Source organism: Pezoporus flaviventris, unplaced genomic scaffold (genome assembly GCF_033815535.1).
Source record: "Pezoporus flaviventris isolate CSIRO_AGI_PZ_B2104156 unplaced genomic scaffold, CSIRO_AGI_Pfla_v1 ptg000031l, whole genome shotgun sequence".
Lineage (NCBI taxonomy): Eukaryota > Metazoa > Chordata > Aves > Psittaciformes > Psittacidae > Pezoporus > Pezoporus flaviventris.
In genome coordinates, this window is record NW_026892579.1 from 50,512,506 (window position 1) to 51,089,221 (window position 576,716).

The 576,716-nt window shown below is 39.6% G+C and overlaps 2 protein-coding genes and 3 long non-coding RNA genes across 13 annotated transcripts; 3 read left to right on the top strand and 2 right to left on the bottom strand.

Moving 5' to 3' along the window:
* Positions 1-9,512: 9,512 nt before the first annotated feature.
* LOC133273469 (uncharacterized) lies at positions 9,513-13,247 on the bottom strand. The gene is made up of 3 exons (XR_009744826.1): positions 13,101-13,247; positions 12,016-12,199; positions 9,513-11,301 (listed from the first exon to the last, which is right to left on the bottom strand). It is a non-coding gene; the product is annotated as an uncharacterized LOC133273469 (long non-coding RNA).
* An 11,398-nt stretch (positions 13,248-24,645) lies between these two features.
* On the bottom strand, positions 24,646-187,051 carry RUNX2 (RUNX family transcription factor 2). 5 transcript variants are annotated; one of them, XM_061460985.1, is made up of 6 exons: positions 186,738-187,051; positions 179,592-179,748; positions 173,837-173,941; positions 134,713-134,886; positions 125,203-125,364; positions 24,646-26,989 (listed from the first exon to the last, which is right to left on the bottom strand). In XM_061460985.1, the coding sequence occupies exons 1-6, from the start codon at positions 187,035-187,037 to the stop codon at positions 26,307-26,309; spliced, it is 1,581 nt and encodes a 526-aa protein (XP_061316969.1). In that variant the 5' UTR covers positions 187,038-187,051; the 3' UTR covers positions 24,646-26,306. The 5 variants fall into 5 exon arrangements, with proteins under 5 accessions (XP_061316969.1, XP_061316970.1, XP_061316972.1 ...); XM_061460987.1 differs by lacking the exon at positions 24,646-26,989 and adding an exon at positions 95,362-100,236; XM_061460986.1 differs by lacking the exon at positions 134,713-134,886.
* Positions 187,052-198,216: 11,165 nt separating this feature from the next.
* On the top strand, positions 198,217-201,910 carry LOC133273470 (uncharacterized). The gene is made up of 2 exons (XR_009744827.1): positions 198,217-198,614; positions 201,739-201,910. It is a non-coding gene; the product is annotated as an uncharacterized LOC133273470 (long non-coding RNA).
* Positions 201,911-205,436: 3,526 nt separating this feature from the next.
* Positions 205,437-479,393, top strand: SUPT3H (SPT3 homolog, SAGA and STAGA complex component). 5 transcript variants are annotated; one of them, XM_061460996.1, is made up of 13 exons: positions 205,438-205,751; positions 216,453-216,547; positions 338,716-338,800; positions 389,180-389,266; positions 390,458-390,548; positions 392,203-392,339; positions 415,866-415,941; positions 418,552-418,664; positions 419,256-419,363; positions 419,947-420,135; positions 422,339-422,449; positions 474,447-474,532; positions 477,289-479,393. In XM_061460996.1, the coding sequence occupies exons 2-12, from the start codon at positions 216,453-216,455 to the stop codon at positions 474,486-474,488; spliced, it is 1,134 nt and encodes a 377-aa protein (XP_061316980.1). In that variant the 5' UTR covers positions 205,438-205,751; the 3' UTR covers positions 474,489-474,532; positions 477,289-479,393. The 5 variants fall into 5 exon arrangements, with proteins under 5 accessions (XP_061316982.1, XP_061316980.1, XP_061316981.1 ...); XM_061460998.1 differs by lacking the exon at positions 477,289-479,393 and having other exon boundaries at positions 205,437-205,609; positions 474,447-476,236; XM_061460997.1 differs by lacking the exon at positions 477,289-479,393 and having other exon boundaries at positions 205,438-205,922; positions 474,447-476,236.
* Positions 479,394-528,053: 48,660 nt separating this feature from the next.
* Positions 528,054-550,514, top strand: LOC133273471 (uncharacterized). Its single transcript, XR_009744828.1, has 4 exons — positions 528,054-528,509; positions 535,546-535,606; positions 536,126-536,272; positions 549,793-550,514. It is a non-coding gene; the product is annotated as an uncharacterized LOC133273471 (long non-coding RNA).
* The last annotated feature ends 26,202 nt before the right edge of the window (positions 550,515-576,716 follow it).

The following is a 576,716-nucleotide window of genomic DNA, read 5'->3' on the forward strand; positions in this document are numbered from 1 at the left end:
AGGTACTTTCCAACTTCAATTTACTGCAAATTTTATGGAAAAGTGGCACTTTCAAGGGCAATGTGTCTGCATCTATGTGCCAGTTATGGGGTAACTATGTGCCAGCATAGTTAACCCTATCTAGCTGGTAAGTTACATCCACTTAAGCTGCATTGATAAAGCAAGCTTTATTGATCCATATATTGCAGAATCAACACTGTATTGGGAGAGTGAGCTAGGGCCAATTCTATCTTGTGCATTAATAAAGCAATATTCAAGGTCCTAAATCAGTCATGAAGTTCATGCCTTCTATGTAGGAGAAAGCAACAATGTTATCTGGACACAGCCATGATGTCTATACCTAGAGTGAATACTAACCAAGCTCTCTCAGCAGCTCTCAGTTTTTCTCTTGGTTTCACCCACTTCAGCAAACACGAGGTCAAGCATCAGACATTGCCAGTAAATGATTATTACTTGCACAAGGAAAAACCCTGCAACTCTTTTAGTTGCCCAGCTCTAGATGCCACAGAGTTAGATGAAAACAAACCCCCCACCCATCCCACCAAAGCACATCAGTATCGGCCTTGTTATTCGCATGCTTGGTATCTGGGCATTGAACAACCCTTTTGAAGAAAGTTTATAGTAAAAAAATACATTTTCCACCCTACCTTTCTTTTCAGACTGAATGGATTTTTTTTTTAATCATGGGAGTCAGTGGGTTATCCATGAATATGTAACAATTTTAACACAATTTGAGCTCACCTTAAGTTCATTCTACAATTCCCAGTGCTCTGTGCCTAGACATTTTATTCCAGATTTCTTTCTGTGGAACTGTGATGCAAGAAATCAGTATGATACACCCATGGAAGCACATGCCGCTGCTCTATCTAGGCTTCCTGAAACCTATTTTAATATTTTGGTTCATCTGAACTATCTGTATTCTTAGTTGATTCACGCTGCATTAGACATAAAAGGTGGCTAAAACAGAGATAAGAACAGCTCAGATATGCACAGCCCATGTGGTTTCAGATGCAAGTGAAGGTGTTTGTCATTAAGAGCCAATGCCATGCTGAAAGACCTCTGCTGCTACTGTGTGACAGGTACTTTGTAGAAACAGCTAAAAATAGAGTCCTTTCACCAAAGAACTGATGGTCCAAAGGAGGGTGTCCATCATGAATGTGCATTTTTGACAGCATGCAGGGGAAAGGGACAGTGGAGAATACCTTCTGAGACCCAGAATATATCCTTCAATCATCATTTGTCAAGAGACTACAATTTAGGCTTTTGCATGGCTGGGGTAAAGGGAGGCAGACTTTTGGAGACCTTCAGCTCTGCGGAGTAGGGTGGCTTGGCACCGGAGGCTGGGAGTAAGGTCAAAGCAGAGGGAACAGCATCAGCGAGAGCCTGGGTGTTGTCACCTGCATCTGCTCTGGTGAGATGAGGAGGAAGCTAGTTTCAGAGAGACAGCTGAAGACCTTACTATAGAAGCATCAAGATGATCTCTTCAGCTGTGGCTTTTATTAAGATACCATTCGCTCATAAATCTAGATTAAGCGTTTTATAAAATTGAACCAACAAGGATACCTCTCACAAACAAGAAATAAACTCTCTTTTTATTCCTTTCTCACTTTCTTCCATATCCCCAACTCACTCTCTGCTTCAGCCCCACCCTAGTACACCATCTGGCACTGGGTGGTGCTCGAATCATCCAATAGCATCTTTCTGACAGAGAGACACATATAGTAATGCCTTTTCCTATCAAAATAGGCCCCTGCAAACAATGCTGCTTTTGTTAATGTTATTTTCATTTCCTAGATCCTATTAGTCTGAAAAAGGGAAGCTGGGCCCTAACGGTATTTGGAAGACATCAGTCCTTTAGAGGTATCCCCTTACGGAGCCCAAAGGATAGATCCAGTGAGGGTGTGAATGCGTTTCAAAGGGGTTGAAGCAAGGACATTATGTAAGGTAGGGAAAATGATACCCCCACAGGCTGATTATTCCGTGAAATCACCAGAGACTAAAATCAAAGGAAAACATCCTTGTAGATGATTTGAAAAACATTTAGAAACTTTGACTTACCCTTTTTTGGTCCGCTATTTCTTTTTCCTTTAGCTCAAACTATTTATGTGTTGTGATAAACTGCTCAACATGTATTTCAAAATGACCTGCAGAATTGTACAAGCTGGACTGTCCAGGCTGCAGATGGGCTCTCTGAAGTGCTGAGTCTGTTTTGTTTGGGCATATGGTTCAGACCCAGAAATGAGAAAAGCAAAAGCAAGATTCCAGACCTGCCACGGTTTCAACTTCTGAAACCCTTTACTCCCTTCAAGTTGTGAGACATGGGGGAATTGTGGCTGTAGGCAGTTGATGCTCTTTTACTAATCCAACAGAGTAACCAGCAGCCCTCACCAGTTCATTTTCTTGTTTGTTAAAATCCTAGCTGCCCAAATTTCTGAAAGATGTTTTTAAAGGATTTTGACAAATGCCTTCTGTGTAGAAGTCATCCTGCATTTTGTGGGCATCATCACATACAGAAGTATATGCACGATTAAGTGTAATCTTTATTAAGCTCTCCTACAAAATTATATTCCTTCTTCCCCACAGATCTTTTGCAGTGTGATCTCACTTTAATAATGCAACTAGATACATCCTGGATAATTTGGCTTCATGAAAAAAAGTCATTTTCATGTGATCTCTATACCAATACAATTGTTGATACAGTTCAATATTACCCAATTATTAAAACAGAACCAAAGCACATCTCTGCATTGTGAAGAACAATTCTGCTTTGACAGGTCATCATGTACAGAAATGGTTCCATTTTACTCAGTAGATACCCTGCTCTGATTCTCATGGCAATGAGAACATTCCCAGTTCTCTTTAGGCATGCACAGGTGATGCTGGTAAGAGCTGATTGGAAAATCCCCCTTGACACCATCATGGTTTGAGCAATTCAGTCCCATTGGGTTTGTGGCATATACAGGGCTTCACTGACACATTGACAGATGCTCCAAATAAAGAGGAATTTTGAAAAAGTGAAATAAAGTTGTCACAATGATGTGATTCGAAAGAAATGGTAGGGGGAGAGGAAGTGAAAAATTTAGGAAGTGTTAATATTGTGGTATGGCACAGGGTCTCAGTAGGAATTAGAGATTCAAGCTGTTACATACAGGTGGACCACAAGCATGCTATCAGTTCTGAACTCGCATCTACAGTGATCTGTGTCTTTTACCAGAAATCTTACCACTTGCAGTGAACAAAACCGTCAATACCATGGTGAAGTGACTGAATAGTTTTTAAATGGCTCTTTCTTCCCTCCTCGCGGTACATCATGGATTTGTCTGCAGCCAAAAACACATGTCCTTTCAATTGAACTCAAAGTGGAGAAGGAACCAGCAAAAGTTTAAATTACAAGTGGAAAAAAATGAGTTTGCAGAGGAAGGCCAGTTCTGTGACTCTGACTCCCCCAAATCCCTCACTCCCTGAAAAAAATGGTGAAGAGTTTTGCTTGCTCCAGACTCTGCAAAGTTCAGCCCTTCCTAATTTAATCACCTAAACTCTGCTTAACTGCAAACTCCAGCATGTTCACAGCTTTCTGCAGATGGTTATCTCATCTACTTTAGCCATTGTTTAGCCAAGCTGCATGCACGACATTCTTTAAATCCTTGTAAAATCAAGGCAAACCAGCTATCATTTATGAATGTGCAGAGAAATGCATCTTTTCCCAATGCTGTGAGTGACCCACAACCCTTTATTAGCTGTTTTAGTCACCTACATAAATCCAGTAGAGGGAGGCATTACACAGATGTGGCTCTACAGATCAGGAGCTATCTCCAGATATCTAGGGTCAATAAAATGAAGCAAGGTCACAAACAACCAGAGCTCTGCCTGTTTTAGCCTCCAGGTCAATGAGAAAAAGAGAAAAGGTTTGCAAAGTAAGGAAAAACATGCTTCCTTGGATGGCAAAAATTAATCTCCCAGTGCTTGAGGTGTTTGAGACAGAGATTGAATTACTGTAAGGGGAGGGATCTTGGGGAAAAATAATCCTTGATTTAGATGTTCCAGAAAATATATGGAATAAAGCTTTTCCATGAAATACATGCATGAAATCCATAGTGTCTCATGTTGATTTAGCAGATGCAACTCACGTAACTTCACGTGTTATTTTCTCAACCATTTAGTGACCTTAAAAAACCAACAAATAAAACCCAAGCTAAAACATAGCCTTGTTACTTATTGTGCCTGGTCTTATTTCTGCTCTACCAGTTTAGTTATAGCTGTAGTAGCAGGAAAAGTTGTTATAAGGCAGGACACTTACCCTGCAACATATATGCTCCCATTGGGAGCCCACAGAATCAAGTTCTCATTATGAACTCGATTTTCACCTCCCACATTGTGAGCATTGGAACTGAAAAAAAAAACAAACCCAAAACAACAAAAAAAAACAAACAGTCTTTGGCCTGTAAGAATATAGAATTTCTTCCTTAGGAGAAGTGAATTGAAAACTAATTTACAAGGAAGAGAACCTTTCTATCAACAATACCATTATTTCTTATTATGGGTTTGTATGGCTTTAGCACCTGGAACCTTCATCTGCTACAAGGCTTTCACATTGCTGGTTGCTGCAGGCTAGTGCAGGGGCAAACTCACTGTCTAAACAGGCAAAGGAAAGGAGCGCAGTTTGCTTTTATTTTACAGATGGAGAGACCTGACAAAAGGAGATGTTAAGGTACTTGACCATGTTCCCGCTGCCAGCGATGGAACCCAGACCTCTTGAGTTTGAGTCCAACACTTTAACCACAAACTCCTCCTTCTCTCCAGTTTCAATGTTTAATTAGCAATGATGATGTCTGCAGCTTCCTCTTATCAAGTCACTCTTTCATCAATGATATTGTGGTTATTCCCCTGCTATGTGTGTGGCTGTCTTCCAGTTATATTACCAGCTCCTGAAATCATGTTCACAAGCACAGGATTTGCTAATCTTTCCCAAATTCCTTCTTAAATATGAAGCAAAACTGTGCTTTCATTGCACACCCATTTTATGCCACTGAATAAGGTAGAGCAGTAATGGCAAATGTAATGGATATATGAACTAGCTGAGGTTCCTGCTACCATCCGTGTTGCCGCCTCAAGTGTGAGGTCTTTCCCTTTCTTCCTAACACTAGTGCAGCACTGTAACTTGTTCTGCAAAAGACTTTGAACATCAAAGGTAAATAGCCTCTTCATGCCATTTCTGCCTGAACTGGGAGATAAATGTTACTTGGCCCTGAAGGTTTTTCAGGTATGGGGTTTTAGGTTTTGCTGGCTGTTCTGACAAATCCCCTTATTACATAGTTCCATAATATTTATCCCTCTCTGTGAGCAGCAAGGGAAGAGCTTTGTAGGGATTGTTTTCCACCTCCACCACTTCCTCTTTTTAAAATGGAAGTGGGTTCAATATCAAGACAAAGACCTACCTCAGGACCAGTTGCAGACCCTTCCATCAGCTTTGCATCAAGTTGAATGTACTACATTGCATGCCAGCAATATTTTTATTGATGTTGCTTGGAGGTGAACAAGACATACCTTACCATATCATCATAAGTGGCTTTGCTGCATTATTCATTTTGTCTTACTTTAATTGTCCTTTTCTTCTGGATAAAACTGCATTTTAGGGGTCAGGGAAGAACATGCCTCTGTCAAACAGTTGGATGATGTGATTGTTGTAGGTCCTTTCCAACTGAAATAGTCAATTTTATTCAATTGTGGCACCTCTTAGCGAAATGAAAAAAAATACAATGAGCAAACTTCATTCCCATAGGCGATATACAGTGTGTTCATATGAATGCCTTTGCTTGTGGCTGACATTAATTGCACACGCATCAGCAAGTGCATCAGCATTGTTTTACATGTTCTGTGATCAGAAAGAAGCAGGAAAAGATTCAAAATTATTGAATGGAGTCACAATAGCCACTGTATGAACAAATAAAACAGGCCAGGGCTCAAGTCCAGTGGCCAGGGTGCATCCCACCATGGCACAGCTCAATTCACCTCCAAAGCAGGGTGGCCACATTCAAACAGTCTGTTGGAAAAGATCCTTGATCAGCACCAGTAACCAGACAGAAACACTACCTGGCACAGTGCTAGCTGGCCTGGACAAAAGTAATTCTGGATGATGCACTAATAATTCATTAGTCTGGACAGCTGTATGCCATGGCTTCTGCCCATTCCCTGGCTTCTTGAAAAGTATTGACATGGTCCTAACCTCTGGTCCTAGCCTTACATCAGTCTTCATTTCCCAGCAAGACCAGGAGAGAGTGGGAAACTTGTGGGAATTAACTCAGTTATGAAGGGTCCTACTGTGTGGATTGGGTGTGCAATAGGTGGCTTCTTCTTAGGGTAGCAAAAGGTTGAGAAAAACAGTCTCCTTTTGTGCCTACAGCTCCTGCCTCCAATCACCAAGGCTGAAGTCTCTATAGATTGAAGACAAGCCATCTTAAGGCATATCAAGGATAAGAGGGTTATGAGGGGCAGCCAACATGGCTTCACCGAGGGGAAATCATGTTTGACCAATCTCTTAGCCTTTTATGAGGAAATAACACGGTGGATGGATGATGGCAGAGCGGTGGATGTGGTCTACCTTGACCTCAGCAAAGCATTTGACACAGTCTCTCACAACATTCTCACAGCTAAATTGAGGAAGTGTGGACTGGATGATCAGGTAGTGAGGTGGACTGTGAACTGGCTGAAGGAGAGAAGCCAGAGAGTTGTAGTCTATGGGGCAGAGTCTAGTTGGAACCCTGTAACTAGTGGAGTGCCTCAAGGGTCAGTACTGGGACCAGTATTATTTAATATATTCATCAATGATTTAGATGAGGGAATTGAGTGTACTATCAGCAAGTTTGCTGATGACACTAAGCTGGGAGGAGTGGCTGACACGCCAGAAGGCTGTGCTGCCATCCAGCGAGACCTGGACAGGCTGGAGAGTTGGGCAGGGAATAACTTGATGAAATATAACAAGGGGAAGTGTAGAGTCCTGCATCTGGGCAGGAACAACCCCAGGTTCCAGTATAGGTTGGGGAATGACCTGTTAGAGAGCAGTGTAGGGGAGAGGGACCTGGGGGTCCTAGTGGACGACAGGATGACCATGAGCCAACACTGTGCCCTTGTGGCCAAGAAGGCCAATGGCATCCTGGGGTGTATTAGAAGGGAGGTGGTTAGTAGGTCGAGAGAGGTCCTCCTTCCCCTCTACTCTGCCCTGGTGAGACCCCATCTGGAATATTGTGTCCAGTTCTGGGCCCCTCAGTTCAAGAAGGACAGGGAGCTGCTGGAGAGAGTCCAGCGCAGGGCAACTAAGATGATTGAGGGAGTGGAGCATCTCCCTTATGAGGAAAGACTGAGGGAGCTGGGTCTCTATAGTTTGGAGAAGAGGAGACTGAGGGGTGACCTTATTAGTGTATATATATATATAAAGGGGGAGTGTCACGAGGATGGAGCCAGGCTCTACTCAGTGGCAAACAATGATAGGACAAGGGGTAATGGGTACAAACTGGAACACAAGAGGTTCCACTTAAACTTGAGAAGAAACTTCTTCTCAGTGAGGGTGACGGAACACTGGAACAGGCTGCCCAGGGAGGTTGTGGAGTCTCCTTCCCTGGAGACATTCAAAACCCACCTGGACACATTCCTGTGTAACATTATCTAGGTGTTCCTGCTTCGGCAGGGGGATTGGACTAGATGATCTTTCGAGGTCCCTTCCAATCTCTAGCATACTGTGATACTGTGAAGCCACGGGACCCAGACACATCCCCACCTGGCTGGAATAAAACTCTGGATAGAAAATAGCATAACAGTTGTGAGGTATCTTCAATGCTGTAATCATTAATGACAAATATAAGTTGTGGCAGCACTGTGAATGGGACTCATCTTGCCAAGCTCTTGACGTCTACAATGCAGACACTTGTGTCTTAGAGCTTTCTACAATTAAGAGAGAGAAATAAACACTTGCTACAGCACAGTTAATCTTAGCTGCTTTATAAACATTTACTTTAAGTCAACGATGCTCAAGAAGTAGCTGTTGCATTCTCTGTCTAGACAATTAACTCAGATGGAGCCATATGCAATGGTCATATAGACTGCTGCCTTTGTGCCTGGCTTACAAGCAGAGTGGAAGCACCAAAAATAAGCCAGGATGGAAAGAAGTGAAAGAAGGGGAAAAGTGGCATCTTATGGAAACCTTTGTCCACAAGAGACAATTGGAAACCGTTCTGAAACGCTGGGGCATTCAGTATTTTATTTATTATGTAAGTGCTGCCAACTCACCAATAGTCTTTTTTTTTTTTCCCCCTGAATTAATGCCATTTGATTATTAGAGTCACTGTTTATGAATGGGAAATATTGGGTAGGGTACCTATGGGAAGTATTTGGTTTCTTAAGGTTTCTGGGCTATTTCTTCTGAGCAATTTTATCTTGTAATTTATAAGAAAAAAAAATTAGATACTCAGTCTGGCTTTCACTGTTTCCAAAAACACCTGGCAGGCTGGTTCCAAATACAGAAAATCTCATCTGTCACCAGTAAAAATCAATCTTGCGATACACGCTGGGGTAGAATTCCCACCCAAGACACTAGGAAACCCTCCAGAATAAGGAAGACAGAACTGGGCTCTTATTTTGACCAGGTTCATCTCTTCTTGTGTTTTGTTTTTCATACCATTTGACAGAAAATAAAATTTGATGTAGTTGATCATTTGAGCATCAGCTTGTGTCTAGGTCTGAGACTGGCACACACCCAGTGTTTCAATCACAGCCAGAAGATTAGGAGAGAGGGAGAGAAAGAACAGCCCTTGTAAATACCCTGTCATCCAATTTCGCAATGTTCCAGAGAAGGAAAAACTTACTTACGGACCCCTGTGGTTACCAGCTTATACCTTGAAGTATGAAATTTGATTACCTTGCTCCTCTAACTGGTCATCAAATAATCCTACTTTTTTTAAATTCCAACCGGAGTATTTGACTCACTGGTCTTCTACAGAATGAATCCATCAGTCTTGCTTTGTCCTTCATATGTTTTTGGCGCTTTCTTTTGTATCTGTTAGAGTCCCAGTTTAATCTTAATGCACTGCCTTTTAGCAGTGCTCATAACACACAGGCATGCATTAATTGATCTTTGGACATACTCTCCTTCTCCGTCTGCTTCACTGATTTGTTCCATTCAGTATCCAACACCTCTTGCATCAAATCGTGCTGTAATTACCTTCGCTGAAGTTCAGCATCCTTCATGTTTAGCTTCTGGGTCTCTCCATAGTTCTAATTGTAGGATTTAGCTGGAATTATAATGGTAATATAGTACATACAATATAAGCATATAGCCAAAAAAAGTGCTCTCTATTTTGGAACTACTACAAACTGAGACACAGGTCAGGCAGTGAGCTTTAAACACAAATGTGCAAAAAACATTTAAGGAGATTTATCCTTAACTTAAATTCTTTCTTTTCCTCTTGACCAACTCATTTTATTAGGGAAAGTTTAATTTGTAAAATTGAAATGTTCAGACACTTGAAAGAGAAAAGATGTGAAAAGAAATGTAGTGTATATGTCATGCCAAAATATTATTCTAGAATTTGCCACCCATTTGTGTTTCAGTAGAAATATTTGCCTCCACTCCTTGGCACTGGCTCAAAACTCTTTTTCTCAAAGGAGGTGCTGAAAAAGCATCTGAGTATTAATTTGTCTTTTGTGGGAGGTTTTAGTGTTGTTATAAATCACTATAAATCACAAATCAGGCTTTAAATGGGAGACTTCATAAGCCGCTCTCACTGCATAAGACTGTGAAAATGAAAAGCTTAAAGCAAATATGATCTTGATGTGTTGTATTTAAATTGTCTCCAGCAGACATAGCAGGCCTGGTTTTCCTAGTGTCTGACCTTCACTTCCAAAAGGTGAAGTGTGGTGGGCATCTCCTACGATGAACATGATTCAAACCTCCATTTGTCAAAGGAAGCCGTTTCAAGTACCACATTCAAATCTGTTGGATGGACTTTTCCAGAGGGAGCTCATAACCATGTAAGTATTATTGGTAACTTAGTGCACAACCGGAATTCAAGATCTTAAGCACCACAACAGGACTTCTTGTTCTGACAGTAAAAACATGTGATGCCATACATACAGTTCTGAGTGTTTCAAACCCCAGCCAGAGACCTAGTAAAGCCCTATATTTTCAAGACATTATTCATTCTGAGGTATTTCTCTTAGTCTGATACACCAACCACATGTAGGTAATTACCAGTAGTCATCACTAATTGTTTTTAAATTCTTTGTCCGTTTTGGCATCAACTTTGAAATGGCAGCTTAACATGAGCTCGTCAAAATGTAGACTTTGTGAAGACAACATTTCTGAATAGAAGCTGTATAGAGAGTTCAAGACAAAGCATTCCAAATTGGAGCGTGGCCAGGACACCAAAATCATTGCTAGAAGTCATGGGATCTTTAATGCCCACAAAGTGGTCAGGACCTCCGCTGAGTTTTATGAGTGTAATGTCTCACCTGAAGAACAACTTCTTTAGCAGCACAGTGCCCCATTGTATTGCACTGGGCTTGTTCATGTGCAAGGAGAAGAGTACCATTCAGTGAATTGCTCATGCCAATGTGTCCAGCAGACCAGACTGTCTTAGTGCGTCTTCCAACCCAGCAGACCACCTGTCTTGGCTCACCACATGTGGCTGAATGCCAGTGGAAGATGGCAAAGCTCTTGGCCTTCTCAGATAAAGACATTTTTAGGACCCCATGGGATTTGTCCAGCTTTACTGAATTTTGTTCATACCTTCGTGCTTCAGCCCAACAGAGTGGAGGGGAATCCAAATGAGGGCTGGGCTGCTCTTCCTTTGGGTCTAGAGCAGCTGGTGTTAGCATCTGAGCTCTATGGGAGGTTCAGTAATAATAGGCTACTGAGAAAATGCACTGAATCCACATATCCTAACACTGCCTAGGCCAAACTACCTTGTACCACACACGGCCATACTTCAGGTAAATACACTTGAACCAGCTGCTTAGATGAGAGAAGAAAGCTGTGGACACTTCAGTTGCCTTCCCACTTTCACTGACATGACATTGTAAGTCTGGTCGTTTCTGTCAGTGTGTGGATTCTGCTGTGAGTTTAGTCCAACAATGCTGAAGTAGTATTGCTTCCACAGAAAAAGAACACTGTGCAGCCCAGTATAGGTTACAACATGGGCTTTTTCAGTTTCCTCTGCCATTTAGAGATAGTCACAGGACTCTGATGCTTTTGCACATTCATTGGCTTTTGAACATTTCTCTGCCCACATCCAACAGCTTTACAGCAGCTCTCTGCAGAAAAGAGGAAGACAAATTGAAACCTTTAGGTATGTTATGAGTCTGTAGCCTTGTTTTAGGATATTAAAGCAAATGCAATAATTATGTGACTACCCCAGATTCACCCATGACAGTTCAACTCACTATCCCAACTCACCTTCCACATAGCTCATCTACTCACACTATCAAATGATGGGACTTGAAGTGAAAGCTAGGACATTATTTTCTGCAAAGGAAAAGGTGAATGATTACCCCATTATTTAAATAAACCAACTTTTAAAGCTTCCCTGAGTTATTCAGGCAAAGTTTAGAGGTCTGTGTACATAACTGAGTTTTCACTGACATCCAGCCGGCAACAGGTCATGGGCTTGTGCATGTCTGAGAATATAGTTAAGGATCTAAGGAAATTTCGGTTAAAAATTGAGGTTTTTAACAAATCTATGTGAGGGCAGTACAAAGCAGGCATGAAAAACAAGCAGATCAGTCTGAAAATGGATGATAGTTGTCTAAAACCCACTGTATTTGGGATTTAAACTCATCAAACCCTGTCTGAGGAACACAAACATCATACAACATGGATTGATCTGGCTTAGTAGGCACTGTTTCCAGAGAAGATCTGGAAATCACAGAGAGTCATCTGTACATAAGCTAACCATGATGCAACACAAAGAAATGCAGAGCTTGATTTTAAATAAGAAAATTGTGAGCAAAACTAGAAAGGGTACTTACTGTGGTACATGCCATAATAGAAATATTGTGGGTTGTCTTGGACTTTTGTTCCTGGGTCTGGTCTTCAGCCTTCCATAGGGAAGTAGAAAAATATGCAGAAATTTCAAGAAAGAGCCATGAGGATTGTTTAAGGATCAGATCAGGAGAATAGTTAAAGGATCAGGACCCATCATAGTGCAATGTACTGTAAAGGACAAGATTATGGATCATTTAATAACAGTCAAGTAATGCCCACATGGAGAAGTGAAATCTGAGAGCAGATAAATCATCAGTGTAACCAGCAAAATATTACAATAAACAATGACTGGGAGTGAAGGCTACACAAGTCAGATAAAATGGAGCATAAAAGACAAGTGTGACATGTAATTAACTTCTAAGAATTGTGATGAAACATCTTCACTGGAAAATCTGAACATTTGGGTATTATTTTATTACTGGAAAACCCTCATCTCTGAATTAGAGAGGAGTGAAAATCCAAGAGGTACTGTAAGCTATAGAGATAATTGCAGAGATTTCCATGTTTCCAAAATCCATGGTTTTCCTCTGTCAGATGACCATATGGGACTCATGCTGTAGTATTTATCAGAGTATAAGAAAGGGGATCTGCCTAAGACATACTGTCAATGGAGAGCAAATAGTAATGAAAACAGGGCCACATTATGATTTTGTGGAATCAACTGAACATCCATGCTGTAAGTTATACATTTATCCAGGCTTTTAGAATGAAAGCCTGAGAGTTTGTGAGAAGGAGAGAGTAGAAGATAGAGAGTAGAAAGGAAAGAGGGAAGTAAAGTTTTGTTGATTTTAATTTTTACTATGGTTTGTTAATTTTGGCATGTGGGAGGTGGAATAGCTCCTGGCTTTTCTTTTATTGTGATTATACTCTTTAATGTTGGCAAACACACCTGGAGCTGACAATAGGCATTTTTCAGAAGCACATTGTTATGAATAAACTAAAAATAAAATAATGAATCTAAAAACTGAGTGTGTGGTTATCTTAAAGTGAAACCCTAAGGCCTTCCGGTTGTACTTTAAAACTGTCACCCTGGCAACAAAAAGATAAAAGAACAAAGATATGTATTTACCTCTTGGAAATGAGGAAAGCATTTGTAGGGCTAATTCTTGTGGTCTTTCTGCAGGTAGAAGTCTTGAGTAGTTTTATCTGAGTATGATCTAAGTAAAGACATCAGGATTTGGACCATCAATATGTTCTGATTCTGTTCTTTCTTCCACCACTGAAACAAAAAAATAAACACCTATGGAATTATGATTGCCTGAAATAACATAAAGGAAGTAAGAGTGCAAAATAAGGAATGATTTTGGGTGACAAATATGTGCTTGAATGGTACACATTGGCCAAATGCTGAAATATTTTCCATGTTCAGATATACAACACTAAGGCTACTGTTTTAATGTCTTAATTGAAGAATTTGTATAATAGTTATCTGTACTTTTACTCATATATTCCAGCACATGCAAAAATACACAAGCATGCACTTCAATAAAATGTCATTCATCAGAGGAAAAGGCGTCTTTGCTTAAGGATTTTCAAAGGCAAGAAACTCCTAGTGTTCAACCCATAGATAGATTTGAAAGCTATTTCAAAGACTGCATTGTTTTTTGTACTGGTTTGTTAAAATCTATGGGTCTCAGTTGGTTATTCCATGGTAATAACTCAAAAAGCAAGACAAATCTGAAGGCGGGGAATAACGTGTACTTGTTGATTTGGAAGCAGTCCCACACCTGATGAGTATAAAAGATGAAAGCCACTTTTCTTCTTGCTTCCCCTCAGATTACTATTTGTACAAAAGTTCCAGGTTCACTCGTAAGTCCAGAAATCTGGGATCACATCAGCTCGGCAGACCCTCACTGCATGGGCTGTGGCAGTGTGGGAGAGGTGAGGATTTTCCTTCTGAATCTTTGGGTAGAAGCTATAAATATAAGAATGGTGAACAAATACACGCTACCAACTGCCAGTGCCAGCTATCTTTCCCCAGTGTGCAGGCTATCACCATTGCATGGCTTCTGTGATTGCTTCAGAAAGTAATTCATGATATGAAGAAAGGTTTTAGGGGAACACTGGATATGTACAAGACTCAGTCTTCTAAGTTTGGGAGGGCCTTGTATAAGACAGAAAATGGGCCTGAATACACATTGTTAAAGACACTTGTTCAAACAAAGAATAATTTAATATGTAGTCTACCACCTCAAAATGGATTTTATTTCACTACAGGTGAATAACAGCAGTGGTTATGATTCTGTAAAGACAATAAATTTCACAATTTGGGGGCTGCTGGGAAGTAAGCATTCATAATTTTGGTATTTATTGCTTCTCCTTAGGAAATTAATCCTGAAGAAAAGTCTTTCCTTCTGAACAATATCTGTAAGACATGTATCTTTGCATTTATTATTAGCAGGTGGCATCTGGGTCAAGACCACAGGAGAAGAATTAGCAGGTGGTCTTGTGAGGTGACTCGTATCACTTCTGCTTTCTGCTTTTAAGAAGAAGTGAAGGAGGTTCAGCAGAACAGCTCCTACCAAGGAGGACCTTGCCAACAGGAAGCAGCACCAGTGACTCAGCGGGTGGCACGCTCTCCGTCTGAGCTAGTGGTGCTCCCAGTTGTCACCCAAACTGATGGTAGGAGGGTTTGGATGGTACAGAATAGCATATTTCAGAAAAGGGCACAGATAGTAATCTGAGTTCTCATGATCTTTTTGCTTCTAATTATGATTTTTAGTCTTTTTTGCTATTAAGTTTGGGAATTGATGCTTCCTAGAATGAGCAGTTCACTGACAAAAACCTCATGAGTTTAACTATAAGAGTATAATAGGTTACATTATGAAGATATCCCCTTCTATTCAAGAGGCCTCTATTTAATGACTACCCGTTCATTAGCACTTAGATCTATGTTGCTGTGATACAAAATTGGCTACATACCTCAAAGAGATCATGAACTGGTCAAAGAAGGACCAGCCATCTCTACCACCCTGTACTGTGAGGATCCTCCATCTGTGACTGTGTGTTAATTTTGCTCTAGAACCACTGACCAGCATGGGTCCCTGCAGGAACTTGTAGTCTGGGCTGAAGTGTGAGTAATTTTGAAACCTAAGAGAGGGTGTGTGCAAAATTAAAGTATTAATTAAACAGAGGGTTTTAGTTGTTGGAATTAACACCTCTGTTCCCCTTATACCTTGTATTGGCTCTGACAAGAAGTAATTTGCAACATTTGCATGGGACAGAACAGGGAAGTGGCCTCATTAGTCACGAACCCTAGCTGGCTCCTAAGTTACAAAAATAATATCAGTGGTTTTGGGCAGCATTGGTCCTTCAGTTACTTTACAAAGTGGTTTGCTCCAAATCAGCCTGCTGGTTGACCTGCAACAAGAACCTGTACTCCGCCAACCCTCTACCCTCACCTAAGACAGATGCCTGCCTGCTTTTACATTTTGTAACTTGGGATGGATTAGCCCCAGCTGGCAGCATGGGTAGCAGGAAGAGTGTTCTGAGTTTCTGCAGGAAGTCAATGTATTTATCAGGAGTGGCAGTAAGCCAACAATAGAGTTGTTCTGCATTCAGAAATAGCGCTTCTACCTGTCAGGGGGAGGTATACACAACACAATGAAAAATAAAAATATACCCTTCAGATCCTCATTGAGATCTCTTACAAGCAGAAGATCATACTGAAATGTGTCTTTTCTCTTACTATTTTATTCACATGGACTTCACTAATGGCCTTACAGTACTTGAAGGGGGCTTATAAGAATCATAGAATCATAGAATAGTTAGGGTTAGAAAGGACCTTAAGATCACCTAGTTCCAACCCCCCTGCCATGGGCAGGGACACTTCCCACTAAACCATGTCACCCAAGGCTCTGTCCAACGTGGCCTTGAACACCACCAGGGATGGAGCATTCACAGCTTCCCTGGGCAACCTATTCCAGTGCCTCACCACCCTCACAGTAAAGAACTTCCTTATATCTAATCTAAACTTCCCCTGTTTAAGTTTGAACCTGTTACCCCTTGTCCTATCACTACATGACATAAGAAAGACGGGGACAGACTTTTAGCAGGGCTTGTAGCAATAGGACAAGGAATTACGGTTTTAAACTGAAAGAGGGTAAATTCAGACTAGATATACGGAAGAAATTTGTTACAATGTGAGTGGTGGAACACTGAAACAGGTTGCCTAGAGGAGTTATAGATGCCCCATTCAAGGCCAGGCTGGATGGGATTCTGAGCAACTTGATCTAGTTGAAGATGTCTATGTTCATTGCAGCGGGAGTGGAGCAAATGGCCTTTAACGGTCCCTTCCAACTCAAACTATTCTATGATTCTGCAATTCTGTAAGTGTTGTTGCGGAGACAAATCCTCCATATTCACTGAAATCTCCACTTTAAAACAGTGTAAATGAAGAAATAAGCAACAGAGAGGGATATCTCCATGATTTCCAAGAGATGCCAAACACTTCCAGATCATTTCCTCTGTGGTGAAAAGACTGACCTGCAGTCAGCACAGATTTTCATAGCTTCCTAGAAATCAGTTCAAGCATGGTAAACCTACATCACAGCTGTCTATAGTAATGAATGAAATATTCCAAGAAACTCAGGGCAATATATTTAGTTAATGTAAATTAGATTGCATACCTCGTCTTTGGTGCAAGTGCAATGTTTTATACTGGCCAAGGCTGCGGGCCAAAGTTTTTATTATGCCTTTCAGCCATTGAAGATGCTCAAGAAAGAAATATCTAAAAATAGAATTTTTCTTCTAGAGAACAATGAATGTAGGGACAAAGCAGGCCAAATGGGTAGACCTTTACACGGTCACAATAAAAAAAAATTAGAATTATTATGCTGGAAGAGCTCCAAGACTTTTTTTCTTCCTGAATGCAGATCTGTGATATTTTCATTCACATCATGATAGTTTTTATTGGGCAATAATTTATGTGCCAGCTGATCTCAGCATAATCAGAGTTTAGTATGATTTCTTCTTTTTGCTCAGCAGTGCTATATTTATTGGCCTGTTTGGTTTCATTTTAGTGAGGTGCAGCTTGAGCCAATGGAACATAACTTAGAAAACCTCCTGCAAAAAGTGTTTCTCCGTGCACTTTATACTCCCCCTCATGCTTTATATTCTCATAATATATTAAAGGCTTCTAATGTCACCTTCCAAGAAATATCCAGATTTTGCTCATAAATAATTTTTAACAGATTTGACTTTTCTGAATATTTGTGGGTTTTATTTTTTTAGTCCCACTTTGCCTCACAAAATGTCAAGTTCAGAGGCAAAGCCTGATTGACTGACCCACATTAGACATTTCACAACTAAGCATAGTTCAGATGTCACCAAACCCACTCAAGAGGCCTCTATGGAGTTCAGCAGGTTATCATTTTCCTACTGTTTGATTTGCTTCAGTAACTGTAAAGAAATTAGTTCCTGGCTAGACAGGAACTGGTAAAATGAAAGTGGTGCTGATAGAGGTGTCACTGACATGGACCTTTTTTTCCCCTGTAAGTGATATTTGTCCTGTCTTGTCCCAGCGCACTTTCTAAAGTCATTACTTATTAATTTCTACATTGCCTTTTTTTGTTTTTTCTTGAACATGTAGAAGTAATCGCTTTTTCTAGAAGCTTTTTTCAACCATTTATTCTTTGCATTCACGTATCTATATTTCAGGCTCTGCAGTCAGCTTTCACTGAATATAGAGCTGGCCTGCTGCCTCTCTTCCATGAAGCTACTCTTCCATTGTTAGATCTTAGTGCATTCATGCATGAACCTAGCACATTGAGGAAATACATGTGAATTAAGACTGAAGAGCTAAAAACTGCTGAAGGCTACCAAAAAAAGAAAAACTAAATCCAAGTTGCACAAATGATATCTATGTCAGAAATTTACACAGCTCCTCTGGCCTCATTCATAGTACATTGAATTTGTCCTATAGCATGCCTATTATTATTTCAAAACATGTTTTCAGGGCTAGATTTAAACTAAGAATAGATACAGGCACAGTATAAAAGTCCCTTCATTATCTTGCCTGTATTTTCAACAAATTCCTGCTGAGACAATAAATAAGCCAAAGAGGGATGATTTTTTCTCTTCTATGGAAATATTTATGTTTGTATTTTGAACTTCTTTTTTTTTCTTGTAAAGGAGATAAAAATAATCAGGCACAAAATCCACTGTCCTTGGGCATATAAAGCCTTTTTACTGAGAAGAAAAAATAAATCAGTTCTTCAAGTTATAGCAAGAGTGCTTTTTGGTTTACTCTGATTAGTTTATATTTGGAAAGAAAACCTGCTTTTAAACAACAACAAAAAATCCATTATATTTATTTTTAGAATACGCTAAAAGATGACAATGACTTTTGGAGTGCGATCACTTCAAGATTTTGGGTGAACTTTGCTTGAGAAATATGGTGCACTGGCCCTTCCTGCAGAAATTTTTGTCTGTTAGAGAATCAATTCTCTATTTTAACAGACTTATGAAAAACTTCTGAAGAAATCTATCAGAAGGCACCTGATCTTTAAATATACAGGATTCAAGAATCAGAAAAATAACTTTTCCTCATTACTAGGAGTCACATTTGCTTTGACTAAAGTAAAACCCTTGATGGCATAGCATTCCTTGGCTTGTCCAGTCCATTTCAATAGGGAAAATGAGTACATGATAGCTGAGTTGTAAGGTGTTTTGGCATCTCAAGTTTAACTTGCAAAGTCTCCTGGTTCAGTCCTGGGTGTCTGTTACTGTGTGAGCTGTCACACAAGCATCACCAGATGCTGGGAAAATCCTCCTCTGTGTCAGGTTTATGTGTAGCTTAAGTTTGCCTGTAAAGCATACAGATTCTCTTAATGAGAAGTGTGATAGCAGCTCAGTGGTTTCTGAGTACAAAAAGCTCTCTTAAACAAGAAATTAGGAAAAAATTCAAAGAAAGCGAAGTTGAAGAATAGAAAACATCCACTCAAAACCAGCCTGAATTCACGCACTCTGGTCCCACTGTGTGAGTGCCATAGGTGGCCAAAGGTCCCAACAAGAGCAGCCTATGCCTCGTAGACACCAGTGAAGGTGCCTGGGAGTCAGAGTTCTGGTGTCTTTTGCATCCTGAGGACTGGCTTTGTGGAAAGTCTTCCCAAAGCAGTACTGATGTGGCAGAGCACAGGAGTCATATACTCTACAACGTACCCTTGTAATGGTTGAGTCAGAGAAATTAGACATGGAAAATGCACTTAGGTCACTTAGTCCATTCCCCAACTGTTTAAAGGTTGCTCCCTACAATGTGTTCTTCATTGCTTTGTCTAGTCAGCTTCCCCCTTTTCCCTGGGGGGACCGTTCCACATAGTAATAGACCTAGTTGTTAGGAAAATTTTCCTGATGTGCAGCCTAAATTTTCCTTGGCTCACATTCATCCCACTACTTCAGTTAAAACCTCCTAGTCAGCTTTTAACTTCTCTTCACCTCAGGCCCTTTTCTTCCATCAGAGGAAACAAATGAGTCTGATAGAGTAAAGCCCTGGGTGTTTAAAAAATAATGACAGCCTTACCTCCTAAGAGTGATAGTCAATATAGAATTAACATAAAATGTTCAAATTGCCTTATTTTATACGGAAGAAATGAATAAGCCCCTGGAAGCTTTTATCACATGTTGGTTGGCATGGCTTGAAAAGTCCAACATCTACCACCATTTACTAAAACACATGGAGTTAGGTCCCATCTGGAACAGATCAAATTGCTCTGGCTGGTCAATCAAAGCTCAAAGTCCCATGGAAATTTATATCACCTAAAGGCTCATGAGTTCCCTTTCCAATCAAGGTTAGGGAACAGAGCCATATACCACTTCACTGGTGACATATATCACGGACCATGAGACACCAGACCAGCATCACCAAGACTTTCACTACTTTGGAGAATCTGGAAGAAACTGTGGGGCTGGATTTTAGCTCAGAGATAGCCAAGTTAAGCTAAGAATTCAGAGTATTCTCCTAGCAGACCCACATGTGTATCTGATGTTTTGATTCTGCTCACAGGGAGAAGAAATGTCATTTTCTGTTGACCCAAAATAAATGCTGTCAAAAGATTTTGAGGAAGTGGATAAAGTAGCAACACAGAAGAAACAAAATGCTTCAATTAATTCTTGAAATACTGGCATGGTTTTAATATCTTAATAACACAAATATTAACAAATAGAAGCAGTCTTTTTTCCAGACTTTTTTCAGGTCTCTTATTTTTGTTTGGTGACAGAAACAATTTGTTGCCATTGCCATGCATCACCAAGTGCTTCAGCTGGTGCAAATCCACATTTTTGCTGTTCAAAATACATTTTGAATGACAGTTATAAGCGGTAAAGCTCTTCACAAAGGCTGTTCCAATAAGATCTGTCTCTGAATAAAACGAGATTTCAGCCAAAGTTCAAGACAAATGGGAAATCCAGACTGAGCAGTACAGTAAATGGGAATGATGTGGATCAAATCAGATGTCAACATTATACAATGTACAGCAAGTGCCTGGGAACCACTTCCACAAGCAAAAGCAGTAGTGAGAAATTACCGTTTCTGCCCATCTTATTTTAGAGAGAGCCTGCAGCAAAATCCAGCAAGAGATTCTGGTATACTTTTCTGTCTTCAATTTCTACATTACTGAATTCCTCTTTGTTAAAAAGATTTCAGTTTCACTATATTGCTTGCTATTAATAATTCCTTGTGCTGGCATGGTGTTTAAAATCCCCTTTCATGCTAAAGTTTGCAAGATGGCAGAATAAAAACATAGCCTTTGCTCTGAAATATACAGCTTAGGTGCAAAATAAATGGGGGCAGAGGGCAAACAGGATTACAGAGGAGAAGGACAGCATCGCTCAATGCAGCGGTCCTGACACAGCCAGGATGGCATCCGTTCATATCATCTGAAAGCCTGGCCTAGAGTATGTCACTTTTATTTCCTTTAAGACCCGTACTAACTTTCTTACAGCCTAACTCTTCCTGGCCAAGTTGACAACAAGGCTTCAGTATTGTCTGTTAAGGGGAAAGAAAACTCCATGTAGGGCATGACCAGAAGCATCCAAGTAAGCACAAAATATTGTGCCTTTTAACTCTCATGTGGAATCCTGTGAGAGCAAAGTCTCCAAGCTCAGCCATAGGCTGGGAAATCCCCTGTGTTCAGGCTCAGTCAGCTCCTGTGCACTTTAGGGGTAGTGCTGCCTGCCTCTGTTTCTCTGGCACAGTGGTGTCCAAACCCAGCTGGGGCCAGACACACTCTGTATTTCTACTGCATCCTGTTGGTTATGTGAGCAGAGGGTTTCCCAGCCATGGGATGGGTATGAAGTACGTGGCTTCAGTCGCTGGCAGGGTGACACAGTTACCCCCTTCCAAACACAGCCATACCGGCACAACCACTGTGCCCTGGGACAGGGACAGTCTTGGCCACAGGGCCATGCTGGTGGCATAGCATCTTCTGCCCCATGACATCCAAGCAGCATCTCTCCCCAAGCTGGCAGCTGTGGACCCAGGATATAGCCTTGTGGTTATGGGTGCAAACAATATCTTGACACAGGTGTCCTGACTAATTGCTTACAGACTGAAATAAATTGAACAGAAACCCAAAAGGGGTCCACAAAATACTGTAGTGAAAGGTCTGGGAGGAAGCTGAAGGCACATAGGCAATATGGCTTTGTGGGCAGAGATGGGTGTTCGCAGGGGCATCTGGCAGAGGGTACCTTCTTTATGCTTCCAGAGCTGTGCTGAATAACCATCTTGTCTGTGGGAGAGAACTCAATCCCATGTTCTGCGTGCTGCCAGCTTGCAGCTGGGCTAACATGAAGGAATGCTCTCCCTCGCAATGCTTCTGTATAAATTATTTTTACATGGGGATTTGAGTGTCGTTACAGTGAATGTGTGTACAAATACTGGAAGAACAATGTGCACTAGAGAAAATAGAGCGAAAAACCACCCGGCTTCCTATTCCTCCCGGGTAAACCTGTGATTTCTCCCACCTTCTTGAGTTGCAGTCTAATACAATATTGTACAGCCTGCTGTCTCCTTAAATAGTTTCTGCTGGAGTAGCAGACACTGAGTACATCACTCATTAAATCCCATGAAGTTGTTTATCTTCCCGTTCCACATCCTGAGGAGTGAAATCTCTGGGAGAAGGGAATAACCTGGATGTCCCTCTGGGTGCTGTCTGGCACAGGATAACTCCTGGCATAGGGCTGGAGCTGAATATTTTGCAGGGGTGTCCAGTTTTACTGTCGTTCCTGTTCTTCTGAGCTCCCAGTTCCCCTCTTCCAGCTCCTCATGCGTATTAGGGCTCAAATAAATGTGATATATTGATGCTTCACCACTTTGAAATGAGCTGCAATTACCAAACAGATTTGTTTCACTTACCTCCAGCCATCTAGAAGTCAAGCATCTGTCTTACACTAGTTGCTTATTAACAGGTAAGAGGGATGGACACTGCCAGAAGTCAAATGCTTTCCTATTTATTTTAAATACCTTTCCTAGGCTAGGATGAGGACACATGGGGAGCCCTTGCCTCCCCATGGCTCTACAGAAACCTACAAAACCAAGTTTTAGATCATTAAGGTGTGGTGACTTGAAACCTACCCTCAATACTTGTTTATAAAGCAGCTGTGAAACATGAGCTCATTCTGTTTAGGATTTTGATGGGTTGTGATGATCACCTATGTTGACTCTAAGAATAATGATTTGGCCTCTAGCCTTTAAATTTTGCTCATCCAGAGTGTTTTGAGTTTCTTTGGTAGAAAACCAAAGACACATCTGTCAATTATAAAGTAAATTTTGCCCTATAAGTTTCTGCTTTCAAAAATAACAAGGCTGTAGAAGAGGAGGAAGAAGGAGAGACTGAAGATGTCCCGAGAGAGAAGGCCAGCAGGGGATTTTTAACAATTTAAGAGCCACTGGAGTGTCAGCCCATGAGGTTATTTCTACACAGGACTTTGAACATGAACCAAGATGTTATAGCTTTCAGCCCCTCACTCTCTGAGCTGAATCAAAATGAGTAACTTAGAGAAGAAAGTCTCTTGAACTGTTTAACATGGGTTATGAGGCTCTGTTGCATCAGAGTAGCCTGGATGTGATGTCTCTGCAGGTGCTGGGGACACGGTGCAAGGATGGTGCCAGCTGCACTGGGGTTTCTGTCCTTCTTCACCTGCTTTAGGAGACTTTGGTTGTGAGCTGCACTCCAGCTTTGGACCGGCAGAGTAGCATGTGTGCAGCAGCAGCTCGGCAGTGTGAGTAATGCTGCTAAGCAGGCAGAAAGTGGCAGCGGGGCTGGCAGCGCCAAGCCTTATTTGGATGGTTGCAGATGAAAGACAAGAAGAGCAAACAAAACCTGAGACGGAGACAGCATTCTTGCCAGCGAAGCAATGCAGTCAGAGCAGCCACTTGTTTCGTGCAGTGCTGAAGTGGTTCAATTAAGTTGAAGGAGTAAAATAATTCCTAAGGGACACGAGTCCATTGAATGCCCTGAGTAGAGAATAAGGCACTTTACTGAATGAGATGCCTGTGGGCAGGACCCCTCTTTACATAGCACTGAAGCTCTTTTGTGCCATGGTGAGGGTGCCCAGACACACCTGAGAGGAATTTTCACCAGCAGGCTCAGGCTCTGCTCACAGAGCTCAGCATGGGCTGCACAAAACCTATGCATGTGAATTTGCAGCAGGCTTTGTGGCTGCAGCATTAGCAGAGCCTTGGCCAGGCTCAGGCTGGCTCAGGTCAGTCAGGACTGATGCACTCATGCTGGCATGACCCTACCCTCAGACAGCCTCTGTCTGTGTTGCAGGCTCTGTAGCCAGCTGCTGCGCCCATGTGAGAGGCAGCGTCGGTTACCAAGTCAATCTGAAAGTTGCTAGTTCTGGCTGTGGGGTCTGGTCATGCTTTGTTGTTGGGATGCTGCAGGACCAGACAGCTCAGAGTCTAGACTGCAAGGGTGTTTAGTATCTAGTATCTTTGGCTGCAGGACCACAGAAATCTTGTTCCTTTAGGAAGAGGCTCAGGAGTAGCACTTTTTCCTTCCTGCCAGCTGGATCACATTCTTGAGAAAGAAGAGCACTGCCTTCACAGCTGAATATCTAATGCTACAGGCAATTTTCAGGCTTTTGCTGGGTTTGCATGCTATCAAAACTGTTCCCAAATCCCTTAGACACCTAAATGAAGCCAGCTCTAACCTTGGTTGATAAAGCATCGGCAGCTGCACAGTAAGATTTTCTGATTTTATCTGTACAGAGGAATATGGTTGCACATCTTGCACCAATCCAGAAAACTCCACTGAGATTTTCATCAGCATTGGGCCACGAAAAATTACTGTTCAAACCGACAGGGTAAATCAAGTAAAACATTTAAGTGTGGGAGAATATGAAATTTATTTACTACCATGCTAAATTGAAAGAGGGAAAGATGAGTAAAAATGAAAATATTCCTTTTTTTTTTTTTTTAATCACAGACCTTTACCTTTTCTTTTCTGTCCTATATTTTGTAATGAAAGAAGGAAAAGTGATGATAAACTTTACTTTTGCTTTTTTACTCTATGGAAACTACAACAGCCAAGTCAAAAGCCAAACTGTTTTCGAGACATTACTTTTATCTCGTTTTGTTGAAACACATCAAACTAGAAAGTAGTGCAGGCCATCTATGAAATGTCTTTCTTTTCACCTTTTTACTAAACACATCAAAGGAATAAAAATCTGATCAGCCCTAGAAAAGAACATGATCGAACAGGACAATTGCTTTGTCTTTCAGGAAAACACAAAAAATTATGGATAGGTTTATATATAAATATATATGCAGTAACCAAAACCTCAAATTCAAATACACCTGAGCTTTGCAGAAGTTTGTATATTCATTCAATCTTTGTAGCTTAGGCTCATCTGTAACAGAAATATTTTCAAATAGACAGAATACTTCCTCTTTAATCTTGTCTAGTGATCTGTCTGTTTGCCTGGGTTTTTCCTAGAGATGGCCTCAGATCATGATATCTGAGGGCTGCACGACTAAATTAAGGCGAGATCATACCCAGCTTCACAGGGGCCTTTATTTTCTCTTGTTTGCCATGAGCATTTGTTTCATTTTAATTCATTGGGATGAAAGGCAGAGCAGCCACATAGCCTGGCTCAGCCTCCATTGGTCCTGTACTTGGCCCACCTTTGGGAAAATACCTGATTTTGTCTGATGGTTATTTGCTCTATGGGCAGACTGTGGCTGAGATGCATAAAACGGCTCTGTGAGAGCTGTGAGTCTTCTTTCCTGTGGCTCTTCCAGAGCACCAAGTACATCCCAACCTTCATCTCCCACATTTGGTGCCTCTTGCAGGCCAGGCAGCATCTGAGGGTACTGCACCAGCTACTCTTCAGGTCACACAGTATTGGAGGGGCAAGTCTTGGATTCATGCCCAAGAGCTCTTTTCCCCATCCACAACGAGGACTGTTTGAGGTTTCCCACTTTCAATGCCACCTTTAGGCAAGCCGCTGCAGCTTGGCAATAGGGAAAAAAGATGGTGAAATGTCAGGATTTGTGTGTGCCTGGATAATTGCTGCAAATTAGCTTGGCCCATTTATGCCCTTGAAGAACCCCAGGCACCACTGGCAAGTAAAACAGATACACCTCAGCTAAGTGCCTTTGGTTCACATTCTCTCAGAGGACAAATCACAGATGAGGCTGTTCAGACCAAGTGCTACTTAGACAAGTACCCTGCATTGTATTTTGAACAATTTATCACAGCCCTTACCTGTGTCAGTAATTACAATTACCCCTGAGATATAGTGCCCCGGAAAGAGCTCTAACTTAACAGAGCTGTGCTATGCAGTGTGAATGGAGAGAAACTGGATTTTTTTTTTTCCAGAGTTTTATTGTGTTCTTTCATGTCTGTGTGCCCCCACATTGCTCAGGGGGCTTTTGTCACCTCCTTGAGCATTTTCTCATGGGTAGCTTCTCACCACTTCAGATTATCCACATTGTCTACGTGAGACCTCACTGACTGCTACCAGTGCTCATGTGGTTAATGTGTGACAGGAGGGGAGCAAGCACATCTGAAAGGAATGCAAGAAATATAAACAATTTTATTAATGAGACCACAAAGCTATTTGTTTAATATATGCATCCATTTACAGGGAGCAAATAAACAAACAAAAAAACCCACCAAGCCACCGGGGAGACATGATTGGTGTCAGAGAACACAGCAAACTGGCACAGATCATGTGGGTAGGTTTGGGTAGAGTCCCTTTCTTCTGCCATGGGCTGCGCCTTGCTGACATCGACCCCTACAGGCAGGGTGAGCGGGTGCAGAGCCCGGCACTAAGGAGGTGGGGTTCCACGTACATCCTGCTGTGGCGCCAGTGATGATGCCAGCTGTGTCAGGGCTCGGGCAATGATGGAGAGATGGCTGTTCATCGTCCGCAGCTCTGCCAGGATATCACTCACATTTGCCGATGCCTGCTCGGAGCTTGGGGGCATGGCATGTGCAGCTGGTGGAGAAGAAGTACCCCCCGGAGCCCTTTCTCCTATAGGTGCTACCTGGGGACTTCCATCACGGGCAGGGTGTGGGGGTGTGCTGCTGCAGTGCTTCATACCTTCCAGGGAGCCTGTTCTTGTGGGTGGCTGGTCTTCCTCCTTCCCTTGAATGGTGGCGAGTGTTGCAGAGGCAAGGAAGGGCAGCCAGTTGATGAGGTGGGTGGCACTGCCAGATGAGACTACCGGCAAAAAAAGTCCAGGGTGCAGGGGTGGAGTAGAGGTGGGTGGTGCAGGAAGAGAAGGGAGGACAGGGTGAACTGTAGCAGCAGAAGCTGATGTCGATGGTGCAATAGGAGGCAGTTTGGGATGTAAGGCTGCAACACAGGCAGGTAATGGTGGGGAAAATGATGCAGTACCAGTGTCAGAGGAAGAGGAGGGTGACGTTGCAGCTGTGAAAGGCCCAGGGTCTTCAGAGGTTGCTGGTGAAGTGGCAGCAGGTGGTGCATCAGGTGTGCAAGGGTCTGAGTCTGCAAGGAAGACACATCATGAGCCTTGACTTACATGTGTACTTACATACACAGACTGTTGCTTGCTGTCACTTCAGTGGGATGAGGCCTTTTTATGAAAAGCGGAATTTCATCAGCTGGTCGTGGTACACTACAATTAGTGTAGGACAATTAGAATCTGTAGGCCAATTAGAAAAGCATAGACATACTCAAAGACAAGACCCCACTGTAGGCAAACATGCAACTTAACATTATAAATCTAAATTATCTTTCTACTCTCATTCTTTGTAAAGCCTGTGGACAGGCTTTAACATTTTCTGCTTGACATCTACATTTTTCTGGTTGATGTCTCATAGGTATGCATTAACTAGTGAATTACCTATGGTGTTTTCCTGTCCAGTCATGGAATGATGGTAATGTCCTAACTGACTCAGATCTCCCGGGGAGATATGAGGGCTGGACTGCTGCTGCTGGAGCCAACATTAATTGCTACTTCATAGAGGGTCTCATCCAATGTGATCTCATCCAATGTCCATTAAAGTCATTAAAAACATGCTTGCTTGGACTGAGTCCAACATATACAGTGTAGGATGATAGAGCAGCCTCTGGGGGAAACACAAAGACTTGTAGAGCCACATTATGGCCCAAAGCGCTCTACCCACTGTGCCCAGTTGGTAAACTCTGTATTGTAAGGATGGTTCTATCCTTACAATAATTCCAAAAGCCAGAAATATGATAGGAAATGTTAGTCTTTCAACAGCCTCGAGTAGCTGCGTAAGTGGAAATACCATGCCACGCTGTAGATCTTTATTTTAGCATTGGGAACACATTATACAGAAGGTGATGAGATGCTACAGGAATGGTCAGAGTAAGACAGATGGATTTTAAAACTACTTCTGCTGCAATTCAGTGCAAGTTTTAAGGCACTGCTGTGGATACAAAGACACAAATTAATTGATTTATCTAGGTTAAGACAACCTAGAGAAAGCCAAGCATGGAGGTGTTAATACCTTACTATTATTATTTCTGGCATCTAAAAAATCTGATGTGAGAAATTCGTTTTTATCACTGGCTGGTTTGTTATTCAGATAGCAAACTGAAACTGTGAGTCAAAATCAAATTAAGGTTTTTCCCTGTCATTTGTAATTCCAGACCAATTGGATATGCAGCCAACATAAGTCCATCTTGGGACCACCATGTTTTCCCTAACTAAACACACATGGAGGGGATTATGACACAAAATTCAGCATGCACTCATGTCCCTGAGACATTTATGGAAAGTTACTGCAGGTTCCTTGAAACTGTTTCCTTCCTTTGTGTACTGGATTTTTTCCCAGCACAAAGTCCCTGCCTACACAGGAGCTCAACCTTGTTCACCAGAGGTGGGCTGAGGATGCTGGATGTTGAGTTTCCAATGTGTTATTGATTGGGCTTTGCTTTTCAAAACAAAAACAAAAAATAAAGCACAGTTCAAATACAGGTTCCACTTCCATCCAAACCACCAAAGTTTGCAAAGGGTGAGATGAAAGGTTCAGGTTTGGCTCAACCGTAGTGTTAACCAGAACAGTGTTTATGGTCCATATATAGCATAGCTAATCCCTGTCCACACTGGCCAAACAAACCAAGTTAAATGTAATATTCTTCCATGCATTGGAGAGCAGAGGAAGCTTGACAAACCTTAAGGTAATCTGGTTTAGCATCTGACAAATAAGTGTCACAAGTGATTCTTAAATGAATTAAAGAGGAATTTGAGTTAAAATACAAAGAGTAGTAACTAATATAGACAGAAATAGAGACAAAAAATCTGGTCACCAAAGGCTGCAATTTATCCAAACAACATGGCTTCCCTATCAGAAGCCACGGTTTTGTCATCCCCTAATCCCCCTTTTAGATTTATTTATTCCATGCAGCCTTTTAAACACATCTTGTTCAGCTTGATCAGGCTCCCATACTTCCATCTAAGACATTCCACATGGGCATCTGGGCACCCATACAGGCATATCCAGGACATGCGGAAGCTGTTGCACTGCTCACATCAATGGCTGGGTATGTGCACAGCTAACATCGTGCAGCCCATGCGCCCAGAGCGAATGCCTGCCTGTATGGGGTCTGATCCAACTGCTCAGTATCCAAACACACAAACTGATGATAAAAACTGAAGAATCACAGCATCACTGAGGTTGGAAGGGACTTCTGGAGACTGTCTAGTCACAACCCCTGCCCAAAGCAGTGTCAGCTAGGGTAAGTAATTTTTTTTTATTGGGAAAAATTGCTAGGGCATATTTGAAAGAAGCCCAAGAATACGGAACTCCTAAGCATGGAGCAAGCTACTACAGTTGCTTATCATATACAACATGATGGTTCTACTTATTTCCTTCCTCTCTAAATTTGCTTGGTTTATCTGAATGTCGCAGCTCACCACAACTCTAGTGCTTGCTTTTTCTGCGCAGCCCCAGCAGAAAGAATGTCTTAACTGGAGCATCCAGGTACACACATTCCTTCGGGGTGTTAGATCTGCACATAGACAGAGCTGTAGCTAAGTGGAGTTGGATGGATGACTGCAGAGAAGAGAGATGTTGAAGACACCTTGTCTTCAAGTGGCCTTCCCTAAACATATCAACCCACCTGTGCATGGTCACTCGGCATGCTCCACTACACCCAGCTTTGAGAAGATGGGTAGGTACTATGGCACACTCCCACATGCAAAGACAGTTTGATCAACGCAGGCTTGTAGCTTAGAAGAAAAGTTATTTCACCAGTTAAGGAAGTTAATCCTGGACTCAGAAAACCTGCTTTGAGATCCACTTCATCTGAACAACTGAATTGTAAGTGCCTAGTGAAAAAATTCCAGGAAACCACCTGAATTTTCTATGTTGCATGTAGAGGGAAAGCCCCCAAAGAAGGTTTGGACACATAGGCTGTATCTCTCTGAGCAGCCTCAGAGCCACTTTTTTCTACTGAGCACATAGGGAGCTTGGCCTCATCCTTCAGGAGCACTGGTTTACTGAGATGGGATTCAGATCACCTTTAGATTTAACAGTCTACAGTATAGGTGTCTGTATCTTATCTAATTCCCTCACCTTTCTTCACAGTCAGTGGATTAAATAGGTGTAGCATCATCTCCTTATTGCTAGAATGAGAAATACTTGTCCTCATCTCTTTGCTGGGAATAACGAATGATAACTAACTTGGACGTGGGTGTCATTCACTGAAAATGCCTCCATTTTAAAAGAGAACTCCTACACCAGGTACATAAAAATAAGATGGGTGCCCAGCTTAGAAAGAGTGGATGTCTGACATTCACTTACCCTTCTGATCTACTAGGGATCTCTCAAAGAGAAAACAATTACACGTTTTTTGAGTCACCTATTTGCAGGTAATAGAGAATACTTCTGCACTGCCACCTCTGAGAGGACCTTGGGGTGTCAAGAGCTCACAGGACTGTAAATAGGCCAGCTGATACAGTAATGAGAGAGAGAGCAGAGAAGCACCTCCAGAAGAGGATTTCCTGGTACTTGTCCTGCCCATGATGATGAATATTACCAAAAGATTAATAGGCTGCCCTGTGAGAATGGAGAAACTAAAGTTATTTTAAATGCATCCATCTGTATGAGAGGAGCATGCATTTAACTTTTCAGGCAGTCTTGGTTATTTTAACTGCTTTTGTTTTAGTACTGATTTAATTTGCCTTGCCACCAAATTGCTGCAAACTCTGATTTCTTAGTCTTTTGTTAGCTAACAAAGGAAAGGTCTGTGGAGAAGAAACCTTGAGGGAAAAACATTCTAGCACACTGCATGGGATTCAGTTTATCTAACATTAGCCACTCATCTGGCATATAGCACAAGGCAGTCACCCTGGCTCCAGCCAAGAAAGCAGAACCTCTGGAGACAAGCCATCACAAGCTATCAGGTCCCTAAGAAGGGTGGGAGGATCATGCTCTAGCGTATCACCCCCCTCCCAGCACTTCTTGTAAGATGAAGTCAACTATCTTAGATGGGCTGACGAACTTTTAAATGGATGAAGTTAGGTGAGCTGGATTTCCCACTTTACATATACAGATGTAGCAAGTAATTTCCTATCAAGTCAGAATAGTAGACAGTAGTGCCGCCTCTGCGTTCCTGTGGAAGGCATAAAATCATGGAGATAAGGTTTAAGGTGCAAGAGAGTAGAAACTTAGGCCGCTAGAGTGCTTCAAGAAATGAGCTGGTGCTTCAGAAGGTGATAATCTTCCAAGTGAGTCAGCACTTAGCAAACAACCAATTTCAGTGATAAGGGTATTAAGATGTTGAAATGAGTAATGCAGTCCCTCTTTGCTGACAAAGTAACCTGAAGGAGGCCTTTGTGCATTGTCCTTTCTGCTTGGGGTTATGAAGCTGCTCTAAAGCTAGCAGCATCTGCACGTATGCCTGTGAGACCCAGTGCGTGCACGCACTCCCACTTCATGTTGCAGCTGCTTCCCAGGAAACCCTAAATTTACGCCTGCCTCCTCTTTCTGGTGAGAAGTGAAACTGAAGTCTTAACAGCTTGTGGTAAATGAAAGTCCAACAGCAACATCTCCGTAAGTGAGGGCAGCACTGCTTTTGCATGGACAAAGTATGTATTTGGAAGTTGAAGCTGAAGCCATCCCTTCTGCACTGCTCAGGTTTGATTCAGATACAGAGTGGCATTGCTTCCCACTGCTGGGCTGCGTCAATCTTAGAGGGGTTTCAATCTCTAAATCAAGTTTAGAAGGAGTCAATGTACTGCACTGGACATAAAGACTACTAGAATAGCAAAAGCATCAATGTGAGAGCTCCAGGATCAGTGTTTGTCTAATGTGTGATATCAGAACCTGACTTTGGTTCTAGAGATTGTGTCTGGCATGATTTTTTTCTTGTTGTATGAATTCAAACTATCTCTGAACACTCACTTGCTTTTGAGTGAAACTTAGAAAATTCATAAAAGCATTAGGCAGGCTTATTGTTAATTATTTTTAGATAAAGCAAATCCCATTTAGATCCCAGGAGTCCACTCCTCTCTGCATACATGGATATATCCATATATTAAGATGCTGCAATCTTTAATGACAGAATTGGTTTCATGTAATTAAATATGATCACTCGAGCTTAGAAGTTTTGAACAAAGTATTAATTTGAACAAGTGTATTAATAAATCACAGTGTTCAAAATCAGCGCTATTCCTTCAGTTTGCAAATTCAATATCACCCCTTGCTCCCACAATAAAAAACTTTAAAAAAAAAAAGGATTTTGGAACTAATTGTAAGTTACCAGAACCATGCTGTAATGCATTGTGTGGCAAAGTCTGTCCCAGAGTCCAAGACATTTCCCCAAAATACCCCAATTCTCTCTCTGTGCTGTCAAATTACTGCTTGAGTCATTTCAGCAAGGCTCCTTTCCTCTGGTCTTTTACATTTTAAGCAACCCAATAACAATCTGCAAGCTACTCTACAAATTCTAATTCTTTTAAAAGTTTTTCTGTCTTCATAAACTTGTGCATCTCTTCAGAATATTTTTCCTTTTTTTTTATTTTTTTTTCTTTATTATCATGTTTTTATTGTGGTCTGTTTTGGGGCCTGTTTCTCTTCTTTCAGGTACAATACACCAGGCCTCTCTGGACTGGGCTTTATGTGACTAATCACATTATGACTCCTGTGGAGTGGTGCTCTTTCAAAATTTCTTGAGTAATAGTCTGTTATGAGTACATACTTATTCCCATGTCATGCGAACAAATTTGTTCTCACAGTTTGTCGTGGGCCATCTGCTTTTTCATCTTTGTCCCTGGCTTAAATTCAGTAGGATTTTATTCACTTCCTGACAAAATGTGCATTTTTACACTCATTTGGGACCAGATTTTCCAAGAACCTGAAGTCCTTCTTTGACGCCTATGGGACAAAGCCAGACTTTTTGAAGTACACTGCAGCTCCCGCTATTTTCTAACAAAGAAGAGTCCCTGAGGATGCCCTGACATCTCAGTGTGGAGAAGGAATGGGAAAAGAGGAGGTAGGCACATTGGAGAGGTAATACTGTTGGGCAGCAGGCAATTCCTCATGACAGTGTTCATTGCCTAACACATTTTTCCCGCTGTGCTCAAAGCACAGCACAGACGAGTCTCACACTGGCTGCACTTTATGGGGGCCGGACTGAAACACATGAAAAACTAAATGCCTTGACAGAAGTCCATTATGCAGCCAGGAGCAGAGACCCATTTCATCTTCCCCATCAACTAACGTTGCCAATGCATCCCTCTTTTGGCTCCTTTACCCTGCCCCTCAACTAATGCATCTTCTTAAATTGGGGAAGCCTTCTTTCCCTTCCCTTTGCAGCACAGAAATAAGGCACAGCAGAAAAAAATGTTATGTTTAAGGAGACTTCCAGCCCAATCCTCCCTATCGCCGTGCACGAACATCTTCTCCAGCCACATGTGCTCCCTTCCCAGCAACTTGCTGAGGATGGAGAAGTGGCTGGGGAGACTAAAATAAGACTGACAGCTACTTCTAGAGAACTAAAAGAAACAGTAAGAAGAAGAAAGCACTATAACTGATCCAACCACTTTGTCCATTTTGTCTTGTCAATGGTCAGTAGATGCTGCCTCAAAGGAAGCTATCAAAAAGTCTTCAATAGCAGTTACACCACAGTCTGTTATAGGAAATTTTCCCAGTGTTCCATTAATGAATCAGGGTTTTGGACCAGGACAAACGTTTACACTGTTGATGATCACCTTTTACACAATACAGGCCAACAAATTTGATTTAAGATCAGGCTCAGCAACTGTATGGGCTACAACTCCAAGCAGAGCTGGTGCTTAATTACCTCTTTGAATCTGGCCATTAGCTACACCAAAAGGTTTTTCCTGTCTTGAAGCAGATATCCTTTCCAACATGTTTAATTCTTCTGAGAGTCTTGTTTTCTTTCCTTAATAAGTACTATTGTGTTTCTAACTGTCCTTATTATGGTCTTAGTAGCCTTGTAAACATCCCATCCATTTTTAATTTCTTTCTCTTTTTATTTTTCTTCTTCTTTTCCTTTTCCTTGTTCTTTGGCAGTGTTTTTGGCCTCAATTAATTCCTGTAGCAATGATTTTCTCAGGTTAATTTTGCATTGTGTGAGGAAGTTTTTCCAATTACACAGCACATTTTTTATACCAACCAGCCAGATAGCATTGTCTCTAAAACAGCATCTGTTTCTACTCTTTTTACCTTTCTCAATAGCATTTTGTGCCTCACATGTTCCTAGAATAAGCCTACGACCACATGAAATCCAGCAGGTTCTAAGGCATACAAAAGAAAGGATGTATACTTTTAGCCCAAAGGATGGGCCAATGAGGAACATTATAGAAATAAATCCTGAAGTTCCAGATGTTTTGGAGGTTTTTTCTTTGCTGCTTTGAGATTAGTTTAATTTCTTTACATATATATATATATATACATATACACTCTGGAGATTTCAAAACAGATTCAGATGTTAATCAACCAAATGTACTTATATTAACCTGCTCTGTTTTTCCAGGAAAAACACGAGACACACCATGCAATATTATGGTTTTAGTAGCCAGTGAGTCAAGTCTGGAAATTCAGTACGCATGAGTCAATGAGATTTCAGGTTCCTACAGAGTGTCCAGCAAGGACATTGCCAGCAATGAACAGGCCTCTGTTGCCTGGGCTGATTAATGAAACAAATTACATGCAGGCTGGGTTACCCTGAGGCTTTGCCATATAATGCTTTAAATGGAATTGTCCCTCTCGAAGGCTTGTCACATCAGTGCTCCCCTCTGAAACACAGCAACTGCACCTTTTCCTCGGTATTTACCCCCTGATTGCCCCAGCCCAAGGCTTCTGCTAAGCCTTAGAGTCTAATGTAAGAATTTTATACCATAACAGACCAATGGTCCAGCAGTCCTCATCTTGTGCCATTGCTCGAGCTCTGAAAACTCACCACAGAGTGGAAGAGACAACAAAAAAGAGTGCAGGAAGTCTCTTCTCCTGTCTTGAGCAGAACCGAGGCTGCTTGATGGGCAATGTTTGGGTGAAAGAGGGAGATGCTGAGTAGAAGGACATGATGAGACACAGCACAAGAGAATATCTCTGCAAGATTAGCATGGCTGATGCACCGCCTAAGAGTCTGCAGCCCAAAACCTTAGAAGCTAAAGGTGGATGCTTTGACTGTACTATAAAGGGTCCCTGTGTGAGCTGAAGTTGACACGGGAATGATCTTGCCTTAAGTATGCAAGAAAAGTAGGAACTAACTCATGGAATTCATTAAATTTTCACGTTTCCCAGCATGTTTCACTCCCAGAGGCATAGTGCCATTTTTAGGAAAATAATCTTGTAACAAAAATCCCCTGAAACTGCACAGCTTGAGGTGCTTTTTCTCAGCTTCATACACTGAGGAACCATATAGGCTATATCTTTCCTACAGAATTAATCTGGGTGGGAGACAGCCATACATGAACACCTGACTTATACCCGTTTGGACATGAATTATTTCCCTGAATGGCCCTACTGCATCTTTGCTATTTGTGAGCTTTCCTGAGTGTGCCATGAGAGTCGAAGTGGAGGCAGCCTGTCTCATAAATTTTGCATGTACATACCCTGGGATTCTTTCCCAATCTCTTGTGTCAGATGTGGGAGAACTTGTTTACTCCAAGGAAAGGCTTTTGGGAAAGTCCTGAAAGATTCAACTCACCTGTGATCAAAACTGGGTCCTCATTGCAAAGCGGGTCAGTGCCAGCCTGTGGCCAGACAGGACCCAGGCTGCTTATCCCTTTCTAAGAGCTTCTTAGCTAGAATGGAACCACCTCCCAGGCATGAATGAAGTTTTTAACACGTGTGGATTCAGTGCCGGGAGATGTACCTTTCATCTTAGCTGCCGTTTCAGCTGCTAGATATGCCCAGGCAATCATGGCAGTCATCATGGAAACGCTGTCTTCAAAAAGACATTTTGTCTCCAATAACATTTTCATTTTACACCCAAGTCTAGCCAGAGGTGAATTCTTTTGTTTAATGAAGAGTCACAGCTCCTTTGGAACAACATGTTCTCCTGTAAGCTGGGTGAGCCGCTGGTTTTATTGAAGAACAGTCCTGCAGACCAAGACAATGCTGTACTTCACTACCCTTTTTGAATTGCCACTCTGTCATTTCCCCAGAGGAACATGATCAGCCGACCACTAAACTCTGCTTTAAGATCTTATGCCCGATCTAAATGAGACAGAATGAAGCCCTGGAGAGATTTCAATCCTTGCTTTGTTGAAACAACATTGCTTTGTTTGGAATGTATTTGCCTTTGTACTGGGGAATGAAAATGCAACCCAGTGCCCAGTTTTGAAATACATAAATACAGTGCTTTTAGTAATGTAGCATATATAAAGAGATCCACAGCATATGCTTTTTCTTACACTCCCCTTTTTCTTGGAGATCTTCAGTTTTGAAGCCTTCAAGCCTTGAGCCTAGTGACAGCTCAGAGGAGGAGGAACATATAATTTCTGTGTTACAGGCTGGCACAGTGATCCAGTTAGGAAATCTGTAGCATTTCACGTGAAATGAAACCCAGACCTATGCTTGGAACAGTGGACTCAGCCTTCCCCTATATCCAGTTCAATTACAGAAGCCATGATCCCCACTCACAGCTGAAGTCAGTGGTCATCACTGCTTGGCTCCCAGCTCTCTTTCTTGCTTTACTTCAATACCCTTAGATTATGCATTTAATCTAGGGATATATTCCACCATCTTTTCACACTATGTTTGAATCCTGAGCTGGCAACAGCTGGACAACTGAAAGAATTGGACTATTTCCTACCCTTTCTCGCAAATTCCCTGTTCTTTCAATGCATCTTGGGGCAGAGATTCCATGAATCCAGGTCCTTGCTTTTCCATTAACTCTGTATGGCACGACGCCTTTAGCAGATATGTACCAGCAGTCAGAGAATTTGGGGTGTGATGAACATGAGAAGGATGGAAGAACCACCCTAGGTGCTCCCCAGTCCCTCGTCCCTCCACCTAACCACTCTTCCCACCACATGTCCTCCTGAATAACTAACTGGAGGAGACATTCTCCCACTTGGAGAGCAAACAGAACACGTCAGCCCTGCATAAACAGAGGTACTCTTGTCTCTCTGCCTGAGCCTGTGTCCTTTGATCATCACGGGTACCAACTCCCATCTGATATTTTGGGCTGTGCAGGGTGGGCTTGGAAGCTCACTGGGTGGAGGGAGACACCTCGGCAGGGCACGCAGGAGTGATTCAGCCACTCCTCACTCTGAGTCAATATTTACCCAGCGGCTCTGGGCTTGAAGGAGGGATGGTCTCTCTTTGGGATCGCATTCCCACCCTCCTGAGCGAAGTAGCTGAAGCCATGAGAACAAGAGGGTGCTAGTGGCCTTCTCCTGGGAGCATCTCCTCTCTTTTTTAGGCTGCATTTTGGATGCAAACGGGCACGCTGTGGCTGTGTCTCTTTTTCTTGTTTTTTTTCTAATTGTAGTCTGGAGTTTTCCTTAATGGGACAGAGAAGTCTTTGAGACTGGAAATGTGCTCTTCTCTTTGTTTCTGGTAAGACATAACACTGTCCTCATGGGACCGCACTCCAACAGGGAAATTTTAGTTCTGCCTGGCTCAACTTCTTGCTGGCCTGTGGTCTGATTGCTATTTGTCACTGGGACTGCAAGCACTGAGGAACAGAGCCTGCCCTCACTGCGGCTGCTCTAGTAGACTGGAGCCCTGAATTTGGCTGGGCTTCCCAAGCATTCCATGAGGCAAATAGTAACACCAATTTCAGACGGACACTGTATTCCTTGCTTACATTCCTAAAGGGCTGTGTTGTGCTGCTTTTGCCTTGTTCTCCACATTAAACATATTGCTAGATTTCACCCCAGGGGTTGTTGTGTCCTGCTGGTAGATGATTATATTCCTCTGTTTGAGACACTGAAGATGAAAGAGCGCTTTGAGATCCCTTTTGACAGATGGAGATATCCTTCTGGCCCAGTCCCTGATACGATTTTGTGTCCCATCCTACAGATTCTGGTCTCATATATACCAGTGTTAACCAGGAATAATTCCACTGGCATCAGTGTCATTATACCAGGGTAATCATGGGAGAAGGAGAAGAAATAGGCCTGCAGGGATTTTTTTTGTTTTGTTTTGTTTTGGGGGGGAACCATGCTGACTGCAAAACCACAGCAAAATTATTTTTAAATGAGAAAAATTTCTTTAAGACAGATCAGCCTCTTAAAAAGAGAGACAAATGGAATAAAATGCTGCAGTTCAGAAAGTCCTGCAGTATTTGGGAAATGGATCAGTTTGCTGCAAAACGCGGAGTAATTACCCAAATCCAAGAGAGTTGCAAAAAGAGAAAGACCCAGACAATGAAGTTGCTTATGAATTACATTATCAAAAGTTCTCATAGCACAAGAGATGAGATCTTACAAGCAAGTTTATTCTCAGCTTATGCATGGAAAACTATAAACCTCAGTAAGAACCACTGAGTAAACCTGAGAAAAGAAAATGACTGTGCCTGGAAATGTTTAGGAGATTATATTTGTCAATTAATGAAATGAGAGGCCACCGTTTGCAGCTCGATGCACAACACAGATGTACACAGGCTAAGTCCAAAGAAGGAGACTTTTTCTTTTTTCTTCTCAGTAAGAGGAATGCAGGGAAATTTTGTTCTGTGTTTCATCTGCAACTGATTCTTTTCTTTCATAAAACATGGTGATTATTGAGAAGAGAAAGTTTGCTCTGCGTGGCTGGGCGAGGGGTCACAATTACTCACATGACCAGGTTCCCGTTTGCCTTTAAGTTTGTTGATTTTGCTGACAAGCCTTTACCACTTGGTTTCTTAGTTGCGTCAGCAGCTTTCCCAACAGTGCAGTGATGCTTTTTGTGTTACACTGTGCAAACAGGAGAGCAGCTCAAGCCAAAACATACACAGCGAGATTGTACTCCCAACTGTAAGCAACATCATCTTTTGCCTAAGTTTGCATCCAGCCTCATGGTTTGGACTCATCTCTAATAGAAATACACAGGTATCTATCTCCAATGACACATTTTAAAGGAAAAAGGAATTTTTTTAAGGACACAATACATGCACCTTGTCAGGGAAAGCTCCTCCCTATGCCAAGTTTTCTTAGAAGAGCCACTTTCTTTAAGTACAGGACTGCCTTAAACAGGGCAGGGAGGGGGATTCTGGCAGCATCAGGAATCTTCAGCATACCAAAAGGAAGAAATACCAAAGGGGCAGCTGCCTTGTAAAAAGGAGGGCTGCTTGATTAACTTTATGGAAAGAAACAGAGCTGTAAAAAGACAGCATTTTGTCTTTAACAAGGACTGCAAATTGGAACCTAGCCAACTGGGTAGTCTGCGCTAGCCCAGGACTATTAGGAGACCAAGGTCAGAAGGAGCTCAGACGCCAACAGGAATGCAAGGAGAGACAGGCTGGCGAAGCCACGATGTGGAAGAGCTGAGGTACAGCTGCTGACGTCCATAAATGACTAAATGAGCAAACTCATGCAGGATCTCAGCTTAGAAGGGAAGGAAAAAAACCCCAAACAACAAAACCCCACTAGATATCCATCTACAGCTCTGTTGCATAGACATAATGGTACCATCACAGAGAAAGGGAGCCCACTTGAGGATGACATTGCCACTTAGTCTCTCTGGGCATTAGGAAAATGGTTATGCCTTCAGAAATGGCTACAAGAACCCCAAATCATCCCTGCATAGCTTGCACTACAGCTAACATTTCAATACAAAAGCAGCAGAGGTTTGGAATAAAATACACTGTGTAGGATGTCAGATTGAGCTACTGCACTTGGCCAGTCCCTGTGACATTATAATTAGAGATGGGGCTTGAATCAAAGATCCAAATGTGGAGCAGTGCTTTCAGTCAGCCAAGACGCGTGCACCAACACTGTCATTATCCTGAATTTTGTCATTTATAACAGAATTGAAGCACTGCAATCTTCAGGACATTCAAAATTTGGGTTGAGAGAAAACCCCAAATTTGGTATTTATCGCTGCTCTCCAAAGCCCAAAGTCTGTGAAGTGCTTAAATACATAGCTGGGAGACATGGAATCTTGGGAGCTGCGCTTGTGAAAAAAAGCTGCCTGAAGTTGAGCTTTCCAGCATAGAGACAGACCTCAATTTTTTGGACACTCCCAAAAAAAAAGGAAAAAGAAGTAAATAATTTTAGCTCCATGTCTATCTCAGACTACTGTGGCTCTGATGAGAGAAGAAAAGTGAATTTGTCACAGAAAAAACAGCCCAGCAAATAAAAATCTCAAAGGAGAAAGTGATTAAAGTGATTTAAAATATGTAACCACACCATGACAGCTGCCAGTGAAACCTAGCACTTTGGGGTAAGATCTGCTAGTCCTGCTGAGCACCCCATGTAGCTTGCTTTCCTAGGCTGCTGGAGTATTCCCTGCACTTGAGCATCTTGAGTTAAAAGTGCAATGTGAAATGTCACGGTTCAAACGAACTCCTTGCCAATGCACTGTGTGTCAGCATGGAAAGTATATATTGTAGCAGAAAATGGCTGGAGAGTAATGCACAAAGCAATGCCCTTGATCTTAGAGGAGTACAGCAGCATGGATTAATTTAGTATGCCAGGCACAGACAGTCAAGGGTTGTAGATCCCCTCTTGCTTGCCAAGGGAGCATTAGTAATCAATACCATTTTGAACACCCAATCCATGGCAAGGCCTATTTTGGGAAACCAAAAGTCCAGTGCAATGCCAAGTGTCTATAAAGACCCCAGCAAGCCCATTATGAAAGTTCATACTTTTGCTGCAGGTCATTTCTTTTCACCCCCAAACTTCCTGATGCACTGTAAGGACAGCCACTCTTGGAAAAACAAGAAGTCTTACTACCTGTTTGTCCAGAAGCTGTTCCATTAAAGGCCAGATTATCCTGAACAGGTGAGAAAGCACTTAACTTTTGCTTAAATTCACAGTTTTGTCTCTTTCTTATATGTATCCTGCGCAGATACTGTATGAAAAGAGCTATTCTAAAAAGAATGGCCTGAAAAAGTATACCCTACAGCCATCACATAATTTTAATTCCTTTCTTTATCAATAGAGGCAAACCCCTCAAACTTCCCAGATGCTTACTGCAGGTATAGCAAATCTTTGAGGCTGATCCTTCTTAGCTCAATTGGGAGCAAAAACATTTGGGCCCTGCACTTCTTTATCATGAATTTTGCTTCCTCCCATGAGCCCTCAACTCCAAGTGTTTTGTGGACAAGTTTGCAAGAACAGTTTTACTAAGTTTTGCCAATGTATCATCTGCACAAGAGATAAGGAGTGCATGCATTACCTCTTCCAGTGCTGAATTAGATTCATTTAGCAAAGTTGAAATCAACCTAAATGTCTAATAAAATGTATAGAAAGATAGGATTTTATCCACTGTGCACTAGGAGTGGAACCAGACCCTAAAGTAGCAAATTTTAAGAAAAAACTATGAGATATGTTGATCAAAGGTGGACCTGTACTTTTATTTTAGCAACAATAACCTGAAATAGTGGTGCTTCAAGGTTGTGGGGACTAGGTTCTTCACTTCCTAATGCTGTTGATATTCCTTACAAGTATACCATAATCTGCTGATAGATAAATAGCCCCGGGGCCATACCCTGCCATCAATTACACTTCCAAGTCTGAAAAATGCGCTAGCAACTCAGAAAGGTCAAATTCAGTCAAGAGTCAATGAGACTGAGAACAGAATTTGGCTTAGAGATGTAAGCGAAGCATTTCCCTGACACATACAACACGGTACATTTCCCAGGATTCATTCTTCCTACAGAAGGAATGTGTGTTTTCATGGTTTTGAAGATGAATTAGGTTACATTTTTTTCCTGATGGGCAAATACAGGAAGCTCATCTCTCTGCGATGGCTCGGCTGTATCATCTATAGATGAAAAACCTCTATGATCTGCTGATGACAGTCTTACCTCACTATAACAGAATCTCCTGCCCACCTGGAGAATATTTAACTATGATATATGATGATAATTTTATTTCACAGGAGAAATTTTATGTAGTGTCCATTTCTTCTGGGAGAAATAGTGAGGCTGACAGGTGGAAAATCTTGAGCTGTTGAACACTTCAGTGGTTAAAAGGCAGGTAAAAAGTGAGTCAGGAGCTCTGATTTTAATTCCTGGATGTCTAATTGATTTGGTTGTATGGACTTGGGTATCTCCTTTGGAGCCAGAGTCCTTAAGCCACTAAGAGCTAAGAATAAGAATTCCTGTTGGCTTCACAATTTTGCTGTCTCCTAAATTTTCCCTTCCAAATACAGTAAGGGTAATTCCTCCCTCCCACTGACAGAGCAATTCTTAACTCCATGTTTGCAAAACTCATTGTAAGTTTTGGACAAAAGGTGTTAGAGGAACACAAAACAGATTTGACACCTTTTTTATATAGAGGGCTTTTGAGGTTTCCTGTGATTGTCCACATATTTGAAGATTAGTTAGCTTTTCAAATGGATTATGCAAAGTGAAAGCCTGAAACAACAGAAGGTTGGGATCAGTGACCCAGAAGGTCCTTCCAGTCTTGTGTTCCTGGAGGCTTTTCCAAGCCATACCAAGGACGTTAAAGACTACTTGTGTGGTCTGAACTTAACACCTTCAATACATACACCCCATTGAATTTTTTTGTAGCATCCATTTAATGCGAGAGCTAGGACCTCTGTGGAAAGGTAAGAGAAAGCACATGCCACAACAGTGACAGAGCACCACACAAACTAGCTGACAGCTCAGGAAACTGAAGTGGTCATGCATGTCAAGAAACACCTTAACAGACACAGCTTCATCTCTCTGGCCTTGAGATCCCACCTCTAGAAGCATCACTTGTGTTATCACTGCCCGTTCCGTCCTGGACCTCCCTTTTGAAAGCCAACAGCTAGTAGCAGTTATGATGGTGATTTTCTGGTGTAGACGCCTGTCCATATGAAACTCATCTGGAATCACCAACCTTATTTTCTTGTGGCAATTTACCATCTTACCATATGGTAATGTTTTCGGTAATGTTTTGGGCTGGATTAAAATTAGTGATGCAGTGATGTAAGATGCTTTGATCACGCTCTTAGCTAAGCCTATACTTTACCTAGCTGGAAAATAGGTAGTGGTGTTGTTTCCTAGTGTTGGAACAGGTAGGTGTTAAAGATGAATTCAGATAGGCTCGCACTCCCCCACCTCCAAGCCTATCCCATCTGTGGAAACCAACAGTTTCTGATGTTAAAATGTGCTTTGGCAGCCAAAATGTCAACCACATGCCACCTCTGAGAAGGCCACAATTCAGTGGTTGCACATCAGACCAATCAATCTGTATTTATAAGGTGCTTTGATATACGAGATGAAAAGACACTATATAAATGCCCCATTCATTTAGCTTACATACAGTAGCAGCAAACATAAAAATCATGACCCACAGGGTTAGAAAGGTGTATTCCTGTTTATTAATTGAAGACCACATAAAGAATGCTTGGTTAAAGTGTTCCATTTGCAGTGGACATTTCAGTGCTGGTCCCGCGAATGAAAATAATACTGGAAATTTGCATGGGCAAATGGTATAAACATCAAGTTTGCACAACCAAAACCAAAATTCTCCTTAAAACTGCAGAAAAAAACTTTTTATATGGGAGTATTCCTTGTTCCCTACACACCAATGGGAAGTGAGGCAAACAGTCCTTTGCCAGATCAAGACTACAGTGAAATAATTATACTAGCAAAAAAGAATTTTACTGACCATCAGCTACTCTGCAACTTAGTATGTGTCACACTTAACCACCTATGGGTTCACTCTACATCTGTTTCCCCTCTTTTATGCATATAAGTGAGTCTTTGGATTTCTAGACCTGTATTCCTCACTTCTGTCTCTGTGTATCTTTGAGATACATGACCCTCTCGGTTTATTTGGAAAGCTACGTTAAATAAAACCTTTTCTGTCTGTCATCTCAGTAGTCAAGTGCTGAGTCGATATCCATTCACAGTGCCTGGGAGCATGCAGTGCCTTTCATATATCATAACCATAAAAATAAATAAATTACAAAGCAGAAAGGAGATAAGGCACAGGTTTAGGCTGCCTTTTGAAGATTTATTAAAACAAACTGGTATTTCTTATAATGTGCATGTAACCAGAATACATAATTGACAATGATAATCATTAACAGGTACTAATGTTATTTCAGAACAGAGGACGGAATGAGACAGACTAAACCTCCATGAATGCAGTAGAGGAAATCCAAACTGCGATAATTAAATGCAAATAAAGCCTGGGGGCAAAAATTCCTGTTCTTTCTAAGATAAGAGAAATGTATTCCTACCATCTATACTTCATTTATTTCTCTTGAAGACTCTAATTTGTTTTTAAGCTAATAGATCAAACATTCTTGTCACAGTTCGTACAACTGTCTCAAATATGTGAGAAGTACCCGCCAGGCGAGGACCACCAGCAATTTTTATGATTTCTTTACACTACAAATATTTGGCAGAACTGAAATCACCCAATAAAATAAACCTGTGGATTCATCTGCAGTTTTAGACTCTCTCCAAGTATTTTTTGGACTCCTTCCCAAAATAATTGATGTTCATGATATTCCAATATCAAATGAAAATATGTCCTAATTTTCATGTCTCACTACCACCATCTGTTATTAAAGAGAAAGTAATTTTTTTCCTAATGGATCAAGTGGCTTGGAGACACCCATGTGGTCATGAGTGAACCTTTGGTCCAACAGTGCTTTGGGTCTTTCATGCAGTTAGGTTGGTGGGATTAGGACATAATGCAAAGGCAGAACCATGGAGCAGTGGTGGTGGAATGTTGATTCTTTCAGTACCAGCATTGTCTGTCAGCTGGTGCTCAAAGAGCCAGCAGCAATGCAACATGGGTGTCCCCATCTCTCCAGAGGAAAAGAAGCTTGAATTTGATTATGTGCAAGAATGGCTTTAGGGAAAGGTTCAGGATCCTCTTTGGAAATGCCTTTGGCAAAATGAATAAATAAAAGAATACATGTTTGAAAAGTCTTTCCAGCTCTAGTGACATTGCAGAGGTCTTCAGTGAAAGCAAATCATCAGTACACAAATGTTGCAGTCACTTCTGTGAAGTTCAGATCAACTAGCTGGTACTTCAGGAAGTCAATAGCTGAGTTTTACATACATTCAGCTCTTCTTAATATTACACCCATGCATTTATAATACTGAAGTCTTTCTCCTCCAAACCAAAGATGAATTAATTTATAAATCACCCAAACCTTCTGCCTCTGTCATTGCATTTGCAACCTAACTACATCACCATTTATTCATCCCACCAAGGCGTACCAGACAGCCATTCCTAAAGAGCTGACACTGCTCTTCCCCATTCCTGCGGATGTTTTTCTCTCTAGAGGTCTTGAGCTGCACAATTTTAGCAAGTGCTTCTTGCAATATGCCTTTTAAATCTTACAAACCACTGTAAAATCTGGTGCACGGCATCAATTTTAGATGTTTTCCAGCAGAAAGGAGCATGGCTTTTGTTTCCACCAGCCTCCTGGCTATACAGTGCCTTGTGGGTATTAATTTTTAGGGTTATCACCCACTCTGATTTAGGTAAAGCACCCTAATTTTATGAGACTTGTCTCACACCTTGTTAGACTAGCTGGCAGGCTGGTTAATATTGACTAGATGGCAGAAGAAAAACCTCTTTATTAGTACAATGCTGAATTCAAACATTGCTATTGCCCATGGATTGAAATGGTATCCTTTCTGATATAGCCACGTTGCTCCCTTCACAGCATTCACATGAAGTCAAGAGAATGGGCAGGTTGAGCTACTCAGAAATTTCTCGTTTTGCTTTTTTTTTCCTTTTTAAGGAAAAACTTTATTTTCCCAAAATGTTTCCATTTTCCCTAGGGATAGATCAAGGAAAGTGTTCAACTTGGGGTCAATGTGAGATGAAAATTGTTCAGGTCAGGTCTAAGCAAATTAAAATTATTGTAGGTCAAGCCAGCCTGACATGAATCTGCTTTAGCTGGAGTTACACATACATGATGAGATATGCATATCTGCTGTGAAGAAATGGAGATTCACTCCAGCAAGGCAGCCCAGCCAGCAAGAAACAACCAGAAGAAAATAACTTTCAAGAGGTGAATGGAGAACAACTGAAAATACTGCTATTTAAAAACAGCCCAAACAAACAAAGTATTTCAAAATATTTCCCACATTCACAATAAAAGATTTTACTACAAGGATCTCATTCTACTGCAAGTTTCCAACAGTTCAGTTTGGGATCCAGATTACAGATGAAAATGACTGTTTAAAGGCAGGACACAAATCCAAATCTTTGTTCTAGTGACACATCTACTCACAGATATAAAACTGTTTTGTTAACTGGCAGGGAATACTGGATCATGGTGGAATTTCCTGTGTTTCATATCCCACATATATACTATCATTTCTATATCACAGAGGGGAAACTGGGATTGCATGAGCACTGCTACATGGGCAATACAGAAAACAGTGCAAGAACATTGGAGGGTCTCTAGTTATTAAAACTAAACATCTACCAAAAAAACCTCCCTCTGAGGTAAGCTGTCTTCCAGGACAAGATCACAAAGGCACCACATGAAACTATGAGTGGAAAACTGAAAAACAAAGAAGAAAGGAAGGACACGGTTCTTCACAAAATATGCATTGAATCTGCACGATCATCTTGTTCTGCAAGACACACAAGTTTGTATGAGGTCAAAAAATGATCAGATGTTGGCAGCTTCTGTAGACAGGGGATGAAGAAGAGGAGGGATGTTTTCTGAAGCCAGGGTGTTCTTCAGTATCCTCTTTGGATGATAAAAGATCCCTTCAGTAAGTGAAAGAACTGGCTGGATGGCCACATAAAAAGAGTTGTGGTCAATGGCTCAGTGTCGAGCTGGAGACCAGCAATGCTGGAGGGAAGGAATGCCATCCAGAGGGACCTCGACACACTTGTGAGGTGGGCTGATGCCAACCTCATGAAGTTTAACCATGCCAAGTGCAAGGTCCTACACCTGGGTCGAAGCAATCCCAGGCACAGCTACAGGTTGGGCAGAGAAGAGATTCAGAGCAGCCCTGCAGAGAAGGACTTGGGGGTGTTGGCTGATGAGAACATAAACATGAGCCGGCTTCAGTGTGTGCTTGCAGCCCAGAAAGCCAACCGTATCCTGGGCTGCATCAAAAGGAACATAACCAGCAGGTCGAAGGAGGTGATCCTGCCCCTTTACTCTACTCTCATGAGACCTCACCTGCAGTATTGTGTGCAGTTCTGGTGTCCTCAACGGAAAAAGGACATGGAACTGTTGGAACAAGTCCAGAGAAGGGCCACGAGGATGATCAGGGGACTGGAGCACCTCCTCTATGAAGACAGGCTGAGAAAGCTGGGGCTGTTCTTCAGCCTGGAGAAGAGAAGGCTGCATGTAGACCTCATGGCGGCCTTCCAGCCTCGAAGGGGGGCTATAGGGATGTTGGAGAGGGACTCTTCATTAGGGACTGTAGTGACAGGACAAGGGGTAACGGGTTAAAACTTAAATAGGGGAAGTTTAGATTGGATATAAGAAGGAAATTCTTTCCTGTGAGGGTGGTGAGGCACTGGAATGGGTTGCCAGGGAGGTTGTGAATGCTCCATCCCTGGCAGTGTTCAAGGCCAGGTTGGACGAAGCCTTTGGTGGCATGCTTTAGTGTGAGGTGTCCCTGCCCATGGCAGGGGGGCTGGAACTAGATGATCTTAAGGTCCTTTCCAACCCTAACTATTCTATGATTCTATGGTTCTATGACTGTCTGTGACCCCTGCCTCTCTATATCTGCCCAGTATCTGTGAAGTCTCTGCACTCTTCTTGACCCAGGTCGCTGGCAGCCCACTGAGTCTTTCTTGTTCACCTGTGACACATTTCAGCTTCCACTCTTGATCTTTTCTTACAGGTCCATAGATGGCTACAGAGGGCTAGAAGATGGGATATACTGTGGCCTGGGAAGCAAACCTTCTGCAGACACCAGTGTACATTTGCCTGCAATATGGAAGTGATGACCAAAACAGTCTCTTTTAAATTTATATTTCTATTCTCATGATCCCACAAATGCAGTATTATTTACAGAGGTCATCACCAGGATGGTACTTGCTGCAAAAGGGCCCTTCCCAGTCCTGGCTAAATGCTGAAGAGCCTATTACTTAGGGTTTGCTCTTCCTCATGAAAAAAGTATCTCTGTTCCCTTAACTGCTCTCTACACAAGCTATGTTTTCCTCTCCATGTGACTCAACAATATATAACAGAAGTTGACTCTCCACTTTATGCAAAAGCAAATGGGCTTTATGGTATTATTCTCAGGTATGACAGGACAGTGAAGAAACACAAAGAGCTGAAGAAAGCTAAGATGTACAGAAAGGGGCAAGATAGCTAAGTTTCCTGCGGGTTCAGTGCAAAGCAGCTTACACATTCAGGCAAAACAACTTCACAGTTATTCTACTCAAATTTCAGTGTCAGCAGCAAGTCAGATCACTCTCCACAACTCAAAAATTGCAGATAGAGACACCTACACCAGCCACCCAACAGGTCCAGCTCACTGATCTGCAGATTGAACTGAACAGACAAAACCTGGTAAGTGGGAGCTGTGTCTCATACCCTCTACAAGGATCCAGTAACCCACTCACCATCGGGTTAAGCTCCTGTTGAACATGAGCAGAGCTCCTTACAAGTTGTGCAACACAATGGAAAATTGAGACCATACCATAGATGAGGACATACGAGTTACGTGGTTTGCCTGAGGCCACACAGTGAGTCAGTGGCTAAATTATAAACTTGGGAGTCCCTGGCTCCAAGTCACTTATTCAATCTATGCTGCCTCTAAGGCATATTACATTGAGGGTATTGTATGGAAATGACATTAACTTTAAAGAGCAGTGTACAGTAGAAGCAGGCGAAATAAGTGGGCTTTATTGTGGGCTGGGATTTTTTGTTTTTGTTTTTGTTTTTAAAGCATGAAAAAAGTGACATGAGCAGTTTTGCAAGCATACAGTGTAAATTAATTTTGCACAATTGGATTTCGAAACCCTCCTCCTGGATTAAGAACCTAAACACCAAGTTTCAGGCCATAATGGACCCTTCTTTTCCACTCTTCTTTTTGTCTTCTTTTTTTTTTCTTTCTCTGGCAGTACTGTTAACCCCTGAAAACAGAGGTTTAATATGGAAATGCTGACAGCTCCTTAAGCAGAGCATCACATTTGCAACACTGTAATTATGCCTACTTCAAAATGCTCCAAAGAAAACAACATTTTCTTGTTCAAACAAATCTTGAATGGTTTTAGCCCCAGAATTAAATCATTCAGACCAAAAAGGACTGTGTTAAGCATGCTGATCCAGGGCTGTACCAAGGAGATGTGGAAAGAGATAAATGCAAATTGATTTTACAATATTTACATAATTAGATCCACATCTCTGCTTTTCTCTATCGAATGAGTAAAGACCGGATTAACCTTATTATTATTATGTTTATTTGATTGACTTAGGAATTCCATCTGGATGAAAGAGAGTCTAGATGTCTTTCTGCATGCACGCTCAGCGTGAAGCCAATCAACATGACTCTCTAAGTAACAAATTTGGTTTATGTCATCTATCAGCAAGATCCTGTAATACTAGATATAGATTTAGTTCAATGGGCAACTGCTTCTTAAAGACCATGCAGTTTAGAGGATTCCATCCTGCATTTTTATGTCCCCACAGAAAATTACTTGTCAGATTTTCCACTCTTGTGGAGAGGGTTTTAAGTAAATGTGTGGTGCATAAAGCATGGATGGCACATTTAAATGATAATGCAGTTTGGTGTAGGATGTTTGCTTATGTTGCAAGACTTTCTTGCAGCACATTTCTGCAATGAAAAAAAGGCAAAGATATGCATAGGTACAGGATTTCTCTGCCAGTGGTGAGAATAAGATAAAAGGCAAAGATTTCTTCCACTGCTCATAATGTTTAATTTTGATTTTTATGACTGTTTCATGCAAATTATACTTCCTAACAATATTTACTATATCCCCACTCAGTGTAAGTAATGTCAGATGAAAAAAAAAAGGAATTTGGTGTCAATCTCATTGCACTTGAATGGGGAAGTACAATATTATGGGCTAGTTAGGAGAAGTCTCTGCAAATAGATTGTTACTTCCTTTGAAAATTTTTCACCAGCTAATTAAAAACCACCATCAGGAACCTTTTCCTGGTAGCTACCCTCACTTTCCGAAGAAGGATAAGACAGTGGGCTGAGGCTGGGATAGTTGGGCTTATTTCTCAGCTTTACATAACTAAGACAAAGCCATCTCCATACTAGACAACAAAAATATTCTTTTTTTTTCTCTCTTTTGTATTAGTCATGTTTACTTGAGTTGCCATCATTTACAGGCAGAGTCTTCTGACTATATACAACACCCAGTTCCGACTGCTCAATGGTACTCAGAAGCATGCAGTTAATCCAAAGAGAAGGCCATTTGATCCAACCAACACCATTTCTACCACCAAAGTGGCCATTTTGTAACTGTGAATGGACATCTTGTGAATGTTTCTATTTTATCTGATTTCCCATTCCTTGCTGTAATAAGCATATTGGAATTTGCCATCAGGCTGCAATCTGAAACAGTTACGTTACATGAGACTGCATGTTATCTCATTTGTGAGCTCCCTTTACCACACAGACTTGCTTTTGACTTCCTCCCGTGCACTAATACAACAGACTCCAACTCACACACTTTGCTTTTCTGTTGGGAAAACATTGTGTAACCTACAACACTCACACAGCAAAGCTTCCCCCACAGGGAAGGAAGCCTCCAGCTAAACAAAAGCTTTGATATTAAGACCACAGCAATGTGTAAGCCCATAATAATACACTTGGACTGCAGCTCTGCTTTAGGGAAACAACAAAACAAAACACTCTTAATGAAGCTATTGGCTTGGAGGAAGTACCAAGTCCAAAATGATTTTGACTCCATATGGAATTTATATGGAATGCAACATGCAATAAAACACCAGCACACCCAGATGTGGATGCTCCCCAGCTGTCTGTCTGCCGCTTTGATGGCAAGCTACAAAGACCCTTCCCTATGCAGTCATCTCCACACGAAGCAAGAGGTGACTCCATTGCACTTGTGTATCAAATAGAGTAGTGGAAAGGAAATTTTAGAAACATAAATGTTCCACTCAGATTCTAGTTTCTGTGTGTTCAAAACAGAGGGCTCTGAGTATCTCAGATGCCTCTCAGGCTCAACAATGGGTCACACAGCCCTAAGGAAAGAAAACTCTTGGGAAGCATTGCCTCTCTGTCCCCAGGGCTTCTGCTTGGAGCACTCGATGCAGATGTTATTTTTCCCTGCAGCTGTTGGGGGCAGTAGACAATCAATCCTGGGTTTCTGTGACCTGTATGATCCTGGATGTGGATCATATACGAGTTATACATATACATATTTGCAAGCCACTTTGACACGTCTGTCAATTTAGGGGAAATGTAAGTCCTGCCTTGAGAACTGTCCGTTTAGGGGAAATGTAAGCCCTGCCTTGAGAACTGTGTATTTCGGTGATCCTTTGAGATATGTGGTCCAGATCAGGGCCAAATTTAGCAGAATTTATGACTGCAATATGATTTTGCAAATGCCAATTGATTTTGGCCAGAATTTTTCCATTTTCAGGCCATGAGTATCATTATTTTCTATGTGGCTGCTGAATTTTGAAACAAGTTACAGGGAATGAGTTAAGTCCCAGAGTCAGGGAAACAGATTTGCTTTGGACACAGGCAGGAGGCAGAATGCAGGCAGAGACAAGCAAGACAGAATCTGGGAGGTTATTTTTACACTAATGGCTACCAAAGATTACTTTTTATGCCCAAAATCCGCTCTCTGCAGCCATAAGACATACTGGCCACAGTCACTATCACAGCATCCACTGAAGTGTGTGTTGGGTTGCAGGATGTGTGAAGGCCACAGCACTGATGGGCAGCAGGAGAAAGGAGCAGGATTCAGTCCATGCACCAGCCATTAGTTATTTCACATTTTAGCACACTGTAGCATTCCCTATGATACCTGTGATCAACTTCAAAATCGTTTGGAAGCCCTAAAGCAGAAGAGCCCAGCTTGTCCTTATCCTTAGACCCCAGAAATGAAGAGCCTTGTTCTCCGCTATGCACCCTCAGTAATCAAGCGGGAGAAGAATAGTATCCTAGAGGACAGCTGAGGCCAAAATATGAAGGCATCAGAAAAAGATTCTTTTTCCACTACTAAAGAAGACCTGGCAGCTCAGACTAAAGTCCTTGGAGATAGATGGGATGAGATCCGTGACCTTTGGCAGTGGTTTGGCCACCAGCTCAGAGATCCCGTGCAGCTCCTAATCTCAATCAGGCTGGACCACACTGCAAGGGGGTCTGGAGGCCACCTCTACCCTCCAGGTCTCCAACTTTAGAAAACTACCTGGCTTCTCTCTTTTCTGCCCTTCTCCATCTTTTCTTTTGCTAATGAGTGAGAGGCACCTTTCCTTAAAAAAGGTATGGCAAGAACAGTGTGTGGGTTGCTTAAGCAAACCTTAGGGCAGCTGAGTTAATGTTCTCAGCCCACCCCTGAGACCTCTGACAGACCTTTCAGGTCCAAGGATGGCCCATCAATTGCTGTCCTGAGGGCTTTGCTGTCTGGTGCTGTTTGTTCGTGAAGTTTCAGGTGCTGTTTCTAACAGTGAGCTTAATGCAATGAAAAGCACAGATTTGCAGTGTAGCAGCCCATACCTGGGGCAGTAGTTTAGGCTTAGAGTTAGTGGGGTGAAATAGGAACTTTCAGGGTAGAGCTCACATTTCCTAAATAATGGCTTAAATAGCTCAGGCTTTGTGTAGTTTTCATGTTTTGTAGGAAGTATTAACTCCATGCGCCTCAGCTTGACCTTCTACACTCATCTCTGCTCAAAAGCTTAGGGATGGAATTTTTTCTCTTTTTCTCTAGGCTACTCTTATTCTGAAAAGTGAGTGCTCTGTGGCATACTGGTCCCCCACTTTGCCATACTGGGGACCTGCCAGGACAGCTCTTTCTGCCTTCTGGGCTGGGTTAGGGCAAGAAGGTAGCTGGTGCACACCAGGGTCTTTCACCGTATAGGACTGTGCCGTGGTCAGGTAATTGTAGATGTCTGGTACAACAGGTGCCAGAATGCTCCTTTAATAAAATCGCTGCTTTTAATAAGAATAAGAAGGAATGCCCAGTAGCTAAAAGGCTAGGCCTTGATCCTGAAAATACATGCTCACATGAGTAATTACATGCACTTAACAGTCCTCCTACAGTGCTCTGAGAACTTTGGTATAGGCTGCTCCAGTTCCCATGGGCTGCAGCAGCGATGGGACACCCTGAGTTCAGGGCTGATCTCACCATGCATGAAGTGACTCATATTCCTGTGTCTGACGGGTCAGACCCCCAACCACAGAGCTGCACCTCAGATATATTCCTTTGTCAGTAGCAAAAATGAAGTTCTGTGCAGGGGGAAATGCCCAAATTGGGATTGTATTAGTTAACAAGACACGGTTCAAGGTTTTTGTATTCTTCAGCTTCCCAGTTTCCACTGACCTGGTGTGATACCATGAGGATTGGCTGTTTCTCTGGAGATTTAACAGGTATTACCAATTCCCATGTTGGAGCCATAAACACAGTACTGCCAATCACTTCACCTTCCCTACTCATGCCAGGGGAATAATAAAAGGTCCTGCTCACTTTCCTCTTAAATTTCACATTCTTATTTAGAATATTTTTCCTTTTTGAAAGATCATTTAGGGATAACCAGATAGGAGATTATTTTAATAACTGATGTCCAGTACTGGATCATTTACATTGCTTGTTTCTAACTTGCCTTCTTGTTTACAACAGGCTGAAAAGGTTAATCAAAATTAGTAATACATAATACACCCAGGTGTTTCATACAGTGGCCATATGTATTTTTTCTTTTTCCCCTGTAATTATTATGTTAGTACAAACAGCACTGATAGTTTAATATTCTGTATCAGAGAACTACTAGGAATAAAGACATCTAACTGAAGGAAAATACTCTAACAAAGGTTTTCCTGTACAGGCAGTTGCACTTCCACACTAACATAGCTCCTTAACTTAACATTTTTAATGATGGGTTTGTGAGCCCAGCTATGAAAAGCTCCAGCCTGGAGAGCTAATATTGCAGGGAAGCTCACTGGGTGGTTTCTCTGTTCCACCCTAGAGGTAGCTGCATTTCCACTCTGTGACTAAGTGGATGATACATACTCAGGGCTAAATGGATTTATTTTTCACTCTTTCAATGTCAGAGCAATCCCACAGCCTGCAGTGGAGATGCCATAGAGTGCAGGAAGAGTAAGTAGCTCACAGCAGATAAAGGACTTTTTACTTGACTTAATGAACCCATAATTTTCTTTTTTTTTCATATATAAGTTTCAGCTTGGCCCTTCTGTTTCTCTGCTATGTGTGAAAAGAGACTTGGGTTCTGGACATTTAGCTAAATCCTAGTCCTTTCTCAATCCTCAGGATGGTGAGGAGTCTGATGAGGGGATATGAGAGCTGTTCGTAAGTTGAATGCACCCTTCCTCTTATTCTCACAGCTTGCTTAATAATCAGCATTTAAAAGCAAAAAAACTAAAACAAAACAAAACAAAAATCTTGGGGATGCTACAGTGTCTGCGTAAATGGAGGATTTGAGTTCACAGATCCCACCTCTCCCTTTCCTTATGCCTCAGGTTGCCAGATGGTTGAGAGCAACCCAGATGGGCTCCAGTGTGAGAAGACAACCTTTCCACAAGGAATAACGCTGCTGGCCAAATGTGCAACCAGTTCTACCGCCAGTTAGGGGCCAGAGTACAAATGATCATATGTTTTCATTATGAAAAGCAGGAACTCCTGGCTTGTACCACTCTCAGTTCTGCACAGTGACAGAGAATTCCTCTGGAGAGGCAGCTCAGAGCAGACATATTTCTTGCACACACATCTTATCCACCCTACAATTGATATCAAAACTAAGTTACCATTTTAAATAATTTCATTCCCATTTTCAGAGCACCAGCTGCCCAGCATGAAGCACTTATGAAGATCAGCAGACAATGTGTGCTTACACTGTGCTTGCAATCCCAGTGCATGCTTTCACAGCATCCCTTCCCCACAGGGCCAACAGCTCTCACTTAAGGGATGGTTGCCCTCAAGTGAGTACCAGTGGGGCAGATTGACAGCTTGCTACATCTACATTTATATTCCCTCTCACCCTGGAGGTTCACACACACATCAGCATGCTGCTGAATGGGCACGAGCAATGACCACACACTTTTCAGACCCTTCAGCAATCTAGCACACATCAATTTAGGAAAAGTACTGATATTTAACAATGTTTTTGTTTGTTTAGTCCCACCTGAGGATTCCTACAGTTTTTCTATGCCCTTCTTAGGAAAATAGCCATCTCCACGTTACCGAATATTGATTTGAATTTATGCCATGGAATTAACAAACATTATGGGTGTTAGAAAATGTACCTACAACTTAATTGTATTGAGTGGTAGGAATAGAAATGACCCCACTCAATATTCATTACTTGGTTTGAATTTTTCTGCATAAAAGATCCAGCCTTCATCTCCTTACCCATTCATATAATTTTGTTGGAACTGAACTGTGAACCTTCATGTTTTTCTGCTCTTGATTACGAAATTGCCAGTAACCAAAATTACCATCAAAGAAGCCCTTGTTCACCCCCTAGCAAGGTTGTATAAGGGCTGAGCAGAGGGGACAGGAGAGCAACATGGACCACTATTGCTCCCACAATAAGCAGACTCAGGACTGGATGGTCCAGAAGGTGCCCTCCAGATCTGTGTTTCTGTGAAGAGTCATCTGTAAAGACATTTTTCCACTTGTGGGCTTCTGCTCACAGGCGAAGCTTGGCGGTAAGGGCTCAGAGTGCTGTGGAAAGTCATACCCACAAGGAGAGACAAGCCCTTGTGGCAGGGCAAGATACCTTTGGATTTATGCTACAAACTAAAATTGCCCTTTTCCACCACTTCCCATTGTACAGCCATTGCCTAGTCACTTTTAACCATCATTACTAGCTCTTTTAGAACATCAGTGTTTTTTCACATCTCTCACCCTCCTATTAAATATCTGTGTTTTGGATTATTGTTCCCAGAATTATTAGTATGCCTTTTCCCAGACAGAATCTCATTCTGTTTTCTGCTCATATTTCTAACCTCTGGTTCCATTAGTGTTATTTCTCTGTCTTCACTTGGTTTACAGCTCTTTCCAGTGCAGTGTTGTGTGCAGATCTAGCTAATGTACTTGGTTACACCTCCTTCCAGACCATTAATAAAAGTATTAAACAATGTTGCTGCTAGCACAAATTCATGCAGCACCCTGCTGTTCATCTCCATCATCTTCAAGACCACAGCCATCCATCATGTGCACCATTTATCACTGGCAAACAGACTTTGCAAACTAAAGGTGTTCTGTTTTAATTATGTTCTAGCTCTGGGTGAGTTAAAAAGGGAAAAAAGGCTGTTAGTGGCAGAAGGAGGTGGGGTGGAACAAGGGATGGATATTGATACGGCTGAAAACCACTCCTTATCAAGGAATCCAAATGGACAGATGGAGAGAAACGTAATCCCTCTCTGCATCTTACCATGTCCTGTAGCAGAGGTTTCCCTGAAGCACCCTGGTCTGGCACAACCAGGGACCACATACTTGAGGGAGGAACTATATATTATTCCAAGAGTTGCTACACCAGCCAATGCACAATGGGAATAGCAGTCACGGGCACAAGAGAGATACTGTTTGTTCCCACATAATTATTTCCGGTAAGAAATAATCACATATTCAGACATGAACTCAAATCAAAGGAGAAGTTCAGGGCATATTGCCACTCTGCTTGCTGCTGGGATCTGCAATGAGGGATGCTGGTAAAGCCGAATATAAAAAAGTCCTGGACTGAAACAGGCAGTTATCTAGGGTCTTCTAGCATTTCTGGGCATCTACACCTGAGAAGGAGGTTGCCAGAAAGGCAGAAGAGGTTCTTTGCATGCAGGCTTCTTCTTCAGGAAAGCAACATGCTCCCCATGTACTTGTCTAGATGTGTGGCATGTGGATTCCCAATGTCAGGAACGTTGTGCGTTGCCTCACTGAATTAAAGACCTGAGGTCCAACAGGCACAAAATCCTGCCTCAGAGAGTGGTCAGCATCATGCACCTCTGGGATGATATTTTTTAGCTGTCTCAAAGCACACAAGGCTGGCACAAACTGTGCACTGCTCCTGCCCTCCTCCTAGGGATTAATACCAAGGCTTCAAGGACGAAAGATTTTTAATCCCCAAAGCACGAATTATAGAAGCTTTTCAAACTGTTTGCTATAGTTGTGAGAACTGTGGATTTGCCAGCTAACCACAGACATATTCCAACTTCATTTTTAGGATAACAAGCTCCCAGAAGTCCAGACAAATTTTGTGGCAACTATGGGGGTTAAGCAAGTGAGAAAATGGCATCCAAAGACAGTACATGTAAACTAGGATGGCTCCTCTGACCTGACCAGTTAGTTAGATAACACTTGGACTCCTGCGGATCTGCTTTTATTAGAAGAAACTTTTCTATTTCTCAAATATAATCTTGTTTAACTAAGAAATATGCCTAAACACTCCTGTTCCTCTGAAGGCAGTAGAAACATAAAAATGCAAGCAGCTGCTTCACTCTGAAATATCCAGACTTGCCCCTGTAGCAATTTCTGTGACCCCAAACCCATTTGCATTCAAGAAATCGTTTTACAAATGCAAGAGAAATAAACAAACATGGAATTAGGCAGAAGCAGAATTAGAATTACGGAGCTCAACATTGTCTGGTCAGCTGGTAGCAAAAAGCACTCAAAGAGAATACCAAGTAAAAGTACTTCTTGAGGACTCACACATCTTTAGCTCTAAGTTGAATAGACTGATGATTTTTTAAGAAATTGGTTCAGTAGCTTACCAGAGCACTGGGAGTTCAGTTTTGAACAGTTATGGGAAATAGAAGACATGGCACATATGTAGGTGGAAGTAGGAGGAGAAAATTTTGAAATTATTGTGTGTTTTTAATTAAAAATAGCAGTTTGAGCAACTTACATTTCACTGCTCAGATATTATAATTATGTAACCATAATAAACAAGTCTGAACAGAAAAGCAAAAGAGCAACACAGGTAGAGGAGCATAAGGTTGAAAAGGGAATAATAAAAATACGACCTGTAGAGAACATGATTTCAAAGAAACAACCCAGACAATTTCTTAACTAAAACTTCAGAATTTCTGAGTACAGAGAATAGAGTGAACATAATGAATTTCAGCACAACCATTTCAAATACGATGATTTATCACAAAGCTTTCTAAAGCAGGTGAGAGTCCTGAACCCACACACACACTGCTTGAACCAGCCTGGGTGATTGCCTGTTTGCAGATCATGCGCTGTGATCGTATCAGGTCCCATAAACTGGCTGCTCTTGGCTGTGCCACACTGCTGACATTCACTGGAAAGTTCTATCCCATGTATGTATGAAGTGGCATTGATCCTCTGGAGTCTGAGCTGGAGGACTTGTGCACTCCAGAATGGTGCATCTGATGGCTCAGTGCTGTTGGATTGGGCATGATGGCTTAATAATCAAATAATATTTTATCTTTAATAATCAAATCAAATAACATTTCCTTTGCTTACAGTGTTAAGCAACAGTGAAAAAAAAAAGCAACAATTTTTCTTTCAAAATTTTAGAGCTTGTGTCGAGGTACGATGTGCTGCCTGAATTCCAGTTGTGTGCTCTTATTTGAACTACTTTATATTCTTATATCATTTAATCTAATTGGGCAATAACTTTCACTTTCTGTCCCGAAGTATGTCAGTATTGCTTTCATGTATTACAATAGCTACTTACTATCCAGGACTCAGGGGAAATGATCCTTCTGATTTAAGGCATACTTCATCTTGTCCTTAGTGCAGACCACCCTGCTACTGAGGCACCTCCTGATGGTCTATATCTCCCCTTCCTGCTGCAATCATGTAAAAGATGTGTGGTAACAACTGCCAAAATGTCCTCAATGATGTTGCACTGGGAAAACACTGAATTTCCTTGCAACATGGCACTGCAACAATAAGAAAACCCTGTTCATAAAATCAAAGAAAGAATGGTTTGAATTGGAAGATTCTAGATCATCCAGTTCCAAACCCTCTGCCATAGGCAGGGACACCTTCCACCAGGGCAGGTTGCTCAAAGCCCTGTCCCACCTGGCCTTGAACACTTCCAGGGATGAGGCAGCCACAGCTTCTCTGGGCAACCTGTGTCAGTGCCTCACCCTCACAGGGAAGAACTTCTTCCTAAGATCTCATCTAAATCTACCCTCTGACAGTTTAAAGCCATTCCCCCTTGTCCTATCCCTACAGAGCCTTGTAAAAAGTCTCTCTCTCCAGTTTTCTTGTCAGCCCCTTTAGGCACTGGAAGCTGGCCTAAGGTCTCCCCTGATTCTTGTCTTCTCCAGGCTGAACAACCCCAGATCTCTCAGCCTCTCCGTAGCAGAGGTGCTCCAGCCCTCTGATGATCTTTGTGGCATCCTATGGACTCACTCCAACAGCTCTACGTACTTCTTATGTGGGGGGACCAGAGCTGGGTGCAATACTGCATGTGGGGTCTCATGAGAACAGAGTAGAGGGGGAAAATACCCTCCCTTCCATCCCCTGTCACACTGCTGGTGATGCAGTCAAGGACACAGTTGGTTTCTGGGCTGCACACACACAATGCCTGGTCATGTTGAGCTTCTCATCAACCCACACACCCAAGTCTTTCTCCTCAGGGCTACTCTCAATCCATTCTCCACCCAGCCTGTATCTGTGCTTGGGATTGCCCTGACCCAAGTGAGGGACCTTGTCCTGTTCTGGTGAGAGGTGCCAAAAGCAGCAAGTATTCTGAAGGTTTCTAAGTGTCAGCAGTGAAAGCAGGTTTAAGCACATCTGCCCTGTGTAACCAAACACGATGATGAACCTGATGGAATCACATGCAGTACGATTTTTCATTTTATTTCTCATGCAAGCCAGAGAAGGGGATAAAGCCATTAAGAGAGAAAAATTTTCACCTCTTTCTACAAATGTCTGGACTTTCAGATGCTTATGGATGAGGTTTACTCCCAACTACACCACACAGCAACTGCTTGCTCAGATCTTGCTGCTGGTGGAGGCTCTTCCATCTGCCCAACAACTGCTTATATTATCTGATGACTAAATGCGCTGAGAGAGCGAGCTGCTTGCTTAGCCTGCCATGGGATGCTGAAACTTGAAGTACCAACAGCAGAGAGAAACCTTTTGTCTTGTTTTTGCATGCTACAAAGTTGTGCTGACGGCTTCTCTGTGCTGCTGTCAGTGATGGGCACAATAACAGCTCTTCAGGAGTTAAACTGCTGTGGAATTTAGATGCAAAAGTATTAGCCTGCATTAGGACAGACACCAGAGCTGGGCAGGCAGGGTAAAATGAGTAAGCGCTTCCTGTGTTTTCTGGTGTTTTTCTCTATTTGAACAGGCCAGCATGCAGGTGTAACAAACAACAGTGTTTCAGCCACTGGCAAAAAGGAAGTGTTTCCTGCTGCCCATCTACCAGGGATATGGTTTTCTACCATACTAAAGAGTTTGCAGAATACGAATGCTTCTTTCAGGGAATCCACTTTTCAGTCTGAGTCCACTTCTTAGTTAATGAAGGAGCTCATGCAGTCTCATGAAGAGAAGGTAAAAAAGCATTTCTTCAAGCCAGAAGAAAATCAGTGCTGTCCTTCAACAAGTGTGTTGCTAGTGGGGGAGTCAGGCACACCCTACCTATCCAAAATGAAAAGGTTGTTCAGCCAGCAAGATTGTGTCCTGTTCAATCAGCAGTGAAAAGAAAGGTAATTGGATTTTTTTAATGCAGAAATCTGTCTGGACCTCTTGTTACTGTTAGGAAATGTAAGGAAGAGTGCAAACACACAGTTTAATACAGAATTTTCCTGTTCTTTTCTTGATTCCTGACACCTTTTGGCAAAAGGCAGGGTTAAGTTTATAAACTGAGTCACACCAAAACCTTATGTTGTCTTAAACAACTCTTTAGCTGCAGCTGACTTGCACTAGTGTGCATACAAATTATCACTTGCACAATTTACTTTCAATTCTCTGTGCCTACTTAGGAAAATAAATTAACGATGCATAAGATGCAAGATCTGGCTACCAATTTGTATGGTGTTTGCTCCAGCATGCTCCAGAAAGAGTTACGCAAGGTTATTTACAAATATATATTATAATTTCTAATCTTAAGGTATACTGTCTTTGAAGTTTTAGAAGCTACATGGGAGCAGATCCAGAATTATGTGGGCATCTGATTTCTATTTAGATCCCAATTGATATCACTGGAGCTCAATGCCTGGGTGCTATTAAGGTATGAGTCTGAACAGTAGTATTATGAGTTGCATTGTAACAAATCACAGAATCATAGAATCATTTGGGTTGGAAAAGACCTTTAAGATTATCAAGTTCCAACTGTTAGTTTAGCACTGCCAAGTTCACCACTAAACCATGTCCCTAAGCACCACATCTACACATCTTTTACTCCAGGGATAGTGACTCCACCATTTCCCTGAGCACCCTCTTCCAATGCTTGACAGCCCTTTGGGTGAAGAAATTTTACCAATATCCAATATCTAAACCTCCCCGGTGCACTTTGAGGCCGTTTCCCTTTTGTCTTATTACTTGTTACCTGGGAGAAGACACTGACTCCCACCTCACTACAATCTCCTTTCAGCTAATGTAAAGAGTGATAAGGTGTCCCCTGAGCCTTCTTTCCTCCAGACTAAACAACCCCAATTCCCTCAGCTGCTCCTCCTAATACTGGTGCTCCAGACCCTCCACCAGCTTTGTCACCCTTCTCTGGACGTACTGGTTACGCTAATAACTCCTACAATGCAAGCCTGAGCCTGAGTCATCCTCGACCACCTTGTCAGATAGTGAAGAGAAGCTGGCAATGCCCAATTTACCTTTTCCTAAAGCAGATACCTACATTAGGTAGCAAATTCCTTCAAGAGTGATTCTGTTTTTCCATGGATGATACAGGCAGCCTGGGATCACCACCTCGGCTATGCCCACTGGCATCTAAAATTAGGAGAGATAACTCCACACAGCCTGTTCACTCCTGTTGTCCTCATTCCCAGTAGTGCTGCCATGAGCTTTGGTAAGTGCCTGTAGATTGAGTCTGATGGGGAAGGTCTGGAGAACCAGTTGTGAAACACAGCTCGTAGGCAGCAGAGGCAATAAATTAAGCTGCAGACAAGAGAACCAATATTTAAGCAGAACTTGCTGGGTTTACCTTCAGTAATCAACAAAAATTTTGCTTTCATGCAATAATCTTGAATGGGGAATTTCCATCAGAAATCACATTCTTTTAACGATTTCATTAAACCAGTCTGAACCTAAATGAAAACTTATTTATGTTTTGGTAGGCTAATAGGATTATGTCAAAAGGAATAATAGATCAGTTTTTCTAATGTAAATGTAAAAGTTCATCCCAATATAGGTAGAATAAACTGTAAGAAATTCCATATCTTAATTTTTTTAAAATTAGGTATTTTACTGTTGGCCCTGCTGTACCTTGCCAACTGATTTGATCCATTTTCTCTCTTTGATTTATTTTTCCATACCCCACCCTCTAGAAAAAACAACACTCTCTGATCAAATGTAAACATTGGACTTGTGCACCTTCCTGGGCTCTCCAACCTGCCCTGAAGAGGAACAGGCACATCAGGAGTGTAATTCATCTCAGCTAAAAAACCCCGGCACTCTATGCAAACCCACAGGCCCATTTTCTCTGCAGGGACTGTATCAGGTGTAGCACAGATATGCATCCCACTGTAGGTATCTAGGCTGGAGTCCAACTCAGCCTTTAAATCATTATGGCTATTCCATAGCTCAGTGTGTTTGAAACTTTCCCATGTTCTTGGGAACACTGTGTTGCTTCTGAATTGGGTTAGCACAGCTTTTCTCTGCTGTCTGGCAGGTTCAATTGCTTCTCTTCTAAAATCACTGGATACACCTGGGCCCAAAAAGACACTTCTTTATATAAGCATCAGCCCAACATTTCCAGTTTCATAGCAACCCCAGACAGAAAAAATGGTTTTGGAGGAACAACAGTATCTTTAAATAGCTCTGAAAATGAACTCAATGCAAAAGGTTCCCAGAGGTATGTTTGTGTAAATGTAAGCATATGTTTCTGTGTTTGTTTTCATATTAATGTTATTTTAGTATTTATTTCATTGCTAGCATTCAAACGGACTTAACATTAAACTGATAGTACACATTACAGTCCTCCCACATGAATTGTTCCTGAATACAGCAATAACACTCTTCCAGCACTTTATGGATCAGAAATATTTATTCGTTTGCCTTCATGGGAATATAAGGCAAAGAGTATTAAATCAATAGCTATACAGAGGGTTTTGGTTTCCCATTAAGTCCCAAAAAGAAAACTGACAAACTGATTAAACAGATCACATTTTGCAGTTTCCAAAGTCTGCTTTATGAGCTAGCCTGTGATATTAATCAAATGCTGAGCTAGAGGAAAACATGATCAGGCTCTTATAGAGAATAATAGAGTCAGACCCTCCACTGGTGTAAAATGGAATAATTCAGCATCTCTATCTCAGTTTATATTGGCTCAATGTCCAGTCCATAGGCTTTACACCAACAGTGCTTTTGAAAAAAATCTGTGTATTAGACACTGTGTATTTTCTCTTTCCTTTTCTTTCACATCATAGTCAAATATTTAGATAGCAAGTTCTGAGGCAAGGATTTCCACAGCTGTCTACAGTGGCCTTTGTGAATATATAACTTCCATATATTGGAGAAGAAAAAGGTTTTTCCACCCCCAAAAGGGTCATTATTGTTGAAGACACAAGCCCCTGCACCTGTTTTCTATTGCATTGTCAGCGCAATGTGCTCATTGCTGACTGTAAAAACATGACTCTGAGCTTCTCAGAGTGAAACTGCGCATCAGAGCTGTGGCCAGGGAGGAATTTCCCAGTGGTATCAATGTTGGGGGGGGGGTTCATACACTTCTGTGGTAGGTGGCATGGTCTATTCCCAGGATCACCTGACATTTTGCCAATCTCACCAGCTCACAAGCACCTGTGTTTACCCAGCAGCTGTTGGCACCACCCCTGGGTGTCCCAGGCTCCTGGGCATTTCCCCGTAGCCTAAAATATAGAATAAAAACCACAAGTGCAACACAACAAGAAGAACATAAAAAGACATATGAGGAGCCTAAGGTGGGAACTGTTTTTGCAATTGTATTCGCTTAAATGCCATGTCATCAGCAGGGTACCTACATCCCTGCTATATCTGTTTTCTCTAAAACCATAATCCCACATGCAGACCTCAGGTCTCTGAAGAAAGGGAGAGAACACTGTTATGGTCCAAGAACACAAGTGACAGACATCCAGATTTCCTCCTGGTCCTGACTTCTTTCCTCTTTTTATAAGCCCTCTGCTTTACTATTGAACTTACAGCATTACACTGCCCATGAGTACCTCACCTGGGAGATGACTTTTGTATACAGAACTTATATACAAGTAACCAGGTCGTGGCTAAGATTCATCTAGTCCAATGTCTTGCCCTGATAGTGGGGAACCGTGGATGCTTATCATAAGGAACCACAATTGCACTCCAGGATACTGCAGCTTGGGGTGGGTGGATTGGGACATTTTAATATAAGGGCAGTTGTGAAGTGATCAAGTCTTTAGAAGACAGGAACTGCAAAATTTGGGTTGCACCCTTTCATGCCAGATTACTCCTTAATCAATTCTTATCTGTACTAACTTCATATCCTTATCCTATTCCTTAACCTTTACCATTCTGGCAATGCAAAACAGTTGTAAAAGTTATCAGAAAGGGACCATTGCTACATAACCGTCAACTCATACCACTGCAGGTGCTGGCTGGGACCCAGCAGTATGCAGGGGGAGCAGCAGAGCTGGGGCAGCCTTAAGGTGAGACAGGCTCCTTGTCACCTCAATGGGACATTGAATTTCAGGATGCGTGCAGCCTCCTGCACAAAGTGCGCAGCCTCAAAAGTGTCCTGTGGGTAGTTTTGCATAAAGTTTTGGTTATTCTCCTCTTATCTCAGCACAATGGGATACATTCAGTACAATAATTAGGAAGACAGATTCTCCTTATAAACATTTTCTGCCTTTGTGTACACTTTTTCCATTTTTGAGCCCTGTGGGACCATTAGCAACCGACCAGTAAATCTTCAAGATCTATTCCCCATATGAGCACGATTCTCTGTAGTGTGCCAGGTTACAAGAAATATAATTAGTACTTCTTCACCTGACAGATTAATGAGTTGAACGGCAAAGGCCAGATAGCAGTAAATTAAACACCTAAACACTGCGATCTCCACACATAATATAATCATAAAATAGCACATCTTTTGTAATGGCCTTAGCTGTTTGAACACATAAATTCCTTATAACATATCAGTTTTATGGTACTTTTTTATTATGCATTGGTATAAATATTTATACTCTTAGCTTGCCTTGCCAGTAAATATTTAGCATTTTATTCTAAACGGTGACAGTCCCGGGTTTAAACACACAAGATGTTGCATGGATTTGTCACGTGAAAGCATTTAATGAGTCACCGAGAATGTGCATTTGGCAATAATCACCTTTTAGAAGAACTAACAAATGCTCAACAAGCTGCTTGTTAAATCCTTCATGCCCCCGGACTCAGAAGACAGAGCGCCCAGCACGGTGAAAGCAGACACATCTGTCCAAGGCCAGTGTGTTTGATTAGGTTAGATTAGCACACACTTGTGGAGGAAAGAAAAAAAAAACCCAGATCTCTGCTAAAGTGCTTAATCCTGTTTCAACAAGAAATAGGGGGATTATGCAACTAAAATTGGAGAGAAGGAGAATTTAGACGAAAACAAAACTGACCAAGTCATTTTGTACTCGCAGTGAGGTTGTAACCTATTGATGCCATTGGCAAAACTGCAAGGTTTTATTTGGGATTAAATACTGAATTCATAATCTCTGTAGGAGTTGAGAAGAAAACAGGGCTCTTGCTTAATTTTTATCATAGTGTTGCCTAAAAACCAACTTAGAGCATGACCTAATTTCTCACATATTCCAGTTTCTCAGTGTCTTACCATTTAGTTGTAGAATGAGATGCAACAAGCTGATTCAGTGGATTATCATCAGCCAAGCTGCATGGCTGTAATCATAAAAAACAGACTCACTTGCAACACAGCTTTTCAGTCCTCATTTTTTACAGCTACCGAAAGAGCCCCCAGCCCGGTCATGCTTTGTGCAGGCAAGTTCTCCGCAAACACATACTCTAGCAACTCATTAGCTACCTCGATTTCCTCGGGGTGGGATTCATCTCACCTAATTAGCCATCACCACGCCAGAGGTCAGCACAAAGCCTGTCTCGTGGGCTCCCCACCATCCATGGGAGAGCCAGCCACCTCCTGAAAGCCATTTGTTTTGCCCAAAGACAGAGCAAACACCCCCAAGAAAGTGCCTCCATGTCCCCAGGGTCGTTAGCGGAAGGCCGAATGACGGGTTTAGACTAGACACCTAGGTTTTAGACAGCTAAAGGTAGGTGAGAGAAACCCTACCCTGCAAGTGGGAGCTGACCCTGCTTCCGTCTGCAGCCACATTGTTCTGCTCAACAAAAGGGTCTTTCTTTGGGGTGAGGCTCAGGATGGACGTCCCAATGAAGGGAGGCCAGCAGTGCTTCCACTAGAAATCGTTTACAGGAAAGAAGCCCTCTTCCAGCCTTTTCACAGGAAAAAGTTTCCTTCAAACTTCTAAAAAAAGCCAAACTCAAGCACAGCATTTAATTTCCCATCCACTCAAAGCCAGGTAGCTTAGAATACATATTCCGGCCCCAGGGGCTCCATTAGAAAAAGTGTTATTTGGTGGTACTCCACTAAAGTTCAGCAGTTTACTACAGTTGTCATGCATGTGGTGACAGTGTGTGTTGGGTACACACATAGCGAATCAGTACCAACTCTGCTGATACTTTTACCATTAATTACTGAATTAAAATAGAGCAATTCTACTAAAAAGCAGGTGGGTTTCAATTGTGTTAACCATGCACAGTATGAGCTAACAAAGAATCATAGGATCACCAAATGGTTTGGGTTAGAAGGGACCTCAAAGATCATCCAGTCTAACCCCCTGCCATGGGCAGGGGCACCTTCCACTAGACCAGTTTGCTCAAAGCTCCATCCAAGGTGGTCATGAGCACTCCAGGGATGAGGCAGCCACACCTTCTCTGGGCAGCCTGTGCCAGTGCCTCACCATCCTCACAGTAAAGAACGTCTTCCTTAGATCTAAACTATACCTCCCCTTTCCAGTTTAAAACTATTACTCCTTGACCTATTGCTACATGCCCTGCTGCAAAGTCTGTCCCATGTTTCTTATAGCCCCCCTTTAAGTATTGAAAAACCAACTCATAGCATAGCACCAGGTGTTACCAATGTAACACCTCTGTAGCCCAATCTAAATTCAGGTTAACTCTAGCACAGTTAAGAAAGCCCAGAATTTAAAGCAACTAAAATAAAACCCCACATCACCCCAGCCAAAAATACAATTCAGAGCTACAAGGCTGAACAACAAAGCCAATAGTCTTCATATCTGAATTATCCATCTGGATTTAATTTGATCTAGGAGGCTTCTTTTCCTCTTTTGAACACTTGATTAATGTCATTATATACTCATCAGCCTTAGCCACTTTCTGCCTTCATGATGTCCATCCCTTTGCATCAGGAAAATAAATGAAACTTGATTTGCAAAGCCTGTGAGGCACTTTGGGATAGTTCCAGTGGAGATGGACAGTGAAGGATTCTGCATGTGTTTTTTGCTATTTGGGACATGAACTACAGGAACGGCACATTGCAGTAGGCGGTTGTTACTACCATGTGTTTGGTGTCCTTAAAGCACTGCAGAAGTGGCCTGCAGAAACATCATGTGTGGGAAGTAGATAGCTTGGAGTGGAATACTCTCAGTGACGGCTGTGCCTCAATTCCCTACACATCAAGGCACTGTGCATCCTTCTGGGTGCTAGCATTATTAATAAAGCTCTTATTGCTGCTTTACCGAAACCCTGGATTCCACTTTTGGAGGTGTTCATGTGCCTGTAGAGGTTGTCTAGCACAGAAAGCTACCTGTCTCCCTTGGTACCACTGGGGTAGTGACCTACCTCCAACAATGCTGGGTCCTGAGGCCACCCTGAGGGAAGGGGGTTCCTGTCCCCAGTGCTGTGGGTTCACTAACCACAAGGTGAACCACCTGCTGTAGCCCTCCCAGAGCCAGGAACCACCGTGCTGTAGGTCAGGAGGTGTAAAAGGTGGCAGGGGAAGGGATCCCAAAGCCCAGGGAATGGGGCAAGGACAGAAAAGCAAAACTGAAAGAGAAACCCAGTGTGTGTGAGGCTTGGGCTTGCATATGGGTAAATGAGCGGGTCACCTGAGAAATCCCTCAGGCAGGCAGGCAGTGCTGGTGGGATGGGGGCTCCCTACATCCTGGGGAGGCTCCTGGGGCAGCAGCAGTGCTTTGCCCCAGTGTGCCTCCTCAGAGGGGTGGCAGTAAGGATGCACCCCGAAGGGTTCACAAGACTGCATGCCACATTTGGAGCGCTGCCTCAAAGGTACCACAGCAGCGTGCACAATGCAGGACCGCAGTGGCCTGCTGCTCATCAGCACCAGCAATCGCTTTCTGACTCAAGTGATTGGAAAAGGATTGGGCTACCACGAGGAAAGGGCAGTGTGGCCACTAGACAGGACAGCATTGCTGTACTGCATCCCTCACCTGTACCCATGCCCTGCAGAATCCTCGATGAGCATCCCCCAGCACAGATTTCATTGGACTCCTCCAGCAAAAACAAGCAGGGGAGATTTTTATCGCCACAAGTCATGTTTCTAAGCCTGACTTTAACAACAACTCCTTTCTCCAGCTGCTAAAATAGCAAAGGATGACCACCAGGATTTTAACCGTCCTTCAAAACCAGGAGCTGGTGGAAGGTAAGAGATGAAGAAGATCCCAGTCTTCAGGGAGTGGGATTTAATCAGCATTTTTTTGATTTTTTTGAAAATACCAACAGCTGATCTTCAGACAGGGGTGTAAGGGCCAGCCTCTCCAGCAGCTCCCGGACAAGGCAAGCACTGCAAAACCTGGAGTAGCACGGGTTATGTTTTTCTCCCCTCTGATGATGGGATGCTGTCAGGTTGCAGTGTGGCCAGGGAAGGACGTGTGAGACCGAAGAGACGTTTTGGCTATGCCTGCGTGGGAGTACAGTGGCGGCAGCAGTTGCTTTCGGTTTGTGTGAGCCCATGTGAGCAGTGGGTCTTGCTTACGAAGCGGTTGTGCAGGAGTGTGGGTGGCACAGAGTGGCTGTGTGTGACAGACAGAGTGTGGGTTTGGGGCTGCGTGGCTGTGGTATGGACGAGTGTGTCCCGTAAATGCTTCTACTGTTACAAGGAACAATATCGTAAAAACAAAATAATACTAATACTACTAAAAATACTAATAATACTTATAATAATACTACTAATAATAGTCTGTCGGGGGTGGGAGGTTGCAGGCTGGTACCCCAGTGGCTCCCCAGCCCAGACTGTGCCACGGCAGAGGCAGAACATTCCCCAGCTATAAAGGCGACCAGAACGTGCAGTTGTTTCTCCTCAAACCAAAAGCTTGTGTTTGGAAACAAGCAGAGCTTTGTTATATCATCCCAACTTCTGACTTCGGACAGCTTGAGACCAAAATGGTTAGTGAGCCTTTTTTTAACATTTTTACAGTAAAAAAAAAAAAAAAAATCAAGCAAATAAAAATAATCCCATTTTCATTTGCATGATTGTGAAGAAGGATAGATTTTCCCCACTTTCTCCATTGTCATTTTCAAGTAAACGTCAAAGCCAAGAGGTTATTTGGATGTGCATCAGCATGACTGATGGGTAAAGTCAACCTCATTTCTCCTGGGCCTGTGGGCAACAAAACCTCTGTGGGCTTTGCTGGGCAAGAGGAGATGAGAGATCTTTCATTTCACAGTGTGCCCAGCTTTGGGATGGGATTAAGATGCATAAGGAGAGGGATAACCCCTCCGAGCTGCAAGTGGGCACAGCAAACTTTTCAGGGATAGCTCATCCCCATTTCATAGCCCCAGTAAGCTCTACCAATGCTGGCCTTTTTATTCATGATTAACACTGGAAACCGAGTTAATTAGTAGGGCCTAAAGCAGATCACTGAAACCCTAAGTACTGAAATATGCCTCATTTATCAGCCTATCTCTGTCTTCATATGATCTACATGATAAGGATGAATATTAACTTCCTTTGAAGAAAATAAAGCGAAGCAGCCACATGTTTTACCTGGCAAACGTATGCAGGGGTGATTCATTCCAAGAACACTCTGAAAAATCCCCACCTCACTTTTACCTCTAGGAAATTCCCTTTTCATGGGAATGAAAATTGCAGCTCCCACGCCCACAGATCGCAGGTCTTGGGCATTTCGAAAGGCTAGAGATGCTTCACCACAGCCTCACTCATTGAGATTGCTCTGTGACAAGCAAAGCACAAGCAATGCTTTCCCCTAACCGGATCGTATATATATTTTCTTAACCAGTCCATTTTTACGGTGGGCTTAAGCAGCTTCCTATGCTCCTGTTTTTGCTTTTAATTTTTTTCCTTGCTTCGGGTGAACCCCCTGCAGGAATAAAAAAAAAAAAAAAAAAAAAAGGAGAGAGAGAATAAATAAATAATGAAGAAAATGTTTCTCTTTCCCTCTCGATGTCAGGAATGTATGGAAAGCTTTAGGCTGCAGCAGTATTTTGACACTGCACACAGTACTGCTCCCCTCCCCTATTCCTTTGAGGTTCATCTTTCAGACCACAGCTCTGTTCCGCTGCCAACTCGTTGGAAGTGTTTAGTGACTGGAGAACTGTTGCCTGCTCTCTTCAGAACTTCACACTTCATTTTTCCAGATCCCTGCGAGCAGCAGCAAATATTTCACCAGCCTGGTTTGCCGGCTACCACCATAAATCAGACTCAGGACCCAAAAAAATATCCAGGCCTGTCAAGGCATTAAGCTTTTATTTTCAGGCTGGATCCAGTGGTAAATGAGGGCTTGTATTTTCATTTAAAACTGTAAAGGGATTTTAAGGATTGTCGTTGGACAATGGCCAGATTCAAAAGATACAATGCAGAATGTAACTGGTTAGAGGAGATTTGAAAAAGTCTTAAGTATGAAAAATGACTTTTCTTAAAGGTTTTTCAATGAAATGTGAAGCTGGACTTGAATTTCATAAAGGCTTTGGCATAGGCTGTTTATGAGGAAATCAATTGGGAAAGCGAAGAGGACAATGCTCCTGAGTGTTTGAGGGGGCATTTGTCCCCTTCAGATTCACTGGGCAGAGATCTGCCATGGATATTACAGGAGCAATGGCTAGGAAAAATGTATCAATCGCATATTATTCACTTTAAAAATCTGATACAAACATTGTGGATTTGGGGAAGTTTGTAAGGCAAAGATGCTCAGGAAACTTGCTTTTCACTGCCCAGGCCAGAATTAGATTGCAGTAGGGTTGTTTTTTTTTATAACTGCCTCTTGAAGCAAACAACCCCAATTCCCTCAGTCTGCTCTTCATTACCCTAGACAAGCAATGAATAGAAACTAGGTGGGGAGTCTATGAGCAGGGCTCGATTGCCAGCATTGTCATAGGCTTGCTCTGCGACCTTGCGTCGCTAGGATTCAGCAATCTGGTAGCTGTATAGCTGTATACACACGGTCTTTTTTTTACACGCAATAATGACCAAACTTGTTTGGACTATTTAGCTTTAAAACATGCCACAAAGCTTCCAGGCAAAGCTGAACATCAGCAGAAATTGTAAATTGAGGCACTGTCACAAGTCTCATGGCTCAGTTTCCCCCATACCTGAGAAACAAGGAGAAGGCTTGACCCAGACAAAGCGATGTGAGGTAGAAGCATTGCTTTTCTCCACTGCTGCCATCCCAGATCACCTTCTGGCTCACTCCCCTGACCTGGGGAGAGCAGAGGTCTGTTTCTATCTTTGCTCCATATTCACAGAATTATCCTAAGCAGGTTGGTTCAGTATTGCTGCCCTGGAGGGACAGTTGTGTCATTCACTGTGGCAAGGTGTTTTGAGGACACGCCTGTTGACACTTGCTTGGTGACAAACCAGTACAAAACTATAATTAGATCTACTGGGACCTTTTTCCTCTCCCCACTGGGGAAGTGTCCCTTCCCAGCCTCAACGTTAGACTACACCATCCTATTTGTACAGCTCCTGAGATAGCAACTTTGGCTCCTGGTCCCAACGAAATTAAAGATGAGGCACTGACATCTGCATATCGTGTGCTTCTCCACTTCCCCTAGTGCCTGCAGCATGGGCTAACCAAGACAAGTGCCAGCATTCACAAATATCAGCTACTCAAGCCCCTGAAATTCCTCTCCTTCACTCTGAGCTGCTCGGCAATGCCAGCATCCTCATTGTTCAAACACATGAGGGAATGACAGCAGCTTAACAAATCGCCTCTCTGTCAGCTGAGCCTCTGTAACTGTCTGTGCATGTGCCCCTAGGCCACCTCGGACGGGGATTAATGTGATTTAGCTGAGCGTGTGTTCACTGCTGGTTTAGGCTGTGTCACTTTGCCTCATAAGCCGAGGCGGATGAAAGCATGCTCACGGATCATCCCCGTCCTTCAGCCTGCCAGGAATGGGGAAGGTGCTGCCCGCACTCAGTTGTGCATCTGACCCATCCCATTTGCATGACCTGCTCAGGGTTACATACAGATGGGCCCTGAAGAGCAGCTCTGCAAAGGCATTTTGGTAACTAAGGGATTTCCATGGGATGTCAGTCCCCGGCTGCTTTCAAAGAACCTCGGGTTCAGGACAGGCTGAAGTTTTGGCATACTCTAGCATTATGGACAGCGGGTGCACTCCAAGAGCTGGTTTTTCTTGAGAGCAAAGCATTGAAGCCATAGGAGAAATGTCCTTATGGAGCTGTACCCAGCCTTTGTTCCTGTTTTATCTCGAGGGGCTGACTCCAAAGCAGATGGCATGCCTGAGATAAACTACATAATTTAAGATTTCTTTACACAGCAAAGACACTGCACTCACAGGATATGGTCCTTAGGGTGCTCTTTGCACATTCTGACTAGAGGCAAGGGGTCTCTGGAGATCCCCCACCTCCCAGAGTGAGGTGAGGGCATTCCTTGCTGCAGGCATTGCCAGCTCCCTCAGTAAATACCAAAGGCTCTCAAGGTCCCATTGCCTCCTCTCCCATGGCTGTGTCTGATCTGAATGGTTTCCTTTTACATTTCCCCACCGGTGCCCATATTCTGCGCTGCTTATTGCCTGCTACCTCTCTTGCAAAATTTCCCACCTCCTCTGACCTCGCTACTGCTCCGTCTTGGGTGTTCCACGTTTGAGGCTGCTTCAGCAGTAGGCTCTGAGTCAATTAATTTTCCAAATCACAGCTAACTCAGCGAGGCATTCATGAACAGCAAGGTGGGGAGGCCAGCCATACTTCAGGAAAAACAAAAAAAAAAGGAGTTTAGTTTCCCAATTTAGCCTGGCATGTAGCAGGGGTGGCCAGGAACTGGCGCTGGCTGTGAAGCAGGATAATTTTCCAGGTATGCCAAAAGCACAGGCACCATGCTTGGAGTAAAACAGCAACAAAAGCACCAGCCTTTTCCCTTGTGGCAGGATCAGACCCCCAGAAAAATTACTTCCTACGCTGGGAGCTGACATAAGACTCCACACTTCCAGGCAAATAAACACCTCTTCATTTCAGTGGCTATCTGACACGGGTGGAACAGGGGGCAGGTCAAAGCTTACAGCTCCTTTATATTTTTAATAGCTACGAACACACTACTGGTACTTAAGAAATACACTCGTTAATAATTGACGAGCATGAAAGGGCAGCTCGGTGGTTAAGGCAGGCAGTTCGGTAGAGACCAGTTCCACCCCTGCCTCTGCCACAGACTTTAGAGGTGATGTGGGGGCAAGTCACTTTGTTCAAGTCTATAAACAAGCTCCCACAGTGTGAGGGTTGGAGGGAGCTACAACTGAGTCATCGCCATCATAGAATCACAGAATCAATGAGGTTGGAAAAGACTGTTAAGATCATCGAGTCCAACCTTTACCCCATCACGACCAAGTCCAACACTAAAACATGCCGCTAAGGGCCTCATGTACACTTTTTGAACACTTCCAGGCATGGTCATTCCACTACTTCACTGAACAGCTTCTTCCAATACCTGATCACCCTTTCTGTGAAGAAATTTTCCTAATTCCTGATCTAAACCTCCCCTGGTGCAGCTTGAGGCCATTAACTCTTGTCCTACCACTTGTTATTTGGGAGAAGAGACCAGCCCCACCTCACTACAACCTCCTTTCCTATAGTTGTAGAGAGCAATAAGGTCCCCCGTGAGCCTCCTTTTCTCCAGACTAAACAACCACAGGTCCCTCAGCTGCTCCTCATGAGACTTGTTTTTCAGACCCTTCTCCAGTTTTACTGCCCTTCTCTGGACCCGCTCCAGCACTTCAATATCTGTCATGTAGCGAGGGGCCCAGAACTGAGCACAGGATTCAAGGTGCAGCCTCACCAGTACCAAGAACAGGGGGACAATCACTTCACTGGTCCTGGTGGCTACACTATTGCTGATAACAGGCCACAGTGCCACTGACCTTCTTGGCTGCCTGGGCACAAGCTGCTCATGTTCAGCTCCGTCAGTCAGCGCCCTCAGGTCCTTTTCCACTGAGCATCTTTCCAGCCGCTCTTCCCCAGCCTGTAGCATTGTATGGGGTTGTTGTGGAACAAGTGCAGGACCCATCACTTGTTGAACCTCATCGATCCAGCCTGTCGAGATCCCTCTGCAAAGCCTTCCTGTCTTTTTGCAGATCAACTCTCCTGCCCAACTTGGTGTTGTCCACAAAATTTACTGAGGGTGAACTCAAACCCCTCATCCAGATCATCAATTAAGATATTAAACAACACTGGCCCTAACACTGAGCTCTGAGGGACACCACTAGTGACCAGCTTCCAACTAGATGTGATACCATTTACCACCACTCTTTGGGCTCAGTCATCCAGCCAGTTTCCAACCCAGCAAAGAATACACCTATCCAGGCCATGAGCAGCTCATTTGTCCAGGAAGAATGCTGTGGGAGACAGTGCCAGATGCTTTACTTAAATCATAGAATCATAGAATTGTTAGGGTTGGAAAGGACCTGAAGATCATCTAGTTCCAACCCCCCTGCCGTGGGCAGGGACACCTTACACTAAATCATATCACCCAAGGCCTCGTCCAACCTGGCCTTGAACACTGCCAGGGATGGAGCATTCACAACTTCCCTGGGCAACCCATTCCAGTGCCTCACCACCCTCACAGGAAAGAATTTCCTTCTTATATCCAACCTAACCTTCCCCTGTTTAAGTTTTAACCCGTTACCCCTTGTCCTGTCACTACAGTCCCCAATGAAGAGTCCCTCTCCAGCATTCCTACAGGCCCCCTTCAGATACTGGAAGGCTGCTATGAGGTCTCCACACAGCCTTCTCTTCTCCAGGCTGAACAGCCCCAACTTTCTCAGCCTGTCTTCATACAGGAGGTGATCCAGTCCCCTGATCATCCTCGTGCCCCTTCTCTGCACTTGTTCCAACAGTTCCATGTCCTTTTTATGTTGAGGACACCAGAACTGCACCCAATACTCCAGGTGAGGTCTCACGAGAGCAGAGTAGAGGGGCAGGATCACCTCCTTCAACCTGCTGGTCATGCTCCTTTTGATGCAGCCCAGGATACGGTTGGCTTTCTGGGCTGCAAGCGCACAGTGAAGCCGGCTCATGTGCATTTTCTCATCAACCAACACCCCCAAGTCCTTCTCCGCAGGGCTGCTCTGAATCTCTTCTCTGCCCAACCTGTAGCTGTGCCTGGGATTGCTCTGACTCAGGTGTAGGACCTTGCACTTGGCATGGTTAAACTTCATGAGGTTGGCATCAGCCCACCTCACAAGTGCGTCGAGGTCCCTCTGGATGGCATTCCTTCCCTCCAGTGTACCAACCGAACCACACAGCTTGGTGCCATCGGCAAACTTGCTGAGGGCGCACTCAATCCCACTGTCCGTGTCAGCAATGAAGATGTTGAACAAGACCAGTCCCAACACCGATCCCTGAGGGACACCACTCATTACTGGTCTCCAGCCGGACATTGAGCCATTGACCACAACTCTTTGTGTGTGGCCATCCAGCCAGTTCTTTATCCACCGAGTGGTCCACCTATCAAATTGATGTCTCTCCAATTTAGAGACAAGGATGTCGTGTGGTACAGTGTCGAATGCTTTGCACAAGTCCAGGTATATGACATCAACTGCTCTATCCAAATAGACAACTGTCTATCCAAATAGACAATGTCCACAGCCTTTCCCACATCAACCAGGTGGGTCAACTTATTATAGAAGGAGATCAGGTTGGTCAAGCAGGACCTGCCCTTCACAAACCCATGCTGACTGGGCCTGATCCCTCCATTTTCCCACAAATGCTTTATGATCTCACGTCTGCTTCATGACCTTCTCCATCACAAGTGCATTTCTTCTCTTCCTGATGCCCCGGGAGCAGCCTGCTCCTCCATAGCACAGTGGATGAGGACTCAGTTTCCAGCATTTGCTGTCAGTACCTTGTGCTCACAGGCACACACAGGTACAGAGGCAGAGGAGAAAGCTCACACCCTTGTTCACCCTGAGGCAACTTTTTTCATGTGCTCCTAGCGAGCAGTGGTGTGGCTGTAGCCCGGGTAGGTGCATCCCCACTGCCTACCATGGGTCAAAACCACAGTGAAGACGTGACACCACAGCTTCCACACTGGGAAGCTATGAGCTGATTCCAGAAACAGGCACCTACCCTATTTTCAAGGGCCACACTATGTCTGTATGATGTTTAACCTTCTTAGCTTGCCCAGAGCCAGTTTCGTCCAACTACACTGCTGTGCGTTGGTGTGTAGACAGACTTTCCTCCATCTCCATTCCCCCTCACTTCAATAAGGTTAATAGCTCTCTCCTACCTACCAGATGGGTGGCAAAGATAAACACACCATGGATCAGGAAGTATGCAGACACACTGATGATAGGGTGCAGCAAATGCTTTAGAAAGATAACAAAATAAATAAACTTTGCCACATCAAGAAAAAAAGGACCAGGGCCCATTCTTTGGACAGAAGGTAAACAGGCATGGCTTGGCCATCTCCACAGTATTCAATTTGGCCTCCAGATGAGGGTGATCTGGGACTGCCCACTGGGAAAGATCCATGGCCTGTGGTGGCTCCTGAACTGTGTGCCAAGCATTGTATGGGAGAGCCCAGACCAAAAGCCTGCCCAGGCCTCTCCTAATGATTCTGTTAGGGCAAGTCCATGCTAATAATGATGATTGATACACCCATTGAACTGTTTAATTTATTAGCATAGAAGTCCCCTTTCAGACTGGTTTTCACCATTGAAATGCTTTTTCTTTGGATAACCATCTTTATTGTTATCTTTTCTTTGCCCATCACAGCTCTATACTGTGGACATTTGCAAGAAAATGAAACTTTGTGCTCATATGGCATCAATTATTTCATGTAATTTCTGCCTTCTTTCCCAGATGGACCACCTCTTTTGTCCTTCTTTCCACCTCCTTCCTTAATCCAAGGAAAACAGGAGTGATTTTCATTAGAGGATCTGAGAGCCTCCTGCTCCTGTGACTAGGCTCACCCATCTCATCACAGTGGAGTGGGTGTAACATCAGAAGATGTTGAGTTAAGGAGGAGGAGGTAGGTGGTAGTGAGCAGATGTGTTCCCACAGCAGGTTGTAACACTGATACATACAAATTGGGTAGCTATAATTGGGGCTAAGTCCTGATCATGGTTCCTGCTAATTGTTCCAGACACTCTGGTGTAAATGTTGAATTTTGAAGCATTACCAGTTGATTTCTAGAAAGGGGCGGTGCTGGTCAGCAGTTTTGTTGTGGTATCAGGAAGCAGTAAGGCAGAAGCAAAACTAGAATTGGAAAAAAATCCCATGAAAATGGCCTCCTATAAGAAACTGTGATTCAACTTAACTTTACACCCCACACCCCCATCACTCCCTCTCTAACAAGGCTTTGACAAAAAAAAAGGCATTTTCCTGAAACAAAAAAATTTCTTTCGAAACCCCTCTGTTTCAGAATTAAAAAAAAAAGAAAAAAAGGATTTTTGTGTCACACTACGACTGCTCTTTTGATGTATTTGGGTAACTCTGATTTCTTAATGCCTCTGTAGTGGTGTAAATATAACACAGCAGAGAGATAAAGTCATTTGATACTGTGGCAAGATGTCGAATAAGACCTAGTATAGTAGATGAAATATCCTATTTATTTATTGTATATCATTTCATTAAAAAAACCAACCAAACAACAAGCACAACCAAAAAAAATAAACAACCCCAAAACATTAAAAGCTGTTGTTAGCACAACTAGAAGAGTTTATCTTAATCCTTAAACCAAAATCTACCCTTTAGGTGATGTCATATAACAGTTTGACTCTGACATGTAGTACTGTCATTTCCTGCAAAATGGAAATAATAAGACTGTAAGTTTTGCTGAGCACTTCCTCCACACATACGTAGACACATGTTTCTCCTCCTACCTCCCCCACTGCCTGTAATCACTGCTCTGATGAAGTGTGACCAATCCAGAAAAAAATTATTATGTGGGATGGTGGATTTGATGGAAAAACATAATTTATTTTCCACGCAGTAAAATCATTTCTGTTACTGCTCCTTGATAAACTATGGTTTGTATTCTTTTCAGAAGCCTCAACAATGGCAGACTGTGCCTTTTCATCACTTGAGAGCTTTTGCTTTTGGTCGCTCGGCTATAAATAGGAAAGCCTTTGCTCTGTCCCCTTTGGATCCCAGTTACAAACATGAACCATGGAGGACACTCCAGCCTTTCCATGCTTCTTGGTTGTTCTCCTGCAAGAAAGCAGCCGCACAAACAAACAGGCTGCTTTGTTTGTGCTTTCTCTGAAGTCACAATTTCTTCCACTAAATGTTTACACATTCCAAAGTCAAGCAACTTGCCTTGCATCTTGGGAACCCAGCGCTGGTGATTTACGTTACTTTCAGGAAGATTTGGAGATGTGTATTTAATGGGTTCAGTTAACCAGTTCATTAGCAGGTTTTTTTTCTCAAAGCTAAACGTTTGTTACATCAGAACATAGCTAGCATTTATTTTGGTGCTAATGGGAACATTTTCATAAAAACCAAATTTAGAACCAGTAGAAGGATCCTGGCTTGGCACATTTTCAAGAGAAGGGCTCGATCCAAAGCTCTGTACACAGTCGTGGGATTTTTTAACCTGTTTCAGAGAGTTTGGAGTCAGATGCTCAGCTTAGGTGTAGCCTGTATAAGAGAGGTCAATCTGACACAGGGTCCAGAATGTCCCCAAGCCTGACCTGGAGGACCTATATCTAGGATTCAAAGTCAAAGATAATGGTGCCTTCAGTCCTTTGAATCCAAGTGCTGAATGATCATAGAATCATAGAACAGTTAGTGTTGGAAAGGACCTTAAGTTCATCTAGTTCCACCCTCCCTGCCATGGGCAGGGACATGAGCAACAGCCTGAGAGTATTAGAAGCTCCTGAAAATCCTGATGCCTGGTCATGAATGGCTTGGCGCAAGACTGAACCACAGAGCAAGGGATAAGCAATCTGTTCACATTTGTCTTCACTGGGTTGTCTGTCTCCTTAGTTACTCGTTTCTGAAGCTCTTCCCTGCCTTGGTTTTATTTCTCTTTTAGCTCAGCCTCCTTTCCTTTCCTTTCCTTTCCTTTCCTTTCCTTTCCTTTCCTTTCCTTTCCTTTCCTTTCCTTTCCTTTCCTTTCCTTTCCTTTCCTTTCCTTTCCTTTCCTTTCCTTTCCTTTCCTTTCCTTTCCTTTCCTTTCCTTTCCTTTCTCCTTTCCTTCCCTTCCATTCCCTTCCTTTTTTTTTTGGGGGGGGGGGGAGGGGGGGGTTGGGGTGCGTACAAATAAACTAAATTCCCCAAACCATCTGCATTGCTATCAGACGTTGCTTTTTAAAAAACTTGGCATAATTTCTGAAGTTTCCCTGTGTACACTTTCCTGTTCATGTATTTCCGTCATCCAGGTATCATCACTCAATAACCATACTGTGGCTGTAATGCTTTTCACATGGAAGGAATTGTGTTTTATTGATGGCAAATGTTGTAATGCACTTTCATGTCAAGATGAAAATCTGAAAAAGAAACTTTTCTTAGTGTGTGCTACATGAAACCTCTACACTGAACCAGGCTGTAGAGAGAATATATTCAAGTACACATATGCTATGACTATATATAGCAAATTAAACAGTCCTGGCATGCAAGAATGGGCACAAGGACACATTTTTACTGCGAAATATTTAGCACGGGCACAGTCTAGCAGCAGTCTCCCAAGCCATTTCCAGGCATAGACCACATGTTAGCAAAGCTAAGGACCACTCTGAATAGGCATTTTGGATTTGTCTGCTCTCTTCTAGGGCCTAAGGGTATTTAGTGTTATGGCTCTGACAAATAAAACAGAGGACCAGAGTCTGAGCCCAGGCACTGTTTTGTTCATGCAGCTGAAGTGATCAAGCCCACTATGGTCCATAAGCAAGGACACATTGGAGATCTCATTCTCCTACCTGATTTCTGTAATCACAATAGTGACCAAAGTCTGTGTGGGTCACTTTGATGATGGTTTTATTTGGCTAATGGGTGCTTGGTGAAGTCCCAGAACCTCATGACAAGAGGTTTGGAGCAACCTGCTCCTCAGGTGCCAACCTGTTTCCATGGACCCAGGTGTGCAGCACAGCCAGCTATTACAAAATGCCTGCTTGGAATCAAGGGGCAAACTACAGAATGAAGGTAGGGACAGCATTACCCCACATCCAGCATCACTCTGCACAGCTGACTGATGTCCCTCCTGCTGCTTATGGAAATACACAGTCTGGTCAGAGTCCTTGGTTGGGTGTGCCACCTGCACCCAAGCCATGGCTCTTGTTATTGCCAGTGCATGAGTTGTTCTCTGGTTATTTTTTTGTGTCTCTTGTCTGCAGTGAACTGGGAGCAATGCTGCTGAAATGCATAAGACCTATCCTCATACTGTTTTTTGTCTCAGTTCAGTACCCTGCTGTGACCTGCCACTGGCTCCCCTCCAAATGTCCCAACATGAGTGAGAGTTATCCTGGAGTGATTTTAGCCCGATTGAAGCAAGAAGGTTCAGACACCTCTTAAGAGAAGATTCCTGGGATGATTCCAATTTGATCTTTTTTTTAAATGCAAAGTATTTAGCTACACTTGGGAAAGCATCCAAGTCTATGGCTGTTTGTCTGAATGAACCTTGAAGCTTTTTTGAGGTTGGATTGTCTCCTCAGCTCAGTCACTTAATGTTAGTGAATTTGCATCTGATTTATGTACCAGAGAAGCAAGATTACCACCTGTCCCAAGTGCAGGAGAAATTGCTCTTCTCCCTCTTTCTCATTTGATTCTTGGAGCAGTTTTTTCTTTGCCACTGAAAGGAAAATGAGAAAACTCAACCCAAAGCCCAGCTCCTGTCACTCACCAAGAGCAATTCAAAGGCTTTCACTATCAATAGTAACTGCTGGGGCAGTGCATGGAGCTGACAATTTTTTTTACAAAAATACCCACTTTCCTGTTTAAAATTATAGCTCACTATTTTTGTGGAAAACTATCAATTTCAAGGATTGAAAAATAATTTGGACTTCAACACCCAGAACTGTTTTCCAGCCACATGGCATACGAAATCTGCTAGCATTTTTTTGCACCTCCTCATGACCCAGATCCCAAGACAGATGCCTCTGGGCTTCCTTTGCAGTCAGTAGCGAGAAATATGTTTCAAGAGCATCTCGTCCTAAAGTGGGCAACTAAACTGGCTCAGCTAAAAGTGTTACTTTCCCTCTATTGACTATAAAGTTAGTGAACGTAAGTAACTGATGTAGGTGAGATGACCCCTGTCTGGCCTCTTTTGGCTCCAGCACTGATGCATCTGCAGCAGTTCTTCCCAAATAGATCATCCCCACCTTGGGCTTGGCTTTGGGGGATGGCTGCTATGTGTGAGCACTAATTAGTCAGTGATACAGGTCCTGGAAATACTTGCACTTGGTAAAGCCAAGATGGAAATGCACTCCTGCCTCCTCCTAAGGGCATATCACTGTTGGTACACCTGCCCTCTTTCCACTTTATTTTGTCCCTGGCTCCATAAATCTTGCTTTCCTTTCCACCCTGCAGCCCAGCATCAGGAGGTGTGAATGCTCCTGTTCACTCAGCAGAAGGGAAAAAACAGATTTCCCCAAGCTTTCATTTCCATAAGGCAAATGTACTCTGTGTGTTAGGAAATCAGTGCAACAGGCTGGATGTCCTGGCAGATGTCAGGAGTGCAAAGGACAGGCCAAAAGAAGCCCAAATTGTGCAAAGACATAGCACCCAGGCAGGCAATCCTGATAAGAGAAAAGCCTCCCACAAACAACTAGGAGAGCCAAGAGGAAAGATCTACTCTCACTCTGTATTATTTTCCTATCTACAAGTTTGGGCTACAGCAAAAACCACTAAAAACAGCCAAAGCTACGTTAACAGTTAGATTATTTTTGTGGATGGAAAGAGAGGGCTCAACCTGTTCTCTGAAAACACCCACCCAGGGTTCCAGGAAGAGGCTGAAGTCTCTGGTTTACAGTGGCTGCCTCTTATCAGGGGCACAGGCTGATGCATCACCCCAGTTTTAGCTCAAGTCTGCAGAAGATCGAAGGAATAACCCCAGGAGTAGGGCAAGGTGTGCACAGATACACAAGGTGGATGTCACTGGTCCAGGAGTACCACATTCCTGGGGATATGGAAAGTGAGAACTCAAATTGTTTTAAATGGAGCATCTTCTCATCTTGCTTAAGAAGCAAGATGGAGCTCATCTCATCTGCTGGGCTTTTTAAAATCTTAAGTCTCTCCTTTTCTAGTTTCTAGGGCTTGAGTGAGGAGAGTCATCCTCTCCTGTTTTTGAGATGTTTATGTTCAACATCCTGAGTTTATTCATAGAGCAACGAGCTTGCCTTTAAAAATCAAGGCCAAATCTAGGTCAAATGTGATGAACATTTTATCCTCTGCTCTGCAGAATTGGAGAGCTCAGGCATACAATACTGTCATTGCAGCTCAGGGAGTGATACCACGTCAGCTTCACCAATGGGCCATGCATGCTGAGCTGCAAGGGGGAAGCCAAACACATTAGCTTGAAACCTCTTTCATTGGGCTTTCAATAAATGTGCTTCACCCCATATTTGCTGCAAGTCACCATTTGAGTTGCATTATTTCACTGTTTGGGGGCACAAAGCCTCTTCACAAACTCTTGGTTTTCTATGCAACAAAATTTCTTGCAGTACTTAGAAGAAGGAACCAGAAAACATGAAATGTCTAAAGCTGAGCTTATAAACCTGGGCTGGCCAGTGCTGGATTGCTGGTTGTCCTGTTTAGGGTCCCACTGAGGCACAGTGGGGCTGTCCAGCCTATTATTTCTTTTGAAGAAGATCCACATTCAGAGGGAAGTGGTGCACAGCTCAGTTTTCTCCCATCAAAATAGTTGGGATATGGCAAGAATGCACCCAGCTACAAATATGTTGGTGGCTGGAGAGGAAAAGGGTATTATGGAGCACTTCTACTGCCTACTGTGGATTCAGTCTTCAAAATAATCTCATCCTTGAACACTGAAGAGCTGCTCCAGCCCTCAGTACACACAGCACAATCCCAGTAGTTTGTCTCCTTCCAAAGGGGGCTGAAAAATAAAGTTAAAAGCTGCCAAAAGTCTAAGTTAAATCTTTAAACTGGACTAAGGATGTACTACTTTCTTACAAAATCACTCACTTTATCAACATGGGTTTTTGTGTTCACAGAGCTCCCTTCATACTCATGGAACAGCCTGAAATGTCAGTGGCTATTCATAGAAGTTGCTTCTACACATGAGTGAAACAAGGTGGTCAGGATGTGACAGCCCAGACAAAGTCAGAGCAAATAAAATGCAAATAATGAAACTAGATTCATGTGGTTCAGCCCTTTTCCTCTGCTATCTTCAGCATCTTTGCAACACCGCTGTGATGGCTGATAAGAAAACAGGGGGTCAAAGTGTCAAGGAAACAGAAGTTGTTTCCTTTGCATCAAATACTAAAAGCAACATCTCTTGGCTTTCTCACATATTGGCCCAACCCAGAGTGCAGCTAAACTTTGCTCAGGTGGGACTGAGAGTTGCTGGCTGCAAGGAGGAGGCATTTGCACAACAATGCATCCCACCTATTAGCACGTTTCAAAGCCTGGGACACCTCATTTTTCCTGGCTGCTCTGTTTTTCTGCATTGAGCAAAAGGCTATATACCATTTCTTCCACTCCAGGAAATGTACGCAAAAACTTTCCAATTATAGTCAATGCAAGTTATCCCTGACTTATCTGCTGGGGATGGAAAAAGTCTCCATAAAAGATCTGCCACCTCTACAAGCAACCCACTGACCATACAGTTTGCCATGTTCTTGCTATTATAACTTGGGGCTCAATACCCAGATTTTGTACTGAAATACAAGTACAGAGTCACAGACTTAAAATTCAAGCTGCTGGAGTCTCAGGATGTAAACTTGTTAAAAGAGAAACTGCCAGGCTTGGGGAGGTAGGGCTTTTTGAGGCAGTTGATTAGATCAAGGGATAAACTGCTAAAGCAACTGCTAAAACTAAAAGGACAAAAAAGAAAGACAAACTACATAGGAACTGTTAAATCCTGTAAGACAACCAATGCAATCTGAGAACTGAAATTCATAATTGTACTAGATAATAACCATTACTGATACGACAGAAATACTGCTTTTATGGCACTTAATCTTTTCCTTCATCTCTTCCACTTCAAGGTCCCTCTCTGCTCTACTTTTATGTCTCAGATAATTTATAAAATTACAGTAAACTCAGAGAAATTTTTCCCAGTTTCCCTAGTTTCCTTTTATATTTAGAGTCTTAAAAATTACTTCGCCAAGAACTTGTCATTTTTTTCAGCTGTGTTGTTTTGTCTATCAAAGATGTTGCTTTGTCTCACTGATATTCAGTGAATTGATCTCCAACACCAGCAGTATCTGAGACTGGAGTTTGCAGAAGGGCAGTGGAATACATTACAGCTTGAATGAACAAAGCACTGCCCAAAGGAGAAGTCATCTTCCCCCATTTTCTGAAGTCTTCAAAACAATCTGGAAACCTCCAGTCCAATCACACAGTCTTGGTCCCACGGTGTACGGTCTAGCTTGTCACACATAACAACCAAAGCGCTGCAGCAATGAAGAGTGTAACAGTAGCAACTGTTAGCATTGCCACTACTTAATTACCCAGATGACCTTCAAAACTGTATGGTTAGAGGCCAAAATTCTTCCTTTTCCCAGGAAACAGAAATCTGTTCTGTAAAGAGAATGGCTTTTCCCATGCAAAACCAGAGGCAAATCCCACCTCTTCATCAGCACTGTCTCACCTGATGGTGTTCTTGGCAGGGTCAATTTGCCCTGGATCACACACATAGGTACAAGGTGCTGATCCACTGGCACAGCAACCAAAACCACCCAAACCCTGAAGGTGCATTTTAGAGTGCTTCTCCCAGCAAGGAAACTGGTGTTTTTTAATGTTCCACTTAAAAATACTTCAGTAACACGTAAGTGCTACAACAGTGCAAGAATACATACATAGATTAAAAAAAAAAAAATACATATATATAAACTATTGGCCCTAATCCTTAAATCTCAGCTAATTAGCTCTTGACTTAAGATCACCTTTGAGCATATCTTGGGCCATATTCTTTTCTCTTGGTCATCTGCATTGTGGAGGATATCCATTCTGGCATCTAGCTTTGGTTTCTGAATCAGCGGTCTGTATACCACTTCTGATATAGTCTGTGAAACCTTTCTAGGGCAATTTAGGGATTAAGTTCTTGTTTTAGGAATGGGATAATCATTGTCCTCAGCCCTGAGCTCACTGGGAAGTCTGAAAGGTCATCTGGCAGGTGAGAAGTCACAAGGTAGGAGACAGTAACATTCAAGGCTCTGCTTCCCACGGTTATCTTTGCAGAAAACATTCAGGTGGCTTTCACTGGCTACAGAAAGAAAACCAGCAGGATTCAATTCTATTATTTATTACCTGAAGCAACTTATTCCTTTGTGTATCTCACTAGTAATGTTTTTAAACTTTTATTGTGAATCTAAAGAGGGCAAAGTAGAGAGAACACTATAGCATCTGTGGCAGAAAAAAGAATCCCAAAAATGCAAACCCCCTTTTCTTTTTAATTGGGACTGGTATTGACCTGTTAAGGAGAAATGCGATTAGTGGCAAAGTATTGGCCTTTTCCAGAAAAATGGCGTCATAGCCTTTCAATTCTTTCAAATTTGCCTTGTCACAAATATTGACAAATGGGTACATAATTTACTAAGAAACACTCTTTTCTTAACAACAGCTGTAAAGCAGCCAAAAACCCTTGGAAGAAAAACAACTGTATTTTAAGCTAAAAGAAGTAACTAAATAACAACCACTTTTCCTAAATAAACCAGGAACTGCAGGATTGATAGTAAGATCAGCTACCCTGTCCCATATATATTTTTACCCATTTCCAATATTATGGCAAAACCCACCCTTGACTTAACAATGTGGTAAATACACAGGCCAAATCATATTCATATTAAATAACAATTAGTATTTTCACTAATGCCTATCTAAAGCATTACACAACTTTCATTAAGTACCCATCACTTATGGACACTTGAGAAGAGAATGAGCTAAAAAAACGTTATCAAAGTGAACTACTTCTCACTCTGGGAGGCAGCTGAAAATTTGATTAAGCCCTTTCTCGCATTGTATGTGGGTGTGGGTATGTTTCTGAACTTCCCGTCTTCTGTCTTTGAGGTTCAATTTCTTATTCGCAGTTGTTGTGGCACAAAAAACATCATTTTGCAAGGCCTGAGGTCTGTGGTCATTCTCATATCTAGCAGGACACCTTTGCAAGTTCAGTCATATCCTTTCAACTGTCAAATGTACATTTTCATGGGTCTTGAGGACCAAGGGGCACTAGCCCCTTGAGCAATGAGGGATATCTTTCCCTCATTTTGGTCCACACCACCTGTGTGATGCTGAAGACGCAATGGGATGGAAGAAGCCCAGTGTGCACCAGTGATGGGCTTAGGCTACAGACCTAGGAAAGGGATGGATCCCTTAGTGAAGCTCATACCAGACCTCGTGGGTCAGGAAGGGTTTATAATTAACATACTTTAAGATAATTAAAATACTTTCATAGAATACAATAGAATCATAGAATCATAAAATCATAGAATCATAAAATCATAGAATAGTTCCAGTCAGAAGGGACCTTCAAAGGTCATCTAGTCCAACCCCTCTGCAATAAGCAGGAACATCTTCAACTAGATCAGGTTTCCCTTCAGAACCACAACCAGTCTGGCCTTCAGTGTCTCCAGGGATGGTTCATTCACCACCTCTCTGGGCAACTTGTGCCAGGATTTTACCACCCTCATTGTTTCCTCCTCACATCCAGCCTGAATCTCACCTCTTTTAGTTTAAAAACTACAGCCCTTGTCCAAGGTAACTGACTCTTAAACATCTGTCAAATGAAGTTGCCAAGCCACTGTTCATCATATTTGAAAAATCATGGCAGTCAGGTGAAGTTCCCAATGACTGGAAAAAGGGAAATATAACCCCCATTTTCAAGAAGGGGAAAATGGATGACCTGGGGAATTGCAGACCAGTCAGTCTCACCTCTGTGCCTGGCAAAATCTTGGACCAGATTCTCCTGGAAGGCATGCTAAGGCACATGAAAATCAACAAGGTGCTTGGTGACAGCCAGCACGGCTTCACTAAGGGGAAATCCTGCCTGACCAATTTGGTGGCCTTCTATGATGGGGCTACAGAGCTGATGGACAGGGGTAGAGCAGTTGATGTCATCTACCTGAACTTGTGCAAAGCGTTCAACACTGTCCCACACGACATCCGTGTCTCTAAATTGGAGAGACATCAATTTGATAGGTGGACCACTTGGTGGATAAAGAACTGGCTGGATGGCCGCACACAAAGAGTGGTTGTCAATGGCTCAATGTCCGGCTGGAGACCAGTAATGAGTGGCGTCCCTCAGGGATCAGTGTTGAGATCGGTCTTGTTCAAAATTCTTGCTCTCTTTCCTTCTCAAGAAGGTGAGGTCTGATACAGGCAGGTGTTTCTGAGCAAGCAATTGCACCGTCACAGAGCACATGCCTGTTCTGCTGTCAGGCAGGGTATGCAACAAAACAACCATACACTAGCTGTACAACATGTACAGTTTATTAAACAAGCACACTAAAGCAAATAAGTACACTAAAGCAAGCAAGCATACTAATGTGAATTAGGTATATATCTCTCTACATATATTAAATAAGTACAATAAAGCAAATCAGATAAATACATAAGTAAATTACAGATGAAAACTAGCAATGCATCAAATCATTACTGCATAAAGACAACAGAGATTAGAAGAAGTACACCACCAATTACCCCTAATCATCACCTAGGCCCACACTTAAAGCTAGGATGCCCATTTCAGCCAGTGAACGGAGTCTCAGGTAATTGGGAAAATCCCTTTGTGGTGCATCAACCCATAGGTGAGGCTTCAGATTCTGCTACAAGATGGTCCTGCTCTTATACCCTTAGAAAAACAACCAGCTTTATGCCAGATCTCTAACTGGTTACTCATGGGGCCATGCAGTTTCTCATGATCTCACCGTTGTCCACGCCGACAGCGTTGGCCAGGCGCTCCGGTGCGGCCAAGTATGAAGGTCATAGAACAGCTGCACACCTCTGCTTTCCTGCCTCTTTCTGACAAACAGTGGCCATGAACATAAACATATATACTCTACCGAATACACTTTGACAAAAACCATACTTTGTTATGTCTCTCAGTCATGAGTGGGAATTAACTCTCAACGAGGTTCCCATCCATTAGACCGTCCTCAGCCATGAGCAGAGGATCCTCTTTCCATCCTTCACCACAGGTGCTGCTGACCCAGAGCAGGCACAGGGTCTGTTCCTCCGTGCCACAAAAACCTGGATCAGCAAGTCCAAGAGACAATAACCAGGTAATGCTGCAGTCATCAGCACGTTGTCTGTTGGTATTTTCTGCCATGGAGGAGCTGGTGAGCTGCTCCAGGGCAGGTCTCTACATTAAGCAAAATGCCAGTCTTACATGACCATCCCCCAAGCAGTATCTTTTATGCGTAAATCCAGTGCACACGAAGAAAAGTATGTCTTGAGACCTGTTAAATGGAGCTACCAAAATGAGTTCCTAGTTGGAGAGTTACAAAAAACAGCAACTGGGGAAATCCTCTTGTTCAGGCAGAGACAGGGAGGTTAAAACAGCACGTACAAAACCTTCCCTCGCTGGCAAGGAAAATGGTTGCACAAGTTCTCCATAAACATCTTTATCTGCAGTCATTAGCCGGCAATCCTAAACATTGGATGAGTTCTCCCCATGGTTTCACAATGGTTTTTTTTTCCTGTTTCTAGGAACTGTTTTCGAGGACTGCCATTCAGCATATGAGAAAAACGTGTGAACATGATACACAGACGTTTCTTTTTTCTCTTGGACATTGCCCATTACAGAAATACAAACCACCACATTACCATGTACCCTACTTTAACAGTTTCCATCCAATACCTATAAGCACATCACAAACATGAGTGATTTTACTGTGATTTCAAAGATCCCTGCCCAGAAGGAAATGTAGTTTTTTGTGCTGAACATAAGGAAAAGATGATTGAAGGAGTACTATGTGGAGCATATAAGGCATCTTCCTTAATGCCCAATACAATGCCTTATAAAACCACAGTCCTGTCTCTACGTAGTAGTTTGAGTTAATCTCTTCCAGACAAATAATACAGACTAAGAAAATAAAGCAGGGCAGATGAGAAAGTGAAAAAAAAAAAAAAAGAAGATACGGAACTGAGATGCCATTTTAAATCACTGGCCTCAAAGCATCATGTAACTATTCTCTATGGCAAGGAGCAAGTCGAGGAAATTCCTCATCCACTGGTACTTTCTACAGGTCCATGAAAGCCAAAGGCTGTGGATTTTGCAGCTCTTTAAAGTACAGGGGGAAATCGCCACCAGCACTGCTCCAAATCCCTGAGTGGTGCAGGAAGTGCTGCTTGACACATGACGACTGATCAGCAAAGGGGCAGAAGCAGCCTGGGTTTTCAGTCCTGACTTTGAGGTTCAGCTGCCAAATGCATTGCAAAGAAAGATCTCTGGAGATTTCTTATACTTTTTTTTTTTTGGCTTATTCTCCTAGCGTATTCATCTTAACAAAAATCAGCTGTTTTCCTTCTCACTTACACAGTATTTGCAGAAGAGACTTCAGCATCTGGCCTGGCTACTATTAAACGATGAGAGTATCCTGCTCTGTTAGGAGAACACCACTACTGTCAATAAAAGGGCAGAGATTCTTCCTGAGGTCTGTCTGCATTATTTAGGGTTTTTTTCCCTTATGCCACAGCCTTTCCTTCCTATTTCCTGGTGTTTGCTAACTGGCCTCGCACACCCTGGAAGCAAGGATAAAAATTGTGCTTTCCTGGGAGAAACTATCTTACTGCATTTGGATTAACAGCATCATTTCCAGCTACCAAGGACTTCTTTTCCCAACTGCGGAAATGAAAAAGTAAACAAGCTGGAGAGTGTGAGGCACTGCCTTGGTGTTCAGGCTCCTACTTGATTTGTAATAGTGCTCTGAAGTCACAGCCTGCACGAATACAAATGAAGGGATGGAAAGGAGAAGTCACTAAGCACTAGACCCCTATAATGTGCAAAAAAGTTTTAAACCATTAATATACCCTGTGTGCCCAAACCCAGAGGCAGGGGAAAACCCCAACTCGGAGGCTGGGGGAGAAGTCACTTTGGGAGTTGGGGTTAGGTGTTAGGAGAAGCATGGGGATGAGATGCTCTTCTGAAGCCAAAGCTCCACCTCCATGCTTGGAAGACACCAAAACTTGCCGGGCACAGCCATCCTGAGCAGATCTGATGGTAGCGGCCCTGCATTGAGCTTCCCTTGGACCAGGAGATCCACAGAAATCCCTTCCAACCAGCATTTCGGTGACCCTTTATTGGTAACATCCACATTGACGGGCTGAAAAATGCTGGCGTCCAAAACCACAGGGCTATTAATAGAGGGACTTCAGCTGATCTCTACTGGTGTAATCACCATCTGAATTTGGCCGCGTGATAAACATTAATCACTGGCAAGTTGCTGCAGCGTATCAACTTTAACATGGGTTGTTTGCTTTCCTCTAAGTGCTGGGACATCCTGCAAGCTCCAGCTGCTCATCCCAAGTGAGCTGAAGGGACTGAGCGGCCAAGGGCTGCCTCCGTGGACTGCAGTGATCTCTGTGTTTCTTCCTGCCCCACCGCAAATCCCGAGTAAATCTGTTGAGACAGCACAACTTGGCTTTAACTCCGCATTGTTTTTTGACCAGATCAGCAGTCTGGAAACTGGGTCAATTTTTTTAAACATGTGGTTTAGAAATGTGCTGTTTCAAAGGACACTATCCAATGGTGTGAGACCAAACATCAGATTTGTAGTAAAAAGTGCTAAACAACAACAGGAGTTCAAAGCTGTCTATAAACACTGAGTCCATGGGAGACCCTGATAAAGTAGGGAAATAGTAAATATTGTGTTCTATATTTAGGGAAACTGAGGCACAAAAAGAGGAGTGCAAAGCTGCCTGGAGAATCGCAGACAATGCTGAAATTATTGAGGGTCAGGACAAAAGCTAATTGGTCTCATCTTTACAAGTTCTTACAAATAAAACCACAGGGATTTGATTTTCTTGTCTCACCCAAACTGCAGGAGGGAAATTCAAGTCTGCTTGCATTCCCAGTGAGGGAAATCATAGCCCACTTGCTACTTAGGTAATATATTCAACATTTGAAACACAGGTTGCATCTACCCTAAGTAATACATGCAGTTAATCTGTGTGCAATTAGCAGGGCAGGCCTGAGAACTTCAATTCTGAGCTATGTCATAGGTTCCAAGTTACTTTGTTTGCACTGCATCAGATCACCAGATGCTTTTGGAAGCTTAGGCTTTGTTCTATTTGTATCTCACAGTCTTATCAGTTACTGGGGCCAACAGCTTCCTATACCCAGAGGGACAAATGCCAATGTCCCCTCCTCCGAGACCATATAAGTATCACCAAGAGACCCCATGAGAACATCTCCATACATCCCAGACTGATACCATACAAGTAGCTCTAGCGGTGAAAGATTATAATTACAGAAGTCCAAAGACAGCCCTTGTGAATGTTAAACATTCATTATTTTGCTTTAAGATCATGCTAAAGTTTTTTTCAAGATGTTGAGTAGAAATGCTCAACTGCTCCATTTCAGCCAGCACAGTCATTCCCATCACCTATCCAAAGATGATGGGTTTCCAGTGGCTTTGCTTATAATTTTACCCTGTACAGCAAGTATTTCTGGCAAATAATGTTCTCAGCTGTTCTCTGCAAGCATTCAACCAAGTGGTGAGCGCCTGAGCTGCAAAGCTGGTCACCCACAATGCACCATGCCACCACCCCGAATATATGCTCCAGTGTGTGACTCAAGTGCTGCAGATCACTGCTGCGACTCATGCAGAGCATTGGCTATCCATGAGCTGTTGCCCAGGAGAGGGATTTCACCCCAAAATACCAATTAATTTCCTTCTGACCACACAGAAGGATGGTAACTGGATGGTGTGTTATTCCTTGGACATGTAACTGAGGCTATTTCATCTTTTTCCCCAGTAAATGGTTTGATGAAGTTTTTATTTGGTGCCAGCACAGGACTTAGTGCTGCTCCTTCTCTTCCCCACCACTCCCCCAGAGCTTGTTTTAGGCACAAAAAAAGGCTGATCTAGGCCTAGGCCTGTGGCTGCCAGCATGTGGCTGCCCTGAGCCCCTCTGGGGTTGCTTACAGCCATGGGAAACGAAAAAGTTAAACCCAAGGCCAACAGGGAGAGATGGTATGAGATGCTGCCTGCTGTATGTACACCTCGTGGGACAACCAAAAGCCTGACTCCAGTAATCCAGAGCTGATGTTCAACCCTCACAACCCAAAAGCAAGAAGCTATTTACTGACACCAAATGATGGAGAAGACAATGGTCAACACCCCTAATAGGAAGTGCCTTTAAACTTATCTCCTAAAAGTACTTTGGGGTTGATCACCCCCCACTGCTCCACATGTCCCCCCATTGGGCAGTCATACATGTGGAGCAGTGGTAGACATTTTGGCTCACAAGTGGTTGGTTTCTGACTAAGGCAAAAGAACAGGAGTCGCATTCTCAAGCTGCAAAAGGGTAAATGAATCAAAAAACTAAAAGCAACACACCTAGCATGATGTACAATGAGAATTGCTGTACTGGATCAGTGATGGTTTGGCTTTTCCAACCCTTGTGCTGACCATGTCTGCTATAGATCACAGAATCACAGAATCATTAGGGCTGGAAGGGACCTCTGGAGATCATCTAGTTCAATCCGCTGCCAAAGCAGGGCCACCTAGAGCAGGTTACACAGGAATGTGTCCAGGAGGGTTTTGAGTATCTCCAGAGAGGGAGACTCCAGGACCCCCCAGGGCAGCCTATTCCAGTGTTCTGCCACCATCAATGTAAATAAGTTCTTCCTCATGCCGAGGTTCTTCTTGCATTTTAGTTTATGGACATATCCCAGAGAAATGCTCCAGAAACCAACAAAAGATAGATGGATCACTGCAACTCCTGAATAACCTGCCTATGTTAGTCGCATAACCTGAGAATTTCATCCTGTCAAACCTCTTTATTCAGGCTGGTTTTAGCCAAGTATATGCTATCTGCAACGTCATGCAGATTTTAGCTTAGACAAGCTGCAGCAGATAGCTCTTAGCCTGACTCACCAGGCCATGGAATAATTTGGATGGGACCATGGGAGATCTCCAGGCCAACCTTCTGCTCCAGCAGCTTCAGCTACAGGGGCAGAGAAGGTTGCTCTATGCTTTACCCCAGGAGTTGGGTCCTGTAAACCTCCAAGAACAGAGGTGGCACAACCTCCCCAGGCCCCTGTTCAACCACTCGACCATGTGAAATGGTGAAAAATTGTTTATTTCTGGGTGAAGTGACCATGAAAGCAAGAGCATAATGAACATCCATCTGTGCTCTGACTAGCTGAGATGGGTTAAGCTGAGTACCAGAGGGCAGCAGAAAGTCTTAGCACTAATGTCTGTAGCAGAAGTCCATCCCTGTCCCCTCAGTTTATATAACAATTATACCACAGAGCACTGATTGATTTTCTTGGTTCCTCACTCTTGCATAAAGCTTCCCTAAAATCAGGACTCCGATTACAGGCTGCAATGAAAGCACCCTTGAAAACCCCCAAACATCATCTCAGTCTTCAACTACCACACAAGAAATGTGTAGGCCCATGGTAAAGCCAACAGAGTTCACAAAATCAGTATCAGACATTTAAACTTCAAAGTTAAAGGTTTCTTTAAATGATCAGAACCCCATGCCTCTCTGTGCTACTATTTTTCTTTTGCAGAGTAAAGAAATAGCTAAAAAGGGTAAGAACTTACTGTGAAACCAGGCACAAGCTTGGAAACAACTCCTGTCCTCCCCTTCTGCACACAGCCTTAGGTGAACTCAACTTCACCTTCATTAGCTGCATCTCCTCCTACCACTGACACTAGGCTAGAAGAGCCACCTCCTCCAGTCCCCTACCTCTCCATGTATCTTTTGCTGCTTGGAAACTGTTCTTGCCTTAGGCCATGCAAATCACAAGATTATCTGTAACTGCATTCCTCAAGTCTGACCAGGAAGAGGTGGGGATATCGCAACCGCCATCCTGGAAAAGGGCCACAAAACCCAATCCCTCCTGCCTGTTTTGGAAATCTGTACCAATTTTTCATATAGTTCAAGCTCTGCCCACAGCACCCTGGCACCAGAATGTCCCAGCTAATGCCAGTTGTTAAGTTTCAGAGTTAATGGTCTAGCAAGAGCAATGGAGCAGTGTGATCTCCTCTAAGAAACACAGGTTTTGACAGTTTGCAGACTCAGGAGAAGAAGCAACAATTGAGATCAGATGTAGAAGATACCCTTTACCATCCACAGGCATGGATATTTGCTTTTTATATTTAATTGGAAACTTAAGCACTGCAGGAATTGATGGTGCCACTACGAAAGGCCCACTCCTGTGTCCTAGCATGTACCTACTTTACCCTGCCTGGTGCTAAGAGGAGACAGTGGGAGAAAAAGAAGCATGGAAGAACATTAACAAAAAAAAAGCCATTTTATTGAAAATGAAATTCAAACTTCAAATTAATATTACAATCATGAGAAAATGCCAAACAATTCAATTTACAGTTGCAACATACAATACAAATAGTCCCTTTGAAGTTGAAGTAAACTGATCCACAATCATCGTCTGTGGCATAAAGCAGAGTGTGTTTGTACAATATGTGCATGAGAAGCAAATCTTGGGTGACAGCATTTGAAAAAATAAAAAAATTAAAGCTTGTATTTACACAAAATGCTACAAATATTTTGTTCCAGCAGAAATTCAAGACTGGTAAAGCATATTTAACAACAACAAAAAAGAACTGGAATGTCACTCATATTACCTAAAACAAAAGTTACTGTAAAAGTATGGGTTTGGCTGATATACTTAAAAGTACTGCATTTAAAAAAAAAAAAAAAGCAAAGAGTTATCTGTAAACATGGAAGTAAACAAACATCTAAAAAAAGATCTCAGAAAATGTTAAAATGAAATGCATCTATTCAAAAACAACAAGAAATTCAGGGGTTCAGAGAATGGGGCTTCTTTGAGCTCATGGCTGATCCAGGTTTAATTATTGCTTTTGCTCATGGCTTGTTGGCTGCGTGCAGCCTGGCACAGGGCTAAGCTTTGCTTTGCTAAGTGTGAAAGTGCAAAATTTTCCCCACTGGAGATGGTACCTGTGGAAACCAGTAAATCTTTGCTCGGGGAACTGCTGCCCCAAAAGTTCCATACTAAGACAGACACAGCAGCTGGTCCTTTAAAAGGAACAATAAATGCCACACGAATGATGCTGTGGGTTAAATAATTTGCATGACTCATCCGTCCTGACCCGCTGACCCCAATCTGGTTACTCTTAGGAGGAGAGAGAGGAGGATTTAATCCTCCATTCAGCAAATGGGACATCATTCCTGTTGTGCTGGAAGTAAATCTTTGGTAGGATAAGAGAGCTGGAAAGTAAAAAAAGGCCATTAATCTTTCAGTCTATGACCAGTGCCAAAGATTGCCACTGACCAAAGGGAAGGGCTATCTTTGAGAAAACTCCTTTCTGTTGATGCTCAGCACTTCACAAAACATCAAATAATCTGATTGGATTTACTACATAGTGCTAGTGGCAAGTTTTTTTGGCGTGAAAATCCTGATTCAAGAGCATCTGCAAGTGAACTCAGAAGCATCTTCTAAAAGCTTTGATGAGCATCTCTGCCTCAACCTGTACAACTGCCTCCATGACCAGCCCGACGTACCGGTTCGGGAGCACAGGGGTCTACTGAAAGTCAAGGAGCTGGTGGTGCTCCTCCATCCATATGTCCTTAGAAAACCCTTTCCTTCCTACCTCAAGCAAGCAGAGCCAGATGCCTGCCTGCATGGTCAGGGAAGCTGAGGGCAGGGATCAGGCTCATGCACCTCAACGGGGCAGAGAAAATGTTATCAACATCTGTCCCTAATGGTCCAGTTGAAAAGCCGTGGGGACACAATGAGTCCTGTCGGTACTGAGCAAAACAAAAGTCTGGTCTGTGCTGGATTTATCCAGAAACAAAAACCAAGTGCTTGAATTTTACAACAAAGTCTTTAAAAAAAAAAAGGAAGAAAAAAAATCTGGGTTGCTGCCTGCAGCCACTCTTAACAACATTTCAACACAAAAGCACCCTAAAAATTACTTAATATGCATACAGTAAACCTTAAAAAGCCCTTCTCAGCAATAACAAATAATGTACAAATAAAGTACCTTTTTTTTAAATAGGAAACAGCTTGCACTGGCAGTACATCTTTTTCTCTTGCTTACTAAACAAAAAACAAAACTGAAATGTGTAACCAGACACTGGCTTTTTAAGTGCTGCTGAGACTAACAAACGTATTTTACAGTTACAAATAAATGGACAGTGGTATGCTTCAAGCTACCACAAACCAACAATAAATAGAATCAATTACAGCTTCCATCTTTGAAGGAAAACTAAGTATTAGAAGAAAAACAAAGTGTCTTACTTATACTTTAAGCATACTTGGTATACAACCTTTAGAAGGCAAAGACTTTATTAATTTTTTTTAAGAGCACATCATCACGCAAATCGGAGGGATGTACCACGCTAACGTCAACTCGCTTAACAGCTTCGCTATTAACGAGCAGTGATGGTGTTGTCCAGCTCTGTATGGCTATACCCACCCTTGATCTACTGAGATACTCTGGTGGTAGCCCAAGTACAGCCAAGGAGCGGTGTGGTGGCCAACAGCCCCCTGAGGAGGCTGCGGACAGCAATGGCTAAGGCAGGGGAAGGAGGCAGTGCTGGCAAACCCCATCAGCATGTACTGAACATCCCGCTAAACCAGACTTAACATCACCTGCTGGGGGATAGCCTGGGGCAGGCAGCTCAGCTCCCACCACATCCAGCTGATGCCGTGTCACCTCCCTGTTTGCTGCAGCAGCCAAGGGTTGGGAAAAATTTGGGCCCCTCCACTGTATAGTTTGGCAGCAGACAGGCTGGTTAAGGGTATCGCGCGCAATCTGCTCTCCCTGTATTGTGCTTGGGATCCCCAGGGCGGCTTTTAAGGTGACCTTTTCTCTTCAGTATTTGCAGAGGTGAGTATTGCTGCCCTTATGCTTGTCTCTCTAATACAGCAACAGCCACATCAGCTTCAAAGTCAACATAGCATCCTTATGGCTCTAGCATTTAATGCTAATGGACGGTGATTCGCTACCAGGCAGTTTCTGTCTCAAGTTTTGAACCTTTTTATTCCATCAAGTGGGTTGAAATTGCACGGGGAGGGGAAAAAGATTCACCAATTCCCCCTTAATCCCATTTCTGAGATACTTAACAATTTAGTATTTGTAAAATATGGGCTTTGAAACCGTTTTGATTTTTCTTTGGGGAAAAAAAACCAACAAACTGTTGAAGTTCAAATCATGCTGTCAAAACGGAACATTCAAAATAAGAATATTTTCAAATTTTGCAGTTCTGAGAAAAAATCCTGGGAGAAGAAGAAATTAGGGGAAGGCTGGAAAATATTTCATCCTTCCTACCATTTTTCCAGTGTCTCCACAACTACTGATTAAAAGGCAAGACTGTGTTGAAGGCAACCAGAGAGCTAATAAAAATATTTCAAAAACAATATTTCCTTCATAAGTTATAGAAAAAGATCTTACATCCAAAATCATTTGATGTGGATGCATTTGGGTTGGCTTTGTCGGTTTTAAGTCACATTGTAAACTGGTTCACACTGAGACTGCTTTTCAGAGTTGGGTAAAGGTTTGAGATTTACACCATTGCAGAAATGTAGTAAGTCAAAAGAAACAAACCAAAAACACTTTTAGAGACCGAAGTCAATATATCATTACATTAAGAAACGTTTAAAGGGTCCAAATGTCATTAAATAATTATAAATATTCTTTTAAAGTTATATGATGATTCATGTTAGCAAACAACCTCAAATTTTACACATTTATAATTTAAAAAGAAAAAAAATAAAAAAGAATAAAGCCGAACACAAATACTATGTATACCATTTTGGCTTTAGTAATATATATTGCCATTTTCATATTTTGCATAAGTAACAACATTTTGTTTTTTGTTTTTTAACGGTTTTGGTTTTCTTTTTGGTTTTTGGCTGATCGAAGGCAAAATGAATGGATACAAAAGCAAAAAGGAAACCCCAGGGTTGTCTAGCCTAACTTGAAGACTCGTTCTCTTTAAGTACCCAAAACCAAACCAAAAAAGCAATGAACACAGAGAAGTTCCAACCACTATCTGCAGCAAGGCTTGGACCAAGTATTTTTTTGGGACAGCTGTTTTCATCTGAATGTATCATGGCAAAACGGAAGCAACTCAATCTTTGCTTTCCTTTTTATGTGCACCAATACAAGCCAGTTGAATTGCACTACGGGTGTGAAGAGGGTCCCATACATTGTATGATTGCAACTGTATCTGGAGTTCATGGTTAGGTTTTTATTTGTCAAAAATAAAAGGGAATGCAGCCTTTGCCTTGCATCACCATGTTTCTCCTGATAGCTGGGGAGTCCGTTCTCTCCTCATTGGCAAAAGTACTCACTAGTTATTACAACACTCTAGACAAAAAAAAAAAAAAAGGAGGGGGTGATTTTTTGGTGTGTGTAAAAAGTACATTTTAAATATAAAACAAGGTAAAACGGTTCCAAGAAAAAAAGAAATATGTGCTTTGATCCACACAATCTGAAACATGGGTTGTGGTGTGTTGGTAACTCTTGTGTTATTTGTGGCCATTATCATCCCACCTACGCAGTTGCACATATTGGTAAAATCTATTTAAAAACAAAAACCAAAAATAAAAACACAAAAACCAGGCACTTCGTAGTTAGTCGACCATTTGTTTGGTTTGGGTTTTTTTTGGCTCGCGGAGGTCGGGCCGGCTACAGAAGGAATCTCAGTACGGCCTCCAAACGGACTCATCCATTCTGCCACTAGAATTCAAGACGGTTGGGGAGCTGCTGTGGCTGCCATCCGCCTCCACACCATCACTCTGGTTGGGCAAGTTAGGGTTTAACAGCGTGCTGCCATTGGACGTGGTGGTGCATGGAGGAAGCATCCTGGAGGGGGAGCGGTCCCCTCCCGGCACCATGGGGAACTGGTATGATCCTGATGAAGTGCCATAGTAGAGATATGGAGTGCTGCTGGTCTGGAAAGGTCCACTTTGGTTTTGGGAAGAGCCGGGGTAGGGTGGTGGTAGGTAGGTGTGGTAGTGAGTGGTTGCGGACATACCCAGTGACATGCCTGAGGTGACTGGCGGTGTATAGGTAAAGGTGGCTGGATAGTGCATTCGTGGGTTGGAGAAGCGGCTCTCAGTGAGGGATGAAATGCTTGTGAACTGCCTGGGATCTGAAAATGGGCCCAGCTCTGAAGCACCTAAAAAATTATAACAAAAGACGGGGGAAAACAATTCTGTAAATACCATTTTTTGTATCAAGTGATGATAGAATTCTATTTTTCTAAGAAAACCCACTACTTTTGGCCCCCAAGAGAACAGCAGATCATACCAAATAATACATTGCAAGGAACAGAGTTATACATCTGTCTTCTACAAGTGCTGGGCCAAATTCATCCCTGATCTAACTCCACCAATGCCAGTGCAGGGAGCAGCATTGCCAATCTGAAGTGTTCAAAGGTCACAAGTCAGGCTGGGGGTAGCGGGGGAAATCTCAAAAATCAAGAGACTGAAAAAGAGCCAAGAGAAAGGTGGATCTGGAGTTGATCTGCTTTCTGGTTTCTGAGCTTTGAAGGTTATGTGTCTCTGCTGTTTTGCTATAACCTTGCATGAAACTCAGGTCTGGTTGCACATGAAAGCCGAGATTCCCACCTCAGCACATGCTGTCAGGAGCTGGTGTTTCAAGAACAGCCACAGCTGGCAACATCAAGTCAGCTGCACCACTGACACCAGGGGAGTTACACCAGGGGTGATGAAGACCCACTTCTTGCCTGAAATCAATTTTTTTATGGGAGAATCGGCTCAGCTACTTCCTATGGCTGAAAAATATTTGTTGTATCTGGAGGATGGGCAAGGCCAGTGAGCTGATAGCAAAGACGCAAGTTTTACTTTTCAGTGCAGTTGAAAGAAAATTACAAGCCCAACACTTCGTGCCATTGAAAAAAAGTTGTTTTCACATGTTGTCTGTGCAGTCTGGTCGAAAAAAAGACCACACAGTTTATGGCTACTGTGAATGTCTGGATGGTAACGCTGTGAATTGGAGTCTAACACAAAACAGGGATGGGTAAACTCATTTTGCCTAATTTTTAATCCCACATCAAACACCCAAAGTTTTGGAGCAGAACTGGAAAGCAAACATTAGTAGCTTGGTGATCTGTTTAGGAGACTGGGATGGACAGGAGCAGAAGAGAAAGATGGAGAAAGCTCGTGTTGAAAGAGCCAGAAGAGTGGAAAACAAAATGGGCGTGGGGAAAAAGGACAGGGGGAAGGGGGGGGGGGAGGGGGGGAATATGTGGAGAAGGAGAGGGAATAGAGAGAGAAAAAACCTAATAATGAAGGAGCAGATGCATCAGCCAGTATTCAGTATATACATATATACATATTTATAGAGACTTGTGAAGAACAGGGTATAAATAAAGAGGAAAAATCATGAAATCAAATGGACTCTCCCTGCACTTCCCAGCTGACACTTCTACAGCTTCTACATGCTGAACACTGAAACAATCTGTATATCCTGAATATAAGATGAAGTAATGCTTTTCCTTGCAGGGAGGCTTTGTATCTGACCTGCTGACACTGCTGTGTAGAAGGAAGATCTCTCCAGCCCTTCTGCACTTGCTCTCCTATAGCATACACAATGGTGGTTGTGACCGTAAACCAGACTCAACAAACCCTGCCACCTTGTGTGACACACTTTGTGATTTAGATCACTATTCTCTCTGTCCTACCGGCTCATTTAACCCACGCTTTCAACAATATCTAAAAGCAGCAGAGGGGCAAAGCTCAGGCGTAACTAGGCTTCAGGCTGGAGGACCTGGGCCACAGCCAGCCAAGCGTCCCTATCATGCAGCCTGAAAACTGGGGATTAAAATCAAAATATACTGAGGACAGAGGCTTAAATGGGCAGTAAAAGCCCACTTTTAACTTTGATGACAATATGATTACTATTATTTTTATCTGGAACTGAATCAGTGACCTACGGGTGAATGGGTCTGTCTCCACCAACAACCCCTTCAACCACAGCTCCATGGAATGTAATATAACTTGTACCTTTACAGCAAACACTACTACTTGATGCAACTTCTTTCATTCCCAACTGCAAACAATAGCCAGGGGCAATACCACCCAGATTCAAAGCTGTAATTTTGGAACAGTATCCTTTATATTGTGAACAGGTCTGATATGTATCTGGAAATATAAGGTTAGAATATAATTTCCCCAGCTGCTCAAAATACTGAGTTTCAATCTGCTACCTCTTATGCTTTTTTTTTTTTTTCCTTTTATTGTTACTGCAACTCTCCCAACATGAACACAGTTGCTCTCAGTTTACCCTGACAGAAGCTAAACAAGACTTTTATAATCAAAGGTAGAGATGGTAGGAGTGTAAGGGTGTAGAAGAACATCAGCATTTTTGGTTTCTCTGCAATCAATAGCTTTTTTTTTCTTAATAACAAACTATGCACACAGGTTACACATTAAAGGGCAATCTCCCTTTCAGGGCTAAATCCAAATATTATCTGTATGGGTGCTGCCAAGAGAACACGTATGTGTTGAATGACTGGGAATGTGCACACCACACGTAGGCATTTCTAATGTGGGGCTACAGACCCTCCTTACATCCCCTAGCAAATCCACACTTGTTTTACTGTTGCTTGTAAAGCACAATCCTATTTACCCAAAGGCCAAATAACCATAACCCTTTCTTATCTCACTCATGGCTGTGTCTGCATGGCTCCTGCACACTCACTTCTCCACCCCCACTTTTGCCCAAATGCCTTTTGCGATCTCCCCAACTCCCTGCACAAGCCGCTATTTGTTCACAGCGTTTTGTACCTCCATTGTGTAAAGATATTTTTGGAGATCAGGATTTTTCTGCGTTGCCTGTTTTAAAGCCTCCTTGCTAAGTAACTTAATGAAAAGTCACCTCTAAATGTCAGCTTCTTGCCGAGCTCACCACTACACAATCTCACTGATGTATTTTCCTTCTCCTCCCTCTGTGTTACCTCCTGCGTTAAAGTTGATTTTGGTTCTAACTTGGAAACACCAGAGGCATATTCATTTGTATACGGTTTAGCTCTTTGCTGGACTGGGAAGATAAATAGCATTTCTGGGTATGGCACCCATCTTTGTATATCTAGTTGTGCACAAATAGTGATGTTGATCAGCAATACAGCAACATGACAGTACAAGTAAATAATTTATTTATTCCTCTCCCCAGCAGGATTAAAGATTTATGCTAATTTCCCCTCCTTCAGAGCAAGAAAACAATTTGCATCTGTGAATTCCCACTCTCGTGATAGCTTGTATTAAATGGGTGAAGCACAGATCCTCTGCCCTACATTGTGGAGGCAAGATTGCGAAACCAAACTTCTGTGAAGAGACTTTATTTTCTGCTGTCAGAAAGAGAAACATGGCTACAAGCACAGCAAGTGATCTTTTCCAACAGTCTGATCAGCTAACAGTGCCTGACAATACAAAAAAATAAAGTCAATTTTTTCAAAATCCCTTTACTTATGAAAGAGTCCAGGTTAAATTGTTTTCAGTTCTTCCAAGCTGATTCCTCTCTATCTCTAACACAACCTGGCACCCAAGTTTTCTGAGAGCTATATGTTTAGAACAGAAAAGTGGTCATGTTAATATCCAATATATATGCTAACATCCTAGATTCAAGAATACTGCTCCAGTGTGTTTCATATTTAGCATATGAACAATTAAAATTCCATGTGGTTTCACTTATTTTGATGCAGAAGCCTCATTAAAAACCCTAGACTTGGGCATTTGCCAGCAGCTGACTAAAATGGTTTTACATTCACGCTTAAAAAACAATTTTACCTGTTGCAGCTTTGCAGCTCCACCATTTACAGCTGAATGCATACCCTGGCTATTTCTCTCTTTCATTTTACAGATGCTAGCTAATGCCAGTTAATGCTCACTTCTCAATTAATAAGCTGTACTTGTGGTTTGCAGAAAATAAGGCAACAAATTTCTGCCAGGTTTACAGCACTTTGGCCAATCACTTCCAATTATTGAAGATCATAATGTACCGTGGATAGATTAACTCCTTGTGAGCATAGCAAGCTGACATCTACTTTAAAGTGTTATAGGATAATTTTATAATTTAGAAATACAGCAATTTGCTTTCTCATTTTATGCTGCAGTGTCACTGCCCAAAAACCAGGTCCCTTTGGCTAATTGTATAGGTCTGACAGGAAATTTTTAGTGCATCAAGTCAATGCAAAATCATCGGATGCAAGAAGAAAGAGTAGGGCTATATTCAGGTCACTGAAAAGTCTGTCTCAAGGAAAGTCAACTACATATGGTTAAATACATTTACCAGTACCTAAATGATTCACTTGTGTTTTGGGGAACTTCAGTGTTAAGACATTTGCTGAAGTAAGTACTAGATTTTGTGGGGGGTTGTTCAACAGTTTGATTCAGGCTGGAATGTAGCACTAATTGATCTATTAAAACTCTTTTTTTCCTTCCCTACCAGCTACGTCTATGAATTATATGTGCAGCTTGGATTACTTACAGCTGATAATATCACCTCGTATGAAGTATGCCACACACTTCACATGATGAGATGATTTCAAGTCTCTTACAGCTTTGCCAGACTTTAAACGTTCTGGCTGAAACTGTCCATGCTGGGCGTCTGTCTCAGGCTAAATTGTGATTTATGCATTTATTTGTTTTTAAAATTTCAGCTGAAACTCTTCTGCTGGGAAAAATATATTGTTTTACTAATCTTAAACTTGGAGGAGCCTTCCTTTGAAAAGCTGTACCAGTTCCATGCTTTGAAGTAAGAACTTGAACTTTGGAATAGGAGTGGCTTTTTGTGTGAAGAGATGTTGCCATGAAAATCCAGCCAAATATGAACAATTCCTAAGGATTCTGACTAAAAATGGGCAGAAGAGTCTGTGCCCCTACAAAGACACTTGTCCAGAGACTGGAATGAAATCCAGGAGTCCCAAGTCCTGGATTTTTTCTGCAAATATTGCTGAAATAAGGGGACATTCCCACCCATCCCTGTGCCAGTCCTGATAGACAATCAGTCCACTGGTGGCTCCATTCACTGGAGTGGCAGAAGTCTGAGCAGAAGGAGTCCACATGAATGTTTGTGTGATATTGCAAAGGAAAAATTTGGGAAGGCGGGGTGACTCGGGGTTTGCTTTTTTTAGAAATCTGAGAAACTATAAACACAACTAGAGACAAACAAAAGGATATTATTAAGGTTACCATGTGAGGAGTGGGAAAGCTAGTTAGGAAATACCAGCATTCAAGTTACTTCTCCATATGCACTATGATACAGCATTCAATTACAGAGGTTGTCATTCCTTTTATACAAACCCTCTGCAGTCAGCACACAAGCTGACCCCCTCTGGAGATGTAACAGAGTTGAGGAATAGAAAACACCACTGTCTATGTATCCCCCAAATCCTCTATGGCAAGGAAGCAGAAGGAGTGAAGTGAACAAGGCGAGGGAGACCCCATTATTTCCTGTGCAAACTGGATTTTATATGCATTTCTGCCACATGGTTTGTACGTGACTCAGTTCAAATCTCTCCAAATCACATTTTCACTTCTCCCATATTCCGTGCCCAGCCAAGATGCTGGCTTCTGATTTGCATGTGTGCTAAATATTCACAGCTGCAGCTTAAGCCAACAGGATCACAGGTCTGAACATAAAGCTAAAGACAGAAAAAAAAACACCATGCTGTAGGTGACACAAAGAACGTGCACTGAATTACAAAAGACTTTAGGGTCAGTCCCAGTACTTGTTATAAAGTGGGTTCCTTCTTTCTTGGGAACACTGCACTGCAATGAACTATACACAAATGCTATGGCAGAAATATTACAGCAAAGCTCATCACGAAATTAAGAATTTCTTCTTCAGAGAAGAATTTAATGCTCTGCAATAAGAAAGGCCTGAGGAAATGCAAAGAACAAGAAGAAAACAAAATATTGAAGAGATGCTCATTAAGTTAGCACTGTCCATCCTGTGCACTGAATGAGACAGAAATCCCGTGGGAAAAATACCATGTGATCCTGTAATTAAAATCTGTAATATAATGCATAAGCAGAATGAGGCTGATTTAAAGCTGCCCAGGCAATGTAAGTACTGAGATTTCCCAATTTCTGAGCACTGAGTTCTGCAATCATAAGGATTCTTTGCAACCCATCTGAATGGGGGAAATGATTACTTATTAGCCTGATCTCTGGTTTCCCTCAAACATCATTCCGTATCAAGGGGAGAGTGTTACTTTCCTTTTCATTTAGTTAAATTCCGGGCACCTGCCCCTGCTAATAAGTGTTTAATGAATCATACCTAGCGTGACCCTTCTCCTGCCTCCTTCCAGGCGAGCTTTTGACTCCACAAAGGTCCTGTACCACCTTCCCTCTGGATGCCACTGCAGGATAGAGCCTGGGACTGAGATTCCCAGGGATCCCAAACCACCTCCTCATCTATCTGTTCCCTGCTGTAGCTCTTAGGTCCTGATCCTGGAACCTATGCCAGTGCTGTTTCATGCTGGAGCTCAGGGACACTCCTTGCATCCACCGCCAATCATGTGGTGAGGGTCCTGCAGCAGAAGTAAGGAACAGGGCTTATCCCTCCCTCGTTCACTTTTGTGCTGTTTTCAAGTTTCCTCTCTTTAATTCACATAGATAGATAAACAAATGGGGGGAGGGAAGCATTTTCACATCTTTTTTTCTGTTTGGTTGTTTTTTTTCCTTCTTTTTCTTTCCCCATCTTACCCTATGTTTGCCTTACTCTTGGCAAACAACAGCAGCAGAAAAGGTGTGAACTCCTCCCCCTCCTTCTCTTTCCTTCACCTCAACAAGGTGTTAACTTCAAGGCCTAGTTGGGACCATTTAAACTGCAACATTATTAAGCACAGCAGTCTCACAAAAGTCAGAGGGAGGAAGGAACATTTTAACCCCTTCAGAGCCTCATTTGTAACAGGCAAGAAACCTAATTCTAGCACAACTCTTCTCCCCATCCCTTAGTACCCCAGGTCACAGGGTAAACAGCACGCTTGTGCCTTCTGGTATTTAGGTAACAGGACATTAGCACTTAAAATACCATGGATTAATTTGCAGATAGATATTTTCACTGAATTTATGGTGCAGCACCTTAGCTCTTTGCTGGGAGAAACACCCCATAAATAACATAGTTAGCAGCAACCATTAAAGTAGCACTCATACAAATAAAGGAGAGTGTTTCCCAAGCAGAGCTGTTACATTGCTTAACAGCAAAATTGGGGTCTCTTTGCACTTCTTTAGTCCAGACTCCATCATTACCTGCCCTCCTACCTCAATAGGACTTTCCTGCTGAATGAACTGTGCTGCAATAAGGTGATTTTATTCAGGCACTCAAGTCTTGCCAGGTGACACTATGCATTTAAACACAGGCGGCTGCTGGCTGCACCTCAAGAGGTAGCTCATCTTAAATTACGAACATCAATGGGTACAAACTCCTCTCACCTGTGGAAGAAAGCAACAACAAACCCCTCCTAGATGGACTGCTGGGAGCAGAAATGGAGCTATGGAAGCATCAGCCATCACTGTCTTATTTATACATGTTGCTTCTCTCTTGTGAAGCTTCACTTATATACAACTTAAAACTGTTCTAGTAAGAACCACAGGAGGGGGACAAATGGTCATATTACAGAAACATGTCCTTGGCTAGCCACTGTGACCTCCCACACCATGGACCTGGTGTGATGGGGAGCCTCTGAACTTCTTGGTCTTTGCTATCTCATCTTAGTGACTTCAGTCTGATTCGGGCGAAAGGGAATTGGTAATATATCAAAATCCCCCTGCTTGTTTAAAGTCTCAGGCCATCTATGTACTACATTGGAAACAAAAGGTAAATAACATTTATTGGAAGTAAGTCCAGCAGCTGTGCAAAACCACGTGGCACAAACACGCACACAGGCGCATACAGATCTCACTTCAGTTTTCCCCAATTTTTCCTGCCTGAATTTCAGCCCCTGCTGTTTTACACCAGCAGAAAGGCAGTGGAAGGAACATCTGAGGCTTTTCTTGGATAGCAACCTCAGCAGCATTGTATACAGCAAGGGGGTGAAACCGCAGGGCTGAGAGCTGCAACGCATGCATGGCAATAGTGAGGATAGTACAAGAGCCCTGTGTAAATCCAGTGAATGGGAAGATAACATACACTGGGGCTAGCAGTCTACTTTAGTACCTTTTTTTTTGCAGAAAATGTGCCTTAACTACCCAGTATAAATATTTGTTTCCAATGTTGTCATGAATTGTACTTTTCCACTGCATGCTAGCAGCAACTCAGAAATACCATCCGATCCTCAAGCAGACACAAAGAAACTATGTTTGGGGAGGGGGGGAAGCCCTTGGCACTGCTGTGTAATTTCACCCTTTAAACCCCTCATTTTTCCTCCCCATACAAATTTTCCTTTCCAATCTCATACAGCTAACACACGTCCCTCCTGAGGACAGAGGATTCCTTGCTGGTTCTTGATTAAGAGACTTTAGGAAGCCGGGAAGGAAGATATTCTTTGAAACTGGATCTACTGTAGGATGGGAGCCAGCACACAGGACACCGTGTCTTTCAGAAAGGGCCACACACAGTGCCACTCCAGTCATATGACTTCTCTGTCACATCCTGAAGCCATTTCCAGCTCGTGTGCGAGTTTGTACTCCCATTTAGAAAAGGATGGGATATATTGGGAACACACATATGGAAACACTTTCAGGGAATCAGTTTCCATGAAATCCATAATAAGCCAAGTGGCTTCAGATGTGGCAGTGTGCCTCAGATTAGCCAAAAAAAAAAAAAAAAATAAAAGGGGGAAAAAGAAAAAAAAAAAAAGGAAAAAAAGGGACAAATCTACCCTTTCAGCCCTTATTTCAGTTTCAAGGGGGAGGAAAGAAAAAATTCAAAACCACTAATGACTTATGGCTACCAAAACAGACAGCCACAAATTCCCCCAACTAACAACAGCATTCATCCCTTCCGCAAGTAACGGAGCTGCTAGCAGCACTCCTGTGGCTATCTGAAAGCCCTCCTGGCATCCAGGAGGACACTGAGCACACTGAGCTCGCCCTGCCTACACCAATGCCCATTTGGGCAGGGCATCGCAGTATGATAACATGTGCGGGCAACTAAAAGCTTTTCCAAAACCTGCAGCTTGGTGACACACTGTTCATTAAGTGAATCTCCCAAGAAAGGCTAGATTTGGGAGAGGACATCCTTTGGATGGGGTCTGCTGTACCTGGGTGATATTAAAAGCCAGATTTATGGCAGGGATGACGTGTTGGGTGTTAGGCAGTGATGTCAGGCAAGGAGTGGGTATCATCTCTCTAATGTGCTCCAGCGGCCAGGAGCCAAAGGTCAAGTTCAATCCCCCACGTGCCCTCCCTGATGGGTAACCAGTAAGCAGGAGCCAGGGAGTGCACAGCCCAAGGCAACCCCAAACAGCACAGCAAAGGGCTGGAGGTCGCATCAGCCCAGAGCAGGAGGGAAGCAGCCAAATCATCTGAGTTAGCATGGTGATGGAATAATTTCTGCATGGACGAGGAAGCAGGAAGAAGCATGGAGCAAGTGGCAGAAGTTCAAATGGGAACTGAAGAGATGCTACGTGCATCTCTACGACAGCTAGCCGTGTTTTTATCATGAGAAAAAAGGGATTTGGCTGCTAATTGGGGATGTATCCTACAAACCCTACTTTTCCTGACAAACAAATGACTCCACAAATAGTCCCTCTGTTTTCAATAGGGTTATTTGCAGCACGAGGGACCACCCAACACGAGAGGATCAGGCCCTCCACTTCCTCGCTTTGCAGCTCACTTAAACCTTCAACAGCTAAATCTGAACACAAAAATCCCCACGAACTGCAAAGGCTTTTCCTTGCTGCTGCTGGAAAAGCCCTGGACAAAGAGCTCTGTGGAATGGTCTCATGTGCTATTAATACGATGCTCTCCCCAACTTCCGCCTCTGAAATGGGGATTTGCGATTTGTTTCTCAGGCTGTTTCTTTCCACTCAAGCCTCAGCACAGTAAACTAACTGAAAACTTCTGCATCAAGGAGAAGGTTTCTTTTAAAGTTTTGCTTGGCTTTGCTTTCAAAGAGTTGTCTGTATATTTTAGAATATGTAGAATTTGCCTTTGATTTAAACCTCTCTCTTAACAATAGACAAGAGACGATTTCTCTACTGAGCGATTTAAACAAAAACAAACATATTTTGGTTACCCAGGCCTTGTTCTCTAAACACTATTTTTTTCTTCTTTTTTCCAGAGAAAACTCAAACTGTACAAATTGTTACACTTCTGGCCAAAAAAACTAAAATTCACAAATGCAGACAGTCCCATTTTGGTTTTCCTGACCAGTTTCGTACAAGGATGAAAAAAAGGCACCTCCCCAGCCCCCAGACATCCATAAAACATGAAACCCCCTAATCTAAACAATTAAAAACACACGTTTTGCCTCTAAAATAACTCTTCCCTTCAACGGACGTTTTCAGCCTCAGGCCCTGCCTATGTCCAGGGCCATGCTATTGGGGTTTTTTTCTCCTCTCCAACACAAAGTTGTGTGTCCCCAGAGGGTAAACAGACACACCTCGTCCTGTGGGGAGGCAGCTGAAAGCGGCTGCTTATATCCGGAGCAGAAGCTGGAATGGACCACGCAAGAGCAGCCGCTCCGAAGGGCAGGAGGGCGCTTAGCCCACGGACAGCTTCTGGCTATTGGAGATAGGAAAGGGGAGATACCAGGGAAGCATTTCCATCTTAGGTTAAGGATTCTAGCAGCAGACAAAATAACACTGTTGGAGTGAAAACAGTGGAAAATAACTCATGCAGTGACTGCCAATTTTTTCCTTTACAATGAGAACACGTTTCCCTCAAGTAACACGAACAGCGGTAACATCAGGCTCTGATAAAATGGTCAAACATGTCATCACGACTCAAGACCCACCAGCCAAAGGAATTTCAGGAGGCACATGGTGCGAAGGATCCCTGTGGGGAGATGTGTGGGTGAACACCAAGCTGAACCACTACACCTATCTCCTGGGGCAGAGCAAGAGCAGCTCGGGACATCCCAATCCTTGGTGTCACAGGAGCAAAGCTGTGGCTCTAGACAAGAGCAGGTCTCACCACCATGCAATACGACTGCACCCAGTTTTGGGGAGACAGAGGAAACCTTTGTATGCAACTCCTGGGCTGTTTTCACTACAGCTGCTCTTACATGCAAGAGTGAAAAACTGACCAGTGAAAAGACCTACAGAGGTTTCAGTACATACATTTAGGCTCTCAATGTCTGTTTAGATACCAAATTGCCATCAAATTCAGCAGGATGCCAAGAGCTAAACACAGTTGTATAGCAGGGATAGAGGAACTGTATCCCATTTTATATTCAGCATTGAACCACTTTAACAATATATGATTTTCAATCTTATTTAATAAAAGCAGAGTAAAGCCTTTCATGTATTTCTTTCTATTCATTTCAGACCTGAGTTTCTTACTAAGTTAAGGCAAACTACTGTTAAGTTACATTTCAATCCGTTATAAGCTTGTCCACACAGCATCTCCATTCATCAGCTGAGCTGAAGCTTAAACCAGCCCAACTCTGAGCACCTCTAAATAAACGCTGCTTCTCCATAGTGTAAAATTTGAATATGGTTTTTATGCTCCCAGGAAACTGGTGATGAGAAAGAGAAACAGACTTTGGTCCGTAGTAGCTCACATCATAAACATGCTTTAGGCTGTTTACTGTATGGAAACTTAGGCTGTAGCGCTAGCAGCTCAAATCACTACTGATGCTCTGAACTTAAAATCTAAGTTACCATGTCTCATATAAACCACAATAACGGTCACCCGAATGGCCACTGCTCATGGTAGCATCTCATCTGAGATACTACAATCTGTAACAGGGGATTGAGTTAAGTCTCACTGCCTTGTGCCTGCCATAGGCTGCAGAAATGCACACTCCTACAAAAGTATAACTAAGCCTGTAGTTAAGTTCGGATAACCAGACCAGTCTCTGAATTTGCTTTATTTCAAAACACAGCTTGGGCAACTTCTAATAGGGCTGGTAACAAATAAGTGTGTCATGGAGATATTGCACAGGATAATGGCACACTGGCAAAAAAAGCATGTGTTATTTGGGAGTTTAGAAGGCCGGCTTATCCATTAAAGCTATTAAAAGGGCAAATGTGATGCATTGCTTTCTGGCTCTTGCTACTGATTTGTTTTGTGAATTTGGGCATATAATTTGATTTTCCTGGCTAAATTTAGCTTGCTATAAGATGGATATTTTAATACTTCGTATTAGCCAAGTGACAAAGGTCAGTAGCACAGCTTGGAAAATGCTACGAATCCTTTGTTGGAAGATGTTATAAAGTTATGAAGGTTAAAGGCAAAACCCATTAGACATTTTTTGTAAGCCCTTCAACTGGTGAAGACACAGAAAAGGTGAAAGAAAGAGTGAACAGAACTTGGCTTAAAATAAACTTTCATACACAGTCCCAATACCTGAAATAAAAAAGCCTGTATTATTGCCTTCAGTTGTCTTCATCTGCCTGAGAACTGCTTTAAACTGAACCGCCACCAGCGCATCTGCAGAGCAGACTGGTGAGAGCAGAAGCTGGCCCGGCTGAGGACCAAGCCCCGTGTTCCAGCTCCACTGTGGCTGGAATAGCTTCCTCCATGGGCAAGCAGCCTGTCCTCAAAACAGCTCCAAACCAGTCTCGCCCACCTACGTGGGCCAGGCCAAACTAGGAACTGGTTGGGTTTGGACTACCCTTAAACTCAGCTTCCTATCTAATTTTGGAATCTAATACAGTGGCTCCTATGGTACTTAGATCCTCTGCTGCGCTCCTTTTCAACCATAAAAAAACCTGCATCATGGGTTGGCGTCTAGCAGGAATTAAAATGAAAACAAAAACAAACAAAAAAAATCCCTTTAGAGGGAGATATTTGAGAGAGGAAGAGGGAAGAAAGGGGGAAGAGAGGTGCCTTTTTCCTACTGCCAGGATTCCTCTGTGGCTCCTCAAGCCATGCCAGCATCCACATCACAGTTCCCGGGGACTTCCTCCGAGGAGCTCCTGTGAGATGCCTCTTCCAATGAGCCATTTCATCTCAGGCTTATGTTGCAGAGATTTTGGGTCAGCAGCCCTCCTGCTGTTTTTGAGGCACTTGCTTCCCTTCCTATTTGGCAAACCTTTGCAGAAGGTCTAATTTTCAGCCCCCAGTCCCTAGTCCAGATCTCAGCCTCTGCAAGCTGTACCATAGAGGTACATCCTTATGCTCTTTCCCAATGAGGTCTCTGCTCTATGCATTCCCTCTGTCAGTGCTAACAAACCCTACACAACTCTAGGTCTATTCACTACACTGCAGTGGTAACTCTGACTTTATGGCCAGCTGTCTCATTTAGAAGCCCAGTGATATTTCCACATATTCATAAAGCCCTATCACTTCTCAGGCATTTATTTACTCATGTACATAATGTTAGCTTTGACATCGTTTTTAAGTTTATTTTCTAAAAATCATTTAACTGCACCAAAATTATCTATTTCAATCTTAATCAAGTTTTTTGGCTGGGGTTTTTCCTTCATTGGAACATGGTTTTATTTTTGTTTTCAGTGGCAGCAATACACATAACTAGTTGGCTACACTTAACAGGAATGACCTACAGACGTCTGATCCTATTTCTGCGCAGAAAGGTACAGATCATATGATCTCATGAGGTTTCTTGTCAGTCCTGTATGACTATAGAAGAATCGATCTAGTTCCTCTGGGGTTATTCCTACCTATGTAGTAGGTAAGTAGATTGACAGAGCTCTATCAACAGCTGTTCAATATAGTGATCCAGCTAAGCCTCCAGCTTTGAAAACCTCAACAGATTGGGAATATCTATGTTCTGGTCTTACACTCCAGGGGAACCAAACGACTACTTCTGACAATGCCAAGAAGCTGATGTGTGCTGGATGGACCTTTGGTCTAACCTGGTGGGGTTTATCTTCTGCCCCATTCACCTTTTTCAGTGACGATGCTGACCATTGCGGCTTGTCTCTTATTACAGGCTCTAACAAGCAGCTTTGTGGTTTCTTTCCTACCTCCCCTGAAGCCTGGGAGGAGGTGAAGAGCCACAGAGCTATCTCAGTACCCTCCTCCAAACATCCTTGCACTCCTTCTAAGCCATGCTCACTACTACCCAGCCGCAGCCACTGCTAAGTCCTCACTGTCTCTCTTGGTGTTTCCTCAATTCCCTCTTCTATTCTGTTGTACATCTTGTAACCAGTTGTACTGTATTTAAAAGTGCAAATTCATAGAGGACAAGGCTGACCTCTCTTTTTTCCCCTCCTCTAATTGTAGTCCTTAGCACAATGGGATTGGACTTCCAAACACTACCACAATACAAACAATATTAGTAGCCACTGCCTATTCTGTGGTCAGTGGCAACTCCAGCAAAAGCCCATCAGCTATTCACAAATACAACCATTACTTTGATCACTGAACTACATTGCCTGCCATAGCCAAAGTTGGGTGCTCCAGCTGAAGTCCAAACCTCATGTGAAGTCTTCTAAGAGGACTGATCGCTAGTTAGTGGAAATCTTTAAATCCCAGGTTTTGCTTTCAACACAGAACACAACTTCAGCATAGAATTAAACACAGAAAGCTGTGATTTTACAGACCATCTGTCACCTAAAAATGGTGTGCCTTACAGATTTGGTCCTGTACATGTGCTGCAATGCTGTTTTACAAGCAAGCCCATTGTGCAACCTGATTATATAAACCAAAACAATGTGGACGTACCTTTAGCTGCCAGCTTCATAATATTCTACCAATTTTAGACAGTGCTTGTTTAATAGAAAAGGACATAAAAAAGCACTGATGACTATGGATCTAAGAGCAATAGCCCAATTAACCATTAAAAATAAACCATGCATGTGGCATCACTAGAGCTTGTGCAAGGACTTTTCATCTCAGCTAAATGAAAGAGGTTTTGTGGGTACCACTCTTAATGCAAGCATACTTCTCACCACCACAGAAATGTGATGTTAAGAGGCAGAAAGATCGATATGAGATGCCGCACCACTTCCATTTTGCTTTCAGAATTCATCCTTATTTCTAAGTCCTCCAGGCTGTTGTTCTTTTCTGGTGCTCCCCTTTCTCTCAGCACGGTTGCTCCTCTTTCTCACAAGAGCCCAAAGAGGCTTTCACCATCTGTCTACACACAGTACTTCTATATTACAGAATAACATACTACAGCAAACATTCATGGCTACTGCAGGATAAAAGGTCAAATGGGTGGTTAGAGAGAACTTTGGGAATAACGACTGGGAAGCTTGGGGGTGATATGGATCAGACAGGGCAGAAGACGCAGAACAGTGACTCCTCTCCTCCACAAGCTCCCTTAAAGTTCCACAAACACCCTTGCATTAAATGTATGATGCCTTTTTTTCCAGAACTAAACTTTTTCGTGCAGTGTGAGCATCACCGGGTCCATGTAATACCAGGGGCTTAATGCAGTTCCAGCTCTCTATTTGCAAATTTGCCTGTGGAATAATTATGAATGTGAAGAGCAGAGGCTGCTTTGGCTGGGGGCCACAGCCTGAGCTGCAGGCTTCTCTTTGCTTTTGACAATGCAAAAACTAACTAAACCTGAAGAAAAAAAATCCCCCTATAGCTGAATTTCTTAAAGTGAAAGATTAAACAGTCTCTGAAAGCTAGGAGAGAATGTGTGTCCTGTTGTCTTATTCCAGAATCTCCATCTAGGGTAGTGGGTGAGTAATTAAATTCTTTTTTTAAATATTTAGAAAAATGGGGGAACATTACAATTGGGCAAATACATAACCAGAAAAATTCCTAAAGGAATTGCAGAAGCCTACAAAGTCAGTGAAAAATGCTTTCTCAGTCCGTTTTTCCAGGTGGGTTGTTAAAGTAGAGTCCCACTAGTAAGTCAACCAAAAATAACTCCTTTTCAGCAGATTCCGTAGGAGTTTGGCTGATTAGGGAAGGGAACTTCTGCTATTTGAGGGATCACAGTGAACCCACAGCAAACTTAAATGACCAAAATACTTTTTCACAATGCCCCTCCAGCCTCTTTGCAAGTTGAACCAGTTCTGCACCCTACAGCATCCATATGGCTTCCACCACCTCCCTAAGACCCACCACAGCAACCCCCTTTCTCACCCACCTCCTTGTTGTATCTGTCACCCCGCAGGAACCCACGCGAACCTCAGAAATAAAAACTGGCGCTGCAATCTGGCAGACAATTATATCAAGTTCAAATGAGTGGAAACTAAAGTTAGACAAATTCAGACTAGTAATAAGACCCACATTTCCAAAAAGAGCTTAATTAGTGTCTGTAACCAAAGGTTGTGGTGATTTTGCTTCCCTGGAAATTTTTAAATGAGGACCAACTGAGTTTTCATGTGGTGGTTTGAATTTTTTGTTCAGTTTTGCTTTAGGTTTTTTTCTCTCAAAGGTTATCTTCGAGTTCAAATGAGAGTGAGCTTATTTGGGGGAATCTTTCAGCTGTGCTGAAAGTAGATGACCACACGTGCTTCACTGTATTAATAAGCTATGAATCCATTTATCTGCGGAAAACTCCTTATATCAAATTATTTTTTCCTGGCCTTTATAGATGAATCTCCCCCATTGTTAAAAATCCTTGCCTTCTACAAAAACTCCTTTGAGCTTCAGAAGCAGCACAGAGCATCGTGTAGGTGCAGGGCCAGGTTTCCCCCAAGGGAACCCTGCAATGCCCGCACACCGCTCTTCTGGACAGGGAGAACTTGTCCTAAGCTCAGCAAGGCATCTCCTGCTTTGATCACTACCCTCAGTCTTCTCTAAGTAAGTCTGAAAACAAACATTAAGAGATTTCCAGATTAGCGTCCCCAAATACACTCCCTTTATGCATATGAAATAGTTCCTTCTCTCTTAATAACATCTTTGACAAGCCGTGTGAAGGTGCGCATCTTCATTTTATCTCATTCCTCTTCCTCCCCTTCGCTGCCTACATTGTTTTCTTTGTACATCATTGTACAACCACAGAAAGCCTTAACCACTTGCATGGCTCTTACCTTCCTTTTGGTCACCAGTATCAGTCCAGTATCACCAATATTAATGCTCTTTTAAACCTGACAGCCAAGCTGGTATGACACCAGATCCTTTTCTGCTAAAACATCCATCAAGGGGGGAGAAGATTTGGAATCTGTAAAATGGGGCCAACAACCATTACTAAGCCACTTCAAAAAGTTGTGAAGCTCTGCTAAGCTCCAACACTCCCTTCCTGACCAGATTCAGCACGGTCAAATTCTGCATGGCCAGAAATGTGAGGAAATTTCACCACAAGTCAAGGCAATTCCAGCTATTTTTACCAGCAGCAGATTTTGCCTTTTACATTGTATTTTTCACTGCAAGATTTGCAGAACTGGGCCTTTTAAACCACACAACTCCTGGAAGGCATGAGACACCTTTCTTTCTATCTTCTACCAAACATTGTCACAATCTGAGAAGGACCAAATTCTCCCACATTTTACAGAATCATTTCAAACATTCAGCTTGTGCAATTAATCAAACCAAATTCAGTGCAATAAAGACTCAAGGCCACAAGGACTTAAGGGCAAAAAATAAATGATCCCGACCACCCTACATATACCAGAGAGTGTCATGTATGGAGCTAGTTAGATTCCCTCTCCGTATCAAGACACATGTGGTCCTGCATCAGCCACCACTGCTGGCTCCATCCTAGGTAGAAAATCAACAGCGATTCCACCAACGGAATGGAGATATCATCACATGCCTTTGCATAAGGATGAAACAAAGTGCTCAGTCCCACTGCCTTCCTGTTAGGAGCTTATTGACTTTATTGGGAACACACATCTAGGTAATGGCTCCAGATCTGGCCCTTTGAAAGTCTGGAATCAAGTGCCCAGTTGCCCCATTAACAATTAGCATTCTGTTTACACAACCCAGCAGAGTCAGTACGAATAATCATTACAAAGCATGCTCAGACTGTGATTCCGGTTTAAGTTAATATAATTTTAATGAGTTCTTCAGAAAAAGCCTGGCACTTATGGAAAATTTCCTTAATTAATATCAGACCCTAAATTAGTAATAAAAAAAGCCCTGAATATCATTTGGTCTCAAGCTGGAGCTAAAGTATGTTTTGGCATCATTACTAACTGTTAGCAGCAAGTTCTGGAAACAGATGCAAATCTTGATATGCGTCCTAAATATAAAACACATTGCAAAAAAAAAAGCTCAGATAAAAATATATCTATATATCCACATACATTTGAGTGTGCTATTTCCTGCCTGTATCAGCAGCAAATTTATTCCATTTAAAAACATTCCACTTGTTTCTTTTTGGTATTTTTTTTATATCCCTTAATTCAGGAATAAAACTCTTTCCCTCTGCCTTCATTTTTCCTGTTTATTTCCTCTCCCACCAGCCGTTTTAAGTAAATGAAAAGGGCTTAAAGACAGGCATTATAATATTCAAACATCTGAAAATCAGTCTACTTGTTTTACCACCTAAATACGGGTATAGGTACCTAATTTGAGGCCACCCACGCTAGAAAAAAAATTGGCCTTCATCCCTGAGGTAGGGATCATGCAACGCATCTTCTGGACAATTACTCCAATGAGAGATTCTACCCAGCAGAGAGGCTGCTACTGAAACCCCACAGACGAGTGCCAAGGTGCTGAGATTCCCAGGTGGCACCAAGTGGGCAGGAGACTAAAAATGGACAGCCTGCGGTAAACAAAATAAATAGAACCAGTGAAAAGTAATGAATTAAAAAAAAAAAAAAAAGAGACAAGTTACAAGTTTAGGACGGCAGCAAAATGAGCAGGTTGTTTCTGAAGACCTGAGCTCCCCCAAGTTCTTTACTTTGCCTAACTCAGTGCCACCTCGCCGGGAAAGCATTGAAATTTAGCTAAGAGAAATGGAGACAGAGACAACCTTGAGTCTTTCAGCTTCCATTAAAAAGAAAAAAAAATGAAGACAGAGTGAAAATTGTTATAGTCACCAAGAAAAACATCACAGCATAGCGAGCGCACCAGAAACAGAGCTGACTTCTTGGGTTTGCCAAGAGCCTGAGACAATATTGCTGAAGCGTGAATTGCTCATTCGTTTCAGGAGCTGCTAACACCAAGGCTGTTGCTGGCAACAGCCACTGTATTAACCATTTCTCTGCTTCCCAGAGGACATAAAGAACAAAAGAATTGTATTTTGGAGACAGTGCTAATGCTTTCTCCCGTTAAGAGTCCTGTCCTGAAATGTGCTTATTACGCACAACATCTAATGAAGTTAGCAGAAATTAAGGGATGTAAGAGTTGCTAGTTTGCATGACCACCATTTTTACTTAGTAGCTATAAAGTTTTCTGAGCTCCTCAAAAGAAGATAATCATCTTTTCATTCTTGAAGTTAGTATTTTTTCGAAGACCAAATTCCCCCAAAAGGTAAAATCCTGATTATAAAGATCCTGTGCATATTGTGTCAGCAACCAAAATCCAAGGTAATTCACATTCAGGATTAGAAACTCAAGACGACAACTAGTACAGGAGCTCAAGAAAAAACAGCCCATCACTGTGAGCCACTCATTAACATATAAGCACTAAATCCAGAGGTTCAGCTGGAGCTGCTTCCAGTATATGTGGGTTTTTATTTTAAGATTTGTAGGCTTAGAAGAATGTAAACTGAATTGTGTAAAGGAACCGTATTGTCATTGATTAGGGCATGGCTGGTATTCACAGGGTTTCATTTACACTTGCCAGCCTTCAGAGAACTGGGAGAGCAGGTATGTTTCTTAAATTCAGTATCTGATGAAGGTCCAGGATGGTCCAAAAAGATGTGGTGATATATACAGGGTGAGATGAATTAACGGGAAAGTTTGGCTACACTCAAACTAGCCAACAGCCCAGGGTCAGGGCCCATTCTCTGGCTCTACACCCAACCAGGATGGTCTGGCCACAGCTATAGTATTAAACCCTGTAAGCCTCCACAATAGGTTGGCTGCCTCCGAGCTGTTCATGGGAACAGGTTTGGGGCTTTGCTCACTCCCAAACCACAGCTGGGAAGTGTTTGTGACCATGCTGGCCAGCCCCACTCAAAACCAGCCTCACTGACAATTTAACAGTACCTGTATTTAACAGCCCAGGCCCTTCCACTGTGTAATACACTGTGAGTACTGTGTGTAGTTCTGGTGTCCTCAACATAAAAAGGACATGGAACTGTTGGAACAAGTCCAGGGAAGGGCCATGAGGATGATCAGGGGACTGGAGCACCTCCCATATGAAGACAGGCTGAGGAAGTTGGGGCTGTTCAGCCTGGAGAAGAGAAGGCTGCATGGAGACCTCATAGCAGCCTTCCTGTATCTGAAGGGGGGCTATCGGGACGCTGGGGATGGACTCTTCCTTAGGGACTGTAGTGACAGGACAAGGGGTAACGGGTTAAAACTTAAACAGGGGAAGTTTAGATTGGATATAAGGAGGAAATTCTTTCCTGTTCGGGTGGTGAGGCACTGGAATGGGTTGCCCAGGGAGGTTGTGAATGCTCCATCCCTGGCAGTGTTCAAGGCCAGGTTGGAGGAGGCCTTGGGTGATATGATTTAGCGTAAGGTGTCCCTGCCCATGGCAGGGGGGTTGGAACTAGATGATCTTAAGGTCCTTTCCAACCCTAACAATTCTATGATTCTATGATTTATTGCTGAAGATACTACTTGCTGGCCACTTTAGTTCAGAGGGATGGGTCTGCAAACTTCTCTCATTTAGAGGCTGAGCCCAGCATGTCCCTATTCAGTGACACAGTAAATATGAAAACAGCAAAATCCACCCTGCACATTGAGGGGACTTTTGGGCTTGGTGGCATTATGCCAGCATTCGCAACCGACAACTATCTGCAAAGTGTGCAAGTGCGCAGGCTTGAAAAGTAGATTTGGTGATTTGTCCTACTCTTCCCATTCAGTTTTATTTTTCTCCTCTCTCATATGGGCATTTGTCAAACAGTTGTGTAGGACAGGCTCCTCCACAGCCAGCACTGAACACGTACATGTTACACCTGCAGGGCAGGTCCTCCAGCACCTCAAGACCTTGACCTCACAAGAGTCTCTTAAAGGTGAAACAAAAGCAAGTGACTAACATTTAGGCAGAACGGTGAGGAGGTCCAGGAAGTGTAGGGGTGAAGTTGTCCTCCCACCTCCCTTCTCAGAATTCTCAACAAAATCAAATGCAAGCTCAAACCCCACAATCACAGAGCAGGCAGAGGTCAGGGTGAGGTAGACCATGGCAAGGTTAAATCAGGACTGACATGTAGAAAGGCAATGATATGGATATGTTTATGGGACAGCTAAATCATCTCTTAAATCACCTCACCAAAGGCAGACTATCAGATGTGACGTGCCTGTACCTGAACTACTCATGTAGGCTTGCTTTAGAACCTGTGGAGGCAAACAGGCTCTTTCAAGGCACTGCCAGGGACCAGTCCAGCTCATTTGCAGACTGGTCACGTCCTACAAATGCCAGTTTGTCCCCATTGACTCAAAAAGGGACCTGAGGGTGACAGTCTCTGGTATACATGTCTACCCTGGGGACATCTATACCTCATTTACCTGCGGCAGAACACCCCTCTTGTGACTACAGGAACAACCCAACCTGTACTCCCTGCTCTGAACACCTTGCATGTGCTGAGGAATTGCTGGATCAGTCCCAAAGCTTTATGTAAAAATGTGATGTGTATTTATATGAATCATATACATTAATTACATAATAGACACTCATGCTCCCCATCCCACATGCACTTTGGTTATGCATAGGACACAAAGACTGAGTGCATTCACTATGAATCATGCAATAAGACTATGTCCCTCAGGCAAACTCTCTTTAAAATGACCATGTTCTTATATTCCCATGGTTTCCATTACAGTATTATTTAATTAAGAATATTAATCTGCTAGGCCACCAACTTTCACTGTCTTCTGGTGAAGTCTGAGCAGACAGATATTAATAAAATATGGGGAATCCTGCTCTTTTTATGACTTGAGTTGGTGCAATAATGCAACTCAACTGCATGGCCTTGTGAGCTTAGTTTTTATTTATTCTTGATATGAACAAGAGACTTATGCATCGGAGGGATCACTGGTTCAAAAGTTCCATGAGTGATGCCAGATAATCTTTTATTTTCTTTTTTTTTTTTGCTTTGCTTTTCAGCTATTGCTGTTGAATATTGACCAAATATGTGTGACACACCATTAATTAGCTACATGTCATTGCAGATACAGCACTGATCCCCATTCAGAGAATAAAAGATGAATACTTGGAAGTCTGACAGCCGTGGCACTCATTTGCATGTGCCTGCAGCATGCATGCAAACATTTCAGTCGTGCAAAGAAATCAGTCTAGACACTAACATGACCAGTTCAGCCACATTACACTAGCCTGCTCGAGTAACTCCTCAGGGTTGCAGCCTGCTGCCCTTTTCCCCTCTCCCACGGGACAGGGAACTGCTATGTCAGTCCCCTGCCAACTTCTGTCCTACAGCCCTAAATGTCTTCTGATGCTCAGCTTTATCTGGGATTGAAACACAGGCAACTTTTCCTCCAGGACAGGGAGGAAAAACATGGGATGGATGTACTTCTGGTCATGGGAGTACCATCAAAAATAGCTCTCAAGGGCTGCCACTAACAATACAACCAGGAACCACTCTTGAAGGACAGAAAGCTTTATTAGATGGTACATTTCAATATCTGGGTGAATATGACTTAAGCAGTTGTCTAAGCAGAGCCATTGAGGCCTGTGGAGATCTGGGTAATGTGGAATTGTGGCAGGTAGGAAGTCCTGTGCCTCTAGGTGTGACATCCAAGGCCTAATGGGTAGTTTTACCCATTTTTCCTCCTGCATGATGTTAAGCAACAGGCAGTAAATATGGCATTCATTAAAATTAACTTGTATACTTTTAACAGCCTTGATAACCAGATTTCTGCCACTGTACTGGAAAGCATAGCTTGCTTTTATTCAAGGCCTTGTAAAACTCTTTATTTTTCCCTCATGCAGTGGAGGTGCCCAAAGTTTTCTAACATTTTAGTGTTTCTTAGCAGTAATTTCCACCCCTCATCAAAGCTTTGTTATCTCCTGAAAGATGTATCAAGTAACTGAGTGGAATTTGCATTTCTCCCTGTGCGAGGGATAAACTGGTTTCTGTAATGGGCAGCGTTAAATTTGCATTTCTCTCTCTACTTTAACACAAAGGAGGTTAGCTCCTGCCCTCCCTCCCTGTGAGATTGCTAGGTAGAAACCCTTGAGATAAACCACAGTGCTTGCAGCTGAGGCTACAAAGTGCTTCCTTAAGCCTGAGCATCAGCACTCACCCTCCTTCTAAAAATGCTGCTCTGCGTTTCTGAACATCAGCAAACACTGCAGGCAAACTCTGGCACTTGTGGAAGATCAAAGTCCCCTTGTTCAATCTTGAATCTAACTGGAAGCAAGATCCCCACGTTGAGAAAAGGTAAGAACACTGCAGAGGCTTCAGTCAAGCCCCCAGAAGATAGAGGGCAAGAAGCGTAAAGGCAACTGACTTTACAGTACAGCAGAGAAGTTCAGTCCTCGGCCACATAATGTACACAGCCAGGTCTTTTATTCATTCTGCCTGTGCCCACATGCCAGGCACTCACGTCTGAATACACAGACAAGCAAGGGCTGCAGGGCAAGCATGCTGTGGTACATCTGCTGAGGTCCCAGCCGAGCCTCTCCTGCAGGTATTGCTGGGGGCACAACTGCAAAAATAACCATTCGGCAACACAGACCATCAGGAGGCTCTAACTCAAAGGGAACCTGTTTCAGTTCAAACAAAGCATTTCCTCAGCATCAAGCCAATCGAGTTTTTTGAACCAAGACAGCGTATTGCACAGAGAGCCAGCAGGAACCTGCTCCACCAACCTCAAACCCCCAGCCCACACGGAGATGCCAAACCTCAGCTTGGCATCTCTGAGAAGGCAGGGTGCGCTAGGACTGCAGAGGTTTTTCCAGCTGTTTGTTTGAGAAACAAAGCTTCCCTCTTCCAAGATGAAAGCAATCAAGGAGTCTACGCTAATCAAATCCTACAGGACTCCTGGCTGAAATTCAGCTTGTCAGTGATGCAGCTCAGTGGAGGGATCAACATTTCCAGTGCTATTAGCTTGGTGGAATGGGAAAACACAACAGCAAGAAATTCACCTGGCTGCGAGTCAAACAGGTGTATGGCAGCAGCATCCAAGATTATAATAGTATCTTGCAAACATGCAAAAATAGATGTAATAAGACTGATTCTTTGGTTTTCATTAATGAATCATAAAGATTTTTTTTACATTACACATGCTTTTTTGGCATACACTGCTAATATTTCCACACTTGCAAGGTTGGAGCTTTAATACTGAGCCTCCCTCCCCTAAGGTTCCTCATTTTTGGCATGATATACAAGGTGACTGTGTGCCATGACAGACTCTATCTTACTTTGGGGCAATCAGATTACTTCACACATATGGTTTTATCACTGAGACCATTAGAGATGAATTGCACAGTATGTAAATGTACATTGGTTTGGTAAAAAAAAAAGTCTCAGTTCTCACTGCTGTCTTGTCTATGTTCCTAAATGTATTTCCTCTCTCCTGCATCATTCCAAAGCACAGTTTGTCCAATCTCTACCCTTAAGTGACTCAGCTAGTTTCTGATAGGTACCTTAAGTACACATCGACTACGTAAACAGGCTTTCTCGTGCTACTGGATTGAAATGAGGGAGAACGCACCTTAGCCTTAACTATTGAAATAAAGGCACCTTTCTGTCAGGATGCATAACATCACACACACTACAAACACAGAACACCAAAAAATAGAGAATATCACAACTACTTTAAAACAATCAAGTAAAAATCCTCTTACAGGGGAAAAAAAAAAAGAGAATGTGCTCACAGAATCAGGTTCACAACTTAAAAATAGTTCGTCTGAAACGGACCTAGAGACATTCAAATGATACATGTTCAGAGCAACACAGAAAATAAAAGGGATTCTGACCCCCACCCACCATGCAGTAACCCTGTTAACACCGACTGAGCTGTGCTCTTCTTATAAAGGTTGGTCTGAGTCCATAAAGGCAACCTCTGCCAGTCCTGTTCCTATCTGCATAATTATTCTAGGCAAAACACAGTCTTTACCTGAGAGGCGTCTGGGCACATCGGTAATGGCTGGAAGTCCTGTGCCTCGAGTGGAGGACAGGGGAGTTGTGGAATGAATGGATGGTGAAGTCATCTGGCTCAAGTAGGATGGGTAAGACTGGTCATAGGACCATGGCGGGGATGACTGCGCCTGCCTGGGGTCTAGGAAATAAAAAAAATTAAAAATTAAAAAAAAAATAAAAAAGAAAGGAGATTTTTTTTTTTTTTAAATAAGAAAAAAATTTAGGGCATCAACAGCCTAACAGACAGGTGGGATGACTGAACATACACACATGGTGTTGTAAGGAATGAGAATGCAATGAAACACAACCTGCTCCTCTAGGACTCAACCCTTCCAGCCTTGCTCTGTGCTTTTCCCTGCCCATAACAAATTTTTTGGGGAAATGAATGGAGCAGTGATCAGAGTTTTAGAAGATCTAGGAGCTGTGCTGCAAATTCCTGGTGTGTCTCATCTAGGTCTACCAGTGTGTTACACCAGTCCTTAAGGATCTGGACTGGTAAGCACACAGCACGTACGAGACCCAGGTCTGAGAGCTTAGGAAGTGGACTTCAGAGGTTGGGAGACTCTACAGTTAGCACTTGGCAATCATGCCAAGTTGTTATCCAGTTCAAACATTACACAGTAGTGTTTTCAGTGCTGAAAATACTACCCAAGAAGGAAAACGTCATTAATCTTATCAGCATCCATCCAAAAATGTCACATTTGGATGGTGGCCCAATTATCTACAGTCACCTCAATTACAACAATATAAAACCAAATGGTTTGGGATAGCTATCGGAAGTTAATGATGCCTTTTGATGTATTCGCTACAGCTCACTATAAGGAAATTATTTTAAGGATAAATGCAGATTATTTTTTACTGAAGCACTGATGGATTGCACTAGGTGAGAGAGAGGGAGACCTAGTTTTACTCATTGGCGTTTGGACTTATAAACCATTTTCTCAGTTAATATCTGCTGATAAAGTTATCACCAAATGCCTCATAAATTATTATTTTTATTTCTTTACATCAATAAAATCAAAGCACTTTCAACCCCAAAGTTTGTTTTGGGCACTGCATGATAAACAGAGAACTATCTCTGAAGTGGCTCAGAAACTGTAGCACATCCCTTCAAATCCTCCCCAATATTTTCTGTGAAGTGCATCAGGTCCACTCGATTTGGAAACCCTGTTATAGCAAAGCACTGTGTTAAGGCCCTGCTTTGCAGACAGCAATGTGATAGCCACATGGCATCAGCAAAGGCTGTTTTTCAGGAAATTCAACTTAATTTTTTCTTTTTTTAACTCCTTTCCCTGCTTTTCCAGACAACAAAACCTTGTAGTTTCAGCTATTCCTTGTTTATTTTTTCTGTTCAGACATGATTTGTTTGAAGAGATGTCTGGAAAGCAGATACTTCCTTGAAGCAAAATAACTATATAGATATATAAAAACCTTCAACTTTCCAATTTAAAGAGGATTTTCCTGGAGTTTGCCATTTATATTGAAGCTGAGTAATATAAATGGTTAACATAAACTCCTACAAAATCTGAAGGACACTTGATCATTAAATGTAATGAACTTCTTTGTTTTAACAATTTCAAGGCTAGGGTTGTATAGATTGGCGCAGGTTCAAATCTGACTGACTGCTCGTTGTTATATCTGATATCGACATATTTCCCTGCCTCATTCCACCACCATAATTCACCGTGCAGTCAATGGTAAATGATCTTCAACTGGGAACGGAAAGCCTAGGATTGCTGGAAAAACAATCTTGAAATTAATGATGTGTCAGGAGCACAATCTCAAATCCAAGCTCCTTCAAACTGCAAGAGCTTTTCAATCTCTGCTTCTGAATCTAAAACAGAGTACCTTAAAGTTTTGGTTTTAGGTCAGCTCCAGTGCTGGAAGGAAATGATGTAGCAGGTAAAGGCCGGGGGAAAAATAATCTCAACAGAGGATGTTTTTACAGGAGTTTGGTCTAAGGTGGTGAAAACTGCCTTCTGGAGGTTCATGCCACTTCTAGTAGCACAATCCCCATGGCAAGAGCTTGAGTGTCTATGGCACCCTCACCACTTTGAACAGCCGTGCTAGACTTGTTTGTACATGTAACATCCTTAATCCAACAACTGTGAATACCTGTGTGGACACAAGAAGGACGAACGGCAAAAAGTGGTCTTTCAAAGGCTTTCATGGTCTTTCAGAAGAGTATCTCTCAGAGCGGTGTCAGACGCAGAATATGGAGCTGGATGGACAATCAGCTGACCCCAAAACATATCATATATTCTTACAACATCTACCTTAAATTTATACATGACTTCTATAGCTCATTCCAACCTCAGAGCCCCAACAGCACATTTCTTTTTCACATATATATATTTGATTTCAGCTCTCCATGAGACCAATATGGTGAGATTTTAAACTGTAAAGTGTTTTACAGAAAAAAAGAAAAAGGAACAAAGAGGATGGACTGCTAGTAAAGGCACTGTGCTGTGACTTGACTGTTTCTGGCTCTGAAGCAGATCTCCTATTGGACTTGGGTAACTTAACCCTACCTCCACGTCACACAATTTCTCCCTAAGTTTAAGGACAATAATTATATACTGCGTATTTAATTGGTGATTTTTTTTTTTAAGGTGCAAGGACTCCCTGACTACCTCACGCTCTAAACGGGGCACTTATCTTGGCTGGAAGCTTCCAACCCAGCTATTCAGCTGCAAACTTCAGCCCCTCTGAAACCAGAGTGTGAGCAACTTAGCTCCAGGAGAATTAAATCATGTCTTCTCATGGAAAAGGAAATAATATAGATGAAAATCCTCACCCAAATCAAACACCAGATGATGCAACAGAACTCAGTGACTGAGGAGAAGATCACAGTACCCCAGGCTGGAGGGCTACTGAGACTCCACCACACCAAGGCATGGCTGAGGTCATGGTTGAGGCAGGGTGGGGAATTTTGGCCTGGGGCTGACTGGCTTCAAGAGTCATCCCTGGCCCGTTAGGAAAACAGAAAATGAAGGTACAAGTTTCACCAGACCCTGGAATAAATGCCCTAAAGCCAGCCTCTGCTGACTGATAGCGGCCAAGGTTTGCATGAATGTGAGGCAAGAGAGCAGCGAAACGCGCTCGCTTTGCCAACCCAAAGGTGATCGCTAGCCCACAGGATAAACGTCCCCCCTCAGCAGTGATGCGCAATCCCCAGAGTAAAATGTCTTGAGGCAGAGTCTAAAGCTGCTCTGTCTAGTCCCTGAAGGCGGACATGCAGCTGGGTCCCACATGGCACCCTTTGGTCCCACCAACAGACGTTCCTTGCAATGCTGCTGGAGCGGAGACTTTGGCTGCTGAGGCCCAACCAAGCCCATCTCTTTGAGTCCTGCATGTCACCAAACCAAACCTCCTTGGGAAAAGGAAGGTGCTGGGGGTACCACAGGGAAGTTCCAGATGCCAGAACAGCACTTCCAGGGCAGATCCATACAGACGCTTCTGAAGGAACACTCGGACACACTGAAGGAAACACCACAATGTCCTTAGGAAGGTCACCTTCAACTGACTTGGGCATGGAACGGGTGTAGTGACTACTTAGCATGTACCAGCAGGGAAGAACCCATGAGAAGACCTGTAAGAGGTTTTCTTTGGCCTCCTACACCAGAGAGCAGCTTCTCCATTTGCTCTAGCTGTAAGGATTATGCATGTCCACTGAGTCCCTGTAGGGCAGGGGCTGTGCACCATCACCCACATCACCATGTGCTCTGCAGGCACAGCACATCTTCCTAATTGAGAAAAACCCAGGGCAGATGAGAAACTTAAAGCTCTGAAGCAAAGCAAATGTGGATTCCTCCCTATAGGAATCCCTCCAAAACAAAGGAAAATAATATAAATATACAGCAAACAACCTGGGAGAAAGCCCCCCATCTTCCCATACAGCAGCCATGGGGAAGGGCTAGCAGCGCATTTAACAGCAGCTAAAGGAGTCAGAGAGCCACTCTGAGTTGGCATTTGCACTTGAAACTTTTGGAGAGATTCCTAAGAGCAGTCCTCCTTTTGTAAACATTTCTGTTATGCCTGTGTGGGTGTGAAGAAAAGTGCGGCTTTCAGCATATTTGTTCACAACAGGGCATATCGTGTGTATGCTGAGAGAGCCTGCGCGCAGCTCGGCTGAAACAAGTCAGTGGGGTGAGGTCTAAACTAATGCATGTACAGCTCAGTCCTGTTTCAGCTTCCAGGTAAACCTTGGTGAAGCAGGAGTATTGCAAGGTGTTACTGCCACATTTAGAGTCAGTGGGAGATAGACATGGTTTGACCTTTGTGGTCTCGGACTGACTGAATCAATGTACAACAGACCAATGGTTTTAAAAATCAGTCTAAGATTGGATGCACTGTATGAAACTCAAAAAGAATGAAAAAAGCCCCAGTGACCAGTTCTACCACCAATGATGACATTGGCTCTACAGCAACGTGACTTCCTTCAATGCAAATATTCTGAGTGTCAATGAAGAGAAGAAAAAAAAAACATAAACAGCCCTGAAGAATGAGTTTTTCCACTACTTTAGCACTGGATTATGAAGCAAACACATTTACTGTAGGAACATAAATCAATTTCCCATTTCCCAAGCTGTGGGAAGATCAGAGCACAATCACAGGCCCACAGCTCCTCGGCTGTAACACCCCAACGTCGCATGCACGCACTCTGCAAAACCTCTCTCATTTAAATCCAGCCATCAGCTCTAGCACTGGCTGCTGCTGCTTGTATTAGTGTTACTGCAGTACTGAAAAACAAGCTGCCTGGAGTTATCGTTGGTAAACAGTTGAGGCAAGTATCCTCACTTCTGATGTTAACAAAGCCACAATGTCTTTCTGCGGGAGCATCCAACTACTGCTGTAACATCCCCCAACCTCCAGCAAAACAACAACAAAATGCAGCTTTCTACTTGGACTATTTCTTACGTATCTTTAAAAGCCCAGGGCTTGATCTGAATTGCACAGTTCAATCCATGAAGACAAATCCAATGAAGATACACCCCAATGTACAGAAGCATAATTGAGACCAGATTCAGATTAAGCCTAGGGCTTGATCTGAATTGCCCACTTCAATCCATGAAGACAAATCCAATGGAGCTACATGGAGCCAATGTACAGAAGCATAACTGAGACCAGATTTTGGCCTGAAGAACCTCTACAACCATTTCTCCTCCCACCTCCCCAAGGGTCACATTTCTAGAAGATAGACAAAAAACAAACTACTGAACAAGTCATGCCAGTAGGGCAACTAAATTGTAAAGGACAAGGAAAAAATAAAGTTAAACGAATATTTTAATAGGAGAGGCACATGCTTTACCAAATGGAGGTTCACAATGGCAACTCGCCAGTCGCCTGAAGGATGCAATCAATTTACATAAAATACTGCAGACTGCAGCCACCCCTGTGTTCATGGCAGCAGAAATCTCAAATTCACCACTTCATCTGATGAGCCTCGTAGCTTTTATTCCACGTTACTGTGAGCTGAAGGCATGGTTTACCCTATAAGCTCATTACTTGGGCTAATTCTGAATTATCTGTTCCATGTACTTTTTCTGACGTCTCTCAGATGGCTGTACATGTACACCAGCTACAAACCCATGTGTGCTTCAGAGTGATGCTGGTCCCAGCTAAAACACAGTCAACCCCTGGCAGGGCACTTGCACAGTGCTGGTCTAATCACAGCTACACAGTTCTGTTTCAAACCTGTCCTCCAGTTCATGGCCTTGGAGGACAGATGGGTCCCCACACTAACTTCCAGGTAATCCAGCTCTGAAGCCTTTCAGTCTGCTTCCTATAACCCTAAAAATGATGAGCATAACATCCCTGAAGTGATGGGGAGAGAAGGAGGAAAAAACAAAAAGCGTGACCTGCTTCTGAGTGTTGTTATTTCAGTGATGGAAGTCACAGGTTGCCTATAGATCAGATGGTGCCACAGTGGTGACGGAGCATGAAACCTCACTTAACTACCACTTTATAGTTCCCGCACCCCAGCTGCCAGGGTCCTCGTGCTGTGGCTTTTCCTGGCTGATAGAAGCTAACCCTCACTGTTTGCATTTTAGAAAAACAACAGTTTTCCTTGCTTTATACTGCAACACTGATGCAACAGCTCAATGTCTGAATGGGAATGTAATTGGATACACGAGCAAGTTGTGCGAGTGTTGTTAGGGAAAGGGGAGAAAAATAAAACAGGCAAATATACCAGTATCCAAATGCAAACAGACAGGATTCATGATTTATGGGCAGCAAGCAGGGTTCAAATTGAATCTGCATTGCCTCAGCAAAGGCATCTGCTTATTGGACGATTTGTTTTTCAATCACCCTTCGATGTTGCTTTTGCAGAATCCTACTTAAAATGCCATGTTGAATGAGGGCAACTCTGTGCCTTACACTGCCACAGCCCGGTCCTGTGACTTGCTGTGATTTGTACAACCTGCACTCTGATACTCTAGGAAAATAAACACAACCTAGACACAGAAAAGAAATATATGAGTGACCCCCGAAGTGCTGAGCTCTTTCAGACTCAGGTGTGGGCTAGACAGCCTTTCAATATTATTTCTGTTTAATCATGCAATAGCTATGCAAGACCTCAAGTGGAACGAAACAAAAACAGTTTATGCGCTTACTAGCAATTATATGTCGTAGGAAACCAGTATTTACTGTTAAAAGTTATTAGGAATTAATTATTTTCCCTAAATTACTAGGTAAAAAGATTCAGAAACAAAGGTATTTCTAAAGGAATGCTTGCTTAATTCCTATAAAGGTAATAAAAAAAATCCTGTTTTTCAGACAAGGGTCTGTTCTCCTTTTAGTACATACTCAAGCCACACCAGCACAGTGACCATGTTAAGAAGGCAGCGGCATTCTCACTGAATACTGCACCACAACAAGGAAACTGGTGGAGGTGGACAGCCCAAACAACTCACTCCCTACCATCACACCAGGCGGATGTTTAGCAATTCTTCATGGTCACTTAACACTCGATCAAAGAGTTTTCTCCTCTGTGGCATCAACTTTGTCTCTTGTTGGCATGGTTTGTGTGGCAAGGAGCATCCATTCATTCCAGAAGAACTCGAGGGACTGTCTGCAAAAAGCATCCCAGCACTTTGGTGGAACATCAAAGCATGCTGAGCTTTACAGATTACAATCAACGTCCTGAAAAGCACCAAAAAGCCTCGTGGGGAAGCCAGCACAATTCACAGAGCTCGCACTGATGTAACATGCCACACTAATCACCTTATTAAATGGGAGGGCTACCAGAAAACTAAGAGTAGCCTTTGAGGGCTGGGTGTTTGTCTGTTCTAAATTGAGGAGGAGACAAGGGTGGGGATTAACCTGGCAAATACTGTTTTAGACCACTTCTGCACTGCAAGCTTTAATAAGAAAATGAGTCCTCACAGCTTTTGAGAAATGAAAGTAATTTGGGACTCTGAAGTACCCCATGACCATGAGTTTATCCAGCAAGAGAAGCACATAATTCACAATAGAACGAAAAGTCAGCCTGCCTTCCTCGGTTAAGCTCCCTTTCCTCTGCTCAACCAGCAACGCATCTTCCATGTCTTGATGAAGTCTCAGCTGGCACTTTGAACTCTTAAGTTTCAAGAAAAGACAGCAAATGCCACACAGCTTTGTTTTCAGTCAGGCTTATTTAAAACTCATCTAAAGTTTTCACCTCCTGGGTTTGTAAATGCTGCTGCTGATTCATAACGAGGCAGAGAAGTACCCTATTAATCAAACCCAGCAGAACATTTTCTACAGAAGGCATTTATGTGAATGAGAGCAACATATGAGGTTACACTTAGCAAGGAAGAAAATTACAAGGGGATCTCAGTTCTCGTGCTTCAGGGCATAAACTGATCACCAGATGGGGTCAGAAAGAATTTCACCCTCCTTCATTCCTAGATATTGCATTGCACAATAGGTAAACTATGGAGGCACAAGGAAGAAGGGAAAAAAAAGCTGATTATATCCCTGGATTTCCCCCTTGCTTTCTCAGGAACTGTGTCAACAAACATCACCAGACAGAAGACAATAGTTAGAAAAAATACTGGGCTTTAGTCTGACAGTTCTTACCAAGAAAATGATATGCACAAGAGCTCTGACTTCATATGTCCAATGAACAGAACACTAAGCCCAGCCAAAAAACCTGCTCTGGGAAGCTGGTGGGCAGCAAGTAGCACGCAATGGGTACTACAGACATATTTAACGTGTTACAAATATTTTACACTGACTAAAGGTAGACTTCTAGATCTGGGAGAACTTTGCCACAGCTCATGGGAACAATTTTTTTCTTTTCAGTTCTCCGAGTGCTTTGGGTTCAAATTAACCCACGTACTTCTCTTTCTTACTGCAAATTAATAAACCAGTTGAACTTTAAAAAAAGAAGAAAAAGAAAGAAGAAGAAAGCCACAACACTTTGTTAAAACCGCTAAGTTTCAGCTGGTATCATGTCAAAACCACTTGAAACATGAAACCAGAAATCTTCCCTGGTTGACTCAAAGACTATGTCTATACCAGGAGCGCTTACCAGTAAAGGAATACTGGTATTGGCAAAGGACTCCAGGTGCAGATGCAACTACACAGCAAAACTGAGTTTTAAATGAGTCTAGTAAATTGAGCCAAGGGTTTTATTGGCAGACTGGCATCTAGGTGAAGTTCTCCAACAGTTCTAGCAAGTGAATTGTTCAGGGGCAACACCTCTTCACATCCTGCATAGACACAAATGTCAGCAAATATGTAGAAATGGCCAAAATTAGGTAGAGATCACTTTGAAACTCTTGAAAAATTTATCCAGTTCTGAATTTAGAAAAAAAATAATTGGCAAAATCAGTGTATTTTGTAGGCTTCACAGTTTTGTTGCAAACTTCTGGCATAGCCGCAGTTAAACATCTTATTTCAGTCTTATAATCTGTGACACATGGTATTTTATGATTTGTCTCAGCACAATCAAATCTGTCTCTCAGCATGCAATCATAAATGTTGCATGCAACCCTCACAAGCAAACTTTGGAGATTTCTCCATAACCCAGTTCATTTATTGTAACAGTGGTCAGCACTGGTGCTAGAAGGAAACCACCACGTAAGAAGATTGTGTTATTATTCCAATAGAAGGACCATTAAATGCTGGCTGCTTCCCTCAACAAGAGTGCAAAATAAAAAGGCTGAATAAAAACCTTCATTCTGTTACACACTTAATATGTACTACCGCACACACCAAGTAGAAGACAGAGCAACGTGGCAGTTAGTTAGGATTTCACCAGATTCCTCCTCAATTTGCCCAGATTGACTACTTTTGATTATTTTGATTTATGGCAAGACGATAAAGAAAGACATTTTCAGCTTCAAACACTATAGAAAAAATCCACTTCCCACCTAGCTTTGCTTGGAACACATCTCTCACTCTGTAACAGCCTCTTTTACTACAGTTGAGACACAAATATCCATAAGCAATTACTAATGTTTCCTAAGCAAGTCAAACCTATGGTTCTGTCTCTTACCTGTAATCTGACTCTGTCCTTGTGGATTAAAAGGACTTGGTGCAGAGTTCAGAGAGGGCCGTGGGCTCTGGGTCGGGACCCCTACTCTCATACTGGGATGAGGAATGCGCCCTAAATCACTGAGGCGTTCAGAGAACAAACTAGGTTTAGAGTCATCAAGCTTCTGTCTGTGCCCTGGAAATAGCAAATCATAAAATAAAAGCGTTAATAACAAGATTTAGTAATTTAACACACCCCAAAAAAACCCAAAGAGGCTTCTAAGGACCTGTTATTAGATTTAACGGACTTATAGGTATCTCATCTACCCCCAATAACACAGTGAAATCGGTGGGAGGAATTGTGTTGGGTCATGGCTGCGCTGGTGAAAGCCTTATTGATCACAACTGTGTCCATAAAGAATTGTAACATGTTACAATCTGGATCAGAATAAGCACTTATTAGGACACCCACACAAGGTCCTTTTTTGTCTTTTTTTTTTTTTTTTTCTTCTTTAACTACACTATGTAGTTAAAGGGGCAAACTTTCTTTTCCAAAAGCATGCCACATAAGTAAGTACTAGTTATCAGCTGGGACAGTTACTCCATGCTTGGTTTATATGTTGTGGATTTTTTTGCTATGAAAATGCAAGCTTTTTTTCTCCCCTTACATTTCTTCTCCTTAACTCTGTCACAGTTAGTCATTAGCTTTCATTCCTCTACAAAATAAACAGTCACTGTCATTTGAGAAGAGCAATACTGCAAGGAAAACCTTCAGAGCTGCTCGCCAAGACTGGGTCCTGCACTCCCTTGTTTGGTCAACCTTCCTCAGTGCTCCTACTTCTCTCTCGCAAAACAGGCTAACTGCCCTCATGTCTCATGGCCACACTGGGAACACTCAGTTGTGGGTGCTCAGTTGCCAACATGTAAAGGGGAAAAATGGCCAAAGCAAGAGGATGTCACAAGTGGTACTGTTCATGTTATCACTGAGATGTTTCAAGAGTAAAGGCTTTTCTCTCTGCTGTATTTTTGTTCCTGGGTTTAATTTCTTTCCGAAGTAGTTAGAGAACACTTCTGGCCCAATGGCACCTTCGAATGTGAGGCACAGAAGGTGTTATTTCTATCATTCAACATATAGAGAAACAGGCATGCATAAAGATTAAGGTGAAGACTAATTTTACTTAACTTTAGCCATTCATAAATCAGGCATCTAGTCTAAACTCTAAACTCTTCTAATGTAGACTTCCTCTACAGTTAATGGAAAGAAATAGCTACTTCCAGAGGGCAATTAATCTCATTTGTCTCTGACACCAGTCTTAAAATGCGGTGATTCACCACCTGAGTTTGCTTTCCCTTCCTTCTCTGATCAGAGAGGGAACACACATGACTAGTTTAATTAGACACCCTCACCATTAGTCAATATTAAATGGAGTGAATCTTACCCTAAGTTACCAACCAAGGTCACACAAAAAGCCTCTGGCAAAGCTGAAACAGGGGCCCAAGCCCCTGACTGCAACCCAGAACCACATCTGTCCCCATCCCTGCAGTGCTGGGGCACAGCCATAAGCAATAACTGGTAGGGTATTTTTTTGCTTTTAACAATAAGAAGGGTCTCTGGTAGGGTATGTGCTTGAACCCTTCCTAATGATCCCCAGTGGCCTGAGATAATCCACACTGTCACTCAGCAGTGTGAACACAGCCATCTGTCTGGAGGCTATAAGAGTTTAGCTTTGCAAGGCATGGTCAGATTGTCCCACAGGTCTTAGGGCCAGAGAATAATTTCTGGCACTGGTTAATATATTTTAAAAGCATAAATGAGGCCTGAATTGAGACTGAGTCTGAGAGTGAACCATCAGACTGCCACTTTTTTAAGAAATCTCTTTTTATGGCACCTCTCACCACAGCACAGAAGTACACAGATTCACATCATCCAACTGGGACCATGGTGCTTACAGGACACGTAGGCAAAGTGATGTCAGTACTAAACAGCTAAATCCAAACTACATTCTGCGAAATCACGGTTCTAGATAGAGAAGTGAAGGATTCGGGATGGGAGATTGAGAAGAAACTGGATGGAATTTAATTTTGGAGAAGCTTCTCTGGCAATTTAAAAAAAATAATTAGCTGACCCATTATTCTGCACTTTGAAGTATGATTTTTCTCGCCCAGGATGACTCAGTCTAGAAGTACAGGGGTAGGCGGGAGCTTTCTCCTTAAGGAGAAGGTGCTACTCTATATTACAGCTTGCAGGGGTGGCTACTTCTCCCTGCAGGAGGTATCAATCACTTTAAATCAGGAATGATTTTTGGTGGGCTTGTAAAAACTCTGTGAAGGCAGCTTAATTAACAGGATAACATCTAACCTGGTAGTCTTTAGCATTATCTTTTCAATCTATTTAAATTACAACTTGTACAAGCTGGGTGCTGCTAAATCTGATGAAACAACTTTCACAAACACACGCAGTCAGTACTCTCTTGGGATTTTCCTTCTCCATCTTCTTTTCCTCCAAAATTTTTATGTATTTGCTTTTTCCTTTGCCACTTGTATTTTCCACTCTGTTTTTTAAAAGCATCTCCTTCCTCTCCCCTTTTCCCTTTTAGTAATTCCTAATCATATTTTGGCAAATTCAAGAGGGCTCAAAATAAGACAAACATGATTAGCCTATCTCTGGCCTCACACACCAGGGCTGACTTTATCTGGGAACGAAGGTACCCCCAGAGTGAATTTTATCTTCTGTTTTCATAGAAAAATCCTGCACTATATTCATACAGTGCCCTTTTTGCTAAAGAATCACTATCAAAATGATACACAAGCTATTTTTACTGACTTCAGATAACCCAGTGAACACTTGTTATATAGGTCACCACTCCTGTACTAATCTGTGCATGATAACTCCCAGCTTTGTTTGTCTGCCTCAGCATACCTTTGCTAGAAAAGAGCTTATATTTAATTTTGGGTATTATTATTATAATGAACTAGGTCTATCACAGAAAGTCCAAATTCAGCAAGGTAGCAGTGCACTTCAGTATAGGCAGGTGGAAAAAAAAAAAAAAAAAAGAGGAAAAAAAAAAAAGAAAAGAGGGCACAAGAAAGAAGTAAGAAGAAAGATTCCCACATCTGGTTGAATTTAAATGATCTGGAGATGTGTGGGTTTGGGTTTTGCCACCTCCCCCCCAAATAAAAATGTAGGGAAAGAACTATATGTACATCTGGAAGACCCCAGGCATCAATGGAACTGCAAGTCCTCAGAAACCAGCAAGGGGCCAAAGGCAGACTTGCCTTCGCCTTCTGGACACTTAAAATTTAGGGTTGTAACACAGAGTCATGTTGTGGCAAAGAGATCCACAGAAGGAGGCACACTCCCCCAGTGAAATGTCCCAGTGAGATGAGATTACATTACAGCTTCGCACGTTATGGGTTACTATGCTTTCATATAAGCTAAGACGTGCTCACATTGAAAGTAAGCAGGAAAATCAACAAAACCTTCATATTCAGGAGGTGCTCACAGAACAGCATGGGCAACTTAAATAAATCTCTTGCCCTGATTCCTGTGCAGAAAAAGAAAAAAAAATCCTATTAAATACAGAGCAGCCATGAGGTATGGGCTGAAAACTCTCTAAAAACGCCTTCTGAGTAGCACATAAGCAGCAGCTATGAAATAGGTGATACATGTTTAAAACTCATTCCACAAGCTGCTTTTCATCTCTCATTGATATATGTGTCCGTTGACAGAGAAATTCCTGATCCCAGGGGAGTGCACTAAGAAAAGCTGTATCCTTGGTCTCCATCATGAGGCGTAATTTTATTTCAGGAAAAAAGATTAGGGTAGCAAGTGTGGATAGCTCAGGGAGAATCTGTGATCTGCTGCAGCAGTGAGTACATTAAAAAGCAATATAAAAGCTACATAAAGAACAGAATAAACCACTGTTGCAGATATCCCAATCCCTACAACACTCATTTAGTGCAGGCTGCTCTGTTACAAAGATGACTTTGCGGAATGAATTGGGCTTGGAGAGAGACAAAATGGCAACAGACATAGGGAGTCTTGGATGTGAAATGTAGTGAAAAAGATTGAGGCTGTCCCAGGAGTCACTGAATAAGAATAGGACCTGGCAGCCATTGGTATCAATCAGGTTACAGGCAAGGAGATGGAAAGAGAAAAATTAAGAATGAATAAACAGAAGCTATACAAGCTGTTCTGATTTGTCTGTGGTCATAGTACAAAATACATTAGATATTAGAAATCTATTATTTGCTGTAAAATGACAAGCAATATTCTAGTCTCTCACTGCTACTCAGCTATTTCAAGCTGAACACCAACCTGAGTCTTAGTTTCTGGAGACATAAAACATTGCCATTAATCCACTCCAGTACCAGTTCTGGCCATTTTACGTGAACCAAACCAGAAAATAGTACCGAGAAAGTGCAGTAAGGTCCCTGCAAATTGCAGCCATCCACCCAGTGTCTGTGCTGCTGCTTCAGCCAGCCCAGGCAGGACAGCCTCAGAACATGTTAAAATGGTCCATAGAAGTGAACATTCAATTATCACATCCCAGGCATGGCAGGAGATGTGAGAAGGCTTCATATCCAGCTTAATCACTTCAGTTTAAACTAAACGAAGGAATGTCTTTCAGATCAAAGCAAAGCAATCTTGAGTGTGCTGGATGTGGTAACTGGAAAGGGACATAAGCTCACCCCTCATCACTGAACTTCCACCGCTCCTCTGGAGAAGTCAAGATGTAAATCAGGCCATGGAAGAGGCTGACTTGCAGAATGTAAATGTGGTGTTGATGCTTAAAGATTTTTACCTCCTTTGGGGAGGAGGGGTGTGTGTTTTTATCTTTCATCTTGTGGGTGTGGAACTGAAAACTAATCAGATTATACTACACGTGGCCTTGCCAGATGCTGACACTCAGGGACTCCCTTTCTTTGTACCCTGTACACCACCCACCAGTTTTTGTGTGTGTGTGTGTGTTTTTTCTGGTACCAAGGAGATCTGGTTACCAGATTTTCAACAGATGCTTTTATCACTCTCAAGTGGGTTAGCTATTTTCAGTCATCACCGAGTTCTATCTTTTCTGCTCTTGCTTTAACAACAAGAAGTACGATGGAGTCAGGTGTCTCCATAAAAGAGCCAAGGGAAGGCAGAAAGATCATGAAAGTAAGAAGCTGAGCTCTCATCTGCTGGGAACACATCTGCCAGGTCATCCCAAGCAGAATGGAGGGTGATGGCCCAACATGAAATACCACCGTGGTTTCTATTTGCTCTATGTCATGAGTGCACTTAGCATCAGTCAATCCATGGAGCATCCACTCCATGGAGTAACTACAGCTGGAAGGGGCAAACAAATAAATTCTCTGAAATTCAGGGCTAGTAACTGAGGCTGCCTATGGCTCTGGGCTCAGTGCTGCAATTGAGAAGAAGATAACGCTACTGAAAAGGGACTTTCCATCAGGCTAAGGGGTGGCAGAAACACGAAGCTTCTGCGTATGTGCGGTAGGAGACAATCTCGCACCACAAAAATGGCAGGTTACATGTCCTCTGAATTTCATCACAAATTCTTCTTAGATTCTGTTTGGATGTCTTCCTGCATTTCATCCCATTTGGTCCTGTGGATCACTTGCTAACTAGAAGTTACTGATATGGGCTTGACTGTGAATTTATCTACAGGCTTGTGAAGCTGAAGTCAGGGAAGCCAAATGTATGCCATAGTAAAGGAGCCGAGACCTCAGCCTAAGGCTACTTAACAGCTGTTATGCAGGGACTGAATAATGCTAGGCATTCATCATGAAGCAGAAATATTCATTGTTCTGTTACAGATTTCAGACAATACAACGCTGCACCAAGATGTCACTCCAAAGCAGTGTCAATCTACACACTGGAGGTAAAAAATAAGAGAGCTGTAAATCACCAAAAGCCCAGAAAATGCACACCAGCTTTTAGCAAGGAAAAAATCATTGAAGCAAATCATTAAGGGTCCCTTTTGTGTCCCTTGTCTTGTGACAAACTGTCATCCCCAGGCTGGCTTCTCCCCACCCGGTCCTACCGAATGCACCCAATGCAAAGTTCATGAAAAAAAGCCCAAAACACGAAAGAGATGAACAGTTTTTACCCAGGGAAAGGGAAGGCTTGGAACCCTTCCAGTCTCTTGGGTAAAGACACAATCATGAGAAGAAAAATATAATCCACCCAAGAGACGTAATTACATAATTAGGCCATAGGCTGTGCATAGGAAAGATTCATAAAACAAGGAGCTACATAGGTGCAGTAACTGCAGTTAATTCACTCAATGGAGGAAAAAAAGTTTGTGTTTTAAATAGCTGAGGGCACAAGTTTGTATTAGACTGCAGAGCTTATTCTCCCAACTGTACACAAAGCCCTATTAGTGTCAATAGGAGTCACTCAGACGCAGGCAGAAAACAAGATCCTGTCTCTTTTTGTTCTTAAAAAAAAAGACTTGGTTTTCACCCAAAGCAGGTAAATCCTGTACCTGAAACTACTGCAGAGAAAATTAAACAAATAAAGGCAGAGGAACATAAGCTGTGGATGGGCTCAGTTCCTATACAATGACTCTAATGTGGCCCATTGCCAAAAATTCCACTGAGCTTTTCCTCCCTGACCCCTGCTCTCCCAAAGGTCTGCAGACTACTGCTATGGCTCCAAAAGGGCCAGATCCAGCTCTCAGGGGAACCAGTTATGTTACTGTCTTCTTGGAGTTGTGGCTTCAACACTGGGTGAGCAGAGGCAGGGGCAGGTTTGAACCCTAGTGCAGAAGTCAAGCCTGTGGAGCATCTCTGGTGTTGATGATCATCTTCCTGCTGACTTACTGGGAGCAAAAGCAAATGTCAGTTCAGCTCATCCCACTGGCAGCCTGCCCAGCATGGGACCAAGTCAGTGCTTCCAGCATGTCAAAGGGAGGAAGGGCCAGGAAAGGGTGAGGCGAAATGATCCCATGGATGTGTAACCTGTGTCTCTTCATGCTCATGGGGATGACTCTAACCCAGCCATCGCAAAGCCTTTGAGGATAGGAAGTGCTGTCAATGCTTTTTGGAATTCAGCTGGGGTCTGTGGAAAGCATGCATCCAGCTGAAAGACAGACCCACAGCTAGGGGGTTTTCAACAAACTCCAACAGCTGCAGAGAAGCCTCTCATTCCTAAAATTTCTCAATGTAGAGAGGCAAAAAATGCTTGCTCGGAGCAGGGCTGCTCCTTAGGCAGAGAAGGGACTGATGGGAGGCATTTAGCAGGGGCTGAGCTGCCCAAGAAGCCTGCACAGGGAAAGCTGTGTTAAAGCAACAAGCCCAGAAGATTTAATGAATTAAACCAGAATGGTGCTTTGAGAAAAAGGACAAGCAGAGCAGGAAAGGGCTTGAATGGGGCTGCTTTAGCACTGGTTCATTCCCACCCTTCAATTCACCCCAGCATTGCAGGATCCTGCCCCTCTGCTCTGCCCCTCTGCTGTGGTAGTGACTCTGCTCATGAGTAAATGAGCAAGGTCTCCCCTTGCTGTAGCGTTTTGCTTTTTCCTTTTCCTTTCTTTTTGAAAAGCTTTTGAATTCTGACTTGGATCTTGAACCTTGTTCTGCAAAGCTGAGCAACATGCCCTATGAACACCAGCATGAAACAGCTGAGTTGAGGAGGGAGAAGGTGGGACCCCCTTGTTCCACAACACTCTGCCTCCACCTTTTCTATCCATCCTTCATGAACATAAAGGCATCTCTTGTGCACGTGTGCCAGGAAACCAGCTAAACATTGCTGGCATCGCCGCTCAGAGACATTAAAGACAACTCATATAAACAGGCTGTCACGCAAGTCTAGGTCCCTGCCTTAATTCCCTTTGCATGCTGGTATCTGCTATGCTCTCCCTCTTCTCCTCCTCCTCTATTTTAACAGAAGCAGGGAAGAGGGAGAGCGAGGGCTGCCCCACAAAAGTGCAAGAGCTCCCCATTCTGATTTTATCATCCTCATCCTAACCAAGCAATATCTTTGAGGAGTAAGGCGTTTCCCCCCCCCCCCCCCCCCCCCCCCAAAGATAGCTATCCTCTAAAGAGGTCACCAGCTTTTGTTGCTTGTGCAGCAACGAGCAGTAAAGATCATAGCAAATGAAGGGGGTGAGGCTGGGAAGGAGGGGAGAGAAAAAAGTTCTCCTTGAACTGGTCTCCCTCCAGCTGGCAGAAGGGGATGGTTTTCTTAACGCTTGCGAAACCTGATTACTTGGTAAGAATGAAAAGGGGGGCAATGTAAACACAGCCATTAAACCAGATTTAAGGCGCTCAGTTTAAATCTAGACTAAGAGCTCTCCGATGCTACACTGCTCTGCTCTCTAGACACCAATGAGGTGCATTTTCATTTCTGGTTTTGTTTTACGCCCCCAAAACCAGGAGCGTGTTGCAGGCTGAATGCTGTGGTTAAAATGGGAATTCAGGCATGGAAGAAACAACAGTTGAGCAATAATAGATGGATGTGTGCATGTTTGCACTCTATCTTTCAACACACTGTTTTGCTGTGTTACAGGACTACCGTGTTTATATCCATGCTGCAGGTTTTAAGCAGATTGTTTAAACTTGATTAAAGTGGGGTATTTCTAAAATAACCTTACTAATAAAATTCAGCTGGCTGAAGAAACCCGAAAATGTTACAAATAAAAAAGATGCCATTTCAATCTACACTGGCAGGGGTAATATGACATAAACTCCAACAGAAAACAGTCTTTGCAAGTTCGACTCGAAGGATTATCTTGTGTATCAGCACCCTCTGTGGCAGAGTAGCATTTATCCATGTATCCACCCATGTTAATGCTGTTGCACAATTTACTACAGCCGTGATAGACAGGTAATTGCTTCATCCACCCAAGTGTAATAAGTGGAGTCTACTATGTTAATCCTTGTATTCTTATTGTCTGCGAATGCCAAGGAAGGGAGACACGTACACTGAAAACCCTACCCTCTATTTCCAAAACTACTGTAGTTTACCCTCAGACCTGCTAAGGTGTTCTTACTGCATTCCACTCCCCTGCTCACAGTGCCAAGAATTTTGAGTAGTATCAAGTTATTGTTACACAAAGGGCACCTACGCACTCAGGTTCATAGGGAAGCAGAAGCAGGATGCAGCAGTCTTTAGAAAACAAAACAAAACACACTCAAACATCTTTTCCTATTCAGTAAATATAACAGGCAAGCATTACTCATTCCCAGGCATAGCAGAAAAAGTAATTAACCTGTCCTTCTAAAACTGAACATCCATCCAGTTTATGTGCAATCTATCTGCTTGTTGAGAAATGTCATTTAGGTGCTGGCCCATCAGCGTGTTCCCATAAATATCTGTATTATTTTTTTTATTTTCAATATCAAAACCAGGCATATCTTTTGAAAAGTTTACAGATTCCTGGCAGCCCCATGACCTTAGGTTTGTGGCATCAAATTTGTAATGACAGTTTGATGGATGTCTCCCTTTCTTCCTCCTGAAAGGTACAAAGAATTGGTGGTTCCCTGAGTAAAAAATATGCTTAATGCTGTCCTTTGCTCTTATTTATATACTTGAGTGCTCAAGATGTCTTGCACTGCTGGCACTAGGTGGGTTTTTTTGGGGCATCTTTAATGTTGCAGAAGGAACCCAACCTTCTCTGTAATCAGAGTGCTTGCAGAAGCACCTACACAATGTGTAAATTTTGACGATGGAGAGCCTTAAGCTGTACATAAATGACGCAGCTGGACTTAAGAGAAGGAATGTTGGCCTGAAGATCCTGCCAACAATCCTAGAGGTGAGTCCTTTGCTATACTCCACCTCTATCTGCAAACGCCCACAGGGGCATTTCTGTTCAGGTGGAAGCTGGGATGGATTAATCTCTGCTTTCATGTCTTTGAAGAAAAGAAAGTGTTATCTAAAGGCTTAAAACGCAGTCATAGCAGATGCATGGACTGGAGTTCAGTGTCACAAGGCTGCCCAATGACTATCATTAATGATACTGAATTATAAGGTATTTTATGGATCTTTGGCGAATTAATATTATTTTAATACTTGGATGATGCAATACGAAGCATGATCATAAAGCCTTGAGATGATTTCCAGTAGTGAGGAGTCCTCCAGACTTTGGAGAGAGGGGTCAGAATTCAGAATGATCTCAGCAAATTGGAGAAATGATACTTGACATGTCATTAGTAAAATGGCATGCAGTAGAAGTGCATCGTACTACACTTCGGAGCAATAAACATCAAATGCTTGAATGCACCCCAACAATAAACCTATTAGCCAGCAGCACTGCAGAGGCAGATCTGAGGGTAACAGGGAGTTGCAAGCTGAATATGAGTCAATAATGAGATTCTGTCATTTTAAAAAATAAAATACAGTTAATAAGTAAATGCATTCCTGGAAAAGTTTACTGGTTATGTTGCATAGAAGACAGAGATGGGAGCTATGACACCGAGCTCAGACATGGTGAGACGTCAGCTGGACTGTTTTATCCATTTTTGGGACACCACCCGCTAAGAAAGATACAGACAAATGAGAAAGAATCCAGAGAAGAGCAACAGGAGCGATAAGAGATTTAGAAAGCATGACCTATATGGAAAAGTTGAAGGAAATACATTTGTTTAGTCTAGAAAAGAGACAAGCAGGAAAGCACATGATAAGAGTAAAATGTTTTCTAAAGAAAATGGTAATCAATTGATCTCAATGTCAGCTGAAAACAGAACAAGAAAAAGTTGGCTTCATTTGAGGTAGAAGAGACTTAAAGAGATTAATGTGTGGTATTAGCAAACTCCTTTTTAAGTATGAAAGAAAAAAACAAAGAAAAACAGACTTGGTAAGTGGAAGGCACAGTACTGGAGGATTTAAGAATTTGGACAGATGTCAGTGATGATCTAAGTATATATAATACTTCCTCCGAGGAAAAATGGACTAGGCTGCCTGAGGTTTCTTTTAGCCCTACTGTTCTAGGACTGAGTGATTGTCTGTGCTCGGTTAAGTCACGTACACAGTATTTTTACCATGAGTACATGAAGTCAGGCAGCTCATGCTGACTGTGGGCCTGAAGCTACAAAGGGTTCAACATCTCCAGCTGCCATGAAAGGGCAGGGTGAAATGAGGGCTGTGTCTGCTTCAATATTCCAGACCACAAGGAACCTGAGTTTGAAAGTGCTGGTCTTAACCCCTCTGTGCCATTTTCCTATGGCTCTAGCTTCAGATAAACCATAATTTCTTTGCCTCACAGTGGGTATTATAAGATTTATTTCACCATAAATTCAGCAAGCACAACTCTTGCTGTTTATTTTCCACTAGTTTTCAGGGGAGACACAACAAAGTAAAACTAGAATTTCCTGCATCCCCAGCTGAAGGTCCAGAATACTAGTACATGACTGGTTTTAGTTACTTTCTTATTTATGCATCTGCTGGTTACTCAAAGAAGCACGGTCCTCGACAGAATAGCCCCGGCCACTCCCTTTTCTAAACCTTATGCACTCCTTTCCATCCCAGTATGAAGAATAAGGACATCAAAAAGACAAACTTCTTGGGAAAAAAAACCCAAACCACTCAGCCTGGAAGCAAATGTTTTGGACAGCCTATGTATTCTATGAGAATGTAGGGGAACTCAGCGTAGTGAGAGATTATAAAATCCTGGGATTTTCTGACAAAACAGCCTCATTATTTGCATTATTTCCTTCTGGAAGTGCTTCATTCATAACCATCTCCACTGGGTTGTTGGTTTTTTTTTCCCTTTGGCAGAAAAGCAAAGCAAAGCTACATTCTGCTGTGAGCTACATAAACACAAATCCCATCCTTCGTACAGGAACTCCTGTCCTACATACATTCATCTCACATTAAAACCCTGCAGCCCTAAGGCTGACTGCCTCTACCCAACCGCTGTTTAATAACATAACGTCCAAAACTCAGCAAAGCGTTGCAAGTGCATGAGGTACAAGTTGCTGGCCAAACTTAAGCGTGTCCTTACGGGCTCTGCAGGTTGCTAATTCAGCGCTAAACCAGGTGTTTAACCTGCTTAGGGGCCATGCCTCCAATCGAAAGCCCCAGGGGGCACAAAGGGGAGGGAGGTGAGTGAAACAACTGGATCTGGCTGTGAGGAATGCTGGGTTTTGTGAAGGGCTCTGGCAGGGGGCTGACCCGTTTGCCGACAGTTGTAAAGTTTGTTTAGTAGCAGGGAGCCTCCTGTGAAATTAAAAACAATAGGAAAACAGAGTCCTGGAGAATAAATCTCACCCCCTGCCCCGGCTGCCTGTGCGTTTGGCTACCAGAAGGTAACACATCTCTAGGAATGCAGGCAGTGGGGGGCATGTGCCTCTGAGAGCTGGAGAGTGGCCAGCACAAGCAGCGGGTGATGCTATTCAAGGTGTGGCGAGCTGTGCTGATGAACTGCCGGGGAAAGCCTGGGAAAGGATGGAGCAAGCCCCCCTACGACTGCTCCAGTTGCCTCTGCAGGGAGCTCTGCAGGAGCTCGTCCCACAGAAATCACTAGTTCCCCTTTACTGCTTCCAGACATATTGAACTTAGTAGAAAGTGGACTCTTCCTCAAGGCATGGTGGAGAAGATCAGTCCAAACATGTCCCTTCACCATACACAGGGGAAGCTCAGATGGCACTAAGTTTTGGTCACTAGAGAGGATACAGCATATGCAACAGGGAAACCTCTCTCCTATTAAGAGTCCCCTGAGCTGCTCAGTCCTCCCCAGAGTTCATTTCCTAAATAAGATTATCCCTCACAGGCTTTACTTTGACCCTGCTGTAATTACTCCATTATTTTGCTGCTAAGTAGATATCCATTAGGGCATTACAATGGGGATGCAATCTGATGGAAAAGGGAAAATCAAAGAAACAGAAGCTGTAAATGCCTAGTTATAAACACTGCAAGTTGTTAAAGTGGGCAGCTGTGAAGTTGATAGCTTTTAAAGATGTACAGAAGCACTTAATGTACAGCCCTGCCTATACATATATGTATATATATGTATATGCTTCAAGCCAAGAAAGATGTTAGAACACGTTGGATCATCACTGGCATGTGCTTTGAATACTCCCTATTTTGTTATTATTTTGGTGAGTACTTAAGCTTGGATGCCCACTACAGTACACCAGTGGAAAACATCTCCGCAACACAAGAGTGGCAGGGATATTTTATTCTGCTCTCTTTAAACAGGCAGAAATAACATTAAAGTACTTAAATTCTGGAAATACTCATCATCCCCATGATATTAATATCGCCTTAATAGCTCATTCTATTTAAAGCAACTTTCTTTCTCTGGGTTTTATTTTGCGGGTGGCAAATCCTCATTTAATTTGCAGGATAAAAAAGTACAATCCTACAATTTGAAAAATTGGATTATATGGGGACAAGCAATCTGCCAGAGCTATGAATAAAGGCTTTGACACCGTCTTCAGTGGGAGACAGCCTGGCTCTGAAGTCTTTACAGCTTACACAAATCTGAGTTTTATTATTTGTTTTGTTTTTAATGTCATATGACTCATTTTAAGGAATAATATAGCTGCTTCCACTATAAGGGTGACAGTTATGTGTCTACGAGGCTAAAATTTGATACCTCAGTTATGGAACTTTAGATACAAGCTGTGTAATCTACCTTTTAGCCCTACCGCTTGCTTTTTTTCCATAGAGAAAACAGAGCATGCTCAAACCACTGGCACCATTTATTAGAGGACATAACATACATATGAGGGTTTCCTTTTTCTTCAAGCACAACCCTGATTTAATTCCATCAAAGAATGATGGAAAATATAACAAAAAGTGCTCTTCCCTTTCTGTCCAAGAAAAGTAGAACAGCAATGCTGATGATGCTGAAGAAATTGGATATCTTTTCGTGGTGCATTGCCTTGGGTTTTTTTTGCAAGTAAAACTCATCTGCCTTAACCAATTTAAATGAAGTAAAAAGGCAACAACAGAAAAGAGGGATGGAAAACTTTTTTCAGCTTCAACACAAACTGAGGAAGTCAAAGCTTAAAATAAGAAAGTGATATTTCAGTAAAAGTGTACATAGAGCCTGGCACTATGACAGGAAGAAATTTGGTTTTTAACTCTTCTCCAGGTAAGATGGATCATTCCTTTATCTTTCGCTCCAGCTTTTCACCAGATCCATGGGATTATTCTCCTTTTGCAGCAAAAAAGGAGTTTGGCTGTCAGTGCCCCCTACCACTGACCAGTTTTGATGCACAAGCAAGTTATCCTTCCCTTAACAGAAGACTCAGTGTGCAAATGATTCCCCTCCATCAAAAGACCAGCATTATACTAGGACTGAACTCTATTTCTAATCCCTGATGGATTTAGATGGCCAAACTACTGACAAGGGTGATGTGCTGTCAAATCTACCCCCAGCATCTGAAGGCATTTCCGACAAGACATAATGTATCTCGTATACAATAGAGAAAATACACTCCTTTCTCTAGGATACTGATATTTCACTGTATCGTTTGAACAGAACAGCTATCCCCAACACAACAGTAGGTGTGGTAGTAATTTACTTCCTGTACATCACTCACTCAGATTTGAGAGTGAGAAATGTTCTTTCTGGTTTTGCTTTTCTGTAATGAAGTTTCTTGGTAGTGTTTGAGAATAGCTGATATTACTGTTTGTGAATGGTATGATGATGTTTCTTGCTTTCTTGTCAATTGTGGCATAAGTCTTCACTAAAATAAATGGATGCACACTGGTATAAAACTGATGTAAAAGAGAATTGTGGCTGCTGAATCTAAAGTGAAAGTCAAAGCTCGCTCACTTGACAGTTAAGATAACTGCACTTCAACCAAGCTCTGCGGCTTTACACCTTCGTATTTAGCGTTTGGATGCCTCCTTCTCTGCTTTCACAAAAACAGCAACATGAAAAATGGGTCAAAGACCTTCTCCTGCCAGGCAGGGATGGGGACCCATCTCCTGATGGCTCCTGGTAGCATCCTGAGCACAAGCAGGAGGACTCTGCCCACACCAACTCAAGTGCGGGACCACGATCCCACCACATGGCAGGATCAGAAGTGCCACTGCGTTGCCAAAAGATCTCACATCCCTCATTGCATCAGACCAAGGCAATGCCACAATCACCTGTGAGAGTGGCAGGAGATGGCATGCTAGGGAGGAGGATGAGGCACACTGTAATTAAGACTTGCCCTTTGTATTTTATTTTGCACATGCATGTGAGTTAAGTGGCCTCATTTAAGGTAAAGTAGTATCACTTCCGCTGGCTGAAGTTTCTAAAAGCTGCCTGTCCTAAACATAAGCATAATTCGTTCTGTTGGAGTTTCTCTGTTATGCAGTTTTGGTATGTACACATGATGGTACATTCCTTCCACGTCTCTAATTTTGTTCCGAGGCAGTGCCATTTATTGCTGCTTCACTGCACTGAAAAGCAAACTTAGGCCTGCATGCAAACAAACACAGCAGCACACTTGCACATGCTAAAAATGGCATTTTTGTGTCTGCTGAGAAGGAAAAAGAAGGATTAATTATGCGCAAGCATAACAACTTTCTCTAACTCTGCCTAGAGATGTGAAAGAGAAGTGGCCCTGTAATCACGTCTCTTCTGAGAATACTGCCATATGGTTTTAACAGAGGTTTATTTCCTGAAGCAAGAGAGGACTGCAGATTCTCAATCCAACTAAAATAATTATGCAGACAATTTCACTCCATTACTTTCAGTGGAACCCAAGCTGTGTGGTCCTCACATGCTTGCTGACACCTTTAAAGAGACATTAAGCCATTTTTACATAAAATTCCCTTAATGGGTGGGATGTAGGATGAATTTCCTGGAAGATTAGCACCTGTCGTATTGCATAAGGATTGCCTCTGACTGCTGCATTAATTCCCTTCGGCTGGTAGAGAGCAAAACTGCGACTGAAGCCCACAGAATACAGAGCAGCAATGCATCAACCATCTCTACAAAGGGAAACTTCTCACCTTGTTGAGGTTTCCTATGCAGTTATTTTACCTCCCACTCTGACTTAAGCACAAGACTTAAGTACAAATGGGTGCCCCACATTAAGTACAAGGAAACTGAAATACAGCTTTAATTTCAGTTCTGGGTTATGCTACGAGCACAATGTGGAGAGTTCGCTGAGAACTTTTTTCAGACCCACCCTGAGCTGCAGATCTTTCTCCTCAACTAAACAGACAGATCACAGTACAAAACTTCCAATCTTTCAATCAACAATGGGTAAAAATCCAGGCAAAACGAAACCACTTTGACTCAAAACAATAAAGTGTGCATTAAAACACCACCTATCCAACTTTGAATGTGAACTACAGGGATCCTGTAAAAACAGAGAAGTTAACCAAGACACACAGCGATTAAAGGGTATTTTAAAGGGAGAACAGAGACCACCCTTAAAGCATGGAAATATCCCTTTTGGAATAAAACGCAAACTGGCTTTTTTTTTTTTTTTCAGCAACTGTGTCCTATTTTACAGTAGCTAGTTTATGGAATTCACAAACATACTCCATTTCAGACTAGCAAATCCAATTAAATCAGAAGAAAGCATACACATACTTTTAATGTGCCAATCTGCCTATGGTGCTAGAAAGACTTAATCCCCTGTAGCGAGAGGGTGAGGGAAGGGGAAGAAGTTCTGCCACTGGATCAGTGGATTTTTCAAAGTGTAAAATGGTGATTTCTTCAGATCAAAAAGGTAAATGTGAAGAAAAAACAACCAGGATAATGATCAGATCAGAAATCAGCAGCAAACCACAGGGCACAACCAAATGGGTGCACAGGGTTGTTTACTGGATGGTTTGAAAATCTTGGTGCAGCTTGAGGCTACTGAATGAGCACCTTCCCCTGTCAGGCATGAGAGCTCTGCAGCAGTTTAATGGCACACTGTTCATGTGTGTGGCCTGAGCAGCGAGGGAACTGAGCAGGAAACACGTTTCTAATCTTTTTCTAGTGGCAATTTTAACATTATGCTACAGATAAATTACGGTAATGTAAATAGTAAAATCCATTTCTCAATTCTTTGGCTCGGTGTCTGCCACCACCTTAGGTTTCCGCAGGCACGATGAGCACAGGACATTCTGCTGTGGACTTGCGCTCCACTCCTGATGGTGCCATATGCAAGGCAGTCTCCTTTCTGCTTTCTCTCCCACATTTTATCCCTTTGTCTTGAAAACTCTGAGGAATTTTCTCCCATTTCAAGTCTGAGGAGCACGGTATCAAAAATCCCCCTCCTAGCTGTGGTGTCAGTATGTCTTACTACAAAGCAATTGCACCTCTGATAAAAAATTAAAGTGTATTGACCATTACCAAAGCTGCCTTTACCAATACAACCAAATAAGGTCGGTTTGCTAAGTCAACAGTACTTTCTAGGTCCCATGCCCAAGCAAAACACTCTGAATGAGCCTTTCAACACAGCGAAGAAATACTGAAGATGTTAGCGACAGCACTTTCTGTGACACTAAAAAAAGCTACAAACATATTTTTGTCCAAACTGGAATTAACAATGCTCGCTCTCCCCCAAACTTTCTGTTTTTAAAACAAAACCTAAATTTTGGGCCAATGTTTCCTGTGGTGATCATTGTGGTTCAACAGTATTTGTGAGTTCTTCACGCTTCATAAAGTCTCTCAGCTCCCTAGCAGAAGAACTGCTTGTCAACTGAAGTGTGGCAACTGGAGACAGAGGTTAAACCCAGCAGAAATCGGTTAACCAGATCCAGTTCTCCCCTGAATTTATGGAAAAACTCCCACTTGCTTCAAGAGAAGAAAGATTTGGGCTGAAACAGCTATTCAAGTTAGCCTTTAATTTTGTAGGGTGAGAGGTGGCAACTTTTCTTGTGTAATTTGCCGAAACAGGAGGAAAACGCTCAAAAGGATAAGAGTTCAGGGCTTGGCCAGCTGTCCTACTCTTCATGCTACATGCCACAAACTTCTAAAGTGGATCTTGGGGAAATTACCCACAGTGGTTTTTTGGTTTTAAATAAGGACCAGAAAAAAAGACAGGAAAGCTGCACTCGAACACTGATTCACTCTATGAATGGGTGTAAATTTCTGACAGTTGAACTGAAAGTTCAAAGAGGTAACCTGGTTTATCAAGATATAACCCTGCTTTGAAATTATTTAGGCAAAATGTCACCTTCTTCCTTGAGAAGATTTTGGCTCTCCAGAAGTAGTACCCATTCTTTTTTCAGTATTAAGAGTCACGTATTTAACACACTTTTTTCCCAGTCTGACATGGACAAGTGAGACCAAACCTGCAGAGAAAGCTGCTCAACAGGCAGGACCATGATTACGTAAAGTTTTTCAACCTTAGTTTATCAACAAAAATAAGTACCAGTGGTTTAAAAATGACCAGCAAGAACTGTCCTCACCAACAAATACCATCAGGTAATTTGGGGACTTTGCAGAAAAGTCAGGAACTCAGCAGTTATATATAAAACTGTGCTAATCACATAAAGCAGCAGTAAAAACTCCTCTGTGTATGGTTTGTAACAGTGGGCATTCATGGGCCAAAATTAACATGCTGGTGAAAGTACAATAAGATCTGTGACCACAAATGTTAGCAACCGTAGTTTTATGCCACATCCTGAAGGCAAATCTTCGGGAAATGACAGTGTTCCCTTGGTCTTTCCAGAAATGGCGCAGTCTGTTGGTTCCCATCTTGACGGGGATTTCCATTCCTCTTAGTTCTTTCAGATGGAACCTGTTACAGCATTTTTCCCCCACAGCTGTACACACTGGATGTACCTGACTACTCTATGCAGGTTTGGATTCTTTTGTCCATGTCAGACAGGGTAAAAAGTATGTTAAATACATGACTCACAATGCTTCAGAATTGATGAGTAATACTCTTGGAGAGGCAAATTCCTCTCAAGGCCAGGAAGGAGTCTATCTGCCCTGTACTGAGGTCTACAGAAAATTGTCAACACTGAAAATAACAATTTAATGGGACATTTCATCAATTAATCTTGAAATTATGGACTTGTTAGATATCATTTCCTTCCCATGAGCACTGCTCAGCATTTCTTAGTAGGTCCTAGAACACTCTGGGTTATGCTCTGTCTCATGTCTTAGAAATCACAACTTAAATTAATGTGATTAATATTGATAAAATTCAAAACATCCTGGATCCTTGGCTTTTAGAATCATGGAATAGTCAGGAATGGAAAGTACCTTAAAATCATCTAGTTCCAACCCCCTGACATGGGCAGGGACACCTCCCACTAAACCATGCCACCCAAGGACAACATTTAATGGAGCAACTGGGGGGGGGGGGGGGGGGGGAATATTTATCACCTAGCAGCACAAATAAACAGTATTCACTTATTTTTTTCCCTGCGTTTTTCCATGGTTGATTCCTTACAAACCTAATCCATGGCTTCCTCCAGAAAACACAGACCTGCAAACATTTCTTTTTCGATATCTTTGTCTTATTTTTCTCTTCTTCTCGTATCACTTGCTGTACATGTATTTTTAGATGCTTTTACCTCCTGCCATTCACTAACCTTTCATTGCTCTAGCTCTAATAGCACTAGACATTTAAGTCTACTTCTCTGTGAACTGTAAGCCTTTACAGATGGTGTGCTACTGGAGAAGTTACTTATTTCTTGGCTCTACCAGGTACCCTTTACTTGATGGTTACACCCTGGCCAACATGTGTGGAACAGCAGGAGAGGATTCACCATTTCCACAGCTTTTCTTTTCTACGTGAACTTTTCTACATCAGCACTGCAAGGAAAGGGAGGGACATGCTGGACAGTAACAGAAGAACGCACCTGGCATCCCAAATTACTCCCATGTGTTCACTGTTGCTAATGAAAGACAAGGTTAGCATATAGAAGAGGCTCTGTTTCAGAAATATTTATATGGGCAGCATGGAGAAGTGACAAAGAAGCAAGTTATTAATAACAAAAGACAACAAAAAAGGTCACTGCAATACTGTGAGCCAAACTGAAACAGGATTTCACAGTGACTGCTCTGGTACCTTGTATTTAGAAATGCATGGCGCCAAACTTTTCACAAACAACTTGACAGTTTATTACTGTCTGCAACGTAGAAATGGATTGGCCAAAAACTGTCAAAAAAAAAATAAAATTCCTCATTAATGTCAGGCTGTAGAATTCCAGATTAAAACAGCCTGGAGGCCTTCTCCTTTCTAATAGATCTGAACTGTTTTACACTGCTAAGGTGGGAAATGACCAACTAGGTCTTGCAGCAGCAGGTTTATGGCTAGTACTCTTGTCAGTATTTCCAGGAGAAGCCTCTGTTTTCAGGGTTTTCTGACATTGCTGCAGAGTTCACTCAGTCTAACATTTATTTATTTATTTTTTGCACAACAAACTCTATAAATTTTTAAATAAAGCTTTAAAAATAAATCCTGTTTAGGCACTCAGCAAATGGGAGCTGACTTTTTTGGAGCTCACTTTCTGTTTCCAAAGCAGAAGCTGATCTATGCGAGATGTTTAATTGAAAACTGGTCACTGTCCACAGCCCCTGCTATTCATCACGAAGCCTGGACGTACCATCAGCATGGGGGGTAAGCAAGCCCAACACAGTCAGGGCTTTGGTCATGTGGCCTCTTCACGTTACAGCTGTGCCGGCTGACAAGGTTATCATGCCTGGCCTTTCTCTGCTGTTAATCACTTGTCTTTCACCACAGCTACTGCTGACCTGGAGCAGGACTCTGCTAAGCCTGATGCATTTTGACTGATGCTGATTAAAGGAGCACTGGGGAATGGTGTCTGCCTTAGACAGCACAGCCGTGGCTGGAAGACAGCACCCAAGGAGCCCTCAGGTCCCCTGCCCATGGGATTCCTCCTGCTAGAAGATGCACAAGGCAGAGTCATGTGCCTTCCCCTGATACGGATTTATTGTCATGCTGGTCTGAAGAGCTCAAAAATTTCCCAATTTCCTGGAGACCTGAAGAGCTAAAGCACTTATGGCAGATGCCTCCACCCTGACACCTTCTGCTTTCCCTACTCTATTTGCAGTAGCTTCTGCTAATCAACTTCCTGCACTGTTACATGGGCATGCGAAATAAAATCAAAGAATGGTTTGGACTGGAAAGGACCTTAAGGTCACCCAGTTCCAAACCCCCTGCTATGGGCAGAGACACCTTCCACTAGACCAAGTTGCTCAACGCCCCTTACAACCTCACCTTGAACACTGCCAGGGACAGGGCAGCCTGAGCTGGGCAGCCTGTTCCAGTGTCTTACCACTCCTTATATTCTACCTAAATCTCCCATTTTGCTGAATGCGAAGTCCACCTGAGCTCAGGAAGGATCTGACCTACCCTCTCTTTTCCTCCCTTATAAAAATCTTATCTTTATCCACAGGAAAAAGATGGGAGCTTCCCCATGGACATGCACGTTTACGAACATCCATGAACCACCCATATTTACATGTATAAGAATCAAATGTTGTTAGGGACACCGAAAGTTTGTTAGGAACAGATACCACTTACTGGGTGGGAATGACCCAGAGGATTGCTAGTTAAGGAACTGGAAATCCTCTAGTTCAAAGCAGCTGCAGAAAGTAGAAAACCCATACTCACTACCTTCTCAAATCCCTTGTCTAAGGAGGGTTGTAACATGTTAAGGAAGAGCAGATTAACGATATGTTGTTATAAATCCAGAGGTGCAAGTGTAGGTAACTCACTCTGAGATGAAATACCTAGATGAGTTATTACATCAAAAGGCAAAAGCAATGCTGAACTGCAACTTACTGAGCCAGGCTGATGGTCTGCCCACGCTCATGGTGCAGTCTCACTTTCGTGCACGCAGCTCACGATCGTGCTTGCTGCCTGTGTCCTGGAGAATTGTTGCAACTTCGCCCTACTCAGCAAGTAAAGGAGGCCACAGAGGATTTCAAAAGCACATTTCTTAAACCAGCTCTTGGTTCTTATATGCTAAATATTACAGACTGTGAGAATTACAGAGTTCAAGGTAAACTAATGCAAGCTATTTTTCCAATAGCTTCCAGTAGCTTCCAATGCAAGCACATTTTATATGCAAGCTGTATCTCAGAAGACTGGTAAAATTTAGGTCCTAAAATACTCGTCAAAGTTTCTCAGAAGAAATCTCTCCCCAGCCAGACTGAGAAGTAAAATAAATCTGGTTTGGAATGCACCCCTCAAAAGGCCATTCTCTTGTGAGCAACAGTGCTTGTGGGCTGACAGAGAACTGGCAAACTGTCTTTATGCAAGCCAACAAACCCAGCTATGTTAAGGGATTTAACAACTAATTTTTAAAAGAGAATGTAAATGCTGATCTAAAAATGGGCTTCACTATTGCCAGTACAAAACCATCCAGATACACAGCCAGTTCCTGGAGTAGAATGGGTTACCATGTCTTGGACCTGGATGGTAACCATCTGCACATGTGTTCCCTGCCTGTGGCAAGTGTGCAGCAATCCTGCTTATCTTAAGCCTCTTTTATTGAGGGCTAAGCTAAACCAAATCAACTTGCATTTATGGTGGGCCAAGAACACCTTACTGGGCAGCTGCTGTGGCTCAGCTGACATGTGGAAACACAGACATCCCCTGTAACTTGATCATGCGTCTTACTTAAGCCCTGAAATTTTCTCAGTATGGACTCAACTGCAGGCTGAAATTAGGTGCAATTTCAGGTCTACCTTCTTTCAGACTGAAGTGGTGCAAAGGGCTAGTGTTCACACTTCACAGTAGAGCAAATTCCATGCATACATACCAAACCTATAATGATTCTGTAAGTTAAATATATTGTTTGTGTTGAAATATTTGAACATCTGTCTAATGTTGGCAGCCTGAAAAATACACTACTACACAGGAACCAAATGATAATTATGGAATGGAAAAAAACCCTCATGATACGCTGTTTCATAAGCATGTAGTACTATTATGTAGATATATGCATATATAGGCATATACATAATGAAAAACAGTGCAAAAAACCTCAGTGAAGACCAGTAAGAAAAATGTAAATGTTAAAAGTCTGTCTCATTGAATAAGTGAGACTGTGGCTGGAAACACACAACAGACATTTCTACTCAAGCCTTCAACATTTCAACTGTCTTTGAATGTAAAAACAACAAAAAACAATGGTGCTCTCATGAAAAGGCCAAATTCACAATGCAGAGACTGCTCCTCCCCATCAGGCAGGCATCCATTAGTATTTTAAATATGTAGAGCCTAAAAAGCTATAATAATATTTGAGCATGGTGTGTATCCTTTGAATTCTGCACATACTCATATTGTTACTCCATCAAGCACTTGGTATCAAAGGTCTTCTTTATGTGCAGGTGTGAAAGGTGTGTGTACAAATTAAGGAACTATCTCGCTAGCTGTTCAGTCTGGAGGAGCACATGAAAGAACCTTATTATAATAACCCACGGGATTTATTTTTACTCTGAACTAGGACTCCCAGGCTCCAGAGCTGCTCCTGTCCTCTTTGCATATCCAAGACTGACATGTCAAATGTATTTGGCGAATTCGTTTTCAAGTGAGCTGCGCATCTCAACGGGTGCGAGCAATCCATTCAAATTCACGTTTTTTCAGTTCAGGTAGGGAAATGGCCTTGTCCTCACAAAGTGAGGTTTGCCAAGGCCTGTGCCCTCCCTGCAGCTCCAGATGGTTGTAACTTCAGTCATATATCCTGGCCAGTAGTCTCAAGGCTGGGGTTAAACAAGCAGTTTGTTCCTCTCTTACATAAGCACCGAAAGACAATACTACATTCGAGCTCATAAAAATATTTTAATTGGTGATGATTTCCAGACAAGTATGTCAAAATTAACTCAGAGTTGATGCCCACTTGCTTAAATTTCATTCATCTGGGTTCAAATTATTTGCTTAAAAGAAGAAACATTTCCTTTTATACACACTTTGGTTTCAACCTCTGAAACCATTGCTAGAAATTAGTCCTAACCACCCAGTCGGCTGCCTCAGAAACCAAGCTCAAATCCATCACTTTAATGACATCAATAACAAATACACAACTTTAAACTCTATTGTGAACAGTGGCATACCAAGAAGCATGTGTAGCTGTCATCTCGTTAGTCACTAGAAAAACACCAATGAAACCAAAAGAGCCTAACCATGATAAATTATTCAAGAGTTTAACCTGAGACATTAACGAGCGCTAAATAGCTTGTTTTCATGCTTGCTTAAGGAGATTTGTTTCAAATCCCACCAACCTCCCCTGAATGTTGCTTGGTGAAACGGTTCATTCTTGTCAAGCTGGTTTTCCTATTCCAGCTAAAAGGGCAGGTTGCAAATGTTTGGTTAAGGATGGCTGCCTTCCCCACCCCTCAAGACACACGTGCGCATGGAGGCTACCCCATAGTTGTAAAGCTTCCTCCCCTCAGCTGCTCTCAAGTGGCCTTCTCAAAGTCAGAAAGTGTATGGTTGATAAAAACATGTGCGCCTGATTGCAGTCATTTACCAGTCACCGGTAAATGACCAGCCAATGGTAAATAAAACGAACCTGAAAATAATACCTATCCACCCAGCAGTTTAATCTTTTCAGCCTTTCTCTTTTATCTGGTTTTCATCTTTCTGGGCTGTACCAGTGTAGAGCCCCTAAGCAGGCACTAGAATAGCCTGGTAGTTGCCATTCTCTGAACGCAGCACCAAGTATTTAAATCTGAGTAAAGGCTGACTTAGTGAGAGGCTCACTCCTACAAGTCACCTTTCCTTCCTGCAATGCCTTCAAGGAGTTGAAGGGATTAGGATCTGAAGCCTAAAACAACTACACTGCTCTGATACAGCAATATAGAGCAGCAAGATATGGTGGGAGCTCAAAGCTAACAGGATATAAAAAAAATAAAAGCACCCATTTGTCCATCTTGAGGATGGACAAATATGAAGTAAAAATAAATAAATAAATAAATATGTTTCCATTTATTAAAGGAAATAGAAGCTTTCTGACTTATATTGTGATATACCTTGGATGGGAATATGTCTTAAAAACACAAATTGATCCTCACCTTCTTCCCATATTCATGTCATTTCTGGGGTAGGGTAGTGCCAGAATTCGCATTTCACATAATGGGAACTGAGGCTGAGAGAAGGAGGTTTGCAATTTCCACTGAAGTTTGGTTATCTGCTTATAGGGATTTTCAAATGCTCAAACGTCATAAAGTTGTCAGAGGCAGATGACAGACCTGGAGAACCCACGTCCAAATGCATCAGTCACTAAGCCATCCTCCTACAGCCCTGACTTACTCACGTGGCTGCAGAGTGCAGGTCTTGAAAACTTCCTGATGTGAGAATTAAAGGAGGGGGGAAAAAAAGGCACAGGGTAGGAGTGTTTTGTTCTCTTTAAAAAGAAACATTTCTTCTAACAGACAGCCATTATGCTGATGTTCCAGATACGCTAACATTGTTTTTTGCTATATACAGTCTAAATCGTCATTCAAACAAGATGTGCAGGCTTCCAAAACAGGAGCTGTCTCAAATACACTCCAAAAAACTGCATTGTACTTCAATGTAAAACTGCTCTTCAGTCCATATGGGAGATCTCAAGCATTTGCTGAATCTGGCTTTATTTCTAATGGAATTTATGTTGGAGAAACCATTTTATTTTTGACCAGCTTAGTCTTCATGCCAAACTTTTTTTTTCCCTTCTAAATTCTGAGCCAGATTTCACTTGACAGACAGTATCCTCTTTGAAGAGATGACCTAACAGATGTAATTGTTCCATGTTGCATATGAGCCCTAAAATCTAATCTCTCCCTGAACTCGTGTCCTTACAAACATGTGAAGCCCTCTCAGAACTTTAAGTTGTTCTGCATACTGAACGTAAATTAAGTGAGGGGTTTTGGAAATTTTTTAATAACTCGTAAAGCTGGATTCTGGATTCTGGAACCCGAGTACAGGGCACACTGAACTAATTTAAAAATGTAAATATAAAAAGATATGACCCATAAGTGACAAATTAAAGAGGGAAACGTAAACGGTTTGCAGAGCGCACTGCCCTCCACCGCTGAGCGCTTATGCAGCGCAGCCACTCTGGGGTCAGCGTTTTCTGGCAGCTCCAGACAATAAAAAATGCATAAACTTGCCACACATGGTAAAGCTACTGTGTCTGACATAACACTAATGCAGAGGCCCAGAGAGGTGACTGAACCCTGGCTCCCAGCTGCATCAATCCCTGTTTTAATCACCCTCCTGACAACACTTCCCTTTCAGCTCTCAAGCTGCTTGGCTCCCGAGGACGGGAACACCGTGGTAACAAAAGACATGGGGGAAATCTTAAACAAAGTTGGAGCAGTGACGTGAATAAAACTGCCTATGAAGGTACCTTTTGCCCAGCACTCAAACCTGTCTCCAGAGAAGTTTAACTTCAAATAAAAAACAATGCAGTTCTCTGCTCATCCCTTCACTGCTGCACTTCCTTCACTGTTTCTTGAGGCAGCTCCAAGTAGAGAGTGTGTGTTTTGCTCAGAAGAAGGGAAAGATTTCTATGAGAGAGCAGATCTCAAGTATAACTTGCAACACTTCCTGCTTCTAATCAGCTCCTCCAATTTACAAACCTGTTAAAACAACTCTTGTAGGTTTTAAATGGGCCCAACATCTTCAGCAGCTCTGAGTCACGTAGGAGAGGAAAAGGTAACAAGTAGTTTCTCACTGGCTGACATCAGGGTATCCAAATCACCACAGACCCTGCCTCTGGCTGCACCTATCACACATATTATTTCTGAAGAAGGACTAGCCATTTGCCCCAGATGTTACATAGCTCTACACCCTCCCCAGGAGGCTCTCAGGAGCCTGAAGTGCCTTTCTCCACATTCACTGACTCCACCTTGGCAGTGATACTGGGCCTGGATTTTGCCCATCCTGAGGTTCCGACAGTGCACAGACGAAGACCGAGCTGCCTCTACCTGAGCTAAGGGGGACTCAGAGAGCAGTGCATAGCCAGCCCCAAGGGATATTTAAGGCAAAGTTCGGAGGTTTTTTTCCTATGTTAATTTCCTGTGGTTGTCATCCTTAAACACAAGGGTTTTTTTTCTAAAAACACTCTTTTTCAGAAGCACTACTGACTACATTGTCAGTCTCAGTTCAGCAATGGGGCACCGAGGTGTAGGAGCACTCACAGCAAGGAGCTATGAGTAGTCCCAGCCTCCAGCCCAAACTTCTTTCTGCTCATGCTCCATGTGTGTTGCAGCCTGCACAACGTATGTGTGGACCATGCCAATTCAGTTGAAGTGTATGCACACCAAATTACCCCTCTGAAGAGGCAACGGGAGGGGAAGGAGAGTCCTGCCAAATGCTGGTGCCTGGAGGCATGCTGCCTTCTAACCTGCAACGCCTCCAGAAGCCCTGCAGGCTGCGGTGGCTCTTGTTTTATCTTTTACAAAGGTTGTTGCTCTCTCCAACATGTCCCCAGCGTGCAGGCAGGAGTCACGTCATGCTCTCATGTGCTCCTGGAGATGGCATCTCACTCTCTGCCTGCCCATCACCAGCCAAAGACCTGTTGAAGTTGATGCTGGAACTGCTGCAACCCATGAGGAGACCCTGCCAACTGCCAAGTTAATCTTCTATGCAGGATTTACACCGAAGCTAATGGATTATTCTTCAGTGCAAATTAATACCACGGTAGATTAACTATGTTAGAGGTGGGCTCGTAGGACTGCCTATCATTAAACCTGCCCAATGCTTCCGATTGTAAGACCCGATTTTCAGTTGCTTGCAAGTTTACTGAACTTTGACTGTTTGCATTCCACTTTTTCTTGCATGAGTAAAGAACAGATTTCTTCAATTTCCACCAAAATGTCTCAGACATTCCTTGAAATAAGTTAGCACAGGGAAAATGGAGCACCTTGAAAAATATTTCTGGCAATCTTTTCCTCAAGAAGCTTTTTTTGTTGCTGTATTTTGGAACGGACATTTGAAATTCAGCAGTTTGGCTTTTTTCTCGGTGTTTTTGTTTGTTTGTTTGTTTTTTTCCAGAATCTCCATTGTAATCCTTCCAGATTTGGTAAAATTATAAAACTTTGAAAAATAAAATTTCACATAGTAGAGTTTTCTTAGATTTTATCAGCTAAAAGCTTTGATTACAGCTTGGCAAAGCTGATTGCTGGCCCACAGACTTTATGCTCCTGCCACACCATTTTTTGTTGTGACAATAGTTAAGTTGCTTAAACCAAAGTGTTCACAGATCATATTCACTGTGTGTTCATACTTTTCCCAGCGCCTGGTATGAGACCTTCAGATTTATTCTTCAGGAGTACTGACCATTCACCACTAACTCAACCTGAACACTATATATTGTTATGTATAACATTTTGAACAATATATATCATTAGATCTCTAAAAAGTAAGAATAAAAGCAAGTGAGCGTGTCCTATGGCTAAACCAGAACATGCTTTTACAGTGAAGGACTGTTTTGTCACATACACACGACATGCATGAATTAAAGTTGCACTTTATGATAACCTTAATCTTGGCATGTCCCAAATCTGAGTGCTCAGACATGGACTTCTCCTACTGTAATTTTTGTCTGTAGTGTACTCACAAAGCAAGACTCAGACCTAGAAGTATCTGCCCTTTAATCAAAAAAGATCTATTTCTTTTATGACAAGTTATTATTTATCTGGTATGTAAGTATCCCCTTGTTACATACCTTAAATCTATATTTATTCTTTTTTACACCAAGTCACTAGAGAAAAACAGTTCTCATTTTAATTCTTAGTGTTGCATGTATATAGTTAGTGAAGTGTTTACTTTGCACCCACATGGAAGTAAACACGCTTCCAGAAAGCTCCCTTCACCCTTAAGCTGGGTCTAAAGAACGGTCACTGTTATCTGGTTTTTGCAAGCACCAACCTGTCTGCTACCTGTCTATAATAAAGACGATCTCTACAAGCCAACTGCTATCACACTTCTCTTTTGCTGCCATCTTTCAGGAATAGCAAATATCAAGGAGAGTGAAACTAATAACATAGATCAATAGGTATGAGTACATGCAAGAGGAAAACCCTACCTAAATACCAAGTATTTAGTATATCCTTCATGTGCTGCAATTATCCTAATTCTCACAGGTGCTTATGACTGTGGGTCATACCATAGGCAATGAATACTGTGGCGTGAGACCTCTTCACGGCACTAATAGACATACCCTGGGCTCACTCTTCCAAAGAGAAAGATAAAGGCTAATTAAACTGTCTGCCGTGAAGCTGATGAGGATTACGTATAAAAGCCAGACTACTGCTGAGCTGTAGAGGCCACAGCCTCTGGGAGTGGAACAGTAACAAGCACATCAGCATGGGGAAAGATGTTTTAAAGCAGGATAGGCACTTCTGCGTTAAGTGCCTTAGAGTTGCAACCAAGCAGGCATGGAAAACATAAAAGATCACATAGTGGTTATTTATGTCTAACGAGGAGGGGTTCACCTACAACCTAAATTGTAACAAGCTTCAGAGAGCAGCCCTTCAGTGTGGCTGTTGAAAAAGCAGGCACTAAAGCCCCCTTTTAAAAGGTTTAAAGAACAATAAAAATGAATATAAAGAAGCATTTCAAAGCTGTGTGCTGCTGCAGTTGCCAGTAAGCAGGTAGCTTGTTTAAAGCCGATTGTTTAATGCCGATTTATTGTTTAAATACCTGCATGAGACTGAGCGCCAGGCCTGTGGCCCACGCTGCTCTGCATTCCCTCTGCAGTTAGCGCTCACTGACAGTCTCCCTCAGAGATCTGCACACTGACACTTGGAGATAGTTAGGGTGGGATAAACCAGCCTCTAACACATAACACACATCTCACTCTTGACTGCAATGGGCCAGAGACGACCCACTGAGACACCACCATATCTAGCATTTAGGCAAGTCAATCCACCCTGCACCTCTGAAAATTTGCCCTGTATGCCCTTTTATAAAAAGGATTTTCCTTTTGACTGCTCAGCTGATGAACTGAAACACTGAATCATTTATATTCACAGCTCTATTGCTGAACCCTGTTCTGTAGAATCACAGGATCAACTATGTTGAAAAAGATGCTCACGACCCTCAAGTCCAACCACTCCCCAAGGACCCATGTCACTAAGGGCTTTGTCTAATTGTTTTTGAACACTTCCAGGGATGGTGACTCCACTACTTCCCTGGGCAGCCTGTTCCAATGCCTGACTATCCTTTCAGGGAAGAAGTTTTTCCTAAGATCCAGTCTGAACCTTCCCTGGTTCAGCTTGAGGCTGTTACCTCTTGTCTTATCACTTCTTACTTGGGAGAAGAGACTGACTCCAGTCTCACTCCATCCTCCTTTCAGGCAGTTGTAGAGAGTAATAAGGTCCCCCCTGAGCCTTCTTTTCTCCAGACTAAACAACCCCAGTTCCCTCAGCCGTTCCCTGTAAGACTTGTGCTCTAGATCCTTCATTTGCTTCTTTGTCCTTCTCTGGACCTGCTCCAGTATCTCTCCTTTAATGAGAGGCCCAGAACTGAACACAGTATTTGAGGTGTGGGCAACATTTCTGTGTACAGAGGTAGCAATTTTATTATGGCATTGGTTTTGCAAACAATTGTTCAAAGACATCAAAAAAGACCAGAACTGGGAGGGGACACATAGTGGACCCATAGCCTAGATCATCAAAGCTGAAGAATGTCCAATGTAAAAGCAAAAAAGCATGTTCCACAGATCCAAAGTTTATGGTGGTAAGAGGCCCAAGGAATGATAAGTCAAATTATTCTTAATTTAACTGTATCCTAGAAACCTGGAACCAACTCTACTGCATTTTGTATGTCTACAGTGCTTGATAAATTCACTAAATTTGTTGAATTAATTGAAGTATATTGTTGTCTAAGCATCTGAACCTATGTTCTTTGTTATGTATGTACACATGCAAAAAACATGTAATATGTTCTGTACTCACTGCCAGTGGTTTGTACCACACAGCAATTGTGTATTATATTTTCAGGTCTCTGTTCTTTTCCAGCTTCTGTACTGAGAAACACAGGTCTGAATTTTCAAAATACAATAAATAATTGTGAGTACTATCCTTTTTGATGGGTAATCTCTGGATTTCTGATCCCTTTTAATATAACCAGTTAAAATTGGGCTTCTTTTGCAAATCTAATCTAGTATTTAACATATGTAAACAAACATACACTACATCAGTGCCTGCCAGTGCCTAATCCTCTCCAGGAAGATGCTGCACCAATGTGAAGCTGTTGTACATAATTTCCTACTTGTCTCACAACATATAATGAGCTTGATCCCCATTTCTATCAAATTACATTATAAATGCAAGAGCTGGACTTATCCATTTCTTCCGCAGCACACTCCTTGGTGCTTGTAGAGGTGAGGATTTTCTTGTTGAGCTCCAAGAACAATGAAACTAAACACCATCAAGTGCCTCTGACTGCACATGACATTTAAGACCATGTCTACTACTGTGGGAATTAATGAATGAGAAAGCGTATGAAGGTTTAAGGAAGCAGACAACTAATTGGCATTACTCACATGGATTACAGACAGGCAGGAAGCAGATTCTACACTTGCAAGCACCCTGATTAATACTTGCTTGGCATCCTGAATTTAAATTAGCTGGGCTACTAAAGAAGCAGGGTATTATGAAGTGGTAGCAAAGTTCACAAAATGAAGGTACAAGAGTTTGATGGAAGCAACAAACATTTACGCCGGCAATAATCAGGTAAAAGGGTTTGCCTTCCCACACTGTGGGAAAGATTACATCTCAGAACCAAAGGAGAATGGGCAGCATGTTAACTATGGAAAAGGAAGGAATGATTAACGTATTCTGATGTGAAGCAGGGAAGTTCGAAACTTGGAAAATCTTTAAATGTGCTCCCCAATATTCTTCACTTTTAGGTAACGCCTAATAAAGTGTATTATCACCTTTAAGTTGCTTCTTCTGCAGCTATTTTAGTTAGTGTCAGAATTTTATTGAATGCCATGCCTTAATTACCTGAGTTTTAATCTGAGCAGTTCACACAACCCAAACTGAGTAGACCCAAGCAGGACTTGACTACTGAAATCCTGCAAGAGGTGATAATGACACCTTAGGTGATAGCATCAATTTTTAAGGTATGTGTGTATTGCAGTCATTATGGCAGCTGTATAGACACTTCAAAGACAGTTTTAAACAATTCCATACATTGTCAGAAATGTAGCATGGACTGCTCACATTTCAACTGAAGACAAAGCATTCACCCAAGGAGCTGGTTAATCCATATCGAGCTCCATGGTATCTGTGACTCTATTGCTAACCCTCCCTGAGCTCCCTACTTTAAAGTTAACTCAGGCTGTCTGAATTTCACAGCAGTCATTAGGCACACTTTAGGACTATAGTATCTCATAATCTCATCTGATTTCAGCCATCTCAAAAACAGGGTGCCTAGTCTAGGCTAGTCATCTAGCCTCCATTTATAATCAATGGAAAGGGACAGAGAGCTTTAAAATGTAGTTCACTGCACTCTAAGATCGGTATTACGATAGCTGGGATGAATCACCCTCTGCAAGTGCCTGTGTCCCTTCATTCACTTCAGAGGAAACTTACCCTACATGTCTAGTTTTTGAGGTGCTGAAAGCCACCCTCAGTCAAGACACTGTTTTCCTGAGTAAGCTGATCTACTGTAGATGAAACAGGGGATCTCAGCAGACACATGCATTAAGAAACACAGTTCTTCGTAAGAGTAAGGTTTCCGGCATCCCAAATATAATGCAGCATGAGATCATTTTGAAATTTCAATTAAATGTGATATTCATCCTCATTTCCTCTTCTGCATTCCTTGTCTGGTTAAATCAGCATCTGTGTTTTGTGTCTGGGATGACCATGTTTCAGTGGAAAATGAAGTTTATATGGAGACTAAAAATAAACTTTATAAAAACCTTATAAATAAATTTAGGACTGCCAGCAAGGAAGAACTACGTTAGTACTCTACTTACTCTGATGCAGTGACACCCAGATGTACATGCCCTGTTCCCTACCTTCCAACCCACTTTGTAAAGCGGAGGGAGAGGTAAAAGAGGTGTTACACTGAAGTGTGAGAATAAAATGCTCACAGTAGTAGCAACAAGCTAAATGCATTTCAAAAGAGAAGATGTACAAGTGTTCTCTTGGGAGGAAAGTACAGAACAAAATGGTCTGGGAAAAGCTATTAATGCCTTTTTTTTACACCATCTATCTCCATAGTACCTACACGGTGTAGTTACAGACTTACCAAAATGGTTTTCACTTTTCCTTTCCTGACAGTTGTGCTGTATGGAGATGCAAAATAGACTCATTGCCACCACCGACTTCATTTGTTTAGTTACCACCCCTTTTTCCATCAGAATTTTTCACAGAGACTGTAAGCTACTGAGGACAAAACTCTCTTATACAACTACGCAGCACAACTCTGCAGAGGAATTCTGATTTTATTTGTGGCTTAGAGAGACACTTTGAATACAAACAGCAATAGCTGCAATATCAAAAGAACACCATGATGGTCATCTTATATGCTAAAGGTACTAGGAACAGTGTTCCCTCTGTAATGAGATGGAAACAGTTTGTTCTGTTGAAAAACTGAGACAGCATTACTGCTGGTGAGGACAGATTAGAGAATGGGTTTATCCTCAGACTTGCCCATTTGTTTTACTTAATTTTCTCAAAGCCTTTTCCCTCTCCATGCAACAGTGAATACATGGTCAGTCTGTCACCACTCTGGGCAGCAATGTCCTCCTATGGAGACATCCATACAGTGCCACATAGGTCACTGAGATTTCAGAACTGCAGCGTATTCATTCAAGCCATGAGTGAGCTGAATAGGTTTCACTTTCATCTTACCCTACCCAGTGCACCAGCAGACAAAAGTTACAATCACTGGAAAATAAATTATTTTTACTCTCATAGTCTATTCCTCCGATGAAGAGTTTTTATGCACCAGCCCCTCTCTAGCCACAGTGGAAAAAACAAGAACCCACTGGTCCTTGGGATGCAGCTACCATCCCCGACAGCCTCCTGCTCACCTTGTTCCAAAGACGTGCATGGTGGTTGGCGTAACTATAAGAAGCACTGATCTGTGGGTTACACACTCATCTCAAACATAAACCTAAACCACTGGAGTATATAATGTCTGCCACCTTTGATGAGGAACACTTGAATCATCCCACCAGTTTCTTACAGCCTCTGGGAATGCTCAGGAGCTCCAGTCCCCAACTAGTGTGGCTTGTGAAACTGCACATTTGCAAAACAAATAAACCAGCAGCAAATGATAGTGAGTGAAACTATGATGTCTGGCACTTTACACTGCAAAAGGACCCTGGGTTGTACCACTGATATCAGAAACACTGCAGTTCCTTACTGGGGACCTCAGCACAAGAGGTCAGGTCCCAGCTTCTAAGTGGTCAGGCTTAAATATGCTAATGATAGTCACAGGAAAGAGCAACACAGCATAGCCACGCTGAACATTTATTTGGCTGTATAATCACATTTTGCCTCATTTCTTACAAAGGGGCATTATAAGGCAAACATTGAGCTTCACAAAGTCATTTAGAGCAACTTGCAAACCGCCAGACCGCCCACTCTGCCTTCCTCTGCTCCCACTTACGCTGGGAGAAATCCGGAATAATCCAGCTGATCTCAGTAGAGATTTGTCATTCTGAAAGACACCAGTGCGAGTCACAGATTTTCTAGCTTCGGTTTGGATGAAACCCCAGGACTCGTTCATCATATCTCAGGGTAGTTAGCATTGACTGTAATTAAAATCCTCCTCACCATGCCAAAACACGTTGATGCAAACTTCTGTGCTCAGTGTCTGCAATGCATCGCTTGAAAAAACAGTGATGCTACATTTACCATCTGGGGTGGATGCACCAGGTAGAACCTGCCTGTAAAATTCTCTCTTGCTCTGAAAACCCTCTTTCTGCACTGCCCCAATTTACTACAGAGCAAGAAACCAGAGTCAAATCAATATATTCTTGGGAAGGAAGGGGGGCCTGGCAGAGTGGTTTTTGAAGGCAAGCCAGAGAATATTCTAAACAGGGGACACACAGCATGTTTTAACTGCTGTGATAATTCTGCAGAAAGAGATGTTAAGGATCTAGCTCCTTGCTGTAGCATGCCATGTGTCCCTGAATAAAATTACTGCCATGCAGGCTGTTAGCAGAAGAATGCGTAAACAGACAATGTATCATTGCATCAGTTCCACAAAATGTTGCACAACACAAATGCCTCTCGATGTGTCATTTCCTGCTTGGCCACCAGCCCAGCTCCTGACAGGCAGTCAACAAAAAAAAAAAAAAAAAAGAAAAAAGAGAAAAAAAGAAAAAAAAAATTAAAAAAAAAAAAAACAAAAAACAAAACACAGCCCAAACCTGAAAGATTTAAAGCTCTTCTACTCCAAAGCACATTCCACTAACCCTAGACTTATCCCTCCACCTTCCGCCTGTGACAGAAAAGCAGGAGAACTTCCTAAAAACTGCTATGGTTTGAAGTCGAGGAATCTCAAATATCTCACTCACTTATCTATGTTTTATAAGCCGGGTCAGCCAAATAGTTAATAGAGAGCCTGAGCAGAACCCCTCTCACCAGCTTTCGCTGGCTTCTGCAGCGCACACAGACAAAAAGGAGATGTTTACTCATACCTTTCATCACGTGTGCACCTTGCAAGCTGCAGCGGCAGAGAAATATTCAGGAGCTGAATGAAGCCGAGCAGTTTTCTCCCTACTGAAACGCTTCAGTTCAACACTCAGAACTACTTTTCCATTCACACTGATTGATAGAGAAAATTGAGGTTGGTGGCTTTGGAAACTACTTTTAACTAGATAAGAACTAAAGTCTTTGGAAGCCAGCAAAATATTAATATACAGACTTCTCCTTGCTCCTTCCTCCTGATTTCCCTCCTAATTGGATTTCTACCAAAAGCAAACAAAAAAAGAGGACATGATTCCTACTTCCTATAGAAGGACAAACCATTATCTATTTTTAATAAGGTAAGGCAAAGGCATTCAAGGGGGGCTCAGCTAGAGGTTTGGGGGTTATTGGTTTTATTGTTCTGTTTTTTTTTTTCTCTTTGAGTTCCTTTACAGTGATCTCTTGCTATCTGTTGGTCAGTTATGACCTCATGACAACTTATTTCACCGGAAAACTCCTTTCAGCTCTCCCAGCTGGAAGGCAGCTCTGCTGGCTAAGATCTGCATATGGCAGAGGTTTTATCCTGGATATGAGGAGAGAAAAGTATCTGCAGGATTTCCCAGTGACTCCCAAAAATCTTATACAACCCCCCCTCTATACTCCATCACTCAGAGTGCAGTGTGCTATCTCAGTCCAGCACAAAGACTGTACAACATAGTAGATGTCCCTGGATGGCAATTTAGATAGACTGAAATAGATAATAAAAAATGAATAACTCTTTTCCAAGGAAAAATCAACAGAAGATCTTTTCTCATACAGAAATGGGCAGGTCTTCCTAACAGGACAACCTGATATCACTGTCTCTATTAAAAATTTTTACAATAGTAACAGAGAGACAGGGCAGTGAGCTTCTACAAGCATATGTTTAATACAGCTAAATGGCACTGGAGTCTCTGCATGCCATGACTGTTCAGCACTCTTGAAGTCAGGCTCTAAATGATTATGATATGTCATGGTACTGCTGCTGCTCCTACTGCTGCTCGAAAGCACGCAGCATTCGTTCACTCGAGTCAACTTGCCAACAGAAGGTCAGAGTGCCTTGCCTTACAAATTCACGATCTAAAGCATGATGTCATGTCTTTAAATGATAAGCTGGCAACAAAGTAAATGACATTTTGTAAAGATGTGCATAATTTTATGTTTACGCTACTTAGAATGAAGGTTCTAATAAGTCATCGGTTGTGTTCCTTTAAAGGGAAGTCTTATAACTGAGATGAATCACAACTGCAAAAGATCAAAGTTAAAAAACATCAATGATGCCATGGGGTACTTTTTAATCTTGTAATGAATGATGATCATGTGCTCTTATGAAGTTGGTCCAACTGCCAACGCCAGATGTGTATATTAAGAAAAAAGTTGTTTGTGATGTGACAGCTCTGGTTGAGCTGCCAGAGAGAGGAAAACTAGGATAACATGCCTGAGATGTTGAAGTGAAATACAGATCCTGGCAGAGAGGGGCACTGTTTGCTGATACATAATTTGTTAAGAAAAACACATTAGCTATCAGAGCGCCTCAGTGAATTTAATTCCTTATTGCCCCCATCCACCTAATTTTCTGTAAATGCCAGAAACACTTCTTGAACGATTACTACCAAACAGTAATAAATCTACAGGAGTGCAGGGGCTCTCAGAAGGAAGCAGAACTTCAGTGAAACTCTCACAGCTCACTGGAGCTGCTCTTTCCTTGAAAATTCAATTCTAATAACTAGTCATTCTGGAGGTGCCGTAGCCTTGAAAGTATCAGATGGCAGTAACAGAACTTGCAGAACCAAACTGACCCTAGAGCACAGCTTCACTATTCACTGAGAAAGCCATTCATTGAGAATAACAGGTATCATCTAAAGAGGCCTTTCAGGTCTAAACTAGAAAACTCCATCAAAACTTGAAAATCTTATTAAGTTGTATGAACACAGCCTCACTTTTAGTCCACTGGCCACCAAAATGGTCAGTCCCAATGCAAGCAGGTTCCCTTTCTGTGCTACACAGGATAGTCCAAGCTGTTCTCTGCATCCTTTTCAGACCGCTCTGCTCTTCCGCAGTGGTTGTGTCCTCTGCTGGAAGATTCCCTCTTTTGCAGTTGCCTCAATATATACATGGAAGAAGCCTCCAAATGGGAACGGCTAAATGATACATAACTTCCTTCCTGGTTTTTACTCTATGAAAGCAGTTTGCCCAGTGTCTCCAAGTAAGCTACATAGAGCACCAGGTGCAAGTGAAAATTAAAAATGGGAACTGGATGAACTTAGGAGAGAAGTCAGAACAAAAATCCCCTTGCTATGACAGACAGACACTTCAGCTGTAAGCAGGTAGCAACACAAGTATTTACATAATGAAATTTATCCATAGCTACTTGCTTTTTCTTATCTGTTATTCAGGCTGGACAGTTGTCACATAAGGCATTTCAGTTCCGAACTCCAAATGCAAGAGAAGGTGACACCGTAGCGTGTATTAGCTTGAGAAACACTTAACTGCATGAATTCTGTCTATGTTTTTCTACTGCCTTTGTGGTAAACAAAACTCCATGAAAGCTCCTTAAAGGTCTCATTTGTATGTGCAGATCAAAGGCAAAATAATTACTTGAGATGCTTCCATTATAGGGATCTTTTTAATGCAGTTATTCATCAAATAATTCTTAATCTCTAAATGTAATTTAAATACAGCTATATCTAATTAATCCAATCAATTTAGAAAGAGTCTTTAGAGTAATAGAAGTCCTTTAGATTAACAAAAAAAAACAGAAATCCAGCACTGGGTCATCAGTGATACCCATACAATGTGAAATCGGCTACCAGCTGAGAGTGCTAGACGGAAAGCTGTATAAAATGCCGTGTGTTAACCAGACTTGACTGTACCTAAAAGTGCTACCCATAAAACTGCTAGAACACGACAAAACACAATTGTCATAAAAATATGGCCAGTGAACACTGCAAATAGATTCTTAGTAAGCTAGGAAGGTGTACTGCTATGAGATAAACGTGCTGAGTGAAAATCTGCTGGGCTCTGTTTAAATAAAACGTACTTTCTGTGCACAAATAAGAAACAAAGACCATGCTGTTGATATGCTTTTTTTATCTTTGGCCCCCAGGGGTCTATGATGAGTCCATAGCTGAAAACCAATTTCAGGTATGATGAGATTAACCAGGTGCATTAATTATCTGATGGCAAAAGAATTTAAGGGCAAACAAAAAGGCACTATACTATATATGTTCTCTCTGCTCTAGGACTGATCCTGAAAGATGAGTCTCCTATTTTGCTCTAAACATCTTCAGCTGGAAGCTCACAAGAGTTTAGGGAATTCAGCATGCTGCAGGATTGTGTCTACTATCCCTCAATCAGATCATATATAAATACAGTGGGTTTAGTTCTCATTTACAGTGGCAGATAATGTATCAAGACCTTGATGTGAATGAGAATCAGGCTCGTGACTGCCCAAATTCAGCCAAACACTTAAGTGTGTGTTTAAGGCAAGTATGTGTGTGGTCCAATACACTCCAAATTAAGCGTGCACTTACATATTTTGCTGAGCAAGAACCAATGTTTGACAAAGACATATATTTCATTTACAGGTCTCTGGTAAACAAAATTAAGCAGATGTAAGTGCAAAAATAAGAATATAATACTCACTTCTTGGTTCTCTTGGCCCATCCACTGTAACCTTTATAGCTCTGTGGTATGTAGCGACTTGGGGGGGATTTGTCAGGACAGTTATTGTCAAAGTAAAGCTCTTCCCTACAAAGGGAAAAAAAACAACAAGGAATGAGTGATTACAACATGAAAACAGTCACATGCATGTTCAGTAAAGAATCAGAGACGCTTAAAATTATTCCCTGTCGTTACCACAATCGGGAAAATTAAAAACATAACTGACCATAGGAGTTTTCTTCCCCTTCAGTTTTACTCTATGTCAAGAATACGTCCATGTGTTGACAATCTAAATGTTTCTTATTTAATAATGGGTCATCATACAATGAAAGAACAAAAGTGATTCACTGCTGAGGACAAGACAAATTCTTTGCCATATTGAAAGTGGTGTAAGTCCAAAGCAAGTCAGATAATTTAAAAATTTACTCCAGTTTTGCAGCTGTGTGACAGAGAGCAGAATGTGGCCACATGTTATTTACTTCACACAGTTTTATCATTTCATTTGTTTGACTTTACTACAATAAGATGAGGAAAGAATGTATTTTCCTCCTGGGAGTCATTTTAACAGGGAATCAGTGTCTCCTGTCCTTCATATGCCAGGGGTAATATGATGATATCATTATTACTGGAACACACTTTTTTGTTTTCCCCACATATATTCCATCAATGAAATACTGAGAAAACCCCCAGCTTTCCTGTGAGGGTGAGAAACTGCTCTGTGCACGTACTATCGTCAGCCTCCATTTATTTATTTATCTTTCAAAGTCTGAATTCACACAGAGGTTTCACAAGATCATCCGCAGACTTTAGCTGAATGAAAACGTTAACAAGAAATAAATGAAGGGAGCTGCCTGCGTCTGATCGCACATTCTCACACGGCGCTGGCCCCCGTTTGGGAGACTCACTGACAGTTGTAATCTGTTAGATATGCAACGGTTAGTCATGTCAGATAGTCAAAACTGAAAACTGTTTCAAGACAGGAAAAGGTGGGCGTACAACAGTGACTCAATAAAACAGTCAGCAAACTTCGGCCTTCATGCTCATTTAAGCTGCTACTTTACCAGATGCTTAAAACTCTCTCCCCCCACCCCTCCTACTCCCTGTGTGCATACGTGCATTTTTGTTGCTAGGGCTTTTCTTCTTGCTGAACTCTGAAGGCATTCAATCAAGACACAAATCTTCAATGATATGTAACAGCACAAACTTAATGCATTTTTTTTTCCAGCTTAATATAGAACAGCTTATATATAAGGCATAATACAGAACAGAGCTTTGGCTGTCAAATCTAGTAATTGGTCTTTCTTTCTGGTCAAAGTCATATATTCCCCAAACCTGCCTGAGACATGCATCATTTATTAGCAGGAGTGCAAATTCAAGCTGTCTTGGCTATATTTTTCACAAACTAGAATGTGACATGGCTTTTTTTTTAAAGGAAATACAACTGCCATTTAGAGTAAAATGATTTTCCAGGTGTAGCTGTGCTCCTGCTGTGCCCACCTCTCCAACAGATGCAGGACAGAAGGAAGGCTGGGACCCTGGCAAAGGTACAAAAATCTCAGGAGGCTGAATTCTGTCACAGTGGAGATGAGCAGCTGAAGGTGGCTTTCCCTGGTTTCGTTGAGAATTCCCAACTTCTCAGGTCTTTTGAGAGTAATCCTCAAAAATCTCATGGAGATTTTAGGTGTACGGAGGACATCCAGTTTTTGTCCAGTCCTGCCCATCTGCTGTCCCCAGCATCAGAGTGTGCATAGGCAGCTTTTAGACACCGAGCAACAGCCCTACTGAAGCACATAGTGCCTCCGTGACTGCTTGTTTAGGGCTGAAAAGGGTCCATGTCTTTTTATCCGTCTCCAAGTACGAATTCAGCCTGTTGCTGGGACATATATAACCTGCCAGGGACAGGTTTAAAGCCTCCTTTGGCACCAGCTTACCCTGTCAAAAAGTTCTGACTATTAAATTGCATGATTGTGGCATTCAGATCACAGTTACTCATATAAAATCAGTAAAATATTATTGGTAACAAAGATACTAAAGGCATTTTCCATATACCTTTGAGTGAAAAGTTTGGCCTTCCAATGCTTCTGTTCTGTTTATACACCAAATCAGTATAAAAGTCTATCATGACTAGAAACTGACCCAACAAAATATATTATGCCTATAAAATCATTCTACGGAAAAGCACTGCAAGATCTTCTACACTAAATATATCCCAACAGTAGAGTAGCCAGAAAAAGTTGCATTCCTCAATATAAAGAGCTATGTTTCAACCTCACCTGTGAGCATTCTTAAACTGTCATCTCTCTGCCAGCCTAAGCTGAATAAGTAAGCATCTTATTTGAAAGGGAAAAGGGTTTGTTCTCTAACTGGTATTCTACCGAACTGAAGCACTAATGCAGTAACACTGATGAAGCCTCCTTGCACTCAGTAACTGACACATCACTTCATCACAGGGTGCTGTGCAGCCCGGCCAGCACACAGCTCACAGAGCTTTCAAGAGATGATTTACATATTACAGGGTTATGAGCAAAATAAATTTTTAGGGTTCCCTCTTTCAGTGATGCTTATGCCTTCCACTGATATATCACAGATATCTCTCCTCAGCTACAAAATCCTTTAATGCACTTTTTATCACCTTTCTTTATTGCCCTTAGTCATTTCAACTATCCATTTTCACAGACTAAAGACTAATTGTAGTTCTCTTTTATGAAATTCTCCAGCCAAGCAGTCATCTGGCACTATTACTTCAGTGTGTCTAAACTGTGCATTCTTTGTTATTCACACATGTGAGCTGAGCTGACACAGAGGAAGACGAGATGGACATATGCTGAAGCACAAGGCAAACCCCAGAAATTAGCTTGAAAGGAGACTCGGCAGCTTGTGTGCTTTGCATATTTTTTCAGTTAGATGCTAATGTGATTAAAGTATCAGGACACAACAAAATTAAGGTTATGATCCTTTGCTTATTGAAGACAGGAATTCTTTCTTCTCTGTGCTGTGGATCAGGCTTGTAAAAGTGAGCTACTGCCTGAAAACCACATACAAACAACTTCTGCATTCACATAAAGTGCCCCGGTTACTTAGTCTCATGAATCCAGAAAAGGTGTTTAAGAGAAATTACGCAAACGAAAACGTGAAGCTTCTGTCAAGCAAGCAACATTAATATGTATAAAAATCAAGTTTCCCCATTGAGCCATGAGAAGCAAGAAAAAAACGTGGGAGAGGAGGTGAAGTGGTAAGTTGATGATTCAGACTCCACAATCAAATTTAGAGATACAAAGATCAAAGACTGAGCTGTTTAGAAAGATGTAAATCTAAAGTCAGGAACAGGTGTGGATTAGTTTTTCGCTACCGAAAAGTGATCTCTTTATTACTTGATTTGTCCTGTTCTACTTCAAGACCTGCATCTACTGATAATTGTCTACGCAAGGAGCTTTCTCACTTCTCTTTGTAACTACTGCTTTCTTTTCCTGATATTTTAAGCAGGGTTCTAAAAGTCTATCATTAATGATAACTCTTTCTCCTTCACTCCCTCTCTCTCTCTCCCCCTCTCTGTTCTAAGTCTGGAAGACAAGTCTGGACCAATTTCTCCATCCTGCCTCTGGCAGCAGAATGCAGCATTTCAGATCCTCCACTGAGTCCCGACTGCTTCAAAGGAAAAGCCCTACTTTCTTCCGTTAAGATCATAAGAAATATAGGGGGAGGGGGTCAGCTCTGTTTGGACATAATTACACTTCATCAAAAGAAGCTTTCTTCATCTTCCATGCGTGAAAAGTCTGCAAGCAGTTAAGTCTGTCTTTTTTCTTCCTTCTTTTTTCCTTCTTTTTTTTTTAATATAAAAATTGCTATTTGGGAAACTAGCCAAAACTCAGAAAGCCAATATAGTAAAACAGTGCACACCCTTTGTTTGTCTTTGAAGTCTCTTAAATAAATACATTGAAGGTTTGAAAAGTACACTATCGCTTTTCCATAGATTCTACCCAGATTGATCAGAGAAAAAGTCTATTCCAAGTCTGCTAGATACAAATATAAATTAAAGTACTGGAAAAAAATTTTAGGAGCTTTGTGTTTATGTGTGTCTGTAGCCATATCTACTGAGGCTTTAGGCCCTCAATTTCATTTCCTATGCTTTAATAAAAAGTATATATCATAGGTTTCAAATGAAATTCAGAGGTAGTAGTACATCACATTTCAGTTCTTTTTCAGCACTACTGAAAGACTGATACACTACTGAACTTTTACTGTAAGGTGGCAGTAGTGATGGAGCCAGAAAACTTTCAAACCTAATCCATCAGCAGAAAAACAAAGCAGACTGGTTTTTTTTAAAGAAAGTAAGACAAATGGAAGAGATAGGTAACACCTTATCCCAAAGGGCAATGAACTCCATATTTATATTGCATTACTGGTGCAATAGTTATTCTGTCTTTCAAGTTATTCTTTATTATTGGTACTTTTTAAGTTGTAAAATGATAAAGAGAATTGTTGGCCAGGTCACTAAAATAAAAAAATAGCCACTGTGAACCATGCTTATGGTCTTACTTTCAGAAAGCACTTGTAAAAGCGTGCTGACTGATTTAGACTATCTAGGCCTCTGTCCTGTGTTTGGGCTTTTTTTGGATAAATACTCTTTCCTTCCTTAAGATGGACTGCAACTGCTTTCTAAAGAATATTACTGTAAAATTAGTTTTACTGCTGATTTTCTAGCACAACCGATCGCTTTCTATTGCTTTGTTTTGCCCTATACAGGGCTAGTTAAAAAAAAACCAACAAACAAAACCAGCAAAACCTGAATAATTATTTCAAATACATAAACAAAAAATTATGTTGGTTGAATCAATGACTGATAGAACAAACCCCTCTGAAGATCCCTGCAGCAAAAACTGAAGTGCCAGCTTCCTTCAAGCTGCTCTTTCAATCACTACCTGAAATTTGAAAGCAGCCACAAGACTCTTAAAAGGAATTCTTGCAAACTTCCAATGACTACAAAGGATTTCCATGAGTGTAGGGCACTTTCCAGATTATAGGAAGCTCCTAAACAGCTGGAAGACAATGATAGCATTCTACCTCTTCAGAAAAAAATAAGTTAGTTACCCTGTCATTTAAAGTAAAGGTGAAATTTAGTTCAAGCCCAAGCTTACCAGCAATTCATAAAAAGTCAAGCAGTTTAGTAACAAGAAAGGTAGAACTTACTTTTGCAAGTCATATGCATTATGATTTTAAAGGGCAGGGAATTCACTAGAAAGCTTTCCACTAATAGCTGTAAGCCTTTAAAGATGTAAGCCCTTAAAGAATATACCCTATAGCACATGTGATATGCAAAATTTCTTTAATTATAACTCTTCTACAACTTCAGAAGTAGCTCTACTGCTAAAGGGAATTCTCCATCTCTCACTGCCATGTCCTGAGATATACTCTCTGACTCCAGATAACCCAGATCACAAATAACCCCACTTCTGTCTACCTATGCTGTGGGATTAAAATAGGGAAGCAGGTACTTAAAATAGGGAAGCAGGTACTCCTCACATGCAGAGACGTGAGGAGTAAGAAAAACTTAGGGAAGACTCAACTTGCTTGAGCTGCAAAAATGATTAAGTTTGCAAATAAAACAAGCATTCATCCCTCCAAATGAAAGGGCAACAACGATGCATTCACAGACTACTCACTATTTCATTGCAAAGTAAGTGTGGTATCTAGACATTGTTTTTACTTCATGATAGACACAGAGAATGCAGTGGCCTACCTCTTCCACTTCTGCCCACAAATCGTAAGTCATTAAATCTGGCCACCTGGTTCTTCATCACAGCAGAAGCATTTCGCAGCTCTGCAGAGTAGTTCTCATCGTTTCCAGCCATGACAGTGACCACTGTCCCATCAGGCACTTCTCCTAAGGCCACCACCTGTTAAAATGGGAAGACAATGACAACTTGTGAGGCAACGCTTTGAAAATACGTGTCTCCATCCCAGCTTTGCAGGCTGCCACTCTCATTACGAAGCTCTGTGGCAGCTTCTCCAGCTCACTGTGGTGAAGAGTCATGTATTAGCTGAACACAGAACAAAGTGCCACATCAAAGACAGAAACATCTTGTATTGTCTCCCTTTCTCATAGCCTAATGGGGAATTTCTTGTTACATTTCTTCAGAAACATTTAACATCCTTACATAGAGTGTATGGTCTAATGCTTCCTGAAGGCCAACTTTGTTCTTAGCAACCTGTGAGCAGCGAAAAAACACGAGGCATGGCTTGTATCCACAAATTATACGTGGGAATGCATTTGAAATGGGAAGTTAGTAATTGCTACTATCAGCCTTATCACCCACATTCGGTTCTAGTCACTCCTGATTGCACCATCACCCTGATCCTGGAGGTCCTGAGACTTCAAGCTGTAGAGAAACCTCCATCCACCCATCCCAGGAATGGCACCAGGGGCATCAGCAGACAAAGCTCTCCACCCAGCATGTTGCTGTGATGGAGGACATGATGGCTGGAATTCAAACTCTTCAGATGCAATATAAAACAAAGGCTGTATTTCCTTGCAGGCATGTAAATTTTCATAGCGCTCTCAAGCGTCACATGTGGTTAGTGCTGATACCTCCCTCAAATTCCAGGATGGGTGAACAGAAGATATCGAAGTATTTCTCCTTTACGTTTCAGTTAGCTGAGAGTCTCACTTTCATGCTTCAGTGGTTCTGTAGCCACTCCAACATCTGATTAATAAATGCCAGAGAGCAGACTGCTACTGTTTTCTGATCTGAAAACACAGGGATACCTACAGCGTTACTGCACTTTGACTTTTAAAAGTTAAAATAAATGGGAACACTAAGTTACTATGAAGAAATTCATCCACAGTTCTTCACATAGGGCAAAGAAGCCACAAAGTAGTACCAAGAAAATTATTTTCTTTTGCCCAGTTAGCTAATACTGATGCTGGAAATACATTCACAAGAAGAAGAGATTCAGAAATATTGCATGGCTGAGTTTGAAATTGGAAAAAAAAAATTATCTTGAGACATGAAGTCTTGCAGTTTCTACCAGTTTACATGGCCAGATATGACTTTTTATATTATCTGGAGTAATTTATTCTGTTGCCTGAAATACGTATTATATTTTACCCTAAGCCCTGCTTGAAACGTCTTTCTCATAAATGATCCTGACTGAAACTAATAATTGCAGGTTGCACTTTAATATTAATTGAGTGGAAAGAACGAGGAGTTCTGAATACATAGGGAGAGTAGCCCAGTGCACTGTGCAGTGTTTCTCTAAGTCAATCAAAACTAATTACAAGGGCATACAAATTCTGAAAATATTTAAAACAGACTATATTACTGAAAATTATAGCTCATCTTCTTTAAAAGAAATACTGAAGAGAAAGAAGAAAGCAAAGCTAAAATACTGTATAAAAAGCACTGCCCTGGTGCTTTTCTGTTTTTCCATGAAACACCAGGTATTACCACCCAAAAGTGGAAACAGTTTTGCCACAAACTACTGTGAAGTCCTCGCCTACCAAGCAAAGATTTCACTTTAAAGTGACATGAACATCCCTGAACATAGAAACACAGGAACCACCATTGTAGATAAGATCTGATGTCCCACTAACTCACTGCCTTGGGTCTGACAGCAACCAGGAGGTATGACGGCTTCAAAGCAAGGTGTAAGGAATAATAAATAACAATCAAATAATAAACAATAATCTGCTGAGCAGATTAGATAGAGCTGACTCTAACCTTTAATAAATGGGTATTGGCTTAAACTCGAAAGCATGGGCTTCAGACTACTTACAGAACACTCTCAGTGTGCAATAGACCACGTTCCCCCTGGACAGTGCTGCCATGCATGCTGGCATCCCAGGGAGCTGCAACCTGTGTTTTTTATATCTCACAAACCAAAGAAAAGTAAAAAAAAATAAATCACATTAACTTCAGAAATGTAAAGAAGCCAAGAGCACAGGAGGAAGTGTGCGCCTGCCAGGGGCCTCAGAAGAGGGAGCAGAACGACTGCAGCCTCAGATCACCTCTTTCTCTCTAGGTAACCAGGGCATTGAGCAGGCAGTAGCATTGCACCTCTATCTCAGCCCAGTCTCCCCAGCATGGGTTCAGCTTGCAACACCTGGGAAGAGGGGAACAATACCTCTTAAAAGGCTGCCCTGTCCCCTGTTGCTTTCCAGGGCTTTCTTCCCTACCCTTTCCACTCAATGGTATCAGTTCAATTTGTTAGCTTAGGCATCAGCCTAAAGCTGCACATGCCACTGCCAGAGTCACGGGGCTGGGTGCACCTAACCAAGAAGTGCATCACTGCTGAGCTGCACTGGCTTTTGGATGCAGTATGATATATTATCACCGTTCTTCTCATTATAAGACCGAAGGAAAAGACAAACTGAAATCAGAAGGGAAAATAAAAAATTTAGCTAATAAAGTCCTATTACATAGGAAGCTCCCCTATTACATGGAGTAGTAAAATTCCTTTTTCATAATTTCATACTTTTTTTGCCATGAAAGACTTGCACACATACATAACAGCACTGGGTAGAAAAAAAGCTTTGCAAAACGAATTTGAAACCTGCAGAAATAGCATTATTTTAAGAATTTTAAAAGGTAACTTTACATATTGAAAGACTGTTGGCAAAAAGCTTGATTTGGTAATTTTCTACCATGTATCAATCCAGAATTATTTACATACTTTTCGAAAGAGGATTGCAAGTGCACTGTGAAATGAATGAGTGCGCAAAAACCTAAAGATTAAAAGCAGCCACAGTGCCCATTCCTGACCTATTCTTCAAACGTAAATCTCTCTATTATTTCAAAATCTTCATTTGCCACACTAAACCACTTTCACATTTTGGTGATTAAAGCTCAAATCTGTTTTTGCAACTAAAGCTCAAAAAGGTACACAAAGTCAGATGAAGCCACAAAATACACGCAAACCGATTCTTACAAGTTGAAAATAACTATGTGTAATTTTTTGCATAACACAATTATCATCTGGTTAGGCAACCTCTTTGCCCAGTTTTGGTCCAGTGGGATTTGAACTGGCCAAAGTATGTACCCTAAAGATGGAAGTTATCAGCACAAAGCAAAACTACTATACAACAGCAGGTACTAAGATCTTCTGCCAAGCAAAATGCTTGTTTCGGGGAAAAAAGTAGTATACATGCTAAATAAATCCTCTCAAGGACTGATATCTATCATTTCAAAAATTTTCCTGTGAAACACTGCATTCAAACTGCCCCAAATGTAAAATCATATGTACTGAGAACGCTCCTTCCAGGGATTGCCAGAAGAGCATCTGATACTATTAAAAATATTTTAATGTTCTGTAACTTAAAACAGAGTAACTGATTTGCACTGCTTTTTGTTTCAGAATATACATCTGGGCTGGCAATTTATACAGCAGGTTTCAGCTTGAAGCTATTTAAAACAGCTGAGTTATAAACTCTGAAAATTGGGGTTTGGAGTGGAAATGCTGACAGACCCTTAACTACTGTGGTGCTACTGGGGGGAGGTCTTAGGCTTCACGTCCGTTATTTAAACCCTGCCTTTAGGTCCACCAAGACTCTGCCACCCTCTGCATCATACAAAAGCCACATGTCACATCTAACGTGGCAATTTGGGTCTTTATGGCTTTCAGTAAAAACTCCCAGGCAGACACATAAACAGAGGGGCAAACCTTGACAAATCTACTCAAATAGAGTGCTGCTGGCTATTGAGATTAAGACATGAATATGGTCTGGACCTGGGTGCACAATATCCATTTATTTTATGCTGGAATATTAAGAGATAGCTAGAACTAAATTAATAGGTACACGTCTACTACTCTTCCCCATAAAACCAGTCCGCATTAACAATCTTACTAGTACACTCAACAGGGACTCCCTCCCCAGTACGTGTAAATATTAATACTTAAAATCCAATCTAATACTAAGCCAACATTATTTCAAAAAATTATAATCAAACCAGCACTGTTTATAACACACTTCCTCTCCTGCATATGATTTATATCTGTTTTTCTAAATTAAAACAGTGCTATATCCAGAGTACTTTTTAACTAGAGACCTCTGTGAAAGAATTATGACACACTTAACACACCACTCAAAACATCATCATCATATTATTTATTGCCAATAAAACTTCAAAAAGTGTGTAGTCTGTGAGCTATTTTACTTTCAAGTTACAGTTTAGCCGAGATTTCTATAGCCCAAATCTGTCTTTTTTTTCCTTTGCAGAGATAATTCACATTCTGTTCTGCCATAGTCAAGTGTTTCACTGTATGATTCACGCAGCTTCTTTCATGCAAAAGCACTGGGCAGCCGTATGCAAGTTACATTTAGAAAAATGAAATTATTTTTTAAAATGCTCAAAATTAATTCAACTGAGTTTCAAATTAATTTGCCAGTAAATGAGGAAGCAAGTATCTTCAGCATGTAAAAAGTATGCATTGCATCTGTGGAAACACAGATGTACCCAAAGCCAAAGAGTGCCAGGGGCAAGGTGCACTCCTGATGTACCAGTAAGTTGATCAGATCTACACCTTCCTGTCAGCCATCACCTATAGGACTTAAACATAAGACATATATAAATGTACATATAGGAACACAAAAAGCTTTGGAAATGTACTAATCACTTTTCTATCCTTTCATCACATGCAAGTATTCCTATTGTAATAATGTTCTAACGAGCTTAATATTTACTTTAGATCTTTCCCTTATTCTAATGAACTGTGACCGCATCCTTTGAATTGCTGTGAGGTAGAAGGCTCTGACCTTTCAAATGAAAACTGCAATGTAAGTGCAATAACGTAAGATCTTCCTCATCCCTTCTATAAAGAGTAACGGTAATACCAACTTAATATAACGCTTAATTAAATGATAATCACCATTCTCCAAAATCTCCTCCTCCTTACCCCATGGCCCCTCTGAATCAGTCACTGTGATCCACACCTAGAGAGCCTTGGAGTGCTACACCGAGTCACGAACACACAACACAATCCATCTTCCTGCCACTTCTACAGAGCCCGACCACCATGACCCGCACAAGCAGGCCCCATGGAAAAGGTTTGTTCCTCCTGTGACTCCTGACTCTCCAAGCTGCTTCCCCTATGCTTTAGCCAACCCTCATCCTCACCCCTGTAACATTTTGGAAGCAAAGCTGCATCTTTATCCCCAGTCACTGCAACACGTACTCATCTAACGGATTCTATGATCTCTTATGGCTAAACAGCTGCGGTAACACGGCTAGCGATCTGGAAACATCAGAACAAGGTGATATTCTGGGAACGTACTGGGTGAAGCTGTTTCCTAACTCTTCCACCTTCTGAGCTATTTTCAGGCACATTATTTCTCACATAGCGGGTATGGTAGCGATGAGTCCCTTGCAGGGCCACCCCACTGTTGGGGCAGGTGCTCTGGGACACCCGGGACATCACCTTCTCACTACCCTCCCTAAACGGGAGAGAAAACTCCAGGCGTAAGCTTTCAAATATCGCCAGGGGAGGACAAGGGCTTGCTTTAAAGCACACAATTCTTGTTGCCACAGTTCTTTTGGAAGATCTTTTCCTCTCATAAGCACGCCGTGGGGATGTAAACAGAAAATTAAAAGCAGCATCCCTGGTGCGGATCGGGGTGGTATTTATTATTTAAACGCATGAGTCCTGCCAAGGAGAGTGTCTTCTGGCCAGACACTTGCCTGCGTGCCCACCAAGGAAGTGACAGGGTCCCGGCCCTCCCAAAAGCCCCGACACCCTCTTCCCAGCTCCATCTCAGCCCGAGATGCCCCCTGGGTAGGTGGCAAAGCACCGGTCCCCCTCTACCAACCCTGCGCCCCAGCCTGGCCTTCAAACCGCAGCCGTAGGAACTGGAGCCGCTGCACGGGTGAGGGGGGCAGAGCGGGCATAGGGGAGCACAGGAAGAACACCTGGGGGGAGAGGCACGGGAGGCACTGCAACAGTTGTGGGGGGGTACTGCAGGCACTGCGGGGGGTGCAGAGGAGGCACTGGAATGCAGTGGGTTAGGAAACGGGGGCACAAAAGACACTGCGGGACAGAGGGCATAGAAGCTACTGCGGGGGGGCGGTGGAGGCACGGCAGGACATGGACGGGATACAGAAGCCACTCTAAGACTCGGGGGGGGGGGGGGGGGGGTGCGCGTGTACAGGAGGCATTCTAGGACTGGGGGGCAGAGAAGCTCCTGCAGGCCGGTGGGGCACTAGAGCCATTGCAGGACGGAGGGGGCGCAGGAAACATTGCAGGATGAAGGGGAAAGAAAAGTTCCTTTGGGGAGGGGGGAAAGGCATAGGAGACAGTGCAGGCTGTGGGGGGGTAACATGAGAGATTGTAGGATGGGGGAGCACCGGGAAGCATTGAAGGATCGGGTGGTACAGGAGACACTGCAGGACGAGGAGGGTTGAGGCGGGGAAAAGAGACGCCCCTGCGGGCCGGGGGTGCAGAAGAGACATTGCAGGACGGTAGGGGCACGGGAGGCATTCCGGGTTTGGTGGGGGGGGTGGAGAATAAAAGCCCCTTAAGATTGGGGGGGGGGGGGGCACAGAGGCCCCTGCGGGCCGGGGAGCACAGGAAGCATTGCAGGATAAGGGCCACAGGCGGCACTGGGGTGGGGGGGAAGCCTCTGCAGGACGGGAGGCACAGAAGGCACTGTCAGATAAGGGTGCACGGGGAGGCACTTAAGGATGGGGGGCAAGGCACAAGAGTCATTGCAGGTTGGGGGGACACAGTGGCCCTGCAGTCTTGGGGTCAGAAAAACGCTTGCAGAAGGTCTCTGTGCCCCCCCCCCCCCCGGGCCGGCGAGGGCAGAGGCGGCTCCGCTGGAGGAAACGCGGCGCGGCGGGGCAGGGGGGGAGGCATCCCCGGCCAGCGGCGGCGGCGGGAGGGGGTGTCTCACCTTGAATGCCACCGGGAGGGTCTTGTTGCAGCGCCAGTGCGAGGGCAGCACGGAGCAGAGGAAGTTGGGGCTGTCGGTGCGGACCAGCTCGGCGGGGTGGTCAGCGATGATCTCCACCATGGTGCGGTTATCGTGGGGGCGCAGCCTGGGCACGGCGGCCGCCGCTTCTTGCTGCTGTTGCTGCTGCTGCTGCTGCTGGGCTACTACGACCGGGCTGACTTCGCTCATCTTGCCGGGCTGCAGGCTGCTGGAGGGGGGGCTGAACCTCCGGCTGGTGCTGGGATCTACGGGAATACGCATCACAACAGCCACAAGTTAGCGAATTGGGGGGCGGGGGGGAATAGGGGGGAGCGGTAAGGGGGATCGCTGGAGGAGGCGTGTAGTGAGGGGTGGGGGTTATAAAAAATATCTATATAGCGAAAAAAGGGGTGAATGGAAAAGTGGAGGGGTGAGAATGAGGGGCAAAAAAGCCACTCGGAAAAAAAAAAGAAAAAAAAAAGCGGATTAAACGCACAAAAAAAAAAAAAAATCAGTCTGTTTTTCTTTTGTTGTTTGTTTTTTTTTTAAAGAAAGATGGACGGGGCGGGGGGGAGATGATGCCGGGGCGGGCGTCTGCTGCAGCGAGAGAGTGGGTCTGGCCGCGGAGTGCGGGGCTGCCCCTCTCAGCAAAGCCCGGCGGCGAACTGCATGGTCCCGGCTTCTGCCCAGCTGCAAATGCTGCTGCTTCTCCTCCTCCTTCCTTCCTTCTTGCAGAATCTCTGCTCTTTTCCCTCCTAGCCACCGCTTCTTCCCTCAAGTGCTTGAATTTCTTTCCTTTTTCTTCCCCTCCCTCCCCGTCCTCTCCTTTTTTTTTTTTCTTCTCTCTTTTCGGATTTTCAAAAGGTTGTCTTGGGAGAAGTCAAACTCGGAGCTGGTTCAGCTTCCCGGCTTGCTGCTGCCGCCAGAAGAGGAGCGAAACTCCCAAACCCGGCGAGGGGGTGCTCAGGGGAACGTCCCGTTTTCCTCCGAAGAAATCTTCCTCCTCCGGATAAATATTAAAAGGGAAAAAAAAAAGGAGAACGGAGCAAACAAAAAGCCTCAGTGGGACAGAGGCGACGAGTCGCCGCTCTCCCCCGCTTATTGCCTTTGGCTTCAGGAAGCGGAGTGAAGCGGGAGCTCGGGAAGGGGCTTGGGAAAAGGCTCCCCTCCCCAGAAAAAAAAATCGCTCCCGAAGCTATTTCGGCGAGGAAAGCAAGTTACTGGGGTTGTTGGGTGAAGAGGAAAGTCACAGGGCTAGTAATTAAAAGGGAGGCTTTAGCCGGTTCCTTTGGGACGATAGGACTTAAGAAAAGCTGAACTTTCAGAGTCCCAGGGGGAAAAAAGCGGGGACCATAGCTGGAAAAATCAAAACACAAAAACCCAACAAAACACCCCTCCTTAGGCTGATTTCTAATATATGACCAAGTAAATTGTGGGAAAAGGCAGCCTCAGTTCAGTCCGGTCCTTTTAATGAAGACGCCTGCTGGATCCTAGTCCGTTGCGTTGAATAGGCGAACAAAAATCTTTCCTTTTTTTTTTTCCGCCCCTGATGAACAACAGCGGCAAAAAAAAAAAAAAAAAAAAATCAGTCAAGTGTCGGTTTGAGTGATTTTTCTTTCTGAAAAATAGGGTTAAAATAAAAAGCAACCAAAAAACAACAAACTTATTTTGGGTCCCAAGAAGTTGAGGTCGGCGAAGATGAAGGAGCAGAAAGGAAAAAAAAAAAAAGGAAAAAAAAAAAGCCCGGAGTTTTTTGTCCTGAATGTGGTTTTTGGAGGCTGGGATTTCTAATGATTAGGTTTTTGTGGTTTATATATACAGGACTCGCTGGGTAAGGCGATCATTATGCTGATGAGAGTCAGCAGCACGTGGTGCTCCACTCCTCAGACTTGTGCAGCCTTCAAAATAAATACAACAATGTGCAACCCCCTCAAGGAGGAGAAACCTCGCTTGGAGTCGCTGTCCCGCACGGGGAGGGGGACGGGGACGGGCAGCGGGGGGTAGTAGGAGACAGTCGCTGATCTCCCGTTTCTCTCCGCCTTTTTTTCCATTAACACTTTGGGGCTTGTTTAAAAAAAAACAAAACAAACCAAACAAAAAAAAAGGCATGAAAAGTCTTGTTTGCAAAAAAAAAAAAGTAAAAATAATCTGGTGCCAAATGTTTTTTTTTGTGTGGGTTTTTTTTTTTCCTCCTAAGTCTCTGCTAGTCTAAAGCCTAAACCATTTCCTTGAATGAATGAAAGCTATAAAACCCCCTTCAGACTATTAAGGTGAAGGGAGTCTGGTTTGTTTTCTCCCTTAAAAAAAAAAAAAAAGAAAAGGCAGATCTTATTAAAAACAATTTACATACCCAATAGTAAAAAAGTGTAAACGCCTCCCAGCGCAGATAAGGACCTATCACAACCCTCCGTCTAATTTCTAAGGCTTTACTTCTACTTGCTACTTCCACCTTCTTGTAAAAAGTCGGCGCTGCGTGTGTGCTCCTTGCTCGCCGCCTGTGTGTGACTCGGGGCGGTGTGTCTGTCTGTGGCGGGGTGGGGAGGGGGGGGAATCCGTCGTTTTTACGGAGCTTTTGCAAACCCTAACCCCGGCACGCAGACCCAGCCGAAAAGCCAGGTTTGTCCCGCCTGCCCCTCCGCGAACAGCCCCGGGACATGGGCACGGGGAGGGGGTGCGGGTCAAGAGACACATCGCAGCTGTTTCCGCGTTCTGCGGAGCCTCCGCCGGCGCTACCCCAGCCGCCTTCACCACCCCCCACCCCCCCAGACCAGAGCCTCTCCGAGAGCAACCCCCATGGGGGAAGGTAGGCGCCCCGGCAGCAGTCCGCATGCAGCGCTGCTCCTTCCGCATTTCATATGAAAGAATAAGAAAAAAAGATCTGACGTTCGGTCACAGGGGAGAGCTCTCGCTCCGCGCACCGCGCCTGCCGCCTCCGCTCCGCGCCCGCCGCGACGCGCTGAGACCCAGGGGTCCCGCCTCAGGGTTCCTGCTCCCTCTCCTCTGCCCTTCCCACGGTTAAAAAGGGGAGTAACAGCCCCGACTCACTGCCCCGCAGGGACCTGTGTCCGCCTCTTCTATTTTTCTCTATTTTTCTTAATTTTTCCTTCATTCCACCCCCCCCTTTTTTTTTTTTCTTTTTTTTAAATTTTATTTTTCCTTTTCCTTGTCCAGTGTTGGAGGGCCTGTAGAAGTTTCCCACCCCGTTGTGAAAATGCAATCACTTTGGCTAACACCACAAACCTCTCCTGTGCTCACCCTGCTTCTCTTACAACCATAGGGATCTGCTTTTTCCCCCCAAAGTAAGCCACAGGCATTCCCAAAGGACAATTACTGGGATATTCAGAAGCTCTGAATTGCTATAGTTTCCTTACATAAAACTTTTTTTTTTTTTACAAATATTTTGGTAAAATGTTTACGAGCATAGGTTCTTTTGGCTTTCCCCAGCTTTTAGCTGGATGGGGAAACACATTCCATTAGAGCCATTCCAAAGGTGCTAGAAAGAAGGCAAGAGGTTGTCTTCTGTCCAAATACTATATAAGCCTGACAATCATGATTTATTTCAAACAAGAAGATACATTTCCACTTTTAATTAGTCACACTAAAAGTTTTACAGTCACCTCTCTTCCTACTAAAATAAAAATTTAATTAGGATAAACGAAAGTAAGTTATTGGAAAGCACCAGTTTAAGGTCACTTAAAATAGTCCACGGTTATTTAGAATGTCGAAATAAAATTTTCCACTGAACGCACTAACAAAGTTTCAGGTATCTGGCACAGCTGATTTTCAGTCTCCGTGCAAAAATATCTTTCTGCTGAACATTTACACGTTTAACAGGAACTTACTACAAGCCTGGAACAGAACGCAGCTCAGAGCACCAGAGTTTTATTTCAATGGTTATGGACAAATTAATAATAGTATCAGGAACGTTTATGGACCTGCATAAAAGCTGGATGGGGTTTTCCAGCAAAAATAATTTGTGTTATATATAATCTGGAACGTTGGCTTGGATTTGGCTGAAATGGAGAGAAACCCTGCTGCTCGGCTTTCCTCGGGTTTTATTTCAGAACTTCTCGGAATTTTAGCCCTAGTTGCAAAATGGGTCATATTTTAAGATGTTAGAGAATTGTAGGAGGTTAGTGAAAAAATGTGCTTGCACTGCAAATTACATTTTAGCAAACACCTTTGGATCGTCTTTATAAACCAGGATTTTCATTAGTACGGCTGTATTTGCTTCAGTCGTCCTTCAGCCTTTTCACTTTTAACTCTGTTGTGAATACAGCTGTAATGAGGTTGCTTTTGGACCAAAAAGTAATGTTTTAAACACCCCTGAGCTTGTTTACCATTAACATTTATCAAACATGGGCCCAGCATACTGCTGTCGTAAGCATCGTATGCTCAAGATGAAAAATAATTGCCAGATTTGAAAGATTCTAACCTGGATGAAGTTCCCTAAACAAATAGTTTCGATGACAGTTTGTTGGGCTGGGATGTGCTGTAAATATGACGACTACAGAATATATTTTGAGCTTCTCTATGTATGTAAATAGCCTTTGTGAAACAGGAGTAAATGAATGGGTTCACTAGGTTTGTTATTGTATTGGATATTTTTAGTCAGAGTGACTACAGCAATGTCAGCAATTATTACTATAGTTAAGGACTTGCCAATATTCTCTTTCCAACATTTACCTTCCCAAAGTTTTTTATGCATTTGTGAACGCGTGCATCGAGCCAAAATGTGTGAATTTAAGTCAGCTTAATGCTAGGGAAGGTTTTGCCCAAATTTCCATTCATTTCAGTAGGGGCAAGATAAGCCTCAGTGTCTCTTGGCAGTGCTTTACTTTTGCTCTGGTTGTAAATTGACTGCTTGCCCAGCTATTCTTTGCTTTTTCTTAAGTATGACAAATAGTAACTCTAGATTAGCACATTATTTGGTCCGTTAAGTAGTCATGTGGTAATGAGTTCTGTAACTACAGCATTCATAGTCAGTCTACGGACTACTGTAGTTTGTTTAACTCCTGCCTCCCTGCCCCACTGATTTACAACCCAGATAAAAGAAGATTCTTTGTGTCCCAGAATTAGTCGAAAGGATTTAATATTTCAGCACCATGCACTACTTTTTAGTGTTTTAGTTCCTGATACAAACATAAGCATAAAGATGTAAAAGTCTGTAAGATGATTACATGAAAAAGAAATCAATCTTGAGAATATGACTTTTCCCCACAGTATTTTCAGGAGGATGTGAGGACGGAGAGCCGAGACTCTTGCGTTCTGCCTCGGGATTTGATGCTGATTTGCTCTGTGATTTCAGGCAAGCCTTTTAGTAAGTCTTCCCTCAGTATAAAATGGAGTACTAACTATTACCATATACCTTTTGAGATATAAAAGTACGTGTTCGATTCTCAGAAATCCAAAGATTAGCAGGGCTCTGCACCCAGTAATGCCAGGAGAAGAGTTCTAAATGCTGGTAAGAAACCTGCTGTGTCACTACTGAAAAAGAGTTGGCTTTTCTGTGGCACACAGTGAAATGCATGTTACGCAAACAACAAAGTAAATAGTTACTGCTTCTGATTTTTTTTTTCCCCTAAATGATGTATTTTCTGCTTCTCTAATAAGCATGGACTGCAAGCCAAGGTCTCAGTCCTACTGTAGGGTTCTCCCATTTCCCTCCCTGTCTGCAGCCTTTTATGCCCCATTGGAACTAAATTTATTTCAATGAGGTTTAAAGCAGCAAATGACCATGTCATCATTGCGAGGAAAGAACCGTGGGCCTACTTGTCATCTTACAACAGCATTTGAAAGAGAAAAGTATGGCCTGTGTTTTCTGGCAGTAAAAATGTGAATGTGTAGTACATTAGGGAAATATATGGCCTGGCTTTTTCAAGTAAATTTTGTATTTTTTCTTTTTTTTTTTAATGCTTGCAGCATGCAAACTAAAAATTAACTGTAGCATGTTGTTGGGGTTTTCATAGTTAGGGACAAACGTTTTTTTTCACTGCAAGACTGACTTTGTCCCTTTCCATTCATCCTCCTCCCAACTTCTGTGTAACTAGTTTTAGAATGAGGAAAAGGTGGTGTTTTTCTCCCTGAATAAATTCAGATAAAATCATCACATTGTTCTAGAAATATAAAGGCTAGAAAATGAGAGCTTAAACGTTCTTGTTTTTTCTTTACTTCATTCAGCACATATAAAACCAGCATGAGCCAGAAACTTCACGGTTATTTTTTCTGTTGACCTCAATGAAAACTGGTTCCCTTGACTAACTGTAGGGAAAGTGGGTGGTATAACTGTTTGTAATTAAAAAGGGTTTATACATTTGGATCCTTGCAGAGTTCCTAAATTTTGCATGCTGCTTTTTAAGGGACTAATGAAGTGCACTCTGTCCAGATACAAGCTCCATAAAGCTCACACAGAAGATACTACAAGATCTAAGTCAGTCTCGAGTAGGAGAGGTTGTTTTTAATGCTCCCAACCACAAGCTCACCACCAAGTCCTTACATTTACTCCCTCAGTGTTGCAACAGTGAGGATTCCCATTGTAAATTCTCAATAGCATGAATGGCAGAAAAAAAACCCAGGCACGTTCTTTGTTAACAAGGTGAGTTTTAAAGCTGAAGCAATAGAAAAATAGTAAATAGTAATAGACTTGTTCTAAAAAGGATGAAAACATACAGCACTGAAAGAGGTGGTGCAGTCTACAGGAGTGAAAGAGAAGAAAGCATTCAGTAATGTCAAACAGTAAGTGCAATGGACACAGCAAACCAACTATTTGAGGAACTATAAAAATTAGTCTGCTTTTGCCCTTTCTTTCCTGAAAATTCACTCAATAACAGATGTGAGCCCCACATCAGCTATGGCCTCAGGACCTTGGGGGTGCAGGGCATAACACAGGGTCGATCCCTTAGTCAGCTGTTGCGGATTTCGCAGCGAAGTCACAGGAGACAACAACATCAATCCAAAAATAAGTCATAGGTGCAGATGACAAAACATTAGACATCCCAGGAATGATTCTGTCTAGTAATAAAAGACATCTGGCAGAAAAAATATAGGTGAAGCTGCCAGCAGTATATGCAGTTAAGCTTGTCTACCACTTTCCAGTGTAAGACCTTATTTTCACTCACATATCATTGCCAGTTTTTTACTGTTCAGGATGAGCTTTTCAATCCTGAGTCTGCCTCAAGCTGAATTTTTTGGAAACTACCAGCAGAAATACTTCTGCTACTTGTAAGATCAGCATTAAGAGAAAACCCATTGTTTCACAATAGTTTTAAATTTCTTAGAATCACCCCAATATCTATTTCAGAGCTGAGATGGGAAGTTTTCCTTGGTAGGAGAGGAATAAGGGGGAAAAATCAGATAAGTTCCTTTTGTTGCCCTTGACCAAAAGGACCCACCCGAACTTGGCTGAGTTAGAAGCTGCTGAAAATTGTTGAGGTTTTTCTTGTGTGTGCTCAGTACAGATGGAGTAGTTGGCAATTAAGTTTTGCAAAGCCTCTATAGCAGCACTGGGCTTGCTAGACTGGACTGGATCTGTAGTCAGTCTAATCTGACCAATATTCTCCCTGACAGTAGGCTTCACTGTTTTAGAGGAAAGGATAAGAAGCCCTAGAGTCAGCAGATAGATACGGGATCTATTTCTCCTTTAAGGTCTCATCTTAGTTAATAGTAGCTTATAAAATATGATCAGAATGACTGTCAGCAGTTCAGTTTTAAATTGTATCTTTTAGAAGTCTATAATTCAACCATAAAAATTCCTTACGGGCTAAAAACTGGCTTATACTCTCAGTTCAGAAGTCAAAATTCTCTGCAGCTTTTTTTTTTCTTTAAATAGTCTGTTTTGAAGTGATAGAAAAGAAAAAAAAAATGAGTCTTGTACAAATCCTGGATTTTTTTTTCATAACACACTTCATAATTCAGTTATGGTTAGTATGATAAATTTTACACTATTTCTTTCAAATGCTGGTCAGGCCCCAGAAGGAACATGAGTAAGTAAAATCTTCACCATTAACACCAGGCAGTCAAATGTTAATAGGATTCTCTGACCTTGGGATATTAAGAGCTTACGTGATGTAATACCAAAACCTGTTATTCTAGTTTATCTTATAAATATTGAGATGATTTATTAAATGCATACGTACTGAAAAGGATGAGAGAAGGGGAGAAGTCCTTCTGACCTTTTATGGCAAAATTCATTGTGAAGACAGTCACTCAAGTGTTTCCCTAATTTAAGCATATAAAGACGTAACCTGGAAAAATCCAGGAGGAACAAGTATGAGGTCCTCAGAGGGGGCAAAGCAGATGCAAAACCCTTCTTGGAAGACCACAGCAGCTCTCATTACTATGAAGCTTCCCTTTGTAGTGGAGAAGATAGAGCAGCTCTTCCCATCCTTGGAATGCTTTCAAACATACAGTGCTTGGCACCCTGAGGTTAGCGTGATTTTGAGCAGATAAAAGCCCTTTACATGAAAAGGCAGATCCCACCCTTTTTTTAATTCCCCCCCCCCCTTGGTAAGATGGAAAGAAAAGCCTTATTCTATCTGCAGTTCCACTGATTTCAATGACAGCCTTCATGGAATAAGGTGCTGCTTCAAGTAAGAGAAGCAGACCGGCCTTTAGGTAACTTTCTACTTTGTGTTACTCTCCTTATCCTTTCACATTTCCATGTCTAAATGCCCACCTTGCTGAAGAACATGTAAAGTCTTTCAGCTATTTGCTTCCACTCAGTTTTAAAGAACTAGAATAATTTGTATTTTTAGGCACAAGAAAACAATTTTCCACTGTTTTTGACAATTGAAGAACATGGATTAAGGGAATCAGAGGAAAGCTCTATTTACTAAACACCACATGTAGATTAACACTGACAGTTTTTCTAAGGAAATTTATGACCTGTGTGGAGTAAATAAACTCTCTTTTTGGTACAGAATCTGCAAGCCAATCATTCATGCTTCCTTAGAGACATTACTGTTCATGTTGCTTTTATGTGGAAGGCTACAGTAAAGGGTGATGTTATGTCTAAAATAGACAGCAGCTTGGAAAAAAAAAAAAGCTATTTCTGACACTACTTATCATGAGATTCTTGCTAAATTGTGGCATATTCTAGGTGATTCAGGAAAGAAGTGAAAGATAATGATAGGACAATTCTTGTAACTAATATGTTATCTTCATGCACGCACTTGCATGCTTAGCTATGTTTACTGGCAAGTTACAGCATTTTACACATCTGAAATAAACAGCCCTTAGTATGTTCAAAATGTTTAGTATGTCTGAAAGCTGTTTGCTCTGTATCTCAGAGTAAATGAGAATGGGACAGACACTCTTCTCCTGACTGCCCAGCCTGTAGTCCTACTATTACGCTCCTTCCCTGCTCCCCCTTCTTCTCCCCATTTTATGTTCTGGATCCAATAGAGACATAGCTTAAGGCAGTCATGAAAATCAAATGAGAAGAAGGAACTTTATTATATCATGTTTTCAGAAATACTAGTTTTTTTCATGTACAAGTAACTCATTGGCTTTCAGTGGTACCCCTCTTGATTTACTCTGGTGTGAGAGGGTAATTTGGCTCTTACTATGTTTGAAGTCTACCTTCTTTAATAGCTGCACACAACATGCATGATTATTTTCTGTAGACCATTGTATGTGAAATTACCAATACAACTTTTCGTAAGTACAATTCTACCTATGAAAGTATTCTGAATTTAAAACAAGTGTCTTTCTGAGTGATGACTGCGTGTCCTTAACTCACCCTGCTGCACTTCAGCACATCAGCTATGTAATGTCACTGGGGCTATGCCTTCTCTAGAAAAAATTACCTGTTTTTGATGAGAAGTGTCAAAAATAATTTTCTACCCTCAGAACCACTCAAGTACTAGTAGAAATTGTCTCACTAGTGTGGACAAGGTCAGGTAAATTCATTGCTCACCATAGCAAATCATGCCTGTCAGGGGCTCATGGGACAACTTGCCTGCATAGGATTTACCTTGCAGTGTATAGAAGGATTTGTTACGGTAGGTGTTGAACTCAACTGATTTTGTCCACACTGGAAGAGCAGTTGTTTTCAATGCTGCTTCAAGATCTGTGGAGATTGGGCAGGCAGTTTAACAAAAGCACATTGTTTGTCAGGGTAGGTGCATACCTATTGAAATATTGATGCTATAAAAGGCCCAATTCAGTAAAAGTGGGATAGTGCAAAATCTGCAGTGCCAGCATGGACTGTGACTTTCTGTTGCTGATGTGCACCTGCAGGATATCAGATGATGAACAGGACTTTTAATACAGGTCACTTATCATCTACAGAAATATATCATTCAAGGCCACAAGCCAATCAATAAAACCAGATGATTTTTAAGATTATGTTGTCTAATTGAAAGCTGACTTTGATAGAACAGCTAGTGGAAGAAGATACCCATGTTATGAGCAAGCGGTCAACACTTCCATCACATGAATCTGTTGACATACTACGTAATGATGAATCTTGCAGCCCCTTTATACACTACATGCTCTTCTGTGAAAAAGCAGAAGAAACTGTTTTACCAAACAAGGTTGGACCAGGTATCTACTTCTCAGATGTTCATTAATGACTGACCAACTCCATGGAAACGTCATGAAAGAAGTGGATTGTAATGTAAGTTTTCTTTTTCTATGGTATTTATTTTTGCAATTGCTCAAAGAATAAGCTAGCATGTGAGGAAGGAAACTGAAGCATAAGTCATTTTCCAACTGATACAAGAAGGTGCTATTTTGTGTAAAACATCTAGCTGACCTTTGCAATGAATGCCATAAAATACTGTTTTGGCCACAAGTGGAACAACATTTTTAGAAGGATTAATGTTTAATGTATCTATCTGTCTTATCTGGCTATGTGTGCAGGATTTAGAAAAGACTAAATGAAGTTAGCAGCTCACTCTCACTTATAATTGCATCTGTAAAACTTTCAAAACTGTGCAAGATCTTTCTCTACTGTGCTGGATGCCATTAGCATTAGCATATTACCACAGAAAAAAAATCTGAAGTAGACAGTGACCTTTATAATAAATCTTCCAAAAGCCTCCCATCCCTCAAAAACTCTAATCCCCAACAAGAACCTGACATTCATGAAACCCACTAAAATATATGAACTGTTCAGTATATCACAGAATTGAGAACAGAGTATTTTTTTGTAACAGTAAAATCCAGAGCTATATTAGATGTGAGAAAGCAATTTTGGAGGAATTTTGAAAGCCTGGACAAATTTTAGAGTGGTCAATCACTGCACTGAGAGGATATATTTTTTTTTAATTTTTTTTTTTTTTTTCCTCCTTGTCTCTTTGCTCTTGGCACTGGTACAGGTTTCTATCAGACTACACATCCTACAGCATTCACATAATCTTGCACAAGTACCATGCACTCATGCTTTGTCTCTCCTGGCACTGGACAAGTGAATGTGAGCCTTATAAATAAAAATGTGTTGTAACAGAAGGATGAAAAGAATAACAAGAATAAGGAAAGAATCTCTCTAAATTAAAGAATTCTTTAACTAGGACTCTGTAGCAATTCCCAGTTAAAATGCTTTAGCTGATCACAGTTATAATATTGATTATTAGAAAGGGTGACTGGCTATGTCCTTTGGCTGATCTGAACATTGTCTATACTTCAAAATCTACATCCTAACTTTTTAATAATTTAAAAAAAAAAATAATTAGTCTAGAAGTACTTTTAAATGCCTCTGCATTTTCCATCATGATGCTAAGTTGAAACTGGTAGAATGGAAATTGGAAAGAAATAGCAAGGAAATAAAAAAGTATCCTACTCGCTTTTCCAGCTATAGAAATGACCAAAGCTGCCAGAGAAGCACCTTATACAAAAGCAAGACTGTCTAGAGAAGAGGTAAGGATATTCTCAAGAGCTCTGCTGAAGGCAGTGCTTCATATCGATAAGAAAGACAGAAACATGTACTCTTCCCTTAAAACCAGGTCTTACTGCTTTCCTGTGTGTTACAGATCACAAGTTATTTTACATTGGAAGCTTAGTGCTAAAATCTAAAACGTGGAGGCCAAGTTGTCCAGCTGTGTCCATGTAGCAATGGAATCTGCCCCTAAATATTTAAACATCTATTCAGAGGGAGAAAATAAAAGTTTCTCTGAATATCTTTCTCATATCTAATGTACACAGAGTGCCACCACCGGGCACCTATGTTAAGGGATTAAAAAGTATTGGGTAACCATAAACTCAGCATTCTATCTGCTCTGCATGGTCAAATAACATGAATTTGTTTTAAAAAACTGAGGAAATTAAATTGTTAACAACCTGTGGCTGATGTTATTTATTCTGCAGTCCAGGAGTAATTTGATGCAAATTCCTGGCACTATTCCTATATTTCACTGTTTGGAATGGAGTGATTCTGGAAACTTCCATTTTATTAATATGCAGTCTAGAAAAAACTTAGGTTCTCTGCTTATGTTTTCTCTGTAGACAAAGCTCAGTGTTCTGGGTTCTTATCTTTCAAAGGCTTACAACAGGAGTCCATAATAACCTAAGCATGTCATTTGGAAATAGTTAACCTGAGGATTCCACCTGCTTTCCATGGCAAAATGACCCCACATGTATTTTTGTTAAGGACACAAAGGATTCAGAAGCCTGCAAATTTTCTTCAAGCAACATAATACTCCAATTTGCGTATCTAATAGAAATAAACAATAACTGTATGTACATGTTATTTTCCTTGCACAAATGGCAGCTAGAGGAGAGCTGAATTCCAGGTTCAGACATGTAAGTTTGGTTGTCTGCAATGCAAATGTTTACATTTAAGCTAGAAGTTTAAGCTCCCATTATGTTCAATTCACTTGTTTAAAATTAAGTCTCTGGTGCTATTACAGATGCCGTGGGCTATCTAAGAAATCACTGTGGGGCTGGACATACATGTCAGGACCTACATGAAGCCCTATACTCTCTGGAAAGGCAGATGAAGGCCAGACAACATAGCCCAGAGTACTTGACATAGATAATTAAACTCAGCCCTAGTAAATGCTTCTAGAGAAGTCCGATGGTCAGACATACAGGTCTACTTTCGGATGAACTGGTCTCTTGCCTGCACTGACCATGTTAATTTGGTTTCCACTGACACCAATCAAAACCTAAACCCAGCCCACATGTAGACACCTAATTTTAGGTGACTGCATCCAAAACTGAAACCTACTCCTGATATCCTAGTTGTCATAATATATGCTGCTATTAATCAGTGTGCTTCTGGTTCAACTGGGGTTAAGCTACTTTGTGCATTTTGTGCGGAATGGTGGTTTCATTTAAATGGTGGTGGGCAGGACAGCAAGAATAATGGGCAGGTGTGATTACATGGGTGATGAATCGCTTGATATTGGTTTTGCTTCAGTGAGTTCTTTGAGATCCATACGGACAACGTTTAGCTAAAGCTGCTACCTGCCTCCTAGCTAGAGGAATCTCTGGCTACTAGTGTTGGCTTTTCCCTTTGCTTGGGAGAACTGGAGCTTTGCCTCCTTTTCCTGCTCTCATTTTTCCCTGTTTCTGCTCCCTGACAGAACATCCAGCATACTGTCATGGTGCTCTTTTCAGAGCTGTGTATTTTTTGGGCACGGTCAGCTGTGTAAAAAAGACTCTGGACCAACTCTGTTGTTAGAGCCTTTTAGCTGGAGCCCTCTAATCCTAGAGGTCACCCTTGAGTATCTCTGGCTATAGAGGCACGATTCAGGATGTTGCCAAACTACTGTGACCACTTTAGGAAGTAGGTAGGAACAAAAGCATGTGCAGACTTGTAAGTTCATTAATAATCATGGCCATTTGGGCCCTCTATCCTGATCTTGCATTAGTGCTAACAAGGTAAGCTAAGAATGATCCAGGACCAAGTTCTTTGCTGCTACAAATCATGATTTTGGTTTGCTCTGGCAGTTATCTTGGTTGAGATCAAACCTCAAGCGTTACTTCAGATAATGTATACAATTGTTAGCATAAGTTTTCCTTATTTGTCTGTGGAAACTCCCAACCTCACTTGTGGAAGCCATGGCTTTGAATAGCATACAACAAACCAGCATTATTTAAGCTACAGTCTCAGGGCAGTTAACTGGAGAGGCTGAAAAGAGCCTGTGCCTGGGAAAAGAACCTCTCAAAGTAGTTTCTCTTCAAGTGAATTGACTCAGATCTGTCAGGAATGAACATCTGCTTTTATCATATTTTCTGTTTCATTTGTATGTTGCTTACTTAAGGGTGTGCATATGATGTTTGCATCCAAAAGGAGCATTAATACATGTGCAAAATGACTACTATAGATTGAAGGTCTTGGTCGCAACTGGATTACACAACACAAACTTCGATCTTCAGGATCATGGTGCTCCCTAATTCTGTTTCTTCAGGTCTTTAATTTCCTGGTATTGCAATTGCCTTAAATCCATTTTGGCACAGAATACACCATTATTTCATATTGTGCTAGTGTACTCTCCTGCTTTCATCCATATGAGCCAGGAGTAAATAAGAGCTGGCAACTTCATACTTGACTATTATATTGCAGAGTACACTTTAATCAGCGCCCTAATAAATAGCACGCCCAATTAATTGGGACACTTGCCAGCAAACCAGTTCACTTCCCTGCGCTTCAGTGGCAGTAAATGATGGGTAACTAGCATGCTCACTGTTGTCTGCAAGCATATTTGTTGTAATTAACACGTATGATTTGGTGTTTGCTGGTACGTTTCCTCAATAGTACTTTGCTCATTTCTGAGTAGGCTCCCTGTTCCAATGCAGCTGCTGAAAACAAAGACAAATTTCCCTTGCTTTAATCAATGTAGTGCTTTTCTATTAAAAAAAACCTATGTATTTCTATGTATTAAATTTCTATATGGTTTTGACAATAAAAGTCATAATTTAATTAGCACGTTTCTATTTTAAATAGTACAGCAAACAGAACTTTGCCATACCATAGAATAATTTATAATAAAGAGAAGGCTTTCTGCTGCAGCTTTCGAACAGTACCTTTTTTTACCAGGGACTGCACGGTGGATTGCTTTAAAGTGGTATTTCCTTGAGGGAGATACACAGAAATACAACCTATTTTCTGAAACTGGCATATGCTATTATTTACTGTATGCATGTGACACTTTCTCTTATTTGGGCACCCTTTGCCAAAGAATTAAATAAAATTGAACACAGCAAACCTTTCTAATCTCTGCATTCCTCACAGATTGCTTTAATGGAGACTGAAGAAATTACTGGAAGTAAATGAATATGAAAAGGGAAATGGGAAAGGGATGTTAAAAACCGGGATGGCTATGGATCAGCAAAAGGCAGAACATTTGTGTAATTACAGGAGAATATAATTTGTGGGTTATCTGAAAGGAATTGTCCCTGTTGGCATTTACTTTGACTTGTTGGCAGGAGGAAAAGAAACCATCCTGTACCACTGCATATGGTTCCTTATTAGTTGTGGCTTCTGCAGAGGCTCCATCTCTTTGGAGCATGGAGGATTTCTTTCATTACATAATAGGGATTTTTTTGTTTTTTTTAATATTTTTTTCTTTCTCTTGTGTGTGCAAATTCTCTTCGCACCAATGCTTCTATACTGAGGTTATTATGCTAAAGGAATGCAAGCATCTAGAGTAACAATGGTACATTTTCCTTTAATGACTTTGTCGACAGGAGAGAGACATTTTTGTGGTGTGATGAATTCACTCAGTCTCCTGTTGTGTTTTCTCCACATGCTTTGGAAACTCTCTCTCTCTCTTTCTCCGAGAATTGTGGCCATCCTCTCCAGCAAGAACTTCATTACTTTATATTCATTGTATTTAAATGACACCCCAGTGGTGTCCTGGGGTGACTGATGTAAATTATATGATATGTAGGGGAAAATAAAATCTTTTTCTGACTTTTTATGTTCTGCAGATAAATAAAAAGTGAAAACAAATGACAGAGAAAATTAGGCCTATTCAAAGGGAAACTTTTAAGTATTATGGTTTGAGCAGACTCCAGTTTGTAAAAGTGCTGAGACAGTTTATAATGACCTTATGATCTGAAAGGTGACCCAAAAAGGAAAAATAATTTAGTATGTGCCCATTTTTGGTTCTGTATAATGCATAACAAAAACTTGATCTCTTTTTTCCCTCTCTGTACAGTAAGAATTCAGACTTGAGTATGGAGCAGCCACTGCGTTTTTACCGGCTACACTAAGGCACAGCACTATAAGGGATGTTGTGTTCCTTAGTCCTCTTTCCTCCTGTCTTCTAACAACTTTTTTTGGCATTGATTTAAGATTTCATAGCCAGTCGGTATCTCTCTTGCTCAATTATTCTGCCAGGAATTATCACCTGTAGAAATGGCAACGGGGGAAAGTTCTTCCATCAGCCCAGATCATCATTGGGCAGTTAACTTCCATCACTTCTGAACTAGTAACCTCTCACTACGGGCAAAAGAGTTTTGCACAGCAACAAAAATTGTCAGAAAATGTTAGGCATTTCAGCAAGTCACATTGCCTCTATTGAAGAGCCTGAATGTTACATAGTTCACACTGGACATGCTCAACCATATTATCCCAGTAATTTCTTTACTAAAATTACCATATGGAATTGCCGTAGTGATTTCTCTATTTTCTATGTTTTCATATTAGTCTGTCCTACCAATTCTGGTACATGTTAAGATATGCACGGTACATATCATAGAAATGTCAGCAATATGCTGCCTTGCCTTCCTCAATTTAATGTAAGGTTTTGGCAAATCACAGAATTTGGCTTAAAACTTGAGTCACCTCAAGGCTTGGCAGAATGCTTTGATGCGTCTTTTGGCCAGGAAAATGCTTATCAATAATTCTGCTTCAACCCAGTATTTTAAAATGTTCAGGCCATCCTCCTCATAGCAGTAACTAGACTTTGCTGTGCATGCAAGAATCAGCAGTGTGAGGCGTCTTACTCTCTAGGATACTACTATAGCTGCTTGGTGTTTTGCCCTGCTTCTGTCAGTGCTTGGCCTGGTATCGGCTTTATTTTCATAATCATAAGCAGCAGCAGAAGGGAGAGAGGCTGGCAGCATTCGCAGTGAGCAGCAGAATCGATGCATCTTTCCGATGCTGATGTGGGAGGTGGGAACAGGAAGGACGCAATGCAGAGGGGAATGATAGGGTGTTTATATGAAGTAGTAAGAAGGATGGGGAGTGAATGGTAGTCAAAAAAAAAAAAAAGAGTAGCAGAAGGAAGATAAAGGGAAAAAGCAGAAAATGACTTCCAATAAGCTGGAATTCAGAGGGCCCCTAGAATGTTAAAATCATTGTAGTTGTTGTCAGAGCTCCCACTTTCCTCCTTTTATCCCTCAAAAAAAAAAAACCAAACAAAAAACCCCAAAATAAACACCAAAAAAACCCTAAAATTATCAAGTCTTTATGCTGTCTGTTTCTTAGAATGAACCATAGTTTAAATAATATGGATCCTCTTCAGTGTGCAGGCAGGAATTTGCATTATCACAGAATCATAAAATGGTTTGGTTTGGAAGGGGCCTTAAAGATCATCTGGTTCCAACCCCCCCACCACAGGCAGGGACACGTTCCACTAAACCATGTTGCTCAAAGCCCTGTCCAGCCTGGCCTTGAACACTGCCAGGGATGGGGCAGCCACAGCTTCTCTGGGCAACCTGTACCAGTGCCTCACCACACTCATAGTGAAGAACTTTACCTCTGTTGGTCACATTTATTAGTTCCAATTTATACCAGGTTACAAATCATCCTGTCTCCTAATAAATTTATGTGTGTACTTGCAGATGAGTGGAACCCTACAATTAGGTGTCAAAGAAAGAAAAGGTTGAAAGAAGAAAGGAAGGGTAAAGAGAAAAGGAAAAACAGGTTAAATGCTCCAGCTCTGTAGTCACGCTTTTCCCCATTAACTCGCTGAGTTGACAGAACACAGGAAAGCTACCGTTGCCAGGAATCAGAGGGAAAACACAGGCCCTGCTTATAGATAAATGGTACTTAAAACCAGCCCAATGAATTTAACCACCCCAGTGTAAAAAAAAAAGACTGTTTCAGTTGGAAGAGACCTGTAACAATCATCTAGTTCTGACCCTTCCAGGGCTGACCAGAATCTAAAGCATTGTAAGGGCATTGTCCAGACAAAACTGGACAGGCATGGGGTGCACTGACCACCTCTCTAGGAAGCCTGTTCCAGAGTTTGATCACCCTCTCAGTAAAAAAAAGTTTGCAAATACCCGGCCTAAACCTTCCCTGGCACAGCTGTGAACCATTAATGGTATGCAGTAGTAGCAGTACAGAAGTAGTACAGCTTGTCGTGTTGCAGCAAAAATCCACCGGTATTTCCAACTGCAAAGTGTACGCAGATAGCTCCTTCATACACTAAGGGGAAGGCTCTGTGCCATTGTCAAACACCTCTACAATGCTGCAGCTGCAGAGATACGGGTGCGTTGGCACCTGCACCGAGGCTAGACATCTGTGTGAGTGCTAGAGAGGACCCAGCCTCCTCTCCCCAAACCCTTCCGGGCTTTCGGCCCTGGGAGCAGCTCTGAAGCCTCTTATCGCCACCCTCCAGCGATGCCCCGCGCTGAGGAGGAACGGGGACGGCCACAGCCGCTCCGGCCCTCCCCTCAGCCGCCAGGCAGCACCTACGGGAAGCGGGCAGAGGAAAGCGATCCCGCGGCGGGCTGAAGTGAGCTACGGCGGCGGGGAAAGAGGAAGCAACGCGGGAGGGAAGAAACGGCTGGGAGGGAGGAAGCGGCGGCGAGCCCCGCCCCGGTTTCCCTCTCTCGCCCTGGGAGGCAGCGGCTGCCACACAGCAGATGGAGGCGGCGGCGCGTTGCGGCCGCTGTGTGGCGGAACCGGTCCCTCCTCCCAGCGGGCGGCGCCATTTTACCCCCCCTCGCAGCGTGTGAGCCTCAGCACCGGAGTTGCGGCTACTGTGGTGGCGGCGGCGGGGTCCGGGGAGGGGGAAAGAGAGCTAGAGGCCTCCGCTTTCCGTCCCCCTCGTTTCTTGCCTCGGTCCAAGCAGCGCGTGGAGGGGAAGGGACGAGGTTCAGTTCCTGCCCCTCTCTTCCCCCTTTTCGATAGCCGCACACGGGGTGGGGGAAACTGGGCACCACCAAGCCAGGCTGCTCCCTCCTTCCTTCCTTCCTTCCTGCCTTCTTCCCTTCGCTGCACATCTCAGCCTCCTCATCCATCAATCCCCAGGGGTGAGCCTTTGAGTGAGTCACCAACTAGGGCACGCAATTAGACAATGTGTTGCTGCTAACTAACTTAGCAAGGCTGCCTGTTTCTGTGGGGCCTTGAGTATTAACCCCGTCGGGATACATATGAAGTGCTGCTGGGCGGGAGGGGCGGCGGGGGGTGCCTGCGGCCGCGGGGGCTTCTGCTAACTCCATCTGTGTTCGTGGTTTTGCGTTTCGTAGGTCGCGGCGGGCAGATGCGAGCAGCGGCATGCGAAGCGTTACTGCCGCGGGGGGATGCGGCCGCAGCCTCGGGAAGTGGCTCCCTCCGCTGCTGGTGTCGAAACCAAGATGCTGAGCAGCGGCCCAGCTTTCAGACCCAGGCAGCGATGCCGCCTGGTACCCGGCTGCCAGCTCGCTCCCAGCTTCACAGCCTCCTAACTATGCGATTTCGGGAGGAAGCGCTAGACAATGGGTTGCTTGCTGCTGGGAGGTGGCAGCGAGCACCTTTTAACGTTTTTCACTCTTGTGTCGGTTTTCTTGTAGCCTGCGGTGTTGTTACACACGTGGGACCCTGCCCTGTTCATTTTGTTGTTTTGCGACTAATCGTGAAGATGTTTGTACAACTCTTTTTTTAATCATAGACTTAAAATTAGGTGGCACAGGCCAGGCTTTGGCCTGCAGTATGCCATGCACTGTTGGGTTTTGTCACAGAATCATAGAATAGTTAGGGTTGGAAAGGACCTTAAGATCATCTAGTTCCAACCCCCCTGCAATGGGCAGGGACAAATCTCTTGTTGCTTTGATGTTGATCTCTTACTGCTCTGATGCTGTTAAATCTCAGTGGTTTGTAACTTTCCTCTGTTGGAAGCGGATTTTGTTTATTTTACACAAACAGGTGTGGTAGTTTATTAATAGAAATACTGTGCTATACCTTATAGGAACTATTAGACCTTAAAGAAATTACTGGTAAATGCTAGAAGTCTAGGAATAACAGCTAGTACAGAATACTTCTCTATGTGGGCTTCAAGTGGTTTTGGCACTTGTTAAATGTATTTTTCGTGTCCTGTTTACGGACCAGCTGCTTATAAGTTCCTTCAAATGACACAAGTGAATGCCTTGCAGTATGTGAATGCAAAGCCCAATATACATGCAAAATATTTATTAGTGTGTATGTGAAGGGGAGGTAAGAACTTGATGTTGCAGACAACCAAGTTTGCTGTATAGCATTAGTATTAATGATTTATTGTGAGGCATTTGATTTCATAAGATTGAATATGTTTCAAGGTTTGCAGTGGTGTTCATGGTATGCTTAAATTTTCTTTTGAGGTCTTGGATCTAACTCTCACATCCTTCTCTTTCTTGGTGCAGGCCTCTCTTTCCCTTTGGCAGGCACTGCACCCTGTGCAGTGCTGACTTGTCAGGGTGCAGTACACCCTTCCTTTCTCCCCCTATGCATATCTTCCTTCATTGTTGGCCAGATCTAAGTGTCATGGAAGGCAATGCCAGCCTTTTAACTTTGGACTTTGCACAGGCTCTTATTCACATGTTACTGACATGCAAATCAGATATTATTGTGATTCCTTTTGTCCTGTGTATTGTCGCTGTGTGGATCGGAATGCTGATGTTAAAGGTAGCATTTCCAACTGTAACAGTATTTATTTCTGTTTTTTTTTCTGAAAGCCGCATCTCTGTGAATCTTGTGAAAGTGTGAAAATACTCTTTTTTTTTTTTTTTAGCTAAATTCTTATTTGTGATGGTTGAGGTCTAACCAGAATAACAAGAAAACCTTCTGTGCTTTACCAGTATTTTACTCATGACTTTCAAATGTATGGATTTGGAAATACTGCATAAGGTTTAATAGGATTCAGAAGCCTTTAGAGTATTTGCTAAGCCTCTGAGTGTCATAACCAACTGAATTACTCTCGTGGGCTCAATTCTGAATAAAACAGAATGGAGCTGTCTGAAATTTGATTAGTCAATTAGTAACTTGTCAGCATAAGCAAGCTGTAATTTAGTAAGCTACAACTGTTCTAAGAATTACTTACACGTAGTAGTCTAGAGCAAAACTGAACATTGTTCACGTTGTTACTGCTGTTCTGATGTGATGCCCTCAAGCAATGAGACCAGCTAGACAGTGTCTTTCTGGGTCATTTTTGAAAGGGTGTTTTAGGGCATGAGGCCAAACCCAAGCAGGGTAATTATACCATAGAAACTAATTGAGTTGATGCTCTTGTTGAAATTGCAAAATATCCAAATGTGTAGATAGACAAAGCATGTAAAGAAAAGGAAACAAGTTAGGCCTGTGTTCTCATGGAGCCAGGCAGTAGTGACTCAGTTACAAGCTGATCTGGGCTGATCAGAAAACTGCATGTCAAAGGTGCTGAAAATGATACTGATTAGATTTCTAATCTGTGTTTCAGATACTTGGCATTCATAGTGCTACATGCAGTTGTTATTAATATGAAGTAACCTTGGTAAGTGTTCATTTGCAAACTAACAGAATAAATTTCTATCTACCCCTGTATTTTTGCATACGTTTGAAGTATTATGTTTGATTACAATCAGGTATTTACAGAATCAACTGAAAGTTTCTAGTTCACACATCTCCTTAAACTGCCATAGAAATAACAGTAAAAGAGGCCAAGAATTTCTATGAAAGATGTGATTTGAAGCATTCAGTTATTGGCCTAACTATTGCTAGGGTCTCTTAAGTAAGTAATCAGAATTATCAATACAGCTCCCCAGTGTTAAGTGCTTTTAAAAATCGTGTGCTTAAGTAGCAAAGAAGGATGTGCATTCTTAACAGAAACCTACCTATTGGGCATCATCTATGACCATGCGATCTCCAAAAGGAATTGCTATCCTGAACATCACTGACTTACTGTTAGACCTGTTTCTGAAGAGCTAATTTTCATGCTCGTAATTTTTATTAAGACCGTGGGTGTTTTACCTGTAGCTTTCCTTGTGATAGGTGGTGTGCAGATAAGCAACAGTGGAGGTAGACATTTTCTGCTCTAGAGAATTTATACTTAAGATGGCAAGCAGTGATTTTAGAAAGGAGAGGAGCAGTTCAACAGTCAGAATTGGAGAAAATTCTTATCTCTGCTATGTATTTGGCTAGTCATTCTTCATTAGGAATATTTGATACATACATTGATGCCCTAACTTGAGGGCAGCCATGGAGCAAAGTAGGAGATTCCTTATATGCCGGAATATGCAGTTAAGGTCAGGATGGAACTATATTATGAAGTGATTTTAATTGTATTTCGAATAGTGAACTAAGCACAGCACAGGGTAATGTGAAAGGAAGAGGACTGATGGAACTGGTGTGATAGGTTGGGTAGAGGACACTATGTTGAGAGGAATTGCGCAGATGAAGGGCTAGAGAGAGAAGTTCTACGCAGGAAAGTATAGTTTAAAGTTAATTATAAAAGGTAGGCAAACTTGACTGTGCTTTACAGAGAATCTGACAACACTAGCAAAACCTTAAATTTTAAGTTACTTTAGATGGAGCTTAAAGGTAGATGGGAACCGTGATGACAAATGGATTTGATTGCTGGCAAATGAGCAGTAAAGCATACTCACTGCCGTTCACATAGGAATGTTCTGCTCCTCAGAAAAAAAATCCAAATTACTGAGTAAGTTACAGTTTGGGGTCTGTTCATCTTTGCATGCTGGAGTCAAGTATGTAAGTTCCTAATGACTTCAAGCTACCTTTAACAAGAGATTTGCAAGCGCACCTTTTACTGGCTTTACTGAAGATTGTCAGTGGTTACCATAGGGAAGTCATGGTCGCTAAATTTTATATCTATACAATTACTAAATAACTGGTATGGAAGATTCAGAATACTATGAAAATAATGCATTTTGAAAAATATAATAAACACTAGTCCAAACAAAGTCATGATTGCAGGAGCCAGATTCTGGAAGCTGTGGAAACTGCTGTTAGTTAAGATTATTTGGTCTTTACATTCTTTTGTTAAAGCATTTTTAGGAAAGAAGAAAAAAGTCATTGGTGCTTAAATTTGCAGTGCCGTTAACTGCCAAATGTGGTATGAGTTCTGCAAAAAGTGCTTCACATTCAGTTCAGAGGGAGGTGGACATATACATAGATTCATTTTCCCTTAATTCTTGGTTAAATAAATTGCTTATGGGGAAGGACAGAGCTTTGATTAGACTGGAGTTAGAAACTCTGGGAGAAGTGTTTGTAAACATCTCCAGATGTGGAGGCATACCTCTCCTGTAAGATTATGCTGTGTGTTTCTCAGTCTCAAATAGACTCGCTCATCTGTGTATTAAAATTCTTTCAGTAGTCCAGACCATTCTGTGGTTTGTTTCAGAAGAGGCGTGCGTAACTGTCATGTCTAACTCATGGATGGAATAGCTTAAAGTATGAGGACATGCAGAGTCATTTCAAGTAAAATGCAGTGGTTATTATGCAGAACAGTCAGAAGGTTATACTTCAGTCTGTAGTTGGTTGGTGACTATCACTGCGAAGTCAGAGAGTTGTGCTTGTTTGCTTGTTTGCTGCTTTCATTTCAGGTCTTCCATAAAATTAAGGCACAAAGATACTTTTTTTTGAGAGCTGGAAATGAACATTAAGGATTATTTTAAAACTGTCCTGTTTGATAAGGATAATAAGATTAATTTTATTCTTTGGGCCAAAGTATCTGCCTAAATGTACTTGAATTTTTTGGGTCTGATACCCTTTCTATCAAAAATACATGTTTTTTTTTCTGTAACTTCTACATGGGAATGAATGGGAGTACATGGGAATAAATGAAAAGGGGGAAATAATGTGCAGTTGTATTCCTTCTATTCGTGTGGGCTTTTAAGCGTATTTTGTTTCAAGAAAGAGTGTCATGATTAAAGATGAGATGCTTATTTGTCTGAGTGGTGAAAGCTGGGCTGTACATTGATGGCTATAAGATTACTATTTCATTCTGGAATTCACTTTAGAACTATCATAAGCATCCAGTCTATCAGGTAATAAAGGGAAGCAGCAGTAGCAGATGTAGTGTGTTATCCTTAGCATGAAGAGTGCATGCATTCCACTCTGTGATACTTTGTTAATTACTACAAAATGAAAGAAAGCCAAGATTGCATCCCTAGCTTTGAACAATATTATTGGGTGCATACCCACTCCAGATGTGTCACTGCCTGCCCACAGATTACTTCTAATCCTGGATTCACTGTGACTGTTCCTTGAAAGTTTGTGCCGTTGCTTTATCTGCTTGCCTTTTAAGAGGTCCTGTTTAGGCAATATGGAAGTTATTCATCTTACTGCCTATAAGCAAAGCCATTTCTTAATTGTTACACAAGAATCTGTGTTGTTTTTTGTGTGTTTATTTTTTAATTTTTTTTTTTTAACCTGAACAGGTTAAGGGATGATAAAGGAGTTTCATTATATACTTTGAATCATTAGTTTGTTCTGATATCTAGTCATCTGTGTACTGTGCTTATGCAAGACCCTTTAGAATATTTTTTGTTCCAGCGTGCTTAAACAGCTCAGGAGAACTAAAGGACTTAATACTTACTATTATTTTAATTTTCACTTGTTCTGTGAGAGTGGGTAATCAGCAAAACAGTACATGTACTCCAGTATTTGGGTATCCCCTTTTTTAATTTATTTTTTATTTTGTAATTTTTAGCATACACTTAGCCAGTATTGCACATGTTCAACAGGGTGTAGAGTTGTTTTTGTTTTTTGAAAGAAGTGTACTAGCAAAAATCTGTAGTTCATCAAGTTATTACATCTCCAGTCCTAGAGGACATATCCTCTCTGCTGGTGAGGCCATGCAAGCAGTAAAATATTCAGTGGTAACAGGCTAGTTAATGTAATTACTCTGAAGTAGAGGGTGTAAAAGCAAAAGCATTCGTTTTAATTTTGTGTTCATAGTCATCTTGGTTTTTATTTCCTTCCTGTTTTGTTTGGGGTTATATAAATGAAAATATGTCTTTAAATTTTTGCATGGTTTCAGGTTTTATGTAAATGTGTTTATGAAAGGCAAGAGAAGAGGACTGATGCAGTAACCACATTAGATGTATGTTTGCTGAAGTCAGCATAACAGTAAATTCTACTCTAATGTGTTCTTTAATGTAAAAATTCATGTAGGAACACTGCTATTTTTTTTTAATTTAATTCTGCATCTTCATTAGCTTATAACAGAGGCATCAGATAGGATCCATGATCATCCACTTTTGTTTTAAGCTGGCCCAGTTTAGATTACTGTCTTTGTGAAGTGGGAGCTGTCATAATGTTAATATTTAATCTTCCTAATTGTGTTTAGATCAGCTGTTGAACAGATGTATTGGAGGACTGGTCTGTTTGAATGCACCTTTCTCTGCATGTCTTGACAATGGTGGTATTTGAATAGAAGTATTTCAGAAGAAGGAGTTATTAAGTGTGTGTATATATATATATATATATATTTTTAGACTGCTTATGTATGTCCCAAATGAACTGAAGTAACTTGGAGATTTGGTGCTCTACAGTTACAACTTAAATGTATAGCCTATATTTTAAGTTCAGTTTTTAGGAGCAGTAGAGCTTCAATTTTTATATGTGTCTCTAGATCTTGAATAAATAGATGGACTATGCAGATCAGGTATTGATTGTACAAGCATCAGTGTGATCGGTAATCTCAGAGTGGATTTGAAGTATGGCTATGTAATGAAAGTCTGCCCAGGTGTCTTACCTCAGTGAGAAGGATGGGCCTAAACTTGACAAGAAATGGCTTAGAATTTGTTTCCCTCAGCTGAGAACTCCTTTGTTCTGCTGATTCTTATGAAATAAGTACTGTTTTCTATTGTGACCCTAATGTAAAAGGCATTGAGGATACAGTAGATGCTTTTAAACATTTACATTAATGATTCTATATACCTTTTAATGTATATTTTTATTACATATTTGATTGCCATATTGTACTTATAGGAAAGGAATTGATAAAAGCTGGAGCTATTTGTGTAGAAACTCGTAATTTCTAGTCCAGATAATGTTAATCAGAAGTTATCTTTTTCTTTCTAGAGTTCATGATTAAAATACAGCATGTTGAAATAATCTCTGATCTAATCAGAACATCTGAATCCTTTTTGTAGAATATGGCAAACAGCTGCATTTCAGTCCGGGGCTAAAACAAATACCATCTATTGACCCATTGAAGATTACAGTAGGCTTTTCAGTTCCATGTTAGCTGTACTTATTGAAGAAAATTGATTTGAGAGTGCTTCTGCTTTTGAAAGATTTTTTTTTTTTAATGTCCGGAAGAAAGGAAATAGAACATACGGATGATGGAACTTTGATGTGTAAAGAAGTTAATTATCTAAACCATCAAACAAAATGTGGGCTGTGGAAGTAATTATTGTAAAGGGTCTGACAAAGCCTGACAAGCTCTTGGTTTTTTTATGTCGAGAAAATGCTGTACACCTGCTTGATTTGAAAGTTAAATCATTTGGTTGCAATAGGAAGACCAAGTTTTTAGGGAAGCAGTAGTTGATAAGCTTTCAGCTCCCCAACCTGCTGATGCTCACACAGATGTACAACCCTTCAAGTTTTTTTAATTAAACTGGTCTTGTCCACGTGGAGGACAGGAACCTTAAAAAGTATTCACTCCAAAATCGGACACACATGAATCGCAAATGTTACGCTGTGAGGAGGCAACTGTGGAATTGTACCACGTTTCTTGGGAATTTTGGGAGAATGCTTCTGAAGTTATTAGACAGAACTACATGGATAAAGCAAAATGATTGCCATGGATATTCAAAGAAAATAGCTATATGCTTTAAATGATGCAGTTTACAAAAAAAAAAACAAAACCCAAACCTTTAGTTGTCATATGTTATTTAATTTTTAAGCTTTAAGGCGTATATGATAAGTATGTTCCACGGCTTTCTCTACAGTTGTTTTAGAAAGTATTAACTGAGCTGGTCCCCTATCTACTTTATCTGGGGTCTGTGTAAAATTGTACTAATTTATATTTAGGAATATTGGTACTGTGATATTGGGTATAAATAGACAAACTGCTAAAATAAATCTTAATCAGTCCCAATCAAATAATGAACAGTAAAATGTATATAAATTTCTAAATCTTTGGGTTGGTACCATTGGAGCTGCTTCTTCATGCCCTTTCATGTGTACCTAGAACTTTGTTGGAAATACTGTCACCTTCCTGTATGTTCTAAAAGTTTTTTACTTAAAAAAAATATTAAAACCCCCACTAATTTGACTGTTTGGATTATATGACTCTCTCGTAACTGCTGATTATTGCAGGATCCTGCCATCACTTAAGCCTGGTGTGTAACTACTCATATGATTAAAATCAGACTTCAGTGGGAGTAAACTTTGTGATTAAAGTTACACATGTGCAGAAGTGCTTGCAAGGATGGGGATCTAAATTAGAATCTGCCTGAAGATGAAGAGAAGTCTGTGAAAAGCTCTTCTAAAGCATTAATAAAAAAACAACTTAGGACATCAAATTGGCTAGGAGCTTCAATCTGCTTGAGGTAGGAAAGCTCTACAGAGGATTTGGATGTGCTAGGACTGTGGGCTAAATCCAGTCGCCTGAAGTTCAACAGGGTCAAGTGCTGGGTCCTGCACTTGGGTCACAAAACCCCCATACAATGCTACAGGCTTGGGGAAGAGCGGCTGGAAAGCTGCTCAGTGGAAAAGGACCTGAGGGTACTGATTGACAGAGCTTAACATGAGCAGCTTGTGCCCAGGCAGCCGAGAAAGCAAGTGGCGTCCTGGCCTGTATCAGCAATAGCCTATCCAGCAGGGCCAGGGCAGTGATCATCCTCCCTGTGGTGGGCGCTGGTGAGGCTGCACCTTGAATTCTGTGTTCAGTTCTGGGCCCCTCACTACATGACAGATATTGAAGTGCTGGAGCGGGTCCAGAGAAGGGCAGTAAAACTGGAGAAGGGTCTGAAAAACAAGTCTCATGATGAGCAGCTGAGGGACCTGCGGTTGTTTAGTCTGGAGAAGGAGGCTCACGGGGGACCTTGTCACTCTACAACTACAGGAAAGGAGGTTGTAGCAATGTAGGAGTTGGTCTCTTCCCCCAGGTAACCCAGTAATAGGATGAGAGGAAACGGCCTCAGGTTGTGCCAGGGGAGGTTTAGATTGGATATTGGGAAAAATTTCTTCACCAAAAGGGTTGTCAAGCATTGCAGTGGGCTGCCCAGGGAAGTGGTGGAGTCACCGTCCTTGGAGGTATTTTAGGTATGTGGCACTTAGAGACATGAGCTAGTGGTGGACTTGGCAGTGTTAGGTTAATGGTTGAACTTAAGATCAAGTCTTCCAACCTAAATGATTCTCTGATTCTACCAGAATGCATAAGCTTTTTATTTTTGTCATTCATCCGGGTGCTGTTACGTCATTAGCATTTTTAAAGCACTAATTCTTTCCTTACTTCTTGGAGGTATCTTATGTACTTAAAATTATTACAAGTTTTCTTAAACCAAAGCATATTTGTGATTGATTGCAATGCTTTTAATGGTTTTTAATGTAAATCTGATGATTTAGTTTGGTAGTTTTAGATTGTTTTTTGGAAATGAAACCTATCTTAAGACTTAAGAGTGAAGAAAGGTAGAAGCCCTTAAGAGATTTTGCAGCAAACTATTGACACATGGTTTCATTGTCATTAAAACCATTACTACTAATAGTACAAGAAATGAGCAGTGCAGCTCAACTGTTACTAGTATGCAGCAAACTAGAAGAGGAAGAAGTGTAGTGGGAATATATCCTGGTTATCAGGAGACTTACATGGTGTGTTCTTTGTTTAAAAATATTTTGAAGGGAAAAATAGAAGTTCCTATTACAGAGTTTTCCATAATAAAACAGATATTGATTTGTCAGACTTTTATTAAGTTAGTTTTTAAAAAGTAATTGTTTAAAGCCTTTTGATTTGCATTAAAGAAGAAAAAAGAGATGCATTAATTGCATCATAGAATAAGAGTAGAATTATCCTGGGTTTGTTTGGAGTTTTTTAATGAGAAGTTTGCATAGAAAAGCTGTAAAATACTTTGTATAAAGATAGAACCTTCAATCATATAAGTATTATGATAACATTCAATTCCCACTCCTAGTGCATTTCTGTTTTAGAGACTTAAGTAATATATATACATAAAGCTGGTGTTTCAGAAATGAAGGTTATGATCTCAGTGCTTAATTGATGTTTTTTTCTGGCTTTTTCTGAGATTCTGCTTTACTCCTGTTAGTCTCAGTGGAGATGGTATGGATGTGATTTTTTAGTGCTTAGGATACTGCAGGAATATAAGAGGATGTTTTGGGTAGCAAGATACTGGTGCCTCTGAATACTATGTATGTATCTTAGTGCTTTTCCTAGGGTACCTCTCCTGTTCAAAAACAGTGCATGTTTCTAGTACTTTGGTTATGGTAGACATCAACACTCTTACATTTTGCACAGTGTTGCAGACAGGCTTCTTTCTGCATGCAGTGCCCTTATGTTCACGTCTACCCCATATAAGCTTTCCTTCCTTTCCTATGCCTAGTGTGAAAAATTCATAAAATATAAGTATTGTAAGTGTTCTTATTTCTTGTTTACTCAGATGAGCAGCACTGTGGCTAGCCCGATGTCAGCACTTGCCTCTTCAAGCAGTGGGAGAAAATCTACAAGCTTTACGCCTGAGTTGCAGAGTATGATGTAAGTAATCACTCAAAATACGTGGTAATATCTCCATTTTCTATGCATCTTTTAGGTGGTTTCTTAGAACGTGTGTATAAGGATGATAAGGCAGCAGTGTTAGTGACAGAACTGTTAGTGTTTTACTTCTGATTTGTAAAACCTTCAGAGGTGTCTTGGATAAATAGCAAACACATCGAGTATTGAAAGGAGAGAAAATCCTGCTGAGTAAAGAAATGCCATTTTAGTATTGCTTTAGATGTCTTTAGAGACCTCTGTTTCTCAGTCCTTCATCAAAGAAAGCTAAGCTTCCCTTTGTCATATATGCTTATGTAAATAAATATTTTTTATTAACATCTGTCAGTGCTAATACAAAGAAGTAGACTGCTGAGGTAATATTACTGATGAGATCAGGATATGGAACATGTGCAAATAACTGGGTTTTGGCAGATAGGATGCACAGTTGTTAAAAAGCTGAGTTATTTATCATTGTAAATGGACAGTGGATTCTTTGAAACCCAGTTCCGAGATGTGATATTACATGTTTTTGTAGTTTCTGGCTTCTAAAACCTTGGATGTTATTTAAGCAGGTGGGTTTTGTCAGTCTTAAAGATACATGCATAATCAGAAGGATTCCTTCTGCAGAAGAAGTCTTTATCTTGACTGGTAACTTACCACACTGGGCTGACTTCAAATCTTCGTTTTGTAGAAGAGCTACACATTCATCAGAAAGTTTGACCTACCACTACAGAGCATTTTTTTAGCTTTTCTATGTGCATCTGAGATACCATGCTGCCAGAATTGGGGGGAAAAAGGGAGGGGAAGTAAGGAGCTTGTTTCCGTGTGGATTTGTGCTCCTGATTTATCAAACACTTAAAAGAATGTTTCAAACTACACCTGAAAGAAATCTATCGTCTAAAGGCTGCAGATGGAGAGCTAGGCTGTAGTGGGTTATGTCTAAATCATACACAAAAAAAAAATGATTGTGAATGTTACTTATGGAGTTGGGGGGAGAGGATGCATGTGTGCCAGTTGCTGAGGTCAGCTGCACATAAAAGAGAGCTTTGCTTTTATGAAGTCTTGCAAAAGCATCTTAAAAGATTTTCCCCTGTGTTCATTTGTCAGAGTTGAAAATGAAATGGAGAAAGCTAGTCCCAGAGTACTGAGACATAAATCTATGGTTTCAAAAGATGATAGTAGTGATCACTGTCCATTTGCACTAAGGGCTTGGCTCTGAAAGACTGTCCAGGATGTTGTTTAACATGGGCTGAGGTAAATAAGGACAGACTGAACTGTGAATTCAGTGGTTTTTCAGTGGGTTTTAAGTGATCCTAGCAGTATCTGAAAGTTCCTTTTTACTGTGTTGGTGCTGTTTCATTATATGTTTTTTAATTCATTTTTAATCAGCAATTTAGAAGTCAAAACAGTTCCAGCATCTACCTTCTGACTCATGACTGTGTTTTAATGACAGGGAAATTTTATTTATTAAAATTATATGTGCATTCTGGCTTACCATGATACTGTCCTTTTGTCATTTTACTTTAGGTCATTAATTGTTGAATGGCTATTAGTATGTTTCCATGTGGGTTTTAATATATGGCCTTGTGTGAGTCAGAATTTTTAGATAGTCATATCTGAAATGTTTCACTCTCCTTCCCCTTTCCATTATGTAAGAACTGAAGATTAGGATAGGAAGAATGGTCAAGTTTGACTTTTATTTATATATTTATAAATATTTATAAATATTTTTCTGCCGGTTGCCTTCCATAGCATAAAGATGTTAAAGTGTTTCAGGCCTCTACAGATGGTAATTATTTATCTTTATAAAACCTGCATTTGGCTTTTTAACAAAATAGAAATAGTTAACATTTTAGTATTGCTGCACCACACTAGATACTCTTTGGTTTTACTTCTTTTGTACTTGTGTGGGAGTTCACTTAGGAGTAAAAAGGTGCTTTAGGTCACTTCAGGCTACATTTGAGCTGCATTTTTTGCCTGTTTTGTCTTGGTCAGTTATGGATTTAAGAATGTTAAATATTGAATCTTTTCCATGTTGTGTGCTGAGTCCCACATCTTCCTTGAGTCTCTCACACTCAACCTCTTCCTAACAAGTCCCCTCTGGCTCCTTGCTCCTACTTTTAGGAGATACAGGCTTCTACACAGATTGAATGGTCATGAGAGTAATGCTCTCTTGCCTGTTCTGTCATGTGTTGGTTTACTTTTGCTGTCATGTACCAATGTCTGATTTGAATTGCTATATGGGTAGTAGATATGAAGGGAATTACTTGCCTCCTTTAAATTCTATGTAGAAGGTTTTCCTGTCCAAAAGTAGAAGATGCAATTTTTTTTTAGTTAAGCATCCTTGAGAGACTACTAGGTTGTTGTTAAGTAGAGTATGGGATACATTCTACTGCAGTATCTGTAGTATAATGTAAATGCCACAATAATGAACTGTTTCCTGTGAATTGAATCATAGAATAGTTAGGGTTGGAAAGGACCTTAAGAACATCTAGTTCCAAACCCCTGAATCTTCTGAAGTAGACGAGTACTTTGTTACAAACCCAGTGGTTTGCTCTACTGAGTTCATTCAGGTAGAAAAATACTAGTTCTCACCTTCAAGGGAATTCTGTTTAGTTAATCACATCTATTATGGTCATCTACACTGGAAAATATAAGGGTCGTTCTTGGTGGTGAAAATAACTGTAAATGTGTTTAAAAAAAACAAAAGTCTGTGAAGTTTTGAAGCAAAGAAGTATATTCATCAGTTTGGATCAGTATCTGCAGTGCCTGTATTTTATTTAGTTGTGGACTTCCTGATAAAGTATTTTGAAACTACCATCCTTGCCAGTATACACATGATTCTGTCAGAATGCAGAAGTTATTATTGGCCATATAAGTGGAAGAAATAGACATTTCCCTTTTGCTTCAGAACTGGTGCAGTTATACTTTGAGAACTATGCAAACATCTGTGCTTTAGAGTAACAGTTTTCACAGTTTCATTAAACTTGTAGGAAGTGAAGAAATACTTTGAATGTAATGAGCACAATGGAAGTTACATTTTTATTGTTTGCTGGAAAAAAAATAAAGGAAACTTTTGAAATGATAAAGTGCCAGGGATGAGCCATGTAGAGAAAACAAGACAGCTGTTTCTTTTGGCTAGGACTGCAAGATGAAGTTACCCCTTTAAAAGAACTTTCCAGGCTCTGACAGAAGCTGACATTTTTTATAAACTACATAATTTAGGAAGTTACAGATTCTCCCATTTAAACAATTTATAACAAATTCATGCTGACATCTTAAGATCCTGAGAAACAGTAAAGGCTGGAGAACTACAGTGCAGAAAAGGTAACAGAAAAGAAAATAGAGGCGTATCACTACACAGTTTGTCTTTTTTTATTTTTTATTATTTTTTTATTGTGGAGTTGAGTAGATTCACCTGTTTCCTATGGATTATCATCCATATAAGTAACAGGAGTAATAGGAAGAGTAACTTCAACTTGTCTCACCTTTCTCAATAAAAGAAATGGGTTCAGCAAGAAGGTGAATTTGTGAGAAATAAGTCATATAGGGACATTGGATGCTGCTCCAGAATGGTGTTTGGTAGTTTTTGCTGATGTTAAAAAATGAACTCTTGAAGACACTTAAAAGGTGGAAAGAATGCAGAGAAGCTATCTTTTTTTGAAGTAGAATATCAAATATTGTTATGACCCAATAGTGAGATCTAGAAGTCTGTGGATAACAATGCCTCACAGTCTGAAGGTGGTATCTTTGATTAGTTTGTAATTTATAGCAGGTAAGTGTTGATTCAGGATCTGATTCCCCAGAATGTTTAAATTTATATGTAATGTTAATCTTGTGAGTAATCCTATTTAAGGAGGGGAGGCTACACGTATGCTGTGTCTGTTATGTGTGCTACACCTATTTTTGAACCACAGCATTAGGGAATGAGCTGAATTCTTTTGTAGAATTGTGTTTTTATAATCTCACAAATACTTTCCTGTACATTTCCTGTGTTTTCAAATAAATCAGGTGTCTTGAAATAGTAAAATACTGCAGAAAAACTATCTTAAAATGTGTAAAAGTTTTTCATATATATATATATATCACTAATAAAATGGTTGTTTTCCCATAAAAAATATTTAAAATATTTACATGGATTTTAAGAAATTTCTGCATTTGTCAGGAAAGAATAAATCTGTATTGATGTTTAATGCTTGTGTAAATAGCATTAAGTATAGCTGTTGATAGTACTTAATATGCTGATTACCTTAAGAGGAATACAGAGTTAAGTAAAAGTATCAGGCTGTGGCAGATCGCAGAAACACATGTCAAGCAGTGCACTACCTTTTATATGGGTATGTTTGGTTTTTAGTTGTTAAAACCTTGGAATTATTTGATAAAAGAAGATAATGCTATGTAGATTTTGCTTTGACTCCTACATCTTTTATTTGTATTTGGATATTTTATTATGTTACCATAGACCTTGCAGCAGTAGGTGTTAATAATTTACGAAAACATTTTCAGCACGTTAAAATGCATTTTGCTGAGCTTTGTTTTACGAAGCTTCCTTTGTCTGAGCTTTGTTTTACAAAGCTTCATTTGACTGATCTACAACCTGTTTCCAAACTAACTCTTAACCTTAGGTCAGTTGCACTCAAATTATAGTTCTGCCCAGTAGATTCACAACTGTGATGATTTCACAGTAGCTGTTATAAATCATAATTTAGTTGAGGTAATCTTTTTTGTAATATAAGCACTACTTATAGGGTGAATTTTGGTCTAAACATTTGTTTTGAACAATTCGCAGATGAAGAGGAAGGGGTTTTTTTATACCTTCATTTGGAGTGTTCAGTTTGAGAAAGTGATGAAGAATCATATTGGAGATAAAATTCCTGGCTGAATACTTTAAGTGTCTAAAAAAATCTCATAGAATGTCTTTTCTAAACTCTCTGAAGGCTACACCAGGTGAAGAAGTCCTGATTTGACACTGTTTATCTATATATACAGATGCATACAGAAGGAGATACACATATACCCCATATGTGTATGAATGCAGAGTGTAACAAACAAAAAATGTAAGACATCCCTGTGGAGTTTAATACAATTATATGTGTCTTTTTCTCTTTTTATTTCCTTTTTTAATTTTGCATCACAATACTTCTTGGAATAGAGAATGGAATATTATGGAGGATAACATTGTACATTGCTGGACATGACAACACTGGAGCACTGTCAGTAAGAAATTTTTATGCATTGGGGCTTCACTGTGTAAAGGAGCCAATGTTCATGATCATTCCCATTATAATATTTTCAGTAATATTTGAGAGTTCAAACTGGCTAGTAGAGAGTGGTTCTAGACCTGTGGTCACTGGTGGAGTGTCTAGGTTGAGCATACTTTTACATTGCATGGTATTTTTTTCTTTCCTATGTATGATGTGATGTAATAAAACGTAGTATTTATTGTCTTGCAACCTTATCAATAAATAATTTTTAGGGGTTCTTCTACTTATTCAGGATTTCTCACCCTTTCTGAGATGTCATCATCTTAAGGAATAACATTCTAAATTTTGGAATGTGAAATGAAATTATCAAAAATATGGTCTCTGAAGTAATCTTTTCCCCCAGTGGTGTATTTGGATAACCCCTGCTGACTTGAGTTGGATTACAGTTTGTTCAGCGCTCAATGCCCTGGAAGATCTCACTGTTTTCTTCTAGTATCAGATGTTTAATTTCTTTTCAAATACAGAAATGCAAATGTTGTTTGATAGCAGCAGTGCTTATGTATGCTAAAATAGTGTTTCCTTATCAGTTAGAAAGCTCAGGGGACTTGCTGCTTGCTGCTGAAGAAATGCACACCATATGTAACATTAAAGAAGTGCTGTGATTTATATAGCTGTGCTTTGCCAGATTGGCTCATGTTTGTGTGTTAATCCAGTTGTGAATATCAGAATAATTATAATCGAAGTACTTTGAGTCATTCAGATTACATGCTAACTAAAAATCAAACACAATATGCATTGTATGCTGTCTGCAAGACATAATTTACTCTTGAATATTTTATCTGAAGTTACTTATTATATGAGTTAATGTTTTAAACTACATTCTCTGATTCTGTCTCTTGTCTAAAATCTGTCATTCTTTTCAGCTGTTAGCTTGATTTTTGATGCACATCTGATTTTGTTATCCTAGTTTTCAAAACATTTAATTTTTTTATGTTTCTTTTTGACCATGGGTTTTGTTGCTGCTAAGTCCAGTTTGCAGTTGTTAAACCATGGCCTTGATTATTCTGTGTTTCTCTGTGTGGGTTTGTGTTTGGGTGTTTGTTTTTTTTTTCTGTCATACTCAAATGTATAAGCTTGACTCACTCTTGTGAGGCAGATGTAAGCATAAATAAAAAAGCTGCCATTCCCCTCATGCCAGGTTCCTCATGAGGTTTCCCCTTATGCCAGGTTCAGTTCTTCCCTGGGAAGAAGAGAGTTTTTAGAGTGTTGGCTTTCATATGTCTTAGGTTTCTTGGAATGCAGAGCACATGCAGACCGTGATTCTACTTTAAACAAGTAAATGATTATAGTGACTAGGCAGTTACGCTGAATAGACAGTCTAGATGATTGTTTTTAATAAAATCATCCAGAATTTATCTAGCATGCAACACACAATGACCGTGTGCTTGAGTCGAATACAAATTTTTTTTATCTTACTGTATGGTGAGGTAGGGTAGTACTCACATAACCCTGTTATGACTGTTACCTTATGGCGTTGGATGATTGTATACTTATCCCTCTTTGTTTTGAGGCTGATCAGTAAAATCATCTGACTGGATAGTTTGTTTGGAATGGTAGTAGAGGAAAACAGCAGTAATGACCTGGCTGAGAGACCACTTTGGTTAACCAAACTGTAATTTGGGATTGTAAAGAATTTCTCTGTTCTGTCCCATACTTTTTTACCATATTTGAACCCAGAATTGTGCTGAGATTGCATTGTTCAAAAATAACCATTTTAGCCTACTGAGCTGAAATCCTCTCTACAAGCATGCATAGAAGACTCCCCCATCTCTGCTAAAGAGCAGAGAAACAACAGAAGGGCAGTGGCAGCAGATATGGTACTTGTTTATCAGATAGTGTGTTGGTTTTTTCATCTACCTCATTAAGTACATCAGGCAAGAGTGGTATGAGATAGAAAACTAGGAGCAGAACTAAGTTTTCATTTTATAGGTAGGACAGAGCATAGGAAGGACATGGATTAGAGAGAGGGAAAACACTATAGCTCTTTCTGCAGGTGATGTGATATACTTTTAAGCTTTTAAAGGCAGAGTCTTGTCAGTGTACAGTGGTTAGCCCAACAGGATTTTGCTGAGGAGGCCTAATAGGGTTTGCACAACTGGTGTTAAAAGATGAAAGAGCTGAAAATGGAGTGAGTTTTAAAAAAGCTATTTGAAAATTAATTCTTTCGGCCTACCACATTTTTGTACTGTGTTTCAAAATGCAGTTATTTCAGACCTTACTTTTGTAATTCTGCAGTTTCATTTTACCTTTTTAGTAGCAGAGCTCATGTGAAAGACACCCTGAACTTTAGCCTTATTAGTATCAAACATCATGTCTGAAATACACTTGTTTTATCTCTTACTTCTCTCTTGTTTTTGTTGTTGAGTATCCTGTCTCTATTTATGTAGGGACAAAAGGCAATGGAGGATCTTTATGTAGTAGTATGCAATCAGTCTTTTACATAGAGCAAATAAATCACTGAGTTTCTACAGACTTAGGAAGGAACATTCCTGTAACTAATTTCAAAATTACATTTGTACTCAGAAAGTATGCAAAAGAAACATGAGGGATGTTTTTATGAGGAAGCACTGGAGAGATTAATCTGGATAGCAGTTTTTACTATAAACAAAATTAACTGAAGTTTCGCATTAGTATGGGTTATGTGTATCTTGTATTTCTGCTCTACCAGTACCATATTTTTCTATTGCCAGTTCAAAGTTAATGTAGTTTTTGGAGTTTATTTCTGAAATCAGTTTTGGTAAGTATGAGAAGGGCCTCTCTGAGTAAGGTTACGATGCATACAGTTCTACTCAGTTTATTCTGAGGAATACAACTTCTTGAGTAGATCCTGTGTTTGAAATTTTGTTTTGAGTTGAACTATTTTAAGTTATATGGTTCCAGGATTCTGAGCTTAGATTCCTGAAAACTTCTGGCTTCAGGTTTTGACAACTTGCTTTAGGGTAACATCTAATACCTAAGTAAAAGATTTTATAATTTGGAAGTGATCTGTCCTACTTAAATGAAGACATACATGTATTGTAACAAAACACTGATTAAGCTATAAAGAATACATTAATCAAGTTCAGCATTTCCTACTGTTTTCCCCAGTGTACTGAATTGTAGTATACTAATTCTAGCAGACTGAACCTGAAAATCCAGTTTAACTACAGCTATGACCATAACTGGCAGATGTGTCTGTTCTTAACTGCTGAAGTCTTCAAACTGCAGCTGCTTGCATAACTTGTAATCTCAGTTTATTTCTTCTAGTCACATTTAATTTGACAGTAGAGATTGTACGTGTCAGCATGCAATGTTTTTATAGAACATTATTCATCCATACAGAACAGTAGGGAGATAGACGTTATAATTACTATTGGCTTTTTCATTCTTCTGAAGCTATTCAAGCCCACGGAATTATTTCCAGTTGTATCAGATAATTTATTGAAAATTGATAGTTAGAATGTACATAAGTGACCAGATTTAGAAGGAGCAGAAGAAAACTGCAGATTGCACTTTGTCCTAGGTAGCTAAGTAGGAGCGTCTTTTTCCTCCAGGTGCTATTTTGCTATTTCTGGCTCATTCAGCTATCTGATCCATGGCTTTGGAGAGCTATATTTACCTTCTCTCCTAAGGCACAAAGGTTGTATAATCCCTCCCAGGTTTATTGGGCTGATGCAGAACTCTGCCTCCCTGGGTACACAACTATCTCTTCAGAGGTGCAAGATAACCCTTAGTGGTTAGAGAGATGTGTTTATGTGTTTTTCTCTGTCATTGTGAGTTCAACATGGTAATTTAGATTATGACGTTCTCCCTAAATTGGTCTGTAATGTGATTGGCTTATCCTCAAATCCCACATTGGCTCTGGATTAACAATAAATCAGCTAAATAATAGTGGGAATAACTTTTCCTCTTGCGTAGGTTCTAGCACTTTATAAATAAGTGACATTATCAATTTTTTACAGTAAAACAAAAATGTGTAAGTGGCTTTATCATGCTCTTAATTTCTGTTAGGATACTCTACTTCTTCCAGCTGACTTTTATATACACTATATATATATATATATATATATATATATATATAGTATACTACATATTAAATCTCACTGTCTCTTTTTATTAAATTGATTTTAAATCCCATAGACCAGCATTTGGTCTATTTGCGTGTTTCTGTAGGACCTTCTATAATGATGCGCTAAGGTGTTGCAGTGATTAGATGGGACAGCCCTCCTCTCCCTTCCCCCATGGCTATGAAATAACTGAATAATGCTTCTTTTAGTTTGACTATGGAAATGGTAAATAATAATAATTTAGCAGTTGTGGTCTAACTGGATGCAGAGGTGTCAGTAAGACTAATGGCTAAGTGGGTGGTGGACAGGGAAAGGAAAAGAGGGAGAATAGCCCTAATAGCATGTGTTAGTTTATTGTGTAAAATAATGTTGTTGGGTTCTTAAGCAATGATGAGCTTTTTTAGCTTAAAAAAAACACCGCTACCCAGAATATATAGTTTATGCTTAAAGTTTGTGTTTTTTTACAGAAAATGCTGAGCAAACAGCTTATTTGCCCTCCTGATTTAGCGACTTTTTTTTCCTGCTTCAGTTTTTGCCCTGAGAGCTGTAAGCACTTTATGGTGTTAAAAAGCAGCAGCTTCTGACCTAATGTACCCTTCTCCAAACGATAATGTTTCTTTGTTACTTATTTTTAGATCAGATTGTTTTTCTCCCCTTTCCCCCAACATGATTTGTACAACCTTTAGAAAACTGAGTAGTTGTGGTTTTGAATCATCCTCCGTTTCTAGACTGAATGAGTATTTCTGAAGAAGCACTGGCTTGCTTATGAGTGAGTCCTTTTCTTACTTAAACAGGCAACAGCCATGACACAGTCTTACCCCCTGAAACAAGAAGAAAAACTATAGACACATAGTAGGCAGTACTGTTACCCTAGAAAGGACAATGTGTTAAGTACTCATTTAATTTTGTACGAACGTTACATTGCTAGCAGATGGCCTGTTGTTTTCCTTTAGCTATGATTCAGAGTCATTTGGATAAAATATCTTGAAGGAGTGTATTTTGGTCCTGAAATAAAGCATGACTATCCATTCTGAAACTATAGTAATACTTCATTATGAATCAGGCTATATTTGACTCCTTGTTTGTGTGTAAAGCCTGCAGTGTATCTAGTACAAGTCTAAGTACTGTTATTTGTTCTTTCCGTGAAGAACAGCAAGATAGCGTAAACATCTGATGTGTACACACTGATGAGAAACAAAAAAAAAGGACAAAAACCTAATGGGGAAAAATATTTCCACAGGTATGAATAAATGTAACTGGTCATTTTCAGTGTGAGAGAGAACAAATAATGAATTTCAAGGCAAAATATTTTTTTCTTATTAAAAATATGAATAGTTTTGTATTAGAAAAGGACCCTGTTAATTGTATAAATAAGGTAACTCCCCCCTAATCCAAGCTTGTAGTTTTTTAGTTATTGTGTAGTTTTTATATTCTGAGTTATTCATAGGAAATCAAGAACTTGAGAGGAAGGGCTGTGCTTTTTTTGGTGTGCTCATGTTATGTAGGTTTTCATTTAAATGAGTGCACGCACATGAGTGCACACACATGCTCATTCTTAACAGTTTGGCAGTATTTCTCGACCAGTTAAATAATAATACTATAGAATGGAATCATAGAAAAATGTAGGTTGGAAGGGACTTCTGGAGGTGACTGGTCCAACCTACCTGCTTCAGAACTTAGATTAGATTGCTCCACAACTATATGAGAAAAATGTCTTATTTTATAGTCTACTGTGTTTGACTGCTGTAGCCTACAGTAGTAAACTGCTTTTTCCAGTATAGCTAAGCTAGTGTAATTACTATGGAAAAAACTTTTAAATGTGGATTAGACCTTAATATTAAGCAGCATCTAAAATTGCTAAATAATATTTAATTTTGATTTTCTGGAAAGTCCCTTTCGGTAGCCAAGTTAAGAGGAGAAAGTCTTTATGGAAGGTATGTATCAATGTGGTTTAATATGTGACTCCATACCTATGACTACTTTTTCTGCTGTACTGCAAAGCTACTGCAAGTCTGTATTTTAAAAATGTAGGCATTGGAGTAATTTTGCCTATTTCCCTGAAAAAAAAAATGGTTTAAAGCTTATCTCTCCCCTTTCCCCCAACCATTCTCCATTGTCCGTTTCTAATTTTTTGAGCACTTATGTGAATAATTGATAATTGCTATTTTACAAACCTGCTTCTCAGTTATGATAAAACATTTTGTGCTACTGTTAAAACTGGAGTTTATATGTCTGCTACACTGCTGAAGGTTTTTATGAAAGACTTCTTCTTTTATTAAGTAGGGAGTTTGAGCCAACCTGGAGACTTGATAAAATATTGAAAAGGATGAAAAATTACTCTTCTGTTCTCCCTCTTTTTAGGGGAAAAAAAATTATGTTTAAATTAAAATAATTTCTGTCTGTTTATTTCTGTGCACATGTATATTTGGGCTTGTATACAATCATAACATTTTGCTGACTTCCAGTTAATATTAATCTATTTGTCGAATTATCTAGGGAGAAACATGGGAATAAAAATATTAGTATGCAGGAAGAGGTTGATGTGCAAGAATGCATTTTCCTTAACATCCCTCTACACCTCAAAAAAAACAAAACTACCTAAAGAAGTTAAGTGTTTTGTTCCTCACTTAATAACTTTAAATTGAATGTGTAACTGTATAGCTGGCAGTTTCATTCCAGCCAGATCTCTCTTCTAAAGTTATGTTTCATCTAGTAATTAGGTAAGGCAGTTCAGTAAATAGCAGTGAAGGCTTACAGACAACTTTGTCTCTTGACTTAGTCTCTATGGTGAAGACTTAATATTAGTAATATAGTGGGTAGTATAAAGAATTACTGTGTGGGGTTTTTTGTAATGTATGCGTGTTTGTGTGTTTTATATATTTATATATATCATAGAATCATAGAATAGTTAGGGTTGGAAAGGACCTGAAGATCATCTAGTTCCAACCCCCCTGCCATGGGCAGAGACACCTTACGCTAAATCATATCACCCAAGGCTCTGTCCATCCTGGCCTTGAACACCACCAGGGATGGAGCATTCACAACCTCCCTGGGCAACCTAATCCAGTGCCTCACCACCCTAACAGGAAAGAATTTCCTTCTTATATCCAATCTAAACTTCCCCTGTTTAAGTTTGAACCCATTACCCCTTGTCCTGTCACTACAGTCTCTAATGAAGAGTCCCTCCCCAGCATCCCTATAGCCCCCCTTCAGTTACTGGAAGGCTATGAGGTCTCCACGCAGCCTTCTCTTCTCCAGGCTGAACATATATATTTTTATTATATATATATATATTTTTTATATTTATAGAGTTTTAAGAGGAGAAAACATGTATTAGTTGTGGTGTGCTGATACAAGGGGGTTGTTACTGACTAAGACATTATCATAATGTCTTTGTAAAGATTGTAAAGAGGGCTGGAGCACGAGCGCCTTTCCTGTAGGGCTAGGCTCAGACAGTTAGGGTTGTTAAACCTGGAGAAGAGAAGGCTCCAGGGAGACCTTAGAGCAGCTTCCAGTACCTAAAGGGGCCTGCAGGAAAGCTGTAGAGGGGCTTTTGACAAGGACACATAGAGACAGGACAAGGGGGAATGGCTGTAAAATGAAAGAGGGGAGATTTAGATTAGGTATTAGGATGTTCTTCACTGCAAGGGTGGTGGGACACTGGCACAGACTGCCCAGAGAAGCTGTGGCTGCCTCATCCCTGGCAGTGTTCAAGGTCAGGTTGGATGGGGCTTGGAGCAGCCTGGTTTAGTGGAACGTGTCCCTGCCTGTGGCAGGGGATTTGAACTGGATGAGCTTTAAAGTCCCTTCCAACCTAAACCATTCTGTGATTTTATGACTGTATGATTGTATGACTGTGAGAACCATAGAATTGAGCATAACTTCATATTGTAAGCTTTGGTATAAGAGAAATAAGCTTTCTCTATATTACCTACTAGGAGGGAATGTTAACTTTCTGAAGATGGTCATAGTAGTCTTTTGCTTTATTTTTTTAATGCACAAAAATACTGTTATCTGTTTAATTTCCTAAGCATCTGCTAAATGTGCCAGTAATTCCAGTTTTGCTTTTGATAGTGGACAGATCAGTTGCAGAAATAAATTATATGTAACTCTGAAACATGTAATACAAATAATGTAATTAAATTTGCCTGTATGCAAATCAGCTTAGAAGACTGCAGAGGTATAAATGCTGACTGCCTCTGAATACCATGTATTAAGGAAGTTACACAAATGCTATTGATCCTGGACTAGGCACTTCTAGATCTGTTTATGCCTGCTGAACTGAAAGTGCACTTAAGTAGTCCAATGAAGTGAATACCGAAATCTCCTAAACTGAACCAGTTTTAATACTTGTCAAAAAGGGATAGATGCATATCTGGTGACTTGCAAGCGAAAGGCTCTGTGGCTAGTTGACCAACTTCTGTATATCCTATTAAATGCCGGCTTTGTTCCTCTTTTGGAAAGAAATGTATTAAAACAAATTCTGCCTGTGAGTTTGAACTGGCAGGATCTTCCACTCTGCCTGTCCAGGTAGGACCCTGAACATGCTGCTCTAGTTATGTGCCCAGTGACAACTCAGTATCTGTTGGGTTGTGCTGTGGTTCCAATCACTGAAAAATAAGTGATCAATTTATAGAAGGAGAGATGAAACTCTTTAAGAGTTTTTTTCTAATGAATTACAGAATTATTTCTGAAAAAGTGTTTCAGTGTTTGAATAGTCAAAGTTAAGTATATTTCTGGAGCTGGGGTTAGGATGGCAATATTTATCTTTGAATTCTTAAGAAAGATAAAAATCAAAAGCCCAAACCACTTAGTTTTTTTTAGTGCTCATATTAACCCAGAAAAATAGACAAAATTTTGAAAATTGCTTACTTAAACATTGATTGAGGAACCATATAAGGGGCATTTCTTTTCTTTCTTAAAAAGACTTCTCTATGTAGCAACATAGGGTTTGAGGGACAGATATTAACTGATTTATCATTATGGTCCTTTTGAAACAGGTCATAAGACTATCAGTTAAAAATTGAGGCCCGAGCAGAAATTCCTGGACACCATTTAAACAGAGACTTTTGTCTTCTCTTTATCTGTGTTAATAAAGCATTCTCTAGTCTGATGTGGGTGATAAATTGAAATGTGTCTGATTTTATTCTGTTAGCAACACTGTTTACTCCATTGACACACAAGTGAAGATAGTTGTCTTATTCAATACAAATAAATAGGAATTAGGCTTTTTTTTTTTTATTTGTACCACTGTTTGCTACATGTGATGTTTTTGCCATGTGGCTTTCCATGCATGCCACATGTTTCTTGTATAAGCGTCTACTACTATTAAAGACAAGTGTTAGTAGCTAGTATCACTAACAATTCACATGCACTGAACTGAAAAGCTAACATCTTCTTCAGCTGATGGTAGCTGGCACTGGTATTTTGGTAGTCTTTTGTTTCTTTAAATGTGGGGTGATAAAACCATGAAGAACAGGTGCTGCTACTTCACTACTACGGAAGAGGTAGTATTCCTGAATGTGTTTTTGTGATTAGTGAAATACTCCTTTCTTGTAGATGAAACAAAGATATTGGGAATGTTTTAGTGCTGATCATAAGAGCATAGCTATAACTTATGCAGTTGAGAAATTGAAAGAGCAGTCCACCTATTACAGCCAAAGCTGGAGTAAATATTTTTGCAGAAAGCTTTAAACTGAAAAAAAATCTCAAACCTGAGAAAACCCCTCTGAAATAAGTGGGTTTTGGCCTGAAGGAATGAGAAGGGTAAACACACTTTAAAACTCTGCAGTTTAGCTTTTGCACGTAGGAGTGTAGTTACAATTTAAGTAACTGAAGTTTTTCTGATATACTTGTTTATAATTCATGCAACAACATGTAAGCCACCTTTATATTTTGTCAAATGGAAAGGCCAAGTATTTTTTCCTCAGAGGTGATGATGAATGAATTAGTGCAGTCTTTCACCTTATCAGTATGACTCAGCTTTTGAGACTTGAAACTACTGCTAGAGGGATCTGTATGTGTGTCTTTGTATCTTCTTAACCATGGGGCTTGGTATAATCACTCTTGAATTAAGGACTGGAGTCATGTCTTTAAGTCTTGGTCAGGACCTCTATGTTAAAGTAATCCACTTGATATAAAAGCCAAAGTAAGGTGTTCTAAATTGAAATCTTAAATAGAGTTGAAAGGCTAAAAAATAATTTATCTGCAAGGTGTTGTGGTTCTGTCAGTTCTCAGAAATCTGTCCTGCTTTTTAAACTTTACAAGGGGTGATCCTTAACCAGAGATGAAACCCACTTCCACATCCCCCGCATTCCCCCCCCCCCCCCGAAATTTTAACACTTATCTGAACCAGAACAGCACCACTCTGCAGTGAAGTCATAACTTACCTAGCTAGTTAAGCTGACAGTTCAGCTGTTATCTGTTACTGAAGCAGGACAAAGCCTACCACGTCACTTTTTGTTGAGTTTTTTTCTTTTAGTAATGTGCAGTGTAAAAAATCCCCTGTTCAGTATATTATTACAATTAGGATATGCACTTCCTCTCCCCCCTACCCCCCCCCCCCCCCCCCCGTTTTTGTTTGCAAAGCTAATATTCAGGTGCTTTAAAACATGACTGATGTTATCTTGCAAAAATTTAAATACTACCTTCACCAGAGGAAAAAAAAATAAATGTGGAAGTAATTCATATTCTTTTTTTTTCTTATGTTTTTTTGTTGTTGTTATAATTTCAAATTAAAAATTAATTGTGCATCACTTATCAATTCAGTAACAGGAACAGGAAGCTTTTTATATGTACTTTACACATTGAGAATAGGCTGTGAGCAGTTTTTCTGGATGATTTCAGGTTCTGAGCAGGATATTAGCATTGACTTTGCTGGGAATGAGATACAAATAGTTGTGCATGTACTTAAGTGTTTTGCTGAGTAAGGTCTATTTATTTATAGAGAAAACCTTTCACTGAAATCCAGAAATACCAAGACTCGTGATACTTTCTGGTATGAATTGTTGCTAGGTTTTGGGCATGCAGACAGATTCTCCATACATAGACTAGGATGTAAACTAGGATGTGTGCCTTATATACTTTATCATACTTGTATATATATATGTGTGCTTTTCCCCACACTAAATGAAAAGTTTACACCCTTATCATTCAGGGATAGTACAGCCAACTGAAGAATGAGCATGTGTACCTGAGTCATCGCTCGCTGTACCTGAGCCAATTCAAGGTTTCCATCTTGCTTTTGCTTGTGGAAAGTGAATGGTGTACCAAAGTCCTTATCTTTATCAATGATTGTTACTTTTTTGTCACTGAATATAAGGGGTATGGTGGTGAGAGTAAGGTAAAAGAATCCACTTACTCCAGTCCGGGTCACTGAGGCAAGGTTATGTATTACCAAAACCTTCCTGACAGCCAGCTGTCTCATCTGCTCCAAACTCTCTCAGTGAAGGAGATTGTTGGGCAGTTTCCACAGAATTTATTTTCTTTTCTGACAGTTACTCCTCTTTCTCTCAAGAAATGATATCTGTGATAACTTTTTTTTGTTACAGGAGAGTGTAGAGAGAGTAGGATCAATCAGTGTTAGTAACTCTGGATATAATGTAAGAATAGGTTGTATGTTCAGGATGTATTTCATCAACTTTCTGATTGTTTAAAAAATAAGTGTCTCAAGACACAATCAGTCTTCAGAAGCTATGTAGATAGTTTTGCAGACATAAAAGGCACAGAAAATTGAAGCTTGCAAGTCCCATTGTACCATACATGGCATAGTTGCAACCTAGCCATGGAAAACTGAACTGTTCAAAATGTCTTACCACAGGACCGAGGAGGAGTTGGTCACTGTTCACTTCTGCAGACTAACGCAGTCCCTTTAAGCTTTTAACTTTGAGCATGGTTTCTACAATTGTTATTAATGCCTTGTTTTCTACCAGTGTTTTGGAATTTGCACCCCCCACCCCCCTTAAAGGTGGTGTCCAAAAGGGTGGAGGGTAAAAAAACAAGGGTTTTCTTGTTAGGCTCTTCTCATCAGTGAGACATGCAGAAGCCATCTCCTGCTTTCTCTGTATGTCGCAGGCCTGAGAGCATCTGTGAGAGTGAGTTGAACACCTGCCACCAGTTTAGTTTGTGACCTTTTCTAATTTATGGGTTTTCTTCTAAGTTACCATTCTTGAGAAAGTTATTTACCTTGTTTAAACAGCAGATTCTCTGAGTCTGCATTTTTTGCACTTGTCCATTTAATTTGATGCTGTTGGTTTCAGGCTTTTCTAATTGATCAAGACTGCCGTGTTCTCCTTAAGTGGAGTGTCCTCCAGTTTGATGTCATAGTAAATTGTGATTGTTCTTGTTCTCTCATCTGTGCTGTAAATATTAACCTAAGCAGAACTGAACGTAACATCTCTCTGTGGGACTCTTAAAATACCTTTTCTTTTTATAGGCAGTCATTGTTACCAACTAGAGGTCACAACACTCTACTGCAACACTCGATCTTTTCTGAATGTACAAGTTCTCTTGGATAAATATGGAGGCAGCAGCATTTTTTTTCTGAAACCAAGATGTTTTGATTCTGCTGCTTGGCATTTTCTAGTAGAGTCAGTTTCCTATGCAATTAATCGGGTTGATATGCAGTTACTAGATCTTTTCATTTGGGTTGTCTTTGCACCTTGCTACTTTGCCAGTGTTTATGGGTTGACCATTTCTGCCTGCTTAGAATCTCAGGTGTGGCAGTGGTTGCAGTGGAGCATTGTGTATGAGGGCCAGATGCAGGACAATACTTTATATACAGTGTAAACTGTGCTTTTAGGAAAGTGGCTGATGACACGATAACCAACTCTTTTCAATCAGAATCCTATATGGTGCTGTTGACACAACCAAGTCAGTCGGTGAGGTTTTTAAATGCTTGGGATTCTTTTGAATTGTTAGTTGCAGCCAAACTCAGTTTTCTAGTTGAAAATACCTTCAGGATCCTACCCAAAGAGCTATATTTGGTAATGGCACAATTGTTAGCATTACTATTTTCAGGTTTAAAATATGCTCACGCAAAGAAGATGGAAGCGTTTTGCTGACAATATTTGCTAAGCATTTTTTCCAGCAAGAACCAAAATTACCAAGTCCTAACGCTGTGAGTCATCAGTATGCCTCTTAAAATTACTTTTTTTTTTTTTTTGGAACAGACTTCTCAAGTATATATCAAAATAAGTTAACCTTGAAGGAGACAGATTTACATAGAGCTAAAGCAAACAGATGCTCAGCAAAGCTGAACTCATCATGCTGTTTTGTAAAAGTTCTGCTATTGCTATTTATTCCTATTGTCATATAAGGGTTATACTTATGGATCAGTATTTTTATTATCGTAAGCACTGAACAAATTTATAATAAGAATATAATCTTAGTAAATACAGCTAAAGAAATTAAGTGTATAGTTGATGTTGTGGTTTTGTGTGTTTTGTTTTGTTTTGGGGGTATTTTGGTGAAGATGTGTAGAATTTCCAGGTGGCTCTGACTTATATGTGGGACCAGGACCTCCCAAAGGCATACTAGATAACCACTGCCATGTGTGCCATGTGAAAATAAGGCAGTTGAAATACCATTAGTCAGGTGGTCATATTGTTGCCGATTTTGAAAGTAGAATATGATGACCTGCTTGAGTGGGTCCAGAGAAGGCCATGAAGAGATTAGAGGACTCCAACAGCCTGAGAGAGCTGGGTTTGTTCAGCCTGGAGAAGAGAAGGCCTCTGGGAAGACCTTAGATCAGCTTCCAGTGCCTAAAGGGATCAATGAGAAATCTGGGGAGGGACTTTTTATAAGGGCATATAGGGATAGACAAGGTGGAGTGGTTTTAAACTGACAGAGGGATTTATATTAGATATTATGAAGAAGTTCTTCATTGCTAGGGTGCTGCAACACTGGACAGATTGCCCAAAGAAGTTATGGCTGCCTCATCCCTGGCAGTGTTCAAGGCCAGGCTGGATGATGCTTTGAGCAACCTGGTCTAGTGGAAGGTGTCCCTGCCCATGGCACAGGGGTTGGAACTGGATGATCCTTAAGGTCCTTGAACCCAAACCACTCTATGGTTCTGTGATTAATCATCGTGATACATTCAGGTAAGTTGGAAATCGTCTTCTTGCAGGAGCTATGCCCTGTTCTATGAACAAATAGAAGAGATAGCAGGATAGTAGATAGGTGTAAAGATGCTTAGAAACACTTTTGAAAGAGGAGACAGATGGCCAAGAACTGGCATTTGAAAATGGAGCCATACCTATACTTCATACTTTGAAGACCTGATATTGAGGTCAGAAGTATGAGAGGTGGGAGGTAACATGTTAAGAGTCAAGTTTGCGGAAGTCAGAATATTTGGCTGTGAAATGAAATTCTCCTACTACATTCATCATTAGAAAATGTAGGGAGAGTCATTAAACAAAGAAACAAACAAAAAAAATCCATAAGGAAATAAGCAATAATTATCAGAATTGCCATGAAAACAAACTGTATTACTCAAATTATGCTCTGCAAAATGTATACAATGCCTGACCCTTAATGGTCCCATCACACTAAGCCTCAGTGCCTGTCACCAAGGACAGGTATTTTTTGGTGCTTCTCTTTTTGTTGTATATTACCAGTAACATGTAAGAAGAATGGCTTCTCCTTATATGTACAGTTTTCCTTCTGGAGTCCCTATAAAGAGCCTTGCAAAATACGTTCCCCAAGTTTGCTATTTCCTTACTTTGTTTTCCCTTATTCAAAGCAGAGAAATCAAGTTTTAGGGTTCCTGAAGTATTGCAGTTGCTTCTCTAATAGTATGCATACTTGAGTAGTCCAGTATGTTGTTTTTTATGTATGGATAGGTGTGTGTGTGTATATATAAAATCTTTATAAACTGAAAATCTGGAGGGAATTTTCCTCTTGCAACCTGTGTAGAGAGACTAACTCAGCTGCCACAGAGGCCAGTGCTCTTGAAGGTGAACGTGCACATGTTCTGTTCCATTGGAACAGAGCGAAAGGTTCCCTACGTGAGTTCCTGGAAAGGCAGTGGAGCTCCCCTGCTAGGACAGTTGTTAGCAGTCAGGAAAGAAAAGAGTTTACAGGTTAAGAGCATGAAGTTAGTTTTCCACCATCTGACCTTTCTCACACGCCAGCACAAAGCAGCTTTTCTGTAGCATCAAAAGCTGTTATTGTTTGCCAGGATAACTATGCTAATAAATCCTCGTGTACAAATGTATCTATTATGTTATAAAAAAAAAAAAAATTGTGCTACTACAAGTAGTTTTATTAGTGTAACTGCATTTCAGCGAGGCCTTTTTCCATCATCACTGTCTGTAAAAATAAATTTGCATTTTTAACATATTCCACTACTTTTTTGGTATTGCCTAGGCCCTCCCTTAAGGTGCACTGTAATAGCAAGTGACAGCAGAAGTTCTGTTCTGTGGCGTTAACAGGAAAAAAGATTCAGCTTTCAAAATCAAACTGTTAATTACAAAGACTTTCAAAAGTGAATCATCCAGGTTCTTTTCCCCAGTAATCTTTAGGTTATTTTCCTCTTGCTCCAGTAACTTTTATTCTACAAGTACTAAAGTTAAAATCAAGTAAGAGTGATCTGATAAGCTTCAATGATCTGTCTGGGATCTTGTTTGCAGTTACTAGGTCTTTACTCATGGGTATTGTCCCTGGTCCGCATGGAATAGCGGAATGAATGCTTAGTCTCCTGCAGTACAAAGCATTGTTTGGGTTTGCATAAATGCAGACACTCATCTAGTCAGATCCTTGATGTGCAGCATGAATGAAGGCAGAACTAGGTTGTCCTTGGATAAATCACTGCTGCATGTCACATTAAGGTCTTAGTTTCATCTGGTTTAGCAAAGTGTAAGTCTTGTGTCAAGGGATATTTTATGTGTGGATGTTATACATTTGTGTATGTATTAATCTTTATAATATTTGTTAGAAAAAGTCAAGAAGAAACAAAATTAATTATGTGTTTTCTGAAAGACAAGCCAAGCTCTTATTGGTAAAAAAAAAAAAAAAAGGAAATCTGAGTGTTTGCAGATATGTATATATTTATACGCCATACATTCTGGTTACAATTCCTTGCTTTAACATACTACCTTGACTACCTTATATGTGTAGATAGGCACTTAGCTCACAAGTGAGTATTTTTCTTTGTGGTATTTCTACATATGTCTTTGTCAGTAAGACATTAGTATCAGTGGTTTCTAGATATTGTTGTCCTCAGAAAAAATGTAGATATAAAACATACTAAAATAGGTGATCTATGTTACAGTGTATCGCCCACCTACATTGTGCCTGGCTGCCCTTCTTTCTGTTGTGAAGAATAACATACTAAAATTTCATGCAAGTAGCTGTTCGGAGTAAGAAGTAACTTTCATTACCACGTTTTCTTCATTTATGTATGTTTGGTTGTTTTTTCTTTAAACAAACACCTCTCTAATCCCCTGTTTTTCGTTATAAGAAATAGAACTGTACCTAATTTGTAACTTAAGTATATTTGCTTTTGTTTGACTAACTCTTCAGTCAATGTATTCACTTTTGCTTTACCCTGTTAAGAAGTTTACCATAATGAGCAACTCAGAACAGTTTACTTTCTGAAAAACAAGTGACTCCTGGTAATGCTCAAGTGTGGTTTGTAACATTTCAAACCCCAGAAATACTAAAATATACTACTTTTTTTTCAAAACTGAGCTTCAAAATAATAGATTATGAATCTAAAATTGAGAAATACTGAATTTGAAATATGTATAAAATAGATTTCTGATGAAGAGGGAATTTGAGAAGTATTTCTTTAAGAATTCTGGTGAGATACACAAACCACCTTCTGTAAGCTCTCTGAACATAACTAGCATGCTGCTTAGTTTATTCAAAAAGGACTATAAATTCTGGAAGTTTTAACTTGATATGTTTGCAGGTAACATGATTGATGTGTAACTCTAGAATGAAAGGAGTATTTAGAGTCTTGGCTATCACTTCCCCAGTTCTTATTCCTTAAACAAAGACAGGTCAGATATTAGTCTTGTCGTCTGTAAGTGTTACAGTTTCTGACTTCATCCTATGAATACAGACACATACAAACTCAGAAAATACTCTCACACTCAAAACACCTATCGATCACCAAATCAGAAAAAAACATACTAGTGGAGGGGGGCTAGCCTATCTGTCATAAGACTTTTTTTTTTCATAACTTCTCAGAGGTATATCATATTATAAATGCATTAGAAATGTTTTGCTCTGAGGATATGTAGCATTCCTATAAAGGTTAAATCAATAAAAATGATTTGGCCACATTCCTAAGCATGGCTAGAACAGGTAGCCCGTTGTTTAAGGTACCCTTGAATTTCTGGATCAGATTATTATAGTGCAGCAAAAAGGCTTACTTAAGGCTTCTTACTGTCTGCAGACGTTCTGTGTTTCTATGTGAAGATATTGTCAGCCTAAGAAAACCTTCAGATTTTCTGGGCTACTGAAAAAAAGAGCATTTTTATGTATATAGGTCTCAAATGTTGTGCTGTAAGTTTTAAAAGGAAGTTTTGCACCAAGAAAGGGTGAAGACATCAGTAATTGATAACAAGCAGGTATGTAAAGAAGAAAAAAAGAGACGTCTTTTAAATCTCTGTTGAGACTAGTAGTTGTTGCCCGTCTCAGTATATTAGTTTGTTTAGATTATTTTTATTTTATGCTTAGCTGATCAAGTGGAATAGCCATTGCACTATGTGTATTTTCTGTATTGAGCCAGTTCTGTAAGTAAGATTATTAAATGTGATGGTAGAAGACTTAAAACAATTGTTAGTTCAAATCCTTACAATTTTAAACAAAGCTGATAGAATTTAGTAGCCATTAAGTAGTGTTTATTCAATACATCTGGTTGATTCAGTAGACAGTGTTGAAGTCTGACAGTAGACTATTTCTATAGATTCAGTGCTTTTAAAAATCTTTCATGAATGTTGAGGAGGTACTGTATATTATTGTTACAGGGCAGATTTGTGTCTTACATTGCTTGCATGTACTGTGCATCTACGCTCCTGATGTTTTTTTATCGGTTTTATGGAGCACAAGCTTACCGTAGGAACATGTCACTAAGATTAGAGTTCAGATTGTGTGGGTATTTTAGATTTATTTCAGTCAGTCTCATTGTGCCCTTTAAGAATGCTGGAACTGAAAATCAGTGCCTTTTTATCTTTGTTTCTTCTTAATTTTTTAATTTTAAAATCTTGCGAAAAAAGATTATTTTAAAGGTATTTGCTAAAATGTAAAATGATGAAGAGTAATTCTGATGATAAAGTAAAAAGCACACACTGCTGCTAACTAGGACTATATGTTTCAAGATGTTTTTCAGTTGTGAAAATTTGATCAGTGAATTAACCACACATCCGGCTACATACATCTTTGATCAGAATTGGAACATTCCAACTTGTGTGTGTGTATATGTAAGCTGGCTCCATCGAGTAGATTTTACACATGTGCACTACACATGTGCCTTGAAATTAGTTTGTAAATTAATATTATAATTTAAAGTAATACAGTTATACTCTTTCAAGCCTTTTTTTACATATTAGAAATATTTATTTTTCTGGACAAGATCAAGCCTTCCTTTATTTTAAGATGTATTAATATGCAATTAGGTGGCTCAGCTGTAATTAAAATTTTTGCTTTTGCTTTTAAAGGTAATATTAAAATGTTACTTTAATGAGCTTAGAACCCCAAATTATTAGAAGGTCATGACTAAATTAATTGCTATGCAGAATTAACAGGTCGTCTTTCTTAAATACTGTAAAATTGAAAGTTGTTCTAGTGTTTGCACATGCAGTACACAGAATGAAACTGTTCTTGCTAGAGGAGGAAAACAATTTGTGCTGATATTTCTTCCCACTTGATGCTAGTTTTTTTATTTATTTTTTTATTCATTTTTTTTTATTCCTAGATGGTGTTATTTTTATTATCCATAAATGACTGGACTTATTCTGAATCTTAGTGTCTTTAATAAAACATTGGTATAAAGATTGTGCGCTCTGAATTTGTTTTAGTGTTTCTGTTTATGCCTTTTAATCAGAAAGGGGGAAATAAAAATATACTGAATGGCAAGAAAAATATAGCACTTAGTTTTGACTGTACAGAGTTGGATGTAAGAGGGGTGGGAAGGAAGTAAAGTGAATGCCCTTTATGCAGAAAATCCTTTTGGGAAAAGAGAACATTTTTACTGGTGTATATTAAGGTACACTGCTTAAGTAAATAGTTGCTGCTTTCTGGTCCTGTCAGATTTAAATAAACCATTCATTGTTATGGCTTGCTTATTCCACAAATAACCAAACACAGCCGAGTTAAACTTTGATACCAATGATTGGAAAAATGCAGATGATGAACTCTCTTAATGGGAATTTATACTGGTGGTCTTGACTTAGAGAAAATAAGTTTTGCAGATTGCGTTAGGAAGTAAATACACTGCAGACTTCAAGAACTCTGTTACAAAGCTGCTCCTGTGTCGGAGTATTATACAATAGCTACTAGCATTAACTCATCAAATGCTTGTTAATAGAGTCACAAAGCTGGGCCATATGTGTTCCTTCAATGTTAAAAAGCAAATATGACTATTCCCCCCCCCCCCCCCCCCCCGAAAGTTTTCTATTTAAAGGTGGAGGACTCTCAGTTGTATAGATTATGCATTTGAATGAAAGCAGTTACTTGTGGAATTTATACAGAAAACGCAGGAGAGGCATAGGTACTATAGCAGTTCAGTATGATTTATTATGTGGTAATACCTAAAAGGCAAAAAATACCAAATTCTAACAGTCTTCAGAAATAGATTATTTTGTTTGTTGGTCATGGCTTAAAATGCCTTTTAAGTTCTACTGAATACTAATTACTTAATCTTTGTAAAATTAATCTTGCTGATTCTACATGAAGGTTAGTATTTGTTGTCAATTGTTGATGTGTTATAGTTTTACTATTAAAATACCGTTGTGAAGAAACACCAGTTCCTGTCAGGGCAACTCTGCATTTCACATCAGAATTCTTTCAACATAAATATGGTGTGCTTCTGTGTTTTTGTTGTGTTTTTTTGTTTGTTTGTTTGTTTGTTTGATCACTGTCAGAAGAAATATATAGCACTGTGTCAAAAACAGCAGCCAACCTACAAATAAGACTCCTTTGGCTAAAATTTATGGTTTTACTTTGAAAGTTGAAGTGAGTTAAGACTGACCAGGTTAGTATCCCCAGAAGCAATTTGTCTGTTCATGGGACTATGAGAAGAAACAACATACCAAGGCATTTACTCCCAAACTTCCATTTCCTCAGAAATAGACAAGTATTCTAAAACGAGTACTTCTGCCATGTAGTATTTCACTACTAGCACTAGAAATTTATGTAGAACAGCATAACAGCAGTGATGCACATTCTTCTTTGCAAATATTAAGACAAGACCCTTGCTGCAAGTTCCTACACTGCTATTACCAGAGTAAGTAGAGATACATGAAGAGTTATCAGCATTCTTTGGGTATTTGCACTGGCAAATCTGAATGTGATAGCTCTCTTCTACAACTGCATTGTTAGGGTAGAAAATATTGTACCAATAGACAAGTTTTCTAAATTTACACTTTTTTTTTTTTATGTGAAGAATTTCAAAATTTTGGACGTATGGATTAGGAGGAACTAGAAGTTTGAACTGTATACACATGCATGTTTGCACATACACAGCTCATTAACATTTCTTAAAAGAAAGAATACCCTGTTCTGATACCACACATGGATACATTAAAATATCATGCTTTTTCCTCTGTCTTTTCTGATTTCTAGTTAAATGAATTAAAGATATTTTGGGGGAACATCACTACCTGGAAGTGAATGTATTCAGACATAATTATTTGTCTACTTTTTTTTTTCTTAAAAAAAACCCAAAACAAAACTGCCAAACCCAAGAAACAAACCACCAAACAACCCACTCTCTCTTTTGCTTACTGTATAGGGTCATATATATTAAATGTGTTTGATGAAGAAATTCAATTCAACAAGTAATAATGACTTGTAACATCACCCTGCTCCGATTTGCTATGCAACACCCACTTTCAGAACAACTGCACCCTGTGTATTGTTGTTGGTGTATATGTGTGCTTATACGTATGGACGCGAAGACATTAGTGTTATAGCTAATTTTCTTCGTGATCGAGGCTGAGTCATTTTCCTGTGAACAGTCAGATATTATGTAACTGGCAGTGGCTCTGTCTTAGTAAACCACAGAGTGGATTTAGATGTAAGATATCTGACCATGAGGGATAAGTAAACAATGGTTTGGCACACTTACGGTTCAAATATATTTATTTTCCCCAGAATTTATGTAAGGTCATCAGCTTTTAACTTTCCTTATTCAAGAAAATTAATGATAATACATTTAAAGCCATTATGAAATGCTAGCGATTCTGATGAAATGTTATATGTGAAGTAAGCCAGTGTCTATCAGAAATATAGTAACCATATTTGAATGAATTCCTGCCAAAATATTTTTGCCACAGGGTTTTTAGCTATAACATATTAAAACTTAAAACTATTGTTAATTCCAGAACTGCCTAGCCTTAATGAATATGGCATTTTTAAGAGACAGACAGCAGAAGAAACTGGTTTTAGACTTTGCTTTAAGAATGAAGGCAGTTTTATTAGAGATGAAAAAAATTTCTTAAAGAATACAGTAAATACCAAATGATACCAAAATACCTTACTTTCTAAAGCACACTGTTTTTAAAGCAAAATCTAGCCTTTTCCTCTTTAATCTGTTGATATACTAAAACTATTTTTTATAAATAATGTTTCATAAGGAGTAGGTTGTGGAGAATAATTGAATTGCTCTGATTAAAAGGACTTCATCAGTTAAAGTGAGTGAGTAGAAAACCTATAGTTTTTTCCCTCCTGGGGCAAGTTTGTACATGAAATAGGAAACTTATAGCTACATGAGGAGGGCTAGAACAGTACACAGTATGGAAACAAGCAGAATAAAAAATATATACAGGAAACAGATGCATGAATAATGGATTGTTTTATTGGAAGTGTTAAAGTGTTTTACGATACAGTAACCAGAGTTTATTTTGTCTTTGTGCTCATCTTTAAAATATCCTCTTTAGGGTATGCTTTTCAGTTAAGTGGCAGGTCTTATATTTATTTGTAGAAGAGAGCATGTTTATGTAAGGAAACATGCTCTTAGTTTTAAGCTTTATTAACTTAAAAACAAAAACACCTGAGAGCGGAAGATAGACCTACTCAGTCTGTTCCCCGTAAGACTTTATAAGGCAGTTTGTAGTCAGTGTATACAATAGAAATAAAAGTTATTGTATGCAATGTGAGCAAAAATTAATTTTGTTGATAACTGTAGTTTCTTGTGGGGGTTCTGTGGTGGAGGAGGTAGATGCTTTCTGCATTTTGTGGGTGACTGCTGTCTCTGGATGAAAATCTGTGGTTAAGTCTTAAGTCTGGCAAAAGTTGCAAGGAAAATGTCTTTGAAATAGTGCATGGTTTACTAGTTCATTTCTGAGTACACTTATCAGAATAAATGTTGTATTTATTCCATTTAGACAAAAATAATGTTTTTATATTTAAAATAACAGTTGAATATTTTCATGCTGCAGTTTCTTAACTGGTTATATGAAACTTTGATTCTCTCAGTGCTGAAGTTAAAACCTTAAAAATGCTTCAGGTTTTACCATCTTAAACTCACTATTTATCTTGAGGCTGCCTTAATTAAAATATATACTCTAGGGCATATTAAACATGGCAATTTATTGTAATTCTTATTAATGGAGTGTATTTAATGAGTTTTCAGAACCAACTCCATCACCTACAACACACAATGTTGATTTTTATGAGGTACATAGAGTAAAACACACGGTCTAATTTTCAAGAGGTACTCAGCTCTGACAGCTGCCGTTCGCTCTTGTAGTAGCTGAGCAGGAAAAATGTTGGTGCTCAACACCTTTTCAGCCTGGCAAGCTCAGGATAATTCCTCTCTTCCCTCTCTAATTTCCACGGGTTGTTCTGGACTTCTGCAGAAAAGAATGCCAGATTTTGCTTGTATTTTCAGCTTCTGGTGTTAAGAGTTTTAGAAAGTATTTCTTTGTAGCTGTTTAATAATGCTACCTATTGATGGGTGTGTGCCACAAGGTGCGATGTCCTTAAACACAGATGTTACTATCTAGCTTCTGTTTACTCTTAAACTGTGTGCACTGCATAGTTAGCATCTCTTGCAAGGATTACTTACTGCTTGATTTTTCCCTTTATACTTAAGTGGAATACAGTATTAAATGTTCATTATTTACTTAACTCTGCTCTGAGCTTCTTGTTGTTTATAAAAAAGTACAACTGAGTTCTGAAAAGCAATCAGGGAAAAATAAAGGTGTAAGGTGCAATTTTAAGATTAATATTAGCTTGACCATGACCAAGAAATTGTACTGCTTGGGAGGAATTTCAGTATTATTGTTATGCTCTTAATGTGGGGTGGCAGAGCCTTTAAATATTTCTGGTAGAGTAGTTAATACAGCATGGAAGTTTGATATTTGTACAGTTTGTAAAGGAATTTGAGGTGTTACCCTATTTTGACTTCAGTTTTCAAGTATGCACTGGTGCATCATTAATCATAGGAAATGCAAAAATAAATAATATAGTCCCTTTGGATTTTTCATGTGAATACTTACCTTTTCCTTTTTTTGTATATACAGTTGAGGTATTTAGGTAACCCCTAACCTTTTGCTTCAACAAGGAGGTACAGTATAAAAATATTACCACAGTCTTCATATGAGCAGTTCTCTCTAAGAAAACCTCTAGATGAATATTTATTGAAAAAAAGCAAAGTTGCAATACAGAATGACTTAGCTTGGCCTGAATATTATATTTTAGACCACCAGTGAATAAAATTAAAAGCACATGGATTTCGAATAACTAGAAAAGGTTGTAATTGATTAGCACTGCATGAAAGTATTGAAGTGGAGTAAGTTTTGATTTGTGAATGGGTCTATTCAATAGAGATTAATCCTGTATGTTTGATAAAATCTTAGTACTCCTAATGAGTGTTAGGGTTTTTTTTTTTCCTCCCTTCCCAGTTTATTTAACCATCGGATATTTCTGTGTTCTAACAAACTGGAACGTTTCAATCTTAGTGAATTTTACATCAGTGTAGTTGATTTAAACAATATTGGCTATTAATAGTTCATTTGAGACAGATAATTAAACGGATCAGTGCATTTTGCTGCCTAAGAAGCCTGTAAGTGGTGTAGTGCAATTCTGCATGGTTTAAGACATAGCGAGAAGCTTGCAGCTTTCTCAGTGCATGTGAGAATAGCCATTCTTGCAGTTTTCAATACTATTTTTTTTTAAGTCCCGGTATTTTGAATTTTATTTTATACAAAGAGTAGTGGTTTCTGAGGTTTTGCTTAACAGTTACAATAATATGAATATGTTAGAGGTGTAACATACAGAACATTCTGCTCTATATATGTAGATAATGAAGAAGGATCTGTCCCTCTCTTATCAATATCTTAATTAAAATAACCCCCCCTAAGATTCCTTACCAAATAATAAAGCAATTCAGAATTGACATCTACAAAGGGTTTGTTTTTTTGAAGAATGAGATTACAGTGAAGAGTATTTTAATAAAAGCCAAGTAAATATTTTGTTGTTAACTTGAAGACTTTCATTTATATTTAGCATGTCTGTCTATTAGGATCAGCTTCCAGAAGTTATTTGTGAAATTACTGATTAAATTATCAGCCAAATTTTGATCTGTTTTGCTTGCTTCAGTGAAATCCTCCTATGAAGATGCACAGAACGTATTTGAAAATAGGGAGTTTTTTTAATTGTAAGTGCTGTGGGAGGCATTTCAGAAGTATTTCATTCTCTGATGTACTTTGTGTAAACAATGTTTACCAAATTTTGTAATATATATGTATATATACTGCTTTGTTTTTTTGCATAGTTTTTATTTTAAGCATTTTTTTTCTTCAGATGATACAGATGTGAATGTAATGTCCTTCGCTAGTTGAAACTAATGCACTTACATTTAGAAGCTTTAGATGGTTTACACAGGCATGATGCAGTCAAAACCTGTGTGTAATTAGCATAAGGTAGAAATACTCTGGACGTGAAACACAGCATCTAGTTAATTCAAATGTACTTAATTGTAGAGGAATATATATATTAACATTAATTAGGAAGGGATCCTTCCTCTTCACGACTCTTGTTTTCTCTTTCATATGAAGTCAAAAACAGATAGACAAAACCAAGTGAACTGAGAATTTTCAGAAATGTGGTTAATGGCATAGATTAGCAACCGTGCTAGTTAGTCATTTTAGCATTGTTTTCCTTCCCTATTATTACTTGTTATTATGTTTCATAAGTTAATTCTTGAAGAGAAACATAATTAAATTCAACAGTCCTGAAAGGAATAACGTGGAGATGTGAGTAGAAGGAGATAGAGGCAGTACAGAAAGGATGAACAGATTGTGTGTTCTGACATACAGTTGGTAGGAAATGGGAAATTTACAAGTAACTTGGGTCTTCTCACTTTCGTTCTTTTAAAAATATGTTCTGTCTCATTTTTATGAAGGTTGGGTTTTTTTTAGCTTTGGTTTTAGCTAAAGATACATTGCTTATGTATTGATAGAGCTGCTGAGGTTTTATAGTCCCTCACACCCATTCTTTGTGTCCAAAGTGAAATTTCTGTGCCCAAACCTATTTCGTGAATTTTAGGGAAAAGTATTATTCACATTACAGAACTTCTCCCTTGCTTCAGGAATGATCAAAAGTAGATGAATTAAGCAGTCAGCACTCCATGTTTTGGTAGCTTTAGCCAACTAAATTTCTTCTAATCTCTTTTGGAAGTAAAAGCAAAAGAAAGTCCCTATACATGTAAACTGTATTTCCTGTTGTAAACACTGGGATAATGTGGTCTGGCTACGCTTCTGCTGTGCTTCGTTAAGACAGCAGTTTCGGTAGAAAAGCTACTTACCAGCTTTGTGTTAGTATTTCAGCTCAATGTTTGGTGTGTTATAGCTACATGACCAGCCACACGTGTTATCTCTTCTGCTCTCTATAGATCCTAAATTAAACTGGTCTCTCTCCTGGAAGAAGCTGTCGCACTGTCCCACACTATTCTGCATTTCTTTTCATACACACAGTCTTACAGCTTATTCATAGGCTTAACTGGGAACCGGTCAAAGCGTATGAAGTAGGAGGGGTAAAAGGAGCTCCAGTCATCATTTCATTACAGTACAAGTTAATAGGGATGTATATACTGAAAATGGTTCTATCATTGTCGGGTTTTTTTGTAGAAGGGGGGTAGGGGAGGAAAAGAAGTAGGTTTACCTGCGATCCCAAATGGTTTCAACATGACTGACACCATTAAGAAAATCTTGTAAGTTTTCAGAATTCTATTTTCTTATCTTTTAGAATTTTCAGTCAGTTTTCCTGATGTCTCAGTGAAAGATGCTTTTAAAAAAATCGAATATACTTTTTACTGCTCATCAAGGATGACTAGAATACAGCATTTTCCAACACGCTTTAAAATAAAACTTGCTTTTACTTGCAGATAAATTACTTAGTCATATTCAGTTTTATTTAATGGTCTGTGAGGTGTTCTATACTGGTTTTTAAGGCTGTGTTTGAGAGGAAGAAGCTTTTCAAAGTAATGATAGAGGTGCAACTTCATAGCGTATTTATGATTTTTATAGGCGTGCATGTATCCAGTGCATATAAATAATTGCCTTAGAATATAGATATGATTTCTTAAAGGAATCTGCTTTTACCATTCAGAATATTGAAGTAAATATTTGGCAGTGCTTTTCTACAAAGTTTTTAAAATACCACTTTCAATTAAAGCTTAAATTCATCAGCATGTTAAATCATGTATTTTTGATTTCATAGCTTAATATTTTTATGCATGAATGTTTTGCCTTGTTCATAATAAGTGTAATAAGAATTTGCTTTTACAAACGAATATATTATCACAGGCTTTGCTTTGCAATGAGGGCAACAAAAGACTAGAGAACTGCAGATGTACACTGATAAATTCAGGTGATATATATGCTTAAAAATAAGATGTCTGGAACAAAGACAGGGCAGTTATGAGTAGGACAGGCTGCTATATGCTACTCATTTTCATCAGGGTTAAAGAATAAGCAGTCTTAAGTCTTATAATTTTAGCCTCTTTCAATATCTTCCGTTAACCAGTCATGGTGGGTACATCTGTAAATGTCAGGCTTAACACCAGAGTTCTGAATAAGATATTCTGTGCTGTTGTTGGTAAATTCACAAAGTACTTGATCTTTTACCCTAAGATAATATGACGCATTAGACTAGATCCCATCAGACTCTTCTGAATTTGTGTAGCTACACCTTGACCCGGGTGACAGCTGAGCACACCTGCTGTCAAACACTAAGGACTTCATTTTGCTCAGCTTGTCAGCTAACAAATTTGTCCATAAATCTGCAGAAGTTTACCGTGACTTCTCTCTCCTCCCCTCTCCCCCCAAAAAAAACCAAGTAAGCTATTTTAACACCTTCACATCCCATTCAGCAGGTTTGTTCTTAGATAACTGTAACAACCATTATTAAAAGTAAGAAAACTCCCGACAGTGGAAAACAGAAACTCAAATATTGCAGTACTTACCCCAAAAGAAGTTTTGCTGACATGGTGTCACTGAACTGAACAGGCTGTTTGATGCCATAGTCCCTCTCGGTTCACTCAGAGCTTTCACCTTCTGGTGTAAATACTTGGATCCTCAAACTGAAAACACAAACCATAGCCAAACCTTGTTTTAGTTTTACAGTGTTCCTGGGTTGCATAAACTCTATAGTTGTTTTTTTCCCTGTCAAAAAATTGTGTAGCACTGGTAACATGTGAAAAAGCAAGGAAACAAAACAAAAAAAAAGGGAGAATAAGCAAATATTTGAAGGACCTACTATTACTGCATAGGCTGTGGTTAGAGAGCACTTACTGATTCTGTTGGTCTCAGTGGCTGGTAGTGACCTGCGGAGATTAACCATTTAAAAACCAGAGACTTCTTTGCTGTCCTCCTGGAGAAAGTTTGCACCGCACTTGTGGTTCTGTGGTTGTTTGTGAGGCGAATGAAGCATTCACACAATCCAAAAAAGCAAAAGCTTTAAAACTCCTTTTTTTTTTTTGCAAGCACTGTTACTGGAGCGAGCGAGTCATGTGGCTGTGACATCAGGACTCCAAGTAGGACTGCCTACACTGGGGCTTTTTCTTTCTCTCTCTCTTCCCCCCTCCCTTTCTTTTTTCCTTTTTTTTTTCCTCTTTTTTTTTTTTTCTTTTTTTTAAATATTTTGACAAAAGGCCCATGGTAAGGCCCTTCCTGGCATCCAGAAGGATATAGCGTTTTAATTTTTGTGACTCATGAGGATTTGGAGAGAGTACAAAATGCTGTAAGAGCCCATACTTCTGTACAGTTAAAGCATATGGACAGCAGAACTTTATTTGTACTCTCGGTTCAGGTTCCCCCCACTCTTCTTTCCCCCTTCTTTTTTTTTTTTTAAATCCTTTTTTTTTTTTTTTTTATCCCCTTTCCTCTCCCTCCTTCATTATTGTGTCTGTGGAAAAGTGAGCAAAATTGGCACAAGTGGCTGTGTGAAATTCTGAACAACAGTGATGATTTACAATAATTTACATCTTTGGATTGTATCACGATCTTGGGTCTGCTTCATATTTGCTGGGTGGCTGGATTCCTTCTGTTTTACTTTTTCTCCTTGTCGTCTTATACTTGTGAATCTGTAACTCATTGTAAGAAACTTTACCTTTCCTAAGGTCTAGTAGCAGGCTGCTTGTTGGGCTTGTGTTTTTTACTGTAATTGGCTGTCACAGAAGTGTTAGTCTGGGGATTCCTTTGCAAATCTTAAATCACGTCTGCCTTGCTTTACATGCCTTCAAAGCTACTTGGCAGTTTTATGTAATGCAAATTAAGGGCAATTATGTTTCTTTTATATTTGGGGCAAAATATGTCATTTGGATATCATAATTAGTTGTGTAATGCAGTATAAGTGATGCTTTTGAATAGCAGAATGGCTGGGCTTTAATGTAGATGTTGCATAACAGAATGAACTGTGAGAGTTGGGAGGTTTTGATTGCCCTTCACATTAATCGCTTATTATAGTTTCAGTGTTTAAGAGGAATAGAACAGTTGTAGACTTTTTGGGAGATTATAAATAATTTATTCACCAGTTAATGTTAACACTTAGTTTTAAAATGAAACATAAATTTGATGCATATGTAAGATTTAATACTTAATATCATATGTGTGCATGTGTGTATAATATTTTTTATATACTTAACATATTGTAACTTTGACTTTGATTGTGTAATATAAGCCTTCACTGTACCAGGACAGAGTGGGTTAACAAAAGCAGTATTTTTTTGTTTATAATAGAGGCTTTGAAATAAATTGCAAAATGCTGTGTGTAGTAAGGAATAATGTGCACAGACAGTGTGTATTAGTAGTCTTGATTTGCTCACTCAGATTCAGAACAAAATTGGAAACATCTTTAAGAAAGTATCTTATTTTTTGCCTCTTTGGACGTTATATCTAGAACTTTTCTTATTAGCCTGATTGTATCATAGATGCACTGTATTTTTTTAGTTTTTGCTGTGTGATTTTTATATTTTTCTGTTTTTTTTGTCATATAAATGTACATTTGGCAGCAGAAGAATTGTGTAAAACATTTTCTAGATATTGTTCAGCTTTTATTTGTAAAATAAACTGCATCTCTTTGAAGCTGCCATCCCTCCTTTTTAATTTTCTTCTTTGTCCTTAGCTTTCCTGGTGAGAAACTGGCCACAAATGATGTGAAATGGGTATCCGGAGATGTGAGTGGAGAGCAGGTTCTCCGTTTTGCAGGGATGGAGAGAAAATGGAAAGGGAGATATCAGTAAAAATTACAGATTGTGTTTTGATTTATTAAAGCAACATAAAACCCTTTTCATAAAAACCTTGAAAGTTACTAGATATTGTCAAATTTATGAAATTCTACCTTAAAATGAAGACAAAGTATTCTGCAAATCACCCATCTCATGCAAAAGTAAGGGTGATATTTAATTCTCCTAATGACGGATTGCTTTTATTTCTTTAGATTTTCACATTATGATTATCAATGAAAAAAAGGATATAAAAAGATGGTCAGAATGATAATCTTCATATATAAGCAAAATACATTTGTATGCATTACAATTTTAATCAACCTTTGATGCAGCCAAAGCTTTTGGAGGTTGCTGCCACTGTGATTTGTGGAAGTCTTAATTGTAAGCACGATTTTTTTCAACTACAGTTATGCATTGAAGTTATTTATCAACTTCTGTTTGGTGGTAGGTAGACTCAGTATTTTTATAGAATAGGTAACTCATGTCTTGATCTTAAATGCTTGTTTTAGTTTATATAAATGCAGTTGTTTGATTTTTAGAAGTTCATAACTTAGTCACGTCTTTAGTATGAGCATGTTGAACTTTCTACAGAAGTCTGAATTTTAAAACTTATTACATTGGAATACTGTGCTCTGGCTTTCTCTGGAATGGCTTTTTGCTGCTTTCACTTGTGTGCATTCTCTAACTTTGTTAGAGTGGATAGATACCTTTCTGAGATTTTGTTGTTTTTTTTTACTGTACGTACTTTTTCACCTGTCAATCAAGACCACTACAGGGAAGTCTTCATCTGAGACAAAATCCATTAAAAGCAGAAAAAAGATTTCAGCTGAGTAATCAAGACGTAGTTTGCAGAAACTGTCACTGAAAAAATGCAAGTTTTTTAGCATAGAGACATTGTGAAGCTAAACTTCACGCAGACCTAATACCTGGGAAACTGACGGTTTCTTTCAGTGCAGTTTGCACTTCTAATGAAGCAAATGCATGAATCCTGAAAATCCGCTGTAATGCCAGTGTCTTGATTGTAGACTAATGCTTGACAGCCTTTTGTTTGAAAGGTAAATCTATAAAATTCAAAGTTAACTTTTGTGTTCCATAGGGGGATGCTTTAAATCCCAATTACACTTACAAAGGAAGTATTTGTTAAGGAATTTCTCTGGTAAACTATGAGCTTGATCTTTGACGGCAAATAATCTTATTTTAAACCAATTGTAATGCAGCACTAAAAGATAATTACGTCTTTCACTTTTTTTTCTGAAATGTGTTTTGAAACTTTTGAGCCGTGCTTTATTTCCAAACATTTTGCCTTATGTCACTCAAAGTTCATATAGCATATAAACAGTAGGATACCCTGCTGAAAGTTTATTTGTACTTAAATGTTTGTTTCTGTGCTACAACTGGAGAGAGATAAATATTCTCCTAAAGCAGTGTGATGACAAACTTGTTAAATTGCACTTACTTGCAAGTTTTACAGTATCTGCTATAACAAGATGCTGATTTTTGTAATACAGAAATTCTTAATGCAGTTTCCTCAGACATAGGTATTAACTGTAGGTGTTACTAACGTATCTGTTTCCACTACAGCAACATTTTGCCTCCCCCCCCCCCCCCCCCCCTTGATCTGGGGAGTGAGACCTTTCTCCTCGGCCCTGTTTTCTGTGGCTTATAAGTAATTCTGTTTTTTAAAGGTATAGCTCTGTGTTTTCTGATGATTCTTAGCTAGTATATTTAATGTACCATTTCGAGTATTTGTGCGTTTTATGGAACTTTTTGTTGCTAGATGTGGCTATCTCTTAGACTTCAAATTTCCAACATACCTGAAACAGCTTCAAGGATGCTGATATGACATATACTAATCTGTTAAAATCAACTACTTGTTAATTAAAAACATCATAACAGCAAGGTTATTTTAGTAGTCCCTTAATTTAAAAATACTACTTATTGGAGTTTTACTGCTGCCTTTTTATGATAACTTTCTGTTCTCTGCCATATAGGCTTTTTCTAAATTTGATATGGTTTGAAGTAACGAGAGTCTGGGACCACTAAACATACAGAGGGGGAAAAATTGCTGTTACATCTCTAGTATAAGTAAATGTTGTCTGTTTTCTGTACAGTGGAATCAGGCTGCTGAAGGATCAAATTAAGCCTTAAACTGAAGTGTTATTTAAATTAAAAGGATGGTCATCTTCTGTTAACCAGTGAGTACATCATGTAATAATGAGTAGTAATAAATTGTTTTCATTCATCTTCAGTTGCCAGCTGTCTTGCTGCTTCATGGAATATAAAATATATTCTCCAGTGAAATAATCTAACTCTGATCAGGCTTTGAATAAGGGGCTACATCTTAATGGCCAAATGGGTCTCATCTTCATTATTCTTGCTGCACATAAGTTTATTCTGAAAAGTGTTACTTTTCCTGTGTTCCTCAAATACTGTACAGTTATTGAGAAAAAACAATGCCCTTTTGGGTGGACACGGGCTTTCTAAACAGTCAATATACGGTGTTTCAGATTCTAGCTATTTTCTCCTGTATGTTTTGGGTTGGTTTTTTTTTTTTTTTTTTTCCTTTTTTAAAGTCAACTTGCAGAAAATATGGGAAACTTGTCTCATATAACAGCTGAGGATGTGGCTAGGTTAAGGCAGGAAACTGCTACCCACAATGCAATGTTACATACACTACCACTTAATAAAATTTATTTCAAACATGCTACTGACAAAACCAAAGAAAAATAATATCCTAACTATGCTAGTTAGTACACTAAATATATCTAGGGAAAAGTGAAAGCAATCTCTCTAGAGCCTTTCTTGCTTCCAGGATACAATGCTACCAGTAGTTAAACCAGAACAGATCTCAGTAGTTAAAAGCAGTGACCTATTTTTGGCAAATATTCACATCACTCTGGAAACAAATGATTATATGCTTTTTAATAATAGTCAAAGTTATTTTATATCGACAGAATTCAGATAAGCTCTCTTTTCACCTAGGTTTAAAACGGGCAGCTTTTCTTGCTTTATCCAGTTTTCACTGAATCTTACCTTTTCTGTAGCGAAGCAGCCTTTTACCTTTCCTTCCCACTTAATCTGCTTGTAGGTTGGTGTGAAAATATTTTCCGTGTCATATGTGAGAAAGGAACTGAGAAGAGCAAAGTTCATCTTTCTAGATTATATGAAGATTTAAAGGTTCTGGTTGTTTTATTTCATTGCCTGCAGTTTGAAGAATGTGTTAATCTATAAGAGATAAATAAATCTAGTTAAAAACTAAGGTAAATTTAATAGACTTGAATCTTCTATGATTATTTCCAAGTATCAGAGGTATGTGGACAATGCGTATGAAGTCATTAATGCTGCTATGCCATAAATGTCCTGAAAGTCTTGTTCTAGATGTTTTTTTTTCTGTTTGTGTTTTAAATGCACGTATATTAAGGGTGATCCTCTTACAGAGCATTTTTGAAGCATTTCCCTCTATAGTTAGAGAACAATTATCAAGAACAGCTGCTGTAGTGCTGTGGATCCTATCCATGGACTCATGGTGGTCTGCTGAACAACGTTCTTCAAGTTTGACAGGTGAGACAGAGACTCTCCAGTGCCACTACTTTTGGATGAATCTAGCTGTGGTTGGAGAAAGTGCATCTTGCCAAAATATATGGGTAAGACCACACACAGTCTTTAAAATAGTTATTGTAAGCTTATTTTTAGGCAATACATGTCTTGACAGTTCTTTTATTTGCATGCCAGTTTCACTGCTGCTTATAGATTTTTCATTTATTTTAGTAATGGCAATTGCAGATTTAGATCTATGTTTGTAAAGCTTCTGCACAACATTTACACTGGAAAAATACAGACTTGCTACTCTCAAACCTCAGTCAAGATTAGAGAACAGATTTTAAAAAATTCTAAAGCAGAGTATACATGCTCTTCATATTTGGTGTCAGTGTCCTCCTGTTAAACCCCCTTTTCAGGGCCATAGTTCAGCAATAAAAATTTGCTTCTGGTTTTAAAATTACACCAGGTTCAGTAGCTTCTGTGCTCATGTAAGTCTGCATCATGTAGATTTAAGACATGAAATTAGTTTAGTAAGTAATAAAACCATTTTTTTTAAAATTGCATAGTTATTAAATACTGAATTTTGAAACTGTATTTAATTTATAACTTCTGGACAGTATTTTTCATGTGTATTTTAATATGTGGAATATCCATTGCATTCTAAGTGACTGCTTCAACAGTTGGCTCCATAATATGGATTTAAAATATTGTACGTTTAACTGACAGTACAGAAAGGGTGTTGCACCCTGTAGAATTTCTGAGTAAACAATAGCCATTTGGTAACTTTCAGAACAGATGTTTTTTAAATACTCCAAGAGAAATTAAATATAATACTGAAATGGAATATCATAAACTGTTCATTGGGTAGTGATGCTTTAAAGTTATGGGTTCATAATGACATGGGTTTTTTCCCTGTTTCTGTATTTTCCAGATTATCTTGCATAATTAATGTAGGACTGTTTCTCAAAAGAACATTACTCATTTTTTATTACTTACCATTGCATAGGACCGTTGTTTATAGCAGTAGACTTTACAGACAATTAAGGAAATAGTCACTGCCCTGAGGAGTATACAATTAAATATATGCAGGTAGCCATTTAAGGAAAGTATGAAAAAGAGGGAAGGGAAAAACCCCACTTAATGAACTTAATAAAAATGAGTGATTTGAAAAAATTTGTGGAGGAGGGAGAATAGTAGGTTTTAATTTTATTATTAACTTTTTCCACATATTCTACTATGAGGAGTGTTATTTATTTGTGTGCAATTGGCTGGTCTTATTATCTGCTTGAACTTGAGCATGGTGCCTGATCATCATAGTTGCTTCTCTGTACTTTTGAAGAAAAAAACCCAACTAACCAAAAAACCAACCAAAACCAACCAAACCCCAACCACACCCACCAAACCCAAACCCATAACATTTCCTTATGCAATTAATACAAGTTAAATTATTTCTGTGTTGTTTATGATGTCTACATAAGTAAGATTCACAGTGCTGTAAACAGTATAGGAAAGAAGCAGTAAAATGAGGTAGTTTCATCCTTTCTTCCATGTACCCATGTACCTCCCCACATCCTTTTTTTTTTTTTTTTTTAAGATATGTTTAGTACCTGACCTGGATCTACTTCCTTTCCATGGCTTGTCAACAGTCTAAGCTTTCCCTTGTAATTAAAAATGTATTGCAGTTTTCTGTTGGAGAAAAGATCGGAAGATCATTCATGAGAAAGAGATTTGAAAAGAGGATGAGAGAGACATAGAAGGAATAAAATTGGGAGGAAGAGTGCTAGGAAAAGAAGATCTTGTTGGTTTTTAATGAACTTTTTTAACAGTGTGGCTTCCATTTTGTAGAGAAGGAATACTGAAGGTGAGGAGAAATGAAGACACTGAAAGAGGATGAAGAACAAAAGCATGCAGCCTTTTCATGGTGACAGCATACATAGAGAAAATTTCCAATGTGAAACCCTGTTTGTTCTGGAATAGCCGGAAACTGGGATACTGGGTACTGGAAGCATCAGTAACTTCAAATACTGGAAGCAGCCCTGCTGGGTTCAGTGTGGCCATGAGCTCATTTGGAGTGAATTGGCCTGTCTGCGTGGCACTTAAAATAGCCTGTGTAGGTATGCCTAAAGAATAATAGAAGAGTATCAAACTTTAGCTGGGTCGGGAAAAGTATGGGAGATGTTTAATATAAATTTCCATCACAAGTTCTGTATTGGAGAGTTAGTTGGTTGTTTTTCACACTTGGAGAAAGCAGGTGGTATTTATAGATAGTCGATTCACCAATGTTCAGAGAAGCAGATGTCAGATTTTATTTTTGTCATGCTCTTGAGTAACAGATTGCTCAATAACTGAGTGGTGGTAATTAAGAAACAATATAAAAATGAACTATAGTCATTCCTTCTACTCATACCTCCTCCTCCTCTGACCTTCCAGCTCCAAAAGTGAGGAAACGGTGCTTCGTTGTTAGAGAGACTCTGTGGTTTGGTTGCCAGAATCCAGACCTGTGCGTCTAAGATAACACATTTGCCAAAGCTTGCACTATTTATTTGTTTTGTTGGGGTTGTTTTCGTGTGTGATTTTTTGTTTTGTTTGCTTGTTTGGCTTCTTTCTTTTCCTAATGCTCAGTTATTTCATTATATTAACCATTTATTTCTGTTCTGTTTGCATGGATAAATAATGATAAGAAGATACAGCACTGCATATGCTTATTAGCTCTCTGAGGGAAGTATCTAGTAAGCACTAGACCAATCAACTCTGTGGAGCTGAGTAAACAGAGGGCACAGAATTTGGAGATCCAGACAGTAGTTAAAATGAATTCTTATGTTTCTGTTTCAAGAGCAAATGTAGATTCTGGGTCTGCTGCTGTTTGCAGTGTAAGGGGTCAAAGGTGCTAAGCAGGATGAAATTCTGCATTTTGCCATAAAAAGATGGTGACAGACGGCTTAGGGACTATTGCATATTGCCTGCTGATTACAACATATATGAAGACAGGCAAGAGCAATGAATGTGCACGTAATGCCCAATTCACTTTTTTTGAACTATATGAACAAATTTCTTGTTAGCGACTGGAACTTGGTTGCTCAAAGCCCCGTCCAACCTGGTCTAGTGGAAGGTGTCCCTGACCATAGCAGGGAGGGTGGGACTGGATGATCTTTAAGGTCCCTTACAACCTAGACCATTCCGGGTTTCTGTGATTCTGTGAAGGTCTAACAGTGCTCTGGGCAGTTTGCTACTTTGCCAAAAAGCCCTAGGCTCAAAGGATTTTTGTGAGCCAGAGTTCATTCTCATGGCATGGACTGCAAGTTTGGGGCCCTCAGAAATAACTGTGTTCTCCTTAATGTGTAAAATGAGCTAACCTGTATCTTACATATTTTGTGCCTTTGCATCTGTAAAGATGGGGTATGTTGTATTTTAGAAAGAAACATCAATAACTCCTGGCATTTGGGAATAAGACAGGATATTCAGAATACACAATTTTATTTGTCCATCCGTATCCTGCTCATTCTGTAAAATTTGTAGTTGTTCTTTCTTCAAAGTTATCTTGTATTATTTTTATTTCTTATGAAAATCTAAATGATTTTTTTTTTTTTTTTTTTTAAGTCTGGTTTTGCCCAGTGTGGGTTTGAAGCAGCTCTGCAGCAGAATGTTTATATTTCAATTTCAGGAAAAATGATACCAGTCTGTTCAGAAATGGAATATTTGCAGTAGTAAGTGGCATCTTTACAAGCTAAACATAATGATCAAAGAGTTGAAGAAATAACAAATTTAGTTGTATTTTGGACAAAATTACAATCTAATAGCATTTAGTTTGTCATTTAGCTTCAGTATGATTTATTTTTCTTCTCTTTTAATTGAAGCACAAATCCAATTCATAACTGAAGGCAATACAATCTTCTCATTTTCTGATGTGGGTAGAAAAGATCTGTTTTATCTGTATATCAGAGCTACAGTAATTCAAGCTTATTTTTCCTCCTGAATAACTGAAATGAACTGAAAGAGTCAGATGTTCATTACATGACATTATTATGCTCAGACACATTTTTAGAACTCATGAATTTTACAGAACACTAATGCTTTTCTTTTCAGCTCTCATTAGTAACTATTCCTAGACTGGACATATGACACAGATGCAGCTAAAATAGTGAAGATTTTCTACAAGATTGCATATTAATTTGAGGTGAAATCTGAACAGCAACACAAATAGAGCTGTTCCCAACTGCTAGGGTGGTTGGTTTTTATTTTTTGTTTGCTTTTTCTCCCCGACTTAAGTCTGTGTTCTTCTGTGAATCAAGTTCAGCTGAACTCTACTTACTGGAAGAATTAAGTTGATGAAACTAGTACAGAAGTGCTAGAATTAAGATTTCCAGTGATCCTTTGTACAGCCCCATTGTATGTAGTATATTAGAATAGTTTTAATTGACGGCATTTATTTTATTTTTTCATCCTTAGAAGTCCTGACTCATTCTTTACATGGAATACTGCTTACTTCAGAGTCAGTTGTTCAGTGACTTTCTTTTTATCACTCAGTACTCATTATATGGCTGGCTGCCACCTTTCCTGCACAGTATTTAAACTACTGTGAAGAATAATTACTAACTTTCATATGCTTTTTTGTGGCACATGTCTCACTATGAGAGTAGTACACTTGTGAGAGATACATTGTTCTGTGTATCAGATACATAGTTTGGTGAAAGTGCAAAAGGAATAAAATTAAAGCCATAAAGGACAAATTAAACCCCAAACTTCTCTTTAGTAACTACAGAACACAACTAGGGTTTACTTTTTGTGAAAATGCTTAGCTTTATCTCTACATCTTTATAAGTTTAAACAGCTCATTTTTTAATGATGGATGTATGAACTTCTGCAAATCAAATACTGTGATTTAAACAAGGCATGGATAATTACTAAAAGGGGGGGCATGGTTAAATGGAGCATTGCTCTGATCTAGTATGACGCTTCATTATGCTTGTGCTTAGATAAAATTAATTGTATGTGTTTTCCAAACATAAAATTAACAACTTGGAATTCAGGATGTCCACTTGTATGATCAAGAACTTATGCAGCCTTTTATAGGTTCCAGTGGGTAGCTTCATAGAGACCAAGTAGTTTCATCACAATACTGGAAGTAATAGATTAAGACTACCAGTCTCCTTCACCTGAGTACTAGAATCTTCATGTGCCCTAAACTCCTGAGGCATTGGCCATGTAGGTTGTTGGATAACTTGCAGGTCGCTCATAGGTAGGAGACTGCTGTTCCCTGTGGTCCACTGCAGTGTAAAACACGGCAAAGTGAGGTAAGCTGATGAGTCCTGAAATGATGTTTCTATCTCAATAGTTTGTGTCTTGCTTAAAAAGCATTAAGGATTTGATTATTTTGGTAGCTTTCATGTCAACACTGACCTCTTGATGATCATTTGACATATTCCATGCACAAGAGCTATGTTTGAGCTAAGCCGTATGCAGATCACAAACCGAAAGGATGCTTTACTGTTTAGCGCACTGATTCAAGAGGCATGGATTCATTTTGCCATAGTCCTGCTTTGAGGTGTTCATTTAACAAACTCTGAAGTGTTTGGTTTAGTGAGAAATAGAGTATTTAAAATATCTCTTAGGGTCTCTGATGTATTTTTTTCATTTGCAAGTTACTGGTCTGTGAAAGCGGGGTGGGGAGAGGCACTCTTTCTGTGGGACTGTGGAATGAACATTCAAACATTTTTATATACCTTTTATCTTTTTGCCTTCCTTTTGATGGCTCAGTAGAAGTCTGTACAGTATCATTCTTTTCTAGAATTCTTGTATTTCTGTGGAAAAAGGACGAATGAAGAAAATTAGGAGAAAAAATTATTATTATGACTTCTGTATTGCTGCTTTTCACTTTGTTAGCAAACAGGGTACTTGTTAATGGAACTTGCTGTGTTTTATGTTCTCAGATACTAATTATTAGCTGCTTCTATTCTCCTTCATGCTTGTTTAGGAGGTAAACAAGTTAATTTCTGTTTTACACGTATGTAAGGGAGACAGACTGGTTCTTGGTCTGAATCTGGGAGTTGGTAATACCTGTTCCACAATAACTACTAGACTTGCTGTTGAAAACATGTGGTTGTGTTCAGTTCTTAACATGCCTGCAGTCTTATTTAGTTCACTATTATACCAAGTCTTCTTTAGTTAAAGATGAAGAACTATGAAAATGTGTTGATAGAAATAGTCCTTACGTAGCGTTATTGAATAAAGGTCTTTAGTAGATCTGACAATTTTCAGTCCGAGCTTTGACCAGTGTTTTTTTGTTGGTGTTGGACTGGTCACTTCAACTTGCCATGCCTCTGTCTTGGTTTGATTATTCCTCTAATATACCATCCATCAGGAGTGATTATGCTGAATCTACTGCAATTTTATGGAGGTAAAAGTGCTGTAAAAAGCAGAGAGAATGCTGTCGTGGCCAAAGGTTGTAGTCTGGGGCTTGAGAGGTGAGTTTAGCTGTGGCACTGAGCCACAGACTTCTCTTTGAACCTTCAGAAAATTAGGGAAATTGTTCTATGCATCAGTTGGTCATTTGTAAAATGGGGATAATAGCTTTCTTTTTATCTCTTCTTTTTTTTAATTTTTAATTTTAATATTTAATTTATGTAATTTGAGGGATGTTCAGATACCAGTAATGGAGGATCTAGGAGTTCCAGAATCAAGACTGAATTTTTCTCTGTTATGTTCAATAGACCTTTTTATTCCTTTATAACTGAAAAATAGGGAAGACTGCTTGATATTTTACCATAAAAGTGAAGATTTACACTTCTTAAATAGTTGAAGTGCTAAGTAACCTGATCTTTTTTTCCTTATGTTTTTTAGCATTCAGCATTGTAAAATGTTTGTTTAGTAGAGTATTAGTATCTTTCAACTGATTTAAGTCCCTTAAGGGAATTTCCTACAAGTTTTCTGATGAATTTCTTCCCACTATCAAAGTTAATAGCCTGGGAGCTGCCTTGAGTTAGCTAAAGAAATTGCTAGTGACTATGGTAATTCCACATTTGTAGGTTTATGCTGCTAGTGAGCTTGTAATGCTAGGATTTATGTCTTTCTTTAAATTAAAGGAGGGTGCAGAGCATAAGCAAATGTTCTACTTAATCCAGTCTATTAAACATCACCATGGAATCATCAGAGTACAGTCATTGCTTGTCCCTTGTGCCTTTCTCAGTATAACTTATTGCTTTGTTTAAAAAAATAAAAATCAGGGCACTTACAGGTCTTCTGTAGAATTGGGCATTTCAACTGAGATCAACATATTGTTCTTTAAAACAGGGTAACAGCTATGACTTTGTAAGCTACTGTTAGTGGTTTTTAGAAGCTAGTTTGTCAGCTAGCTGGCACACTGAGCTCACTTGCCAAAAGAAGTTGATGTCATCTCCCATATCGTTCTTTGTCAAAGCTCAGCGTCTCTTTAACCAGTGATTCTCAAATAGAACACTACAGAATGGGGCTGTTTGTCAGTGGCATTATTTTTCTGTTTATGTAACTTCAATTTAGATCATTCATGGCTTAACACAAAATTCAGTCATCATGTGAGAGTTGGTTGCCCTTTTTTTGTCTCCTGTATTCATGATATATAGCTTCTTTTTATGTTGATTGAGTAAAAAAAGTGAAAAGCAGAAATGTTTGTCACTTTCAAATATTGCTACTTAATTTATTCTAACAGTATCCAATGTAGTTTATTATTGCTTGTTCTACATACAGTGCAAATTAAGGATTTATTTAATGAATACAGCTATAGATTAAGATTTCTTGAAAGAAAGAACAAATGTCTAAAATCAGTGACTATCAGTTAATTGTCAGTGCTGCACATTGTATCAACACAAAATTATTTATAATTGCTGTTGAACATCCTGTCTGAAAAGGAACTGCAAAACTACATGTTTTCCATTTCTGTCTTATTGCTAAGAAGTATTGCTAGCCTGGAATTTGGTGGAGCCCCAGTAATTTTATTCTTTTTTAGTGAATTGCTTAAAGGCTTCTTTGTAGCTTCAGTAGCTTTACAAAATGTGGGCTATAAAAAAAAGAGCCTTTTACAAGATACCAGCTAAATAAAAGATGAGAAATTAAGGGTAGGAATAGTTATTTTCACGCTAGAGCAAAATTACTTGCAAGATGCACCAAGGATATTGGAGAAGGAAGAGCACTTGCCTAATAGCAAAATAATTTAGAGCACTGAAATCAAATGCTGATTGTGTAGAGCCACCACAGGATTTAGCAGAATTGAGTGAGTGTTAAAATAGGTGAAACTCTTTGCTGATAAACCCAAAGTCATGTGAATGAACTATGTGGGGTTTATTTTCCTAGAAAAAAAAATCCAAGAGTCGTGGCTCTCAAAGCTTAATAGTTGTAGCTTAGTAGTTGTCAGAAATTGATTAGACTTCAAAGGAGTTGAGCATATGCGAGGAAGACAGTGTTAGTTAGTTAGTTAGTTAGTTAGTTCTGCTGGTGTGCTTACCCTATTATAAAACCACTTCAATTCTAGAATTAGAAAAGAATTCAGTGAATCTTGTACAAGGAGAAAATAAATTGGCAGGGCACTAAATCCTGAAAAGAGACAACTGAGGAATGTGATAGAAATCTAGAGTTATGAGCAATGTGATAAAAGTGAATGGAAACAATTATTTCCCTTTTTCATAACAAAAACTAGGGTACCTAATTAAATTATCAGATGTCAGACTTAAAATGAACGCAAGGAAAGTAGTTCTTTAACAGTGTGTAGTTAAAGTGTTGAATTCACAAATTCGTTGCCAAAGGTACTGTGGAAGCCAAAAATTACAGTAGATAAAAAGGACTAAGAGAAGATCATGGAAGTGAAGTTTGTCTGTAGCTATAAAACACAGTTGTCTAGTTATAACCTTAGGCTAAACTTTAGGTCTTTTGGAGAGAAAACCAAGTAGGGGTTTTCCCTAAGAAATCGGTACTGGCCTTCATAGAGAGTACTTCTCTGTTCTGAAGGTTTTGTGAAGAGATCATCTGATAACAGTATCTAGGTTTTAGTGCTACATACTGTATAATAGTATTTCTTTGGGGAAAAAAGTAACCAAATCTTCAAAGATTTGACATTACTGTTTAAATAAGAAACTGATGTAGGGATACAGAAACTTAGGAACTTTAATTGCTTGTGCTTACAGAGGTAAGTAGGATGTACTTCTGTAGTTGACGCCATCTAGCCTCAGTAATTTGATTTCTAATTTGTTGGTCATCCGGATGTTAACTTCACGTTGACATATTTTAAACCAGGCATTTTTCAGGTTTGTTTTACCAGGTCAATCTCATGTTTTTCAGATTCATGACCTGCCCCCCCCCCCCCCCCCCCCCCCCCGCCCTTCCCTCTTAAATGTCGTCTTTATTTTGTTAATGCTTTTAAGCCTTGTTCTTTGAATGATGGTATTTTGTGCTTCAGTTGTTGACCATGATTTTGCCTTGTCTTTCTGGAAAAATTGGCGTGCTGGGAGCTGGATGACTACCCTCAATAGCTGTATGTATTATAAAAGTGAGGCTTTGAATGGGAAAGGGCTTACCACTTTAAAAAGTCTGGAAAATGCTGGTTTTAATATTCTGCATCTTAATCTTATAGTTCTTTTCTGAAGGAAATGGCCCCATTAGAAGCTATGTGAATACTCATGATATTAAGGCTACTAAAAATCTATTAATTCATGTAAAATGACTGTCTTTTGTAAGAGATTCACTTGTGTGTTTACTATTGTCCTACTTTATTCCTAAAGTAAGCTTTGATGAAGCCCTTCACACATAAATTTGGCTCCACTTCATCCTTAGGTATGAACAAAATCAAGCCTTAAGGTATGCTTAGTAATAAAAAAGTCCCAGTATAGTCTGAAAATACAACATTGCAGATGATAATTTATAATAAGTGTTAACATGCTGGACAGGAAAATATACTGAAACCATAATGTGTGTATCTGTTGTTAAACACTTATCTGAGATTTTTTTTTTTTTTTTGTAATTTCAGTTTTGAATCCAGCATTTATCATCTTAAATTTCAGCCAGACTTTTATATGTGCTTGAGGGTGAATATTATACGTCTCTTTATAGATTAGAAGCACAAAATGTTATCACACTGCCACCTGGATTGATTTATCCTTATATCGTCACAGATTTATGATGATTAGATTCAAACACAGTGTTTTCTTTTTCAAACATTTCAACACAGTAGACTAGTAAATCAAAACTTCCTTTTGAAAGATTGATTGGTGCAAATGTATCTAATCACATCCAAAGTGTATTCAGAACTCTATACAAAAGCGTTGATACTGTGCTTTTGGATTACAGAAGGACCACACATACTGTAAGTGGTTCTTTAATGGTTGCATAAAACTCAGTCCTGTTTTCCCTGAATCTGATTATTTCCAGAGGTAGTAGGTAAAAAATTCTAACTTCTCCTTTCTCTTTCGCCTCCATTAAAGAGTTTTGTGAGGTGGCCTGACTGTTCATTTCTGCATCACTGTGTGGTTATTTAAAAGCCTGTGCTTCTGTCAATGTGATAAGAAGGTAATTGAGCTGCTTTTCCTGTCTATATTTCTTAGATTTAAAATGGAGTATCTATGGTAAGGCATGCTTAAGTGTAGATTTCTCTTCCTCTCCCTCCTGCCTATGAAAGTTCCCAATCCCAAAAAACTTCTTAAGGTGATATGTTAATTTTCATTTTTTTTTCCGAGTGATACTGACAATTCAGATCAGCAGCTGTGAAGTTTACTTTTACATTTTGAGAAATTGCTTTATATGGTTGGATGGTACAATGACATTTAAATTGTATAGCAACATTTTGGGGGACAGCCAACACAGTGTACAATCACTGTGTAGTGGTTTGGGTTGGAAGACCACCAACTTCCATTAGACTGGGTTGTTCAAAGCCCTGTCCCACCTGGCCTTGAACACTGCCAGGGATGGGACAGCCACAGCTTATCTGGGCAACCTGTGCCAGTGCCTCACCATCCTCACAGGGAAGAACTTCTTCCTAATATCTAACCTAAATCTCTGCTCTTTCAGTTTAAAGCCATTCCCCCTTGTCCTGTCCTTACAGGCTCTTGTCAAAAGTCCCTCTCCAGACTTCTTGTCAGCCCCCTTAGGCACTGAAAGCTGCTCTAAGGTCTCCGCTGAGCCTTCTCTTCTCCAGACTGAACAATCAGAGCTCTCAGTCTGTCTCCATAGGGGAGGTGCTCCAGCCCTCTGAGCATCTTTGTGACCTACTCTGGACTCACTACAACAGGTCCATATCCTCCTTCTACTGGGGGCCCTGTAGCTGGATGCCTTACTGCTTATCTGTATATTCAGTGAAAGTGGACTGGTGTTACAATGTGGCTGAGGAGGACATTTGAGGTGAAATTGTTATCATCTTGTTTAAAAGGAAAATAATATTTATTTTGATGTATAGTCTTTATGGACCTTTAAGTATCTGATATTACTGTATATTATAAGACTAATCACAAACACAGCCCTGTCTTAAATAGCAAATTCATTTTGAATTTGCCAAAAGGCCACGATGTGTTTTTTTTAGTTGCTTAATTCTTGTAGCAATGCAAATATTTTAAACACTTGTAAAATGGAAAGCACTGTAGCCAGATGTACTTACTAATCTCTGGAAAAGCCTGGAATGTGGGTTGAGCAGGACAAGTAGCATAACATGGGGTTATGTGTACCATCATTAGTAGTTTCAAATAAGTATCACGCAAATATAAATATGGTGGTTTTTCTCTGTTTTGTTTTGTTTTTTCTTTCCCCGAAGTAGCAAGAAAATAGCTTTGTTAAAACGTAAACAGAATGTTTAATCAGGAGGAATGTATGGCTTGTTATAACAAACCCATATTGAGTCTCTTGTGTTTCGGTATTTTGACTATAGCAGGGGCCAGAACTGGTTACTTAAGAAGAAAGTATAAGAATTGTGGATTAGGACAGCTGTGGAATAGACTGCTCATATGGGAGAAAAAAGATCCACCCAATCATCAGTTAGTGATTTAAGTTTGTGAAATACAAATGCATTTCATAAGTTAAATGGAACAGGAATTTAGGAATTCTTTAATTCAACTTTAACCTGAGCTATTGTGTTGTATTTTGGCCACTAACACATGTTTTAGAGAAAGATTAAAGAAACTTTTCAGTGGATATAGGGGATGATCATCTTTCCAAGAAGGTCTCTTTGTAATCCTTAATACAGTTTTAAACCTCAGATCATGAGGTTTGTATTTCTTTCAAAACATGTTTGAATGCTAGCTCTCAAGGATCCAAGACATGTTTGAGTACTAGAGGATAATTTTTGTCCATGTAAGCATTCAGTTATAAAACCATTGAACAAATTATTCAATGAACTTATTTGTCTTGATATTTGAGTCCCACTTTTCTCTTGTCCAGAAGCTCCAGCTTTAGTCTTTACTGCTTTGATTTGGCAAGGGAGCTGGTTCACAGCTGATTTAAGGCTCTTTGTTGTTTTTTTTTTTTTTGCACAACAGTTAACTTTTACAGAGTTTCTACATAGCTGTTACCCCTTTGCTCACTGGCCCATTTCAGCAAAATCTGAAAAAATTAAGAGGGATGAGGGGATGACAGCTGGTCGGTGCAATTGCATAAGCCTTGTTCCTAAACAAGTAGTTACAAGGACTCCTGGACAGAGATGCTGAGAGATCAGTGAGTTCATACATAGCAACTTCTTACATAGCAACTGTACTTAATGTTGGCAGATGTTATACTTGTAAGTCAGGTTAGCAGAAATTTTAGTCTCCCATTTAGCTTTTTCGAAGGCTGTCCTTTGCATATCTTTCTGTCTTGCAAACTTGTCTTCAGCATCATCGACTGGAAATTAGTTATACGATATAAGTACATTCTGTGGGAAAATTATTTCTTTCAAATAGTGGATGATCTGAGAGTTGGGTAGTACTCTAGATGGAAAAAAAGAGTTTCTGTTCTTTGGAACTCAGTGGAAAGAGTAGAGAGGCTCCATGTAGTCTTTCTGCTTTCCATCAGGACCATGACATACAGGTGATGTATGATGAGATGGCATCTCATGGTTTTGATGTTATCATCAGAAAATTCTGCACTGGCAGAGGGGATAGTTCTATAACTTTTCTCCTGGTGCCTTACGGCACTTTTATCTCATGCCGATTGAATGATTCAGTATTTTAACTGCCACGTAGTTGATTTGGATTGATACTGACTAGTGAGGGCTTTTCTTTAAAGTCCTATACTGTTTTCACTGATTAAAAATATCCATAGATAGTAGATTTTGTTGTGAATTCTAACAGAAATGTCTTCTATACTGCCTTTGAAAGAAGTGTAGGTTGACTCACGTACATGTAGGTATTTGGTCCCCTTCAGAACACCATGCTTCTCCCATAGTGTAAGTATTCATACTCAGACTGATGGAGAAAGGGGCTACAAAGGGCAGTCTGTTATTTTGATGTTACCATCAGAATCTTTGCCATAAATGTGTGCTGCTGTACTTTTGTAGTGTGTGTCTCTGCAGCAGGTCTTTAAAGTTCTTTACATCGTTCTGTCTGAATGGTGTAAAATAGTATTACTGTTATCAAAGCTTCTAGGCTGTTTAGCTGTACCTATGTCTCAGATATTTTTTGCTTTTTGCTTATTTTTAAATGTGCTGACTTAATTATGTTTTTATTTTTTCTTACAAGTGCAACCACTTTATTAAATTTTAGTTAAAATTGACTGTATACTTCTGTTACATTTCCATGTAATGTTTATAACATTAAAACTTCTCAGATAACTAAGAATTTTAATTTTGTTAGGGCAGACTTTGTCATCTTTCTTTTTCCTTAAGTAATTAAAAAAAAACACCAAAGAAAACCAATCCATCAATCAATCAATCCTAAGGTTATATGACATTCATCACGTTTCTTCTTTGAAACAGATCTTGAATTCACTTCTGTAATCTTTGCTTGTGGAAACAATTCAGTGAGGTTTGGCCAGGGTATGATAACGTCCTGCAGGTATTACAACAGTAAGAGCAGCCCGTTAAAAAGACTCTCACCCCAACAGAGAAACTATACCTGACTTCCAGCATTTCAAACTGGTTTGTTGGAACTTCTGATCAAACACTGGTGTCTTTGAAATCTTGGGAGAATTTAGTATTAGTATTAGTGACAATATTAGTCACAATATTAGTGACTGCAGCTGCAGTTTAAATGTCGCTGAGCTAAAAGAAATAACTTACCTTTCCACTTAAATCTGTTCTCTCTTTTTGGCTGTGGATGTATGTTCCCTGTTTCCCAAGCTTGTGATTTAGATGTCATCTTCAATTTCTTCAAGACTTACCTCAGAGCAATTATGGCATATCTTGCTGTTAAACAATTTGCAAGATAACAGTATTTTCTTCAAACTTTTAAGTCAAAGTTTAATGCTATGTGATTTATTTTAATTAACTCTGAAAGAAGTAGATTTTTCTTTGGCATATTAACTCCTTTGAAAATGTGTCTGCGCAGTTTCTTTATATTCTGTAATTGGGGCATGTAAGTAATCTCTGATAGAGTTTAAAGGCCATTCGAAGAGGAATGAGTGTAGTATGTGAAATAAGATGTATAATCTAAATTAATTTTTGTGGGTGGATAATACTTAAAATTCTTTTATTGCAGGTATGTATTTTGACTTACGGTATTTTGACTTCCATTTGCATTGAGTTATGTGCATAGTCATATCAGTAGCAAGTGTAAGGGTGAATATATTCTCACCACCAGACTTGTATTTATGTTGTTTTTAGAAAGTTTATTTGTTTGGGGAAAAAGAAAATAGTTGATGTGAAACATTTTGTCATTTCAGGTTGAACTAAAGTAATAATGCAAGTAAATTGTAGCTCTAAGCTTTGAAGAATATTGTTGAAAAGCAGGAAATTCATAGTGGGACAGCTTATAATAAACTTAATCAGCAGAGTTGCATTCTGTTTAATGGAAAGGCTCTGTTGAGTGCTTCTCAACCAAAGATGAGACCAGTCACTGGAGTCTGTGCAGCTTAAAAGAACTTATTTTATTTTATTTTATTATTTTATTTTACTTTATTTTATTTTATTTTATTTTATTTCATTTCATTTCGTTTTATTTCATTTCTCTAAAGAAGGAGGTTCATGTGGACTGAATTCCCTTTTACAAAATGGGCATGATTCCCGGGGAAAACATGATACTTCTTCACTAATCAGGATGGAGCCTTATCCTGCAATGGGACCTACATTTCAGTCTTTTCGCCACATCATTGCTGTTTTCTACATGGACAAAAATAGATATAGAGTAAACCAACCCAAAAAGTCAATTATAGGGTTTTATAATGATGTACTGTGAAAAATTTGGTCATGTTTTTCATTATACAGAATGTTCTTTCCGAAGACATAAACAGAAAAAAAGCACATATGTTTGATTTTAAAAATAACTTTGCTTAGCTGTTTAAAAATGCTGGAGACATTTTGGATAGTTCCAAATGATCAGCATCATAATTATATGATAAAGCTTCTGTGTAAAGACCTATCTGGTTTATAATTACTTAACTTTCGGGATTTTGGGGTTCAAGAGTTATACTTTGAAAAATTTCTCTTACGTATCTGAAAAGTCTGAGTTATTCATCTTCCTCTCCTCTCTAATCAGGAAGTAACTGTTAAATCTGTGATGTCAGTTTAGGGGGAATGATTTAATTTAAAAAGTATTAACATGTGAAAGGAATATTGGAATGAATGAAAACAGTTTGGTCCGCTGACATTTAAACCAGTCATTATCCTAGGATAGTGTAGTGTAGGCGAGATGCTGAAGTAATAACTGCAATTACAGTATCAAAACAATAAAAATTAATATGTAATAATAGAATTATGAATGAAAGCCACATCCTTCAGTTGTGGGTGCCTGAAGTTCAATAGAGAAATCCATATTTGGACATCTACAGAAATGCAGTAAGACTTTAGTAAGTGTGGATCCCTGGCACTTCATGTTGTTTTCATGGCAATTTGCAAATGCCCAGCACTTTTGCAAATGAGTCCAAATCTGTTTAGCTTTCTAAATATGAACACTAGTATTTGAAAAATGAGATTATAAGAGTTATATAAATAAGAAGAATTTCTTCTTGAAGAATAAATGCTGGTGGGTTTTTTAGATAGCTTAATTTAATTTGGATATAATTTTTTCTAGATTTAGTTTGGGCCTGATCCTAATAAATGTAGTGGGAACTTCTGAAACCTTTATTTGTATGTTTATCACTAACGTATTTTCTGACTAAAATTTGCTTATTATTTTGCTTGACACTGAAGCTAAGTAAACAGTTGCTTATTCAGGTTTATATGAAAACACCCTTAATCTTATGCTTTAAAGAAAAAATGATTCTTAAAAATTGCTCTTCCTTGAGATTATTAGATATGCCAAAATTTATCAAAACTATAATGTAACAATAGAGATACTACTAAGTTGGTTGCTATTTTTTTTAATGATTTCTAAGTAGTCTGTTTCCAGTTTTCAAATACTTGTTTCCAGCATAGTGACCACAATCCAAGAGTACCTTTACATGTGAGCAGTTCTTATCACTTGTGTAGTGTCCTCCTACTTGTCACCATTGTCAGTCTGCATCACCATTTTTATTTCTCCACAGAACACAGACTTTACCACCATGTTTTCATTTAGTCGCCATATTTATGAGATGGTTCCTTTACATGTTCTGGGAACCAAATGCTATTTCCTCCTACTTAGTTCGTCTGTACAACTTGATTTCCCCAAGCGATACCATATTTAATTTCCTTGAACTTCAGTATCACATTCATTCTGAATGTCTTCTACTTCATCCATGGATTTTTCCGGCTGCTCCCTTATGCTCCAACTCAGTCATGGGCAATGTCTTCTACTTGTGCATTAAAAGGCCAAGGTATTTCAGCTTATCTGGCCTAACCTGTTGCATCACTTAAAAACTAATTCTACCAAAAATGTTAGTATTTAACCAAAATTTTTCCTCAGAAATGTAATCCAGATTGGATTTAAAACATGAAAAGATAATGTCTCTTGTTATTCCGTTTAATTACTCAATCACTTAAGTAGTTGTATTAAATAAAATTTGAGTGTGTCTGGTGTTGATTTCCAGTCACTTTGTCTCCACTCTTTCATGTATTTTCCTCCAGGAACTATTCTTTCGTTAGCATCTTGAGTCACCTCTTGGTGTCGTGTTTTGGGTTTTTTTGTAAGACAGGCAAGCTGTATCACATTGTGGTTTGTTTGAGTGGATTCCTTAGGTAATCCACATTATGTTAAATAACTTTGCTCTCTTGCACTGTATGGTGCTGGGCTGATGTTCCATTGTGGGAGAATGTGGGGAGGGGAGCAGATGGGTACATGCTTAGCTGTTTGCTGGGGTCAACCCACCACATCGTCTTCAGGTTTTCCAGTCTCCCACTTTATAACCCTTGGTTGAAACAGGTGCATAGACTTGTGTAGATGAAGCAGGGTGAAAGAGTAATATAAGACACAGTTATTTGGATCTATGAAGAGCTAAACTGCTTCCTGTTACTAAAAGTAAGATGAGGGTAAAAGAGGTAGATCTAGGTAAGTGAATTCAAATACAAACAATTGGTACTTCTACATTCTGCAGGGTTCTTCTGCTGTATCATTTATATTGCCTATCTTAGGATACAGTGAATCACTTGATCACTTATTTTTCTCTGCTGGGAATATAGGACAATTAATTTTAATGCAAATACAGAAATCTAACATTTATCTACCAAAGTTTGGGCAGGTGAGCCAAAACATTTAAATGAATAAGAAGTAATGCCTGCCCTACCTTTAGCATTGGGAGTTACTAGATCTCTTCTGTTTCTAGCTGCTGATTAAATTTTGGTTTATTAGAAACTGTAGGAGGACTTAATTTTATTTGGGTCTTTTACCTCTTTAATAAGATGTTAATAAGCTTGTGGTTCACAAATCATTAAGGAGAGGCTGCCAGATAGACCATATGATAATATAAATATGTTTATCTTCTCTTTTCTAAAAGTAGGCTGAAGATGTTAAAGATGTAGATCAATGCTAATCTTGAGTTTCAGTGTAAGAGTGAGTTATAGACCAATCTGGAGAACACTGAAGTTTTTGAAACAACAGTGAAATAGGTAGTCAGAAATTCTCAGAAGAGTTTGGTGAAGGTGGTAGAAAATCATCTTCATCTGATCCAAGGAGCAGCAACATGATCCCTGAAACATACACCTTTCTGTGGATAGCTGTGTTGGGTAAGTACCATCAGGCTGTAAATAGAACTGTTTGTGAAGTGAATTTAATTTGGAATAGTCTTTGAGTTACAACTGAATTTTTCACAGATGACAGACTCTAAAAGTTTGAGGTCAATTTTACTAAGAAGTTGATGCTCACTTACTTTAACAACGTCATGGGTAGTTAATGTGAGCAGAATGGAATTTCACCCACAGATACTGCACTGAAAATACAGTTCTTCTATTAACCTCATTAGAGTTCTCCTCATTTGAGTTTTTATTCCAAGATTCTGCTTAGTGCATTGCATTGCGTGTTAACTTCCATAACTTGCCTTGCAGATTTTGGTTGCTTGCTTATGTTGTAGCATTCTGAGGTTCAGCAAGCACCAGGACCATTTTATAGTAGGGGTTCTACTGCTGTAGTAATCTTTCAGTATTTAAAAATAATTCTGAAGTGGTTGGAAGAGAATTAAATTGGTGTAAGGATAGAAACTTGCCTTTTTTTCTTTTCTTTTTTTTTTTTTCTTTTTAAAAGATGATTTAATGTTTCACAGATGCCCATTTGTCCCTTAGCCTATTTGCCAGTGAATGAGATTATGCTTGGTGAGGAAGTGGCCCGTAAGTGGTACTGAGGGAGCAGTAAGGATGATGTCTTTTGATGTTAGCATCTAATATTCCAAATATGTTAGCACTTGGTATGAGTAAAATTCAAATATCATTGGGTGAATAGCACTGGTGAATAGATGGAAAAACATCTTGGGTACTATAAGGAAATGTTCTACTGGATGAGAATTGCATACAGGAATGGAACAGAAGAAGAAAAAAAGTGCTGCTAATACTTTCAAGAATGAACACCTACTGTGCTGGGAAGGAATGTCATCCAGAGGGACCTAGGCATGCTTGAGAGGTGGGCTGATGACAGCCTCATAAAGTTCAACCAAGCCAAGTTCAAGGTCCTGCATCTCAGTCAGAGCAATCCCAGGCACAGCTGCAGGTTGGGCAGAGAAGAGATTCAGAGCAGCCCTGTGGAGAAGGACTTGGGGGTGTTGGTTGATGAGAAAATGAACATTGGCCGGCTTCAGTGTGCGCTTGCAGCCCAGAAAGCCAACTGTATCCTGGGCCGCATCAAAAGGAGCGTGACCAGCAGGTCAAAGGAGGTGATCCTGCCCCTCTACTCTGCTCTTGTGAGACATCACCTGGAGTATTGTGTGCAGTTCTGGTGTCCTCAACATAAAAAGGACATGGAACTGTTGGAACAAGTCCAGAGAAGGGCCACGAGGATGATCAGGGGACTGGAGCACCTCCCGTGTGAAGACAGGCTGAGAAAGTTGGGGCTGTTCAGCCTGGAGAAGAGAAGGCTGTGTGGAGACCTCATAGCAGCCTTCCAGTATCTGAAGGGGGCCTATAGGGATGCTGGGGATGGACTCTTCATTAGGGACTGTAGTGATAGGACAAGGGGTCATGGGTTAAAACTTAAACAGGAGAAGTTTAGATTGGATATAAGGAGGAAGTTCTTTACTGTGAGGGTGGTGAGGCACTGGAATGGGTTGCCCAGGGAAGTTGTGAATGCTCCATCCCTGTCGGTGTTCAAGGCCAGGTTGGACGAGGCCTTGGGTGATATGATTTAACGTAAGGTGTCCTTGCCCATGGCAGGGGGTTTGGAACTAGATGATCTTAAGGTCCTTTCCAGCCCAAACCTTTTTATAATTCTATGATTCTGTATTTTAGAGGAAATAGACCAGGAGGAAGTGATACTAACCCTGATGTTATTTCTTCACTCTCAGAGCCATTTTGTCTGTTCTAATTTGTACACTTTCATACTTCTGTATGCCTGTGGAATGTTTTCAGAAGTTTATTTGCTTATGGAATGGTTTGGGTCCCTTGAACATGTATCTGGGCAATGGCTTTCATTCTATTACTTCCCAAGAATGACCTAGCTTTTGTTTTCTATGCAGGGCGGAAACAATGTCTCTACACAATCTTTTGTCTTCAAAAGATATTCTTTTTTGGATGTTTTTGTGATTTTTTCAATGATTTTAAGTCATATAATTCTGAGTAAAACTGTCAAAAGGATACATGATTGTGTTTATACCCAGTTTGTACTCTTCCTGAAATATTGTGCAAGTGGAGGTTAATTGACAGCCAAGCCCTTGGATGCAGTTGTTGACCACTGATTTGTAACATACTGATTATGGAAAAATACATCCTCGAGGGAAGGAGGAAAACCTGGAAAGAAGAAATTCTTAGGTCTCCATAAGATGAAGCAAAGAGCATCTATTCTTTACTGTTGGGATTTTGCTAAAAAGTTAGTTATACTAATTCCACAGTCAAAAGCTTTTACATGTGGTATCTGTATCCCTGGAACAATAGCAAGAGATGGATTAGTAATTTCAGAATCGGTACTCCTATTGGCCCATGCAGTGGAGTTTGAATGCAGAATTTGTCAGGAAAAAAGTCATCATTTATGTAAAGAAAAGTATAAACTGCTGGGATTTATATTTGATAGTTATGTACATACCCAGAAATACTTTTTAACCTTTGATGTTTTAAGACTACCAGCCTAAGAAAAAGGAGTATTCTTTTCCCTTTAAAGCAAGTGTATCTGCATTTTGTCCCAGTGTGGTACTGCTAGTTGATGATAATATTTTTTCCTTTGGTTTTTCTTAATTCATAGGTGAAACTTTTTGGATTAACTGTTGCCGTAAGACTTTCAGGAAGTTTTTGGTAGTAGTCACTGCTAATTTAAAAAGAGCAGTATTAAATATTTATATTTATCCTTAAAAGCTTTTGATCATAGCTCCATCCTGCTCCATCTCAGAAGCCAGCATTTTTCTCCCATCTGTATCAACAGTCCCAAATTCTTAGAAGTTGGGGATCATAAATAAGTATTTAAAGATATCCTAGATCTATTTAATTCCACACATTCCTCTCTATTACCCTCCTCCATTCCACTTCCATACTTCACGCCTCCATACTTCCAGAGGCGTACTTGGTGGCCCCATAAAAACTCAATAGTGACCCTAAGGCCTTTTGAAAATCTGCTTTGAAATCTTGGTTTTATTTTCATCGAGGTTTTAATGATTAAAGTCCATATTCACAAGTATTTAAAAGGTGTGGAACAACGCCTTATTTGCAGTGTTATTTAAAGTCTTTGGTGTTCTCAAATTTGCTCTTTTTTTTTTTAATTTGGGTTGATTATAGTGGGATTTTTTGTTTTATATATATGTGTGTGTGTGTATATATATATTTTTTTTTTTTTCCTTTTTTTAATCAAAAAGTATGTCTTTGTCCTTATGCCTAAATCTCAAAAATTCCCAGGAGAGAAATTCTCACATTCTGGAGTTCGGGACAAAGTTTTGCAAGACGCCAACCATGTTTGGCTATTTCCATGTTAATAAGAAGGGCTTTATGTCTACTGAACCACTATTTCTACCTTTTTATGGAATTGGGCAGTGTCAGTTCCATAAAAAGCCATTGTAGCATAGTTGTTGCAGCAGCATTTTGGCAGATCAGCTACGTGAAGCAGTCTGTAGTCATTTTTATAAGAAGTTAGAAATTGAATATGGAAACTTAAGGAAAAATAGCTTTTCTTTGAAGTGAAGAAAAAGTGCAATTGCTATTGATTAGGTTTGTTTATGTCATTTACCTGAGATGTTTTTATGTTCAGTCACTCAAGCATCTCACAGAGTGAGAAGATAACGGGAAAAAATGCTTACCCAGCTCTGTGAATTACTTTATTATTTTCTGAATCACTACTGAAATGATTTATTTAGTGGAAATTGTTGCATTATGTCCAGCATAGTGTCTTGAAGCTTATAGTTGTTGGCTTAAAGGTTTTTTAGGTGTGTTTTTGTTTTGTTTTTCTGTGGCTTGTGGTTGTCATTTAATAGCTTTTTGTGTTTATAATCCTTTTATCCTGAATATTTCCATACTGACTTAAGTGATAGCAAAATAAGGATTTGGGGTGGTATTTCAGTGCTGGGAAGTGGTTGTCAGGTAGAATTCGGTACTAAGTAGACCCTTTGGCACCTGTCACATCTCAAAACTCTTCAGTGCTTTAAAAAATTACACTCAGCATAAATACCTACCAGTATTGCTAATATAGGGACTGTTGAGCTAAACTTCCAATGATACTGAAGATATTTTAAACTCATATAATTAAATAACAGTTTCTCTCTTAGTACTCTAACGATTTCTGAGATGGTTAGGATTTCCCAGGATAACGTAGAAAGGTTACTATGAAAAAGGTCTTAACACAAGTGATGTTTCTTCAGCAGTTTTGTGTTCATTTATAGTGCATAGAAGAATGTCAGGCTATGGACAGAAACTACTCATATATCTATATAGCGGTTTTAAAAATATAGCAAAAATGAGCCTGTTCAGACCAATTTGTTCTTTTGCAGGATTTTTGTACATTGCACATATAATTTTGCAAGAATGAAATTCTTGTAAAATAGCTTTAATAGAAGCTGGTTTCCTTTAGAAATGTTTTTGATCTGGTTTTATAAATAGTGTTAAGTGTGAATGCTACATGTGTGGTACTGAAACACACTCATGAAAGCTTCAGAAAGATTTTGATTTTGAAGCACTAATTGAATACTGTTCCAAATCTTCCACGTGAATTTATCTGTAACTGTGTAGTGAAGTATGGCATCACGTCTTCCTTTAAATTCAGAGTGGCTGTGTTTAGGATTTGTCAATGTTTTGTTTGTATCCTTGTGTTAGAAGTTAACTGATCGTAGTCCTGTTACACCACTGATCAAACCATGTATCTTGTGGCAGGACTGGAGCAGGAGTGTGAATGAGAGTGTAAGTCTCCATATTATCCTGTGCAGTTTAGTTTAGATGTACTCTAGTGGGTTGATTTACTTGCCATCCGTTGTATAGTAAGCTAGGTACCTGAGCTCTAAGGAGAAATAGTAGTACTGGACAGAGTGTGTATGTATCTGGAACCAAATATATATTGTTATTGTTAAAGATAGATTACTTTCTTAACTTCATTATATTTTCCATTGAATTATATGAATTTTTTGGGGGGTGGGGGTGTCATAACTTCAGGATTTTTTAAATGCTGTTTGCTGGAAGAGTTTTGAGGAAAGAGCAGAAACTCATTTTTCACTTTCAGTGTGGCCTTTTTTACTAAAAAAGGTTGATGCCAAATACCAATTTCTTGTTAAAAAAAAAAAAAAAGAGTTTAAATCCAACATTCAGTTGGTAAAAGATGTATTATCGCACATGGCTTAGTTTTATCTTTACAGCTCTTGAAATGATATCAGGTATGCTAGCTGTAGCAGTTAGCCCTGAGAAAGTTGTGTTTCTACTGAAATACTCTGTAGGGTAGTGGGGTTTTTTTGTAAATTCACAATTCTCTGATAACTGTTATTGTTTCATCTTAGATAAAAGGGAATGCATTTTTTAATAATGTGTTCTTTCTGAAATGTGAAAGTATTTTTCCTGCATATAACATGCCGTAGCCATGCCAACATTCTGAAAGGATCCTGCTGAATGTAAGGAATTGGAGGGCATGTAATAAACCTTGATTATTATCATAGAATCATATCATCAGCTTGGTTGGAAAAGACCTTTAACCATCAAGTCCAACCATTACCCAGGATGGTGAATTTAATAATTTTGTATTTGTATCAACTTAAGTATTGTAAATTTTGGAGGAGAATCCAATGAAGATAAAAGGACAGTTTTTATGTACCATCCCACGTAATACTTGTTATTTACTGTGCTTCATAGTATCTCCCAGGATAGAGACTACATAAACATCTCTTAGCAGCTTATTCCAGTGGTTGATCACCCTTGCAGTAAAAGGGTGTTTTTGCTGGGTTTTTTTGTTTGTTTGTTTTTTGTTTTATTTTATTTTGGTTTGGTTTTTTGTTGTGTCTTTTGGGGGGGGGGGATGGGAGGGTATGTTTAAGCAATATTTACTGTATTTCAGTCCATCACTGTTGTGTCACAAGGTAGACTTTGGCATTCCTGTTGCTTGACAGCGCCTCTCTACTCCTCCTGGGTTACTTGTCCCTGCTTCCACCTCTTCTGTGCTTCTTTTTTATATCTGCATTAAGTTAGGAGCTCCTTGCTCATCTAAACAGGCTTCCTTGCCTTCTTTGCTTGGTATCTTGCTTATTGTGATGGACCATTCTTGAGCTTGGAAGAGGTGAAGAGGTGATCTGTGAAAATCAGTCAGCTCTCCTGTATCCTGTTCTCTCCAGGTCTCTATGCCATTAGATGCCTCTTGTAGCCTTGTGTTACTGGAAAAAAAAGAAGATCATGAGCATTGTCATCATGTTCCTTTTTCTTTTTATTTTTTCTTGTCCCCAATGTATTTTTAGTTTTTCAGTTTGTAATTGGCAAGGTTTAAGCCTTCCTTGATTTTTTTTCAATCATGGTTAAGTTTCATCTTGTTAAATTCATATTGTAAAACTAATGCTGTTTCCCAAGCCTTGGGGATATCCTGCCTGTGTAATTACAAGTTTATGCTGCAAGTCTGCAGACGTGATTATTACCAATAGTATGAATAATTGCACCACTTGGCTGGTTTGTGGTCAGGCACTGTCTAGTACCTAGACGTGGAACAGTTAGAATAAAAAATAAACAAGAAAATTGCTGAAATGCTTATAAGTAGTGCTCCTGAGTGGCAGTTTTGTTTTCTATGGTTGTGCAGGTATGATGAGATTTAATTGACAATAAATCCAGCAAGGTGAAAAATCCTAATGACTCGAAAGAAGATAATGTGAAGGGAAAATTATAGATTTTTATTGTCAATTTGGAAACAGTCCTTTCCCACCACTTCTAGAAATACTGATTCATGTAAAGAACTGTAAATAAAAGGCAGCATTTGTTACATTGGAAGTTAGTTCTGATTAAGAAGCTACTCAGGAATAGAATCAGTGATTATATGAACATTAAGACTTCTATTGCCTTACGCTGTTTACTGCTTTTTCTTACGTTTAAGAAGTGACCCAATTTTTTCACCCATCCCTCCAATGGAACTTGACTTCAGTGGCTTAAAACAGGATGTTGTTCCTGTTTCGTGTTCCCATCCTCCCCAGCTTTGACTTTGTGTAATGATCTGTAATGAACACATGCTTGGAAAGCTTTAAATTTTGAGGTTTCCTTTGCACTCAGAAACTTAGAGAATATAGGAAATTAACAGTAGCTGGAAGTAGGATTAGTACTTGTTAGGAAAGCTGTTGACTGTTAGTATGTGACATATAATGTATCAGTTTTCATTGGTCAATTTTTATTTTTATGTCTTTCTTTAGTGACATTTAAAGCTAGGTAATTACTGTGATGGATAAATGATCTTTTGGAAGATGGTATTTATTTCCATATAAATCATATGTTTAAATCACAGTAAGCTAAGCAGAGGATAATCACAGCAGACTGTGGCCAGGAAAGAAATAGCATTCCCAGTGTGGGAACACTAGTGATAAAAACAAAGTTAAAACACCTTTCTGATTGAAGTAAGAATTATTAAATATTTGGGTTAGAAGAGGTGTTCAGAGGCTGAAGGAAAAGAAATGAATCTGTACAAATACAAGCCCAAACTCTTGGGATGTTAATAAACTGTCACTTGGACCACACAAATTGAGAGAAACCTTTGGAGCCAAACTATGTGATGTTTATAGGCTTAGTTTTCCTTTCATTTTGGTTCCCCTGTTTATTTAATTTTCAGCTTTCTTGCCTGCATTTAGTTTCTTCAGGCGAAGTGGTAAGCACCAGTGGATCCTATCGCTGTAGGTACATTGATCACGATGGTATTCGTACTAGTGTACTTGAACAGTGCCGGCGTCTTGGTTATGTTTCTGTAAGATATTCAAAGGATATTGGGTGTTTTTCCACTTTGCTGCAGAGTTTAGTGTTGAAAATAGAAATGCAGAAATAGACTTAAGTGAAGTTTCTGATCACTGGGATTATCCATGCAAGCTTCCTTAGAGATTTAAGGTAGTAGAGAGAGGACTTGAATCCAAAAAACTGTCAGAAAATGTTGCACTACATGTAAAATCAGATCTGAAAATCATTATGTGATATCTTAAGGATAAGAAATGTGGTTAAGACTGAGAAGAACACAGGCAAGCTAGTGAATGTACAATTTACAATTTAGAGTCATTTTAGTTCTGGAATAGTTTCAGTCCCATGGAAAACAGTCCTTTATTCTTTTTCAAGAGTTTTCTTTTTATAAGGAACCCTATCAACAGCAACAGAAGGATCTTTATTTATGAATTCCTGTAAAGCCTTTTATGTGTATTCCTCTTATTGTTACAGAATTTCTCTTTGGTAAGGGAATCCCCTTGCTTCTGGAGAGGATTTGAGGAGGGGAAACTGAGATGGAAAACAGTGATTTGCAGATAAGCAGGAAGGGAAGAGAGCTGCTAATAAGCTGAAAGTGATGCTTATGTGAAAATAAACGTGGTAACAAGTAACCATTTTTTTAATCTTCAGTTTTGTGGTGTTTTAAAAGTAATATGAAAATCTCAGTTACACATGAATATTTAACTGATATGTGAGCTTGAAAGCTTTGGTTTGTGATTTCTCTCCAGAAATGGTGCTTTGAAAGAAAGTATTCTAGAGTGGCAGATCACAAGTACGTGTTGAAGCTTAAAATGTTTTTCTTTGCTCTTAGTGGTGTTTTCTCATCAGCTTTATATATATCATTGGTTATTTTTGCTTTAGTTAATTCAATTTAGCATTTGGAGAGAACAGTGCTCTCAGAAATAACAGCCACTTTCTCATGGCTCTTTTTTTTTTTCTCTCTTACTTTAAAAGTAATTTTAAGATTGCGGACATGTTGATGCCATGTGAGAGGGGAGACTGCTGTTTTGCAGGTTCATTTAAGCACAAGTGGAAGGCTAAATGAGGTCAATCACATTGATTCAAGTTTTTGCTGTCATTGGCATAACCCTCTCCACAAGTATGGAGAATAAGGAGAGAAAAGTTAAGCTAAACAAATGTAAATCAGGTTTTCTTTCTCAATTTCTCACTTTCAAACCCCATATTGATACAATGGGGTACTATTCTATCCCTTATTATATTTTTGCAGTATCTGGAAGAATTCTTTTATTCAATATGAAGAAGTCTGCTTAAGCTGTTTTTGTTTGTTTTTTTTCCAGTACTGGACTGCTAATACTCTGAGGTGTTGACATCGGAAATAATTCACTTTCCTCAGTTCTGTAGCAGTTTTCAGACCTGTAAAGTGTCACACTCTCAATGCAATGCTAATTCAGCCTACCTTCAACTCTCTCATCTCTACCAGGTTGTAGATGTACCAACATCTTCGGCATTTGTAGTCAGCAGTGCTGTTGCTTTCCCTGACTGGCCGACTGATGTACTGAAGGAAAGGTACCACTTTGGTATCTTTTTCAGACATTATCACACCACAGTCCTTTCCGGCTTGTCAGATACTTGTGACTTCAGTGAGTGGGTGTCCTAACCCTAACTCTACTGTGACGTTCTTACAGATATTTTAGACACTGCCAGTTATTTTTTATTTCCCTCTATGTATGGGAAAGCAGATCGTATCTGTAAGCATCCTAGATTTAGTATTTGAGCTAGCAGATGCATCCTCAAGGGCTGTTTTCTTAGATCTACAGACTTTTGGGTTTGCAAACTGCAGCACACTTAAGAATTGAGCATTTCCTTTCACTTAAACCGATAAAATACTCAATCTCAGTTGAACAATACTGCATGTCCTGATAGCTAGGGTTGAAACTGGTGTTGCTTTCAGATTGATTTATGAGATAAAGCTTTAATATACTTTGACATTGGTATTTAGAGAACTTCATGTATTTAATGAAAGGAGGATTCTGTAATGTGAAAGCTTTTTAACAAATAGGATTACGGTACAAAAGGGTTTTTTGATGCTTGTTTATGAGGTTTGATTAGTGCTGTGTCTACTTCCAAAACACCTTTAACAATTTTTCTTTTTTATATAGCGTACAAGATCCTTCATTCAAATGCTCAGTAAAGTAATAAATGTAAAATGAAAATTTTGTTTGGAGGTGGAAAGGCTCCGTTTCTGTGCTCAGTTTGATCATGATGTGTAATGCAGTAATTCAAAACTTGCAATGTTTTGAGACATTTGGGAGGAAAACCTTAACTGGGGTTGCAGCTTCTGTCCTTCAGTTTATTTGGGTGGTGGACCAGCAAAAACTGAGAGATCCAAATATTTCTTGAAATCCAAACCTGAGCTCCAAATTTTACCTGTATTAATGACAGTACATGCTCCACAAACTTGGGAAATATACATAACTCAGCTTCTTCTGTCATTTATTAAAAAAAAAAAAAGAAAAAAGTGGTAAGTATTAGGGAAACACCAAATAAAAAGACATAACATAAAGATACATGAGCTTAAGTACACTAACCTAAATAAAACACTGAATTTAATCCTGTTTAGAAATACCACTGAATAGCATGAAATGGTAATGACCAATAACACAAGAACTGGATAGTCAATCATTATTAAGAATACCTTGTGAGGAAAAAAAATATAGCTTAATAATAGGTTTTAATCCTACTTTAGAAGGTTGGATTAGAAATTTAAAGCTTTATTCACAAGGCATCCAGACTAGAACTGTTAAACTTTGTACTGGGATCAGACCAAAGCTGCTTTTCATCTGTTATGTCTCATCTCAGCATCTGAAGTGCTGGCCAGAAGGGATTTTAAGGAAGGAGTATGAGAAAAGGAGAAACATACAGGGATAATTCCACAGGATGCTTTTCCTAACCCCTAGCTATGTGTAGTTTAGACTTCCTGGGCTTGAGATGTCTGGTCTTAGTAGGTCTTGCTGTATGTTTCCTCCAGGAGTTTATCCAGCTGCAGTTTGAATTTATCTAAACTTTTAATAGTAGCTTGCAGCAAGTCCTTTACTTCTCTGAGTCTCCTCTTCCTGCTTATACAGCATGACTTTTAATCTTCTTTATAAAAATTCCTGATCTTTGGGTGGGAGAAGTGGTTTGAAAAGTTAACGTGTTTTATCTGTTATTTCCATAAGATGGCCTAGTAACAACATTTGGCCGACTTGGTGTATGATAAATAAAGAAACTAGAGTGTCAGAATGGGACCAAAGAAAGAGATGTTGTTTTGTTTTTTTTTTTGTCCTGTGTCAGTTTTTTGGCTTGGTCAAGTTATATCACCTTCCTATGAGGCATAATATCCTAGTACTGACTCATAGTGGTGGCAATGCAGGTGAGTGTTTTCTGAACCAGGACTGACTTACGTCCAGCTGGCTTTGAGCAGAGTAAGCGTAAAACTTCTCTTCCAGTTTTGGTAGTGCTTAGTTCTTTTTCTCTTCTTGTCAGTGGAGTCTAGGTAATCACCAGGCATGGCTACGGAAAATTATTCTAAAGCAATGGACTCCTTCCTTTGCAAAGACACTGGTTTGGCAAAGCCTGTTGCAAATTCTCTGCTGACTGGAATACATAACCCTAATTCTTTCTGATAGGAAAAAAGAAAGAAGTAGTGGTTGTTAAATGTTTACCACGTTACTGACTAGGATATTCTATGTAAGGTGAAAAGTAAGAATGAAGATGCAGAATTGACATTTAAGTAAACTAGGTGCCTTCAGTCCTCCAATACATGATAATATCCTGTGAGGATGTGCTGTTGTCTTGTCATAAATGGTTAGTGTTCTTAATACTTGAATGAAAATGCATGGTTTCGATAATCACTTCTGTCGTGGTCAACCCAAGACATCTTCTTATCAAACATTCTCTAGTGTTTATATTGTGTGGCTTTTCTGCAGAGGAATTGCAACAAGCTTATGGGAAAACTTTGGTTTAGGCTTGATTTACTTTGTTTTCTAACCAGACACAGCTTATTTGAAAAGAAATCTGAAGAAAAGATGCTTTCTTGCAATGCTTCGCTTTGAAGGCTGTGTAAAACCTGTTTTGTTGAATCAGGGGGCTTTATTTAGCATAGCTTGATTATGTTTTTCCATTCCTTCTGAACAGGCTGTTAGAGATCATTATATTTTATGCCTATCAGCGTGTTGGTATTTAAAGGCTTATTCAAAATTTCCATTCTTGGGTCGTTATCTGGAAAAACATTGCTAAATTTCAGTTATTTACATTTTCCTATTCCTTAAATTTTGACATTCAATAAAGTCTTAACTAACCTGTAAATAGTCTCCATCAGGATATTTGGAAACCACCCTGTAAGCACTTTCAAGCTTTCTGCTCGTTTTGGTAGTTTGAGATAATAAAGAGTGCTACTTTTATTTTTATGTTGCTGTTGCATGTTTCAAGGCTGGAATTTATTTTAAGTGGATAATAATACACTACAAGTTGTTAGTTTTTCCCCTTATGATGCTGAATAGTTGAGTGTATTGGTCAGTTGCTGATGGAAATATCTCTTTGATCAAGTTGTGTATGTGGTAAATTTTAAGACAGAGAAGATATCCCAAAATAAGTGATTTTTCTTTCATAAAAGGCTGTCTCCTTAAGACATGAAATTAATCTTACTGATGACTTAGGTGTTGATATTTGTTTTTGACTGTGTCTACATGGCAGAAATGGTTTAGAGCAGAGCTTTTCATATAGGAGTTGAGAGTTCTAAGGCCGGCTCAGAAAGACTGGAGATTGTTTTGATTAAGTATTTAATTATACAAAAAATTCATTTCAGTGATCTGAAGTAAGAGGTTTTATGTTCAGTAAGTTTGCCACAAGGTGTAGATGAGCATAAATACTTGCTTCAAGTGAAAACCACTACTTAATAGTCTTGAATTGTTGCTTTTTATAGCCAATGAAATGAGTCAGCATTGGGAGTCTTGAGAGTATTACAAATAAGAATGAAATATAGAAAGTTTAGTTCTGTAAAGCATCAGAAATGAAGTGCTGGTCATCATCAGTACATTTGTGCACTTTCATGGCTTAAAGCTAAATGGTTGTACTATTTTAAGATCTTCTGTAACACCTGTGTTTCTAGTATTCTTATTGAGATCATTCTTCTGTTAAGGAAAATAGGTCATTATTTCATTGTAGTTTAATTCTTTTAACATTTATGAGTGCAGAGACAATGTTGACAGAAAAAGGGTATCTATACATACTTTCTGAGGGATTTGGCCAATCAAGAAAACATGTGATCTCTAGTAGTAGGATGGTACTACTGGTCTATTGTAATGTGTACTGCAGGTAACACAAGGTACTTCCATGTATTAGAAAAAAAAAACAATTTTAAATTAGAAACACATTTTTAAGTGCTTAAAATATATATACAATTCTCTGCTTACCTATAGTTAGTTGTTATAGGAAATATGTATAGCTGGAGAAGAAAATACAATGTGTCATGTGTGTGTATCTGTAGTTAAAGTGTCAGTAAACTTCAACTTTGCTGTAATTTTTTGGTAAATATATAGTACCATACTTTGGAAACAAGTAGTATCCTTTATATAATATGGATGTATTTTGTTCCATAGCAGCATATACAAAATTTAGCAATAAAACAAAATTTGGATATGTATTTTTTATATTGAAAATACCTGAATAATAGAAATATATATTCTAATAGGGATGTATACTGTATGTTAAAATTACAGCTTACTAAAAAGCTCCTCTTTAAGTATGTGTAACATAAATTATCTATGGTATCTTCATGCTGCCCTTCAATTTTTTTTTTTTGTTTTCTAGTGTCATATAAAAGTTCCTATTTGAAGTTACGAGTAGATTTTAACAACACTGAAGAAATAAAGATGGATCTCAGTATTGGCCAGTAATAGCTTGGTATCCCACAGAGATGAGAGAAGATAGAAGTGTAATTAGAACAGTCACTGAAATTGTGGTTCTCAAAGAACCTTATTTCTACATAATGAAAGAAATTTAAGTGGAGCAACAGAAGTGTGTTGTGAAACCAAGAAGTGTTCCAAGATTTGCAGAAAAAAAAAAAAAAAAGAATTTCATTTGAAGTGCTAGAAAGCAGCAAACTTCAAGGTGAGGAGCATGGATATTTGTAAGCATAGTCCTTAGATAATTAAATTTATTTCATTGCCTTAGCTGTAATGCCTAAGGGCCATGGCTGATAGTAATTAGGCAGGTAATGAGACATGATTACTCCTTGATACTAATAAATCTGCCTGCTTTCCAACTATTTCCATCTACCATCTGTCTTCTCTTTTATGGCTGTTTCCTATTATGATTTATCTTAAATTTACATTGTGGGCCTTTTGGGCTCTCCACATATATAGTTCGCTTCTCAGCTTGCTTGTGCTTACAACTGTACCTCCTCTGCTCAGAACCAAACCAGGTCCTGGGCTGCGTCAAAAGGAGATTGGCCAGCAGGTCAAGGGAGGTGATTCTCCCCCTCTACACTGCTCTCGTGAGACCCCACTTGGCAGTACTGCATCCAGCTCTGGGGCTCCTAACATAAGGATGTGGAGCTGTTTGAGTGAGTCCAGAGGAGGCCACAAGGTTGCTTAGAAGGCTGGAGCACCTCCCCTATGAAGACAGGCTGAGATGGTTGGGCTTTTTGTGCCTTGGGGGAAAAAGGACTTTGGGGAGACCTTAACTGTGGCACTCCAGTACTTTGGATTGGAGTGCTTATAAGAAAGGTAATGACAGAGCTTCATATGGCTTGTTGCAATTGGACAAGGGGTAATGGTTTTAAATTGAAAGAGGTTAGATTTAGATTGGATATAAGGAAGATACTGGTTTGTTTTTTTTTTGGTCTTTTTTTTTATGATGAGGCTGGTGAGGCACTGGCACAGGTTTCCCAGAGAAGCTGTGGCTGCCCCATCCCTGGCAGTGGTCAAGGCCAGGTTGGACAGGGCTTGGAGCAACCTCATCTAGTGAAAGGTGTCCCTACAGGGGGTTTGGAACCATATGATCTTTAAAGATTCTTTCCAACCAACCACAGTGAGTGATTCTATGATCACTTTAAATCCTCAGGTTGTTACTGTAATAAAATAAAAACAGAACAAAACCAACTTAGGCTATTTTTGGCATCTTGAGTAACATTTTCAAATTTTTATATTCTACATGCAGTGCTACTGTGTAGAGCTATTTCAATGTATTCTGAGCTTGATCTACCTGACATATAGTTAGAATGCATGTAGTAACTATAATTTGAATTTAACTTGTAATTAGATTTCATGATAACATTACAATCCTTCAGTGATGATTTCATTAAAAAGTGAGAAATGGTTCATGTACCCTCATATGACTGTCACTTTTTCATGCCTGTCTTTTTCATCTTTTACTCTTGGATATTATAAGTTAGGATTTTTTTCTTTTTTTTTAATAAAATATTTTTATTTTTATACACTTCTGTTTGTTTAAACTGTTAGACTGTTTTCCTTAATATTTTTCCTTTTCTGACACACAGCCTGTGTGTGGTCAGACAGGTTTGAGGCTGTTGTTCAAAATGTTACTTGCTTCTAAACTTCTCTGTGCTTGGGTGATTGAATACTGCCACTATGAGCCATGCTGCACGCTTATACATAGCTTTAGTGTTTAAAATATCTTTCTTTAGGTTGCTCTCATTATATTGACATTTTTATAGTTTGTAAAGGTTTAATTTTCAGGGTAACATTTTTGACAGTGTGCTCTTGGCTTGCTTAAATTTGTTATGGTGCAGAAAAAATTACCTGAACAAATTATGTTAAGTAGTATGTATTGCAGTGTGTTTTTCATTCATATTTCTGTGCCATCTCTTCATCAGCCATACTTTTCAAGTGATTACGAGGGTCCATAAAACTAATGCGCTGTTACATAGTATAGGAGTAGATCAGATTAGTATTTTAAGTTTTCTCTGCCCATATATCTGTAGTCTGAACACCAAGCTGAAAAGCCATGGGCTTGCCTTCGTGCTCTGTTCTCTACTAGTATGGACATAGAATCATAGAATAAACAAGGTTGGAAAAGACCTTTTAAGATCATCAAGTCCAGCCATTACCTCAGGAATGCCAAGACCACCACTAAACCATATCATCAAGGCCTTACCTACGTGGTTTTTGAACACTTCCAGGGATAGATGGTCTCCGGCATCTCATTTGTTTGGTATCTGACTTACCCACTTTTCAAAGGAGGACAGATATACTGTCTTTTGAAAACACTTTTGAGTTTACAGTAGCATGTTCTTCATGGGCTACAATGTAGGGCTTTTGGTTTAACATATGTTGAGATGTTTTTATTTATAAACACTTTGATAATGTGAGGATCATCCTTACCTATTAGCTTTGAGCCACAGAATAAAATTTTGAAAGGAACCAAAGTATCACCGAATCAGAATACCAGCATAGAAGGGACTTCAAGGATCATGTGGTCCAACTTTTCCAGGCAAAGCATGGACCTAGACTAGACGTCCCAGCACTCTGTCCAGCTGAGCATTAATAGTGTCCAGGGCTGCAGAGCCCACCACTTCTCTAGGGAGATGAATCCAATGGCTGACTGTTCTTATTGTGAAAAATTTTCCTCTTGTGTTCAACCCAAATCTCCTCAGGATTAACTGGTGCCCATTAGCCCTTGCCTTTTCCATGTGACTCCTTGGGAAAAGGTAGTGTCTGTCTTCTCTATAGTCACCTTTTAAATATGGAACGTGGTGATAATGATGTCTGTCCTAGCCTTCTTTACTCAAGCCTGAAAAAACCCAGTTCTCTCAGATAAGTAAAAAGTCTCTATATCAGATCATTATTTTGGTGAAGCATCCTGTCTTACAGCTATTTCATTACTTATTACTATTATTTATATAATAATTTTAAATAATTAACTAGAAACAATTATCCAAACCAGGTGATAAACTTGGTATTTGAATTTTCAGCATGATAAAAGCACACATCCCAAAGGATAGTTGAGTTTATCTATATTCTTCTCTGTAAGCAGCAGTATCTTTTGGAGGTGCTAATTGTTAGATGATGTTGTATTTATTTATTTATTTATTTTTACTGTTTTCTTCCTATTCACTATTTGTCACTAATTTTTGTATTGTATCTTTATAGTCTATGGCATTCTCAGTAAAAAAAAAAGACATACCTTGTTTTGGAAATATTACTGCCCAGGCTGACCAGATAGACAAAAAATTCAGTAGTCTGTCAAAGGGAAGGTAGTTGAGTAAGCCTGCCAGTCATGGGAAGTGTAATACTCCATGGGCAGGATATTGTAATTTCTTAGTCTTACTGGATCATCTGTATATGACATTACAAAATACAAATAAAGTGTTTGTTCACAAATACAGTTGTTTGGACTGCAGGGTATTGTGTAGGAGTCTTCGTGGAAATGGTGAGTCTAGAATGGCCAGGAGGAAGGAGGTGATAAAAAGTTTAATACTGGAAAAAGGTGTTGAGCAGGAGGAAATGAATTACAGGTTTTCACAGGAGCATAGTTCCAGTGTGAGTTAAGTAAAGAAAGTTTGAGTTTGAAAGTGAGGGTAAACCATTGGAAAATCTTTTGCTGAAAGATTGAAATACTTCTGATGCCTTCAAGTGATAGCAGTGTACAGTGGTTTCATCAGCACTTGGAAAACTTCTAGTAAGAGAACAAGCTAGAAGACAAATTTAAGGAGTTTAGGTAGAAAATTAATTGCATACAGTTTGCTAGTAGGGATAGACAGATGGATTTTGGAATATACAAATTATTCCTATGCTCTACTGGAGATTAAGGTAGAACATTTCAAATTGCATCTGGCTTTATAGTTGATGTTTATTTGCAATGGCAAGACACTGCACTGTGCAAGTAAGTAGATTTCCATTAATGACATTCATAAAGAATGCCTGAGGCAGAAAAATGGAAATTTCAAAATACATGGACTTATGGATTGCATTAATGAAAAATTAAACTCCATATTAGGTAAAATCTGATCAGCCTGAGTTGAGATTTGGACAGTGAAATCCACCTAAGGCTCAGACAGTGGTTAAGTCCTATAAGCTTTTGAAGACTACCTAGTCTTTTATATAACTTACATAGTTTACCACCCCCTGTGGAAATTTTAACTGAATGATGATCAGAGGTCCCTTCCAACTGAAATTATTCTGTAATTGTATTTAGTATGATAGTTTACAGCACACTTAGCTTTACTTCCTCAACATATGCTCAAAAACATCTATTCTGAGGAAGTGGGCATCTGTCTGCCATCTGTCTCCTACTTATAAACATGTTTAGTATGACAGGCACTCACATTCTGTCCCTGTATTCCAAACAAAAGTTAAACATAATATGTATTATATTGTTAACAGTGCACTTTATTTCAGATGGGCACTCATGGCATCTGGGAAGAGTTGTAGCCTGGACTGCAGCCAGCTGGTTGGATCTTATCATAGAATCATAAAATGATTTGGATTGGAAAAGACTGTAAAGATCACCTAGTTCCAAACCCCCTGCCATCACCAGGGACACCTTCCACTCAAAAAAGAGCAAAGCCCCGTACAGCCTGCTCTTGAACACTTCCGGGGACGGGGCAGCCACTGCTTCTCTGCCAGTACCTCATGACTATCGCCATAAAAAAAAACCTATCTTCCTTTCAACAAAGCTGAGTTTCTTGTCAGCCCCTTTAGGTACTGGAAGTACTGTTCTAAGGTCTCCTCAGACCCTTCTCTTCTCCAGGCTGAGCAAGGCCAACTCTCTCAGCCTGTCTCCATGGGAGAGGTGCTCCAGACCCTGAGCATCTCCTGGTTGTTGCGTCCTGGGTGTTTGCCTTGTATCCATAGCATGGGTATCAGGACCCAGAGGGCCTTAGTAGTTACTCTGCGCCTTTGCCCTTTTGAGATAGGGCAGGTGCCACCAGGCACAGAAGTTATAGATACCAAGCAGAGAACTTGACCCTTCATGACATACATGTTTATGAATAAATTACGGAAAACTGGCATTGTGATACCTGTTCATAAAGCTGGTTTTAATACAACTAGTGTTTGAAGTGAATGTAATTATATTTGGTAGGGAGTTGGCTTGGAACCTGCTTGTACCCTTTCACAACTGGATGTTCTACATATCTGCTGTGGCATGGATTGGGAGCAATATTATCTTACTGGTATGGAATCATTGGAGGGCAGAAAATTATTGGAGGAAAAGAGAATAAATTTAATGAGCAGGTATGACCCTGGGGTATAAGAGGCTACTGTGAAGAATAAAGAGTTTTTTGTAGTTTAATTCTCTATAGTGTAATGGCTCCTTGTAAAAGTAACTGTTAACTCAGATTTCTTCAAAGATGCTGCAATTTAAAAAACATGGGGTACTGTGTTTCACAGTCAAACATACTGTAATTAATAGTTTTAGTCTGATTTATAATGGCATGTACTTTTAATTTAATTTTAAAGTTTACCTAGTTCATGGTATCTCTTTTTCCCTTTTCTCCTTAAATACATGTTTCATTTAGTGTCTGCAGATCTTACTTCAGTGCTGACTATGTGGAATCTTACTTGCTATGATTTGAATTGTGGCATCATAAATTAAAGTACTGAGAGGTTACTGATTTTATTTTCCTGCCTGGGCAATGTACTGCAGAGAAAGTAAAACAAATTTAACAAATATAGAATTTAAAATGCATAGGTTTCTGTGCAGTTAACATTATTTTTGAATGTGAGTATTGAAGTTGAGACCTTCTCTTCAGTATATTGATGTTGGAAAATGAAGAGTCTGTGTGGTGACTAAATTTCCATTGACACTTTTTTTTTTTGCCATTTCTAACAGTACTTACTTAAAACATTGAACGCTTAGCCCTGTTATTTCAACTGTTCCTTGAAAATGGCTATTTCAAATCAATATTAAAGGTACGTGTCTCATGCTGGATGGTCACGTGATAACGTCATTTATTTTCACTTTTAAAATAGCTGATCACAGTGGAAAAATACCTTTAAATACATTTTTAGCTATTTTATTATATCTGTAGGTATTTTTACAGCTTAAATCTCTTAAGAGGTGCAAAAGCAGAAACTGTTTTTTTCAAATACTGTTTTATTCTTTGCTTTCAAATACTGTTTTATTCTTTGCTATTTAACAAAATAGTAATGTTTGTTCAGAAATGCTACTTCTCATTTCCAGTGATTTCCATGTATTTAAAATAAATACATTTAAATGAGATTTCATTACAAACCCAGATATTTTTGTGTATCAAAAATTAAAACATACTCCATGGATGGATTAGGAATAGAGTCCATATTGATCCAAGTTAAAAAATGTAATAGCTGCAATTTTATCTTTGTAGCTCACTGAGGAATAAAAAAGTTACTTAGTGATTATTACCATATAGAAAAGCAATATTTAAGGTATAGCTTGGTTTTCAAAGGCATTTTTGACTGTAAATGTATATATTTTTAAACTGTGATGATTTAGGAATTTTTAGGGAAGTAGCTGAAGCTTAAAATTATTGGGAAAAATTCTTCTCCTTTGAAATAATTTCTTGGAATTTCAGTGTTTCAGTTAACATAGTTGCAGTGACTTGAGTTCATTTAACTTATCTCAACAAGTACCCATGAAATATTTTTTTAATAAATCAAATTCAAATGTTCTGGAACACTTGCCAAAGATTATAGTGTAGTAACAGCTACTGCTAACTTAGACATAATGCTAAAATGTCTGAAAATAAATTTAATATATTTTTTATTACAGCAGGAAAAGATTTTTGTGAAAAATAAGCAGCCTGTTCTAAAAAAAGCCATTTTCTAAAAATTTCTGAGGCAGAGATGTAGACTTACTGATCCTTCCATCATTCAACTGTTCTCACCCTTTCTGCACATGGAAATAGATGCCACCTCTAGCTTATCCCTACAAACTTCCAAGTATTAAATGCTGTTGTAAGGATACCGTGCTTCAAAAACTGCTTGTTGATCCCGTTTCTAAAATGAGTCGTTTTATTGTAAATATTATTTTCTTGGAAATATATGAAGCGGAATATATGAAAGCACTGCATGTGGGTATTCGGCTGGTTTTGTTACAGATTCTGACAGGCATGATCCCTTTTATGCCAAATTAAACTGGACTGAAGTCAATGTGTAAAGGATACTCCTTTCTTTTGGCATCTGAACATGAGTTTGAAGTGTGTTATGTTGCTTAAAGGTTATACAAAAGGTGACATGGTTAAATGAAATTATAACTAAATTAGCAAATAAAATGTCAAAAAGATTCTATGTGTGGAAAATCAGAAGCAGGTTAAACAGAAGAAACAATTTAAAAATATGATTGTCTTTTTGGTTATTTCCTAATCATAACTAAGCAGTGGAAGTTTAAAGTTATAAGGTTACGAAACTGAGTGAATACTTGTATAAATATTTCAAGTCAGAAATCAAAGGACTGAAGTGACTTCAGTGAGTTGCAGATGTTTGGGGGAGTGTCCGAGAAGCTGAGCAGCAGCATATGAATATGCATTTTGGAGTAGCTGAGGGAGCAGCTCTTTGTTATTTGTGAGTTAATTTAAAAATAAGATCAGTTTGGAAATCTACTTTTTTTGGTGCTTTAATCCATTTTTCTTCTTTATAAAGTGTACAGTGTACACCAGCTACAGTGTACAGGCTAGAAGTGTAAACAATATGAAATTGATAGTGTTTTAAGAATTAAAATAAGCATGTATTTTACATCCTTCTCACCTATATGGAGCAGTGTGCTTCTGTGCATCTGTTAATATTTCTTGGTGTTGTTCTTAATTTGCACATTTTAATGTAATTCAAACCCTATATCCCCTCTTATTATAAAAGTTTAAATGTGACTTTTGAAATCATTCTTTTTGATACAATGCAGAATGTCAGAACAGTGGTAGTAAATCTCAACTTATTCGAAATCTGAAGGCAATAAAAATGCTTCTTTGGCAGTTAATTACCCATTTCAGATTTCTGAGAGGTGAGGCATTATGAGTAGGCAATTTTAGGCTGTGCATGATGAACTCAAATAACTTACATAGTAAAGTGTAGATATTGAGGTATTGGAGGAATTGTTCATTTTCCATTGTCAAATGCCAGGCAAGTCAAATTCCAAAAGAAGATTTTTATTATTTACACATAATTTTATAGTAGTCTGAAAAGAAGCAGTGCATTTACATAATCTACATGTGAATATAAGTATACATTTTTAAGCAGTGTCCTGTACAAAATGAAAACAAGAAACTGTAATCTGCTGTAAATTCAGCTCAAAACATCTTGCTAGAAGTTAAATAACATTAATATTTTAGTTGGAACTCATGTAGAAGAGGTATTATTTTAAACGAAAATGAAGTCTACGGATATCTGGTTGTGAATGTCTCTCAATTACAGTGGCGTCCGTGGATCTTGGATCTGAATGAAGATTTGGCTAGGAATTCTCTACGTCCTTATTCTGCGTTTTCCTCTGAATAAGAAACAGCATGTGTGAATTACATTTACTATAATCCGCTCCATACAGGAGGATAAAAATTCTGTGAAAAATGATTATGCATGGTTTGAAATAATTTTCATTATAGTAGATAGATTCCTTTTTAGTTTAGCTAGTCAGAAGATATTTTGAGCAGTAATGCTGAATGGCTAACATTTTAGTATTTAGCTAAACACAAACCTATGAATAAGAGGTAGCTCGGCAGTTGCAGACAATCACATTCCAACGGTGGTGTAACTTCCTGCATTTAACCGAACATGAAACATTATTCAGTGAAAAGGAAAAATACTCTTTTTCCTGAGTGCGCTACCCAAGCAATTAGAATGGATTGCTACTACTGTAAAGTGAGGAGTTACTGAATGAGATAATCTGTGTTTAAGCTTCCCATAATACAAGCCTACAGAATAAAAATATGTTCTCTTATGCATGAAGTTAAAATAGTTTTACAGTTGTAGCTACCAAGTTTATAAAGAGGTTTCTCCTATTTTCGCAAAATTTGAACATTTCTGTGTGCTATGTAAACAAATTTCAGTTTAACTGCTGAAAGTGCTGGGATGCATCTAGTGCTTTCAAAGGAGTTACGAGCTCTGAAGATAGACTGAGTTCTGGACTTCCCGGTGTCGGTGAAAACAAAGGAAATTTTCTTCACTGATGCACATATATGAATAATATCAAACTGAAATGGTGGCAGTATGGGCATTTTCAGGGAAAAAGATAGAGCTCGTTGAAAAATGATCTCTTTCAAAAATTTTTGAAGTATTAGTAATTTTTGTAAAAAGCAAGAGCATGAGTAACTTTCAATATAACTGTTAGTACAGTATTAAACAATTAAGACAAAAAAATCATGCTACTTATTTAGTGCCTCATTTCCAGCATCTTGTTCTCTAGAATATGTGACCTTCATGTTGGAATTCAGTCAAGTATTAGAATTAAAAGTGGCATGTGCTCAGTTTCTCATTTGGAACTGAGAGAAGGGGCTATGCATCTTACATAGTATAAGTAATCATCTGTATGCAAAAATTTTAGATGAGCTTGATTTTTAAAAATAATCATGAATAAAGTAATGATTGAGTTACATTGTATTCATAATTCCTGTTACACAAAACCAACCAAACAAAAACCAAGCGAATTTGTTGTCATTTGTATGGAACAACTTAAGGTAAAGGTTAAATCCAGTTTAAAGGTCCAGCCTGGGCTGTTAGCTGAAGAAGTTACTGAAAGAAAAGAAAGTGCCATTTAGCTTCAGATTCTAATTCATGCAGAAATGTTCCTTCCCAGATATTACTTTTGAATTAAAAAGGCTAAATTGCAGCTTTGACTGCAATTATCTGTACGTCTTGGCTTCTAGATCAGTGAAGTCTGTCATGTGTGAAAGACCACTATCTAAGAATTGGAAAATCTCTTGTGAATAAATACACATAAACTCAGGGGAAGAAAAATACAGAGAGAAAATACTCACATGAGCTAAGAAATATAATTTTTGAGATGCTGTTTCATGTCTCCCAGCAAATTAAAGAGGTTGAACTTCTGGCAGCTTGTTAAACAGAAACAGTTAGCCCATGGCCTCACAAAAAAAAAGTGGCAAGCTATTGCTTATATTCCACCTTTGCATTTAAACCCAGAATGAACTGCTGTTTGTATTTTTTTAGAAATAAAAGTCTGTTTACTTTGATTAAGCAGTCTTTTGAGCTGCAAATATTTCTGACCCTCCTACACTTCTCCCATATTTTTCCTTTTGTCTTTGGTAGGAATAATGAATCTCATGGATTGTGTTTGGATTGTCAGTGGGATATAATATAATTTACTTCACTGACTGGTTCCCTTCCAGACGTCTACATTGGCTAAAACTGGATTATGGTATTTAAGATACAAACTGTCTGCCCTTACTTGTCATAGAAAAATACTCGTCAGTTAAGCCACAAACTCATATAAATAAGACTTTGGTCTTAGAGCAACATATTTCTTGACTGATCTTTGAAAATATAAGTTCAAAGGCTCTGTTCTGCAGAATTTCCGATTTATATACCTTATAAGCCTAATAGGTAGAAGTATTTTATCTAGGAAATTTAAAAGGCAAACAGGGAAAGGGAAACTGAAGATGTGTTACATCCTTATTGAAAGAACAACTGTAGCATAACAGACTATTTAGGCAAAGTAGGTTTTTTTTTTAATATAGTCTACATTAAAGTTGTGGTATTTAAAAAAATATAAAATATTGAGCATACCTTATTTAGCTATTTCTGTTTTAAAATGTTTCTTGAAAATAGTTGGAAATAGAAGAGTTAAATATTTGTGTACCTTCTCCGTTTTTTTTTAAATGCTGACTTCTGTTTGATTAGAACTGATCTGTACTTTGACATTGTATTAGGCATTTAATATGCTCTGTAATTTCTGCCACACTCAAGGAAGCAAAAAAACCCCAAACCCCAAGCCTCAGACGACCCCCCAATTTGCTGACCTTACCAACATTTTAACAAGATACTTACTTGAAAGTATTTCTGCTGTCTCTGTGGCACTCTTTTCAGGAGGCTTCTCTGTGTGGTAGAAAGGTGCATATGATTAAAAAAAGACAGTTGGCCACACATTAGTTTTGCTTCATCCTGTGAAATATTGCTTTTCATTCACATTGGATAGTCCAGCATGTTCATTCTGAATTATGAAATATGTGTTTCAACCTCACTTGGGAAATTTGTTGTGTTGTTAAATGTTCTAAAAACTGGTAATTCTCACAACAGATCTACATAAATATGTTCGTATAAATAACACAGCCATGGTGTCAGTATGACTCAGGTCAGCAACTTTGCCTCTATTAAGGCTTTTTTATCTATTGTAGATCCTCTGTTTCAGTAGCTTTGCCACACTTTAACCATTTGAATTGAAATCTCACTTATTGGAAAGATATCCCAGAAAGAGGTTGGTTGTCTCGTGTACTTAATGGAAGGTTTTTAGTTGGGCAGCAAAGTGCACTCCATGTTCCATCCCTACAGAGCACTCTTGAGTTCATGGCTGTCGAGTAGTCACAGATGCTTTTTCTGGCAGCTCGGAGAGGCTGTGACACCTTCTCTTGGTGCCCCAGGACCAGGGATGGAGAATAAAATAGGATAATAAATAAAAAGGAGAGGATATTAAAAGAGAGGGCAGGCATCTGCTGCATAAGGTATGGGACCACACTTATGCAAAGGCTATATATTAAGTTGCTGGAAAAAAGGAATTGTTTGCAGCAGAGCATGCTTCCTTCCATAATGTGGGGGAAGAACTGGGATTTTAGTTTAGTCCTGGATTCCCATTACTTCCTTGCTGTGAGCTATTTGCAAAAGCTGATGAGCGCCTGGAGTGTGTGGGCTAAGGAGACGCGCACTACTGGGAATGAGACTGAGATGAGAAGCCAGGGACTGGGCAGATAACAGCATGGCACTGGGCTCCATTAGCAGGCTGGGACAGAGGCAGGTATTCTTCCAGTTGAAAGCGGAAAAAATACGCATCATCCTATGACAAGCAGTCCATCTTAAGCCTGGCATGTCCGCATTTATGAATGCAGGCTTTCGCAACTCTAAACGCTGTTTAATGCAAGTTTTGTGTGTAATTTTATTTGTTTGTGTTGTGGTAGTGCTCAAAGAACCCAGTCATGATTATGGCAGCTTTATGCAGATAGGAAGACAGACCTTGTTCCAGAGGGCTTGTACTGTAAGGCTTGGTGTGTGCCAAATGTCTCATGGAAGAGTAGATCCTTTTTAAGATGGTGGGTGTGCTTGCATGGCTCAGATTAAGCAAACTCATACGTGTTAGCATGGTTTTACCTGAAGAGCTAGACGAACTTCAGCGCTTGGAGCTCTGCCAATAAATTATAACGGGCTTCTCCTTGCTTGCCATTTCAGACCTATGATGTCTTTCACGGACTGGAGCCCAAATTCTGCTTCCTAGTTTTCAAGTGAAAACCTTTTCAATTTTTACGATAGGGTCTTGTTAAAATTAGGAAGTACGTGTCTGCTGCCTGTTAGAGCGGCGATGCTATTTCACTTCAGAGGTTAGAACATTGCTAATATTGGGCATGAATGTTCAAGTGCATCAAATTAAGGAAATAATTTATTATGTAGAAGTTACGCTGGTGTTCAGCACCAAAGAGCTTTTCAGTGCAGCACATAAATTTCATTTATTCAGTTTTTCAGATTTAGCTGCAGTGCTGTCCCACTGCATCTCAAGAATCTGCTTGGGAAACTTTGAAAAGTATTCAAGGAAAACTGTATAAGTTATTTTCTTAAATTGTAGATATTGCTGACAGATACTTACTGTATCCGGAGAAAGAACTAGTTTCTGTTGCTGCCTGTTTGGTTTAAGCAGTTATATTTCTAGAAGCCAAATGTCTGTCTGTTCCTACAAGAATGAAAATCTCTCCTGGTTTGTCTTTAAAAAAAAAAAATTAAATAATTATGTTTTAATTTATTTTGTGTTATTTGCAGGAAGTTTTTTTACTAAATATTTTCCTCTTTGAAAAAAAAAAAACAAACCAAAACCAAACCAAACCAACACAAAGACTTAACTTAAAAAAAATTGTTTTCTGTTAAGAAAGCCCCATAGAAAATGGACTGAAGAGCCGATGGCTGTTTTCTCTGTCTCCTCTTGGCCTGTGCTGTCTTCTGTCTCCTTGTAGTAGTATGTAAACTCATTCTCCTACTGTACTGTTTCTATACCATACCTTTTCCCCTGCTTCCCAGTAAGAAATAAGGCAGACTTGAATTTTTTGTTTTTGTGATAATCCCAATGGAGTTATACTTTACTCTTCTGCTATGTTATTTTTTTCTAAAGAATTTTTTTATAGTTAACGTAGCGATTCGATGCTTCCTGACCTTCTCTCAGTATTCCTTTGCATGAGGTGTATACATTTTTGCACTATGCATGTTGAGTGTATAATTTAACTACAGCTTTTAGAATAAAACATTTTATAGAATCATAGAATAGTTAGGGTTGGAAAGGATCTTAAGATCATCAAGTTCCAACCCCCCTGCCATGGGCAGGGACACCTCACACTCTTGTGTAAGTGCTGTACACTATGGTTGGAAGCATCACGTTTTTATTTCTCTGGGTTCAGTGGTCTTAGGTTGCATCTTTTACTATCTTAAGATTTCTTTTTTTTTTCAGAGCATTTTAAGTTGTGTTTTATAAATGTAGTTTATTCCTTAAGCCCATATTAACAGGTGGGTGAACAGTGTTGATTCTATGTTAAGTGTACTTTTTTGTGTGCCTTAGCCCTGAAGATGACCTTAAAGAAAATCATGTATTTAAATATTATTCTTAATGTAAATGCAAAAGTAGGTACTTAAATTCTTAATGTGAAGATATTAGTAAACTGGATGAAGTTGTTTTTTTAATGAATTGAATTATTCCCTTAAATAAATTTAATCAAACATTTATTAGGACTCTTGCCATTATTTGTGCCTCTCAAATAAATTTTCCTTAAAATTCTATGCATAATATTGCAAAACCCTTTTGGGTGGCAGGTGCAGTTAACCACATCACAGTATTTCAGTTCTATATTTGCAACAGGAATTTTCCTAGTTAAAATTATACTTTACAAACAGTTTAAATTTTAAACTAATATTATTCTTCTGATGAGCAGTTGGGAAAGGTTTTCCATCACAAAGCATAATATCCAGTGAAAAATACCTGTGTAATACAGAGTTCCTGAAGCAAAGCAACTACCACATGTTCCTGCTGCTCTCCCAACCAGAAACATTCCCAATCCTACAGGTAGTTCTATGGTAATGCAGTGCAATGTGCACGTCAGTTTATTCTTAGTTAATTCAGAATTAATTAACAGAAGTTTTTTATTATTTAACCATTACCTTGATTAAGAGAAGGTTTTCTGTTTTCTCTTAATTCTCTTTATGCAGGATATAATTATATATATAATATATAATATATATATAATATCAACATATTATATATCAACAATATCAACATATTATATATGATGATATATATATAATATCAACATTAAAAAAAAATGTAAAGCCTCCTTTATATAAGAACTTCAAGTTATGCTAAATAACAGAGATAAGTGCCAATTTCATTTTATTTTATTTTTTTCTGTTGTATATTATAAACTGATCTGAGAGCACAAAATTGTTATGGTACATTCTTAAAATAAATCTTAACATGCATATAAAATTATGAAGGAAGTTCAGTCATGCTCAGCTCATGCTGCCACCTCTTCAGGCAGTGATTGCCAGCCTAAGGTCATGTCCTGTTCCTGTGTCTGCAGCCAGGATTGTTTGCAGGCTCATGATACCAATTTCGTTGTTATTTCTAGACTCATGTCTCCTCTTAAAGCTTCAACTCCAGACTTGGGAGTTTTTATTTGGGTCAAGTACCAGTGGGAAATTCAGTACAAGGGCAATTTGTCCATTTCCAATTTATTGTTTTGGGGGGGCGGGGGGAAAACCATCTTGGGATGGTTTTAATCACAGCATTCCAGTGACAGTCAGAAACATGCATTGTTTCAGAGTTCATAAATCTGAAACAAAAAAATTACTAAGTTAACAGCAAAAATATCTCCAACGAATATTTAACATGTGTGGCTTTATTCAGTGTGTCATGGGCTGTTGAATGCATTTTTATTTTAGAGTCTGACAGGGATTGTCTTATCTTCAGCTTGGTTTTTTTATGTAACATACATGGCATAATCATGCATATATGTCTGCAATTCACTCAAGGTTGCTAAGAACTTGGTTTCTGTGAATGCACAAAATGTCTACTCAGGCAGAAATTCAGAAGTGTATGGAATTGTTTTAAAGAATGTAAATATATGCCTGTGCTGCCTCCAAACTGCATGGTTAGTAAAGCTTGTAGTAAGTATCCTCTGTACCAAAAGAAATTCCTTCTAAGTTAAACCAAGTTGTTTGTACTTTTAGCTTATGCTTTTAGCTGCAAGCGATCGGGAAAAAAAAATAATAATTTTTCTTTTTAAAAGATTTTATTGGTGTAAACTCATGGATTATTGTATTTTTTATTTTACTTTTTTTTTTTTTTCTTTTTAGAACTGTTACCACAAAGGTTAGGGTTTCTAGAGGTATACCATTGATAGGAACAATCCATTGCTATGGACTGCTGGTTTTGGTCAGAAGAAATTATTACCTGTTTCTACTTTTAGTTGCATGTATGTCAGGGTAAAATAGTTCACAAATAGCCACCTAAATAGCTATTTTTCTTAGTGAGCTCACTTGAATTCACACACATTAGGGCTGAAATCTCAGCCCCGTTGACTTTAAACTCCCATAAACTTCCTTGGGATCCGGACTTCAGATGAAAAAATATTGACATTTCCTTCAGGTTTTCAGACTTTTGATGTTCATCAAAAGAATGTAATCACATTTGTTAACATGTCTGCTGTTACCTTTACCTGAAAGATACTTTGCCATTATGTGCTGTGTTTCTTGAAATAAATCCATGTAAAAATATGATATTATTGGACTACTTTAGCTTTTAATAGAAATATGTACCCAAAGCTCCAAATATATAAAAAGCATAATTGTGAAGGGTTGGATTATTTTTAAATGACCTGTGAAATTGGGGGAGGGAAAGTATAATTTGTACATCTCATTTACTGATTGCCATTAAAATAATTTTGTCAAAAAGTAATATGCCTTAGAGTATTTGAAGTAAAACACACTAATGCAAGAGGATATCTAAGGTGAAAGATGTTTGTGCAATGCTAAACATAACCAAAGCAACTGTGGTTTTAGCAAAGGTACCATGCTCTATTTTATCAAGTGCCAGAAGTTGCATAATGAAAGTCTTTCAGTTAAAAAAAATATAAGTAAAGAAAACACAAAAATGCCACCCAGCTGGTAGAGATCTTCCTAATTTTTACCTGATTGTATTTCTGAAGAAATATGGCAGGGCCCTCGTAAATTTTCAACATGAACTGCATTTTTGTTGCCAATTTCCATATCCTTTTAAAAGTGCTGAAGCGTGCATTTGCTATTTATGTTTGCAGTAGACTGAGTACACTTTTACTATTTGTGGTTTCAGAAATTGGAAACAACCAAACAGTGGTGCTATGGTCTAAAAAAATAAATTTTAAACAGCTGTGGGACAGTATTTTTAGAATGGTAGGAGTCCTTCTGAAGACAGACTTGTAACTGTGTCTGCACAGGAATGCTGCAGAGGGGTTTTCAAAATTGGAATTGTGTTTTCTTCACACCTTCGTCTGTATTGTCTGGTGTGATCGAATGCTGGGACAAATAGAGCTACTGGGATTAATACCTTCACCCCTATATTTTCATTCTATCTGTGTGGATATTTGAACTACTTTAAAACAGTTCTTAAGATTTTGTATATCCAGCTGTCTCTAGCTCATAAATGTGATACAAGATATGTAATTAACTGTAATATTATTTATACTGATAATAGAAGGTTGTAGGTGACCAGAAATCCATTTTTTTTAATTCTTGCTTATTTTGGCATACCAATTCTATTTGTTCCCTAAAAGTTGTCCTGTATAGTAAATTATTCCTCCAGCTATAGCAGCATTTAATACTTCAGTTTGATTGGAGTAGCTATGTTTAATTTCTTTGCCATTTAAATGGTGAATGTAGTCCTGTCACAGATAATAATATAATAAGTTTTGGATATATTTCTCTGAAAACAGCTAACAATTCCAGTTTTCCATTGCTTAAAAAAAAAATAAAAAGTCTTTTAATAATTCTTTTAATAATTTCTATCACATAACATTTAAGGAAGAGCAGGCTTAAATTTTTCTTTTATTCAACCCAAGTAATGAAATTACACAATTAGTTTAGATTATAGGCCTAGGAAGAGTCCAAAATGATAACATGGTTTAACTCTCTGTATGGGCCTGTAAAGTGGCAGCTCCTTTGTGAAGGCTGATGAATTTGGTAACTAAATGATAATGTGTATGATGTTTCAATAATTTGATTGCTACATTTGACTTAGCTATAGCCAGTTTCATCTAGGGCTTTTGATCTAGGCTTTCTGGGATATTAACCCAAGACACTTACTTAATATAATTTTTAAATGAATTCTGATTTATAACAAGTTTTAAATTTTCAGCTCTTTCTAAAGCTCAAACTAACTGTATAACCATTCCAAATTTTGCAAAATGTTTTTCCAGTGGAAAGAAGAAATACAGTTATGCTTCCAATCTCAGCAATGTCATTTGGTTCTTGTTTTGCCATGGTATGGTGCTGGCTACATGGAGCTCTTTCTGCTTTGATCCTGTAGCTGAGTAGGTTTTTGACTTTTTTCTCATAGTCCTGAGGTGCACAGAGTTGTTGACTTTTGGATCCAGCTTTCCATTTCAATTGGCCATCCTTTCATTTAGATACAAGTTTTACTTATTGATTTGAAAACAGGAACTGCGTCTACCAGTAGACATTATTTGTAGTAGTTTTTACAGCATATTCAAAGTTAATTGTACAAATAGTGAGTAGCAATGGTGTTGAAATGGTCATGTGCATGATTACACTCAGCAATGAATGAAAGTAAAGCTGAGCACTCACAGTTACTTTCTTAGGTTCTGAATTACCTTGCTGTAATGTAATTTTTTTTTTCTTTAAGATATGCCCTTATAATGCTTAAAAGTTGAGGTCAGTTTAATGTTAGTTTTAAATTCTGACAATGAATGTCACTGTTTATCAGTTCCAAGAGATGCACCATGTGCTCAATGTACTTGCTCTCAGTACAAGGTGAAAGGATCTGTTGCAATTCTTAGGCAGTAGAAGAAGACATAACAGATTGTTCTATGAATTACAGCACTTTGATAAAGTTTTTTTGTTGTTTTTTTTTTATATATATCTTTCTGAGTACTTCTTTAGAAGAAACAGTTACAAGTTTTCAAAAGTGTTTTAACTAGAGGGGGATTATTGTGTTAAGCTGTAAGTAGGGTTAGGTGCTCATACTACTGTTAGGGTCTCCTTTTAGCCCACATCACTACTAAGGCCTGATAAAATTGTATTTCTTTCTACATAGCCTTCTTCAGGTACACTTGTAATTCTTTGCAAAGAGCCCTGCTGCCGAAAACAGTATTGTAAACATAAGCTTGGCACTTTCACGTTGAATTCACTGTCAGTGAATCTCCTAACTTCATTAAGTCCTTATCACTGTCCCCAAAATGTTAAAAATTGAAAAGCCCTCAGTATTTAAAGTTGTTATCTGTCACAGGATTTATAAACTGTCTATGTGTATATATGTGTATATGGATACAATATATACGTATATGTTATTAAGATGTTAACTTCAAATTGAAAGGTGTTGTAACAATACATTAGAAACAAAACATAAGGAAGAATGTTTTTCATTAAATGATAATATAAATTAATCACAGATGGAAATTAAGTAACAAAAAGACTCCAGAAAACTCTCTTGGTAATAATGGAAACATTGGAAAGGTCTTCTGTAAAAATGGAAATCATATTTAGTATCAAGTAGCTATTTGGTGTACTAGACTTAGAGCTGGTTTTGACAAAATTTTTGCTGCATTTTCAGGAAGTTGTGTTAATATAATTTTTATGACCTTTCAGATGGTCAAATATAAAAATACTGAAAACAAATTTTGGGGAGATTCATTTCAGAACAGCTGTGTTTTGGCTACTGTTTGAATTACATTAATTTGTACTCAGGCTCGAATGCCAAAATCCAGACATTCTTGAATTCTGTGAGCTGACAGCTGAAGTTGGATCTTGGGTTAACAGCTTGTTATTTAAAAATGGCAGCGCTCCTCCAGTGTGAAAAGAATAGCTGTTAATGATATTTAAAAAAAAAAAGTAATTCTAACTGGATTTTCCAGTGTACTTGTAATGGTAAATGCCCTAGTTTAGAAAATTTTGAAAGTTGAATATACTGAGAAGATAATCAAAATAATTGTTCTCGTTATGTCATTTGTGGTGGATGATCTTGTACATTGTGAAACTCCAATGGGTTTAGCATATGAGTGCTTCAAAAAAAAGTCTCACATTAACTCAGTAGAATCTCAAGTACTGTTTACATAATATATTCTCTACTCCTCATTATAATTACTAATTAGTTACATAGCTGGTATGTAGATTTCTGCTATTGAGAGCTGGAATCCGAATAGGTTTTGTGTATTTTGGATGAATGTATGAATATCAATTGTTGTTCAAGATAATGCTTATGATAAATGGATTTTATTGCTCTGCTACAGGTAAGGCAATAATATAGCAATTTGCCAGATGTGTGATCCTAGCAGTGACCCTCTGCTAGGGCTCAGTGTTAATTTTTTAACCACCTGATTGCCATTGGGGTATTATGATCCTATAGTAGACCTGCTTTTGTCTTGGTCTGCTTCGAGTTTAAGCACCAAGTGAACTACTGCTCTGGGAAGATAAGAGTTGTTGCAGGGATTGAAAGTTGATTATCCCAGTGATGTTCAAATGCTTTTAAATATTGAAACAAACTTTATCCCAAACCCTGGTCTCCTTCCTAAGACATATAGTTAATTGCTTCTTTTCTTAGGGAATCCCAGTTGTGAATCTAGCAAGTCTTGGTGATCTCAAGGTGGACCTTGTTTGTGCATTTGTTCTGTGATTTATGGTGTAATTTCTGTTATTTAAACAGGTAGGGTTCAGGAATGTGTTTGTTCATGGGACAATCTGATGAAAGCTAAACTGTAGGTGAGTTTACCAGAGTATTTTAGGGGTTTTTCGAGTATATTATATTGGTCCCTACTCACTAAATGTAAAGCATTCTATAAAGTAAATAAACTTCTGATCTCTAAATTCAGAAAGGTATTTAAGAATTGATTCAGTTCTTGCATCTTAGAAAGGGTCTCAGCCTTAAGGACCTCAGTCAGACTCACCATAGTTTCTTCTGGAAAGAGTTCTGTTGTCTTTGGTCCAGAGGACTTCCTCTTTAAATTTCTGAGCTTTGACCAGTTAAAATGTCTTTGTGTGGTCTTCTGATGCCTGAGGGTTTGGGGGAGGGGGAAAGAAAAAAAAAAGACTTTGACTTGACTTTTTTTTTTTTTTTTCCCATAGAAATAGGAACTACAGACACCTCTTTTCCTTTCCCATCTTTTTAGTTCCTTGTATGTTTTAGCCAGCTACTTGGTCATAGGTTGGAGTTTTAGGATCATTTTTAAGAGCAAGCAATTCTTCTTTGCTTAAATTAGTACCTGGTACAATGACAACACATTAAAACACAGAGGTGGTTTCAAATACAGCAGCCTTTCTGTAGTTATATCAGAGCCTTTTTTTTTTTTTTTTTTACATTTGAAACCAAATTACAATTTGATTTGTGATTGCATGAAGTGACATATGATCATATATTCCTCAGTTCAAAAAAAACAAGTGAATTGGCCACCCTGTGTGGCTTTTCCTTACCTCACCAGACTCTCACTGGTGAAGCCCCCTGAACACAGCACATGGCTCAGCAGTGCAGTACCATAGCAAAAGTCATGCCCCTGTGCAGGATTCTCATCCTGCACACAGCTTGCACACAGGTTCGTGTGCTGATATGGCTTCAGACATAAAAGAACTAATAATTCATGCACAGAGATAATTAGGTAGTGACAAAGGGCAAGACTGAACAGAAGGAGAAAACAGAAGCAAGTAGCCAGAGTCCAGCCAAACTTCACATAGAAAACCTCCTTGAAGTGCAGCAATGGAAACTGTTAAATAGGAGAAAGTATGTCATATGGTTGGTGTGGAGGCTTTGGTGTCACAAGAACAGACACCCAGTCTTTACGTTTTTAATCTTGAGCAAATCTTTCAGCTGTGCATGTCACAATTTGCGTGTATCTGTAAAGCCACTTCATATGGACATGAATAGCACTACATACAAAATAGAAGATGTGTAACACTGGTGATGGTGGTTACCTATAGATAACATCAAAGTGTGATTGCAGTACAACATTATTTACTTTTATTACTGGATGTTGAAATTCTCTTTCATGCATGAGCATTGTAACGAAGGATTTCCTTTCTAGCATGGTATGCTCACAAGATGGGTTTACGCAGTTGCACTGGCTTGCTAATGTCACCTGAAATCACTGGCATATTTAAACCCCATTTCGGTGAGTGCTGAAGGTATCAGATATATTAAATTCCTTCCTTGTGGGCAAAATGTATGGGCAAGGGGCAGTTTGGCCCAACAGAAGCCGAGAAGCCCAGCAGCAACTGCTTGTGGTGGATTACATGCAGCACACGCTGTTTCTTGACGAGCGGTCAAAAGGTAAGGGGGCATGTGACAGGGATGGATGGATAGGTAACTGTTCATGCAGCTGATATGTCATGGAGTCTGCTGTTTGAAGTATCATACAAATAGAAGCATGAGCAAAAACTTACACGTTATTTAAAAATTTGGTTTTATCACATTCTTGCTTTGCCTTTGAGGTTGGTCTATGTGATGTAAATAAACTTCATGCTCGTATTTTCTTCTGTCATTAAAAACTTTTAAACTTTTTTTATAAAAAAGTCTGAGAGAACTGTGTTATGCCAGGGATTGCTCATGCCTGTTGTATCATTTGCAAGGGCTCATGGGATGATTCTAAGAAGAGTTGAGTGAGATGCAAATATTGCCTGTCTTGTTCAGGTTCTCTTTCAAGAAGATCTCCTCTCTGACACCAGATACCATGTCTGCAAGAGCTGGTCACCAGAGCCGACAAGCTGGGAATCCGTTTCCTCTGCTTTGTTGCAGTGATGGTTTTAACCAGAATGTTACTGGGCTGGGGAAAAAAACCCCAACCAACCAACAACAAAACAAAACCAAAAAGAGTGGTTACATAGCAGTAATGTAAAAAGAGTCCTAAGAATGATTTGTGATTTTTTTATACTGAATTTGGGATATTTTTTGCCCTCCCCTAGTAGCTTTAACAATTAGTTATAATCACAGCCTATTTCCAAAACTTTGATTGAAATAAATTAGGTGACTTCAGTGATCATTGAGTACTTATAAAGATTGAATCAAGTGATGCAGGATTTGCAGGCAGAGGTGATTTATTGCATAAACTGAGGCAGCTGCTTACAAGTGAGAAAGCTTTTGGGTGCTTTTTCAGGACTTCTTCATGCTGTTCTCTGGGTGACAACACATGATGAGCTATGCAGATTATGGGCTGAGGATAAAGATCTCCTTGAAGAACTGATCTGGGTTTGTATCGGGCATGTGAACAAGAGATTTCTATCCTTTCCTCCCTTTCCTACTCCAAAGATTTTGATTCTCTGATATTTTTAATTCTTCCTAGCTGCAGCAAGCTTCCTAGCAGTTCTTCCTAGCTGCACTTATAAAAAAACAAGTGTAACCCTAAACAATTATGAAAAATTGCTCCAAATCTACATCTCTGAACTTCTAAATCTCATGGGTTCTTTAGGATAGTCAGCAGTTCATAGAGCTGAGTCTCATGTGCTGTTCTGGCTGTGGTTGCATGCCTGTAATAGCTCACTAGCACTTTATGACCCTCCCCTAAGACTTTACTTCCTACCCTGCCACTGTTGCAGTTTGTGATACTTTCACTGCTCTGCAGGACTTTTGCTTTTACTGCAGTTGCTTGCTGTAGATACAGAAATGCATCTGAAATAGCCAGTGCGGAAGACCTATAACAAAGCCATTTGCTGCCATCCTTATAGCAATCAAAATCAATAAGGATGGGCATGGACAAGGTGGGAAATTCTGTATTTTGACAAATACTTGCTATGCAATCAGGATTAAGTACTTAAGTACTTTGAAGCAAATTTGATCTTTTGATTTTTATGATTTTGCCATCATCATCAGAAAAGTAGAGAGAATTAATTAATGAATACTTCCACGTAGATGTGAGATTTCAGGAAGATGCCCTTCAAATTTGAATCTTTGGAAGTCATTGCAAGACTTCTGAAATAACTCAGGGAAATACTTGCTTCACTGCACTGGAATCGCCAGCCTTAATAACTATCACTTTAAAGTATATCAGCACAGAGGAAGAAAAGGGAGATCAGCTCTAACCTGTGAGTTGTTAACAGTTTAAGCTTCGTAAGGATCTTGCTGCTTAGGTAACATTTACTACAAAAGCATTGCCACTTGGAAATTTGGAACGGTCACCCAGTGGTGGTTTTACAGAAGTTAATTTTCAGGCAACCAGTGTACCCCTCATAATATAGGCAGCACATCTTTCTAGGTATGGGTTTGCTTTGGATTTTGACAAGGTTGTCTATGAAGCAATTTACTTCGACAAGAAAATGTCATTTTAAACAAACAAAAAAGCTTAATTTGGGCAAACCTCAACAATGTACTATGAGATAAAAAAGGAACAGAGATGATGCATCAAAAATGAGACAATTATTGGAAATGATATTATTTTTTTTAAAAGGTAACTTTTGAAGCTGGGGCTGGGGACCCAGTACTTTTGAGGTACAGCAAAATGTCATTTCTGTAACATATCAGATGTGTGACATAGCTCCCAAACATCATTGCTAGCCGTTATGATTTATTTTTAATTCCTCTGTTTACAAAAAGGTACACTGATTTATTTTGTAGGACCTTAATGGCTCTCTGTGTACTGTGAAATAGTATCTTCATCAGAAAAGGAAACTGAGTTCTGACTTTCGGTCAACCTTTTTATGTTTTTGTGTATGTAAACTTTTCCACCAAGGGTGATCAGATCTGGCAGGGTATAGAACCTCTTGTGATGCTTATGTCTTCATTAAGCACCTTTAGGAGCTTTGCAACTAAGGAGTTTATAAGATTCAACTTTCTCAAAAGGGATAAGTTCCCCTGTGTCCCTCTGCTGGTGTGCTTCTCATAAGTAGCAAAATGTACACAGTTTTATTAGCTATCAACTTTTTATTAGCCATCAGCTTTTTTTATTAGCTGTCAATTTTTGTTAGGTATTAACTGAGATAGTGATAATGTTTCCATCACAAACTCTAATTCAATGACAAGCTTCTATTTGCTGTGGATCCAGATTTCTGGAAACCTCCCTTGAATCTTTTATCTTAACCCAATATGTTTCTGTGGACCTAGTCCCTGTTCTTTGATTAAAGCAACACTTACTATTCTTCTGTAAGTTTTGCTGCAAATAGAAGTGTAAAAAAGGCCATTAAAAATTCAGTTGATCTTATGTATGACATATGCTTGGCAAAAAAATATACATTAGGGAAAATGTATATTCACAGAATCAAATTGATAGTCCATGCAATTGAATTCATTTATTTATTTTTAAGCGATCCTAAGAAAGTAATTTCCTTTACTTTCATAGTACTTTTCCCATACTTAACTGAGGATAATGATTGCTTTCCTTTAATAAGGGATTCTGTAATTTCCTAATTTAAAAAACACGATTGAAATGTTGAATACAATCAATAATCTTGCGTACTCTTATTTAAAAAAGAGGGAAGAAAAGTTATTTGTAAGTACATAATCTTTCCAATAAAATGCAGTAGCTGACAAAAGCTGCAACTTAAAAAAAATAAAGTCCTCTTATTTTTAAAAAAATAAAGTCCATCATCCAATGTTAAAATGTGAATTGTAGCATCATTTAGAAACTGTAGAAAGCAAGGTGGTTTAGTTGAATTAATTTTGAATCCATACAGTATGATCTAAACTTTAGAAGTTTGTGGAAACTAGAGAATTAAATAAAGGATTAGGATTTTGTGAGGCATCCCTTCCCTATGGCAAGGGAATTGGAAGTAGATGATCTTAAGAGCCTTTCCAACCCTAACTATCCTATGATTCTGTGATTTATAATTGACATGTTTGCCCTTGGTTTTCTACAGCAGCATTTCCATACCCTCTGTGTTGAAAGCAAATTATTTTATCAGTAGGGGTTTTTTATCTTTTTCAGATGTACCTCTTAGTTGACTTCTAAGAAATGCTAGAATCCCCACTTCCCTGAAGGGGGGAAATAAAAATACACAACACAAAAAGACCCAAGAAGTGGTTCATTACTGAAGCTAAATTACAGGCAACAGGAAAACCCACCATAATTCACTTACATATGCAAAAAGTTTTGTTTTCACCACCTAAAATAATATTTTTAGTTTCCAGTTCTGCTATGCTCTGCAAAACCCACCAATTTTGTTCTCATCTGTTTTTATAGAAATGCTTTACAGCAAGACTTTTGTTTATAGAAATCAAATTTTAGAGTAAATTGAAAGTGCATACTTGGATACGTGAGTTTGCTGTCCTTTTTGATCTTTTTTTTCTTTGGCTTAGAACATTTTGTCTATGCTACAAATACAAAATGATTTAAATCATAAGTATTCTAAGAACTCAGTTTGCTCTGACCACGTCATTCCTGGCAAGGGAAGCAAAGCTTAGCACTGGGTTAATTAAGATGAATTTTATCAATTTTTTGGTTTAATATAAATTTCATCTTAGTACTGAGTATAAACCCACAGACTTCAGGGAAAACGTGGATTTTGAGGCAAAAATTAGTGGTCAGTTGGTTTAAATTAAGTATTAAATCTGTTCTAAAAACTACTAACTGAAGGAAATTTTCTGTTTTCTGTTGTGGTTGTAGGATGTTTAGAGGCTACAGATGATAATAGATGAGTCAGAGGATACAAAATGCCCTGCCTCTGAAAGATGGATCCACCCTGCGTTTTTTGTCTCTGGATTCAAAACTAATTCCACTCCTAATACAAAAAGGGGGCTTAAGTAGTTGGATTTTGAGTTTTTGCTTTAAAATATATATCATAGAATCATAGAATAGTTAGGGTTGGAAAAGACCTTACGATCATCTAGTTCCAACCCCCCTGCATGGGCAGGGACACCTCACACTAAACCATGCCACCCAAGACTGTCCAACCTGGCCTTGAACACCACCAGGGATGGAGCATTCACAACTTCCTTGGGCAACCCATTCCACTGCCTCAGCACCCTTACAGTAAAGAACTTCTTCCTTATATCCAATCTAAACTTCCCCTGTTTAAGTTTTAACCCATTACCCCTTTTCCTGTCATTACAACCGTTATCCTGGGCTGCATCAAAAGGAGTGTGACCAGCAGGTCGAAGGAGGTGATCCTGCCCCTCTGCTCTGCTCTCGTGAGACCTCACCTGGAGTATTGTGTGCAGTTCTGGTATCCTCAGCATAAAAAGGACATGGAAGTGTTGGAACAAGTCCAGAGGAGGGCCACGAGGATGATCAGGGGACTGGAGCACCTCCCGTGTGAAGACAGGCTGAGAAAGTTGGGGCTGTTCAGCCTGGAGAAGAGAAGGCTGCGTGGAGACCTCATAGCAGCCTTCCAGTATCTGAAGGGGTCTTATAGGGATGCTGGGGAGGGACTCTTCATTAGGGACTGTAGTGATAGGACAAGGGGTAATGGATTAAAACTTAAACGGGGGAAGTTTAGATTGGATATAAGGAGGAAATTCTTTACTGTAAGGGTGGTGAGGCACTGGAATGGGTTGCCCAGGGAGGTTGTGAATGCTCCATCCCTGGTGGTATTCAAGGCCAGGTTGGACAGAGCCTTGGGTGGCATGGTTTAGTGTGAGATGTCCCTGCCCATGGCGGGTGGGTTGGAACTAGATGATCTTAAGGTCCTTTCCAACCCCAACTATTCTATGATTCAACAGTCCCTAATGAAGAGTGCCTCCCCAGCATCCCTATAGGCCCCCTTCAGATACTGGAAGGCTTCTAGGAGGTCTCCAGGCAACCTTCTCTCCTCCAGGCTGAACAGCCCCAACTTTCTCAGCCTGTCTTCATACAGGAGGTGCTCCAGTCCCCGGATCATCCTCGTGGCCGTCCTCTGGACTTGTTCCAACAGTTCCATGTCCTTTTTATGTTGAGGACACCAGAACTGCACACAATACTCCAGGTGATGTCTCACAGGAGCACAGTATATATCTCCATTTGGAACCTGGGGTTTGGTTCCACAGGGTTATGCGATTGGCTCTGTACTGTTTTCTCTCACTTTTCTGCCTGATTATTTAGATTTCAAATGCAGCACGTAGGGAATCTTGTGGGAGCATCCTTGCAGCCCTGTCTCAGAGTTCAGGTAGTCCATGTGCTGGACCAAAGCCAGGAATTGGGGATGTTTTTAGTAGTTTTTCATTTTTTTGCATTCCGAAGCATAAGGTAGAAGAAGATTGTGAATGTCGTCATAAGGCTATTAAGAAATGCAGATGTATATGTTTATACTTAGCAAATGTAAGATTAATCAATCTCAGACTCCCTGTAATTAAAATTAATTTTGGTCTTTAGTTGCAGACCTTATATTCAGTTATGAATAAGTAACTTCTGACCGTGATTTTAGCTTGCCAATGTAATATACATGAAATCTGGCCCTTCTCAGAGAGTTATGTGGGCGAAAGTTTTACGACTTTTGGACTTATTTGTGTGAAAAGTTCATAAGGAAGTAGATTAACATGTAAATTCACAGTGCGTAAATTGGCCAGGACTACCGTTTGGTGAGGACATTCTTCCCAGGAGGACTAAGGGAATTAATGTTGAGTGTTAACGGGCTGGGAGTTTCCCTTTGAAAATTAATGCTGTGCTGAAAAAAGTAGGCAAAACTTGTTTTTTACTCATCCCGACAGTCTCTTCGTTTCAAATGCAATAGTAAGGGTTAGGGAAAGAGCCACTAATTTTTTTGCATTACCTTTGTTGCAGGAAAGGTCAGGAAGGATGTAATAATTTTGTTATTTAAAAACACTATACAAATTTTGAGGATGTCCACCTGACATTAGTAAATTTAAAGTACTTTGTCATCCTGTGTGAAGAGTTAGCCCAGGTGCCTGCCAGCCTGTGGCTTAGGATGTGGGTTTCTTTGGGCCAGGTACATCCAGAGGTAAGGGAAGCAGGCAGCATATGCAAAATGGGCAGTGGTTTGGAGCCTGTAGTTGTGCTGTGATCTCGCATACATTCAGGATGTGTGACCTCTGTTGCTTCCTCTTGTGACACGGCAACTCAACATTTTCATGTTTAGTGTCAGTGATATTGATGTCCAAAAATTAATTCTGCAGACCAGGTTATGAGAGAAAGTGTAAAGCCTTGGTTTTGAAGCATTTCAAAAGGCCTTTCGTAACATTTTGTCTTATGAGTACAAACTTATTAATGGTTTGATGCACTTTTTATTTTCTTTCACATGTGAGGTAGTTGTCTGAACAATCTCATGTTAAGTCTTTAGTAGCAATTGTCATGTTACAAATAGAATATGCCTATTAAACTGCTTCAAATAACTTTGCCTAAAATTTAGTAAAATTTTTAGTGAAACTTTCCCAGAATATAGGACAAAATTTTTAGTAGGTATCTAGTCACTTGCCATTTCAGCACCTTGATATTTGATGGCAGTTTTATTCTGGCTACTTTGCCTCAGTGGTTACTCTTTACTTATGTGTTTTGAAGTGAAAGAATTTAAATGTACTGAAGAAAAGGCTGATTTTTGTTGTGACTCCATGTGGGTTTTCCTTTGCAAATGTTACATTGTAAAATGAAATAAACTTTTTGAATAATCTTAGGAGTTTTCAAAAAGCTGAAAGGGAGCTTCCTACTCTGAGTAAGGACCAAGTGCATGCAAATGGTCTTCAGTGCCTGTTTTCTTGGGGTGTTCTTCACTGGGGACTTTTAAGACAGATTTCATCAGAGCTTCACCCCTAAATCTTACTTGCTGTAAAGCTTTATAGTGGTGCCCATTCCTCCCTGGTACTCCATCAGAAGAGTGGTTTGTGTTTGTGTTTCCTCTGGTGAAGTGATTATAGGTATTTACACTCCATATTGAATATCTGTTCTTTTTGGTTTGGTCAACAAGTTAGGGTAGTTCTTTTACAACTTTTTGCAGTGCCAGGCATGGGAACAAGGTGCTTATGTATTATAAAGTTAAAATGATGTAGTATTTTGTGCCAAGGCTTACTTTGCTAGGGCTTGTTGCTTTCTTGTATGAAGCTTTTCAACTCTAGCACATGAAAGCCTCCCAGATATCCTAAACACCCTGAATCTCTGCAGAGATGCTAATGAAACAGTAGTTACGAGATTAAAGGCCTTTGGAGTGTACAAGCTGGATGAAAACCAAGTCAAGAGGGGAACTAAATGGTCCCCTCGTATCCTCATCTAACCTGTTTTTTTTATTTTTTTGCTGCTTGTAAAGGTATTTGTGATATTTGCAGTTCATGCGTACTTCACTCCTGATAAGCACAAGAAACCACGATAGTAATTACAAAAGTTCAGTAGTTGAGTTTTTTCTCCTCCCTGTATTAAGTTTAGCGAAGTAGTTTTAACAATGTCTAATGATGATTTCTGTGATTCTACATTTTCTCTATTTTAAAACCATTTTAAGATTAAAAAACATATAAAACCAGATCTAGATAAATGCCACTTTTCCAGTTTCTCCAAGCTGTGTATGAACATTTGATATCTAGGTATGACCACAGCAAGTTAATATATTTTTCAATACTTCTTGACTTATGTATTCATGAATTAAAGTCATAGTGGTAGTTATATTCTTTAAAACATAAGTTGGCATATTTTCAAACATGGTATATTTATCTAGTCATAGAAAGGTTGCAAACCCTGAGATCAGTTATATCTTAAGTGAAATACTTAAGGGATACTGCCAGTGTTTAGAATAGCTGGTGTCTAAGTTTAAAAAAAAGATCCTAAATTGGAAAGGGAACTTAAAAACGTAAGAAGGATGTGTTTGGAAGAAATAGGAAGTGTAGGAAGAATTTGTTAGAATTATTATTATGCCAGCTAAACTCCAGCATGATCAGCTTCGTTATTTACCCCAGCATAATCTGTAGTGATTCTTTTTCTAAACTTATTTATGAAAACTCTAACTGGTGATTCAAAACATTATTTTACTGCATCTAAAATGACACTGAAATTTCATGGGTTCCCCGCATTCAGCATGATAATCCATGCCCATCTGTTCTTTGGGGTTTCAGTCCTTACTGTGTTGCTATTCCAGCAATTAGAATATAGAAATGTGATAGAAATACATGGATGTGATTGCATGTTAATTGTGCTTGCGCATTAACCATTCTTGCCAGCAGTACTTGTGTCTTTTTTAGTTGCTGAGCAGGCATCTGAAGTTATTTAACCGTATTTCCTATATAGTGTTTTCCAAAGCAAAGTACCTCTATTTATTTTATTATACAAAGAAATTCAGAATTAAAATCACGTGTAAGGACAGTAAAGAATAGATGTTTAACTTGCCCTGCTTATGGCTTTGGAAGAAATGATGAAAAAATCATTTCCATGAAACTGTGGATAAGATAGGGCCTGTGGTTTCAAGCTTGGGCAGCTCATGTTAAAAATAGAATCACAACATGTACGTTATGTCACTCACCGTTACCTGATTCTTTTTCAAGGTAAGTTATTTATGCGTAGTTTAGAACAAAGAGCTTTGTATTTTCAGAAAAAATATATGCTAATTGCTTATGCAGTTTGTGATGACACTTTGGCAAGTTAAAAGTAACATCCAAAGTCAATTTGAAATCTAAAACATGTAAGAGACCTAAAAGACACCATCAGGATTTTACTGTTTGTAGACATCTGTGATATATTAAGTGTATTGTTTTTCATTTGTGAACATGGAAAGATAAGTGCTAGTGACATCTTCTATATGAATTCTTGTGTACTCATCATGCATTATGCAATGTTTGTCATTCATGTTGGTTAAAATGGCTGTCAAAATGCAAACGCTTAAAAACTTATTCCATTAATTAGGGCATGTTATTTGAAATATCTTTGAAATATTTAATGTTTTAACATGCTACTAGCTTTTGGCTTTTTATATGCTGTTTTTTTTTGTTGGTGGTGGTTATTTTTGCTAAGTGTAGAAGCTCAAACTATAGCTATCAGACTAATTGAGTAAGATTTATTCTGAAGCAAGGGTGATGATAGATACAGTAGCAGATCCTGATAATTTGGTAGGTGGACTCATGTGAACTGCATGGGTTTTAATCTAAATATTCCTGTTTGGCTTTTGGGAATAGCGGGGTGTTGTGAAAACAGTGGCAGGAATGATTCCAAATCAAACATAGTTTCTTTTTATTCTCTCACTGTGCAATTTATGAAATAAAATGTCAAAAGGTGCTTGTTCACTGCTAACATGCAATGTTAAAGTCTTTAATCTCACAAAAAAGCTATCAAAGTCAGCATCCAGTTCACATACTGTAGAAGTCTAAAATCCTTTGTAGTTTGTGCAGTCTAGTGATCTAGTTATATCACTGTAACATTAACCCTACATTAGGTCAACTGAGTTGCTGTCTGGATTCCAGTGATGGTGTCGACTGAATCTGTTGATTTTTTTCAGAGTGTTTAATCCCTTGTGCATGATAGACCCTGTTAGGAAAATGAAGTAAGGTAAATTACTACTAAGAACAAAGCATTTTTTGAACAGTGAGATAGTCAGTGGAATAGCGCAACACAGGGAAGCAGCAGTAGGTTCTTTATCTGACTAATCATTGTGGTAAAAAATGAGTGAGTCTTTAAAAAGCAGAACTCAACAAAATAACACCTGAGACTAAGAGCTGACCCGCTTCCATTAGCCTGTGAATTTTTCCCTTTGCCTTTTTTCAGGAAAATTTTCTGGTCTTTCTGTCTTACCAGTGATGCCTCAAAAGGGGGGAGGGTAAGTATGGAGGCCACAAAGCCATGGTGTGGGGTTTTTTTGGTTTCAGAGGAAAGGGTTTGGAAAAATCCCATTTCTGTTTGTACTACTGGGACAATTTGTTTCCAGGATTCTTGTGGAAAATATGCATGTGCAGTGGTCACCAAAAGATTTCTGGTTGGGCTCATGTAGCCAAGAGCTCTTGGGTATTTACGAGAACAGTTAGGGCACAGTTAAAGTGGATTTGGAGTTAGCGCCTTTTACATTCCTCCCTCCTGGGATTATTGGTAACAGATTGAAGATTGCTCATTTTCAAGCTTTTCTTTGGGTTTTGCTTGTGGGGATTTTTTGAGTTGAGGGATTTTTTTCTGATAAATATGGGTACATTCAATAGCAATTATTCCAGGAGTCTTCAGAATATGAAGACATATGAACCTTATTTCATCTTTGATGAAATAATATTATTATTAATTAAATAATATTATTATTAATTGATAAGCATCAAGCCCTTCCTGTGAATTGGTTCCTCTAGGACAAAACAACCACTTAAAAATTTAGGAAATGCCATCAATTTTTAGGTATTTTTTTCCTTTGAATACATACAGATTAGGGGTTAATTTTTTAGTTAACTTTCACTAGTAATTCTTTGGCAAGTTTGCTATTGATCCTGGTAATGGAACTGTGGACAAAGATAGTTCTTGTTGAGAGTCCAAGGCCAAGCAACTCGTGATTCAAGTTCTCTGTGTGGGGAATTGCAGTCAACTTGAAGTGTAGCCAAAATGTTTTTTTAAGTGCATTGGGATATTTAAAGCAACAATAGTAGGAACCAAGAGTTAGAACAAGAAAAGCAGGCAGGTACCCAGCTCCCTGAGCTGAAAGACAGGGATAGGAAGCAGAATGAAGCCCCCATAATCCCAGGGGAATTGGTCAGTGATCTGCTATTCTGCTTAGCTGTGCACAGGTCTGTGGGGACAGATGGAATTCACACACGGCTACTGAGGGAGCTGGTGGAACTGCTTACTGAGCCACTTTCCATCATGTGTAACCAGTCCTGACTCAACAGGGAGGTCTCAGTTGACTGGAGGTTACCATGGGATGCCCATCTTACAAGAAGGGTCAGAAGGAGGATCTGGGGAACTACGGGTTTGTCAGTCTGACCTCTTCCTCTGCTGGGGAAGGTTGTGGAGCAGCTCATCTTGAGTGTCAGAACATGGCACGTACAGGTTGTAGTGAGGTAGGGTTCAGTCTCTTTTCCCAAGTAACAAGTGATAGTACAAGAGGAAATGCCCTCAAGTTGTGCCAGGGGAGGTTTAGATTGGATATTAGGGAAAATTTCTTCACCAAAAGGGTTGTCAAGCATTGGAAGAGGCAGCCCAGGTGGCATTTAGGGACACGATTTAGTGGTGAGCTTGACAGTGCCAATTGAACAGTTGGACTTATTGATCTTAAAGGTCTTTTTCAACCTAAATGATTCTATGATTCTAAATTATGTCAACAAGAGGATAGCAGTAACTTTGCTAGTAGCTTACAAGTTAATGATATCAAAACATGGAATGATTTGAGAGTTACAAGAAAATTCCCCTAAATGGAGGCTGCAGTCAAATATAGATACTCATATAGATTAGGTGGTTTCAATATAAGTGTCACTGGAAAGATACTTTACAGTATTCTGTCTTCGACAAGCCCATAGAAGAATGATGTTATTTTCAATGCTGAGTGTGAGAGGTTGTTTTCCTGTGTTAAAGCCTGTATTTTTTGGCAGAGATCTGTTTATTTTTATAAGCACCTCATTTTCCTACAAACCCATTTGAGCTTCCCTTGCTTGGAAAAGCATCTCAATCAGGTTCTTAAAAGAGAATCCCCAAACTCCCAGTTCCCTTCCCACCCAAACAACAGCAGAAAAAATTGTGGTTTCATTTGGTAAAATGCCTGTGAATGCTAATAGCTCAAATCTGGACACTGCTTTCTGATAACATGGGTTCTGTAATGTTGCATAATGCACTTTTCATTCACCCTTGCTTGAGATTCTATTTGCTTGGCCAAATTTAGAGAGAAAGACAGAGAAAGGATGCAGTGAGTTATCTACAAAGCTTACTGATAGAAATGAGGAGCTGGGGAACCTGGGGAACTGTGTCGTTATTTTCCCCTTTTTCCTCCAAAGTATGATGCCCATTTACTCTCGTGCTGTCTGATTCCAATCCATTTGAATACTTGCATCCAATTGAAGGTTAAGCAAATAGTTTTCTACAGAAGAGGAGGACTTCCTTTTATAATGTGAAAATCTTTCTGCCGCCATAACATTGACTTTGCAAGCTGCAGTTTACATACACAAAGCCATTCACACACATTCAGGATGTTTTCTTGGCTTTTGCTAATGACCGTAAAGTCAATGAAATTAGAGAATAAATGATTTGTTGTAAATATTTAGTGAACTGTGACTAAGCACCTTTTAATAGAAAGTGTCAGTGTTTTAATTCCAGAGGCTAGACTGTTTATGAATAGTTATATTTTATAGGGTGCTTTGTCATGCTCACAAGATATTTACAGCAAATCTTTTTTTAGTATTTTTTTTCTTTTTTTAATCAAGAAAACTCAAAACTCATGAGAATTTCCTGAATGTACGAAGAAGGCTCATGATTGTACAGTGTGTCACTGAAAACAACCTTCCCTGCAGTTTGTATTTCCTTCTATCTTGATGGACTGGGGTTTCAATACCATACCTACCTTTATGCTTAATGCCTTTGTTGGAAAGGAGAGGGAAATGACAAGAGGAAAACATTCATGTGGTTCTAGAAATCTATTTATACTCCCTACTTTTCTGTAAACGTCCAGACAGATGCCAGAGAGAGTTCCTAACAGTTAGACTATGGAAGTCATTATTCATAAAATACAGAATCTTTATTTTAGTTGAAAAAACCCCACAACAAAACACAAAAAAGCCCCAATCAAGCAAACAAATAACTAAAAACCAAACAGGAAACAATCCCCCCCCCCAAAAAAAAACAAGCAACCCACCAGCTCTTTAATACTGTTTTTGTTGTTTCATTTTTAAGCATTACCTGCTGCTCCCTGACAAAGTAATGGAAGAACAGTAACCGTTAGATGATGATTAAGCTTCTGGGGAAGAAAAGGGAGGAAACCCCTTATACATGGAAGTGATTTTTCCATCCAGCTTTGTGCAATTTTGTGTTTTACTCTGTCAGGCATTGATGAGCAAATTTAGTCTCCTTAAATCCTTCTTAAGCTGAGGTTTAGGAAGGCCCTCAATTGCAGAGTCTTGGAAAAACTGCTCTGCAGAAATCTGACAGACGTTTAAAGCCAATAAGGGATTTGGTGTTTTCTAGGCATCAGGCAAAAAGCTCTTGAGAATTGAAAAAAAAATACTTGTCTCTTATCTGGAAGAGGGGGCGGGTGCTGCTTCAGTGAAGAGGGAGGCAAGGGCTCCCTTTAATACATAAAATCCCTATCTCCAGGGACTTTTCCTAAAGAAGAGTCACTCATATATAAACATCATTATTAAAGTAGTTAGCAGAATTTAGAAGGTCAATACTTAAATTTCTCTAATATTCAGTGTATTTTTCCTTAAAGGTGACATAAAGCATGACTGCACGGTTAGGCACTGTGTTCCCTCAGCTCTATCTTCCCAAGCAGATTGGAGTCAGTGTAGTTTCATGGATCATTAAATAACACTGGAAATTTTAAAAAGTGTAAAAAGAGATTTCTCATTGTTCAGTGAATGTTCCCTATTTCAAATTTTTTCATATAATATTTTTAAGTTATCTCCAGTTGATTTAGTGAGTCTCTTCTGATTAGTCAAAGACAAAATGAGAGTAAGGCAGTGGAGGCTAACAGGGAGATTTATTTGAATTCTATAAATGTTTTGAATTTTTAAGAAATAAATGTTAAAATAGCACAGTTCTAGTGGGTCATGGCCAAATGTTTTCTGGAAGACTTTTTATTTTCTACTTTGTAGATTGGCAAGTTAAGTCTGCAGCCATTTCTACTGTACCTAGTAATCTCCAATTACATTGTAAAGCTACAATTTTAAAAAGATGTATAAACCTGCCACAATCAAGGCCAGCGATATCACATTTTTTTAATCCCATTTATAGCTTTTGCATGTCATTTTTGTTTGTTTATTTTCTGATAAAAATATATATTTATTTCAGTGAATGGAGAAATAGAGGTGATAAGAATGTGGCTGTTGGGTGGGTTCCCCCCCACCTCTTAGCATGGAGATAGTGGTGTGCATCTTCTCCAATATACAGTGGTAAAGACCACCTCTTCTCTGACACGCTGCTGAATATCACTTCTGTTGCCATCCCTGGTAACCACACTAATTGCTTACATGGAAAAGGAATATTAGGAAAATATTAAGTGAAGCTAAAAATACATTAAATATGATATAGCAGCTGGAAACGGGGAAAGCCAGCACCTTCCACCAGCCAGATCTCTACGGACCACCAGCAAAGTGCTCCGGGGGCCACTGTGACCATGTAACCACATAACGTGCTTTGGAACATTTACATGAAATATCACCTCCTGCTTTTTACCTTGACCTCAGAAGACTTCCCCAGCAAATGATAAACAATAAAGTTACATAGTGTGCCCGAGAGACTTAGGTTCTAAATAAACTCTGTATGATGCCACACATTTTCTAGGAAGTAGAGCTTACCGTAGACCACACAAATCTCAGCCACGAGCACCATTGCTTGTGTGTTGAGTGATGCCAAGCTGGAACTCTTAAGAAGCGATGACTGTGCCTGGGTATAGAAGCACAGTCAGGGTGGTTTTTCAAAGGAAGAAGTCTTGTGGCTGCCCCCTCCATAGCACCTGGGGGGTACCCAGAGCGTGGCTCTTGGTCTCACTTCTCTGGCTCCAAAACTGAAAGGAAGCAAATGAGAAGTGTTCAATAACAGCTGCACGAAGTGAGATGTTAGTTACTCTCCTCTTACAGATCATTCTGATCTAAAAATTGCATTTTCTTTTGCGTCTCTAGTGATTCAGTGAAACCACAGCTTTTCTTGGAGATTTTGGTCTTTTCCTGAGTCCAGCCATTGCTTCCTCAGCTCCTAAGGAGGAAGAGGAACAGAAAAATGGGATGCTGAATCCCATTCCCTCAAGCATGGCAATTCCTGACTTCTGTCTATAAGGATTAATTCTTTTTAAAAACTGCTTGCAACCGAACATCTGTCAGTATTGGTTAGGAAGCTGCACAGGTACTTCATTTCTTCAAGAAATTTTTCATCTTCTGTCATAGAAATGTGCTATAAGTAAGTGGGAGAATTCATTGGAATGACTTTTGAACTCTGATATGCTTCTTTTTATTTTGGTAGCTCATCTGTTTTGATAAATAAGGGCATTAGGATTTTACCTGATCTCATTTCACATTATATTCCACAGATACAGATGAGAAAGCTAAGTACAGCAACCACGATTTTCTTCATTACCTCATGATAATGATTTTCTGGATTAACTCATGTACTGAGCATAACACTGGGTGGACTCTATATAAAAAAAAATAAAAATTCTTTTTTAAATGCTTGTATTTGATTACTGGTTTTGCCCCTACTTCAGCACCTGAAATTTGTAAATTGAAAATAGAATTTCATATTAAATTATTAATTCAGTCCAACTATAATTTTGTTGTGTTTTCTCTCCAAATTACCAATTATTCAAATCTCAATACTTGTCAATAAATAGTAAGCGATGCACATTTTGCCTGAATAAGCACAGCTCATGTTTGTCTATTTTTTCAGTAGGAAAGGTGAGAAAAACACAATTTTATTTTTTTGTTTTTTAAAGAAAGGCAAATCTGAATGGATACCAAATTGTCTTTTACACTGACCCCTTTTGGACTGCCATCACTGACCCCTTTTGGACTGCCATCAATACAGTGAAATAATTAACGGTGCATTTATTTCACATGATATTCTGTTGAGCCCTGCAAGAGCGATACATGTCCCCTTTTTTGTCTTTTATTCTTGACTCATAGCTTGGGCATGCTGCACTATAACTATATCCTTTTTAGTGTTCTTGTAATATTACTATAAAACAGACAGTCCATATTTGATACTTGTAATTTTGCTTCTGTCCTTTGCAAACTAAATATTTTTCATAATTTTGAAAATTCAGTTTTTGAGTGAAGACTTTTAAGCACTCATGCTTCAACCCTAATTTCCCTAGGAGAAAATCTTTCTAAAGTGCAGTTACTCATATCTTCTGTTTCCTACTTTTAACTGAGCCACATTTATTAAAAAAAAAAGCAATATTTTTTTTGAGACATCTAAGAAAGCTGCTTCTTATTTCCTTTTGATTATTTCTGCACTCAAAGTAATTATTTAATAATTTTAGTGCACATGGGGGTCAGTGTATGCCTGTTGCTTCTGTGTACACCCCCATCCTGAATTCTTTCAAGGGACCTGGTGTTAAAGAAGGGAGGGTAACTACCTATGCCTCACTTGGACATACGGAAAAATAGAGCTTTGGTCTATAGGTAATGTATAAAGGACTGTCCTTTGCCAGTATTTTCACCCTTGTTTTTTGTTTGGTTTTAGTTTAGGTTTTTTTTTTAATCCCATATATTTCAATAAACAATACATTGTGTCAGTAATAAAATGAGAAAACTTAATAAGGCATTAATTGTCAAAGTGATGATTTAGTATCTAAGCTCACTATAGGATAACTGCTAGAGAGCACATTTTGGATAAAATGAAAAACTGAAGTGTAACTAGTAGACACGGATGTGGTCATCTTCCAAAGTCCTTGCTTTTGTTTTTGTAGCAAGTCGATCAAGACTGGGGTGACTGTAAAACATCAATATTTTACAAAACTCTTCTTTTCTTGTTCCAAAAATTCTGCCAAATTGTACTTAAATGAAGTCTTCTGAGGAAAAAGCCTGCAAGAGTTCTTTACTATAAATACATTTTTGTGATTTTAAGAAGAATGGGGTATTTATAATGGATTGAAGCAGAGCTTCTCTGCTCTGTGTTATCTTTATAATGTTTGCCATAAAGTGCTTCCAGGCGACATCTTGACTTCTGCATTTTTTTTCTTCCTTTTCGTTGGTGCCTGGAACAGATTATTGTGGGTTATAACATTTTAAAACATCTAAGTAATCCATTTGAAAGCAGGAAAAAGCGCACGCCATTGATATGAAATTGCACTGACTTTCCAGAAAAAGATTTTATCACAGAACTTCCAGTTTCTTACTTCAGGGAGAAGGTTGAATGTTTTCATTTCTGAAATAAAATACTCTTCTAAAGCATTGTCTTTTTTATTGAAATCAAGGTATCTTTTGACAGAATTTTACTTTCAGAAAAACCAAGAGTATTGGGGTGTTCAGGGCATTCTGAAGTTAAACTTCAATTAAACTTGACTGTTCAAAAGAATTATTCTGTATTTTAAGCACTGTGCATGCATATCTCCTTCTTTGTGGATATATTTTATTTGTGCCTAGCGGGGAAATAATTTCTGTTTCTATTTTTCATTCACAGGTTCAGTGATAACACAGAGTAACTACTCTAATGGTTTGGGGTGGATTTGATTTTTGGTAATTGGGAGGTTGTGGTGATTCATTAGTTTTAGAAGGCATGAGCTGCCATGACCCTGAGATGTCAACTGTAAGAGCACAGATTTCCAAGCTATGATCTGTGGGTCACTGATGATCCAAAAGTCAAATTTTACAGAAGTTTTTTTTAATGGACATAATATTAAAAAAAAAAAAAAATAATCTAGAAATGCTGCAAATATTAATTTCATAGTTACGTTTTACAGTACTTACGAGAAATGCTGACATTTGTTATGTCTTTTGGTTTCAAATATTTCCATGTTTTTGATAGGTCATGTTTTTGACATCTGTTTATATTTCTACCTGTTATCACAGTGAGTACTGTAACATCTATCTGAAACAAGTACTGCAAAGATGAATGAGAATAGATGCATAGGTAGACTTATCATGTAATTTTGTTTTCCTATTAAAATTAGATCTAATTTGCTAATTTACTATTAAAATAAATCTAATTTGCAAAGCCTGATCTGCCAGTAGAGCCCTATACCACACCGCAATGGGAGCATAGAGGGTTATCCTGTCTTTTTTCACCCGCAGACCAGCTGTGGACAAGTTGCTCCTCTCCTCCAGGCATTGACTTCAGGAAATGTAGTAAAGTAAAAAATAAAAGACATCACAAAATGTGTAAACACCTGATACGGAAGGTTGTTATTTGAGAATTGGATATAATTATCCTAATTTAATACCCAAAGATCTCATTCATGAAGCAGTGATGTGACTTTAAAACAATGAAAAATGGTCTTGGCATTTTGAAGAATATAAAAAGAATAATATTATTTCTCTAAAAATTAGCATAAAGCATTCATCTTCGTATTTTGTGTCTTGTGGATTAGTTTAAATTGCCTTGTGGTTTTAATCTAGATTTAAAATAGCTAGGGATTTCCACATTTGGTTAACACTTATAACGTATATACACAGTGAAATGATGTTTTGACTTCCTGCTCTCCTCATCACTTTTTCACCCTGTCCTCTTGAGAACAGACTGAAAATTCATCTCTCTTGGCTTTGTTAAATTCCATTTGTGTTTGGGTATATTGTTGGGATGAACTTTTTCCTAGAGCAGAAATGACTGATCATAGTCCAGTCTACATAGTCTAGAAAGACAGTTGTCTCATTTATTTCCTGAAAAACTGAAACCCTTTGTGAATGAGCAAATGGAACATATTATGTTATATAACTGGAATGAATTATATCTTTTTCCTTTGCTAGTCATAAGGATTTGTAAAATTAATTTATGCTTAAAGACACTTAGCTGTTAGAATTTGGTGGATTCTGATTAGTACACAATGGTACTGAAATGGGGTCTTGCCACAGCTTTGTGTTGGGATAAATCTGCTGATTTTCAGCAGTTAGAAGTGTTTACTACAGTCTAAGAGGACAAAAAAGGAAACCCTAGACAAACCTGGGTGAAATCTATTTGTTTTTTACTAATAAATTGGACTTTTTAAAGTACCTGTGTTACAAGTCTGCCCATATTCTAGCATTTATTTATTTTACAAAATCACATTCATTCTCAGCCAATGGGTATTGTACTTACAGCAGTTTACAAAGAGTAACCAAGCTAGTTCAGTGGAACCATATGTACAAAGATTATTCTGCAGAGCTTCTAGAAAAACTCAGAAAATTAGGTTTTGATGGAACGTAGACATGCTCACCCTGAAAGATATGTATCTATAAATAGTTTGTTGGAGGTAAATCTGCATAGCATCTTGCATCAAAATTGACAATGTTTTGCATATTGACAGTTCCTAAAGTAATAGACCATGGGGGAGGAAAAATATTTTAAAAACAGTTTAGTCAAATGCATTTCCTAAGCTGTGTTTTTATATACATGAATTCATTTTTCATGTCTTAACTATACCTATAAAAGCTTAAGTACAGACGATCTTACAACACTTTCTGCTTGAAATTGGACTTTAATTTACATATTTATTCTTCCAGTAATAAAATATACAGTATTCTCCTTTGATTTTATGTATGATATTGCTCATGAAGAGAAGTCATGGCAAATGTGGGGTGTTCCTTCCTGAGGAGGGGAAGAAAGTAAGTGCCATTTCTGTCTCCAGAATGACAAGAGGATCTGGTTCATCTTCATTTTGATCCCTGGGCAGATCATCCTAGAAACCATTTCTGAGCCTGTTAAGGTGATCTGGAGTTGTGAGGAGACATTTACAAAGGGGAAATCATATGTGACCAACCTTATACCCTCCTGTGATGAAATGACTGGTACAGTGTAAGAGGTAAGAGCAGTGAATGCTGTTTCCTTGATTTTAGCAAGGCTTTTGACACTGTCTCCTGTAACATCCTGATATCCAACCTGATGAAGTAGATAAATGGATGGGCAGTGAGGCAGGCTGGAAACTGCTGAAGGGCTGGGTTTAAAGGGTTGATGCCAGCAACATGAAGTCCATCTGGGGGCGAGTTATTGGTGGTATACCCTTGGGATTGATCCTGGAGTCAATATTGTGTGATGTCTTCATTAGTGATCTGGATGATGGAACACAGTGCACCCACAGAAAATTTGTTGATGTTGCAAAATTGGGAGGAGTGATTGATAGACCAGATGGGTGTGCTGCTGTTCAGAGGGACCACAGGAGGCTGGAGAAATGGGCCAACAGGAACATCATGAAGTTCCATAAAGGGAAATCCCAAATTGTGCCCCTGGGGAGGAATAAACCCAGCCACCAAGGCTGAACATCTGGAAATAAGGTTTGCAGAGAAGGCCTTGGTGGGTCCTGATGAACACCAACTTGGGCATGTGCCAGCTATGTGCTTTGGGGTAGCATTCTGAGCTGCATTAGGCAGGATGTTGCTGGCAGGTGATGAAGGTGATCCTTCTCCTTTGCTCAACACTGGTGAGACCCATCTGGATTGCTGGGTCTGCTGCTGGACTTTCTGGTACAAGAGAGACATGGACATACATACTGCAGACAGCCAATGAAGGGCTATTGAGATGATTAGGAAACTGGAGTATCTCTCATACAAGTCGAGGCTTGAGAGAGCTGGGCCAGTTCAGCTTAGGGAACAGATGGCTCAGGGAGATGTTTATAAATACCTGATGGGAGGGAGTAAAGAAGGTAAAGGCTTTTTTTCACTGATGGGCACTGACAGGACAAGAGGCAGTGAGCACAGAATGAAACAGGAAAGTCCACTTGAACATAAGCAAAAATTTTTTTACTGTGAGGGTGGTTAAATGTGTGGGAACAGACTGTGCAGAGAGGTTGTGGAGTGGCCATCCTTGGAGAAACTGGACACAGCCCTGAGGAGACTTGTTTGAGCAGGGGAACTGGACTAGGTATCTCCACATATCCCTTCTAGCCTCACCTTTTCTGTGACTCATGGAGTAGCAGTGGTACAATGGTATTTTCTTTTTTTCCCTTCCCTCCTCCTCCCCCTCCCTTTTCTGTCATGCGGGACAGTAATTTTCCAGGTATGAATATGAAATTAGTGAGGCAGATATTACAGTGTTGTAGTTACAAACTATGCTGTTATACTAACAAAATTTGCCCTTTCTAAATGGAAAATTTTGGGTATTTTTTTGGTTTCAACAACTTATTGGAACATTCAACTTCAGCTTAAGAACATGATTCAGAAGGTTCATGCTTAAACAAAACACTTTATTGAGTCAAGACTGAATGACCTCCCAAGGAGCTGGGAGACTTCAGCATCTCTGAAATGCATTCCCTGAGGATTTTGTGTTATTCTTGATTTACGGGGGTGTCCCTGAGGACAGGGTTTGTCTTTATGTGAGAAGAATTGGACTTTTCATTTGGCAAGATGTTAGACATTGTTAATCCTGCTGTCTGGCAGACCTTACCATTTAAAAACTCATGGTGTAAACAAGCTGCTTCTATTTTCAGGTAAACAAAGTCACTCTTAGAAAGGTCTTGCCTTGTTTAGATCTTACCTCAGTAGTACAATGAACGGGACTGATGCCTTTGGATGTTTCCACCATAGTAACTGAGAAGTATCTGTAGTTAAGACCATTAAATAAGCATTAATACATTTTAAATAAGCTCAAAATAATTATTCAGTATAGATTTTCTTCCTCACTGGAGAATTTTAATAATTATAAGCAATAGTGAAGCTTATTTCAGACTGCAGATACAGAGTTCCAACAACTGTCTATTAGCTGCAGGTGACATACCATTTTTGAATGCCATCTTATTTTAAACTATTTTAAGTCACATAATCAAGATTTCTCTTTGTGTGGTTTTTTAACATCACCAGACCCCACAGTTCCTTGTTAAGCTCAGTTTTCCGTGATTCCAGCAGTTAAATTTCTGTGCCTTCTGAAATAATTACAGAGGGTTTAGCTCTTGTTTTCAGATGTTTTTTGTTGAATTTGCTCTCAGTGTTCCTTTTCTAAATTTTATCCCTTTTATTGTCACTATGTACTTTTGAATAATTAAATGGTATTATGTAATGTTGCTCTTCTTGTTATTTATGCTTTTCCAATATTTGCAGACATCATCACGGCTTAATTTTATACTGAAAGATAAAAAAAAACCAGCCCAACAAAAAGCATTTTGTAGCTGCTGTCTAAGTTTCTTCCTGTGCTTGCTGTTCTCACTGTCATACACATTTTGGGAAAAGCATTTTTCTTAGGCTGAATTCCTTTCAGTAAAAATTTGATGGTTTAGTAATCAGATTTTTAGAGTTAATATTACAGTATTTAAACAAGAGAACAATTCCACTTGCTGAATAAGTAGATGGTAATTATTTTAATAATTTCCTATAGGTTTTCTTGACTTCACAGAAGTGGGAGAGTAGGGAGTTACTGTTGTTCACATTATCAGGGTAGTGAGATACATCCTCAGTTGTTAGACACAAAAACATGACTAATTATCTAGCAAAGTTTAGGCCTAAGAAAGGAGAATGCATGAACTACCTTCAGGAGTTAGAGAAGCTATCAGTAACACCTTAAAGCATGGAGATACTGCCCAAAGGGGATGGGATGGGACAGACATACATGAACAAACTGGTAGAGGAAACAATATGGAAGAGATTTTTAAGTCAATACTGATTAACTCATCTTCATATGCAAAATGACATAGTGACTGTTAGCCAGTTAGCTGTGTACTCTATGGCCAGTTACCTATATATCTACCTAAATAGAAATTGCCTTTGTATGTATGAGCAAGTCCTAGTTTTGTGTCATCAATGCTTGTTTAAATACAAGTAGGGTTTGGGACTATTTTCAGTCAGTGGCAAGGGTGTTAAAGATGCTGGATGCTAAGTGGAATTAAGATGCTGAATTTAGTACCTGAAATATAGGCACTTCATGCATCCACATCTCTCTGTCAACTACAGGAATTTAGGTTTTTGTATGTATTGTTCTGAGACATATTTTGGCGATGTCCTAAAATGATCCATGTCATTTGACACAGACAGGAGGAAGTACCCAGATTTGAGGTGTGCTCTCAAGTCTTACAGTTCACATATAATGTATCTAGAAGAACATATGTAGCCATTATGATTTGCAATGTCCTCTGGAGAAGACTGTGTGAAATTGGGAATTGTCGACCCTGTTGCATTCTCTATTGACTGTGAACAAAAGGCTGACAACATAGATTAGATAGGTTCATTTTAAAAGGCAGCATGGTTCTCTGTTGGCTCTTGGGTCTTCATAGTAGAAAATGAGGGTATTCTGCTCTTCTCAGGTTTTACAATAACGTGGTTGCATCCTAAAGTGATTAGTGAAGCTGAGGATAGGAGACCTCATTGTTTGTCCTTGGAGCCCTTAAGTTAGTGCAGGGAAGAGTGCCATCCTGGAGTAAACTGGACTCTCAACATATCCAGAGTTTACTTTTTCAGCTGTTCTTTCTATGAGAATGTAAAAAACCCTGTATACTTTGTCTTTATGTAATTTGGGACTCAAATTTGTTAGTACTTTTCTGTAATGGGCTCTTGGTAAGTGGCTTTTGGTAAGTTTACACCACTCCTGTAGCAGGGAGAAGCTGTATTTGCCAATGTTAATGTAGACCTTGCTTGATTATAGAGCATACAGTCTGCGCAAACTGAAGTCTGTGATGTCGCTTAAATCACCATATATGGTTTCCTCTTCACATTCAAGACAATTCCCCTCAGTGCTGAGAGCAGATTCAGTTAAGATGGTGATAAACACTCCCAACAAGTCAAAAACCATGGAGAAATGAACTCTCCCATTTGATCCCTGCTTCCTGCCAGACCAAATGACAGCTTGGTCTAATTCTGCCAAACACATCTTAGTATGCGCAGTGCAGTTTGCCTTGGTCTTGCCCCGAGTGTGTGATCTGCTCAGTAGGGCTGTAACCTATCAGAGCAAATGGAGTTAAGGAGCCCTGGAGCTGTGAAAGGGTAAAGTGCAGTTAAGTTATTTAGAAGTTACCTCACAAGCTTTTTAAAACCACTGCTGGGTGATAACTGATGTACCAAACAGCACAAGATAATCTGAATCTCCAAGAGTTGCTTCTTGCAAAATGCTAGTATTTTCTTCCAAGTTTAGCCACTGAAGGACTTGGCAGAAAAATACTGGAAAATTACCCTAATTTTTGTAATTTCTGTATTAAAATTGCTGTAGGCTTTGAATGCTTGTTTTTATTGTAATTTAAACATATTTTTTCTAAACTTTAAAGAAAAAGCTAACACAGCTACAACTTACATTTTTATGTCACACTATGTTCAGTGTGACATATGAAACCTATGTAGACTTGGCTTCATTAATCCAAGCAGATAAATACATTAGCTGTGAACTCTGATTGGAATTAACATTACCTTTTCTTTTTAAATGGGCTTTGGTGGAAGCTACCTGTTGGGCAGATAAGCATATAAATAGCAGTATAAATTCCAGTTTTTTTTCAGGTAGTACTGGTAGATTGTGCTGCTTACTTAACATAACACAAAGTTTTAAATTGTTCCCTTTTTCATTAAGCTAAGGCAATAAACAAGCAAGATTGTTTAAATTCATGTCCCTTTACTAAGTTCACTGATGGTATTAGGAAGGAACAATGGCTACAAAACAGCAATCTGTCACATCATCTCTCTCTAATATAAAGTACCTAACAGAAATTTAGAAGTATTCCAAGATTCTGTTCTTTTGTTCCTCTTCGGCTCCCCACACAATGTGTCCTCCTGTCTATGTCTAATCAGTTTTCTGGTTTGGCACATTATCTCTCCTTTCAGACTATTTGTACCTAATTTGTTCAGCAGCTGCTGTGGCAAACAAAATGGAGAGAGAAGAGCTAGCTTTAGGTTTTGAGACTTTGAAAAAGGTACTGTCCTAATCTTTTCTCTGGGGTATCTACTGCACTGATAGCCTCCTTCCCATGGTCATCAGAAAGAAACGTGTAGTCTCCCAATATTCTCTTTTCTAAGGGACCGGATCTCCTAGTTTTTATGTCTTCATAGTCAATGTCTGATGGCACAAAGCTGAATTACTTCAACAAGCTGTACTACTGATTTTCCAAAGTTTGTTTTTACTGATTTTTAGCTATTTGCAGTGCTTGTCCTTCTGGTATTTGACTTGCTGGAAGTTTTCTGGATTTTCTTGAGCTCAGACTGTAAAACTGATTTTCTTTGTCACCACCTGCCTGTCAGGTCTCCAAAAATTCGTATATTTAGGAGGACACTTGCTTATAGTATGGAAACATCTCTGAGAACTAATATGCTGCTGCATATTCCAAGTGCATTCCTGCCAAACAGCTGACAAATTTACTGCATATTCTTACAATACTGCAGAGATGCGAGCCAGATATTATCCAGTCCAAATATATTTAGTAGTTGATTTGTCCTCTCTGATTTTATGGGATCCTTGCCTGGGTTTGAGTTTGTAACAGTGAATTAGCCGGTTCTATATGTTGTGAGCACTTATGTCTTGATCATATTATGCTTGGTTGATTGCATAAAAATGCAGGATGGGGATCAGCTTGCTGAGACAGGTTCAGATGTCATCAAGTAGTTGTCTATATGTGAGTTAAGTGTAAACCCATACGTTTATGTGTGTGTCTCTAGGTTCTCATTACTTGTTGCCTGAACACCTTCCAAGGTCCTTTGATTTCTTTTGAATCTCATCAGTATATTTTTGTGTGTCTTTCTCGATGTGCAAGTATTGCATTCACAGGCACACCTAGTCTAAGTCTGATACTTCAGCATATGTCCTAAGTTAGGAATTGCAGAATCCAGTGTCCTCAACCTCAGTCATTCAGTATTGGAAAGCCTCAACGCTCATATTCAGACACACATGCAAAGAGGTCTGTCAAACAAGTCCCAGGCCCTTCAGTCTCCCAGTCAGCTGGTGTGGACCTCCTGATCGCTCCAGTAGCCAAATCACAGACCCTCTGGTCTCTCCAGTATCCAGCCCAGATTTATGGCCACATTAATACATGTATCCCAAACCTATTATCATTATACTACTCAGGCTATGCTCCCACTTAGAATCACAGAATGGTTTGGGTTGAAAGGAACCATAAAGTTCATCCAGTTCCAAGCCCCTGCCGTGGGCAGGGACACCTTCCACTAGACCAGGTTGCTCCAAGCCCCATCCAGCCTGGCCTTGAACACTGCCAGGGATGGGGCAGCCACAGCTTCTCTGGGCAACCTGTGCCAGTGCCTCACACCCTCACAGGGAAGAACTTCTTCCAAATGTCTAATCTCAATCTCCCCTCTGTCAGGTTAAAGCCATTCCCCTTGTCCTGTCCCTACACGCCCTTGTAAAAGACCCCTCTCCAGATATTTTGTAGGCCCCTTTAGGCTCTGGGACCTGCTCTAAGGTCTCCCTGGAGCCTTCTCTTCTCCAGGCTGAATAAGCCCAGCTCTCAGCCTGTCTTCACACGAGAGGTGCACCAGCCCTTGGAGCATCTTCGTGGTCTCTGAACTCACCCCAACAGGTCCATATCTTTCTCTTGCTGGGGACCCCAGAGCTGAATGCAGGACTGCAGGTGTGGTCTCACGAGAGCAGAGCAGAGCGTGAGAATCCCCTCCCTCAACCTGCTGGTCATGCTTCTTTTGATGCAGCCCAAGATACACAATGTGCACCTACCCACTCAGGTCTCTCCTGCTGCTGGCATTGCAGGCACGTGGAATCCCATGACCCATAGCCCCAGCTGCATGCAGGAGCAAATAAATACATCTTTGCTAAGGATTTAAGCAATGTCTGCTTGTTCCATGTAAGATCTTCAGATGCATAAAACCTCCTCAGGTCTGAAGGCACCGTCTCTACTGCTGCAAATCCTTCATATAGGAATAGAAAAGGAAAGTTGTTAGGGATTTCTAGAAAAGAAAAAAAAGTCTTATTTCCCACCAGTCTGCCTCACTGCTGTTTACTTTTCCTAGGCTACATTCATCAAATTTATTCAAGGTGGTAAATTCTACATGAGCCGGGCAGCTTTGTTATAGTATGAACCCCATAGAAGCCTCAGTAAGGGAAACTATTTATTCTAGCTTAGCACACTCCCAGCCACCCTGGTTATACTTCCTTTCTGGCCAGGACAGCTTTGCAAGTCTGTGGAGGATGGGAGATGGCAGCAGCTTTGTGTCTCCACAGTCTACGCTCATGGTGGTCTGGCCACCTGGATAGCTCTGCATCAGGGTATTTGAAGCAAGGCTGTGCTGTGCCTGGCCCAGTACCTTTTGCAGTCATTTAAACCCCCAAGAACTGCATCAAGAAAAAGTGTTTTATCTATTTCTGTAGCTGCCCAAGATTTTGAGGTTCTTACGAATGTGGGTCCCTCCACTGCGAGTAGCTGTCGTACCTTAACGTACGCCAAGTATGTGTGTGCGTGTTTACACACAGTATACCATGATATTTCGCGCAGGCATTTAGTGGCTTGGATATTTCCCCTTTTGATGAGCCTGGAAATATTATTACAGGAACTTAAATAAATTAGAAATAGAAGCTAAAAGTAAACAATAAAAGAGCTGCAGCAGTCTTTTCTTACTCCATGCTACTATTTTAATCCTCCTGTGAAAATCTGGGTAAGTTGATCACCCCCTTGTAAAAATGTTTCCTTAAAACAGAAAAACCTTTGAAATCGGATCTTCTGAGAAGGTTTTGTTATTGTATGACATGTCTAATGGGTAGATGCTTTCATTATCAGGACAGTCTTCCATATCATTTTGCTGTTTTGATGCACTGATAATGTTATATTCTGATATATTTCCTCTTCAGTATTTACCTGTGGGGAAACACCTCTTTTCTGTTTTCAACAGAATTTTTATACATTTCATAGGAAGACTTGTTTATACTTTAGTGAACGGAAGGTTCTTTAAAAGACTCTAATGAACCATTAAAAGCAAAGCACATGTGAAATTAAATTTGTCAGTTATATTAAAACATCAAGTTTGGTTTCAGTTCCCAGAGGCAATGGCACCAAATTTTGGTTTCCTTTTTTTTTAAGGGTTTTCTTTTGGCTTTTAACCTACCTTATATTCTGCAACTTGGCAAAAATCTCAGACCCCTGACTCTTAGTTTAGTGTTTATTCTGCTATGGAGAAGTACAATGGCAAAAGTGATAAAAAAAAAAAGGGAGTTTATTAATTTAGCTACTTGTGGATTTGTAATGATTACCTCTGGCAGTAGAATGGAGTTAAAAAAGTTTGTGTTTGGTATCTTAAAGAATATTGTTCTAGAAGCAAGAAACATATCAAAAGCTATACAAATACAGTTAACGAGTATAAAAGCTTTATAGTTTTTTCGTGCCTAAAAAATCCTGTATCCATTGCAGAGAAAAAGGAAGTGGCTGTGGGTAGGTGTGGTGGTTTTTACTTTTCGCTGAAACCACCATGCTAGCATCTAGTTTTCTGTGTGTGGGAAAGAAGTTGGCAGAAGTTACGTGGGAAAACAGTGAAGGCAAACTGAGATAGAAATAGCTTTGAAGGTAGAGTGTAAGGAAGGGAGGAAGACAGTAGACGCATCTGAAACTTGATTTTCTATGTAACCAGGTAGTGCCGCTGATTGTTGCATCCCTCTTCTTCACATTTCAGCATCAACTCTGACATACCCTTTTGCATCAGAAAGGAGCAAGATTTGATATCTGTCTCCTCTCAGATCAACATGCTGCATCTTGATTGCATCTCTTCTGCTTCTTGTGCCATTCAGAGGGACTGGTAGTTACTTGTGAGAGAGACTTCTAAGCGCAGACAGGGAAGGCATCTCAATGCAGAGGCAGCATCCTGTTTTGTTCTTGCACTTTGGTGTCTTCAGAAAAGAAAACTAAAAACCTTTCATTTCTGTGTGTGGAATGCTTAGTAAGACTGGGAACAAAAGGTACATTCAAGATGAGAATGCTGGCACCAGGTGTTACTACTGTATCACACAGTTTTATTTTTCATTTTAAGGCTTAGAAAAAAAGAAAAATGACTTTTCAATATTAAAAGGCCAGAAAGTAAGAATGGTTGTGATAACTGGGTCCTGTTTGGTTTTATATACCTTATGAGATGAAAAAATAATGTAAATTTTAATGCGAATGTACACACGCAGCTCAAAAAAAAATGTTTATTGTATATGAGCACTTGTTTTGAGTCTGTGATGTTTCGATTATTATTTTAAATTCCAGTGTAATATGGTAATAAATATTTTTTAAGCAAAGGATGCTGCAAATACAGGATTACTCCTGGTAGCATAGGAGTACTACAGCTTTGCCTACTTTTTTCAAATGATTCTACAAACTGGATTTTCTTCTGTTTCCTCAATTTTTCATATTTTCACACCATATGCTTTACATTCTTGCTCTTTTCCTCATTAATAAGATTACTTTGGTTTATATTCCTGCACCATAATGGGTGATCAATTTCTGTACATGCAGGTGAATTAAGCTTGCTATTACTCATACTTTTTTTATTCTTCTGGAGAACACCAATTTTGTTCTTTTTTACTCATTTTCCTAACATTTCAATAAACCTCTTTCTTCCAGGTTTTCCTTGGGAGATGCTCGCAGGCCGCTCCATGAAACTGCAGTACTGGTTGAAGATATTGTCCACACTCAGCTGATAAATTTGGTAAGAACATAGCTGATAATGTAGTCTTTACTCTCAAGCTCCTTGAAACAACATGACATTTTCATGATCAAGACATGAAAACAACAAGACATTTTCATTTTCAAGATCAAGACTAATAACAGATTGTTCTGGTTTTAGAAACAAATAAAACACAGAAACTGATGGTGATGTTTTGGCCTCGGTAATCTGTAGTTTACCATTAGGCTTGCAGATGGAGATTGTGCACTTTGCTTACGGTTATATACTTATATATATATACATATATATATATATATTTGTGATACCTGGAACATCACCTAACCTGGGAGTAAAGCTGATGTATTTTTTTGTTTAAAACTTCAAGTTGTTGAAAAGAAAAAACTGGCAAGTCATGTGAAGACTTCATTACTAATTGTTCATGTTCTAGTATCTGTGTTAACGCTTCATTTACTTAACATGTTCTAATATTCTTATTATTTGATGGCTTTATTTTTATCAAAAATAATACAGAAATACAATTTCTTTTTCTTACTGAAAGCCAATGAAAGAGTTGTATGAAGAGTCTGTTTCAAATCTTGTCTTTCAGAAACAGCTCTAAATTGGAATCTTTTAATGGTTTTTAATTGAAGTTCAACATTACCTTTTAAGAAATCAGGGACAGTATTTTATACCATGGCATGAATCTGCCATCTGACATTTTGTACAGAAAGGTGTACTCCTATATTCCACTTGTGGCTTGGGAAGGGGACATGTGGTATGGGAAGGTAGCAAATGTTTTCTTCGTTTATCATACTGATTCTTCAGATGAAATGCCAGCAAGTATGTATGTAGACATTGCATGGAACTACTGTATGTAAATAATACTAATACACATTATAGCTAACATTCACATACGGTGAGCCCCTGGATCCGTTAGAGTTCTGAGCTACAAGTTCCTAAATCTTTTCTATAATGAGCCCTTTCAGCAGTCAGGAGCGTTTTTAAGTTTCAAGCTAGATTCTGTTACTACATTAACTAGAATTAAAAACTTCTCTAAACTGAAAAAACTCAGAATGAGGCAGACCACATATTATAAATATGTGTTTATATATAAAATATGCATACTATTTTATATACACATAGAATCTTAGAATAGAATCATAGAATAATTAGGGTTGGAAAGGACCTTAAGATCACCTAGTTCCAACACCCCTGCTGTGGGCAGGGACACCTTACACTAAATCATATCACCCAAGGCCTCGTCCAGCCTGGTCTTGGACACTGCCAGGGATGGAGCATTCCCAACCTCCCTGGGCAACCTATTCCAGTGCCTCACCACCCTAACAGGAAAGAATTTCCTTCTTAGATCCAATCTAAACTTCCCCTGTTTAAGTTTTAACCCGTTACCCCTTGTCCTATCACTACAGTCCCTAATGAAGAGCCCCTCTCCAGCATCCCCATAGGCCCCCTTCAGATACTGGAAGGCTGCGAGGAGGTCTCCATGCAGCCTTCTCTTCTCCAGGCTGAACAGCCCCAACTTCCTCAGCCTGTCTTCATACGGGAGGTGCTCCAGTCCCCTGATCATCCTCGTGGCCCTTCTCTGGACTTGTTCCAACAGTTCCATGTCCTTTTTATGTTGAGGACACCAGAACTGCACACAATACTCCAGGTGAGGTCTCACGAGAGCAGAGTAGAGGGGCAGGATCACCTCCTTCGACCTGCTGGTCATGCTCCTTTTGATGCAGCCCAGGATACGGTTGGCTTTCTGGGCTGCAAGCGCACACTGAAGCCGGCTCATGTTCATTTTCTCATCAGCCAAAACCCCCAAGTCCTTCTCCACAGGGCTGCTCTGAATCTCTTCTCTGCCCAACCTGTAGCTGTGCCTGGGATTGCTCCGACCCAGGTGTAGGACCTTTCACTTGGCATGGTTAAACTTCATAAGGCTGGCACACTCAATCCCACTGTCCATGTCAGCAACGAAGATGTTAAACAAGACCGGTCCCAACACTGATCCCTGAGGGACACCACTTGTTACTGGTCTCCAGCCTTACATTGAGCCATTGACCACAACTCTTTGTGTGCGGCCATCCAGCCAGTTCTTTATCCACTGAGTGGTCCATCCATCAAATTGATGTCTCTCCAATTAAGAGACAAGGATGTCATGTGGGACAGTGTCGAACGCTTTACACAAGTCCAGGTAGATGACATCAACTGCTCTACCCCTGTCCATCAGTTCTGTAGCCACATCAGAAGGCCACCAAATTGGTCAGGCAGGATTTCTCCTTAGTGAAGCCATGCTGGCTGTCACCAAGCACCTTGTTGATTTTCATGTGCCTTAGAATGCCATCCAGGAAAATCTGCTCCAAGATTTTGCCAGGCACAGAGGTGAGACTGACTGGTCTGTAATTCCCCGGGTCATCCATTTTCCCCTTCTTGAAAATGGGGGTTATATTTCCCTTTTTCCAGTCGTTGAGAACTTCCCCTTGACTGCCATGATTTCTCAAATATGATGGCCAGCGGCTTCTCATCTTCATTCGCCAGCTCCTTCAGGACCCGCGGATGGATCTCATCAGGACCCACGGTCTTGTGCACATTCAGATTTTTAAGATGGTCTTGAACCAGTTCCTCTCCTACAGTGGGTGCAAGGTCTTCATTCTCACAGTCCTTGCATCTGCCTTCCAAGACTTGGGTGGTCCGGTCAGAGCCTTTGCCAGTGAAGACTGAGGCAAAGAACTCATTCAGAACCTCAGCCTTCTCCAAATCCTGTGTAGCCAGTTCTCCTGAGAGCTTCCTGAGGAGGCCTGTATTCTCCCTAGTCTGTTTTTTATTTTATATGTACCTGTGGAATCCCTTCCTGTTATCTTTAATACCTCTAACTAAGTTTAATTCTAACTGGGCCTTAGCTTTCCTAACCTGGTCCCTAGCTTCCCGGACAACATCCCTGTACTCTTCCCAGGCCACCTGTCCTTGCTTCCACTTATTATAAGCCACTTTTTCCATTTGAATTTTCCTCGGGAGCTCCTTATCCATCCAAGGAGGTCTCCTGGCCCTCCTGCTGCACTTCCTTCTATAGTTGGGATGCAACACTCCTGTGCTTGCAGCAGGTGATCCTTGAATATCAACCAACAGTCTTGGGCCCCCCTGCCCTCTAGGGTTGTATCCCATGGAACCTTCCAAAGCAGGTTCCTGAAGAGGCCAGTGTCTGCTCTTTTGAAGTCCAGGGCAGGGAGCTTGCTTCACGCTCTTCTCACTGTCCTGAGGATCTCGAATTCGACCATCTCGTGATCGCTGCATCCAAGGCTGCCCTGGAGCATCACATTTCCAACGAGCCCTTCCCTGTTGGTGAGCATGAGGTCAAGCATGGCACCTCTCCTTGTCGCCTCCTCTATTACTTGCAGAAGGAAGTTGTCTTCTACACAATCGAGGAACCTCCTGGATTGCTTGTGCCGGGCCGTACCGTCCTTCCAACAGATGTCAGGGTGGTTGAAGTCACCCATGAGAACAAGGGCCTGTGAGCGTGAAGCTTTTCCTATCTGTCTATGGAGTGCTTCATCTGCAGGTTTTCCTTGATCAGGCGGTCTGTAACAGATCCCCACAGTAATGTCTCCCATAGCTGTTTTCCCTTTAACCCTGATCCACAAACTCTCTGTTAACTGCTCACCTGTCCCCAGACAGAGTTCCATATTCTCCAGCCTATCCCTAACATAAAGGGCAACTCCCCCTCCCCACCTGCCAGGCCTGTTTTTTCTAGAGCCTGTAACCTTCCATTCCAACACTCCAGTCATAGGAGCCATCCCACCATGTTTCTGTGGTACCTATTATATCATACCCCCGTAGACGTGCACACATCTCACATATACATATACATACACATATACACATAATACGTGTATATTATACATAAAATATTTTTAATTATAATAAATAATTTATATAAATAAATCTCCCCTTGCCCACTGTTTGCCTGCAGACAGCTGTTTTCCTTCAGCTTTGCACTTAATCCAGCAATTGTTCAGTGGCTTCCTGGGTCACAGCAACTGCTTTGGGGTCTCTTCCAGCTCCGGGCAGTTTCTTTCTGCTTATACCTACTCAGCCCAGTGGTGTATCCCTGTCTATGCAGTCTTGTGGCACCTTTGTGCTGTGGTTTCTTTGCTTATTATGCTCCTCTCAGTCTGTCCTGACCATGCCGTATGGCTTCTGGTGAGGACACAACCTGTCTCTCCTCTCTGCAGGTTTCCCACTGGTTAAACGTGCTTTGTAATTCTTATTCTAGCTCTATCTACTACAAAATATCATTTTCTTTTTGTTAATGAATGACCTCCTTAATTTATGCAAACTAATGCCCATGGCTTCACTCTTCTTTAGCAATAAAGCGGTGGAGACCCTGCATTTACATCCCACCGAGACTTAGCTGAGCTGAGCTTTACATCCAGACGTGTGTTTTGAGAAAAGGCAACCTGCAGCCATGTGGTCTTTGCACTTAAATCAAATGCGGGCAAGCACTTGGGGAAGGACCGTGACCCAGGGCTAACCCTGTGTGGGGTGTAGGGGCATGTACGATTTCCTGACAGAAGGAAGAATGGGAACAGAGTGGCAGATAAACAGCTTTTCTAACCTTTCCCCTCCAAGCCCAGGACAGCACTTTATTTCTGAGGAAGTGAAAGTATCTTTAATAGCTCATTGCTTTGACCTCTGACATTCACATGCCGGAACTCTTAAATCAGGAGCCTTTTACATGCTCCGGAGTTCTGATAGGGATTTTTGTACATTTGTCATCCTTAATAACTGAACGTCCTTACTGAGCTGTTACTACGTAGCTATATTAAATTTTCACTTTATATGTAGGTGTTCATGTGGATGTATATTCAGTACAAGAAATAAAGTATTTCTATAGTTGAAGCTGACTTGCAGATGTAAATTTATTGCTTACTACCTGGATTTTGTCATATTTCTCATACTAATAGACTACATATTCCTCATTATGTAATTTAATGATTTCTTCTCAAAATTCATGTTCATTTTCCCATCCATAATACATGTATAAGGCTAAAACATAGAAGTTACTTTTATGCCTGCAATAAAGCTGGCACATTACAGACATCTTTCATAGTAAACATTTGTAAGACCTTGTACTTGTTGATTAAGTCCAGGTTTGAGCTTCTGAATTAAAAAATAAGTTGCCAGTGTGATTAACCTTGATTGTTCGACTTTTGATATCTCGCAGGTTTATAGCTCTAGCTCCCTATTTTCAAAGTTGATCTGAACTCCATTAAATCAGGGTCTGGTTTGGACAGATTTATACGGTCACTGCTTCAAACCACTGTATACTTCATGAGGTCCGGCTGCTATAGCCGATGACTGCACTAACAAATTAAATTCTTGTAAGGCAGTGGTTTTAAAGTCTGCATCACATTTTATGATTGATGTTTTGTGTGTATTTTGAATGATGTGTACACTGTTTTACATTAAGTGTAATTCTGCTAAAAGTATAGGCCTATGTGTAGAAGAAAATGAGCATCTCCAGAGGAGGATTCGTGTAATCCTAAAATTAGTTTCCAAGTTAGATGAGATGAATCTCTTGAGGAATTTATTTCATCAGCTGACAACTAAAGGGACCCTTTGACAGCTGGCTGGGGTTTGAATATCTAGGAGACAGGCATAAAAGTTGAGAGAAATATTCCATCCAATTTGTGTCAGAATGCTAGCGTAAGTTTGACTTTTTTTCATATATTGTAATTATAATACATGTATTGTTATTTGCATATCAAGCAAAATCAAAAATAGAATGAAAAAGTTCAGTTTGTTTTTCCATAGACTCACAGAATGGTTTGGGTTGGAAGAAACCTTAAAGATCATCCAGTTCCACCCCCCTGCCATGGGCAGGGACACCTTCCACTAGACCAGGTTGCTCACAGCCCCATCCAGCCTGGCCTTGAACACTTCCAGGGATGGGGCATCAAGCATAATGTATTTGAAGAGCACAATGAATTTACATTTTAATATGAAATCAAATTCACCGACTGACAGTGTTTGTTTAGTAACTGATCTGTATATATTTATAGATCCTTTAATGTTACCCCTAGGCCTGTATTTGTATGTGCTAAGACCAGAGGTTCTAAACAAGACTACGTTGTTCTTTATGGTTGAGTATGAGTAGCAGATGTCTGTCACAGGGAAAATTGTGCTTACAAAAAAGGTTCAACAGGGAATGTAAAAAGATGTTAATCAGGAGGGGTCAAGCCTCTAAATTACTTACCATTTGACATGAAACAAGCCCTCTTTTAGTTTATTCTTTCATCATGTCCAGCAATCCTGATTTCTTAGTACCTTCTCTTGGTAGGGCCATAGCTCCACATTCATGCTTCAGATGTCACATTCAAAGGCTAAGAGAAGATAAGAGCATGATATACTACTTAAATCAAAAAGGCTATTGAGGAGTTAACTCCTTGTGCTGGGAATGTATTGATGGGCATTTATTGCTGGGCATTTATTATCAGAGTGAACTACCACCGATTTATTCTCTAGGCATGCTGAATACGGTATTAGGAGCACAGACACCTGCTTTCACTGAAGTTGGGTTTTCAGGTTAGCGCTAGATGTGAACTTCAGTCCTTTACGTTTTGTTTCTGAGCTATCAAATGGCTTCTGAGAAGAGATAAGTTTTGGTTTTTGCAAAGCAGAAGACATTTTTGCAGTAGCACAGAGTTCAGCAAGGGACTATGAGGAATACAAACCAAGAGTACAGATATGCTTATAAACAGCAGAGCCCAAAAGTTCCTACCTACTGGTGAGTAACCTTATCTGTCCATGAAAGACTGGTGCTTAGGGAGAAAGCCACAGCACATCGCAACAGCTTTAGACTGCATCCTTTAAATGTTTTATCCACCAGTATCTTTCTGGAGACTGTCATGAATGATGGAATTCATGTTGATAGAGTTGTGGTTTATCCCTGTCAGCTAATGTGTGTCTGCTAGAGCATGGACTCTAATGTCTTCAATTGATGTCAAATGACTTAAGCCCACTTAGTTGGCTTTTTTAGCATGCAATAGTGTCAACTTAAAGGAACTTCAATTGCCTTCAAATTATGTTGTATATGATATCTGGTGGGATTTTTTTCATCACTTATCTTCCTATGGAAGAATTTAATTGCATACATCTTGTGCTTCTAACTAGTATTTATTGACATTCTACTCTTGCTTCCTTTGTAGGAGCATGATTAGGGTCTCATGTTACATATATATATATATACATATAAGAACATTTTGCTTATACACATAGATTTTTTTTCTGGTTTTATTACTATTGGAAATTAAATGCCTTTTTCACAAATAATAGAGTTAATTCAGAATCAACCCTTTGGTTTCAACCAGAGCTCAAAATACAGGTCTGCAGGTGAATAATTTATATTGGAATATGTAGATTATTTTAAACTGTGGCCATAATTCATAGGTAAAATGCAGTGAGATGTAGAGATTCAGCAGTGTGTCAGGTCTTCAGTAAGTCCATAGTAAATCCATCCCTTGTTTTTTATAGTAGGGATTTAAATAAAGATTGGGTAAGCATTTGCCACAACTAAGAAAAGGAATAGTGGAAATACAGAGACAAGCATAAGGGTGAGTTTAAAATGCTAAGTACTTAATCATGACCAGCGTGAAATTTTTGTTTTCAAAGGGCTGTACATTTTCTGGATGAATGTGTTGTGCTTTCTTTGCTTCCCAGCTTTATCCCTGCATCTGTTCACAATTTCATTGAAGTTTGAAATTAAAGTAAAAGGAGGAGGGAAAGCTCACCATCAATTGCCCGTCCAAAGAAAAAGACAATGGCAGTTGGAGGGGGGAGTAGGAAAAATGATGATTTAAGCAGAAACGAGGCTAGAACTTACTTGGTTGTTTACAGCCTGCTACTACAGGTGTTTTTTTTAAAACCAAATCACACTCATTATTCATTCACAAGCTGGATTAGTCATTTTAATGTATGTAACCTCTATGCTATTCTGAAGCTGAAGTCCTACAGGCCCAGGTTTGTTTCCTGCGCTTAGAACTGTTTAGACTTGTGACCTTTATACACATAATTGTCAAATTTCTGACATTCCTTTTAAAAAAAGAAAGAATCGAAACCAGCTTATTCGTTAACAGAAATTGCCCACTGATAAAAACAAACAGTGTGAAGTACTGTTCACTCTTGATCCCAAAGTTATATGCAACTGTCACTTATGCCACTGTAGTAGCAGGAAAAGTCCTTGTTTTATGAGTCTGTTTTAAAACAGTAATAAAGTTTCCTGTGCAGGACATTAATTAGAGGGGTTATCAAAATAAGACAAACTAATATAATTTGTGATTGTACAAAATAAAGGAAGTCGAGGGTACCATAGGGACCTAATGAATCACAGGATGGAAACAATCTTCTGGCTAGCTAAACATTCAGACTTTGTAATAAGTCACAGGGTGTATATACAACTCAGCAAACCGGAACACACTGTGTGTTTACATGAATGGGATAAAGGAGTTCACAAAAACCATCTGGGAAAAATCCATCGACTATTCATTCTGTTCCTACTGTAGAGTAAATTAAACAACACACATACATTTGCAGCAAACACATGGCATACCTGCCCTGGAAGAAATCAAACTGGAAAATAAGTCTGTAATATAAAAAATTCCCTGGGTACCAGCCGTGTACATTTGTTAGCATTTCCCACGTGAGATGGAAGAGAAGGTACTTTACCTCTAGCAAGAGGTAATTAATTGCTTTCTGTGCATTTCCATCATTTAAATGTGGTCAGTATTTATATTATGTTATTACATTGGTAGGAGTGAGTTGGGGTGGGTTTTCTCTTTTGTTTTTGTTTTGAATGGAAATAGCAGGTTTGACATTAATTTTTGTAGTCACCATTCTCAAGACTATTTTGGGGCCATTTGTATTATTTAATTTTTTAAAATATATATGACTTTAAAAGGAAAGGCTGTTTAAAAAAAACACTTTTTTTGTTCAATTTACAGAGTAATGTACAATAGCTTTTGTTATTCCTTTTTTATGTACATTGAAAAAAAATAAATAGACTCAACACATTCAGTAACCATTTTATAGAGATCAGATGCTTTGACTCCTGTACCAAAGGACCTCAGTGACAGTGTGTCTTTTATTTGTGGGAGAAGAGGACACTGGTTTAGAAAGGCCCACATCAGACATAAGACACCGTTTTTCCCAATTTCTTAAAAAAAACAAAAAATAAAAAAATAGATTTTTTTTTCCTAATATTCCTTGATTGGCTTTACTTAAGCAAATGAACGGTATTTTTTCTTTAATATATTAAGGTATTACAAAATGTCTTCTAAGGAGAAGGAAAAATTTAATTGCAAACAATATAAAGTCTCTTATCTGACTTTTGATGTAGTCTTGCCTTTTCTTCATTCATAATTTATATGAAAAGTGGTGTCCTGAGTTTTCTACACTACTTGTCCGTTGTATTCAGATGCATTTATTCCAAAGCACAGAATGTACTTCAGGAGGCAGTTCAGGAGTCCTAGTTAGGGATTCTGGGCTCTCTCTGTCCCTTCTCTTCAGATGAGAGACTTTTCAACAGACTTGGTCAGGTGTTTTCTTTCCCATGAATCTTTCTGCAGAGTCAACATGTGCTATGAGACAGAGCTGCTGCTTTTTGCTTTTTGCCTGTTCATGCAGAGATGCTGCTCATCATCCAGTGTTGAGGGACTTCACTGATCCAAGAAGTGGAAAAATTAAGACACTTTCATTAAGAACCCTTAAAAAACCAAGCAGAAGGAAATGAATAATTATGCCCACATAGCTGAAGCAATATGTTCAGTAGTGAAGCAAATCTAAACCATTGACTGAATTGAATGGGAAAGCAATGTGATGAATGGTTAATATCTGTCGTGTAGTGCATATAAAATACCAAGAATTAAGGTAGTGCAATCAGCTATAATCCCAGTATTTACTGATTTTCTATATAAGCCTTTGGGCCTTTAATAACAATGACATAGATTTACATGTGTTGTACATGTGTGCGTATATATGTGTCTTTATGTAAAGGTCTGGTTTTCCCACCCTTAACACATCAATTCCTATTTAGGCTGTTTATCAAGAGGAATTAAATATATGTGAAATTTCATTCATGGGGACTTTAGAATCTGTTCCTTTCTTGAATATATATGTACTTAAGTACCTTGGCTTGTGGGGCTTTTATAAATCAAGTGATAAGCTGATCCCAGCCTGAGTTTCCAAAAGACAAATGTATCTTCTATTTATTTTTATATATACTGCTGGGAGTATGGCATAAATTAATAGCTATTGAAATCTTGGCTGAGCTGAGCTGAGACATTCAATGTACGGATGCACGGTGTCTAGTGTATGTTGGCTACTTACATCAATGTCTTTTGCTGGAGCCCTATGAACTTCTAGGTGATTAACTCTTTAGAAAAGAGCAACTTAAAAAATTGAAAAGTTGAAGAGTAATCATTAGATTTTTATTATGCAATATGATGCACTCTGGTAAATCAATATTTGTCAATAGTTTATTCTCTAGTCTCCTTTATGGAAATTTTTTTATGGCTGAACAAGCTTTTGCCAAGATTATTTTTGACGTGACCTAAAAAATTGCCTCAAATAATTTAGCTGGGCTGGAATAAAGTAGCATTGTTTCTGTCTGTGAAAAATTATAATTACATCCTAAGCTTCAGAAGTCAAATAGAAATCTGATCTTCAGGATTTCATTCTTTCTTTAACTTGTTTGTATAATGTAAATTGAATTTTATTAGTGTATGAAGATGTGTGTAAAGTCCATATCTGCACGCAAAGACCCATCTCATCTGGTAGTCTGATTCTGTCAGCAATTCATAAATTAAGTGAAAAGAATCTGAAATTTATCAACTTGTGTGCAACATGCAGATATTTCATTAGGAAGGTGGACCTCAAGTTAAATTTCGAAAGCATTTGTGTATTTCTGTAATCAGCTCTGGAATCTGATATACAATGGGGTTTAATTGTTGTTTTCATCATCTGGCTTGCTTTGTTTAAAATAACTTTCCAAATATGGCAACTGTCAGTGCCTGGTGGAAAGTGACATTCCTTCTGCTTTTCCTCTGAGATCCTGAATGGATTCACCTGAACGAACATAAAGGCAAGCAAACATATTTTTCTGTAGTGAGATAATGATGCCAGATCATCAGTTGTATCAAGAGAGATGAACACTTCTGGGATGTGACTCTTCATGTCCTAAAGTAGTTATTTAACATTCCAGCCAAACATTTACAATCTGGACTTCTCAAGTGGGAGCTTTCTCACCTCTATGACTTTTGGCACTAGCTGCATGGTTTTGAGATCTCGTTTTTCATTGATTCTGTCAAACAAAACTATAAACATTAAGTTGCAAAAGACACAAACTTATGAATATCTGGCAAAAAAAAAGAGTAGTGTAAAATTCTGCATGGTCTTTTAAGTGTAACTAATAAACCTTAAAGGTCATTTCAGAGTGTTTAACAGAGCAAGTTCATTGTAGTTTTTAAACACCTTATCTGATTTCAAGCAAACCTGATAGTTTCAGAATAACTTTTTTAAGGAAGATTGGCTTGTTAACAGTGTTATGCAGTTACAAGGAAATGTGGTCACAGCTGGTTCTGGTTTCTTAGCTAATCCACCTGATTGGAAACAACAGGTTTTTGATTTTTTTCCATTTCTTACACTGACACCTAGTGTTCAGAGGTCTTGAGTTTCTAATACTGCACTTCTGTTACTAATAGATAACTGTAGAGACTGAAGTTCTCCACCTCTGTCAACATGTTCCGTTTCTGTCCTCCTGCAAAAGAAAACAATAACTGAACACAAAGGTGTTGCCATCATTCAAAACGATTTTACTTTGGAAAAACAGACAGTATACTACTTCTGGAATACTTGCCAGAAGCTAGTTTACTTCTTGAAGCGCTGCAAAATTTATTTTCTTAAAATTTTAGTGCTTTAGTTTTGGCAAATACAACTCTTTTGTGCCTGCAAGTGCCACTGGCCAAGAATAACAGTGATAATAGCAGGAACCCTTAGATCAGTATATTTTTAATTGTGGGAGATATCAGTGCTTTTTATTTCTGTGTTCTTTTATCTTCAAGCCGCAAGTTCTACCTGATAGGAGAGTTGATGGCAGTACAGTCCTTGAGTAGAAAGAAAATAAGTTATACACAAAACCTAGGACAAACAGGCTTTTATCTCACACTTGCAAATAAATGGAGCAATTCAAGTATGTGCTGTAACCCATTCCTGACAAAAACAACAACTGACAGAGTAAAAGTTATTCTCTAAGTCTTGTACCTGTGATTTTGCTGTATCTGAAGATAACTGAAGATCTTTCATTATTTAAGATAATACGTTAAGAATTTTGTGTGGCTGTGTCTCCGAGTGTCAATAAATTATTGTGTTCTAGTGATGAGTTCCATAGCAAAGTGAAAAATATTCAGGCAGAAAAAATGCATATTGAACTTATCCTTCATTTGATCATTCTTCCCTTCTTTTCATGACTTCTCCTGTGGGTGCACAAAAAAGCTGCCTTAGTGCACCAAGTCATATGTGTTTGAAGTTTCCTATACGCTTACTACCTTGCCTTCTGAGAAAACCAGGCAGCAGTGACAATTCACTGAATGCCCACATAGTGATGGTCTCCTTTTCAGGAAGCGCTTGGTTCTTACCCATTTTTGAAACAAGTCAGAATGTGACCATAAGAACATTATCTTCCCATAAACTTTGGTAAAGTGTATTAGCCAGGTGTTAAATGTTAATTCTACTCCTTTATTTTGACATTTTCCCTCCAGAGATGTCTCTCTTCTTCTACACCCATTGATTGCAAAATCTGTAGCTTCTTGTGCTATTAAGATAATTGGTGTTTAAAAGAGCATGGTGGCTGGTCCAGGATTTTTTTGTGTGAGGTGATGGAGTTAGTGGCTTGGTCAGTGAAGTCCATAAAGGAAATAATGTTGAGGAAACATGTCAGGAGCTCTGCACCAAGCAGTAAAGAGACGATGCTCTCAAAAAAAGCATGTGCATTACAGTCAAGGTGATTAATCTGAATTATTTTCAACACAACTTTTAGGTACAGTGAACTCTGGGCTGTAGTTATTTCTATGATTTACATAAATATTCCTAAACTCAGATACCATTATTTTCATAGAGGCTTCTTTTAAATTATGACATATAATCTACCACCTTAGACTGGCCATTTACTTGCATCTTGGGTAAAGGCATTGTACTTCTCTGTGTGCACATGGCATATTAGATACTATACTACGTTACTATCCATCAATAGTTTATATTCCTGTGAAGCAGTCATAGTGTGCCTGTTGGAGGAATAGAGGCAATAGAGAGAAATGCTACTTACTAAATATAGTTTATTTGACTTCTTTCAGGCATTTGTTTTTAGGGTGAGGTGAATTTGGACCCAGAATGGTTGCTTTCTAGTGACTGTAAGTGATGCCTTGTTTGGCCAGCTCAGGTGTAGACGTCTATATTTAGTCCAGTAACTCCCACCTGAGAGATACCTCCCCATCACAAAAGCCTTGAAGCAATCCAAAAAAAGAAAAAGCTAACAGTGTCAAAAGCAGTAGAAAAGACAGAGAACATAAAAACATACAAGACATACTGAAGTCCCAGATTTCTGGCCAGGAGGAGGCATGTAATGTGTCATATATGAAGAGTTTTAAGGGAGGGGATTTATGGAAAGTCAGGTTGGAGCTGATCCAAGATAGAGTTAGAAGAGGGGAAGTCTGTGCATTAGCTGAAAACTGCATGTTTTATGGGCTTTTACAGATGAAGAGAGAGAGAAAGAAATAGGGAAAAAAATGGAGAGACAGCTTGGATTGAGATATGGTTTCTTTGAAAGAGGAGTATCACTGACGACATCTGTACACCATGAGGAAAAGTACTAGAGAGCAAAGAATAAGTGAAAACTAAGAGGCAGGATATGATGCATCCACTGAGGTGGGTCAGAGTTGGAAAAAAGCTAGAGATTTATGACAAGAGAAGGTGTCCAGCAACAAATGCTAAGTGCAACTTTGTAGGAATGCATATAGTCTCGTAGCAGAATAAAACATGGAGCTAAAAGAGGAACCCAGGTTGCAAGTAAGGAATAGGAAGTCTGAAGTTCAGAAAAGAGTTGTTTGAAGAAATGGAATAAAGAAATATGAAAACAAACTTGTAGTAGAAGGAGTTTGGAAGAGTATCCCATGACCCTTACTCAGCATGCTCAGTAGTAAGAGCATGGAAATAAATTGAAATAAGAGGCAGAAGAGTTTGAAACAGAAACTGTGACTGGTGTGTTGGAGCTTGCAAAAGCTCTGGTCTGGAGAATGAGTTTGGGAAGTAGCTTTACAGGACATTAAGTGCTGATGACAGGGAAGCCATCAAGAAGTAGTAAATGGAGTGAGAATCAGCAGATGTGTTGCTCCCAAATTGAATTACAGATGGGGCCAAGGAAAGTAGGTGTGTAATGATGAAACAGGTGGAATGTGGCCATTGGTGTCACTGTGAAGGAGAGCACAGGACTACGAGGAAAGGAGGGAAAGTTTCTATATTTCAGTGAAGAATTCATGGTAAAATGGAAAGTCTTGTGACAAAAGCTTCATCTGTGGAAATCATCATACACATGGCCGTCTTAATCTGTCACATACATGCAAACATATATGCATATATATATTAATAGTGAGCACTTGTATAGCGATACACAGCCTGATGCCAGTGTATCAGCCTCAATATACTCACAAGATATTGTTCCTGGCAACTGTTATCATGATACTCAGTTACTGCATTCTTTATAATCTCTGATTCTTGAGTATGTTTTTGCATTGTTAGACATTTTTGTCTTTGTGCCATAGAATCATAGAATCATTAGGGTTGGAAAGGACCTTAAGATCATCTAGTTCCAAACCCCCTGCCATGGGCTGGGACACCTTACGCTAAATCATATCACCCAAGGCCTCGTCCAGCCTGGTCTTGAACACTGCCAGGGATGGAGCATTCACAACCTCCCTGGCAACCCATTCCAGTGCCTCACCACCCTAACAGGAAAGAATTTCCTTCTTAGATCCAATCTAAACTTCCCCTGTTTAAGTTTTAACCCCTTGCCCTATCACTACAGTCCCAATGAAGAGTCCCTCTCCAGCATCCCTGTAGGCCCCCTTCAGATACTGGAAGGCTGCGAGGAGGTCTCCATGCAGCCTTCTCTTCTCCAGGCTGAACAGCCCCAACTTCCTCAGCCTGTCTTCATAGAGGAGGTGCTCCAGTCCCCTGATCATCCTCGTGGCCCTTCTCTGGACTTGTTCCAACAGTTCCATGTCCTTTTTATGTTGAGGACACCAGAACTGCACACAATACTCCAGGTGAGGTCTCACGAGAGCAGAGTAGAGGGGCAGGATCACCTCCTTGGACCTGCTGATCATGCTCCTTTTGATGCAGCCCAGGATACGGTTGGCTTTCTGGGCTGCAAGCGCACACTGAAACCGGCTCATGTTCATTTTCTCATCAGCCAACACCCCCAAGTCCTTCTCCGCAGGGCTGCTCTGAATCTCTTCTCTGCCCAACCTGTAGCTGTGCCTGGGATTGCTCCGACCCAGGTGTAGGACCTTGCACTTGGCATGGTTAAACCTCATGAGGTTGGCATCAGCCCACCTCACAAGCGTGTCGAGGTCCCTCTGGATGGCATTCCTTCCCTCCAGGGTATCAACCGAACCACACAGCTTGGTGTCATCGGCAAACTTGCTGAGGGCGCACTCAATCCCATTGTCCATGTCAGCGACGAAGCTATTAAACAAGACCGGTCTCAACACCAATCCCTGAGGGACACCACTCGTTACTGGTCTCCAGCTGGACATTGAGTCATTGACCACAACTCTTTGTGTGCGGCCATCCAGCCAGTTCTTTATCCACCAAGTGGTCCATCCATCAAATTGATGTTGCTCCAATTTGGAGACAAGGATGTCATGTGGGACAGTGTCGAACGCTTTACACAAGTCCAGGTAGATGACATCAACTGCTCTACCTCTGTCCATCAGTTCTGTAGCCACATCATAGAAGGCCACCAAATTGCTCAGGCAGGATTTCCCCTTAGTGAAGCCATGCTGGCTGTCACCAAGCACCTTGTTGATTTTAATGTGCCTTAGCATGCCTTCCAGGAGAATCTGGTCCAAGATTTTGCCAGGCACAGAGGTGAGACTGACTGGTCTGTAATTCCCTGGGTCATCCATTTTCCCCTTCTTGAAAATGGGGGTTATATTTCCCTTTTTCCAGTCATCGGGAACTTCACCTGACTGCCATGATTTCTCAAATATGATGGCCAGCGGCTTCTCATCTTCATTCGCCAGCTCCTTTAGGACCCGCGGATGGATCTCATCAGGACCCATGGACTTGTGCACATTCAGATTTTTAAGATGGTTTCGAACCAGTTCCTCTGCTACTGTGGGCCCAAGGTCTTAATTCTCACAGTCCTTGCATCTGCCTTCGAAGACTTGGGTGGTTTTGTCAGAGCCTTTGCCAGTGAAGACCGAGGCAAAGAAGTCATTCAGAACCTCAGCCTTCTCCAAATCCTGTGTAGCCAGTTCTCCTGAGAGCTTCCTGAGGGGGCCTACATTCTCCCTAGTCTGTTTTTTATTTGGTACGTACTTGTAGAATCCCTTCCTGTTATCTTTAATATCTCTAACTAAGTGTAATTCCGACTGGGCCTTAGCTTTCCTAACCTGGTCCCTATCTTCCCGGACAACATCCCTGTACTCTTCCCATGCCACCTGTATTTGCTTCCACTTATTATAAGCCTCTTTTTTCCTTTGAATTTTCCTCAGGAGCTCCTTATCCATCCAAGGAGGTCTCCTGGCCCTCCTGCTGCACTTCCTTCTGGTTGGGATGCAACACTCCTGAGCTTGCAGCAGGTGATCCTTGAATATCAACCAACAGTCTTGGGCCCCTCTGCCCTCTAGGGCTATATCCCATGGAACCTTCCAAAGCAGGTTCCTGAAGAGGCCAGTGTCTGCTCTTTTGAAGTCCAGGGCAGGACTCAAATTCAGGCATCTCATGATCGCTGCATCCAAGGCTGCCCTGGAGCATCACATTTCCAACGAGCCCTTCCCTGTTGGTGAGCATGAGGTCAAGCATGGCACCTCTCCTTGTCGGCTCCTCTGTTACTTTCAGAAGGAAGTTGTCTTCCACACAATTGAGGACAAAATAATAGATGAGAAATTAAAGTACAAAGAAGATGAAATGGATTTTCCCCATGTTATGAAACAAATAAATGGCAGAGCTGAAAAAAGTCAACTAGTCGTCATTGAGAGGGAAGCTGTGAAAAGCTATTTTATATTGATGGTGTATGTCTCAGCCAATTGGATTTTTATTTGACAATCCAAAGGTGTAATAACTTTTATTGTAAGAGGAAGAAAAATACATCAGTGCTAATAAATAATGGAGGGCCTACTAGGGATATACATAAATGCATATCCTGTTCCTATGTATATACAAGCTTAATTGTGTCTCCTGTAATTTCACTATTTGATTCAATGGGATTGTCAGGTAATCGTCCTATTGAAAGAACAGAAGAGGATAAAATTTCGCATAACTTTGTTAATCTTTTCTGGCTGTTAAAAGAAAAGATTTATTGGTATCAAATTTTATTGCATTCTTAGAATATAGGGATTGATTGGCTGCTAGTTTAGCTTACTTGTCTCTTCCAGTTAGAAAGCAAAACACAACAGAAGAAAGACATCACATTGAAGCTGACATGCAACAAGTGAGTGAAAGTTCACTAGGCTTTTTCTCTCAGCACCAGGTGCAAAAGTTGGCTAGAACTGCTGTAGCAGGCAGTTATTTTAAAGCAGTTTCTGGTTTAGTGTTTTATCAAGCCCAGGAGTGAAATATTCTGCAACTACTGCAGTTTCACAAATCTACTTTTTAAGGTAGAACTCTGAATTGTTTAACTAATTAAAACAGCTCATTACAAACATTAATCATACCATAACCATCAATGAGAGGGTTTGTGGGATTTATGGAGGACTGTGTACGGTATTTTAAGAATGTGCATCATTTCTTTGTTTAACACACAATACTCTTGCAGTGTTCGAATACACCAGTTTCTTGAAATCCTGAGGAGTATTGGTGATGTTCTACATCCTTTCTTATAAATGCTGGAGGAGGTATATTCATTTTGGGGGAAAGACAACTCTTAACAGTGCCTCTATAAGTCACTTGAATTTATCTGGTAGGCGTTTTTTCTTGAATAGCTGCTCAGTTCCACTTTATAGTATGCTTTAAAGTAACGGTTCTCTAAACAGCAGCTTTTTCAAAGTGGGAAGGTGATGGCTCAATGATGACGTAAGCTCCAGAAGTGGAGAGTTCAAGTGGTTTGCATGTGGGATTGCCAAATAACACAGTTTTGGTTTGTTTTCATTTTATTACACCGATTCTCCTCACCAGATGTCTTGGATTTCTGTGGTACCCCCCTTCGCCTGAGATTCTTGCTCCTTGTAACTAACTATTTTTATTAGTCATCTTTTTAATGCTCAGCATTTTAACTCAGCACTTTGCAATAATAACTAGTTAATCCTCACACTATCCTGAATTTCACTGTCATTCCTGTCCACATTTGAAAAGTGAGCTCGATGACTTGCCTAAAATTGTGTAATGGATTTGACACCCGGATTAGGACTTAGTTTGCCTGTTCTGCATCTGCGCTGCCCATGCTGATCCTTAGCCTCTCTACACACTGAATTTGTGGCATGCCAGTTATAAATTGAGCATTTCCTTTTGGTTAATGACACATTTTTACCCTGATTGCGCTGGAATTTCAGTCTTGAACCTTTCAGAGAACTATGCTGGAAGGAACCTCAAGAGGTCATCTGAGCCATATCTCTGATCCTGAACTAATTTTGGCCTTTGTCAGGGAAGTTCTTAGATATGTACATATAAATGGATGTGTATGTGCATGTATGTGTATGTATGCATATATATACAAGTATTTATTGAACCAAGTCCCAGTTTTTTAAGTATTGTGGATAACTGCCTAGTCAACATTTGATATAAGCTACCAGCAATTGCTTTGAAATGCTTGCACAGAATATCATGATTTGTATTGTTGTGGGAAGAACTAGGACTGCAAAGAAATTTGTACTGGGAAAGGCAATGCTGTTAAATCTGGTGATCTGGTGGTGTGACTTCTGGAAGTATTACTTCTTTTTCTCTTGTTTTTTTCCTCTTTTTTTTTTTTTTTAATTTCATGGACCTGTAGCATGAAATCTGTTTTGTTACCTCAGTGATTTTTCTTCTATAATAAACCTCTAGCTAGCTTGACTATACTTGGCCTGTCCAGCTACAACTTTATGGAAACAGAACGAAGTAGTGTGTTCTCTAATACATCACAAATCATAGTTAAAACTGGAAATCCAGTCTGACACTGTGGTCTTGATTTGTATGGTTTTCCTACCCTTTTTTGTTTCTGCAAATCAGTGCCTGTATTTGAAGGCAGGAGTTCCAGCCAGGATTTTCAGTCTTAACTGTGAATTTCCTTCCTTTAACAGGTTTAAAGCAGGCCTTTTAGATTGCTTCAGTGTAACTTTTAGGCCTTGAATTTCCTTTGTGTTCATTTTGATCCTTTTCCAGTATTTATCCATACATTTGAAACGCCTTCAAATCTCTGTGTATGGGAACAGTTACAATAGGAGGTGGTGGCATTTCTATTATATTAATGTTGGAGTTGATTCAAACGATGCCTGATTTTGAACTCAGTCAAACACTGCAAACCTAAAATTCAGGCTCTTGCTCAAGTGTTACAAGGTTCATGTCCAGCTCAGAGGTCTCTATAATTACTGTGTCTGGCTGAAAAGCAAGAATTCAATTTCCTGAAAAATTTAGAGTTTTTGACATTTGCTTTACTTTTTCATCAGAATAAAACTAAAAGCTTCTTTAAAAAATTGTAAAACTATACTGAGATGAAGAGGAATTTTATCTAACTGGTAGTCCAGTGGGTAGGACACCCGTGTTGGAGAGGAAAGACCTATCTTAAAGTCTCTGCTTGGTGGAAGAACATAAACTTGAGTATCCCATATGCCAAGTGAGTGCCATGATATAAAACTGTTAAGTACACCTTCTGATGTCATTATTTTTCTCTATGATATTAACCAGATCTAAACCTAAACTTAGATCTGTGAAATATTGCTCAATACCTCTACACAAAATTGTTTGTTTCAAGGAATATGATTTTTCCAGTGGAAAAAAACTTAATTTCAAGGTACTGCCCAGCACTCATGATTAAATAATTCATCTATTTTCCATGTACATGAAAGAATACTTTATAGTGATTATTTTCAGTTTAAAAATTCAGCTTAATTTTTATAAATCTTTTGCTTCAGCTGTAGCTGCATGGTCTCATAAAGGCTTGACTGCTTCTTCTTTATTCATTTTTAATGGTAATTCATTTTAGTGGCAAACTTCATTATTGACAAAAAGTTATTTTAAGTAACTTTTTTTTAAACCTTTTGCAGGTTTAAATCTGTTGCATTATTGTAATATAGTACCAAATGCAGCGAAGCACTGTTTGAACAGATTATATGATTCCATGATAGATACATATATCTATTAGTAGTGTGATCTAGTGATGGAATATTTTTCTTAGCATATGCAATCGTCTGATATCACTTATAGATAATGAAGAATGTTGCCTCATTTAATGGGAGATTTCTTTCCACTCCCTTTGTTCTCCACAGTTTCATATTAGGACAGTTTTTGAAAAGGTCATTATAGAGAAAAATCTGAGCAATTTAAATCTGAGTGAAGCAATTAATGTTCTTTCTTCCCCTGGCCCCCCAGGCTGTTGCATTAATACTATATATATTTACGTGTTTGAAGTCTGTCACAATTCTCTGCCATATTCTGTTATCATGGGTTGGTGTCCTCCATTAAAAAGAGTATGCCAATCTTCTCTGTTAGAATAAAGTCAGTTTATATATCTATCTATATATATAGTGTATATATATAATATGTATATTATATATAGTGTATATATATAATATGTATATTATATATATAGTGTATATATATAATATGTATATTATATATATTTGTAATATATAAAAAATTTGAGTTTATTGTCTTCCATACATCCTTATGAAGAAAAGACACTCCAATTCCAAAAAGCTAATGTCAGCTTCTTCCAAATTCTTGCTAAACTTCTCATCTATTCTAATATCTGCAAAAATGTCCATAGCATTTGAATTTCTAAGACTGTTATTATTCACATTGCACATTACGTTTATGTGTCTGTCATTTGCTGTCTGTCATCCTGGACTTTAAGCTTTATGTGACAATGTCTTTCTTTTTTACATGACTCTGTGATGTCCAACAGTGCAGCCCTGTGACCCACTAAGCACTAGTAGCATGCTGTTGTACATTACTACAATATAAATCATAAACAACTGAATGAATATATAATAATTTGAATAAATACATTTAAAAAATACCAATTCTTTAATTTAACATCTTTAAAGATATTAGTATTTCAAGTTCTGGGTTTCATATGGCTCTAGGCCCTTGTGACATATTGATGTAACTATGGTTTGATATAACTAAGCTCTGTCTTGCAGGACTACTCGTGATTGAAACAGCTGCTCAAAATCATTTTAATGAAAGGTTTGCATCTCGCCCTCATGCATTTTGTATGTATGACATGTATACTTGTGGTCATAGAAATATATACATACCTGTTTTGGGGAGCAGGAATAGGATATTCCTTATTCATAAACTTGACTTAATTAGTTATTTTGCTTGTACCTGTTAACTGCAACTCCTGCAGAACTTTTTACCCTGTATACACAAAAGATGGGTAAGAGGTATGTCTAGTTTTATTTTCATATGAAATCCTTCTTTATAATATAATTTTTGTTTGGCTTTTTGTTTGGGGGTAATTTTGGGGGCAGAGGGGAGGGAGTGTGATTTATGAGCAGCTAGGCACTTCAACAGTAAATCTAAAGACAATGTTGTACAAAAAAGTTATAGATATGGTGCAGCGATGGAGGATGGTTAACGCAGACTCTACATTTCATATTCTAAGGGAAATGTCGTGCCATTGTGCTGCCGTATGCCATGCATTTCATTAATGCTGGAGACAGCAGGAGGCTATTTCATGGAAATGTTTCTGTCACTGTCAGTAGAAACATGCCTGTCTGGCTGAAAAATATCCTGTGTCTTGCAGTTCACTACTTCTAAGCAATTTCAGTAGGAGGATGTTAATCTTAACCTGTCACAACCCATTTCAATTCTAAATTTTTATTGAATTTCAAAATGCTTCGGTAATGTAAGTATGGGAAACACAACTGTGTTCTTATGCAAGAGCTGCTACCATTCTCAGATGCAGGAAACATTTTAATTAGTGTTCATTAGTATTTAGTGGTTAGGTATGCTGGAATTCCCAGCCAGGCTCTGTAAAAGGATGTGAACCCCAGAAGGTGTGCTTGAGTCAACTCAAGAGCACTGGATTGCAGATCTCTGTCTGTTTTGCTAACTGCAAAGTAGCAATTGCATGCATTAAAAAAAAACTATAGTGGATTTTTTGTAGATATTCCAGCCTTTTTGCAGAAACCCCGAACACATCTGCTCTTACAGTGGTGTCAGGACCCTTTCTGGAAAGGTCTAGTTGCCTAATGCTTCCATGGTTATACTTTGAAAATATATTTGTGTCAGAAGCCTTTCCTGTGACAGACACCAGGTTCCTTTTTGATTTTCTGCGTTACAAAACTGGGCTCATGGTTACAACCTGTATTTTGTGGATGGGCTGTTGGAAATGGTCTTGGAATGAGATACTTAATGTCCTGGTTGACAGAGGAGAGGATATGCATCTAGGTGTTTAAATTCCCTCTTAAATTCCCTCTGTCTTCCTCTTGAGGAACAATGAGATGTTTATGGATATAGGCTAAGTTCTTACAATGGACAGATCATAGTCTCTGCCCGAGTTGTCTCTCTGGAGTGCTTAAAGGAAGATTTTTCCTTTCTTTGCTCAAGTCATCAGCATAAAGGACTGAAGGGGGAACTTCTGCAAGAATCACTGGAGTTTTCTGGGCATTTTGGAGCTTTTCTCCTTCTTAGTAGGTAATAGTTGAATGAGATATTGAGATTATGATGTTCAGCAAATGGATTTAGAAGTGTAACACATAAGGAATGTTTCTACCTTACCTTCTTTACTTATCTGTGGTGTGTCTGCTGGTTACCTTTTCTATGAACAATTATTACTATTTACTTATGACCAAATAATGAATTTAAGAAGTTTGGGATTTTATGCCTCCCTTCCAACCAGCATCCAAGCAAGGAAAATTCATTTCTTGTTGCCAAGAAAGGCATACTTGCTTCACTCATTGCAACAATGTCTTCCTGGTGAAATTGGTGTAGTCTGAGGAAATTAAGTATGGGATAGGGCTGCAGGAATAACCTGGGGATCTAACAGCTGGAAGGTTGTACAGTTTAACCAAAGGAAGGAGTTAATAATTAAGATGATATCAATACTGTAGTTAGTGTTTGCTGGAGTCAAGTAATCGACATAAAGCTGTCTGAATTCAAGACATTTTTATGCTGTACATTTTGGGAGTTTTCCACAAGACACACTGTAGGCAAACTGGGAAAGCTGTGTTGTGACACTGAATACAAAATGACATGAGAAATTTTTTGCCAAGGTGCTTTTTCTTCACAGCATATTCCTTATGTTATTCCTTATTCTTTATGTTATTAAGCATGATGTTCAGGGAAAACATCCCATCTGGATAGCATTACCTGTAGGATGTGCAGCTTGTATGTATCTTCTGGAGGTTAGCGTCTAATGTTAAACAAAGGAAGCTGATTAAAAACATCTGTAAAACATTTTCATAGTTCAGATTTTATACAGTGGGTATTGAATTACCTTGCACATGACTGCATGTCTGAACTAAAAATAATAAGGTAAATCTTTTCCTTTTATTAAAATTAGTATAATATTAATTTTATAGTTAAACTACATTTAACTGTTTCCCTACTTGGCATTCAAATTTAATGCTGCTGACATCACTATGTATTTTACATGCCACTGAGAAATAATTGTTCATTTATTGATGCAGTATGCTACAATAAGCACATTTGAGGTGCAGTCAAAATATAAACATTAGATTGAAAGACAATTTCTTACGTAAAAGTATGGCATTTATTAAATGCTAAAGGAGAGACTTGCCAGCCATATGTGTAATGTTTCTGACCATTAAATATATTATGCGAAATAGTTATATAGAATATATAAAATGATTGTAGTACTGCCCACTTAGGTATTCTGTTGAGTTATGAATTCAGTTAGAGTCCCTAGTAAATACCAAAATTGCTGATTCTAGGTCAGTATTTATTAGGTTAGTAAATTTTATGGAGAGGAAGGATTTGTGCATCCCAGAACTGACAAAGAAAGGTGTTATTTATGTAGTTAGAGTGAGAATGCAATTGTAATTTCACAGCTGAGCTAAAAAAGGTTATATGCTTTCTTCATATTCTAAATTACTTTCTAAAGTAGCTTATAAAACCACATAAATATTTAAAGATATAAGACGCTAATGCTCAAGATTTGCTGTTCACTATCATAACCAGAAACTTCTTACCTTTCCAAAGTTACCTTCAATGTACTGACTCAGATGCAGATATCAAAGCAGAGAGAGACAAACATTATTCTCTGGGAAAATATTTTGAAATTCAGCAAGTGTTTTGAAAATTATTATCATTATTGTTTATTGTAAGCGAAAGATTGTGAAAATGAAGTGTTGCTCATAAATACCACGCAGGCTGAATGGCCAAGGGCAGTTCTCATCTCTAACATGCAGACTCCTACCCAAAGCAGTTTCATCCAGTTTGAGTACTTGGGTTTATTATGTTTTTACCAAAGTTAATAAAAACTGCAAGTGGAGCAGACAATAGGTATGTATATAGTTATTTTTAGTCAAGGAGACTGGATTAGCACAAAAACATATCTTAGAACAACATAACGTGAGTGGTTTCCTTTTCATCAATTAGTGGCCCTATCTGTACTGAGAAGTGTCTGGTATCAAACTGTGGGCTGAAAAGGCAATGAGGTGTCTTATCATTTGAAAAATAAAAAAGACATGTACTATGCTAGTGAGATTTACAGAGTTTATCTTACTGTTCTACTTGGGAATATGTTTCAGCACTGATAATATAGCTCATTAAATGACTAAGAACAAATAATACTGTTTTGAACTGTATCTTTGTAGACTCACAGAATGGTTTGGGTTGGAAGGGACCTTAAAGCTCATCCAGTTCCAACCCCTGCCATGGGCACCTTCCACTAGACCAGGTTGCCTCAAGCCCCGTCCAACCTGCCTTGGCCACTGAAAGGAATGGAGCTTCTCTGGGCAATCTGTGCCACCCTCACTGTAAATAACTTCTTTCTAAAAGCTTACCTAAATCTTCCATCTTCCACTTTAAAGCCATTCCCCCTTGTCACTACTTGTTTTTATAAAAAGTCCCTCTCCAGCTTTCATGTTGGCCCCTTTAGGCACTGCTTTAAGGTAAACTCTGAGCCTTTTTTTCTCTAGGCTGAGCACATCCGTCTTATGTTGGGGCCCCCAGAGCTAGATACAGGACTGCAGGTGGAGTCTCACCAGAGCCAAGTAGAGGGGAAGTATCCCCTCCCTCGACCTGCTGGCCACACTCCTTTTGATGCAGCCCAGGACACGGCTGGCCCATTGATGGCTCATGTTGAGTTTCTCATTATCCAACACCCCCAAGTCCTTCTCCTCAGGGCTGCTCTCAGTCCATTTTCTGCCCAGCCTGTATTTGTGCTTGGGATTGTCACAACCTAGATGCAGGACCTTGCACTTGGCCTTGTTGAGATTCATGAGGCTCACACAGGACTGCCTCTCAAACCTGTTAAGGTGCCTCTGGATGGTAAGACAACATGTCTTATGATCATTTCTTTTGTTTACTGAGAGCTTAATATTTTGGCTTATGTTATTGCATGAGGTGTTTGGAGTTCACTCATCTCATAACCCAAGAGAAGTGAGGCTGCTTCAGCTGCACCTTACTGGGACTGGCCAGTACTGAGGCTGAGCATGAATACCTAGTAGGAACACACTGATACATAGGCACACATGCTACATGTGTAATTATACACATGACCAGCTAGAAGGATCTGTGCAGTCAGAAAGCACGAAATTCATCCAGACACTAACAGCACCATTGACCTTATGCTCTTCCCTCTTCGGCTGATCAGGATGAAAGGGTGTTAGTTGAAAATATATAACTATGCAGATATACACAAATATATGTGTAACTATATGTGTAAACACTATAGATTCCTCCACGAGCTTGGCTTACACGGTCACATAATTTTGGAAGATTACTGAAGCACTAACAGGAACATAAGCAGATAATTATTTTTAAGAAATACAACTGGGAGAATTGTGATCAGATCGTTATTGCATCTTCAGACTGACGCTGTTCTGGATTCCTGTTCCTGAAGGTTTAGGAGGATTTTGAGGGGAGGTGGGGAAAAGCGGGTTGCAGTAGGTTTGGCATGATACAAATTCACCAACTTTGTGTCTCTGCTGTGTAAATGATATTCCCCCTCACATGCTGAACTGGATGATTACATCAATGGGTGGTTTTATGTCCAAAACCATAAGTCTGAGGCTCCTGTGTTTTTATCACAAACTGTACTCCATGAAATGCAAAGCTGCAAAATTTACTTGACAGTTTGAAGCCGGAGTAATTTACTTGACCAAGACCTTAATGTACCTCCTTACAGTACATCATCATAATTTGAACAGAAGGGATGTGCTTTAAAGGAGGATTCTGTGGTGTTTGCCAGACATGGCTCCAAACTAAATGCTAGATGAAGAATTGCTGTTACTGAGTTTGCTTACTTTGTAATTGCCAGTGCGTTGGGGATACTGGACGAACTGTTTAAGAATGTTGGAACACCTGCGTATGGCACAGCACCTTTATTTTAACAACCCTATAGGTGCTCATACAGCAAATTATCACTGCAATGAATTCCCTTCATTTTGAGTTGAATCTTTGCCAAACAAAAGACTCAGCTGATAGAAAGCTGGCTGCAGCACAATTGATTTTGGATTATAACCCTGAATTTAACAGCATGGGTCAATGTATGCTTTTTTTTTTTTTTTTTACCTTAAAAGATGCCATGCTTGCAAACCTATTAAAGCTGAATTAATTTAAGCACAAATTTTATCAGATCTTTTAGAACTGGACTGGGATATGTCCGTGATGATTTCAAAATGACTGTGCTCATTGTCATATTGAAATAATATTAAATTATTAATGTCGTGTTTATGAATGTGACTTTTGTATAGTGCTTAACCTGTGGAGGGTTTGCCTTATTTCTTTTTTTCACAGGGTACTTTTATCTGTTTGTTCCTGAGCTGTACATCAGCTATATCACAGATAAATTGGACAGACTAGTCTAGAATCATTGCTCAACGTGTTTTTTCAAAGAGCGCATCACTTATAAATCATGACTGCTAATTAAAATGAATAATGCTTTGAATTAAAAATAAAATCCTTGCAGGCCCCAGCAGGGTAAAGATATTACACATATGCCATGCTTCATCACCACTGTAAGTTAGTTTATTGTACCTTTCTTTTCTATGTCATGAACTTTCTGTTATGTTCTCCCTCCTTCCCATTATCCCTGTTCATTATTACTGGTTTCATTGACAGCCTGATCTCTCCAGATGCTTAACTTGGTGTTGACTGATAAAAAGACATTGGTTTATGTCTCAAAATGCTTCATGAAAAGGTAAAATTCTCAGATTTTAAATTCTTAAGGTAGGGGTTTACTGCTTTATTTGTCCTTAGAAGATACATATCTTTGTAGCAATGGAATTTTTATGAAAGAGCCACCAACAAAACTATTTGAGCTATAATGGGAGGGTGGAGACAACTTGCCTGCCTATTAAAGTGCATCTTTCATCATCAGAACAATAGCTGATTCTTTTCCCTTGTCAACCGACCATCTTTTTTCCTTCCATTATTTAGCTGAGATCTTGGACAACTCTGTCCTTGGCTTCACGCTGCCTGTTCTGGTAATCCTTCAGGATACTCAGAATAGGATGACAAATCACAAGAAAAGATGTTCTGGTTTTTGTTCCTCTGCTGATGAGGAAATCATCAAAAATCAGTGCTGTGTCTCATACATATGGAGTTAAACAGACTTCCTGAGTTTTGCACTGGGCTTTGTTATCTATCCATTGTGCAAGTACACGTGAATTACCCAGCACCTCTGAGCTGCATTTTTCTGTCTGTCAAGACGAATATATCTATGTCTTTAAAACCATAAATAAAAGCTGTGTAAGTGCCATCATTAAGCATCCATACAGGAGGAAGCATCTGATAAGTCTCTCCCACTAGTCTTACCAAATGTACCCTCAGATTGCTGCTCAGTGGGGGACAGAAGGGGAGGCATTGGGAGTATAAGAAAAAACTCAGTTCCTTTTCATTTCAGATGCCCAGTGCTACACACAGCTGCCAGGGAGAGCTTAGGAGAAGAAATTGTGTTCAACTTTCAGCCCTCTGGCTGCAACAGACAGGAACTTTGTAGATTTTGCCTCTGAATTCCAAACAATTATCTACTGGCATGTAGAAATACTGCTTTTTCATAGGGCCAATCAAACACATCTGTTGGACGATTTTTCCCAGGTATTGCAAAACCCTTTTAACGAGGATGACATTTTATTCAGCACAATAAAGATGTTTATAATTCTTTAAAAATGAATGCATAGTGTTTACTAAATCCGTTTGTTTTTTTTCCCTTTAAACAATGTCAGTGAAGTAGTCAGCTATCTCTGCTGCACTTTATTTCAAGTGTTTTAAAGGAATCACAGAAAGCACATTAGGCCTATGATTACTGCAGACATCCTTACTTCTGTAGCTTGTAGTTTTATCAGATGCCAGATAATCCTTTCTGGGACATTGATTCAATGATTCATCATTCACATCTCTGACTAGAGATGATAAAGAATTTGAAGACATAAACTTGAAAGTGGCAGTAATTTCTACAAACCAAAGGAAGGTTTGGAGAATTTTCCAACCCATGGTGGTAAATGGAGGGATTCAGAAAATGTATATCTGTGTGTGTCATTCGTTCAGATTTGCTGAATGTGCATTTGACAACTCTTGGTGGGAAAAAGCAATGCACAAAAAATCTGTAACTGAATGTATGCACATTACATATATATGACATTGCATTAGCAGCAAAAAAAATAGTTTTTCATTTCTTATTGGCCTGATTTATGAACCTCATCAGACAAAATATTGCATTATTTGTAGTATCTACATTGTCATGAACATGTATTTTTGACTAAACCGACTGTAAGTAAATTATTTTATGTGAATAACTTACAAAAAATTAATTTATCTATGCTCCCACTTGAGCTTATTGATCATCAGACCTAAACCTTATGTTATTAAGTTTCCAGAACGATAATTACAATAAGGCTTGAAAGGAGACTTGTCCTGTAGTTGAATGAGACTGAAATAACTTCCATTTTTCTTTGAAATATAGAAGAGAACGTCCTCTACACCAGGGTTCAGTGCTGTGCATAATTGCTTGACATACACAGGAGGCTGATGCTCAAGTTTATGCGCAATTGAAGCAAGGGAATTTGACTCCAGTTTTCTCTGTCCTAGATGAGATCTATAAAAGCCCGATTCTCTTGTGTTATTTGTTTTTCTTTGTGAGTCACTTTTTTTTGTGAAGAGAGATGTCTGTTGGCCAAGTAGACTGACAGGGAGCATGTCCTTAACCCACCAGAGTTTGGCTCTTCATGTAAGATGTGCTTATAAAAAAAAATTATAAAGGTTTGTTTCCTGATAAAATGAAATTAGGAAGTGTTGATACAAAGAGGAGTCCTTCAAAGATGGAGTGAGAAAGATTGCCCATACTTCATAGTTGGGTTTTGGCATTCAAGTAGTGATGACTGCTCTCAGTATCCTGTATGTATATTTTCTCTGAATGTTTTGGATAATCAATATTTTCAAAACAAAATGCATTTGTCAGAAAATTGTTAGCAAATTCAACTTGTGCTTCAGTTGGCCTCTCTGGCTTCATTTTCCCTATTTGTTATTCCCTATATATGGTTACTAATCTGCTCCAGTTTGGCATTTGTGGACTTGGGGCAAAGCTCTTGGATTTTGCTATTTTGCAGAATATCATGAGCCCAACTGTCAATAGGTACTGCTACAATACATATACTTATGAGTAGTTCTCCTGAATGGATTAAGAGATGGAGGTACTTGAACCCACTCACAACATGATTAGAAGATGGGCATTACTTTACTGAGAAATACTGCTACTTCTCTAATAAATCCCATTTTCATGTATGCATCTGTATTACTGCTCTTTTAAAGCTCAGTATCCAACAAATGATGTGAGAGCTTTTCCTGTTTTCTTGCCTTATTTTTTCTACCAGCGGGCAGTAATAGTATATGTCATTTTTCAGAGTGCCATATTTCACACTTCAATTTAATTCGGCCAATAATGATTTGTTAAGCAAACGTAAATATGTAAGGCACACGCTGGGTCTCACACAAAGTGTTCAGCCACTCCAGCAGTTCCTTTAAAATCCCACATCTACCGTATAAAATCTGCAGGTGCAAAACAGTTTGCCTCTGTACTAGCTCAAACAGAAGATAGAGGTAATATGGAACTTTATATTCAGTATAATTCTTTGGCAGGTATAATGTAAGAAGGGAGTGATTTGGTAGTTTCCATCAGAAATGCACAGAATCATAGAATGTTCTAATGAATGGGCTTACTCTTACCCCATGAACTGTTAAAGAGAAAGGACAACTGATCATGATGTCCACCAAGTCTGTGACCACTGTTAAGCATTAGAAAGTATGGCTCTTCAGTTTGGAGGGAAGAGCTATTGTTGAGGATCTTTTGCTCTCCAGTCCCCTAACTATGAAGTGATTCTTCTCAGAGGGGTTACATCATTTCTAAATCTGATTTTAAAGTGGAGGGTGTTTTTTCAGCCTAAGAAGAAACATCATATTCTTCTAATCTTCCTCTCCCACCACTATGTAATTCAGTGTATCTTTAAACAAGATTTTCTTACTTTCTTTGGGCATCCCACAAATTTCTGTTCTTGTTCCATTTCCTTTTCATCAGTGGGCTTTCTAGCCTCATCTGCTTTCAAGGATTCAGTATCATCTTAACACTGGTGTTTTGAATATTTCTCTCTCTACTCTCAACTCTGTGTTTACCCAGGGCTGCATTTTGGCATGTTTCCCTAGAAGTACTTTGTTATTCACTGAAACTGAGGAAGGACAAAACCAAGCTACTTATCTTTTCTCCCTTACTCTCTGAGAGTTAATGCTATAACATTCCCTGGGACCTTCTGCCTCCTTTTTTACTATCTTCAGTCTGGGCCATACCTAAATCTTGCCACTTTTTCATCCTAATACTTGAGCTAGTTAATCTTCATGTCAACATTGCCAAAACTATATTTGATAACATAGGAGACATTCCTTTTTATATTTTTAGAGTAGCATTTAACCATTTTGTAGTTCAATGTGAATATTAGCGTTATGATCAAAATCATACTCAGTGCTTTCAGATCAACGGTATTTAGCGTTCTGCATGTATTTTCTAGTCTTTTAAAAACAGTAAATCAGGAAAAAGGAAAATTTTGGAAAAATTCTTTTAAAAATTGTATTAATTACTTAGTTTGCTTATTACCAACTTACTTGACCATTTATTAGATTTTTGTGATGGTTCTTCATGAAAGATTTACTTTTTTTCAAAAGTCAGATTATTTGAATACATAAAAACCCCATAAGCCTCTTGAAGTAAGAAATGTATTTTAATCTTGGCTAACTTGAAAATGACCAAGTGCATTTTTCCCATACTCAAACTGAAACATTTTCCTACCTGAAATTGGTCTAGAACATGGCAAAAGGATAAAAATGAGAAAAAGTGAGAAAAGGATTTCTAGTAAAATCTACTTTTGAAACCTTAACAGTACTTTTTTATAGATAAAGGGGTTTAGAATATTTTTAAAAAATATATGAACTTTAAAGGACATTCAAACTAAGCTGTCATACGAATCCAGTCAGAGATAGCTATGGGGGTTTTGTATTTGATCCAAAAAGGAGGAGCATAGAATGATTTTGAATAGATATGATATTTTACTGGGCAGCATTGGTGCCACTGGAAAAGATGTGTGGAGAAAACAGTAGAAAGTTTTAAGAATACTGTAAAACACAGATGACCTTTTGAAGATTATTATCTGTGTTTTGTGGAAACTGTGCTAGAAACCTGAAAAGTGAGTGGTGAGATGCAAACACAGTCCCGTTGTCCCCATTCCATGCCAGTGCCCCTGGTTTAGGCTCGAGTGATAATCTGCACTTCAATCACATGTTCTCTCATTGAAGTCAACACTGTTCAGATTATTTCCCTTGACAGAGGTAAACTGTGGCACATTGTTGTTCTGGTTTAGATGGATGGAGAGAATGGCACTCTTGAAATTATGACATATGGCTATGAAATAGCGGTTTTAGCACACCACTGGCTACACCAATATTACAAAAAGTGAACTCGCACTAGAGTGAAATCTGTCTGTTGGAAATGACACCTGCATAAAATGGTAATTTAGAAAATATATGTGAAATGGAAGACCAGGACAGGAAATCATTTCAGTGTTTAGCTGTGCTGAGACCAAGGGGATTCGCTTTCCACTTAGTAAATTTGAGTTCAGGTGCATTGCTGAATAGCAGGAAACTCCTTCTGATGTAACTATAAGGCATGACAATGAAAGTAGTATTTGCAGACTTATTTTAATACTTGGCATTTGCAGATTGGAAGTAAGAGCAAAAGCAAATTTTGAGAATGAATACATTTAATTTCTATGACTCATGTATGCATAACTGTACTGCAGCCAGAAATGTCGTTTTATGCACCGAATGGATAACATGCACTATTAGTAGACGTTCTTATAAATTAGTTAGATGAGTGATTCTCTCTTTATTTGCATTGACTTTGCAAGCCTGAACTTGTGCAACTGACTGAAGGTTAGAGGAATAGGAAGCACCCAGATGCATGTCTCTATGCATTGTGAGGTAGTTATGGGAAAGCAGGTCAAATTATCGTTTTGCATTCAGGTTCTGACATTAAATGTCATTTAACAAAATACTCGGCTAATCAACTAATACATTAGACATCTCTAAAGCTATCATAAGGACAGCAAAAGGTGGACATTACAGGGTTTTTGCACAGATTGCCATTATACTGGTTAGATTGAAGATGATTGGAGGGAAATATCTGAAATTCGGTTTGTCTCTGGAGGCAACTGCTAGATAAAAGTTGTATGTACTGTCTGGTGCTTTATACTCAGGATGGGGTCAGGTCCTGACGTGATGACCCAGAATCAGTAACATTTAAGGTGACCTTAGATTAATTAAGTTTTATTTCTGTATTGGGTATTAAAATAAAAAAATGAGGATAATGTCATTGAGTTTTCTTGTAAAGTACTCTGGGACCATTAGGAAATGGCAGTAGAATATATGCATTTTTGGTGTTTGTTTATTTACAACAGAAGTTTGTCCTGGTGTGGAGGACCTCAGCCTCAGTTCCATTGTGTTTCCCACCAATTTCACTGCAAGTATGTGTAGAAATCAGGAACACTGTCTATGGTGCTGCCTTCTCATGAGACAAACGTTCTCTTTCATTCATTAGCTGATATATTAGAATTATTACATCTGTAAGGTACAAAGGGAAATATATATATAAAAAGAATCTAAAAACCCCAACAGCATTAAGCTTATTAACAGTAGCAACTCCATTGTAAACCAGTGCTTACATTAATCTATTTAAAAGGTCTTGATTCTGGAGTTATTCTGTAAAAAGTTGTTAGGTCTTTAGGATTTAGCTTATAGGGTTTTAAAAAGGCAAATCTTAACTAAATCAAATGACAAAGTTCATTGTGAGGTATGAGTTCAGCCACTCTGTATTTTGTTATTAGTTGTACTATGTGGTTAAGTACACAGAGCAGCGATACTCACATCTGTAATGAGTAACTGCTTTTTTTCTAAATGAAGCTCAAACACATACTAGCATGTCCTATTTATCTGAATGAACCAAGGCTGCAAATAATTAAGGAATCTACTCTGGGAATATTTACACTATCATGGAAGCTGATTTTCATTCAAGTTATATCAAAAGAAACCCCAATAACCTTGCTCGACTTGTTTTACATACAACTGCCATTCATCAGCCTAGATGACTTGCTGTGAATGAACCTATTATTTTTATGTATTTTTTTCATTCTTACTGAAGGAATCAGCAAATTTCATCTTGTCCTACATCTCATTCAGTGTGCAGTGGGACTGCTGGTGTGAAGGAGCAGACCTTGTTTTTTTACTCCCTGTTAGCAGTGCTGTTTCAGGTTTTTCCTTGTGATTGCTAGCTACTGGGGAACTGGCTATAGTTGGCTTTCCACATTGATGGTTGTAGCAGCAGCTGAAGGATGTGGTGAAGTTTGTCTCACCTCCACCTTTCTTCTATGTCTTCTTGCAGAGTCCTCAGGACTGGCTTTCTGCAATTCCACTTTGCTGACACACTATTTTTGATATGAATTTTTATTTTGGTGTAGCAGTAGATAGGGCAGCCTATTCCGAATGGAAGGGAGTGTGACTGTTGTGCTGGAACTGGTACAAACAAGTAAACAGGATTTCCTTTACTCAAAAACTCTGTCAGAATATACAAAACACAGAGGGGAAGGAAACAGTCAAACCCCTGGAGACATCTAGTCCAACCCACTCAAAGGAGAACTGTCACCAGTACTGGATCTGGTCAGCCATGGCTTTGTCCACCTCAGGCTTTGGAAGCTCCACAGAGGAATTTTTCAGAGCCTCTCATGTTAAACTGCTGCAGTGCTGCTCTATCCTCCCATGAGGATCCTACATCCTACTTGATCCTTCCAAACTGCGTTTTCTGGCTGTCGCTCCTCATTACATCATCTGACACTACCAAGAAGAATTTGGATCCGTCATCTTCCTAATTGCTCTTCAAGTATTTGTAGGCAGCAACCTATAATTATTTTATCCCTCTAGCTTCCCAAAACTTAGCTGATTTATTTGAATATTAATGCCAATGGACACTCAGTTATGTTTACAGTTCGCTCACATCTGAGATATCCAGCGCTGACGACTGAAGTGCAGTAAAATCTTCAAGTTTTACTTCCAGTCAGTACAGCAGAAACAATTTATTTCAATATTCCTCTTGCACGAGTTGTTGTAGCTTCGCTCCCATGCTCAAAATCACAGTTCTTCTGAATGCTCAGTGAAAATTAGACTCCTGTTTTGAAGCCATGTTTAGACTTCCCATCTTTATTTCATTCTGAAGATTATCTTTCTTCATAGTGTTTTATGTCTGAAGCCTCCTTTGCTTCATAATTCAACTTTCAAAAGAATCCTTTGTTCATATACTTCTTGACCTCTAAATGATATGGCTTTACAGTATGCTGCAGATCCTATTCCTCCTCAAAAAGCCACTGATTGAAAAGTGATTTCTTGTGAATGTAGGGATTTACTTTTATATTATTCCAGGTCCAAGTTCTAAACTGCAGAATAGTGACTACGTTGACATTGTTTATGCTACTGTCTCTTAGCTTTATATTAAAATGACTGATACTATTTGTAACATTTTATGGAAGCTTGCAGGTATTTAGTTTAAATGTTTAGTTGTTTTTTGGTTTAAATGTCCCTGAGAATTACGATTATATATGATATAAGGCTGGCCCACTTACTCTAAATTAGAAAAGAAATACACCGAGCACAGTTTTTATGGTTTGTGTGTCTGCTAAATCACCTCTGCATTTCACAGCTTTGGGTGCTGGGAAGTATTTATAGTATTTGCTTACAAGTGCATACAAGTTTAGATATAGAAAACTCTTAAGTTAAAGCTCAGCAGAGGTTTGGTTGGGTTTTTTTATATTTCTGCATTATTTTGCAGATGTTGCCTATTGCATTAGAGAATAATTGTTAACAGTTACAGAGTGCTGCTAACTGGTTGTTGAGGGAGGCAAAAGGAGTAATTTTTTCTTCTGGTACTGTCTTTGCCCATATTCCATGCCTCATTTTGCCTATTTGCCTATTTGTAAAACGGGTGTAAAACAGATATCACTGTCATGTGAATTAAAATATAAAATTCATGTAGGTAATTTAGCTTTTCCATAATAAAGAAATGAAAGTTAAAAGCAACCCAGGAAGGGTGTGGTCTGTATTAATGCAGAATTGTTAATTGTTTGGAACCTTATCCCCTACTTTCGTGACTTGTTAAATCCCATCAATAATCAGTATTTCTTCTTAAACCTTACCCAGCCTTGGTCTTTTCTTCATCTACTGTACATTTCAATTTGGATCACACCTTTGTCATGTCTTTTAGAAAAGTATCATCCACTCTGTCATTCTGAAAACAGAGAATTTTCTGTCTTTGGGATATTAGTATGGATTTTACTCACATTTGTTTTCACTCTTTTTTTGTAAACATAGTTACCAATTTGTGACTGATATTTGAGTTCACTTTCTTAAAATACATGATAGAAGGGGAATTGTTCCATTGTTTTTTGAAGAATGAAGGTAGTTTTGCATTTGTTTTCCATGTGTTTTGTTGTTTTTTGTTTTTTTTTTATTAGAAATACATCAATTGCACTTCAGCAGTTGCACTTTAGCCTTACATAATCTTCCCCCTTTGTCAATAAACTCTGCAGAATATACCTCTAATAATTAGAGAAATATGTCCTCCTTTTCACATTCTTTAAATATCATGCTCATGCAGAAATATCAAGGTCTTTTCTTAAAGAAATCTGTACTGCCATTTTTTAGGACCTGAATGGTCTGAATCCTGATGATTGTGCTAAGGCTCAGCCTTTGCTGTGGTCAGAATCACTGCATGGTTTTCCTGGAGAAAATAAAAGATTTTTCTTTCCATCCTTGCTCGAGTCCCTCCTCTTCTATTGAAGACTTTCATGATGTTTCCATGTCTGTTGAACTCAGAGTGTTCACTGATGTGAACAATGTACAGTGAACACTGTAGTGCTGATGCTTTCCTTTATGGCTCCAAATGATCAAGATAAATGCTGGAAAAACTAGTTTTCCTCCTCCCTGCTGGCATCATTGGCATTATCTTCTGACTCCTTTAGTACCAGTATTGCGTATCCTGGCTTGTGCTCAGCCTTAGTAACTTAGTAACGCATGAGCAGTGTAAGTAGAGCTGCATTTAATTATAAGACTATACAGTTGGATTCCCAAAGCAGAGATTTCCTCGCAGCATGGAAAATTGTCTTCTCCTAATGGATGTATATTAGTCCACAGCTTGGACCTTTTGCCCATTTCCAGAGATTTTTGCAAAAGACCAGGTACTTGTGTCCCTTGACATGAATCTCATTTCCTCCATTTTACCAGACTTCTTGTTCAGTCAATTGATCAGTTTTTGGACTAACTCTGGACTGACTGTCTGCCAAAGCCTTTGTGGTTCATAACCATTTTGAGAATGTGCAAGTTTTAATTTTGAAGCATTGGTAGGTAAAATATTTTTAAAAAATCACCAAATCCGACCAAGTGTCCCTATACCAGTTGAAGGCTGAATCTAGCCAAGATCTTAAGTTTCAAGAGAAGAATAAGAAATACACCGTATTCATGGTATATTTTCTTTTTTTCCTACATTCTTCAGAGTCTCTAGATACAGTGACTTCTTACTAGGAACAAGTGTAGCCTGACATTTTCCACTGAAGATCAGACTCCTTTTAAAAATACAAGAATAAGGAAGTTCTCTGAGACAGGACATTACTGAAAAGTTTAATTTTGTGGCTGCTTTCAGTGGCAGTGTTAGAACTTGAGAAGTAAACCATGAACCAGATACTAGGAACACACCGTCAAAACCTTTGATTTAGAAAATTTCTGAAAGCAGCTTTTTCTGTCTTGTTTCCTTTATCCCTCTCAAAGCTTTTCTGCATCTTCCCCAAAAACACCTTCCTGGCTTATATTCACCCCCTTCGTGTTGTCCATCCTGCAGTCTTGAGAGGTCAGTCCAGTCTCTGTTGGGTCTAGGAAATCAGTCGTTGTTGGCCTCCAGGATAGCTTTTTCAAAGAAATGCTTTCTTCCATACCCCTTAGGCTTAGGAGGGGTTTTCCTGAACAACTTCAAAGACATTTTCCATTGTTCTTCAAATTATCTGTGAAATGCCGTCATATTTTAGTGTATTCTGCTTTTGGGAAAAGCAATATTTCCAAGGAAGGTAATTTCAGAGCATGTCCACACAAGTCAAGGCAAATTTAGATTACATAAAAGTTCACAGCATTTGCACATTCATTATCCCAGTTGCAAACTCTGTACCAGTTGCCAAGTTATCTAATCCAACATTTTAGAATTCACCCTATCTTTTCATTATAGTTTAAAGCCCTCCCATTATTTCATGACGAGAACATACTTAAAAAATAAAGTACTTTAACTTTCCAACAGTTGCATTCAATTTGAAGGATGTAGTAAACATTACTGAAGCACAGCAAAGGGAAATCCCTTATGGCTAATAAAATCTTGGTAGTAATAGAAGATAAATTTTGAAGTTTTCATAATACATTATCTAAACATCTCCAATGCAAAGCATAAAATAAAGCAGGCCCAGAAGCTATTGTATAATTTTTAAACTTAAGTTCAGCTTCTGGAGAGAATCTGAATAAGTGTAATAATTTTCAAGCTATGATGTTCTGACAAAAATGTTGCTACTTTTTTTTTCCCCTATTATTACTGATATTTCTCGTAAGAATTTCAGAGTACATTTTATGGGTTTTTTATGTTAGCAAGATGATCTTCATACCTCCCAGTAGTTTGATTTTAACTGTTTGCACAGTTTCATTAAAACTGTCTTTTAGCAAAAGGAAACTTAGTAATTTATCCTTACAGGGATGTTGTGACTCTAACACTCCCTTCCCTTCCTGTTGCTTGATCCAATGTAATTAAATAATAGATTTCATTTCATAACTTTGCAGTAGTAATAAAGAGCAAATTATGTTCAGAAGGCATGTTTATTTTTTTTCCCCAGCCTTTTCATGGCTTAAAAGTGATTCTTTCTCTTCATGCTAAAGTAATGTGAAACAGCCTTTTCAAACTTATGTCCTTGGGAAATGAATGTTAATTAAAGAATGAACATTAAATAAGAGTTAGGAAATCAGTGCCATTTTTCAACACAAATATCTGTTGTTCGGATTTTACATTTGTGCTCCTTCATGGTGCTTTCTTTTCTTTCTCTGAGCAAGAGCCCCTTCCTGTATTTTTTTAAGTTTTGAGAATTATAATTCATACAAAATGGAAATACAGCAAACCAACACATACATACAAAAATTTAGACTTCCTGTCCTCTTACATGAAAGTGGGTCTACCTTGAACTGGGACTATTGTTTCATAAATTTCCCTCTTTTTCTAGATCCTTGGAAGAAAGGTCCTTCTAAATCGATTTAGGATTTTGAAGCCATTTTGACAGAAGAGAAACAAATTCAAAGGACTTCCTATTTGCTACACATTTGGATTATACCTTTTCCCCATTGTCAAATCATTTTCCCTAAGGTTAAAATTACAGAATAGGCAGAGATTTTCGCTAGTGTCATTATGTACACTCCATGCTTATGTGGTTGAAAAAGCATTAAAACTAAATGTTTTTCTCTTCTTTATTTTCTATTATTGTTTTTTCTATTGATAATTTGGGTGCATCTCACATGATGTCAAAATTCTTCAGGTAGTTTAAATTATCTTAAGCCCAGACACGTGTATATCCTGTCTGCCATCCAAAGCCATTTAAACTAGTAGTCATTTTTATGTATTATATGCCTCACTGTTTAATCTGAGTGATCCTGTAGCATTTAGTTGTAGTCATCATGAAGACTGGGGAGTTCCCACTTGATCAACACATGCATTTGAACAGATGAGAATAAAAAGGACAAAGACTGATATGAATTGCCTTCTCTATTCTGTGCACTGATGGTGCCTGCTCTTCATAGTCATACTTGCTCTGCAGTTCTTTCATTAGCCTGAGGCTTGCTCTAAAAGCACTTTATCTCTGTGCTTGGAATAGGTAAATACATGTCTTATTTTCCCTATGACAGTGAAGTCTGATTCCAATTTGCTGTCATATGGAAAGGAAGAGTATTTATTTAGTGTTCTGGTGAAACTAATAGAAGGCATGATTATTTTCCTCTGTGAGCAATGTAAGGATGCACGATTTAAACAAATGTTACTCTACAACAACTGGAGAAAGAAACCTGTTTATATTAGATGGTCCCTCAATCAATAGAGAACAGGGTGGTTTTTTTTCTCCTTGCAGCATTGGAAACTGCACAACAATAATCCTGAATGGTGGTTTCTTCTGGGATTTGAAACCAAAGGACAGGAAGTTGTGTTATAAAATAAACCTCTGCTGGTTTGCATGTCATGGTAGTATTGGAGAAAGAAAAGAAATAGAAATAATTGATGGAGGGGAAATAAATCTGAGTTAATAGACTAAATACTCAAAAATAATACTACTTTCAGTTCTCAAGAAGGGTAAATTTGAATTTCATTTTTGTTTTACTAAAGGAAAGGTAAGTGCATTTATTCCTTATAAAATTGCAGAGTCTTATTTTTTCCAAGTAACGTTTTGTACTAAAAAGTCATTCAGAGATGTAACTTAGGTGGAATTAATAATTATATTTGAGATTCCTAACGTGCAATAGCTATAGTGATGCTGTTTAAAAATGAAACAGGTAGTTGTGAAAGTTAGAGTGCAAATGTAGTTAGTTTTATTATAATTTGGACTAGATGACCTTTAAAAGTCCCTTCCAACACAAACTATTCTATGATAATTTCTTCAAAAACACTAGCATTTGTTTAATTTAAACACAGAGATATTTTGTGCCTGTGATTTACAGTGAGATGGTACCATTTACTTCAGTGTGGAATCATTGAATTATAAACTTGTTTCAGTTGGAAAGGACCCTAAGATCATCTAGTTCCAAACCCCCTGCCATGGGCAGGGACACATCAAACTCAACCATGTCACCAAAGAGTCCTTGCAGCCTCGCCTTGAACACTGCCAGGGATGGAGCATTCACCACTTCATTGTGTGAAGTGTGAAGGCACACATTCCAGTGCCTCACCACCCTCACAGTAAGGAGCTTCTTCTTTATATCTAACCTGAACTTCCTCTGTTCAAATTTAAACTCATTCCCCCTTGTCCTGTCACTACAGTCCCTGATGAAGACTCCCTCCCCAGCATCCTTATAAGCCCTCTTCAGATATTGGAAGGCCGCTATGAGGTCTTCATGCAGACTTCGATTGGGTTCTCCAGGCATCTAGGATATTTTGTCAGTCCTAGAACATGTACAGTCAGTAGAAGACCTCTATGCTCATATTCTTCAGAAATACAGAGGTCAGAGTGCTTTTGGCCATGAGAATTTTTCAGTATCATCTTGGCTAATGAATCTTTCATATCTGCACAGTTTACCCTTCACAAAGGTTTTTTCACAGTCTCTTTCTCATTCTAGAGAACATTACTTCATCGTTTCCCTTTTGATGATATTTCTCAGGCTTATTTTTTCTCCCTTGTAACAATAATAACTACAGTAGAGGTTTCCAAGTTTGCTTTCTTGCCTGGTGTTATCATCATCTGCAGTGGCGGAGAGCATCAACAGGGCCATCTCCAGCGCAACACCAAGTCTTGAATTAAAGTTTATGTAGTCACTGAATAATTTGACCGTATTAAAACTGAATTCAGTGAGTATGAATACTTTTCTGCACTTCTTAGGTACTTATGGTTTTAATGTTGTTTGTATAATTAAATTTTGTTTGCTCAGTACTGCCTGTTGCAAATGTCAGATGTAGTTATTGTTCAAAAGTGCAGTAAATTCTTTTCCCTGAGTGACAGAAAGTGCAAAAACACACTCTAATTGAAGACGTAGAGCTTAAATTATTTCTAAAAAAGATATTTTAAAAAAATACTGTGATTCAAAGCACATCTTTTGCAAAATTGCAGTATTAATCTCACTATTTATGTGGAAATTTATTTCGTTCATTTAAACTATTGAATATAATTAAAAAAAAAATCATACTGTCTCCAGTAGATACAAATCATTACTTTCAGTAGCAGAGACTAGGCTGTTGGGCTTTAAAAATGTTATCATTTTCTAATAATTCTGCCTGTTTATATTTTAAATAAGAAAGGTTCAGAATATCAACAAATGTGAGGCTCAGCTATGATTACGCCTCCTGAAAAAATACAGGGCACAAGGATTCTCTAAATTGGAGCAACATCAATTTGATGGATGGACCACTTGGTGGATAAAGACCTGGCTGGATGGCCGCAAACAAAGAGTTGTGGTCAATGGCTCAATGTAAGGCTGGAGACCAGTAACGAGTGGTGTCCCTCAGGGATCAGTGTTGGGACCGGTCTTGTTCAACATCTTTGTCACTGACATGGACAGTGGGATTGAGTGTGCCCTCAGCAAGTTTGCCGATGACACCAAGCTGTGTGGTTCGTTTGATACCCTGGAGGGAAGGAATGCCATCCAGAGGGACCTTGACACACTTGTGAGGTGGGCTGATGCCAACCTCATGAAGTTTAACCATGCCAAGTGCAAGGTCCTACACCTGGGTCGGAGCAATCCCAGGCACAGCTACAGGTTGGGCAGAGAAGAGATTCAGAGCAGCCCTGCGGAGAAGGACTTGGGGGTGTTGGTTGATGAGAAAATGAACATGAGCCGGCTTCAGTGTGCGTTCACAGCCCAGAAAGCCAACCATATCCTGGGATGCATCAAAAGGAGCGTGACCAGCAGGTTGATGGAGGTGATCCTGCCCCTCCACTCTGCTCTCGTGAGACCTCACCTGGAGTATTGTGTGCAGATCTGGTGTCCTCAACATAAAAAGGACATGGAACTGTTGGAACAAGTCCAGAGGAGGGCCACGAGGATGATCAGGGGACTGGAGCACCTCCCATATGAAGACAGGCTGAGAAAGTTGGGGCTGTTCAGCCCGGAGAAGAGAAGGCTGTGTGGAGACCTCCTAGCAGCCTTCCAGTATCTGAAGGCGGCCTATAGGGATGCTGGAGAGGGACTCTTCATTAGAGACTGTAGTGACAGGACAAGGGGTAACAGGTTAAAACTTAAACAGGGGAAGTTTAGATTGGATCTAAGAAGGAAATTCTTTCCTGTTAGGGTGGTGGGGCACTGGAATAGGTTGCCCAGGGAGGTTGTGAATGCTTCATCCCTGGCAGTGTTCAAGACCAGGCTGGACGAGGCCTTGGGTGATATGATTTAGTGTAAGGTGTCCCTGCCCATGGCAGGGGGGTTGGAACTAGATGATCTTAAGGTCCTTTCCAGCCCTAACGATTCTACGATTCAGCTTCCCTTAATCCCATTTTGTAGTAGGATTGCTGCCTTTACTGCCTACTGAACTACAAGAGTTGCTACACCAGATCCAACAAGCTGCATAAACATGCAGAATCCATTGTGAAAATTGAATTATTCCACACATGAGAAAAGGTTTTCACCTATTTTTTTATTCCTTTCTTTTCCTGTGTAGCAGCACTTCAGTCTCTTAGAGATTGATAAAGTGTGAACTAATGAGGCCCATATGTCTTCATTAGCAACCTGGATGGGGGACGCATAGTATGCTCAGCAACTTTGTTGATAATACTGAATTGGGGTGGCTGGCATCATAGAGCTTCATTTCCATTGGCAGCTTGATAAACTTGAGGTTCAGATAGGTGTAAATCTGTTAAGTGTCCACATCCATTGCAGAATAGCCCCATGTATCACTGTGATTTGGGAATCTGCTGCTCTGAGATGCAGTGTGGGGTAACAGTCTGGAGATGCCCTGAGTGGCGAAATATAGTCTAGCCTCCTCTGATGTTGTATTTATGCGTTTCCTTGAAAAGAAATGGTATGAATTTTAATTTTAGAATTGTTTAGTAATGTTCAATTTTATTACTCTGGTCAGTAAAAAGCCTTCCTCTTCCAACTGCAGGGTTTTTCAGCAGGGTCAAAGTGGGTATAACATAGGGAAGCTCCAGAAACATGCTGCATTTTACTCTTAGGCCATTCCATTGCACAGGCTGAGTCCCTGCAGTTTTCTAAGGGCTCTTTACAGTTTTCTGATTATTTTTTTCTTTTACATTTTTAGAATGATCTTGTTTGTAACATGAATGTTGCCTCAGGCAAGGTGCGAGTGTTCTGGTTTTGCTATTTTCACTGGCTGTGTTGCATTTTTTTCTACTCTGATTGTACTGATTGTGTTGCTAAAACACAAAAAACAAAACCAAAAAAACCTTCCAACATTTTCTGTATTCAGAAGAAGTATGTGGGTTGTCAGTAGAAGGAAGTGAGGTTATGATGTCCAAAATTATATGAACTGTTCTATTAAACTAATGGGAATAGTACTGTCTTTGCTTCATCGTACTAATGTTTTGGGTCCTTGATAGCAGTGTGCAGTTAAAAACCTGCAGGCTGAGATGTAGGAATGTTTGTGGAGTTCATTGGACTGGCTTTCACAGTTTCAGTCTGAGGGCACATAAGGAAGGGGCTGTTTTCTCCCATGTTTGTTAGAAGAGCCAGACTTCTGAAATGTATATTAACTGCTTGTCACCTCAGAAGTTGAAACCGAATGAACCTGTAGATGTACTCTCTATGCTTTCAAAGGGTGTTCTTGTGCAACCTGCTTATTGTTGGAGGTGCTTTTGAGATATTTTTTCTCCATCTACTAGTAACTGGCTGCAGACTGTCTGTATCCAGATCCAGCTCTTTGTGTTAGCTGAACTGTGGAAACAAAAAAGCCATTGCCATCTGCTAGAAGGCAAGATGAAACAGTTGATCTTGCTTCAGAGACAGTACGTTTTTATTGGGGTTCTTTTTAAGAAACAAATAAAACAAATTTTGTACTTGAGAAGTTCTCAGTAAATGTCATGGACTGTGGGGTATGAGCTGATGTTTTCTTACTCTCATGATCTTTATGGAATGAAATTCACTGTATGTCAAGCAAGAAAATGCTCCTCTTATTGCTCCCTACAGCTACCTGAAAGGAGGTTGTAGTGAGGTGGAGGTATTTAAGACTTGTAGCACAAAAGGATGTGGTTTAGTGGTGGACTTGGCAGTGTTAGGTTCATGACTGGACTTGATCTTAATGGTCTTTTCCAATCTCAATGATTCTATGATTCTGCAATTCTCTAAAGCCTCAAAATGTGATGCAGAGCTTTATCTTCTCAAGGTCACACCTAGTCACATAGTGTTACATTAAATGGTCATGTAAGTGAAAAATACTTGTATTTGAAAACAGATACCTAATAAGAAGACAATTGATTGTCTTTTGAGCTGCAGGTGAAAGTTTTATGTTTTAGGCAGCTTGTGACAATATAGTCATGCTATTTAATCCTTGTGTGGTGATCCTAAATCATTACCTATCATAGTACTCTAATGGACTCTCTAATGTAATTACATCCCAAGGATGTGCTAACTGGATAAAGCACATCCCTATGCTGACTTTTGGAAGCGAAATCTGTATGTTTCCTGTTTGTGATAGAAGTTCAGGTGTCATCATTAGTAGTATGTGAGATATTACATGGGAGTGAAAACCTGTTTTCACCTCTTCTATTTAACTGCCTTCAAAAAGCATGGGGATGATCTGTTTAGAATACATTTATAGCACTGTGTTTAAATTCAGAATATTCTTTGTTAGTTGCATACTTTTGATCAAGAAAATATGAAGAAATAGAACATTTTAATGCATATTCAATAACAAAACAACCTTCCTGGCTCAGAAAAAAAAAAATTGGCCAGGTGAACTATGATCTAATTTTCTTCTATAATGAAAACAAAATCATAGCTCCTGAAGCATTATTCTTGGCTCCCAGCAGTTTCAAGGCATGCAAACATTACCATTTTGACTCCATCCTGCAGTTTAACTGGAAGGATTATGTCACAACACAGTATGTTTGTTTTCCAGTTTTTTGTCTGTTTGTCCATCAAGACAGTTTTGTAGAAGAAGTATGGATGATTGTTGACTTTGGAGGCAGTGGAAGTAAAAATAATTATGAATAAAAAAAGCAGACAGTACCATTGAAGGAAATGTGTGCTGTCATAGGAGAATGAATACTCCTTTCAACAAATCTATAATTTGCAGAAGTTGCAAAAAGAAAATAGCCATAAGGTGACTTTTAACATACTTCAGTTCATCCTGCCAAGAAAGTTAACTTCATAAAGTCATTAAACCAGTGATTACATTTTAAAATATTATTCCCCAGCCATTTCTTCTTAGACTTTAAAATATAGTTACTGTATATACTACCTTCTTTGTAATGTGAAAAATTGTAAAATACACTTATTTTTCATAAACTCCTAATTATTAACAGAGTTCTTTGTGCTCCTATAGTTAAAGTCATTTCAACACTTCCGTTATTTAAACTTCACATTTTGAGTTTCATAATTTGGCTGTAATAAAAAATACATTCAGACTCCAAGGTCTCAAATATTGTTTGCTGGTGTTAGGAAATTTAGCCCATTTTTCTTTAAAAAGCTAAGTAAATTGGATTGTTTTCCATTCTTTAAGATAGCCTCAAATGAAATATTTTGTAATGCAGACTAAATAATTTTAATCACTAAGATTTAGGAAAAGACAACAAGTATGTTGGAACTGGTGCTGCCCCAAATTCTGTGGCCAGCACTGAATATTACAGAGGCTTGGAGAAGGGAGATGGTAGGAAAATTCTTGCCATATCTCCACTGTTGCTATACAGAAACCTCATGTGTGAAAAGTAATAGCAGTATTTGTATCGTGCCTATCATCTGGATAGGGGCAGTAGACCTGCTGCTCCCAAAGTAAAACTTTGCCATGCTTCCACTGCAGCAAATGGCAAAAGACGTCCTGATCTAAAGGTTGCATAGCAGAAAATTGCTTTTCTGGAATGATAAATGCCTGGCTGCTTGGAGATGAATTGTTTCTTTGGTATGGCTTCCTGAAATCCCCCTTCATCATGTAACACGGCCGTGGTAATGGCTCAACAAGGCCTTTAGCGCTGGAAATTAAGGAATCAGGGCTTATTGCATATTAAGGAATCAGGGCTTATTGCATATTAATAGCAACTCTGGGACAGTCAAGTAAGACAGTTTGTTATAATACTAATTATAGCAAAGTACTCATGTTGTGGTTTGAATGAGTCAATTATGTGTGTGTTAAATCTATAAATACATCTTCCCCCCAACCTCGGCTGTGTGGTATGTAATTTTTTTTTAATTGCTTAGATACATATTTACCTGAGCATATCCTGGTTTCCCAGGTAAATACGTGTACCAATGCAGAACTCATTATGGTCTGTTTGGATAAATAATCCATATTTTATAACTGTACAGGAAGTAATTATTTTTGTATTTTGCTTTCTTTAAGCCAAAGAAATTAAATGCTCTGTGGTCATTCCTTAAAATAAAATAGATGCAGAATTCGAGGCAATATGAGAATAAAGTTTTCATTGTTTTGGTAGAAGCTGAGAATATTATTCCGGATTTTGATCTTGTGTTTAGTTCAGAATAACTCAATTAAAATAAACAGTGTTATTCAGGGTTTACTTGGATACAAATGGGACGTGAATTTGGCCTCTCTCCTTACTCTCCCTTACTTCATTGGGAGATTCCTGTAAGCAGCTTGCACACAATCTTTGCTTCGAATGACGTTGTCACTTGTTTATCATTTGAGAAATAAGGTTTTTCAGCTGCATGCGGAAATGAACATGTCTGAATGTCATGGTTTAACACAGTAACTGAGCCTCTTGCTCACTCTTCCCCAGTGGGATGGGGAGAGAGTGGGAAGGCAGACACAATCACTCTGAACATTCCTCACTTCCTTCTTCTTCCCCCAGCTTTATATGTTGAGCATGATGCTATATGTTATGGAAAATCCCTTGGGTCAGCTGGGGTCAGCTGTCCCTGCTGTGTCCCCTCCCAGCTCCTTGTGCACCCTCAGACTACTCACTGGTGTGGTGAGGAACAGAAAAGGCCTTGACTCTGTGTAAGCATTGCTCAGCAACAGCTAAAACATCCCTGTGTTATCAGCGCTGTTTCCAGCACAAATCTAAAACGTAGTCCCCTACCAGCTCCTATGAAGAAAATGAACTATCGCAGCCAGAAGCAGCACACTGAATTTTATAGTAAGAATCATAGAATGGATCGGGTTGGGTTAGGTTGGCTTGGAAGGGACCTTAAGGATTATAGTTACGGTCCTAAACATGTTAGGGAAGTAGAGCATGCTTTCATGTTGGATATTTCTGCCATTGTTTTATATGGTATTTGGAAAAGCTGTGTTGTGTTATCACTATGCTAAGGTCAGGTTTTGTAGCACTTTTAGGCTTAGAGGGAGCAAAGTTGGCCTTGGAATAAACACATTTACTGCAATAGATTCACACCAGAGATGAATACTGGCTCATTCTTCGTAAATTTATTTTTATCCAGCTCTTTATATTTTATGTTAGAAATAGAAGTAGCTTGTGTGCCCTCAAACCTAATCAGAATAAGAAACAGTTTTGCTTATCCCAAAAAATAGAACTATCGTTTTTCACATTCTTACATTTTTTTTCAAGTAAGATTATGTTACTGTGACTTCTGAATTCCTGAAATCTCTCTGGTCTCTGTGACTGCAAGGGCCAAGAGAGGATTTCCAAGGGAAAACCTGAAACTCTTCACGCAGTATGTTTTGTGTTGTGCATACAAGATACAGTTAATGTTTTGTATGCATGTGATTAGTGTGGAAAAAATTAATGCAGTCCAGCATTATGATTTATGGACTGAATCTTTTGCCCACTGAACACTTGCCAAAATGAAAATCTTCCCTGCCCCCCACTACTCCTTTGGATATTAGAAACAGCTACTGTTTTTGTTGATCTTTTTAACTTCTGAATAGGCCCATTTCAAGCCATAGCAGCATGGGAGCTCAGATTAATAATATACTTATTCAGGCAGTGATACTGAGTGAAACCATTTCTAGTGTGAGTATGAAGGATAGGATTTCTTTAAATTATTTTCAGGTGCATTAATGCATTTCTGAAAGAAGAATATAGGGATATTTGAAAATAAATAAAATTGCAGTTTATTGATCATGTTACAAGTGTGTATGAGTTTTAATATAAAGAATTTTATAAGGTGTCTCTCCTTTTGTTAACTTTTGTACTGTGCTCACTGTCAGTTCATCCATCAGATGTCTAATGAGGATAAGAACAGAGAAACTATGATTGAAACTTGCCTTTTTGACAGTGGTTTTGAATTTAGACGATAAGATATATTCCATGCTGTGAAGCATCCTTGCTATCCCACCTATTCTATAGCATCATCTTATGCCAGAACCAAAGGCTAGAGAGGTGAAAGGAGCAAATCATGTAGACTTCCCTTGTACATTTGGGTTTTACCTCCTTAGTACAATAGTTTGATAAGCATCAGCTTGCACAAGTTTGGTTTGTACTCTTGCACTTGTTTAGGTATGATCTATTTGCGTATAATCTGGCCTGATTGCCAGAACCTACTGAAAGTGAATCCAAGGCTGACGTGCTTAGTCTCTTACAAAAAGATTTTTGTTCTTCACAGCGCAATTTGGGGCCTTTAGAGGCACTGTCACAATGGAGGTGAGGACAGTTCTTTGCTTCACACTCCTTTGGCCACCTCCTACAAATTTTTGTGGCATTCTTCGCTCAATCCCATCTTTGTCTCTTTCGTATCTGAATGGCCTGGTCAGCTCATTTTTTTTTTTTCTAATTACTTTATTAACAGAGTCAGTGTTGCCTATCAATTAATTTTCTTTCTCTTAAGTGAAATAAAAAGTATGCCTAAAAAAGTTCATGTAAGCCTGGTTTGTACTAAAGATAAGTCAAGTAGGGGTAGAGTTTCTTTCAAAAAAATACTTAGGTAAGCTGTTTAAAATTAATATTTGTTATTCTAAAAAATCATGTGAGGGATCAGCCACCATTCCACAGTTGCAGATAAAGTGCTATAGAAAGAATTTGGCATTTTTACATTGCCTGAGAGAATTATGTGTTCATTTTCTGAGCTGATGTGGTGCAAGGAAAGAAAATAGGCTTGTAGTGGGTTTTTTAAAAAGCACTCATTTTAAATATAAACAAAAATGTTTTTGCCTAATATTTATCAAAAGTCTTTCAGGCTTTCCATAAAATTGATTTTCACTTCTTGGCTAACAGGAGCTAAGTGAGTGACACCTTTGAGAGTCCCAGCTTGTGTTTTACTGCATATCTTGTGTTTTGCTATGCAAGACCATGTAAAATTTTATCTGAACTTATTTAAAAGAAACCCTAGTGAATAAATTTTTTAACATAGAAACAGACATCTCAATTTATTCATTTATTTTAGTTGCAGCAAGCAGCTGAAGTTTCTCAGTTGAGAGGAGCACGAGTCATCTCTGCTGAAGATCTCCTGTTCCTAATGCGCAAAGATAAGGTATAGCAATAAGACAAACATTTCTTATATTACATAGTGAACTGCTTATTGTGTTTTGATATGCTTGCTTAACCGATGTAAAAGGAGTCCCTCATCATGATTAGCTTTATTTGAAAGTATAGCTTCCCTGTAATTGTATTGTATTTTGCACAGTGCAATAACTGTATAACATTTTAATTCACTATCATTTTCTATTGTAACTGCAATTATCAAAACTGCAATTATTAAGTTTTAGAGTGGGTAATGTACCTTAGAGCTCAAAACAGTTTCTTAATGAAAGCATAAACATTCTTCCTTATCCTTTATATGCCTTTTATTAAAGATCAATCATTCTAATTTTCCCTCCTTATGCAGGGTGTAGGTGTGACATTTGATAGTGTGACCATTACGTTTTTGTCATCTGGGCTGTCAGTAAATCCTGTCCTGATTTGCCTTTGTAATATTTTTCCTGTACTTTATCTCACTAAATTTTCCAACTTTCAGGATGGTCTTGCTTTTTAAGGACAGTAAGTGGAGCAAGTCAATTTTTTATTATCTTTTTTTTAACAAACAATTTGCATACAAAGCTGAAATTAATTTTATTCTTCAAATTTATTTATTAATAAATGTTTGTCAACTATTTTTATCAACATTATTTATTCTTTTGTCTTCTTTTGTTCATTAGTTACCCCTTTTCACTTACCCTTTTTTCTCCCCTTTATTTTCTTTCCTCATTTGATAGGTGAAACTTAATAACCAAAGTCACATCAAAATTAAAAAATGATAGAACATGAAAACCAATTGCAGGTTTTTAATCTGATATAATCCATAAAGCTATACTCAAAACAGTGGTTAATATGAATGTCAAAGATCATGGAAATATGCATTTGTAAACTTGAATTTCCAAACTAAGTAAAGAATTTGGAGTGTCCTAAAAAAGTCTGTTTTCTCAATTTTGGCTTTCTGAAAGTCTGTCTCACAGTTGGCAAGCAAAGTATAAAGAAGCTCAGATAAATAATACTCATATAGTATTGCTTCTGACCTGGATATATTTTCTAGGTATGGATTTTTCACAGAATCAAAACTTATGAATATTTAAAAAAATATATTTACTGAGTAATGTATTACACATTTGTATGTTTATGTTACAAAGTTAGCGTAAAGAAAAAACTCTATAAAATGCTAATTAATATAATTATTTTTTTCTTTTAGAAGAAGCTTAGAAGGCTACTTAAATACATGTTTTTTCGAGACTATAAATCTAAAATTGTCAAAGGAATAGAAGAAGATGACCTCCTTGAAGGTAGAAAAAGGGAATTTACTGAATTTGGGGAAGGCTTAATATTTTATAAATGCACTGAACAGCTCAATGCAAAGTATGAATATCTAGCTTAATAGTTAAAGACAGAAAACTATTGCCTGCTTTTACATTTGAAACACTGTACAAGTATTGGTATCTATGATCCCAATAATAAGTAAAACTGCTTACTGTCAGAACTCTGTTGAGGTAAGAAACTGATGCTAATTAAAGGGCTAATTGATTTCAGCATGTATAATTTAAATGTGGCAGCTACCTCATGCAGTTGAATGGACATTTGTTAAATTATTGTCAGAGGGTTTTGGCATGTTTGGGTTTGTTGTTTTTTTTTTAAATCCCATAATCTGTAGTCACTGAATACTAATATATGACCTGGCTTTGTTTTCAGTCTGGTTTACCGTTTTATACTTCTAACCTGTAATTTAAAGAATGGGAAACACTTTTGTTTCCCATTCCATCAGCAAATCAGAGATTTTGTAGCAAATGCATTTAAAGGAAAAATCCTTTAAATTAAAAAATATATTCATTTATGCCATATAATTTGCTGATACAAAACTTTGTTGATTTATATTGATAGAATAATTAGCATTTCTTTTGTTAAATGTTAAGTTAAAACTTATCATAGCAAATCTAAACCTTGCATATCCATACATCACTTTTTTTGTATTTAGCTTACTTCCTTTCTCAGAGGTTTTTTGTTGGCTTTTTTTTTTTCCTTACAATGAATTCCTTGTGTTTGGTTCTCTGAGCATCCACATTGATGTTAGATAAACACTGTACATCTTGCTTTGACTTAATCAATCTGTGGATAAGTTTTTGTCAACTCATTTGAGATTTAATTTGCCTGTGGCATTTTATTTTCACCACACATGGAAGTATATTGTTTCATGCAAGCAATCTGGCAGTATAGCTTTCTACCTGAAGGCTTTGTTTTTTATAATACTTAAGTCTGTCTCTCTATTTAAAACAAATAACCAATTTTTGAAAGCCATTAAAAAGCTCATTAAATACTTCCTAAACACAGTTCATCTGGGAATTAAAGACTGCATTTTCTAGCAGGCTTTGGTAGTTGAAGCCATTAGTTTTGTTGTGTGACGTTAATGTCTTTGTAGCGGCCATTCTGTTTATAACAACAGAGATCACCTGTCCAGGGTTCTCCAGGCTTTACTATAGAGCATTAGTCCATATCCTGTGGAGTTGTGTCTTAATGTTTGTGTTCCGCTTTTCTTTAGGATGTAGGTAGTGAGGATATTCTGCATGTTCTCAGGAAAAAACTTTTCCTCTATGTATTCTATTCTAAAAGTGAGGTTTTTGTGCAAGCAAAGGATGGTTTCTTCTACACCTCTGTCCACTGTGAGAAATAATTATATGTGAGCAGTAGACTAGGTTTCTCCAGATTACAAAAACCACTAGGTCATACTAGAAAAGACCAAAGGTGATTTTTTACTACGGTGCTACTGCAGTATAGTAGTGACATCACCTTGCTCAGGTAGCACAACTTGTATGAGGAAAACAGTAAGAACAGGTCTTTTCTGAATAGTGCATCTGATTCTAAACCATGTCCTTCCAAGGGACATCGATTGGTGCTTGGAGAAGCCAAATAACTCAAGTTTGTTGATCTTTGCTTACCTTTGTTCAGACAAATTCAACAGCAGTAACACCAACAAACGGCAGAAGCTTGCTCAAGACTTCCTCAACTCCATTGACCAGACTGGAGAGCTCTTAGCTATGTTTGAGGACGATGAGATTGATGATGTCAAGCAAGAGCGGATGGAGGTAATTCTTTTCTTTTACTGATACCCAGCTTCAGCAGAGAAAACTGAAATACTTCATACATCATGCTGGTTTGATGCCTTTTTCATGCTGCCTATTATATAACATTGTTACATGTTTTTTCCCTTTGCCCAGATGGTCCAAAGGAATCCTATTTCCATATTTTTCCTATTCCCTCAAATGTTTCCTGATATCTAAGAACACATGCTGAGAAGGAAGATTACCAAAGGATAGTTATGGATCTTTCTGTCTGCCATGTATTTGTATTTCCTTCCTGTAGAATGAAGATTCTATTTATAAACATTTCACACACATATTTTTACTATCAGTTTTTTTCTTTTTCATTATTGGTCTCATTTGAAAAATGTTTCAACAGCATTTTGGGACATTCTGTTTTGTCATTTCGGTACAATTTTTTGGGGGTCTGAAATGCTACAGAAGTTGCTAAATGTATGATGTTCCCTGTCCTAGAAAAAGACAGATCTGATTCTGTGTCTGTCAAGGAATGTGTTCCTGTAATTAAATATTTATCTTTGAGCTGACTACATTTTGTCTTTTCTCACTGGACTGTAATTCATGAAGTGTATATACATACCTTATAAAGTAACTCTCTCTGTTGCTCTTCTTTATTACATTTTGTGAACTCTTGATCTGTTTCCATGTTAAAAAAAAACCAAACAAACCCTCAAGATCTACTTATTTTAGATTAATGAATTCTGTAAATGTGTGAAGTCAGTACTATGTACTTTCTTTCTTACTAAATTTTCAAACTAATGACAAAACATGAAAGATTGCTTGAGATATCCTATTCAAAATGTTTAACATATTTTTGGCTTCCTTTGGGATTTTGTTGTCACTTTTAGGTATGTGGAAAGGAATCAAAGATAGTAGGAATTGTGCTGCATTCCTAAAGGAAGAGTTGTTAATGGATGTGCTAACCTCTTGTATCACATTTTCTTTGTGCAGTACATTGTCTAATCCATGCTATGTTTTGGAGGATATCCAATAGACGCTTTAACAGCATTCTTTGAGGAATTAGTATGCTTAAATCATGAATTACAATCTAAAGGCAGTGTTCCTTTTAGGTATCAATTACGTCAGAAATGTGTGGTTATCTTGATTTGGACAACTGTAAATGATTTCAGTTCCACTTTGCCTTGGGCCAAAATCATGCTAAGTTGTACAGAGCAGATGATAAACATATATTTTTGATGTCATTATGAGCTAAACAGGATATGATTGTTTAGCAGTTTGGTTTCAGTTATGATACAAAAAGCAAATATTGTTTATACTCTTTTCTTTTAAAACATTTTATAAAATTAGAGCTAAGAATTCATGAGATTGCTTGCTGTTCTGTGAGGTCTATTCTGCATTTGTACCATGGAGGAGTAAGCAAAGCTCTAAGCCACTTTCAAATGTTACAAAGGAGAACAAACAATTCTACACTTTGGACTGAAAAACACCCTCTAATGCTGTCGTATTAAAAAGAAACTACATTCTTATAGGATTAAATATAGAACTTATTGATGTATCCTGTGATTTTCATTTGAAGCAGAAGGACTACCTCTAAAACAGTAGTAATAGCGATGTGCAAAGGAAAGTGAAATACTCTTAAAATACAGGGCAGACATTAAGAACAAAATTCACATTGCTTTGTCATGGTACATGATTATGGTATTGATACGTTGTGCTTAGATGACTTATTACAAAAACTTCAATAATAGCAATAAATGATGGCAAACCAGCTACCTGTACTGGCAAAATCAAAACAAAATAAAACTGGAATAGCACCTATGCATCACTTCATGACAGTTAGTATTTTGCCTTCCTAAGATAGCAGTGAAACCCTACTCCTTAGAGTAAGAACAGTTATAGATGGAATAAACTGTCTTGTTATTAAAATCAAATATAGGTATTTTTAAACCTCAGGCAATGTCATTGCAAAGCTGACTTTTCTCTCATTCTGTCGATATCAACTTTTTATCATTTATTTTGTAGTTCAAATACCACCCCTACCAGGAAAAATTCTTCCCATCAGATGTCTGAACTGACATACAAAGGAATGTGTAGTGCATCGTGCTGTGAATGCTCTGTTTCATTTTTGTTCCCCTAGGATTGAGAGAAACACCATTCATCTGTCACTCTGACTGCTAATTTAGGGATGTATTTCCAGCACTCACATGTTACATGCAATAATTCAGTTGCAGTAGCTGCCATAATGCTTTCATAGTACATTGCAAGTTTGAATAAACAGTGGAGGGAAAATAAGTTCCCTAGAAGAACAGAATTCCTTGAAAGCAGACTAGATGCCAGCAAAATGCTAAAACTAAGTTACATCCCTATGGAAAGGGACTGGCAGAAGCTTGCGGTTCTTAAATGTGTCTTGTCCTATGAGATACATTAGGTATTTAAAAACTACAGGTACATATTATTGTTCTAGGAAGTTCATTGTGGATGTGATTTGCTTCTGTTAGTGGGAAATCTGTACAAAGCTCACAGAAATGCAATGGGCTGTGTCCAAAATAAGTAGAGTGCAATAAAATGTAGGTGCATTTGGAATATATCCTTTTTTTTCACACGAGGTTTAATTACTCCAGTTTAATTCTGTCTCTGTTCAGATACAGTTAATTTGTTTCTGGGCAATACACCTAAACTAACCTAAATGCACCTTGGCATATGAGGAATCATGCTGTGTAGTCCACTTTGTTTTAGTCATAGAAATAAGGTAGACTTTGTATGCAGTACTAAATTAGCAACGACCAAGAAGATTCCTTCTACTGGAATATAACCATCAGCTTTTGAGTCATCACACTTAGACCTGAGCAAGGTAGCATTGTCCCATTCCTAGGAGTCAGCCTGGGCCAGGAGCTATTTCCAGCACACATTTTGGATGTGGCCACTCTCTTGGGGAGGTTTGGAGATGAGGAACAGGGACACAGGAGGAACATGGACACACGTTGCTCCATGCTGGCTGCCCTTGCACCTAGGGCATGGACCTGGTGTCTTATAACTGAGACAGCTAAAATTTGGTGTCATAGTTCAGAAGAAACCCTATGAGCACTTGTGTTCAAGGAGGATATGAAAAAGGGTGTTGAAGTACTCAAATTCATTGTAGTAATTTGGAAAAGACATACAAAAAATGAACAGAAAAGTATTTAGAAAAAGCTCTGAAGCCTTTGAGGACTACTGTGCTCATCGTACTGGTGAAAATTATGCCAGTGTAAGTGCTGTATGGGGTCATCACTCTTTAGGGAGTATCTGTTCCTGCAGGGTGTATTACTAACAAACTGGAATTTTATTTAAAGCCCATATAGAAAGCTTAGTGCTGTAGTACAGATAACATACACTTAAGAGAAACTGCATGCCAGAAGACAAACTAAGAAGTTTCATGATACGAGGCATCAAGGCATTGCTTCTCAGAGCATATCTTTTTTGCTGTAGAATTGTTACGATAAACTCATTTTTCTTCAGAAATAATTACTTTTAACTTTCTCGCTGATTTCAGATTCTTGTCAGTAGAATCTATATTGTGTATTTAGTTGAGCGGTAACTTCTTATATCTCACAATATTGTTCCCAAATCAAATAATTTATTAATTTTTAGAATCAGAGTTTATAAGCACTAACCCTTCTTTGATTTTAACAACTATACCTTATGGAAGAATGCATCTTGGGGTAAGATTCAGCTACAGATGAAAACATTTAAATTTGTTTGGGGTTTATGCATGGGAGTTAGGTGTCTCATCTCCTGCTCTAATTACTGGAGACTCAGGCATTATAAATAATGGAGTTTAAAGAGCTGTCAAGCTGACCAAATGTTTGTATCTTCTTTACAATGAGATACACAGCTCCTCTGGATGTATTCATCTTGTAGAAAATTTCCCTGTGTTGTCAGTTACCATTCTGCTTCTAATCCTGGCTATGTGGGGGGAGTTGAGGCTGAAAAACTAAGATTAAAAATATTAGAAGTGGAAAAGGCTTGAGTTTTTGGGAACTAGAGTTTTGGGGAACTAGTAAAGGGATGGAGTGTATATATATATATACTCACAAGTACATATGGTTGCTCAGGTTCACTTGAGAATAGAAGTGCAATGCTTGTATTTTTGTGCTGTCTTAAAAGAATACTCTCACAGATCTGTCATCCATTTATCTTGTGCTGGTCCACATAAAGAATTGCACCTTTCTAATATATCATTTACACCAGCAACTCAATAGCCTTAAATTTTAAGACATTAAGTTTTGAAAAAATAAAAGGGTATAGAAAATAAGATTCCTTTTCTTTATCCAGAGTTGTCAAATAGGGATCCCAGTGCAAAAACACAGAAGGACAAGCCATACCATTAGAAACCTTACATCTTATGATTCATTTTTGTATTTGTATGACTAAATAATCGGAGCCCTAAGTGTAAACCAGTATCATCCTCACCTGTGTGTCCAGGCCAAATAAGAGGAGATTGTCTTGAATTTGAAAAGGGATTTCAAATGTCTAAGTAAAGTACTCAAATAGGAGCTGGAAAGTTCCTGCGTGAGGACATCAGATTCCAGGGATAGTGATGAAAAAAAACAGGATCTCCCTTTCCCACCCCCTTAAACTGCTTTGAGAGCTCAGTGCATTGCTACTGCAAGTTGGTCAGAACTTCACTTAACCATTCCTGCCAAAAAGTTTAAACATCCCAATAACTTAAGGCCAGATTCTGTACTCGGAAATGAGAGAGAAACAATCCAGGGGGAAGTTCATTTCTTAGATCAGAGAGGAAAATGCTAATTCTTTGCTTATTTAATGCTTTACACTTTGAACATAATCCATCAGAAACTAGGAAAAGTACTTCTGGTGTCTCCAGGGTGGTTCTTTCTGGAGACTGAAGTTCTGTATATGCAGTGGGACCTTGATGATATGAGAACAGTGTATGATGATCTGTAGCAGACTATAAGGTCAGCATCAGCTCCCTGTATACCATCTACTTCTTTTGACATACATAGATGCAAAGATTAAAAAGAACGATACATGGAACATCAATCAAGGAAAATAAAAACTTTATTCTCTCGGCAATGTGGTTTTTTTCCTGATATTACAAAACATACCTTATGGAAGTCAGAAATGCACATATAGAGGGAATTAATTTCACTGCATCAATCCAGTGTTTCCAGATGAGTGCAAAGATAGCACAACTAGTAGTGTCTCAACTGTAAATTAGCTGTCTGGACATCAAAGTGCTTGTAGCCATATAAAAATAAGCCTGCTGGTATTAATGGTTTCTCTGATTACACATTGCTTGGGAATGTTTGGGAAACTGGGAAAACACTATTTCTCTTGGGTAATGGTTGAATTGGTTAAAAGTAAACAGAAAATAAACAGAAACAGTTTTTCATTATTATCTATAAGTCTGTAAATATTGTGTCATTTTTGTTGGAATGGAAAAAAGCTATCATGTGAAAAGATTTCTTGTTAATGCCAATGTATCTGTATACATTTTACACTGTTACAAATCTAAGATTATTAGGGTTTTCTCACATTGGGTTCAATTGCTATGGTTACATAAAGTGTGCTGTTTGGATCTTCAGTCCTGGTAACATACTCGTCTTAGAGCATTTTAGTAATGTTGCTTATACTGTAAGGCAGTTTCCTTGCAGGAAAAGGTGTTATTTGCTTTCCTGTCTTTTAGTTCTTTCAGTATTTTTTGCCACTGTTTGCTTTCTCTGAGGAAGATTCTGGGCTGTTGTATTTTGTATTTTTGACACTGAAATGACTGTGTTTTAACTTAGCTTCTGGAAGGAAATTTAGCCCTGCAAATACCTTCTACAAAATTACTAAGAATCCTTTTTTTTTCAAATTGGCATTTACCCTCTGATAGCAGAGTGAGCAAGCTATGTGTCATCATAGCCTTTTCATATACATTTGTAGCATACAGAAAAAATAGAGGAGTACTGAAAGTAATTTTCAGGCTGCACTCCAGCTAAATAAAGCTAGACTGAGCTCAGATCTATTGAACTACACAACTTAATGGGTAAAGAAAAAATCTATTGGAGGCTATTGAATACAAAGAGATTGCATTTGATTAAGCAAGTACTTAAACAACAGATCACTGGGTGCTGTATGACTGTTCAGGAGAATAATTATTACAAACTTAATTATAAGTTGTAAGCATATATTTATTATACTATTCCATAAACCTTCACGGCTAGCTACTCTTGGAGCCTGGGATAAGTGGAGATATGTTCTGTCCCTCCTTGCATATATTTGATCTTTGGTTTCATCGTTCTTTCTTGGTTTGAGGTGTTCGTTTTTTTTTACTTCTGACCACAGGATTAGCCAGGACTAGTGCAGTTTTTCTCCTCAGAAGTAAAGAAGTCATTTTGCTAGTTTCTGGTCTGTATTGCCTGCAGTACTAGATTGAATTTGGGTAGGATTTTGTAAACCTCTGTCACAGGCACTATTGTAAGATATCAGGAATCACTTGATTCACTCAATAGTCGCTATCTGTGTATCATCATCTTCCTTTGAGTAAGTTCCAGAGTGAAAGCTAGCATGTCATAAGATTTTATTAAGTATTATCCAGTTGCTAAGTACAAGTGTTGTGATTTTACATTCCCATTTGCAAAGCCAGCAAAGGGCCAAGACTTCCCACCTATATTCGGAGTAGAGTTCAAATACCGCTGGGAAAGCCAAATGATCTGTTGCCAAAGGTGATGGTCATTAAAATAAATCAAATTAAATCAAGTAAATACATTGCTTCCTATTGAATTAAGAGGTATATTAGAAATACCTCTGGCATTTTTGGTTTCAAAGCTTATTCTGATAGGACCACACCTGTAACCTGACACTTAGTCTATCCCTAAAATAGGATATTCTATAGCAGATTTTGAGAGAAGGTATCATTTTAGTAATGATAGTAACAATAAGAATACAGGTACAACGAACAATGCAAAGTATGCATGTTAATGTGATTTTAGTTTTATCAGCTTTCCATGTAAATTAACATACAAGGAATTAAAGTGAGCACAAGTAGTCTCTTAAGCAGGGTAGTTACCTCCCCTTGTACTGCATTTTCTTGAAGCCTTTCTTTCTGTTTATGCAGCAAACTTATATATGATATTGGTTCTTGAATCTTACAAGGTAACTAAAAGCAGTAATTCATAGCATGGCAAAATAGATTATGAGTCATGATACCAGAGCATTCAAATCGTTGTAAAGCAAGCCTCCCATTCAGAAGGACCTTTTTGATAGACTGGAGAAATGGGCTGATGGAAACCTCATGAAGTTCAACAAAAGAAAATGTGTGATGAAATAACCCCATGCAATAGTACAGCTTGTGGGCCAACCACATACCGGCTGTGTTAGCAAGAGGTTAACCAGCAGGTCAAGGGAAGTAATGCTTCCCCATTATTTGGCACTTGCCAGACTGCATCTGGAATCTGTGTCCAATTTTGTGCTTCCAAGTGCGAGAAGGACTTTGACATACTGAAGCGAGTCTGGCAGAGGGTCACCAAGAAATTTAGGGGCTGGAGCACCTGATACATGATGAAAGCAACCAGAGCCTGTTCAGCATGAAAAAGAGGAATCTAAAGGGAAATTTTGTTGCTGTCTACAACTGACTAATGGCAGGATATGAAGGAGATGTAGCCAGACCCTGCTTGAATATGCATAGTAAAGGACAGAATTTGGACTGATATTTAATAGGAGAAAAAAAACTGAAATCAAAGATTGAAACCAGTTGGTCAGGAAGGTTGAGGAATTCCCCAACTTTGGAAACATTCCAAACTTGACCGGTCAAGATTCTGAGCCACTTGATCTAACTGGACCTCTTTTGAACAGTATGAAACTACAGATCTCTGGAAATGCTCCAAACTTTTTCAGGTGTAAATTATTCTACCATTCTATGACTCTGCACTGAAGTTTCCCATTTCAGATAATAAAATGGCAGGTGAGGTAGAAATAGAAGATCTTTTGTAAGACATAGGTGATAAACTATCTCAAATTTCTAAAAACTTTTTAAAAATCTTGGTAGCATATAATTGGACTTTCCGGCTTCTGCACTTTCTGTAATCTGTAACTGCTGGTATTTCCTGGAATAGATGGTTTATGTATATAAAGAACAGGGTTTTCTGTCTTTCATTTTGTCTCAGTCATTGTGGTTTATTTTATCTATAATGTTGCTTGCTGTATTCTTCCATAAGAATATGGTCTGGCTGCTGCAAAATTGCTCTCGGTGACAGCTTCACACATGTGTCACAGCTACGGAATCAGAAGCAGTAGGATTTAAGCATCTTAAGTATCTGTTGAAATGGTAAAGTAATATAATTAAGCTCTACATGTTGCAAAATGGGATATGTATCCTTACCCAATCCACTAGAGAATGAGCCCACAACATTCCTAGTAGAATAGCATGGGTTAACAAGCTGGTGTAGTTTATTAACTCTACACAAGATAGCATGTTTCCATTTGTATGTTTTGGCCCTCACGGTTTAAATTTTGTGTCGTCTCTTTTCTTCTTTTGTTCTAGGCAGTCATACCCTTTCATGAAATGAATCAGAAAAGGTTGTTTTAATTCGGATACTCAGAAATTATAGTAATAGTTCTCATTTTCAGATCTATACCTACATAAAGTTCTTGTGGAGTGAACATGTGGAATTTAATCTTACAGATACTCTTGAGATCAGAATTTGATCCTTTTAGTAATCTGGGGTTCACTTTTACCTAACTTTGATATGGCAAAGATTAGGCATTGCTGCTGCTTTGGCTTGACAAAACACATCTGCGACCTAAGTTTTCAAGGAAGACGAGACCTTAATGCTATCACTAGAAAAGCTAATTTTGCATAGAGAATAAATTTTAGAAATTGATTTATGTGAACTTGGTAAGAGCTTTATCAAGTAGGGGCCATAGGCTTCTGTTTGATTAAAAAAAAAAAAAGTATTCTTCTCAGCTGAATGTGTGGATTTGTGACTTCAGGTGTATCATCTCTTCACATCTGCATACAGGTAATGCCAGACTTTTACAATTTCTTTGACATGTTGGTATATGTATCATATACCCTGCGCTTTCAATGTTCTAAAAGAGATTTCTTTAAAAGCAATGGCGAAAAAGCAATATAAAGTGGTAATATAAAGCATACATTAAAATGCATATATTTTATTCTCAAATAACTCTTAAACATTTTTTTCAGCCTCTTCTTTTGAGTGTAGCACATGTGAGGGGCAAAGATAGGGACTCCTTGGTAGCAGTGTTAAGTACCGTTGAAACTTTGCCTGGAACTTCGGAAGCAGTCATTAGATTTGGTTTTCCATTTGATCAAACGAAAGAAGGACGGGTAATCTCTGTCAGAGGACTGGATTTTATTTCCCAAGGCTAACAGTCATTTCCAGGACTTTGTCAGACCTACTAAGAGTTTTTTCTACCATTGTCAGATGGTATTATTTAAAATCAGTTCATCCACTTGTGTGGGATTCATATCCTATATCATACAGTGACTCTGACAAGAAGATGCTTTTACTAGGAGTGTTATTCAAAGCACCGTTGATTTTCGCAGGCTGCAGACATCTGCAGAAAAAACTTGTAGAACATACAGCATCTGGTATTGAGTCCTAGCTCCTTACACAGACCATATCAAACAGCTTAGAAACGGAACACATACTCTACATCCGCTTGGAAATAATTTTTTTTTATGTTTGTTGTAGATGTATTAGCTGTCAGCTCATATCATCAGCTAATTATTTTATATCTGAAAATTGTAATAGCATCCTCAGATGTACTAAATTCAGGCAGATTTCCAGCTACTAATCACACCCTTTTTAAAATGGGAGTTAACTCTTAATGTACCCCAAGGCTGGAGGCCTGATTTCTAGTTCCAGTATTTAAAGAAATGTGTTAGTTATATCACTGTTTGCTGTGTCAGCTAACCTTGTCACCTTCAATTGGATTTTAAAGGAGACAAAAATGCCGAAGAGACATTGGCCTTTCTGAAATGCTAGATCTGACTCTAAAAATGACAGAAAAAAATCAGAACCCCCCGAGGAAACAGAACAACCACCAATGAAGAGTAAATTTTCTTCAGCAGCATATAAGATGGCATGAGAATCTACAGCAGCATCTAACAGCGCTGTCAACTAATTGATGCCAGATGGCAATTGTTAGTGTTGCTACACTGGAAGCACCTTTAATAGTAAATAGACTTCAACCTTCAAAGCTGTGCTTCAAAATGTTGCTATTGAAGGCATTGTTCTTTGCATCCCAATTATGTTACATTGTTAAGTATAGGATTTTGAACTGAATATACTTTTCCGTTATTTTGTGAGTAGGGCTCTGTAATTTTTTGATTTTTTTCTTTTTTTCATAGATCTTTGATTCATCCTGCCACCCGTCCACCTCCCAGATAATCCCTAACCTTTCCATCTCAGTCAGTCTGAAGCACCAGGAAAGTCTAAGCTGAAAACCTAAGAGAGAAAACCTTAGAAATGTGAACAGTTCTGGTATTTTGTTTTCATTTTCAGGTTAAATTTATAAAACTATCCGTTCCCAGCAAGAAGAATATATTCCTGAAGTATGGCATGTATTCCGTATTCAGGGAACAGTGTCTTGTTAAATTTATTTCTGTAACAGGCTGGATGAATGAATACTGTGTTCAAACACTGTTATTAATGCTGCATAACAATTAGAATATCGGGCACTGCAAATTAAGACGATTGAAAGTCAAATTCCCCAAACTAGCCTTTTTTGGTTATGTCTTACAGTCTGAATACTCTTTATTGCTTTTAATTCCTGATATGAAATAAACAGTGGCTTCCCTCTTATGATGGGACTCAGAGGACCTGTGCTGATTTAGAACTGAAAATCCAAGCAGCTAAACAGTTCATAATTAAATTTGCAAATCGTGGTACATTTAAATGAATTAATTTAAAGTGATTTTAAAATGACACTTTTCTGCAATGCACAATTACAATAAAGACTTCTGGTGTTGCTTTGAAATGTTACAATATTATTACGGTAATTTAGAAATGTTTCAAGATCTTTTGTAATTCTGCATATCTCTCCAAATGAGATAAAATTAAGCATAATTTTTTCTTAAAATACCTATTTTAAAATACTTATAGTAACTCAGAATATAGTGCCTCAAACTTTGCAATAGCTTGTAATTCTGATACATAGGTGAATTCAATTTTTGTAGGTATGTGCCACTAATGTGAATTTAGATCTACACACCCCCCCCCCGAAAAAAAAAAAAAGCATTATCTGCATATTTTGAAAGTACATTCAAATACTTACTTTTGGAACTGAAACCAGTACCCAGCATGCAGCTCAAATTATGGATTAGGGCTACATTATTAAGTATAGTTGAGAATTTCAGAGGTCATTGACATACAGCATTCAGATACTTTCTGAATGATAGGTCTTTCTTCATTGAATTATGTCTTGTTGCAAATGAATGGAGTTTTAAAATAATTCTAAGTGTATAATATCAACCAATAGAAGAGCGCTGTAGGATTTAGCTGAGATAGTGTTAACATTAGCTGATTACATCAATATTTGTAAGATTCAGATTCTCAAGGGTTGTTTCTTTGGAAAGCTGCACATACTCATTATCAGTTTAAACCATCAGCATAAGAGCTGCCTTTGTCTTGGAAATATAAATAAAGACTTGTCAGTAAAAGATGAAGACTCTTTACCACTTTACAAGTGAAGGGAATGTGTAACAAAGGCTGTAGAAGTCTAAAATTTCAGCTGAACGTATTACTGTCATGGCATGTCCTATACTAAAAAACTTAAAACTATTTCACAAAAAATGTTTCTTCTAATGTGTTGTTTTAAATTCTATTTTACTTAAGCAAATATTTAAATATTATATTAGTTTTTCTGCATACTTGACATGAATATAATTCTACCTTCCTGCCAAGTATGTCAAATCCCGAATTCACTTTCATTTGCCAGGGTAAATGTTTATTTTGTTTTCCCACATAATGTGCTCTTTAAAGTGTCACCAGGATACCAAATCTGATTGCTTTTTAATAGACATAGTGGGGGTTTTTTGCTTTCATTAGAAAACAGGATAAACTATCAGTAAAGCTTATGGTAATGAATCTGTATACAGTAGATGCTCTTTGCTCTCCTTCCCCTCATCTCACCATTAAAAAAAATGAAATTCCTATCAAAACTATTGTAATGATACCTCATTTTTCACACATGCATGAAGGGTCTGTAGTAGTAAAGGTGTTTGGGGGGGAGGCATTCAGTGTTGTAAAGCAAGAGACCAGGATATATAGGATCCATTTCTTCTGTTAAAGGTAAGCTATGATGACTCCACAAGGCTCCCCAAAACAACTTTGTTCTTTGTTTTGCTGTGAAATAGGTGATATTATGTAAGATACAATTTATTGGAAGCTTACTATTAAAAAAAGGTGGTTTCACTAATACAAACTTTTACATTTCAGATGCTAAAAGCTGCCAGCAAATGCTCACATAGTTTTTCACGTCAGTAAGTTTCACTGACTTTTATCCTTGAAGGTCTCAAAGTATTCCTTCAATCTTAACCAAACTAAAAAAATCTGACAAATGTTGTTTAGAAATCAAAATTCTGGATTTTCTGTTTTTAAATGATGTATCGGTAAAGCTTCAACTAAAATTTTCAGTTCTGTTTCTTATGCAAATGAAATGGAACTGGTTTAAGTATTACTGTGACAGTTTTCCACAATTCAAGAATTTATTTTTTTTTTGAGATTTCCCTTTTTATTTTCCAAAGAAAGGAATGGGGATGTTTACTAAGACAACTCCTGTAGTGTCTTTGGGTGATGGCAATTGTTTAGAATTCATGACAGCATATGTTTCTTTGGTTTTATGTAAATACTTAATAATTTTGTGGTATATTTATCAATGAGCACAGTGTAAGGGACTAAATAAATAGATGTTCCAAATTAGGCAAATCAGACAATGGTTCAAATTAACTTAATTCCAAAGCTAAATCATTGTGTTAAATCTCAGAATGTTCATGTTTTCCTTTTCCTTTCTAACATTCAAAAGAGAAAAGAGAAAGTAGAGGGGGAATAAAAAGCATTTGGCAATTAAGCAAACCGCCTTTGGGAAAATAATCTTTTTATGATTCTATTTCTCATGTATATAGTGGAGATAATGCTCACAAGGCTACTATGAAGACAAATTCTCTCATATTTAAAGGAATTAAGAAAAAGTAATGAATAGCAGCATATACAATTTTGCACAGTTAAATAAATAGCAGGTGTCACAAAGTTATTAACATCTAACCAAGGAAATATTCACACTGGGTCAGATTCTGTTTTCAGTGTCATGTATGAGAAACAAAACAACTAATCTTTTGTTCAAAGCCTTTTAATTCAGATAATGATTTTTAGGGTCTTCTTACTTTTCATACCCGGGCATGTAGTGCAGTTTTGTTTTGTGTTTTTGTCCTCCAGCCTGTGCAAGCTGGGGATATGTGGCTAGAGTGTATCATGGCATCACCATGCACAACGTTTGTACTGGTTCAGTATTAGTGCAAATAACCCCATAAGCTTTGCAGCAGTTGTGAAACAAGCCTTACATTGTGATTGTTTCAGCCTTCATTTGCACTCAGTCATTCTCAGATGGAAAATTAGGAGCAGAACCCAGGTAGGAGCTTTGACTATCAAAGTCCAGTTCCTTTTCTGGTTGGGAAGCCTGGGCTGTTCAAGAGGCAGGAGGCAGCCAAATTCAGCCTGTGAAGTTGAAAGAGACATCTCTTATCAAGTATTTTAAGCTTAAAGAGAAATGTACACTGTCTATGTAAAATCACATGCAGATTATATGTAATTCATACTGGTCACTGATTTCTGAGGGAAGCATTTCCTTTTTAACTCAATGTATGACTCACTTATTCCCCGAATTTCATGATGTGATTTTTATCTGGAGTTTCATGTTTTGCAATTATCAAATTAGAAAGGCTTTTCCGAAAGACTAAAAGTATGACCACAGAATTAGACTCAGTGGTGTAAATGCCACAAGTTGAATGTGAAATGTCTACATGCACACTTCTTGTGTTAAGGAAGCTAGAATGCATTTTTGAATACCACTCTGTATTGTTCTCTGATTGCAGTGAACTCTAACAAAGTAAGTTCAAATAACTGCATTCTCCAGTCATATGCCAAGGGGAGCACATCTGCATACATGTGGTACCATGTATTTTAATTGTAATTAATTTTAATTAATTAATGCTTTCCTTATAGACATTCATGAATGCACTTCTTACACAAATTCATCATAAGAGTTAGCAGATTTGGATTTGTTGTGGGAAATGGCTTAGCTAAATTGTTTTACTCATTTTTGTCGTTAATAGTTTAAGTGAATTAGTGGCCTTCCTTTCAAAAACCAGATCAGTATCTTGTCTAGGTGCATCTCATAGTTTATAATCATCTCCCAGTTTGCATTAACAACTGCTTTGTATTGCTAAAGGGTGAGAAGTTCTCAGCTGGAATCCAGACATCTGTTTCTGACAGCCATCTGCATTCCTGTGTCTACAGGGAGAAGGGCACGTCCAGAGCTCACACATTCTCTTACCACACCTTTCATAGATGTGATCAGCCTACAGAGGTGCCTCTCTTTTCCCACTGATTATAAAGGGTGACTTGGTTATACTAAAACACCCAGCATTGTATGAGGTGAGTCCTAGCCCGAGGCAGTGCCTGTAATGACTTTATGAAAGAACACAGCCAGTTTAGCAGCAGCTGGAGTTCTCCTCCCTGGCCTGTTTTCATTCCAGAATACCTTTATAGAGGGAGTCCTAGTTGTATTTCTAATCTGCATGTAGGATAATATATAGAAAAGGCTCTTTTAGTCTTGTGTCCCTTTTTGAAAACCCATTTTTCTGCTTTCCTTTGGCAAGAGGTTGATAACCATCTATAGTAGGTGCAATCTTAAGTTAGGAGAGATGTTCATAGGGTGAGATCCTACAGCTATTGAAGTTAACAAAAGCTTTGCTGGGGATATTATAGAGACAGGATTTCATCTATAAGTTGCAAGACCGAATTCAGACTTATGAATTGGTTTGCTGTAATGTATACCAAATTACTTGTGCACACGGAAAAAAAAAGAAGTGCCTTGGATTTCTTCTTTGTACATTCTGCCATTATTTTGGAAGTTGGGCTTTTTTAAAAAAATATTTTTTCAAGGAACAACATAACTAGAAAAAAAACCCAAGCATTTTTAATTGTAAACATTTTTGTTTCCACTCTGATTGAAAGACCATCATCTGCCAAGGGTGCCTGTGTGTATATGCCTGTAGCATTGTAGTACTTGTAGTATCTGAAAGAATGTCAGATAATGTGAGTATTGGCTGATCTACTGGGGATGAATATAAGACAAGTCTGTTTTTTTGAGCATAAGGGAAAAGACAGAATTTTAATATTTGCAAATATGAGAAGTATTGCTCATATGGTCTGAAACTTATTCAAGTTTCTCCTAGTGAAAATTTTCCTAAATCTTCTCATACTTCTTTTCTTGTGGAGCTCCAGAAGACCATTCAGAATGCCATTTCTCAGTATCTGTCAGCAGGCCTGATGCACAAAGAATTGCAGAGATATGCCTTACAGGATAATGAATTTTATCAGAGGAATTGCTTGCTAGTATGTGCATTGGGTTCAATTTGCTTTCCTTTGTTTTCCACATAAAGAGTGTAAGAACAATGCTTTTGAGGACTTCCTCTTCTTCATTTCTAATTTAACATTACCAAAACTCTGAAGTGTCTTATTAGAAGCATATATTGATCCTGGCTGTTAACAGGACAGAGTTTTATGGTGCTTTGCTTTTTGTTTTTTTTTAATTAGATTTGTTGTCTTATATGCATTTACTAAGTAAAGCCAGTGAATGAGAGGTCTTGTCCCTAGATTTTTTTAGTTACCTGCTGTTCAGTTTAACTTGCTTTACTGGATGTATTGCTTAACAGGTCACGGCTGTAAAGTGAATAATTCTGGACATATTGTAGGGGTGACTAGATAGAATATGTTTGGGAATTGAGTTTTACTGAAGTGTCTTATGTATAGAATTAATCTCCTGGTGAACTTTGATTTGAAATCACCCGTTAACCTTATGCCGTTCTATCTGTATTCAGTAGGAGCAGGACTCTCTTCCAGTCCTCCTCTACAGCAAGGATGATGTGCAAGTGTGCAAGACATGTTGTGCTTTTACCAGTCTGAGCCAGCCTTCATTCAAGACTATAAACAGGCTTCAGTCCATTCAGAGGAGTGGAAGGAGTGCAGTTTCAGGGAGTCAGATTATTTGTAGGAAACTCTTGAGTTGACTGTTATTCAGTGCTAAATTACCAAGTGTCTACACACCTGAACTGGGTTCAAAACCAAGCTATCTGCAAATGACAATGGGGGAAATATTATGAGGGTGAGAAGTACTTGAGGATTTTTTAAGATGACATATAATAACTACAAGAAATTTGCACAGAATCGAATACAAATGTTGAGTAAATATACAATTCATTTATCATCTATCCCGATCTGTAGTCATAAAGCTAAAAGAAATATTTTACCAATTTCTTATAGCTTACAGTATTTTCCTTTTGCTTATAAGTGAGCCTCTATAATTATTGTATTATCATTAAATCGAATGTCATGGCTTGATTGTCCTGAGTTCAGCAGTAGCAGTCATTTTTTCTCCTTAGTATCTGGTGCAGTGCTGTGGTTTTGACTTTTGGCCTGGGAACAACGCTGATAACACCGATGCTTTTAGTTGTTGCTCAGTAATGTTTACTCTGACCAAGGAATTTCTGAGTCTCATGCTCTGCCGCAGGGAGGAGGGGAAGCCGGAAGGAAGCAGAGACAGGACATCTGACCCAAACTAGCCAAACGGTTATTCCATACCATAGCACGTCATGTCCACTATATAAACTGAGGACAGTTACCCAGAATAGTAAGATCGCTGCTAGTGTCGGGCTGGGTATCAGTCAGCAGGTGGTGAGCTATTGTATTCTCTCCCCTTGTTATTTCCCTTATCATTATTATTATTGGTGGTAGCAGTAGTGGTTTGTGTTATACCTTAGTTACTGGACTGTTCTTATCTCAAACTGTGGGAGTTACATTCTTTCTATACTCCTCCCCATCCCTCTGGGAGTGGGGGCAAGAAAGAGAGCAGGAGTGACTGAGCAAGCTGCGTAGCCAACTGGGCTTAAACCACGACACTGATTTTGACTGCAAATAAAAGAAGAAAACTGAAACTCATTAGGCAAAAGGGGCTGCTTTGCTGTTTGTATCTCCCAGACAATGCAGTGATGCCTGTTTTGATGACTTCAGGCTTTACTTGTGGGTGCTAAAGCTGTTTATATGAACCTCATCTATGAATTGATACAAGATCCGGATAAGTGCTCAGAAGAATGCTGTCTAGAAGACATAAAGGTATCCTAATATTAAACTGGTGTGAAAACTTTTTGATGTACAGCCAGATGGAAACCACAGAAAGGTGTTACAGTATCCTTAACCAGAAAAGCGAGGGAAGGTCACTTGTGTTAATATATTAATAAATCCCACATAACTTTTGAAGTTTGGTAGCAAAGTTTATCCAAAATCATTTAAAATTTTTTGAAAAGCAAAAAAAAAAAAGGTAGAAGATAGCCATGATTTTAACACATAGTTTTACAAAATTCATGACAATACTTATTATAGCATAAAAAAAATATTTTACTGTAAAAATCAAGGGTATTCTGTGAAATGGAAATGTTTTGTGTGCAGGTTCCAGCTTCACTTTTCAGACTAGCAGTAATAAATTTAGACAAGGAATTTGGACATGATATGGAGCTGGTTCAAATAAATACAGTATGTGTAGAATTTGCGTATTTTCAAGGGCAAAGTATTGCAGGGGCTGTGAGTCCCCATCAGGAGGTGAATTTTATTTATTCCTTAAGCAATGAGATCATGACTGCTGGGAATTAATCCATTCATTTTGTTATTGTCTGTTCAATTTCATTTGCTTTCTTTTCTCATAATTCCCTCAAAATTTCTACGTAATTTTAAGTAGTTTTGCCAGCTCTTTTCCCCCTGCTTATCTGCACATACTTCGTTAGGATACATTTTGCATACTTTGGGGAAGATGAATGGAGTTAACACACAGACAGGGTACAGAGCCGCCTTTGTATACATTTGCATTGCTTTGCCTTGAGATCAGAACAGGAACAAAATGACTGAGTCATTCTTTAGTCTTGGCTTTTGCTTATCCCTCAATGGTGTTCTTCATTGACCAGAGTAGAATTCATCTTGCTTTTCTGAGGATGTCTGTACTGTAGGCATGTAGACCTACGCAAGTGTCTGTACCCCTGATGTATGCAGTTGATGAATTTTAGACGAATTCATAGATGTCATTCATCTGACTTATTTTAACCTCTAGTTTAGCTTGAAATTGCTCTCTAAAAGTGCCCAATATCTTTCTTACTGTAAAGGGACTTTAGGTGACTAATTAGGATACTGCAGAGATCTAACTTGTTTGAGTGAAACCCCATCTTTTGTCCCTGGTCAGAAAATCACCAATTTTTTGTAATGGAAAATTATATTTAAAAAAGGTGTAATTAATATTTGTCGTAATCCACAGCTTAGTTTCATATCATTTACAGTTGTGGATCCTTAACATCTGTGTAATAGTTAAGGTTTTTAAGGTTCTTAAGGTCTTAAACTCTGTTTATTCATGGGGAATGGGGTTAATAATACTGTAGAGATAAAAGAAAAACTGTTCTTACTAGTTATAACTGTGAAATACATTAAACTGGGGATCACCTTGGTCTGACAGAAAAAGACCTCATTTTTTCTTCTATTATTGGGAACTTTGTACTAAACACACGAGCGCTCAAAACCAGTACTACATCAAAGGCCTCAAGTTTGCTATGCAGACTTGTTCAGGTTAATGGTTACTGCAGAATGTATGGTATGTTCTATAAGGGGTCGGTAAAAATTATAAAAATTCCCTGTATGTCTGTTCTTTATAGACAAATCAGGTATTACATCACAAAAGCTATTGATCTTTCCCCAAGTGGCATTTTTATTTTCTGTACAAAACTCTAAGTAAGCTTGATCTTTGAAAATGCTTACTCTTAAAACCCTTTTTTTCTTTGCTTACTAATTCAAGTGATTCTCAGAAGAGTAAATACATTTTTCCTTTATGTAACAAAAATCTTCAGATAGTGATAATCCTCAGATGATTTCTAGATATCGAAGAGTAAAACTGTATTTTCAGCGTATTTGTAAACTCTTCAATATTGAGCTATCTTATATTTCATTCCTCAAATTACTTTTTGGGTTTTTTGGTACAGCATACAGTGCCCTGTTATTCTCTAGTCTAAATAATGATGATAATAATAATAATAATGAATATTTAGCATATTCTTTTAGTAATATCAATCATTGCAGGGCAACTTTGATTTTTCCCTGGGGTAGCCACCTAGCTCCTTTGGCACTGTGATAGATGCACAATGAAGAGGTCTTTAGCAAAGGAAATCAGGAAGTCAAGCCACAATATTAATATTCAAGCAGTTTGGGAAGCCAACATCTTCATCATTAATATTGTTGCCAAACACAGGGGTGTCCAGCCATGCTGCATACGTTTTTCAAATGTTCCAGTTTAGCAGCTACTCGGCACATTTCCTTCAAACGCAGAAGAGTTGGTAAGCAAGTTAACGTTTGGCTTCTTGCCTTCCCCCCACACAAAGAGCTTTATATGTCAAGTGTGAAAGCTTTAAAATGGAATCAAAATAAGATTATTTTTCATCTTGGATGGTAGGTGACAGCATGCAACTCTGCCTTTTCTTTCCTTTCTTTTTTTAGTCTTCCTTTTTAGTTCTTCATGCTGAAAGAAAGATATAATGCAACACATTTTTTTGGAAGACTAAGCACACATTTACTGTGCCAGGTCCTATCTACTGCAGCCTTCAGCATGTTCCAAGGAAAGCATTCAAAGTATTTTAACTCTGCTGTACACCACATAACTCAGCTTCTTAACTTCTTAGACTGACTAGTACTACTATAGAGGGAGTAAAAACAATACGTTTTTAATTCTTTTGATAAACCAGTAGAGCAGTGTCATTGATGTTATTTATTGTATCTGGTTTCAAGCTAAGATTACTTCAAGGAGGCATATCGTTAGGGGTGTCAGTGTTTCTTCATGCAGGAAAGATTCCCAGCCAATTGCTTTTATACTGATGAAAGAGGACTTCAATCCTGTTGGAGTCATTTGCTGTTCCTTCCAAGAATAGAATTTGGAAAATTTCACTTGTATAAAACTAAAGTTATTTCTGAGTTAAATCATCCTGTGTGATTTCTTGTTCTCATGGAAAGAAAAAAAAGTTCAAAAATGACTGTAAAAAAAAAAGCAAGTGAGTATTTTTAAGACTTAAAGCATTGCTTACAGCTTATGGCATTTTCACAAACTTATTGTCACTTCCCATCACCGAATGCTGTTTCCTTTAAACTCCTTTGGCCTGGAGAAACACTGTGTTCACAGTAAAATGCTCACTCTTTCTTCTCCCTTTTTATCCCATGTTATTGATTGATTTTCAGTTTATGGAATATACCTTAGAAATGTAGATGCAAGGCAGCATTAAATTTTTCCAAAGCAGGGATAATGTAAGAGAAAATGATTACTGGCTGTACTCTTGTAAAGTGAAGAGGAAAGATGATCTGCTGTTGTCTTCTGCTTTGGTATTTCCGTAAAGATAATATACCTTTGTATATTTCGCCTGCATTTGCTGGTTATTTATAGACTATTCTAAAACTGGTAGGACTGATGGAATGGCTATTCTTATACCTTGAACTGTACATTTCCATGCCATGATGTGGGGGTTCTTTTAAAGTGTATTAGGAAGAAAATACAGGTATTTATTTTAAAAGCTATTGTATCTTAGAATGATTTAGCCCATCACTGTAGAACCCACCTGTAAGAAAGACTTCTTTTAGAGAGGAGAATTAGAGGGGAAAAGCAATTTTTTTTCACAGGTACACAGGTAATTTTACTACATTAAGAAAAAATCCATACAGAGAAAAAGTAAGTTTGAGCATTCATTTAGTATATTAAGAACAAAATTAAGTCCTGTATTGAAACAACTACTGTAGACAATTTGTAGGAGAAATGAAAATCCCTCAGCAACACCTTTCTTTTAGTAAACCTTTGATGATTGATATTTTTTTGTTTCATTTTTTATAAGGGAACTCAGGGAGTTATGGCAAAATTTGTGTGTATGTGGTTGGTTTTTTTCCTTGGCGATTTCTGTCCTTAATGTGAGCACACCTATACTTCACCTTCTTTGTGCATGGTTTCTTCAGCTGTACGGGCTCACTGCAGAAGTAGTCCTGCTGCCATCAGCGTCTCCTGATACTACTTTGTATCCTTAGTTATGGTTCTGTTCTTACCAGGTGTAATGATTTATTAAATGAATTACTGTTTGAAAGATAGCTATATTTGTTTCCTTAATGTTTAAGGCAATTTGCTTTTCTTCTTTGAGAGGCTTGAGTCTGCTTCTGAAGAGGATAATCATTCTCTTTAATCTAACTGCTTCTTCCTGCCTTTGATACATGAAGGATTTAATCTTTTCTAGAGACCAGATCCTTACCTTGTGAAAATCATACCTGCTCTGTTGAAGTAAACAAACTTCAAGCACGTATTCAAACCAAACTATCAACTTCAGTGCTACTTCAACCACAATTCAGTTATGGCATAGTGTATACATGGAGGGAAGGGTGTGTATGATGCTTATGGTTTTATACCTTGACTTTTTTGAGATACACTCTTTTGGTTGACCCTAAGCCCTGTGTGAAATACATTCTTAATTCTGGTCGTGAACATTTTAAGCTATTATTTCTTCAATGACCTCTAATTTAGTCTATCTCCCTTTCTTTTCCTGTAGGTGTTCAGAAGTATAAAAAAAGCCAAGCATAAATTAAGAAACATAGAACTAAATTTTTCTTAGTAGTGCTGGGTAGAATAATGCAGGTTGGAACAACCACAAGTTGTTGCTTGTTGGTAGTTTCAAGTGGCATGTTAGAAATCTTTTTTACTAGTTCAACACTAGGGCAGATTACCCAGAGGAGACATATAATGTCTGTCCTTGGAGGTTTTCAATACTTTGCTAGAGAAAGCCATAGCTCACTTCATCTAGTGTTGGCAATAGGCCTCTTTAAGGTGGAGGTTGGAATAGAGACCTCTAGAGAGAGTGTTGTTGGGAAGGGATATCAAGCAACAGTTCTGCAAGCCTCCACATTTCCATGTAAAATTCAAGACAATCTTGTCATAAAGAAGCTCAGTGTGTTTGGTTACCCACCTAGAGTTAATAATTTCAGTATTACCTGGCAGTAGCCAACTACTAATTTATCACGGGTAAACAAAGGCATAAATGATTATGAAATGTAAACCCTATTGCATAAAAAGTTAGCATTTTAAATTACATGAAGGAGTTCTCTGTTAATATGTGAAAAAATTAAACCCAAATTAGATTCCTTTCTATAATGTGTGGTAAAATTACGCAAGAAATTCTAGGACTGCCATTTCTAGAATGTATTATGTGAGAAGGGCCGTGTGCAGTGCAGAAGTTCAGATTAGATGATTCTGGTGGTGCCTTTTGTCTTCAAAAGTATGGCTGAATTAATACAGAGACAAAACAGATCTCTCTTATGTTAGGTGAGGGTTGAGGTTATGGCATATATCATGAAAATTATTTTTAAAGGATGCAAAATCAATCTAGACTTACTTAATGTCTTGATGGAATAGATTAACTGAAAATTTTTACTAATCTGAAATGGCAGCTCCACAAAATATAGTCAAGATGTCAGAAGTATGCATAGGAGAACTGAAAAATGCCCAAGTAGAACAGTTTCTATCCTGATGAGTAAAAGTACAGTAGAGATGATTGACTGGGTAAAGAATAAAAGAAAGAAAGAATATCCAGGTATGTTCCTGCACAGGTGGTGTTTACAACTAAATTGAACATGTTGACTCTCAACAAGATCTCATAACTAATGGATTGGTCTGTCATAGAAGAATGACCTGAAAGGCAGAAAATAGAGGAAGAAAGTGTATTTGCGATAATAATTTTCTTTTTTTTTTCTTTTTTTTTTTATTTGAGAAACTGCTAAGGCCAAATGCTGGTTGTAGCCTCTCTTCAGATATGCTTATCAACAGCTCTTTAGTTTTCTAGTAGATTAAATAACTCTGCAATTTCAATTTCATCAGTGGTAGGCAGTCTACTCATGTGCCTTAGTTTAAATGCGCACCTTGGTCAGGGCAAGAGTGCTCAGCACGTTTCCTGTCTCAGCCCTTGTCACTGTCTGTCATAGGTGAGCAGTGTACAAGCAGATATTTAAAATAAGAATTGACATGTCCCTCTGGGAAATTTAACTCACAAGACTAATAACCAACCTGTGGTTTATGTTTCTGCATCTTAACTTGGCCAATGCATGTTTAATTTTGGAGGGTTACTTCAAGGTTATGGCAGGGGCACTTTGGCGCTGTAATTTCTTTTGTGGAATGAAGTTCTTGTTGGAACAAGTACATGATGTACTTCTACTCTTTTGTCAGAGAGCAGAAAGACAAACACGAATGATGGACTCGGTCCAGTATGCAGAATTCTGTGAGAGTCGGCAATTGAGTTTTTGTAAGTATTATAATGGCTGCCCTGTATTAAGATGTTTGATTATTATTTCATGTAATAGAGAACACAGCAGAACCTCATGTTTTTTGAAAGCACTTTTGTTTCATCCGCAATCATAGCACTTTAAATTCTTTGTCTGCAAAACTCGTGGGAACAGTTAATTTATCATAGTTCCAGTCTGCCAGGCAGAGTGTTTTATTTGAATATTTACCAAGCTTTCTATAATGCTCAAATGCTGTGCTGCTGGGGAAGACTGCGAAGATCGAACTGGTAAAGAGTTAATGGATTAAAACAGCCATACTTGCCTGAAGTCCGTCGCAGTGGTGTTATAGTCAGCATATTAGCAAAGTTTCATGGTTGCAGGTTTTCCGGAATGCATCTAAAATTAGAGAAGAGCAGCAAGTTTTGCTTTTATTTCCCTGTCCGCAGAGACACAAAGAACTTTAGTACTAAAGAGTATTTTCTATTTTAAGCTGTAAGCTCCTGCTGTGGAATTTGTTCAACATTAGCCAAATTCATCAGTATACGCCATTCCAACACTAATAACATGATGACAGAATTAGGGCTTTACTAGCACTGAAAACCAACTTACTAGAAGTACTTGTGGGCCACAACTATAATGAGCTGTAAATTAATGGGCTTGATCATGTAGCAAAACATCATTACAGAAGCGGTTAAGTAATGACTAAGGTTTTAGGTCAAATGTCAGAGAAAGTGAGGTGAAGGAGCCAGTAAAAATCATGACAAAACAGCACATGATCCTACGACACAGACTTCAACACAATGGTGTCTTTAAGTGAGAGACCTTATCTTGTTCTTTTTGAACTCAAAGAAAGAGTGACTAATTTATGGCAAATAAGTGACACATCTGAGATACTGTTCTGTATCAGCAAATGTCAGCAAATGTAGGAAAACATGTTTTGTAAGCATTTCTTTTCCTAACTCAGTATGTTTTGTAAGCTCAGTTACAATTTGGCATCACACATCTGTGAGCCATTAGATAAATGATACTTCAGATTAGGGTGACTACAGGAAATGAGAGGTTTGTGATAGAATCATTTTTAAAACCTAAAAAAATTATCATCTGGATTCAGAACAAATAGAAATCTTAAATCTGAGAAATAAAATTGAATGTTGCAGACCAGGCGACTGTGATCTATAAAAATATCTTAATGGTATTTTCGCAGTATTTTTAAATGACCATTTCTATACAGTTCTTTTTCACTGACATTTAATGTCATAAAAGAATAAGAGAATTTACAGGGCTTACAAAATACTAGCAAGAGAGATTTATGCACAAATTCAATTGCATAATATGAACTCAACTAGATGGAACATACTAAGGCCATACAGAACATTCAAAACTAGTACAAAAGCTGGTTTTACTTAGTTTCTTAGCTTTTAGTAAAAAAAAAAAAAAATGTATTGCTATGTTTACAGTTATAAACCCTTTTTACTGTAATATAAACCCATGAAAACTGTGTCACAAAAGAATAAACCTGGAAGGAACTTGGAGAAGCCTGTTTTAACAATATATATTAATAATCGCAGCTCCCCATGTTTCTGTCCACCTTTAAAGACATGCAAAAGAAACGGCCCATCTTAGGATAAAGTACTACAGGATTACAAATCTAAATTGTAGGGTACATTTTGTGGTCCTGCTGTCACCTGCATGCTTCTCTTCCTTTGGTTTTTGTTTTGGGTTTTTTTTTCTGTCTTTAGCGACCTGATGTAGCCTTCCATTCCCTCCTGCAAAAATAACCACTCTTTACACCTGTTTTCGGTTTAGTACCTGACTTGTTTTTAGCTTTTTAGTCCTTGTTGAAGACTATTTGAAAAGAACATTTCAAATGATTCTTCCACGTTTTATCTACTCTATTTGGGTTGTCCTGCCTTCACAAACAACCCTCATTAAGACTTCTATATTACTAGCTCCTTTCTGTCTAAATCTCTACAGATTTCTGTGATCAGCTTGTCCACCACTGACCTAAGTAAGATCATCCTTTTTTTCCTCCTTTAACTCTCTTAGCAAATGTCATGGTTCTTTCTATTATATTTTTCTCTGTACTTCCTCCTAAGTTACTTCATCTGTTAGCAGTGTGAAGTTCTCATATGAATGTTGTTCATTTGCAGATCTACATCTATCCTTATTTCTTATATCTAAGGCAGATTTTAAAAGCACTCATCTACAAATCATATTGGCTGGCTTGTCAACACCTTATCCCAGTTCTGTCCTTCTTCATTTGTCTTCACTATTGTATCATTTTATCCAGACTCATATTTGCATTGATTTATTCTAGTGATTTCTTTTATTCATCAAAGATGTGATGCAATTGTTTTAGGTTTCTCCTGTCTGCAGTCTTTTGAGGTAGATCCTCCCTTGTTCTGAAATCTCCTGTATGATTGATTAATAGTGTATATTTATCCATGCTGCTTATGGGTCACCAAAATGTTTTGTATTAAATATGTTCTTCCCTACTAGTTCCATTTTGATAATTCATGTTAACACTCCTGGTTTCATGTCTGTGTTATTTTCTGTGACCCACAAGAATGCATTCTTTTGGCCTTCCTGTTGTTAACTTTTCCTTCTCCCCTTATGATTTTAACTGACAGCAAAGAAAGCATCCAAGTTTCGTGACTGGTTGGACTGTAGCAGTATGGAAATAAAGCCAAATGCAGTTGCAATGGAAATTTTGGCATATTTAGCATATGAGACTGTGGCCCAGGTAAGAGAGTATACTCATTGAGCAAACAAAATTAGTTACTCTTGGGTGTACTTCAGCCTCAGGTAATTGTGTTGTAAGCCCCTTCAGAAGCATGTAGTCACTACTTCAGCTAACCAAGGTAACTGGATTCCTGTCTGTCTTTCAATTTACAGTGTGACAGATGCATACTACACTGAATTCATCCATCTGATACACAAATAGAAGTGTTTTATAATGGTTACAGAGGAGAGTGGAGTCCAGCACGAACTTTATTCAAGTCCAAACTGAAACCACATAGTTTGCTATGTGACCTTTGGCAGTGTGCTGAGGCTCATTCAACCCCATTGCACAATTGGATTAAAAAGAAGGATTTCCTGGAAAACAAATTTTACCTTAGTGCCAAGCTAAGCCCTCTTGGGTAGATAGATTACTCCATATATTTACAAAAGTGGAACAAAAAGGTTTCTTAGGGTGATATATCTCTGAAAAGTTTGTTTTCAACTGAGAAACACTAAGAATAATTGGCCTCAACTCACGACTCCCTCTCACTTCTTTGTTACCATGGCATTTATAGTAAGTACTATGTCAGCAAACCTGTTCTTGCCCCTCCAGTTGGTGGACTTGGCCCTTCTGGTTAAGCAGGACATGGCTCCGAAAGCTGGTGACCCGTTCAGTCATGCCATATCTGCCACTTTCATACAGTATCACAATTCTGCTGAGGTAAATCTTGCTTTTTCACATACTAATGCATTTTATGTTTTAATTTTACATGTATATGGTAGTTTGTTGCTTTCAGAGTAGCTGTTCTTAAATCTAGTGTTGATGAAGACTTCTGTTATGCAGTTTATGAACATCCTTGGAAGTGTTCAAGGCCAGGTTGGATGGGACTTTGAGCAACGTGGTCCCTTCCAACCTGTACTATTCTATGATTCTATGAAGTTATGGATTTTGACAGAAAGACGTTAAATTATAGCTCCAAATATTAAATTCTTAGCAGCATCTTTATATTTAAACCTAAATCCTCTTTTCTTGGGTGGAAATTCCTTCTCTGTATTGATGGTGCTCTCTGTTGTAGCTTTGGAGATTAAAGTTTTCAACAGTGACAAGTGCAATAAGTGCTGCATTGCATGCATTGCTACAATACATGTATTATAGTAACCTCTAGAATGAGCAAAGTGAATTCTGTATTACATCTCTTCCAAGTGTAAATCTAAGTAGGCAATAAGTTGGGTTTGGTTGGTTGGTTGGTTGTTTTTTTTGTGATTTGATTTTATAATGACCGTTTGACATCTTGCTTTTATAGCCACATCTCTTAGGGCAATCTACAAGTGTGAAGACAAGTCTTGACTCTCCTGAAAACACACCACCTCCTACACCCACACCCCCAGCATCAGCAGGACAGCAATACCTTGGAAAAACCCCATCAGGAGCCCTGGGAAATGGTGGAATTGGACAGGACTCTACCAAATCCAAACAAAGGAAAAGAAAAAAGGTATTTGGTGCACAAGTCTGGGAAAAAAAAAAAATAGAAAAAGAAATTAACACGTCTTCAAGAAGTAGCATGTCTCATTTTAAATACTAATTTTAATCTTTACCACATATTGACTACCAATATTATTCTCAAGCCAGATGTGTGGTTTGGTGGTTTTTCCATCAGAACTATGCTAAAGCTTCTCGATAACGCTGGCAAACGTATTTTGTTGAGGTAGCAACTGCTGCTTCTGAGATGAGCTGCTCATTTAGAGCTGCAGTGGTAGACGCGACCCCAGATAATCACCCCTTCTCTGACAGTAGCAGCTAGCATAGGTTTTGAGGGTCAAAGCATAAGCAAAGTAGGCAAAGAGATTGTTGTGATTTTCCTGCTCCTAGCAGCCTTAGGTGACTGCCTTGAACTTCCTTTTTTTTGATGCTGCCCAGGATACTGTTGTTTTCTGGGCTGCAAATGCACACTGAAGCCATCTCATGTGAAGTTTCTCATCGATCAACATCCCCAAGTCCTTCTATGCAGGGCTACTCTGCATAATGTATCATGGCAGTACTCACTTTGCTGCAAAGCAGTAATGTGACTTGTTATTTTCTCGTGTGCAATATTATTCTCCTAAAACAAATGCTCATTTTTCACGGAGTTGAACCAGTGATTTTTACGACGACAAATAGAAAAATACATATTTTCCCCTTCTGATGTCATCAGTGCTGTAGATACTCCTCATATGTTCAACTTTCTCTCTGCTCTTATTTTAATCTGATGTCATCAGTGCTGTAGATACTCCTCATATGTTCAGCCTTCTCTCTGCTCTTATTTTAATCCGTTTAGAAAGCCTTTAGTGAATCCTAAAAACCTCTCTGAAGACTTTTGCTTTTTCCTATTCCTTTTCTATGTTTGGTTATGTTTTGGTTTGTGGCTGATTTCCATTATAATTCCTAGGAACAAGAGTTTAGCTGGAGATGTAGTTTTTGCTACATTAAATTTCACTAGTGTTGTGAGTTAATTTTAAGTTCATAGTGTCTTACTTGATGCCTTTTACAATATATTCTAAAAAGTGCACACTTTTAATGAAATATTCCCATGACAATTTGGTTGTGTACATACTAGATATAACTGAAGCATTCAGACAAACAAATTGGTGAAGAATGTTATTCTTAGTCCCTGAAGACTCAGTCCAGCAGAAAATATTTGAGTTTCATATTCCCTTTATGTCAATCAGCAAGGCAAGAATCTGCCATCATATTATGAATAATTCTGTGTATACACACACAGGCTCCAGTGGACTCAGCACTCTTGAAAATAAAAAGTTGAGTCTAAAAATATCCCAAGTTGGAAAGCATTAGCATGTAGTGTAAATGTATGAGAGGACCCTGTATGTGTATACATTAAACTTCAGTGTATAGTTTAAGGTTTTGTCATTCTTACTGCATTCACTAATATAATTTTCATTAATTTATTACCAAGCAGCCATCATTCTGATAAGTCATCTGAATTCTGGCAAGCAGCCATATCACTATGGAGCCTAACCCAACATTTCAGTTTGACTAGCAAGGAGACAAGAGTAACTTTTTCTTTTGAAATCCTGGGGATGTTTTTGTAAAATCAGTGGACAGTAGCAATGAATTCTTATTTTTCCGATTTAGTATCCTTAATCTAAAAAGTCATTTCACATTTGAAAACATTCCAGTTTGAGGTAATTAGAATATTTTTTCATCCCTCTTACACCATTGTATCACATCTATGTTTCAGCTTCAAATTTCAATCTGATATTACTCGATGATTTTGGTGTCAAATTGCTTTCCACTTCATGTACTTGTTCAATATTTTCCCCACCCCTTGACATCATAATGAGAGCCTGAAAAGTTTTAAAATTAGTTTCTGTGGTTATTGCAGTATGACTTAATTGACCCTTTCGTTTTAGTTTGAACATTTTCTGCTCTTTTCAATTGCAACCTACAGCAGCAGTAGGGGAAAGATTTAAGAGGACAAATATGGTGTTCTTTGGGTCTCTTAAGCAAAGTTCATGTAAAAGTCCTTTTTGATTTGTTAATAGCTTTTTTTCTCTAATGTAGTGTGTGGCAGCAATGATGTGTATCCTCAGGAAAAAAGAATTGGTCTATTTTATAAGGGTTTATTTTCATACTTTATGCACTGTAGGTCTGTTGTGTGTTTTTGATTTAGTAACAATTTATGTGTTTTTCTGTTGCAGAGCACTGCAGCCTGTGGTATAGAGGCTCAAAGCGATGCCATCCAGCCCAGCCACATCAGAGAGGCCATTCGACGCTATGGCCACAAGATTGGCCCCCTTTCCCCATTCACAGTACGTAATAACAGAGTTATAAAAAGTTATATTTATAATCTTAAAGAACTTTGATTTTCAAGTGGTCAAATGAAGAAGCTTTGGAATTGTTGAGAGCAATTTGTGGTAACTGTAATTTTCTTTATAAAAGTGGCATAATTCTCTTGGGAAATAAAACTTAGTAATTTCTGTCTCTTTCTGGAAAGACAAAAAAGTTTTTGTTTTCTTTTAAATATTATTTTCTTTCAATTATAAATTATGCTTTTTTGTTAGTGTTTGAATTTTCTGTTTTTGCAACGTTTAGGTTTACAGTTATTTTAAATTATATGTATTCCAGTATGGTGAGGAGCGCTTTATATTCTAAAATTAGTTGTATGTCAGATTCTGCTCCTATTGGAAGTTGAACTCTCAAGTGACACATTTATGGTTGGAGGAAGAAGAAAATGGTTTCTTTACACAACTTTGAACCTCCACTAAATTGTAATAGAACTGAACTCGTGGTAAAACACTGATGGGTTATGAGGTTTTGCCATCATTTTTTCTATGCAAATTGCAAATCCATTGTTCAGAGCAGCCAAACGAATTCTTTGTTTAATTTTCTCAGCTGATAAAAATGGGAAAGCAGTCTGTCTCCAGTGTCATAAATTGGGGTCATTTTCTTCTGATCTGATGTTGTATGTGGCATATATCCTTGCTTACCTCAGAATATCTACATCAGGAAAGAAGTCATTATAGGGAAAAAAACAAACAAGACCCACCAAACTGGATCTGAGTGCCTAATAATCAGGAAGAAATTGTCCATTTTTGGAGGGATTTTTGTGTAAAGAAAATTATTCAGAATTTGGGAAATTTGTCTACGTAAAAATTTTGCAGTAGTACATGAGGACCATAAATATCAAGGAAATAGTTGGAACTGATGTCAGAAGTGAGAAACAAGAGAAAATAAGAATATGTGAAGATATAATATTCCTAGTGTCAGAATTTCCAGTGTCAAAACTGTTCACATCTTTTATAAAGGGCACTAAATATTTTGTTTATTAGTAGCAGTTGATATGTATTTGGAATGAATTATTTTTACATAATTTTACCTCTCTGTTTTTCCACTCACAAATGCTAGATTAATATCATATAAAGGGTAGGATAGAATTTCTAGTCCAAAATGTAGGTCTCTTTAGCAGAAGCTTGCTGAGGGGTGTAGGTAAGAATATGGCAATAACTTCTGAAAGCAGACAATGTATTTAATTTTATTGTAAAGAAGTCAAGAGCTCGTGTAAACAGTTACAGAAAGGTAAGTCTTCCTTCCCTGATCTCAGTAAAAGTGGTTTGGTTAAATATTAACCAAAGTTTTAAATTTCTCTGCAACCACAAGATATAATAAAATACTCTGGTTTGGGTTGTTTTTTTTTTATGCCCTGCAATCTTGCAGACTTGCCAAACATGACAACTAACTGAATAACTTATTTGTTTGACATTACCTGCTGTCAACGGGGTTGATGAGACGAACAGATCTTGTTCCCTCTAAACAACCCAAGAAGGAGACAAGCAATCTTGGGTCATCTTCTAGGTTGTACAGATGTTTTAGACCTCTGATATAATTCCTTTTTCAATACAAAAGTTCAGGAAAAGCATTTTACGACATATTACAGAGTATGTGTTTAGGCCTGCCATATTTGGTTAGACACATGCACCAGACCTTTACATCACTGAAGTGTATTTGTTGTGCAAGTCATTTATAATGTAGATTACAAGAGATTACTCAGTGCTCCATCTACATTATTACCAAATTAAGACAGAGTGGTCATTGTTACTGCATGAAGACTCCAAAGTGTGCTTATAAATATCTGTATAGGGAACTGTGTTATTGAAGTCATGCCCTGTGTGAATATGAATAGAAGTAAGCTCTCGAAGAAGGAGAGGTTAATTTTCTGTAATGGATTAGTATATATTTTGGTTGTATCCCATCTACCTATCTTCTCTCAGTTTTTCAGGATCCCAAGGGAAGAGAAACAGGGCTTTTGTGACAGTTTAGCCAATGCAAAAAAAATAACCAATTATTGCTAAGAATCCACTTGACTGGGAATTGTAATGGTATCTCAATACTTCAGGAAGGAGCTATTCCTGAATACACAAAGATTCGTTTTGCACTTAGCATCCAGTGTTTAACTGGGTATATATCTAAGATTACACTTACTATGTTAGTGTCCTGGTATGCTTTGCTTCCTTGTCTGAATAGCTTTCCCAGAAGAATTGAGGTGTGTTTATTGCATGCAGTCATAGTTAGCCTGTGGTTGTTTAGCCGAGAACCAGTTAGTTACTATCTGAGAATTAATGTAATTGTTCTAAGTTAATAGGTAAATATTTCAAGACTGTTAGATAAATAAATTAGTTTTGTTAGAGTCATAGAATAGTTAGAGTTGGAAAGGACCTTAAGATCATCTCGGTCCAACCCCACTTCTGTAGGCAAGGACACCTCACAGTAAACCACGTCGCCCAAGGCTCTGTCCAACTGGACTTGATCACTGCCAGTGGTGGAGCATTTATCACTTATTTTGGCAACCTGTTCCAGTACCTCACCACTCTCATAGTAAAGAACTTCTTCCTTATATCCAGCCTGAACTTCCCCTGTTTTAGTTTGAAGTCATTACCCCTTGTCCTATTGCTACAGTCCCTGATGAAGATTCCTTCTCCAGCATCCTTCAGATTAGGTTGATGATTTTTACAGAAAATGTGTGGGGTTTTTTTTACAGAAATAGGGACACCTTCCACTTGACCAGGTTGCTCCAAGCCCCATCCAACCTGGCCTTGAACACTGCCAGGGATGGGGCAGCCACAGCTTCTCTGGGCAACCTGTGCCAGGGCCTCACCACCTTCATCCTGATAGGACTCCAGCCAGCTTCATTTTTTCAGCTTTGTGGAAAAGTTGACCTGGGTTTACCTGTATTCAAATACTCAAAATGGTTTTGCATTCTGCTAGAATCCTGCTATTGTCGAATTGTACTGATGTGATTCATGTTTTATTTGGGATTTCACTGAATCTTGCTGGTTTTGACTGGATGAACCTTGGTGGAACTGAGATGAATCTCATCAATTTTAGTTACCAGATGTATACATACTTTTTTTCCAAAAGATCAGGATTTCTGAAGGAGATCATGTGAAGAACTTCTATTTTGTAGAACACTTCAAAATCTTAGTGTTACTTCTAAAGCCAAAAACCTGAGTGTAAGTACAAGCTTTATCTTTTGCTACTGAATAGCTCAGTTGCATACATAGAATTTGGATTTTATTTCTGTTTAAGAAGCAAATATAGGAGAATATTTTATTTTTAAAAAACAACAGAAAAAATGTATTCTTTTGGGACTACTTTCTTAAGATGCTTTATATGTATTTGTAACACAAGAACAGTGATATTTTCTGATGTCTTTCCTTTTTTTTTTTCTGTTTCATCATGATTGTCCCTCTCTTCCATCTGATTTTGTGATAAGTGTTCCTAATAAGGCAGTTCTGAAAGAAGAGTTAAGCCATGTAATTTATTCTTTAGCAGCACTTGATGGATGTTGGTTTGGACCAAAAGAGCACTTTGAAAGTTTTATAATCATATGGTAAATGAGAACTAACATTAAATTAGTGAAAATGATCTGTTTGCATTTATTTTGACCTTGATAGCTATGTCAAAATGACGAACATAATTAGTGTGTTTAGGTTTTGTATCCAAGTGCCAGCCACAATGGAAAGCAGCAAGTGTGCTCTAGGTTCTCCTCCTGCTCATGTCTAAGGTAGTCTAGACATATACTTTATCTATATATATTCTCTATTAACAATATGGGGTGGCATTCAGTATTGCCTGGTCCAGACTTTCAAGGGGCAGAGAAATAAATCATTGATTTGAAAAATACCACCATATAATTTTACAAGACAGGAATGGGAAATATTTATCTCTTCATCATGTGGGATGACACAATTCCATGTGCTGTACCTGGATCTGTTTCTCTGTACTCTGTGCATTTAAGCTAAGGAAGTGAGACATTTTATGTGTATTAATTAATTGCAGTCTAAATCTTTCATCCTTGGTCAAGGAAAATAGGAAATTTGTCTTTATAAATTAACAGATTTGTTATATTTAGAGTTGAATTTATATTTGGATATAAACTAATATATATGAATATCCTAATGTTTTTATATAACATCTATTTGTAATTGTACTGTTCTACACACATTCTTTTTTAGAGTAATAATTTAGATAATTAAGGAGTGGAATGGTCCTGAATGTCAGATTGTTAAACATATCTCAGTCTATCCCAAGATTTTAAATAAAATGGTATTAGGATTACAACCCTTTAGATGGACACTATATCTAATTACATGATTAGCTCATTTCATGGTTCATTCAGATAAGTGATCTATTAGACTCATTCAAGTGTGACCTAGAATAAAGAGAGTAAGCAGATTACTTCTCTTGCATGTACAGAATATGTTGGAGTTCAATGGGAAGTCAGTGGAAAGTCATTTTGAGAAAGAGCAAATTGCCATATCTTGTAGCGTGAGCCTGGGTACGTTCTTCTTCATGAAACTTTGGTTCTGGACTCTTACTTCCTTTACAACATGGCAACATCACTGATTTCAGTAAGATTCGGGATTTAAATGGGATAAAAATCATGGAATCATAGAACGGTTTGTGTCAGAAGGGACTTTAAAGATCATCTAGTTCCAACCTCCCTGCCACTTGCAGGGCCACCTTTCACGAGACCAGAATGCCCAAAGCTCCATCCAACCTGGCCTTGAAAACGGTGAACCAAATCAGAACAAGCTCAGTCTTCCTACAGACTGTCTGAAAATGTAGAAGTACAATAATGTACTTCTAATGATTCAGATTAATCTAAAAAGCTCATCTCTGTACAGTGCATAGTGAAAATGATCTGCAGTCTTGACTGGGCTTATAGGTATAATCCTAACTGTCATCTGAACAGCATTCTAAATAATAATATTTAGTATGCCAATGTGTTTTCAAAAATACGGGATGGATATTTCTTACCAGGAATACAAGCATAAGCTCTATGGAGAAATTATTTGAAATTATTTCGGTTGGATTCCTAACAGTTGGAGCAAAAAAACAATAAAAAATCATTTTAACATATTCATTCTGTGATCAGTATGTATTGATTACCTGAAATCTTGATATGAACAGTTATAAGTTGTACGTAAGCAGTTTGTAAGTAGAGCTTGTCACCTAGCTCTAATAAAATGTACAGCTAGCATCCTTTACTTTGAAATTAAAATCAAAGTGGTCAGCTACAGCAGTGGAAGACCATAGGCAAAAAGGATAAGAAAAAGTTTCCAAATCAGATTATTTGTCTCCTCTAGTTTATGTCAGTTCTAAAATGAAATGGTTTAGATGTTTAGCTAAAGACAAACTGTGTTTATAAATGTAAATTTTAATCCTGCACAGACTTGCGGATGACAGTGGCCATTATTCAGAAGTGTATGTGTGTGTAAATGGAGCATATTGAATGGAGTGTATAACCAACTTTTGTTTGGGTGTTTACTTTTTGGAGAGAATGCTTCTTCAGGCTCCAAGTAATTTCAGCATGAAAAGACTGGCTAGTCTAAACCTTCTCTTGTTAAAAATTTCCGTCCCATAAAATTGCCTAAGCATCATGAAACAAGGAATATTTATGAAACCATTTTTATGATACTGCTGGTGACATTCCCTGCACCAAGAACATGTGACATCAGAGAATGCTGCTTGGCAGAGACATTACTTGGGCCTTATACATCCCTGCCTATACTCTTTCAGGTTCTTCAATAAAAAATGCAAGTATTCCATATAGACTTCAATACATTACATGTACCTGTAAAAAAATAGTTTCACAATCATATATTTGGTCAAGACCTTTCACTTCTGATGTTTTAAAAATACTCATTGTTGATCCTGATTGGGTTCAGCTTTTGTGCAAATGCTTAAATCCATTTCTGTAGTGAAAAAATACTGAAGTTCATCACCAATCTTCAGTAATTTCAATTTACTAAAGATGATATTAACTAATTTCTGCTGCAAAACAAAATTTGTGGAATGATTACCTGGCAAAGATGAGCTTGTCAGGGAAACGAAATCAGCAGATTCCGGATATGGAAAGAAAGGGAAATTTTGAAAATATGAGAGGGTGTGGCAGTATGGTATTTGTGGAGATAAACAGATCATTTTGAAAAGCAAGTTTGGTTTAGGTGCATTAAACCAGGAAAAAATCAGCTTCTATTTGGTCTGCGACTTAGTCTCCTTAACTGAAAGAAATGTCTTACTGCATATTTCAGACCTAAATGGTAGTGAGAAGAAGTTCTAGAATACAATCTTCAGCAATTGCTTCAATAAACATGATGTGAGTACATTACATCTAATTTTTTCTAAAGCACTTGAATGATAAAAAATCTTGAATGCTGTTTTCGAAAAAAATTAGGTACATATAAACAAAATCAAAAATTCTCTGATACTTAGGGGCCTGTGTATTATGTACTACCCCTACTAATATTCAAAATCAATTGATACTGATTTTGAAGAAGTCAAGAATGCATTTTTAATCGATTTAAAAAAATGAAATGTATGTACTTATGTCAAAAGACATTTGAAAACTTTTCCTTCAGTTATACATTCAGTTTCTGATATAAAAAAAGTCAATTTGGCATTTTTTTTGTTTCTTATTTTGCAAGCAAGAAAAAACATTTTATTTCATGAAACAGTTATATATTTATGTCTTTGTCTATACTTCAAGCTATCGTGTGTAGTTATCTGTTATGCTATGATGTTAACATTGTGCATTTGAAAAATATGAGTTATTATTCTGTAAACCCAATAGGAAGTCAAATCCTAGTTTGGAAATCTTGTTCCTTTCTCTCCCAACCCCCAACCCAAGGTTCCTCCTTTCAGATTTATGAAAGAGAACATTTCTTTCTGTAAAAGGTTTTTGTGTGCCAGCATCTGGAAGTGTTTATTTCAGTGGCGTGTAATCTATCTGTGGATTTAGTTAGCACCAGACCCCCTTTTGTGTACTCCTGACTTGAAATTTTTATAAATGATCTTGTTGAATTTGTGCCAGTATGCACATGCTTTGGCTGATTGCTGCATATATCCTTTACCTGCCAGTCACCTTTGATTTATATTCCTTCCCTTCTGCTTTTGCCTTCCAAAAATGGTGCCACCGAACTGTCCTCTAAATCATTTTATTGGATAAATTACTCCAAGATGAGATGGTACAGTTTTGGCTGACTCCTCGACAGAAGGCATTCGTATAATCCATCCTTACCCACTCTGCGTAGAACCATTCAAAAAAGAGAATGAACAGGGGAAATCAGGTATTTCTTTTAGTGCTATTCAAACATGCAACATCAGACATTTGATTTATAAAGCTCTTAATACCATCTGAAGACACATAAACTGTTTGAGAATCTTTCACATACCCTTTCCTGAATTGAACTTCTTCATTATAAAAGTTTAACCTGAGAATATGGTTATGCATTTTTCTCCCAGAAATATTAAAATGTGAAAGAATAGCATATTTAAAAATATTTTAAAGCATTTCATTTGGAATAGATTACACAATATATATGACAGTTCTTTCCATGATAAAAATCTCCATTGGTTTCCTTAAACTGAACAGCTAATACTCCTATGGAATAACAACAGTTCTGTAAGCTTTACTTAATGACATTACTAATTTGGAGAGTTTTATGAAGTTTCCTGGAGAAAAGCAGGTGGCTTGGCAATAATTTAAAAGGTTCACAATTTGTGGTAGCGGTTTCAGGGGGTTTCATGTTTCTAAAGTGGGAGACCAAGCTGCATATTGCTTAAGAGTGTCTGACACAATGATGTATCATTTGGACTAAGTTTCCAGAAGTTCGTTGGTCATTAAAAGTGCTACTTGACTTTATATTGCAGTTTCCCAGCTGTCTCTACTGGGGGTAATCTTAACGCTCAAACAGAATTTATTAATGAAGGCATAAGCTTGCAGCACTGATGAAAGAGTAAGTTGCCCAGATGATTTTATTAAACAGGAACATAGATTTTTAGATAAGACAAAAATGTCATTTAAGTAGATTTGAAAAGAACTGGTTCATTTTCTTCAGAGCACTGTGAAAGTATTTACAAATGGTCTGGATAGTATTTGATATCCTGTGGGGACATTTAAAATTCTTGGATTGCACATACATCAGTGTCTTACTACACAACACAGTACATGAATTGTTGCAAGCAGCATGCGGAGCTTTCAGGGAGTATAGATGTGGTTCTGTTGAGGTAGGGGATACTGGCATGAAATGACTCTGCTGATGTAGTTTGCACAACCGCGTGGAGGGCTGCTACTCCATTGTGTCACTGCCTGTTCAAGCATGTTACACTGAAAGTACTAAACAAAACGTGCATCTTGCTAAATGTAGGAGCTCGCAGTGTAAGATTTTATTACTTTTCATATCTAATAATTCAAAAAAATTGATTTAACAAATACATTTACTAACTGTTAGTGAGAAGATAACAAGTAAGCTCTGAAGTTTGCAACCGACTGGAGCTCTCGTATAAAAGAAGGCAACAATTCCTAGTCTTGTCAGCCTGATATAGTTATTTTTTTCTAACTGGCCAGATTCAAATACATACTTGGGACATTTTACACAGAGTTTTACCAATGTAAAAGGATCTGAGGGTAAGAATACATTACTTTTTAAATGAAGTGTATGTTTTTATATGCCTCCTGAGAGGCTTAAAAAACCTTACTATAAATGTGAATCTGACTTCTGGTACTTAGCTCAAGTCAATCTAACATGTAATACATAAATAAGTACTCTAAGGATAAGGTGAGAGGTATAATTCTACAGCATATGAGGGGAAAAAAAAATAATTAAGTGTTCCAAGGTATTACACAAACATGCCCATCTTCAATAATTTACATTAATTTTTGTAAAGGTAGAGACATTGCTTCCATGTAGCATGTACAAATGTAGTTAATAAATAAAAACTTGACAGACGAAGAATCTTAAGAACATTGAAGAAACTAAAGAACAAAGTGGAGGTTTTTTTACTCATCATTACACAGAATAGTAGTGCAGCTCCATGCAGGTTTCATGTTTTTTGTGTCTGGCAGATTTTGATGTACTTTTTTTGATATGATGTGCTTGTACCATTATATAAAGCAGGATGAGCTGTTGTAGTCGTATTCTGTATGATTCTTTCAGATTTCCCTGAAAAAGAGCATTCATTCATATTTTTCTCCTTGAAAGATTTAAAAGTACTTTTATGAACTAAGACTGCTCATAGTTGCTGGTTCATCTGTAGACTTGACTGAGCCAGCTCAGATGTGAAATGTGGCAGCTGTGTGAGCCTACAGCAGTCCTGCACAGCTTTGTAGCACCGGATATGAGCTGTCTAGAAGAAACATTATGAGAACTTTAGGATCATGTAATATAACTGTTTGAGTCGAAGTTAATCTCTGGTTGAAGAAAGTTGCATGGAACTTAATTTCTCATGAACAGGATCTCGTTTTAGATGTTATTTCTACCGGTAACACTTGACAAAATTGTCCTACTCTGTTGAGGTTGGATAGAAACTGTACCTGTGGACATCTCTGTCATCGCTAACTTCATGCTGTGCAAATAAAGAATGGAGACTCTCTAGAATAACAGGGTAAATCTGGAAAGAAACAAATAATCTGGGAACACCAAGAGCAAGTGGAAATATTTTTTATAACTCTGTTATTTTCCATTCTAGCTGCCTAATTTCTTGTTCATGAAGTCATATAATAATACTCAAACTGTTGAGGTAGGCATTGTACACGGAAGACAAAAGATTTCTGAAGTTTAAACAGGGACTTCATGTTTGTTTATTTATCATGCCCCACACGGTGAGGTGTCAGTTCTCATTTAAATCTTTGATACCACTAACAGCAAAACCCAGGTTTTTTAGTGAGCAGTAGTACAAATGGTTATTGGTTTTGTCTGGTTTGTGCCCTCTGTCCTCTCTATTCTCTCTGGCAATGATGCTTATTCTCCCCTTATCCCTCTGATATGCCCCCAGGCAGCAGAAGGCAACATTACTATATGGTTGCTAGAAAATCGCTTTAACATATAAGTTCTCCTTCTCTCCAAACGAGACCCATTTCAGGGAGCCTGACTGCACCCTTGGTAGTGCTTGCAGATATTTCTCTAGCAGAATCAAACAAAAACACCAGGCTTGAGGCAACTGAACATGTTTTATAAATTTCACTTTGGGTTTCTGTGTTTCTTCCCTTCTTTGAGGTTTTGCATTATTCCAGCTTTCTGACTTTAAGTTCAAGGTCGTGTAAACCTCAGTTCAGCAAAGCAATCATCTGCTTAATTTTTAAACTAGACCTTCAGGCTGACAAAAGCATGTGCTAAATTGAGGGGTTTGGTAGTATTAGTAATGTATATTTTGATATATGTTATTTCAACATTCTTTTGTTAAAATCTGTTGCACATAGGAGAAAAAGATGGAGGAGAATGCTTGTAGAAGGAAAGGATATTCAGATATACAAGCAGAGATGCAGAGAAATACACATTTATAGTTCATAAATATAGAATCATAGAATAGTTAGGGTTGGAAAGGACCTTAAGATCATCTAGTTCCAACCCCCTTGCCATGGGCAGGGGCACCTCCCACTAAACCATGTCATCCAAGGCTCGACCCAGCCTGGCCTTGAACACCACCAGGGATGTAAATCTAAGCATATATTAGTAAATAGAATAGAGAAAATAGTCTTTGCCATCTGAAAAGCTGTAATATTTTTTGTTTGTACATAAAGTGATTTTTCCTGGCATCTTGTGTTCTTTAGACCTATAATTTACAGTAGTTCTTTTGTCAGTGATATTGACCTTAAAGGCGGTAGTAACAGATTTGATGAAGAAGACAAGATCCTGGCATTTCTCCTGCTGGGATGAGTGATAGAATGTTTAAAAAAATGTATTTAGTAAAGAAAGAGGATAGCTTAAGCAAGAGGTGTGCTGAAATTCGAGATTCACTTATTTTTAATGTGTTCTATTTCTGAAAATAGGCATGCATGCTGCTCAACCGAGTAAGTGAAAATTATGTGTCTGTGTGTACTGTAAAGGTAGGTGAGAATAAGAGAAGATAGTTAAGGGTCTTTCAGAAGTACTAGGAATAAGCATAAAATGGGATGAAATTAAGATCGGATCCTTTTTTCTGGCATTGAAATATTTGGGTCAATGGAAAGTATTGGAAGACACTTAAAAGATTTAAACTAAAGTAGGATGCAGTTGGTATTGTGTCATCAGAGAAAAATCATTAAATGAAGGGAAATTCTTCAAAGGCATATGAGACTCTAGAAAATGAAAAATGATAAGCTGGTACCAGTCATGATTTTAGTGCTGTGTACTACTGTACTTCTGTTTGTGACTGTTGTTGTGACTGTTGTGTCCTGTTTTATGATTCAACCAGGGCCTTCAACTGCATCTGTTATATCTACTGCTCTACAGTAGCAAAATTTCACAATCAGTATGGTTTTCTTGCGTTTAACTCAAGAGCTTCTTACTCTTAGTTCTATCACCCTAGAAAATTCAGTTTTCTTCTAGGTGTTTAAGTTCTTTAGTTATTTATTGGTAAAAGTTATACCCTTTCCCTCCATGTCACTTAGTTGCAGGAGAGACAATATGAGGAGGGATTTTTACTTGGTAGATGGTCTTCTGTGTCTCTGTCAGTATTTAGGTTAGATAATATGCACAGGGATAAAAATGTAATGTATCAGTCTTTCATAGAGATCCTGAGCTATTCTGCAAAACCCAAAGAAAACATGTCAAAAGTTGGTTTCCTTCAGGCTTCAATTGCTGAATGACTATGGAACCTGGAATATGCCTGACTGGTTAAAAAATATTCTGTTCTGTTTTACCAGTTTGATATGAATTTCAATTCTGAGCTTTGCCTAAGAATTATAGGCCTCTTATTTCCAATAATGCTATGATGATGATGATAATTAAAAATTAAAGGAAGAATAAGAATAAAAATAAGGAAAAAAACAATAAGTGTTTGCATAGGATTGCTAACAGTGGCAGGTTAGGTAGGTGGGGAAAAGGCTGGTATCCAACCTGGAGAAGTTGTACTAATGTACTAATGTACTAATGTAATATTTCAGGCCATGTATTGGCACAGGTCAGTCTTTAAATGTGGTGATGTGCTGACAGGATTGTCATTTTTGATGGTAAAGAATTGAGACACCAGGAAAAAAAAATAAGACCCTCTGGAGATCTGTATGTGTTAGTTTTACTACAGAAGGTGGTGAAACTGCTGGAAGCAAACAGTCTCCATGCAGAATTATTGCAATACAAACAGCCTGGAAGTGAGACATATTAATTTCACTAAGTTAATTTTGTCAGTGGTGAAGGGTTTGGTTTTTTTTTTTTTTCTTACAAAAAGGAAGAAAAATTACTAATATTTACCATCAAGAAGACTGTAGTTCTAACTGCATTTAGATATGACACTTAAATTACCATCGGAAGGTATAGTGTTGATTTGGAGTGTAGGTTAGGTGCTTCTTAGAAAAAGCGTGCAGCTTTTCTGCAGCTCTTAACAAGAAGGTTTGAACAATCTCACCATTGTGCATGGAGGGTTTTTAAGAAATGAAACATACGGTACAGAAGAAAGGTATATGCTTGTTGCCACTTTAGGAATCTTGGGATTTAATAGCTTATTAGGTGGATGGGGTCCATCTTTGTCCATAATTTACTACGGTAATACTTAGGTGATAAAAAGAGTTAACAGTACAAAAGAGAAACTGGATGGCTCAACAAATTGGTATAAAGCTATTAATCATGGCTCTCTAGGACATGTTGAAAGCCATTCATGTGATCAATGAATGTTAACTTTGAGACATTATTTCTTATTATCAAAATATAATTATCATTTATTACTTATTGTCAAATTATCAAAATTACTAGATATTCTGTATGACTGGCATCCGATCCATGTGTAAACATACTGAGCATCCAGTATCAGAGATGACACCCATGTTATACACCTTGATGGCGATGGGCAGGAGGTTCTTGATGAACAGAGATGGAAGATTTGGACTAGTAAGGAGATGAGGAATTCCAGTTTTTCCACATTCAGCCTGAGCTGGCAGCTTGACAGGAGACCTCTCAGAGGGGCCTAAAAAGCTAACTAGCCCTGTTATTCAGCCAAGAATCTTTATCGGTCATATTATAGGCTCAGAAACTCTTACTACCATGTCTGTGAGCAAAGGCTACAATGCATAGTATTATTTGCTTCCCCTAATTTATTACACACTTCCCAGTTCATCAAAGCACAATTTCCTTTAGGTTGCTGAAGCAGCCCCTTATATTTCTGATTTTTTCATGAAAAGAATTCATTCCCAGCTTCATAAACTTTGTTTTTAAGACATTGTGGGTTCAAGATTTCTAACAAATAATGTCTTTTCCGAAAAAGTAATATTTCACTTTAAATTATCAGTTGCCTGTTGCCAGGAGCAGCCTTTTGGCTTTGGTACTTATTGCCGTATACCCCAAGAATAGCAATAGATATTGGGAACTTCTGACTTGCATCATTATAACTGGGACTGATATTGTAATATCAAGTCAGAGAAACTTTTCCCTAGGGGGAAACACAAGCTATCCAGTTTTGGATATCCTTGTCTTCAACACTATGCCAGGAAGCCTTGCACATGCAAACACCATCATATATTTTTAAGCCACTTATCAACTGAATTCAACACATGCTATTTCATGATTCTGGTAGGGTAGCCCCAGTATCATCATAGATACTTTGAACTGAAGCAGGCACACAGAAATATATTCCATCTTAGGACATCTGGACACCTTGTCAGAGTGCAGAAGAAATCTGGAATCAAGTGCAGTGCAACATAAAGTCAGTAAGGCTTTGCTGCTCGGTCTGTGAAGTCCCCAGTGCTGCTGTATTTTATAATATAGATACAGGTGGAGTGGCTGGAGCGCTGCATTCATAGTGAGTGTTGCAGGTTTGGAAAATGTACATTGCAAACTGAAGCTTTCCAGTTCTCCAAGTGTAGTTTATTTAGGGTCTCATTTCCTTGTCAAATATTTTTGGAAATAAAGTTCATTGGGGGTTGTAGAGTAATGAAGAGGACAAGTCAGTGACAGAGAGTTACTGGGTTACCGTTTGATAAATTCAGTGTAAGCAAACTGTTTTCATTCCTATTTTCATTCCAGAAGAGCCAGATGTTAAGTATTTCATCTGTGAATTAAGAAAATGGGTGATGTTTACAAAGTAGTGAAATTGAGTGTCCTGGAGTCTGAAGGAATCAGTTGAATGTGATGGGGCCCATATAGCACTGTAGCTGAAAGAGCTAGTGCAGTCCTTGAGCAGATTGGCAGGGGAATAGGAAATAGAAGACTTTTCTGCTATACTGCAGCAAGCAGTGCTAAAACATCTTTCCAGTTTGGGGGTTGTATTTCAGTAAGTCCGTCAACAATTGCAGAGGACTCAAAGATCTAGAAGGAATTATTAAAGACTAGAAAATCCCAACATGGGGATATACAGAGTGCTTTATCTGTGGAGTTCATCAAACTGAAGAAAGTGATGTGTAGTTAGTTTTTAAGGACCCACTAGAGAAAAGTGACTGAGTTTAGGGTCCTAGAATTCAACATTAAAAGATATTCAGGGTGAAAATCCTCTGGATAGGTACAAACATCTGTATCTGGGCACAATGATTAGATTTCCTTTATGGCCAATCAAGAGCAATAAGCATTTTTAGTCTGTAACTTATCTCTTCCTAAGGTAGATGTTTAAGAGGGGTCAAATGAACCATGCTGTTGTCCTGGGTTCAGTGCCTTTTTCTCTATCTTAACAGAATGATGTGTGTAGGTTTGCAGAGTTCTAGATTAGGTGAGAGGAGTCCTCTCCCATGCAGTTTGACATCTAAGCTAGACACATTCAAACTAGAAATAAGACATATATATATATTTTTAACAACATAACTAAGTGCTGAAAGAACCAATGATTGTGATTGATTGTCCATGACTGGAAATTTTAAAATCAAGATGAGATGTTTCTGTAAAAGCTACGTTCAAGTTCAACCACAGCTACTGGATCTGGAGAGCTGATTCAAGAAAATTGTGTGGGCTGTGTTATGCAACAAACTCAGATTAAATGGTCCTTGCTGTTCCTAAGAGCTGTGAATCATATTTACATATTTGGTAAACTGTAATTGTGAAAGTCCACTTTGAATGCAGGTCAGCAGCTTACCCAATTTGAATTCCTGATGTTCAGGCTCAAATTTTCCAAATTATTCAGAGGAAGTAATATGGAAAATTTGTGGTAATATGCCTTCTTAAATATAGCAATTTCACTTCAGAGTTACAATTTTCAGTGCCTTTTCATTAGCTTTATGTTACACAAGGTAGCCTGATTTTTTTTTCTTTCCCTAAAAAAATAAACATCAAAACTATATACCACAAATTTTTGGGAAGAAGCTATTGATTATGTAGTTGCGACGTTTGGTTTTAGAAATGAAATTCCAATAGTTTGTTAATTTAAACAGGTAGATCAGAAAAAAAATCAGCATTACTTTTAAAAGCCAATGGAATAAACCTTTTTACAAACCCTCAGAAAATTTGGGTCATTATTTCTATATGTGGTATCTCTATACATTTATAAATATTCATATTACTCTTATAATGTGAATAAAGTGGTCTAAATACACCACTTTAATTAGAGTAGTGGAAATAACTAGTTATTTCCATTCTTTGAATGTCTTTGGCAAATTTCCATTGTGTCAACATAATTAAGATATATTAATATTAATCTAGTAAGTACTGTAACTTTACATAGTGGAAAAATAAAATAAAATGGACCATGAGAACATTTTTCAATATCAGTTTAAATTTTAATACTTAATATTGTTGTGAAAAGTTATAAAAATGTGTTATTATTTTATTACCCCATTAAGAAAACAATGCAGCAACAGATGCTTGTTACCCTGATTTTCTCAGTCTGTTTATGGGGATGTTTTATCAAAATGGGTCTTTTAAAAGTTATAAAGATGTAATACTCTTCTAAATTAGGTCATAAATGCTTAATGTGGAAAACTAATACATTTTATTATTTTTCAGGTATAGGTTTATGTATATTAAAATATGCAGCTGGTAGGAAGTCTGGAGTGTGTATAACAGAAACATATTGCATTACAAGATGTTAGTGTCTCTCTCTGAGTACATGCATTCATTATGCATATACCCACTCAAGTTTTTGGCATGTGGAAGAGACTACATTCATGTTTTGGCTCAGTATTACTTTCTAATATCAAAGATTATTTGTTTTTACTAATATATGTAAATGCTAAACCTACTGAGCACATACATGTATTTTTACCCTGTATTTACCATACTTCTTACCACAGCCACATACACATATTCATAGAATCATAGAATCACAGAATGGTTCGGGTTGGAAGGGACCTTTAAAGCTCATCCAGTTCCAACCCCCTGCCACGGGCAGCAACAGCTTCCACCAGAACAGGTTGCTCAAAGTCCCGTCCAACCTGGCCTTGCGCACTGCCAGGGATGGGGCAGCCACAGCTTCTCTGGGAAGCCTGTGCCAGGGCCTCCCCACCCTCACAGGGAAGAAATTCCTCCTAAGATCTCATCTCAATCTCCTCTCTTTCAGTTTAAAGCCATTCCCCCTTTCTCTGTCCCTACAGGGCCTTGTAAAATGTCCCTCTCCAGATTTCTTGTCAGCCCCTTTAAGCACTGGAAGGTGCTCTAAGGAGTCCCCAAAGCCTTCTCATCTCCAGTCTGAACAAGCGCAACTCTCTCAGCATGTCTTCATAAAAGAGGTGCTCCATTCCTCTGATCATCTTTGTGGCCTTCTGTGGACTTGCTCTAACATGTCCACATTCTTATTTTTTTGGGAGCCCCAGAGCTGAACACAGTGCTGCAGGTGGGGTCTCATGAATTGAGCAATTAGATGTGAAATGAGAAATATATATAAACAACATTCAGTTCCAGTTATCACCAGGTATACACTGTGTTTCTGCAAAAATGGTAGGTGTTCCCATACAAGGAGCAGTAACAAGTCTCTTAATTTAAACTTTGTTCTGTCATCCATACTAACCAGCTGGAATAGATCTGTGGTGGCAGAGAAGTGATTCAAACACCTGCTTGTTGTAGGTAGCATAGTGACCATGACTTCTTTAGGTGCAACCAGAAGGATTTTCAAATTTCAAATTTTCAAATTGATGTGGATAGAGCAGTTGTCAAATACGTACTTGCTGCACTTCATGTTTCCACTGATATAACCTTTTAGTAGTCACAAAGGTGTGTAAAGTATACACTAGATGTTGTGGCAAAGATGGGAATACACCAAATTAATAGGGGCCTGCTTCACACACACATAGAAACATCCCCTCCCTTAAAATAATTATGTATATAGGAAAATCTATGTATAGTAGTATTTTGTTATAGATGGGAAACAGGATTGTGTAGTTTTGTGATATTTTATTCTAATTACTGCAACATTTTTTGACCACATATACTTTATTGAAAAAAAAACAACCAAAACCAAAAAAACATGACCAAACATAATACTTATGCTTTCTTATGTTCAGGGCCTCATGTGAAGAACTGATAAATACATACAAAACTATCTTTCTATCCTTGAAGTACTCTCTTCAAAGCACTCCTTTTTTTATAAAGCTTATGAAAACCATGTCAGTAATAATTATAAATGCCATAAGGAGCAATTTAAATGAAGATAGAATAGTAATAGATATTTTTAATATAAGTAACATAGTCTTTTAATATAAGCAGTGTGAAAACTTAATCTTGAATCAGGAGAACCAAGTTAATCTCTGATTTCATCATTGGTATATCTTACCAAGATCAAAATAAAATATCAACAATCCTGATACTGACATCAAGGAAAACTCTTCTTCATGCTAGCATTTTGTATGGTTTGGTATAACACGGAGTATGTGGAATCATTGCAGACCTTTGTCCACATAAACACTTGCCTTTAGCCTCACTTTTAAGCTTTCTGTTTGCAAGATGCGTTGAACTGTGGACCCTGATTTCCTCCATAATCAGAGGAATTTTCCATTTGGTGCACTGCAGGCTTAGCTCTGACCATGAAATCGTTCTTTCTTCAAGTCTTCGAGCAGCTGTGTTTAAATTTCAGTTTGAGTGCCATGTAAGTCATGCTGCTTCACTCACTTCTTTGTCTGAAGTTTCCACAAGTTCAGTGATATCTGGTGTAGTGTTTTGCTTTTGGCCTAATTCTTATGCTAGTAATTTTCCATCTTCTTTTGTCCTATTTATATTTTCTGTGAGGATTAGAAATTTTTCTACCTTCTCTCATTGCCCAGCAAATACTGTTCTTGTGTTGTAGCTGTGTTTATGTTGGTTGGTAGAGTTTGTCAGAGAAATCTGCAGGGTAGTGCCCTTCCTTATCCATGTCCCATTCACTGACCTGTTTTCACTCATGTCTGGTTGGTGTGGCATGATATTGTCCTCAGGGTGTCTTATAGTTAAATTTTCAACCTATGTTTGACTCTGTTGTCTATATCATGCGTGTTTTCCTGAGGGTAGCATCTGATAAAGGAGCTTTGCAGAAAAGGGCCTGGAGATCGTGGTGGACACCATGCTGACCATGTGCCAGCAATGTGTCCTTCTGGTAAAGAAGGACAGCAGTACCCTGGTGTGCTTCTCATTGGCAGTGTTCAAGGCTCGGCTGGATGGGGCTTTGAGCAACTTGATCTAGTGGAAGGTGACCTGGCCTGTGGCAGGGGGGCTGGAAATATATGGTCTTTAACGTCCTTTCCAACCCAAACCATTCTGTGATTCTATGATTCTATGGTTAGGCAGGGCATAGCAAATTGGGGCAGGTAATCCTTCCCCTCTCCTCAGCACTGCTTCAGACCCATCTGGAGTCCACTGCTGGGCTTCCTAGTACAAGGGAGCTATGTATGTACTGGAAGAAGCCAGTGAAGGAGCACTAAGATGATTAGGGGACCGGGGCATCTCTCATGTGAGGAGAGACTGAGAGATGGCTGAGAGTACAGCCACAAGAAAAGAAGCCTATGGGGTACTTTGTCAAGATGTATAAATACTAGATTAGGGGTGTGAAGAAGACAGAGACAGACTTCTTTCAGTGCTTCCAGGACAAGAGGCAGCAGGCACAGACTGAAATACAGGAATTGCACTTGAAAAGAAAAAACTTTTTTCTTATCTGTGAGGTTGTGTGGTCAAATGTGGGAACAGGTTGCCCAGAGAGGTTGTAGACTCTCTGTCCTTGGAGATATCCACCCAAGTGGGCACATCACAGAGCAACCTACCCTAGGCGATCCTCCCTTGAGCAGTGTGTCAGACTAGGCAATCTCTAGAGGTGCCTTTCAGCCTCAATGAGTCTGAGAATTACAATATTCTTGAGAGCATGTTTAGGGGTTGTGTAAATTCAAGTTTTCTGTCTTCTCATCACTCTCTGGATTCAATACCTGCATTCAAAAAGCTTCATGGATGTACCCATTACAGTTAAAAAAACTGCAATACATTTGCTTCCCTTGTAACCATGTTAGGAACTACACCTGAAGCCTGCATACCCTATAGTTTTAATTAACCTAATCGATCACAGTAGCTGTGCTGCCAACCACCAAAGTGCTAATAGGACTTCACCTGAAGCTCAGTGAATCTGATCATCTGGTCTCAAAATGTAGTTAAGATGCTCCTCCCCTTTCAGACCTGTAGGTTTTCATGAAGTCTGAAGTTCAAGCCAATGTGCAAAATGTTGAATTTGTTGCCATTTTCTACTTTTTAGGCTTTGCAAGTATGTGATTACTATAATGTTCTGGATGTAATTCACATTAATGAAGTGGATTCTATAAAGGCAGTGTAAAATATACTTGGTTTCATTATCAGGGATCCATGGTCAACAAAGAGTTTAGTCTGCTACGAGTTTATGCTTCTTGAAAGATGAGTCAGAAATGAGCCTTTACAAAACTAAAAACTTGAGATGTGTTTCTCTGAGTGAGTTCCATAGGAGGTTATTGTTCCTCGTGGCTAGATATGCCTGTTGCTTCATTACAACCTGATAATGTAGCTTTCGTCCTGTTCCTTGTTGAGGTGTATTTCTTAATTTAGCACTCAGCCAAAGTGTTCATAACAAAGTGAAGCAAGACTTGGTAAACAGCTGGTTTATGGCTTCAAGGTTATTTTTGAGATATATTTTCTGGATTAAATATCTCAGACCCAGTTTACTTATCTGCTTGTTGTTTCTTTCTAAGCCAAACTAAAAGACATAAACACTTAGTTGTGCACTTTTCTAGGCTCAAGCTTCAGTAATAGAACATATCTTCTCTATCTGCTTTCCCCAGAAAAGTAGGACTAATGCTAATAACATTATTATTATTATTTTACCTGAAAGTTATTTTTCTCTGCTGTGCATCCAGATTAATTTGGAGTATTTGCATACTACTGATACCAATCCGAGGGCTCTCAGGGTTATATTTATATAGTTAATGTTGAAAATGCCATTTTCTGAACTGTAAGGTGCATAGCTTATCCTGAGAAGGCAGAATAACTCGTCTGGAAACACATCCTCAAATTTTTTTGGTTGAGTGTGCTAAACAAGACTAGGCTGCAGGGCCACACACATGCGGTCGCTCAGCAGGGACCCAGATGGCTGCAGCTGTACCAGTTGTGTTGTAGGAGGGTACTGCTGTGGCTAATTCCAGTGTTCTATACATTTTAAAAAACAACGTTTCGGGTAGCTGACTGTTGTAGAATGCACTTGTCGAGGATGCAGTCCAGTGCCTCAGCTTGGATTTACTGTAGTGTGGGATGGTTCTCTGCGTTCTCATTATACCCTCAGTCCTTACAAATGTAGTGTTTCTGTCATCCTACACTTGAATGAAAGGTGTATGCTTTTCTGAACTGCTCACTTTCCCGTTAGTAAGGTGTGTAAATGCAGAACAGTTATACTTTAGGAATTTAATTTCTCCTGTTTGTAAAAAGAGGTCTGCATACTCTTGTCTTGATGGTGAGAACTCCTGTCTTTAAGATGCAGTAAGTTGCTGGCGATAACTGCCACGGCAAGTCGCTCTTTAAGAATATTGCTCACTGAACTTTGCAGTCATTGCAAGAAGGAACTACAGTTTCAGGAGTTTTAGTTAACAGCTTGATTTGTTGACAACTGGCTTGCTATTTAAAGGAAGTCAGTAATAATTTATTATTTGATGAAAATGTTCATGATTAGCCACTTTTTTCCTTTTTTTTTTTTCCAGAAAGCTCAACGTTATATAACTAACATGGTTAAAATAGCATATATAATCAAATAAATTGTGGATTTTTTTATGGTTAAACTGACAAAGTTTGCATTTACCAAAACAATGAGGTAGGAATTTATCTTGCCAAATGCAGGCATACAGGAGAAGGCACTTTGAGAGATGTACATCCTTCTAACCAGTGTTTTTCTCAGTGCAGACTGTAACTGGAGTTGGGGGTGACTAGCACAGACTGAGAGATTTCTATGGTCTGACATGAAAAAAGTAAGTTGAGATGAATGCACAAAAGATTTTGGGGTATCTTTCTTCTAATTCATATAGAAGGTGGTGTTAGCACTGTAAGGGCTTAATTATAGGATTGTTAGATACAGTATAAATTTTTTGTTTTATTAAGCCTAAAACATTAATAAATTATGCTATTTTATATTCAGAATACTGTTTTCAAAGGTTTTTGCACATCTTGGTACTTGTTAGTCATATGAAAGGTGGGTTTCATATCCATTTCCCTCTGAATTTCTTTACCAGTTTTATAATCACATTTTATTAATTATGTAAATACATTTTCTTTCTGTTCTCAGTGAATAAAAAGCACAAATACAGTTTAAAAAACAGGGTAACAGAAGAGCTGGAACTTACTATCAAAAAAAATCTCAGATTTATTAAGAAAGTAAAATATTAAGATATTTTTCTCTACCATTTGCAGCTAAGAGCTCTCATAACAGTGATTAGTAAAAATATTTAAGATACTTTATTTTGTTGTTGGATTTTTCCATCTCATATTAATAGTATTTGCAAACTCTATATAGACAGAATATTTTATGTTTCTAAGTAAATTTTATGGATATTGAAAGTTTTTTAGAAGTGTTATTTAGCAGTAGCAGAAATTCTGTGCAATGTTATAATATCCTATTCCTTTAAACAAGTTATGTGTCAAGAGTTAGAAAAAGAAAAGAACTGTATTTAACATGCATGCTTAATAGGAATTAGATTCAGCATTATGAATAGACAGATATTTACTTGCAAGTCAAATACCCAATTATAGAAAAACGTGACACCCAGCAGTTTAAAGTAATTGTTGGATTTAAAAATTCAGGATCTTGTTCAGTATTTCTGTCATTTTTTTGTCATATTTCCTTAAGATCACACCCCAAGACTCTTAATTGGAACTTGAAAACTCATTGAGCTAAGCAGTGTATGAATGCAACTCTCATTTTAGACATGCAAAGAGGATTAATCACAGAATCATAGAATGGTCTGGACTGGAAGGGACCTTAAACATCATTCAGTTCCAACCCCCTGCCATGGGCAGGGACACCTTCCACTAGACCAGGTTGCTCAAAGCCCAGTCCAGCCTAGCTTTGAACACTGCCAGGGATGGGACAGCCACAGCTTCTCTGGGCATCTTGTATCTCTAACAGGAAAGAACTCCTTCCTAATATCAGATCTAAATCTTCCCTCTTTGCTTCTTACAGCAGGGCAGATACAAGCACTACTGCTGCGCATGTCATGAGCTCAAACTGCCACAGAGATTACCTAAAAATAACATAAAAGATGATAAATAGAAGAAGGCTAAATTACTGTAGGCCCCAGAGAATAGGACTGAAGAAATACATCTCTTAAAGTGGGATCATAAAAGGATGATGAGAAGTAGAAGGTGACTGGGGAAAGGATAAAGTCATTACTGCTAAAGGAAGCTGTGGTTTTGAAGATACACAACTGACCTTATCCAAAGCAGCTAAATAAGCCAGGACAAGTAGGCTACAAGTGTACCCATTAGTTTTAATCATGAAGCTGCCTTTATGCATCTTGGTGGACTTGACTGAGAATTGTAGAGGTGGCAGCTGTTAAACTGAAAGAAATTTCTGACACTTTTAGTTTTGTTGCTAATGGGCTGTACTGATGTGAATAAGGCTTACTAAGTACACAGCAATAACTGTTCTTATTTATATGCATCATATAAATATCACATTTTATAATAGCTGTAAAATAATCCAGAGAGTTTCTGGGGATTATTGCACATCTCAGGTAGTCACCCAGTCTTTTGGGTGCCTTAAAATGCTACCAGAGACATGTCATAATTGTCCAGAAATGCACTGCCTGTTGCAAAAATATACATTTTAACCAGGTAATGTGATGTGTGTGTTTAAAAAAATTTAATAATCTAAATATGATGCTCAATATGCTCTTCCCTCAAGAAGACAGATTTTACTTACCCATCCAGAGCAGTTCCAGAAAGTCCTTGCTAGTTTTCAATGTCATTTGTTTCTGCATTTAATGATGTCATTATCAACATCTTTGACCTTTCTCTCTTTCCTCTTCTTTTTGGCTTTGGTTAGTTGGGCTTTGCATTTGATCCTTGCAGTGTTCTGAGACACTCAAATATGGGATGTAATTATAGCAATAAAATGTAAAGAGTATCACAAATAGCATTCAAGACCAAACAGAAAATGGAAGGAAGAATCATGACGAAAATTCTAGCACAGTCACTATGATGTTTCTCTTAAGTTACACTTTGCCAGAAGAGGTTTTCCTATAAGAGGACTATATCTGATCTAAGTGTTAGTATAAATACCTGCATTAAACTTGGTGATAGGACTAAGTGTCATTATTTGTTTATTTTCCTGTCTTCTCTTACATGACAGATGAAATAGGAGATCCCTATTTACCTTCTTTCTGCCTTTTGTTGCTATTTATCCAGTCTAAACTCTGGCATCCTGGGCAGTTCTCTCTCATCCTGTTGAACAGATTTGTCAGCCTAATGTTTTATTGACCCTGTCTTTATTGGCCTTACGATAGCTGGTTTTGAATAAAGCAAAGCATTCCCCACTAGATAGGGTTAAGGAGTTGCCGGCAGCCAGGCACACCTTATGTTGTTTCTTTTTTCCCAACTGTCGTGTTTTTGTCAGATAAAATTGCAAGCAAAAAGCAAATTGCAATGTTTTCTAATATTAGCTGTAATAGTATGTCTTCTTCCTTGCAGGCAATTTAGCTCAAGCTGGCAGGCTGCCTATTCCAATGTGCAAGGACACTGCTTTTCTGGGAAGCTATGTCAGATAAAGCGGTTAGCTTTTCTGAAAGTGAAGGCTATATTTTTTTACTCTCGTTAGTGGAACGAGACCTTATCAGCATATAAACACAGCCTGAATGGCAACACAAAGATACCTGTTTTGCCTCACATTAGGCTTCCTCAACAAAGCATATTTCTCATGTGGATATTAAAATAATAGCTTTTAAGTTAGAAAGTGTGCTTGCTTGCACTGCAATTATTAGCTACTCAATTAGGACACTTTTCCAGCTATCTGGGCTGAGGTTTTCAGAGGAGCCTAGGGAGTTGACTGCATAAAGCTATGTCTGTACTAGGAGATTAACTGTGTCTGTGCTCTCTGACACTGAGGCTAACAAGCATCGAATGACCCACATCTATATTATTCAATTTTCTTATCCTCTAAAATAGAGTGGTCGTCTCCAAACTGCCTCCTGAGAATGGTTTCTGGTCCCTGCATACCTCTCAGCTGTGTCCCAGCACTGGGGAATGGCAGTTGCCCTGTGCCAAAAGCATTCCTGGGGTTAGTTGAACAATTTAAGTGTAAAGGGGTTTTTAGAGAGTCTGGGAATATTCCCTGAGACTGTTCCATCTTGAGGTCAAGCCCTAGCGCTGTTGACCTCTCTAAAGCTGAAGTCTTAAACCCTGGCCCTCAGAGCAGCCATATGCGAAGTCTTCATGGTGTTACTGCATGCTGTCTGATCTATGGAAAAGGTGCCTTCCCCTCAGTAACTTTATGTAGTCAATTGTGTTTTAGAAATAAGTCATTCTTCACTTAAAGTATAGCAAATGCAGTCATTTTTAAGAGCTGCACAACTCTCATGTTAGATCCCCTTTAACAGCATTCAGTACCTCATGCATCTTTGATATGATGCTTATTAATAATAGTAATAAGAAGAATGTCATAGCCTCTCATTTCATAGGCTTCAGCAATATAATGAGGTTGCCCTGTTTTACTGCACTGTGCAGGTAACACTGCTTACTGCTCAGCTGAGGATTGTGTGAACTATAGATGTCGATGATGATGCTGTCAACTTGCTGTTGACAAATACAAACAAATATTATTTTTTCTCTCCCATTTTGCTTTCCTGTAAGAATGTATTTTATCTTCTCTAATACCATTGAGATGATTAATGCCAAATCATGCTTTGAGATCCTCTGATCAAACACTGTGTAGCTGCAACTGGTATTGTGTACCCTGATGTGGTCTGTATATTTCCTGTATGTTCCTCATGGTCAAAGACCTGCTCCAAAGCTTCTGTTGTTTTTTGATTCAGGCACTGGATATCTGTTGTATAGACTGCTAATGTTTTTACACAATCCTTCTGTGTTCTGTATACATATAATGAAGTCATAGCACTTGCTGTGTGACATCAAAGCCTGTTGCTATAAGAATAAGTGTAATCTAGCAAACAGTGATCACATTGTCTGTATAAGCAGGGAAAAGAGAAGGAAAGTGGAAAAGCGGGGCCTTTTTTATTTACACAGCAATGTATTAATAACCAGCAGATTTTGAGGAAAGGGCTGGAAACATAGTAAAAGGATAAATGTTTCGATGTGATTTTTTTCAATAAGTAAGAAAGTTCATTTCTACCTATTAAAATAAAAAATACTCTTGAATTTCAGGTAGGATCCTGAGAGAGCTATTGGCATTCCCAATCAATGCTTGTTGAGATATTTTCTTTTGATTTTTTTAACACACCCCCCCCCCCCAATCCTTCTATGGTACTATTAATGGTAACCTCCTTAGCTGCACACTTGGAACAGCCCAGTGCGATAGCTTTACTACAAAGGGCTTCTGTGTATTCCAGGAGTCAGGATATAGCACTTTTCTGACAGAAAATGCCCTGTAATGAAGGTGAAGCTTAGACATTATTTATTCCAAATACATGATCTTTCCATCTGCAAGTTTATAGAGGCTGAGAAATTGTTGAATTTGGAGATTAGCAAATATAAATTACAAGCTTGACTCTGAAAATGTTCCCTTTTGGAAAACAAGTCGTATTCCCCCTTGCGAGCATTATCCTTATGCAGCATTAGATCTGTACAGAAGGTATGTCCAAGATGGGCAGCTTTGCTCATAAAGACACAGCACCACCCTCTCCTGGAACGAAGCAATTTAAACATTTTGATCCCGCGCTCGGGTACCTGGTGAGAACAGACTGTCACTTGTGTTAAATTACATGGAATATTTTTTGTGTCTCTTAGCTAGGTCCACTTTTTAGGCTGCAGCAGGTTAAAGTTATAGCTTTGCAAACTTTGAGAAGCCTAAATCCAAATTAAGGTTGGCTCACTTCCAGAAATGGCTGGAGCTGGCAAATTTAAATCATTTTCAAGTTGGAGCTGTTTTTCTCTGGGTTTTATGTCATCACTTATGAGTTAAAACTGAGGAAAAACCTGGTTGTAACCGATTTAAGCTCTCTTTGCCTCCTGCCCTGGTCTAGAATCTTTTTTCCGCATGTGTGACTTGTTTGTTGAGAACTTACCACTGATGGGATTATATAGTGTGTCAACTCTCTGGAATTGCCCATCTAATAAAGCATGGATTTTAAAGATTTTCTTTTAAACCTTTATAAAGCATCAATTGCTGAAGTATCTAGAAGAAAGTGGTTCTTAAAACATTTTCTGTAAAATAAGTTATTTTTCCACTTATATTTTTATGCAAGTCATACATTAATTGACAATTTTAAAACTGACTGGCATTACCAACGCATTTTGTGGTGTCATGCTTATGGATTAAGATCAGTAATAAAAGTTTCTTGGCACTTATTTTTCCTGAATTATTCCTGTGGTAGAGGGATGATATATATACGTAATATATTTACAGGTGAAATCTCTCTGAAGCCCCAAATCAGTGTAACTTTATGCATGTGGATGATTATTATGAACCAATCTGAGGGATGGTGGAAAAGGAAGCCATGATCTGAGGAAGGGAGCCATGGGAATCTGAGGAAACGGTTTACTTCAGTAAAATACCGGTGCCTGGTTAGGATCTGACCTTTTGAAGAGCTGTCTAAACATTTACTCACTCTCACAACACCCTCATGAAGTAGAGGATAAATATTATCTCAGTTTTATGGAACAAGGTGAGCACCAAGAAAATCTGGATTAAAACTCAGGAATTTGTGGCATGCAGTTGCTTGCTTAGTCCATTAAAGCATGGTTTGATTTGCCGGTAGTCCTGTGCTTTATAGAATAGACAAAACCTTTAAAATACCAACTAGTTTAGATAGGCAGTAGTTCAGTTCTGTTTGCACAAAACAGAGATGAAGCCATTTCATATCATCATAGCCAAACTTGGTGAATTTGTTCCGTATTTGTCTTAAAATGAGAATTGATCTTGAAAGTAGTAGTGTATCAAGCAAATCACTCCTTCTGGAGTAAGGGAAGTTTGGAAAAAGGGATGGTATTTCCATGTTAAATGAAGTAGATCATCACTTTAGCCTTAATTTACCAAAGCACATCACTAGGGAAGCAATGCTGTATGTGTAGTTATCTTGGTGAATGGTTCTATAGAGTTTGCATACAATGAGTTTACATTTGGTTTATGCAGGACAGAACTTATAAAGCACTTCTATAATTTACGCCAAGTCCTTGGGATGCTGTCACCCATCAGTTAAAACAAGGCTGAAAAGCACTGTAGAAATGACAAAGGCTACCGCCATCATCTGTTCCAAACTGCAGTGGAACTGAAATGATACAGGACAACAGGGCAAATGTTGAGAACTGGAAAAATAGAAAAACAGAGCAGCATGAAATGTCAAACCACATTTTTAAGGCACTTTTTACTATATTTCCATAAATGCATGAGGGAATTATGTTGCAAATACTTGAAACTGTTTATTTTCATTTTTGGCTTGATTTTCTAGCATTGAAAAAACCATGCCTAATGGTCTTGAGCATTCTTAAAGAAAAAAATTATATTTTACATAATGGTTTGCATGTGTGAGTTCCCTCTGGCAAGAGCACTATAATTAGCCTGTCATCTCTGAGAGAAGAGACTATCTGTCTTAAAGATGCAACAGTGAGTCTTGGCTGCTACAGCTAGGAGCAGGACATTGTGATTTTGTCAAAAGATAAACATTATCCCTTTTCACTTATTCATCTTTCTTCTCTTCCTGCTTCTCTGGCTCAAAGCTAGCCTGGAGAAGCAAAGGACAGCTGAGTGCAAACAGTTTTCTTCCATCCTCCTTCAGCAAGCCATGGCAAAAGATCTTGGCTTCTTGACATCAATAACTTCACTTCAGCTCAACTTCAAACTGTTTGGCCAGTCTTTCAAAAAATAAAAAAAGTACTATAAAAGGGGACTAAACTTCCTGGTTTACTCACAAAGTAGCAGATTCATCTAAGGCACACTTTCCTTTGGGATCGTCCATATACAGTATGGTAGAGTCACAGAATCATAGAATTGAAAAGATCTGTAAGGTCATCAAATCCAACTTTTAACCCAGCACTGCCAAGTCCACCACTGAACTGTGTCCCTAAGCATCACATCTTCACTTCTGTTAAATACTTCCAGGGATAGTGACTCTGCCACTTACTTGCCTGGGCAGCCTCTTCCAATGCTTGACGTCCCTTTCAGTTAAGAAATTTTGCCTAATATCCAGTCTAAACCTCTTGTCCTGTCAGTCGTTACTTGGGAGGAGAGACTGACCCCTACCTCACTACAACCTCTTTTCAGGTAATGTAAAGAGTGATAAGGTCCACCCTGAGCCTTTTTGTCGCCAGGTTAAACAACCCCAGTTCCCTCAGCTGTTCTTCATAAGACTTGTGCTCTGGATCCTTCACCAGCAAGTCAAGGATGTGGAATATTATTCCTTTGCACAGCTTTACTTTAGCTATTAAAAGACAATCAACAGAATAGGGCAATGGCAGACAGTGTTGTGTGTTTCAGTCTTTTGCGGTCTTGTTGCTAAAGGAAAGTAATTTTGGTAGAAAGGCTTTGCTGCTTTTGGGTAGCCATGTGTGTCCTTGATCAGAGGAGGGGGAAGGAGAGAAGGAAAACTCACAACCACCACAGAGTCAAAACAGTGTAACTGGTTTGAGCTGGCATAGCAATGTTGGTGTGTGTTAACTCTTAGTATTATCATGCCTGAGGTTTCATTTCCAGTATCAACAATGAACGCTGTAATACAGGAGATGATCACATATGGCATCTTTCCAGGCCCAGCTGGTTACAGTAGCAGGGAATGGGTAAGAAGGTGAGGTTTCCAGTGGAAACAGGAGAATAATGTATTTCATTTTGAAGACTGTCATGTACACGTGCCACTCCATCAGAGAATGTATCGATATGCTGGAGAAAACTGCAGTGACAAGGACATTTCTCCACAGATAATGATATGTGTACCAGGTTCCTTGAATGTACCCATTGTAAATTCTTTTTATTTTTGCCATGTCTGTTTATTCTGGAGCTTGCTTTGAGATCGTTTTGCTGTTGCTGTCCTCCTACCCCTCTTCTCTCCTTATGTTGTGTAATTTGTCTAAACAGTATAATTTTCTTTTCTTATTCCATGCAACCTTTCCATTTCCACCCCTCTACTTTCCTGGTACTTTCCTTTGCCAAATAGTCAAAGATTTTCTCAAATAGTCAAGATTCTTCTCAGTTCCTATGTAAGCTATAATTTAATCTATTATGAGTGAGCCCTGCTTCTGCAGGCCTGGAACTGATTACTGTTTGCATATATCTAGCATCACTAGCCAAAGAGTCAAACACCAAAGAGACTTCTCGGAACCTTACAAGGTTTTCAAAATCACCTTGTTATTCTTCTCAGATTCCCCCTTTTGTTGGGAATTTCTTTTCTCTTTTTGTGTATCTGGGATTCAGAGACCAAGTTTACCTTTTGGAAAATTTTGTAGATATTGGTTACCTTCTCAAACAGTCCAACACCTAAAATCTAATTTTAAATCAGCACCTGTTTCCAGTCTTGGACATCCCAGGAAGTCATTGATTAGATCAGCATGAGCCCTGTCTCCTCTGTTCTGCAGTGTATTTCAGACTTCTGGATTGACAGATCTTTGCTGGGAGGCTAAGAGCAAGGCTTTTGTGTGTTTTGTGTTGGTAATTGGCCCTGGTTGGAACAAATGTTTTCATTGTTTTTGTAAAATTTCTGTGCTTTAGTTATTCATCCCAGAAGGGAGAAATAGCAAAAAAATGAATAAAAAATAAATCAATCCTTTGGAAAGGTGAAAATATTAGAAAGAGGAGGGCAGTGTTGTGGGTTTTTTTTATTAAAACATTAAAGAGAGGTTTGTGCTCTTCTGAAAGTGAATGCTGAAATTTCTACTGATTGTTTTGCGCTTTATAAAAGTCATGTGCTACTATTGTGGTCTGAAAAGATGGGATAAATAGCAGCTGTGATATAGAAGAGGTCATACTGGCCAGTCTTCTGGCTTTTGACTCCTGGAAATGAATACTTACAGGAAATATGATTTGAAAGATAGAGGAAACTGTTGAACTAAGACTGAAATAGCTCTTCTGCTTTGTCACTTCCCTAAAGATCTCTGTAATAAATCTTGGTTTGCCATGATCATTCATGCATTGACCTTTATATTCTCCAGGAAGTTTCCTCAATAAAAACAAAGATATTTTGAAGTTACCGACCTAGCCATCTTCTTGCTGCTCTTTGCTTATTTCTTGGTGGTTTTTGTCCATGCAGAAACATTTATTTCTGATAATGGTGCTGCTGGTCTGGCAGGCACAAAACCCCTCAACTTTCTTAAGTGGTTTCATGTGGAACTGCATGTCTCATTTTAAGTCTCCTTTAGTATAAAATGCTTAATTGACCCATACCTCTAGATTGGATAAATGGATGTGAGTTCTGAAGATGTATTCCCATTGTTCTTACTTTGGACACTATATTGAAGGTCATTGACTGGAAACAAGGAATTAAATCAACTATCCTGATTGTCTCTAAAGTTTTGTGGAAGAGCCGTTTCTGCATTTTGAATTCTGACACTTATTATACTTTGGTGTCCTTTTTCCATGTTAGTGTCTCTCTTTATCTTTTCCTGGCAGTTCTTGAAGCCCTTTGTCTCTGACTTGGGTCTTTTCAGGATGAGCCAGAATAACAATATTTATTTCCTAAACATAAGGATACCACTGAAAAAAGGAACTCTGTTTTCTGTATTGCCTTCTGATCACTGTCATTATTCTTTAGATTATGGATTAATACCCAGCTATTGTTCAACTAAATTAATTCCTGAATTACTGTTCTCCTGAAGCGATTTGATCCTGATTTTCTGTTCTCTGCTGATGCTGGCACAAGGTTCCTTAAAGTCAGGGGAAATTAGGCTGTGACTGCTTTGCAAGTAGTGCAAATAGGAGCAGATGTGTACAAGACAAATGGTTGGTGCCAACCCAACATGCACGTGATGAGCATTTCAGTGGGGTTTACTTTCACTCTAGCACTAGGTCTAATCTGGCCCCTTTGACTGAATGCCTGTTAGTGGTTGGAGTGCATCTTTTGATTTGGTTTTATACAAAAAGAGCCCAGTTGTGTGCTCTGAAATCATGCTACGGTGCAAACTGATGTGCAGTAAGTGGGGATGAATAGGAGATTTGTTTCAAAACCACACCCCTGATCCAAACTAAAATGCTTCCATAGATGTATCCTTTTGTACCTGACTCAGACATCTCAGTAAATCCAATAAAAGGCTTATCTGTATCAGCTGGTGCTTAAATATTTCTGTGCATGTGGCCAAAAGGCTTCTTAACATCCCAATTGGACGTTATTTCACATTAATGTTACCATTATTGTGGAGACAGTCATAATTGCTGTTCTTTTAACTTGTATTTATGTAGAAAAGTAATACCAGAGAAATTCAAGTTAGAAGTAAAGCACAAGGAGATCAACAGTGGAACAATCTACCAAGTGAAATTTTGTATTGTCTAATTCTTGATGTTTCCAGATGGAGGTCAGATGAATTTCTGGAAAACATGCTTTTGTTAAACTTGTTACTGGCCCAAAATAGGGGCGACTGGCTGAAATTCTGTGGTCTGTGGTACTCAGTAGGTCAGACTAGATGATCTAATTTCCCTTCTGGCCTTAAACTGTATGAGTGTGAGCAATTCCCCTGGTCACAGGACACTTCTGTCCATTGAACACTGCAAGATCAAGCTGTCACTTACCAATAGAGAACATTTGCTATTCTGCCCTCAAATTAAGAATTTAATTTTAGGATATCACATTGTATCCTGGTTTATGATGCAAAGAGCTTTGTGTGAGCAAGGAAATAAAGCCCCACCACCTAGACTATGATTTAGATTAGGGCAACTCTGTATTGTAAACTTAGCCTTTGGTATTGCTTATCACAGTTCAGACTCAAAATCAGAGCTAGAATAGGACTTTGATTTAGAGTTTCAATGTCAGGAAGGTTAACGGTTATTGACAGCTTTAGGAATGAAATGTCAGGGAGGAAATAAGAGCAAACATGCATCATGAGCCTGCACACAGCATGGCTGGTTTTAATAGACACGGCAGATCTTCTGTAGTGACGCCTCCATTAATAGTGCAGTTATCACTGTTTCCAGATGGTGTGATCATAAACACACAGAGCTTTTGCAGGGACCTATAATTTATCCTGATCCCTTCCTCCTCTGGATTCACCCAGAAGGAAAGCAAGTGGTACCACAGCCCACCCCAACTGGTTTGGGTTTTTTTGCCAGGAAGTATGGGGTGGGGACAGGATTACATCTGGGGGTCCATGAAGCCCACCAACAGAGACTGCTCTGAGTTGTTAGTGAGCAAGTATATCCGCTGCTGTTCTTAGCTGCTTCCTTCCTTGTACCAGGCTGTTCCATGCCCCTTATTAGAAAGCAGGTTGCAGCTCCTTTGCAGCCATTTTAGACCCTCAATCTGACTCTGTGTTTTTGGGGGTTTTTTGTGTTTTTTTTTTTCCTTTAAATCAACATTTTATTAACTGAGTACACATCAATTTTCAATGAGTTCCACTCAACCACTGCAAAATCATCATTTCAGATAAACACTTGGACAATTAGGAAATGGGAGATATTTTTAATTGTATTCTTGAAAAAGTGTATTCCTTGATAAATCAGTAAAGTGCTTTAGTCTTCACCATAAGTATGGGTTTGAATACATTTGAGAAGTAGAAAAATAAAGGGTGTCTCCTACAGAAGAAATCTGCAGAAGAAAAATATGTTTTTCTCTTCCTATCTGCTAATGTAAAGATGCAGCGCTGTGAAGAAACATGTCTCCAAATATACTGAAATGGTATAATGTTCTTTTCAGAAATCTCAGATCTTAGTGTTTCTAGGAAGAATGAAATTCAGATGGCAATTTAAAAAAAAAATCCTAGTAGATGCATTAAGAAATTTTACACTTCTTAGTTTAGGTCCCTCGGTTACCTAGAAAGCGTATATGTGAAAGAATAAAAGGTATCCACTTTTGGATTTTGATTGTAGAAAAAGGAACAACATGCATTACCAGTGTATTTCTTTGCTCTGTCTTATACATTTGGTAGATAGGAGTGGGAAAAGACAGAAGGATCCAGCTTCTTCTAAGCTCTGTTTGGGTATTTCGAAAAACCAACTGTGGCACCTTAAATCTTGCTTTCATCAAGAAGATGGCAATTCAAAATAGCTGAATTTTGGGTAGTATCGCAGCAGGTCTCTTCATATCTCACTTTCTGGTATTTGTAAGCAAGCACACGTGATTTATAGAATATTTTATTCCATTTTTTTTACTTTGCCTTTCCCCTCTTTGGCCTAGAAAATCTAGAGTGCCTTAATAACCATTGTCCTTATTAGAAACTTATTATGTGACTCTTTTTGGAATGGCAAGTTGAATATGTGGCATAGGGTAAGGAATTTTGATGTAATTTGTTTAGAGAGGCTGTTTCCTGACAAATCTTTTCTGAACAGGCTACGTGGTAACTGAGAAATTGGAAGTCTTGAGGCTGGACCGGATAATGGACAATACATGCTTTCACTTCTGTTGCCTGTTCAAATCCAGTCTGTCAAAGATTGAAAATTGTTCCCTTTTCATATTGGGCAAGTGGCCTGTGAGTAATTAGTTGGTTGACTCTGCCTGGTGCCTGATTAAAATTTGCCCACAAGACAGAAACGCCACCCCATTTGGCACCTTGTCTGGTTGCTTCAAAAGCCAAAACTAAATCAGCAACTGTCTTTGCTATATTCTTTTCCTGACCAGGACTGATGTTTTATTGTGCAGTGTGGAAATGCTTACGTTTTGTTGTCCCTAGTTTTGTGCTCTGTAATGCCTGTCATAAGTGCTACATTTTACATAGTAAAAATGGGTTGTTTCCTGGGGATGGATGAATTTAATCCCCCTACACAGTGCCAGGATCAGTGGTTTACTCCATCAACAGCTCTCCTCAAGGAATAACCTGGTGCACCCGACAGACTACTACCCGCTGCTGGTCTTCCAGACAGGTGGGGGGGAAGCTGCTTCCCGCAGTCTGAGGGGGATGAAGAAAGACTACAGGGCCTTGGGGCGGATGGTGAAAGAGTCTGGGGCTCAAGTGATCTTCTCCTCTCTCCTTCCATCTTCCACTGATGTGGGAAGGAATGGGAAGATTCAGTTCATGAACAATTGGCTTCGAGACTGGTGCTACAGGCAGGGCTTTGGATTCTTTGATAACAGCTGGTTTTATAGGGGACCAGTCTGGACAATGACAAGTGGGAAAGGTTTGTCTCACAGAGGCAAAAGGATGCTGGGGCACAAATTAGCAGGGCTCATTTGGAGAGCTTTAAACTAGATTCGAAGGGGGATGGGGTTGTAGCTGGGCTTGCCCCAGTGGGGCAGCGCTCCAGAATTGATGAAGACTGGGAGGCCTCCTATAATCCTAGGGTGAAATCGGTGTGCTCAGCTCGCTCCCTGGAATGTCTGTACACCAATGCGCGCAGCATGGGAAATAAGCAGGAGGAGTTGGAAACCTGTGTTAAGTCAGGAGACTATGATCTGGTGGCAATTACAGAGACGTGGTGGGACAGCTCACATGACTGGAATATAGTCATGGAGGGCTATGTCCTTTTCAGGAAAGACAGGCCAGCCAGGCGGGGTGGTGGGGTTGCTCTTTATGTATGGGAGCAACTACAATGCACCGAGTTCTGTCCAGGAACAGATGACGAGCGAGTTGAGAGTCTGTGGGTGAGAATTAAGGGGCGTGCTGGCAGGGGCGATACTGCTGTGGGTGTCTGTTACAGACCTCCAGATCAGGGTGAGGAAGTTGACGAGGCCTTCTACAGGCAGCTGAGAGCGGCCTCACAGTCACAGGCCGTGGTCGTCGTGGGGGATTTTAACTTCCCTGCTGTTTGCTGGAAGGACCACTCGGCAACCCAGCCACAGTCCAGGAGGTTCCTCCAGTGTATGGATGATAACTTCCTCCTGCAAATGGTGGATGAGCCGACCAGGAGAGGAGTGCTGCTGGATCTCATCCTCACTAACAAGGAGGATCTGGTTGAAGCAGTAAGGGTTGAGGGCTGCCTTGGTTGCAGCGACCACGAGATGGTGGAGTTCAGGATCTTGTGTGGTAGGACTAGTAGAATACCAAGTAGAATTGCAACCCTGGACTTTAGCAGGGCAAACTTTGGCCTTTTCAAGCAATTGCTAGGGGAAATCCCATGGGCAAGGCTGTTTGAAGGTAAAGGGGCCCAAGATAGTTGGTTGACATTCAAGGATTGCTTTTTCCGAGCTCAAGATCGGAGCATCCCGACAGGTAGGAAGTCAAGGAAGAGGGCCAGGAGACCTGCATGGCTAAATAGGGAATTGCTGGGTATGCTCAAGTGGAAGAGGAGAGTTTACAGGTCATGGAAGGAGGGGCTGGCCACTTGGGAGGAATATAAGGCTGCTGCTAGAGGATGTAGGAAGGCAGCTAGGATGACTAAGGCCTCCTTAGAATTAAACCTGGCGAGAAGGGTCAAGGACAGCAAAAAGAGCTTTTTCAAATACATGGCAGATAAAACTAACACCAGAGGCAATGTATTCCCACTGATGAACGGGACGGGTGCCCTGGTGACAGAAGATACAGAGATGGCAGAGTTACTGAATGCCTTCTTTGTCTCTGTCTACTCTGCTGCAGGCAGTCCTGAAGAGCCCTGTACCCCTGAGACCTTAGATGAAGTCAGGTCAATGGAGCGGTTTGCCTTAGTCGATGAGGAATGGGTTAGAGACCAGTTGAGCAATCTGGACATCCATAAATCCAGATGGGATGCACCCGCGGGTGCTGAGGGAACTGGCGGAAGTCATTGCTAGACCACTCTCCATCATCTTTACCAAGTCCTGGGAAATGGGAGAGGTGCCTGAGGACTGGAGGAAAGTAAATGTCACTCCAGTCTTCAAAAAGGGCAAGAAGGAGGACCCGGGTAACTATAGACTGGTCAGCCTCACCTCCATCCCTGGGAAAGTGATGGAACACCTTATCCTTGAAGACAAGCCATCTTAAGGCATATCAAGGATAAGAGGGTTATGAGGGGCAGTCAACATGGCTTCACCAAGGGGAAATCATGTTTGACCAATCTCTTAGCCTTTTATGAGGAAATAACACGGTGGATGGATGATGGCAGAGCGGTGGATGTGGTCTACCTTGACTTCAGCAAAGCATTTGAGACAGTCTCCCACAGCATCCTCACAGCTAAATTGAGGAAGTGTGGTCTGGATGATCAGGTAGTGAGGTGGACTGCGAACTGGCTGAAGGAGAGAAGCCAGAGAGTTGTAGTCTATGGGGCGGAGTCTAGTTGGAACCCTGTAACTAGTGGAGTGCCTCAAGGGTCAGTACTGGGACCAGTATTATTTAATATATTCATCAATGATTTAGATGAGGGAATTGAGTGTACTATCAGCAAGTTTGCTGATGACACTAAGCTGGGAGGAGTGGCTGACACGCCAGAAGGCTGTGCTGCCATCCAGCGAGACCTGGACAGGCTGGAGAAATGGGCAGGGAATAACTTGATGAAATATAACAAGGGGAAGTGTAGAGTCCTGCATCTGGGCAGGAACAACCCCAGGTTCCAGTACAGGTTGGGGAACGACCTGTTAGAGAGCAGTGTAGGGGAGAGGGACCTGGGGGTCCTAGTGGACGACAGGATGACCATGAGCCAACACTGTGCCCTTGTGGCCAAGAAGGCCAATGGCATCCTGGGGTGTATTAGAAGGGGGGTGGTTAGTAGGTCGAGAGAGGTCCTCCTTCCCCTCTACTCTGCCCTGGTGACACCCCATCTGGAGTATTGTGTCCAGTTCTGGGCCCCTCAGTTCAAGAAGGACAGGGACCTGCTGGAGAGAGTCCAGCGCAGGGCAACGAAGATGATTAAGGGAGTGGAGCATCTGCCTTATGAGGAAAGACTGAGGGAGCTGGGTCTCTATAGTTTGGAGAAGAGGAGACTGAGGGGTGACCTTATTAGTGTATATAAATATATAAAGGGGGAGTGTCACGAGGATGGAGCCAGGCTCTACTCAGTGGCAAACAATGATAGGACAAGGGGTAATGGGTACAAACTGGAACACAAGAGGTTCCACTCAAACTTGAGAAGAAACTTCTTCTCAGTGAGGGTGACGGAACACTGGAACAGGCTGCCCAGGGAGGTTGTGGAGTCTCCTTCCCTGGAGACATTCAAAACCCGCCCGGACACATTCCTGTCTAACATTATCTAGGTGTTCCTGCTCCGGCAGGGGGATTGGACTAGATGATCTTTCGAGGTCCTTTCCAATCTCTAGCATACTGTGATACTGTGATAAGTATCATCCCAAAACACACTCCACACTATTTCTGCATTTGCTAAGAGATACGTGAGACTTAATCATGAATTTTGAGTTGATTCATGCCCAGCTACAGACAAAGGAAGGAGATATTACAGCAATTAAGTGGCACCATATTATCAAGAAAAATTAGAAGCTTGCTAGAATGGCTCATGAGTCTCAGAGCAGGGGCAAACCTATGGGCCACCATTTCTGGGGCAGCACCTCAGCCTTTCACAATGGGAACATTTCCACAAAGGTGAATTGAGCAATTTCTTCAATGGGCTAGGCATACATTTTCTTCTCTTTGACATGAAGGTGGCATGTGCCTTTTTTTTCCCTCTTCCTTCTGCTTTCTTTTCCTTAAGCAAACTAAGTAATTACAGCCAAAAGAAAAAAGAAAATTGCATGCTTCACTTACATTTATATTTAATATCCAAGACTGAACTTAAGCTTGTGGGAAATATGAAAACTCCCTCAAGCTTTTGAGGGCTCTGTGCCTTGAATGCCAATTGCTGGCTGCTCCAAATTGGTGTTTATGATCCTACTACTCCTACACACAAACACTGAATTTCTCTTGCATGCCCAGTGCCCCTTTTGGTATTGCCAAAACTCTCTGTCCTACAACTCTCGTAAGCAGTAGATCCAGTTTTCTCTAGTTTCTACATTGACTGCTAATACAGCTGTAGAGCTAAAAGCTGTTTGAGAGACAATGAAGTAGGTTTTGGATGGAATTATATCAAGACAGAGAAGACCTTCACTTCTTTACAGAGGAGATAAATTCAGCAAAAGAAAAAGACCTGAAGAATAAGGTTGGAAAGAAAAGCAGAGAGAGAAGTGGCTTACATAAGAAGGGAGAGTGGGCTGGGAAGCTGGGGTGGGTAAACTGAACTGAGGGCAAAAAGATAACGAGAAGGAGAGATTTGATTAAGGTTAAAAAGAATAGAATAGGTAATAAAGTAGGTAAAAAATGTTGTTGTGAGGAACAGGAAAAGGTGAACAAGAAAATATGTTGAAACAAAAGTTTTCAGGTTATTGGAGATTATCTTGTAGGTTCTAAGTACTAAGTGTACATTTTAGAAAACTGAGAGAGAAATTATAATGAAGAAACAAAGAAGAAAGAAGAAAAGTTTAAGTAAATATTATTTAAGGTCTACTTAAACTTTTAGCCGCATAGCTCCTGGTAAAATGACCAGGAGTGAAATAGCTAAGATCACTTATTGGCTTTCAAAATCTCAGCAGTGGAGTTTATACTATAGAAATGTTAGAGATTATATTACTACTATGTAATAATATATAATAACTAAATGCAAAATATATAAGCTAGTATCTATATATGTTACAAATATTGACTAGCATGAAGAAGCATAATGGTCCAGTTATAAACTAAGTATAGAGTAACACAGAGGGTTCTATACCTTGTCTAAAACCAAAAGTGTAGGGAAATAGGCAAAATGTTGGGTTTTTTTACACAAATTTGATGTTTGTTTGGGTTCTTTTTTATTTTGAAGTTTACTGCTTTTGAGATAGGACAGTTATGTGTTTTGAGAAAGGAGTGGTTGATGAGAGGAAATGCCTCAACTACATATTGAACTCTTAGAAAGTCACACCTGCATTCATGCTGCCATCCAAATAGCACCAGCATCCAAAGGAATTAGCAGGATTTATGAAAGGACAAAGCATCCTGAGAACACCTAGGGTGATGGACTCATTTGAACCAGACTGTAAGCATGACAAAATGGCGCTTTGGAGCTGTATGATCTTTTGAAGATACGATTACCATTACAGGTGCTAAACATCTGGAAATGCAACTCTGCCCTTTTAAAATTCTAGCTGTGTTTCTAAGTCCATTTTAGTTGTAGCTGTTATTACCTGTTGATAAGAGCAATACAAAATATGGGGCAACAGATCAATTATTCACCCAAAGGCTATCTGTTATAAAGGTGTACCTGTGGTGCTGTGTATATGGCTATGTACCTGTGTCTAAAAAAATAGGTCTGAGCCCCACAGAGCTGCTTCAGATACTTCTGCTCTTAAATTATGATTTTGTGTGAGAGAAGGTTTTCCTTCCTACCCTTAAGGATTAATGGGAGGAAGTGTTGAACTCACCATCTGATGCAGCATGAAAATCTGCTGTAATTTCTACTGATTTAAGCTATTTTTTTCCTTTTCACCATGTTAGCATCTGAAGCCTAGTATGGCTTTTTTTGACTGCATAGTCCAGAGTATTGCACAGTACACTAGTAAAACTGGAAGCTGAAGAGTCAAAATCCTCACCATAAATGGGCTACAATGGTGCATATTCCTGCCCTGTACAATGAAAATCATCTTGTTCATTTACAGTACGTGCTGATGGAGGCTTCTGTTGCAGTATCATTTACAGCCGTGTTGTCTTTGTAGATGCCTTCCACAATGTAAGAACACTGATGATTGGAGGGGGAAGGGGCCGACCTTCCATTTGCCATATGGAAAACATCTGTAACAGGCAACATAGCTCTCTAAAGAAATGTGTTGCTGTTTCTTCAAAGTGTTACATAGACAAAAGGTATCAACTTGAATTTTAACCAGGGCTGACTGTCCCAGGCTCTAGACCCATTTACCGTAATACCAAAGTATTCTTTTACACAAGACAGGCAGTAATGTTTTTCACTGTCTCACACAAAAAGAATGTAACATCAACTGGAAAAGTACAGAGTAGTCAAAGTGCTCCAAAAATAAAACAAAAGAAACAATATCATGCCCTTTTATTGTGGCCCCTTAACTCTAGTCCTCTGAGAACAGTGCTGATTGATGTCAGTGATGCAACCTAAAAATTAATGTCAATTACCCAAAATGAAATGCACAAAAGCGACGTTAAGGGTCTGATTTCAGGCCAAAAAAGCCAGGAAATTCAGAGCTACTGGACAGCCGAAAGCCTGGATTTGACATTCCCATTTTACCAACAGCCATTCTGCTGGGGGGAAAAGGAGAAACAAAGAAAAAGGGAATTACACCATTACAATAAATAATGTGACTGAGACAGCACGCTTTCTTTTTGCTGAGGTCCAGACCCACTGGGTCCCATTAGCTTTAAGACAAGAAACTCCAGTGTGTTCTAGGTTTGGAGCTCAGTAACTCCTCTACCACTTTTCTGCTCTTTTTTAGCATAAAATCTTTCATTGCTTTAGTAACAATAACCTTTTTAATTACTGTAAATGAAGAGTTAGGTATGAAACCTGATTTACAGTAATTATTTGCTGTTCTTGTATTTCCACCCATCGGAAGTGGGGGTGTTGCTATCAGCATGACTAGCACATGTTATGTATTTAGTGCAATAATTGCACATCCAAACGGGATCTACCCCGCACTCTTTGATAAATGAACATGCAGTAATCGAGATGTTCTGGTGTCAGCATGCACACAAATCAAAATGTTCTAACATCAAAGAAGTACTCATGAAAAAAATTCATACAGGATTTAAATATTCCTCAATGTTATTAAAAAAATATGGGCTGCAATATTATGAAAAGCCCTTGGTGGAGTTACAAGCGGGTAATCCATCTCCCTATTCGTAGGCCTCTGTTTAATGACTGAACAATGGCAATCAGCCAGAAGAATCTCATGGCCTGGCCGGTTTGTTTTCAGACAAGTATCAGTTTTATAAATGTGCATATAAATGTATGTCTTCTGTAAAATTGGATACAAAAGAAAACATATGAGATGTGGTACTGAAGAAGAGAGAGCTTGATGTAATAGGTCAGACCACGGACCTACCAATGTTAGTGGCATTGGTCTGTATTAGCATTGCAAAGTAAGTTTCATTTAAGTGTGCCATAGCAAGTATTGCGTGTAAGTGAGCCTATGGAGAAGGGAGTGTAGTATGAAAGTTCAGAGTCCACATAGTTATTTCATTTTCTTCACATAGTAAATATTATTACCACTAATCAATGAGAAGCAACCAAAAGGAATATTTAGTCAAATCTAGAAAGACATTTTTGATTTCTACTATTCTCAGTGACCATCTGATGTCTCTAGGATGGAGCATTTTGCCAAGATGATAGGCAGACAAGGAATAGACAGACAGAAAAACATTTGGAAAGATTATAGATAACCTAAGCTGCACTTTGGAGAGACTAGAAGTCTACCTTAACTTGTGAACCAGCTTTTCCAACATATGAATGTGGGTATAACGTTATTTTAAAAGTATAATGTAAAATAAAGTCTGGGTTTCCTTGGGATCCCAAGTTTCTTGGTACATCCTTGCAGCTCATAACTTGCCAGAAGCAATTTGAAGGTCCAAATACCTGAAGGAGTCTTTCTGTCCTGCAGGTGGCCACTGGGAAGAGACCCAAGTCCTGGGGCAGCAGAACCAGTCCCTGCAGCGTGCATGGTGATTAGGAGGAGGCTGTGCTTTCTACATGTCCCCACTTGCTCATTTACAAATGAAGCCACCTACAGTTGAGCTCTTCATATGCTCCACATGTTTCGACATTGAGATCCTAACTGCAGGCTGTCAGGAGATAGTGAGCAGGGACACTACCACACTAGACCAAGTCAGGGGATCTGGTATTGTTCACAGATGAACAGATCATTCCTGTTACCAATTTTTTCAACTTCTCTTATTTGCTTTGCATATACTGAAAAAAATCTGTTCTTCGCACTGCTTTCTTTTCCACATCCTCTTGGATCTGGCTTGAACGGGATAAATGAGCCATTACTCTGGTGGGGCTGGCCAGTACTAAAATGGGTTGTTACTTAAGGGAGGAGCATCTTACTGTGATTATCACCAATTAGAAGTAAAGTGTTAACTATTCAAAGGAATTAACTTCTCTGCTTTATGTATTTTGCAGGCATATTGCATTCTTTGAATAAGGAGTAGGACATCCTACATATAATTAAAGAATAACCTTTAATTGTCTTAATTATATATGCTTCCTGTCATCAAGCAACTGTACCAATATATGCCGGGATTAAAGTTCAAATTAGGGATGGAGCTTTGTTTTGAAGTATAAGGACATTTGGCTTTCATACGTAATGGACCATTTTTTTGTTAGGATTCGATCCTGGTCTTCAGAGTTTCAGGAGGGACCAGAAAATGTATTTTGATTCAGGGCTATTTCTAATATAAATGTCATAAAACCTCATGGTGTGTAATAATTCATTCTTCTGGTAAAGTATTGTTTTAACTGGTTAAACTGCCTCAGCACTTGGATTTTTTCTCCAGCATGTTGCAGAAATACGTGTGAAAGATTGATTGGATGCCATTCTGCAGCCTAATCCTACATAATTTATTCAGTTTTACCTGAGAGAAAGGTCCAAATGTATGTTCTTCTGGTTTTAATCAGTCCGACTACAATTGACTCAACTTTTGCCTGAACAAGGAGTGAGTAAAAACTGAACGAGAGCCTCAAGATTTGGCTCTTATTCATTAACCTCAGGGCAGACTTCATTTTGTATGACTTTTAAGCTATTAAAATGTTGGTTGGCCTCCATTTGAGCTCAGATTCCTAATATCACCAAATAATTATGTGTAGATGATGAAATGAAAAAACAGGCATGTAGTCTCCAAACGCGCATTTCAGTCTGGGTGGCTGAAATGGCTCGTAACACTCAATGCATGAAAATGGGGTGGATTGAATAAATTAGCAGAATCACAAAAGGAAACCACTATAGGAAATAGTTTTACACGTGTAATCACTGAAATACTCTAGTGAATGTGTCAATCTGTATTAAATAAATATATTTGTTTATAGACATGCTCTGTATTAGCTTCCACTCTTTCACAGCACTTTGCCAAACAAAATCCCACTAGATGTAGGATGTTCGCACCCGAGTAGGAGTTTCTTGGATAAATATTTTTTCTATATTGAGACCAAAACCACTTCTACAAATTTCAGACTTTGATTGAAATAGTATATTTCTTTTGCCCCCCCTTCCCCTTTTTTTTCCCCCGTTTTCCTTTTTATTTTTCCTTCCCATATCCTCCACTGGCAACCACTGATGCATTACCTTAATTCCTCTTACCTCCCACCGCTCCGGTGAGCAGGCGCCCCACTGCAGACAGAGCACGTCAGTCAGTAAGGAGCCCAGCTAGAAGTGGCCACACCCGAATGCCGCCACCAGCAAAGGGCCTTGGAGCCTGAGAAAACTCCTCTGTTTACAGACTGACTCTCTGCCCTGTGCTGTCGGTTGGGTTCTCATTTCCCCCGTGAAATGCTTCCTTGAATCAAAGGGAGAACAGCTATGCTATGGTCTCTGCAGAGAGCACTCACAGGATGTTTTTCACGGGGTGGAGGAAGAGAAGTGTGTTGCAAAATGTCCTTCTCATTAGAATTTCAACAGTTTAAGAAAAGAATGTAGGTGAACTGCCTTGTTTTGCTCAGATAATTGGATTTATTTCAAAGTAATACCCGCTCCTTCTACCCAATTTCAGCATCCATTTCTGTACATCTGGTATTTCAGCTGTTACAATGGAAGTTATAATGTAATGAAAATAATAATAATGGATTAGCATACAGTGTTTTCAAAATGCCTTGTATTAGCTCTGTAATCAAGCAATCCTCAAAAAAGGTTTTCAGCGATTGATAGTATTTCTGTTTCAAAGGCAGGGGAAATTGAAACACAGAGACATTAAGTGGTTTGTCTGAGGCCACACAGCAAGTAAGTGTCAGAGCTGGGAGCAAAGCCCAGCCCTGGCTCCTGCCCTTGTACTCAGACGACTGTACCACACCATATTGTTTCCAAATAAGTTTGCTAAAAATCGTATGCTGAGCTCATGAGGAGTAGTGCCATGGAGGAGGAATTTAACCCCTTCTGTCACTTCCTACAGAAGAAGAACCTGAGCCTCTACAGTAGTAGAGAGAAACCTTAAAAAGCCAAGAAAAGCCTTCCTTGGCAAGAGGGAGCCATCCAAGTTATTTCATGCTGAATTAGTCTCAGGTTGAAGGAGTTTTTATTATTAGTGGTATATTTTCACATGGGAGCGCTTTGACCGTTCACTGCCCTTGAGTCATAAACCAGAGGTTTTAGTATCTAACCATCCCTGAAGTCTTTTCTTTGTATGTCTCAAAGCTTTTAGCTTTAACATCGTTCTCAGACATAATAAAGTTGCCCGCATACATTATTACTAAAGCAGCAAGTTGAGACACATCATAAGAGAAGACATTGGCCTCCAAGCAACTCAAAGTATTTTGACCAGTTTGATGACATAAGGCATTAAAAGTATTAGCGAACTAATTGTGATGCTCATGAGGAGATTGGGGATACTCGGGAACCACCACATTTCCATTGCGACAGAGGGATTGACCTTTCCCAATTACCCTGGGGTCCAACAGGTTGTACCCATCAAGGTTTGGTGCCTCATGGAGACCTGCTGTCTCCAGGGCATTTCATAGGCAGACAGTTATGGGCCATTAGACCCACAGCAATAACTTGCTGGGTTTTGTCTTGCTGTGCATGAGAAGCAGCCTGCTCCTTTGGACCAGGGAAGGCAGGTAATGGAACTCATCCACAGGTTTTGCAGCCTGGGGGAAGGAATTCCTGTCTCTGACTGTGAACAGAGAGCAGCATGAGGTTGAGTAGGGCTCAGAAGAGGAATTTATATCAGTGTGCTAAGCAGTGTCGCCTTTTCTCAAACAATTAAAATGGTTTCTTGCTCTCAGACAAATAAAGCCTATTAAAGTTGGTGGCAGTGATGGGAAGAACTTTATGAAAATATGTTTGTTTTGCAAAGCTGGCTGCCAAGTATTGTTTTATAGTTCAATTTTTTCCTTCTTTCTCCACTGTTTACAGTACCCGCTGAGAAACTTAAAATGATCTCTCTCTCCCTACCAATTTTGTTCTTCTTTCTTTTGGCAGACATTGGCACCCCACTCCCACACCCGGGTTCTTGCTGCAACAGAAGCCATGATCCTTTTGCCTTGTAATTCTTTTTTATAATACCAACCCAGCCCTGAGAACAGTGTTTGCTAGTTAACTGCTGTATCTCAAATTTGGCCAAATGAGCTGAAGGACAGCAGTACAAACCCTACATTTTGTTCTCCTTCCACTGCTAATAATGCATGAGGTATCTGAGAAGTACATTTGGTCCTTGTTTTTCAGAGATCCTATGTCTCCATTGGCCTTGGGAATGTCGTTACTGCCAGCGGCAGAGAGCAACTGTATAAAAAAGTTGGGTAGCTGAGATCTAGACTATGTTCTTTAATAGGCCTGGATGATATATCCTGGATATATCCTGTTCCAGGGCACAGCAGCATGGTTTTATGTGATTATTGAAAAAGTTTAAACCATTGGCATATAAAAGGTAAATCAAAGCCCAGAACTGACTTTGTTGGAAAGCATTTTGCTACAAGCTATTGAAGGCTTGTTTACTGAAGCAGTGCTTTTATCAGTGTGCGATGTCTGCGACTACCTACATAAAGCGTGCTGATGATCTTGGTCACCTTCCTGGACAGCAGCTTATGATGTGGAAGCCGCTGCTGTTGCCATTGTCTCACTGGGTGGCTGAAGGCTCGGGAAACAGACTTGAGCAGCAGAGTGGTTTGTTGGTGTTTCTCACACCTAACTGTAGTGTCTCTGGGACTAGCTTAAATACAAATGCGGCTGCGCTTCCAGGGGGACCACCACTGTATGGGTAGATGGATGCTATAGATTTCAGCACACCAGTCTGGCCTCATCGTAATGAAATCTGTGAGATTTCATGAATACAGCAGGGCAGATCATCCAAAGCATCATAAACTAGTAAACCTGGGTGTTCACAGATATATATTTGGGCTTTGCTATTCATTATTGACCATGTACTTGACATTATATACATAAAATGTTCCCTCGCCCTCTGAGTAATATCAGGCATCTGTGCTTTGGCTACTGATTAAAGATGGTTTTATAGAATTAGAGCCTTCAGTGCTATTAATAATTGGAGAGAGAATTATCCATTATATTTCTTTTGTAACATGTACGCACTTTTAATAAGGAGAGTTTATATCCACACAAATTTATATAAAATTAAACAGAAACAACTAATTCTAAGCAACATATGGATTTTCTTCCTATAACAATGCTGCTTATACTTTGCCTCCTAAACTAACTGTTATTTTAATCTCTAAATAAGCTGACACTTCTTTGTGTATGGTTTGTCTATGAAGGCTAGGAAAAATTAGAGCAGTAATCTTTTAATCACAGGGGGTTTAATGTAGGTGTTTGTAGATGTACAAAGAGCTATGAATCTGTCCAGGATGACTTGTTTGATATTACGGTGGGCTAATGAAATTTCAAAGTTAACATTCCCCAAATAAAATGGGAAGAAGACACAAGGAGAAGGGAGCAGATTTAAAATTAGAGAATCTTTGTGGTTTATGGGTTCCAGGTTATTTGGAATGGAATGAAAGTTAATGCTACATCCTTTTTTCCATCCTGCCAGCCAGTGTCTGATCCAAGAATGTCTCTTATTTAAAGGGCAGGGCTCCCTCCACTGTTCTTAAATAAAGGCTTTCACTGTCTGAGATCCAGTCCTCCCTGATATTCACAGTAACATTGAAAGACTGCATGAAGATAATTATTTAATGAAAAGAAGTTTTGCATATGATTCCCCTATCATAAGTCTGTTCAAGTCATATGGTTCGATTTACATTTATGCAAATGTGAGAGAATAGAGTAAAATTACCAAAGGAGGAAAGGACCGTGGCATGTCACAAACAAGATGTGCCTATTTGTGTTTATGTTTGCTAATGAAGTTCAGCCAGGACTTGCTCTTTGATTCTGATGTCTCTGTCTGCCATTCCACTTTATGCATTGTAATTAAACCACTTGCCCACACACATACAAGAGGACACCAAGAAAGGGTGACTTCAGGTTTTAAAAATGCTATACTGTGACTTGCTTTACAGGACCTATAGTTCAGGCTTTGCAGATTTTAAGTGATACAGCAGACCTGTGGTATGACATTGTGCCTTAGTTTTAATGTAAGCAGAACTCCTGGCTTAAACCAATGGAGGATTTGGCCCAGTAAACATTAGTGTCTAGAATGCCCACTGGAGATGTTTTATCCTAGACTTTCCAAATTTTATTCTGAATAAGAATTAAACATCAGCCCACGTAGAAATTACAGCTGTCTTTCTCCTGTCAAAATTAATCTTTCTCATCACGCTACAGCTGTGGAATTATGCACTAGTGTGAACTGTTAACTGGAAACCATTTCTAGCCAGGGTGCCTCTTCAGAAGTCTTAGTTTTCTAACCTTATGTGTTACCTAATTGAGGAGTACTCACATCTTCATATTTTGCTGGGACTTGTTTTTGTAGATCACAGCTTCAGTATACCTTGTGTTAACAAACACAAGATATATTATTATTCTATATTATTATACAGAATTATCTAACCCTAAATTGATCCTAAGAACTCTTCAGTAGATTGTTTTGTTTTGTGTGACCTTCTGTGGGGATGGGACTTCTGCTGCCCTCTTCATATAGTGTTTTTTTGTGGTTGTTCATAATATGCTACCTCAGGCTACCGCTACGGATGAGACATGGGACCAAAAATTGAGAGTGGAAAATGGATGATTTTTCATGAAATTTGAGTTGCTGCTTGACTAAGGCCTATTGTTTCAGGTTGCGTTTTTAAAATGTTAATTTTCCTTTCTTTCAGCAAACTAAGGGCAAAACATGATATTTCATGTCAGGTGACTCACAGCAGTGAACGCTGCTCATCTTTTCTGCTTCATTGTACCTCCTTTCAGACTGTTGGAAAAAAAAACCTACCTTCATTTGCTAAATAGTGATAGCATTCCCAAGATCTTTATATCAAAATCCAATGTGCTTTAATAACTTGAAGGAACAATATTTTCAAGGCAGGGTTCCTATATTATAGGTAAATAGAGGATGCCTGAGAAGCCATGACAAGATGCTTCACAGGGTGCCTAAATTGGTTGTCCTTTCACCTTCATCAAGGTCAGAGGAGGGGGATGCAAAATCTTGTCATATGGTAGCAAGGGGCAAGAAATGTTTCTGTGAAAGCTAAATTGGCCAAATAAGGTTATACCAACTTTTCAGATCATGGAATCTGTTCTGGGAAAATGAACTATGTAACTTCTGCCAAGCTGGGTGATTTCCCATGTCTAAAAGGTGGTCCTTTGGCCACCTGCGCACACAGTGGGTACAGTAACAGGCTGACAGACCTTCAACCACAGCAAATAGCCTACAGAAGAAAAAAAAAACAAAGCACAGTCTGGTAGACAGTACATTTTGAGAAGGAGCCCACATAAAATGCAGTAGATGCCCCAAACGAGCTCCAGGGTTGACTATGCACTTTTGTTATCTCCTGATTTTGGGCTTTATAGCAAGATATATCCAGCAAAATACATACAGCAATGGCTTACCATTTTAATCCCACATCAAGATTCTGCATCATCCTCTAGCTGTAATTCTGAGCCAAGTAATCGTATTTTTTTAAAACATTGGATACTGCCGAAGTGACATAAAGCACCAAGAAGCATCATCTAAAACCTTTATGTTATATCAAACCGTGTTAAATGACTGCCACATACGTAGAAACTCTTGCAAGGGCACATACACATGTAAGTTTCATTAAAAACATCTTGCTGTTCCTCTTCGCAGTTCTTGACTTGTAAAGATATGTCTTTTAGTATCACAAATTCAGCTGTATAGATCGGAAAGATGTATAACTCAGAACTATGGGATGACTGTAAAATAGTTTTGCTATGCATAAAAGCATTTTGGAGGTTAACCTTTATTATCTAGTAATGTATCGAAATAAGAATTAAGTGTTATCTTGTTATGGAATGGGATGAATCAAACTCAACTCCTCTGAAATACCGATTTTCAAAACAGTTACCTTTAAGCTGAGTTTGAAGGTAAAGGTTGTTTCTGCGTATAATGCTTCAATTTATGGCTATATTCCATAGTAAAATATGCATATATCAGAATCACTTTCTCTTGCTTGGGAAGGAAAAAAGTGTTGTTTTCATTATTGCTGAACTTCAAAATGGCTTAAAGAATTTTGTTGGTCCTTTCCAAAGAAACTGAACTTCAGGCAGAGATTAAAGCAGAGGAAATTTCAGCCCAAGGGCAAATGTTTCAGAAAGTTTAAAGTATGTGAAACAGTGAGTTAAGTAGGAAATAGTTTTCAATCCTAACTATAGCCACACTAGTTATAATATATGGCTAAATATAGACTCATGGGTGTGTCTAACTTTCTGAAGGTGTTATCCTCTCTCCTCTGAAACTTGCTTCCAAAATGACCTTTTCAGGGGTATAACTAACTGTATAATATTGCCCATGTTGGAAAATATTAAACTTATTTCCCAGGTGAGCCCAGCCAAGCCCAACTTTGCTTTGCAACCAAAATTCCTGTTGAAAAATTCAACCTTTTATCTTTCATGTGGATCCAACTTTATACTTGGGTTCATTTATCTTCAAGCAAATTGCACAATAGCCCTGAATATTTTGTTTATGTGTTAAAGGTTGTCACTTTGGTTATAAAGCTCTGTATAAATATCGGGGTCAATTTGCTAAAAACATTACTTTTGCATCGACTTCAAAATGCCAACCATAATGGTTTGGGCAAGCTGCAGATCCAAACTCCTTTGGACTTGCTGCTTGTGGTTGTGGGAATATGTTGGATCCTTTCAAAATTATTGACTAGTCTGTTTTGTGCATTTTGTGTTTGGATGTAGAGTCTTTGGATTTCTTTTTTGTTTTGTTTGTGGTGATACTGTCATGTCTGATGGCTGGCTGTCTATCCCAGAGCTCATACTCTGCTCTTTGGCTTTAATGCAATACACTACTAGGTCACTACATTGAAGTATGATGTTAGTGTCAAGGATGCTGTAATAAACATCTTGCACATATTTCCTTTTGCATATTTAGTGTCTGTAAATGTCTCTCGGAATACATGCTTGCTGGTTTTGAAATTATTTCCGTACAGTTCGATATAAATACTATTTATATACAAAGTTGTTTGAGGTTATCCTTTGCTGTTAATGAAACTTTTCTAATTCTATTTTAAGAGAGGAAAGAATTGATCTTTCTGAAATTAATTAGGAAATTGGTAGTTATATATGGCACTTCCTAAGTGCTTGAACTTAAAAGGTAAAAAATAATCTGACGAAGCACTAAATGTAATAAAATAGATGGCTGTATTTTTATTTTTGAAACTGAGTGACTGCTGAAGGTGAACCAAATAAAGCAAAAGTATTTGCACTCCTTCCCTTTTTGAAGCTATCATTAATATCACAAAAAAAAAAAAAATCCAACACATTTTTAAACTGAGAATATCCCCTTAAAATACAGGGTTTCCAGCATGCCTGGTGTAAAAAGGGATACTTTCCTGTACTGATTCAGAAAGAGATGTTAAAAATGTATGAAAGGTATTTTAGTGAGACATTTTCACAGGGTCTTTTAAAATTATTTTCTCAAATGCTGTTTAACTCCTGTGTTTCTTTAGCATTGGAAACACTTGATGCCAGGTTACAGTATGTGGGATATCAAATTATTTTGTGCTGACCAGAGGGTCTTTAATTTGGTTTTGCAGGGTGGGGATTATACCAGTGTCTGTTCATATAACTTTAGACTCAGACTGTAAATTAAGATTGGAAAACTGTAATTATTCAGTAATTTATAGACTATTAAGATAGGTTAGAAATGATTATTGAACATAGTGAATAGAGAACACATGCTTAGAAGGGACAAACAGATTCAGCATAATAGTGTATTTTTGGCATCATCTATTTTGCAGGCAATTAACAAAATAGGATGTTGCATTTTTGCATATCTCTTGCTCTCCTGAAATAGTCGCTAACCACTTGTTAACCACACTGATTTTTTTTATAGACAAAGTGGTTGCTCATAGCTTCCCCACCAGAAATGTTCGGATTAAGCACACTATTAGATTGCAGCCAGAATAGTCTACAAAACAGGAAGAAAGCCTTGCCTTTCTCTCTGCCTTCTTCCCTCATTTAAGTTGATGTGATAATTCATTACAGATTTTCTCTTTCTTTGACAGAGTGCCTACCGCAGAAATGGGATGACTTTTCTCGCCTGCTAGTATGAATGTGGCTGCAGCAACAGGAAAGACAGTGTTATATTAAGGTGATTTTCTTTTCCCCTCCATGGAAGGAAAAAAAATACAAGCTCCGATGTCTCAGTGTACCAGTGAGTGGGCTGGTTTGTTGTGACTATCTGCTGGCTGACTGTCTCTTTTTCCAGCCCCCTCAATCGTTATTCTTGTTTACTAGCTGGAACATTTAGCTAATTAATGGCAGGATGTTTGGGATAGGGTGTAGGTGGACAAGAATGCAGATCAGACAATGCTGAAGTTTGCAGGGGACTAACTGCTGTCAGCCTCTTTCTGAAATGCAATGTCATTTTTATTTAAGTCTTTGGAAGTCTGTATGTTCTCCTAGAGATATATTTTTTTTAAAAGCAGGATGAGGCAGAAGGAGGCCAGAGATAGACTGGGTTATATGAGTTTTTCAAGGTTATTAAAAGGTCATATGTGTTTTCCTTATGATCTTTACTGAAAGCAAAACTGTTTTCCACAATTTTCCACTATTTTCACTATTCCTCCCAACTAATTTTTAACTGTTCAGATAGGGTAATCCAGTTTAATCCAATGAGGAGCTTTTTTTATGAGAGTAATAGCTAGTTCAGATCCAAAGATACTCAGAGAAAAAGTTCAGATTAACTGTACTTTACCAGTTAGAGACTTTTCTTTTTTTCAGATCCAAGGATAGTCTAAATCAGCCCCAAATTCTAGGTATTTAAGTCTCCTAAGGCTCGAGCCATCAGTATCTGAAATCAAGGAGAGCCTTTGCAGTGATTTGGCACTGGATTGGACCCCTATTCGTAAAAATGCATCCTAAAGTACTTGAATAGCTGTGTCTGTCTCAGTGGTTGTAGGCAAAGGCTTAACGCTATGTACTTGCTCAGCATTTGCTGCAGGAAGCAGATGTTGTCTCTGTTATTGACAAAGACAGCATTACTGTTGGGTTTGGTTAAAGAAGAAATGGGCTTTTTGCCTTTTTTATATTTTCGTTCACGTTGTTTGTTTTCAGATTTATTTTTTAAATCTCAGTCCCTCCTTCTATGCTTTTTCCCCATCCGCTGCTCCTCCAGCCTTCGCTGGCCTCAAAAGCACATTCATTTCTTCCCATAAAAACTGTACAAATATAGAGCTAACCACAATGATGCTTGACCAGAGAAAAGGGCTCATGCTTCAGCCCATCATCAAGATATACAAGCATGGACTGCTTGTATCCCTGTGGTACCCCTTGGGCCCAGGGGGTCTGCTCCAGCCACTCTAAGCCCAGTCTTGAAATCTAACTTAAACCCCAAATTAATACAGAGTGCTCAAGATATCATGAGGAGATGATAGCAAAATATCACTTGCATATAGTTCAGCCATCCTCCTCTTTTATGCTTAGTATGTGAGGTCTTAATTTTTACTCGCAACAATGCTCTTGTTGTCCTTTTAAGTGGTTTTGTTTCTCTGCTTTTCTGGACCTGCTTACAAAAACTTTAAAAATACATATGTATTTTAAATAAACAGAAAAATGCCTCTTCTCTTTACAACCAAAATATTGTGGAAGTGAGCTTTACACATCAAATATTACTGCCATTCATAAATTGCTATTTTGTTTTACCTGCTTACGCTTCTATTTTCTGGAATCAATTTGTGTGTAAAGGACTAAAAGTAATGTGTACAATGCAGTGTATTAAATGAGGGAGGGAAGTTTTCTGATGTTTCATCTGTACTTCTTGAAATGTATGATTAAACTTTTCTTTTTATCATCACTCTTATTTTTTTTGGCGTCCTTAATCATAGAAAATTATATGCTTGCTGCAAACATCCAGACTTTTTAAAAGGACACCAGCATTTATTGTATTTGGTTTCGATGTGCAGGGATAGAGACAGAAGAAACCGTTTCAGGCACTGGGTACTGGAATCAAAATAGTTTCTGTAGCTGTATCTCTCCCAGATTTTACATTTTAAAATATGCATAAGCAGAAAAAATACTGGCACTTACTTTTTACTGCTCTACTTAAAGTCCCAGAGAATGAAGACTCGACATACATTTCTCTCAGAAATATGACAGATCATGTTTTTGTTGGTCTGCTGTGTGTTTGTCTATCTTGAACAGTCTGACAGGCAATTATTTATAAAATCTGGGTTTGCCCAGTAAACCCATATAATAACCTTACACTTCTCTACACAAGTCAGCTGAATTTAGAGTAGAACAAGGTGGGTTATGTGTCCCTATCTTGCACTAACCGAGTTTATTCTTCTTTTGGAAAGTAATCGCTTTTTTCATTCATCTTCAGGGTTGTTCAATTTAAAACACAAAAGTGACCACTAGGACTTGGGCTGCATACAGAGTGTGTCCTACCACCACTTCATGTGCTGCAGAAACAGAAGTGTATGTTTAAGCTGGTACTACGCATTTTATCTTAAACTTTTTTTCTGTACTGCAAGTATAAAAAACAGTTTGAGATTCAGTTAATGGCTGTGTACAAATAACTTTGTGCTTGTATGATTTCAACTTGAAGAACCTTAGCAAGGATTTGTAGTAACTGAGTCAGTTTATGCTGATTGTTTAACATCAGTTACCTGAAGAAGAGAAACGGAACCAATTTCAGTAGGAGTAAGACTGCGTAACAGTTAAGGGTGTGGGGGTTCTGCTCCATGTCCTTGCTGTATGGTTATACTACCTAGCTTTTCAGTTTCCTAATCCAGCCATCCACAAAAGAGGGATGATAATTCAGCTTGAAAATTGTCAGAGGTGACAGAGCCACAGCACAGATTTCTAGTGGGGCTTTGTCTCATTTCCTGGCCTGTCCTTCCTCAGGGTTTCTTCTGAGAAAATAAAGCCCTTTAAAACACTCCTGCCTTCATCTGGAAATCAGGAGAAGCTGACAGTGCTCCATATTTCTCCAGAGACACTGAGGACCTTGCAGAATTTGCCCCCCTGGGTTTCCACAGTACACTTCTCTTTGTCAAGTGAAGATATCACTGGCAGGGGGGAGGTGTTTTCAGGCACTTCTTGAATTCAGATGAACCTTAGCGTTGTATTAACATTCTGCCATCAGCCGTGCCTAGATCTCATAAAATGTTTTATAGCTTCCCGTCTAGCTCATACAGAATGTTTCATAGTACATAAACACTTCTACTAATAATTCAAGAATAAATAGATAGTGACATTAGTCACAAGTCTAACCTCTAGCTGAAACTTACACAGTTACAGGGTGTGTTTTTTTCCTTGCCTAAATGAATCATCTTGTCCAAGGTTAGACTTTTTATACCTCTACTATATATCTACACTGAGTGGTGGTGCAGCTAGGGAAACACAGTGGTGGCATGCATTAAATCCAGGGCTTTATTCGGAGGGCAGAGAGCCAGTGCAAAGCAACAGAGCCATCCCCAAAGGAATTGAATGTAAATTTGACGGTTTAAATAAGGCCAGATGCCTTAAAAAATTATTTTGAAAGCTGTATCTTTAATGTAGCTCTTAACTTGTTTTTTTCTGCTTCAGATAATGATGTTGCCTTTTACAAAGTAATAAGAAAAAATAGCTCTCATCTATTGTGGGGGGACAAAAATCAGATCCTTTGACTTCTATAAATCACTGAAATGTTGGCAACTGAAACAAACTTTTAGAAGGCAGATGCCTGAAAATTTGAAGGAAACCTTCATATTTTACTGTTAAGAGCTTTTTAACTGGCTAGAGAGCACTCTAAAACACTGCATTAATAGCCATTCTCAGTAATCAAGCTCCACTATACTTATATACTATTTTTCCTAAACAAGATAGATTAGTAGTGTAAGAGAGCTGGAAAGATAAATAAAGAAAATCAAGAACTAAAATTATAATAATACAGTTTCATTTTACATTTTATAGCTCTCTTCTTTATTTGTGATTGATCATTTATCTTAATTCCTATCACACAGAAATATTGGCACAAGAGTCTTGTACCAATATCTGTGCATTTCTGGACTAGCCTTCATCCAGATGCTTCGCAGATTTTCTTACTGATTTTGTGATCTGTCAATCTTTAGTACTTGTCTGACTTTGATTACTCTAATATCTTAGTGCCTCACAGTCTTCCATATATTTATGCCTGCGGCACTGCTTTGAAATAATAATGTGTTGTTATCTCCATTTCTTCTGAGGCACGGAAAGGATAAATGACTGGCCCCATGTTGGGAAACTTGGGACGGTTCAGAAAACCTGGATTTCCCAAATCCATACTGATGCTCTCAGCTCTAAGTCATCTGCACTCTGCAGTGAAAATGATAGGTGTATGAGAAAGCACATAACCCAGCCCCACAGGTTAGGAAAGTGGCAAAAGCAGTATCCAACTGGATCTGCAAGAGGAATTTGGGGAGGAATAATGCAGTCACTCGATTTGGACCTAATCCAGGACTCAGTGCTTTAAAACCTTCAGGCTGAAATATGCCACAGCCACTTAATGACCTGGTGCAGAAACATAAATGCTACATTTCCACCAAAACATGGACTGTGGGATACTTTTCTTCCTCTCCACACCCTGCCGGATTTCTGCATCAGAAATCACCACGAGGGATGTATCCTGGCAGTGCCAGAGTGTTCTTACCTTCATCTCCTCCCAACCTTCCTTTGCGCAGAGCATCAGAGCTGCTAGAAGCAATAGGAGACATACAATTAAGAAATGTAGATGCCCTCTTTTAAATGGGGCAGCAGCTATGATGGGTGTTCACAAAGGTAAACTGTTGACTTTTAATAAATGAACTGAATCTGATTCTAATAAAGTGCAGCTGAATTGTGGTGGCTGATCTCCTCTACTAGTCCGGGAAGAAGAGGTGGTGTAAATATCAGAAGCCATAGCAGGATTCAGAAAGTCAAAAGTCAATAAAGCAAGTTGGCTCAAACCAGTTCTGTTTAGCTCTCATTTCCATAAGTATTTAATTAATCTGCAAAATAAAAACAACAAAGAAACTATTGCATTTCTTGTACTGACATGACTTCTTCAGATCTGGAAATGAAATGGCAGCAACTGTGTGTCAAGCCTAGGTGAAAACAAATCTCTTAAAGAAGGAGAATGAAGGTTTTTGTAAGAGCAAGGCCCCAGCTGAGCTCCTCTCTCTGAGCTCCCTTGCTCAGAAGATCAGTGCTGAAATCTGCTGCACATGCACAAATTTTGTTGTAGCTTTAAGTAAATAATTTCAGTAAATTAGATGTGATGTGTCTATCTTTCTCCATGTCACTTCACCCTTACTTTAGTATTTAAATAATTTATATTCCTCTGTTTTGGAATATTATCAACATTTTAGTAGTCCTAAATTTTCCCTATTCAGCAGATTTTGGTGTAGGCAGAACACAAATATATCGAAGCAATTATTAAGGGGTGCTTTTAGCACCTGGGAAAGGGTGTCTTCGAAAGTCAGTTTCTCTATGGAAGGTGCTGCTCTGATTCATCTTCTCTGGGGTGGTGGCAAAATTGATACATATCTTCTGTAGGGCTTGAATTTGTACAACAGTTGAGATAAACCTTGAGGTCTCTCTCAAACTCATATGCAGCCCATTTTTTTCCTCAGTGTGCAAATCAGGTATGAGCCCAAGAGATAAAACATGACACATTCTTCCACTGGAAGATCAAGAACCACTGAATATTCCAAGGTAAGATAACCTTAGTCTGACCGAATTCAGCTACATATCACTTGGGAAAAAAAAAAAAAAAGTGTTTCTTTTTTCCTATTTGACAGTTACTTCATGATTTTTTCCACACTTTGGTGATCAGAACTTTGTGTTCGTATGTTTGGCCATGAAATGGTTAAGAATAGTTATTTCTCATATGTGATCAAGTTTCTCAGTCAATACAGTGGTAAATGTGTCTCTTTTTCTACAGCTGTTGTGTTTAAACAGTGGGTTAAGAACCTGTCCCATTTTAAGGGCAAATGTATTTTGGAGCAGAGTCTGAGTCAGTTGCTTTTATTCATGGTACCCAAGTAGGTGTACCCATCAAACCTAGTCCACATTGCTCTGTTGGTGTGTCCAGAGCAGAGAGAGTATATTAATATTGTCCCTGCAACGAAATCATCTGAGAAATGACCAAAGCTCCATCCACACATGGGTTAATAGGAGCAGCGTGAAGATTATTCCACCAGGACTCTGGAGTTTAAGTATCTGTTAGTCCCTATGCTTAAAACTCTGTTAAACCCCTTTATACAGGTGTCTGTGAAGCAGAGTACTATGTTCCCATGTCTGTTAATGGGGTTTAGGTAGGAAATTAATGTTGCCTTGGGACAAAATGCATGCTACTGTCAAGCTAAATGAGAAAAAGCAAAGGCTTTGCTATGGACTGTGAGGGGAGGTATGGGTATGCTTGCAGGTTAAAATCTTACTAATTTTATGGTAGTAAAAATAAAATTTGATATAAGCATCCAAATTTTTGAAATTTTGGCCAAAGTCCAAACCTTCTCAGTGTTTGCCATGGTTAGTTTTCATAAGTGTGTTGAAGTTGGGCTTGTAGATGATGCTGGATTCATTTTTAGTTTGTTGAGGCTTGTTTTATTTGTGCTTTGGTATGTATTTGTGGTGCACAGTCTGAAGGGATTTTGCATTATAGTTGGTTTCTTTGGTGGTCCTAAAAGCAATGCAAAATTAATGCAGCACTTAAGGATCCTGTTATTAAAACTTTATTCATAGGTGAGCCAGCAAAGCATAGAAAATTTATGTATACGCATATATATTAAATAAATATGAATATACATATTCATATTTTTTCAGAAAGATTGAATTCCAAACAACAGCTCTGCTTTTACAAATCCAAAAGCAAGCTTGACCCTGTTTTGGTACCTCCCTCTCTGCAATGAAAATAGTTTTACCTGGTAAAGATTCTTACTTTGTTAAAGTAATTTGTACCATTTGTTTCGTTGCTCTTGTATTACTCATTTTTCAATTGCACAAAGTTTAAACTTTAAGAGGTTTTAAAGCCTCATGAAGTGTTATAAAAATCATCTCTGACCTCCTGTATGAAAAAGGCATTTTCAAATCTGTAACTGGGGGGGGGGTTGTTGTTCATTTGTTGTTGCTGAGGTTTTTTTAAGTCCAACAGAGTATTGTTTGAGAGGGAAAGAGATCTCCAAGGTCTGGGAGTACCCCAGTTTATGCACTGGGCACACAGCAGGTATTTTTGTAGCACTTGAATGTTGAAGGGAGTTGTCAGAGGTGGACACTCCAGAGTTACTTCATTGCTCCATTAAACTGTGTCTGAAAAATACTTAAATTCTATAATACATGAGTCGTGCTCTTGGCAACTATTTTCTTCGTTCAGATTCCCAAAGGTGAGTGGATTGTGCCCTCTGGGGGCTCTTTACTGCTTTAACTTAAATTTAAGGGTGGTGGGTTTTTTTTTCCTTTTTTTCTTTCTTTTTTTTTTTTCTTTTAACTTAAATTTCCTTTCCTTTCCTTTCCTTTCCTTTCCTTTCCTTTCCTTTCCTTTCCTTTTGTTCTCCTGTCTTTCTTTCTGTCTTTTCTCTTTCTTTTCTCTCTCTTTTTCTTTTTATCTCTTTCCTTCTGTCTTTCTTTCATGTAAAATGTCGCATTGATTTCCACCCTCCTTGTGTCTTATGTAGGAAGAAATTTATGTGCCTTTTACATCAGGAAGTCTAGCTTTTCCTGACGTTTTATTGCTTTGAATATTTGAAACATTTCAATCCCAGACAATAAATATTACATGATTATTGTTTTCATATGGATAGGCTATTTCTCCCTGTTTTTTCTATCCAGCGTTTTACTAGCAAGTGACACCCAAAAATTTATGGGTACTCAAACCATTACTGTTCAACTTTGCTGAGGAGGTCAGAGAGTCCCTCAATTTGCATGCAACATGTAGGGAAAAAAAAAAGTTTGACTAATCTCCTATGTTTTGAATCCTGCAGGGATACAAATTTACATTTTTCCTTTCAAAAAAATGCTCGTATTGTAGCTCAAGCCTTGTTTCCACTGAATCGAGGCTTAGGTGGGAAGAGCAGTGAACCCCTACTAAATGCTTCCCAGATCAGCAACTGGTAGCCTTAGGAGTTTACTTGAAGTTGGTGGGATGGGTTATACCTTTCCGTAACTAAAAGCATATGTTTTCTGCTCACCCAGGTCAGTATTTTGTTGCTCTCATAGTAGAAATGATTCCTGGTCAAGTGGGAACTGTAAAATAAAAATTGAGGCTGCGCTTTTAAACGCCTTCTGTTTGGGAGAAGGCAGCTGGCTACTTGCTGTATGTATGGAGCACCAGCTCTGCAGTATGAGCTCTGGTGACAAAGTCTTACCTTACAGACCCAGGTCTGATTTCACAACCAGCCAATAAAGCAATGTGGGAAATCTCTGGTCAAGTAGCTAAGTTCATAAGAATATAAGAAACACAGGTTCTGCTCAGAAGCACTAGATCGTCTGATTTTTTCATGTTGACAGTTTTTCATGGATACTATGCAGAACCTGCTGCTTGTGATCCATCAACCATCATGTTGTCAGTGACTTCAGATTGATGATAGATCTTGATTGCAAAACTGGATCCAGGATAACCAATACATCTCCCTCTTTCTGTCAGTTCCTGATTGAATGTTTCATGCAAATTTCAGTAACTGTCTGCATAACTATAAAAAGAGTAATCCTAATGTGTTTCAGGAGGAGGCAAGCTGTCAAGTTGTGGAGGCAATAAAAAAAAAAATAGGTCTTTGGAAGTTTATCATCAGGCCACTCTCAGGCTGGATAAAGGTTTGGTATGGGGATGAGAAAAACAACAAAACTTGTCGAAGTTTTCAACCGCATCAACGCCTGTGAGCTAGTTGTTCTTTCTCTGCTTGCCTTGTGCAGACTAAAGGAACCAGAGTCTAAATCCATTCAAAAAGAAACACTAGTAAGTACTTTGTTTAAAGCCTTTTTCAAGTCTTTTGTGTCTTTACCCTCTCTCCTGTCTCATCTTCTTTTGGGAATATTGAAAATAACATTCAGTTCTGTGCTGCCTTTGTCTGTCCTTTTCCATGAGGTAAACGTGTGCTTTTCCCTCCCTGTTTCTTACAGACTTTCAGCCAACTCAGGTTTTCCTGTTTACTTCCCTGTCAAAGACATCATTGATGATATCACTCCAAGTCTAGAAATAAGGGATTTGCTGCTTTTCCTAGCTTTCTGCAGCTCCATTTGGTGTTATATTGATTTTGCATCACAGCAGACTTGGCATATCTACTGATCGTTTATTTATTTTTTTTAAGCAGATGCTTCCCCCCCCACTCCTTTACCAAGACATGCTGAAGGTGAAAGCACTGAAATGGTTTTATGGAGACCTGAGCTCCCATCCAAACATCTCAGTGTCTCATCTGTATCATGGGGATCAATTTGTGGACCCAGTCTTTTTAAAATACCCATGATGATAATGAGAAGCCTGTAGGCTCCAAAATTCAAATGAAAAGATGATGGTATGGAAGCTACAATAGCTGTGACTGAAAAACTGATCACCACAGCTTTGCAAAACCTGTTTTCTTCTTGCACAGACAGAGGTAAATGCAGCAAAGCAGCTGCATCATCAAGTGCTCTGTTTGTTTCTTCTGATTTGGAAGCCCTAAATATTTTAGTGCCTCAAGAAGACACTTAGTCCTGATAAAGGCAGTTACTGGCTCAGAGTTCCCTCTGTGGTTTGGACACAATTCTTACATTCTACACAACTTGAAGCAAAAAAAAAATCAGATGTGATCTCATGTAAACCCTTCACAGTTATCAAAACAGACTCTGATTTAATCTCTCAAAATCTGTGATTTGTTGCTGAACAGTAAAGGTACCACATGTACCTTTACATGTAAGGTAGTATATGAGGTTTCTCAACTGGTGATATTTGTAGATATACAACAACCTCCTCATGAAAGCACCAGCCTTATGGCTGAAATCAGAATTTCAGGTTTTCATTTAAGAAAGGAAGCTGCTGCTTTCAGAGCAGTGCTTGGGCCTGTGCATAACCAGTTTACTGCCTGACGTCATTGGCAGCTTAGAATAACACCTCTGAGAGGAATAAAGTAATCCATCTTTCTCAGCGAGGTATTAGCAAACTCCTACATCTCATTGAACTCTTCTCAGAAGTACCCTCACATTGCTAAGTATATGTTGTCTCGTCGCCATCACTGCATTTGCAAGGACCAGGGGCAGCATCTGTCACCCACCTGACATGAAGCTGGCTCAATAGTTGGTGTAATTAGAGCACACTGTTAAAGGAAGACTGTAAATAGGAATGTTTTCCTGAACTGAACTCTGTATGATCAGAAAAGAGGAAAAGAAGAAAAGCCTGGGGACATCTAGTAAGGAAAGTAAGTTCATGATCTGTTGTGTTATACTGAAGGTAATCGTAGTGATCTACAACCACCAGTGAGTCTTGCTAGCTAGAGCTAATACCCTTACCCTTGGGTCTCACCATTTTATTGCTGCTCTGCAACAGGATGTGCAACTGCTATGCATTAATATGTTATTACAGATTGGCTAGTGTAAACTCCAGGTGTTGAGAACATGATTTATTCTATTAGCATAAAAAGGTGTTTTCTATGGCCATATTAAAAATTATACTAACTGTTGGTCTTGCCACTGCGCTGTGTGTGGCACATGCCAATTTAAACCTGTCATTTCCTCTAATTTAAGGATATGTCCTCAGAAGATCATTAATTTGGGGTGGAGTTGGGGATCATAGTACTGCTGTGGCCTATTAACCCCCACCTGGCCATTAATCCCCGCAAAGAACCTTTTCCCAAAGATTTCTGCTACTGCCATATAGTGACTGAAGCAGAGACCAAAGAAATTACATTTTTGTGTGTATTTTACGTTTAACTCTATTTTGCACTGCATTTTTAGTTTAAAGTGAATTGTACCTGTTATGTGATATATGAACCCAGTAACTGATAGGGCTGTATTTATAGTGAATTCACTACTTAGTGGACCACACAACTCTTTAGAGTTATATAAAACCCCACGTTTCCTTATGTTCCCCTGGACTTACCCCAAAGCAGCACATATTCTTGCAAGCACCAACCCTGACTACGACAGGGATGAGCAGGCATGGCATCATATACCCCCTAATTGGGCTTCCCTCTGCCAGTGCAAGAATCAAGTCCTTGTCACACATTAAACGGAGCAGCTGGAGAGTCAGTTTCTGTGTCTTGATCAGTTCTATGTGTGTGTGAAGGCAGTGGAGGGACTTCAGTGTGTCTCAGATGACTCCTATGGCTTCAGGATCACTCATGTAATGCCCTTCCTGAGAAGCACCAAGCCATCTTTGTGCTGCCTCCCCTCCACATGTTTCTTTGGGGGGACTTTATCATTTTACTTTCCCACTCTCAGATACTGTTCATGTTGCTGGGCTTTACACTTGATTTTCCAGTTCTTCATGCCTTGTATCCACACAGCTTAGATAGAAGTCCTTGATCCAGAGCTGATTTGAGATGACCCCGGGGTAAGCACAGAGAAAAGACTGGTCATAGAGTCATAGAATGTTTTGGGTTGGAAGGGACCTTAAGATCATCTAGTTCCAACCCCCTGTCATGGGCAGGAACAGCTTCCACTAGACCAGGTTGCTCAAGGCCCAGGATACGGTTGGCTTTCTGGGCTGCAAGCGCACACTGCCAGCTCATGTTCAGTTTCTCATCGACCAACACCCCAAGTCCTTCTCCACAGGGCTGCTCTGAATCTCTTCTCTGCCCAACCTGTAGCTGTGCCTGGGGTTGCTCTGACCCAGGTGTAGGACCTTGCACTTGGCATGGTTAAACTTCATGAGGTTGGCATCAGCCCATCTCACAAGCGTGTCGAGGTCCCTCTGGATGGCATTCCTTCCCTCCAGGGTATCAACTGAACCACACAGCTTGGTGTCACCGGCAAACTTGCTGAGGGCGCACTCAATCCCACTGTCCATGTCACCAACAAAGATGTTGAACAACACTGGTCCCAACACCGATCCCTGAGGGACACCACTCGTTACTGGTCTCCAGCTGGACATTGAGCCATTGACCACAACTCTGCGTGCATCCAGCCAGCCAGTTCTTTATCCACCGAGTGTTCCATCCATCAGATTTATGTCTCTCCAGTTTAGAGACAAAGATGCCATGTGGGACAGTGTCAAAAGGTCTGCATATGTCCCAGCCTTGTGCACTTGGCTTAACTGCTTTTTTTTTTCCATCTACCCTTTCAGTAGCATTGCACAAACATCATATCTCCTAGAAAATCCCCAGTCTTGCCTGATGTAGAATCAGCTCATATTTTTTTAGGCATCTTGAGAGTGGATTAACTCTTTATGCTGCACTAAGCTACCAGCAGCCCATACCTAAGAGGGGCCAGTGCACAAAGCCTGGCTAGAAGCACATCAAGCTTCAGGGCATCATTCAAATGCACACAGAAAGCCTATCTTAAGCAGGGTTCCTTCTACCTGTTTTTCCTGGCAAAGTTTTATCCACCCTGTGTTTAAAGACCCCCAAGGATGGAGATTTCACAGTCTTGAATCTACTGATGTTCTTGATCCTCATAAATTTTTTTTTTATCTGGTTTGAATTTTTCTTTGCAGCAATGTAAAGGCATTTCTTATCCCACCAGTAAGGATAGATTTTACCAGTGCACTTTTTAACAGTCTTTTCTGTACTTAAAGGTTGTTATATCCCTCCAAGGCTCTCTCTTTTGGCTAATAAATGTAACTTGATCTATCTGTCCTCCCGGGTAGCGTTTTCTGGATTTCCAGCACTGCTTTCTGTTTTGACAATGAGCCATTGATAACTGTTCTCTTGGTGCATATATCTACAGCCTTGTCCTCACTCTGTAGCAGTTTTATCTAGACCCATGTTTCCCACACCTGATTAGGAAAGTGTATATGAGACAGTGTCAGAAGCCTGCAAGCGCTAGTGATGAATCTATTGCTTTTTCCTTTGCCTTAAGGCTTGTTACCTGTCACAGAGATCCCACAACAAGAGTTCAAATGGCCACCAAAAGTCACACTTTGCATGCTCAAGAGCAGACAAAGGATTAGTTAAAAGCGGAGATTGTTTGACCCGTTTGTGAATGGTTTGACAGAAGAACTGAGGTTCCAGTGAGGGGAACCCTGACCTACAGCCAGACAGGCATTACAAGTGAGAGGTGGATTGTGTCTCCAAAGTGCTGTGCCCTTGTGGTGTAGGGTCATCAAACTGATACCAGTGGCCCTGTGAGATGTCAGTGAATGCTGACAGCAGTTGCAGTGTCTACTCTTCTAATGTACAGTGCGAATGAACTATGAACTGGTGTCATCGCACTGATAGTCAGGTATTTCCCCTGACTTTGCTCGGCAGGTGAACTGACATGAATATCCTTCACAGTGGAGTTCATTTCTAGTAATTACCTAACAGCTCTTTTAATTTTACCTGGGTTTTCCAGGTTTGAGTGTATTCTTACTATGTGCATAGAGAGAGCCAGAGTGCTCTCATGTGAGTGATCCTCCTACTGATCTGGAGAAAAGTTAAATTTTCAGGTTTTCATTTCCTGCATCCTACTCCTCACAAGGCCATGAAATCGCATGCATCCCTTCAAGGGTGCATGGGACTGGGACTTGTGACTCCTGGACTTCATTTCCAGCTTGATCAGTGTTATCACCACTTCCACATGCCTCAGTGACCCTATCTGAAAAAGTAAAAACATCTTGCTCAGTTCATCCCTAGCTCTCAAGGCAGCTTTCAAAAGAAGAAGGAAATCATCATACCAGTTTTATAGATGGAGAAACTGAGGCTCAGCAAAGGGATAGGACTACCATCAGCTTCCCACAAGGCACCATGCCCTTGGCCTCGCAGCTCTGTGCTCAGGGGCTTGTCCACCAGACTAGACAAGTGCTGGAGGGGAAATAAATATTCCTCCCGATGACTGTGGTCTCTGTGGTCAGGGCTGAGGGTCGAAATGTTCGCACAAGACCTGCACACAGAAACCACAGAATCCCCCACAGCTCCACTGCACTTTATTAAAAGTCACTGCTTCTGTAAAAAATGGGTCTTATAAGAGTTAGGTGCCTTAATTATAAAGTCATGTGCATTTGAATGACTTCTTCTCTGCTAACCATTTGTGACAGCGTACAAATGTGAAAAGTATTACCAACCCTATTTTTAACATGGCTATGGAGAGGCTGTAGTTGTGGAAAACAAAGTCCAATAGGATTCTAAAGACCAGTGATTCTTTAAATATGGTTAGTGTTGTCTGAGGTTCATAATGATGCTGGTGCTATTTGAAAGAGAGGAGACACCAGAGTCTTGCAGTAGGAATTGTGTGATAAATAAGAAATAGGAGCAAGTGATGTATGGGGTTAAATTTTTCCTTTGGAAGTGGCTGAATGGTCAGTGTATGGAAATAACAAAATCATTTCAGAGGGGTGCTGGTGCATGTCAGCAGTGTGCAGGTTTTACATGTGTTTTCTGCAGAGCTGTAACCTCTCAAGAATTTATTCCATCCTTGTTCTTTACTAGACAAACTGCCATCTAATAGTGTATGCAAACAGCATGTGGTCTAATGCTTTGTAGAACTGAGTCCTTGATACTGCTTCTTCATGGGTTGTAGCAGACTCAAGGCCTGGAAGCATAATTTTTATCACCAACTTTTGGCTGTAAGCTCTGCAGGAAAGAGGAAAACACAAGATCTTTTCGGCAGAGTTATTGCCTGCATCCAGTAAAAAGGGCTTCAGCCCTTCTTATAACAGGGCTAGACACTGGAGAAGGAGAGCAGGCCAAAAGCAACATTAACATTAGAGCAGTAAGTGTCAAACTTGGTTTGAAATGAAATGAAAAATGATGAAAAGGAAATATTCCAAATAGGAGGAAGGAGAGCAAGAGAATGCTGTTCTTTTTCAGTTAAAAGATAAGGAATAATGTGAGGAAGATGAATAAAAAGATGACATACCTGTGGATAAGAATTTTATTGTGGGTTGGGTTTCAGATTGGTGGACACCATTGTGGGAATTTCCTCTGATCAAACATATAACTCTGTGTTTAATTTTTATGTTGAATCTAAGCCTATAATTCTTCCTCTGTCCATGACTTCTCATGGTATTATACAGACCTTAATCTTGGCATAAGGTCTTCAAAGAGTCCTACTTCAGCCCTGGATAAATCATTTTAGTGCTAAGCAACAAAACAAAATTTACACCTTATTTTAGTTGACTGTGTTTTATCCTCAATTCTTCACCATTGACTTATATCAAACTTGAGTGATGAGTTATCTCCCCCACCTCAGTATCATAAATATTCTACACATATAACCTGTAATTAAGTTCCTTCTTAACCATTTCTTAAATAACTAAAAGATGAGATTTCTCTTGGCCAAGGCCGATTTTCCAGACTTAATTGTCAGAAATCTTTGAACTCTTCTAATTTCACCAGCTTTTGAAAAGCACTCTCACTTGTACCATGAACAATGGTAAAACCCCTTAGTGGTACCTGCTGTTTGTATAGTTATGAGTGGGTTTGCATACACCTTGGTCGTCGCTTGGCCTTGGGAGTCTCGTTGGCTTTGTGGAGAGCGTTAAGCAATGGTGGGAGTCATCTCTGGAGGCCACCAGGTGCAGTAAAGCCACATGAATGCCCTTAACTTAGTCTACCAAACAGTATGGACATACTTGCCTGTTAGAAAAGGGCTCCAGACCAGACCAGTTCCCGCACTGTTATTTGCAATGTACACCACACATATGTTTCTATGTATGTACTTCATCACTAGGTGTATGCTACATGCACAGGTACAAGATGAAAATGTAAGTATGCACATATGTACATGCACACAGGTATGAATATATATGTGCAACACATGCACTCACCAGCATGCTCTTTTTTTAATGGCAAGTTAGACTAACTGTATCTTATAAAAAAAAAAACAGCAGATTTAAGTCCTAGCTGGGTTGACTAGGAGCAAATCTAGTATACCAAGCATTTAAGTCCCTTCCTATGATGTCCTGATTGCTCCCTCTTAAAAAAAACCTAACAAAACCAGCCTTAAACGAAAATATTGCTAAACTGAGGCTTCATGTGATTACTTGCTCATAGATGCTTCACTGACTGAAACTATTTTGGTGCAGAAGGCCAGCAAAGAGACTATGCAGAATATGTCAGCTTGTCTTCTTCAGCTCAGGTGTAGACAATGCTGAAATCCAGAACTAGTGCTCTGCAGAAGATGAGTTTTCTCTTAACCTTTGCTTAACAATAGAGCTGAAATCTGGAGTAGTATGATTTTTCCAAAGGACTGGATAATATCTGGAAGAGAGATGCCTTCAGATAATTTATTCCCCTCCGTTCTGATGTATCTGGACACTAAGAGCAATTATTTTGCTCTGAAATGGATTGGCAGTGAGAAAGATGTGAAGATTCTGAACCAAAGAAAGGCAACATCCTGCTTCACTTCTTTTTTTCCCCCAACTAAGGAAAAATAGGTGGATTTTGGTACCCAGTGTATTTCTTGGAAGACCCTGCAATGAAACCCTTTTACTGATTACAGATCAGTGTGTTTGTATTGCTGTGAGGAATAGCAATGCATTCATAGAGGTCTAAAGAAAGATATTCTTTGTGCAGCATTTAGTCTCTCATTTTTAAGTTGTAAGAAACTTTATAAAGGCTCCAGACTAAAAGCACAAGTTGTTTAAAATTCCTTAAAGATTGAGTCTGATTGTCATGAGATCCTTCACACCATAGAAGAAAAAAAAATAAGTGCTTTGTTTTCAAGCCTTTTTCATTTCTTTAGTTGGGTATCATGAATGTGCATCTGAAAGAACGCTTTCTCTTTATAACGCAGTCTGAGGCTGAAGCACATTGTATCCATTGAAATAGCCATTGGTACCAAGCTGTCAAGGCACTACCTACAATCAGAAAGAGCAAAACCAGAAGGTTAGAATTTAATCTTACATATTGACTCTTTGGTTTAATTTCCAATGTTAAATTGAAAGCCTCTGTCTTTCCTTTAAATTTTCATTCATATATGCATTCATATGCACGTTTCACAATGCCAGTGACAAATTTATCAGAACATCTGCTTGCCTGGAATAAGCTCCAGGAGCTCTATATCTACAATTGCAAAGGGGCTTTTTATTCCTCTGCCAAGTCCACACATGAAGGCATGGCATACATAGGCTTATCCAGTGATGCTTATTAAAAATAAATAAATCAATTTAAAATACTGAAACTTCTTGGAAAAGTCAAAATTAAAGTTAAAAATAATGATGTATAATGGTTTGGTATTGGTAACAGACTATAAATGTACATTGGGGGATATAAAATGCTTGTGCTGCGGCTATAAATCTAGGGAGAGCAAGTGACCTAATGAGTGCAAATTTGTACTTAATCTATTCCACTCACACTGCTTGTAGGGTTTGGACTTGCAATCCTCAGTACTAAAAGGAATCATTACTACTATTTAAACTAAGAGTAGTTCTGATGCTAGCTCTTCCCTTGTTTGTGGACAAGCCACTGAGGCACATCTGCGCCTTCCTAGATGCTTTTTAAACAGTGACAATTGAGAATATTCCTCACTGGTAAGACAATCCCTGCCTTGACTCAATCCTTTGTCCTTTGCTCATCCTGTGCTGGAGCAGAAAAAAAGTAGTACTTAAACATGACTGACTTTTCTTTTTTTACACCTACATATTTTCCTTGATGAAAACATAGAAAAAAACCTTCTCACTGGTGTATTGCAATGTACTTACTTTGTGATTAAACAGAGCCCATAGTCATAAGACTCTGACATGTTAAGGCCTAGTATTGAAATCTGGGTTAATTTTTATGGTTTTCTTTCATGACAAACGTTGGACCCACATTTTCAATGTAATCACACTTGTCTGAATCAGGAGTCTGAGTCATGAGTTTGTCTGACATCTTTGTCATGGCAAAATCTGCAGTCCTTCTGGAGACATAAGGGCTCAGGAAGATTGAATACTTACAGAGACATAATTGGAAATAATAGGGAAATTTGGAAAAGGAGATGGGAGATCACGGTTTTTCTGACACATGACTTCCCTCTTCAGTCATTGTAGATTTTTGTTTCTTGGTTTTTTAAACCTCATAGAAGCTCCTTTCCAGTCTAAACTGTGGATGAGACAGAAAACAACTGCACTGTGAAGGTGAAGCACTGACTATAATAGATGTTGACTGACTTAGAAACTGAGCCTGTGATTATAAGGTTGTGTTTATACCACTGAGAGAGGCAAATTCAAGCTTGTTAGGGGTGTTCACTGGAGGTGATACTCAGATTTGGGAAACTGATCTGGAAATCTGATTGGAAATTTGGCTTCCTCCTCCCTGCAGCAGGCTATGAAGCTGCAACAAGGAGACGCTACTGCCTTTCTCACAACAATCCTTATATTCAGACACATCACAGGAGAAAATTTCAGTTCAGAAAAAATAAGTAAAAAAAGAATTTGGCAAAATAATTAGCAATGCATTGCAGGGAATGTCTGTTTTCAGAAACCAGCAAGGGTTTGGCAGCTACAGTATGGTTATTTATACTTCCTTAAAAATTTGCCTGCCATAATCTTCATCTCTTAGGTACAAGAATTAAATACCTTGAGTGTGTCCGCAGTATATCTTTTGATGAACTAAGATAATTATAACATGCTGAGATTGTTCTGTTGGAGGGGGACAGCCAGTGAATCTGTGTAATTTGCAGTCCCACCTTTTTTATGAGAGGTACTGTCACGGGGCACAGCTTTAGGTAAACATGAGGGAACTCGCGTCCAACACAAGTCAAGTGAAGAGTGGAAGAGGAACAGGAGATAAATTGACTGGTTTCAGGTAGGGAGGACATGAGTATCAGGTTGAGATGGGCATGAAGCCTGACTTGTTGCATTCTGCGCTATTGTGTCTTCAATGACAAAATATTTCCTGTGGCTGTTTCTGTAAATATTTTCGTAAGCTTTGGGTAATGTGCACTCTTCTAAGGACTTGCTTAATACTAGAATCCCATGGGGGTTTGGAGCTTTAATGGTTTTAATCACTTTTAGCTGGATTAATTTCCTCAGATTTATATCATACAGAATCAGCTATTACCAGTTTATTCCTCATTACATCTATGACAGCTACACATTCTTACCTACCTAAGAAAATATCAGAGGAGTTTATTTTCTTATCTTTAGCAAATGGTTGTATACTGATCCCCAAGTAAGATGATATTATTGCAAAAGTAGAGGGTTTTGTGAGGAGCATGTTCACATGCATCTGTGTTTTCCCAAGAAGTCTTGGAAAGTTTGGTTGTCCCACATTGCTCTGGTTTGGTCCCATCATGATCTTTCTAATTTTTTTTGGCTAATCGTGGTTTCTTACTCCAGCCAAAATGAGGCTACAGGTGAACTTTTTGTGTGGAGTTCATGACACCTAGCATTCATACCTCAACTTCTTGTCTCTTCCAGCCAGTAGAGAGGAATAGACGCATTTCAGGAGTGATTAGTCTGACCTGTTTTGTCTGCTTTAATATTACATGAATTGCACCCTAAAGACACCTGTTTCTTTGAACTGAGTACAGAAGGAGAGTAAATATAGTTGTCAACATTGACACTGTCTGTGCTTGATCAGATGAATGCTGCCCTTCAAGACATATTTAAATTTATTTATGTAGGATCCATCTGACAGATGAATGTGTAACCTGGATGTCTAGAATCTCTTCATTGTCAGAGCAAATAAATAGACTTTTCTCATGGTGGAATCTATCCCACATAATGTCAAATACCTGAAAGAGCGTAGTTGAACTAAGCTGTTGACTGCAGGAGGGACCCAGAAGGACTAGAATTTTATTCCGCTGTTGAGATATACACCTGTAAAGTCACATAAGACTAAATCCATCCCAAAGAAAGACACCTGACTCCTTTATAGTGCAGAACATCCTGCAACTCCTTGTGAGGCCAGTGGGCACTCAGCATGTTGGATAACCATGTTGCTCATTTGCATAATTAATTGATGAATCTTCCTGGGCAACCACACTAGAAAATCTGGGCTTTCAATCATATTTTTGATTATTTCCTTGCCTAATATGCTTTTACCATTAATGCCAAAATTAAAAAAATAAAGGGAAAAAGGAAAAATCCCATAAGACTTTTTTCACAGAGAAAATGCTCATGAAGGAGGTTGTGAAGCCAAATAGAAGTATATTACATCTGCAAACTGTAATTTACAGCATTTTTCATCTAGGGGCATTATCATCAGAGTCATAAAGAAAATAAAGAATGGGGAAAATGAAGAGTGGTAGGAAGAGTAAATTCTTGTTGCCAGATTGATTCCTCCCTTTCTGGAAATCCATGTTTGTGCAAAAGAAACTGGGGGTAATTCTACTCTGTAACATGGGGTTGTGTATACAAATTGCAACTGCATCCAGCTATGTGTATAGGCCAAAGCTGTTATACCTTTCTCTCCTAGTAGACTATGCCAACCATTTTTAGTGCCAAGGTAATGGACATGCTGTTTCCAATTATTCCCCTTGTAATTAATTCATTATGATCTGGTTGGGGGGGTAGCTGTAGCAATCCCAGACATTCAGGTCTGCTGTGATGAAAAAAGCTGTAATTTTTTTCATACAAACGTAGGCCAAGATTTGAGTGCACCTGGGCCAGTTTATGGTTACAGATGAACACTGTGAAACAGAGTGATTTCAACCCGAAACCCGGCAAAACACATTGGCTTTGGCTGGCTTTGCTTTGAATTATGGAGTCTGTAGGAAATCAAAACTCAGAAGGGGATAAGCCCACACAAACCAAAGCAAAAGGAATGATTTGCATGAGTGCCCACAGACTGAACCTGCACAGTTGGGTGTGTTACTCCATGCCTCACCTCCTGGCGGCTTGGGTGTTCAGGGTCCTTTGGTGGCTGGTGGTGCTGCAGAAGCACTCAGCTCTTTTCCTGATTGTGCCTGGGAGTTTTTCCCACTTCACTGTTTCATTGACTAGGATAAAAGAATACACCTGTCTTCTCCATAAATTAAGGAGCTTTCTGAGTTTTGTTTTTCTCTATCCATGTCTCTGTTTCTCCTCACGTTGCTGCTCTGATCTTTGTAGTACTTGAGAGCTCAATTCTGGTCTCACACAGTCATGTACCCATAAGCTGCAGAAACATTCTTGCACTCTCTCAACCCTGCTGCTGCCAGCACAAGACAAAGGCATTTGTGTCTAAACATTCATACAAGCCTTCTGTAGAGAACTCACGTAAAACTGCTGCAGACTGATGCTAATTTAAGATGTCCTTATATTGCACAAAATAACAAATCAAAACTCTTTTAGCAATGATAAGCATCACTCAGTGTAGTGCTACTCCTAGTATTTCTGGTTTTGTCCACAGATCTATTCAGGCATAATTTGAAAATCTTTTTCATTTTTGAAGTTCACCATGGCTTTGCTTTTGTTTGCAGCATCTCTGTAGCAAACATGAGATATGTGTTTGTCAGATAGTCAGATTCATTAAAAGCAATGTTTAATTGCTCTTTCCAACTGCAGCAAATTAAGTGAAGATACAATATGGGAAGGAGAAACTTCTTATATATTCTATATAAAAGTAAGGACAGAATTATGATGACTACAGCTAATGGAATAATTCACCACAAATAATTTATTCAAATGGAACCTTTTTTCCTGCTGAGGGAATAGCTCCGAGCTAAGTGTAGTTTCCTACACAGTACTTGCTTGGGCAAATATAATTTTGAACTTTTTTGCCCCTGGCTTATTCATGAATAACAAAACTTGAGACATGTTGGTCAAGCCAGTCACATGTTGCTGTTCCTGCTCGCTTCATTGAGATATTGCTGCAACCACTTGCAGTACAAATATCCAGGTTAACACATTTAAGGTTCTGTTCCTCTTGATGCTCTTCCATTCAATCCGGAAATGTTCTGTCCTGGCTTATTTAGGCCTGTGAAGTTCAGCCATAGGAATGTCAAGATAGAAGCTGAACCCAATTAATTAAGAAGTAAATTATAACTAATATTCATTTAATGTAAAAAAAATCAAACCTCTGTAACTTACGTACATGTGGAAGCTGCCATACACCGTACTTGTCATTGAACCAAAGTATGCATTGTCAGCTCAATCACTAATGTATATATTTTGCTCCTTACTTCAAAAAGTAAGGTGATGTCCACTCTTAGCTCATTTTGTTGTGATGGGCATAATCTTAACGTTTCTTGTGGAGCATAATCTTACATTGTACATACATACCAGATGGTCTATAATACCATTCTTCTTTGCAAGGGAGGATTAACAGTACTGCAGCTACTTAACTGTGAAATTTCAAGTCTGATATCATCAATCATCAGTTTATTACAATGCACACTACAGATGGGGCTGGTTGCCTATTATTGAGGTTGTCTGACACTTCCCATTACAAGACTCTGTTTTCAGTTGTTCTAAGCTTTGCCAAGCTTTAACCATTTGGATTTACATTCTTCATGCTGAGTGTCTGCCTCAGGCTGAATTAATTTTAGAAAATGTCAGCCAAAATCAAAAAAATGCTTAAAAATTCTGACAACCTTTATATGAACTGCTCTCTTGCCCCCTGTACTTTGCAGGAAGGGCTTGACATCTGGCAAACAGACTGACCTTTGTGTCAAAGCTGAAAATGCATTGAAAGCCTGTATGAAAATTCACAGAATCCCAAACTTGCCAAAGTTTCCAACCTTTTGCCAAGCTGCAAGGTGCGTGGTTCAGGTGAGACTGATTTCATGCACAATGGATGTGGTTTTGCCTGAGCTGATGCTGCTGTCACGGGGTCTAAGAATGTTCTTCATCATCACCATTGAAAACAAGCAAACAAAAAATCCTAAATTCTTCAGTCATTCTCAAGCCTATATGTACCTCATATTGGTTGTACTTCATACATCACTGCTCTTTTCATCCATGGGGCTAAAGAGAGATATTTTTATCATTTGCACTATGAATCATTGGAGATGACCTGTGTCTCATTTCCATTTCTCACTTCATTCCTGCATTACTTGATTACTAATCTACAGCTACCAGCACTCCATTCTGTTCCTTGTAAGCAGGCTAGTAACTCCTAATAGTCAAGGCTGATGATCTAATTTCAGTTCTGACAATGCAGCTCGGTTTTCAGTCCTGACAATGAAACTCCTAGGAGCAGAATCCATTAATGGGACAACTGAGTTAGTTAGCATAACACTTCCTAAAATGTTTAAAGTCCCATTAATTGTCCTGAAGGCATTTGAAGGCATTTGATGGTAAGGGGGGCTAAAGCACTTCTCATAAAGAAACGGTCTGAGAAAATTGGCACTGTTCAGCCTGGAGAGGAGAAGGCTGGGGAACTAGATGATCTTAAGGTCATTTTCAACCCTAACTCTTCTGTGATTCTATGAAGTAAATATGAGATGAAGAACAACACATAGTAGTGGAAAACTACTTATGCAGCCTTCTCATAGGTGTTATGTTGGCTGGGGAAAAGGATATCATTGTTTTGCCATGTGCAAAATTGTTGCACTCCAGAGATACCCCTTGGATTTTCCAGATCATGCAACACACATGAAGTTCAGTATTTAATTCAGTCCTTTCATGTAAATCTTGGAGCTGGACAAATTGTAAGTGAAGGAAGTAAAAGACTCTTAGCAATCTGTTATGAAAAGGCTGATGATTATAGCTGAGATTCCTTCTGTATGAGAAAACCGTCCCTTGGCTGATGGCACGGCTGCATCTTGAAACATCAAGCACAGTCTTTATGTAAATCTCAGTGTTCTTCTGCTTGTTCTGCTGCAAAAGCCATTCTCGCTGGGACACAGAAGGAAATCCAGTGAGACAAGGTAATAGAGATGGAAGGCTGCTAATGGAAAGATTAGGTCTGGGCTGTCAGACTTGTCTCTCTTAAGCACATGTTTATGCTTTAAGTTAAATAGTACAGCATGCTTATGAATGTCAGTAAATATATGTACTGCATATGTATCTGAATGTCTGAGCTGTAAGATGCTGTTCTGTGTAAGAAAGCTGCAGCAGAGACTGGTTTCACATTGATATATATTATATTACATTTCATTACATTTATATTACAATGTAAAAGGTTTCTCCCTTTCCCCAGAAAACACAATCTTAACATTCATGTACTCATGTACAAGAAACCTGTACATACACAGGATCTTGGAGAGCGAGTCGATTTGGATATTGAGTTTTCTTACCCTGCAGATGGTTTCTGTGGCTCCTTGCTCTGGGTAAAATATGTCCTTTTCATTGAAATGAACGCTTTAATGCTGAACTCAAGTCCTGTTGAGGGAGTCACCAAATCAGAGTTCTTAGTACACCAGGTGTCCTTGTCCTTTTCTTCCATGAAAATATTTTTATATTTTTCTGTCCCTGTACTTAAATAAGACAGGGAAAAAAAAAAAATCCATTGTCTATTATACTTTTCCAAGTCTTATTTTCCTGCACTTTGCAAACCCTGATATTACTTGCAGCAACCCGCACTTGCTGCAATGCAACTGAAGTTGGAGACTAGGTCTTTCCATCTGTAGGATTAAGAATTTATTTACTGGTTTGTACCAATAGCACTGGAACATAAATAGCTTTGTGCGTTTATTCTCTTCAACAGTCTTTGTAGAGTTCTTCAGAGATATTTTATAGTCCTTGAACGTAATGCCAGGGAGGATAAAGAGTTGATCGTGCTTCAACTTCTTCCTTGTCCTCATTGTCTTTCCACTTCTTTTTTTTCCACCTTGAGGAGAAGACAGGACACCAGGAGACTTCTTGCGTCCCACTAGGAAGCCTTTACATGCCATATATGGTGGGTATTTGTGGAAGTGATGCACAGTCAACAGAGTTTTCAGGACCAGAGTCCTAAAAGGAAAAGGCTGAGTTTAGATGTTGTGATTTTATAGTATATTCTTAGATAAGATAATAAATGCTGACATGAGAAGCCAGTAATTGAAGCATTGGGCTAAAATAATTGTGTCCTCTGATCTAATCCTCCCTAGGCCAATTTACCTTAACCCTTCTCTCCACAACTTTTCTATGTAAAACTTTCAGATGAACTTTTACAAATCAAACTGTCATCCACTTTTCAGATTAAGGAAAGTTTTAAGGTACATAGTAGAAATGCAGATGGCAGTTAGTGCAAATAATAAAGTTTGGCTAAACCAGGGCTGGTTTGTGTTGAATTCAACTTTTAGGGTCCTCTCCTCAAGAAGTGTAAGTCACACTTGTCCCTGTAGTAGGATGTGGGCTGGGAGGAGGTGAACCACATGAGATGTGAGCATATTCGCAGTGGCCGTGTAATAAAAATCTGGCTAAACAGTTTCAGCTCTTAAAGAGGGTTTATATTTGATTCTATATGTGTACATTTCTGTAAATTACGAAAAAAAAAAAAAAGAAAGAAAAAAGAGAGAGAACTCTAAAATCCATGTATTTCTGTATCTCAGGACAAAAAAGACTGAATTTACAATGAAAAATTGATGCATTTAAACATAACTTAAAAACAATTGTTGGGTACCTTTAGTAAAAATGTTTGTAAGTCTCAAAAGGTTGCTCAGTTTGCTCTCAGGTTACAGTCCTCTGTCTTATCCACAGCCTATATGGTCTTATCTATTTCAAAGCAGCATCAAACTGTAAGATATGTGTTGCTGGAGAAATCCAATTTGATCCTCAATGCTATTTTCTTCTTAGCTAGATTTATTGGTTTGAATTCTGCCTGTTGCTGTGTTCAGTTATTATGTGTATTCTTGATGAACAGGGAGAGTTGGAGGCAAAAGAGAAATTCCTCCCATGCATTCTGCAGAATAGAACTAAATAAATACCTGCTTGCAAAGTATTCAGGAAACATCTAATTCAATATCTGTCCTAAGTACTTAGGGATCCCAGTGGTGGTTGCTGCCAGCTGGGGGCAAAAATTGTCTGTTTTTCTACTATCAGTGATCTTCTGCTACCAGTGCAATCACTTCTCACTCTACCACTGCCCATCCTGTCTCCCTTTGCAGCAGACCTTGAAATAAGAACTTTATGAGAATTATGATAGGAACTGATTGGTAAAGGGACAATTTTCCATGACATTGGTATTAACTATAATTGAATTAATCACAGTCAACACTGTGCAGCAGTGTCAAAGACCATTGGCTAAAAGCCTAATCAGAAAATAATTTGCAGCTGAGCAATAAAACAGGGTAATTATTGCTTTGATATTACTGTCATTACTCATGATATTACACTGGGCAGTACACTGACTTCTTCAGAGGGTTGCTGTCTGGCTGAGGCACTTCAGGATTTGATGTGAGCGTGATAACCCCATTGGGGATCTATCAATCAGAGCAGAACCATGCCCAGGAGTTCTAAAAGACATCCAAGTTGGCCTGCTTGAGGCCCACCAGTGTTTTTATGAAGAGAGGTGAAGTTGGGGTGATTAGAAGAGTCCTGTTTGCCTTTGTGGTTGACAAGACAAATAACTGGGATTGTGCTTGTAAGTGGCGAAAGCAAGCTTTGCAGGGATTGTGGGCTCATTCTAGCTGAAAAGAAAGGCTGTTTTATTTAAAGTGAGGCATGCAATCAAAGTCAGAGGTTGGGTTTGTTCCACTAAAATTGGGTTGCAGTCCCTGCTCACTTGAGGAACTTTATTGATGTGAGTAGTCCCATTGAGAGTATGAGTATTTATGTAGCTGAGAGAAGCTAATGAAATGAACTGAAGTGAAAAAGGGATTGTTCACATCTCAAGAAATGTATGACAAGGGCCCTAATCCAACCATTGTGGTTTAGGGATTTGCAAAATTACTTATTTTTGCTATTGTATCTATGTCAATTTTGCTAACTCTTTCACGCATTTAGGCTCTCTTCTGAAATCTACCTTGTTTGCTCTGAATTTCTCCTTCCAGGACAGTCATAGCAACATACTGACCTAATTCTTCAGGTTGTGCAGCTGTGTACTCACTATTTTAAGAGATAAATGACTAGCAGTCTCTTCATTCTCTGGTGTAAATTGACCAAAGCCTCTTTATGTCAAAGCAACACATGAAGTTATGAAAACTGAAAGCCTGAGGCTAAATGTTAACTGCAAAAAGGCAGATATTGCATAGTACTTCTAAAATTTATTGTGATCATACAGCATTTTCAGGTAAAAGTGGTGATCTAATTTAAAAAAAAAGAACTAAGTTTAGGTTGGATATAAGAAGGAAATTCTTTCCTGTTAGGGTGGTGAGGCACTGGAATAGGTTGCCCAGGGAGGTTGTGAATGCTCCATCCCTGGCAGTGTTCAAGGCCAGGTTGGACAAGTCCTTGGGTGATATGATTTAGCATAAGGTGTCCCTGCCCACGGCAGAGGGGTTGGAACTAGATGATCTTAAGGTCCTTTCCAATCCTAACGATTCTATGATTCTGTGATTCTATGAAAGGACTTTGTTGGTAATGTTCACTGTGGTTTTGCAGTGCAGATCTTGTGATGTCCAAGGTCATCATACTGTTCAAAGTGATTTTTCTCAGAAGGGATGTTTTCTGCCTTTTCAGCTATTAATTTTTTATCAGGGTTATATTTTTGAAGGTGTCTGTACTCTTGTTGGCTGCTGGACAGCTGTATCACAAGGATTTCCCTCTGGTATAAAACACAGAGCTCTTCTGTATCAGTATGGAATGCAGTAGCAAATCACTGTACAGTGGCTCATAAGGATACCAGCTACCCTTATAAACTTTTTATAACTTAGGAAAATAAACATGTGGTTTCAGGGCTCTGCATAGTCAGTATGAGCTGACTTGGGCCTGGCTTTACAAAACTAAGAAAGAAAATATTGGTAGAGCTAATAAATTTCTGAGGGAATCAGTGAATAGCATTATGAAAGGTCTGAAACTTTTAATGGTTAATGGACAACTTTGTATTTTATCTCCCTGAGCATCATCCAAGTTGAGCACTAAAGTGCAGTGTTCTCCATAACGAGAAGTGTGATCTGGACGCTCCTGTGGGACACCAGTCTCACGTCAAGTTATCCATGGAAAGACCTGCTAATCCAGAGGATCCGATGTGCTCTGTGCAAGGCCAGCAGGTATGTCTCTCTCACTTAAGGAGAAAATAGCTGGTCATAGCGACAGCAAGAAAGCAACCAGATCTACACAGATAACTGTGACTCTTTTTATTTTAAATAACCTTCTTTATTTAAAAAAACATACTAATTTAAAATTAGTAGCTATTGGGGATGATCAGAATTGAAAGGTGAGGTTTGTGAAAATGGATATTTGCCACTGCTTTCCAGCAGGCTACATTCATTGTTATTTTGCAGCCTCTCTCTAGAGGCAGTGTAAACCTATTCCTCGCAACAGGAAAACTGTGCTCATGAAGGATCTTTGGCACACGGAGAATAAAAAACAGGAATGTAAGAAAAAATCTCACCCAGGTTGTGTGCCACCAACTCCAGACATTCTAAGAGTAAAAGAAGTAGGGAATAATAAAATTGGTGTCCAGATGAATGAAAATGTGGCAGGGTCTAAGACTGCTCATTTTGTGCATGTGAACTGCTGGCTCTTGGTGGAATCTCCCTGAACTCATTCCATGCAGCCGGTGTCAGGGTTGGACCCCAAGTCAGATGCATTTTGGGATCAGTCATCTGAAGGATATTATGTGTGCAAGTTATATATTTACTTCTGCTTTCTGAATCCTCCACCTGGGTTTTCTGATCCTAAATCTAAACCTTCCTTTTTCTTAGGAACTACCCTTCAGTTTGTCACTCAGTCTTCACAAGCAAAGCATAATAACATATCTAGGAGAAATTCTGAAGCAAGAATGCCTTTTCCCTGCCCATTTGAAAGCTTGAGATAGGTAAATGCATGACTCAATCCCTTGGACGCTCAAGTGCAACCATGTAATACAGTCCACACTCAACAGTTCTGTGGCTAGGATAATAGATCTTTCTTTCCCTGGAGACAAGAATGACAATGGACTGAAAAAAAAACCAACCAAAAAAACACCAGGTAGGAAACTGAGGCACACAAGGATTAAGTGACAGGCAGACTATGGCAAGCCCAGGAATAAATCCCAGCAGTGTGATTATCAGTTTAGTGCCTTAACCACAAAATCACCCCTTCCTCACATCACAGCATCCTTTGTCACCACAAGCTAACGGTAGCAAGGAGTGGGGACAGAAGAGCTGGAGATCACAGTAGTGAGAACATATTTTATGAGAACATATTTTATGTGAGAACAGTTTACTCTGTTTAGGTACATTCACATCCTGATAAGTCCATTAAAGATACCAGTGTTTTCACCTGAAGGTGTAAGGTTCTGTATTCTCCCTGTCAGTCCCTTGTGTCTCTGTATATTTCTTTTGAAAAACCAAAGCAGGAGAGTTACAAGAAAAACAAAATTCATTAAAAAAGTAGTAATAATAGAGCTGCAGTAGAACAAGGAGGTGACATTAAGTTTGGATTTGTAGCCTACAAATGGCTGTGTGAATGCTGAAACATTAACTCTGTTGTTTAGCTCAAATAAAATTGTTTTGGTGCCAGTAGAAAATACCTTTCTTCGGGAAGGTCTTCTGGGCTCTAATTTGGAAATTCCAAAAGACTCAATATATCCAGTTGTGCACTTGTAAAGAGGTGAGAGACCTGCCAATAAGTGATTTACAGTATGTTTTCCCATGTTTTACATTTTGGTAATTTCATGTTGCAACTCAATACCTAATAATGTAAAATCCAGCTCCTTCAACTAAGCCAGGAATGAACTCATAGAGAAATGTCCCATAGGGAAGGGCATATACTACATTACATGTCTGTGTGCCAGCACCGGAGATGCAAAAACAGCTCCATGGAGATTTGTCCTGTAAGGCCAGCCTCCAGAATTGAAAGGGTTGGCTGAATTCACCTTTTGCTACTGACTGACTGCAATTCCCAAATCTTAGCACTGCAGTCTGCTGAGGTCAGGCTGCTGAACCCTGGGCTCAGATGTGCCTTTAGATGAAACTATCCATTAAATAAAACTCAAGAGGAACCTGAAGGAAATTTGGAGAAAAGCTCAGTTTGGAGAAGCTGCTCTAAGCACCATTCATATGTCAGCATGTTCTGAACCATGAGATGTAAATTTCCACCTTCAGCTGAATGTCCCCATGATCATGAATCTTCACAGCAGCTTGTGCCTATGAGACAGGAGATTCCATTTGAGGCACAACTTTGATCTTAAGATGCATAGACATGAAAAAAGTGACACAAAAATAATTACAAGGCCAGAGAAAATGCATTGCAGTGGAAGATATTGCTCTGTTAAGTTTGTGAAAAACAAGGTTATGAGGTGTTTTGCTTATGCCAGAGGAATTGTATTCATGGAGATGAAACAGCAGCGCTGCAGATCAGCTAGTCAAGTACAGAGAGATATAACAAAAACTGGTAACAAAAGCTGCACCTGAACTCATATCCTGAAGAGAAATAAAACCAACATTTTTAACTGTTGGGACAATTAATCATAAAGAACAACTATCAATGCAAGTGGGGGATTTTCATCCTTTGGTCCCTTTAATCAGCACTTTACATCATTCTGAAAAATTTGGTCTACTTTAGCACAGTGCATTGAAGTCATAGGAAGATGAACAGAGGCTCATCTTTCAAGGTTTGGGTTAAATAAATAGTTTTTCTGGGCTTAGACTGTATGGATTTGCTGCTCTTTCTGAAGCCCGAAAGACATAAACCAGACATTTCTTATCAAAACCTGTGTGTGAAGGATTTAATTTCTCCACCTTTTGCTTTCTCTAAAATACTGAGGATACCCAAAACTTTCTGTTCTTCTGTGTCCAGCTTGCCTGACTTTATGCAAGAGACTCTGAGGTCACTGAAGCTGATGACACTTTTGTGACATCATCAAATATATCACTACCCTGATAGGACTGAAATGAGAATAGCTAGAGACCCGGCAATGAATGATAGGCTTCTAGGACAAGAACTGTATGTGCAGGCTGCAAAATATCAGCAAGAGAGGAAACAAGTCAGAGAATATTACTCTTCACCTACCACTACCTTACTGCACCATCACCTGTTTGACAAATTCAACCTTAATTGAGACAGATTCTTCACAGCACAGGAATCTGTGCTAGAATCAGGGTTTCCAGACAGGCTGGGATCAGCTGAAAGGAAAGAAAGAAAATAAAAGAAGGGAAAACCTGGAGCTCTGATTAAGTTTGTCATTCAATAGGCAGAGAAGACAATTAAATTGTTCAATAATTTCTAACTATTTTCTTTGCCTGGGGAAATTTCAAATGAACCTTTGGCCACTCCATTTCCTTACATGACTTGTGCTGTAGCCATAGTTCAGTCATGATGGAAACAGCCGTCATATCAGTGTAATATTTGGATTCCCCAAGCTGTTGAGTGTTGTAGCCCTCCTATGTGACAGCACTATGCCGAGGTCCTGCCTTAACATTCTAGATGACAAGCTGCAAGAGCATTACTAACTAGCACATCGGGTTCTGTTTACACGTCTCAAAGAACATTTTAGGTAGGTTGATGTTATTTATCCACGTTTTGTTGGCAGCAAAACTAAGTTGAAGTGATTTGTCTAAGGCCATATTGTAAATCAAAGAGAGCGAGAGACTCAAACAGACATAGCAGTACCTACCCCTATGTTTTTGGCTGAGCCATATCACAGTCACACAGCTTAGTGCTAACTTCTTAAGCTACCACCTTGGTATTTCTGGTTCATCCTCGCAGTGATCCTGCTGTTACCCGGTCCTGACACCTAGTGGATTTCTATCCCATTAAGCAACAGATCTGACACTGCCAAAGAACTCAAGCATAAGTGATGGTTAGGAAGAGGTAATTTGGGAATGCAGAAACAGTGTTGTGCAAGTGGACCTTCTGTGTCATTGCTGGGGTACTGCTCAGTCTCCAGACCTCCCTGTTTCAGATCTTTTATTTGGAGCTACCACACAAATGAGGCCTCTGCTCTGCTCAAGACTCTGTCTATGAGGTGAAATAAAACAGGTGAGGTCAACATGCTTTCCTGTTTCATGTCCATTCTGCTCCTTGCTAGAGATAGTTCCACAGTCCTAATAGTTCCTTGCTCATGACCATGGACTGTGCAGTCATTTTAAACAATATAGATAATCTTGGCAGGTTCATGAGGTCATACCTTTATTTACTGGAATACACCTTGCAGGTTTGACTCTGTGAAATAAAGATGCAAAACTGCCTTCCTCCCACTTTTCCTCTCTTTTCAGCTGATTTGTCAAGCCCTCCGGAGGAAAGGTCTCCTAGTCATAAGGGAAATATACACCACTTAGCTGTGGTTTCAACTGCATCCTGTGGCAGGTGCTGTTTGAGGGCATTTCTATCCCAGCAGCAGAACATGAGAAGGTGAACTAAGTGATACCACCTTGGACTCCAGGAGCTCTCAGTGGAGTTCAGTATCTGGGCAGAGCTTACTCAGCAAGGGAGTTTAAAATTGCTTTTTGGCTAAGAAAGTAAATCCTTCAGCGTCAATCGGAAAATTGTATTTTTGATTTATTTTGTTTAGATAAGGGTTAAGACGACCAATTCATAGCCCCTTTATGCTGTGATGTGGGTGGAAGTTTGTTCAGCCACTGAGATAGACCAGTTGCTCCCTTCCCCTCCCCTCACCACTTCACTCCCCCCAAAACTTGCTCTCACCGCATTTTTCTGAAACATATGGGCCTAATTCAGGTTGAAGACTAAAAAGTTTGCACAGCGCTGGTTAAAAATTATGGCTTCTTATAATGAAATCTTTGTCAATGGAAACTTGAAATAGCAGCTTGGCTTCTGACTTATGGGGAGACTGATGATGGAAATCAATTAATCATCCCATTTCCCAAAATCTGAACAGGAGGGCACACTTGAATCAGAAAGGGGCTCCGGTTAATGAGCTTCTTGGACAGCTTCAAGACTTTCATTGGAAACCCCAGGAGCATGAGTGGGAACAAATATGTTAAGACGGAATGTTTTTCTTAGGGAAGAAGAGCAGTAATAGAGATCCTTTGTTGAGGAACATTATTTTTGTTTGGGGGAGGGGTACTTTTTTTGCACTGGAGTGAAGCACGCTGCAGTCTTGAGCAATAGGTTCTCCATTTTTAATAAAGGCTCACTGGGTAATTTCATTGAGGTCTGCTAATTCTTACCAGGGGGAAAGTCAGCAGGGAGCTGTACACTAGCTTTACCTGTGCTGGGCCAGCTTGGTGGTGCACACCACCTCTGTGGGTGGAAGTCCTGGAAGAGCCCTGCAGCTGCTTTCTGTGAAACCAAAAAGTGGTAAAACCCATGGATCTCCTTCAGGAATGTGCAAGAGGTCATATGTCTGGGACCTTGGCAAGGCTTGGGGCAAATTTATGTGAGGTCCAGATCCAGACTGGAGTCCACCATTTCAATAGCCTATGGCTATGATTATACTGTTCCACATCTGCTTATTAAAAGAAACCATACCATAATTAGAGCAACACATGTAATGGATTCTCTGGTTCAAAGGGTGAACTAAAGTGTGGTGGGTACAGGGGCATTTTTGGGTAGGACCAAATTTGGAAGAGCGAGGATCAGTCTAGATCATCTTAAAATGCTTTGCTTGACCCGAAATAAGATGTTTTGCCTTTTCTAGAACTTTCTAACCCCCCTTTTTCTTTTTTTTCTCTTTATATATCAAAACTTGGAAAACTTGGTTTGAATAATTTTAAAAGTTAACCCATTCACACACCCTAAAGTAGCAAAACAATAAATCTTTTACAAATAATCATTTAATCAAATACTCATTTGAGAGCAATAGATACTCCCTAAGCTATTTTAATAGCATCCCATGTATATTTCATACTGTATCTTGTTATAGGAAGGGGGACACGCCCATACAATTATGATGTGATAGTGCAAATTAATGTGAAGCAAGCACAATGTTCTCTTTCAGAATATCCAAATAGTCACATTTTTGGAGCTAATGCAGAGGAGCTCACCCCCCCAACTTTGCTTTAAAAGGGAACAACTGTCCTCAATTCCCCACATATTTGACACAAGCAAGGCAGATACCTGGGGTGGTCAAGAGAAGGAAGAGACAAGGAACTGGGGGAGTGCTGGAGCAAAGGAGCCTGAAGAAACCTCACCATTTGGCACAAGGATGATTTCCTTTGTCATCCTGCTTGCGTCCTGCCAGTGGGTTGACTTTAATGAATAATGGGAGATGAACGATAATTTTGGTTTCTGCCTGGAATGGGAACAACTGACAAAGCGTTTAATGGAAGCTGACAGTTAAGTACCCAGCCACAGCAGTAAAGTGTCAGACAAAGCATATGAAAATAAACAGCCCAAATGAAAGCTATTTCTGAGCAGATTGCTGGCACACTTTCCCAACCCCAGGCAGGTTATCTGAGATGGTAATTGCTGCCAAAAAATTCCTCCTCCTCTTTTATTTTTTTAAATATACCTTATGAGACTTACCTCAAGGGACCATAGAGCATATTTATGGATACGCTTAACTTCAAAATAAGCAAAATCAATACCAGAAAAAGCAGAGCTGTTTTATGGAGCTTGTACTAAGTTTGTTTGCATGTTTAAAAAAGTTGGTTGCTTAATAGCAGCTCATATATAGTATCTGCTTATATATATATGTGTATTTATATATTTAAGAGGTAGAGACTGGGGTTAGCTAGAGACTTGAAGGAAGCTACAGTGCCTAGCTGTCACTGCCTTTCTGTAAGAGCCCTAACCAAAATGGTCTGGGGACAAGATGAACTGTTCCAGCAGGGTCAGCATGAACCATACAGCCAAGATTCCCATCCAGTATTTATGCACTAAAAGCCTTGCCATCATGAGCTGTGCTTTGATGTCTTTTTTGCCCACAGTGCACGTTAGTTCTGCTTGTGTTGCTTTCAATCTTGCAGAACAGTTAATCAAAGCTGATGCAGGTTATTGAATGTTGCCTCATGTTTAATTATAGGTTCATTGCCTTTGTGGCCAGAAGGGACTGCTCTGATCATCTCCTCTGACCTCCTGCATATAACACAAGCATGGGATAAGTACTATTATATGAGGGTTAGTATACACAGTACCTTCCTGTGTTAGCTTTCTACCTCATTTATTAGCTTAGTTGTGAAAGAAGGTGACTGAAAGTCAGCATTCCTGGTCCCATTCTTGGCCAAAATGGATTGCAAATTGGTTATAATATTTCCTTATCTGTGATGCTTAACTGATTCCTATACAGAAAAGGCAACAAGCTTGAGGTGATTTAACAGTTACTGAAAAGAATAATACTATTACAGCAAAAAGAATAATCTAAACACCAAAACCAGTCCCCAACCCAAATCCAGGCTTAAAAGAAGATTAAAACAAATTTAAATTTGAAATTCTGAAACATTGGCTGCATAAGCCTTAATGTTTTAAAACACTGGAGTATGCATTTTTCACTTCCAAGCTTGACTGACCCCATATCCTTCTGTTCCATTGGTGTGATCCATCTGTAGATACAAGAAGTGAATAATTCATCCCAGATCTTTACCACAGATATAATTACAGTAAATCCTTTAGCCTGAATAGCATGAAGCCTTCTTTAAGATGAACACAAGAAGTTCTTGTAGGTGGTGTTGCTCTGGTGTGGTTTGAAAGGTGGTAGCTACATGTTTTGTAATGACATCTGCAATGGAAAACTCCAACAGAGCATTGCTGTAAAATATATAAGGAGACAGAGACGTAGCAAGTTGTGGCACCACTCCCTGAGGGAGGGTACTTGTATTGGTTAATGGGCTGAAATCAAGAGCTGGGAATTGGTTTCCTAGCCATGTATAAGACATCTGTATTTTTCCCATATGCTGTGGAAATTAATACCGCACGTGAAATTGCGGTTCTCTGTTTCACTGTAAAAGTGTTGGGGACAAATAGCTCTAGATCTGTGGACATCAGAGGAGTATTAACTCTCTTTCTATGTCTATAAAATTATTTGCCAGTGTAATGTTCTAAAATGTTATATGATTACTTTTTGATAGGTTAGTCTTTGAAAGCTTAACTTTCACTGAGCTATTTTTATGGGTTGTTTCCTGGAGAAGGGCTACTAAACCTAGCCCTGTTCAGACCTTAGCCCCTTCAGCTTCACTCTGTAGTCCTTCTGCATACAAAAGACTCCTGCAGGAGTTAAAGCTGGTGAAGGCAAAGGCCTGAAAGGACAATAAGATCATTTAACCCAATTTTGGAATATCTAAACTCTTGAATTGCATCCAGATCTCCTGCATTGATCCCAATATATTATTTCACTAAATCTTGTCTTTCAGGATGCCATCCTCCTTTGAAGACATTAATAGATGGAGAATCCACAACTGCCCTTTGGTACTTTGTTCCAGCGGTTAACCACAAACTGTTAGAAATTTGTACCTTATTTCTAATTGGAATTTCCCTGGTTTCAGGTCTTGCTGTGCTTTTCCATTTTCAGTTAAAAAGCCTGGTGTTTCTTCACTCAGAGATCCTACTGTGCTACAATCATATCTCTTACAGTCTCCTTGTCACTGAGCTCAACAGCTTCGGCTCTTGGCGTGGAATTCACTCTAAGTGTATTGGTTCTTTGGTGGCTAATGTTGAAGGCATCTCTGCATTTGTCTTGGAGTTTCTTCAAGGCTTCAGTCACACATTTACTCAGAAGTGTCAGTTCTGGCATATGGCACCATGTCAGGTTTAAGCAGTAGGATTTCTATACTCTGCTAGAGAAGTCCAAAACTGTTAAAACTGAGATTGGTGCCCACTTTTGGCACAGCAGTTTAAGGAGCAAGGTGCATACCTTGAAAATGGAAAATCTGAATGCTCAGCTTGAGGGGGCTAAAACCTCAACCACCATGTCCTGAGAATATCTCTAAGCATCAGGTGTGGAGGAGCTCAAGTTTAAATGTATCTGTCTTAAATAAGTAACTAGGGGAGCATGGTCTGGCAGAGAGCAAGAAGAGAGCAGACTGTGCTAAGCACATATTGACACTTTTCCAAGTTACTCTTCCAAAATCAAATAATTCATGGCTCAAGAAGTCGCTGGGGTTCTTTTGCTTCTTTTTCTTTTTTTTTTTTTAGTAATGCAGATGCAATTTCTTTTCCATGAAACTGTCCAATCTCTCCTTGATGTGAACTTTTAGCATCCACAGAACCCTTTTGGCACATCCTACGGCTTAGCTTTGTGTCTTCTGAAAAAAAAAACCCACCTCCTTTCTGTTGGGTTTGCCAACTGCTAACCTTGGTATTCCATCATTTTTGTATTGGAATAGACAGGGGACAATTAAGCCCACTCACTTTCTCCATATAACTCAGTTTTTAAATCTGTATAAATCTCTCCTCAATTGCTGGTTTGAAGATTCTTCATGTTCTCTTATCCTTCTTGCCATCATACTCTAGTCCATTATAATCTGCCTGAGAACTGCACACACTATTCAAGATGCATGTGTATCACGGATTTGTAATACTGTTATAACAAAGTCAGGTAATAATGTTTCTCTACTCCTAATAATTCCTAACATTCAATTTACTTTTTCCTATGTTACTAAGAATTCAGCAGCCATATGAGCTGTCTAATGGGGTTAATTTCTGATCTAATTTCTGAATGGTAATGGCCAACTCCAAGCCCATCATTTTGTATGTGAAGTTAGAGTGGGTTTTCCCCATTGTATATCACTGCCTTTATTTGTGTTCGGTTTCATCTGCTAGTTTAACACAAGTCTTTCAGTATAATAAACTCCTTCCACAGTTCTTCACAGACTAGCTTGGCTGTTCTGGAATACTGTGTCATCAGTGAAAATAACCAGCTCACTGTTAATTTCCTTTTCAAGATCATTTATGAATCTGTTGCCATCACATGGCAACCTGGCACTCACCGCTTATCCTCCTTCCCAGTGAAAATTCCTACCATATCCTCATAGGCATTATCCATTCTTCCTACCATTATCCATACAAGGATCTTCAACTGATCTTTTTCCTAAAGGCCTTTGGCTGAAAAGGGTCTCTGGTTATCTCCGAGAGATTTTCATCCTCTGCTATTGCTTGTCCAGAACAGAATTGAACAGTTGTGCCTTACACTTTGTCCTAGGTGTCTATGCTGAAAGTGGAAAAGCTTGGCACTTAGTTTAAGCAGAATAAGGTGCTTAAGTTCCTGATGTCACTGGTAAACCGAAGCATAAAAGGCAATCACACTGGGTAACTCCTCACAGGTGCTCAGTGGCATGTAGCTCTTTCCATCCCAACCACATTTGAAATAAAGGAAATGAGGACATCCACCATCACCCCCTGCCCAGGAGCAAAACACCTGAAATTCCTGTAGCTGGTATCTTAATTAAGCCTTTACCTGGGGCTGGAGACAATCCCCATTTTCAAATATGGTCTGTATGCTTAGTTTCTGAACCTATCTTTCACATTAAATTCATTTTTGAACATTTTTCCTGATTTACTAAGTGAGTTATTGATCACACTCCTGTTCTCCTCTTAGCCCTCCACTGATCCTTAAACACATTTTCTTAGTAGTGATGCAAAATTTATTTCCAGAGCTTACTGACAGAAATGCTGAAATGTATCATACCTCGGAGGCCTCCCTACAGAGCCTCAGTGGGTTCCCCCATAGAGTGAGGACTCTCCGTTAATGACCCCTTTCTGATGCTGTCAGTTAACCAGTCCCTAAGTCACACTCTTTATGCTCTATTGATATTGCATTGTGCTAATCTTAAATCAGAATTTCAGTCCTCTGCCCTCAGGAACACACACGTTCTAGCTCTGCTTTGGCATTGATTTATATCTGCCTACTCCCAATTCTCCTTTCTGCATCTACTGTCTTAAAGATCTTGCTGTTTTTACCCAAAGTCAATATTCTCCTATCTTTTCCTACAGTGATGACATACACATTGATGGAGCTGGATCTTATTTACACTTACACCCCTTTATAATATGCAAGCTTTGACACTGATGCCTGCAGTAAGGGTAGTTCATACTACTGGAAAAGCAAAAAAGGCTGTAGTGTAAATGCAGATCAGGTATTAAAGCTTTTTTGCCTCAGGTTTTATTACAGTCAAGTGAGTCATAGATGTGGGAACTGCTAACTGTATTCACTGGGGAGCACTGGTAGTGACCTGCACAAGAAGCCAGAAAGCTGTTATTGCTTGAAATGCAAAATTAAAGAAAAAAGATTGCTCTCTTTCTCATTTCCCTGAACTGGACCACATGGTTCCCTGGAGGAAAATCATTGTTGAAATATGTTGACTGCAAATTTTTCAGTTAATTTGAGTATTCCTGTCTTGCTCTGAGCTGTGGGATGCAGGCAAAAACCTGTCCCATCTGTTCTGGAGTGATCTGTGCAAGCTGAAAGCCTGACTCTGCTGGAGATGATGGATGGCCTAGCCCACTGCCCTTACATCTGTAGGATTGCACTGGTAAGAGAGGTTGCACCAGAGAGCGAAAAATGGTCCCCAAGGTCACATTGTCAGTCTGGCACTGCCAGTGAGGTCACACTTATTGGGACCCTGCACTAGCACCAATTTCACTGGTGGGATGTGACCACAGAGCTAACAGCCTAGTGTGAACTTTGGGAGCTCTCATTGATGTTGTGCGTGTTGTGGCCTGAAGAGCTTTCTCATTACCAGACTCATGCCAGATCTACTTGCAGATTTCTTCTTCAAGTGTGGTGTGCCAAAGACGATCTCACAAGTGTCAGTTCTGGTCTTGGCATTCATCCCTGAAGGGTTTAAAACACCCCTGAGAGAGCATCCCTTTCATTGTTCTCTCATTCCTTATTGCATAGAGTGTTCTGATATATTTTCCCTCTCTTACTCTCTCACACCATATGTTAAAGATTTTTAGGAATGTACATTTTCTGCAGCATCTTTTGTTTCTAGATTTTAATGCAGTCCTGATGCATTTACCATAAATCCCTGGAAATATGGCAAATCCAGCACAAAACTTATTGGAAACAAGAACTCATTGGAAGCAAGTTTTACATATGAGTACAGTCTTCCTTGTCTGGGCGCAGGAGCTACATGATTAGCTGGATGAAAAGAAAACTTCTCTATACCCAAAGTCAGCAAAATTTTTGATTGAAGATATTTTTACACTAACAAGGCCTCAGTGTCTACCATATTCAACATAAAGGAGAATCGTGGCAAGGCACAGAATGGAAGAAATGTGCTAATTTGAAAAATCTGGAGATTTTCATCTGTGGGGAAAAAAGATTTCTGTGAAGGCTATTGGAAAAACAGTGAACAGTTTTGTGAACATTTTTGTTTATACGGAAGTCTTTATCTGCTTTCCACTAGTTCCATCATCTGGCAAATATTTTCCATCAACTTTCTCCATTCAGTTTTCGTTTTAAATCTCACATTTCCCCTTTACATAGCTTTACCCTCTGGCTCTGAAATCCTATTCTGCTCTTCAATCTATATTTGTGAGGCGGGCTGATGCCAACCTCATGAAGTTTAACCAAGCCAAGTGCAAGGTCCTATACCTGAGTCAGAGCAATCCCAGGCACAGCTACAGGTTGGGCAGAGAAGAGATTCAGAGCAGCCCTGTGGAGAAGGAATTGGGGGTGTTGGTTGATGAGAAAATGAACATGAGCTGGCTTCAGTGTGCGCTCACAGCCCAGAAAGCCAACCGTATCCTGGGCTGCATCAAAAGCAGCGTGACCAGCAGGTCGAAGGAGGTGATCCTGCCCCTCTACTCTGCTCTTGTGAGACCTCACCTGGAGTATTGTGTGCAGTTCTGGTGTCCTCAACATAAAAAGGACATGGAACTGTTGGAACAAGTCCAGAGGAGGGCCACGAGGATGATCAGGGGACTGGAGTACCTCCCGTATGAAGATAGCCTGAGAAAGTTGGGGCTCTTCAGCCTGGAGAAGAAAGGCTGCATGGAGACCTCCTCGCAGCCTTCCAGTATCTGAAGGGGGCCAGTAGGGATGCTGGAGAGGGACTCTTCATTAGGGATTGTAGTGGTAGGACAAGGGGTAGTGGTTTCAAAGTCAAACAGGGGAAGCTTAAATTGGATATAAGGAGGAAATTCTTTCCTGTTAAGGTGGTGAGGCACTGGAATGGGTTGCCCAATGCTCCATCCCTGGCAGTGTTCAAGACCAGGTTGGATGAGGCCTTGGGAGATATGGTTTAGTGTGAAGTGTCCCTGCCCATGGCAAGAGGTTTGGAACTAGATGATCTTAAGGTCCTTTCCAATCCTAACTATTCTATAAATTATTCTGGTTTCTCAAGAAATTATTCCACTTTGGGGAAAAGAGAGAAGGCTCCTTAGCTGTCTTACACCAGTCAGGCTGCGTGCTAAATAACATCTAGTAGACAGGAATTTGTCATTTTTTCTGCTGTGTCCTGTGCAGTGGCTGGTGCATATTGTAGTCCCAGTGCAGGAGAAATACTCACATGAAATAAGCAAAGAAGTCATGTAAGTTATCAGCGGGAATCCTAAACCTTGTGAAACCCAGTGACTGAGCGTGGAGGAATACACTTACAGTGGACCTGGCTTCATTGCTTGGTATGGGAATGTGTCCTGCAAAGGATATTGGTAACAAGAGGTGTTGGGGAAGGAGAGCATCAGAGTTAACATCCTAAGACTTCCTGTTTGTTCCTTGTATCTCTACCCAATTTCTGTCCAGAACTGTGTCCATGGAGCCCTTGTTCTGTTCACCCAGAGTGGAAGAGAGGCAGAAATGGCCAGTGAGAAACTGCATTCACTTCATTTTTTTTTATGCACAATTTCCAGTTCTATACTCTTGCAAGGAAGACTGTCTAGAAGGCATGTCTTAGTCAAGGCAAATAGAAATAAGCACAGATTTATACTATGTGAAATAATTAGGTTTTCTGTTCTGTTCTCTTTTCCTAGTAATCCCTTGTGTTTTATCGGTCACTTTGATGACTGCTAAGCACTGCATTAATGTTTTCAGAGAACTACCCACAAAACCCAGTATGCACAGTCATAGATAATTAAGCCTTGTGACATATGCATAATTAGGATTTTTTTATCCTATATTCATTACTTTACATCCATCAACACTGGATGTCTTTCAGTGCCATGAGATCTCATCAACGAGTATCAGTCCATATCATGAGATCCTAATAAGATCCTGTCGTCTGTAAACTTCGTCCCTTCATGAGTCACTGTTTCCCAAATTTCATGAATACACTGAACAACACTTATCTGTGTGGAACTTCATGTGGCTTCTCTGCATTATGTCAATTGACTCTTAATTCTGTACCTATCTTTTCAGCCTGTTATTAAGTAAGAGAGATGAGATGTCCGTTTCTTTTTAAGCTTTTTGTAACCTAAGTGCATTGTATTAACAAACATTAACATCATATTATTTTCTTCAAGATGCTGTATCAAGATACGTGAGCTATGACTTCATTCTGCATATCTGATTTCAGCCTCATGACTGGAAAATTATGAGAAGAACAGAAGTACTAGAAAGAAATCCTACATTTCCATACCACTCTTATTCATGACTTCAGGATCTGTGCAAGCATCTCCTTATCACGTAGGCTTGGGCATCAGAGCCACGCCACAGCCTGAACCAGTTAAAATTCAAGATGGGATAGTGTGAAGTAGTTAAAAAGTAAAGAAAAAAAAAGAAAGTAGAAAAGTCCTCTAAAATGAAGACTTGTAATGAAAATAGGCAATTTTTCATCAAAATAATCTATTGGCAGAGAATGCCCAAATAAAACAAAAGGTAGGTCTTGGGTGTTATTTTGGAGAGATCCTTAAGCAGATGTCAGGCTGTCTCCTAGCTAGACTCCCTTGTTATAAAGTAGCCTCTTGTTAGCACAGCACTAAGAGTAATTGCACAGAGAAATCTAAGGCACGGAGCAGCCGTGCATAAATTATTTCTTTTAATATGTCACTGGAATTCCTAGAGGAAAGCTGATTTTTTTTTTTTTTAAGAATTTTATTTCATTTTGTTTCTCATTTATTTCTAGGAACTCTGGTTGTGCAACAGACTGGTGTGGAGTGGAGAGGGACCCTCTTATACTCAGCTCAGATTAATCCAAGCACTGCGCTCTTCCTCTTTGCAGAAACACTAGAGGAGTTTCTATTCTCTTTTGTGTAGTCAGTGAATTCTCTGTGGGGATCTCCATCTATCTAGCAGGTCACATTACAGCTCTGCTCTTGTAACTGATCTCTCCATTGGTTTCTACAGAAGAAGTGTTATTGATGAATTACTGCACATGGCGCTGAGAGTTATGTTGCAGAGTTGTTACTTTTCAGCTAGGGAGCTTTCCTGGGAACTTTCCATAATGTGCTGGATGGCTAAAGAGTTTTGGACAATATGTAGCATACAGCTGCCATAACTCATTATGACCAATAAACAGGGGAAGCAAAACGGACAGAAAAATTAAAGATCAAAGATGCCAGCAGGACATGCATATCTGCGATTAGTGATGAATTTTACTACATTAGAGAAAGCTGGATGACTTCAAAAGATGCTAGACCTCCTGGCAAGGCACAGAAATAAGCCCCCAAAGTCAGCATGTTATGACAACTGCAGTTTCCCTCAATGTGAGACACTACTGATTGCTCTGCCAAATGCCAGCTAAACAGATTTATTTTCTCTGAGACCATTTTTTTTCTTGTCATTGAAGACTTCTCTGTGCTTTCCCATGAGGTGTAGTTATAAGCAGAATTGGTAGCATTGCCTTAGAGTAGGTCCATATTACACCTGGGCACAACATAATTTTGCTGTTCTGTTACAATATTTCACATAATGCACTACAGGGCCCTAGCACACAAATAAAAACACCCAACATTTTTTACAAAAGCTAAACACTGAGAAACTAAACCTCATATTTTAAAGTTTGATTTGCACCAAATTAAGTATTTGATATCACTAATTATGAAACTTTTGGCAATTTTCGATTTTTTTTAACTTTAGCCTAATATTCTCAAAATAATAATCATGATTTTTCTTTAATGTCACAATGTGGCATTTCAGTACTTTGTTTTTTCAACGTACATTGAGTCAGGAGATGAACTAAACCCAATGTTTTTCCGTAGTGTTTTGGTTACTAGGAATTGTGTTTTTCCTGTGAAAAATTGTTTAAAAATTTCCAACTGACTCTAGTATTTATGCTAAAATGATTCACAGTAATATCCTGTGGAGTCGGACAGAGCAAAGGCAGCATCAAGGGGAGTTCATCACTGCAGATAAGGGCTGGATGTTGAAATGAAATGTCCAGTGGCACCCTCATTCAATTATTCATACAGAGCTCTGTAAAAAGGAGGATACTGGAAAATATAATTACCAACTTTTCAGAAGATGGCAGAAAGAGGAGAACATCATCTGCAGAGATATCACCGGACCCAGTTTTGAAGACACTATTTGTCTCCTCTCTTCGAGAGGAGAGTGATGAGGAGAGAGGCCTGTTTATCTAAATAGGAAGGGAGGAAGGTTTCCCACCCTTCTGAAATGGCTTAGTAGGCATGCTAACACAAGCCGGAAGAGTAACTAATCTTGCATCTGGTTCCTAACTTACATGAACTGCAAGGATGAATGCTTGATTTTGAGCTTTCATTCAGCCAGTTTAGAGAGCAACTATCCATCCATGTTCTTTCTATAATTCAGTTACAAACTGTTCTCTGAACTCTGCTCGCATTAAGGTCTGAATTTCTATTTGGATTACAAAGTCCATTTCTGCTATTGCTATTTTGCCTTTGCCTCATGCTTCAAACATCCGAGACTGAAGGTACTGGGAAAAAGGAGTTGATCCAGTATCTTCTTTATTTAAGACAGGAAGCATATAAGGAGATGATCTATTAATACAACATGTATTAATACCCTTCTCACACACAGGAACCAAAAATCGCAAGGCTAGCTTTGAAGCTGGGACTCTCTCACATGCATTGAAATGAGTTTCCAGCAAAGAGCAGGTGCATGCCATATGAGCAGAGGAAACCTTGGGACCACGAGCAAGCAATTTGATGACTGCTGTGTGCTCAGTGCCCAGAGTAGATTCATGTCAAGGTGACACTTCCCTGGCTCAGCTATTCCCTTGTTTCCTACTGAAGAACTGTAGATATTTTGCTTTTGCAGGCTCCTTTTTCTTACTTCTTAGTGCCTGATAGATGTTGTCCCTAACCACTTTTGCAGGTGATTACTGTGGGGAATTAGTAGGCTTCTTATTCACACCTTTCTGTCCAGCCCCTCTTGACTTGCATAATTCATTAAGCCAGAGGAAAAGAGGAATCTCACAAAGAGTGCTGAGGCCCCAGCAGGCCCAGAGGGGCTTTTAAATGGTTTAATTTAATGTTCATTGTGGGAAATGCTTGTGTAGATGTTAGGCATTTTGATTCCCTTCCCATTTCTTCCCCTGTTAATAGGTGGTTGTGTCACTGAGACGTTCCTTAAGAGGATTGTTAATGTGAAGTATGAACTTTGTTGCTGTTGACATGCTGGCTAACAAGGACGAGAAGTCAGACTTAGGTTCCCATAAGGGGTGCCTCAATTTTTGTGGTTTTCAACTATTATAAATATTGCTGTCTAGCACAGGTGAGGTTTGAACCCCTATTTGCAAACCCCATGTCCCACGTGTCCCTTTTTGGTAGTAGGAACACTGGTAAAATGAAATACAGTTGTGAAAGAGGCCCTGAAGTCTTCAGGTATGTTGAATTCTAATCAGTTTCTCCACACCTCCCCAAAGCGGATATATGGAATCAAGTTATGAATGAAGAAGCAAAACTTTCTGGCTAAATGCTATGGGTCCAGTGACACTGCTTCAAGTCATGACATCAAACTCTTAGGCAATGTCTACACCACAGAACTGCACATTACAAAGGAGCAATCCCAGGTGCTTTAACTTGCTTTTGATCCTCAGACTGGTCCCTTGCATACTTTTGGCCTTGGCTCACTAGTATCTCTCTCCAAACAGTTTCCAGGCGCAGTTCGGCAACCTGCGTGGCCAAGGGACCATTCCCAGTTGGCAGCTTAGATATAGCTCCTCTGTTTTGGAAAGCATGAGAGTTTAATGAATGGATGCAGGTATTTCTGTGCCAGTTGGCCTTCAGGCTAGAGAATGGTCCTGGCAGAGTTTAATTTTCTAAGACATAGCCTTGGGTCTCCTTATCTCTGCCATTGACTTCCTGGGTAGTGAGGGCTTGGCTGTTTACCTATAAAAACGACTTTGTGAAAATGGAGTGTGCATGAAAGAATGGTTTCAAAGACTATTTATTATGAATATGGTTCTTTTTAACTTAGCAAGTCGTTCACAAACTGATTTGGCTTCCTTGGATTGGGTTAGTGTTCAGAGACATTCACTGATCATTTACAGCAAGAAACATTCAGCCTCCGGTTTGTTTTCTTTGCTTCCTTTATGCAGTGGGGGACCAGCCAGCTGAGAGATCTGCTTTTGTTTTCCCTTTCCTTGAGTTGATGATTGAAGCTTTTCAAACAGAACTACAACACGCGGCAAATATCCACGATGAATTTCTAGATAAATAAACACTTGGGCTGAGGTTATTTTGGAAGAATGGCAGTCTCAGTGCCCCCAGATGGCGAATAATACAGTGAACTGAGCCCAGCCATTTTTATTTTTTTTTCTGGAGTTGGAGGACTCCTCTATCCCTCCTGTTAACCTGTGCTTCCCTGTTTTGTTGCTGTGCGCTCTGTTTCTGAAGCACTGTGAAAGACACATTTAGAACCATAAAATCTACTAGGTTGGAAAAGACCTTTAAGATCCTTAAGTCCAACTTTTATCCCAGGACTGCCAATTCCAACACTAAAACAAGTCAATTGTTAGGGCTGGTTAAGAATCAGTCCAGGTCCCCATGGAGAAAAAGGAGACTCTCCCATTACCCAGAAGTGGGGCGAGGATTGATCTTGGTCTGGGTGCTCATGGGGTGGAGACTCAGAGGAGTCAACCCCTTACAAGGAGGTGCTTGCAAGCTGACTGTTCAGCCTTTCCCAGGTGGAGATGGCTCAGGAAACATGCTGGAAACATGCTAAGCGTAGCTCTTGGCTCCATCGTTTGCTCATCTGTGGCTTTGCCTTCACTCACTTTCCTTAGATGAGTTCCTCTGCCTGCTTATTTGTGTTAGGAAAATTATTGTTCCTGTATTTTGGTCTGTGTCGCTTCCTCTGGGCCTGTTTTGTTATTGCAGAGGGATGTCTCCAGTGAAGTGGACAGAAGGAGGACTCAGGGCTTATTTTTATCCTATATATAGGAAGTTGGCAAGAGCAGGGCAAAATAGAGCAGAAAGCCCTCAGAGCATTTCTATCCCTAGGGTCTGGAGACAGCAATCCCTGCAGACCTTGCTCAGATGTTCCACTGCTGCCCAGGGACGCCACCAAGGAGAACTTTCTCTGCAGTTTTGCTTGCTTGTTTTTGAAAGGAAAAGTGCGTGTTGCTTCCTGCCGCAGGGACGGGGCTTGCTGCCCTGCCATTTCTGTGATCCAACTTTCTTTTATTAATGAATTAAACCTCAGACCACCAGAATAACTGTAAAAAGAAAGGGGAATTTGCGTATATGTATTGGTAGTGTGACAGCACCTAGAGGCCCTGATGGAGATGGAGCTGGCAGTTAAATCACACATTTCTGAAGAGAGATGAGAGCTGGTTGAGGAGCCTTAAATGCAAACTGGACAGACAGGTTTGGGGTAGCAATACAAAAATATAATAGTTATGGAGCTACCACAGGGATAGAGTATGGGGATAGGAGAAAATAATAGGTTTAAGCCAGACCTTGCAGTTTTTTGGTTCAATGAGTAGCTCATTAGACCATGCTGTTTCCCTAGACATTTGGGGGAAACTGAGGCATGTGTTTTATGACCACTTGTTTACTTTGCATTCCCATTTCCTTTGTCCCATTAAATCTCCTTTCCAGGAGGACTGCAGGCCATCTTTTTGCCTATTTTTCCTGACGTTTCCATGGAAAGGAGCAGCAGACCAGGCAGCCAAGCGCTCTCCCACGCAGCTTCACCAGCACAGACCAGCATCACCACTGAGCATCTCCCTCTTCTGCCGCTGGTCTTGTAGCACAGCTGGGCTTCAAAAGACAATGTTCTCTCCCATATGCTTCAAAGAGAAACCAGGAGTTGCAGAACAATTACTCCCACTCACAGGACGAGGGGAAATCCTCTTCTAATAGGAGATCATCTTGTTAAAATGAGGATGTCTGGCGATTTATGACTTGCTGCTTTAAACCCTCCTCCCCCTACTGAAGAAATAATACACCAGATAGCAAAGCTGGAGGCAGATACAAGAGAGAGCTGACACTGGCAGACTTGAAATATGGTGGGAGAGATAGGGGAACCCTTTCTTGCTGTCCTCATTAGCATGACTTAATTAATAGTTATAATCTTATCAAATAGTGATTGCCATGCAGGAGGGATGTTCAGGCTGGAAATCAAAGCTATAAGAGATATTTTAAGACCAAAAAACACTACCACATAATCCTGTCTGACTTCCTGTATAATTGATACCAAAGGTAGACTTTTTCAACTGAAAAAAAAGAAGGTGAATTTAAAAGAGAGCTCAAATTATTATATTTTTGTAATAATTTTAACTAGAAAACCGGACTGTTTTTTTTTTAAAAATTCAACTTATCTGCACTTGATTGGCCTCCATTTTCATTTCCTGCTCTAAGTGCCTTGTAAGTTCCAAAGACTGCATGCTCTGTAGGACTTAGACTTCAACTTTCTTCACTTTTTTTCTTCTGTTACTTACTCCAACTTTTAAGAATATTCACAACTTGGGGAAAAGAAAATGTTGCATTTTGACACTGTGAAATTCTTGCAACCTACATTAAGTACTGCACAAATTAATATCTCTGCCGTCAGCTTTGTTATTTTCTTTGGCATTTTTATAGATTTCCCAGCTAATTTTATTCATTTTATCCCTAGCTTGGGTCTTAGGAGTGGTGGCACCTCTTAATTTCAAAAATATCTTGGCATCTTGATGTCTGGTGTGGCAGTAAAACAGATTCTCCTCCCAGGAACTGAGAGAAAACAGCTTTAGCAGAAGGCTGTCTCTCACACAGGGAAGTTGAATGGCAGGCCAGCTTACATCGAGAGGTAGAAATAGGAAGAAAATGACTCATCTATACCAGGTTTTAAGCGTAGAACAGAAATCCCATCTCAGGAGCCCCAGAAAAGCAGAAGGCAAAGACAGCCAAAAGAGACAGATCTCGGTGTAGGCAGTGCAGTGTGGGGCAGGCCTGAGGGGAGAGTCAGAAACAGAACAAATCATCCAAACTGCTACCATACCTGCTTCTCTACATGAGGAAAGTCATCCAAATATGAGCTAGTCCTTGTCCAGATTGGATTACTCCATACCCATTCATATTTCTAAGAAAGCATCACAGCCTGTGGAGCTGAAGCTCAACCTGAATAGCTTTTGAATTTAGAGAAGGCCATGGCTTTAATCCAGACTGAGTCCATCAATCTCAAAGGATTTTACACCAGCATCACTGAGATTTGAATTTGCACCAGGGTTTTTAGCACAGACCATTAACAGGACAGATTTCTTGATGCTAAAGGGAGAGAGAGTGACTGTGAATTATAAGGCCACATCCTTACTGGCGGCCATAAATTTGGATAAACCTCCTCCCCCAGTGCTCTGGATTCTTGCATGCTGTCTCCTCAGGCTTTTTCACTCTCACTTGTGAAATATATTACAGTAGCCAAATTACCAGGGGATGAATGACCTCAATAAATTCACTCATATTGCTCTGAGAGAAGATACCACGCTGTGGAGAACGGAGTAAGAATGTAGTTTTCTCCCCAAACTTGCAAGTATTCCCATTGTGTGCCAATTTTATTGGCAGGTGAATTTTTCTTCCTTTGGTTGGGCCCAGTTTGATTTTTTTCCATTCTGCTTCCCACTGTAAATGCCTTTTCCAATTACTGTTTTTTAGCTCATATCAGTGAAATCTGTATGGCGAAAGAGAATAAGGCAGGGCATGTCCTCCTCTGGTATGTATCTGCTTGCTCAACCCATTTCAAGAAGGCTCTTTGCTGCTTTGCCCAGTCCAGGATCTGTGCAGCAGTGCTGTGAAAACTGAATGTAATTCTACCATACTTTTTGTAGAAAGATTTGCTAAGCCAGTTATGCATGGGAGGAGTTATCCCCCAACTATTCAGCCAAGGAATGGCTGAATATCATTTTTTCTTTTTTTGCAGAATGTACTTATATGTGTACCCCTTCAATCTCACACAAAAATGAAATCTGACACAAAATGAAATATTTATTTCTGAGGAACAGAGATAAATTTTATAGATACAAAATCAGTCCCTCTTCATTTGAAATACAGCAAAAGTGTAGGACCTGCCTTTCATTTTCCTAGCAAGCTGGCTCAGTGCTCTAAGCAAAGAGCTTAGGGCAATGGCATGTGAGAGACTCCCAACAGCAGCAAAAGAATTTTAAACCTTATTGGGCAAAATGTCCGAAGCTCCCTGAGGAAAGCCTCAGAATGACAGTTGAGGCAACAAAACACTGAGAAAATCCCTACCTCAAATCCCTATACATTGTGGTTTTTACAAGACCTTGTCAATATTAATGTAGCTTCTCTTCTGAGGACAAACAGAAATGTCTAAAGCTTCCTTTCAGCATCTATTGAAATAGCTCTCACCTTTCTGAGGCAACAGATGCACAAACCTGGTGCTGGCTGAGAACAGGAGAGGTGCAATTTCCAAGATACAATTAAAAAAAAAAAACAAACAAACTGATAACCAAAATTAATTAATTAATTTTATGATCATCTGCTAAGCAGCCTAAAATCACATGAGCAGCATCTGTAAGAAGTCAGGACTACTCTGTTTCTGTGCTAGGCGAATCTCTACCATATCTGTAAATGACTTTTACCTCACCCTGTTGTAAGCAAGTAAAATCTGGGCATCAGGTCTGAACTACTCATGGAGTCTTCCCCTGCACTGGCTGGAGTAAGACTAACACTTGTTGGTGGGGGACTATCTCACACTGTGGCATCCCAACTGGTCCAGATGCCAAAATGACACAAAGGAGAACCACAACCATAGTATCTGGAAACATTTAAGGCCAGGCTGGGTGACGCTTTGAGCAACCCGACCTAGTTGAAGATGACCCTGCTCATTGAAGGAATAGCTGGACTAGACGGCCCTGCTCATTGCAGGAATGGTTGGACTAGATGACCCTTAAAGGTCCCTTACAACTCAAAATATTCTGTGATTCAATGACTTTGGACATCTGAGAGTAACATGTGGCTTGAGAAGGGGCTCACTGACAGGTTTGATCCCACTATTGTATGCTGTAGGAGAACATGTGCTGTTTGCTTTCTCCCCAGCCACTGACCTGGACTATGCAGCAGCTCCCATGTCAACTTGAGAGCTGTACGTGGGGCTTGAGGAGCAGTTTGACCATTACAGCTCAGACCAGCTGGGGACAATGTCTTCATTTATGCACATGTGAGAGCAAATCACATGTAAAGGCTCCTGCTAAAAATCTCTGACCAGAATTTCTCCAAGGCTCAGCAGCACCAACAGTCAGCAGTATTGCAGTAGTGGAAAGTTTGTTCCCTTCTGCTTATCACGAGTATCAGAGATGGAGGAAATGAAACTAGAAGTCAATGTCACAACAGCCTCACACAGTTATTTCCTCTAAGATGAACAACAAATGTGCAAGGTCTGATCCAGGAAAGTAAGAACCTCCCAGCAGGTACTGGAGCTGCAGTGAAGCCGTACCTCATTGCAGTTTGTGTTGGAGCTGTTACACAGCAGGGCCATGGTGGTAGCTGCAAGAACGTTGCCCTCTAGTTCTTAGAGGCAGAAACCCACTGAGAGGATTTCAGACTGGAGAAGGACACTCAGTCTTGCAACTACAGTTGCACACAATTAATTTACTTGCTGGTAGACTTTTAGTTATTCTCACACAATTTCCATTTCCTATTTGGTATTCTTGGTATTTTCAATATTACTTTTCTCTCATCAGATGTAAGTCAAGCTACTCTTGACAACAGCCACATAGGCCTCCAACTTGATTCCTTCTCCCTCTGCCTCACTGACCTTGTCTACATCTGAGTCATGGTCAAAAAGCAAAGGATGATTTCAAAATTGCTCTGTTTTAAAAGGCTGAAGGCAAAAGTGGGAATACAGACACATGTGTCCTTCCTGGGTTGGTGTGAAAAACGAAAGAAAAGGTCCCTGGTGTGCGAGTCTCATAAAAGTTGTTTCACCTTGGCTTGTCACTGTTAAAAAGAGAGTAATGTTTTTGCTTTATCTTCTCTTTTATGACATCTGAAGGTTGGGAAAAAACAGGATACAACTGTAATAGAAAGCTAAAGCAATTGCTTTATAGCCAAATCCTTTCAAAATTCCCTTAAAATGTCAGCGACTACAAAGTTTGCAGGAAAGGTTAATATCCTCTATGAGCTGATTTCAGCTGATAAAGTTGTGAGGACAGAGAAAAAGAGCTTTGGGGTACATGAGCACTTCTTCAAATCTCTGTAGACTTTGAAATGTCATTGTTTCCTGATTTACCTCATGAAACATAAACTTTACTAAACACGGTACATTGACAAGGTGTGCAAATGTGCCTTTTCAACTTAGAAACAGGGTTGCTTCTGTTCCAGACAGAGCTACCTCTTTGGATCTAAGATGACAAATAATTCAAGGTTAAACATATGTAGTTGTTCGTAGGCCCCAAGATACTTCATGGCAAATTCGTTCCAGCTACTTTTCTCAATGTCCCCATACAAATAAGGCCTAAATATCAAGGCCAGAAACAAGAGAGGAGACAGTTACGTACAGTCTGAGGATATGAAGCCACAGTCACTTTTATTTATACATAGACACATGTATGTGTGTATGTATATATATAAATTAGGAACCCTGAAACTTAAATCCACGTGTGGGAAAGTCTGCAAACAGGCAGAAAGCTGAAGGCATTTTGGAAGAAAAAGGTATTGCTGCCTGCCAGTGTGAATGCAAACTGCATACAGGTTTAGTATCTTATGCTTTTTGGGGCTAAGATTTTCAGCTGGGTAGTTTTCATCTAAATGGAAGTCAGGTGTTTTTCAAAAGGCTTTTTATTTTAATGCATCAAAGTATTTTCCCAACAGAAAAGAACTGGCTTTTGAAGCAGAATGGAAATTTTTAATTCAATCTGAATTTTCTTTTATTTTAAGGGAAAAAAAAAAAAAAAAGTAAAAGCCAGCCATGGAAACCTTCTCACTAAAAATGCTGGCTTTAGGTGAAAAACCCTTTTGAGATTTTTTTCAAATGAAATATTTCCCTTTAAAACTTTAGTTTTTAAAAGAATCTGCTCATTTTTCTTAGGGCTTTTAAGGAAGAGAAGACTAAAAGGTGATAAGTAGAATCAACTTAGAAAATCTTTGTGGGGAAAATTAAGTTAAAATTATGATATCTTACATTAAAAATAATTTCCTTATTTTGATCAAACAGTAGAACATCTGGCCACATCTGACAGGGCTGGCAATACTGTGTAGGTGGCTCCAGGGGCTGCACAACACTGGGGAAAAGTTGCACTGTCAATAAAAACCAACCACGGGCTGTTCACTTCCTCCTTTGCCATATGTTGGGCTCGTTAATGGAACATCAAATCCACAAATGTGGACATAAAGTCAGCCTATACATGTCCAGCTTCTGATATGAGCATCCAACCACTGCTTGGGGCCTGTGTTTGAAAAGCAGGGCCATGTCCTGAGGGCTGTAAATCCATTCTTTTTGATGGAAAACAAATCTCAGCGGGTTTCTTTCTTCATTTTTCCTTTTTTTTTTTTTTTCCACAAAAGAGTCTTGTATTCTGCACTGTGAGTCTGATTTGCAACGGGGAGGGGGAAGCAGCAAATCCAGTTCAAGGCTTGAAAGATTTCCACTGTCATTGCTAGAGCTCTGTGGAGTCAGAGCCCCTCGGTGCCAAGAACAAACACATCATCACCACTGCATAATGCAAACACGATGCTCTTGTAACCTGCTGTGGGACACTGGGAATCTACCTCCCAGGAGAAAAGGCAGGCAGGGAAAGCCCTGGAAATTTCTTTTGGTGTCTAAAACCATACTTTATTGCAAAGTGCATAAAGGACTGTCTCGCCTTTCCAGGCTGACTTCCCACCTGCAGTGCGTTGCTGATTTAATAAGGGCTGAAAGGGATTATCAAGTTGTGAAGTTGCTTGCATCCTACCGGGCTGTAATGAATGAAGGCTTTTGTTCGGCTCAGCCTAACTGAATGCTTCTTGGAGTGATCATAGCTGAGGAAAGGCTGTAATTGACCAGTGGTTTTGATACTTGTTAATACTTGAACATTACATGATGAAATGGTGGGTGCATAAACTCTTTGTTAGTACTGTAGTGGGCTTCTTTCCCTTAGTCCTGCCCCAACACTTGCTTCAGGTGAAGTCCTTGCAATGGTTTTTCAGTCTGCTTTGGTAGCTCAGCATTCAGTGAAAAACTATCTTCAACTCCTGTAATTAACAAGCAACAGGAAAGTTCCCTCACAGGTCTCTGCTTTCATTTTCCTCCTGTAGCTCTGCCTCAGGTTGCCTTACCCTTGGGGAGTTTGTATCAGTTGCAGTTCTGCTTACAAACATAATGACAAGAAAGATGCTCATTCCCTGCCAATTCCCTGCAAGCCAGTTTGCATTCCTGCTGAGGAGGACAAAGAGTGCCACAGGCATGCTGGGGTAAAGCGTCTTAATCCGTCTCATTTTCAACCCCATAAAAGAGCAGAGCAACTCCACACAATTAACAGACACAAACCCTACCTCTCCCTTTGGAGGCAGAGCTGTCTGAGTGACAAGAAGTTAAAACTTCATTCTTCCTTAATAGGATGTTTTTATAAATCTGGCACCTACACGAGAAGCCGGAGTTGATCCTCTCCTAGATGGTCTTCCCTCTTTTGTGGAAGGTCAAACCTGCCCTGTTACAGGCTTCTTCTCCCATTGTGTCTGGTTTTTGCTCCCTCTCTTGTTCCCAGTCCCTCTCATGCTTCCTGCCCATGTGTGAACTTTATCTTGAGACACTCTTGACCATTTTCTGTGTTGGTGCTTAACACAGTGGTACAAACATGAGCTTTACCAGATCAGGAGAAGATGCAGAGCCCCACATCTGTCTTCATCTGGGAGACCTTAGCAAGTGCAAACTGTCTCAATGTTTCTGCTCTTCTTCGAAATTTCCTTCAGAATATGTCATCTACCATTCAAGAGTCTGGAGCAGCTAATTAAAAAAAAAAAAGTCTGAAATCTTCCTAAACTTTCCCCTTGATTCAAGAAGATAAGCAACCTCACCACTTGCTCTCTGGTTCTCATCTATATACTCCCATATCTTTTCTTGTCACTGTCTCTCCATCATTTCCAGACATTTTTTCATTTTGTTCTCCCACTCCTGACTCTGAATGCTTCTTGCTTCCTGCAGATGATGTTTGGGAAGGGACTTCAGCATACTTAATCAAGTAGGGGATTGACCCTATCCAACTTCAGTCTCCCAAGTCAGCCAACAGCTCTTTCCATACTGCTTCTACGATTAACGGAGAGAGAAAACTCCTCCAACAGCTGAGGAGCCATCCTTAAGCCAAACGCCTTCCCTGAAACCTTTCAGAAGCACCTGACTCTGTTCCTTGGGAACCTAGGAAGGTTTGTTAAGTTCTCTGGCAAACAGATGCCCCTTGAAGTGCTATGGCTATATCACAAAGACACCACCTTGTCCTATTTCAGGTGCTGCCTAAGTGCTCATTTCTCCTATTATGATGTCAGAAAGGTGTATAACAGTTAAAGGAAGAAAAAGAGAGCAATTTGGGAGTTCATGATGGGTTTTGTATTCTCTAGTCTAAGACATCAAAAGGGCTATCCAAGCCAAATTAGCTTAATGTCATAGGAGCATAGAATCATTCCAGCTGGAAGGCACCTCAAGAGATCTCCTCAAAGAAGGGTAAGTGATGAGGTAAGACCAGGTTACTCAGCGTTTCGTATCAGAAAAGCTAAGTGGTTTAGTTGATTAGTTGGAGGAAGGTGAAGAAGAATGAAGCATATGCAGTTCCCACAGCAATTCTGGGCTCCTATTTGTTGGAAATAAAGAAGTGAGGTGGGATGAGGAAGTTCTTCCTTTAGGTGTGTGGTCCACAATGGAGTCCAGGCTCCAGCAGCTGCAAACACCTGAGATAATCAGGTAGAAAAAGTTACTGCTGGGGGTGTTACTTGACTGCCGTTCTGATGGTGACTGCATTCCAGGAGCAGCTGCACTGCAGAGTCAGAGGTAGCATCAAATAACATGAACTGATTTTTCCTTAACATTTATGTGCATGGTGAAGTCCTGTTTTAGAGTGAACTTGTTTCTTAGCAGCCAGTTTTCCCCTCCCCAAGACTTTGTTTCCTGACTCATGTTTACCAGCTGGAGAAAACATGACAAAATAGTGAAAAGAAAGAGATCTGCCTTGAGCATTAAACTTCATTGCTGAAAAATTAGAAACTACTGTTTGGCTTGCCAAGGCTTTAATTGTCAACTGATGTAAGAAAGGCTCTCATTTAGTCCCTGTTTGCATTCACCAGGGGGTTCATAAAACAATTACAAGAATCTAGTAATAATCTTCTTTCAGCCTCTCCAGTCAGTCCAAAATATCAACCCAGTAAATGACTGCTCATATGTGAGGTCACCAAGCCATTGACCGGATCTCTGACTCGTTGATTTTAGTATTATTAATTGTTTTTATTAGTTACAGCTACTACAGGGCATGTGAATCATTCAACCCATCTGTGGTCCTTAATAGCTTGACTGTATTATCCTCATCAAAGTTGGTCCTTTATTTTTCCCCATCATGTGATCTTCAAAGTCATCTTTGGATGGACTGAAAAACAGAAATCTCAAAGGCAATTTTAGGCTAAAACAAAACCCAACAACTCTATATTTTTGATATGTTCAAAATATTAAAATCTGACAGTGCTAGACTGTCACCTTGTGAACAGTCTAAGACAAGCATGAGACAACCACAGATCCTGGTTGGGAGTAAATCAGTGTATTCTCCCCACTAGCTTGAGGGGCTCAAAGCTACTGAATGACAGATTCTGCTACTTCAGGTTACCTTCAAATCATTACACATACTGAATATTAAATTATATATTTTATTGTTAAGTGGTTGCTGAAAATCCTGTCTTGTGAGTGAATGAAAATTAAAACTTTAAGACTGTTTTGTGTTCTTTTTAGCATTAATATTGTTTGAATGCAAGTTGTATTTCATGCAATATCCCTGTCATTTTAAAAACAAATTAGCCTGTTGCAGACCAGATCTTTACGTAAAACATTTGTTCAGGCCTGGATCTGAAAATTTCCAGCTCTTGCAGTATAGACTAATATTTCACCCTTTGATTTTGATAGCTATGCAGGAGGAAAGGAACATTTTACCAATACTGTATTATTTGCTAAGGAATTGAAGCATGTGATAAGGTCCGTGGAAAACCAGGATGATCTAGAGACCCTGAGATCTCAACTGAAGTATTTGCTCAAGTGTTTCATTAATGTTATGGTCTGCCTGGGCTTCTGAGTTGATGTTGGTGTGAAATTCATGTCAGAGAGACAGAGCAGTCAGATTTAATTCCCTTCCTCATAAGCTTGCACGCATGACTTGTAGGCAGCATGGTATTGAAATGTGGTGACTTTGACTTTCTACCTCACTGTTCTTTAAATCCAGTGTAATGACAAGTTAAAAACAGAGGGAATCCAATAAATGATACTAAATAACACAAAAAGTCAGATGGCATTTCTTTTTTGTCCTATGGATTGTTGGTATAACTCTGGATAGAAATATTAACCTCTTGTGGGATTTACAATTACATCATAATGAATAAAATACTCTTAATTAAAAATATTGGTCAGATTCAAATATTTCTATAAGGAAAAATCTGTAACTCAGGGCTTTTTTTATCTGAAGATGGAACTATCTTGGAAATAAAGAATTATTTTCATATCAAGGAACCGGCAGAAGATTCTATCACTCATTGCTTCCAAGATCAGAACAATTTCCTCTCTTATGGAAGAGGAGTAATTTATACTTACTTTGTATGTAGTGGTGAGAGAATAGAGCTTAATATAGTGGTAATAAGACGAGCTGCTAAAAGCATTTACATAGAAACCAGCAACTTGGAATGTTTTTTTCACCACTGCTACTGAAAATGGGCCCACATTTGAGGGGTATCTTTCCTACAGGTCTGCATACATTATGATTTGAACAGACTGAATATTTTTGGCTTCTATTTTTGGCTTTTCTTCCCTCAAGTTAGATAGTGGCCAATTAGCAAAGTGTCCCTGCATAAAAAGACAAAAAAAAAAAAAAAGAACCAAAACCCCCATAAATGCTCCTTTGTCATATTTGCATATGAGGCACAATTTAGCGCATGGAGAGAGATGGTAGAGGGATGTAGGATGACATTTTGCAAGAAAGTCGTGCAAAAGTTTTATGTAAGAGCGCAGGAGATTGCAACTCTCTTCTATTTACAGATTTCCCTCTCTGCTGCCTAAACTCCAGCTGAGTTCAGTGAGAGTTTAGCCGTTTAGCCAGTAACTCTGTGGACTGGGCATCAAGTTATCACCTTAAAGCTTAGATAAATTATGTATTTCAGTGTTCCTAAGACAGTCTCCAAATTGGCACTTTTTTTTTGCTGATCTGACCAGAGGTCCAAGAATGACTGAGCCTAGAGACAAGACTCATTGGCAGCTAGAACTTGGAACTGGGATTTCACAGGGTTGGAACAAAGGCACTGTACAGCATCATCTTTTGTTTATGATTTGGCAGATTTAGGGACTGTGAGAAGAGGTGTTCTCAATAACAGTAAGCAGAACTGCTAACATAGCCTTTAAACATTGCAGCTCAAGATCAGTTTGGTTTAGGCATTTGCCAAAGCTACTTCTTAACAACTGACTTGAAAACTGCGAGGATGAACTGTCTTTTTTCCTCCCTATGGGGCAACCACATTTTGACATTGTGGTTCCTACATGACCAGAAAATAATTTTGTATGCTGGAAATGAAGACAAGGGAAAGGAAGGGGGGGGGGGGGGGGAAGATGAAATCTTTTCTTTTCCTCCTCCTAAGTTAATGAATTTTTTTATAAATGTGTAAGCATGTCACTATTCCAAGCCACATCAAATCACTCCTAAAATCTGTATTTTAAAAACAGGAATGTGTATAATATGAACGGCTTAAGGAATAAAATGCAAAAAGATGTCGATGATGCTGGATTGCCAGCCAGCTGGAGAATTAAAAAAGAGAGGGAGAGAGAGTGATGAAGAGAAGAACAAAAACGCCCGTGTTTCACTGGCCAAGTCAACAACAGTGTTTTTTCAGTCACCCCTCATTATGGAAAAGTGTACTCAGGTTGTCCTGGAATACCAGTTCACTGTTTTTAAGGAGTCACATCAGGAAAAAAAAGCATGATGCAGTACACAGCATATGATGGGGAACATCTGGACACCAAACTACTGGAGCTGCCATGTTTTGCAGAGGGATGGCTCTGAGGATGAAATGGAGTGAACTGTAACAAATACAGGATTTTGCTGGCAGCTTTAATTTATTTAAATATATCCCTGGCTTTTGAGCTGTTTCTTTGTTTTGGATAATATTTAAACATGTCAAAAATCCTCTGTCTTTCCTGCCTTTCATTACACATGACAAGGAGTGGATTGCTTTGGCCGTCTGTAGAGTAGGAATGAACAGAGCTACATCTGGATGGGCTGGGGATCACATGAACGCTCACAGCAAGCCCCAAGCAGTTAACTTGAAACCTGCCTTTCCCTGGATGAGCTGAGATACTATCACAGTTTTTGCCAGGGTTTGTTAAGTAGAGTTGGGGCCTTGTAGCCAAACACTTCTAGCACATGTCTGGGGGCCCTCCCTAAAGCTAGGCACCTCTGCCAATCCTGCATGTGTCTATGAGTTCTGTTTGATAATAACATCTGGCATTTATTGTGTGACATCTTGAGCATATGAAGCTATTCCTGAAGCTTCCCTGTAGCCCTACAGTGATTACAAAAGCTTCAAGGGACAATACAGGAATGCATGTGGCAGCGTTTAGGAGAGGGAAGAGCTAATAACAGTGTGGTCAACCTAGAGGTTCAGAGACTCACCTGGCTTGTGCCAAAGCTGCAATGTGCTGCCTTAGGGTGCTGGTAAGACCCAAAACCCTACCTGAGAAGAAGCAAAGGGTGCTGAAGTAGCTGCCACTGACTCAATCAAGGACCAAGCCAAGCTGTCTCCAGGAGGTGGTGACATGATAGCTAGGAAGCCACCACTATCCCCTGCCTGTGAACTAGTGCCAAAGGTCTCCCTTGGCTCTCTGATATATGGGTACATGTCCCATGGCTGTCAGCTGTATGCTGCTCACAAGGATCAGGAAAGATGGTAGGTGGCCACCTCTCCCATTTGTGTGCTGTTTCTCCCTTTGAAGCTGTTTCCATCTCAGGAGGTATGCTTGGTTCCTCCTTTTACATCTAAAATACTAGAGAAAAGTATAACATTGTCCAGCTTCAAGAGGAAATGTCTGGGTTTGGCCTGAGTTGCTACACAGTCAGTGAAGTCCTTCTTCAGGATGTCAGTGTCCCTTCCTGAATTTGATGGTGTACAGAAATACTGTTTGCAATCTTTTCTAAAGAGAAGATCTTGACTGCAACTGCAAAACTGACAGACACCTCTTTTGGGCTGAGAAGATGGAAAGAAAAGGTTAGGGCATGTTTTTGGATCTGACCATCAAAATAATCTGTTCCACATTTGTTATTTTGTAGGGGGTTTTTTTGATTTTTGTTTATTTGTTTGGGTTTATTTTTTTTTATTAGTTTAGTTTAGTTAATTTTATTCTATTTTAGTTCATTATAGTCTATTTTATTTCATTTTATTTTATTGAATTTAGTAGCCCTTAAGTTGTAGGATTTATGGCATGTGACTCTGACAGTAAGAGATGACCATATAAGACACTGACCAGTTGGCCTAAACTGACCTGACTCGTGGATAGAGAAATTGTCTCTTTCTCTGTGCCTGCGAACACAGACTTTGACACAGCTAGTGAGCCCTCTTAGCAAGGGGCCAATTAATCATAAATGCTGGCTTTCATTATGTGGATGTTTCTTCTTTTGAAATGAGGCTCAGCCTGCCTACTTGCAACATTTCATGGGGTATTTTCACTCGGTATACAGTGGGCAGTAATGCTCCCTTGTTGCATCAGGGATGATTGTGCATCGATGACGGTGCTGGAAAGCCCTCACTGGCACCCTGACTCATGGTTTGCATGACATTGAGCTTGTCCTAATGTGTTTTTTTTGCAGAGGGAGAGGAAACATGTTGCTCAACACAGCTCAGACTTCACTTCCAAACATCATCATGAGGGTGAGAAGGGCAGACAGGATTCATGGCCAGCACTGAAAACCACAGGGTGAATAGCAGTGAAGGAGCTGCTGGTGGACAGGGGGACGAATTAAGTAAATCAGCCAGTGCTGGCTCCGTGGTGGGAAAGATCAGCACCTCCAACAGTGTTTTGATCACTGTAAAAACTGCCCAGCACTAAGCATTGGCTGTGTTGGGGATGCTTAGAAGACCTGAGCATTCCAGCCAGGGCTGGCTGCCATGGGGAGGCAGAAGCCATGCCAGGCATGCCATGGTCTTGCAGCTCCTCACTGCTCTTATCTGCACCCTGTCTAGCAACCAGAGCTATTCCTGAGTCAGGAAAATTTCTGAATGCAAAGATTACACCTACAGGGTTTCATGAAAGAAAAAAAAAACAAAATCTGAGCTCTCCCTTTGCTGACGCCAAGCTGTTGTCAGCTTAAAGAAAATGTTTTCTCTTTGTATTTGGACAGTTTAACAGATTTATTTCCCCCTCTTTTCCCTCCTCCTCCTTGGATGAAGGTTGTAGGGTTTTCCACAAAATACCTTTGGAGGAGCCAAGCCTTCAGCACCAGCAGTTTTTACTCAGACTGTTGGAATGATCAATAAATCGGCAGCGACTGATCTCAGAGTCTGAGGATGTCTACAAGGCACAAGCAGCTCTTTTAGGTAAGCCTGAGCAAGTGAGTAAGTCCAGTAGCTCTGGAGCCAAACCCTAAAGTGGATGCAAAATCATATGGGGAGCCAGTGCTGTGATTTTCAGTACAAGGGTGATGTAATGATTGAGTACAGTTCAAGTAAGTAATCTAGTCATCTGTTCGCAATTTTGAATTATGGCTGATGCAGTCTCTGCCTGCAAGCCAGAGAAAAAGAGTGAGAATTACAGCTATTGAGTCAAGCCAAAGGCAGGGATCAGCAACTTGGCATCAGCTTGGGGAAGCAGTGGGGATGGGGGCTGCACAATTTGAAATGCAACTTGGGGTCTACCATGAGCCTGAAATTTGAGAGACACTTGAGATCTGCACAAAAGATGGTAGATGGACAGTGCACCAGGAGGTAGGGGCACCTATATCTGATCATCACCTCAAAGAATTTGAGAGGCACCAATCCTAAACACAAGTAACCAAATGTGAATCCATACCACTCAAGACAACTAGTTTGAACAGATACTCATCTGTGGTGTTTGAATTCCACTTAAGAAAATTTAGAGCCATCCAGGGCCTGACCTTTAGCAAACCACAAAGGCAACCCATAAACCACAAGGCTGGAATCAGCGAGAGAGGACAAGCAAATCTAACATATTAGCATAGACTTTCAACTGTAGCTGGTAACCAGGGATATTACAAACAGGAGACATACCAGTAGCATCTATGTAAGATCTGAAAGTGTAAAGTTGGATTCATGAAGGGCTTCACTGAGATCATCACCCAAGAGGGGGAATAATCCAACATGATGTTTAATAATAGTAAGTGGCTGACTTCACCACCAGGAGGAAACAAAATATTTTTAAGTGTCAGAAACCGTAAAAACATGGCATGATTCATCTTAAAACAAACAGTTGCTCATGTGAATCTTAGAGCGGAGGTTACATGGAAAGTCCCAAGATGAGACTGTCTCTGGAGGGCCATATTTTGGGCAAAAAAGCATATATTGCGAGCTAAGCAGTGTAGGGCCTGGTCATCTGAAGACATATTGGGACTGGGATACTAGAGGATGTACTAGCAATTGGGAAACTTAATCTCCTTCTCAAAACCAATACCAGAACACAGTTTTTTGACAAGATGAATATGTTCCCTGTTGAGTGTATGTCTGAGAGATTATCCACTAATGATGGAAGATCTTTGAGCATTGACCAAAACTGTAACAAATAATCCATTGCACTAGTCATTTACATCAAACCTGCAGTCTCTGATGAAGGTTATATTTTTCCCACTCTGAGTTCTAAGCTGACTACAAAGAATAAGAAGATAAAAACATCTCTTCTGAAATTTTTGCATTTAAAATATCCCAACTGTTTGTCAAATAATGTTATGTATAATTAAATAATTAAAGCCTGAGGTGGCTGACTTTCTTCTATGAGAGAAATGATGCATTAAAACTTTTGTAGAGATGTCTAGTGACCTCTTGTTCATGGTAGGGAGGAAGAGATTACTCAAAGCTGGAATGTCTTTGTAATGATCTCTTGTGTTTACTGTGGCTGCTTTATCTGGTTTATCAGAGACTTATATGTATCTTAAAAGTCTCACAGTGATTCAGTGGAACTATGTTGACATTTGTATACTTTGAGGGTATTTGGGTCAATAGTGTAAGACCAGCTGTGGCATTTACCCCCGTAATTGAGTTCAGTAATTGAAATACATGCTTTGAAAAGCATCTTGCTCGTTTTGAAGATATTATTCCTATCTGCTGCATATTTGATGATCTTTTTTGGAATTTCTGAAAACATTTTAGGAAGAATAACTATCATTTATTTGCCCGATTATTTGCATCAAGACTAGTCACTCTAAAAGCACCTGTAACCGTTAAGCCTGGTTTCCAAAGGATTTGTATTTCATGTCAGCTGACTTTTAAACTCGATTACACTGAGGATGCAGGTGAACTAATCCTGCAATAGGCATCAGAGAATCCATACTACAACAAAACAGCGATGTGGGATGCAGGTTTTTCAATGTCTTCTAAGCCAGTAGTGCTGGCAGAAGCCTTTGCACAGTTGGCACTTCCATGTCTACCGTCCTTTACATGGAGTCTCAGGTATCTAATAAAAGCTGGGCTCTCAATGCAGTCTTTTCTTCTTTGGGAGAATGAAGGGACCTTTCCTTCTTCACTTAGCCACCTATTTTTATTTTCAAAAATTACAAGGATTTAATACATCTAAACCCTCTAATTTGCTGTAAATTTTGGTTGAAATAGTTAAAAAAAACCCTCAGTGTGCAGATTGTCACACAGACAATGACTCACTATGTCTGAGTGAACCCTTTTTTCTAAGAAAGGATTGTTTTTGTCTGAGGAAAACTCTCATGGCATTATTTATGACATTTTGTAGCCTAGTAGCTCCAAGGCTGGAAGATTGTTACTACCGCTGAAGGTACCTAGATCCAAGCCCCATTTTTGAGATGAAGGCTCACACAGAGTGCTGCCTTGCATTTCAGTTTTCTTTTCTTTTTGGTGTCTGAAATGTGGCAGCTCTCACCCCTTTTACTAATGAAATTAATTTTATCCCTTTAAAAAAGTCTATGGTCATCCTTAATCCCCATTATGAAAACTCTGGATGTTCTTTTTATCATGCTACACTCTTGGTCCCACTGCCTTTCGTTCCTTGTCCACAGCCTAAGCAAAACAAGCTTAAAAGAGCAAGGGGATGCATCTTTGTTGCTTTGACATGAGGCAGGAGTAACTCTGCTCAACATCCATTTCAAAGACATGTTGGTAAGAGCATATAATCTAAAAATACCAGGGACCAAGATAAATCTGGACAGATTTTAATTGGGGTTGGGGTAGAGTGGTTGTAAACTCTCCAGTAGTGTGGAGGTGGAGGCTTAAAACCTCAGCTTGGCCACTTGATATGATCTGAAACATTTTACCTCTTAGGATCAAATACATCCCAGGTTTTTTAATCTGTTCTTTCTAAGTATTTATTCTGCATTCATTTCCACGTGACCTAAGTACTGATGTGGTTTCTGTGCGCGTTGTTCCTTTCAAAAATAAGTTGATGATGCTTGCCTTTCACCTGGAGGCACAGGCTGGAGGACAGAGGTCTTGAAATTCATTATTTCATGTTGATACACAGTTGCCAAATAACACCTTGTTGAAATAATACTTATATCATAAGAAAAGTCCCTAGATGGAACTAGATGTTCTTTAAGGTCCCTTACAACCTAAACCACTAAATGATTCTGTGACTCTACTTAAACAGAAGATAATTTCTGAAAGATAACACTGATAGAACAACATTTCTCTACCAGGTTGTGCAGTCCTGGTCCTTCAAGCACTTTCCCTGGTACATGTCATCTAGGATCTGGGTGGTGAGCTTGCATTATGCCTTGGAAAGAAGGCAAATTCTATGATGCTTTACAATAACTGGCTACTTTGGTCTACCCCAGTATTTAAATCTTGATACCAACATTTTTGAGTGACTATTTCAGGAGCTTTTTTACTTAAACTACTCAACTCTTGACAATTCTGTCTCCTTTCCCCTCCAGCTACCCCACTGAAAGAAAACTCTAATTTCGCTACAGCAAACCTCACTAACAGTCAACATGCTATGCATTGGTCTGCTTCAGGGTGACCAAAAAACAAGTCTGAAGCAAATCTGGCTAATCAACCTTGAAACTGAAACCAGTGAAAAAAGCCTCAGTTGGGTACAATTTTATTATTGTACCATGGGCTAGCCACAGTTTCTAAAAATGTCTTCAGTTACCCAAAGATAGTGTTGCACTCATTAATGCCACAGATATTGTTGCCCAAAGCAGTTGCTTTATGTTACAGTGGACAGTGAATTCCTTCTTATCCCATTGTTTTCAGAGCTACTGTGTTTGGGACGTTCCAGGACTGCTTTAAATTGGTTCAATTCTTTTCTGACATGTCAGTCACTAAATGTTCAGGGAGCGTCTCTAATCCTGTCCAGATGAGCTGTGCATTCCAAGAGGTTTCTATTTTTGGATGTAGGCTTCTGCCTATATGCTACTGTTGGGCTCAGATTCATTCAGAGGAATCACATTAGCTGGTATGCAGATTTATTTCTTTGCTTCTGTTGAATGTGAACTGAAATTGTTTAGTTTTGCCACTTGTCTTTCTGGGGCAGGGGGGAGCTCAATGTCCTTCCTTTGCATTTTTCATAAATTGCAGTTCTTTTCTGATGAATCAGAGCCTGATTTTTATTAGTTTTCCATAGGGGTTGCTTCCTCCTGCTACCACTTAATTTAGTGGGAATTTTTATTATTCCCAGTTCTTTAACAGCAGCTTATTGGGACCGCAAACAGGATTGGAAACTCTCTGTCTTCACAGGGTGACACACTGAAAGAGACAATTTCTGCTTCAGAAATCAGAATTTTGAAAGAAAAGACATATAAGAAATATGAGAAAAATAATAATGTTCTCCTTAATACAGGTAGACACAGAGATCTGGATTGCCTCTTATACCCAGTGTCATCCAGCACGTCTGCTGGACAGCTTCCCACTGGACTTCTTTCCAGCCTCAGCATGACACCTGACCTCAACTTTTCTTATGTCTGTGGATAAATTTCAGATTTAAAATTAAGAATTATGTTCCAGCAGTATGAAGTATGATTCAAATCAAACTCAAATAGAAATATCAGCCAATTGAGTTTATTTTGATTGAAATGCTCTAACACAATAGGCTGCCCTCAGTTGTATGCATAACATCTCTGGTTATACTGTCTTGGAAAAAAACTCATATATTTGTCTAACCTCTATTAGACTTGGTCTAAGCAGCAAAGATTTGGGTTGGGAGGACTTGGATGGCCTGAAGTCAGTTTGGCTTTAGTAGTTCTGGTGAAAATAAATGGTTTAGTAAATGTCACTGAAAATCTCATCTGGGGGCTGCACAGCTGTTCAGTAAAAGTTTATTGGGATTGACGCACTTGTTTTTTCCAGTGCCTATACACTGACCATAATGCAGCCCAGAGCTACTATGGAAGACCACAAATTTCTCACCAGTTGCACCTCCCACTTGGAGTCCATTTCAGTGACTTGTGGAAGAGCTGAAAAGTTGTAATTGTTATGCTTTAAATACTCACCATCCTAGTACCATACAGAATGCAGGTGAAAGAAGCAGCCTCACAGTAATTCACCTTAATTTGATGGTGAGGATCCTGCCAAGGATAATGAAGGAAGAGACTGGAAGGAGGGCTTGCAAGACTTGGAGAAAAGCTGTGTGGAGTACAGTGGGATGGAGCTGCAGGCTTTGAGATAAGAGTGGCAACCTGAAAAGGTGGGGGTGACTGGGGTGAAGAAGGCTAATGGTGTCTGTAGAAGGCTCTATGTGTAGTAGTTTTCCTCCACTACACATAGAAGGCTCTATGTGTAGTAGTTTCCCTCTATGGAAAACGAAGTTCTATAATGGGTATAATTGTCGCTGATTTATTCAGTGTGCTTTGGATGTGACTACTGATTGGTTTCCTTTGAAAAAAGGAAAAAAAAAGAAGGAAAAGGACAACCAAAAGCAAGGGGCTTCCCCCTAAATCCCCTGTCCCCACGCAGAACCACTTTGCTGTCCTGCAGGGGGCTAAAGAGGAAACGCACTCGAGTCAGAAACCGCTGGCTGATGCACTGGTAAAGAAGATCTCTACTGGTGCTGCCAGGAAAAAGGTCGTAGTAGTAGGGGACTCTACAATGAAAGGGACAGAAGCACTCGTCTGTCGGCCTGACCCCATCTCAAGGGAGGTGTGTTGCCTACCGGGGGCATGGATCAGGGATGTGGCAGAGGCTGCCTGCTCTAGTAAGTCCCATGGACTATAACCCACTCCTGGTGATACATGTGGGTGCTAGGGATATAGATAGTAGTAGCCTGGGGAACATAAAGAAGGACTACAGAGCCCTGGGGGAGGTGGTTAGGGGCTCTGGAGCTCAGAATGTCTTTTCATCAATTCTCCAGGATACAGGGGAGGATCTAAACAAAGCTGGGAGGATTGGCCAGGTTAATAAATGGTTAAAAGGGTGGTGTCATAGTGAGGGGTTTGGGTGTCTTGAGCACAGGACCCAAGTTTGTAGGCCAGGTCGACTGGGGGCTGGTGGAGCTGGTCTAAAGAAGGGAAAGAGCAGTTTTGGTAGGAGGTTTGCCAGACTGGTCAAGGAGGCTTTAAACTAGATGTGTTGGGGGAGGGGGGCATCATTCCATCCCAACACACCCAGACAGTTGCCAGTACCTATAATAAAAGTTCGGAGCAATGTAGATATATTCCAGCCGCTCCAGCCAATGAGCCAGCTTCATTTGGAGCTCGGCTCAGATGTCTCTATACAAATGCCCGTAGCATGGGGAGCAAACAAGAGGAATTAGAGATGTGTGCACGTCTACAGGGATATGATATAATAGGCATCACAGAAACATGGTGGGATGGCTCCTATGACTGGAGTGTTGGAATGGAAGGTTACAGGCTCTTCAGAAAAGACAGGCCTGGCAGGCGGGGAGGGGGAGCTGCCCTTTATGTTAGGGATAGGCTGGAGAGTATGGAACTCTGTCTGGGGACAGGTGAACAGTCCACAGAGAGTTTGTGGATCAGGGTTAAAGGGAAAACAGCTATGGGAGACATTACTGTGGGGATCTGTTACAGACCGCCTGATCAAGGAGAACCTGCAGATGAAGCACTCCATAGACAGATAGGAAAAGCCTCACGCTCGCAGGCCCTTTTCTCATGGGTGACTTCAACCACCCTGACATCTGTTGGAATGACGGTACGGCCCGGCACAAGCAATCCAGGAGGTTCCTTGATTGTGTAGAAGACAACTTCCTTCTGCAAGTAATAGAGGAGCCGACAAGGAGAGGTGCCATGCTTGACCTTGTGCTCACCAACAGGGAAGGGGTCATTGGAAATGTGATGCTCCAGGGCAGCCTTGGATGCAGCGATCACGAGATGCTCGAATTTGAGATCCTCAGGACAGTGAGAAGAGCGTGCAGCAAGCTCCCTGCCCTGGACTTCAAAAGAGCAGACTTTGGCCTCTTCAGGAACCTGCTTCGGAAGGTTCCATGGGATACAGCCCTAGAGGGCAGAGAGGCCCAAGACTGTTGGTTGATATTCAAGGATCACCTGCTGCAAGCTCAGGAGTGTTGCATCCCAACCAGACGGAAGTGCAGCAGGAGGGCCGGGAGACCTCTTTGGATGGATAAGGAGCTCCTGAGGAAACTTCAAATGAAAAAAGAGGCTTATAATAAGTGGAAGCAAGGACAGGTGGCATGGGAAGAGTACAGGGATGTTGTCCGGGAAGCTAGGGACCAGGTTAGGAAAGCTAAGGCCCAGTTAGAATTAAACTTAGTTAGAGGTATTAAAGATAACAGGAAGGGATTCTACAAGTACATAGCAAATAAAAAACAGACTAGGGAGAATGTAGGCCCCCTCAGGAAGCTCTCAGGAGAACTAGGTACACAGGATTTGGAGAAGGCTGATGTTCTGAATGACTTCTTTGCCTCGGTCTTCACTGCCAAAGGCTCTGACAAAACCACCCAGGTCTTGGAAGGCAGATGCAGGGACTGTGAGAATGAAGACCTTGGGCCCACTGTAGGAGAGGAACTGGTTCAAAACCATCTTAAAAATCTGAATGTGCACTAGTCCATGGGTCCTGATGAGATCCATCCGCAGGTCCTGAAGGAGCTGGTGAATGAAGTTGAGAAGCCACTGGCCATCATATTTGAGAAATCCTGGCAGTCAAGGTGAAGTTCCTGATGACTGGAAAAAGGGAAATATAACCCCCATTTTCAAGAAGGGGAAAATGGATGAGCCGGGGAATTACAGACCAGTCAGTCTCACCTCTGTGCCTGGCAAAATCTTGGAGCAGATTCTCCTGGGTGGCATGCTAAGGCAATGAAAATCAACAAGGTGCTTGGTGACAGCCAGCACGGCTTCACTAAGGGGAAATCCTGCCTGACCAATTTGGTGGCCTTCTATGATGGGGCTACGGAACTGATGGACAGGGGTAGAGCAGTTGATGTCATCTACCTGGACTTGTGTAAAGCGTTCGACACTGTCCCACATGACATCCTTGTCTCTAAATTGGAGAGACATCAATTTGATGGATGGACCACTTAGTGGAAAAAGAACTGGCTGTATGGCTGCACAGAAAGAGTTGTGGTCAATGGCTCAATGTCCGGCTGGAGACCAGTAATGAGTGGTGTCCCTCAGGGATCGGTGTTGAGACTGGTCTTGTTTAACATCTTCGTCGCTGACATGGACAGTGGGATTGAGTGCGCCCTCAGCAAGTTTGCCGATGACACCAAGCTGTGTGGTTCGGTTGATACGCTGGAGAGAAGGAATGCCATCCAGAGGGACCTTGACACACTTGTGAGGTGGGCTGATGCCAACCTTATGAAGTTTAACCATGCCAAGTGTCCTACACCTGGGTTGGAGCAATCCCAGGCATAGCTACAGGTTGGGCAGGGAAAAGATTCAGAGCAGCCCTGTGGAGAATGACTTGGGGGTGTTGGTTGATGAGAAAATGAACATGGGCCGGCTTCAGTGTGTGCTTGCAGCCCAGAAAGCCAACCGTATTCTGGGCTGCATCAAAAGGAGTGTGACCAGCAGGTCAAAGGAGGTGATCCTGCCCCTCTACTCTGCTCTTGTGAGACCTCACCTGGAGTATTGTGTGCAGTTCTGGTGTCCTCAACATAAAAATGACATGGAACTGTTGGAACAAGTCCAGAGAAGGGCCACGAAGATGATCAGGGGACTGGAGCACCTCCCGTATGAAGACAGGCTGAGGAAGTTGGGGCTGTTCAGCCTGGAGAGGAGAAGGCTGCATGGAGACCTCCTAGCAGCCTTCCAGTATCTGAAGGGGGCCTATAGGGATGCTGGAGAGGGACTCTTCATCAGGGATTGTAGCGATAGGACAAGGGGTAACGGGTTAAAACTTAAACAGTGGAAGTTTAGATTGGATATAAGATGGAAATTCTTTCCTGTTAGGGTGGTGAGGCACTGGAATGGGTTGCCCAGGGAGGTTATGAATGCTCCATCCCCAGTGGTGTTCAAGACCAGGTTGGACGAGGCCTTGGGTGATATGATTTAGCGTAAGGTGTCCCTGCCCATGGCAGGGGAGTTGGAACTAGATGATCTTAAGGTCCTTTCCAACCTTAACTATTCTATGATTCTATATATAACATCAGGTTCTATTTATTTCTAGGCCAGATAGTGAATACTTCACACTCTTGTAGTCCCTTCTGTGACATCCATCACACTGGTATCCAAATATTTCATTAAAGTTCTTTAAGGTCTGTTCAACATTCCTGTGAAGAGAGGGAAGACACTGGGGAAAATTAAAATCTGCCTCAATGCAAGCCATAATTTCAGATGCCCGGTTACTGGTATCTGTGGTCTGGTTTTGCAGGGATTACAGGAGGCCATTTAAAATTGTATTAGGAATTTAAAATTATTTCAGCAACTTTAGAAAATCCCTTACATTTTCAAATAGATAATGTTTTGGGTACTTTTAAAGTTACCTAAATCTTGTTTTATGTCATTTTAGTGAATACAAGAAATTACAAAATGTGCACATGCAGTACCAATCCAATTCAACACCTAGAATAAGTGATAGTGCTCTTTGCTCACCAATTTGAAGCCTGGGTAGTAAGCAGGAGAATACCAACATATTCTTGATCGTATTGGATGTTTCACCTAAATCATCAGGCCTGCAACTCATTATCCAGAAAAACAGAAAATGAGAGGATGAGGAAAGATGACTCAGGTTCTTCCTTATTTCCCTTATGACTCTGATGTAATCTCAAGGTGTTCCAGTCCAGGGAGGAAAAGAAGACTTTTTTTCATTACAGCAATAGTTTTAAGACCAAATTAATCTTACATGAGCTGCTCTCAGTTCTGGCTGAGAAAACCTTCTCAAGAGATGATGTCAAGAAGCAAGACTCAATTAAGTAGAAATTTTAGAAGAAAATTAGAAGGCGGAAGGCAGCATGGTAAAGGATGTGACCTAGGAATGGAAATCTGACACCAAATTCTGTTCTCAGCTCTTCCGGCCCCTTGCTTGGTGCACATCACTTCCCTTCATTCAGTTGCCAGTTTACACAAAGCCTACAAACTATAGGACAAGAATGTGAACAGTGTTTTGGAATAGCTAAAAATGAAAGTTTGAAAACCTGTTCAAATATGGGTAGACCTGGATGAAACGTCATTACCAGAACTTTTGTTTTTAAGGAGACTGGGGAGCCATAGTCAGATAGATGCTGATGTATTCATTCCATTAACTGCATCAGATAGTCTCAAGTACTCTTTTGTCTGTTAACATAGGTGCCTCAGACAATACCTTGTGGCTCATCATCAAGATGCTGAAGTCAACTCCCCACTGCAGAAGACCACTTTAAATCAATATTGTTAGTAGATCTTAGATGTCACCTAGTTGAATGATTAGAAAAGTTACTAATTTGGTTATTTGTAAAAGGAATAAAGATTCAAACTTTGAGACACCATTTTTGAGCTATCAGAATTACAGTATTTTCCAAACAGCTTTAGCATAGAAAAAGGCAGTTTGGAGGAAGGGCGGGAATAGAAAGACTTGCACAAATACATGTGCCAGTGATGCCTTTTTAGAGGATCTGGTATCCTCAGCGTAAGATGAGTTTGCTCTTCTCCATCAGCAGTTTCCCTTCTTCCTTTAGGAAATATTAGAAATATGTCTCTAATGTTTTATTTTCTTTTCTTCCATAAATCAGACAGTTAAATCATAAGCACATGGTAAATGAAAAGAGTTGTTGACATGCAAGTACAGATGAGCAGTGTGGACCTCCATCCTTGGAACTGTCTTACAAGGTGGTCCAGTGGGACCTACTGAGAAATTTTGCCCGTGGCCTGATATGCTACTTCTGTATTAAGGCCTGTCTCTTCACTAAAGCTTGACTGGTTGTACTGCTAAACTATTAGAAGAGTCCCAGCAGGGTTTAGGCCAACTATTATTCACCCAAACAATTTCCAAGATACAGCTCAGGACTTGGCAAAGGTGAAAATGCTCTCCCAGCTGGTTGCTCTATATCTAGCGACAGCTGCTTTCAGGTTGTTCATCCATCCAGTATGGGACCATCTGGGCAGACACAGAAGAAGCATAATGATGGTATTTCCAGGACCTTTGCAATCCACCTTCCTTCCTTGAAGCCCATGGGTCCTCATACTTCAAGATACTGTGATCACACCTAAAACCCAGTCCTTTCTCTGAGGTGTTTGCTACCAGTAGAGTGATTTACAGACTATTTCCACCTGGCTAAAAAGCAGGCTCTCAGACTGCACTTCCCTCTCATATCACTGACTGTAATTACTAGGTGAGGAGAGTATAAATTGTTTGAGTGCCTTCATTAAGGATGCAGGTCTCTCTACTTAGTGTAGATGGAGTTAATTGCAGAAAGCACCATCTGGGACAGGTGCTGGAACTGGATACTCAGTTGGAAATAGGTGTCTGTCTTCACGTGGACTATAGGGGCCATTTAGGGGCCACCAGAATAGACAGCTACAGTAGCCATTTCACCCTCTGCTGTATTTATACTGCCCCAAAAATGGGTATGCAGAAAGCTGAGCTCAGCACATTTGCTGGTGAGCAGTCTGTGGTAAATCTGGTGTTTCCCATGCTCACTGAACCCAAACAGGACTGCAAATATATATGTATATAAACAATTAATTGTACATGAGCTCATTTTAGGATGGAGGACTGTACTACATATTAGATGAATGGTAGTTCAGGCCATTTTTCTATGAAGACTTGCACCTCTGCCAGCTCATACCAGTTGAGAATCTGGCCTCTTGCTTCTTATATTGTACGTTAACTTTACTTAATTGGTAGATTTTCCATGCTTACTAATTACAAATATATAAGCAGACATCTTTGTTTATGCTTGTTTGAGCAGGGAAGGAACTGTTTCAAAGAAAAGATGTTTTAAGAATGGCTTAATTGCAGTCCCACATAAAATCAGGGGCTTGTGCTTACCACACAAATTGGTGGAGCATGGAGGAGGGGGGTATTTAAGAGCAGTTAGGCAGTATTTGCAGCTTGTCCATCAGTGGGAGAAGAAGTCACATATCTACATATTGTACCTACACCCTTTTTCCCCATGTCACATCTGTTTCTGAGTGATCAGAAATGAACGTAGGTAGGAGCAAGCCATAAGGAAAAATTTGAGACCCAGAAATAAGTAAGAGCCCTCCCTGAACCAGTGTCTTTGTGGGGACTGTTTTTTGCACATATATTTTCTGAGGCAGACTCACATTCCTCTGAGCTTGGCACATTCTGGTTAAGATGAACTCAGCATCCAAATGTTGACACAAAAGCTGACTACACCATATACCATGGCCTCATGCCACCTCCAGCTGGCCCATGGCCGTGCTGGCACTGGCTTTGGTTACTTGATTTAAGACAATTATAGAAGAGGGAAGGGCAAAGGGTGCCTGAGGTGGGCTTACCTGGTATTCCAGCTGGAGGAAATGGCCTGCATTCTTCTGCAGAATAAGCAGAGAGGGATGAGTAGAGGGAAACAAAATAAACAAAGGAAACCAATGGTGTCATTAAAAAGAGGATGTATCACGTTTACCATGAGAGCATGTGACTCAGACATCCAGACATGAACATTCCTGCAAAGCCCCAATTGCACACATGGAACCAAATTTTTTTTTGGCTTCCCAGAATGGCTTAATTTTATGATTCCGTGACTCATTAGAAAAAGCAAAGTCCCTAGACATGCTGCATCGAGACTCAGTAAACACCAGCTACTGATGGGGATATATGGGGAAAATGGAGCCGGTGGGGGATAGATGTGGGGATGGAAGGGAGAGAGGAGCAAGACTCACAGCCTCTTGCCGACTCCCTTTCTCCTTCTAGTGGCTTTGTAAACATGTTTCTCTCCTTCTTTTTCTTTAAGATTGGAGTGGAGGGGTTAACAGAGGTCATGTTAGTTTAAAAAATTATGGTTAACCTTACAAGCTGGGTTGCCTTAGGTCACAGTGATACAATTCCCCTCCCTTCTCCTGTGCAGCGGTGGTTCACAGAAATTCCTCTAACGTGGGGAAGGACAGGGCCTGCCAAGGCTATGAGCAATGCAGAGCAGACTTAACTGCTTTTATGCACTGCTTAACTAATCATTTTAAAAAGAAACGGCCAAGTTGGAACAACTGCCTTTTTCTTCAAGGAGGAACATTTTCCCCTTTTCCTTTTTTCCCCACGTCCCCCTTCTTCCCTTCCTCCCTCTCGTTGTTTTTTTTTTCCCCTCCGTTGCTTGGCTTGGCGTTTGAAACAGGTTCTCGATATCTGACACCTCTTGAAAGTGTAGTTTGGCAAACAGGAATCTAGTTCGACTCCAAAAGGGCCCTGCACAGGGCTTGCTATGAAAACACCTGGATGTCTCCTGTGCCTGTAAGAACCAGTCCTGCTTCTGTAGAAATAACAGCCGCTCTCTCCCTTCCCCCAACCCCTGCTCTCCCTTCAAAATAAATAATTAAAAAACATTAAAATGCTGGCACTGTTTTAGTGAAAAACAGGTGGTTTGAGGGCACTGCGGAAGGGGATGAAGTCCGTCCCAACGACAGTGTGCAATAGAGCTGCACAGAAAGGATTTTGATAGCAGCACTCACATCTGTGACTGATTCCCCCAAGCTCAGGACAAATTAAGAATCTTCCAGCAATTAGGGGAGAAAGCTTCAAAGTGCAATCAGCAGACCTTAGAAGAATATGTGCTTGGGCTTTGAGGGAGGCTAATCCTGCTGCTTGCACTGGGTTCCTCTCCGCAGTGTGCATTTTCCAAGGCCAAATTTTGGCCTGCTTCTCAGTCACACCATATAAAATAACAAACACGCAGTCTAAGGAAAACAATTTTTAAGACACAGTGGAACCCACTTTAATGAAGAAAACTGTTAAATGCATAAAACCCCCATGTGCCAATGGATAAATGTGCTGGAAGTGTGAACTGTTAAACCAACAAAATTGTTAACACATCATACTGCTGGGCAAAAAAATAAAATAAAGAAAAAATAAAAAGGGAGTGAAATGGTTTTTTAACATGCAACCCACTTTGCCTTTATTGTTCACATTCCTGCTGACATAAAGTTTCCTGATTTGTCCCCTGGGCCCAGAAATATGGCAAAAGCGGGAACATTAATTGTATTTGCCCCCTTTAAACCGCCCTCCCTGCTTTTAGCTCACAGTGGCCAAGAATAGCTTCACGGAATAGGGAAAGTTTGCCCTTTTTTATTCAGGGTGATGAGTGAACAAGTTCGTGTGGATTTTTTTTTAACTGGTATAAAACTTTAAACTATTCCTGAATGTCTTTTTGTTTGTTTGTTTGTATCTGTGGGGAAAACTGGGACTAGTTTTATGTTTGCTTTCCCTTAAAATTCTTAAGTCCCTCCATATTCCTGGTTTTCCTTGGGGTCGATGCTGAAATGAGGTTTTTCCCCTGGCCTTGCTGCTTCCTGTGAAGATGTGGAGCTCTTCCTGAGGAAAAGCCTGATCTCAGGAGACCCCTGAAGGCAACCGCTTTGATAAGTGTCCAACCCTGTGGCCGTGCTGATGTGGTGGTACCTGGACTTCTGCCTCACTGTGAAACATGAGAAACTAAAAATTAGTGCACTGAATTTATCTTATCTGACTCCTGAATTACACGCTTTTCACAGATTTCGTTTCCACAGGTGGTCAAAATGGAATAGGTTGATGTTTCTTGGTTTTATATTTCCTTTAATGAGAAAACAAGGAAATAAAAAGCATAGAAAATGTGAATGAAACTTAAGGACTTGGTAAAAATGCTCTTAAGGAAGAAGTAATTTAGAATATTTCCAATTTATAATATTTTTCTTAAAATTGTAGGATCTGCATGGATTTCTGTTCAGATAAGGTCTGTGTTGCTGTTTGCCTGTTCTAGAGGCCTTTTAGGTGCTGCTCTATGAACACAGGTATGAAAGTGCATTTATGATGACTAAACTCCAACTGTGAACTCTAACAATAAGGAGTTTATTCCTGTGGTTCCGAATGTTCTAATTTTCTTCATTTTTCTGTGCCCCTTGCAAAATAACATGAGGTAGTGCTTGGCTTGAGGATGGCTCCTCTTTTTCTTGGCACTTGCTGATTTTGCTTCTTAGACTTATGTTTGCAAAAAAATTCCAGTCCCCGAGGGCCACTAAATATGTACTGCATTGCAGAGTCTCCATAGACAGGTTTGCACCTCCAATATGCTTGGATCTCCTGCTCCTATGGTGGACCAGTAACTCTACCATGTACTTGAGACCACTTTACACACCAAAGAAACTTAAATCAGAGTCAGGTTTTGTGTAGTTATGCAAAAGATTTAAGTTCTTAGCTACAAAAAAGAAAGCAAAGTTGCAACAGAGTATTATAAGCTTTAAAATCTGACACTGGCTTCTTCACTGATATGCATTTAGGGAATCTCTGGGTCCTTTCTTATCACTTAAAAGTCAGCCCAGCTGTCCCTTATCTGAAAGACCTGTGGGTGCTCATGGGATCTCTTTCTGCAAAGAAACCATGAGAATATCCTACTCCCTCTTCCAGGCTGGCTGCAACATCTCTCACCTAACATCGGCAGCAACCAAAAAATCAAGTGCTTAGTCTAGTTGCTTGCTCCAGCTCCTGTTTTTCAGTGGAGGAGGATGGAGGGCTACTCATTCCCATCTTGAAGAATTAATCCTACCTTTGCCTTTGATTTATGGCTTTCTTCAAGGCTTCAACACAGCATATAGTTTTCTACCATTGGAAATGTTATCTATGTAACACTTTTAATTACTAGCCTGTCTGAGTTATACTGGTGCACTTCCACAGTGACCGCCCACAACTGTTTTTTACAGTGTTAGGCTGGGGAGAGCTTCAATTCTTTTCTTTTACAATTCACAAGGTCTTGGGCTGACATGGAGGCTTCAAAGCAATAATTGTGTGATTCACTGAGGTCCTCTTGCTACTGCATGAGTCAAAGTCCTCTTTGTACAAAATGGGGGTAATCACAGAAATTCTGGGATAGAAAGAGCATCAAACTATTCCCCTGCTTTGTGGCAGGGCCAGGAAATCTGGTTTATTCCTGACAGATGTCTATATAATCTATTCTTAAAGCCCTCCAAAGCCTTCCATAGTAAATCACTTTGAGATCTAAAGGTGAAAAATGCTATGTAAGACCTGAATATTGTTATTATTATTAACAGTGTTGTTGTTAGTAGGACAGCTTAGCAGCACAGTCCCAGATGGCACTTTAAAAAAGAGCCCAGAAGGAATGAGTTATAGTGAGTTGCGCCAATTCTGGTGGAAGTGCTGATCCAGCACTGCTGGTTCTCCTGCCTGCTGCTGGATTAGTCTGAAATTAAACTCCACAGCCTTTGCCTGTGCTCACACAGAGGCCAAGAGCTGCCAATGATTGCTATATTATAGGGCTGGATTGCTCTACTAAAGCCACCGGTGATATTACTGACGGATTCCCATTATGAAGACAACTACATATTGCTTACTTGGTCCTTTTTGCAGGTGCCACGTGCAGTGTGTACACAATATCACGTGCTTCTCCCTTCAGAAACTTGGTTCATGATTATCAATTGAACTGTCTATGTAACTGGGAAAGCTGGTAATTGTGTATTCTGTGTATATTAACGTATATCCACAGTATTTGTGGATGTTGATCCTGTACTCCCACTGATGCTGGCCCCAACAAGTGGTTCTGAGATAAAATTTCACCCCATCTACCTACCAGACTGACCCTCTGTTCATTTGGTTTCCAACATGCTCCAGAAAATCATATGTATATTCAAGTATAGATCTATCATTAGAAGTATCCTTGCCAAGGAATGAGTTATTGTCCCGTACATCTTTGCTTCTACCTACTAGATGTCCCAATTAACCACATACTTTCCCTCTTTCCCCATTGCCCTTGGTGCTACCCTAACCATACCCAGCTCTCTCAAAATGAATGAAAGAATTCTGAGGAGGTGGGTGACCAGCATTTGAGCTGAGGGCCTTTGCACTCAAAGCTTGAACATTCTGAGTAGAAGATATTGAGCTTAAATAATCTTGGATAAAATTCCTTTCTAGGTAGTAAATCTAACACTGCTGAGACAGAGGTTCTAGCACAAGGAATGAGGTACAGTCCCTTCTATTTGTAGGCAATACCTAACACCTCCTGAAGTTTGCACGAGCCAGAGACTGTTCCTGATGCACAGTTTGGATGTGGCTGTCCTGTTTAGAAGAATAAAAAAGCTGAATAGTATGGTTGTGCCTATGCAGTGCCCTTTAGACTTCACACTACAAACAGATACATTTAGTGATTGGGTCTCTAGCTATACAGTAAATGGAAGAGTATACACCCCAGAACAGTTTATCTAAAAAATTCTATGCCTTCATATTCCTCTTACCATGTTACTTAGAATAGCACAATGTGTCCACATAAAGAGGTTTATTCGCTTTTGATTCTGGTGTAGGAAAAGAGAAGCGTTGCATGATTTTAACCAAATATATTTGTCAAGTGAAAAAATATGTAAGACTTTCCTTGAGAACTATTAGGCTGCTGTGCCTAAACTGAACTTCATCAACACCTGCCTGCACAAAACTAGTGGATTACCCAGAGCTGCAGACCCAAGGCAGGACTGCAGCCAAGGCACAATTGCATATTGAGAGTATTACTCAGAGTAAGCGCTCTTCTGTTTCACGTGGTTTATCCTACCCTTGTCATGGGAATCAGGGATCATGTTTGTGTATCCTGGTGAATAATCTGGCTCTGCTTCTTGCATTTCTGCAGAACAACATGGCAGTTTGTCTCCTGGTCTGCACCTGAGAAGCTGGCATATTTTGGTCTGGGAGTGACAAGGCATTTGGCGCACCTGGGAGAGAGGATCCTTGCTATGCCTGCACATTCATTTCAGTAGACAGACAATCTCCCAGATGGTTAATCCTGTACGACATCACTAGACAAACACCAAAAAACACTCCTCTGCTCAGGCTCCCGTATCTGCTGAGTGGTTCTGCAATATTAAAATGTTGCCTGTCTTTCAGTATTCTTGCACTTATGGTACAGTAACTGTTTCAGAAAATACATATGTATATAAAAACTGTCATATGTGTCACAGAATCCTCCACAGTAATAACCAAGAGTCTGTTGCCTTCACATTTCTATAGGTGAAAAAATAGGTTTATTAGATCTGGCATGACTACTCCCCAGGCATCCAGTCTGTATTCTCCTTTCTTTAGCTGGGGCTGTTGTACCTCAGTTACCAGCCTTCGAAAAGGAAAAAATTTGGAGCTTAATTCCTCCCTGGCTTCAACTTTTGTATGTTTTTGGCTGTAGATTTATGTTCCAAAAACTTGGATTTACATAAAGACCTATCTATTTGCACATAATTTGCAAGAGTTCCTTTTAGCCTATAATTGTGCTAAATACAGTTGTGGAGGCCACAGCATACCTAAAGTATTGCCGAATGGATTTTTAAGAGTAATTTTTTTTTAGAAGTGTGCTAAAATAGAAAGATTAGAGGAAAAAAGAAAAAGAGAGACGAAAGATGGCCTTGTGGTTAAAATCCTGGCCTGCAATTCACGAAATCTGGGTTCAATTTCCAGCTCTGCCATTTACTTCCTGTGTGACCTTGGGCAAGGTGGATAATCTCAGTGTGCCTCAGTTCATGGGCATACTAATAATATTGCCTTTGTCTTTCGTGCTACCTAGAGCATGAACGCACCTTGTGTTTGTTTGCACAGTACTTAGCACAACTGGGACCTGGTCTCTACACAGCCTTCTTGCTTTACTATAATGGTAACAATAATAGTAATAATGTTTTTACTCAATATTATGTGTTGAAAGAACAGAGCAGGTCATATAAAGGGGTTTATTTTACCGTCTTTGGTGGGTGCAACCAAAAGAAGGAGCCTTTTGGTGGCAATGTCATACACGGCTTTGCTCTACCTGAAAACCCAACAGAGGCTGCTGGCTATTAGTGATGTCTTTTAACACCTCGTTGCAGGGTGTAAGAGGTTTTAAGAGACCAGTATAGTCTACAAAATCCTGCAAAATAATATGGAGCTGTGTGCTGTTAGGACACCTATGACTTCAGTCCTATCTTGTTGTGTGTCAGTATTCTCCTTCCCTCTACCCAAGAAAATCTCACTACTGTGATCTCAAAATAAAACAGTCTGAGTGTTTCACTTCCCAGAATAAACAGGTTGAAAACAGTGGGGCTAAACACTGCTGTTAGCGTGGAGTACCTTATCCAGATGTGACTGGCTAAGCTTTGCGATGCCAAATTATGAGATTAGTTTTGTGGATTTAGATCACTGGCTGATTAGTCTAAGAATAACTTCAGCATCTGAGCTCTGTCTTAGTTACCTGAGTTTTTTTGAATAAGTATAAGGGATCTGAAAATAACCTTAAAATAACAAATAAAAGGCTCACTTAAAGAAAGCATGTGTTGTGTGTCCTGACAATCTGTCATCTGTCTAGCCTGTGTTGTTAGGAAAATCACTTTTCTTGTGGAAGAGAGGAAGGAGACTAGTCAAAGTCCCTGTGTAAAGAAAAGGAGCTGAAAAGAACTGAGTAGCTCCTGTGAGCTACTGTGCACAGACACTGCTACAAAATGAGGCCAAGACTGTGAAAAAGGATCAGTGCTTTTGGATGTTTGGCTTACAGCAGCTTGGAGAAGACCTGATTTTTAGGGATCAGATATTCAGTGCCATGTGAAAAGCAGGACAAGGCGGACAACCAAAATGATAGGTGCTTGTGACACAAAGGCCTGATAGATGACTTATAGCAAAATGACTTTTCATAGTTGACACATACATTTAACATCCATTTTCCATCCTACTGCTGTGAATGAATTAAAGCTGACTTTGATCTTCTGGTGCTCTCTGAAGTCTGTTTAAAGGGTACCTGTCACTTAGGAAGACCTGGGAAAGATGGACAGTTTGACCTGGGCACCAGCTTTAAGAAATTATTGCAGCAGGGACTTGATAGTCTGCAGCAGAAAGTAATATAGAGAAAGCTGTGGGAGGTTTTGTCCATCTCTTGCCCTGCAAACATGGAGTCTCTTTGCACCCCAACTGTTCCTGCGGCTGGTGGAGAGCTCCACTTGAGCTTCCATGAAGATAGTCTATTTTACATAGACAGGGTACTGTTCATCATATCTTTCCAAGCATGTTTCAGGATTCCATTCCTAGTGTTTCCTTCCACTCCAAAATATCTTCCTCAGATTTTTCAGATATTCAGGCAAAATATTTTGGTCCCAATGAAAAGCTTTGAAAATGTTTTTGGTTTATGTATAACCTGGAACATCTTGTCAAAGTAGATATTTAGAAGGGAAATCCCCATATTTCTGAATAAAAATATAAATTTCATCCCAAACCTTGTACTATTAAATGTTTCCAATGTTTTAGGGATCAGCGATACAGCATAATTTTACAAGATCATGCTTTTGGGGTTATAGAATAATTTCAAAGCCACATATCTTCTGGTTAGTGTACAGATATAAATACAAAAGGGTTTACATCAAAATAGCTTTACAGTGGACTATAACATCAGATACATACATCTCCATGTTGCTGTATGAAAAAAGAAGGTTCTTGCTTATATGAAATAAAAGGAAAAGACTTTGACAATGCACAAGAAGTCATCTCTCCTCCTTCCAGTCTTGTTTTTGTTTAACAGTCTGGGGGCAGGAAGGGTGGGGTACAAGATACCAAGTAAACCCCAAAACTTTCTAGAGAGATGTGTTGTCTTTTAGGTTTCCAGTGTCTTGTTAAGTCTCAAAATTAAGAATGAAATGTTCAGCTACTCTTTCACTGCTCTTTCAAGGAAATTACTTTTAGGATTATTCACATGTGTAATTTTTACTAATTTCCATGTCCAAATTTTTTTTTGCAAACTCATTAAACTTCAGTCCTTCCACAGGTATGGAAAAAATATCATGCTCAGGAATTCTTCTTAATAACATTAACTTTGTAACTCATGCAGTTTTGGGACTAGAAAGTTTCTTCACCTGAGGTTTTTGTTTGTTATTCCAAATTTACTGCCAGAAACTTGACACTTACTCTAGAAACATTTGTCTAAGATGGGTTTCAGAGATTAAAGACTGAGTTTGCTTGAGTGGAGTGATTTTAAGACTATGAACTACTTTCTCAGTTAAAATCCTTATTTGCAAGTTCAGTTTATGCTTATGGGCTTGATTTACAGAAGAAGTAATTAAAAAAAAAAAAAGAAATTGTTCATTAACCAATATAAAAAGAAGTGTGGTAGAGAGGTTGAAAATTTATGCAATTTTTATTTCTATGCTAACAGACATAAGTTTAAACTACATTACAGTCTTGACAACTCTGAAATTTTAATGTACGGGTATGAAAATATTGTGAAATCCAGATCAGTCCTTTGATCCAGAAATTACTGATAATTGTGATCTGTAATCAGGGAGAAGGGAAAGTTAGCAGCAGTGTTGGGGTATAAGAATCATACTAAGGCATTTTGGAGAGGTAATTTTCTTATGATAGGTGGCTACAAAGCAGACATGTAGAGCTGAGCTAACAATGCATGGGGAAAATCAGTACCGATGGAAGTGCATTTTTAAGACATCATTCCTCCAGACTGTTTTAGATGCCCAGTTTTAGATGAGAATCACGTGCTAAAGTCATGTAATTTGGCCAAGGAGGACTAGGGTCGCTGAGATGATTGAAAATTTTTCAGCTGAATTTTCCTTTCACAAAAATGGCAAATTTTTGTTGTTTATATTAACATGATTCTTCGTCTAGCAAGTGTGAAGTAATAGAAAACAAGAAGACAAAGGGGAGATGCGAAATATATGGATATATCTGGGTACAGCTCTTTGTATGTGCAATTATGTGTGCCTGTTCATACACAGATGTGCTGAAATTAAAAAGAAAGATGTATGGAACGACAGAAGCCAAACGCTTTGATTGACCTGATGTATTTAGAGGGAGAAGAGAAAATGGCAGTGCAGAGAAAGGATTTGGTCCCTATGGGAATTTTGACATTTGATCTCAGTAGATATGCCCAGCCTCTTGATGGTTCCTGTGTCTGCCTAAATGCCACTTCTGCCTCCAACTTGCTGGCTGATGTGATTTTAGAAACAATGGTTCCAAAAATGGCACTGTTTTCTGTGCCTTGTCTGGACCACCATATTGGGTCCAAATTGGGTCAAGACTGAATCACCATTGTGTCCTGTGCTGATGCTGCTCACGTTGGCATGCTCGAGAACAGCTCCAAAAGCTGTAGGCACTCGGTCAATTATCATCGTTGCTATAACAAAAATAATTCTCCCAGAGCAAGTGTGTTTCTCCAGCCAAAATCTTCTCCAGCCCCAAAGTAAGAAAGAGTTATGTCTGGAATATTTCACTCCGGCTTTGAGAGAACAACTCTATGTATTCCTCAGTGTGTGAGCGCTGGATGAATGGCAACAGCAGTTCAAACTGTTTATTCCTTTCTTAGCAATAATGTTTAGGTTCATGAAAGCCTTCCAAGATATATAGAATTCCTCATGCTGAGTAAGGGCTCCTTCACTTATTGCTTCTGCTACACACTATGGACCATTCTTATTATACCTCCCTCCCCATTCATACCACTATAGTTAGGGGACTCTCAATGTTGTCATTATAAGTCCCTTATTTTTCAGGGTGTATAATTCAGCTGTAAAAAATTTGCCCTGGGCTGAAACTTGGCACATGAAGGCCAGAGAGAGGATTTTTGTGTTGATTATTTTTTTAAAGCAAGTTTTTAAAATAAAATAAAATAAAATAAAATCTGTTCAGCCATATTATGTTGTAAAAAGTGCAGGAAAAAATAGAAGTTAGTGGTTTCAGATGCTTTTTTCAGACCTCTCCTGTGTAACTCAAAGCCAGCTTTGTTTTTCAAACTGAAATTTTCCAGGCTATTAGTCTATAATGTGAACTTGTGCCTTTCAGGTTTCTCTTTAAACACAGACACACACGAAAAGAAGAGTTGAGTTATTTCAATTAGGAACGGGGGCTGCTGTAATTTATTTTACGTGCACTTTTTCACAAGGATTTTTTTTTTTCACCTTCTGGGAGGCACAGGGGTGCACACCACCTGAATAAGCGTTGGGGTGAGCCCCTCTGCCCCTGTCTGCAGCTCTTTGCTGTGGGTCTGCTGTATCTCCAGGGAGTGTCGAACTAGATTCTGCTCCATTAGTGAATCCACCAGGTTCCCCACACTGAATAAAAGTTAAGGTAGGACTGAGCTTCCCAATGGCTGGTTTCCCCAGGGCTCAAGCAGGTCTATAGCTTAGTCTGAAGGAGCTGGCACATTTGGATTTAACCTTCAGATCTCTGGGATCCCAGTCCATTGTCTTGGCCACAGATCCATCATCTTCCTCCTGAGGTGGGCTGGATGATATTTCGTTTAAATTCTGGTTGGCAGAGCCCATGAACATGAGAGTTTTAAGCCTGTTGACTCTTGAGAAAATTGTGGCCTGGAGTTCAGCTCCTGTACAAGTCAAAATGCACCGGGTGGCCAGTGCCTATTCCTTAGCTTGTGAACAGTTACAAAACCACAGCATGGCAGACTGTCTTTACAACACATCAAAGGATGGTTTAGCAATGAAGAAGGGCTATACAGAAGCAGAATTGTCGGCAAACAGCTCATGCCTGTGCAGGACCAACTTATGAAGTGTTAAATGTTTGGTTTCCCCAGTGGTTTTATTTTCAAGAAAAAGAAGTCCCTAAGACATAGAAGACGTGTTTTTTTTGTTTCATTGAAAGAAAAACAAAAAAGAGTTCTCTCTTTCCAGTTCTAGAAGTGGTGTGCATTTCTCAAGGAAGAACTTAGACTGGTTTCTTAATTTTGGTATTATTTTGATGGTAAAATTTTATTTGATAATGAACCCCAGTATTTCATACCTTTATAATAATTATTATTAATGAAAGAATTTTGTAGAAGATCTGTATGAAAAAAAATCAAAATAAAATAATATGTATCCTATACTCAAAGATAAAGGTATGAAATTGCACAGCACTACCCTTCAAAGTGATCCCACCATATCTTCCTCTCAGTGGGAAAGTGTAAGCTGGTGGGTGAATGAGGGGATGCTTAGCAGGGTGAGCAGTCTGAGGTACTGTAAGGAGCAAGGTGAAATGGCAGATACCAAACAAGAGCCTACAAAGCCTGGCCACAAAAATATTAGTGCCCTTATCCTGATCATCTTCTGCTGGCTGCTGCTGCAGCTCCAGAAAAGAGATTCACCAGCGGTGTGAGGCGTGAAGGGCTGATGTCTCATATACCCAGTCATCACTGGGACATTGTCTTAGCAAATATCTATTTATACCAGGGGACCACTATTGCTTTTCCTGAGTCTAGCAGACTTTATCCAGCATTAGGATATCTTTCAAGCCCAGTGCTTTCTCTTCAAAGAGGACTGTTCTCTCTACTACTTCAGTAGCTCTGAGATCAGGATGTAAGCTAAATCATCACTTCTTTTTTTCACAGCTGGAGAAACCTGGGTGACTTGCCCAGAAGCAGAAAAAGAGCAAATGAGATTGATTGGCAGATAACCTTTTATTTGTGTATGCGTGTGTATGTAGAGCGTGTGGGAAGGAATTGGTTGCAGTTGCCTTTCAAATGTTATGATCTGCTAGCCAGGCCCTCATGGCTCCCATCAAAGACCACAGCTCCGTATGTTACCACAGATTTTGGGTTTCCAAACCAGATGTGACCGTGAAATTCCACGGGGTAGAAAACAGTTATCCCTAACCCTAATCTCACCTGGTGGCATGGTCTGTATGTCGAGTTTTCTGTTCACACTGGGTGGCCATAGGATGACAAATCTGGACACATCAGTGCAGTGACTTTTCAGGGTGGAATTTTGACATTCCTGCAGTTCAGATTTGCTCATTTGTATTTCTTTTAGCCAATTAACACTGGCACCAGACAGGGTTGGGTTTAGTTTTCTTTTTTAGTTCTTTTTTTTTTTCTTTTTCTTTTTTTTGTTTGGGTTCTTTTTCCTGGTTAATTTAGTGCTCCTGCTGGGGACTTGTAGGCAGAGAATACCACACACACAGGCACAAGCTCCTCCTAACGCCCCATGTTGCAGCCACCATTCCTGCAGACAAGGAAGCTGAAATGAAGCTGCCTAGAAAGCATGTCATCACGGCTCACTAACCAGCTGGAAGCCATCCTGCCAAGTAAGGGGAAGAGCCACCCCTCAAAGAGTGGGAGCCCAGCCCCAGCTCCAGCCCATCCTTGTGGGTGAAGTGAAGCCCACAGGGAGGACCTGGAGGCTGGTTTTGGTGTGTGACAGCACTCAGAACCTAAGCCATAACGGCAGCACTTTGAAAACAGAAAAGAAACCAAAGTGCCTAATATTGCATCAAGCCAACATCTATAAATCAACGTCTGTGAATTTATAAACTGTTCGTAAATTTAAGTGCTTTTTGGAGAGCTGTTTGTTATTATGTCGCGGCTGGGAAGGGGGGTGAGGGAAAGTACTTATACTCATTCACTGTCTCCTGCTCTGGGCTTGCTCATACATTGTTCGAGTGGGAAGGAGCAGAAGTTATCTGGGTGAGGGAAGGCAATAGAGGGATGCTTCTGCTGTGCCCCAGAAGCATTTGGTGCAAGACAATCAGGAAGGATGTACCAGATTGAAACCACATTTGTGCATTTCAAATTCCCCATCTGTCCTTCGGCTGTTTAGCCCTCCACTAGCTAACATAGCTTTAAAACAGCCAGAGAGACTTGTGGCAGGAGGCCCTCGGCTGCTACTTCCATCTCCCCCCCGAGTGCCTCTAGGGAGGGAGCAGACACACAAAATCATCTCAGCAGCTCTGTAGCCCCTTTCCCTTCATGCTCTCAGTTGTGGTGACAGTCCCTGATGACTCTCCCTGCAGCACACCTCACACCAAAGCACTCTGTAAAGCAGCATGATCAAGGGGGAATGAAGTGTCACTGCTGTCGATGGGAACTGGTAAATGGCTTTAAGGGGGAAAAAGAATCCCCTGCAATCTTGCTCCACCCTTGGCTGAAACTTTTTCTGAGGTTCGACTATATTTGCATAACTTTTCCTCCCACCTCTATTCATTTTTATTCCTTTCACCACCTGCTATTTCTACAGCCAGGATAAGGCACAAGTGTCCTGAAAGGAGTTGTCCCAGCCTGGCGGGAAGCAGGAAGTATTGGAAGGCCTAAGAGGGTGTGAAAAGTTTTGGAGGTTACGTTCACAAAACAAGACATTGTTCTGGTGGGGTGCTGCTCATTCAAGTATCTCAACACTTTGCACGCATGAATGAGTTAAGCCTTATAAACCACCTGTAAGGAAATGGTATCCTCCATTTTATAGGTGATGAAATAGAAGTACTGAGGGAGCTGAGGCCAGGTTTCAAACCTGAATGACTCCAGTTAAGCTTCTAAAACCTAACCAAGGCACTGAAATAAGAGTTCACAATCTATCAAGTCATGCTGATATGAAGGGAATGGTTGTGTGTTTAGCCAAACCCAGGGTCCCTGCTGAGCAACCTGTTTATGAAATCTTTGGCCTGGACTTTTACTCCAGAGCCATGCAATCAGTGGAGACAAGAACTGGACACCAAGCACTTGTATGCTAGTATGTAAATGTGCATTTGAATGTTCTCCAAACCATGTAAGACTCTTTAGTGAAATAAAAATCCCCTTGGAATCCCACCTTCCTTCTAAACTGCATAAAATACCCTGAGAAGAACCATCTTCCTGGAAGCCCAAAGATCATGGATAGGCAGAGTAGACACCAGTGTATTTTCTGAAGACCAGGGGAAGTTAATCAAAACATTCTCCGAGCTCTAAAAAATGGATTTGGCACTGCTCAAGTAGCCCTTGGCAAAGATTTGAGGTTAGTTATCTACTTCACTTGAACATGACTTGAGTCGAAGCTCCTCACTTCTGTATTACATGTCCTGAGTTGACCTCAACAATTTCTGAGATACTCCAAAGCATAACAACTTTTCATGCCCTTGCATGTTTCAGAAATAACTTGTCATGGCCTGTTTGCCAGTATTTACAATGTGTCTTTATGTTATAATGATTGTGTGATCTGGTAAATTTAATTCTTTCATTTCTGTAGTACATGTCAGCCTCTCTCAGAAAATGAGCTGTCTCCATATGAAAGGACTAATCCATTTCAAGGAATTAAACATTTCTCTATTGTCGTATTTATGGTGACTCTCTTAGCTCTTTTGTGAAGCTGCCAGGCAAGACTGTACTTAATGAATTTTAAATGTGTGGATTGGACACCCTATCCAAACATGCTGCTTCCAGGCTCAGGTAGACGTTGCTCCCTCGATGGTATATTACACTTGTGGTTTTGTTTTTTCAAAGTTTAAACCAAGTCTGTTCCCCACAGGAAGCACTACAAGGACAAGCTCTGATCATTTTGGACTGAAAACAATTGAGGGATTGAAGTGCCCTCAAAAAAGCCTATGCTTATTTCTAAAGAGGATTGCAACGGTCTAGAAGCAGGACATTGTAGGGAAGAGGTATTTCATGAAATACAACCTATGCTTGTGTCCATCCGCCCATAACACTCTCACTGCTGAGCCAGTGATCCATTATATATGCGTATCAACACTTGGACCCTGCACTGGATCACAATTCCCTTACCTGTTGCAGTGCCATTCATCTTATTGCACTCCTGGGTTATGCAGATGCTTTTGTTTGGGAAATATCAGAGATTACTCACACAGAAATAATCTTTTCCACTTTCAGAAGCAGTTAGGCTTAAAAAGGAGATGACCCTGACTGTAGAGAGACTGTGTTTTAGAGCCTGTCTTTGAAAAGCTGTGATAGGGAAGAGAGCAGCCTAGGAACCCATATGCACAATATACACCCAGAGGTCTTTGATGCAATGATATTGATGGGGACCTACACAGTGTTCTGGCTTGCCAGCATTAAATGGAGTCCGGATGAGATGAGTGGGGTGGTTTACTCAACTTGCAGCACACTGCCTGCAGACCCAGGCAGATGTGAATGCTTTACCACAGTTGTATCTTTCCTTAACTAGGAAGATGCAAAACACTGTTCTCATTTAAACAAAAAAAAAAAACAAAAAAAACCAAAAAACAAAAACAAAACAGAAAAGGGGAAAATAATTCTGGCACAGTTATCTGATTTGTAGTGCTTTGGAGACGCTGGGGACATATCTCCATATGTTTCAAGATGCAGAAGCAAAACACTGCTTGCACATCATCTAAAGAAAGGCAGCCTGGCAGCAGAGGAAAGCGCTGCAACCCTGACGGTGGGGATTAGGGCTTCCTGATAGACTCAGAATAGGCTTTGCTGCTGACTTAACTAGTAACACATGACAGAGCATGAATTTTCATGGGATAGCTGCGCAGAAAATGAGTAGGAAGTGGCTCAAAGCAAAGTCAGGGAGACAGCTATTTGCAGGGATTGCCTTTTGACAGCATTGTCTAGTGAATCCAGCCAAAGTACTTAATATGAGTGAAAAAAAGCATCGAAGTCCTGGCTCCAAAGTGTAATTTTGTGCAGTCCCTTTTGTTAGGCACACTCTGTCCAAGCTTCCGCTGGAATAAAAGGTGAGTCAAAGAAAAATGGTGTCCAGAAGTTCAGAGCAACCCAGACAGACCTAACCACATGACAGGCCCAGAGGGAAGTTTTAAACCACCCACACAACAGCTTGCACAGCTTGCCAAAAAGTCAGATCCTTCGGCTGGGGGAAAAATAGCTTGCATCTGGATTCTGTGTTTGAAGCCCATGGTAGAGGAAGAAGTGAATGAGGAGGAGGAGTGGGAAATGTGTTCTTCACAGACCAGATTTCAGTTTGATTTGAAGCATGAAAGGAAGGAGTTTATTATTCTGATAGTAATAAGTCATTTCTCCCTATAAGTGTAGTACAATCTTCTATGAGTGGCAGATCAGCCAAGAACAGAATTAGGGACATTTCTACCATTTCAGTCCAGCCTGCCTTTGTTTATTTTAAAAATAAAACACAGCTCAATGTTTATTTGAATGGGTAGAGAATAGAAGGAGAAGTTCATCAGCTCCTAATTATGCAGGCTAAAAGTGAATCGTTGGCAGCTGAAGCCACCCTAAAGGGCCTGGCTACGAAACAAGCTAGTGTGCTTAGCTTGATGGTCAGGTATCTATGGTTTGGAAAGGCAAAGCTGATCAAATAATAAGGTATTGACTTTTGAGTCAGAGGACCAAAATGATGCTCATGTTTGCGAGACTGACATAGTACACAATCCTGAGTAAAACATGACCCTCAACCTTGTTTTCTTCTATACGGTGGCAGTGCAGAGGCAGTGATGCTTGTCTTTGAGAATTCTTGAGGACATGGTATCCACATTGCTGCTTCTAGCTGTAGTTTGGATACAAGGGCTAAATCTGGACTAGAAAATCAAATGGTATCAAGCCTTGGGCTGAGCACTGCAACTTGATTGTTTGTGCTATGAAATTGTTGGTATTGTCTTCATCTAACTTTTGGCTCAGACCAAAAATGCTGTCAGCAACTTACAGCCATGGTCAGCGAGTTAGCCCAGGTCAGGGACTGCTCCACATAAGCACTGTGGGTATGGTCACAGTGTTTGGGACACTCAGGGAATTGAGATTTGCAGCAAAGGTACAGCCAGTCTGTCCCAGTTGGTCTCAAGGGTGGGGAACGGGCCCTGCCACTCTTCAGTTATTAGAATTGATCTAGCCAAAATGCCCGTAGAGTGGTTAGAAAGAGGAAGCCTTGGGTTCTTTGCTGGTTCTTTTTGCTGGGTTCTTTTGAGCTGCTGGATGCCTGAGGTTATGGCTCTTAGGTCTGGAGGACATGAAGGGAGGGCTTGGGGCTGTGCTCACACAGGGAGCCACAGCAGGAGCTTTATCCTGAAAATTTGCCTCTGTTTTCTGCATCGGTGACACAGCATGTAGGCTGGCACATGTGTAGGCTTGGTATAGCCAAGAGCCTGTGGGGATGCTAGGCAAAATGTCATTTTTTATCCCTTTCTTGGTACTTGTCCCATACTCACATCAGACAAACAGAGTTAGGGCTTTGGGCACCAGATGACACTGCTGCAGGAGGAAGATGCGTGGTGGAGCAGAGGATGAGGCATTCTGCTTGTGGCTTCGTCATCAGCTCCCTCTGACCTCAGGCAAATTGCTTAACCTCATTGCTTCCATTTCCCTTGCTGCCACATGGGGATAATAACACCATCACAGGATGGTTGTGAGCATTAATTAGCATTTGTAGAGCACTTTGAAGATGAAAAGCTTCTAATGACTGCTGGGGATTATTAAAGGTGTTCACGTTCAGTAAATATTATTAAAAAGAAACCAAATCTAAATGCTCTGCACTGAACCTCATCAGATCCCAGGGCTTGAATACTGGTGGAAGGACTACACCACACTATGTAATTCGTCAGTAAGCTGCCCATGGGCTGAATTTATCACTGGAAACCACAATCCTGCTATCTAGCCAGAAGAACCAAGTGTCGTCTGCTGTGACTTCACTCCACCTTCCCAAAGGGGAAAAAGGCAGTGGCATGGCTGTAGTTGGGTTCACTTTTGATCTGAGTGGTACATGATTTCTAACACTCCTGAACTCATTGACTAGATTGGGGATTGTGTGGGAGTTGTTTAAAGTAGAAGCATCTGCTCCTTTAGGAGACAACCAAGATGCACTCAGATGCTATTCACCTGAGGTGCAGGAACTGGTTCAGGGTTGTGTGTATGAGGATGGTGTACAGCAGGCAAGTTTCTTGGAGTTGTCTAGCATGAGTGAAAGCCTGTGAGAGGCCAAGAAAAAATCAGGCAGAGGGATTTCATATAAATATGTGGTAAAATACTGAAACAGACAGACATGTGTTAATCAAATGGGCAAGAAGAAAAAGAAAGTAATCATTTCAATCTTCCTATGCTTGTCTTTACAGATGAAATGGAATATCTGAAAGGCTGTCTTTTGCTTTTGATCTCTTGCCTTTACTTGGAAATACTGCTGTGCATGAGGAGTGATGTTTGTGTTGTTAGGGCTGGTATTGGAGAATGTGCAGATCTGAGTGTTGTGGATTTGCAATGTGATTACAATGCATAACTCACCTCTGCCTCAGTTTCCTCCTCTGCCTAATGAATTTACAACAGCTTGCACTGCCCTTGACTTTCTAGTATGTCCAAGTGCTTCCATGCAGCTTGTGGATGATGCCAAGAATAGTTTCCCTCTTGAACATGCTTAATTACTAAGGACAAGATGTTGACATACCATGGTGACTCAAGGCAGCACCAGGGTTTAATTCCACAAGGACTTTAGCCAGCAGCTTTCCTCACAGGTTGTCACTGAGAAGAATTTGCTAATAATTTGCCTGATTTTTTTTTTATGCTTTTTTTCTTAATTTTAGGTGTAAATGAATTATTAATATCATCAATATTGTTATTGCTAACATTTATGTTAATATTACTGTGTTTATGAGAGCACTTTGTTATGTCTTCTAACTAACAATACCATTTCATTTATTACAAAAGAGAGAGATATTGCAGTACTTGCATGTGGACCTTACAGATTTCATGAAATCAATTCATTTTATGCAGTTGTATTAATTTCCCTGTATAGCTAATAGTAATAAACAGCTATAATCATTGCAATGGGTTTTTTAGCATTCTCTGTTTTTCACACAGGATCTTATGGCTTTTCATGTGGCTCTACAACGGCAATTGGTACTAACACCCATATCACAGGGATGCTAACACACATAACAGAGCTTATTGTCAGTGCCCAGCCTGAGAGCAGCATCAATAGTTATATACACACATATAAAGCAGCGGAGTATGCTACTCCTTTTTGTTACACTTGGAGAATACTACTGAATACCCTAGCACAAACCACCATTTGGAAAACCACTCTGCAGCAATTCACGGTTTCACTAGCTGGCACTGCTGCCATAAGTAGTAGATGTACAGACATGCCTCAATCTGAAAATTCTCCCAGAAATTTACCCTTTGTCAAGGAAAGATCTGACCAGGGTTAATAATGTCAGAAGAGCATGTCAGGACAGGAGACATCCTAGAGAGAATGTTGAAAATCAGGTGGGCTTTTTCATCTTTAAAGTGAAAATTGTGTAGGGTTGTTGTCGTGCTGTATGTGGCATGATAGTGCGAACCTTCAAAAAGGCTTTTTCAACATCTGTGGAATAACACAGATGTATTTTAATGGATAGCTCTTTTAAATTCAGTTTGGTTTCCCAAGTGGCTTGCTCTCCTTGGCCCAGATTCATCCTATCCCTCTAGAACAGCCTGGTTTTCCCACCTAAGACCAAAATTGCCCCTTGAAAGTATTTATTTTTCTTCACTGATGGTGCAGGAAACCTTGGGATTATGCCTCCAACATAGACATCACAGTTAAATGCTGTGTTGTGGGATCCCACTGAAGCCAGTAGCTTTACATTTGTGGGAAATGGATTTAAGACCTGTTGGGCTGTCAGCAAGGGCTTCTTCTCCCATCCTGGCTTCTCAGTGTGGTGGCAACCATGCCGCTTCTTAAACAAGCAGTGTCAAAACTGCTCTTTCAAGTCTTTCCATGGCATGACTGGACTACTAAGGCACAGCTCCCACTGGACATTTAATCTCATAGGAATATTATTCTCAGCCCTTGGCACACTGGGAAATCAAGGATCTTCTGATAGCCGGTCACTGCCTTTATGATGGGGCAAGCATGACAACTCCCAGCTGACTGTGAGTACAGCCCTTTGGAGAGGAGACTTAGAAGATCCCATGGTGTGGATGCAGCTTCTCCCTGTACATCTGTCTTGCTTTTTGGAGTACTCGGAGGGGTGTGAAGGAGGACAGGACTCAGGCTAAACCCCTCAACAGGAGATGGATCGCTGCTTTTCTCTCTGCAGTCATCCCAAGGTCACACAAACCTGAAGCCCCACTCTTCTTTTTGGCAACAACCAAGGTACTTTCTGGCACTTTCAAAGACAATGACACAGAGTCTGTGAGAGCTCAGGCATCTCATTTTCTTTTTTTCATCCTCCTGATAACGTTTTTTTCTCTCTCTTATTCTACCTGAGGGTGGCTTCTGAAAGGTTCTTCCCTCTGGAGCTTAATGCTTGCCCGTGAGAAGGATATATATTACACTCAGGGCTGCTATTTTCAGCGGTTTGAGTTGCAGTGGGAAAAGGCTGCCAGAGAAAATGGAGGTAGAATGGTGTTAAAATGAAAGGGCTTGATTCTGAACTCACACTGGCTTTACACTGCTGTAACGCCATTCACTTGAATGGAGTGTTTTTCCTATTTCATAATGATGTCAGAGAGAAGAGAAACCTAACGGACTCTAACTTAATCCCAGGCTTTGGCAGGAACCTTCATCTCCCTTTAATGAGCAGAGGTCCTTTTCATTAGACTCTCAAATACCCCAGTGATGGGTGCCAGTATAAAACCCTAGATAGGCAGACGTTTATGTAATGGCAGCAGGCAGTGTGCTTTAGAGAAATGGAAAAGGCATTTTAATCATAGTATTAGGTTAGATTCCACAAGACAGTATGGAAGGCATCAAGATGAGAATGCCATAACAATCTGGAGTGTGTTACCACTGCATTGATCTAATATTGTGATGTAGTAATAGTAATTTCAGGGATATCTTGCAAAAATGCACTCTGAGTTACAATGGAAAAAAAATAGGGGAAAGGAGGAGGGGGAGAGAAATGAAAAGTTGAAGCTTGCTCAGCTGCTAACATGGGAGCAGCTTTGTATCTGCCAGTCCTAGCTCAAATCTCTGCTGTTAATCAAGAGCAATGCCCAAGGTTTCCTTGGAGAACTCAGGGCTGTAGAAAAGAAGAGTCAAGTCGCCCCCCTCTAGTTATTCATTTATACACAAATCAATTGAGTGTCCATTATCAAGGCATCTCTGGGCCCTGCAGCCCATTTAAAAACAAACATATGGATGTTACTCAAGGAGCAGTGAAGAAACTTGGCTTGGGCAAAGTTAGACAAAGCCAAAGGAAAGCCCCCACTCCCGGTTCATTTCTGAGCAGCAGGAGATTTGGTGATTGCAGAGGGCTTAATGAAAGACACTGTCTGCACTCAGCTCTTATCTTCGGAGTGTATCGGCAGTGAGTCTGCTCCAGCCAGCACTGAACTACATAGGGATAGAAACATTTCACCAACACCAGGCTTGATATTGCCAAAAGACCTTTGAAACATGCCTGGCTGTGTACTTTGGAAAGGTTGTTCCCAGACATGGTGCCTGTATCCATAACAAACTTCCTCCCTGAATTCATTGTGCGTACATTTGTCACATTGCTCTGGAAAGCCAGTATCATGAACCATGTTGCCCTCACAGGCATCCTGAAGGCAGCTTGAGTTTTGCTTGTACATTGATCCCACTTGTCTTTGTAGCAGAGGACATTGTGCCATTTGGGGAAAGAACTGTTCACAGGTCTGCCTGTTACCATCATTGTAAAGGCAGCTGGGAAAAATGGAGCTTGCACAAAGACTGTGAAATATATTCGTCTCTAAAAGCCAGTGCTGACCATGAAGATGCCCTGCAGGAATGAAGCATCTGCAGCAGGGTAGCATGGCCTTGGGACATCCCTTGAGCTGCTCTAATGCAGATATACCTGATAAGATCAAAGAGCTCCTAGACAATAAGGCTTGGGATGAAGTAGGTGGTATTGCTGTAATGTTATAGGAGCATTGTTTCGATTCACAGCTCAAGTAAATACAACCTGGTGAGACTTAAATGCTGGTAGAATCCTTGGGCTGATTCTCCTCTTCATTGGCCACTCATATTGCTCAGCATGGCCATGAAGCATTTTCATTCTGATCTAGAAGGACTAATAGGATGTTAGGTACAGATGCCAAATTACTCCCATCCCTTAAAATATCTGAGCCTGCATGATCTGGAGTGGGAAATGAAGGGCCTTGCACTTACCATTAACTTCACAACATCCATATTCTTTTCTGAAGTGGTTTATTTTTAATATCTGTCATAATTTTATGCTCTTATTACTGTACAGGCTAAGCAGAGTGGCTGAGTGAAGGTTTTTAGGAAGGTGGGGTTCTTTCATTTCCTTTCAACTTCCACAGTAGAAACAGCCTTGCAGCCATTAATGTAAAGCAGAGGTGCTGTTTAAGAATGCAGAACAACTGCATAGTTGTTTAGGGAAAGATACAGGAGCTACGAACTTAGAGAAGAGAGATATGAAAAGACAGTCGATAGGGCAGAGAGTCTGGCTTCTAATACATTACTTAAAGCTCTGGGTAAAAATGTTAAAGTTTGGCTTCTGATCAACCATGAAGATCAAGGCTCTGCTTTGGTGCCATTTCTTATTTTGGCCACTCTGATTTTAGATGGGCGCATCCACTCAGAGAAAAACTGTTGGCTGTTAAACCAACCTTCCCCTGTGCTAAACTGCATGGAAAGACCTGCAGCAAATGGGATCACAAAGAAAGGTTGCACAGTAAAAGGTACACAAGATGGTAGATATAATTTTAAATCACATGTTTCTAAAACATAGAAACGGTGAAAATGAGAACAATGGCTTTTTCCCACCTTAATTTTAAATCACCCAAAAAAGCGTGTGTGAAATAGCTCAAAGATACGAAGTTTCTGTCTATGCGCCTTGCAGGATGCTGCGAGCTCTGAAGCGATGTTGCCACCTTGTGGAACAGGAATCAACTCTGTTCATTTAGTTAAAAAAAAAGACCCCAACATTGCTACCTCTCACTCCTTGTTCGTTGGGTCAAACTAGAAAGAAAAGTTCAGTGCATTGGGAGGGAGGGTGCCCTTTTGCTGATGGGCTGAGGACACGCGGGGAAGAAGCCCTATCAGACTGTGTATTCCTCCACTGTTTATTCTCAAAATTAAGCATACGTAGTCTTTGATTTCTTTCTTTGTATTTCCCATCACCTGCACACCGTGTTTTTTTTCCTTTCTTTCTCAGGGACTGGTCATTATCTTGCAAGTAAACCCCTTCATTTTCATAAAAGGCTATGGATTATCATCCTGTAAAAAGTGAAAAGAAACATCACCTAGCTTTTATGCACTCTGGTTCTGCAGTCCCTGCACAAGCAAAGCTAGCACTGACTGAGGGGAGACTCCTGTCTGGTTTCTGAAGACACACTTCTCTGTGAGATTCATAAAAGGAACCTTCAAAACCTGGGGGTACCTACCCAGCTTGTGTGGGCCAATGTTTTGTAGAACACATACAACTTTTATGCTCAGGAAATCAAAGCTGGGCACAGGGAAATGATCACTTTAGCTTTCAAAAAAGAGTGAGTGCCTGACGTGGAATTTGCAGTATTTAATTTCAGCTTGGAACTATGTGACGGAGAGGTTTGACTGTGTTTAGCAGAAGGATGCAAACCAGTGTCACCAGGCACGGCTGTTGTATCATGCACGCTCTCACTTGACGAAGGGCAAAATCCAGACTCCTGGCACGTTTGCCCGCTTTCTTTCTCTTAGGAATATTCCAGGGCTAACCTGAAGAGTGGGGAATTTGAGGGAGGTGCTCAGAAAAGGTTCATGGCATGGAAGGGTTATCCCTTTTTCTGGTAAGTTTTAGCTTTTCTGATCTCCTCCATTCCCCCAGGGCAAAGAGGCATTAGATTTTGTATGTACCAGTGGGCCCTAAACACCACTAAATTATTATTATCAGGGATTCCCAAAGCATATTTTTTAATAACAAAAATTTGTCTCTGAAAAAATTGAAGTTTTAATTTAAAACCTGCATTAATCAAAAAATGGGAGTATGGGGTTTCAACATATACCCAACTGCTAGGATTGTCCTGTATTTTTTTTTCTCTTCTGTTTTACAGTGAGGAAACCAAGTAAAATAAACCACAAATGAAAATAGTAAAATATAATAAAATGAAACAAAATTAAAATAAATAAAATAGCATAAAATAAAATAAAATAGCATAAAATAAAATAATTTAACCACAAACCAACAAATTAAGAAGGGTACAAGAATGTAGAGAAGAGAGAGGGTAAAAAAAGGAAATATCTTTAAAAGCATGTACAGCTTTAACTCTTCCCTTAAAATATAAAGAAAAAATATGCGTTTTTTTTTGCCCCCCCTTTTTTTTTTAATGAAAACTCTTTACTGCTCCCATTTCTGGTCAGCACTATTTATAAGCAATTGCCACTGAATCATTCAGCCTCTGACAACATCAACATCCGACTGGTGGGGGTTAAACAGCAGCTCCCATCGTACAATGTGAATAACAAACTTCCATTTACAAAATATGTTTACCCCAGTATGTGCTTGGGCATGAATGCTACCTTCTTTTTTGTCTCCAGGTCTGTATTTCCCTCTGAACACTCCTGGAGATCCCTACGAGCTCCAGTGCTTCCCGCATACGTGCATGCACACACACACACAAACACGGACTGCTTCGGCACAGAGCCTCCCACATCCCTGCCGGGACATGGTTTAGCAAGTTGTAAAACCAAACCCATCCCAAAGAAGGAGGTCTGGGCAGCGTGGCATTCTTTCCTCATGCTGCTGATGGCTCTGAGGCTTTGGCATCAAAAGAAGAAGAACGGGGAAACTGGTATTTTGGGTTTATTTGAGAAAAAAAACAAGCCTAAACTTGAACACTGAAGTTTGGGTCACCCTAGCAAGTTAAAGGCACTGGGGAACCTGAGCCAGCTGATAAAAATGTAATGCCATGCTAAGCTCCTCTTTGGTGGCATCAGGGGATGCTGGGGCCTGAAACTGGAGGATTTGTGCTTGTGCACACCTCACCTAACCCTGCACAGCCCAAAAATCTTCATTCCCACCTGATATTCTGCCAAAATTCTGGGCTATTCCCATCCTAGCAAGAAGACAGGATAGCACCCCCAAATGCCTCTCATGTATTTGCCTACCTTGAATTACCTTGAAAAGCCATGGATGTTTCCAACAGGATCAGAGCCAGGCTCGCATCCACACCGGTTAAGCACTGGGATAAACACATCGCTTGTATAGAGTCAGATTTATCCAGAACAGGAAATGAAAGAAGGAACATCTACCTTCAATGCTATATGATTTTTATGGCTCCCTCTCTTTTAGATCATAAGGAACCAAATTTATCTCCAGAGTCTCCCTTGAAAGAGATTCACAGAAAGTTCTACCTGGAGTGTTGTTTAATAGTAATGATAATTTCTTGTAAGGTCATCTTTTACCTGGAACCAAGTCATTGCCTATAAAAACGCTATAATGAATTGACAAAATAATTCCTGGTTTGTTTTTTTTATGCTGTTTTTCTTGTACAAGGGCAATTTTTGTTTGCAAAGGCAGATGCAACTCCTAGTAATGTAAGCGCAAAAGTCATGAATGGCACAGGGGGCAGTTTCATGGTCAATGACATACTTTTATTTTAATATCATGCTGGAGAGATAAGAAAAATACATGGACAAAGTTTGCAGATCAGTGTAAAAATAAAAGCTTGTAGGCAGCTAAGCAAGCCTGAAAAGAGAACTTGTGCCTTGAGGCATTTACTGTCTAGCAGGTGTAATAGGGTGCAAAGGGGTAACCAGTTTTATTACTACAAGTCTGTGGTGCTACTGGGAGCTGCATTCAATTCCCCCAAAAACTGTGTGAGTGAAAATGACCTGGGTTTGAACAATGATTTCTGAGGTTTTTGAGTTTTCCCTTTTCATTCCAGCCCCATCCTTCCTCTCAAACATGACAACCCCTTTCTGACCAAATGACTGAAAACACTGCAGTCTGGACTATCAGATTTTAAATTTGGACCAGTGAAGTGTACAGAGGAAAATATGCCACCTACTACTAGACACAGAAGATTTCAATCACCAGAATGAAATTAAACAGAAGCTGGGCAAAGCTGTTTTTAATGTAGACCATGACAGGGAGAGGTGATGTTTTCCTTCCCTCTGCTTGTGTGTGATGCACATCAAACCCTTTTTCTATCCGGTCACAATCAAGGAACTGAAAAATCTGTCTTTAATTGCAGATATTGTAAAAATAATCACACAGGAGACTAAACTAGCATTAAAAATGTGGATTCTTGACTTGTTGCCTTGGCTTGGAACATCTTTCTATTGAACTGCTTATAGAGTAAACTATGAGTCAAAATTTCTTCAAGAAGATGCCTTTTCTTGTTATGGTTATTTTACTTCAGAGGGTGTTTCCTGGCTTTGCCAGTAAAAGGAGATGGTGGGGAATTTTGCTCTGTGTTAAAAGATGTCTTTGTTTTTAATTATCCTTGCTGCAGAATACAGTGGGATCATTCTGCTTCCATTTTTGTTAGTGTAGATAAAATTCTCAGCATTTCAGCAATTTTTTTCCTCCTCTGCAGCTTTTTCCTATTTGTACTGTTATTTATTACTTCTTTACTACCTTTCACACAGTTATATGAAAATCTCGGCACTTAATGGGGAAACACCCCAAAGGAATTTAATTTTATTTCCAGGGTAACGTTGCCCTCATGAACAATCTACCTCTAAACAATGAGAAATTGTTTCTCCGATCCCACCCACCCTTCTCCTCCTCCTTCTTTGACTCTTCTGTTAAGTTTCGAGGCTGCTAGGGGAAAAGGGGTATTTTGTTAGTTTGAAATCAGATTGCTGTTGCCTTTTTAGTACCTTTATAAATCCAGGAACATTAGCTGAAATGAAGTCTAGTGCAAAATGTTTCCTTTCTATGGGACCTAACACATTGAAGGGCGCCAGTAGGTGGTCACTGTTCATAGACTTTAAAATGCAGATTAAGCCCAGCTGAACTGTGCCAAACCTTTTTCAACCTCGTTGAAGTCCAAAATAAATTCACACCTCCTCATTTCTGTCCTATTAATCAATCAATTCAAGAAACTGCAGTCTGTGGTGGGTACCAGTCAGAGACTTGTCTGTTCACTTGGGTTGATGCACAGAATAAATGTTTTCATATATTTTAAAATTAATTTTATTTCCTGTGTCTATATTTTTAATTTTGTTTTCTTTTGGAAGAATGCAACTGTGACTACCTGTTGTCAGGAAGACCATAAATTTCTAAGTTAAAATAACATTATATTCCTGTATTTGTTTTTCAGGGGAAAAAATCAAAATAACAATCTAAAAAAAATAAAGAGGAAACTGTGAACCCTGCTTAGTATAAATGTACAATAATAAGATTTATTTTTACTTTGGCTGTTTGAAACTCCTCTAAGTTTATGCCAACAAACATAGCTAGAGTCCTAGAATGATCATAATCCATTCCCACTAAGTACAAAGAAGGGTTTCTCTTTTATAGAGACTTGAGTTTCCAAAGTTAAATTGTTATGTGGGTCAAGGGCAGCATTAGCTAATATTAATGACCTCTAATTTTTTCACTTTTAATATTCACGCTTCCAACAGCTTTCCAAAGAGCAATTGGATAAGCATCCCATGAGCCTCATGGAAAAGGGAAACTTTCCATTTTGTACCCTGAAACTAAAGCACTGAGAAATTAAAGCAAAATCTGATGTTAAGGGAGTGGCAAAACAAGGAATGAGATTCAGATGACTTCTTGCTTTAACTGCATGACTGAA

What these genes read in the sequence shown, in the direction of transcription:
- RUNX2 (XM_061460985.1), bottom strand. Translation starts at nt 187,037, where the DNA reads ATGCGTATTCCCGTAGATCCCAGCACCAGCCGGAGGTTCAGCCCCCCC. An exon ending in CCCTCCCGGTGGCATTCAAG is followed by an intron (nt 179,749 to 186,737) that starts GTGAGACACCCC and finishes CCATTTTAACAG; the next exon opens with GTGGTGGCCTTAGGAGAAGT. An exon ending in AGGACAGAGTCAGATTACAG is followed by an intron (nt 125,365 to 134,712) that starts GTAAGAGACAGA and finishes TTTATTTCCTAG; the next exon opens with ACCCCAGGCAGGCGCAGTCA.
- SUPT3H (XM_061460998.1), top strand. Translation starts at nt 216,453, where the DNA reads ATGAGCAGCACTGTGGCTAGCCCGATGTCAGCACTTGCCTCTTCAAGC. An exon ending in GAGTCGGCAATTGAGTTTTT is followed by an intron (nt 415,942 to 418,551) that starts GTAAGTATTATA and finishes TTTAACTGACAG; the next exon opens with CAAAGAAAGCATCCAAGTTT. An exon ending in GCCCCCTTTCCCCATTCACA is followed by an intron (nt 422,450 to 474,446) that starts GTACGTAATAAC and finishes TTTCTTTGACAG; the next exon opens with AGTGCCTACCGCAGAAATGG.